This window comes from Panthera tigris, chromosome B2, assembly GCF_018350195.1.
Source record: "Panthera tigris isolate Pti1 chromosome B2, P.tigris_Pti1_mat1.1, whole genome shotgun sequence".
NCBI classification, from domain to species: Eukaryota; Metazoa; Chordata; class Mammalia; order Carnivora; family Felidae; genus Panthera; species Panthera tigris.
Window position 1 is genome coordinate 40,822,352 of NC_056664.1, and position 483,304 is coordinate 41,305,655.

The 483,304-nt window shown below is 48.8% G+C and overlaps 22 protein-coding genes, 2 long non-coding RNA genes and 1 other non-coding gene across 72 annotated transcripts; 13 read left to right on the plus strand and 12 right to left on the minus strand.

The window, feature by feature from the left end:
• Positions 1–2,231: 2,231 nt before the first annotated feature.
• Positions 2,232–7,360, plus strand: RPL7L1 (ribosomal protein L7 like 1). 3 transcript variants are annotated; one of them, XM_042986380.1, is made up of 7 exons: positions 2,232–2,514; positions 3,125–3,233; positions 3,916–4,079; positions 5,063–5,200; positions 5,994–6,103; positions 6,401–6,510; positions 6,947–7,360. In XM_042986380.1, exons 1-6 carry the CDS (start codon positions 2,501–2,503, stop codon positions 6,502–6,504), a joined length of 639 nt encoding a protein of 212 aa, XP_042842314.1. In that variant the 5' UTR covers positions 2,232–2,500; the 3' UTR covers positions 6,505–6,510; positions 6,947–7,360. The 3 variants fall into 3 exon arrangements, with proteins under 3 accessions (XP_042842314.1, XP_007085245.1, XP_007085244.1); XM_007085183.3 differs by having other exon boundaries at positions 2,234–2,514; positions 3,919–4,079; positions 6,296–6,510; XM_007085182.3 differs by having other exon boundaries at positions 2,236–2,514; positions 6,296–6,510.
• A 2,048-nt stretch (positions 7,361–9,408) lies between these two features.
• On the minus strand, positions 9,409–10,253 carry CB2H6orf226 (chromosome B2 C6orf226 homolog). The gene has a single exon (XM_042985293.1). The coding sequence runs from the start codon at positions 10,241–10,243 to the stop codon at positions 9,983–9,985; it is 261 nt and encodes an 86-aa protein (XP_042841227.1). The 5' UTR covers positions 10,244–10,253; the 3' UTR covers positions 9,409–9,982.
• An 8,520-nt stretch (positions 10,254–18,773) lies between these two features.
• Positions 18,774–27,098, plus strand: PTCRA (pre T cell antigen receptor alpha). Its single transcript, XM_042985294.1, is given in 7 exon segments — positions 18,774–18,831; positions 21,611–21,670; positions 22,085–22,405; positions 23,267–23,311; positions 23,960–24,079; positions 24,082–24,488; positions 26,957–27,098. Coding segments are annotated over 7 exon segments (1,023 nt in total). The 3' UTR covers positions 26,969–27,098.
• A 216-nt stretch (positions 27,099–27,314) lies between these two features.
• CNPY3 (canopy FGF signaling regulator 3) lies at positions 27,315–36,804 on the plus strand. Of its 4 annotated transcripts, XM_042986383.1 has the most exons (8): positions 27,548–27,635; positions 30,414–30,512; positions 31,929–32,052; positions 32,717–32,774; positions 32,852–32,974; positions 35,344–35,466; positions 35,715–35,832; positions 36,158–36,804. In XM_042986383.1, exons 4-8 carry the CDS (start codon positions 32,739–32,741, stop codon positions 36,370–36,372), a joined length of 615 nt encoding a protein of 204 aa, XP_042842317.1. In that variant the 5' UTR covers positions 27,548–27,635; positions 30,414–30,512; positions 31,929–32,052; positions 32,717–32,738; the 3' UTR covers positions 36,373–36,804. The 4 variants fall into 4 exon arrangements, 3 of the variants coding, with proteins under 3 accessions (XP_042842316.1, XP_007085381.2, XP_042842317.1); XM_042986382.1 differs by lacking the exon at positions 30,414–30,512 and having other exon boundaries at positions 27,315–27,635; XM_007085319.3 differs by lacking the exons at positions 30,414–30,512; positions 32,717–32,774 and having other exon boundaries at positions 27,315–27,635; positions 32,878–32,974.
• Positions 36,805–48,031: 11,227 nt separating this feature from the next.
• GNMT (glycine N-methyltransferase) lies at positions 48,032–50,914 on the plus strand. Its single transcript, XM_007085181.3, has 6 exons — positions 48,032–48,276; positions 49,120–49,247; positions 49,674–49,790; positions 50,002–50,144; positions 50,256–50,377; positions 50,460–50,914. Exons 1-6 carry the CDS (start codon positions 48,032–48,034, stop codon positions 50,629–50,631), a joined length of 927 nt encoding a protein of 308 aa, XP_007085243.1. The 3' UTR covers positions 50,632–50,914.
• Positions 50,915–50,962: 48 nt separating this feature from the next.
• Positions 50,963–62,705, minus strand: PEX6 (peroxisomal biogenesis factor 6). The gene is given in 20 exon segments (XM_042986381.1): positions 50,963–51,426; positions 51,609–51,748; positions 51,906–51,983; positions 52,108–52,224; positions 52,510–52,618; positions 52,864–52,925; positions 53,052–53,257; positions 53,339–53,471; positions 53,631–53,707; positions 53,898–53,987; positions 53,989–54,094; positions 54,525–54,733; positions 55,344–55,411; positions 55,414–55,454; positions 56,100–56,233; positions 56,317–56,419; positions 59,548–59,631; positions 60,147–60,310; positions 61,789–62,534; positions 62,537–62,705. Coding segments are annotated over 20 exon segments (2,937 nt in total). The 5' UTR covers positions 62,670–62,705; the 3' UTR covers positions 50,963–51,289.
• Positions 62,706–66,883: 4,178 nt separating this feature from the next.
• Positions 66,884–88,238, plus strand: PPP2R5D (protein phosphatase 2 regulatory subunit B'delta). Its single transcript, XM_042986384.1, has 16 exons — positions 66,884–67,049; positions 71,684–71,761; positions 82,506–82,722; positions 82,972–83,171; positions 83,259–83,369; positions 83,492–83,584; positions 84,020–84,150; positions 84,284–84,343; positions 84,448–84,556; positions 84,771–84,824; positions 85,345–85,515; positions 85,621–85,748; positions 86,404–86,505; positions 86,601–86,673; positions 86,803–86,919; positions 87,071–88,238. Exons 1-16 carry the CDS (start codon positions 67,023–67,025, stop codon positions 87,206–87,208), a joined length of 1,809 nt encoding a protein of 602 aa, XP_042842318.1. The 5' UTR covers positions 66,884–67,022; the 3' UTR covers positions 87,209–88,238.
• On the minus strand, positions 88,162–89,952 carry MEA1 (male-enhanced antigen 1). Of its 4 annotated transcripts, none has more exons than XM_007085179.3 (4): positions 89,851–89,952; positions 89,049–89,329; positions 88,859–88,961; positions 88,162–88,553 (listed from the first exon to the last, which is right to left on the minus strand). In XM_007085179.3, exons 1-4 carry the CDS (start codon positions 89,912–89,914, stop codon positions 88,399–88,401), a joined length of 603 nt encoding a protein of 200 aa, XP_007085241.2. In that variant the 5' UTR covers positions 89,915–89,952; the 3' UTR covers positions 88,162–88,398. The 4 variants fall into 4 exon arrangements, with proteins under 4 accessions (XP_007085241.2, XP_015394419.1, XP_042842335.1 ...); XM_015538933.2 differs by having other exon boundaries at positions 89,822–89,905; XM_042986401.1 differs by lacking the exon at positions 89,851–89,952 and adding an exon at positions 89,711–89,815.
• A 77-nt stretch (positions 89,953–90,029) lies between these two features.
• KLHDC3 (kelch domain containing 3) lies at positions 90,030–102,072 on the plus strand. Of its 15 annotated transcripts, XM_042986399.1 has the most exons (16): positions 90,030–90,300; positions 91,136–91,209; positions 92,440–92,652; positions 92,830–93,006; positions 93,154–93,269; positions 93,452–93,523; positions 93,653–93,866; positions 93,947–94,033; positions 94,429–94,537; positions 94,660–94,733; positions 98,617–98,764; positions 99,475–99,541; positions 99,621–99,725; positions 100,085–100,159; positions 100,271–100,388; positions 100,835–102,072. In XM_042986399.1, exons 3-16 carry the CDS (start codon positions 92,499–92,501, stop codon positions 100,969–100,971), a joined length of 1,653 nt encoding a protein of 550 aa, XP_042842333.1. In that variant the 5' UTR covers positions 90,030–90,300; positions 91,136–91,209; positions 92,440–92,498; the 3' UTR covers positions 100,972–102,072. The 15 variants fall into 15 exon arrangements, with proteins under 15 accessions (XP_042842333.1, XP_042842326.1, XP_042842323.1 ...); XM_042986392.1 differs by lacking the exons at positions 98,617–98,764; positions 99,475–99,541; positions 99,621–99,725; ... (1 more) ...; positions 100,271–100,388; positions 100,835–102,072 and adding exons at positions 91,347–91,493; positions 92,060–92,242; positions 94,845–94,923; positions 96,056–96,690 and having other exon boundaries at positions 91,136–91,177; XM_042986394.1 differs by lacking the exons at positions 90,030–90,300; positions 98,617–98,764; positions 99,475–99,541; ... (2 more) ...; positions 100,271–100,388; positions 100,835–102,072 and adding exons at positions 90,347–90,398; positions 91,347–91,493; positions 92,060–92,242; positions 94,845–94,923; positions 96,056–96,690 and having other exon boundaries at positions 91,136–91,177.
• Positions 102,073–105,682: 3,610 nt separating this feature from the next.
• CUL7 (cullin 7) lies at positions 105,683–120,427 on the minus strand. Of its 2 annotated transcripts, XM_042986402.1 has the most exons (26): positions 120,078–120,427; positions 118,681–119,268; positions 117,951–118,102; positions 117,310–117,810; positions 116,643–116,781; positions 116,347–116,549; positions 115,825–116,053; positions 114,889–115,126; positions 114,700–114,805; positions 113,499–113,726; positions 113,114–113,204; positions 112,844–113,015; positions 112,558–112,663; positions 112,171–112,266; positions 111,806–111,981; positions 111,340–111,473; positions 110,859–111,041; positions 110,535–110,641; positions 110,267–110,449; positions 108,624–108,784; positions 108,253–108,469; positions 107,864–108,146; positions 106,962–107,107; positions 106,688–106,814; positions 106,405–106,610; positions 105,683–106,060 (listed from the first exon to the last, which is right to left on the minus strand). In XM_042986402.1, exons 2-26 carry the CDS (start codon positions 119,258–119,260, stop codon positions 105,737–105,739), a joined length of 5,088 nt encoding a protein of 1,695 aa, XP_042842336.1. In that variant the 5' UTR covers positions 119,261–119,268; positions 120,078–120,427; the 3' UTR covers positions 105,683–105,736. The 2 variants fall into 2 exon arrangements, with proteins under 2 accessions (XP_042842336.1, XP_007085233.2); XM_007085171.3 differs by lacking the exon at positions 120,078–120,427 and having other exon boundaries at positions 118,681–119,557.
• A 380-nt stretch (positions 120,428–120,807) lies between these two features.
• Positions 120,808–124,801, minus strand: MRPL2 (mitochondrial ribosomal protein L2). The gene is given in 8 exon segments (XM_007085165.3): positions 120,808–121,057; positions 121,411–121,484; positions 121,787–121,807; positions 121,810–121,896; positions 121,972–122,087; positions 122,200–122,341; positions 123,177–123,345; positions 124,607–124,801. Coding segments are annotated over 8 exon segments (918 nt in total). The 5' UTR covers positions 124,703–124,801; the 3' UTR covers positions 120,808–120,844.
• A 56-nt stretch (positions 124,802–124,857) lies between these two features.
• On the plus strand, positions 124,858–138,810 carry KLC4 (kinesin light chain 4). Of its 3 annotated transcripts, none has more exons than XM_007085170.3 (17): positions 124,858–125,028; positions 125,122–125,259; positions 126,643–126,925; positions 128,380–128,610; positions 130,489–130,570; positions 131,173–131,383; positions 131,858–131,945; positions 133,550–133,651; positions 133,877–134,050; positions 134,357–134,456; positions 134,666–134,718; positions 134,930–135,000; positions 135,171–135,279; positions 136,488–136,628; positions 136,916–137,031; positions 137,367–137,430; positions 138,356–138,810. In XM_007085170.3, exons 3-17 carry the CDS (start codon positions 126,668–126,670, stop codon positions 138,404–138,406), a joined length of 1,851 nt encoding a protein of 616 aa, XP_007085232.1. In that variant the 5' UTR covers positions 124,858–125,028; positions 125,122–125,259; positions 126,643–126,667; the 3' UTR covers positions 138,407–138,810. The 3 variants fall into 3 exon arrangements, with proteins under 3 accessions (XP_007085232.1, XP_015394416.1, XP_007085230.1); XM_015538930.2 differs by having other exon boundaries at positions 124,867–125,028; positions 125,122–125,947; XM_007085168.3 differs by lacking the exon at positions 125,122–125,259 and having other exon boundaries at positions 124,867–125,028.
• Positions 138,811–140,063: 1,253 nt separating this feature from the next.
• PTK7 (protein tyrosine kinase 7 (inactive)) lies at positions 140,064–202,923 on the plus strand. Its single transcript, XM_042986403.1, has 20 exons — positions 140,064–140,306; positions 177,377–177,664; positions 178,137–178,239; positions 178,611–178,801; positions 178,895–179,045; positions 180,065–180,213; positions 180,462–180,728; positions 182,927–183,060; positions 183,200–183,335; positions 183,492–183,611; positions 185,134–185,283; positions 185,399–185,549; positions 185,648–185,775; positions 186,997–187,200; positions 187,950–188,105; positions 188,736–188,968; positions 189,922–190,002; positions 200,048–200,199; positions 201,256–201,434; positions 201,941–202,923. The coding sequence occupies exons 1-20, from the start codon at positions 140,228–140,230 to the stop codon at positions 202,099–202,101; spliced, it is 3,213 nt and encodes a 1,070-aa protein (XP_042842337.1). The 5' UTR covers positions 140,064–140,227; the 3' UTR covers positions 202,102–202,923.
• A 4,433-nt stretch (positions 202,924–207,356) lies between these two features.
• Positions 207,357–212,649, minus strand: LOC122238638. The gene is made up of 3 exons (XR_006217657.1): positions 212,107–212,649; positions 208,613–208,801; positions 207,357–208,234 (listed from the first exon to the last, which is right to left on the minus strand). It is a non-coding gene; the product is annotated as an uncharacterized LOC122238638 (long non-coding RNA).
• Positions 208,885–218,736, plus strand: SRF (serum response factor). The gene is made up of 7 exons (XM_015538929.2): positions 208,885–209,728; positions 211,373–211,639; positions 213,445–213,706; positions 214,269–214,388; positions 215,406–215,597; positions 216,009–216,085; positions 216,292–218,736. Exons 1-7 carry the CDS (start codon positions 209,207–209,209, stop codon positions 216,385–216,387), a joined length of 1,536 nt encoding a protein of 511 aa, XP_015394415.2. The 5' UTR covers positions 208,885–209,206; the 3' UTR covers positions 216,388–218,736.
• A 640-nt stretch (positions 218,737–219,376) lies between these two features.
• Positions 219,377–256,850, plus strand: CUL9 (cullin 9). Of its 6 annotated transcripts, none has more exons than XM_042986408.1 (41): positions 219,377–219,427; positions 221,095–221,698; positions 222,261–222,415; positions 222,732–223,241; positions 223,707–223,842; positions 223,991–224,184; positions 224,452–224,857; positions 225,270–225,462; positions 228,337–228,544; positions 230,379–230,575; positions 230,956–231,173; positions 232,325–232,574; positions 232,657–232,762; positions 233,315–233,542; positions 233,834–233,924; positions 234,022–234,193; positions 235,666–235,771; positions 236,010–236,105; positions 236,364–236,539; positions 236,825–236,958; positions 237,316–237,495; positions 237,682–237,791; positions 237,887–238,069; positions 238,201–238,361; positions 238,564–238,792; positions 238,887–239,076; positions 246,091–246,236; positions 246,372–246,501; positions 246,642–246,841; positions 247,319–247,569; positions 248,602–248,947; positions 252,327–252,467; positions 252,628–252,792; positions 253,030–253,193; positions 253,965–254,058; positions 254,476–254,550; positions 254,705–254,815; positions 254,973–255,090; positions 255,520–255,653; positions 256,348–256,421; positions 256,507–256,850. In XM_042986408.1, the coding sequence occupies exons 2-41, from the start codon at positions 221,104–221,106 to the stop codon at positions 256,706–256,708; spliced, it is 7,575 nt and encodes a 2,524-aa protein (XP_042842342.1). In that variant the 5' UTR covers positions 219,377–219,427; positions 221,095–221,103; the 3' UTR covers positions 256,709–256,850. The 6 variants fall into 6 exon arrangements, with proteins under 6 accessions (XP_042842342.1, XP_042842341.1, XP_007085225.2 ...); XM_042986409.1 differs by lacking the exon at positions 219,377–219,427 and adding an exon at positions 219,507–219,518; XM_007085163.3 differs by lacking the exon at positions 219,377–219,427 and having other exon boundaries at positions 219,446–221,698.
• A 441-nt stretch (positions 256,851–257,291) lies between these two features.
• Positions 257,292–259,789, minus strand: DNPH1 (2'-deoxynucleoside 5'-phosphate N-hydrolase 1). The gene is made up of 4 exons (XM_042985295.1): positions 259,582–259,789; positions 258,015–258,083; positions 257,732–257,842; positions 257,292–257,547 (listed from the first exon to the last, which is right to left on the minus strand). Exons 1-4 carry the CDS (start codon positions 259,772–259,774, stop codon positions 257,411–257,413), a joined length of 510 nt encoding a protein of 169 aa, XP_042841229.1. The 5' UTR covers positions 259,775–259,789; the 3' UTR covers positions 257,292–257,410.
• A 13,429-nt stretch (positions 259,790–273,218) lies between these two features.
• On the minus strand, positions 273,219–278,993 carry LOC122238639. The gene is made up of 4 exons (XR_006217661.1): positions 278,913–278,993; positions 277,326–277,443; positions 273,961–274,129; positions 273,219–273,470 (listed from the first exon to the last, which is right to left on the minus strand). It is a non-coding gene; the product is annotated as an uncharacterized LOC122238639 (long non-coding RNA).
• On the plus strand, positions 274,035–315,970 carry TTBK1 (tau tubulin kinase 1). Of its 4 annotated transcripts, none has more exons than XR_006217660.1 (16): positions 274,035–274,116; positions 278,421–278,582; positions 283,184–283,331; positions 283,570–283,643; positions 283,812–283,952; positions 285,178–285,282; positions 285,704–285,769; positions 286,186–286,278; positions 286,364–286,489; positions 288,092–288,246; positions 289,176–289,407; positions 289,660–289,838; positions 292,547–293,108; positions 310,392–311,974; positions 312,640–315,004; positions 315,366–315,970. XR_006217660.1 is itself a non-coding variant. In XM_042986410.1 (15 exons), the coding sequence occupies exons 2-15, from the start codon at positions 278,475–278,477 to the stop codon at positions 313,028–313,030; spliced, it is 3,963 nt and encodes a 1,320-aa protein (XP_042842344.1). In that variant the 5' UTR covers positions 275,271–275,304; positions 278,421–278,474; the 3' UTR covers positions 313,031–315,970. The 4 variants fall into 4 exon arrangements, 1 of the variants encoding a protein (XP_042842344.1); XR_006217658.1 differs by lacking the exon at positions 274,035–274,116 and adding an exon at positions 275,271–275,304; XR_006217659.1 differs by lacking the exon at positions 274,035–274,116 and adding an exon at positions 276,378–276,491.
• Positions 315,971–323,688: 7,718 nt separating this feature from the next.
• On the plus strand, positions 323,689–329,758 carry SLC22A7 (solute carrier family 22 member 7). The gene is made up of 10 exons (XM_007085161.3): positions 323,689–324,216; positions 324,860–324,963; positions 325,097–325,251; positions 325,376–325,544; positions 326,347–326,470; positions 326,838–326,947; positions 327,413–327,627; positions 327,802–327,910; positions 328,619–328,822; positions 329,251–329,758. Exons 1-10 carry the CDS (start codon positions 323,824–323,826, stop codon positions 329,303–329,305), a joined length of 1,638 nt encoding a protein of 545 aa, XP_007085223.2. The 5' UTR covers positions 323,689–323,823; the 3' UTR covers positions 329,306–329,758.
• A 303-nt stretch (positions 329,759–330,061) lies between these two features.
• CRIP3 (cysteine rich protein 3) lies at positions 330,062–333,717 on the minus strand. Of its 5 annotated transcripts, XM_007085159.3 has the most exons (8): positions 332,913–333,717; positions 332,567–332,661; positions 332,070–332,127; positions 331,842–331,973; positions 330,984–331,055; positions 330,765–330,859; positions 330,609–330,666; positions 330,062–330,434 (listed from the first exon to the last, which is right to left on the minus strand). In XM_007085159.3, the coding sequence occupies exons 1-8, from the start codon at positions 332,953–332,955 to the stop codon at positions 330,373–330,375; spliced, it is 615 nt and encodes a 204-aa protein (XP_007085221.2). In that variant the 5' UTR covers positions 332,956–333,717; the 3' UTR covers positions 330,062–330,372. The 5 variants fall into 5 exon arrangements, with proteins under 5 accessions (XP_007085221.2, XP_042842345.1, XP_042842348.1 ...); XM_042986411.1 differs by lacking the exon at positions 331,842–331,973; XM_042986414.1 differs by lacking the exons at positions 331,842–331,973; positions 332,070–332,127 and having other exon boundaries at positions 332,567–333,717.
• Positions 333,718–350,651: 16,934 nt separating this feature from the next.
• ZNF318 (zinc finger protein 318) lies at positions 350,652–384,895 on the minus strand. Of its 3 annotated transcripts, none has more exons than XM_042986416.1 (10): positions 384,748–384,895; positions 380,794–380,945; positions 374,116–374,755; positions 371,707–373,149; positions 369,937–370,036; positions 367,518–367,822; positions 362,418–362,621; positions 361,859–361,958; positions 360,785–360,903; positions 356,072–360,494 (listed from the first exon to the last, which is right to left on the minus strand). In XM_042986416.1, exons 1-10 carry the CDS (start codon positions 384,751–384,753, stop codon positions 357,189–357,191), a joined length of 6,375 nt encoding a protein of 2,124 aa, XP_042842350.1. In that variant the 5' UTR covers positions 384,754–384,895; the 3' UTR covers positions 356,072–357,188. The 3 variants fall into 3 exon arrangements, with proteins under 3 accessions (XP_042842351.1, XP_042842350.1, XP_007085374.2); XM_007085312.2 differs by lacking the exon at positions 384,748–384,895 and adding an exon at positions 383,474–384,023; XM_042986417.1 differs by lacking the exons at positions 356,072–360,494; positions 360,785–360,903; positions 361,859–361,958; positions 384,748–384,895 and adding exons at positions 350,652–351,479; positions 383,474–384,023.
• Positions 384,896–399,255: 14,360 nt separating this feature from the next.
• Positions 399,256–399,438, minus strand: LOC122238960. The gene has a single exon (XR_006218097.1). It is a non-coding gene; the product is annotated as a U11 spliceosomal RNA (small nuclear RNA).
• A 39,838-nt stretch (positions 399,439–439,276) lies between these two features.
• On the plus strand, positions 439,277–462,167 carry ABCC10 (ATP binding cassette subfamily C member 10). Of its 7 annotated transcripts, none has more exons than XM_042986418.1 (22): positions 439,283–439,337; positions 442,349–442,520; positions 444,865–446,083; positions 447,412–447,639; positions 448,262–448,418; positions 448,702–448,811; positions 450,421–450,500; positions 451,151–451,322; positions 452,699–452,797; positions 453,193–453,382; positions 454,160–454,237; positions 454,397–454,591; positions 454,993–455,146; positions 455,332–455,521; positions 457,515–457,858; positions 458,147–458,316; positions 458,806–458,966; positions 459,297–459,550; positions 460,722–460,867; positions 460,963–461,060; positions 461,299–461,411; positions 461,715–462,167. In XM_042986418.1, the coding sequence occupies exons 1-22, from the start codon at positions 439,283–439,285 to the stop codon at positions 461,866–461,868; spliced, it is 4,539 nt and encodes a 1,512-aa protein (XP_042842352.1). In that variant the 3' UTR covers positions 461,869–462,167. The 7 variants fall into 7 exon arrangements, with proteins under 7 accessions (XP_042842359.1, XP_042842358.1, XP_042842352.1 ...); XM_042986419.1 differs by lacking the exon at positions 439,283–439,337 and adding an exon at positions 441,852–442,102; XM_042986420.1 differs by lacking the exon at positions 439,283–439,337 and adding an exon at positions 441,852–442,044.
• An 18-nt stretch (positions 462,168–462,185) lies between these two features.
• Positions 462,186–467,646, minus strand: DLK2 (delta like non-canonical Notch ligand 2). 3 transcript variants are annotated; one of them, XM_042986426.1, is made up of 6 exons: positions 467,213–467,646; positions 465,902–466,031; positions 465,568–465,631; positions 464,449–464,579; positions 463,850–463,994; positions 462,186–463,048 (listed from the first exon to the last, which is right to left on the minus strand). In XM_042986426.1, exons 1-6 carry the CDS (start codon positions 467,504–467,506, stop codon positions 462,313–462,315), a joined length of 1,500 nt encoding a protein of 499 aa, XP_042842360.1. In that variant the 5' UTR covers positions 467,507–467,646; the 3' UTR covers positions 462,186–462,312. The 3 variants fall into 3 exon arrangements, with proteins under 3 accessions (XP_042842360.1, XP_042842362.1, XP_042842361.1); XM_042986428.1 differs by lacking the exon at positions 467,213–467,646 and adding an exon at positions 467,081–467,183; XM_042986427.1 differs by lacking the exon at positions 467,213–467,646 and adding an exon at positions 466,530–466,782.
• Between the last annotated feature and the right edge of the window lie 15,658 nt (positions 467,647–483,304).

Consider the following 483,304-nt stretch of genomic DNA (forward strand, 5'->3'; position numbering starts at 1 on the left):
ATATCCTCACTTTGAAATAAAAAGTCTTGTATCTTGCCTCACGCTGGGTCAATGCTCAGTAAACATGTATTCAGTTAGTGAATAATTTTGGATTGAGGAGGCCTCTATCACTTTTCCTCTGCATCTTGTGGAATGATGGCTTTGGCACTGAGAATAAGTACTCTCTTAGCGCCATCTGCTGGCTTCGGAAAACCTATCCTGAATTGTGGCCTCCAAGTCTCTTTCAGCCACTGTTAATAGCCCTGAAATTTCCTTCTCTCCTACTACCCTCAGTACCAGAGGACCTACCTTTTATCTGTAGATAGATACAGTTACAAAATATTGACCTATTTTTGTTCTTTGATTACTATCTAATAAACGTTTTACACTTTGGTGACCCTTGTTTTTGCCTTTTTACAAAGTAAGACACGTGTGAAGTGCTAAGTTAGTGAGGAGTCTCACACCTGTCTTTGATTCCAAAGACTATGTTGTCCTTCGACATTTATTCATCAGGTAATGAGCTCTGTGTATGGCACTCTCTCTCTCTGGTTGGATTAGTTACAGAGCACGTACCAATATGATGCTTTGAGGTTAGCTAAAAAGCACCTGCAGGTGCCCACTATTGTGACAGGAGCTGTAGCAGATGGAGAAGTATGAGATAAATTCCCTGCCTTCAGAGCACCCAATCTAATTAGGGACACAATAAGCCAAACAGTACAGGATAAAGTCTGCGGTGATGCCTGTAAGTGCCGAGGGTCAAATAATGACGCTGGGATAAATATATATACTGTACTAAACATGTGGCAATGCCTGAAGACATTTTTGTTTGTCACATCTGGGGCAGAGGTGCTACTGGCATGGAGGGAGATGCTGCTAAACGTCCCACAAAGCCCACCATGATAGAGAATGATCTGGCCCCAAAAGCCAGTAGTGCCGAGACTGAGAAACCTACGCTAGACCTTTAGGAACCGCCATGAGCAAGGCAGCCATGGTCCCTGCCCTCCTAGTATCATGAAGAAATGTTAAAAATATAATAACGGGATGAAGGAATTTAGAAAAAAGGAAAGAGACTAGAGTCTTGCTAAAGTGCAATCCATAGACCTGAAGGATGACATCACTTTGAAGCATGTTAAAAAAGTGAATATCCATTCCCCCCTCCCCCACAAACTGAATTTAAAATCTGCATTTTAGGGGCGCCTGGGTGGCTCAGTCTGTTAAGCATCAGACTTCGCTCTGTTCATGTTCTCAGGGTTTGTGGGTTTGAGCCCCAAGTCAGGCGCTGTGCTGACAGCTCAGAGCCTGGAGCCTGCTTCGGATTCTGTCTCCCTCTCTGTCTCTCTGTGCCCCCCCCCCCACCCCCGCCAAATAAACATTAAAAAAAATTTTTTTTTTAATCTGCATTTTTAAATTTTTTTTTTCAACGTTTTTTATTTATTTTTGGGACAGAGAGAGACAGAGCATGAACGGGGGAGGGGCAGAGAGAGAGGGAGACACAGAATCGGAAACAGGCTCCAGGCTCCGAGCCATCAGCCCAGAGCCTGACGCGGGGCTCGAACTCACGGACCGCGAGATCGTGACCTGGCTGAAGTCGGACGCTTAACCGACTGCGCCACCCAGGCGCCCCTTTTAATCTGCATTTTAACAAGACCACCAGGTGACTACTATGCATATTAGTGCTGGAGGCACTGCACTAGAGGTTTCCAGAATACAGGACGTCGATTATTTTTGTTTCATGAAGACCAGGAAAAAAGGAAGCAAATTCCAGATGGTGAGAGCTGTGCCAGGGAAGATTCTGACATGACAAAGAGGAATTTCTAGTTTTCGATCCAGCACTGATAACTAACCTAGTGTCTTCTGCTGCGTGTCCTACACTCACTGTGCTAAGCGCTTTACATGGAACATTTCACATAATCCTCGCAACGCTATCGCGTAGGTCCACTTTATGGGTAAAGCAAACCACTGTACAGAGGGGTTAAATAACTTGCTCTGGGTCCTGCTGACGGAGCCAGGCTGACAGAACGGAAGCTGCACTCCTTACCATCCGAAATCGTCCACAAACACCTCCACCCACACGTGAGAACCAAAGTCACAGGGGCCCCAGCTCTCGCCATCCAGCAAAAAGCCTCTACCGCCAGACGGTCTCCCTTCCCGCACACGCGCAGCCGAGGGGAAGCGGAAGGAGAGGCGCGCCCTCCACACCGGAAGTCGTAGGAAGTGGGAAGTGTTTATTTACAGCCCAGCCAACGGCATTAGCGTAAAGGAAGGGGGCGGGATTTCGAAGATGACACAGACTCTAGAGTGCTCGAAAGCAGTGCGAAGGAAGCTTTGTGTAATTTTTGGCAAGGAATCTGTGTTAGCGAGACCTCACCGGTTCACTGCAGCTAACTGGCAGGACTACCCGTGTTATAAACCTTGAGCTAGAAGACACATCTCTATGGTCAAGTACACATAGAGCGGTCCTTTCTTTCCCACGTGGTGGGGCTGCGCATGAGCAGTAGCCGGTAGCCACAGCTTTGGAAACATGGCGGAGCAAGAGTGAGTGTTTGGGGTTTGAGTCTCTCCAGTGGGGTCTTGAGCATCCGGTGCCATCCACTGTGTTTATTCTTCAGTGGCGGAAAATAAGGATACTTGTGGACTGAAGGAAGAGAATAGAAAAGACTCCAGATTACAGAGAGTGGGGTGAAGAGCAAGGAGCCGTAGGATTCGGCCTGCCGCTCAGGTGGAGGGAAGCCGCGGTCAAATTCGGGTTACTAACCTTGGGGGCATGCTGGAGAGTGCTAGTCTTGGGTTCACCCAGCTTGACTTGAGTATTGCCCCTGCAGATAGGTCTGTACCCACCCCAGCCCCACGGAGTTTTACTAGGAGCATGTAGCTGTTAGTGTCTTTAAAAGGCTGTGACAGTAAAAGCTTCATGGAGGCAGAGGAGGACTAGTGGCCAAGGGGTTCATGACTTCTTACTGCTTAGAAAAGAGTGAATGTTAAGGGGTGCGTTTTGAGGACTGGCGTCAGACACCACAGTTTTCAGGGAAGTCTGTCTTTCGGAATTTGAAGAGAGTAATGTTTCTCGAAGCCCAAGAGATGGTTTAGAAGCTCATTGAAAATTTGTTCTTTAAACATTATCTCTGATTGCAATTTTCCGTATCAGGCAAAGAAAAAAGATTCCTTTGGTTCCAGAAAATCTCCTGAAAAAGAGGAAGGCGTATCAGGCCCTTAAAGCCACTCAAGCGAAGCAGGCACTTTTGGACAAGAAGGAGGTAATAAATGATGGGGCACCAAGAGAAGGGAATTAGAATGTATTTGGTGAGTTATATCTAGCATGTGTTGAACTAGATTTGGTATGGACAGTCCCTTTCCCCGTCGATTCTATTACAGCAGGTATACAGTTCATGTCTTCATTTAACAAATATTTCTAATTTTCTGCGGATAAAATGTTTGAGTAGTTTGTTAAGGAAAAGTGGAGGAGACGTTGTACTATTTGGGTTCACACCAAATGATTTGAAAAACCAAACATTCTCTTTACTTGGAAGAAAACTTTTTTTTTTTGTAATGTGCCAAACAATTTTTGCTACTTGCTAAACGTTTTGAGAAGATACTTATTTTGGAGTCTGGAAGATGAAACAAGCTCATGCTTATTCTGTACTTTATGATCCTTAACACAGTGTTAGGTTCCGTAAATGTTTGTTGGTAACGTTGGCTAATAGCATGTAAACTAACTTGTTTATTTATCAGAGACTTTTTTTTTTTTTTTTTTTGTAGTTTCTGAGTTTTCAAAACTCCTTGGGTATCTCGTTTTTGCCTTATCTAGAATAGAAGATGTTTGCTTCTTTTTGCGGAACATAGTGGGAAATACAGTCTATGGATAGTGACCAATGAATCACTGTTGTGGAAGTAAAACTAGAGGCACAGAATGGTGATGGTGGTCTGCCTTTTCTGTAGCAGAAGAAAGGAAAAGAGGTCAAGTTTAAGCGACTGGAATGGTTCCTACATGATTCCTGGCGGCAGCAACGCGACAGGGTGCGCCTCAGACGACTAGAAGTGAAACCTCGCGGTTTGGAAGTGCCGGATAAACATTCCTTGGCCTTTGTTGTACGCATCCAAAGGTGAGGAACTTACCAGATTCCGTAGGCTGGGGCAAACTACTGGTTCAGCTTTAGGCCCCTTTCTAGGGAGATGAGATTTATAATAGGCTTTAAGCCACTAAGACAAGTTGTGCTAGGAACTTGGGGTTTTTCTCTTTAAGGTTAAGGAGACTGATCTGAGCAAATCCACATGAAAATATACCAAGTGCGATGAGGGTCAGCTGCTGCAAGGGCAGTACTAGTTGTGGACCCTCTAAAGCAGGAACTTGAAGCTGAGACCTGCAGACGTGGGAGGAGTTCACAAGTGTTGGGGAAGGCTTTCCAAGCATAGATGCAGAAAGTCCTGAACTGTGGGAATCAAGGCATCCTTCTAGGAACCTAACCAAGGTCAAGTGGATGGAGCGTATTCAGTGCTGGGGAGAGCTCATTAAGCTTTTTCCTCATCGAGGCGTACTTTACCCAGTCTGTCTGCATGTACAACTGCCTCTTCCTGTTTCCCCTACCCAGTCATCCAAACCAGAAACCTGTGGGCTTTAAATATCTTTGAGCCCTCTTTATTAACCTCCCTACCATTTCCCATAATCTCTCCTGGACCATCGTATTAGCTAACTGGGTTTCCCTGCCTCTGGTATCATGGTTTCAGATCCATCTGATATGCTCTCCTCAGTGGTGGTCAATCAGAAAGTTGATTGTGTCCCTTGTACCTAAAATCTTTTCGTGCTTTTACTGCCCGCAGAGTCCAGCTTCCTTTGCTTAACATGCACAGCCCTCCACACTCAACTCATACACACCCCACACGAAATCAGGGCCCATTCTGTTCCTATAGCATTGCCCCACATCATGTGAGAATGACCTGTTTACATAGCTGCCACCTTCTGACCTCACCTGTGAGGCACAGTCTGTGTCTTGCTCTCTGGATGCCCTGTAGTGGCAGTCATTTCATAGGTCCTTGCCAGACTGACAAAAACTGAATAGAACCTGACTTTCTCTGTCATTCATTTCAGGATTAATGGGGTGAGTTCACTGGTGCAGAGGACCATTGCAAGGCTTCGCCTGAAGAAGATTTTCAGTGGTGTCTTTTTCAGAGTGACCCCCCAGACCATAAAAACGCTGCGTATAGTGGAACCGTATGTGGCCTGGGGGTGAGTAAGGTTTTTGTGTGTGTGGATTCATATTAGATTGTATGTGAGCCTGATGAGAACATTAGCATGCGAGTGTTATCCTCCAGGGCTCGTGTTGCTATGTTGAAGAAACATTTTGTGGTGACCACAGTTCCCAGAAATCAGCTGTCAGCCATAGAACTTTGGAACATGGGGCAGACAGAGCAGGAGGTGGTGCTGCTGCTGACGTGACAAGAAAAGTACCATGGCAGGGCTTGTTCGCTTGTAAGCTAAGGCTGAGTAAGATGGGTAGAAGAGAAGTTAATTCTTGGGAGTCTTGGGGCAGAGCTGGGGGCAGTGCTTGTGTAAGAGTAGTGTGTTCTTTCATGGTCGCCTGGCAGGCTCAGTCAGAAGAGCGTGTGACTCTTGATCTTGGGGTCATGAGTTCGAGTAGTCTTCTTTCAAACATTAAAACCCAGCAAGCGCTTGGATTTAACCATCTTGAGTAGAGGATTCTATAAGGCCAAAGTCCTGGATTGTAAGCCAGTGTTTGTTTTATTTTTGCCTCGGAAAGTTTTTTTTTTGTTTTTTGTTTTTTTTTTTTTTGCACAATCAACATTTCTATCCATAAATTGTAATTTTTAATTACATAGGGCCACTCTGGTTTTTTCCTTGCTTGTGTGTGCAGGCATCCCAGCTGCAGCGTGATTGCACTTTTTGGTGGGGAGAAGGGGTAGTAGGAGAATCCCTCCTCAGCCAGGCTGCAGGACTGAGTGACCAGTGTGGGCAGTGTGCCAGGGGCTGATAAGGCTGTACTTTATTCTGCCTCACATAGATTTCCAAATCTGAAGTCTGTCCGGGAACTCATCTTGAAACGTGGACAAGCCAAGGTCAAGAATAAAACCATCCCTTTGACAGACAACACAGTGATTGAGGAGCATCTGGGTGAGTGTTGCATCTTAGGGGTCAGTTGGGCAGAAAGCAAGGATCTCTGTTGGTCTTGAAGTGGGATTTAGGTACTGTTTTTCTTGGAGTCCCAAGAACCTACCAGAGTGCCCAGCTCTGAGCATATAACAGCCTCATAGTATATACTGGGGAAATGTTGAATAAAGGAATCTGTATCCTTATGTTTCCCAGGGAAGTACGGTGTTATTTGCTTGGAAGACCTCATTCATGAAATTGCCTTTCCGGGGAAGAATTTCCAGGCCATTTGTGACTTCTTACGTCCTTTCCATCTCTCAGTGGCCCGTCATGCTACCAAGAATAGAGTGGGCTTTCTCAAGGAGGTGGGCTTACCAGGCTATCGAGGCGAACGCATCAATCAGCTCATTCGGCAGCTGAATTAAACCCAGGTGAGGCAGGGCTGAAAACTGGCCTTGGGCTGATGTGATGGTCCATTCTTTGCCACTTAAAAATTCTTTTTGCATTTACCAGTATCTGAGAGTAACTTTGGCGTTTGAGTGGTAGAGGGCAGGGGGAGACTGGTATCTACAAGTCTAACAGATGGAAATATGCTTGAAACAGTGAATGCCTGGTTAGGACATGGGGCATTCCCATGTGTATTCCAACAATCAGAGGCTAGAAAATGTTGAGTAACAAAAAAAATCTTCTGTATTGCTGTGGTCATTTACCTGGCATTGGGGAGAGAATATTAACTAATTTCAGAAAGGATTTGAAGATACAAACCATCTATTTTGTGGAAGGTATCTTAATTTTTTGAAATTGCTTAATCTTAGGTGCCAACTGTCATTAAATTTCTATTAATGAAGTTATGTTTTTCTTCCTCAGAATATCTGAAAGCACAGCACATTGGAGGTGTGTTTTGTCTTTTGGAATTGTTATCAGTATCTTCAAAGAAGATATTTTCTGCTATACCTCCAGAAACTAGAGGAGGGGGAGTCAAGGAAAAGATGATGACGTTCCTGGCAGGCACGTCCCATCACAGCCCAGTTCCAAGAAAAAATTCCAGTGTGTTTTCCACGTTGACTGCACTGTCACCCCTTAAGTCAGCAGAGGACTCATGCCATGGAAGAGAGAATCCTGCTACGTCACATCTTCCATTCTGGGGTTTGATGTTAGTAAATGAGTATCCAAGCATGAATACAGGACAGCAGTGGACCACGCTCAGGGCCATACTTGAACCTGGGGGTTCTTGGGGCTTTGTTTTGGAAGGAATTTAAAATATAGTTACAAAGAAGAGCACAAACACGGTTCTCAGTTGTCTCTGCTGTGAGTCTGTGTTCTGACTTTTCAGTGACCGCTTTGTGAGCTCTCAGACTTGGCTGGCCTGAAGTGTATCTGGTGGCTTCCTTACCATAGCCTGCGGTCGATTTAGTCCTTTTCTCTACCTCAGGATTTTAACCTTTTCTTGGGTCTATGAGAAGGGAAGGACCCTTTTCCCAGGAAAATATGTACACTCAAATTATTGCTTGGAAATTTTTATGTTCATAGATTTCTCTTAGGGACCAAGCACCTTATGTGAGGAAGTCCTGCACTATCTGGATTGACCACCTGGGCCCTGACCTTGTTCGTCTCCTCTGGTCCCATGTCCTGTGGAAGACCAAAGCTTACCAAGATAGCTTTTTCCCTTGGAGCCAATTGGGTATTTCCTATTAGGATCACAGTGGTGGATCCCGGAGCCCTCTGTACCATCTGCCTCAGGGAAATGCTCCCCATTTATTCCTGCTGGGCTTCAAGATGGGATTTTCTTGGTTTGGCATGGATGAAATTAGTACTATTAGGTCTTTTAGGCCCCAGGCAGCCTTTATTGAACCCTCTCCTTGCATAGTCTAGACTCCAAAAGTATTGCTCTCTACCCTGCTGGTAACCATGTATAGACCACCACTAGGGCTCCTGGGGACATAGACCTAGAAAGGGAATCTGATCCTGCTTGTGTTTTATCATCAGTGCCCCCCTCCTAGGTGGGCCTTCCTCTGTTCCTGTCACGTCATTGCCTCAATTGCCATGTGAGAAGTTGATGAGTGTGCCAGGCATAGGTTAAGACTTGAAAACGTTTAACCACTGTGTCCCCTGGTCCCTTATGATCAGCTTTGCTGCATTTTTGGCTCATGGGGCCCTCAAACATAGCTGTGAGGTTGAGTTAGAACAATGCCTTAAAATGTGCCAGGTTATGAGGTAATTAATTAGGTTGGTTGGCTCAAGAGTTAACCTGCCAGGAATAGATGTTAGAGCTTACTCTTATATTTTAAAGCATTGTGAAATCAAATTACTTGAAGATGACGTATCAAAAGCCATGGGAAAAGAGCATTTGTGAATGTGGATGCCCAGGGTTTCTACTGCAGGTACATTTTATAATAAATACAGGAAGGGGGCACCCGGGTGTCCTGATTTCTACTTAGGTCATGATTCCAGGGTCATGGGATTGAGCCCCACTTCAGGATCCACGCTGAGTGTGAAAACTGCTTAAGATTCTCCGTCTGCCCCTCTCCCATACTCTACCCCACTCCCCTTTCTCTGGGAGGAAAAAAAAAAGCTAAATACAAGAAAAACATTTCCATTCTTGCCTGCAAAATGGAACTAAATGTAGCATGTGTGCATCACACAGTTGTTCAAAAGGTTAAGCAAAATAACCATTAACTTGGAATTCTATGTATATAAATAAGTTATAAGAAATGTACTGCTGGGGTGCCTGGGTGGCTCGATTAACCATCCAACTTTGGCTCAGGTCACCATCTCACCCTTGGTGAGTTGGAGCCCTGCATCTGGGTCTGTGCTGACAGCTCAGAGCCCGGAGCCTGCTTTGGATTCTGTGTCTCCCTCTCTGCCCCTCTCCCGCTTGCACGCTGTCTCTCTCAAAAATAAACGTTTACCAAAAAATTAATGTACTGCTGTATCGTGCACTATGATCAACCATTCCCTGAACAAGTTGTGGAACTATCATTTCTGGGAAAAATTAGTCGTACGATTTGTAGATAGCGTATGCTAATTGTGAATTGTTCATGGCTGTCAACATACAAAACTATCAACATACACCATATATATGTTCTAGGTGTAGGGAAAACAAAAACCTTAGTTTCAGTAAGCAAGAGTAGGGGCAGTAAGCCACGTGGCCCGCCTACTTAGAGACTTCAGAAAGTAGTTTGTAGGAGCTCTCCCTCTGTTCTAAGCTTCTATAGTGACCCAATTGGTTCCCAGAACCAAAGGTTCTAGTTTTTTGTTGACTGGCTTTTCTTTTAACGCTTTACGATTTTGTTGGTCTAATGTATCTTTGAAGTCATTCCAGGGCCAAGTTTAATCATTAAACCTTTTATTAGCTGCTGACCTGGAGAATGGCTAAGAATCTTGAATCCCAAGTTCATTTGCCCAACTCACAAGAATTAGCTGAACCGGGAGATAAACACTGACGTTTTCCTACATTACTAACGAAATTCTCAGTGGGTCAGACCCCCGTTAGTGTGTCCTCAGTAGCATTTTAAAAATGAAGGCACATCTATGCATCGCAGAGAGTAAAAAGTATGAAATCTGTTTCAATCATCTGTAAGGGCCGAAACCGGATTTTTAAAATGAGGATCTTAGTCCAGAAATACTCGGATACAAGACAACTCCAATGACTCTTCCAGGAGGCTTAAGTTCAGCTGAGACAGGTCGGGGGCGAATGCATAAAAGATAACCGTGGCCAGCATCCAAGGTCCGAATTTATGCAGGACAGAGTCACGCTCTCCAGGTCTAAAAGGCAAAGGACTAGGAGCCTCAGGAACCCACTACGTGCCGTCAGGAAGGCGCAGTCGTTGATTCCGCCGAGCCGGGCCCCTCCAGGCGTTCTTCTACCCGGACACAAGGTCGACAGGATCTGGGTGCCTGGGGCTACTGCGGCGGCGCGGGGGCCTCAGCCGACCCCGAGGCCTCCCAGGGCTTGGGCCTCCGCGGGAGCCGGGGCGCCGTGGGTTCGCCGTGGGTCGCCGTGATGCAGCGCCTCTCCAGGCCCGGGAGCTCCCGGCCCTCCTGGACCAGCTGCAGGAGCTGCGCCAGGGTCACCGAGGCGGGGGCCGACTCCGCGGGCGGCGGGCCCGGGTCATGGCAGACCCGACCGCTGTGCTGCTCCATGCCAGGGCGCAAGCCTGACATGCGTGCGGGCAAGCACTTCCGGGTGAGGTGGGTGCAACCACCGTCGGAGGAAATGTAGAGGAGCTCGCAGACCATACCAAGCCGGCCCAGAAAGGGGGGAGCACTTGAGAATTGCGACCTGCTCCGCGCAGAAACGCTTCGCGCGCGCGCACACACACACACACACACACACACACACACCCTTAGCCCACAACAGAGCCTGCAACGTGCAATGCTTTAGAAGGAATTTGAAGGCTTGCACAGAATGGGCCGTGCATGTAGACACGCTGATGCGGACAAAAAGACCCAATTTGGCACACATGCATAGGAAGGTGCACATACCTGTTTCCTTTTTTTTTTTTTTTCTTTTTTTTTTTTTTTCTTTTTTTTTTTTAAGTAATCTCTTGGGGCTCGAGATCAAATGTCACATGGTCCTCCGACTGAGCCCGCTGGACGCTGGAGTTCAAACTTATTTTCACACATGCGCAGAAATGCGCACCTACACCTGTAGAGACCTGTGGCAAGGGGGATCTTCTCCACACCGGACTCCGCAGCTCCAGACAGAAAATAGCTGTGGACAGATTTCCAGTGACCTCAGGAGAACTGGGAACGAGTGACAGCACTAGAAAGTCTTGACACTCTCTCCCCATTTCCTACCAAGACTCTATTCCTGGTGTTCCCAGAGGGGATGAGAAAAGATGAAGGCAGGTCAGGTGTACTACAGTCCCTCTGGCTGCTCAGAAAGTTAGTACCAACAATTCTCAGGTTTGTAAGTTTATGGAAAGCTAGCCTGATCTGGCAAACGCTGTCTTCATCATGTAATCAAAGTCTAACTACTAATAGAACAAGCTGGCGCCATGTATCCCCTGATGTGATGCACTGAGAAGGACACTATGGGTGTAGGAATAATACATCTCTTCTGTAGTATTCCTGCCCAAAAGGTTCACCCTGAATCTAATCTTGAAGAAATGAGCAAAGCAAAGTGAGAGACATTTCTGCAAATGACTGCCTGGATGCTTTATAAATGGCAACATCATAAATGTCTCTGTGATGCCCACAAAGATGGTTATTAATATTCTAACTAGGTGGGTGGCTATGCTGACTCTCTTCTGTGGCCCCTCCAGGTCCTCTCTCCACCCTTGTCCACCGAGCTTCCAGCACACTGACATCTACAGACATTGCAATAGGCTTTGGGGTTTGGCCAATGCGGGGGGTGGGGGGGGGGAGTGAGCAGGAGAAGAAAGAAGGAGAAGGAGGCCAGGGTATTTATTCCTCAGTTTCTCTCCCTCCAGGATTCCCACTGGCTGCAGGGTCCTGATTTCTGGTTTTGGGGCCCTGCCATTGCTCTCCTCACCTCTTCAGGCCTGTTACCAGTTCCAGGCACGGCATTATCACTTGGGATTTCCCTTCACCTTTCCACCCTCTATAAATAGTCCCTTTATTAAATTCTCCTCAAATTATCCAATACATGTGTGTCCTCTGTTTCCTGTCCACACTCAACAATAAAGGAATTGGCTCCAGGAACAGCCTCAGATAGAATACTGAGATTGGACTGATCATAAATTCAGAGCACAGGGGAAGCCTCTTTGCAGCGGGGGAAGAACACCCAGATGATTCACTGCATGCACAGGTGTCACCATTACTCAAATTATCCTTGGGCAGGGGTGGGGGGGGGTGGCAGGGGTGAAGTGGATAATACTGCATTGTTGAGGGAGGGAGATGGCAGAAGAAATAGCTGTGGCTCTTCTTCACTATGGTGTGGCTTCGTGTGGCTTCTCATGGCCACGGGGAGAAAACTGGAAATTATCAATGTCTGACAGGAAATGCGAGTGTGGAATCAGGACACCTTGATGGCGCCTTGGAGGGGTCCCTCATCCCCTATAGGCAAAATGAGCCCACATGGCTGAGGATGGGCACCGGGATGTCATTGTAGGGGTTGCCAAGTTGTGGTGCTAATTAAGTGCTCAGCCCTCTAGGGCAGCATAAGAATATGCTAACATAAGGGCACCGAGGGACTCTGAGATGAAATGGGGACATTTGGGCAGACATTGGCTTCCATCTCCCCAGACATCAGCTTCAGGACTCTCCCCACCTCCAGTCTTCCCTGGCCCTTGTCAAATCAGGTCCCAGAGCAGCCTGGGCAGAGAAGCACAAGGCCCACGCTGAGAGGAGGACGCCCAGACAGAAGGAATTACAGACCTTGCTAAACTGTCTTGGCAGGAGCCACAGCAATATGTGTGGGAATGGGTTCTAAGGGAAATAGACCCAGGAGGGTGGAATGTCAGGTTCAGTTTGCCCAAACTCAAGTCCATGGATGCTCATCCAGGATTTGGGATTTAATGTGTTGGCTCAAGCACCTGGGAGAGGCATAAATAGTCTATGAGGTTGGTTAATTAAAGCCTGGATTTAATGGTAGCCTATAGTTAGTAAACTTGAAATGCCAGAATTTCCCTGGCATAATGTAAAGGAAAGAATCCAAAATCTCAGAGAGGTGTGCATGCCAGATTGGATTTATTATGTGCAACCTGCTTAGCCACCCCTCAACACATATTTTAAGCGGGTCTGGAAAACACCTCTTTGCCAAAGCATTACGAAATTCATTGGTGAGGGGTGCCTGCCTGGCTCAGTCAGTAGAGCATGCAACTCTTGATGTCGGAGTCAAGAATTTGAGCACTGTGTTGGGCACAAAGTTTACTCGGAAAAAAGAAAGAAAGAGAAAGAAAGAAAGAAAGAAAGAAAGAAAGAAAGAAAGAAAGAAAGAAAGAAAGAAAGAGAAAGAAAGAAGGAAGAAGGAAAGGAAGGAAGGAAGGAAAGGAAGGAAGGAAGGAAGGAAGGAAGGAAGGAAGGAAGGAAGGAAGGAAGAGGGAGATAAATGCATTGGTGAGAGTCACCCACATCCTTGACTTGCTCTAATGGCTGTCCTCTGTAGGCTGGAGATGCTAGTGGGGGATGCTGGATGAATCAGTAGAACTGGATTCCGTGATCTCAGTGGAAATAATGGTATCCTGGTAAAGGCCAGGTGGCAATGTTTAACAGCCAAAGAAAAGGTAGCCATAATACCCCACATTAAGACATGGGAAAGAATGGTCATCCCGTTGGACACAATGACAGTCCTGTGGACCCTCTTTCCCCAGGCACGTTAGGCCTTGTTCAGTGGACTCATGGTGGCAGGGATGGAAGCTATGCTTTGGTTCAGTAACAGTCTTCCCTTCTCTGAGGCTAATCCGGCTGTGACCAGTGCTGAATGCCCATCCTACTTACAGCCCCATGCTGAGTCCCTGACTGGGTGCCATTCTCACCTGTTTATAGGCTGATTTGACTGGGCCCTCCTAGCATGGAAGGGCTGTGCTTTATCCTCATGAGAACAGACACATACTCCAGGTATGAATTCACCTCCTCTGCCTACAGTCTTCTGTCAGCACCACTATTCTGTCAGCATCAGGTATTCTGATGGACAGAATACCTTACCCATCCCCATGGCATTCCACACAAAATAGCCTCCAACCGGGTCTCACATTTCATTGCCAAGGAAATGTATAAATGAGCTCACTCCCAAGGAATTCACTGATCTTACCGTGTGCCCCATGATCTCAAAGCAGCAGGCAAGAGAGAATGGTGGATTGGCTTGCTGAAGGCTCATTTGGAGCATAGCTGCGAAACACACTTTGCAAGGTGCAGGGGCTATCCTACTCGATGCAGTGTTTCCTTAAACCATAACCATACATGGTCATATATAACCAAGAGGTAGGGGTAGTCAGAGCCTCCTCACTATTACACCTAAAGTCTATAACCTACCAGGAGAATTTTTGCTTCCCATTCCAATAATGGAATGGACTCAGAGGGCGTGGTGATCCTAGAACCCCAGAGAGAAACACTTCCCACCATACGGCAATCATAGAACTGATGACTTGAAAGCTGAGATGGCCCTGGCCATTTTGGTTTCTCCTGCTACTGATCCAATAGGCAGAGAAAGGCGCCTCTGTAATGTCTCAGTTGGTGAAGCCCAATTACTAGAGAAAATTAGGTTGCTACTGCATAATAGAGATGGGGCTAGATCTGGAGCCCAGGGGAGTCACTGAGGTGTCTCTTAATCCTCCCAGGGCGCCTGGGTGGCTTAGTCGGTTGAGCGCCTGACTTCGGCTCGGGTCATGATCTCACGGTTCATGTGTTCGAGCCCCGCATCTGGCTCTGTGCTGACAGCTCGGGGCCTGGAACCTGCTTCGGATTCTGTGTCTCCCTCTCCCTCTGGCCCTTCCTCTCTCTCTCTCTCTCTCTCAAAAATAAATAAACATTTGGGGCGCCTGGGTGGCGCAGTCGGTTAAGCGTCCGACTTCAGCCAGGTCACGATCTCGCAGTCCGTGAGTTCGAGCCCCGCGTCAGGCTCTGGGCTGATGGCTCGGAGCCTGGAGCCTGTTTCCGATTCTGTGTCTCCCTCTCTCTCTGCCCCTCCCCCGTTCATGCTCTGTCTCTCTCTGTCCCAAAAATAAATAAAAAACGTTGAAAAAAAATTAAAAAAATAAAAAAAATAAATAAACATTAAAAAAAATTTTTTTAATTAACATCATAACTGAAACATTTCCTCGTGTCATTACAACCTCTTCGGAAAGAATCAAGACTTAGCTCAAGTATCTTCTAAATCATTCTTCCTAAGGCTCACATCGGCTCCAGAAAGGATGATCTCTCTCTCCCGGGACCCCACACACACGCGCGCACACACCAGTCGTGACATGTTACACTCCAAGTCCCTTGTCTGTTTATGAGCCTGTCTCCTTCCTTGACTGGTGGGAGTAGCTCTTTTTGTCTTATCCCCAGCCCCAATTCCTGGCATAAAACAGACACCAAGAAATGGTTTGCAATACGAGGATATTCTGAGGCCTGCATAGTATTTCATCCTAGAGAGCCACTCTGGTTTATTTAGCTCCTTCCTTGTTATTGAACTTTCAGGTGATTTTTATTTTGTAATATACCTATCACTGTAGGACTTTTTATTTGATCAATGAAACAGGTGCCCCTGTCAGTATTAACTGGAAGACACTTCTACTTGCTACTTCAGCACACACACATCCTGATCTGGCCCTCTGACTGCAGTCTTCTAATTGGATATGTCAGATTTACAATTGGTAACTGCTTGGTTAATAGCGGCGGTCTTTCTCTAATAAGCACTGCTGCTTTTCCTTCATTTTCTTTTTTTATATCCTATGTGGCTCATCCCAGTTTAGAAGAGCCCTTGGTTTTCTATGTGTATATATGAAAAAAAGGGGAGAGAGGGAGAGATCATCTGCTGTGCCAGGCACTCAGATGGGTACTCCTATCAGACAACCTTGTATGAAGAGCCCTGGAGAGACTCCTGTGAACACATCCCTAGAGTGAAATCCCAGCTCCACCACTTGCTGCTAGGGGATCCTCGGAACTTCATTTTTCAGAGTCGCAGTTTCCCCAGCTGGAAACAGGGATGAGAACACCTGATGGGGTGATTGTGGGGATTTAAGGAGAGGTCTGTGAATAGGACCTGGCTCTTAGTAGCAGGTCAGCAAATGGCCAAGTTTAATCCCAAGTGAGGAGCTCAGAGAAGGATTTCTCTCAGAGGAGCTCTGAGATGCAACGCCAGCATGTCAGGACATCCTCACAGTCCTGGGCAAGGGCATCTTTAGGACCCGCAAGACTGTGCCCGCAGAGGGAGATTCTTGGCGCTTCTGGAAGGAGGATACCTATGTGACAGCGGGCAAGGAAAGCTTGCAGTGCTTTGGGGATGAGACCTGTAACCCGGAGCTGGGAGTGGGCCGGTGGGAGGGTAGCTGAGCAGCAGGAGATGGTTCCAGCTGGCAGCCGGCAAGGTAGGCGGCTGGCACAAGGGGTCTTCTGCCTCCCTGTTCCTGGGAAGGTCTTAAAACCCTAAAGAGGCCAGAGGGCTCCTTCCCCATCTGTAATGTGGTAACGGAGCCCGGGCCAGCACCTCCCCAGGCTGGAAGGCAGGAGAGTCGTTAGGGACACCTGCCTCCTCCCCGCCCTCGCCCCCTCCCCCTCCCAGCGGGAGCCCGCGCAGACCTTGGGCACCTGGGCGCGGGCTGCGCCTGGGAACAATTGGCGCCCCTGGCCTCCAGGCCTCCCTGAGGGAAGGGGGCGGGACGTCGGAGGGTGCAATAGACAGAACTATTAAAGCAACCATCCCGACGGAAATGGGGTGAGGCTGGCACCAGAATAAAGAATCCTGAGAACCAAGAAGAAATAAACCCTCCAACATAAAAGATATTAACATAGAGAATGTCTCGCAAGTAATAGGGATAATCGATATCCTGGGATAGTAATCGATATCCTCGCAAGTAATCGATATCCTGGGATAATCGATTAGCGCGGGGGGGGGGGCATGAAATTTAGATGCATGTCTTCTATCATACACCGAAATTAATTCCTGATAGAGTTAAATGGTGATGGGGGATTGGGGATTAAACTACACACGTACAAAAAGACAGTAGAAGGGAGAATGTATCCGTTCTGTAGAAGGGCGAGGACTTTCTAGGCTTAAAACGGATAAGGAAGGCGTCTGGGTGGCTGAGTGGGTTGGGTTGAGCGGGGAACCCTTGATTTGCGTTCAGGTCATGATCTCATGGTTTGTGGGATACAGCCCCATGTCCACATCGCAATGATAGCGGGGAGCCTTCTTGGGATTCTCTCTCTCTCTCTCTCTCTCTCTCTCTCTCTCTGTTCCTCCCCTGCTAGTGCTCTCACTCTTTCTCTCTCTCTCAAAATACGTAAATAAACATTAAAAAAAAAAAAAAAAAAACCGTGAGATAAATCCCACTAGGAAAGACAGATGTGTTGGGGGCGTCTGGTAGGCTCAGCCAGTTAAGCCTCTGACTTCCGCTCAGGTCATGATCTCACAGTTCATGAGATCCAGCCTCGAGTTGGGTTCCTGTGTGGACCTTGCTTGGATTCTCTCCCTCTGGCACTCTGCCCCTCCCCCATCCCTCTGCCCCTTCTCCCCCGTCTCTCTTGTGCGTGCATGCTCTCCCTCAAAAATAAATAAAAAATAAAACTTAAAAAAAAAAAAAAGCTGCTGCATAATATTCACTAATGCAGGTACACCAAACATTAATTCATTTGGCCCTTCCCCTAGCGTTGAACAATTACACTGTTTCCAATTTCTCTTGCTTTTTACATATACTACTACTTCAAAGAAAATTTTTGTGCATAAATCTTTGTCTTATAATGACTGACTCATTATTTCATTAGGGTATATACCTAGGTGTGAAGTTTCAGGGTCAAAATGACAGCTATAGCTAAAATTTAGTAGAGTCACTGAAAATGGCATTTATGAAGAGGGTTTTTTGTTTTGTTTTGTTTTTTTAAGATTTCATTTTAAATAATTTCTACACCCAACCTGGGCTTGAATTTACAGCCCAGAGATCAAGGAGATGAAGAGTCACTGCTCTACTGACTGGGCCAGTCAGGTGCTCCAAAAGAGTTTCTTCTTCTTTTTTAATGTTTATTTATTGTTGAGAGAGAGACAGAGCACGAGTTGGGGAGGGGCAGAGAGAGAGACAGAATCTGAAGCAGGCTCCAGGCTCTGAGCTGTCAGCACAGAGACTGACATGGGACCAGAACCCATGAACCCTGAGGTCATGATCTGAGCAGAAGTTGGATGCTTAACAGACTGAGCCACCCAGGTGCCCCTAAAGAGTTTATTCTTAGATTCGATGAGTGGTGCCTGGGTGGCTCAGTCGGTTGGACAGCCGACTATGGCTCAGGTCATGATCTCACGGTCTGTGAGTTTGAGCCCTGCGTCGGGCTGTATGCTGACAGCTTGGACCCTGAGGCCTGCTTGGGGTTCTGGGTCTTCCTCTCTCTCTGTACCTCCCCCACTTGCACTCTCTCTCTCTCTCTCAAACATTAAAAAAAAAAAATTTTTTTTAAGGTAGTCGATGTAACAGGCAGGGAATATTCATGAAATCTCTGAAATTTCCCCTCAATATCATTGTGAATCTGAAACTGTTCTAAAAACTAAATTCTATTTTTAAACGTGGCGGGGCAGGATGTTGTAACAACACTGAAATAAGTGTATTGGGCTTTTTGGCTACAGTGAGGTCAGCCATCAGGAAACCATCCAAGCCCCGGCTCTGCCACCTGCCAGCTGTGTGACCTTGAGCAGGTCACTCAACCTCTCTGAGCCTCAGCTGCCTCACCTGTGAAATGGAACTTATAGCGGTTGGCTGGACAGAATGAAGTGTTGAATGCAAGGCCTTGAATACAGCCTGGTGCTCTGTATCCTGTAGATGGCAGGGCCAGTGAGTGGGAAAAGACTTTGCAGACCGTGAGGTGCTCTTCAGATGGGAGGGAGTAGGCTGTGGGAGAGGCACCTTGAGTTCCCTGGCGCCTGAGAGGGGATTGGGTTTGGGGGCCAGGGTGGCGGTGGGAGGGGCCCTCACTGGGGAAACGGCTCCGTGGTGGAGCAGCTGAGGTGCAGCTGGGCCTGTGGCCTGGGAGGCAGTCTTGCGGGCACCTCCTCCCGCAGCCCACAGTCTGCAGCTGAGTCCTGCCTCTTCTCAGGTGGGCCATGGCCAGGACTTGGCTGCCGCTTCTCCTGGCCCTCGGGTGTCCAGCCCTGCCCATAGGTGAGCCCCCTCCCTGCATCCCTCTCTGGGCCCCATTCGTTTGCCCAAGCCCACTCCCTAGCTCCTGACCTCCTTGGGTGTGGGTGGGATGTGGGGAGGCAGGACAGACCTATGTGGGGTCCCTGGGAAGGGTCTTACCATAAGCCCACCACTCCCTTCCCCACAGTATTCACCTTCCAGCTACCTCTCTCTGGGGCTCCAACTCCTGTTCCCTGGAGTCCACAGTGTTGGTAGTAGGGCAGTCACTTCTTGGAGGTAGATAATAAGAACAAGCCGGATGGGCATCCAGGGAGGGTGGGGATGGGGTAGCCAGGGCTGGGACATGGGCGGCATTGTGAGATCTTCTCCTGTCCTTCCTGTCCTGGACTCCTGCCCTCAATAGTACCCTATTCCAAAAGGACTCAGAATGCCTCAGGTTCATCCCTGCTCCCCCTTCTTCGTGAGTTCTCAGGAGAGGTCCCAAGGCCCCAGTGACTTCCCAAGGGTATTACCCTCAGTTCCTCAAAGATCAAGAATGGAGCCAAAGGACTTGTGTTTAGAGGAAAGAATTCTGGGGCGCCTGGGAGGCTCATCTGGTTAAGCGTCCAACTCTTGATTTTGGCTCAGATCATGATCTCACGGTTCATGCATTGGAGACCCGAGTCAGGCTCCATGTTGACAGTGCAGAGCCTGCTTGGGATTCTCTCTCTCCCTCTCTCTCTGCCCCTCCTCTCTAAACAAACAAACAAACAAACAAACTTACCGGATAGAATCCCAGCTTCATCTAAAAGTATGTGCATGTTTACATGTTATGTGGTGGGGAAAGGCCTTGATCTCTGAGTCAGGGCATCTTCTTTTTAAAATTTTTTAAAAAGTTTTATTTATTTATTTTCAGAGAGAGCATGCACTAGCAGGCAGGGGAGGGGCAGAGAGAGGAAGACAGAGACAATCCCAAACAGGCTCCACAACATCAGCAAGGAGCCTGATGCTGGGCTCCATCTCAGGAACCGTGAGATTATGACCTGAGCTGAAATCAAGGGTCAGACACTTACCCAACCAAGCCACCCAGGTGCCCCCGCATCTTCTTGATCTAAAGCTGGCTTCTAGTATTTTCATAAGCTGTCTCTTGCTAGGGAGATTAACCATATCCATGTGAAGCAGGGAGAGCCCATGGCAAAAGGTCTGGGAAGGAAGCAGCCAGGCTGAGGAGGAGCAATCCCGGGCAGCTTCATGGAGGAGGCACATGCTAAACTCAACCTGGGGAGTGTCTCTATCTGTACAACTGGACGGGCTCAGGAGCTCACTTTCGGCTTTCTCTGTTCCTTTTGTTTGCCATGCCTTATTAATATTAGTATTGATAAAATAATACTAATACTTTTCTGCCAAGGTGTTTGACATTCATGACCTTTATTCTTCACAACAATTTTACTGGGCTGGTGTTTTTAAGTTTATTATATTGGTGCAGCATTCAAGACTCAGTAAATTAAGTGGACCAGCCAAGAGTCAAACCAACTCTGTCTGAGGCCATGTCCCAGGCTTGATCCACTGTGCCATGTAGCAAAATCTTAGTCACCCTTCCAAGTGGGGCGGGTCTATGGGAGCAGGAGTCAAAGAGACCTGAGTTCCAATCCTGAGTAGGCTACTTACCTTCCACATGCTTCCAGATCAGTTCTTTGACCTTCAAGAAACCTTCCCTGAGCACCCCCCACTCTGACCTCCCCACAAGATTCTCTAGTGTCTTTTCCTGTGCCCTGGGGAATTTCTTTAGCTTGGCTGCATTTAACTCATGGGGTAAATTTGTGGGTTTTAACGTTTGAGATTTTATTTATATGAAAAGATATCCAACTATTCAACAATAACATTTTGGTCATTATATATATTGTCACCTTCACTGAAAAGTATAAGATTGTAGAAAATCAAGACTATCCTAGAAAATATAGGACAGATGTTTGCAGTACCCATGTGACTCTTTTTTTTTTAAGAGAAAAAAAAAAAACTTGCACGAGCAAGTGGGGGAGGGGCAGAGGGAAAGATAGAGAGAGAGAGAGAGAGAGAGAGAGAGTATCTTAAGCAGACTCCATAGTCTGTGTGGAGTCCGAGTCGGGGCTCAATCCTACGACCTTGGGATCATGACCTGAGCCAAAATCAAGAGTTGGATGCTTAAACCAACTGAGCCACCCAGGCACCCCTATTTTTGATTTTTTAACTATGAAATAATACATACACTTGAAATAGGTGAATTGTATAATACATAAATTATGTCTGAACAAAGCTCTTTAAAAAATATTATAGGGGCACCTGGCTGGCTGCGTTGGTAGAGCATGTGACTCTTGGTCTCAGGGTTGTGAGTTTGAGTCCCACCCCACGTTGTACGTAGAGATTACTTAAAAATAAAATCTTTCTAAAAAATACAACAGACTGGAGCGCCAGGGTGGCTCAGTCAGTTAAGTGTCCAACTTCAGCTTAAGGTCATGATCTCATGGTTTGTGAGTTCGAGCCCTGCATCGGGCTCTGTGCTGACAGCTCAGAGCCTGGAGCCTGCTTAGGATTCTGTGTCTCTCTCTCTCTCCACCCTTCCCCTGCTCATGCTGCCTGTCTGTCTCTCTCTCTCAAAAATAAATAAACATTAAAAATATTTTTAATACTACAGACCTACAGAAAAGAACAGAGAATAGGGCAACAAACACCTCTGCATATTCCACTGAGATTAACAAATAGTTAAAATTTTGCCATATTTGAATCAGATAAAAGAAACAAAAAGTTACAGATACATTCGGAGCCCTCTTTGATCTCATTCCAGATCTTATTTCCTTCCCTTCCTCCCCAGCGGTAACCACTCTCCTGAGGCTGGCACAACAAGGTATTATAAGAATGTGTTTATGCGCCTGCTATCTTTCCCATAGGAAAGGTTCCTTGAGGGCAGGGACAACGTCGTCACCAGTGTTTTATCCCCAGTTCCTGGCACAGAGTATGCCAGATATCGGGTGAGGGATATGATGGACATGATGGGTGAGGGAAGGATGGATACATGGATGCATGGATGCGTGGACAGATCTACAGATGGACGGTAGAAGAGGTATAGGAAAGACAGATGATAGGGAAAACATGGATGAATCGATGGGTAGATGCAAGAAGAGAGGTATGGATGAGTGGGTGGAAAGATAGATGGATGGTGGAAGCAAACCCAGATGGAAGGACAGAAGTCTATTATGAGGTGCTGGCCTGGGAGGGCACAGACAGATCAAGCCCCCCACAGGTGCATGCTCTCTTACAGGTGTGGGCGGCACACCCTTCCCGTCTCTGGCCCCACCAATCACGCTGCTGGTGAATGGGAAGCAGCAGACGCTGGTGGTCTGCCTGGTCCTCGATGTTGCACCCCCTGGCCTTGAGAGCTCCATCTGGTTCTCAGCTGGCAATGGCAGCTCGCTGGACGCCTTCACCTACGGCCCTTCCCCGGAGGCTGACGGCACCTGGACTAGCTTGGCCCAGCTCTCCCTGCCCTCTGAGGAGCTGGCAGCCTGGGAAAACTTGGTTTGCCACACTGGGCCCGGGGCCGGCGACCACAGCCAGAGCACACGGCCCCTCCAGCTGTCAGGTAGGGACGGCGTCTGGGCCCCTGTGGATGCTCCCTGCCCCTCCCCTACACACCCTGGAAACAGGATATGGTGGGAGACAGGGCAGGCTCTGGGCCATGGGGGCATGGAGGGTGTCCACATGCCAACCATCTGAATGAGGTGACGATGGGTAGGATCAGAGCAGGGTGACCTCAGGGCCCTGAGTCCTGGATTTGCAACTCCTTCAAATATCCAGGCTTCAAATATCTCCTTCAAATCCAGGCTCTGATGCATGACTTCCAAGAGGTAGTACCTCCTCCCTTCTATTACCTAGGGTTAATATCTGTATTGCCCTATATATGACGCCCTACTTATAAGGACCAAGCAATAATTAAATAACAAAATGTTTTCATCTACTTATTGTTTACCCTGCAACAGGCACTGTTACAAACACTTTACATTTATAAACTAGGTCATATTATTTTCCCAATATTACAGGCACAGAGAAGCTAAGTGATATGTCCAAAGCCAGCTATTATTTTTACTAGATGACTTACTTCCTCTTTTTGGATTATGGCAGTTTTGTCATCTTCCAAACGGGAATGTGGACTAAAGGTCCCGCCTTTCAAAGAAGGGTGCTAAGAAAATCAATTTCTTGTCTGAAAGTGCTGAGGCACCTCAGCCTCCCCTGGGCACAGAACAGTCGACCGTGGGGAGTGAGAGAGATCTGGGCCCCTGAGAGGAGTCGTAGCAAATGGGCCCCAGGTTCCTACTGCTGGTTCATCTGGTTCATTTGTCCAACATGCCGTGAATGGCTGCCCTGTGCCAGGCTGGGAACATAGTGCTTGGGTGGAGGGCAGAGCCCATCCCCAAAGACTCATTCTCTTCTCCTTGACTGGCAGGAGAGACTTCCTCAGCCAGAACCTGCCTCTGGGAGCCTCTCAGGGGTGAGTACTGGGGATCTTGGGCTCTGTTAGGGTCTGGCCTGATGGTTCCACTCTGCTGGGGCGGGGGGTTGGTGGTGTTCCCTGAAGAGGCTGCCTTGCTGGGTTGGGGCACTGGCAAGCCTGGGCTTGAGTCTACCTGTGGGTAAATGGGAGTGGGTCCTCTGACCCCAGAGTACTCCCTGGACACCAGTTGGAAGGTGTAGGTGAGAGTTAATGGGAGGCTCCTTAAAGCTCTCCTTGGGCAGCCCAGATGGATGGTGTCAGCGTCAGAGCCTTGGGAGACTGGGTGATAGACAGTCCCACCACCCAACAGGCAGAGAGAGTCATGAGTCAGGTTCTACTTCCTCACCACATAGAGCATTTGGAGCTGGTTATTTGCCTCTGCATCAGATGCTAATTTCTGCCTGGCCTACATCCCCCTGGTTTGGGGGGGAATAAGATAAAATGAAGGCTGGGAAGGTGTGCGTTATTATTACCAGTTAGAGCTCAGGTCAGACACCAGGGAGGACTTGCCCTGGCTTTGGGGAACGGCGGGGAGGAGGAACGGCAAGGGCAGAGGACAAGGCCCCTCTTCCCCAGAGAACGCCCTCCTGCGAGTGGGGCTGACGCTGGCCTCCAGGTCCCTAACTGCTTTTCTCTCTCCCGCAGGGACGCGGGGCCAAGCGCTGCGGCTGGGGGCGCTGCGACTGCTGCTTTTCAAGCTGCTGCTGTTTGACGTGCTTCTGACCTACAGCCGCCTCCGTGCCCTGCCCTCCACGCTGGGGGACCCCGGGCTCCCCGCGCCCCCCAGGGGCCCCCTGGAGCCCCGCCGTCTCCCGCAGCCTCCGCCCGCAGCAGAGCCTTCAGCTCCAGCCACCTGGATTCGCCGCAGTGCTGGGGGGACGGCAGGCCCGGGGCTCACCCTGTCGCTGCAGCCCCGCCTTCTCGGCTGGGAGTCCAGGAGCCCGGTGTGGGAGGAGGGGACGCTCCCTACCCACCGAGCCTGGGCCTGGTGCTCGTGAGTCACCCTGAATTCCTGCCTCAAGCCTTGCAATCTTTGTGTGTGACCTGCCTCCTATTGCAGATGGAAATTTCCGGCGCTGGGGTTTGTTTCCCGCCTCGGATTGAGGGCCTTCTGAGGGAGAAGGCTGTATCTCTCCCATCAGACCGGGAGCCGCTTGAGGGCGGGGATCCACAGGTACAGGGACCCTTGAGGTGCAGAGAACTGAGAACAATTAAAGGGGAACTTAAATGACACAAACAAATGAAACATATTTTAATTCACGTCTGCCCTGGGAGGAGGGGATTTGGCAGATTTTTAAGAAGCAGAAATCTGGGAGGGCTCCCTTGAGGAAGAGGGCTTCCTGAGGGTGAGACTCTGGGAACTGTAGAGTGATGCCAGGGTTTGGGGAAGATGCTGTCCTACCTCTGTCTCCTTCTCCGCAGGCAGGCGTGGGGTGAGGCTCCCTCTCTGTCTCCCTATCCTGACCCAGCCTTTGCAAGAGGTCAGGATGAGGAGCCCAGGAAGCCAGGAAGGTGGGGTGCTGGGCCTGATGTGAAGTTTTGTACAGACTTGACAGAAATGAACAGGGCCAGGATCCCAGGGTAACAGGATCATATACAATGCCAAGAGCATGGATATTAATTACAAACTTACACCTTATTAATCAGTTAAGGGTCATTATTCATTTAACAAATATTCATTGAGCATCAACCCTGAGCCAGGCACTAAAGAGTCTTCTTGTTTCCTAAAGAGTGTTCTTACACTGATAGTATATGAGGCCCCCACAGTAGAGTGTCTGGCCTCTGTTTCTCCAGCACTGGCAGGAAATCCAGTCTTTCCAGGGGTTCCTCTCCAGTAATCACCCGCAGGAATCTCTGGGTGCTTTCATGTGAATCCAGGTGTCCCCTAGGCAGCACAGGACAGTCTGCTGGACAAGTGGTGCTACCTTTGTCTTTCTTCCCCCAAGGTGGTATTAGCAAATGCTCTAACATCACCCCCCACCACCACACACACATGGTGTCAGTGACATTTCCATCTTTCCTGAGCCTCTGTGCCCTCTCAGCTACTGTTCCATGAAAACCCTCACTATCTGCTGCACAGCTCATCTCTCACCAGCCTGTAAGGAGATACTCCAGCCTCTTTTTGGATTCTTCAAGGAGGGGTATCCCACAACTTCTGGGGACAAATCCGTCCACCATCCCTACATGGCTTGCTCCTTCCCAAACACACGGACTGAGAAGAAGTCTAAGCTAGGCTGGGTTGGGGCAAGGGCATGTCTGGCCATAACCTCAGACTTTCTCCAGCCACTGTCCATTTCCAGCCCTGAGCTCCTGCCAAACTGATTTGTGCCTCAGTAAATGTCCTTCAGACGTCCTTTTGTTCATTTTGTAATCAGAGCTTCCCTTAGCTTCAACGCCCCTCCTCATCGTGTTCCAATCCCCCAATCCTGCCCTGCCCCAGGCTCAGTTGCTACTGTGGCTGGCTTAACATTATTTCCCAGGAAGGTTCCTGGGCCTAGGTAAATCACTGGACTTGGCCAGGCTCTGAGTCTCCCCAAGTCTTAAGAAGCCTACAGAAGATGCAGCATTGCAGAAGGGTGTCCTGATCCTGTGTGCTATAGAATTATACATACCACAGCCCCTTCATATCTAAAGTGCCTTGTCACTTGCACAATTGTTTTGAGCAAGAAGCTAAGATCAGGAAATAACAAGTCAAAAGGCTGAGCATCAGTCCTAAGACTTCATAAAATAATATAAATATCCAATATCTAGGAAGGAAAAATAGGGCACTGGGGAACAGAGCCTTGCAGACAAAAGTGTAATTTGCAGACAACTTCCCAGAAAAGCAGCCTTGGTATGTGTGTGTGTCCATAGGACACTGAGCTCAGGGGCAGTCTGAAGCAGCCCCAAAGACCCAGAAAGTCCTCCTCTTGATGAGGAGATGGGAACCCACCAAGTATCTCCTTATGTGGGGTACCCTGTCGTTGCTGGGGAGGCAGAAGGGAAATACAATTGTTCATTAGCCAAGTCCCTGCTTTGTAGGAGCTCAGAATCCAAGAAATAAATAATAGGGTAGAAAAGAGAACTAAGGTTACATACTAATAAAAAAAAAGTGTGAATTTTTTACAATCTGTTAATAAGCTTTAATTCCACAAACCTATTTGAGGTTGCCAGCTACAGGCAAGTCTTTAACAGCAGCTAGGAGCATCCTTTGTCATCATAAAGATAGAAACTGAGGCTCAGGGTGCCTGGCTGGCTCAGTCCATGGAGCACCCAACTCTTGAATTTGCGATTGTGAGTTTGAGAAAGTAAAAAAGGAAGAAAGAAAAGGAGGGAGGGAGGGAAGGCAGGAAGGAAGGGGAAAAAAGAGAAAAAAGAAAAAAGAAAAAAGGGAGAGAGGGAAGGAAGGAAAAAAAGCAAGAGGCAAGAGAAAGGAAGGAAGGGAGGGAAAGAAAGAGAAAGAAAGAAAAGAAAGAAAGAAAGAGGCTTGGAGAGGAGGTAATTTGTTCTAGCTCTCGGGGGACAAAGCTGGGATTACTGGGCATTAAAAAAGCTGCTTGATGGCTGGGGACTGAGTCGCCATGGTCTCACCTACACAGCCTACCAGTGATTAGCAATTACAACAATAACAACAACTATAATAATAATAAAATTTTAAAACAGGTGCTCACTTAAGGGTTTGCTGCATTACAACCCCAGGAGGGAAGTGACGCGTAAGGAGGCGGCGGCGAAGGCCGTCAAGACGGCCTTCTGCACCTCTTGCAGGACCGACGAGCCCAACCTCGTCCCTTTCAGGCCTAGCCCACAGCTTCCCCTCTCGGCGTGCTAGTCCTCCAGCCGCTCCAGAGCCACCGTTAGTGGGTGGGGTAAGATGCTGCCATAGGACACTGAGGACACCATCTGTTTCCTCATTGGTCGAGGCCGAAAAAAGATCGCCCTCCCATTCGCTGGGATGCAAGCCCCGGAAAGCCCATTGGCTGCGTAGTCCGCGGGCCTTCGTCGGCTCTGAGGGCGGGCCGAGGCAGCCAGAGGAGGGAGCGGGCCGGGGGCTCCCTGTTGCCCTGGTTACGCCGAGGCACGTGTGCAGTCCCGGAAGCGGCTCCGGGAAGCGGCCCAGCGCGCGCAGCCGGAGGAAGCGCAGCCCGGTCCGCTGGGGTCGGGTCCGGCTGGGCCATGGAGCCGTTCCCTGAGCCTGCGCCCCGGCCCGGACCCCGCTGTCTTCTGCTTCTCTCCCTGCTACTGTTGCTGCTGCTGCTACTGCCACTGCCGGCCCCGGAGCTGGGCCCGAGCCAGGTGCAAGCCGAGGAGACCGACTGGGTTCGACTCCCCAGCAAATGCGAAGGTGAGGGGGCGGGGCCGGCGGGGAGTCTCCTGCCAGAGGGGCGGGGCGTGCAGAGAAGGGGGTAAGGGGGATGCAAGATCCTTGCCTCCTGAGCTAGAGTCTCTTCATTCGTTGAAGCTACTGTGTGCCTGGCTCTGTGCTGGATGCTGAGGACACAGGGGCGGGCAAGGGATCAGGTCTCGGTGCACCTGGAGCGATCAAATCGGTACAAAAGAAGTAGTTATAATCCAGGGTGGTAGATGCCATGATAGATAACAGGCTTTGCCGAGTGAGGAGCATCTAATCTAGCCTAGGGATGGGGGAAAGGCTGTGTGTAGAGGAGAGCCAGGAAAGGCTTCGTACAGGAAGCCCAAACAATAATTAGGACTTAGCTGGGTGAAGAGAAGTGAAAAGAGAGAATGTCTTAGGAAGCCACAGCTGCAGAGGCCTGTAGGCTAAGAAGCAAAGGACAGACAAGTTTGAGGAACTGAGAAAGTATGTATGACTGTTCTTAGGGGAAGAAGAGCCTGAGAAAGCCCTTTCCCCTTTTGGCCCTCACCACAACCTAATCTGTGCAATTGATGGACTCCCCCACTAGCTGTGAGCTCCTTGAGGACAGGACCTTTTCTCAGATATTTATTCACACAACGCCTGGTACGCACCCAGTGAATATTTTTGGAATAAATAGGAATAAACAGGGACTGTGGGTGTGGGTGGAGGAAGGAGAAGGGTCTGAGGCCTAAGGGGAGAAGAATACAGGGCCACTTTGGGACAAGAGTAGAGCCTGGGGGAATTTGGTGAGGGGGGAGGATTTTAGGAATAAGGAGAAAATGAATCCCAAAGATATAGGAGTGGAGGTGTGGAACTTCAGAGAGAGAAAGAGCACCAGCACCCAAGCCAGTGATCTGGGACTATGAAGGGCCATTCTTCCTCTCCCCATCTCTGTTTTCTCCCCAGACCTTCGCAGCCACTCCTTTCTTCCCATCTCTGTAACCCAAACCCCTCAGCAAGTTGGCTATAAATCCATTTCATCCCAATTAAAGCGTACAGCAGGCCAGATGTTCCCTAAGTCCTGGGAAGTGGGGGTGGGGTAGGTGGTTTGGGACACGTAATCCTTTCATTTTCGAGATGAAAGATAAGATGCTTCAGACACGACCTGACTTCACCAGTAGGGCTCCCAGTATGGATGCTAGCCTGTACCTTGTCCCTCAGCCCCATAAATAGGCAGAGGGTTGCAATGCTTTCCTTTCACTCTTTCTCGAGAAATCTTTTGCGGAGTTCATTTCCTCTCTTTGTTTTCATTCTTAGCCTCCACTGTGTCTCTGATTATCCTCATAGTCTAAGAAGCTCACATTTCTTTCCATTAGGAGGCATTCACAGACTCAGAAGCAGAGAGCTGGCAAAGATTTTAAGAGATCATTCTAGTCCAACCCCATTTTGTAGGTAATGGATAAAGATTAAAAGGCATTTTCAGGGGCACCTGGGTGGCTGAGTCTGTTAAGCATCTGACTCTTGATTGTGGCTCAGGTCATGATCTCACAGTTTGTGAGTTTGAGCCCCCACATTGGGCTGTGTGCTGGCAGCGTGGAGCCTGCTTTGGATTCTCTCTCTCCCCCTCTCTCTCTCTGCCCCTCCCCCATTGCACAGTCTTGAGCGCACATGGGTGCCCTCTCTCACTCAAAATAAATACATAAAACTTGAAAAAAATGGATTTTCAGTCACAGGATGGCTTGGCAAACTCTTAGGCTCCTCTTAATAGTGTATTTGCTTTTATTTATCATTGTTGCACCTTTTTTGTTAAATGCTGATTGTGTCTGGCCCACAAAGCCTGCCTCCTGGCTCAGTAGCCTCAGTGGAATAGGCCTTGGCACAGAGGAAGGAGAGCCTGCCTGGAAAAAGAGTAGGTGGGTGTCCAGGAGAGTCTGGGGCCTGTGCCATGAGCCTCCTCCAAGTCTGATTCTGGGTGGGATCCCCAGAGGGGGTCTTGAAGAGGTAAGATTTGGAAGAGTTGGGAAGCAAGGTTGTGGTTGATGGGCACAAGAGAGAAAGGAGGTTCCAGGTCCCCAGGGCCTGGAATCCTAAACGTTGAGGGCATGGGAGAAAGGAGCAAAAGAGCCAGAAAAGCGATGAGCTCACACAGAATACAGAACAGAGAGGGGAGGGGGACAGGTGTCCTGGATAGAGAGCCTGGGAGGTGAGCCGCCTCGATTCATTGCAGACTCTGAGATCCCAGCCTATATTTTGGAATTTTCATGTGTTCCAGATTCTCCAAGGCATCTATTAATATGTAAGTTATAAAATTTTACCAAGCAAGCCTTCAGGGGAGGTACTGTTGTCAGTGTTACAGTCACTCTGATGGTGTTTAGCCTATAGATCATATTCATTCAGAGGCATCAGAAGCTGCTCGACCACAAACACAGTCTGTCAGCAATATTTATTAAGTATCCAACACACACACAGTCCTTGACGAGAGGAATACAGAAAAAAATCCAATACATGGTAACTCACTTTGGGTACCCTTATGGTCTAACTGGGGAGACACAAAATGGCCAAAGGCCCTCAGTGAGAGCATGGGTCCTGGATCCTGCAGAGGCCCAGATAAAATCAGGAGCAGGTGGGATTGGTCCAGAAGAACTTCCCAGTAGGAGGAGGCTTTTAAAATGAAGCTGGGAGAATGGGCAGAAAAGCCCCTAGAGGGCATTAAGTGCTCTCCCAGGGCCTCAGACAGGTCACGCTTTTGGTGGTAGTACTCCTTATGCAGTAGTAATTATCTGTTTACACTTCTTTCTACTCCATTAGACTGGATCTGGAACCTTGTTTTCATCTGTGAATCCCCAGGCAGTGCCTGACACCTAGGAGTTGCTTAAAAACTGAAGAAAAGTAAGAGGAAACAAAAAGGTGAATGTACAGAAACAGTAGAAATAAGGCCTCTGGAAGGGATGGAACAAATTACCTTGGTAGGAACAGAGAGCTGGTAGTGGAACAACATATGAAATCAAGTAATAAAAGAGACATACAAGACAGGGAAATTTGGGGCAATTGGGGAAATTTGAATGTGGACTGTTAGGTGGTATTAGAATTGTTAATTTTCCGAGTATCAGTATGGTTGTATGGTTGGGTAGAAGAACGTCCTTATTCTCCAGAGATGCATGAAGACATTTTTAGGGGTGAAAGGTCATGATATCTGCAACTTTTTATTTTATTTTATATCTTTTTTTTTAATGTTTATTTTATTTTTGAGAGAGTGAGAGCGTGAGCAGGGGAGGGCCAGAGAGAGAGAGAGAGAACTGGAAGCAAGCTCCGGGCTCCGAGCTGTCAGCACAGAGCCCGACGTGGGGCTCGAAACACAAACCGTGAGAACATGACCTGACCTGAAGTCGGACCCCTAACCGACTGAACCACCCAGGTGTCCCTGCAACTTACTTTTAAAATGGTTTAGCAGGGGCGCCTGGGTGGCTCAGTTGGTTGAGTGCCCGACTTCGGCTCAGGTCATAATCTCGCAGTTTGTGAGTTCGAGCCCCGCGTCGGGCTCTGTGCTGACTGCTCGGAGCCTGGAGCCTGCTTTGGGTTCTGTGTCTCCTCCTCTCTCTGCCCCTCCCCTGCTCATGCTCTGTCTCTCTGTCTCTCAATAATAAATAAACGTTAAAAAATTTTTTTTTTTTTAATGGTTTAGCAAAGGGGCGACTTGGTGGCTCAGTCATTTAAGCATCTGACTTCAACTCAGGTCATAGTCTCCTGGTTCGTGAGTTTGAACCCTGCATCAGGCTCTGTGCTGACAGCTCAGAACCTGGAGCCTGCTTCAGATTCTGGGTCTCCGTCTCTTTCTGCTCCTCCCCTGCTTGTGCTCTGTCTCTGAAAAAGAAATAAACATTAAAAACAATTTTTTAATGGTTTAGCAGAAACAATGTATATATTGTTGATATATATTAATATATTATCATATTATGTTACATATTGGAGAGAGAATGTAGCAGATCACTAACTGTTGAAACTATATACACTATTCATTGTACTCATTCAGCGTTTTTATATGTTTGAAAATTTTAAAGTAAAATGATTACAGAGGGCAGTGGGAGTGGGGGGCAGGAAGGAGCTGGGAGAAATGGAGTCAGCCAGGACTGGACATGGGGCAGTGAATCTTGGAGCCAAGTTTCCCCCGGTGACCTCCATGGGGTGGTCTGGGACTAACTCCTTCCCTGCCTGGGGTGTTGACCCTGTCTGGGAGAGGCATCCACGTTGGTGTGGTTTGCTGGGAGCTGGCTTCTATCAGACTCATGTGCACTCAGTAGGCTGGGCTGTGTCTCCCTCCCCTAGTGTGTAAATACGTTGCGGTGGAGCTAAAATCAGCTTTTGAGGAAACCGGCAAGACCAAGGAGGTGATCGACACAGGCTATGGCATCCTGGATCGGAAGGCTTCCGGAGTCAAATACACCAAGTCGTAAGTGAAAGAGGGTACCCATCAGCCTGGCCTGCTTTGTTCGTAACGGCTTTAGAAGTTTGGAGTTCCCTTCTCCCTTCCAGCTAGGCAGACCCACCAAAGGGAGGCGGCTCTGACCAACACCTAAGTTTGCCCACTGGTTTTGCCCCCAACTATTTGTGTGGTCTTCGTAAGTCCCTTCATTCCACTGAGCTTTGGACTTCTCATCTGTAAAAGCAAGACTGTTGGGCCTTATCTCATTCCCAGACTCTTGGATTTCATGGACCAGTGCAAATTTAAAAAAAAAAAAAAAAAAAAAAAATTGGTAATATAGGGTTACCAATCTTTAATTTTGCCAGGAATAAATATTAAAAGTAAAAATAACCCCCCCAAAAAACTTTCATCAGCCATGATGGTCCTTTCAAAATGAAATGTGTTGGAGCACCTGGCTGGCTCATTCAATGGAGTGTGTGACCCTTGATCTCAGGCTTATAAATTCAAGCCCCACGTTGAGTGTAGAGATGAGTTAAAAATAAATCTTAAAACAGAAAAAAAGAAATATTTTAACATCAAAACTTAATACATTTTGCTTTATAAAACCATCTAAATACTGAATCATCTAGCTTTATAAAAAATGCCTTCCCATAGAGCTGTTACAATTTTGTCTCTCTGGTCTGTGTTCCAGCATTTCAGAGCCCCCAGACCAGATGACCTATCTTCCTTCCAGCTCTGACTTCCCTTTGGTGAGATGCGCAGGTGTTGGGGTAGCAGGGCTGGAGGGACGGATCACTAACCCACTGGGGCTAGGAGAGGAGTTCAGCCCCTCTCGTGCTGCTGTCTCTGCAGGGACTTACGGTTAATCGAAGTCACTGAGACCATTTGCAAGAGGCTCCTGGACTATAGCCTGCACAAGGAGAGGACCGGCAGCAACCGGTTTGCCAAGGTTGGATTTGTGCTTGTCCTTCATCCCCACTGGGCCAGGCCTGGAGGTGTCTAAGTGGTCTGCTGGTGTGGGTGTGATTTGGAGATCATGCTTGGGGAGCTTCCCTCCTTGGCCTCTTCCCATTCTTCATCGACCACGGTGTGCATTTCTCCCCTTCTGAGTGGCCTGGCTTTTCAGTGGCGATAGGCACATTCTTCATGGCCTGGGCCTGCCCATCAGGGCCCTGTCTCAGCCTCAGACTGAAATGCAGGGTGGCAATCCCCGTGGAGGCCTGATCACTTGCTCAGTGAGAGCTCAGGGAGTACAGACCTGTGGGCTTTAGAGATGTCAGAAGACATGGCAGGATGGGGGTGGGGTTATTACCTCATTCCGCTGGGCACGCACCTGGACCGCTGTCAGGGTGCCTGTGTAACATTCAGTGCACTTACTGTATGTGTGAATGGCTCTGTCCCTGAACAAGGAGTTTCTTACAACAAGGCCCAGGGGCACCTGGGTGGCTCAGTCGGTTAAGTGTCTGACTTCGGCTCAGGTCATGATCTCGTGGTTCACGAGTTCGACCCCCACATCGGGCTCTGTACTGACAGCTCAGAGCCTGGAGCCTCCTTCTGATTCTGTGTCTCCCTCTCTCTCTGACCCTCCCCCCATTCATGCTCTGTCTCTCTCTGTCTCAAAAGTAAATAAACGTTAAAAAATTAAAAAAAAAAAAAACAAAAAAAAACAAGGCCCATAGTTCTTTGTTTCTATGTCTTCAGTGCCTGGCACATGGTAAGAGACTTGCCTCCCACATTTCTCCACCCACCTACCCTTCCAGTGAAGTCTGTTAGTGAGAAACCCCTGGGAAACCTAGAGAGATAGTCTTAAGCAACAGAAGTCTTAAATTTTTTAAATTTGTATGAATTTTGTATTCTACTCAGTAATAAAACCATGTTTTGCTTTAATATAAAAATGTTTATGGGGCCCCTGGGGGCTCAGTTGGTTAAGCATCTGACTTTGGCTCAGGTCAGGATCTCACAGTTCATGAGCTCGAGCCCTGCGTTGGGCTCCACACTGACATCGTAGAGCCTGCTTGGGATTCTCTCTCTCCCTTTCTCTCTGCCCCTCCCCTACTTGTGCTTTCTCTCTCTCAAAGTAAATAAATAAACTTAAATTTCTTTTAATGTTTGTATTTACTTTTGAGAGAGACAGAGCATGAGCAGGGGAGGGGCAGAGGGAGAGGGAGACACAGAATCCGAAGCAGGCTTCAGCCTACGAGCTGTCAGCACAGAGCCTGACATGGAGCTCGAACCCATGAACCACAAGATCATGACCTGAGCCAAAGTCGGACGTTTAACTGACTGAGCCACCCAGGTGCCCCTAAATAAATAAACCTAAAAAAAAAAAAGTTTAAGATTATTTTCCGTAGCAATAAAATTAGAAACAACCTAACCATTCACCAGTGGTTAAATAAATTGATGTGGCCATTCAGTGGACAAAACAAAGAATGAGGTAGCTCTTTGTGGCGTGAATTAAAATTATCTCCAAAGTCTGTTAATAAGGCCAGGTGCAGAAGAGTGTGTCTGCTATATACTATTGCTTGTGTAAAAAATGGGGGTGAGGAGGGCAGGATGGATTTGTATGTATATTTGCTTGTATTTGCATGCATTACCTCTGGAAAGATAGAGGAAGTAGATGATGTGTAGGTGTAGTCTCCAGGGAGAGGACCTAGGTAGCTGGCAGAAATATTTTTACAGAACTGGGTCCTCCCTGCCTCACTCGTGCCCACTTCCAACCCAGGAAAGGCACAAGCCCTAGGAAGAACTAGAGCAGTGAGCGGGTCTAGAGCCAAGGCACACTTAATTCCTGGGAAAGGAGTATCTATTCAAAGGGCCAGAAGGCAACAGCAGCCCTTTTGGGGATTTTTGTTTGTTTCTTTAAATTATTATTATTATGATGATTTTAATAGGGAGAGGGGAAGAGAGAGTGAGGGGCAGAGCGAGAGGGAGAGACTCTTAAGCAGGCTCCATGCTCAGCACAGAGCCCGACGCGGGCTTGATCCCACAACTGTGAGTTCATGACCTGGGTCAAAGTCAAGAGTCAGACACTTAACCTACTGAGCCACCCAGGCGCCCACACAGCAGCCCCTTTTGAAAGGGGGAGGTGTGGGGAGGCAGGATAGGTTGTGTGTGATTGTGTGTGTGTGTGTGTGGTGTGTAGGTGTGTAGGGGTTGTGGAGTAGGCCTGAAAGAGGGGAGAGGAAAGTGAGGTCCAGTGTGAGAAGCCTTGAGAGTCCTGGCTTCTCAGAGCTGGGTCCTTGGGCCTCCAGCACCACCCGGAGAGGAGGGTGGGAGGTGGGGAAAGCTCCGCTTCTCATGCCTGCTTGCCTCTTCCAGGGCATGTCTGAGACCTTTGAGACACTGCACAACCTGGTCCACAAAGGGGTCAAGGTGGTGATGGATATCCCCTATGAGCTGTGGAATGAGACCTCTGCAGAGGTGGCTGACCTTAAGAAGCAGGTATGGGCCTTTTGGCCCTCAGAGGCTACCGTACCCCACAGGGGTGGGTGGGGACTAGGTCTGGGGCTGAGGAAGGCCACCAAGAGCTGGGAGGCTTTGATCAAGTCATCTCACCTCTCTGCCTTCAGTTTCCTCAGGAGAATCACAGCCACCTGCCTGCCCTGCAGTGGGTTGTGAGGCTCAGCTGAGCTCCCCCGGGAGCGAGTCAGTGCTGGGGCTTTGCCAATGCAGTGTATTCTGATTCATAGTGCGACGTGTTGGTGGAAGAGTTTGAGGAGGTGATCGAGGACTGGTACAGGAACCACCAGGAGGAAGACCTGACTCAGTTCCTCTGCGCCAACCATGTGCTGAAGGGCAAGGACACCAGTGAGTCTGAGGGAGGGAGAGGGCAGGGTGGGTGGGCCCTCAGCTTTACTGCTTGCCCCCCCTCAGGGGAGGTGGGTAGGGAGGGGACCGAGAAGAGATAAGACCTAGAAAGCACCATACCCTCAAGGAGCTTGATGGGACGGCGTGGAGTAAGAAGTACTGAAACCAGGTGCAGAATAACATGGCAGTAACTCAGATGCCCCCAGAGGGGCCTGGAGGCCCCAGAGAGGCAGGAGGAGGGGACCTGACACCACTTCCGGGGCCACCCAGTCAGTGCTCCTCACCCAGCGAACCAGTCTGTTGAGGGTGTCTCTCTTCACCCCAGGTTGCCTCGCAGAGCAGTGGTCCGGCAAGAAGGGGGACACAGCCGCCCTGGGAGGGAAGAAGTCTAAAAAGAAGAGCGGTAAGGTCAAGGCCTCGGGCAGCGGCAGCAAACAGAGGAAGGAGCTAGGTGGCCTTGAAGAAGACCCCAGCCCCGACGAGGATGAGGGCATCCAGAAGGCATCCCCCCTCACACACAGCCCCCCGGATGAGCTTTGAGCCTAACCCAGTGCCCCCTGTATCGTGACCCCTGACCTGGAAGCTGAAGAATCTGGGGCACAGCTCTGGCAGGCAGATGGCTGTCCCTCTCCAAGTCCTCCCTGCCGTGCCAGCTTCCTGCCAGGAAAGACACAGGGCCAGGGAAGAGCTCAGATCAGCTGCCGTCAGCCTACCGACCTCCTCCCTCTGCCAAGCGGCTGTCCTAACCCAGGCTTCGGGCAGGCCATGCGATTTCGCGCCTGCCAAGGACTCCAGTATGAACTCCGGAGGGGCAGGTGTGGAGAGGGCACCCGGCCTTCACCTCCCCTCACTCCTTCCCAGCAGGGAAGCAAGACTACAGGCCTCCCCACCCCTGCTTATCCCCTCCTGTGGACACCTTGCACTCTGCCCGGCCCTCCCCAGGGCTCACAGAGTAAAAACCTTTTGGCCTTTTTTGTTCTGATTTTTGAGTCCCCTCCAGCTCCTCAGAGGGGCCTGGAGTCCCAGTTGCTCTCCTCCCCCTCCCCTTCCAGCCCAGGGGGGCCAAGGGTGGAGAGGCGGCTCCCATCCCCCATTATTGAGGCTGGGCCTGCCCGCTGTGGGGGGCAGCAAGTGCCGGGAGGGCCCAGGTTGTTTTGGGGTGAGGCTCAGGACTGGGCTTTGGCCCTGCCCCTCAGCTGCCTTTGGACTCCCTGAGCTCCCTAGGCCAGGAGGGGCCTCACTTGTGCCCTGGCCACCTGGCTGGGCTCCCGCTGCCTCTCCTCTCTCACCCAAGGCCTTCCCCTTTGTTGTGTAAACTGTTTACTGGTGACCCCACCAGATCCCACCCCTCCTTCCCACCTCATCTGCCCTACTTCTTGGTCTTGAACCTTGTTACCTGGTGACCACAGCTGGTCACTCTGCTCTTCCTAGCTGTTGTGCCTGGAGTCTGGAGGGGAGGACACCCCAGCCCCCCAACAACAGCTGGTTACACCATGTTCTCTGGGTGCAGGGAGGAACAGGAAGGCTGGCCTCTAGGGAGAGGGGTGGGAGGCCCAGGCACCTCCGCATTCTGTCCTGAGGGCAGGGATCAGGCCCTCAGTAGCAATAGTGAGGACAGCGGCACACACTCCCAGGGCTTTAACTTGAACCCTAACAACTCTTGGGGGTGGGTGCCATTAGCCTCATTTTGTAGAAGGTAAAACTGAGGCTCAAATTAAGTGACGTGCCCAAGGTCCTGCTGTTAGTAAGTGTGCAGCTGGCACGACTCTGGGTCCATTGTATTTCCCCTACCCTGAAGCTGCCAGCTCCTTCACCCAACACCCAGCACTGGCAGTGTGATCCACACTGAACTGGTTTGATTTCTTAGCCAGAACTCCACCCTTACCAGCACGCCTCTTTTCAAAGGAAAGGAGGAGGCTTCTTAGGAGGAGACGATGGCAGAAGGTCCTGCCAGCGTGGCACCCCCACCAGGTGCCCTGTGGGTACCCGCACAGACTCTCTGCTTCTCGCCTGGGCCTGCTGGGCTGGGGGAGAGGCACTGCCGAAGTGCCGCAGACTCTGGCTCTGGCGAAATGTTCCAGGGCCTGAACTGGGGGTGTGGGGCCCCGTCATAGCCTGGGCTCAGGCCCCCTTCTCCCCTGAGTTGGAGCAGCCAAGGTCATAGAGGGTGGAGGAAACGGAAAATTTTTCTTCCGGCTGGTGAGGCTTCCAACAGGTCCTTGGAGGATGATACTTTTTTGGTTCAGCCCCTCTGCCCCCACCCATCTCCAGGACTGGTACTGCCCCCTGTTGAAGGGGCTGTGGGCAGTGAGAGTCCAGTCGAGACTCAGGTCCCACCTGGGACTTTGTTCAAGGGCTGGAGCCCAGGGCTGGGGAACCATTTGCAGCCCCCTGGACTGTCCAGGATTTCATGGCTAGTCTCTGATTCCCCCATTATGTCACTGACCCACAACACCTCCGTGCCTGCCTTACATCAGTCCCTAGAGCTTCATTGGTCCTTAAAGTAGGATGAGACAAGACCTGTCCCCTTACTGGGTGTTGACCCAGTGGCCCAATCCAAACCCAGTCCCAGACCTGAGGGCAGACAGTGCTGTGACTGCTTTGCTCTTTGACCTGTGGCTGCTGCATGAATAGCACCTTGTTCCTCCCCCACCACCACCAACAAGGCCAAGCAGGTTGCACACACTAGCTCTCCACCCACCCACCCCAGCAAGCAGCCTCTCCCTCCCCGCCACTCCCCCACCCCGCCCCCAGCCTGGAAGAGCCAGAGGCAAGATCCAGCTTTCCAGGTTTTTCTTTTTCTCTCTCCACCACACCTACAAGCCTTTCTGAACTTGACTATGCCTTCCTCTCTCCCACACCACTTCTCCACAAGATGAGGGGACTGGCTGAGCTGGAGTTCATCTGATTTTAGTCCCTTAATTAGAAATCCTATTAAAAAAGGGTTTCCTAAACTCACCTGAACATGAAAAGTCACATGGAATGGTGGTTAAACATACAGATGTCTGGGCCCACCTGATTTGCTGGGTTGGAGACCTAGAAGTCTGCATGCTTAACAAGCCTCTCTCATGGTTCTCAAGATGAGGCCAGCTGGACCCCACTATACCAGGAGAAACAGAGTGTCTTGCTAAGAGGGGAGAGGGCCTCAATGAAATCACAAGGTCAGTGTCTTGCCCTCAGAAACACAACTTGTCGGAACCCCAGAAAGGATCTGTCTCTCAGCCATCATCCAGAACCACAAAGGCCGGTGGGCAAACCAGAAAGCATTTCTTTCAGTTCCATGATTAAAAGAACCACAGGCCCTGGTAGTGGAGTCTCAGGGGTTGGGGCTCTGTAGTCTCAGGGGCGGCTGCACAAGGACTCTGTATATATTCTAGAGGACAATCGCTAGGAAGTTTCTTCAACTTCCCGGTTCCTGGGTGATATTTCCATGCAGCATCTTTTTGCAGGTTAGAAAATGGTGCTCTTCACACCTTTGACTTCTGTCTGTCAGAAAGTTGTCTTAATGTCAGTTTTGTTAGAATAAGAGACTGACTACCAGAATCCCGCCAGAAAATAATAAATTTACAAACCCATGAATGGCAGTCCCTTAAATATGGAACCTTTGTGTGGTATCCAACTGCCCCGCATCATTTCTGTTCACAAGTGTGAGTAAATGCCTCTTCTTTTTTTTTTAATCTCAATTTTTTACTCTTATTATTTTAGAGAGAGAGAATCTTAAGCAGTCTCCACACTCAGCACCGGAGCCCAATGCAGGGCCCGATCCCCCGACCCTGGGATCATGAGTTGAGCTGAAACCAAGTCCAATGCTCAACCAACTGAGCCACCCAGGAGCCCCATTATTATTATTTTTTTTAATCTTAAGGCATGCTTTTTGCTACAGATGCATGGTCCAAACCTAAGTGGTTTATAGGAGGGCTCTGTGTACTAATCCTAGCAGCAGAGCCAGTTGAATCTCTCTTAAACATCCTCTGATGGCCTAGTTTGCTCTAGTAAGGAGTTTCACTGGAATAATAGTAGCCACTATTTTTTGAGTGCTTACTATGTGACAAACACAGTTGTACATGCTTTACATAATTATTTAACACTGCTATGATCTCAAGGCCATGGATTTCTAAAAACTGTCAAAGTACAGAAAAGTGCTTACAGCTCAATGAGTTTTTACGAACTGAAAACCCAAGTCATCTGCACCCAGCTCATGAAACATTACCATTGCCCCCTACACACACACACACACACACACACACACACACACACACACAGGGAATGTCATCTATTTTGTTTACTGTTGTATCCCCAGCACTTAGTATAGTGCATGGCACAGAATAACTGCTTAATAAATACCTATTGAATGAAAGGTTAAATAACTTGCCCAAGGTCACACACGAGTGGCCCTAGCAGGTTATGAGCACAGGCGGAATGGCTTCAGTGTCCTGAGGCAGAGGCATGAGGCCACAGTACCCTGGAGCTATAGTTTGGCTTAGGGCACCATTCGCCTCTTACATGGCTCTCTTCTAGAAGGCAGCCCAGCTATGCGGTCTGCTAGTCTATGTCTTCCAAGTTCAACATGGGGAATGCAATTAGGAGCAAGACAACTTTCAAGTCTCTCCCTTTTCAGAGTTTACTGTTGCATATAGGTGAAAGCCAGCTTGACCCTTATGCTGCCCTCAAGGGCTGGACTTTTTTTTTTTTTTTTTTTTTTTTCAGTAATCTCTACACCCAACATGGAGCTCAAACTCACAACCCCAAAATCGAGAATCACATGTTCCACCCATTGAGCCAGCCATGCACCCCTCAAGGGCTGGCTCCTGTTTACAATTTCTTTTTCTTTTTTTTTTTTTAATTTTTAATTTTTAAAAAAAAATTTTTTTTTTTACGTTTATTTTTGAGACAGAGAGAGACAGAGCATGAACGGGGGAGGGTCAGAGAGAGACACAGAATCTGAAGCAGGCCCCGGGCTCTGAGCTGTCAGCACAGAGCCCGACGCGGGGCTCAAACTCACAGACTGTGAGATCATGACCCGAGCTGAAGTTGGACGCTCAACCGACTGAGCCACCCAGGCGCCCCAAAAAAATTTTTAATGTTTTATTTATTTTTGAGAGAGAGAGACAGACAGAGTATGAACGGGGAGGGGCAATGAGAGAGGGAGACACAGAATCCGAAGCAGGCTCCAGGCTCTGACCTGTCAGCACAGAGCAAGACGCAGGGTTTCGACTTGTGAACCACAAGATCATGACCTGAGCTGAAGTCAGACACTTAACCGACTGAGCAGCCCAGGCGCCCCCGCTGTTTACAATTTCTTGAAGAGGAATCCAACGTTACTCATTCTTCCTTTAAAATTGTGCTCTCCACTGCTTCCAATTCTGTGTCTCCCTCTCTCTCTGCCCCTCCCCCGTTCATGCTCTGTCTCTCTCTGTCTCAAAAATAAACGTTAAAAAAAAAATTTTTTTTTAATTAAAAAAAAAAGAAATAAAGAAATAAAATTGTGCTCTCCATCTACTAAGGTTGTACAGGCCAAGAGAACTTAAGCTTCCTTTAACACGATCGTGACTGTTTGTAAGGAAGTGTTGTTGCCCATTGAGAGGAGAAGCAGGCTGACTCCGTCACCAGTCCCAGGGGCAGCAACACCTCCTCCCACCACCAACCACCCTGAAAGATAAAAGGTTCTCAGCCCAAAAAGGAGAACAAAACAAAAAGACACTCAAAAAGCTAGATTTTTATCTTGTTCAGAATTACTTATGCACCAAAGTGGTCTTGGTGTTTTACCGTTCGTCTCATCCAGACATGATGGCATGTGTAAATCGCCTGTCTGAGCACTGCTTATTTAGCATGTTGCCAGGGCTCAAATAGTATATCATTTTCCTGTGGAAGAGTACAGCTCAGTGAGCAGATTGGTATACACAGAAGAGATCTTATTGGGCATTAGCACACCTTAAAACGGCTTTTAATAGTGTGAAATGATCAAAGGAAGCCTCTCTTCTTACACATTGGTGGAATTCTTACACCATTAGTTAGTGCTGCAATCCACTGATGTAGGGACCAATTCTACACTCACTTAACAGGACTTTTTTTTTTTATATATATATACTTAAAGCATTTTTTTAATTTTTAAAAAGACTGTGGTAAACTACCCATAAATATAAAATTTACCGTATTAATCTGTCTTAGTGTAGAATCCAGTAGCATGAAGCACAGTCACATTGCTGTGCAACCATTCTCCAGACTCTTCATATCTTACAAAACAGATACTCTGTACCCGTTGAAAACTCCTCCTTCTCCCCTCCTCCAGGCTCTCCTCACCACTGCCCCACTTTCTGTCTCCATGACTTTGACTACCCCAGATATCTCATACAAGTGGAATCCTACAGTACTTATCTTTTTTATTAATGGCCTATTTCACGCGGCACAATGTCTTCAAGGTTTATTCATGTTGTTTTTGTTTTGTTCTGTTTTGTTTAATTTACATTCAAGTTAACATATAATGCAATAATGATTTCAGGAATAGAATCCAATGATTCAGCACCTATGTTTAACACCCAGTGCTTAACCCAACAGGTGCCCTCCTCAATGCCCCTTGCCCATTTAGCCCATCCCCCCCCCCCACCCAAAACCCCTGCAGTAACCCTCAGCTTGTTCTCTGTATTTAAATCTCTTATGTTTTGTCCCCCTCCCTGTTTTTATATTTGCTTCCCTTCCCTTATGTTCACCTGTTTTGTATCTTAAATGCCACATGAGTGAAGTCATATATGTCTTTCTCTAATTTCGCTTGGCATACATAATACCCTCTGGTTCCATCCACATTGCTGCAGATGGCAAGATTTCGTTCTTTTTGATTGCCGAGTAATATTCCATTGTGTATATATACCACATCCTCTTTATCCTTTCACCAGTTGATGGGCATTTAGGCTCTTTCCATATGTTGGTTATTGTTGATAGTACTGCTATAAATATTGGGGTGCATGTGCCCCTTCGAAACAGCACTCCTATATTCTTTGGATAAATACCTAGTAGTACAATTGCTGGGTCGTAGGATAGTTCTATTTAAATTTTTTGAGGAACTTCCATACTGTTTTCCAGGGTGGCTGCACTAGTTTGCATTCCCACTGGCAGTGCAAAAGGGTTCCTCTTTCTCTGCATCCTCGCCAACATCTGTCATTGCCTGAGTTTTACCAGGGCTTTATTAAAGCATATTAAGTCTTATATGGTATATTAAAGAGTCCAAAAAGGGATCCATTGTGATATATCTGCTAACAGAGTCCGTGTGGGTGGGTGGCTTCCCTCCCCTCCCCCCAACATCCCAGTGTTCCATCTGGGTAGATGTGGTCAGCAGACGAAAGAGAGAGAGAGAGAGAGCACACTGGCACATGTGCGTATGTGCACACATGTGCAAACAGGGGAGGGGCAGAGAGAGAAGGGGAGAGAGAGAATCGCAAGCAGCCTCTGCACTGTCTGCACTGAGTCTGACAAGAGGCTCAAACTCATGCACCATGAGTTTGTGACCTGAGCTGAGATCAAGAGTCAGACTGAGCCACCCAGGTGCCCCATAGACAAGAGTTTGTTTTTTTAATTTTTTTTTTTAACGTTTATTTATTTTTGAGACAGAGAGAGACAGAGCATGAACAGGGGAGGGGCAGAGAGAGAGGGAGACACAGAATCTGAAACAGGCTCCAGGCTCTGAGCGGTCAGCACAGAGCCTGACGCGGGGCTCAAACTCACAGACCGTGAGATCATGACCTGAGCCGAACTCGGACGCTTAACCGACCGAGCCACCCAGGCGCCCCTAGACAAGAGTTTTTTTCAGCACCTTGGACTGGAGTTTGGAAATTAGCGTCCATCATCTGAAAAATTAATTTTACCTGTTCCAAATCTAAACAAACACAGGATGTCCTCCATTTGTAGTTACTGTACATGCATACTTCACCATTCTAGAATTTTAATGTGTCCTCAAATTGGAATAGCTTGGGAGTTTGTCTGGTTGCAGCCATATTCCCAAGATAAAGTCTTTTTGCAAACATCACACATTTGGGGATGAAAAATTTACTCCTTTCAGCTAATGTCAAATAAGCACCACATATTAAAAATATCACAGGCACCTGGGTGGCTCAGTCAGTTGAGCATCCAAATTTGGCTCAGGCTATGATCTCACAGTTTGTGAGTTCGAGCCCCACATTGGACTTGCTGCTGTCAGCACAGAGCCCACTTCAGATCCTCTGTCCCCCTTTCTCTGCCCCTCCCCCACTTGCACGCGCGCTCTCTCTCTCTCAAAAATAAACATTTAAAAATAAAAATATCCTCTATTCTTATTTTCAGTTAAGTCAAACTGTAAATTGATTCATATTCTGGGATCTTCTCTTGCATGGCCCAGGGCCTCACATTTGTTTCTCTAAAACTCACCAGAACTAACAAGTAAAACAAAAGGCAGTTTCAATATATTTCAGTGGGTAGAGGACGTGGACAATTTAGAGATGAAGGAGTGAAATTACTTGGTACATTTTGGTGGCAAATAAAGAAGACTACAACAATTAGATATAATTTTCTAACTAGTAAAATATCAAGGAATAACATCTTCGCGTAGAGAAGAATTGAAACAAGTATTTGTTTTGGGTGACAATATCAATTAATAGAAAAATTCCATTGGGGATATGATTTGATCATAATTATCCAACTGTTCACTCTGTTGAAAAATTGTGAGAGCATTTTAAACACTCAGAACTTGGGGAATGATTAAACAAGTCATAACACATCTATTCAATGTAGCCATTGAAAGCATGCTTAATGCCAAGTAACTTAAGGTCAAGAGAAGGAAACAAGATTTTGATAGTTAAAAGTTTAAAAAAAAATAAAAGAAAAGAAATAAAAAGGTCCATGAAATTTCATGTGCTTTATGATGTTGACATTTTTTTAAATGCCTCTGGATGAGAAAGAAATCAAATCATTATTAACTTCACACCAAAAATCTTGTTTTCAAATGGAAAGTACATCTATAAGTGACTCACAACCTATACTTTTTTAATCCAAATTTACTACCAGTATTCATATTATTTTTAAAAAATCATATTATAGGTCTTTGGGTAAAAGGCTATGTTTCTCAAAAATCGTAAGTATCAGTATGTAAATAAAAACCAAATATTTAAATAAAATTCCTTATCAGTATGGAGAGTACGGCTTTTAGCCTCCAAAGGCTGCAAACCCATCACAAAAATGTTATACAAACAAGAATGCTGTACAAGAAAAAGTTCCTGGGGAAGAGGAAGTGGGGGATCATGTAACACTAAAACAAAAGGAAAGATTCTTTTTATTATTATTATTAAAAAAATTTAAGTTTATTTTCAGAGAGAGAGAGTGCACGCACTAGTGGGGGAGGGGCAGAGAGAGAGAGAGAGAGAGAGAGAGAGAGAATACCAAGCAGGCTCTAGGCTGCCAGCGCTGAGCCCAATGCCAGGCTCAAACCGACAAAACTGTGAGATCATAATCTGAGCTGAAACCAAGAGTTGGGCACTTAACTGACTGAGCCACCCAGGTGCCCCAAAAAGCAAGATTCTTAAATAGTTGTTCTAGGTAATTTTTTTTCTTCCTTTTCTTCCTCCTAGGTAAGAACAAAATCAAAATGCTGTTTTTGGGAACTAGTTTTATGGAATGACTCTGGAGTCAGTGTCTTTATGGCAGTTTCTAAATGAAAGGGTGTGCAAAGATGTCTAAATTTACAAATCAATGCCCTTCATTCAGGATGCACTATTATTTATGTAAATATCAGGAGAAGAAAGTATTCCAAATCACAAGAATACTTGTCTTTAAATATTGAGACCCAAAGAGTTGGGTAAACCTTGTGATCTATTGAAATGATTATCCTGGTCTTTCTAAAGTCCAGTGTGGGGCTTGAATTCACTACCCTGAGATCAAGACCTGAGCCGAGATCAAACCTGAGCTGGGAACAAGAGTCAAAAGCTTAACCTCTGAGCCACCAAGGCGTCCCTAAAGGGGACATGTCCCAGCAGCATTTTGAGCCCTGAGAAAATCCCAGGCTTACCTCAGATGTATTCAGAGAGGGTTAAGAGGCAAAAAGTAAATGGAAAAGAGGGTATCTGGGTGGCTCAGTGGGTTAAGCGTCCAACTTCGGCTCAGGTCATGATCTCACAGTTCATGGGTTTGAGCCCTGCATCCAACTCTGTGCTGACAGCTCAGGGCCTGGAGGCTGCTTCTGATTCTGTGTCTCCCTCTCTCTCTGCTCCTCCCAGGCACACGCTCTGTGTCTCTCAATTAAAAATAAACGTTAAAAAAAAATAACTAAAAAAAAAGTAAATGGAAAAGAAATCAATAGTAAGGGAAAAAATAATAAACTGCCTTAGGCCACTTATCTATGTATTTATAACTCCCAGTTCTGTGCCCTTCTAAGCCTGTTGCCAAAAACCTGTCGGTAGGGTCAACATGAGCACAAGACTCTATTACTTGGGCAGGACAGGCTCATTTGAGGCAATCTGTGTGCTACAAATAGGAAGCTGAGAATGATTATATGGGGGCATCTACCTGGCTCAGTCGGAGGAGCATGTGACTCTTGATCTCAGGGTAATGAGTTCGAGCCCCATGTCGGGTGTAGCAATTACTTAAATAAATAAAACTTTAAAAAAATGGGGGCACTTGGGTGGCTCAGTCAAGCATCCAACTCTTGATTTCGGCTCAGCTCACAGTCCTGAGGTTTGTTCATAAGATCCAGGATGGAGTCGGGCTCTGCACTGACACCATGGAGCCTGCTTGGGATTCTCTCTCTCCTTCACTCTGTGCTCTTCCCCCTGCCTCTCTCAAAAATATACATATAAACTTTTGAAAAAAGATTATATGATATTTGGGGTTCCTCCAGCTCCCAGATTGTACAGCTAATAAAAGGGGGAGGGGGAGGAGAGCCTCCTTCATTCCAAACTCTATACATAGCTCTTTCTGAAGCCAGACAAACCAAGATAGATAGGGAAGGCTCTTCTCCCTGTCTTGAGCTTCACTGGGTGGTATCATCTTGCTGAATCCATCTCAGTCCAGGGTGGTGTCCTAGGAAAAGACCTCCTGCTTTGGGGAGGAAGGGTGGATGTATAACCAAACCAAAGGGCCAATTTATGAAGTGACAGTGAACAATATAACAGCAAGGGCACCAAGCACTTCCACCCTTAACCCTTGACTTCCTACCCTGTGGGCACCTCCATGGAAAGCACATCGTGTTTAAAAAAGTAAAAATTTTAGGGGCACCTAGGTGGCTCAGTTGAGAGAGCACGTGACTTTTTTTTTTTTTTAAGATTTATTTTTCTTTCCTTCTTTCTTCCTTCCTTTCTTTCTTTTTTTTTTTTTCTTTTAAGTAATCTCTCCACCCAACTGGGGCTCGAACTCACAACCGGGAGGTCAAGAGTAGCATACTCCAGGGACTGAGCCAGCCGGGCGCCCCTAGAGTATGTGACTCTTGATCACGGGTTGTGACTTAGAGCCCACTGTTGGGTGTAGAGATTACTTAAAAACAAAATCTTAATTTTATTTATTTATTTATTTATTTATTTATTTATTTATTTATTTTGGTGGAGATTCTGGAGATCGAACAGGGGCCTCAAACAGCAGATAGCGCTTTAGAAGTGTGCCAGTCGGTGAAGAATTGGGAGGAAAGGCCGGACTCCGCCTCACGCGGCTCAAGGAAAAGCTTGATGCGTCACCTCCAGGACAGAGGAGCATCTGCCCCCGGGTAGGCAGACGATCCCCTGAGCCAGAACTGCTCCTGGACTTGGGTGGCCAGACTTGCATTATCCCCAGATATTCGCTATTCATCGCTTTCCTGGCCGACCAGGCCCTCTTTCAGCTAGACGATCCTCCTTTAGATATGCTAATACTTTCCTCCTCTAGGGACGGTCCAGTCCTAGGCGCTGATCTCTGTGTGGACTGGGGAGTTTCCTTTTTTCCCAGCTTGGGTAGGGGTGGAGTGGGCGATCTCACAGTTCCCACCTCTTCTGACCCCTCCCCAGTCCTCCTGATACCTGGCTTAAGAGGGTAGGGGGCTGGGAGGGCCCTTTCCCGCCACGGGGTCGCCCAGAGGGCTGGATCTTCCCGCCGGCGAGAAGGGCTGGTGCTAAACGCCGGGCAGCGCCCCCCCCCCGAGGCTGGGAGCCCAGCAGGGGCGTGTCCCCGCGCTCACCTGCCATTGGACAGGTGGGGCGGCCCGGCCGTACTATAAATGCGGGGCCGCCCGCCGCGGAGCCAGGCGCGCTGCACGATGGTGGACAGTGTGTACCGCACCCGCTCCCTGGGGGTGGCGGCCGAAGGGCTCCCGGACCAGTACGCGGACGGAGAGGCGGCACGCGTGTGGCAGCTCTACATCGGGGACACCCGCAGCCGCACGGCCGAGTACAAGGCCTGGCTGCTCGGGCTGCTGCGCCAGCACGGCTGCCAGCGGGTGCTCGACGTGGCCTGCGGCACCGGGTGAGCCGGGGCGGGGGCCAGGGAGCCGCTGGCTCGGCGTGGGGGGGTGTGGGGGACCTCGGCCTGGTTGGTCCGGCAGCCTCCACCTGCGAGCCGCAGCCGGCCCGCGGCGGGACGAGGGGGCAGAGCGGTTGGGAGGAGGGGCTGAAGACACCCGGGGGCAGAGGGGCGTGTAAGCACCGCAGGGTGGGGCCTGCCGGTTCGCCGGGGAGGGCGGCGGCCGGGCTTTGGCGCCAGACCGACGTAAGCTCGGGTCCTGGCTGCAGCACTGGTCCCGAAGTGATGGCCTTGGGCAGTGTTAACAGTTAACATTTGTTCAATATTTGCCCGTGCCGCCACGCGCGGTGCCAGGAGCTTTTGGCACATCCGTTTTTAAGATCCTCACATAACCTCATGAGGTAAGGAGTGATACCCCACTTACAGTTGTGGAAATCCCGCCTCAGAGGAGCGGAAGCCCTCTACCTAGTGGAGAGGACATTCAGACAAAACACCATGCTGTACTACCTCCCCTGCACAGGTTCCTAAATTCCAGGAGCCTCAGTTTGCCCCGTCCCTCAAGTGGGGATAACATTGTCTACCTCACAGGGTTGCCATGAGGATTAATGCACATTTATAGAGCGCCCGGCTCTGAAGAGGTGCTAAAAAACCAAACCCAGAATTTGCTACCTGGTGATAAACCGATTTGCCAGGTCATTTGAGGTCAGTGGAGAAGGCCTAAGGAGAGGAAGCAGAGGAATGGTCTCAAGAGTGGAGGAGACAGAAGTGCCCAGCACAGGGCCTCCTCCTTGCCTTCCCAGGCCCCCTGACTGCCCCTCTTGGCCTCTCATCTCTGACCCTGCCCAGGGTGGACTCCATCATGCTGGTGGAAGAGGGCTTCACCGTGACCAGTGTGGATGCCAGTGACAAGATGCTGAAATACGCGCTTAAAGAGCGCTGGAACCGGCGGCACGAACCGGCCTTTGACAAGTGGGGTATGCAGGTCCAGTCAGGCCCTCCCCGCCCAGCCGCCAGGGACTCGGTACTCTCTGCCCTGGGCTCCTTCAGCTCCTGTGCTCGTGTGCTTTGTTTTCCTTAAGGGGGACAGCCAAATTACTTTCATTTCCCTGGAAAGGGAGGCTTACGCACCAGAATGAGGTATCTGGTGATGAGTCTTCTCCCTCCTCCCAAATAAAAACACAGAAGCACGGAGCCATGCTTCCCATCCTGGCTTCCTCCTCCCTTGACCCCTTCTCCCCTTCCCTTCCCCCTCCATGTCCATGGTGAGCTCCTCCTTCTAACCGGATCGGGAATCCCTGTGTGTCTCGAAGGGGAAACTGAGGCAGGGTTGCACTTGGTGGAGGTGAGTGCTGCTGGTGCCATGGTGCCACCCTGATCCCTCTTCCCCTTCCTGGTCCCAGTCATTGAAGAAGCCAACTGGATGACTCTGGACAAAGATGTGCCCCAGCCACCAGGGGGCGGCTTCGATGCGGTCATCTGCCTTGGCAATAGTTTTGCCCACTTGCCAGACTGCAGAGGTGAGAGAGGGCGTGGCCTTGAGCATGGCCCCTGCTTTGAGCTGTACCTCTTTCCACAGACCCCTGGGTGCCCGCTCTCCTGACAGAGCAGACTGTTTTCTGCTCCTCTCTGCCTTGGCATCTGTATCCCTGGGGAGGAGAAAGATGGGAGGGAGACTGGTGCTCGGAGCCCTGAGCAGATGGAGCCTCTCTGCCCCTGCCCGGAGCTCAGGAGACCAGAGTGAGCACCGGCTGGCACTGAGGAACATCACGAGCATGGTGCGGTCTGGGGGCCTGCTGGTCATCGATCATCGCAACTACGACCACATCCTCAGCACAGGCTGTGCACCCCCAGGAAAGAACATCTACTATAAGGTGGGGCCCCTGGGGGTGGGAGGCCCAGAGTGGGGGATGGGGGACGTGATCCTGCGGTCCAGGCCCCACAATGGTTGCAGAGGCTAATGCAGCCTGCACTACCACCTACAGAGTGACTTGACCAAGGATATCACGACATCAGTGCTGACAGTGAACAACAAGGCCCACATGGTGACCCTGGACTACACGGTGCAGGTGCCAGGCGCTGGCCAGGATGGTTCTCCTGGTTTGAGGTACCCACTCGGCTAGGTAGGGGTGAGGAGGGGTGGTACTGAGGCCGCCAGCCCTCATGGTTGGTTGGGGGCTCTGTTGCAGTAAGTTCCGGCTCTCCTACTACCCGCACCGTTTGGCTTCCTTCACGGAGTTGCTCCGAGCAGCCTTCGGGGGCAAGTGCCAGCACAGCGTCCTGGGGGACTTCAAGCCTTACAAGCCTGGCCAGGCCTACATCCCTTGCTATTTCATCCATGTGCTCAAGAGGACGGACTGAGTGCTGAGCGTGGCCTCAGCTCCTACGACCCTCTGCCCAGGCACTGCCAGATCCGTCTGGGGAGGTGGGAACTGGCAGCCCCATACCAAGCCTAACCCCCGGTCCAGACCCTCGGGGTGTGGGGAGGGCAGACTGCTGCTGGGGGTACAGGGATTTGGGTTTAGGCAAATGGAAGCGTGAGCAATATAGTCTGTGCCTTTTTTAGTTCCTCCATGCCTGGTGTTTATATCAGAAGGATCAGGCTCCTGTGGTGCCCGCCTTGCCCTCCCCTGTGGCTCACTCCTTCCACAATCTTGCTCTTTCCCACTGCACCCTTTCAGACCACAACCAGCAGGGGGCAGCATACATTTTATTTTCAGCCAAGACTGGACTCCCTCAGTGCCCCACCCCAGAACTCCAGGCCCAAGCCCCTCCTTCTGAGCAGAGGGTCTTTAGTGTTGGAGCCGGGGCTGGCCTGGGAGGATGAACAGGTAGGCAGGGGATGATGCCTCTGAGCTCTTGTGGGGCTACTCGGCACCTTGGGGTTCTCGGGAAGGTAGGCCAACTTTGGGTGCAATAGCAGCACGTTGAGAAAGGGCCCCTTGCTCTCTCAGGTCTCTGTGGGGACACCTGAGTACCTTTAGCCACTGTGGGCAGGGTCCCGGCTTGCAGGAGGCTCCTAGCAGGCGGCAAACTTGCGCTGGATGCGCTTGTACCGGAGCAGCTCCTGCTCACTGACCGAGGGCTGCAGCCGGGCAGCGGCCTGCAGCAGGTCCTCCATGGTGAGCAGCAGTGCTGAGCTTCCGGGCTCCAGCCCTGGGAGGGGATGACAGGGAGCAACAGAGGCTGTGGCCTGTGTCCGAGGAGGGCAGAGCCCTGGGTAGGCATCTTCTTGCCCAGAGTCCCCCAAAGGTCAACAGTCCCTCCTCTGAAATCTAGGACCAGGCCTGGTTCCCATTAGCTTTTTGGTTGACCTCTGGGGCTGGCAAGTGACTCACCTTCCTCCAGGTCCTGAACCCTGCGTTTGAGGGCAGCTGTCATGGCATCAGAGCAGAGGGAGTAGAGGTCTGCCCCCGTCAGCTGGGGAGGGCAGCGGTCCAGCACGTTCACCAAGCTCACGGAGGGCTCTAGCTTGAATCTGTCGTGCAGATACAGGAAAGGAGAGAAACAGTTTTACCTGGCATCCCCTACTTTGTCAAGAGGCATCCCTGACCAGCTTATTCTGCATGTTGCATTTATCCCCGGACCATCCCAAGGCCCAAGCCCTTTGGGAGTCTCCCCCTAACAGGGCATACTTGCGCGTGATGGCGCTCAGAACGCGTAGCTGGGAGGCGCGGTCCTCGCTCACCCCCACAAACACCAGCTTGTCAAATCTTTAGGGAAATAGGCGGGCATAAGGGTCAGGGAGCCCAGCATGAGAGTGGAGGAGGCATGAGATGGGGGTCAGGGGAGAGGCCCCAGTGGGCCCGGTAGAGGTGAGAGGTACGGGGTGCACACCTGCCAGGCCGCAGAAGGGCAGGGTCCAGGAGGTCTGGTCTGTTGGTGGCCCCAATCACAAACACATCTCGAGTGCTGTGAAGCCCATCCAGCTCGGCCAGGAGCTGAGACACCACCCTACAAATCAGGACATGAAGGCAAGAGAGTCCTTGGCCCTTCCTCGGCCCCTGCCCTACCAGCAGTGCCTGTCCTTACAGGTCTTCTCCACAGGGCCACCTGCTCGGCTGTGCCCTGTACACCCCTCCAGGCAAGCCCCCCATTCCCTTCAACGTCCCCCACCCAACTCCAAGGCCCCTATTTCAGAACTGGAATGACAGGTACTCTGGGTGCTGAACACTGTTGCAACCTGTCTCCCATCCCTCTGTCTTGGACCCCAGACTCCATTCTGGCTCAGACCCCCACCTGTCCATCACACCTCCAGAGTCTCCACTTCGCCCCCGGCTTGGAGCCAGGGAGTCCAGTTCATCAAAGAAGATAATGCATGGAGCCGCAGCCCTGGCCCTGGCAAACACTGAGGAGAGAAAGGGACACACAGGAGGGGGAAGCTCAGGGGGTCTAAAGTCAGGAGATAGGGGAGGAAGAGCCAGGTGTGACAACTCATCCCTCCAGGTACTAGGCCACCCTGGGGAGGTCCTTTGTGGAAAGGACCGTGAGAACTTAGAAAGACCAGGAGCAGCCTGGGGGTGTTGGTAGGCAGCACAAGGGCCATCGGGGTTTGGGAAGGGCTAGAACCTGGGCCCCTCCTCACCCACTCACCTTCCCGCACATTCTCCTCACTTTGGCCCACATACATGTTGATAAGCTCGGGCCCCTTCACGCTGAAGGAGAGGATGAGATTTGTCAGATGCATAAACACACAAGTGACCTCTCAGCCAGCCCCTCCTGCTCCCCAGCCTGTTGCGGCCCCCAATTTGCCCACCATCCCTCCCACACCCCCTCGCCACCTGAGGAAGGTAAGGCTGCATTCAGTGGCTACTGCCTTGGCCAGGAGGGTCTTGCCAGTGCCTGGGGGACCATGGAGCAGAAGGCCCGAGCGCCTCAGGCCCAGGCTCAGAAGCTCTGGGTGCTCTAGAGGGAGCTGAATGGTCTCCAGAATCTCCTTCTTCACCTCCTGCAGCCCGCCCACATCATGCCAGGACACCGAGGGGATCTAGGAGACAGAAAGTGCATGGTTGGGGATATGGTGGTGAAGAGAGCTGCAGTCCTACCTCCAAGGACCTGGAGTCTCTACCTTGGGGGCTCCAATGGCCCGGGAGTGAGCTGTCTGCAGCTGCTCCAGTGCCTGCCCAAAATCCTCAGCCAGGAGGGGAAAGCCAGCAGCACACAGCTCCCCCTCATCCTCTTCACTCAAGCCGCCTGCCAAACTGCAAAGAGAAACCCAGGAAGGCCTCTGGAGGACCTGACGTACAGCATCCTTCCCATCGGGGTCTTGGTTTCTCCTCCCCTCCCCCGCCAGCCCCCACCCATCCACCCACCCACAGTTCCTCTTGCCTCCTCTTCCCTCCTGTGCCCAGTTTCCTTACCCCAAGTTCTTGATCCTGGCACAGGCTGCCCGGCTGCTGTGGGTCAAAAGGGCATAGAGATCCCCTACCACAAAGCCCTGGGGAACCACAGGAAAGGACACATGAGCAGGGCACAGTTGGCAAGAGCCCTCAGGAGGCTAGTCCCCCAGCTGGCGCAGAGGCCCCAGTGTTGAAGCCTCGGGGTTTTCTACCCTCACTCGCAGGGCAGCTGGATCGTACCACCGCGGCTCAGAATGTGGGGAGGCCTGTGCCCGCCTCAGTACTCACTGCGCACCGCCGTGCCAGCTGTGGCAGCTTCACCTCTTGGCCCAGCGGGAGATGGGCAGTGAGGGCCCGCAGGACACTGAGCCGCTGCCCCCTCTGACAGCACGGGCACCTCCAGCTGGTGAGGAAATGCTGTCTGGACGTCGGCAGGCAGGTCCTGGGCCTTGCTTGTGGTGGCCACAGCGATCAGTGGCGGGCAGCTGCAGACATGGAGTGGGCACTGAGGGTGAGAATGTGGCTGGCAGCCCCTGAGCCCTGTCCTGTCAGGAGGCTGGTGCTGTAGGGCAGGGAGGTGGGTGGGTGCTGGGATGGGAGAGGAGGTGAGTACCCCACAGCTTCCTGGATGGGGCTCCATGGACATACCTTGAGAGGGGGACCTATGCTTCCCCCCTCACACAGGGAGCTCACTGAGGGTAGAGCCTGTGCTTTTTTTCTAGTGCTCCCCACAAAACACGAGGGAGCACATCCTCCTCCCTCTGAATACCCCAAGCTCCTCTGCTCAGGGCCGTCTGGAGAATGGCCAAATGGGCAGGATGTCTGAGAAGCCATTGAGGAAGAGAGGGCAAAAGGCTGAAGAGAGATGAGGGTGGCTTGGCCCTGCCCCTTTACAGACCCAGCTCTGTATAATACCTGGTGAGGGGGTCCTCATCAAGGAGGAGGTGACGCAGCGTGGCCACCACACGGGCGTCCTCACCGAGCCCATCACGGTCCCGACCCAGAAGGTCCACTGCTGTCAGCAATAGAACCACAGGCCGGCAGCGCCGGGCCCGGGAGAAGATGGCCTGCAGTTTTGTCTCCACAGCTCCGCTACTGTCTGCACAGAGGTTGGAGCAGGGCACCTGGGGAGGAGACCCCGATGGTCTGTGAGCAAGGGGCAGGTGTGACTGAGGCAGGAATGGCGGGGAGAGGAGCCAGAAGATGTCGGCCATCTTCTTTTTAGAGAGCAGGGATGGGGGAGAAGGTAACACTGGCCAAGTCCTACCTCTTCTTTGCTCTAACTTCATTCCCTGGACTGTCCAACAAAATCTTCAAACCCCTTCCTTTTTTATTTTTTTTATTTATTTTTTTAAATTTTTTTAACGTTTATTTATTTTTGGAACAGAGAGAGACAGAGCATGAACTGGGGAGGGGCAGAGAGAGAGGGAGACATAGAATCGGAAGCAGGCTCCAGGCTCTGAGCCATCAGCCCAGAGCCTGACGCGGGGCTCGAACTCACGGACCGTGAGATCGTGACCTGAGCTGAAGTCGGACACTTAACTGACTGAGCCACCCAGGCACCCCAAACCCCTTCCTTTTTTAAAGTCTCTCTTAGTAGCTGAGAATCATGGGAATCTGCCTGACCAACTGGCCCACTGGGCCGAGGCATTAGGGCCAGGCCAGGGAGGAAGGGAGAAGGAGAATCTGGGCTGGGGAAATGTGGTTGGGGTTCTACTCTCCAGGTACCCTCACCTTCAGTAGGTGGAGGCCAAGGCGGCTGCAGGCTGCAGTGACAGCTGTGGTCTTCCCACTGCCTGGGGACCATGGAGAAGGACACTGCTGGTTCCTGTCAAGAGGGCACCTCTGCAACCAGAGAACAGACACTTGTCTCCTCCATTCTCTCAAAGTTGAGAGCCCTCAGTAACAGGGGTCCTTGGATCTAGAAAGCAGACAGCCTGTTTCTTTTTTCTTGAGGCATCCCCTTTCCTCCAGGGCTGTTTCCATATGGTGAGGCTGTATTTCCCATACTACCCGTGGTGCTCTGGAGGGGGCATGGAGTATGTCCACCAGCCAGGACAACTCCCTTGTCGCTGCCTTCAGTAAAGCCTTGACTGTTACGTCTGGTCTGGAATCACGAGGAATTAGGGAAGGGTCTGTGTCTACACTTAGGCCAGTGGTATGAGGAACTGCATCTTTTGGGGCCAGGTGGTGAAGGACAGAATGGGTAGTGAGCTCCCCAAGGGGAAGGGCAGTCTCAGAGACAGCTGTCTCTGGTAGAGATTCTTCCTCCCCAGCCGACCCTGGAGGATGGAGATTATCCCCAGAAAGGAGCCTAGGAATTTGCTTACAGAAAGGACATGGGTGAGTGGCCTGGGCATACTAGTTTGAGGGAGGTCCACCCAATCCCACTCCGGCCAGCGCATTAGGAACTACTTGTCCAGCCCCCTGCCCCTCCAGACATGTTCTGAGCAGGCTTTCCTCACACCCTGAGGCCACGGCCTCACTCACCCTGGCTGGAGGCGAGGCTTCAGGGCAGCACAGAGCTCGGTCACTAAGGCCTCCAGGCCTGGAGGAGACAAGCTGTTCCAGGGAGTGGATTCTCCTGAAGTGAGCCTTGGAACAGGGCTCAGGGTAGAACCCACCTGTGAAAGGTGGCAGGAAGCTTTAGTGTCTGGGAGTTGTTTCTGCCTCTTTCCCAGGTCTACTCCCATCCCCAGGGCCTCACCAAGTACAAGGAGGTATGGGCGGTGTCTGCCAAGAAGGCGCTCGTTGGCCCATCCGGAGCTTCCCCAAGGGTTTTCTTCACTTTAAAAAACATCTCCCGCCACCTGAAGGAAAGAAGCCCCATGAATCCCAGACCCAGAGCCCACATACACCCCTCCCTGAGGACAAGGCGGCTGTCTCAATCATAGAGGTCCCCAGCAGGGACAAACTCAAGAACAGCATGAGTAATGGACATGAGAGTTATGGCATGGTGGGGGGTGGGGAAGGGAGAGGAGTAGGGGTAGAAGAAAGCAAATGGTCTTCCTCATCTCCCAGGCTGGCCCATGTACATTTTTGAGGGCAGGAGCCATAACTATCCTCCACATCCCTCATGACAGCCATCAGGGAGCCATGGGGGCGTGATTCTCCGGGTGAATGGCCTACCCACCCACTCCGATGGCAGAAGACACAGCTGCACTAAGCAATGATCATCTGGCCATTCTCACTGGCTTCAGACTACTGTCTTCCCCTCAAATTCATACCTCCCAAGGCCTTCCAAAGCCTCAGCAGGAAGGGCTCCTTGGTTCTTATTCAATAATCCACAAAATCAAATTGCAGATACCTTACTAAAGACATCTAATGATTAATGATTCTCTATTTTGGCTGCACATCAGAATGATCTGTAAAACTTCTGAAAATCAGTATCTGCCACATGTTGTAGGATTCCATTCAGCAGATGGTAATTGCTGGGGGCTGAGGGATGGAGGGAGTACAGCGTGACTGTTAATGGGTAGGGTTTTGGGGTGATGAAAATATTCTGCAATTAGATAGTGGTGTTGGTTGCATAACCTTGTGAATCTACTAAAAGCCACTGAATTGTACACCTCAAACGTGGATTTCATGGCATATGAATTATATCTCAATTTTTTTAAAGTGATCTCTAAACCCATGTGGGGCTTGAACTCACGACTCCGAGATTAAGAATTGCATGTTCTACAGACTGAGCCAGCCAGGTGCCCCATCTCAGCCTTTTAAGTTAGCATTTTTCTCTCCTTTGGAAAAAGTTAAAAGACTTCACAGGCCCCAGCTTCACCTTGATTCTGCTCCAATAGGTCTGAGGAGGCTCAGGCATCTGTATTTTTCAAAAGCTCCCCCAGCCATAACCAAGGCTGTGCAAGTCACTGCTAGTGTCAGAGTGAATTAGGGCTCTTCAGCGTCCTAAGGGTGCAGAGTGGGGGAGCGGGTAGGAGCTACTAGCCCAATTTTCCAGATAAAAATGATGACCCACCCTCCTCTTTAATCCTCAGGTAGAAAGGCAATGACTTGGCCCAGACTTGGGCCTCTCGAAGTTCCAATCGGTGCAAATTGCTGTTCACCGTGTCTCGCGGTCATAAAACTGTTTACTCCGGCAGCAAAGTGGATTGGTGGGAATAACTCAAGGCGGAGGGGACAGGCATACCAGACTGGTATTGTGAACTCTTGCCAACTATTAGGGTGGGCAGTTATTGTGGTTAAAAACTAGAACATAAGGAAGACTGTGACTTACTACTATTCAGTATACATGAACAGTGGGTGGGTCTATAACCTGGAATCTCACTCCTGAGTCACAGTGCACATGGTAAGCAGTGGAATCCAAGGAGGAACAGCACTGTGGAGGGTTAGGGGGAAACTCCCCTTCCACGGACAGCGGTAGGACCATCTCAGTGAGTGCAAGGAGCAGACTTCTAGAACACATCTGGGTATTTCTGGGGAATGCTGTGTGTTATTAAGAGCCAGATGGGAGACAGTGCAGCTGGATCCTGCTGGCCTGCTTTGGGGAGGTGGAACCGTGGAAGAGCCTGAAGAAGCTACACTACCAACACTGGAATTCTGTTCCAGGGATCTCAGGAGCCTCCTAGCAGGGCTTTCCTTACCAGGTCTGGGGGAAGAGGGCTAAAGCACTCATCTCTATCTGTCCTTAGGCCAACCTGCTGACCCCAACCCTGCTTTCCAGGACCTACTCAGGGGAAGAACTGTGTGCTCAGCAGCCAGGGAGAGGCAAGCCGCTAAAGGGCCAGAACAGCAGACATCCAGGAACAGAACAGGCTTGCTGGTCTATCTCAGAAGGGTCCAGTGCCTACTTTCCTCCGAAGGTACAAAGGGTGGGCATTCTGTAGGTTTCCTACAGAAAGCTAGCTCATAGATGTTTGCTATATTTAAGATGGGAGACAGAAGTGACTAATACAGGCCTGGCACTTTCTACGAGGCCCCAGTTATAGATTTGATTTGGGAAAGCTCAAAGAGGCGCCGTGAGCATCAAGTGGGGTTACAACGTGCACTACCAGGCGCTTCATCTGAGTACCACAACTCTGAGTGAACCAAGCTCTGAATGTTGACCAAGGATGAATCAGGTGCTCCAGACAAGGCATCTGCCTTGGCAGAGGACCCAAGCTGACTAGGCCAGAGACCTTGGGCATGCCAACTCTTAAACCTCAGTTCCTTCAGGCTGGTCCCATCACCTCACTGAAATCCCCTGAACATTGGCTTAGCGTGTCAATCGGTTGTGTTCTCCTTCTAGGACATCACTATAGGAAATCAGTCCTGGGGTATCAGGCTACACATTCTCCCCTTTCACAAAGCAGTCTCTGAATTCTCTGCCTCACCATTTTACACGGAACCCCTGTGATCAGAGTCGACAGGGTGGCAAAAGGATGGACTCCCTGTTTTGGGTGCTTGGCTCAGTCATGCTTATATTTCTCTTTATTGAGGATAAAGAAAAAGAGAAGGCCCCTCAATAACAGCAGCAATCTCTCCTTCCCCCATTTTGGGAGATAGGATCGAAAAGCTCCATGTGCACACACTATCGATTAGGGCAGAAATCAAAGCTTGGGTCTCTTTATGTTGAGTATATGGGAAGTGTGGCCCGAAACCTGGTGCAAACAACACTGTGGTTGAGAAGGAAAAGCAAGGAGTCTCATGTTGGTCTAGGCTCTTAAACTTCTTAATGCTTTACATTACCTATGACCACCCAACAAGTTGAGGATAAAACACCTCCCACAGGCAGTAGGCAGTGGTTCTTCATCTTTTTTCAGTCCTGCACCCATTTGAGAACCCGAAGAAAGCATGTACCTTTTCTCTAGAAAAATGTACATGACAAAAACAGCAGTATTTCCTTATATACAAAATTATTCCACACAACTTGCAGGGAGGGGATCGTAGAACTCTTGCACCCAGGTTAAAAATCCCAACTGTAGGACAGGAGGCAGCTGCATACCTGGGCAGTTTCTCTGGGCTTCCTTCCAGGACCTCTACTTGCCCAACTGTTGGCACACACAGAACATCCCCTTCCTGGACTGCCCTGCAACACAGCAGTGGCCCTGGTCAGCTCACAATGAGAGTCAAGAACATGGGCCTGACATATCCCCACATGTCCACTCCCAACCTGCAGACCATAGGGACCTACTGCCCACCCAGAGATCCCAAGCGGTTGTTCAGAGAACAAGTCTGACCTAGAATGAACCACGGCGGGGCGGGGGGGGGGGGGGGGGGGGGGGGGGGGGGGGGGAGGGAGGGAGATGGCAGAGAGGCTAGAAAGGAGGATCAGAGAGCAGTGAGGGGGCGAAGCTGAGTCCTGGCTCTTTGGGGGCCCTCTCAATTCATAGGTTCCTCAGTTTAGAATGTCCAGATTCACCTCATGGTACCAATTTCTCTTCTATGGACCGCCTGCTACACCAAGAGGCATCTAGCCGCAATACTGCTTAAAATGTGGCTTTGTAAAGTCAAAGGCTCTGTGGGACCTGAATCTAAGGCATGGGATAGGAGGAGAGCAACAAGGGTGAGATGCTATCTTCTTGAAAGGGGGAAGCAGCTAACCTGGGTGTCTGAAAGTGCCGGTAAAGAACATGGTCATAATTTCCATTCGTGCTGTAGTGGGGAGAGGACACAATTTCGATGTGTAACTCTTTGGCAAACAGAGGCCCAGGCAGCACTGAGCAGCTTCCTTTGTCTTCAGGGATGCTGGAGCCTTCCAAGTACCTCTATTAGAGAAATAACCACCACCTTATAACCTTCTTCCAAGGAGTCAGGCTCTGCCCTACCTTAACTTTAGCAGCCAATATTTCTATTTGCATCCTCTATCCACAAGGCCCGTGGGAGGGGAGGCCTAAGGCAGCAGAACTGAATACCTGTATCTCTTCCCTGGAAACAGAAACCTCTCCTCCTAATGGGCACCAGGAAGAGATTTCTGACTCTGGCTCCAAACAGTTCCCCAGTAAAAATAATCTTTCTGTGATACCTTTAAGTTGGCCCTGAGTCAGTAAAGTGGTAAAGACACTTCATTCCCACAAGCCCTTTGAGTAGCCACCAGGCAAAAACTGGGATTGATATTAATTGGACATTAGTGGGGACACTCTGAATTCAGGCTGTGAGAAACGGATACGATCTCAGTAAAGCTGACAGGATTGGTTCAGCTCAATGAGCTCCAGTCTGAGGGCTCCAGAGTTTTTCCTCCATTCAAAAGGAAACCCACACCAGACTCCTATTCATGCATATCTTATATCCTTCTTGACATCTTATAGCACTAATTGGCTATGCCAGCATGATCTAACAGAACTTTCTACAGTGCTAGAGATGTTATCTACATGTGCTATCGAGCACTTGAGATGAGACTAAAGCAACCAAAGAACTGAGTTTTAATTTTTATTTAGTTTTAATTAATTGAAAAAGCCACAATGTGGCTAGTGGCTTCCATATGGGACAGTGCAGGCCTAAACCACACATCTAGGTGCCTCATTAAATATTAGACTATATTTGTTCCCCCAAATACAACAATCTTCTTGAAGTAATCTAAGCCAAAAGCTTCTCTTAGGTACATTTTTTAAAAATATTAAAATCCAACCCCAGGCACTAAAGATAATAAAGAGCCCTCCCCTTCAAGGAATTTACAACATACAACTGAGAATTAGAGTACATAATCGTAACAGGGCAGAAAATAAATACCCTAAGGAAGATACAAAATGCTACAGGAGGAAGAATTTATGTTAAATATGTGGTAAGATTATGTAAGGCTTTGAGAAGGTGGCATCTTTAGATGGGCTTTAAAAGGAAAGGATGGTAGGATTTTAACAGATGATGCTACAAGAACAGGAAGGAACTTGAAGTCAAGGATAAGCATGAGCAAAAACAATGAGGTATCATCCTCCATATTATTCAGTACAATTCTGGATACATTGCAGCAATTCAACAAGTAATTGAGTAGATTAACGTACTGTAAACACCTGGTAATTTGACTATGCCTCTCTTCTTTCCCCTGAATAGAGGAAATCCCTTCCCATGCACCACCACACCATGGAGAGTTATATTTTGATTACAGAGAATAGATAAATGAGACTAAGAGACATTAGGATCTAAGGAGTAAGGGACCTAAATTCTACAGCTCTTTTCTTCCAATTCAGTTGAGGTAAGGAAGAGGGAATAAGCGGGTGGAAACATTCCTGACCTCAGTCCTGTATCCTACCTGAATTCTGAGCTCTCCCACTTCCAGGGGATCACAGCCGAGATTAAAAGCCAGAGTGGCAGGCACCAGGGCCAGTCCGTCAGCGAGGGGCTCTCCTGGCTGCCCAGAGCCAGGTCCCAGCCTTTCAGAGAGATCCCAGCGAGGCTCTAGGACCTGCACCTTGGCCAAGTGTGGCTGGGAAGTGTTCGACGACTCCCCGGCCCGGGTCACCCACACCCATTCGCCCTGGAAGAGGCCCAGGCTACGGAGGCAGCTCCGGCTTACACCCAGTGAATCTCCAGTCCCTCCCAGAACTCCCCGGAGTTGCCGGACTGTGCGGTTAACCGCGAAGGAGGACACCACGGGCGGAGGTGGGGGCGGGCTGCTGTCTCCAGTCTCCGGACCCAGTTTGGCCCGCCCACGGAGCTCAGTGACAGCTAGCCGCGTCCCTGGGCCCAGCAGTCCTTGCAACGCCGGCCGAGTCTCCAGCACCCGAGGTCCGGGGACTGGCAGGGCCTCTCCGCGCCGCACCAGCAGCGGCCCGACTCGCGGTCCGAGCCCGGGCCCCGGCGAGGTGCCAAGCAGCGCCCAGCCCAGCGCCGGAGGCCGCCGCACGGGCCGTGCCCGCACCCACGCCCCAGGGCCCAGAGCAAGGAGCCGCAGCAGCGAGAGGCTAACCAGCAGCTCCGGGGGCCCGGGACCCTGCTCCTCGGTCCCTGCGCCCGGCCCCTCCAGGGCCGCCACTAGCAACGCCGGCCCTGCAGGCTCTCCCCTGCAGGCCGCAGGGCCAGCACCAGTCCCAGTCCCGCTGCAGGCCACGGGCCCCCGGGGGGCAGCAGCACCGCCAACGGGGGTGCCTCGGTCGGGAAGGGCTCCAGGACCCGCAAGACTGCCAGCGCCATGGTGACAGACCAACGAGGAAGCCGTTGGAGCGCGGCTTCCGGGCCAGCGCCGCACGCGGTTTCCGCTTCCGTCCGGGGAGGCGCGAGAAGAGTAGGAGGGGCGGCGCATTCCTGGAGCGTCCTCCTGGAGGGTGAGCCCCGGCTGGGATTGACGGGTTGGTGCCTCTGTGGCAGTAACGCATTCACTGCCGTTGCGTAGTCCTTTGAGACCGTGTTTGCAGGGATCTGCCTGCAGCGCCTGCTAGGGATTAACGTGCTCTTCTGCCACGCACTTAGCAGTTAATTGAATGATCAGCGAACTTCCTGCGTGCCCAGGACCAACTTGGCCCAGTGCTAGGAGCTATGGGTGGAGTGTTTAGGAAGGATTCCACTACTCTGTGGAACTCCTACACTTTCCAGTGTGGAACTATAGGCACTGGGATTTGGGTATTGTGGGGAAGGTTACAGGAGGGAGTGGTAGGATAAAACGGTCTCACAGTGCTTATGGGTATGTAGTGGCTGCTGGCTGGATTACTACATGTGATTCACGTAGTCCTGGAGTACTTGGTGCTGCCACATCTGTTTCAACACATCCTACACAAAACCCACGTTCCGGTGTTTCTTGTCCTGTTCCTTCTACTCCCAACAAACTTGAAGTGAAGACAAAGCAACTTTGCTTTTTCATTCTTCCAAAACCGGTTGCTCTCCCTTCTGCTCCTCACACCCCCCCCCCCCCCCCCCCCCCCCCCCCCGCCATCAGTCCTTGCAGACTGGAGGCCCATGTCCTGTTTCTACCCTGGAGAGATGGGAAGCAGAGCAGGAGGAAGAGAGGTGTTTAAGGCTTCAGTCATGAGCACCCAACCAACAGCTTGCTTCCCAAAAAGATTCCATCCTTGTCTCCACCTCCACTGCTCTGTGCAAGTCACTTGGACACTAGTAGGCCACATTTCAAGTTATTAACAATATATTTGCACTTAGAATCAATGGATTGGTTGGTGGTAATCTGCTTTTTAAAAATTATTATTATTATTTTTTTAATGTTTATTTTTGAGAGAAAGAGAGTGTGAGCAAGGGAGGTATGGAGAGAAGGGGTGGGGTGGGGACAGGATCCGAAGCAGGATCCTTGCTGACAGCAGAGAGCCCGAGCCCCAGATCAGGGCAGAGAGAGAGGAAGAGAGAGAATACCAAGCAGGCTCCTCACCACCAGTGCAGAGCCCAATGTGGGGCTCAAACTCACCAACCGCGAGATTATGACCTGAGCCAAAGTTGGATGCTCAACCAACTGAGCCACCCAGCGCCTAGGTGGTAATTTACTTTTTCTGGACCTTGTATTCTCCTCCAACCACTGCACAACTTACTTCTTTCCTTCACAGCTGAAGAGCTTGAGGCAGCCCCCTACTTTGTACATTAGGCATTCCTGAAAATCTGAGAGTTGAATATTAGGTTTATATGTTACAAGGTATTTCTATTCCTAGCGAGACAAAATATTTTTTAAATGATTATAGTTCCTGGAGGTACTTCTAGTCTTAAACTTGAAATTGCCCAGTTCCACAATTTTTTTTTTTTAAAGTAATCTGCCCAACATGAGTCTTGAACTCATGATCTCAAGATCAAGAGTCATTGGGGCACCTGGGTGGCTCAGTTGGTTAAGTGTCTGACTTCGGCTCAGGTCATGATTGCACGGTTCATGAGTTCAAGCCCCACATTGGGCTCTGCACTGGTGGTGCAGGGAGCCTGCTTGGTATTCTCTCTCTCCCTTTGTCTCTGCCCCTTCCCCACTTGCGCTCGCTTGCTCTCTCTCTCTCTCTCTCTCTCAATAAATAAATAAATAAATAAGCTTTATTATTTTTTATTAAAATTTTTTTTTAGTGTTCATTTAAACATCCCTCTGGGCGGGGGAGGGGCAGAGAGAGAAGGAGAGAGAGAATTCCAAGCAAGCTCTGTGGTGTCAGTGAAGAGCCAGATGTGGCACTCAGTCTCATGAACTGTGAGATGATGACTTGAGCCGAAATCAGGAGTCAGATGCTTAACCCACTGAACCACTCGTTGCCCCACATTTTTTTTTTGGAGGTGCTCCTCCAATTCCACATTTTTTAAAAGTTTTTTTTTAAGTTATTTATTTATTTTTGAGAGAGAGAAAGAGAGAGCAAGCAGGGGAGGGGCAGAGAGAGGGAGAGAGAGAATCCCAAGCAGTCTCTGCACCATCAGCACAGAGCCCGATGTGGGGCTCAAACTCACAAACAGTGAGCTCATGACCTCAGCCGAAATCAAGAGTCAGATGCTTAGATTCAGATGAGCCATGCAGGTGCCCCCAATTCCACATCTTAAAGGAACATGCAAGAATGTACTAGGGACCTGGGGTGCCATGCTGGCTCAGTTAGTTAAGAGTCCGACTTCAGCTTAGGTCATGATCTCGCGGTTGGTGAGTTTGAGCCCCGTGTTGGGCTCTGTGCTGACAGCTAGGAACCTGGAACCAGCTTCAGATTCCGTGTCTCGCATTCTTTCTGCCTCTCCCCAGCTAGCACTCTGTCTCTCTTTCTCTCTCTCAAAAATAAACATTAAAAAAAAAAAAAAAAAGAATGTACTAAGAACCTGAATTGAAATGGATGGAAGTTCCCATTTGGTAGTTCTGAATTATATTATGTGGCTCTGTCCCCTCAGTTTCCAGAGGGTCTAAGGACTGGGACGTTGGTGGGGTGGGTCCAAAGAAGATATGCCTGCTTTATATAGGCAAGCCCTAGGCCTCAGGACTACAGTGCTCCTTGAGGCCTTGGGAATGGGTAAATAAGTCTGATATCCTGCCTGCTTCAGCACACACACAGACACAAATATCCATCCACAAATAAATATCCTTTCTTCCTGGGCTTTTCCTCTATCAGATAATGGTTGGTGGGCAGTCTGCTTTGTATTACCTTGAAATTGTCATTAATCATTGGGAGCCAAATACTACTTCCATAAGATGGGAGTCTACATTTGTTGCCTTTACTTCCATACCTCTTGCTCACTCAACCCATTATAACCTTCCTTCCACTTCTCTAAAACTTTCCTGCAAAGATCACCCACAACTAGAGAATCAAGGTGGTGCTGTTTGAGCTTATCTTAATCATTCCCTGGAATCTGACACTATTGACCAATCCTCTTTTACTTCCTTTGCCATTATGACACCAGTTTTCCTTCTACATTTCTGACGGCTCCAGAACTCATCTTCAACTCCTCCCTTTCCCTTACCATCTTCCCCACATTCCAATGAATCATCAAGTCCTGTTGATTGTACACATTTCCCAATTCTGTCCTTTCTTCTCCATGCCCATGGTCTTTGTCTTGTAAGGTTGCTCTCCTGGTCAAGGGTCACAGGCTTTTGTTCTCTAGAGCCTTCTCCAATTTCTTCACATAGTAAATCGTCTACTGGAGTCAACTTTCTGAAACATACTCTTCCAGCCACCTCTAGGTTTGTGTAATTTATTACATTGTATCTTAAGCATCTGTTTATACAAGTCTGTGAACTTCACCAGTGAACTCCTTGAGGGCAGGAAATGATCTTATCCATTAGGACATTGGCTTGGGCAGGGTGGGAGTAAGATGTATTTCCTGAGACACTCAACAAACAACGAGGTAGCTTTTCCTCTGTATTCCCAAGGGTTCCTATCTAGCTGGTTCCCCAATCCCAGAGCACTTGCAGTAGGAACGGGGACCCTCTTTCCAAAACTGTAACAAACTCAGGATTCTCATCTCATCTCACCAAGGTCCCAGTCACCCAGCCTTCCCCTTTGATTCTCTGCATGCCTCGTTTAGGAAACGGATGCCCTGGAGGACTCTTGGGAGCTCTCTCCGCTAATTTTGCATATGCAATTAGTGGTAATTGCCCAGATGAAGAAAGGTGCCCTTCATTTTAGGGCTTCTTTCCTTCCATTCGTACTGGGCGAAGGAGCAGAGCGGGGAGAGTGAGAACCACTTTAGAAGGGAACCGGCTGCAAAAGAATGGCAGAGGCCGACGCACACCAGACGCCCGAGTGCGGTACTCGGTGCTAAGCTAGGGCTTCCCCTTTTCCCCACCTCCTTCGTTAAGCTCGACCCACTTTAGGGCGGGACCTCCCACTCAGCCAATTCTGGGAGACGAACCCTGGCGGTTTGTACTCTTCCTTTCCAATGAGAAAAAAAGGAAGCAGCTTGGCCCCAATAACCAATCCAAGGAGGCGGCGCCTGGTTGTCAGGCAGGTTTGTAAGAGTTTGGGCCAATTGGAGGCGCAGACACCGCTCGACCCGGGCGCAGCGCGCAGGCGGTGGCGAAGAGACGCCGAGCGGGCCGAGTGCGGCCGAGCAAAGCCGGAGCCGGAGCGGGGCCGCAGGAGCCGGGCTGGGTCCGGACGGGCCGAGATGCCCTATAAACTGAAGAAGGAGAAGGTGAGCGTGGCCCTTTTCTTCGCGCCTCCGCCTTGGGGCCTGCGCGGAGCACTGGGAGAGGCCGAGCCAGGCCCGGGACAGCCCCAGACTGACCCTCCCGTCCGGCCCCCGCAGGACTCCCGGGCCAGCCCTCCGCCCCCGCCGCTAGCCGCACCCCCAGCCTGTGCCGCAGCTGGAAAAGCTCCCTCACCTTGCATGGGATAGAGTCCCCCGCGTACACCTCCTTCCTTTCCTCCCCTCACCTACCCCCGGCCCAGGGTAACCACCTCCCTCCAGATCTGCTCCACTCCCAGGTCACTCCCCTGCTTTTTCTTCCCGCCCCCACCCCACTCTCCCCACTCCCCACCCGGTTACCCGTTTGGGACAGCCCCTCATCTGAGACCGCACCTCCTTCCAGCCCACCTCCCCCCGCCCCCCATTGCGCGCAGCCCCTTCCCTTTTCTTACGCGCCGGGCCTGGGCCTGGGCCGGCCTTCTCCACCGTCCCTTACAGCCCCTTCTCCCTCCCCGCCAAGCACCTTGACCTAGAACTGCTCTGCTTTCTCTCTCCTCCACCAAATCTGGCCTAGGCCCCTCCCTCTAGTTCTTCCTTCACACACAAACTTGTAAGCCAGGACTGAGCCCTTCCTTCTGTTGATGGAACCTCAGAACGTCAGTGTTGGAAGGGACCACTGAGCGCATTCAGCGTAATCCTTAGTGATACAGATGAGGAGACTGAGGCCCCGACAGGGGAAGGGACTTGGCCAAGGTCACACAGCCTGTTTGGAGGCCCAGCTGCAATATCAGGTCTCTTGACTTAAAGGCCTCCTTTGTACCAAAGCCCCCCTAACAGGCATCAACCGACTTGCAGGTTCATCCTAAATCAGTTACCTTTCCTAATCTGAGCAAGGTTCTCTCCTTTTCCTAATCTTAGGATAACCTTTGCATTTTTCCAGTTTTGCAGTGCTGGATTCCTGCCTTTCCTGGGCTACACTATCCTCAAATTGGGAATCTGCCCTTACTATCAGATTAATTTTCCTTCTTACCCCAAAGGCCAGCCAACCCCTGGGCACCCTTGACTTTGTCATGGTGTCCTGATACAGGCTTGTTTCTTGATGTTGCCTTCTTTCATCTTCCTCTTCTATTTCCATATTGCCTTCTTGCCCCTGTTCTTCATCCCTGCCTTTCTCTACCTTCTATTTCCTGCTGTTGCTGAGGTCTGACTCAGAGGTGTGGTTCCTTTGAGGTACAGACTCACACAGAGGATGCTAGGATACCAGTTCCAGCCTCCCCCAGCTTCTCCTTTCCTGGGGCTGGCCCCTCGTGGTGGGGCTGGCTCTGGCCTGGTGCTCTGCTCAGCCACTTTATGACCCCAGAGGTGTCTTACTTTCATTTGCCCTCTGATTGGCTGGTTGCTGGGCTGCCATCTCTGACCTTATCAATTCAACTCTTTATCCTGGGGCTTTTGGAGATTTCCCAGGCAGCTCTGATGCTGGGTTGTCTCCATAACTGCACAGGGCCAGAGGTTCTGAGTGTAGGGTTGGTGATGGTGTACTAGGCACTGAACCTCCTGGGGTCCTGGGTTGGCAGGTTCGTGTTCCCCACCCAGGCCCTGTGTCCTTGGGGAGTGGGTCTGCTGAAGTGGTTTGGGCAGCTTAGCTGTGAATGATGCACACACAATTCAGCCACACCAGAGGCTAAGGGGGTTCCTTCAAGGAGCGTGGAGGGGCATGAAATTCAGGGGAAGCTGGTGAAGTCCCCGCCCATCTGTAGTTTTTAGTCTGATACTAAAATGGGACAGACACTGTCCCATCTACAGTAAGCCTTCTTCTTCTAGGTGATTGAGAAGAAAAATTCTTAGACTTGCTGGGACCATAGATATTTGACCATAGTATTTGGCTGGGAAACAACATTGGAAGAATTGGGTTGCACAGAACCAGGCATCTCTGATTCCTTTCAAGGTTTAACTTTCTGCTTTTGATTTCCAGTTGCATTTGGCCTCCTTAAATGGTTAACAAGCCCTGAGGGAGAGGGAGGTGACAGTGTGACTGAGCTTTGCCCAGATAGGGTGGGGGCAGAGAGGAGGATCTTTATTGCACATCCATCACCTCTCTCCTTTCTCCTTCATCTCTGCTGGTCCCAGTCTTGGCCATCCTTCACGACCTTCTCCCTGAAGCCTTTCCTGAACCCTCACTTCCCAGTGAGCTCTCCCCTCCTCGGGATTTGTGGAACACTTGATAGGTCACATATGGTCCTTTTTGTTCCCTTGGACTGGAATTAATTGTGGACAAATCTTTTCTTCCCCCTTGAGATAATAACTCCATTTTGGTTTGGCCTCTTCCTTGCACACAGTAGGCCCTCAATAGATGGGTGCTGAGTCAGTCCCTTGGGGGATTTGCTTCCCTCCTCTTCCCTCATGTTCTGATCTAGGACTGAATCTCTTTTAGGTTCCCAGGTGGCATGCCCCTGCTCCTTTCCACTTTCTTCTTGTTTTTAATAATAGTAATAATGGGCTAACATTGGGATTTTCATGTGCTGGACACTGTGCTAAAGGGAATTAGGTAGTGTGATTGTTGTCACTTAAAAGAGGAGGACTGAGCCTCAGAGAGGCTAGTTAACCTGCCTACAATTCCAGAGCTAGTAAGAGTTGGGCCCCAAACACAGTGTGGGCTCCAAACCCCGGTTCCAGGCCGCAAGTGACGGTTGGGCTGCACTGTGTTGTGTGCACTTGACCTGTTCTGCAGGAGCCAGGGAGCAAGGGTGGTGGGCGTGGTTTCCCCATGCCCCCACACACGCCCACATAACCAGGCAGCTGGGATTCTCAAGGCACACTGGCACACTCCCTGTTAGGTATGCTTAAGTGCTGTAGGGCTGGCGGAGAAGGAGCTTGTGGTCAAGTAGAGAGATGTGACATGTATAAAGGTGGGTCAGCTTTGTCCATGAGGCCCACGTCCGGGGTATGTGCGGTCACCTCAGTGACTCCTGCCTGCGCCCCTCATCCTTTGCCTCTACACGCCACGCTCTGAGCCACACTCCCTGGCCCTTTGGCAAGGGGTCGGTATGCCTGCCAGCCTGGTCAGTGGGCAGCTGGGAGAGTGCTCAGCCCAAAGGAGCGCCTTCCTGCTGGCTGACACCTGGAGCTGCTCCCCACCTGGGAAAGGCTCTCATCCTCCCTGCCCCCTCCTCCAGCCCACGCAGAGCTCTGTTCTCCCAGAAATCCTTGTGCCCCCATAGTCAGTGTGACTTAACACTTGTCACTGAAGGGGCGCAGTTGCCATCAAGTGTCAGAATCTCAGAGCCAAAAGTGACTTCCAAGATCCTCTGACAGTCTTCATTTAGGGCTCAAACCCCTCCTGCCCGTGCATTAGAAGAGTCACGAATGCTCCTTTGCTTGAATGCTCTCAGGACTGGGGAGCTTGCACACAGCCGGTTTCTGTGCAGCTGCTTCAGGAGAAGATCCTTCCTATTCGGAGCCTCAGCCTGTCTTCCTGCCACTTCAGCCCATGCCTCTTGGGCTCCTGGATCCACATAGAGCAAGTTGCATCTTTAGTCCACATGGCAGCCCTTCATTTATTCGTAAAACCCCCTCGTGCTCGCCTACCGCTGGGACTCCTCCCCTCCATCATTAGCCATCCCAGCCTTGCAGCTGTTGCTCTCAGGACAGGCTTTTGAATCTACTCCCAGTATGGGTTGTATTTCGCCAGAAGAAAACCTAGGATTTGTCTTTGTCCCTCCCAAAGTCGGATGCTCACGATGGAACCAGATCCTCCTGAACGACTCCATCAAGTGCCAAGGACAGGGGCACTTCCATGTCCCCTCCCCATGCCAAGAGCTCTGCACTCCATTTGCTAACTGGACAGAAGGTCATGGGGTGCTGGGGCAACCCTGGCACATGAAGGATTTGTGTGGAGCTTGCAATCAGACCTAAATCCCCAAGTCTTTTTCACATTTTCCCCATCCTGTCCCTGTGCAGTTGCTTTTTTTGGCCCGAGGCAGAGGAAGAGACGCCAGGCAGGCCAGGGCTCTGAGCCAGCGGCCCAGTTCCCGAGGGAGACTTCGGACTAGCGCTCATCCTTGTAGCAGTTCAGGGTCTTACCCCCATCCCTGTCCCCATGCTTGTCCACCAAGGCACTCTTAGGGATAATTCCTGTACCTGATCATGCCAATAGCACCCTCTAGTCTGGATGTTATTTGTAATTTCCAAAAAAAGGCCTCCAGGTCTTTGCAGATGGCTTTGGGGGAGAGTGGTGACTCTCCTCCAGCATGAGAACCTTAGGCACCCCCCCTGCCCGCTCTAGCCAGAAGCCAGACAGAATAGCTTGTTCCTTAAAGCTCCACACCCTGGTTCTTCCTTGACAGAGGCTCTCCGGGGCCCTTACTCATACAGCAGCCATGTGAGGGGACAGGTCATTATTATCATGCTTCATTACTATGTCTTAGCAATGTCTTCCTCGCCACATTCCAAACTCTTTGGAGGGACTCCCTTTGTGTACCCCAAGTCCTCCTCCCCTGGGCTAGGTACAGGGTAGATGCTCAGTGGTTCTGACTGATTACTTCCATTGGACAGAGGATAATTACAACACAGACCTAAGCAGTCCAGATGAGGCCTCTCCCTTCTCCTGGCATCTGCTGACTACCTCCATCTTCCCCCTTCAGGAGACCCCCAAGCTTGCCAAAGGCACGACCAAGCCCAGCAGCTCGGGCAAGGATGGTGGCGGCGAGAGCGCCGAGGAGGTAATGAAAGTGGGCACGGCTCTAGTTACGGTGCAGGCACCAGCTCGAACTGCTCGATGGCTAGTGGGGTGAGGGATCCCAGGGGGCCAGATGTGATCCAGGCAGAAGGGAAGGGGCCTTCCACAGCCTGGGAGGAGCTTGGACAGCCCAGCCAGGTAGCTGCCTTCAGTCAGGCAGCCTGTCCCTTCGGCTGGTATAGAGCGACTACGCTCTGCAGTTCTTCAGACTCCCCAGCAATTCTTCTGAAAGTTATTTCTCTGTCTGCCAACCTTGCGTGGTAAGAATTCCTTTTTCCTTAGAATGAAAAGCTAGGGGTAGCGGGTGCTGGGGGGGAAGGGAAAAAGTACAAGGGTGCTCAGTGGGGAATGAGTGGCTTTGGCATGGCTTGGGGTGGGGAAGGGGTGGGAGTGGCTGGTGTCCTTGAGCTGGCCAGGGCTGGGCCCACTGCCCTTGGTTCTGATCCAATGGGAACCTGCTAAAGGACAGTGATGAGCAGAGGTCAGCACAGCTTGGAAGTCTAGGGCTGTAAAGCAATAAATGGCAAGCAGAGAGAGCACTGGAGGGTGGAGAGACTTAAGTCCAGAGTATGTCCAGGAGAGTTTGAGAGTGTGCTCAATGCGATGCTCAAGATGGTGGCCGGTCCTGTGAACATGTTGAGCAAGTAAGTACCCATCTTACTGAGAAACTGGTGATCCTTGGTTTTTCTGCTTTTTTGTTTGTTTGTTTATTTTGAGAGGGAGAGAGCGTGAGCGTGTGAGTGAGCGGGGGAGGGGCAGAGAGAGAGAGGGAGAGAGAGAATCCCAAGCAGGCTCCATGCGGTCACTGTGGAGGGGCTCAATCTCATGAACCGTGAGATCATGACCTGAGCCGAAATCAAGAGTCAGACACTTAACTGGCTGAGCCACCCAGGCGCCCCTCTGCTGCTTCTCTCCTGTTCTCAACTGTTTAGAGCCATAGAGGACAACAGGAAACATCTCTGTGATTATGGGCAGGGCTTGTGGATTTGAGGGGGAGAAGAAATCAATTAGCAAGTATTGGAGTTAATCCTGGATTTAGACTTTTCTATGTACTTCTGGTCCCTGTCACCTCAGCACTTCCCACACCCCTGACCTTCATTTTAGGCCTCACTTGAGTAATCAGAAGAAGCAGGGCAGGTGTTCCTCATTTTACAGACATGGGAGTTGAGGACCACAGAAGATGAATTCCTCCTTCCTTTGCCCTTAAACAGTAATTTGAACATGTCTCCAGGATAGACCTTATCACTTTTTGTTGTAACTATTTTTCCAACGTGGGTTTCTCTCCACCAGACTGTGGACTCTGAGGGAGGGGAGCTGGGTATGCTGCTTGAAGGCAGCCGGCACCTTGTTTCTTCCCCACGTCTGTATGCTCGTGTATTTTGTTCTTTGGGCGGAGGGGAGGGAAGAGGGCAGGGCGGGCATTTTTATTTTATTTTTTGTTTTTTTAAGTAATCTCTACGCCCAGTGTGGGGCTTGAACTCACAACCCTCAGGTCAAGAGTCACCTGCTTCACCAACTGAGCCAGCCAGGTGCCCCTTATGCACTTGGTTCTTAATAACTCATCAGTCAGCGCTCCTGGGAAACACTCCCTCTGGGCCCAGTCTCCCCTTTAGGAATGGTGACATCTGTGGGACCCACAGGGAAGGTGGCTGGGAGCTGGCAACTGACATTCAAAGCAGCAAGAGAGACATAGAAACGGGATTTAAAGGGACAGAAAGGAATAGTTAGGGGGCTGTTCTCATCTTTTGCCTAACTCCTACTTGTTCAGTTACTAGATAGATTGGATGTCTTGTCCTAAAAGCAGCCTTCCTTGACTGCCTCCCCCTCCCTCCCCACCAGGACGTGGTCAGGGCTCCGGCTATTTGCTCTGTTAGCTCCAGTATCGCCCCACAGCAGCATTTACACGGCTGTAATTAAACAATTTGGTGTGAATTCATTGTTTATCCATTTTAACTTTTGTGTTATTAGCACGTGAGTGAGCTCCTTGAGGTTTCCCTTTGCTTCCCTTTGAGCCGCCCAAGGGCTTGGCACATTACAGGTGCCAGGATTTGAATGCATTAGTGGCTAAATAAGTAAACCTAAGTGTTGGAAGTAACCTTGGAGTCTAACCCTCTCCTTTCCGAGATAGGAAAATGAAAGCTCAAACAAGTTAGGAAATAGGCTGAGACCAACTGCTAGGATTTCTCCACTGTCTTTGTGGACACATCTATTTGAAAAAGGAGAGTGTTGAGTTCACCTGGGGCTCTGTTTTGTGAAATGGTGCTCAGGGCTCACCTGTACGAGGCAGATGCAGAAATGCTGCATGATTTTCCAGACCATGTACCCATGTGGCCCCAGACAGAGGGACGGTGGAAAAGTTGGGGGCCAGGCTATGAGGCTCAGGTCATCCAAAGCTGTTTGGCACAGTCCTTCCCTTGCTGTTTTTCTAGTCCAGAATTTGGGGCTCTTCTAGCCAAATTTACCCTGTGTCATGCATTTGCCAGAGCCTTTCCAATTGATCTAATAATTCCGGCAGCCACCATTTAGTTTATTGAGCAGTTACTTGTGTGTTAGGTTCCTAGGGCAGCCGTAACAAATGACCACAAACTGAATGGCTTAAAATAACAGAGATTTATTCTCTTACAGTCCTGGTGGCCAGATATCTGAAATCGAGGCATCAGTAGGCCATGTCCCTCTGAGGTTCTAGGCAAGAATCTCTTCTGTACCTCTCCCTAGATTCTGGTGGTTTTTAACAGTCCTCAGTGTTCCTTGGCTTATGGATGCATCACTCCAGTCTCCTCCTTCACCTTCACATGGGGTTCTGCCCTGTGTGTCTCTGTGTTCACATTTTCTTCCTTCCTCTTTTTTTGTTTTTGTTTAATTTATTTTTGAGAGAGAGAGACAGAGTATGAGCGGGGGAGGGGCAGAGAGAAAGGGAGACCGAATCCGAAACAGGCTCCAGGTTCCGAGCTGTGAGCTGTCAGCTCAGAGCCGGACATGGGGCTTGGACTCGTGAGCCCTGAGATCATGACCTGAGCCGAAGTCAGATGCTTAACTCACTGAGCCACCCAGGCGCCCCGTGTCCACATTTTCTTCTTATGAAGACACTAGTCACATTGGATTTAGGGCCCACCCCAACTTGTTTATGTCTACAAAGACCCTATTTCCAAGTTACGTCACGTTCACAGATGTTGGGTTGACACTGTTCAACTTCCCAGGTGCTGTCTTAAGACCTTTGCTTGCATTTAACCTTTTAATCTCATTTAATCTTCACAACACTCCCCTGAGGTCATTCTGTTATCAGTCATCATCCCCATTTTACAGATGAAACTGAGGCTTAGTGACGTTAAATAGCTCTTACTCAGCTGGTAAACAGCAGAGCTGGAATTCAACCCAGTGTGCTGTGGCTCACGAGCCGATTCTGTGTGTTTTTGTTTTTGTTTTTTGTTTAGACTTCATTATTTATTTTTAAAGTAGACTTCACACCCAGCGTGGAGCCCAGTGTGGCCTTGAACTCACAACCCTGACTGACATCAAGACCTGAGCTGAGATCAAGAGTTGGGAGCTTAACCGACTGAACCACCCAGGCACCCCTCCTGTGTTCTTAATGACGTGATACCCTGTGTCTAAGATTCTGGAAGAGTCTTAGAACGGAAAGGAGCCTTGAGAGATTGGATAAGACTCACTGTTGACCTATCGCTGCAGGCAAGGGTCTTTCCTGCTCTGTCTCTGGAGACAGCAGTTCACTGCCCTGGACTCCACTCGGTGGTGTGCCCTGTCCTGAGTTCTGGGAGCAGGGACAGAGGGAGGAAGAAACTATCTCAGTCCCTCCATGTCAGCCTGTCCTCCCAGTAGCCAAAATTGTTGCCCTAAAAACATTCTTCTGTCTTATCAGTCCTCTACTTAAAAAGCTCTGTTGGTTTGGGGCGCCTGGGTGGCTCAGTCCATTAAGTGTCCGACTCCGGCTCAGGTCATGATCTCATGTTTCATGAGTTTGAGCCCTGCATCCGGCTCTGTGCTGACAGCTGAGAGCCTGAAGCCTGCTTCGGGTTCTGTGTCTCCCTTTCTCTGCCCCTCCCCCACTCATGCTCTGTCTCTCTCAAAAATAAATAAAATGTTAAAAAAATAAAAAGAAAAAGCTCTGTTGGCATCTCATTGCTTTTAAGTTAACATTCAAATTCACACTTTGGACCCCTCTGAGGGGGCCCTGCCTCATTTTTCTAGCACCCATCCTGGTTTCTCCCTCTGCTGGACTTCCCATCTCCTGATACAAGCCCTTTTGTAACTCTGGGTCCTTATTGATGAAATTCCATTGGCATGGACTACTTTATTTTCCTGCTTTGTTCCTTTTTTTTTTTTTAATGTTTATTTTTGAGAGAGAGACAGAGTGTGAGCGGGGGAAAGGCAGAGAGAGAGGGAGACACAGAATCCGAAGCAGGCTGCAGGCTCTGAGCTGTCAGCACAGAGCCCGATGCGGGGCTCAAATCCACGAACTGTGAGATCATGACCTGAGCCGAAGTAGGAGGCTCAACCGACTGAGTCACCCTGGAGCCCTCCCCCCCCCCCCCCCCCGATTTGTTCTTTTGCCCGCTGAGCTCATGTTTGTCCTTTGAGAGCAAATCAAAAGTCACCTCTTCAGGAACAGTTTCACTCATTCTTCTGGCAGAGTTTGTGTTCCCGTATCCTTGGTGGCACTCTGTTTTTTCATTTCCCTGGTACCAAGAGCTGTCCGTGTGTTGGTCTCACCCACTGGACTGTGAGCTCTTTGAGGGCAGGGGCTACCCTTTAATCTCTAAGGCTTAGCATGATGGCCATTGAATAAATGAAGGAAGGAAATAATTTAGCTCAGCTAGATAGAGCTCTAGGTGTCAGGATAGGAGAGAATGCCTCTGCGATTTTTTGGGGTTTTAAACTAAAATGATCTTTATTTGACTAGGTGATTGATTATGCAAAAGCTGTGACATTGTGAGTTTTTCACTGTTTTACCTTTCATCTTTTTCTGACAACACTTTTTAAAAATTAAAAAAAAAATGTTTATTTATTTAGAGAGGGAGATAGAAAGTGCATGTGCGAGCAGGGGAGGGGCAGAGAGATAAGGGAGAGATAGGATCCCAAGCAGGCTGCACGCTGCCAGCGCAGAGCCCGACATGGGGCTTGAACCCATGAATGTGAGATCATGACCTGAGCTGAAAACAAGAGTTGGACGCTTAACTGACCCAGGTGCCCCAATACGTCTCTCTTTCTCTTTCTTTTTTCTTTCTTTCTTTCTTTCTTTCTTTCTTTCTTTCTTTCTTTCTTTCTTTCTTTCTTTCTCTCTCTCTCTCTCTCTCTCTCTCTCTCTCTCTCTCTCTCTCTCTCTCTCTTTCAAGCTAGCTCTACACCCAATGTGGGACTTCAACTCAGGACCCTGAGATCAAGAGTCTCATGCTCTACCAACCGAACTAGCCAGGTGCCCCTTTACAATACTTTCTATAGTACTTAATTTATATTTCTTTTTTTTCTTTAATTTAATTTAATTTTTAAAAACATGTCTTGAGAGAGAGCTGGTGTGAGCGGGAGGAAGGGTGGAGAGAGAGAATTCCAAGTAACAATAATGTGCAGGGCTCAATCCCATGAACCGTGAGATCATGACCTGAGCCCAAATCAAGAGTTGGATGCCCATTTCAGCCTCTCAGTCGCCCCCTTAATTTATATTTCTATCTGTTATTTTAGGTTTAAATATTTGGGTTTGATTATTAATGGTGATTGTGTTAGGATGAAATTGGACTAGGGTTGGTTCAGAGTGGGCAAGTTTAGTTGCAGTCTCTTGAGTGCGAGTGTGGTGCATAAATTCCAAGTACCACTTGACTGCTGGAGACCCAAATCTAGGAAGGCTTCTTGGAGGTGGGAGGAGAAGGCACTTCAGGCAGAGGAAATGGCCAGGTTGGCTGGGTTGCCTTCGGTCAGCGTTCACCAGTGATGGTGATAGTTGCGGAAGGTTCCCCAGGGGACTCACCTGCCTCCCACCTGCAGCCCAGGTCAGTAGAAAAGTTAAAAGCTGAAGCTTTTACTGGGTGCCTGGCTGGCTCAGTCGGGGGAGCATGTGACTCTTGATCTCGAGATTATAAATTCGAGCCCAAAGTTGGGTGTAGAGATTACTAAAAGATAAAATCTTTAAAAAAAATGATAAAAAAAAAAAGGCTGAAGTTTTTAGAGGAAAGAGTTGGACATGAAGTGAGTCACTGGCATAGCCCCATGCCTCATGCTGACAAGCATGTTTCCTATTGAAGAGTGAATAGACCAGGGGATGCCTCATTGAGGCTTGGCAGCCAGGCGCTTTGCTGACTGGACCAGCTGTCTCTCAGATGCTTCTTGTGTGTGGGGCCTGGGAGCCAATGGTCCTTATAAAACCAGGTGGCCCAGTGGGGTGAGGTGGGACAAGCTAAGCTCAGCAGCTCTCCATCCACCCCTGCCTTCAATGATGCATTCCTAGTGGAGAAGGGACCTCAGGCATCAACCTATTCGTTTTTATTTTTATTTTATTTTTTAATTTTTTTTAGAGAGAGCATGAGCAGGGGAGGAGCAGAAGGAGAGGGGGAGAGGGAATCCCAAGCAGGCTCCACGCCCAATACGGGCTTGACATGGGGCTTGATCTCAGGACCGAGAGATCATGACCTGAGTCGAAATCCAGCTCAGCCACCCAGGTGCCCCTCTACTGGTTTTTAAACTTTGATTTTTAGCCATGTGACCCTCTGTTCTCTTAACCTTACTTGGAGAATAGATGGGAAACCACAGATTTGCCCATTTCTCTGTTAGCAGAGAAAATCGAGGCCTGGCTTCTCTCCTTCTGGGGTGAATGCCTCTTTCCCTAGACATCCCCTCAGTGTGCGGTTTGTGGAGGTGCAAAGTGTCTTTCTTATCTGGGACGATGGAGAAGGACATGCTCTTCCTCAGAGTTTTGTTCGTTAGCTGCCACTGAGCCCCTTGCCCTAGTATAACTAATGTTTCTCCCTCCTACTCTGCTCCTGACACCATACAGTGCTCTGTTCTGATGGTTCCGGGCTTGGGACAGGAAAGGTCTGGCCCCCTGTCAATCAACCAATCAAACCTTCATTGAATGCCTGTTAGGTGCCAGTGCTTGAGGGGACCCAGAACGGTACAAACCAGGGTCCTGGCTTTCAGGGGACTTGCTATCTAGTTGGACATGTGAACACACCGAGCCAAGAGGCATCACTGGGGATGATCACAGAGCCAGTGAAACAGACAAAGAAGAGGGTGGGGCTTAAACTGGATCTTGAAAGATGAAATGCTTTCTTGGGTTCCCCCGTTTTAGACCAAGGAAGATAATGGACCCATGGGGACATTTGAGGCATGCTAATTTCAGGAATTTCCAGGTTGCATTTTTAAAGTCTAGGGATGGGAAATAATCGTGATAACAGTAGAAGACACTTCTTACAAAGCACTTCTGTGAGCTATATAACGTTCACTTAAATCGTTATTACAACCTTATGAGCTAGGTACTATTGTCATCCCCACTTTACAGATGAGGAAATGGAGGTAGACAGACTAGTTGACTTTCTGGAGGTTACTTGGCTAATAAATGGCAGAGCAGTAGTCAAACCGAGGCAGTCTAGTGTGAGTCTGTGCTCGTGACCACCAAGCTCCACAGATAAGGATTTGGTTTTTCCTGCAACCGGGAAATGAAGGCACAGGGCAGGGGTGGGTCTGGTTCCCCACCCTTCTGCCTCTCTCTCCTATCCCTCACCAAGGTATGAGCCATCTGCCATGTGCAGGAAGAGAGACCCCTGGGCATCTTGTACAGTCTAACCAGAATCACACCGGCTGAGTGCTGGTTATGGCAGGAGAGGTGTGTGGCGGCTAATCTTGCCCCATTTCCTTGTGCTCCCTTAGGTTAGTGTCTGGGGTGATCATTTCAGGTGGGGGAGAGGGCCAGATGGCCAAGAAGGTAATGAGCTACACTGGACCCACAGGCCAGCCCCAGGCTGGATGCAGCGTGTCTCTCCTCTCCTCTGATCCCCAGATAGGTCACAAGCTTGACATAGTTGTTTCTATAAAAAATTCAGAGCCTACAAAGCATAACATTTCTGTCTTCCTCCCTTCCCCCATCCCAGATGATTTCGTATTCTCCCATTCTTTTTTTCTTTTTTTAATTTAATTATTTTGAGAGAGAGAGAGAGAGCACAAGCCGGGGAGGAGCAGAGAGGAAGGGAGAGAATCCCAAACAGACTCTGTGCCATCAGCACAGAGCCCGATGTGGGGCTTAAACTCACGAACTGTGAGATCATGACCTGAGCTGAAGTTAGCCACTTAACCCACTGAGCCACCCAGTCTCCTGTGGTGTGGGTACCCATCTGGACATGGCCTCAGTCCTCTGATCCTGCTGCAGTCTCTGGGGGCAAGGGTTGTCCTGCGGCCCAGCTTCTCCCCTCTACCGGCAGGTGGTTACCTGACAGTACCTGTGGGTGGACAGCGTTGCAAACACCTGTGTGTATACTTCTGACAGTGACCTTCGTGGGGCTCCAACACCCGTGTCTGGGATGGAGTAAAGAGATAGCTTTAAAAAAATTAGCTGTGTTTCTCCCATTATATAAATGTGTCAGCTTGTAGAAAATCAAGAAAAGTAGAGAAAAGTCATCTGTCATTCTGCTACAATGGGAGACAGTCATAAAAACAGTGGTGGTTTGCTGTTGTTTTTTCCTTCTCTTCACTGAGCTTTGGGTTCTGTGCACGTGTTGTCATGTGGGTGAGCTCATTTTGCATGTACAGTTTTGTGTTATCCTTATTTAACTTTGCATAGGAAGCAATTTTCTGTCATTACATAGTTTTAGGCTTTGTTTTATTTTGAAACTTATCAACATGACAACATGTACGTTGTTCAGAAAGTCAGACAGTAAGTACCCTTGGCCTTGTAATGAAAGGAGCAGCTCCCGCCTAGCCCCCTATTCTGTTGCTTTGTGGTGACCGCTTTCAACCCACCTTTCCTTGGAAATTGACTTCTGTGCTTCCAAATAAGAGTCTTTTTTTTTTTTTTTTTTTAATTTTTTTAATGTTTACTTATTTTTGAGAGAGAGACAGAATGTGAGTGGGTTAGGGGCAGAGGGAGAGGGAGACACAGAACCCGAAGCAGGCTTCAGGCTCCCGAGCTGTCAGCACCAGAGCCCGATGCGGGGCTCGAACTCTGAGATCATGACCTGAGCTGAAGTCAGACACTCAACCGACTGAGCCACCCAGGCGCCCCAAGTCTTTTTTCTTTTTAATGTTAATTTATTTACTTTAGAGAGAGAGCACAAACAGGGAAAAGGCAGAGAGAGAGGGAGACACAGAATCCGAGGCAGGCTTTAGGTTCTGAGCTGTCTGCTTAGAGGCTGATGCGGGGCTGGAACCCATGAACACGAGATCATGACCTGAGCTGAAGTCAGACACTTAACCAACAGAGCCACCCAGGCGCCCCAATTAAGAGTCTTTTGCTGCTTTTTAAAAAATTCTTTTGTCAAAAAAAATTTTTTTTAATGTTTATTTATTTTTGAGAGAGGGAGAGACAGAGTGCAAACTGGGGAGGGGCAGAGAGAGAGAGGGAGACACAGAATCCGAAGCATGCTCCAGGCTCCGAGCTGTCAGCACAGAGCCCAACGTGGGGCTCAAACTCGTGAACCATGAGATCATGACCTGAGCCCGAGTCGGACACTCAACCGACTGAGCCACCCAGGCGCCTCTAAAATTCTTTCATTTTTGAGCATTAGATATAATCTGTTGACTTCCTACTATGGAAAAGTAAGGTCTTAGCATCTTATATCCAATATAGACCTTTCCCATCCTCCCAAAGTACTTCTCACCAATTTTGGGTAAATTACTATGGCTGCGTAAATATTTTCTACAGTCGAACTGTGTATGATTGCATGTAGTACATAGTTTTCATGAACATAATTTTAACTCCATGATTGATTGATTATTTATTTATTTATTTGCTGTTATAAATAGGGCACAAAGCCCTATATATATATTTATACATATATATACATATATATGTATATATTATATATAAAGTGTGCACAAAGCCTTTTATATGTAGTATGGAGAATCCCAAGCAGGCTCCACGTTCAGAGCAGATCCTGGTGCAGGGACTCCATCTCATGACTGTGAGATCATGACCTGATTGGAAATCAAGAGTTGGATGCTTAACGTACTGAGCCACCCAGGCGCCCCTCTTTTAACTTTTGACCAAGAATGTGATGCATTCAGTGAAGTGGGAAAGTACGATAATCTCAAGTATGCTACCTAATGAATTTTTTTTTCTGCTTAATGAATTTTTACATATGTTTATGCTTCGAACCACCTGCCAGATCCAGTCAAGATATAGAACATTTCCATTACTCAGAAGATTCTTCAGATCCCTTCTCAATCAATCCCACACCCCTGCCAGCCCTGGCAAGATAGCCACTTTTCTGACATCCATCACCATCAATCCATCAATTAGATTTGCCTGTTCGTGAACTAGAACAAACATTTTGAAGGCTCTCGATGCACAGGCAGTGGGCACCATTTTGGGAGACACGGCTTCTTGACCACCCCCTTCTGGGGATAATAAACCTTAGTCATCTCTGACCCTGACTGGAGCTGCTCCAGGGTAGGAGATGGCTGCTTGGCTGCCCAGGCCTGTGCAGGCATGGATGGACTGCGGGATGGGCCGCGGCCCAGGGTGGGAGCTGTACCTTGGGAAGCGGACTTCAACAAATCACTTATTTGACTAGGCCCAGCCCCAGCCTCAGCCCCAGCCCCAGCCGCAGCCGCAGCCCCAGCCCCCATCGTCCAACAAGCGTCCCAGCAACAGCACACCGCCCCCAACGCAGCTCAGCAAAATCAAGTACTCTGGAGGGCCCCAGATTGTCAAGAAGGAGCGACGGCAAAGCTCCTCCCGCTTCAATCTCAGCAAGAACCGGGAGTTACAGAAGCTTCCTGCCCTGAAAGGTACTTGGAAAAGGTCATGGGGGCTGGTGCACCAGGCCTAGGGGGTCACTGGGCATTGGCTGTATAGAGGTTTGGGAGTATTTGAGGGGGATGGAAGTTCTAGACAATGTGAGAGGGAGGTCCACCAGGGCTGGGGTGCCAGGGGAGCAGGATGGCAGCAGGATGGGGTAGGGGAAGGCCCTGTAAGGCAAGTAGCGCATGGCAGTGAAGGGCTAGGGAGGAGAGACTGACTGTTGCCTCCCCCTGCAGATTCGCCAACCCAGGAGCGGGAGGAGCTTTTTATCCAGAAGCTGCGCCAGTGCTGTGTCCTCTTTGACTTTGTATCAGATCCACTCAGTGACCTCAAATTCAAGGAGGTGAAGCGGGCAGGACTCAACGAAATGGTGGAATACATCACCCATAGCCGTGATGTTGTCACTGAGGCCATTTACCCCGAGGCTGTCACCATGGTGGGCACAGGGAAAAGGGGAAAGCAGGCAGGGACGGGGGCTGTGGAGAAGCCTGCACGGAGCTCTCACCTGGGTCCTCCCCCTCAGTTTTCAGTGAACCTCTTCCGGACGCTGCCACCTTCATCGAACCCCACCGGGGCCGAGTTTGACCCAGAAGAGGATGAGCCCACCCTGGAAGCTGCCTGGCCACATCTCCAGGTACCACAGTGAGGGGGCATGCTGGCCCTGGCTTCAGGGAATGGGGCACTCTGAGACAGCAAGGGGGTATGTCTCAGTCCTTGGGGAATACCCCCTAAGTGGATGCTCATTGCTCCCGACAGCTCGTGTATGAGTTTTTCTTACGTTTCCTCGAGTCTCCTGATTTCCAGCCAAACATAGCCAAGAAGTATATCGACCAGAAGTTTGTCCTTGCTGTGAGTCCCTGAAGTTCCTGTCCTTTCCTCCTTCCAGCCCATGAACTCTAGCCCCACAGCTCCTCAGTGAGGTCCCCACCCTTTCTCCATCTGTTGAATATATGGGCTTTCAACTGTGTCTGGTGCAAAGGACTGGTGGTGGGGGAGGGATAAGCAAATCCCTCTGCTCTTAACAAGCTCCTAGCATAATTGAAGGAAATTAGCAAGAGTTACCTCTTCCCCATCAGTGGGGCATGCAGACACGCATACCCAGACATCACACTGGGGAAAGCTATGTAAAGGAATCACTCTGCTCTCCAGAGACTTGCCCCCATACCCCCCCCCCCAATCCAGAGAACCTCTGGGTGTCCCCTGGCTAGGAATCCATGTCACCCCAGCCCTGACCTTCCTAGGCTCCTGCCTCATTCACCACCTTTTCCTCCCACCTGCTCCCAGCTCCTGGACCTGTTTGACAGTGAGGATCCTCGAGAGCGGGACTTCCTCAAGACCATCTTGCATCGCATCTATGGCAAGTTTTTGGGGCTCCGGGCTTATATCCGTAGGCAGATCAACCACATCTTCTACAGGTGAGGCCGGGAGCCAGCTTAGGAGCATAGCAAGCCCTGCTAAGTTGGGATGGGAGAAGGGAGGTAGGGGGACTCTGCAGAGTGCTGGAGAAACATTGGGGATTGTCACGAGAGCCTTTCTTTCCTCCCTCAGGTTCATCTATGAGACAGAACATCACAACGGGATTGCTGAGCTCTTAGAGATCCTCGGCAGGTAAGCGGTGGGGTGGGGGCACACGTGCCTGCAGAAGGTTGGAGGGACGGGAGCACTGAGCTTGGATGGCCCTTTGGTCCTAACAAACCTCCTATAACTCCTAGCATCATCAACGGCTTTGCCTTGCCCCTTAAGGAAGAGCACAAGATGTTCCTCATCCGTGTCCTGCTTCCCCTTCACAAGGTCAAGTCCCTGAGTGTCTACCACCCGCAGGTGAGCTGCCTTCCTCCTGATGATCCCTGACACTGGCAGCAGAGAATAGAGAGGGAGGGGAAGATATTCCATCTGGGATGGGGGTGGCAGAGGGAGTGGGTGGGATAATTTCTCTTTACACCTCTTCTTCCATTCTGGGCTCTTGCTTCTGTCCCTGATCCCTCTGAGACCTGGACCCTACACCTCACCTCCTTTCTACCTCAACCTTTTGCAGCTGGCTTACTGTGTGGTACAGTTCCTGGAGAAGGAGAGCAGTCTCACAGAGCCGGTAATTCCCCTTCCCAGCCCCAGGACACCTCTTCCTGTCAATTAAACTTCCCAGTCTGCCTATTGAATAATGCCATAAGCAGGTGCTCAGGAGGGATGTGGCCCAACAGGTGACATGGATTCCTCTCGGAAGGAAAAGTAAAACCTATATATAGGAAACAGAATCAGGCCAGTTAGCGGAGGCCACCCGAGCTGTGCCCATCAGGGTGGGGAGAGAGGCCAGGAAGGCTTCCTGTGAAAGCAGGCAGGTGTTGAGTGAGAATTTTTTTTTTTTTTCAACATTTTTTATTTTTATTTTTGGGACAGAGAGAGACAGAGCATGAACGGGGGAGGGGCAGAGAGAGAGGGAGACACAGAATCGGAAACAGGCTCCAGGCTCCGAGCCATCAGCCCAGAGCCTGACGCGGGGCTCGAACTCACGGACCGCGAGATCGTGACCTGGCTGAAGTCGGACGCTTAACCGACTGCGCCACCCAGGCGCCCCATGAGAATTTTATCCCCGTGTCCTCCTCTTCTCACAGGTGATTGTAGGACTCCTCAAGTTCTGGCCCAAAACCCACAGCCCCAAGGAGGTCATGTTCCTGAATGAGCTAGAGGAGATTCTAGATGTCATTGAACCTTCAGAGTTCAGCAAAGTGATGGAACCACTCTTCCGCCAGCTTGCCAAGTGTGTCTCCAGCCCTCATTTCCAGGTGAGGCTCAGACCAGCATCTCCCGTCCCCAGGCCTCCTAGAAACTGAGGAGGGTTTTCAGCAGAGTGAACCATACCCCTGCTGAGTCCCACCTGTCCCCACCAGGTGGCAGAGCGTGCTCTCTATTACTGGAACAATGAGTACATCATGAGCCTGATCAGTGACAATGCTGCCCGAGTCCTCCCCATCATGTTCCCTGCACTCTACAGGAACTCCAAGAGCCACTGGAACAAGTAGGCGGCTGGGGTAGGGCTGGGTGGTGGGGCTCTGGTTTGGGAACCTGTGAGGGGGTGGAAGAACTGAAGAGCCAGCGGTCTCATCGGGTCACTGAGCACAGGGGCTAGTGCCCACTGCACACTGACAGGCCCTTGAGGAACTGACCAGGGAGAAGACAGCGATGTGAGAGATGTCTGCAATACCTACAGCAGAGTGTGGCTTGTATCCTATCTTCTCCCCGTCAGAGATAGTCTGGAGCTTTGGAGACTTCATTCTGCGCTGTGAGAAGCTGATGTGATCTTTTTTAGCATGTGCTGAATCCCACTGTCGTAAAGAGACTTTCCGGCCAACAGCAAGTGCACTGTGGTGCAGGTGCTGTCCATTAAGCTGCTGGGAGGCCATTAGGATAGGCCAGGGCATAGAAGTAGCGTGAAGAAGGTAGGTCTTAGAGCACGGGGTGAGGCAAAGGAGGGACAAACAGACCAAGGCCTATAAAGAACCTGAAATGCCAATCTCAAGTCACGTGATTTGGCTAGAGCGATAAGCTTACACTGCAGGGGTCTATGAAAGCTCTTAGCAGAGACCCCTCCTGGGAGAGAGCAAATTGGGGTCCTGGCACTGCCGTTAGTATAAGTAAGGCCTCCTGTACCTGATCCTTCTTCCCGGTGACAGGACAATCCATGGACTGATCTACAATGCCCTAAAGCTGTTTATGGAGATGAATCAGAAGCTGTTTGATGACTGCACACAACAGTACAAGGCAGAGAAACAGAAGTGAGTATCTCTCGACTTGGGGGCTTCCATCTTCACCCTAGGTTCCCTCTGCTTCTCTTTCAAGCCCACTGCCTATCCCATCTTTGCTCCCTCAGGGGCCGGTTCCGAATGAAGGAAAGAGAAGAGATGTGGCAAAAGATCGAGGAGCTGGCCCGACTCAATCCCCAGGTGAGCTTTTCCTGCCGCTGCCCCGACCTGAGGGGCCCAGTTTGGCCTGGGGGAGGGTTTGTTTCAAGACAGGTCCACAGACTTCTGAAGCGGCTCTCACCACCTGCCCGTGCCTCCTCTCCTTCTCAGTATCCCATGTTCCGAGCTCCTCCACCACTGCCTCCTGTGTACTCGATGGAGACAGAGACCCCCACGGCAGAGGACATCCAACTTCTGAAGAGGACGGTGGAGACAGAGGCTGTGCAGGTGGGAAGGCATAGAGGGAATGGGGAGCACAAATAAAAGCTCTGAAAGGGAGAGGAGACAGGAGCGGCAGATCCGAGGAATAAGGGGAGGAAGCCATAAACTTTATTGGGAATCGGTTACCATTCCTCGCCTTCTCTGTACCTACACGTAGATGCTAAAGGACATCAAGAAGGAGAAGGTACTGCTTCGGCGGAAGTCCGAGCTGCCCCAGGACGTGTATACCATCAAGGCGCTGGAGGCACACAAGCGGGCGGAAGAATTCCTAACTGCCAGCCAGGAGGCTCTCTGACCCCCTCACCGTCCTACCACAGGGCCACAGCCCACTCAGCCCTGGGACGCTGCCCTAGCCCTCCACCCTCTGCTCCCCACTGGCTGACTTGGGGCAAGGCAGTGCCTCTCTAGCTACTCTAGGGAGGGGATGTGGCACTTGAAGCAGGGGACCCCCCCCCCAGAGTGGTCCCTCTTCTTCCCAAAATGTGTTCATGCCTCCCTGTGGCTAGTACAGACAGGCTGAGCACTGAGATCCTCAGTGCCCAGACAACTTGGGGATGCCTGTCCCCCTCCTCTCCTAACCCCACAGCTACCTGAGGCTGCTCTGAGAAATACACACAGGAATACATATGCTCCTCTCCCCTTCCCTTAATCCTCATTTCAACTCCAGGTGTCTTTCCTTCTCTCCCTCCCCTGCAGAAGCATATAGGGAGCAGCAGGAGATTATTCTCACCAAAGTTATGTCAAGCCCCATTGGCCCCTGGAGTGAGTAGCTGGAAGGGAGCCAACCCCCAACAGGCACAATTAGGCCCCCAGCCCCAGCAGTGTGCAGGCTGATGGGGTTGAATTATTTTCTCTTATCCCCTGCCTGACCAAGACAACATGGGAGGTCAAAAGGAGAAAAGCATACGCTATGGACCATAGGTGATGGAATATAGGGCCCAGATGGACCAAGAGAAGGGGGTGAACAAACACCCTACCCTGTGCCCTCTGTTTGGTGAGCAGCAGCCCTGGGATCACAGACATGGAAGGGACCACCCTGGGGCTGACTGCTTTCCTATGTTGTTGGTTCCCAAAGCTAGGAGGAAGCAGGGAGCAGTGCCCTAAGCATGGCTCCCCCGACACCTATTTATTTCCTTTGTGCTGATGCTGGGCAGGCCCCCACTTGTCCCTTTCAGACACCCTGAAGGGGCAAGGGGCTGAAGAGGGCCAGACCCAGGTTCCAGGGGCACAGGCAGTGCAGCTTTTGGCTGTGTACATAGGGTGCTTTATTCTCCACAGTGATACATGCTAAGATGGGTTGGGCTTGGGCCAATGTCCCCATATGTACAGAACTGAATAAAGTGGGTCTCTGAGAAGAAGTCTGATTTGCCTTGATGTGGAAAGGGAGATGGAGAATATGAAGATGGACATTACAACCAGGGATGTGTTCAGTCCTATGCTGGTTCTGGCCTGGAATGCAGGGAGATAAGGCAGCTCTCAGGGTAGTCACTTCCAGGCTGGGGTCGTCCCCTGCCGGGCTTGGAGGGCCTTCTGTACCACATCTTCCCACTGGGCATCTGATATCTCCCGAGCCCAGGCAGGAACCCCTGGCGCAGGCAGGCTTACTCCAGCCATTGTCCTTTTCACCAACTCCACATGTTCTGAAATCACAAAAAACAGGAGAACAGAAACGATGGGACCAGCTCCATTCCCCATTCATTGAATTAACCCATAACCCTTGGGCTAGCAGGGAGGCCAAATCCATCTTGTTATTTCCAGGCAAGCCCACCTACAACCCAAGTCTAACACAATAGACTTTCACCTGGATTCTGAAGTCTGTAAAATCTTAGATGACAAACTGTTGTTTTAGGAACGGGGTGTTCCTCTATGGCTTCCCTTTCTTTACTGGTTCTGACCAGTCCCTTTCCTCCAACATTATTCCAAAATGAAAGCATGCTCCCTTTACCCGGGTCCATGGGAATAGAGCTGTGGTTGCTCAATCCTGTGGCTCCTTCCTCCTCTTCATCCTCGCTCTCTAATGGCGGGTCTGGCAAATGAAGCCCCAGGGCCTAAAGAGCCAGAGAGAAGACAGTTCAGGTCCAGCACTTCAGGAATCCCAGCTTCACCTGGCCAGAACAGGGCCGCCTCCACCATACCTGGATCCGATCCTGAATATCAGCAACTGCATCTTCTCCATCCCCCACCGGTGCCAGCTCCACCTCCTCTGGTTCAGGATCTTGGTTCAGGGGTTGGTAGGAGTAGCCAGCTGGGCCTGCCCCCGTTTCCTCCGGCTCTTCCTCAGGCTCCTCGCTGCTCCAATCCCCAGTGCCTTCCGTAGGGCCCTGGTGCGGCCCTAATTCCTCAGTCTGATTGGGGAAGATACGCTCGGGGCCCATGGTGTCTCTCCCTAGAACTACTGCTGCCATCCGGGCAGGGGCTGCAAGAACAGGGAGGGCAGGAGGGTAGTGATCGGATGAAATCAGGTCCACCTATAGCCACTCATCCAGTTCCTTGTGGTCTCCTGCGTCCGCAAACCATTTAACCGCTTCCAAGCTTCCTGCATCCCATCCTCTCCTGGGCACTCCACCATTTAAACCGACTCGTATCTTGAACCGAGGCCCACCGGACTTGCTCTGCCAATTCTTAAATAACAGCCCAACCCGAGACCATACCACCTCCTAAAAGACACTCCGTCCGGAACCCCGCCCGCCCGCCCGCCCCTACTCCCCTACTTGGGAACTCCGGATCGCCAAACGAGCTCCCCTAGACAGGGCGTACCCGCCCCCTTCTTCCCTCTCCAAAGGGCTCCCCTCTGTACCGCCTGACAAATGCCCTTCAGGCCCCAGGGGCTCCCCTCAAATGGCCCCAGCAGCGGCGTCCGCCACCCGCCCCCACCGATTCTCGGCGCCGGTGTTTCCGCGCGCCTCACCCGCTCAGAGCCCGCGGCTGAACCCGCACCTCCACTTCCGGCGGAGCAGGACGTACCGGGGCGCCTGGTCCTCCAGCCCCTCCCCGTGCTCATGATTGACGCGAACGAGAGACAAGCCGTACGCCTCTTGCCCCGCCTCCGCCATCTCCTGCTCCGACAACAAGGGACTACATTACCCAGTGATGCCCAGGGTTTTTTGGGGGGTTTTTTTTGACACATATATGCACAGGCGCACAACCTCCCTCGGCTCCTGGCCACTCCTCAGCCCCTCATGTCCCTCTGGAAACCCGTGGACTACAAGTCCCGGTAGGCTTCGGGCACTTAGCTCTGACTGCACGTGCGCACACGGCTGCCCGCCGGAAGGACCGAGTCTGGCTGTGTTTATCTCGTTGGGGAGCTAGCCGTCGGTTGGCGCGCAACGGGTTCTAGACTGCAGGCAGCGCGAGGATCCGCGGCCCCGCCCCGGCCCGGCCTGGCAGGTAGCCCGGGATGGGTTGAAGAACAAGGAAAATTGGAGGGGCTGGGGTCGCCCATACCTGGAGCTGGCGTCGTGGGGGAGGGGCCTGAGAGTGATGAGGTGGGGGTGGGGAGGGAACTAGGGGGATGATGGGAAAGGAGAGTGTTAATGGGGAAAGAAGGACTGGGGGAGGATGGTGAGGAAATGAGTGGGGGGGACCTGGTGGCTGGCAGAGGCACTGAAGGGAATTGGAAGGAAGACCGGGCTATGAGGAGAACGGGGAAGCTGAGGATAATGTAAAAAAAGGAGGGGAGGGTCTGGCATTGTGGGGGAGGGGAGTGTTGGGATGACTGGAAGAAGACAGGGATAGCGTCATAGGCAGGGAGGAATATCCCTGGCCGAAAGGGGTCAGTGAATATTCGCCTTTTTCCCCTTAGTGGAAGAGGGAAAATGGAGGGCTGTCGGGGTGGAGCTTGGTGCGGTGGGAGAAGGAAAAAGGAGAAAACTGCAAAGCTCACAGATCAAGAAGGGCCAGAAATGGGGAGTGGACATTGCAAGAGACCAGGGAGGGGTGTAGGTACATGAAGGGTATGCAGGAAGCTTGAGAATGCACCAATGATCCAGGAGACCCAGAGATAAATGGGGCCCCTGAGACAGTAGGGGCTTATCTCCATGAGTTTGAGTTGTCATTGTGAAGCAGCTAAGAATCTGTCCACTTTTGGATGGAATTGCTTCTCTCTTCCCTTGTGAATTCTTTACCTTGACATAGCCGAAGGGGGGGGGGGGGGAGTAGAAGTTATGAGGGAAGACAAAAGACACATTCTTAAACTGTTCAACCTCCTATCTGTCCCCACAAGTCCAGATCCAAGATCTTTTGGATTGAGAACAGGAGTAATGAAGTGAGAGTGGTTTCCTGCCGGGGCTATTTCAGGTTTGGCAGGCTGGCTATTTAAAGCATGGGATGGGGGGTTGAGGGAGGTTGAAGGGGGAGGGGGGCTGGCAAGCCAGCTGAAAACCATGTCTCTTTCTTATGAGGGGCCTCCCTTACTTGCTTTCTCTATGCCTGAGGTTCTGCCAGGTTCTTCGCTCTGCCAGGGCTTCTTGAGCAGGGAGCAGATGATCCACTCAAACCCAGCAGGTGCCTGCCAACGAAGGCAATACCCATTGGAGGAACATTTGTCTGACAGAGCCTTCAAATGTACCCATTATCACTAGGTTGGCAGGTCATGCTTGAGTCTATTTCTTGTCCTGCCCAAGGGCTCCCCCACCCCCCGCCCCTTCCTCTCTCTTTTCTAACACACACCCCTACCCCATACCCCTTTCAGGGATCTAAGTGGGAGAAGAGCTGCTGAAACAGCTTGTTCTTTATTACAATAGCGGGGTTGGAGAAGTAGCAGGAGGGGAAAATTCCTCCTCTCCACCCTCACCCCCTCAGTCCCCAGCAGACACATACCTTTCTGGCTTAAGTTCCTAGTCTTGGCAGTATACCAGGCACAGCTGTTAAAGGAACTCCTCGTGCCTGTGAGGGGCCCTGGATGACCCTGATGACAACAGCTTAGCTTGACGAGAGCTCCCTTTGAGGGGCTTACCATCCGTGGAGCCCCCTATCCTGGATCATTCCTACCCTATCCACCCTGCCCTGGATGGGGGGACTGTTTCACTCCAAAAGCCAAAAGCTTTTCTCTTTTGAAGCACCCATGCCAGCTTTCAATGGACCGATTGGGGTTGGCTGCACTATTAATAGCCCTGAGTATTTTGAGATCCCTTTCCCCACCTTAAAGAGCACAGATTCTTAGAGAGGTGGCAGTAAGCGGAGCAGAGCCAGAGAGACAAGAGAATGCACTGCCCTGGGAAGGGCAGGCGGTGCTTGCAGCTTGTGCCAGGCCAACGACACGGTGAAGCCTCCATGAGTAAGGGATGACCATGCTGAACCTTTGATCAGCAAATTCTGAGCTGTCAATCAGGTCAGAGCCGCCCCGCCCTTCACTGTGGGAGAACACAGGACCAGGGCTAGCTCCCTGACCTCTACCTGAGCTTTGGAAAGGTGGTGTGGGAGGGCCACCAGGGTGACGCTTGGAGGCAAGGGCTGGTCCTGGGCAGAGTCCTGGTGAGCCAGATAAAGACCTTGCCTGAGGAGCCCATGGCCATAACTTGTGTGCAGGTAGCAGAGGCAGCAGGCCGTGCCGGGGGGGCATGTTGCTGTAACCAGTGACCCAGGGGATGTTACGGTGGACAGTGCACCTGGAGGGCGGGCCCCGCAGGGTGAACCATGCTGCAGTGGCTGTTGGGCACCGGGTATACTCCTTCGGGGGTTACTGCTCTGGTGAAGACTATGAAACACTGCGGCAGATTGATGTGCACATTTTCAATGCAGGTAAGCTAATGCTGGGACCATCCCTGGGTACCCATGTCAGGGAGGGGAACGGGCAGGTGAATGAGGTTTGGTGGCAGTCCCCATGGCCAAAGGGGATGGGGGAATGAATGTCTGGTTTGGGAAAAGGTGAACAGCCTGGAAGGAGGTTTCCAGGGCTGAGCAGAACTGTGCCCACAGTGTCCTTGCGTTGGACAAAGCTGCCCCCAGTGAGGCCTGCCATCCGTGGGCAGGCTCCTGTGGTACCCTACATGCGGTATGGACACTCGACCGTCCTCATCGATGACATGGTCTTCCTTTGGGGCGGGCGGAATGACACCGAAGGAGCCTGCAATGTACTTTATGCCTTTGACGTCAGTGAGTATGGATCTCAGAGAGGCTCTGTTCTGCCAAATGATGCCTCCGGGGAATGGGCTGGGAAAGGTGTGGGCTGAGGGCATTCTAGAGTCTAGGAGGGAGTGGTGTCAGAGGTTGCTTACTGACCCAGCCTCTCCTCTCTTTCAGATACTCACAAGTGGTCCACACCGCGAGTGTCAGGAACAGTTCCTGGGGCCCGGGATGGACATTCAGCTTGTGTCCTGGGCAAAACCATGTACATTTTCGGGGGCTACGAGCAGCTGGTATGTCTGGGAGCAAACTAGAGCTTTAGGGTGAGAATAAGAAAGAGAAAGGGAAATTAAGGGTGGTGGAATGGGGGGCTTTGGCTTGTTTGCGGGTTTTGACGGGAGAGGCCAAGAGTCAGAGGGTCACCACGGATCCCCTCTTTGATTCCTTTCTTCACTTCCTTTCTCTTCCCACTCAGGCGGACTGCTTTTCCAATGACATTCACAAGCTGGATACCAGTACCATGACATGGACCCTTATTTGTACAAAGGTCTGCCTTTTCTTCTTCCTCCCTGATCCTTACTTTCAATTGAAGAAATCATAGGAAGCTCAGTGAGAGCAGATCCCCTCCTTGCCTCCGTGCTGACTCCCAGTCTTTTGTCTCTCTGCTCCTGCCCAGGGCAACCCTGCACGCTGGAGGGACTTTCACTCAGCTACAATGCTGGGCAGTCACATGTATGTCTTTGGGGGCCGTGCCGACCGCTTTGGGCCATTCCATTCCAACAATGAGATTTACTGCAACCGCATCCGTGTCTTTGACACCAGGACTGAGGCCTGGCTGGACTGTCCACCCACTCCAGTGCTGCCTGAGGGCCGCCGGAGCCACTCAGCCTGTGAGTGTCTGTCGGTCTCTGTGGGGGTCCCCTTTCCCACCTGTTGCCCTCACACTCTTCACGTTTCTCTTTCCTTCCAGTTGGTTATAATGGGGAGCTGTACATCTTTGGTGGCTATAATGCAAGGCTGAACCGGCATTTCCACGACCTCTGGAAGTTTAACCCTGGTACAGAGCGCTGCCTTTAAATTTTTTTTTTTTTAATGTTTACTTATTTTAGAGAGAGAGAGAGAGAGAGACAGAGTGTGAACTGGGGAGGGGCAGAGAGAGAGGGAGACCCAGAATCCGAAGCAGGCTCTAGGCTCTGAGCTGTCAGCACAGACCCCGACGTGGGGCTAGAACTCACAAACCAAGAGATCATGACCTGAGCTCAAGTCAGATTAACCGACTCAGCTTAACCGACTGAGCCACCCAGGCGCCCCCAGAGCACTGCCTTTAAGGGGAGAACAAGGAGCAATTGGGGGAGGGGAAAAAATAATCCTAAGTAGGTGAGGGTGAGCATGGGGGTAGGGAGGATGTCTGGACTGGGCAGGTATTAAACCTCCATATAAACTTCTCTTCAGTGTCCTTTACCTGGAAAAAGATTGAACCGAAGGGGAAGGGGCCATGTCCCCGCCGGCGCCAGTGCTGCTGTATTGTTGGCGACAAGATTGTTCTCTTTGGGGGTACCAGGTTAGGAGGAAAGTGGGAGGGCCTGGGGAAGGGCCCAATCTGACTGCATGGGAGGCATTTGAGGAGAAGGGTCTCATGGGTAGTCTTTCCTCCTTCCTTAATCTCTTTTTTGATCCCTATAGTCCATCTCCTGAGGAAGGCCTGGGAGATGAATTTGACCTCATAGATCATTCTGATTTACACATTTTGGACTTTAGTAAGTACACATATTTCCAGATGTGTGTCCCTGTCTTTGGGTGGTGACATTGAGGAGTGGACCCTTTCCTTGGTTCTGAGCGTATCCCTCTCTCTGACTTCTCCTTCAAAGGCCCTAGTCTGAAGACTCTGTGTAAACTGGCCGTGATTCAGTATAACCTGGACCAGTCGTGTTTGCCCCATGACATCAGGTACAGTGAGTGGTTGGAGAGGAGGGATTGGTTGAGAGTGTGTGATCAGATGAACTTGTTTCTCAGTATAGAGGGGACAGAAGTTTTTGTTCTGCTGGAGATGTAATGTACTTGAGAGTGAGAGCAAAGGAGATACAGGATTATCAGCTGGGTAAATCATATGAAGAAAAAAAAATCCGGTGTTTCAAACCAAGCTCAGAAGCATCACTTCCTGAGACCCGAGCCTGTATGGTTGTTTTTAACATGCTGAGAAAGTTCAATTAAATCTTTGAAGTTAGCTGCAAAGTATAGGAATCTTTGGATCACATTAGTTCCAGAGTTAAGGGAGGTCCTTCCTAGCTACTTCCCTTTGAATTCCATTCTTAGGTCCAAATCAAGCACCAAAAGTTATTTGGTGTATACTTGTGTCCTTCAGGGTCATTATGGACACTTCCCTCTCCTGTATCAGTTCAGTTTAACTCTTACTTGCCTGGGGGAGGGGGGGGGTGGTGTTCAGTATTTGGTGACACGAAGTATACAAGGCTGAACTGATTGGCTCATAGACTTGCTCAGGATTGACACATGTGCAAGTATTTCATACCAAGTAGACTGTAGCGAGGGTCTTGGCATAAAGGGGGTACTTGGTAAATCTTTGTAGGATGACAGAATTGTCAAAAAGAAAGGGAGAAAAAAGGGATTTAATTTTAATGGGGTGGGAGGGCTGGGGAAGTCTGTACAAGCCTAGGAGAGGGGAGTCAGGCCTTTAAAGGGTTGGGAGTTGAGAGTAAAAACAGGCATTCCTGGCTGGATCTGAGCAGAGGGGGAAAGGTAGGGTGGGAAGTTTACTGAGGTGTGTATACAGATGATTTTTTCCAGGAGTTGGGCACAAGCACACATATATAAACATAGATAGGAAGTCTACATGAGCTGGCAGGTGGATGAGTGGGTGATACCAGATTTGGTGGTGGGTGGGGCCACGATTGTTGACAATCATGTCAAACAGTAAGGCTATAAGAAAGAGGTGGCTGTGGGTGGTTGAGCTTTAGGATGTTGAAGGGACCGGTGTGTTCATAGGTTTGTTTGAGCAATTCTGGGCTTGAGGGTGGAGGCTCCACTCTTCTGCCCTTTCTGCCTGTCATTGTTGGCCTTCCAGGTGGGAGCTGAATGCCATGACCACCAACAGCAATATCAGTCGCCCCATCGTCTCCTCCCATGGGTAGGAGAAAGTTGCTGCCGCCTCCCTTCCTGAGCCTGCTATTATCTTCACTGCCCTTCCCCATCCCTCACCTGCCTGCCCCTTTGGTCCCTGGACTCGGTATACCTCTGCGTGGAGTTGTTGGACTAGAGGTGTTTCCTGTGCTGTGAACTCAGTGGGGAGCTGTAGGGGGGAGGGCTAGTTCCCTACCCCCTTGGGCCGAGGGCCCCTTCCCCTTGGTGCTCTGTCCCATACACCTCCTTCCAACTGCTCCTGGGCCTCTGCTCTGCCCCAGGCCAGCCAGGTTCTGTTGGGAAGTGAAGGGAATGGGGATTAGGGAGAAGCAAGCAGTGTCTGAGCCTCAGGAGCTTCCCCCACCCTTGTTTCCACCCCCTCCCCCTGCTTGAGTCAAGAGCATTGATTGGGAGCTGAGAGGAGTTGCAACTGTTGCCATGAAACCCTCATTCTCCCTGACCTGGGGAGGCGAGGACCAGCAGATAATCCCACCGTTCCCTGAGCTGTTGCTGTTCCCTGACGCTCCCAGCCAGCTCAGATTTTATAAAAATGGATTAAAAAATCTCCAAACGTGTGATCTGTTTTTGTGGAATACGATGGGGGTGGATGGCAGAAGCTTGCGAAAGGACAGGGTGCTTCTCTGCCAGGTTCTGGCTTCTCTGCCAAGAGCAAAAGGAAACCAAATACCACCAAGGTCTGGCCCTGGCTTTTCTACAGCGCGGAGTCCAGCGCCATGTGACCAAAAGGTGGCGACGGCATACCGAGTGCGTGCATCCGGCCGGAGTGTCCTAGCCACCACCGACTTGCGCAGACGCGTCTCCCGGAGAAGCCGGAAGAGGCGGGGCGGGAGGCACGAGGGCGGAAGTGGCGCCATTCGCTCCCGGCCCGTCCCACAAGCCAATGCCGAGAGAGAGTTCTCGTATCGTGGCGGCCCTCGGGTCTCTCCGCAGGGCCAGTAGAGGCGAGGAGGATGGCGAGGGCGTGGGGCCCGGGGTCCTGCGGAAGGGTGAGGGCCTCGTGCCGGCCGAGGGGCAGCGCGGGGCGGGGGGAAGGGTAGGTGGCGGCGCAGTGACCGTGAAACTGCCTAGTTCTCTGTAAGAGGCCACCGCGGGGAGCGCCGCCGACAAAATGGGACAGTGGGGTGTGAGGAGGCGCTTCCTGGGTTAGGACAGCCTGGGCAGTTTCTGAAAGGGAGGATGAGAGTTTTGCGCAGAGAGAAAACGCGTGTGTAAAAAAGTACAGTCTGGGGAGGCATTGGTTGCTGGGGGTTAGTAGGTCAGGATTGAACACATTTCGCAAATCTTCGTTGAGCATCTATCGTGTGCGGGCTGTTCTAGATGCCATTCTAGATGCTGTAGATACAGTAGTGAATAAAAGCCGTCAAAAACTCCTGTTCTGGGGTGACTGGCAGGCTCAGTCAGTAGAGCATGTGACTCTTGATCCGGGAGCTGTGGGTTCAAGCTCACATTGGGTGTATAGATAAGTTAAAAATAAAATCTTAAAAATCGTGTTCTCATGGAACTTATCTTTCAGAAAGGATGACTAAAAAAAAGTAAATTAATACAGTAAAAGGTAAAGCAGAGGAATGTGTATTTTTAAGGGTGAATTTTGATAAGTGAATTATACCTCAGTTTTTCAAAAAGATTATAAGGGCTATGGAGAGAAAGCAAGGGAGGGCTTGCAATTTTAGGTAGTTACAGAAGGCCTCACTGAGTAGGTGACATTTGAGCAACCGTTTGAAGGAGGTGAGGAAACAGTAAATACATCTGGATAAAGATTCCAAGCAGAGGCAACATCGAATGCAAAGGAACTGAGGCGGGATCATAGATCTTCTTGCTCAGTAAGTGCTAGACTAGTTGAGAGGAGTGGGAAAGAGATTATAGGACTCAAGATTAGAGACCAGGGGTGAGGTCACATGGGGGGTTTCAAACCACTATAAGGCCTGTAGCTTTTACTCTGATCAAGATGAAGCTATTAGGGAGTTTTGAGTTCTGAAGTGATGTGATCTGAAGCATGTGTGTATGGAAAAGGGGTAGGAATGATGAGATCAGCTTTGCATTTTAGATGCCCCTGTCCAGCCTGTCCAGCATAACTTTGGGAGGAGATGGAGGTTGGAAGACCAGTTAGGAGGCTAGAGCACTGGCTGAGGTGAGGGGTGCTGAGAGTATGAAGGAGAGCACTGGCAGTGGTAACTGAGCAAGGAAGACATGCCCTGTGGGGAAGACCGTGAAGGCAAGATTCAAAAGAAAATGAAAAAGAATGGACTGTGGCTTGGCCTACCCCCAACCGTACATTTGTATACCTTCCTTAGCAGGTGGTGGGAATGGTTGGGAAGTTAGGTGTCAGTGTAGCACTCTTGCATCCTGCGCTGCCTAAAGCCTGTCGTGATTGGCCTGATGGGGATATTGGAAAGGGTCAATTACTTAAGGAATGCGGGTGGGATGATGTCTCTGTAACGCTGGGAGATGTTGTGCTGAGTTGTGTCCCCACCCCTCCTTCCACAGACACATCTGACATGTCATTTGAAGAGCTGTTGGAATTGCAGCACAAAGTGGGGACTAAGACATACAAACAGTTGGTAGCTGGAAACAATACTAAGAAGCCAAGTTCTAGACCACCTGTCCAAAATGCATGTGTTGCAGATAAGCACAGGTGAGGAGCAAGGCCTGCCCCAGGAATTTGAGAATACCTGGGACTTTGAGTAGGTGTCTGCATTCCTAGATGGGAGGCCTTTGATCAAGACTGGAGAGCCAGGGAGGGCGCCTGGGTGGCCCTTTCAGTTAAGGGGCCGACTTTGGCTCAGGTCATGATCTTGCAGTTTGTGAGTTCAAGCCCCACGTCAGGCTCTTTGCTGACAGGTTGGAACCTGGAGCCTGCTTCAGATTCTGTGTCTCCCTCTCTCTCTGCCCAACTCCCACTGGCACTCTGTCTCTCTCAAAAATAAACACTAAAAACCAAACAACAACAAAAAACAACACTGGAGAGCCAGGGCATCTGGCTGGCTCAGCCAGTGGAGTGTGCACCTCTTTTTTTTTTTTTTTTTTTAATGTTTTTATTTTTGAGAGAGAGAGACTGAGCACTCACAATTGGGGGAAGGGCAGAGAGAGAGGGACAGAGGATCCCAGGCAGGCTCTAGGCTGAAGCAGAGAGCCCGATGTGGGGCTAAGACTCATGAACCGTGAGATCATGACCTGAGCTGAAGTCAGACATTCAACTGACTGAGCCACCCAGGTGCCCCTCTTGATCTTGGGGTTGTGAGTTTCAGCCCCATGTTGGGTATAAAGATTACCTAAAAATAAAATCTTTAAAAAAAAACAAAAAAGGACTGGAGACCCTGGACATGTCTTTTAATTTCTCCGTAGGCCTCTGGAAATGTCAGCCAAGGTTCGGGTGCCATTTTTGCGTCAAGTTGTTCCGATCAGTAAGAAGGTGAGGAAGAGGCAGGAAGGGCTGTCTCAGTGAGGGGAGATTGAATAGTTCATTTATAGTCTCTCTGTTCTTTCCAAAGGTAGCCCGGGACCCCCGCTTTGACGATCTGTCAGGGGAATATAATCCTGAGGTGTTTGACAAAACGTATCAATTCCTGAATGACATCCGAGCCAAAGAGAAAGAGGTTTGGAACATTAGACTAGCTCATGGGGATTCCAGGGGTGGGAAACTCGGGTCCAGGTTATTGAGTTGGGCAGAGGGGAACAGGGAACATAGTGGTGGGCAGATTTATTTCTCCTTAATTGATTTAACTCTCCCAAATGTGCTTCTATTCAAATCCTGGCTCATTAGTTTACCAGCCGTGTGACCATTGGCAGGTTCCTTAACTTCTCACTTTTCTAATCATAAAGAGATAATAAAATAATTCATATCTCTTAGTGTTACTGCATTAACAAACGCGAACCTCTTAGTATAATGCTTGGCACAACATTTTGGTTGACGTTTGCAGACTGCTAACCGTCATATTCATTTTATAATGTGGAGCTTGTGAAAAAGCAGTTGAAGAAGCACCGTTCAGGGCAGGAGCACGAAAAACTGCAGCAGCTGCTCCAGAGAATGGTGAGTGGGTCAGAATCGCAGGTGGGCGGGGAGAACAGTTCAGGGCACGCGGGAGGTGGTTCACAGTCCCTCCTACTCACCCGTCTCACCCACCTCGTCTTTGCTTCTCAGGAGCAGCAAGAACTGGCACAGCAGGAACGCAAGCGGCAGCAGGAGCTGCGCCTGGCCCTGAAGCAGGAGAGGCGGGCTCGGGCCCAGCAGGGCCATCGGCCATACTTCCTGAAGAAATGTAAGTGGGGCACAGCTGTCACAGGCTGGTTACAGGGACAGGCTTGGGTGGCCATAGAGGCAGCATGCTGTGTTGGGGGTCCGTGAGCTCCCTAACGAAGTCATGAAGGCTGGATCCCATGGGAAGTTGGAGGAAAATAGAAATGGTAGGGAGGAGTTAATTTGTAACTATTCTTATATCCCTAATTATAGATTATGGGCAAGGAGTGTTGCTTTTATCTCTCCCGCCTCCCCTACATATGCTGGGCCAGGCGCATAGAAGGAGCTCATAGTTGGTTTAATAGAGAAAGCAGGGAATGGTAGAAAAAATCTGCTTGCTGCATACGCCAGTGAATTCCAACCGAGTCATGTATCCCAGCATCGAGGTTGAGAAGTACAGACCTGGGGAAAGGAAAAGAGGAGTGCCTCCTCCCTTGCTTACCTGCTTTCTTTCTCTTTGTTCTCTAGCTGAGCAGCGCCAGTTGGTCCTAGCTGAGAAGTTCAAGGAGTTGAAACGCAGTAAGAAGTTAGAGAGCTTCTTGAGTCGAAAGAGGCGCCGAAATGCAGGCAAGGACCGGAGACATCTCCCTTTGAACAAAGAGTAATGAGGAACGGTTCTCAGCTCTGCCACTGCCCCAGTGAGAAACGGATCTATGGGGACAGACTTGGGCTTGGCCTCTTCTAGTTGTTCATGCAAGGGCAAGGATCATAGCTGCCCTTGAGCTAGATTGGCTCAAAGATGACCAGAGGGCTCTTGGACAAGAAGAGCAGCCCAGCCTTTTGTCCTGGCACACTTTCTCTGCTTGGATCTGGTTCATCACGTCCTCATGTTCTCCCATCCTTGCTTTATACCAGTGATCGTGGTGTAGAAGAAAAAGGGCCAGTGAGTGAGTGAGTGATCTTGAGGCTAGTGAAGGCTGTAAAGTCTGTTGATAGCTCCTAGTGCTGGGACTTTATGTAAGAGCCAAATCGTAAACATTCCTGTTGTTCTTTTTATTATTCCCTTTTGGTGGGTTTTTCGAGCGGCCTAGAACTACTGTTTCAGTGGGCCACCTGTGGGGGCTGGCAGCAAACTTAAGGCTCCCATAAAGTAGGAAATCAGACCAGAGACCCCTCCTACTTAAACCTCAAAGAAGACACGATCATTGAAAGAGTAAACCACTCTCACAGCTCACCTACGTAGTTTTGGTTTTGGATACAGAGGGAGAGAGGAGGTGAGGACAGAAAGTTTCCCCAGTAATGTACAAGCACAGCTGGTTGTCGGTACTGTTTGGGTCTACAGTTCCTACTCCCATGTGGACTAGAGAATCCTCAAGCTAATTAATGATTCAGTTTGAAGTGGTCTCAGGTTGGTAGTTCTTCCAGGCACCTGGCAGAAGCAAATGTAATCTTCACTTGGAGGGTTGTACTTGAAACTCAAGCCTCAAGGAGTTCCTTTAGATAAAATTTGAAGGAATGTGAGCTTTCAGTGAAAATATGAAGCACACAAGGAAAGAAATCACCATGAGCAAGAGTCATCAGGGACAATAGAAAACAGACTCAGACCAGCAAAGACAGATGTTAGAAATATAAAATACAAAACAAAATATCTTGCTTATATTTAAAGAGAAACTATGACTAAAGAAAAGAATATCTAAAAGGACCAAACTGGTTTGATAAAAAGTAGAGCTTTTAAAAATGAACAATATACTATTTGAAGTTAGAAACTTTAAGGTTGGGGTGCCTGGCTTGCTCAGTTGGTGGAGTGTGCAACCCTTGGTCTTGGTCTTGGGGTTGTGAATTTGAGCCCCACGTTGGGTGTAGAGATTACTTAAAAATCTTAAAAAAAAAAAAAAAAAGAAAGAAAAAAGAAAGAAACTTTATGGGGCACCTGGGTGACTCGGTTAAGCATCTGACTCTTGACTTCGGCTCAGGTCATGATCTCATGGTTCGTGGAATGGAGCCCCATGTTGGACTCTATGCTGACAGTGCGGAGCCTACTTGGGATTCTCTCTCTCTCTCTCTCTCTCTCTCTCTCTCTCTCTCTCATGGTTCGTGGGATTGAGCCCCACATTGGGCTCTATGCTGACAGTGCGGAGCCTGCTTAGGATTCTCTCTCTCTCTCTCTCTCTCTCTCTCTCTCTCATGAGCGTGCACTCTCCCTATCTTGCTGTCTATCAAAATAAATAAACATTTAAAAAGGAAAGAAACTTTATGGTTAAGCAACAGATTAGACACATCTAAAAGAATGAACCGGAAGTAGATTTGAAGTTACAAAGATGGAACACAGGGATACAGAGAAATGGAAACTGAGGAAAGGATTAAAATACATAGGAAGAACAAAACATGGAAGATAGATTAAGAAGGTATAATACATATAATCTGAAATCCAGAGAAGAGAATATTTTAAAGAGGCTGAGAATTTTCTAGAATTGAAATTTATAAGCAGTAAGATTCAGAAAGCCCTATTAATTCCAAGCAGGAAACAAATTGATGGCTGGCTCAGTCAGTAGAGCATGCAACTCTTGATCTTGCCCCACCTTGGGCATAGTTTTTTGTTTTTTGTTTTTTAATGTGATAAATCATGAAATTACTATGTTTTAAAGACTAACATCTAAAAAACAGTCATAAGGAAAAGGAAGAGAGGTAGAATTAGAAGCTAGGATATCTAATGCTTTATGCTTCTGGAATGGAGGAGTAGATGTAATTCTGATGACTGAACTATGAAATGAGCATAAAGTGTTTGTCCCCCAAGTGATTGTAAGCTGAGGGCTAAAGCTACCAGGATATTTTATCTTGCCCAGAGGGATCCAGTGCTCCAGGGTCCCTGATGCCACATAGATCAATCCTAAGAACAGATTCTGACAGATAAAAGAAAAAGACTATTGAACTATTGGGCTCAAAAAACACTAAAGGTAATAGAAAAGCTCAAAAAAAAAAAAAAAATCTGGTTGGCAGCTAAGTCTGAGCAGTTAAAAAAGCACTCTAAATGCTATCTTGGAACAAGAGTGTTGTGAAGATGCCCCTGTTGCCACCAGTGGTATTCCACTTTCCTTCTTGTTTTGCTCTAGATTCAGAAATTCCTGGCAGAGGCATTTGATTAGCTAAACCTTGGTTATATGGCTGCAAGGGGAATGCTGGGAAAGCAAGTATCTGGTCTTTCATATGGTGAGGGGTGGGCTTTATCTTCAACTTCAATTTGTGTGAGGTTTCCAAGCATAAGAAGGGGGTTTAGGGGTGCCTGGGTGGCTCACTTGGTTAAGTGTCTGACTTTGGCTCAAGTTACAATCTCATGGTTCATGAGTTCCAGCCCCGCAGCATTGGGCTCTCTGCTGTCCTTGCAGAGCCTGCTTCAGATCTTCTGTCTCCCCACTCTCTCTGTGCCCCTCCCCTGCTCACTCTCTCTCTCTCAAAAATAAATAAACATTAAAAAAAAAAGGGGGGGTTCAGATGAAGGGTAGTCATGAACATACCTGCATGTCCATCACAAGGCTGTATTGGCCCCACCACGCCTTCAGCCTGCTACTCTTCCCCTTCATCAAGGGCCCACAGGAGACATTGGAGAGCTCTGAGCTTCAGCGATGGGTTAGTCGGTCTACTTGCTTTTTGATTTTTATTGGGAATATATTGAGTTGAGATATAATTGATATTACACACTTGACTTCCTCCACCCATTTAACTTGTACAGTGTGATGGTTTTTAGTATATTTGGAGTTGTGTAACCATCCCAATTTTGTAACATTTTTGACACCCCAAAAAGAAACCCCATATCCTCTAGCAGACACTCCCCATTTCTTCCCAGTCTTCCCAGCTCTAGGCAGCCACTAAACCACTTTCTGGCTCTAGATTTGCCTGTTTTGGAGCATTTCACGTAAGTGGAATTAATATGTGATCCTTTACGTGCAAACCAGCTATCTGGGATAAAGAAATAGAGGCTATGAGAATGGTCTCACAAAAGGGTCAGGGTAGCAAACTTCTGTCCCAAGTCACGCAGGAAGTGTGTGCCCTGTAGGGATGGAAAGTCCTGAGGGCAGGGGAAGAGGCTTAGGTCTTTACTGGTCCTGGTAAGAGAAGGGTAGTCAGGACTGTTCACCCAAGTGACAAATTAGCAACCCCAGTGTGCCCTGGGGCCCAGTGCCTGTTGCCTGTCTTCTGCCTCATAGAAGAACATGGACCAACCAGGTGGTTCTGCTCTGAGAACCACCAACAGCATCATGGGGCCACCATACTGCAAAGTAAAGCAATCATGGGCCTTCTGTGGCTACCCTGTTTGCCCTCTGTTTTGCTGTCTTGTCCTGGGCATCCTGACTCTCCTGAGCCCTGGCCTGTTTCCCTTACAGATTCTATTCCAAATCTCAGTCCTGGGTGGCACACAGTTCCCTGTCTGGCCTCTGTGCCCTCTCTTACCACCTGACTCTTCCTCACTCCTCTTCACCTCCTTTCTTCTGTATCCTTCTTCCTTATCTCTTGGCTGCAATAACCTTGGACTCAGGATGCCTGGGTCACTCCTTCCTCACTCCCTTAATCACCCCTGCCAGGACGCAGAGCTCCACCCCTGGCACTGGGTTCCCTGGCCTGACCTGCCCTCCTCGTGTGGGTGGGGCCGGGGGAGTCCATTCTAGCGGCACAGAGCAAACCTCGGTGACAGTGGCCTGTGGCCTGTTGCTGCTACTAGTGGGAGTCTGGCTTTGGCGGCCGTACGGCTCTGCATCACCAGAAGCTTGTGGGAGCTGCAGTTCCTTCTAGTTCTGCTTCCAGCCCAGATCCTGGAGCTTAGAGACAGAATACACTCTCAGGCTCCTGGGTGTCTACAGTAGCCACAAGCGTCCTTTATGTCACTTTCACCCTGTCAGCCTTACCTAGGGAAGATGCGCTGCATTATCCTAACTGCTGGGTGTGGGAGCCAAGAGAGGGCCTCATTAGCATGTCAAATGCTCCCATACCTGGTGCTCATCAGAACCCACAGTGACTCTGGTCCAGTTCTACAAATGAAAGAATATGGAGCCGTGCTTAACAGTCTGCCTGAGTTACAAGCCATCCAGTGCATGGCAAGGGGAACTCGGGTCTCCAACCTGCCAGGTGAAAACACTTCTGGCCACATACTGAGAAGGGGTGGGGGGGGGGTCTATCCCTGTTCACTTAATTCCCCTCCTGAGCGGGGCTGCTAAGTCACACCTGACTCCCTCCACCTTTCTCCCCAGGCTGCCATCCTCACCCTAATAGTGACTCCTGGCATGGGATGACAGTGTCAGAGCCAGAGGGCTGGCTCCTTTCCCCTTTTAGCCAGGAAAGTCCCTGCTGCCCGTCAGATCCTTAGTATTCACCACGCCAGCCATGTAACCAAACTTCTGCATTTTATTTCTGTAGAAAGCCCTGATCCCATCTCCAGGACTACCGGAAGGTAGAGAAGCTCTGGGTGCCTGTGCAGGAGGCATAGGGCACGCCCCGGGAGCGAATCTGCAGGGTATGGAAGGTGAGGGGTGGGTTGGGGCCCGAGGAGCCTGGGTTCAGGGACTCGGTGTGAGGCTCCATCACAGTCACAGGGACTGCATAGGACAGCATCTGGGGCCGGTCATCATGGCGTCTCACTGTGCCCTTGCTCAGGAGGTGCAGGATGCAGGAGAGGACATCGGTACTGTTGCAGGCAGATCCCCTACCGAGGCTGCTGACCAAACCCCTGGGAGGACATGGGCCCTTCTGCCAAGCGTCCAGGACCTGGGAAGGAGAGGGAAGGGCGAACAGCAGGTTGGAGAGACCCAGCTCACTCCACCTCTAGCTTCCACTCCAGGCACAAGCCTCCAGCCAGCGAGCTCTAAGGACATCAGGCACGCCCCAACCCCACCCCTTACATACATACAGCCTCCCCCAACCCCACCCCTTACACACATACAGACTCCCCCAACCCCACCCCTTACACACATACAGACTCCCCCAACCCCACCCCTTACACACATACAGGCTCCATAGTGAACCAGAGGCTTCAAATGTGGACCTGCCTCCCCCTGCTCCCGCCTGCCCCCACCGGAAAGTTCCTTCCCCCACTGCCCAGCCCCACCTACCCGGCAGACAAGCTGGTCAATATGCAGCCCCTCATCCCCATGGGCCTTGAGGATTCGGACAATGAGGCAATTCAAAAGGTTCCGCCTCTTCTCCAAGTTCCGGCCCTCTTCATCCTCTGCTTTCAGGTATGTCTGAGGTGGGATGAGCCACACATTGCCCCTCCTTGGCCTGGGCTCCTCGCTGCCATCTCGAATCTTGAGCACCCCTGAAATAAGCACTGGTCTTCAGTGGGGGGCCCACAAGGAGGCTGAGAGCAGAGGCCCCTCTGCCCCAGGTACACACCTCCTGGGACATCCTTTTGCTCTTGAAGGTCCAGGGGGCCTCTCGAAGAGGTAAGAGGCCCAATCGCCTGATTGAGCATGTCTGGAGAGAGCCCGGAGAGTGCCAGCAGACTCTCCACAGAGACAGCCTTAAAGAAGAGGAGGGAAACATTCTAGTCTTCCCTAAGGGGTGGAGCAGAGAAGGTACAGGGAGGGAGGATAGGGAGTCGAGGTTTAGGGAGGAAGGGTGAGGGACAAGCTACAGAGAGCACAGATGCATAGAGGAGCAGGGCCACCTTCAGGTCATTGAGATACAGCAGCAGCCACATCTGCACGGTGGACACATGCAGGGTCTGGTCCCCAAACTGCAGCTCAGCCCGACCCAGCCATGTCCACTGCAGTCGCCTCTGAGGGCCCCGCTCCAGGGCAGGGTAACTCTGGCCTGAGAAGGATCAGGGAGAAAAGGAGTCAGGGCTGGTGAGGGGGTAGTCGGTTGAGCTCTGCCCCTGCTAATGTCTGCAGAGCATGTGTCCCAGTGTTTATGGATACCGTGGTTCCTGGTCTGAACTTCTAGAGCTTAGCCTTCCCTGTATCTGCCTCCTGGGTAAGCCTCAGGAATCCGGGAGCCCACTCTGTGCCTAGCCTTGTGCAAGGGGATTCTGATCAGTGACTTCCAGGAGTTCCCCATTTTTTTAAGGGAGGCCAAAACCACAAAATGAGGAAGGACTGGGGCTGTCATCAAACTGGAATATCCACGAGAAATGAGTTCTCCCTGGTTAGTCTGGGAGCCCCCTGAGGGCAGCGTCTGAGTCTCTTCCCCCTCCTGTGTTGCTGCCCAGGCCAGGATCAGCCCCCAATGGGAAGCTTAGGTTATGGTGACTGACCAGGAGCCAGAGCCCTGCCACTGAGGGAAGTCCCTTCTGGTGACCTCAGGTGCGCTTGACTCCATCCTCCCCACCTCCCACTCTCTAAAGAGAGTCCTATGTCTGTTTTAAGCATGGAAAAGGCAACAGTCTGGGGATCTGGTGCTTGACAACCCCACCCCCTCACCCCAAACCTAAGCTCCTCACTTTCTTCACTGAGGCTCCTACCCTGGGGCCTAGCCCCACCCACAGGCTCTTTCCCTGAATCCCATCCTCTTCCAGCCAGTCCCCCCCCCACCCCCCGGCCCCCGCCCGCCCTCTGCCCAGCTCCTCACTCTTGTTGTAGAAGTTGGAATATCGGTTCAAAGTGCCCCTGAGATAGGCCGGCAGGCAGGTTCTGGGGGTCAGCGTGTGGCAGATGGAGGCAGTGGGCCAGCAGCGTGGTGACAGGACCAGCACGGACACTTCTGGCATCGCCCCTTCATAGTAGAGATCCTCATCTTCCTCCTCGTCCTCCTCCTCTTCCCCTGCCACATCTGTGGCCGCTGCTGCCCCCGCTCCTTCTGCCTCCTCTGCCTTCTCTCTCTTGTGCTCCCTGTCACTGGCCTCGTGGCCCCCCTGCAGAAGAGACGGGGTTCCCGACAGCCGGTGGGCCTCCTCTGGTCTACTCCTCTCCTCTCTTCCTCCTACCTCCCCATGTGCTAATCCCTTTACCGCCACCCACCTGTATCTTCTTCTCAGTGTCCTCCAGCTTCAGGAGCTCCTGATCCAGCCGCTGGAGCTGGTAGACGTGGAACTGGCGCTGCAGCTCCTCGGACATGCTCAGGCTCCGCAGCATCTGCTGGGGGAGGCGGTTGGGGAAGCAGGGACCGATCTGCTCCAGCACGGCCCCCTCCAGCCAGCTCGAGCCCACGCCCAGGAGACGGTCTGCCATGTAGTGCCTACGGTGTCACACACAGGCCGGGCCGAGCCTCAGTGTGGGCACTCGGCCTGGCCCAGCTGCCTGCGCCAGGACTCCAGCCTGCCCCAACCCCAGACTCCCAGGTGCTCGCCTGGCACCTGCCCCTGTCATCCGCTCCCCAGGTCTACACTCACTGGTAGTAATGCTCGAAGGTGGTGGCTATCTCCAGGCCAGAGAAAATTAGGACCGTCTCCAGGCATCGCTGCAGCTGCACTAGCATCTCCATCCCCCGGGCTCCGCCAATCCGACTGCCCTGGATCCGCTGGTCAATGTGCCGGGCAAACTGCTCACTCACCTGGGCAATGGGGAGGGCACAGGAAAACCCTGAATGCGTGACTGGAGGAGGTGAGTGGGAACAGAGAGGAAGGTCTGAGGACGTAGATATGAACAGCTAAGCTGCCTCGTAAGTTGGTCAACACTTTTGCCAAACTTAAAAAAAAAATTTTTTTTTTAATGTTTTATTTATTTTTGAGAGAGAGACAGAGCATGAGCAGGGGAGGGGCAGAGAGAGAGGGAGACACAGAATCCAAAGCAGGCTCCAGGCTCTGAGCTGTCAGCACAGATCTCAACGTGGGGCTCGAACTCATGAACTGCAAGATCATGACCTGAGCTGAAGTCGGACGCTTAATCGACTGAGCCACCCAGACGCCCCACTTACCAAACTTTTATAAAGTGGTTAACAGTTGTGCAAATTAGGAAGTGTTTTTGCACACCGAACATGTCTAAAAATTAAACTAATGACAATAATTTAATGGGAGTTAATAATTTATGTGGACAAAGATGGTCACGCTGCAGTGTTACTGATACAACAGAATGACCAGGAGCAACTCAAGGAGCCACTGCTTCAGCTCCCCCTGCTCTACTGTCGGCTGGCCAGGGTGCTTAGCCTGTCTTAGTGTGTCATCTGCTTAAGTGTGCACCTTCCCGAGAAGACAATAAACTTTGCGGACAGGGAACTTGCTCTTATCACAGTACCTGACACATTTTAAGCACTTACTAAATATTTAAGGAATGCTGGAGTAAATTATAGTACATCCATTAGATGGAATTTATACAAAAATAAAAAATCATGATCTCATGGCTCATAAGTTTGAGCCCCGTGTCGGGCTCTGTGCTGGCAGCCTGGAGCCTGCTTTCAGATTCTGTCTCTGTCTCTGTCTCTCTGCCTCTCCCCCGCTCACACTCTGTCTCTCTCTCAAAAATGAATAAATGTTAAAAAAATTTTTTTTAAATAAAAAATAAGGACAAATAGCAACTCTGAAATAAGGCTTTTAAGGTAACAGTCAAAAAACAACAGGCTAAAGCATTTTAGCTACTCGTGAGTAAACTGTTAAATCATGCACGCAGACTGAAGAAAGTACATCAAGATATATTAGCACAGCATGCTTCAGGTCACTATGTGTTTCTTTCACTTTTTATTTATTTAAATTTTTTAAATGTTTATTTTTGAGAGCGAGCGAGCGAGCAGGTGTGAGTGGGGGAGGGGCAGAGAGAAAGGGAGACACGGAATCTAAAGCAGGCTCCAGGCTCTGAGCTTTCAGCACAGAGCTGGACGCAGGGCTTGAACTCACAAACCCAAAGATCATGACCTGAGCCGAAGTTGGACGCTCAACTGACTGAGCCACCCAGGCGCCCCTCTCTGAATCTTTAAAACATGGTTATATACCCATACATGTTCCTTGCTGAGTGGGAACGGAAGGGTGGTCGTTTTGAGAAGGTGGGGAAGGGGGGGTTTGCAGGGAGAGGTCCAGGGCAGAGGCAAGGGCGGGAGGCTTACATGGGCAGCTTTGAGAAATGAGAGCTTCAGCAAGGCACCGGCACAGCCGTTCTGCAGCGCCAGCAGGAAGGCTGCCCGTGGCCCAAACAGCTCCGAGCTCGACTTCTGCAGATTATGGAAGTGTTCACAGTAACGCGGCACAAAGTCACCATCCCGCCAACGTGAGGTCAGAAAGTTGTTCACCTGGAGGAGAGCGGCTGCAGCGTGAAGGGACAGCCCAGCATGCCACCAGTTGCACCCTCCCTCCCCGGCACCCACCCCTGCCCACCTGCTCCTCCACCACGGCCCGCCAGCAGCGGGTCAGGTTTCTCACGATGCTGCTGGGAAGCCCCCGGGTAGCCAGGGAGCTCCAGTCATGGCTTCTGTTTCTGCCCTCTGTGGAGACAGGGGAGGGGGCAGAGGCAAGGTGGGAGCAGCCCCTCAGCTCAGCGTGAGCCCCGGGGCTGTTCCTGACCTCCTGCCACCCCAGAACGATGCTCCTGACCGGGGGTGAAACAAACAGGTGAACAGGCTTAGTGGGTAGGGAGGGAAAGCGGGAGGAGGGACAGAAGGCCATCCTAACCGAGCTCCCACCTGAATCTCAGGTACTCACTGGGCCGGGGAGCGGCCACCGCTGGAGGGGGCGCCTCACAGGGCTCCACGTGCACCAGCAGGTGGGTGAGGCGGCGCACCCGTGAGGAGAAAGCAGCTGCGCGGCTCTGGGGATTGTGGGCAGCCTCCCGACACTCCAGGTACTGGTCCAGCAGCCAGCCCAGGGGGCTGATGCCATCCTCATCTGGAGATTGGGAAAAACAAGCCGTGGTGGGCCATGTCTCCAGGGCAGGGGAAGAGGACGAAAGCACCAAGAAAGGGATTGGACAGAACATATGGGGTTGGCGCAGGTAGCGAGGCCCACCTGTCCTTATGGTGTCAGCTGACACCTGGGAGATGTAGGAAAGGAGGTGGTTAGGAGAAGGGGGGCACTGGGCTACCAAACAAACATAGGTACCAAAAGGGCCAAGGGCATAATATAGGTGGCTCTGGGGCAGAACAAGAAGGGGCCGATTAGTGGGGCCAGGGGTCGCAATGGTTACCGGGGGAGGTGATGTTCTGCACCAGGGGGCTGACCAGGGCCTCCCAGCAGGTCTTGCCCAGCGCTTGGGCGGCCTCATCGTCAGGGAGGAAGCGATCAGCAAAATTCTGCTCCTGACGCAGAGCCCCATTGAGCCTGGGGGTGAGGATGGGGGAGGCAGGTGTCAGAGGCTCAAGATGTAAGTTATCCTAGCATCTTCCCAGCCTAATGGCAGGGTAGCCCCTACCAACCAGACCAAATCCCCACCCGGTATTTTGAAGCTGTCCTATGTTAACAGACACATCCCACACCCAACCCACCAAAGAAATCTCTTTATTCTTTCTTTCCTTCCCCAAACTGTAGAGCACGCCAGCCCCTTTCCCAAACATGTTGGCTCTCCATCTATACCCTCCACAGAAGGGCCAGGGCCACCCATAACAGTATTACCTGCCACACACACACAGCCACACACACATGCTCGCACACACCTAGAACTCAGGTGCAGGAGGCTCCTGCGGTCCTCTGCTATGTCCTGGCTCCAAGCCTGTGCCCGAACCATGTAGAAGAGGCGTGTGTGACGACACAGCTGCTCCCGAAACACTGGCCAGAATGTGGGCTTAGGGCCTAGGACCTCCAACCCCCGAATGCGTGTGTCGATGCCGCCCTGCAATGTGCACACGCCTATTTTCACCTGCTCTGCATCCTCCTCAGAGCGGGCTGGGGTCAGCCACACCTTTGGGCCTTATTCCTGGAGCTGCCCAGGGCCTAGCCTGGAGCTCTGGCTCACGATCTGCAACAGTTACGCAACCCAGAGCTCTGTGTCCCCGGACCACACCCCATACTCCTGCCAAACCTGCTGGCAGCGCTTTATGCGGATCTGGATGATGGGCCAGAAGTGGGTCAGGTTCTCCAGGAGGATCACCCGGCTGGCCGAGGGCATCACGTTCACCTGGTTGGGGGCAGAGAGTGCTGTTACCTCCATGTGTGTGGATGGGAATGCTGAGGGCACTCAAGTCTGCTCCTGTTCTGTCCTTCCCTTAGCCCGGGGAGGGGTAAGGGGTCCTGACAAAGGGGTCCCAATGCCATCCTCACTGCTCAGGGCCTGATGCCATCACATAGGCACAGGGAGAAAGGACTCTACATTCTAGGGGGCACAAGACAGGGAAGAATTTAGGAGTTTAGGAGTCTGGGCAGGAGGGCGGACCCTGTGAAGGTGGTCTCATGGTATAGGGGTCCCTACCGAGTTGAGCTCTGTGTTAAGAGAGTTGGTGCTGTCTCCCCCAAACACCACCACCCTGGCCGGCATATAGCTCGAGTCTTCACTAGCCACCAGGAGAGTCAGCTGCCTGGGAGCAGGGAAAAGGAAACAATCAGAACTGGAACCAGTAGGGTCCTTGTAGACAGAGGCAAGGGGACTCTTTGGTCACGTTTGTGTTGGGCGGGGGGAGCAGTGCTTCCCCCAAACAAACAAAGGGAAGTCACGAAAAAGTATGTGTGTCGCTAAGCACATACATGGGGCCTGTTACCTGATGAGGATGCTCTGGTGCATGTGCAAGGTGATGTAGTGGGAGCCGGCGCTGCCATTGGACTCCCAGTAGGTCTTGGGGTTTCGATCCGTCAGCTTGCTGGCCCGGTGAGGGTTGGAAGACACCTCCACCTTCTCCCAGCACTTGTCCTCCTTCATTTCCACGCTGGAGCCTGGGGGCAAGTGGGAAGGGGTGGCCGTCACAGCCTGGTAGGTGTGGAGGGAAAACAGGGGCGGAGGGGTGTGGAGTAACGTGGGGACAGGCACAGACCCTGGCACAGATATCTGAGGAACACGTCAAAGAAGGGGATGTTGATGGGTCGGTGGGTTCGTCTGTGGTCTTCGATCTGGCCCAACACCATCTGCAGCCGGAACATCGGAGAGAAGGGGCGTGGGGAGGAGGGAGGGCACACATGGAGGACACACGGGAACACATATGAAGGAAAGACCCAGCAGCAATGGGACTTCCTCCAGAACCCTGGCAGAGGCAGAGTGGGAGATGCGGAAGGTGGTGCAGAGAACAAATGCCCACAGGCTCATCAGACTCTCCTGTCTTTCTCAAATTCAGGAACACGGTCCCTTCCTCCGGTCCCACTCAGGTTTCATATTCTTACCCAGCTGTGAACCCACAGCCTCCCCCTGCCCTCTTTCCTGACCTGGATGCAGCCTCCCAGGATGTTGGTGGTGAGTTTCCGGTAGAGGTGGGCATGCTTCTCACACTTGAACACCATGTCCCGCAGCTCCTGAGCCAGATCCAGTTTTCCCAGGTGCTTTTCCAGTGCCTTGGAGATGGCATCTCGGGCTCCCAGCTGATTCAGCACCACGGCGTAGTCCCTGCTCACAGAGGCCAGGCGGTGCAGGAAGAAGATGAGTTCCTGGAGCACCTGACATGGGGACAGGGTGGGTGCATAAAGGGCACAAGGCACAGGCCACAGGGCATCTTCAGTAGTATTTACACCCGCTGGGTACCGGGGCAACTGCAGTGAAAAGACAGAGTGAGGAAGTAAAAAGGCAGGAAGCGGGGAGACACGAGGGCTGAGTGGAGTTAGAGAACCTAAGGCAAACAGATAAGGAAAAGCTAAGAGATACTCTGCCGTCCTGGGGTTCTCAACCACTGATTTTGTTGGCAATAGGTGCAGAGAGCTTCCCAGGTTGTTCCCTTTTAGGCTGTGTCCCAAGAACCAGTTGTGGGGCTGCATTTTGAGATGCTCAGGCCCTAAGCACAGGCAGGGAGGGGGCACAGAGGGACACTCAATGAGTCAACCTCTGAAATGAAAACCGGGGTAACAGCCCAAAGGTGTGCACTGCAGACACCCACTGCCAAGCCTTGCAAGCCCAGGACCTCCCTGTGGCAGGAGACTCTGAGATGTGATGTCCTCTCTACCTCCTTCATCCACCTTATCCCCACAGGCCCAGCCAAACAGGAGGTACCGAGGCTTTTACTGTAATACAGACATAACCTTTTGTGTAAGAAAGGAGATGGCATGTAAGATCACACACTTGGGTTTGCTTATATTTGCATTTGCATAAGGATACACCAGAAGGACACAGAAATTAATACAAATGGTAACCAATAAAGTACATGCGGAGAAGCACTGGGAAAATTGGGTGGAAGTGAGAAGAGGTAGAAGTGGGAATTCTCAGTGTATACCTTGTTGTACTGTTTTGATTTGTGACCTGTATGAATGTATTACCTATTTGAAAAAATAAAATTCAGTTTTAAAAACAAATTCCAAACCAAGAGCGCAAAGGCTCCATTGTGCCCTCCCAAGCCTCGCCCAGGGAGGGGGTCTGCCTCATCAGAGGCTGCCCTACGCCCTCTCCCTCTAGCGTCTCCCCGGAGCAGGGCAGGGGTACCTCTCGGTCAGTGTCTGGTGACCGCAGGCAGGCCATGCAGGCATCCATGGCCTCGTGCCAGGGGAGCAGCAGCGCCTCGGGGAAGTCCACCAGCTGCATCAGGATCCTGGGGAGCAGGCGGCAGCAGCAGAGAGATGTGTAGCCAGCCTCAAAGACCCCTTTGCCAAATGCCCCTCCCCACCCCCTCACCTCAGAATGGTCAGGTGCAGGGCCTTGTTGGCCGCTGGGGTGTCGAGGCCCCGCATCAGGGTGAGGAAGGGCTGGGGCTGCCTCTGCAGCTGCAGCAGGAGTGGCTTGATCTCCATCTCCCGAGGCCCCTCTGAGCTGAGGGCTCGCTCCAGGTCCAGGAAGATTCTGCCAGGCAGACCGCAGCCGTCCATCAGTCGCCTCAGAGGAGTGTCGGGATGCTGAGTTGGGGGTTCTTTTCCTACGGGAAGATGGAAGTTACAAAGGTTGGCCATTGTCGGTGATGTTAGGATGAGAAAAGGACAGACAGATTCATAATTCCTAGTGCCTCCTAAAAACGTTTTTTTTTTTTTTTTGGCCCCCCTAAAAGTTAGGTTTGGGGATCTTAGGGCATCTCTGAATGCATTTATAAGACAATTTTGTGACAAATGTTATGTTTTATATTCTTAAAATAGCAAAGGAGCTTCCTGTCTGCAAATAGCAGAGCATTTCCCTGTATCTAAAAGCATGCAATAATTTGGCTTTCTCTACACTAGAAAAAGTCCAATGTGGGGACTTTTTTTTTTTTTTTGGGAGAGAGAGAGAGGACAGGGGAGGGGCAGAGAGAGAATCTTAAGTAGGCTCCGCACTGGGCGTGGGGCTCGATCTCATGACTCTTGGATCATGACCTGAGTGGAAATCAAGAGTTGAACAATGAACCAACTGAGCCGCCCACAGGCGCCCCCAAATGTGGGGGCTTTTTAAGGCTCAAATCTCTTGCAATTTTCTGACTTTCCATCCTCCCTCACTCATTGGAGGGAGCGACTCTAAGCTTCAGATTCTTCCTAAGGTGCCACCTGTTCCAGATGGGATTACACAAAAACCGCACAGATGCCTCTCCTGGGCTAGCACTCTCCTAGAGCCAGTCTGCAGAGCTGCAGGGTCTTTTTGGCATCCCACCTTCCACTCTGGATGCATCTGCTGATTCCTGAGGCTGGGCCTGGGCTTCCGGCAGGGTTGGGTAAGCTGGCTGCCCTGCCAGGGCCTCAGGCCCATATTTCCTGTAGACACGGCAGTTGAGCAGGTCCCTGAGAGCGCTGTCATCGAGTCGCTGTGGCAGAGCCAGCAGTAGGTGCTGGGCCAACTCCATGGGCACAGCCAGCTCAGCCAGGATCTCGTCATCCAGAATCTGTCATCGGGGAGAAGCTCTCACTGTAGGTAGCCCTGCTGGCACAGAGGCTCCAGGGGCAGTTGGTAGGGGTGGGGATCTCTACACACATCCTCTCCTTGAGGAACCGCTCATGGCTGGCAGCTGCCTTTTCTCACACAGCTTGCCAATGCCTCTGAACGTTCTAGATCTCTTCCCTGCAGCCCCTTACAACTGTGGACCTCCACTCCCCATCCTCAGCCTTCTAAATGCTCTGTCACAGACCAGCCCTTGCAGTGAGCCCTCCAACTTCTGGGTGTCCGGACTGGCTCTACCTCGCCATCCAGGTTCTCCTGAAGGATCTGGAGAACCTCCTGATGGTCGGGTCCATCCAGCTTCTTGATGAAGAAGAGGAGCTCCCACCATTCTGCCTGGGTCAAGTGTTCACTTTCTTCAGCATCCTCATCCTCAGGCAGCACGTAGGGTACCGCATAGAGCTCTGTCATGGGCTTCCACCGCCAGGAGGGCAAGGCTGTGGCTACAGGTCACAGGGCACGGGGATGTCACTGCCCACCCAGCCAGACCACTGTTCCTTTGCTCAGCGCTGACCCTGTTTTCTCCCAGGGCTCACCTACACCCAGGGCTCCACTGACCACAGCCCCATGGTTCTCATCAGCCTCAACCACATCTTCAATGTCTTCCTCAAAGCCCAGAATTTCCAGCATGTGCCAGTGTACCCAGTAGGTGCGGCCTGTCGACTCCCACAACACCTGGAGGATATGGGAAAAAAGAGAAAGGGAAGAGAAGGCTCACTCAATGACTGGCTGTGGCCCAATGATGAGGACATACAGCCCTCAGGCTGACCACCTGACCAGGTCTGGAACGACCTCCAAATAACACAACGCTGGCATATGGAGAACATGAACACACACACAAAGGATGCCTTCTCCTATGGGGATGGGCTCTGCTTCTCCTCCCACCCTATCCTTTGATGGCTCATGCTCCCCGCACTTCCTCCTGGCCTCACCTACTCTCTCCCTGACCCTGACCTTTAGGAAAGTCTTGCTATATCAATATGTTTCTTCCTGGGAGTGAGTCTTCCTGACCTGATAGCTCCCTCAACTCCAACTTTCTCAGCTCTCCAATGGCTCCCTTCTCAACTGTTGATTCCCCTTTAACCATTCCAGTCCCCATGGGGGCTTTCTCAGCGGGTGGCCTGCCAGAGCCCCCTGCACAGAACCCCAGTTATACTTCCCCAGCTAAATCCCCAACAGTATCCCACACGCACCCTCACTCACCTGCACGGGGGGCACGCCGTTGTTGCTCTGCCGGAACTCACCCTCGTCCCCAGCGCTGACCTCCTCATAGTCATCCAGCATGCGAACTCGCATCCCGGCCTGCAGCGTCTCTCGCACGTACAAGGCATAAGTATTGCCACTTGCAAACTCAGAGCGAGGGCGGAACCTCCTTGACCTCCTAATGGAGGGCCGGACCCGGGCGGGTGGCAACCCTGAGCCAGCCTCTGCCAGCTGGGGCTGGAAGATGGAGCACGAAGACCGTGCCGAGGGCCCCTGTTTGCTCGAGGCCCAGTCCCAGCGCATGGCCTGCACAAGCTCTGAGATGAGGGTGCCCATGGCCATGCTGAACTCCAGCTCCAGTCGACCCCTCTCCCCACTCAACTCCTCGGGAGCAGAGTTGTTCTGGGCTCCTGGTTCTGCAGCACTGTCATTCAGCTGGTCCAGAAGAGAAGTGACATGCAAATAGCGCTTCACCAGGGAGAAGAGAAGCCTTCCTGGGACCTGTAGGATGCAACCTTTGGCCTATGTCCACCTTGTCCCAGCTCTAGCTACTCTTTCCACACCACCCTTCAAGGGTGGGTGCAAAGGTCTGGTCCCTAGATCTTGTCCACAGCCCCCCCCCCCACCTCCCCACAGAATACCTGTGGCAGCTGGATACCCTCAAAAGACATGGGGTGTTCAGAGAGTGTGGCCTGTGCAAACAGAGCTAGCAGAGCACAGCGGCTGTCAAAATCTAGGTGTTTCTCAATGGCTTCTTGCTGGCTCAGCGACAGAAGAATCTGGGTCCGGGTCCCTGAAACCCATACCCCAGTCAGTTAACTGCTCCCTAACATTGCCCTTCCCAGGCATCCCTCCTAGATCCTCTACTGTCTTAGTCTGATCCCTTGTTGCCACACACAGGATCGATAGATCTCTCTACCTACCTACCTACCTACCTACCTATCTACCTACCTACCTACCTACCTACCTACCTACCTACCTATATCTGCAATATCTATATCTGTAATTGTCTAATAACTCTTTCTTGGCATAGAGATCCAATTAATGGGAGGTTCTTGAAGACTCAGTCCTCTTTCTTTTGTTATTTTTTAGAGTAATCTCTACACCTAACATGGGGCTTGAACTCATGACCCCAAGATCAAGAGTACAGTGTTCCACCGACTGACCCAGCCAGGCATCCCCCCAGCTAGGCATCCTTCCTCTTCCTGCAGAGATGCCCCCACCTCCTTCCTACCCCCTTTTCTCCCAACTCAAAGAGAAAGGCAACAGAATCACTCAGGCACTGATGAGGCAGAGGCTCTTGCCACAGTGTCCTGTGAGGCCCTGAGCTGACCTACCTTCCCCTTCCTTTCTCCCCACACTACTTCTCACCAGCATCATGAGAGGCCAGGGCTTGTATCATCCGGCCCGCGCTCCAGCGAATCTGGTAATCAGGACTACTCAACATGTGCATGAGCAAGTCCAGGACCCTTGGGTCTTTGAATACACCAGTGAGGGGCTCGATGCTGGCGTAGGCGCTGAGTACGTGGACAGTGTGAAGCAAAGGAGCAGGAGGGATGGTGCCCACACACTCCTCCAGCTGCCGGAGGGCCCTCTGAATCAAAGACTTCACATCGGTTTCCATTTCCCCCAGCACAGATTTGTCCAGGGCCCCAGCTTCCCCTGCAATCTCCTGAGAAGGTCCGATGACCTGGCCGTCCTCGCCCAGCATCTTGTGGCAGTTGGCATAGATCTCGTCGTTGGACATCCACAGCAGGATGTGTTCGGCCTTGCAGTCCACTTGGCTAGAGCCCCCTTCCCCATCATCCCCACGCCTGAGGATGAGCCAGCGGATCTGGTACTCAGGATGCCCATCATGGCCCACCCGCTGGCGGATCAGCTCATCTGGATAGGCATGCAAGCCTGGCCCCAGGGGCACTCTGAATTCCCTGTAGCGGAGTTCCCCCACCATCCTGGCACCTGAGACACAGAAGGAAAAGAGAACAGTCAAGCTAAAATGAGAGGGGGAGTTCCAAAAATCAAGGATATCCAGGAGTTGGGGAAGCAAGTGTGGCAACAGCTGTCAGGTTGGCTGGGGTAAAGAAGGGCCCAGGAGTTGCCTGCTGCAGGCTGGGTGGGGCCAGGCCTAAGCAAGGGAACACTAGGGTGTTTGTTCTAAGAACACAAAATTTGGTTGAAAGGAGGGTCGAAGGCCCTGCAGCCTGGAGTGGATTGGTTTGGAGCAGTGGGAAGGGGACAGTGGGGGCAGGGGAGCCTTGCCATAATGAATCCCAACACACTGCCATAGGCAGCAGCCCTGAGAAGGGGATCCATGAAGCCCCGAGGGGTGTGTGTTGGGGAGTGGGGGGTGGGGAGTGAGATCCCGAGTGTGTCTGGGTAGGGATGCTAGCTCCAATGGTTGAAGCGCAGGAGTGTGTCACAGAGGCAAGAGATTTGGTGGGGGAGAATTGGTGGGATGGGGGGGGCAAGGCGCGAGGGGCTGGGAGGAAAGCCTGGTGGGCTGCAAGCGCGCAGGACTGGAGACACTGGAGCAGCAAGGCCGGTGGGGGCGACAGGAGACCCGGTGGGTTGAACGGCGGGGGGGACTAGGTGGACCCTAGAAGCCGGGGGCGCGCGGCAAGGTGCGGGGGAGGGGGCTAGGCCAGATAAACGAGAATCCCAAGGCACTGTGGAACTGGGGTGGGGGACGCGAAATCGGGTGCGCGCGCGGCTCGGTGGGCGAGAGTGCGGAGGAAAATCCAGGGTAGGGGCGGGGGGGCTCTGGCCACCTCAGAAGGCGATGGGGGTCCGGCGCGAGGCCTCTCCTTCGCTGAGCTAGGGACGCGGCGCAGACGATGGCGGCGATGCTGGCGGAGATTTGGGCCCCGCCTGGGCCCCCGAGGGGGGTCGAGGCGGAGAGGCGAGAGGGGGCGTGCCTCCGAAGGACAAGCGGGCGGGCAGGGGGTGTGGCGTGCAGGGACAGAGCACCTCGGGCGGCCACTGTCACCGCCCGGCGCGCAGGTCAGCGGCAGCCTGGGTAGGGCGGGGCAGGGCGGAGACGGGGCCCAGCCTGCGGCGCCGCCCGCCCAGCTCTGGGGGCTCCGCCGCCTGCCCGCCTGCCCGGAGTCGTGGCTCATTTCCGCCAGACCCAGCGGAAAGCTAGGGGCCCTGGGAGAGCTCCGGGGCGGAGTCGTCGGTGCCACCTCGGCGACGCGCGGCACCTCCTCCTCCTCCGTGCCGCCCTTTCCTCTTCCTTTTCATTCTCCTTCCTTCCACCGGAAGTGCTCTCCCCGACTCCCGAAGTCAGAACAGGAGACCTTGGAGGTCATTTATTCTCCCCTCTACCATTACATAGAAAAAACTGGCACGGGGTGGGGGGGGGGGGGTGCGCGGCTGGAAATGAGCAGCTCCAGTCTTTGCCCCATATCGTCCTTTCTCCTCTCCCGTCCTTGTTTGCTCTGGTGTTTTTTTCCGGGTCTAGTGTGTGCAATCCTCCCTCCCCCCAAAAACAGTAACTGCTCAAAATGAGGGGTGATTTTATTAGAATCCAGGGATCTCAGCTTTGGGCAGCAGCCGAGGGCAGCTTCACGTAACTCTTCATAGGGGGCAGTGGCCGAATCTTGCGGCCAGCCCAGCCCCCCTTGCGGTGCCATAGCCCGCTGGAAGGCCTCTTGCCTAGCCAGCGGTTCCGCCCAGCCTTGCCGATGACCCGTTTGTTATGATCAACGTTGGATACCCGGCCTACTGTTGCCATGCACGTTTCCAGAACCTGACAGAGAAAACAGATAGAGGAGAATGCATCGTGGGGAAAGAGCCTGACATTGTTGACTGCATGACTCTGAGGCTTCTTACACTCACTGAGAGAAGGGAGAGGACAGGAGAAAACCACAGCATAATTGAACCTAAGGGCAGGTCCTATGGTAGTTGAAAACAAGAGGCATTGTTCCCTGTCTATTACAGCGTCAAACTGACAGGACATGCCTAGTTACATGGCAGAAAAGGACACACCTAGCTCATGGTAGTTCCCAACATAAGACACCTGGGAACTATCCTGGACAAGAAGGGTACATTCCAAAACTTCCTCCTTTGCTGGTCCTCCCACCTGTACCCACACACACACACCTGCATCTGTCTCTTGGAAGGCAGCTGGATGATGGCCGTCCCATTCACCTTCCGTAGCAGCACACCACATGTCCCTGGGTAAGGGAGAAGGAGCTTTGCCACCCTCCAAAAAGGAAAAGGTAGGAGCAGATTTACAGGGGGACATACCCCATACCCTGCCCTTGCTTTGCCCTTTAGGAGCAGATACAATGAAGCAGGATGCATGCAATGTTTTAAGTCAAGACACATGCACCTCTCCATTCTCATTTTCCTTGTTTTTCCTTCTTTTTCTCTGCCAGTGGACCACATAAGAGTCCAAGGGTTCAGAGAATTGTGACCGCAGGTACTCTTTGGCCTTCCAAATTGTAAGACCCCCAAGCAGCTCATTTCCTCATACCTGCAGCTCGGATATACTGGGCCCCCGGCCTGGCTCACTCTCCACGTTGTTGATGAGAGTCCCCACAGGCAAGGCCCCAAGAGGATGTGCATCCCCTTCCCGAGCAGCAACTAAAAGACAGAATTTCATCAGCACCAGACCCTTGCATCCTTTGAGCCCATACACGTCTGGTGGCTGTCTCTTACCTGCCATTCGGCCTATGTGATCAGAGTTCAGGATTATATCTCCAGCCTGCATGTTTTCTGTGGCAATGATCCAGCGTTTCCGGCTGCCCCCAGCAACCAGAGCTATGTCTGCTGATCTGTTCAGGGTGAGGGACATATGAGCAGATCATCTAGGCAGCCCTATATCTTCTGAAAAGCCACAGAACAGTCATTCAGCTACACTATCATCATCTCACATCCCAAACTTGCCTACAGGGATCATAGCGGACCACGATGACCTTCTCCTCAAAGGGTCCTGGCTTTGCTTCCAGCTCAGGCCGGAACCGCAGAAAATCAATCATGCGATAACGTTGCTTGTGGCCCCCGCCAATACCATGCACTTGGATTCGGCCTGTGGTCAGGAAAGTGCAGAGACATGACCCAGGTCAGATGATCAGTTCCTAGCAGTGGGAACAGGCCCATTCTGGGCAGAGAGCAATGCTTCCCAACATTATGAGATGAGCAGAAAATGACAAAAAATTTGCACAGCAAATGGTAAACGGGGGTGGGGAAACACCTACATGGAACTTGATAAGAACATAATTATAAGATATTGAAATTACATAAAACTTCCAGACAAAATCTCTACAAATTATTGAATGCTAACAGTTTATTGAGTGGTGTAAATAGTGCTCAGCTATTGTAAATTTTTTTTCATTTTTTTTTTAAATTTTTAAAAATAAAATATTTATTTATTTTTGAGGTGGTGGGGGGGGGGGGGGGGGATATGAGTGTGGGAGGGGCAGAGAGAGCCGGAGACACAGAATCCGAGTAGGCTCCAGGCTCTGTGCTGTTAGCACAGGCCCCAATGCGGGGCTCGAACTCACAAGCCATGAGATCATGACCTGAGCCAAAGTTGGACACTTAACTGACTGAACCACCCAGGCACCCCATAAATTTTTGAAAGGCATGAAGAAAAATATAATTAACTTCATGTACATGTCTGGTTTTCTTTAATTACCTAGAGAGTCTTTAGGAGCACAGACTACCTTCATGTTGCTTTGTGTTATACTCTTTGTTTCTTACACACCTACTACATGCAAAAGGAGTCCAATAAATTTTTGAATAAATAGGCCTAGGATCCTAACATATTTTTCAATACATTCCTCTGCTTTTCAATAAATAGACCTAGGATCCTAACATGTTTTTCCCTTTTAATGCTTAAATCCTTTTTCCCTTGGTCTCACCTGTGTGGTTTCGGCCCCCAGACTTCCTCATCTTCACTGGTGTGATGGTGTACTTGGTACGACTCTTCCAGGACACAAAATTGGCACTAAGGGTCACAGACGTAAGCACTGGGCGGTAGAGGAGCAACAATGAGGAAGAGGGCAGCTGGAGGAGGGTACTGCTTGTCACCTAGAGATAAACAAATCTCTTTACCTTAAAAGGTAACTGAAGAAGCATCGGAGAACCAAGGGTAAAGGAATAGACCAAGTAGCCTACTTCCTTCTAAGAATGTCCCAGACCAGCTGTCCAAAAGCTCCACCCTTCACCCTTGCACAAATACCAGGGTGGAATGTTTATACAGGTGTATGTGTATTGATTATCTCTCATTTGAGGTACTTCTTCAATGGAATATTCTCCCCTTGGTGCATCTCCTTCCAAATTTGGCTCAAACCTCTCCTTCTGTGGGAAACTGTTCCTTCCCTAAACAACTCCCTTCTCCAAAGCTGGTAACTTTCCCATATCCATGTGCCACCATCAGCACCAATGCCTTTTGCCCCTCTGAATTTATGTTTCTGGGAGTATTTCAGATGTGAATGGAGGGGAAGGGTCATTTCTGTCTTGTTCCCTGCTGTATTCCCAGCATTTCACAGAGTAGGTTGGTTTGGTTTTGATTTTTAGTATACATCTGCCAAACTCTACCATCACCCAGAAAGGGCCAGAGGAACAAGAGTTACAACTTCTCTTTTCTGTGACTCACCAATTGCCCACCAGGAACTTTGAGGATACCTTTACCTTAGCCTCCTAATATTGCTATCTTGCCCTGCATTCTCTGATCTCAGCAATAACTTGTCTTTAATGGTTTAAGAGACCAGGCTTTGAAGCCAGACTGTGTAGCTCCAACAGTTGATGTATGACCTTGGACTGCTGATCAATTTTCTCATACGTAAAATGGTAATGATAATTACCTTATACAGTGGTTGCAAGGAGTTATTTTTGAGAGAGAGGGAGAGTGCGCACAAGCAGGGGAGGGACAGAGAGAGAGGATCCCAAGCGGGCTCCGCGCTGTCAGCAGCGAGCCCCCATGAGATCACGACCCGAGCCGAATTCGGATGCTTAACAGACTGAGCCACTCAGGCGCCCTAGGAGTTCATTTATTTAAAACATCTATTACTTATGCTTGGCTTATGACTGACACTCAACGTCAGTTATTATTGAAATCTGTACAGTTATCTGTAAGATACTTTCACCTCCAATATCTCGTCCGAGGAATCCCGTGACCCTGTGGAACAGCCACAATTAGAGAAGAGAAAGCTGAGGCTGAGAGTGACTTATCCAACGTCCCAGGCCGGCGTGACTCCTGACCAGACTCGCATTCTCCGTCTCCCATCCCAGGGTGCCCACTCCGGCGGCCCGAATAGGAACAGCCTCATTCCGAGATAGGGTGGATTACCTGGGCGGCCGGGAGCAGGCTCGAGCTAAGGGTGGCGACGGCCGGGGGCGTCAGGCTCAGTGAGCCCATAGCGCGAGTCAGTACCCTTAGGGCCATGACGATAGCCAAGCTCCGCGGGGTTCAGCACACCACCGTTTCTTTTAGCCAGGCCGCCTGGCGCCTTTAGATGACGCTAACAAATCCCTGTGCCGTCGCTCTTATGACGTAATGAGGTGGGCGGACAACCCGAGACCAAGGTGAATACACACCTCCTTTCCTCCATGCGCGTGGTCGAAGCCAATCCACGGGCGACCCTTAGGTCGCGTGACTGAGAAGTCCGCTCCGCCCCCGGGAGCCGTCAAAACAATTACCTCGAGCGGCAGCCATGATGAATTTAAAGGGGCAGTACCGGCAAGGGCGGCAGCCAGACCGACAGACTGCGGGTGAGTCCGTGAGGGTCCCTCCGGGACTGAGGCTTGAGGTCCCGCTACTTCTTTTCCGCACTCCACGACAGATGAACAACCCCCCACCAGCAGATCTCACACAAGTCCAGACAGACTGAAAAACTCCGCCCCCCCGCGATTCTTCCCGCCCCTCGGCGTCCAGACAGACAGACAGACGGCCTGCCCCGCCCCCTGCTCTACCGACGGACTCATCGACCTCGGGATTCTCAGGTCCCTGGGTCCTCGCTCGTGACGCGGACCTCCGCCGCCCACCCGCACCTCTCCCCCGCGCCCCCGCCCATCTCATTCTGTCCCCACCCTGGGCCCCAGGGCAGGTCGACAGGCTGGGTCACTTCTCCGACCGCTTTCCCAGGCGGGGAGATCAACTCCCAGCGCAGTGTTTCCCTGTAACCCTGCAGCCGCTCTGTAGACCTGCCATTCTTCCCTGCATCATCAGGCGTCTGAGAGGCACCCTAAGGTGACTTCTCTCAGAGCCTGTTAGTAGGTGGTCATGACAGAGACAAAGCCATGAAAGTGAATGGGTCAGGAGTGACCAGGTCTTTCTCCTCACCCTTTCCCAGACACGCCCCTTGCCGCAGATCTCAGATCAAGTCTCACTCCCTTCTTGGGAGAAAATAGCTCCCCAGGCCTAGGGTGGAACGTTGGCTCCGGGAAGGAAGAGGGACACACTGGTCGCCTTTGAAGGCCTGTAGGTAGAGAGAGGGAGGGTGCTTGCCCTGAGTAGGGCTCTGTGCCAGGTCCTCTGGGTGGCTGTGAGGTGGTGAGAGAAGGGGTGGGAACGCTGGACTTCTGGACTTTGGGCAGGGCAGATCCTTGTGAGTCCCTGGCTACTGAAAGAGTTTCTTCCGGGCTCTGGCCTGAGCGCCACAGCCGAGGGTTCTGCTCTGTGTACCTACCGGTAAGAGGACTTCAAAGATGAGAAACAAGGCTCTTTTGAGGAAGTAGGAAAAGAGCCTGACACCTGGAGGGTGGGAAGTATGGGCTGAAGGCCTAGTGGGGAGAGGCAGAGTTTACCGGGTTTGGAGATGCTGGCCTTAGCTCTGTGGGTGGCGCAGTCTGAAGACCTGGAGCTTTCTGGGCCCCTCTCATCTGGGTCGTGCAATGAAGGTGCCTTTTTTCCTTCTTCTCTCTCTTCCCTGTAACTTTGAAACCTGTATGGTTTCTATTTTTTGAAACCTCTGCACCATTTTCTTTATATCTCCTGTTTGCTTTAACCCTGTTTCCTTTGCAGCTTTCTCCAGACACCCTCTGTGTTTCCTATAATGCCGTCTCCCATCTGATTCCTTTTCCTATTCCTGACCCAAGCTCTCTCTCCAACAACACTTCCTATTCTCTTCCTAATTTCTAAATCTGTCTGCTAGTTGTCAGTACTTTTGTTCCTTCCATTGTCTTTCTTCGTTCAAATCGATTCCTCTCCCTCTCTCTTTCCCTTAGCTTTGTGTTTAGTGTTGTAGGCTCCTTTCCCACTGATCACTCTCTCTCCAATTAAACCAGAAGGTCACCCATACTCTCTCTTGTCTCTTCCCTCTAACCAAGGTACTCAGCCTCTCTTTCTCATCTTTACCCCCAATGAGCTCTGTTGTTTCTCCTCAGCCCAGGCAAGGTCCCCGTGGCCAAGATGTCAGGCCTGGTGTTGGGGCAGCGGGATGAGCCTGCAGGGCACAGGCTCAGCCAGGAGGAGATCCTGGGAAGTACCCGGCTGGTGAGCCAAGGGCTGGAGGCCCTACACAGTGAACATCAGGCTGTCCTGCAAAGTCTGTCCCATACCATCGAGTGTCTGCAGCAAGGAGGCCATGAAGAAGGGCTGGTGCATGAGAAGGCTCGGCAGCTGCGACGTTCCATGGAGAACATCGAGCTGGGGCTGAGTGAGGCCCAGGTGAGAGGGAGGAGGTGGTGCAAGTGGCTTTGGGGTCTGATTGGAGTTTTGGGGTCATTTAGGATCTCCTTGTCCTAGATGTTTGCCTTCATTCATTCAGTAAACATGTATTAAGTCCCTTCTTTGTGCCGGGCACAAGTCTTCTGGGCACTGGAGACACATCACTGAACTCAACAGTCAAAAATCTTTGCCATCTCAGAGCTTACATTCTAGCTGGGGGAGGCAGACAATACACAAATAAGTAAATCATTGTGTATGTCAGAGTGATAATTGCTAAGAAAGAAGGGTAAGAATAAAACAGAGAAGAGGGTTGGGGGGTACGGAGAGAAGATACACCTTTAGATAGCATGGTCAAAGAAAGCCTTCCTGAAAAGGTGGCATGTGAGCAAAGATTTGAAGATGAGGGAATGAGTCCTACAATAAATGGGGGAAAATCATCTTAAGCAGAGCGGACAGTACATACAAAGGTCCTGAACTGGAGCCTTCTCGACAAGTCCAATGAGGGACCAGCGTGGCTGCAGGAGAGTGGATGAGGTGAAGCAAAATAGAAATTGAAGTACAAGAGGTAGAATGGTTGGGAGAGAAAGGGACAGATCATGTGAAACTTGAAGGTCATCATAAGGACTTTGTTTTTACTCTGAATGAGATGAAAGCTATTGGAATATATTGAGCAGAGGAGTGATGTGGTCTAGCTTAACATTTTTTTTATAACTTTATTATTTATTTATTTATTTATTTATTTATTTTTAAATTTATTTTGAGAGAGAGAGAGAGAGAGAGAGAGCATGCAAGTAGGGAAGGGGCAGAGAGAGTGAGAGAGAGAGAGAGAGAGAGAGAGAGAATCCCAAGCAGGCTCTGCACCACTAGGGCAGAGCCTGATATGGCACTTGAACTCACGAACTGTGAGATCATGACCCGAGTTGAAGTTGGACGCTTAACCGACTGAGCCACCCAAGTGTCCCAAGTCTAGCTTAACATTTAAAAGGTTCGGCTTGGGGCACCTGGGTGGTTCAGTCGGTTAAGCATTGACTCTTGATTTCAGGTCATGATCTCATGGTTTGTGAGATCTCCACTATCAACACGGAGACTATTTGGGAAATTCTCTCTCTGTCTCTCTTCCTCTCTCAAAATAAAATAAAGCAACATTAAAAAAAAATAAAAGGATCATCTGGCTGCTGGGTTGAGAACAGAGCCTAAGTGAAAAGGGCAGAAACAGAGGCTTGTGAGGAGGCTATTGTAGTCATCCAGATGGGAACTGATGGTGGCCTGGCCCAGGGTGGTGGCTATGGAGCTGGTGAGAGATTGGATTCAGGGTGTATTTTGAGGGTAGAGCTATTGCTACTCAGTCCCGCCTCCTGGCTCCTGCCAGTTTTGCTGCCTCCCAGTAGGCTCCCCTTCCACTTATCCCCGACATTCCGATCCAGAGTTGGCACTTACCGGATGTGCCCATCTAGGTGATGCTGGCTTTGGCCAGCCACCTGAGCACAGTGGAGTCGGAGAAACAGAAACTGCGGGCTCAGGTACGGCGGCTGTGTCAGGAGAACCAGTGGCTCCGGGACGAGCTGGCGGGCACCCAGCAGCGGCTGCAGCGTAGTGAACAGGCTGTGGCTCAGCTGGAGGAGGAAAAGAAGCACCTGGAGTTCCTGGGGCAGCTGCGACAGTATGACGAGGACGGGCACACCGCGGTAAGCATGCACAGGCAAGGCTGGCTTCGGGGCAGACAGCTGGGAGTCACTATGGACCTGGGGGCGGTTGTTCCATCTGGTGTAGGGGCCAGCAGTGCTGCACAGCCTGCCCCCACCTGGCAGGATGCAGGTCCTGACACCAACTCCAGACAACAGCAAGGTGGAAACAGTATTCACTCATTCAATCGACATTTAATTACATGACAGCTATGTATGCCAGGCACTGTGTGCTCTGCTGGGGGTGCAGCAGTGAACAAGGCAGACAGAGTTCTTGCTCTCACAGTTACAGGTTTGGGATGGGGGAAAGGCAGATAAGCACCTGGACAATTCCAATCCAGAATCCTAAGTGCTACAATGAGGGAAAGCATAGCAGAGTCAAGGAAGACCCTCCTAAAATTTGCTCTCAAAATGTGTGAAATTTAACCCTCACTCAACAGTCATTTATTTATCCTTCTGCCTTAGGCAGTGTGAGAGGATGTGTGTAAGGGAGATGTAAAGAACTATAAAAGAGGGGCACCTGGGTGGCTTAGTGGTGGTTAAGTGTCTGGCTTCAGCTCAGGTCATGATCTCAAGGTTCATGAGTTCAAGCCCCACATTGAGCTCTCTGAGGTTAGTGCAGAGCCTGCTTCAGATCCTCTGTTTCGCTCTCTCTCTGTGCCACCCCTCCACCCCACCACACTCTCTCTTTCTCAAAAATAGACAAACATTAATAATTTTTTTAAAATTTATGTTTATTTATTTTTGAAGGAGAGAGAGAGAGACAGCACGAACGGGGGAGGGGCAGAGAGAGAGGGAGACACAGAATCCGAAGTCCGAAGCAGGCTCCAGGCTCTGAGCCATCAGTACAGACCCTGATGCAGGGCTTGAACTCACGAGCTGTAAGATGATGACCTGAGCCGAAGTTGCACGCTTAACCAACTGAGCCACCCAGGCGCCCCTAAATAAACACTTTTTAAAAAAAGATTGGAAAAAAAAGAACTATAAGAGAGAGTTCTGCCTTCTCAAGCCTATAATATAGCTGTAGGGTCAAGGCTTACACATGAGAACACATATGTGACAACATAAAGGAGCAAATGCTCAGTGCTGGGTGAATGGTTGTCAGTATGGGAAGAATTCTAAGATTGGTTTGTGGGGGCTGGAATGGCCTGAGAAGGATTCACAGATGGGGTACAGGGATGGATAGGTAAGATTAAGGTTGGATTTTTTAGCTGAACAGGTTAGGCGTTGGGCTGGATTTTGATGGATGATGATGAGGGGGAGGGAGGAGCTTTCTAGACTAAGGTTGGGTATGTGTCATATATAAGACTCCAGGACTAGAAAGCTGGCCTGTCCCAGGGAAGTAGGATGATTTGCAAGGGACAGACACATTGGTGAGTCTGGGTGGGAGGGTTGGAGGTGTTTGTACAAGGCTAACATGCCTGGTGGGGCAAAGCAAATTTGCCCATGTCGAAGTAGGTGAGACACTGAGGGTTGAGCACTAAGTCCAGAGTGAGTGGTAGCAGTTGAAGGGCACAAGGCTGAGCTCGACCCTTTGAGTACGTGTCAATAAGATCAGACACACTCCTTGCCCTCAGGAAAGACAGGACAGACATATAATCAGTGTAAACACACAGGGATCAGCACTGGGCTATAATTACAAGAGTTGAGGAGGAGAGGGGTGGAGGCTAAAGAATGAGGATACTTAGAAAGCTCTTAATGTGAAGGAAGGAGATTTACAGACAAGAGCAGTATGAGATTGGCGGACAGATGCTGGCCTTCCCAGGGGCAGAGACATGAACAAGGGTCTTCTCACCTGTCAGTGATTTCATGGGTTAGAGAGGCCCTGAAGAGGCTGCTTGGGGATGTCTTGGCCTAGACATGTTGCTTCTTCCCTTCCAGGAAGAGAAGGAGGGTGATGCCACCAAGGATTCCCTGGATGATCTCTTCCCCAATGAGGAGGAAGAAGACCCCAGCAATGGCTGTGAGTCTGCCTCTGGAGCTGGAGGGTGAAGGGGGGCAGCAGAGGGCTGGTCCCAGCTGTGGCCTGCCTTGCATACAGGATGCTCACCTTCCAGAAATAGGTTCTGCACTTTCCCTGGATATAGGGCAGGGACTGGGCTAGTGCTTTGATTTCCTCAGCCTCCCCATTATTCATCAACACTTAAACACTTCATGTGTACTGGGCACTATGGTAGGCACTAGGGATACCAAGTTGAGAGTGATGAAGTTCTCGCCAGTAAGGAGCTCATAGTCGAATGGCATAATGACCCTGGAGTCATGGAAGAGCATGAACTCCTCAAGGGAAAGAACCAGGTCTTATTTTTGTATCCCTGACACAGCCCCTGGCTTATCCTGGTTGAGTAAGTTTTTTCGAATGAATGAATTAGTGGGTGAACAAGTTGGTTTGTGAGGGGCCCAGGTAGAAGGGAGTGGGCAAAGGAATAGCAGGTTGAGGTGGGTCTTAGGGGAAGGCCTGGTGAGGGGTGGGCACAGGCACGCAACAAGACATGGAGAGGACAGACGGCAAAGGGGAGAAGAAGAGTGCCCTGAGGAAGTCTCCTGTTCAATGTCTGCGATGGTTAGTGTCCCGTGGCCAGGGTGCCCAGCACAGCGGATACGAGATCCCGGCGAGGTTACGGACACTGCACAACTTGGTGATCCAGTATGCTGCCCAGGGTCGCTATGAGGTGGCTGTGCCTCTCTGCAAGCAGGCACTGGAGGACTTGGAGCGCACATCTGGCCGCGGCCACCCTGATGTCGCGACCATGCTCAACATCCTTGCTTTGGTGTATCGGTGAGTCCTGGCCTCTTCCTCTCCCAAATCAGCCTCCAGATTCCCACGTTGAGCCACCTTTGGCTCCCATTCCTCCTCTCCATAGGGTACCTCTTCTCACTGCTGGGTCTCCTAAGTGACCCAGTAGGGGCCTTCTCTTGCACCAGCACTCTTGTTCTTTCTGTACCTGAGCCCTTGACCTCAGAGACACTCATCTCTCAGGCTCTTTGCTTCTCCATTCTCTCCTTTGGGGAGGGTCTCTTTCCCTCTTTTTCCATCTCTTGCATCCTATAGCTTGTCTCCACTTGGTGTGGCAGTGTTCTGCATCCAAGGATAGGTGTGTTGGTGAGCTCTCGCTGCTTACCCCAGGCTTCCTGTCTCCTCATGGGGGCCCCAATCCCTAAATGTACCTCCGTATTCCTAAAGGGAAGGAAGGAAGAAGATGGCTTGGGTCAGAGTTCGGGGTAACCCCTTGTTACTTCTCTCCTCTTCCAGGGACCAGAATAAGTATAAGGAAGCTGCCCACCTGCTGAATGATGCCCTCAGCATCCGGGAGAGCACCCTGGGCCGGGACCACCCTGCAGTCAGTATTCCTTGTCCTCCTTGCTCCATGCTATTTTGGCTTCCCTTAGTTTGTTTATCTGCTGCCCTCAGCCCACTCACTAGGGGTGCTCAGGGTAGAGGCATGAGGGCTCCATTCTTCCAGGACTCTCTGCTAAGGCCAGTGGTTCTCAACTCTCTGAGACCCAATGACTTGATCTTTTTTTTTTTTAATTTTTTTTAATGTTTATTTATTTTTGAGAGAGTGAGACAGAGCGTGAGCAGGGGGAGGGGCAGAGAGAGGGGGAGATACAGAATCGGAAGCAGACTCCAGGCTCTGAGCCATCAGCACAGAGCCTGACGTGGGGCTCGAACCACAAACTGTGAGATCATGACCTGAGCCAAAGTCAGATGCTCAACAGACTGAGCCACCCAGGCGCCCCCCAATGACTCCATCTTATAACAAGTATTTTCCTGAAGCATAATTCGTAGATGCTATAACTGACCTACACATACAATTCCAAAAAGTATTGAGTGAGATTGGGCCACATAGGGCTCTATGCGGAGCCTGCTTGGGATTCTCCCTTTCTCTCTCTCTGTCCCTCTCCCACATGTGCACACGTGCTCTTTCTCTCTCTCTCTCAAAAGAAATAAATAAACTTAAAAAAAAATGGAATGAGGAAAGTAACTTACAATAAAATAATATATAGTATACGTCACAATGAGATGAAAATGTAACATGGTAACAGTTTTACTGAGTACAACCATGCAAGAAAACATACTATATGATTTACCTATAACTAATATAATGTATAACTTTAGATTTAGAAAAAGTATAAGACCAGTAAGACATTTTATATAAGAAGTACTAAAAAAATGACAGAGCAGGGGTGACTGGCTGGCTCAGTCAGAAAAGCATGCAACTCTTGATCTTGAGGCCTATGCCCCACATTGGGTGTAGAGATTACTAAAAACATAGATAAATAAAATTTTTTAAAAAATGACAGAGCAGAAGTATTGATGGGTACGAGACTAAGATCCAGTGTTAGACTAACAACAGGCCAGATTTATTCGTACATGATAAGAAAAAGAGAGAAATAACCTTAAGTAGGGATAACATGCCAAGACAAATGATCAATTGTAACAGTGGAGAAAATGAGAAGGTATTTTTGCAAATGCGCTGTGTGAAAATAATTGCCTATGTTACAACATGTGATAGGCACAGATGATGTCACTCGGAAAACATAGCTCCTATCTTGATATCTCGCTAAGTGTCAACAGCTTACAGCGTTTGACTGTCTGGGAGGACATTCCAAAGTTAACAGAGCTGTCCCACACGCGCTGAACATCCTTGGCTTCCCACAGATAATAGTGCCCCCAATCTTTATGGCAACCAAAAACCCTACAAAACCTCACCTACAGAAATATCTAAAAATCCCCCTAGAGGGCGATACCACTCCCAGAGAGGACCTCAGAACCTCCAGTTCAGTTGCTTCTCCCCGCTGTCGCCTCTGGCTAGGAGACAGCAGAGTCCAATTCTCTTGGGAGTTGTGCAGTGTGGGGCCCTGTTGTGCGGGAGGAGGAGGAACTCCAATGTTCCAGGTCCCTGAAAGCACCGATGCTGAGAGGACGGGCCTGTCTTCCTAGGTGGCTGCCACACTCAACAATCTGGCTGTGCTCTATGGCAAGAGGGGCAAATACAAGGAGGCAGAGCCACTGTGCCAACGTGCACTGGAGATTCGAGAAAAGGTGCCTGTGCTCGCTCACTGTTCCCTGCTGGGGTGACCCTTCCTCCATCATCTCTCTTCCAGATTACCCTCCTCAGTCACTTCTTTTCTCAACCCCCCATCTCTGCCTCTTCCCTCCTGTCATTTCCTCTCCCTTGCTCCCCAGGTAGGCATGCGCACACACGATTATACGCACCCCCCCCCCCCACAGTCATTAGCCATCTTTCACTCCTTTACTCCCCTCCAGGTCCTAGGCACTGACCACCCAGATGTGGCAAAGCAGCTGAACAACCTGGCCCTGTTGTGCCAAAACCAGGGCAAGTACGAGGCCGTGGAGCGCTATTACCGGCGGGCACTGGCCATCTATGAGGGGCAGCTGGGGCCGGACAACCCTAATGTAGCCCGGACCAAGAACAACCTGGTGAGGGAGGAAGGGATGAAGTCCTTGGAGAGCGGGGAAGGGAGAGCACCATACTGTGGTACACGAACCTTGTCATCTTTGTGTGTCTGGGGCTGACTTTGGGCTGAGGGATCTGCCTCATTCCAGTGGGAAGGCGAAGTCCCCTAACCTCCTGGGAGTGGAATGAGAACACCCTTGACCCTGCAGCTAGAAAAGGAAGTGTGAAGAGGATCTCTGGGGAAGGTCATAAAGAGACCAAGAAGTGGAAATCCCTGAGCCCTGCTGAGACTTTGTCTCTGTCCTGTGTTTTTGCCTTTCTGCCTGCAGGCTTCCTGTTACTTGAAACAGGGCAAATATGCTGAGGCTGAGACACTCTACAAAGAGATCCTGACCCGGGCCCACCTGCAGGAGTTTGGGTCTGTGGACGGTGAGTGGTTGGCCCCGGGGAGAGGGGGAGCTGAAGGGTGGAAAAGAAATGCAGACCACAGGTGGGGGGTTAGGCCCTAGTGGTTCCCAGGCAGAGCCAAACCCCTTTAGTCCAGCTTTAGTCCAACTGCTGGGTGTCTGGGTCCTGGCTCCCCCCATACTGTCTAGCTCTGTTCTCTAACCTTACCACTCCATCCTGTGTACCCCTAGATGACCACAAGCCCATCTGGATGCATGCAGAGGAGCGGGAGGAAATGAGCAAAGTGAGTGCGGGGCCCATCCTGGGGAGCCCGAGGCTGCCAGGGCCTCTGGCTTACTCCTTGCACTAGCCCAGCGCCTGACTTACTTCCCACCTGAGCACCAGCCACAGATGCAGGGTGCCTTCCATCTGGGCAGCCCAGCCTGCACCGAGCTGCGTGCACGCCAGCATCCCTGTGCTTTCATCTCTGGCTTCCCCTCCCCTCTGTTCTGCAGAGCCGGCACCGAGAGGGCGGCACACCCTATACTGAGTACGGAGGCTGGTACAAGGCCTGCAAAGTGAGCAGGTGAGCTGCCACGGAGAAGCTGTCTTGGCCTCTGACACTCTCCATCCGAGACCTGATCCTGGCCTCTGGGGCCTTTTCCCTTCTTCCCTTTGACCTTGCGTTGGCCTTAGCTCTGCCCCTTCTCTCTCTCTCGTTTCTTTTCTGAATCCATCTTTACTTCCTTCCCACAGCCCCACAGTAAACACCACTCTGAGAAACCTAGGAGCTCTGTACAGGCGCCAGGGAAAGCTGGAGGCAGCCGAGACCCTAGAGGAATGTGCCCTGCGCTCCCAGAAACAGGTCAGTGACCAGGAGGGGATAGGGGAAGGAGGTCCGGAAGGTAGGCCCTGGGGATGAGGGACCACTGACACTTCTTGTGAATCTCAGAAGATTAAGAGGAGAGGCTGAGGAGGAAGCCGAGGAAAGGAAGGTGAGACACTCTGTGACTGTGGTTGTTTTTAAGTGTGTTCTCACCCTTTCACCTGCCCTTTATGGTCAGGACTCCAAGTTCGAGGTTCATATCACTAAATGGGACTATTGTGAGGGAAGCTGTCTGGGGCGCCTGGGTGGCTCAGTTGGTTGAGTGTCTAACTCTTGGTTTTGGCTCAGGTCATGATCTCACAGTTCATATGATCAAGCCCTGCGATGGGCTCTGTGTTGACAGCACAGAGTCTGTTTGGGAAAAAAAGCAGACTTAGGGAAAAGAAAAAAAAAGGAAACCATGTCCTTTCACAATTTGAAGAATCTACTGAGGAGGGGCATAGGTGGTGTGAGTGAGGGAGTTGAGGTTGAGGGGAGCCCAAAGTCAGAGTTTCTCAAATTGTGGGTTGTGACCCATTAGTGTGTTGTTAAAAAAAAAATTTTTAGTGTTTATTTTTGAGAATGAGAGAGACAGAGTGCAAGCAGGGGAGGGGCAGAGAGAGAGGGAGACACAGAATCTGAAGCAGGCTCCAGCCTCCAAGCTGTCAGCACAGAGCCCCAGGTGGGGCTTGAACTCACAGAGTGCAAGATCATCACCTGAGCTGATGTTGACATGAGATCATGACCGACTGAGCCACCCAGGCACCCCTCATTAGTATTTTTTTTCTTTTAAAGTTTATTTATTTATTTTGAGAGAGTGTTGGGGGGGGGGGGAGGGGCAGAGAGAGAAAGAGAATCCCAAGCAGGCTCTGCACTGTCAGCATGGAAACAAATGTGGGGTTTGAACCCATGAATCATGAGATCACGACCCAAGCCAAAATCAAGAGTCAGTCCACTGAGCTACCCAGGTGCCCCTCATTAGTGGGTTTTGAAATCAATTCACTGTGGGCCATAGTTAAAATACGTACGTATCTCTATGTAGGAATGCATTGCAAAGAGAAAAGGTGAGTATCTTTCCAGTATGTGTATACTAGGACATCACAAGGGAAAATGTTTTCTTTATTGGGGCCAATGGTGAAAAAAGTTTGAAAGCCCCATCCTGAGTCGTTAAGGAGTTCAGAGTCCCAGCTCCTTCCTTTTCCTTCCAGGGTACTGACCCTATCAGTCAGACCAAGGTGGCTGAGCTACTTGGGGAAGGTGACAGTGGAAGGACCTCCCAGGAGGGCTCTGGGGGCAGCGTGAAATATGAAGGAGGTGAAGATGCTTCTGTGGCTGTGGAGTGGTCAGGGGTGAGTCTCATTATTGCCCCTTGATTTCTCCTGTTCCCTCCTGCTGGTGGTGGTGAGAGGCTCTGGGCCTGCCCATGTAGGACATGAGCACACGTTGTCCACATTCAAGTTCAGTTAACCAATCCCTTTCAGGGGTATCTGCAAGCCATCTATGATGAGGCTCTTGTTTTCAATCACTAGGCTTTTGGGGGAGGCGGGATGCGTGCTGAATAAATGGCGGCAGTAGACTCAGAAGCCAGTCTGCACAGGATCTCCTTAGCTTCTGTTCCCCACCCCCTCTCTGCCAGGATGGCAGTGGGACCCTGCAGAGGAGTGGTTCTCTGGGCAAGATCCGGGATGTGCTTCGTAGAAGCAGTGAACTCCTGGTGAGGAAGCTCCAGGGGACTGAGCCTCGGCCCTCCAGGTACACAGAGAGACTGAGATACGGCAAAGCAGGCCAGTAAGCCCTTGCCTCCAGCTCCTCTTGGCCCCTCGTCTCTGGAGAAGTGTCTTGAAGAGAAACATGGAGGAGGTCAATGGGATGGCCATGGAGAAAGAGTTTGGGAAAAATGGGTGCCCCAGTATTCGGGAAAAGTGTCTGAGGAGATGCTGGTTATGGACAACGATAAGAGAGTGTGTATGTGTGTGCGTGGGGGGGTGTCAAATGGTGGGGAGGCAGTGATTTGACATGTGTGGCAGTACCCAAGAGGCCCACAGTGTTAGGCCAAGAGGCCTCAGTTCTTTCTTTTTGCATTGTAGCAGCAACATGAAGCGGGCAGCCTCCTTAAATTATCTGAATCAACCCAGTGCAGCACCCCTCCAGGTGAGAGCAGCACTCGTGAGCATATTGGTGGATAAGCGTGAAAGGGTAGCCGTGGATCAAGGGAGCAGAAGTTAGAGAAGAAGAGAGAATCCTTTGGGGTGAAGACTCCAGCCAGGGAATTGGAGTAGGGCAGATGAGAATCAAGCAGACAGCTTGTAGAGGGTGGTGACCACCAAGGGACAGTTTGGGGCCAGAGATGGCAGCAAATAAATTAATCAGGAAAGGAACAGGAAGTGATGTTCTCTAAACTGGTACTTTGGAATTATTAATAATTCAAGAATGATTTGGGGATACTAATTGCTTTTCCTCCTGCAGCCACCATATTCTTCACCTTGGGGACTCAGTAGCAGATGAGAAGGGAAAAAGAAAAAAGTATTAAATTATCTACATTTGAGACAGCAATAATGACTTTTTCTTTTTCTTTTTTTTCTTTTTTTTTTTTTTTTTTTTTGAGAGAGAGAGAGAGACAGAGCACAGGTTGGGGAGGAACAGAGAGAGAGGGAGACACAGAATCTGAAGCAGGCTCCAGGCTCCGAGCTGTCAGCACAGAGCCTGACGCGGGGCTCGAACTCACAAGCAGTGAGATCATGACCTGAGCCAAAGTCAGACAGACGCCTAACTGACTGAGCCACTCAGGCGCCCCAATAATGACATTTTCATGGGAAGAGACTATTTGTATCAACACATTCAAAGTATATGCTGATGTGCATGTGGCTCTTCCCAGTGTTTTCTCCAGCAGATTGTGGCCTTCTTGAAAATCCTAGAAAAGGCTAAAAGTAAACAGAGTCACGGAGCTTGGGACTGAGGTTACAGCCTCCGTCCTAGGTCTACAGATACACTGCAGCCATAAAATGGATAGACTCCAGGGGACAGTCTTTGTGAGGCTGAGGTCCCTGGGCTGATGGCATGGTGTTGTCTGTTTCAGGTCTCCCGGGGCCTCAGTGCCAGCACCACCGACCTCTCTTCAAGCAGCTGACATTCAACCCACCCACCAGGTCTGCTGGGTCTCCCCCCAGACAGCCCTCTCAGCATTCCCTATTGCTCCTGGCTCTTCCAGCCCCAAGGTGGGACAGTGAAGGGAGAGCAGTTAACCAGAAGATTGCTGCTGCCCTAGGGTCTTGGCTCCCTCCTCAGGAATCTGCCTCAGGAAGGACCCTCAGGACATCCTCTCCCCGTAGTCCTCTAGAGTAGCTAGCTCTGAGGCCCCCAAGATGCATAAGGAGCAGGTATGCATCTCAGAGATGGAGCCTGCTGCTGGCTTTTCTGTCAGAGGGATGGGGCTGGCCAGCCAGGCTGCCTTGATCTGGCCTCTCTTGTTCCCTCTGCTGCCTCACTTCAGGTCCGTGTATTTCACTTTTCTTAAATAAAAGAATCAGGTAACCATTTTGCCACTTGAGTCCTGACCGAAGAGAGTATGGAGCAAGGGTTGTGTGGGGGCCCTTCACAGAAGGGCAACGGGCAGTGATGGATGGGGCAACACAAGAAGTGTTGATTCTTGGATCTCTCCTCTCTTCTCTTCCCTTGTTTGTATCCTCTCCAGCAGGGCCTGCAGGAAGGCATCTGGGGGATGGGGGAGGAGGCCCACAACCCAAGGAGAAGGTGCTATGGACTGGGTTGTCAGGGACATGTGGTGGCCATGTGGCAGGACCCTGGAGTCCTGGCGCCACTGCTCCGGGCCTGTGAGGCCCTCTGTGGCTGCCCCTCCTCCTCCCAGCTGCTTGGGGGAAGGGAGGTCTAAGCAGGCCTGGGGGGCCCTCCCGAGCCAGAGGGGGATGAAGCACTCACTATCCATCCCCTCTCAGCATATCCTGGAGGCCTGAGCAGCAGCTGGGGCCCATCTTCTAAAGCTTGACTCTTCCTGACCCGCCTCCTACACCCCTTGCTGCTTTCACAACAAAGAAAGAATGTGGGGGTGGTGGCGCTGGGGGTGGGGGGTGCCTGGAACAAGGGCTGCACTGGGCCTCCCCACAGCTGGAGACTTGGCCATGCCCTGCAGCCCAGACTGCCCGGAGATGGACTTGGGATAAATTTGTCAGTTTCACGGCCTTCAGCCAGGCTGAAGCCGAGCCTGTTTGTACCTTTGGGCTCAGATTGGTCCAGAGCCAAACCAGAACCCAGCCATGCACTGGTCCCTCACTTCTTCAGGGGTTCTACAGTATCTCCGGGCTACCTTGCTTGGGGACATCAAAGACACCCTTCTGTTCTAGGTCTTCCTCAGGATTTCTGGTTGCTGAGAAGTGAGCCAGAGCCCACATTTCCCCACTCCTACCCAGAGAATTTGGGGGAACCGTTGGTCAGAGCCCCCAGGAAGGCCCAGAACTGACAGTCCTCCCCAGGGGCCGGCCACAAAAGTCACTATGGTTCTCTGAGTCCCTGCAGATTGAGCGGGCGGTAGGCACAGCCGACGCTCCCCTACCTCGTCAGGTCCCCCGCACTCCCCGGGGCCTCCCTTCTTCAGTCCCCCGTCCATCTCCAGACCCCTCCCCCAACTGCGAGCTCCTCCCCCGCCACGGCGGGGTGGGGGCGTCGAGGGGGCGGGGCGCCGCGCGGCGGCCGGCGGGGAGGGGGCGTCGCGGGGCGGGGCTTGGAGGCGGTGGCTGCGGCGGCCGCGCGCGAGGGTTCGGAGGTACCAGCGGCGCGCGGCTCCGGCTCGGGACGCCTCGGGCTCGGGCTCCGGCTGCGGCTACTGCAGCGGCGCCCGCGCTCCGGTGCGCTCCGCCTCCCGGGCCCGCCGCGGAGCGCAGTTCGCGCGCCCGCCGTGCGCCGGCCGGCTCCTCTCCCCGAGCCCGCCGCCGCGATGGGAGCTGCGCGGGGAACCCCGAGCAGCCTCCGCCGGCTGCCTCTGCTCAGCGTCCTGCTGCTGCCGCTGCTGGGCGGTGAGTCGCGGCGAGCTGCGGGAGCGGGGCGCGAGAAGCGCGGGAGCCCCGCGGGCAAAAGGGGACACCGGGGAGGTGGCTTTGGGTGGCTGGGCCAGGCAAGACACTCTGGGGTGGTGGCGAGGTCTCGGTGGGCGCGAGGTCTCGGCGGCCGGTTTGGCTAACCCCCCACGGACTCGCTCGGGGCCCCTCTCCCTTCGCGCCCGTGAGGACACGTTTCCAGCCGCCACAGAGTTTTCCCGGTCTGAGCGGAGAGTTTGCTCGGGAACTGCCGGGAGTTGCCGGCTCCCGGGCCCCGGTGGCGAGTTTCTTTTCGGGAGGGAAACGACTCCCTTCTACTTGGGGGGGCGCGGTGAGGTGGCTGGCGGCGGGGGAGACGGAGTTCCCCCAGTAGTCTCAGCCTAGGTGAGGGGGGCCGGCCTGGGGCCGGATGCGGGACCGACCTGCGACGCGCAGAGCGCGGAGCTTTGTTACCTACGCCGGCCAGACGCTCCCGGCTTCCCTCCTCCAAGTTCCCGGGCCAGACTGGGACTCCTGATGGCCCTGCTGGTGCGGGCGGAAGAAGGGGAGAATTAGGGGCCGCCCCGTCTCCTCCAGTTCCTGGGCCCGAGCCCTGAGCCCACTCCCAGCCGGGTCGAATCTGGGGAGCGGAGAGTCCGAGGCTGTCGCGGTGACTAATGTGTGAAGGCCGCTGCCAAAATCGGGCATGGCCGGCCTGCAAAGGTGCGGACGGGGTTTGTTCTGCTCCTTCCTGGATTTCCATCCTGTCTCTCCGCACCGAGGAAAGAAAATCTCTCATTCTACGGACAGAAAGGCAAAAAGAGTTCATTCTGCCCTTTCTTGGAGGGCCTCAGCGTTTTGATGAGGGTGTGGCCGGTATCTACAGGGCAGACAGGACCCGACACCCCCGCTCCCCGCCCCCCCAGCCTTTATTTCCTGACTTGGTCACACCTGAGAGTCACCAATGAGGTGTTGAAGTGCTTTACGGGAAAGCACCAAGCTACCTGCACACCCCCAACAGCCTGGACTGGAAATATGTCCCCCACAACACACACACACACACACACACACACACACACACACACACACACACACACACATATATATTCTCTCTCTCTCTCTCTCTCTCTCTCTCTCTTTCTTTGGTAATGATCCTGGCAGCAGCCCTTTCTGGAGGAACTCTGCCCAGGACACCTGGTCCTAGCTTATCACTTTCCTCTTTCTTGGAAGAGTGGCCATAGAGAGGGTGGGGGTAGAGAATAGCCTTTTCTGACATCTCCCTTGGCTTGCCAGCTGTTGGGAGGTTCTGGTGCTTATGGAATCAACATCTCCCCCACCCCTAGTTAAATGGAGAGGTAATTGTAACTCAAGACGGAGAGGTAGGAACAGGCTCCAGGGATTCGTAGGAGGTGTTTCTGGAGCTGCCCTGTGTTCCTTGTGATGTGTAGGGTGGTTATTGCTCATGGCAGAACCCACATCTGCTCCCAGAGGAAGTATGGAAGTTTTTTTGCGCAGCCAGGATCGGGGGCCCAGCCATATGGGTGAGCAGCTCCAGCTCCCAGGCTTCCCAGGTCGGTGGCTGGGTTTGGGTGTGTGCGTCGCCTGATTTGGCTGTCTTCCCTGCTGATGTTTAGAGTTCTGGAGTCAAGGGGAGATTCTGGTGGGGACTGGGCCCTTGTTCGTTCAACAAATGCTAAATTCCTAAATTCCTTGTGTGAGAAGATGACTCTGATGTTAATCGATGTTAATCCGGTGACGGGTGTTTAGCATAGAGGGGGGTCTTGGGGGAAGTTAGGGCAGGCAGGCTGAGGGCTTGGGACTGGAGGTCTGGAATCTCCTCGGGGGGTGGGGAGATGTCTTGTGCTCAACAAAGGAACATTTTAATGAGAGCCTTAAATCAGTTCCACCAAATGTGCCTTGGTGTGGAACCTGTCCATGTGCTGTAAACAATTTCAGCCGAGGCTAAGGCGCCTGCTGTCTTCTGGTGAAATCCGGGGACTCAACCCACCCCCAGACGGCATGACTTCAGGGGGCAACGATTTTTTAATAGATTATAGTAGATTTTTCCATCTTACTGTTTAACTGTGTAATTAACTGGAGTTTTAGTGAGACCCTGCTGTTAATAAGGCCGGAGTGAGGGACCTACTCTGGCTAGGTTTGTGGATTAGACCATTTTGAAGTTTGGGCAATTATGCTGTAAATGGCTGAGTAGCTTTCCAAACTTTGAGATCCCTGTTGTGATAAATACGGCGGAGGGGGGAAGAGAGGGCTTGGTGTTGAAAATCTGGGAGTCTTATCACCAGCTGTTTGAGTGGTCAGTTGTGGTCACTACCTATCACCATTCCCATCTCCCCTCTCTGGGTTCTTCCTTCCAGGCTCTTGTGTCTTTTGGGCAGATTGAGTTGTCACATTCAGAGATAGGCTGTCCTGTGGATTCCTTGAGGCTCTGCAGCCTGTAATTCAGGCCTAGGAGTTGCTTTTATCAGTGACGGGTTTCCTCAGTTGTTGGGAAGTACCTGCTGTGGGAGGGCAAGGGTAGTCTGTGCACATCACTTGCTGAGGGATCTGATCACACTCCTGGTGTTCAGAGCGGGGCTGAATGGTGGAGAGAGCTGTGCAGGCTGTGTATTTGGCAAAACAGCAACTTGAAGTCTTTGACAGGCCCGGTGGCCCTGGGCAAATTTCTTGACCTCACAGTTTGCCTCCTCTGTAAAGGGACTTAACTTTCTGGAGTTGTGCAGAGGATTAAATGTAATGAAGTCTATAAAGGGCCCCTTTCTTGTTCTTCCCTCTCCTGGGGTATGCTTCCCACATACCTTTCCAGCCTCACAAGTCACCCCCAACCAGAAACATTTTCCACCTACTGGACCTTCCATTCCAGCCCAGCTAGTCAATTTACCATCCCCTAAGACATGTGTGGTTTCTCAGACCTTTCTTTCCTCTCAGGCCAGTCCTTGGTATGTGTTGCCTCCCCCATCTCTCTCTTGCCCGGCCCCACTTCCACTTTTGTCCCCAGAGCTGTCCCATTCTCCTGCCAGAAAGACGCCTGTAGAACTTTTGGACTCTGTCATTCTTAGGACATGTCCATATTTTTGTCCCATTTGAGTTTTAACTTTCTTTCTTTCTTTTGTTTATTTACTTTGAGAGAGAAAGGGAGAAAGCCATTAGGGAAAGGGCAGAGAGAGAGGGAGAGTGAGAGAATCCCAAGCAGGCTCTGCGGTGACAGCAGCGAGCCCATCGCGGGGCTCGAACTCATGACCCGTGAGATCGTGAACTGAGTTGAGGTGGACTCAACTGAGATCGTGACTGAGAACTCAGTCACTCAGCTGACTGAGCCACCCAGGTGCCCCTCAAGTTTTAACTTTCTAAAGTGCCCCCCTTGTCGAATTCTTTACAGTATCATTTAAAATGAGTCCTTTTCTAGGCTTATTAAAAATGAACCTTTTGGGTACAAGGCAGAGCAATCAAGGGCAGAAGTAAACATCCCCTTTACCTCCGAGGTGTTGGGGGTCCTGTACCCTTTCCACCTTCTCTGGGTTGGGGCTGCTTGTTGTTCCTCCTTGTACCTGCTCTGCCAGGACTGAATCAAGGGGTCAGACCATCGTTCCCTGTTTCTGGGCTGTCCATTCTTTGTTGATGTGCTAGGGCTTCTGGCTTTCCCCAGACATTCTGGGCAGGGGTAACCACTTCTACATGTGAAGCTGGCCTGCCTCAGAGTCTAAAACTGGGAGCTGTATAGGGGCCATTCAAAATAAGGCCCACAGAAAAGTGGCACCAACACTCCCTGGGAGCACAAGTCAGAATTCCAGTCTGCATTTAATAAGCTCCCCAAGGTGGGGCAGCTGGGTGGCTCAGTCAGTTAAGCATCCAACTTCAGCTCAGGTCATGATCTCCTAATTCGCGGGTTTGAGCCCCTCTTCAGGCCCTGTGCTGACAGCTCAGAGCCTGGAGCCTGCTTTGGATTCTTTGTCTCCCTCTCTCTCTGCCTCTCCCCTTCTCTCTCTCTCTCTCTCTCTCTCTCTCTGTCTCTCAAATAAACATTAAAAATAAGCTCCCCAAGGTGACTGTACCCCAAAGTTCCAGAAGCTTTCAAATTAGGGACCCTGAATCTTGAACAGTATTTGAACATTTACCTTAAATAATTTTTAATTCATGGGAACTCTGGTGTGACATGTGCACTTAAAAATTACCTCACCAAAAAAAGAAAAAAAAATTACCTCACTTTGGGTTGAATTTGAGTTAGATTTTGTCAGGAAACCTGTCCATTAAACGTGTGACTCCAGAAGGTGTGCGGCAGTAAGTGTGATATTCAATTCCTCCTGGAGCCTCAGCTTTTCCTCGAGGAGCGTATGTCTCATTTTATAATGAAAGTCAGCGGAGAAGTTGGATTTGTTAGGCAGAAATTTCGTCGGTGGATGACTTTTCAGGAATACATTTGATTCATAAAGGGAGGCGGCGTCTCTGTTGGGCTTTGGCGATGGTTGTTGAATCTTTGGAAGACTTCATGTTTTGGAGTGAAGGGGTTTGTGTGTTTGTGTCTAAGCCAGTGGGGCTTCTGTGAGACTCATCTGGGATGGACGTTGGCCGGTTCCGACTCTAATATTTGAGCCAAGAGCAGTTTGGGGCCAGGGATTCAGTCTTTGGTGTTTTCCTGATGGAAGAAAGGGTCATGAAACAGGGCTGGGTGTCCTTGGCCTGCATCCCTCAGCCTCCTCTGCCCTTCCTAGCCTCAGTAGCATGCTTTTCTGCTCTGTGCCCCTGGCACTACCCCTGGCAGAGCCACATGGAGGGGTTACAGGTTCAGGGCCACGCTTGCTGGGGGGCGGGGAGGGCGGGCTCTAGCCTTGCCTTCGAGCTGGCTGCCTGCCTCTCTTTTGGATTCCTGCTCTGGCCCCCCCCATCGCCTGGTCCTTTTGTCCCCAAAGCTGCCATGGTGACTGGGTTAGAGTCCTGTCTTGGGGTTCTCTGAGTTCACCGCTGAGTGCACATGTGGCCCTGCTGAGCCCCTTGGCGCTTTGGTGGAGCTGGCACAGAAGCTGCTACAGCTAGTCAGTGGTTTGAGGAAGCCCTCTGCAGTGTGTCACTTTTTCCATCCTCTTCTCTGCGTTCAGGCCTTTTCCCTCCCAGTAATGCTACACAGGCGGCAGTGGGGCAGGGAGGAAGCTTTGCTGGAAGGGCTGACACGCGCAGGCGCCTTTCCCCTCTTGCAGCTTGGATTGGGGTCACCAAGCTCCGGTGTCCCTTTGTGTGATGACACTGACTGAATACACAGGTGAGTGGAACGCAGTCTAGTGGGTGTCCTGTGGATCCCAAGTTCCTGCCAGAAGCTTAGACCCCGATGAGCAAGGCTATGCAGCTGCTGGGTTAGGTGGGTATTTAATGGCTGGAAACTAGGTCCAGAGTTATGGGGGTAGGGACTGTGAGTCACACGTTAGGAAGATGTAGATTTCTGGTCCAGAGACCACCAGGTAATACAGAAGGAGGGCAGGTAACCAGAGGACCTATTTAAACTTTGAGCTGTCTGGGCCTTACGGTCGACCTGGTCCTGGCTCAATTGCTGCCCATCCGAATCATCGGGGAAGGAGTCAGAAAAGGCATTTTCCTTCCTTATTTGTTAGGTTCTGTTGTAATTTTTGAATAGCCAATCCAGGCATGGCTCACATCTCAAAAGGAAATGGCATCTTAAAATTGCTTCCCAGGAAAAGTAAAATAAAATTGTTTCCCAGGAGATTCTTACCTACATTCAGGTTTGAGAACCACTGGGTTGCCATAAGGAGTTTGTCCGTCCAAAGTGGAGGCGTGGTGATGAGAAGGGTTGGTATTGATATTGAGGGGCTTAGGATGGGGTCTGTTCCAAATGTATTTGAGTGTTTTCTGTGGGTGAAGCTGTCTCAGGTGGGGTGGGAGGCAGGAAGGAGACACGATAGAGAGATGTGAATCACGTCAACTGCAGCAAAAGACACCACTTGGTAAAATGCTGAATAGAAGACCATTCTAGAATGTGTAGGAGAGTAAGTCCATGATGCAGGCGCAAAAGGGTAGTAGAAGGGCTTCAGAGAAGAGAGAGCATTGAATTGCTAGTAGATGTAGGCTGTGGTGACCGATCAGAATGACAAAAAGGCATCGTACCAGGAGTCTGAAAACTTAGGTGGTTCTTGTCTAACATCACACACATCAATGTATGATAAAGGAAGAGAAGCGACATCTGTGGTCCTGTGACACCTGCTTTTCTATATTTTGGTCCATGCTCAATTGCCGCCTAGCCACATGACCTCGAGCTGGTGAATTAACCTTTCCGAGACTCAGTTTCCTCATCTGCAAAGTACAAGTGCTGAGGAAGTTATGATGTAGTACTCCCACCGGAGGTGGTTGACCCAGGGGTGCAGTCCCTCTGGTCAGCTCCGATGTCTGTTCCCAGAGACTGTCCTGACCCTTTGTCTCCTCTTAATGTGTCAGCCTTTGTTTCCAGTCCTCAATCCCTAGCATGGTTTGCAAGGCTCAACAAAGTTGCTCTTGACGGGCAGCTTTAGAAATGGTTTCCTCATTTGAGAGCACAGATTGTCTAAATGGGTCTCAGTATTCCAACAGCAGCTCAGAAATGTGAGCACGGTCACTTCGCATTTTCTGGTGGGAACTCTTCCCCCTCCGTCCTAGTACCAGATTCTCCCAGGGTGCTCAGTGCTGGTGTGGAGTCACCATCTCCCTCGGCATGCTAATGTTCTTCTGGGGAGAGGGTAGGAAGCTGTGCTTCTTGCAGCTTAGGCAGACTTTTATGATACCCAAGGGAGGGGCTTTGGTCATCACAGAATGGCTGTGGGGTTTCCCCAGTCAGTTGCTCTGGGTCGCTTGGGTGAACTTCTACCAAATACCATGGGGAGGTTCCCAAGGTACGATGTGGTCAGGGATGGAGGGCTCTCCCCTGTGGGTGGTTAAGGAGGTCAGAGTAGGCAGTAGCATGCACTGCTTTCCCCCCAGGAGACACACTGGCTCTTTTTTGCCCCTTGTGGGGCGCCGTTGGTGAGGCAGTGAGGAGAATGATTGTTTCTTTGGGGCATGGATGGCTGAGATGTCCCAGCAGCTAGCTCATAGAGTGCCCTTGTGCAAATTAGAAATAGGCACCCTTTCTCCAAGTGAATGCAGCCCTGCATCAGGACGCAGGGCAGCCAGGTCAGGCTGTGTGCTGACAGCTCAGAGCCTGGAACCTGCTTTGGATTCTGTGTCTCCCTGTCTCTTGGCCCCTCCTCTGCTCACTGTCTGTGTCTTTCTGTCTCTCAAAAATGAATAAACATTTAAAAAAATTAAAAAAAAAAAAAGGACACAGGGCAGTATTTCGGTATTAACACCTTGGCTGGGCATCTTGAGCAGTGCACAACCTGAATAGTCATATGTGGCTGTCCCATTGGAATGAGTGTCTCTTTGCTTCTCAGCTGATGGTCCAAGATGATTTTGGTGACCTCTAGTCTAATACTATGTCTTAGTTGAGCCATTTTCACTACTATTCACCTCCCTCCTGTGGTGGTGGGGTGGGACACTGCTGCTCTCATCCCACACTGTAGGAGAAGCCTGGGAGGTGGGGGCCCCAGTGCTGTACCCACTCCATATTATATGTCTGTAGTTGCTGGGGTCTTGGTCTGTGTCTAGGCTCCTCCCCTAACCCAAGATTTTACTGCCTTGCACATGCAGGCTTCTAATGCCTTATGTAATAATTAATAAAGAAGGCTGGCTGAATCTTCAGGGAAGAGGGCCTGCTCAGGCCACATCTCATTAAGAAGTATCAGGCTTGCCTGTCTCCTGTGTCCTCTTTCCCTGGGCACACTGGGGGCCTCCAGTGGCTCCAGGTAAAGTGTGTAGGCTTGCCTATTTTAGAGGAAATCCTGCAAGAGTGGTGGTATCACTTTAGTAGCAAAGATGGGTGTTGGTGGGCTTGAGTTCTCGGTACCTGGAGGTGTGAGGTGTACATCCCTCCTGAGGAGGGCCTGGGAGGGAGACATGGGCCCTGCTCCCACATTTGCCACAGACTTCTCATGTGATGTTGGGCAAGTCCCACCTTCCGCTCTGGCCTCAACTTGAGGACACAAGACCTTGGAAGACCTTTAAGGTGGTTGTCTTTGGGGCTCACCCAGCGTTGCCATATACAACGTCCAGCTGTGTTTATTTTTTTTTTAATTTTTTAAATGTTTTATTTATTTTCGAGAGAGAGAGAGAGAGCGAGAGCGAGAGAGCACATGTAGGGGAGGGGCAGAAAGATAGGGAGACGCAGAATCTGAAGCAGGCTCCATGCTCTGAGCTGTCAGCACAGAGCCTGATGTGGGGCTCGAACTCATGAACCATGAGATCATGACCTGAGTCGAAGTTGGACTTAAGTGACTGAGCCATCCAGGTGCCCCCACCTGTGTTTCTGTTACATGTTACACGCCCTCCTCCTCACCCTTGGTTTTAGAGAGAGGACTTTAAGGGCTGCATTTTGTTCTGGAGTCTCTAGTGCATGGGCACAGATGTGTTTAGACTCGATCAACTGGTGATGTGGGTATTAGGGTTTAATTCTTGGATGTGAAGGGGAATGGAGAAGTTTGAGTAAATTTTGGAAAGGTTTGGGAAAGAATTCTTACGAAGAAAAAAAAAAGGAAGAGTTTTTATCTGAGTAAAAGAAGGCAGAAACTTACCTGGTTGGTCCTCAAAGTACTGGAGGGACTAGTGCCTTGGTGAGGAACACCTTTTCGTTTGTACAGAAGGGGGAACCACTGAAGGGAGCCTTTAAGCTGGAAGGAGGGGCTGGGTGTGCTTTGGGAGAGCCTCCTCTGTAATCCCAACAAGCGGACCTACCTTTGCAGTTGACAGAATGCTTTTGCTCACACTGACGTTCGATCCTATTCCCAAGGCTCACAGGTATGCAGGATGAGGGCGGTTGGTTTTTTTTTTTTTTTTTTTTTTTTTTTGGTGGGGGGAGGCGGGGTAAAAGGATGGGAGGCATTTGACAGGGAAACTGAGGTACAAAGTATGATCCACTCAGGACTGCAGAGCTGGTAAACGGGAGAGCTGATTCTGTGCTCTCATATATCCTAGAGGCTATGAAGTGTTACACACACACATGCCTTGGAGTGGGGTGAACTCAGAGTGGGCTGAATGTGGGGGAGTGGATTTGGCAGGTGACATAACTGTCTGGGTGGGGTTTAGGAGCAGTCCTGTTAGAGGATCGGGAGCCTTTGTTCTTTCTGCGTAAGGAGTTGTATCAGTAACTTATGCATGCAGAGATCTTTTGGGCCACAGCATTCAAGATTGCCAATTTTTCTTGCTCTTATAAATTTTTGTTGTTGTTGTTCTTACAAAACAGCAAGGTTGAGGTTTTCAATGGCCCATTCAGAGGCTTGTGTACATGTTAAAGTTTTTAATTATAGTCAGGCTATGTAATCTAGAAGTCCAGAACACCGTGCCCGAATCCCCACGATTTGAGCTTTTCTCATGAACCTCTGAGTCCTCCATCTCTTCCGCCTGGTGCTTCTGGAAGGTCACGGGCAGTTACAGGCCCTGGCTTGCAGGTGTATTGCCACATTCCAGACCAGTGTGCCTGCTGGGAGTTGCACACTAAGGTTATGCTGTGGTGGAGACCACGTAGGTGGTAACAGAATCATCACTGCTGTGGATAATAGAGTTGCTGCCTCTAACTACTTTTGTACAGATGGATGAGCCCACACTTGGTGGTACAGGCCCTGGCACATAGTAGGGACATGATGGATGTAGGTTTCCCTTTCATGTCTGACTTTGGAGGCAGGTCTTTTAATTTTCAAGAGATTTCAGAATTGCTTGGACAATGACCAATGACAGTCGAGGAGATGTACGTTTTTTAGTGCCAGGTACATCTCCCTTTAGCTGAGCTGTGAACCACTCTTGGCAATCCTGCTAAGTTTGTTCTTCTGCTTCTGAAATTCTAGGATTCCAACATGGGAACCTGTATCCTATCATTGAAGGGGACAAAGTGGTATTTGGCGTTCTGATTCTGTTGTAGCTCGTCTGTTCAAAAACAAGAGAAGGTTCCTTTAGGTCAGCAGGTCCTTAAAGAGGGGATGTGCTAGGATAGCATGTGAGATCCCAAGGTCATTTCCAGCTACCTGAAAAACAAAATTCACAAAGAAAATGGTTGTCTTGTAGCCTTAGAGGGGGAAAAAACCAAACCAAAACAAAAAACCAGTAAGAAGTGCTGTTGGTCTCACAGCGCCAGCTACAAAGAGCAAACCATCCTATCTGTTTGGTTAATTTAGCAGATTAACCCGTTGTTAAACTGACCAATTTAGAAAATGCCCAACTTGCAAGCAGCTTTGTGCCTGTGATCCAGCCTGTGATCCTGCCTGTGATCCGAGCTCCTCCTCCACCGCAGGGGTCCGGGCCTCCTGCGGGAGGAGCTTCCAGGGGGAGGAGGGGCTGCTGGGCCCAGGAACAGCCCCGGGGGGCCTGGAGGAGGATCTCTGTCTGCTCCTTACCACTCCCCTCTTTCTGAAAAATCCTTAAAACAAAAGACTTTTTATTTAGTAAACACACACCCTGCCTCGTTGAAGTGTCTTGAGTTTGTTGGTACAGTACAGGCCGAGGGGTGGCGAGTTTTCCCTTCATTGTAAGGGACTGGGGTGCTTCTCTGGCCTCGCATGCCTTTTTTTCCCCTCTCTTTACCTTTGTTTCCGGGGCCATTTGAACAGGGTCTGAGAGGTCCTGCAGAGCTGGCCTGCTGTGTCTCTCTCCTTGAGCCTCCCTGTGAGACTTACTTTCCCGGGCCCCCCTGGAGCTGTTGCCAGCAACCCAGAAAGGAGGCAGGGGAGCTTGGGCCAGCCGGGGCCGGGCTTGGGTGGCACCCCTCTCTGTCCCCTTCCCACCCAGCCCAGATCAAAGGAGCCCTCCTCAGGGAGCGGGGAAATACCTCTCCCAATAGCCCCACCAGTGAGTAAACAGCCAGGGCCTCTTGTAGCTTTTGAAGCGGGGTGCTGCAGGCCTGGAGGAATGCAGAACATTTCACTTTAGGAGTGGACTTAGGTTTCCACTGCTTTCGGTATTTGCAAATTTGAAACAAATGCCCTCATTTAGCAGCAGGCAGGCTGGGCAGTAAACGGGGGCTGTTTAAGGGCGTTTATGGCGGTCACAGGTATTTGTGGGTAGAGGGACCCCAGCAGGTTTGGAAAAGGACAGAAGGTTTATGGTTAGGTGGGTTGTACAAAGACCTCAGCCAGGTCTCTGGTGGAGGGTTGTTGTTAGGTGGGCTTTGTCATAAAAAGCATTGCTGCCTCCTGCCCACCGCCCCCCCCCCCCACCAGGAAGTATCTCTTTCTGGCAAACAAAGGGGGTTGGGATGGTGTTTATCCCCCTGAGGCTGATGCTAAGGGCCTTGTCCCTCTCCCCTCTAGTTTGGCTGCCAAAGTATCAGATTTCCAGTGAACCCTTCCTTCTTCCACCCCCGCAGCTTGAAAGGCTCATTAAATGTGCTTTATATATAACAAGTTGGCTGAGAGGTTCCCCCTCACTTCCAGCCAGTTTTGTGAGGAAGGAGCTAGGAAAACCTGTTTTCCTTTTGTTGTTGTTTCTGGAAGTAGATCTGTGAAGGAGCAATTGCAAAAAGACCCGGATTTTAGCAATCAGCCAAGCAAGTGTTACTTGCCTTTGATGGGACTGCTTAGCTGGGGATGGTCTGCCTGAGGCCTGCTGGGTGCCACCGCCCCCCTCCCCGGGAAATTCAGAAATTATTTAAGAACTGAGTTCTGGCTTCACAACTTGCTCCTGAGAGACCCTAGGTCTGTTCACCTCTTTGAGCCGCAATTTCCCCTTTTGTAGGAGGATAAAGGTAATAATACCAATCCCATGAGCGTGCTTGTAAAAATTAGGTGAGATAGTACTGTCTTTCATCACAACTCTAAGGTGCTTATTTTTCAGTTTCACATCTTTGAAACCGGATGGTAACACGATTGTGTGGTATTGTGTCCTAGTTTAACTGGGACCATTTCCTTTTCGTGTAACACAAAAAACCGTGCATCTTAATGTCGGTGGCATCTTTGAAATTCATGTGTATGTGAAGGACTTAGTCTGTCTTAGAGTGAATGCTCAATCAAAGATAGTTTAACGTGATGACAGTGATTTATTTACAGGGCTGCTTTTGTTTGCCACCCACCAGTAACTTTCAGTAGAAACTATTTTCCTTTTAGTCTGGCACATAAATAACAAATGATGCTTAAGGCATAAGGCATCATGCTAGGTTGTGTATGCGTGTGAGGGTGTGTGTGTGTGTGTGTGTGTGTGTGTGTGTGTATGGTGGGTACTTTAAGTCCTTAGAAGGCAAGAGATGTCTAGAAAAGGAGGTGGATGTCCCTAGGAGGGCAAACAGTCTATTATGGAAAGAAAATGCCTCTCTGATGGTCGAGTCTCCATTTAAAAAGGCTGAGCTATTCCTGGGGGAGACTAGAGACTCACTCCAGGAACGGATTGTCTGGTAGGCAAGTTGAGACTGAACCAGAAGAGAGTAATTAACAAGGCAAGGGTGCAGAGAAGCACCAAAGAGGGGGACACAGTAAATGCCAGGCACTCAGAGGATGGAGATGTGAGTGGGGCAGGCAGGAGACAGACAATGGTGGTAGCATTTTCTTCGCCTCCCAGGCTGCACAGTTGTGTGGGGTTGATCCAAGCTTTGTGGAGACAGCGCTGCTGTTCCTTCTGCTTTGTGCTACTCAGGCACTTACTCAGTGGCACCTTTTCCCTTCAGGATGGAAGTGGCCCAGAGGCTGAGGAGCTCATCCCTTGGTTGAGTTCTGGTTAATTTGATGGTAGCATGGATTAGGTGTGGGGTTGGGGTTTAGACTGTAGACAAAAAGAGAAAGATATGTCTGTTTTATACGTATTCGTGAATGTTAAGAGCAAAACTCCCCCCCCTTTTTAATAGATTGCTGTGTAGATTTGTGTTCCAAGCCTTCCAGATGTTCACTTCTCTAGGCTTAGCCATTCTACCTTATAGGGGTTTCAGAATGCATTCTTTTGGTGTTTTCTAGAAGTTTAACTCTTGGTAGCTGTGCCCAACTAGGAAAGGGGCTGGTTAATGGATCACTTTTGGAAGGCAAGAACTCAGAAGTCGCAGGGTCTAGGAGACCCAGCCCTTCTATGCGCTTTTTTTTTTTTTTTTTTTCCACTTTCTGTTGGCTTCCTTTGGGAGTGTTTTGAAGAAGAATAAGCTATTGTAGCTGATGTGTCTTGAACAATCAGGAGGAATGGTGTTGAGGTTAAGAAAATTCCAGTGCTCTTTTCCTAAAAGCCTTTGATGTGCCCGTAAAGGCATTTTTGATGATAAAAACTTATTTGAGAGGCCCTTTGAAACTCAGTGTGAATTTTCTTCTGGGGAAGCCAATCTTCCCATCTTCTCTGCCCTGTGAGGATTGAGAGAGGCAGTGGTTCTTTTCAAACCAGGTCAACAAATACTTTGAAGCCTTTTTATATCCAAGGCACTCAGAGAGATACCTATGGGCCCTCAGTTGACCTGAGTTTAGCCAGTTGCCCAGTTTGGGTCTAACACTGCCGGTTCCTTATTTACATCCATGAGCAGAAGAGCCGAGGAGGACTTGGATGGACCTATGTGGGTCTCTTGCCAGCTGCTGGCCTTGGGGGTGATGGCTCTGGCAGCTGAATTAACAGCTGCTTGTTCTGGTCCAGGCGGCTGCCTCAGCCCTGGGGAGAGGTGTTGATCAGGCTGATGATCAGGCTGACCGGGCAGCAAATCCCCCTGAGCCCTAGGTTGGAAGTAAATGAGTTAAAAGTTGCTCTTAGACTCCTGACAACTAGCTTTCAGTTTTTGCAGCCAACAGAGAACTCTGAAAACAGGGTGTAAATTGGGTTATTTACACTGCCTCAGTTTTTGTTGCTTCCATGAAGTTGGTGAAGGAGGGCATGAATCCAAGTGAGCTTTTCAGGTTCTTGGTCGCCCAGTTCCGCAGGTACCTGGCATCAGGTGAAGAGGAGGTGTGGGGGTGGGCGTGTCAGGGTGTAATGCCCTTGAATGCAGGATGTGTGGTGACCGGACAAGCCTTTGAGGTGCCTGGGACCAGCCCCTTTCATTAGATCAAAGAAATACCTTTTGTTTTCCCTCCGCTCACACTTTCCTCTGCCCCGGAGCCAGAGTTGTAAAGAGGTGGAGTTGTGAGGGTCTGCATCTGGTGGCGGGGGTGGTGAGTGGAGTAGGGGGCAAAGGGGACGGGTCTTCCCTCATGCTGAGCACTTCCTGCCCTCTGCTCCCGCTGCCCTGGGTGTGCAGGGGTCTGCTTGGGCTAGCCTGGGCACCTCAGGCTCTGCTGGGCCACTGCCCGGTAGGGCCCTGCCTGAGCTGGGCTGTAAGCTGGTGAAACCAGCCACACAAAGACGGATTTCACTCCAGGCTAAGTGTTTTGTTGCTGAATCATTTGCATTCATTAAAAGTAGTGAAGGGCGAGTGATATTTAAGGCAACACGACGGGTTTGCTGGAGGCCTATGCCTTAGAACCTCATTAAGAATTCTTGGGGCGGGGGAGAGGATGGGTGCAGCTCATTCAAAGCTTACTTAACTTCTGGCTGCTTTGGGCATAGGCCAGCTACTAAAATATGAAAAATGTTTGCCCAGCAGCCCCCAGAGCTTGGCCAGACTGCCCTGGCCAAAGAAAACACACACTTACAATTCATTATTTAGCCTCCTCCTGCGAGCTTGCTCGTGTCTCTTCCTCCCATGGGACCTTGCTGAGTAGGGGGCACAGGGGGGCGGGGAGTGCAGGAAGACTCCTACCTATTTTTAAGGGGAAGTTTGGCCGAAAGCAAGCGCTGTCTATCCGCCCCCCCCCACCAGCCCGCCCTCCCTCCCCCCTCCCTTCCCTAGGTTATTTCTCTCATTCCCTACAGACAGATTTTAGGGTGTTTCTGAGGATTTGCTATTTGAAACAGCACCGTCACAAATGTCCTTGTACCCACCTTTACCCTTATGCTTGTGTGTCTGTAGGATAAATTCCCAGAAGTGGAGCTGCTCTGTCAAAAGATACGGACATATCAAAGTGGCGTGCAACATTTCGCATTTCTGTAATTTTTCTCAGGAGGGAGTTCATAGCTTTCATCAAGTTTCTGAATCACCACTGTGCAGTAGGCCTGTGAAAATCACACGGGGTAATGTGTGAAAACTGGTAAGCGTGGCTCAGGTGTGGAGCATTGCCAGGGGGAACCAGAGAATTTACTGGCTAGGCTGGGACATTATTAATAGCTATGCCAAGAGAGCCACGTAAGTCAAGGTTGTTCTAGGTAACTTGGGAGTGTGGTAGCCCATTGCCCACCCAGCTTCCCATTCCCTCATTTCTGAGGCCACATATGGCCTTTCTTCTACACCATGCCGCTCTAAATTACCCGCTTCTCTCTATTTTCCATTCTGTCAGATGTGTTCAGTGGCCCCCCAGCTTGACAATGAACTTAGTAGGGTGGCTTGAGTTTCTGTCGTCTGTTTTTCCCCAAGCCCAGTGACCCTATCCCAGATGGTTGCTCAAGAAGTTGGATTCTGCAGATCATAATCCTAGTCTTGGAAGCAGTTTCACTTTTCTGGACTCCATCTCTTCATCTGTAGGATGAGAATGATAATGTCCACCTCATATGGCTATGATGAGAAGGTCTTTGCAGTAAAGTCTGTGTGGGGGCGGGGGTGGGAGGGGTGTTGTGCTGTTGCCATTGTTTTGTGGCGGTGAGCTTCAGGGACACTTACAACTTCTCACTGACATATATTTGGGAGCCTTTAGGCTCTGCACGCTGTCTGGTTTTTTTTCCCCCCGCCTCTCCCTTTGTTACTCTCTCCTTAATTGCTCTCCTATCTGTTCCCTTCCCTTCTATCCCATGCCCGTGGCTTAGTTCAGCCCTTGTCATTCCTCCCTTGGAAGACTGCTGGAGAAAAAGAAGTGATTTTTTTTGAAGGCAACCTCTCTCCCTCCTGCTCAAAAACATCACGAAGATACGTACTTTATGCAATCTGAGATTTAAAAAAAAAAAAAAAAAAAAGATGAGAAGCAACAAAAAAAGTCAGATGAGAAGCAACAGACCAAGATGAAAAGGAAGCCAACCAAGAAGGGTGAGGAAATAGGGGACTGGCTGAGATAACGAATAAGTACAAGGAAACAAAAATGCAATAGCAGAATTAAGTTCCCAGCGTAATCTTTAAAGGGCCTCATGGGCACTATGATTAACCTAATCAATGCCATGTTGTTGGTAGCTCTCAGAATTCAGAGGAAAAAGTGTAGGGAGATGAAAATGATGACAAAAATAAAAAATGTGATAATTACAGAAATAGATTCAAGATGCTAAAAAACAATGAACCAAGGGCACCTGGGTGACTCTGTTGGTTATGCGTCTGACTCTTGATTTCGGCTCAGGTCATGATCTCATGGTTTGTGGGTTCGAGCCCCATGTTGGGCTCTGTGCTGACAGCTCAGAGCCTGCTTGGGATTCTCTCTCTCTCTGCCCCTCCCCCTTCTCTTTCTCAAAATAAATTTAAAAGTTTTAAAAAAGTTTCATGCTTTTTTTCCTGAGACAGACCTAAAATAGTGACAAAGTTTGTTTTCTTGTTCTTTTTCTAACTTGAGATGAATAGCCTAATTTATTTCATTATTTAGGAAATGATTTAAGATTATTAATTTTCTTCCAAACACAGCTTTGAAATTAATTTGAAATGAAAACGTGTAGAATTGATAAGTTAAGGTCCTTGCCTGGAAAAAAAAAAAAAAAACAGTAAAAAAAGCTTCGGCAAGTTCAATCAAGAAAAAGAAAAGGTCAATATTAGGTAAACCAAGAAAGGAAAAAGAGGCTTTAGCCTCATTCTTGGCTTTACAGCAATTTCTTGAGCACCTACTAGGCACCTGGTAGACACTGGGGACAGGCAGCAGGGAATGAGCTGGATCTCACTGTTCAGTGAAGAGGACGTACGGAAATGTGTAGTGATAATCACGCCTGTGATCATCGCGATGGAAAGATTAAAAAAATTTATCACGGGTTACCATGCCATGCTAAGAAGTCTATGCAAGGAAAACAAAAATTACGGAATTTTATTCAGAAACCAATAGAATGACTAAATAGGCCAGTATCTATTGAAAACAATTGAAAGATAATAAAAACAGCTAAACAAAACCCAAAACTGTTATATCTGAAGGCGCTGACAGGAAATTTCAAAAATTGTGGAGGATGGGGCACCTGGCTGGCTCAGTTGCTATAGCATGTGACTCTTGATCTCGGGATCGTGAGTTCGAGTCCCACATTGCGTGTAGCAATTACTTTAAAATCTTTTTTTTTTTTTTTAAATGCTGAGGATATAGAACCTTATGATGCAAAGGTTGTCATCCAGCCAAGGAACAGATGGATGGTCACCCCCCACCTGTCACAACATTGATATAACCTTGCTTCTAAATGCTGACTGACAGTGCAGAAAAGAAAAGCAGACTGCTCAGAGAAATATCGATGTAAAAGTAATATAAAGTACTGTCAAATTGAATCTTATAATATGTTACAGGATAACATACTATAAACAACTAACCGATTTATTTCAAAAATGCATGGGTAATTTAATCAAACACAATTCATTAAAATAAGTCACACAGTGATGCAGTTGTGTCAATAGATTCAAAAGTGACATTAGATACAAATTAACATCGGTTCTTGATTTTTTAAAAATTTATTTTTAAAAGTTTATTGAGAGTGCTCGCTTCGGCAGCACATATACTAAAGGTTTATTGAGAGAGAAAAGCAGGGGAGGAGCAGAGAGAGAGAGACAGACAGACGCAGTCACTGCAGAGCCCCATGTGGGGCATGATCTCATAGTTTGTGGGCTTGAGATCTGTATTGGGCTCTGCACTGACAGCTCAGAACTTGCTTGGGATTCTCTCTTTCCTGCTCTCTGTCTCTCTCATTCTCTCAAAATAAATAAATAAATATAAAAAATTCAAACCACAGTCAACATTATACTTAAAAATGAAACTGTAGGTGGGTGATGGGTATTGAAGAGGGCGTCTTTTGGGATGAGCACTGGGTGTTATATGGAAACCATTTTGACAATAAATCTCATATATTAAAAAAAAATGAAACTGTAATGCTGTTCTCGTTAAAATAAAGAAGGCAGAGGTGCCTGGGTGGCTCAGTCGGTTAAGTGTCCAACTTCAGCTCAGGTCATGATCTTGTGGTTTGTGGGTTCAAGCCCCATGTAGGGCTCTGTGCTGATAGCTTGGAGCCTGGAGCCTGCTTTGGATTCTGTGTCTCCCTCTCTCTCTGCCCCTCCCCTGCTCACGCTCTGTCTCACTCTCTCTCTCAAAAATAAATAAACATTAAAAAAATTAAAAATAAAGAAGGCATTACACCAAAAAAATAAAATCACTATTTTAACATTATTCTGGAAATTCTAGTTGAATTAATACTGTAAGAAATATGAAAGTCAAAATAAAGTTAATGTCTTTTGCAGATGGCATCATTTTTTTTTAAGTAGGCTCCACACCCAACATGGGGCTCAAACTTATGACCCTGAGACCAAGAGTCACATGCTCTACCAACTGAGCCAGCCAACTGCCTTGATTTTTACATGTATAGCTCAAGTATCAACTGAGAACCATTAGAATCAACAAGAGAGTTGGCTCATTTGGCCAAATACAAAACTACACAAGACCCAGAAATTTTGCTACTTATCAGCAAGTAACCTTTTAGAAAATACAAAGAAAACGCTTAATCACACTCACAAAAATCAACAAAAATATAATGCTCCAGGCATAAAGCAATATCATGGAAACTATATGTTGATGGGGTCAGTAAATTTCATCTGTCTCCCCTCTGAATTTGGAACCAGTGGAGGCAGGGATGGGGAAGACAAGACAGACACAGGAATTGGACAGATGGAAATCAATGTATCATCTTTATTATTGATAAAGGCTAGGTTGAGGAACAAGATTTAAATCTGAAAAGGATAAGCTTGTCTGATTCATCCCTGAATGTGTGTGTGTGTATTTGTGTGTGTGCGCGCGCGCGCGTGTGTGTGTGCGTGTGTGTATGTGTGTATGGTGTAGGCCTATACAAAATGTGTCTTCCCTGCAGGGCGCGGGTCCCCTAAGTGGGTGGGGGAGGAAGGGTTAGAGCCAACATGGAACATGGCAGGGTTGGAGCCTAGAGCCTAAGTGGGCGGGGGAAGAAAGGAGCCTACGTGCCCAATCAGACTCCCTGAGGTTTATAGGAGTGGCGTACCACTGGCACCCTCTGTAATGCAATAGAGAGGAGTTATTCCTTCTTAAGTCTTCCTCCTTTTGCTCTCTGAAGTCACTGGAGCTTAAAGGCCCTGTCCCTATATGCCTGGGGGTGTGAGCACCTGGGAGTGTGGCTCTTCCCTCCAGGGAATGGGCAAAGCTCTAGGTCAGTGATTCCTGCTTCCACTTCACTGACCACCCTACTCCTTTGTGGATCCTTCTAGGACACCTGGAGAGCGGGGTAGATTTCTCCCTAGAAGGCTCTCAAATGGATCAAAACAGGATAGTATTTAAATGAATTCTGAGGAACTCTGTACCCAGGGGTGAAAATTCATTTCCTATCTATTTCCTAACCCAAATCATATGCAAACACCTTTTCTTCTGAGAATTTACCAGCTGAGAACAGGAACTTTTTTTTTTAGTGTTTATTCATTTTTGAGAGAGAGAGCATGAGCAGGAGAGGGGCTGAGAGAGGGAGACACAGAATCCGAAGCAGGCTCCAGTCTCTGAGCTGTAGCACAGAGCCTGACATGGGGCTCAAACCCACAGACTGTGAGATCATGACCTGAGCTGAAGTTGGATGCTTAACCAAAGGAGCCACCCAGGTGCCCTGAGAATAGGAACTTTCATTGCTTTGTTCACTGCTGTATTCTATTCCCAGCACTTAGAACAATGCCTGGCACATGGTAGGCATTAAGTAACTTAATGCCCATTCTTAGGAGGGAAAAATATAACATGTAATGCAGAAAAGGCCTTATAGTCTTGATCTTATTGTTTATAAGTAAATAAGGAAAAGGTAGACAACCAAGTTGAATAGGAAATGGACAATAAAAAATTCAGCCAACCAATAAATACACGAAAGATTGCCTTATCTTGTTAAGGATGAACTAAATGTCTCCAGTGAATTGCAGATTGCAACAAAGCATTATTTCATGTCTCTCAAATTGGCAAAGATTAATAAGTATCAGGGTGGTAAGGCTGCATAAATTGGCACAACCTTTAGAGTCATTTGTCATTTATCAAAAACTTGAAATTGTATTCTCTTTGGTCCAAGCTGGGGGGGGGGGGGGCTCTGTTTCTAGGAAGTATCCTGCAAGCACTCGCATTATCAGTGTGCTTAGGTGCCTGTACAGAGAAGTTTAGTTGGAGCATTGTTTGTAATGGCAAAATATTAAGCCATCTGAATGTTCATGATTAGGATGCTGGACAAATAGATCATGGGTCATTGACACAGTGAAATAATACACAGTAGTTGAAATGAGTGAACTAGAACCATTTAAACAGACATGGATGGGAAGATATCTGTAATTAACTGTAAGGCAAAAAAAGCAAGTTATAGAATAGCAGGTGTTAGGCATTGCATTATGTCCCCCCAAAGGTTATGTTCAAGTCCCAAGTCCCAGTATCTGTGAATTTGACCTTATTTGGAAATAGGAACTTTGCAGATGTAATCAAGCTAAGGTGAGGTCATTAAGGTAAATTCTAATCCCCTGACTGGAGATACCCTTATGAGAAGAGAAGAGACATGGAGACACACGCAGAGAGGAAAGACGGCGGCCGTATGAAGGAGGCAGAGACTGGAGCGAAGCGTCTCTAAGCCGAGGAGCACCAAGGGTTGCCAGCAACAGCAGAAGCTAGGAGAGAGGCATGGAGTAGACTCTCCAAAGCCTCCAAGGAACCAATCTTGCCAACACCTTGTTTTCACCCCTCGGCCTCCAAAACTGTGAGAGAATAAACTGCTGTTTTAAGCCACCCAGTTGTGGTTATTTGGCACAGCAGCCCTAGGAAACAAATGAGACAGGTATGGCCATTATCCCATAATCATGCATTCTGTGGGTGCACCTGTTGCCCTGTCCATGACAAAGCGCTGCCTCAGTCCGTCTTGTACACTAACAACCACTTTCTCAGAAGCAGGAACCCACTAGCGTGGTGATTTTTTTTTTTTTTTTTTTTTTTTTTGTCAGGGGATGGCATGAGCAGGGTAAATTTGTATCGCATCTCCTTTGCCACCTCCTCCAGTACTTGCCTGCTGTGTTCCCCCTCATTCGTCTCTGGTAATTCTGCATCCTGAACTACCCAGAGTTCTCTGACCACGCTTTGTCTTTGTGTTTTAGTCTTGTTCTATTTGCCAAGCCCCATTCTTTGTTAAAAGTTTGATGAGCCTTCTTCCAGGATTCTTCTCACTCCCCTGTCCCCCCACTTTGAGTTAGAAAGCTTATGCATCCACCCCACCATGCTGTGGTGATAATGTGGTAAAGCCTTGATTATGGTAGGGTGTCCTTTGCAGCCAGATGACCTGAGATTTGAATCCTGCATTTGGCACTCACCTTGCTGCGTGACCTTGAGCAAGTTGTTTTACCACTCTGTGCCTCAGTTTCCCCATCTGTGCAACGGGGATCAAAGTATCTACTTCTACAACGGGCGGTTGTAAGCATTAACAGGCTAATATGGTTAAAGTGCCTGGCACATAGTAAGCGGTCAGTAGGTGTTAGCTATTACTGTAATTATATGTTTACTTGTCTGACTCCCCCACTAAACTGAGATACTTAAAGGCAGTAATTGTGTGTTTTTCTCTCTCATCCCCAGTGTCTTGCAGAGTACTTGGCACATGGTAGGCTCTTGATAAGTGTTTGTTGAATTAATAATGATAATTAACATAATTGCCTACGAGGATCCCATATTGGGCCTTGACCCTCTACTTATTCCACAACATGCCGGGATAATGGCGCTAAATATGGCTCAGTAAAACCAGCACAGATCAGTTGGTGTTTCCTGAGCACCTCCAACGGGGAAGGCACCTGCAGTGGAGGGGACAGATGAGTGTGAGGCCAGCCCTGTGCTCAGGGAGCTTAGAATCTAATGGGGAAGACAGGTGGTAAGCACAGGAAATGTTAAATGACAATATGAGGTTGTAATAAGCATTTGTGAGAGCAATAGAAGACACAGGATGTACATTCACAGTTATTGTTTCACTTGGTGGCACGTTGTTATCTAACTTCCTCCTTGTTTTCCAAGTTCATCCTAGAAAGGTTCTTAAACGTTTTAATAATGAAACTTAGGTCTAGAGGTTGCATCAGGTTCAGATTTGATTTTTTTTTCATGTGTACTTCTCTTAAATTTTTTTTTTAATGTTTATTTATTTTTGAGAGAGACAGAGACAGAGTGTGAGTGGGTTAGGGGCAGAGAGAGAGGGAGACACAGAATCCGAAACAGGCTCCAGGCTCTGAGCTGTCAGCACAGAGCCCGACGCGGGGCTCGAACTCACGAGCCAAGAGATCATGACCTGAGCCGAAGTCGGGCACTCAGCCAACTGAGCCACCCAGGCACCTGTCATGTGTACTTCCCTTAGTAGACACATAACTCTGGTTGTCTCTCTGGAATTAGCAGCCATCAATAATCATTGCTAGATCCATTATTTCATTAGGAGTTGTAAAATGGTGATATATTTATCATCTGGAGACTCCTGTAAAAACAAATCTCCCCTCATTGACTGTTATCCTGAAGTATAGCTGTTCAGAAAGGGAAAATAAAGCTTGATGCTTAACCAGTTTTTAAAATAATGACTTGGTTTTCTAGCATCCTTCAGAGGTGATCAAGGGAAGGCTTTAGGCTTTTTTTTTTTTTTTTAAGATTTTATTTCTGAGTAATTTCTATACCCAACGTGGGACTTGGACTTACAACCCTGAGATCAAGAGTTATAGGCTCTACTGACTGAGCCAGCCAGCTGCCCAATTTGGGGCTTAAAAAAAATTTTTTTTTAAATGTTTATTTATTTTTAAGAGAGAGAGCACAAGCTGGGGAAGAGCAGAGAGAGAGAGAGACAGAGACACAGAATCCGAAGCAGGATCTAGGCTCTGAGCTGTCAGCACAGAGCCTGATGTGGGGCTCCATCCCACGAACTGTGAGATCCTGACCTGAGCCGAAGTCAGACGCTTAACTGACTGAGCCACCCAGGTGCCCCTGGGCTTTTTTAAAAACGTCATTGTGAAACATCATTATGAATTTTAAGTTATTCGGTGTGTGTAAGTCCATGTGGTTCTTACCCTTATGGTTGTTTAGACCCATCTTTGGCAGGTGGTGGTAGCCTCTTCAGGTGGGCCTTGAATTTTTTGATGTGACCTTACTAGTCTTTGCTCGTTCCCTTGTATGTGATGATGTTCCAGGCTTGTCTTGTGCATTTCCTGCCCTGGACCTGGAATCAGGCTTTTCTCCAAAGAGGAAGGGCATGAATTTTTTAAGATATTGGTCCAATTTCGGTAGAAGAGAATTATTATAATTTACACTCCCATCAGCAAAGCATGAAGCCATTTTATCCATATACTTACTAGTGTTGAATGCTATTTTAAAAATCTTGGTGTTTGTTTGATGGGCAGAATAACTCGTTCTAATTGCATTTCTTAGATTCTTAGTGCATTGCAATGTTTTCTTAATATTTGCTTTGAGAGGTCTTTATGATTTTACCATGTTAGAATTTTAGTAGTTATTATAGTTGATTTGTAACTCTATATTTCAAGACCTCTTCTGTCAGTTGCTGGAAATATTCCTAATTTGTTGTTTGCCGTTGAGAGTCGTTTACAACTTCTATTTTATGTAGTTGAGTATTTTCATTTATAAAGCATAGAATTGTCCAGGCTTCTCTTGTTGGGGCCTTACGGGATCAGAAAGCTGAAGCCTAATAGTTATCGCCGGGCATTAGCTGGCGCATAAACATTGACTCTGCCCTCCTCACCTGACTGCAGTTGTGTTCCTTGAGGCCAGAGACCTGCCTCCTACCAAGATGGTCTGGATCGTTTCTCACCCTGACAGACTCGCTCCAATTCTTGTTCGTATTGAAGGTGCCTCTGATTTGAGCAGCTTTGGGAGGGGAGGCCATGAAACTCTTAAGCCACTGCTAATCTGGTCACTGCCTGGATGCCCCTAGGGCAGTGGGCAAAACAATGCAAAGCCCCCAACAATTGGCAGCCACCTTGTGGTGCTTCACCCACTCAGGGCGACACCCCTTGAACCACAGAGCCCCACATGTTTGTATCCCGTGCCAAGGTGGCTCTGAGGCTCTGTCAGGCGGCAATGGGACAAAGTTTCAGACCTCAGGGTCTGTTCAGAGAGAACCGCTGCTCTCAAGATGGCAGAGATGGGGTGAGTGGCACTTGGCAAGTCCACGTGGCCTGTGTGAGGGATGCCAGCAAAGACCCTGCACCAGGTAGGAGATGTCTGGGATGGCCCGTAGATCCTGAAAGAGAAAAAAATAGCTCGAACATAATAATGACAATAAATGACTGCTAAGAGTCCAGACTCACATAGTGCTTAACTTAATACGTGCTAGGCACTCTTCCAAACAAGCCAAATTTATTAACATGTGACTTTACTTTTCACAAGCCTGTGAGGTAGATACGGTTATTAGCACCATTTTACACAAAAGCGGAGGCACCGAGAGGGTCGACAACTTGGACAACTTGCCTGAGGTCCTACGCTCGGTGAGTGGGAGAGTAGAAATTGAATGCAGGCAGCCTGGCTCCAGATTCTGAGCTCTGGCCCCATCTTCAGCCTGCCTGTACGTGGTAGGCCAGGGCCTTAACATTGTGTAGCTCTTCAGACATCCTGGAGGGCGCTGCATCTTTGTAAAGCCTTGCACGGCAAAGAGCAGCCAGCTCATTTTGCATATGGGGAAATGAAGGCCTGAAGAACACAGTGACTTTTTCAGAGCCAAGTCTAGGATGCAGGACTTTGTGCATTTGGTAGTTGACACTCGTTTGGCACCAAAGTCAAACTCTTTGAACCTTCTATGAACAGAATGGCCCTTAGACAGATACAAGCAAAGTGGTTGCCTTTTCCCTTTGAAAGAGGCCAAAATCTTTGCGGTCTGGTGAACGTGGGAATTTTATGACTTTTCTGGGTATACCTCAGACCTTGCAGTGGGCTCTTGAGGGCTATGTGGAGGCCTGCTCTTGGAATGTCATGGTCCGAACCCAGGCCTGGCCCCTTGTGGAGGTCAAATGCTTTGCCCTTGTGTAAGGAGCAGCACACAGAGTTCCAGAAGCACCGGGACTGCTGGGTCAGGGGTTCTGGAAAGGTTGGGTAAAAATTGCCCCGCTGTCTTCTTGCTCCTGGCCTAATGGCTCAGACCATTTTTAGATGTCAGGAAGTATAACAATATGGTACATTTATCTTGGTGAATAATGGATGAGCCCTGGGAAGGTACTGTGCTTTTCCTGGTGAATTATTTACCAGGAGCCTCTAATTTGAGGGCTCTCCATTATAAATGGCCTGAATCTGGTATACAGAGAGCCCCTCCTCCTACTCTGCCTCCCCCAGGTCTCCCACGAACAGGAGAGCTGTAACCTTTCGTGTCTAGTGATATATTGGGTAGCCCTGTGGCCGAGCTGGGGACTCGCTGAGTTTGGAGCCCCTGAGGCTGCTGGGAGGGGTGGGGAGGACCTCCCTACTAGAGACACAGGGACAGACCTGCCAAGGGAAGTTGGGGTAAATGTGGGGCTGGGCCCTGCTCTACAGGTGTGAGGAACGCTAGGTATACCTACATGTGGGTATATTCGTGTGCTGTACGTCTTTGTTTTTCTTGTCCCTTTCTCTAGACCTCTGTGACTCTGTTATTCTGTCTCTCAGTTTGTTTGTGTCCATTTCTCTCTACCTGTTGACTCTCCTCTTCTCCTCTCTCAGGGCCTGGGTCTCTCTCTCTCTCTCTCTCTCTCTCTCTATGTCTCTTCCTCTCTAAGTCTGCCCATCGCCCTCTGTCTGTTAGTTGTTAGTCTCCCTCTGTCCATCTGTTTGTCTCTCTCTGTTTCCTTCCCTTTTTCTCTCTCTGTCAGTCTCCCTCCAGCCCCCTTCATCTCATCTCCCTGTCTCTCTCCATCAGTGTCTTCGTGCCTCCCCCTTTCCCTCTCTCCTGCTTCCCCTCCTCCCTCCCTCCCTCCCTCCCTCCCTCCTTCTCTCTCCCCCCCCTTTTCCCATTCTTCCTCTCTTCCTCCCCCATTTTCCCCTCCCCCTCTGTCCTTCTCTTTTCCTCCCTCTCACTCACTCACTCACTCACTCTCTTGCTGTCTCTCTCTGTCTCGCTGTCTTGCTCTGTGACTTTTAGAGGTCTGTAAGAGGCACCTCCTGGAATGGAGGGACAGCTAATTCCAGACTTAAGTGAAGCCAGATCTTGGTGCCTTCCAGACCCTGACTCAAAGATTGACAGAGTAGGCATGAAATAAACTTTAGGTCTTTGTCATTTTTTTGGCTATTCAATTCGGTTATTGCATCAGCCACCCTTAGGGGCTTTTTTTTTCTTCAGCTATTTGTGAGTGCTTTGTGTTTTATAATGTTTTCTCCCCAACAATCCCTAGGCTTTAAGCATCTGGTGATGAGTTGCAAGTTTTTGCTGCTTTTAAAAATAACTTACAAGGGATTGTTTCTATTATTCATCAGTTTGTGTTTTTTCATCTGTTTTACTGATTTGGAGATCGAAATACTCATTTTGCCATCTTTCTCCAGAATGCCTTCTCTAAACAGCTGATTTTTTTTTTTTTTTTTTTTTTTTTGGGACAGAGAGAGACAGAGCATGAACGGGGGAGGGGCAGAGAGAGAGGGAGACACAGAATCGGAAACAGGCTCCAGGCTCCGAGCCATCAGCCCAGAGCCTGACGCGGGGCTCGAACTCACGGACCGCGAGATCGTGACCTGGCTGAAGTCGGACGCTTAACCGACTGCGCCACCCAGGCGCCCCTAAACAGCTGATTTTTTTAAATGACTCTTTTTTTGGTTATTTTCCTTAAAAAATAAGGGAGCAAATCACCAGCAGAGACTTGCAGTTAAGAGATTAAATGAAAGAGTAAAATTGTCTGTTAGAAAGTTTATATTTTAAGCAGTAAAATAAGGTTTATAAGGAGTCTAGGAAGTATGCTATGGTTTGATTCTAACTCAGCATCTGGCCGGCCTTCCGCTTCATGCCCTGTCCATGGCTCCGCCTCACCTTGCGACACCAGGCCAGACCCCGTCACATCTGAGTAATATTTGAGCAATATGTTCATGGCTGCAGGATTTGGTCCTCACTACAAGATAGCCTTCCTGTCCAAGGTTTTCTCCAGCCATACGTGCTGGAGGTGGGTAACAGGAGAGCTTTTGGTGGCAGGGGCTGATCTGTCTTCACAAGGAGAGCAGTGGGCACTGTGGACAGACCTGCCCCCACACCTGTCACCAGCAGCCTGGACTCCAGGAGGGCACCCTTGCCTCCTCAAGCCAGTGGTTCTTTCAAGCGTCCTCCCTCAATCTGGATCCTTTGTGTCTCAGGTTGAAGCCTGAAGCCTAAAGCTTGCAGCATCCCTTTAGAGGACTCTCCCTCCCTGGAGAGAAGGGTTGGTTTCCAGAAACAGCTGTTGGCCGGACAGGTGGAGGAGGAAAAAAGAAAAGAAGGCTGGGGGAGGGGCACTTCGAGGATGGTGTCTGCTTCTGACTCCTGAGCCCTGCCTTGTGCCCTGGCCCTGAGGGGACAGCCAGGCTGCCGTGGGTGTTGTCCAACGGGGTCTCCTGCAGGCTGCCTAGGGGCACATTCGTTTCCTGCACATGTGTTAGGCATCGCCGCGTGTCACCGGGTGTGTGGCAAATGCAGCCCACTGCCGCAGGCCCTGAGTGGCTCGTGCTTTCCACATCACACATAGCAAAGCGATTTCCTCACATTCCCCACTCTTGTCTGCTCCGGGAAGTGGTTTGCAGAGTGCTTCTAAATATAAAAAGTATGAGACCGACTCTTTTTCTTATCCCTTTGAAACCAGCTGAAAGTCCAGCCTCTTTAGTGATTTTTTGGGTTTATAGGGAGAAGAAAGGGAAGCAGGGGTATGTGTGTGTGTCACCAGGCTCTGAGGACACCCAGCAGACAGTGGGACTAGGTGCAGTGATAGAGGCCAGGGTGCTGGAGGCACACAGAGGAGGAGGGTAGAGGCTTGAAGACCGATCTTCAAACTATGGACAGCTGTGTTCAGTCACTTACTTGTTCAGAAAAAAAAAAAATCTTCACTTCTTCCCTCCCCGAACCCAACTGTATGTTTACCTATTGGGAGGACGGTAGGAAGGAGGTAGGAGATGACCACAGGGAAGGATCTTCAAAACACAGTGCTAAATGGAAAAAAAGTAAGAAGCAGAGTGAGAGATAATGCAAGACCACTTACGTAAGTTAAAAATACCCGCCCTTGAAACAGCAATCACATTTTCCCAGAGCACATGGAGAGAAAAGGATTTACATTACACACGATAGAATGGGTGGGGGAGGGTGTGGATCAAAAGGAATAAGTGAAAGAAGAGAAGCAGCCAGCGTGGCATCGTGGAAAAAAACGCAGGCAGACAGACGTAGGGGCAGGACAGATCTGGGGGTAGTTTAGACTCTGCCATTTACTGGGATAGGTTTGACTTCAGTTTCCTCCTCGGTACAACGAGGCTGACTCGTGTTAAGGATTTCCTTTTTTTTTTTTTTTTTTTGAGCTCATTTATTTTGAGAGAGAGTGTGTGGCAGGTGGGGAAGGGGCAGAGAGAGAAGGAGAGAGGGAGAGACAGAATCCCAGTGCAGAGCCCAATGCAGGTCTCGAACTCCTGAACCTCGAGATCATGACCTGAGCTGAAGTCAGATGCTTAACTGACTGAGCCACTGAGGCACCCCAAGGGCTCTTTAGATTGGAAATGAGCCTGTGCATGGGGCCAGCAAGAAGCAAAGGAGCTAAGGCAGTGATGTCTAATGGAGCTTTTTGTGGGGACAGAATGGTTTTATATCTGCACTGTTCAATACAGTGACCTCTAGCTACACACAGCGCCTGAGCACTGGAAATGTGCCTGTTGCTGCAAAGGAAATTAATTTTCAATTTTGTTTCATTATAATTAAATGACATTTAAATAGCCCCATGTGGCCAGTGGCTACCATATTGGCCAGAGCAGGTCTAAAGGATATTTCAACTTCTTTAGGGGTAAGGAAGGATTTTCTTCATTGAATGGAGTTGAGACCACTCTACCCAAAGGGCAGGGAATCGTGTCCTCCCTTCCACAGGGAATTTGGGGTGAACTGCTGTGGTCACTCTGGTTAGGTCTAAGATTTGTGCTCACTGCTTCATCAGCCTCCCAGGGCTGAGGCAGAGATGGGTAAAAAGAGCTCAAAAAACAGACTCACAGGGGCGCCTGGGTGGTTCAGTTGGTTAAGCCTCTGACTTCAGGTCAGGTCATGATCTCACAGTTCTTGGGTTCAAGCCCCGCGTTGGGCTCTGTGCTGACAGTTCAGAGCCTGGAACCTGCTTCGGATTATGTGTCTCCCTCTCTGCCCCTCCCCTGCTCGTGCTCTGTCTCCCCCTGTCTCTCAAAGCTAAATTAATGTTTAAAACAAAAACAAAAAAGAAAACCGACTCACAGAGTTTTCTGAGCCTGCCTTGAAAATTAATATAAACTAAGGCTAGGTCTCACCAGTTGCAAGGCTGTAGTCCCCGGACTGTCACTTAGTTCACTCCCTGCCTCCACAAGAAAGAGCACAGGATGCTCACCAGGCTTACCTGGGGCCATTCTTGCTGTGGTCCCCGAGAGCCCTCGCCACCACACCCGGGAGTCTAATGAATGGTTGGGGAGCCTGCCGCCAGAGGGTGGGCTCTCTGTCCCCTCTGGAGTCCTGAGTGCACTGGCTGAGCACCCCTGAAGTCTTCCTGGGACTGAGCCCTGGCTCATTTCCCAGTGCCCTGGTCCAGCAGCTCTGTCCCCTTGCTTGCAATGTATATTATTTCCTCAGGCCTCTGACTGGTGTCTTCAGGAGACACCTGGCTGCTGTCTCTCCTCTTTCCTTGGGGCTGAGAATGCATCTGTCCCCAGGCACAGGGGGTGGAGAGAGCTCCTGATGCTCTCTCATAGTTCTCCCTCTCCCTCTCCCTCTGCCAGCCTGGCTCTCCCTCCCAGACCCCCCCATTTACCAGGCCTTTGGACTCCCCAGGGATCACCTTATCTCCAAGGACATTTTAATCTGGGGTCCATGGTTCCCTAGAGCTTCTGGGGTTTTTTACTTCCCTGAAACATACGCAGACTTTTGTGTGTCTGTACCTGATATGTATTTCATTTGAATATCATTGACTATCCCAGGAATCCAAAAGAATCACTAAAATTGGTATCAAGGCTGCCATTTTCCAGGAGAGGAAACTGAGACTTGGGGAAGAAAGTTAAGTTGGCCACGTTTGGATAAAGGTAGATGTAGGACAAGATTTCAGGTTAGATAGACTCTTCAGTGACTTCATTCCCCTCTAAATGCTTGTGCGGTATTTACGGTGCCCAGGCACTGTGAGGGGGCACAGCCATATCCCGTTGGGCACGAATGTCTGCCCTCCCCTCAAGTGTACAGTCTACCTTGGGGGTACAGCTCTCAGTCACAGCACAGATGGCAGTATCAGGGGTGTCCCAGGCAGTGAGCTATCAGTGAGAGTGTGTGGCCAAGGCAGAGGCGGCATCTCTTGGGGAGCCCGGCCTTAGGAATGGGAGCTGCTTGTCAGAAGTGGTGCTGGGTCCCCGTTCTCAAGCCCCAGCTGCCTCCGACCTGCACACCTGCCGTATACAGCATCTCTCATAATCCTCCTGGGCCCTGCCCTGCCCTTATCTCCCTGGGCTTTGAGAGCTTGTGCTGGGGGTGGGGGGTGGGGGGTGGGGGGTGGGGAGGGGACTCTGAGGAGTGAACCCTTTGTTTCTGTAGCTGCCTTTGAGGCTCTCTGCAGCGAATCCAGTGTGAGGTCTTGGGGGCTGTCCAGGGCATCCTCTTGTATTTTTAATTTTACAGATAATAAATCTGCCTGGGAGGGAGTACTGATTGGCTCGGGCTACTCTGCTTGTTAGTGGTTGTATGGAGACCAGAACCCAGGTCTCCCCACCCAATGTTCCTTCAGCCTGAGCACATCACCTCATGTGGCTGGGCGTTTAATTTGTTGCTGCTTCCTTGAAGACATCACGGCCATTTAAGGGTTACCAAGGGTGAGAGAGGTGTCCCAGATATGGTCCTCCCGGCCCCAGCAGAAAACAGGCTAGTTCCAGGGACCAACAGTGTGGCCGCTGGCTGGGGAGCATTTTAAGCCTCATTTGTTGGTGTATTTGTCCCTCTGGCTCAGATGCCACATGATGCTGGACACAAGGACCTGCTTCTGCCATCAGAGGTTGACCTTCCCCTCCAGGGCCTCCCAGAAGCTGGCGGGACAGGTCTGAGTTGTATTTTTCATCTAAGGTAGGCAAGTTGGCCTGTTAGGTTGTTTCTGCCCTAATCCCTGGTGATTTTGTTCTGTTCCTCTAATCCGGATGTGGGAGCCTCTCCAGACATTTACAGTTAAATCCCAGGATGGGAAAACTCAGCTGGGTCCCTGGCTCTGCTCCCTCCTACACTGTTTAGAACAGGGACTATGATGGCTTGCAGAGGGCTGCAAGGCTCCTGTCCATGAACCTAGGGTCTTTTGTAGACCCTGGAAAGACAGAAGGGGGTAGAAACTCTGTGCTCTGCCTCTGGGTCTCGGAATGCGCTATGACCGATTTTCAGTGACCCTCTAAATCCTTATTTTCCATCACAGAGTCTGGGTTGCTGGTGCTGCAACCACATACAGTATCTTGGTGGTACACTGGTGGTAGAGAAGGACATTCCAGATACCCAGATTCATAAATACCACTGTAGCATTCATGTTTCTGCTGGCCTGAGTGAGTGGGATCGGGGATAGGGTAACTGAGCTTGCTGTTCATCCAAGTGACTTACTCCTACAGCAGTTGACATTTGTTCTTCAAAAAAAAAAAATTACAAATGTGTATGCGCTGTGGACCTCTGGAGTGTTTCCAGAGCAGGGGAGAGTATGCTAGTTAAATGCCGGAAGGTCAACTGTCTCCGGTACAGTGCATTGACCCCTTGGGGAGGAGGTGTGGTGTAGGGACTCTTGCTGGGTGCCCTTAGAGTTTCTGGATGGAAGGGACTTGTGAGGAGGGCTGTCCTTGTGGATGAGGGGACCTGGAGCTGCTCTGGTTCCCGGAGCATTTGTGGCTCTTGGATTGAGGGTTTCTTCTGCTGGCCTGTGTCCTGATGCTGTTGTCCAGAGAGGGCACAGAGTGTTGTCAGCCTCTGCCTCACGGGTTTATGTGCCCTGACAGGAGCCACCTCAGCCTGGACACTGGGAGCTACCTGGGAGTCCGGATGTCCCCCAGCAGGGACTTAGGCTCTGAAGCCAGAGACTCGGTCTTAGGTGTGGAGGAGTGGGCCACTTCTGTATGGCTGATTGGATTTGGGGGTGATCACTCATATGGTCACACACTGCTGTGCAAAATGCCCATGCCAGGGCCAACCAGGGTCTTGGTATTACAGCCCGGTCCTGAGGCATCTGCCTGAAAGATGGAATTTTCTTTAGTAAGAGAGGACAGAGGTAGAATCAGCTGGCCAGGTTTGGCAGGTTCTGAGGCCTGTACAGGTCCTGGGGTATATTTCCTAGGTCAGGAGGACCAGCCCCTGTGAGGTGGATAGTTGAGTGGCCCAGATGGATACTTGGACCAAAGTAGCTGAAATTACTTCAGAGCAGAAAAACTTCCTGCTGCTCTCTGCTCTCCAGAAAATCATGTTTACACATATGTGTGTGCACCCATGCACACTTGGACACACATGGATTTACTGGGCCTGGAGCCCAGAGAGCAGCAAGGAGGGCAGGCAGCAGACCAGACGCTTGCTGGGGGGTGGGGAGCAGAGTTGGTCTGCTGCCCACACAGCCTTTCTCTGGGGGCTGAGGCCAAGGCACAGGCAGAGCGAGTGTCTGCATAGAGATGGCTGTTGGGGAGCCAAGGAAATGGCTTGGAAAATGTCCTTATTGGCTATTTGCAGCTCCAGCTTTGTTGGGGTCGGCACCTGGTGTGGGGCAGATGGTTCTGCCTGCTTGTTGTTGGTGGTGGGGGGGTGGCTTTTGAGCCCTCTGTGCCCAGCGGGGCAGCCTCATACCCTCGTGTGCTTTGTGCTGTGCTACGGGCTTTGTATAATGTGAACCCACTTAACTTCATGCAGCCTGAGTGGTAGGGGCGGGGTCTCCATTTCACAGCTCGGGGAAGCGGGCAGAGAAGCCAGGCTGAGGTGGCATGGCTGGGAGGGCAGGAGCGGGGCTGTTGGGCAGCGCTGAAGCGGGTAGCCTCAGGGGCCACGCTGGCCGTGTGTTCTGTGAGGGCCTGAGTAGGAAGCGTGATGCGTGGTGTGGCTGGACGGTGAAAGAGGGGGTGGCTTGGGGAAGCCCAGGGCCAGTATGAGAAGGCCTTCCTCGGACCACAGCCCTGGGGGCATCCTCAAGTCAGAGGTGGTACAGGGACAGGAATGTGCTGGTGACTGTGCCACCTTGGGGGCAGGTACCATCCCAGTCCCCAAAAGCCTTCCACTCTCTGTCACTGCTGTCCTCCCTTTCATGTTGTTGGTGCCAGCCGAAGCTTCTGAAAAGTTCCTCACTTCCCAGCCTCTCCTTTCTCCTGGAGTCTGACATTTCTGCCAGGGACTCCTCAATCTGCCCTGGAGCCTCCTGCCCATTCCCCGACAGCCCTCCCCTCCGCCCGCGCCCCGCTCCCCAGCAACACAACAGACCAAGCTCTCATGCAAACTGTGCAGAATGGGCACACCTCCGACTGCCTTCTCAGCAAATGCGGGTGCCACGGCGCTGGGCCAGCCTCCCAATGGCGGCTCAGAGCAGGGGCTGGGGGCTTGGGGTGGCTTGGTGGCTGTTCTCCCTGCCTTTTATAACATCTAAAGTCTGCCCCAGCCAAGCACTAACCAGGACCTGCTGTGAGCTGACGTCAGGACAGAGGGCCCCGAGGGGCCAGCTTTGATGTTTCCCAGGCCCTGTCGTGGGGGCGCAGGAGGCTCTGAGTGGCAGTCTGGGAATGCAACATCTCTCACCACAGCTACAGAGCAGCCCTAGCGCCAGGAGGGGATGCCGGAGGCTGAGCTGGGGTCCCTCTGAGTCATGCCATCTTTTCTTCCAGCTCAGGTTTCTGTGGCCAGTGGTCTGTGGTTCCTGCAAGCCTGCGGCCCCTTTCCCTCCATCCCACCCCCACCTGGTTATTCCCCTCAAACTTGTCTGTTGTGGAGGTTCCTCCCCCATCCAGGGGCTGGGAGTGGTCCTGGGCCTCTCGAGGGGGAGCTTTCTAATGTTCTTAAAATGGGAGTCCTTGGGCAGGAAGGGTGATAATGGAAATAGTAACAGTAGCTACCATTCGCCGGAGTAGCTCTGTCTGAGGCTTTTCACACGAATTACAGCATTTGTGACTCATGACAACCTCATGAGAGAGGCCGAGGGAGCTGAGGCATAGACCATCTGCGTTCCTTGCCCAAGGTCAAACACTAAACATGATGGGCAGGATTTGAGCCAGACCTGTCTGATTCCACACCCTTAACTAATACTCCTCTGCATGGGTGAGGCTCCTCGATCCCCACGTCTGTAGAAGCTGAGCGGGGAAGTGAGGACTCACCTGCACTTGGATGACAGGTGATCTCTCTTTGGCCTTTAACAAGCATCCTGGAGTTCTGGGTCAAGAGTCCCAAGAATTTGGTGAGTTGCATTTGCAGAGGTCCACCAGGGCATCAGTCTGAGTCTTCCCATCTGTATCATGAGAGGTGGTCCGGAAGTGTTCCAGATGCCTCCATGTTCACCAGCTCTTGCCCCACACTTCCTTTAAGGTGACCTCAGTCAGCCAGTTAGCCGAGTGCCTTTGTGTGTCTGGCATGGTCTGCAAGAGGGGTGTCTACCTCTCTACCTGGCCTCAGGAATGGAGGCCCGTTGTGGGATCAGCTATTTCCAGGGTTTGTTTTGAGTTCGTGGGTGGGGCTGGGAAGAATTTGGGGCTGGAAGCTGGCTTCCTTGGATCATGGTCAAACTAGCTGTCTGATTTTGAGCAAACAGCTTAATTTTTCTGGACCTCAGTTTACCTATCTGTTCTACAAAGGCGTTGTACCAAGCTGCCGGCGGTGGGGGGGGGGGGGTGGATGGTGCACAGGGCCACGTTCCTGTGTGGTGATTAGAAGTGAATGGGGTGTTTGGGATGTCAGGGTAGCTGGGGGTACTTAGCAGTGCCCAGAGGACAGATTAGTTAACTTGCACAGTGGGTGGGACAACCCAGCATTGAGGGCAGTTATCACACCAAGAGAGCCAGCAGTGCCCGACTGAGCAGTAATGGGGTGCTCTGAGCACCTTCCAGCTCCCTGACTGTCCTGTGGGCTGGCACCTCTGGGAACATTGGGAGGTGGAACTCCTGATCTGGACCTCACTCTGAGAGATCCTGGACTTGTCTTAATGCTGACTTTAGGAGGACATGGTTCTCATGCCCTAAAGAGCCAAACTCCACCTTCAGGGACTTGAAACAGCAGTCTTTGGGCCACAGTCTCCATCGCTTTGGGAGGGGATGGCAGGACCCCCTCAGCCTCTTCTTGCCCTTACCAGGCCCAGTTTGATCAGAGGCAGAGGCTGCTTCTTCATGTAGCCGCCCCAGGTGGCCTATTTCTTCTTCTCAGAGGGGCTGCACGTCCTCTTCCGTGTTGTCACCCACCCCTGGCAGGCGGGCTGGTGTTCCAGACCCAGTGGCTCAGGGCCTCTGCAGGGCACCCACGTGGGCCAGAAACAAAGCCCAGTGTGTTACTCCTGCTGTAGCCCTGCCACCTGCCCAGCCCTGCCCTCCGCCTCCTCGACCCATCTGCTCCTCAGCACAGGTTTCTCACTTTCCTTTGTTCCCACTGGCTATGGCTCCCCCTTAGTTTCTGGGGCCCCCCTTCCCTGTGGGTGCTCCTTCGGCCCCAGCCAGAGCTGAAATGTTGTGGTGCAGGAGGGGGTTCAGATGAAAACCTGGAACCACTTGGCTTACCTCTCAACTTGGCATAGAAAAGTCAGCCCTGCCACACAGATTCTTAGAGATAGAGGGTAGGACGTGGGGGTGGCCCTGGCATGTCTTTGGCAATAGCTGCAGATCTAGGGAATATTGGCTTCTCCTGTGATGGGGCGAATTTTCCCAAGGAAGTCCATGGTGGGAGTGCAGGGGCATCTGGGTGGCTTAGTCAGTTAAGCGACCAACTCTTGATTTAGGCTTAGGTCAGTATCTTATGGTTTGTGGGTTCGAGCCCCGAGTCGGGCTCAGTGCTGACAGTGCAGAGACTGCTTGGGATTTTCTCTCTCACACTGGTACTTTGTCCCTCTCCTACTCACATGCACACTCACTCTCTCAAAATAAATAAACTTAAAAAAAAAAACAGTATAAAAAAAATCCAAAGAAGCCTTGGGGGGGGGGCTAAGGGCTACAGAGCACCTGTGGGTGGGATTCAAAGCCACCTCTGATGCGGAACTCTCAGTGGGACTGTGAGTGGGAGTAATCCTTCCAAGATGCTCTTTGGGTCATGACTTAACTCTGCTCAACATCCTGGATTCTGAAGATTGATGGGGAGGGTTGCCTGCTAATGTCCCTTGCTCCTCTGCCTAGCATCAGGACCTGCAGGTCTGAACCTTCCTTTAGGGAGCCTCCCTGGTGTCCCCAGCCCTTGGAACTCCCTCTTCTTTCTGTGCTCTAGAGGCACTGACTACTCACACTGTTCGTTGGGCATGAGCCTTGCCTTGTTGTGTATGATTGCGCTGTGCCCCCTACTGACTGATGTGTCATGTCTTTGTATCCTGCAGAGCACACGGCACAATTGAAGAGTTTTTCAATGGACACTTGGCACTTCCAGTCTCATGATCCTTCTGTCCTGAACTTACTGGCCACCTCCTGTGTGCATAGCCCCTTTCTTCCTGTGCACAGAGTGATGGGTGATCTGTGTTAGGACAGTGACTGTAGGTCCTCCTGACTGTACCTCTCTCATGTCCCCATCCGCAGGTGCCCAGGCAGCCATCGTCTTCATCAAGGAGCCTTCCTCCCAGGATGCACTGCAGGGGCGCCGGGCACTGCTCCGCTGTGAAGTCGAGACCCCAGGCCCAGTACACGTGTACTGGCTGCTGGATGGGGCCCCTGTCCAAGACACTGAGAGGCGTTTTGCCCAAGGCAGCAGCTTGAGCTTTGCAGCTGTGGACCGGCTGCAGGACTCTGGAGCCTTCCAGTGTGTGGCTCGGGATAATGCCACTGGAGAGGAGGCCCGCAGTGCCAACGCCTCCTTCAACATCAAATGTGAGAGCCAGGGCGCTGTGCTTACTCCCTATAGACCTTCAACTACTGAGCCCTGCAGGACCCCTCCTTTCCCTCAGCTTCTCCCGTTTCCAGTTGAATGGGGGCAGGCAGAGAGCAGTTGTGGTCAGTTCTTTGAGTGGATAAGAAAAGTTTTATTTTTTCCAGAAGATTTTTTTTCCTTCAAGTCTAGAACCCTTTATGTGTTGGATGCTTTTGCAAATGGCAAGGGCAGTGAGGGCCAGTGTGGCCAGGCATCAGAGTTGTCTGCCACAGACTGGATGGGCCCTCTGTTTCTGGCCCCTCACCCCACCCCGTCTGTAGCCGCAGCCTCGTCTTTGCAGGGCTTCCCTGCACTGTCTCTGATCTCCAGAGCCTGCAGGTTGTGTCCTTTTCTGCTTGTCTTCCTTCCCCTCTGCCTTCCCACACTTGCTCTGCTCTGCCCCTCACTCTGCAACCGTGGCCTCTGCTACAGGGATTGAGACTGGTCCCGTGGTCCTGAAACATCCAGCCTCAGAAGCTGAGATCCAGCCACAGACCCAGGTCACACTGCGTTGTCACATTGATGGGCATCCTCGGTAAGGAGATGACTTTGAGAGTGGGGATGGAGAGGGTTATTCTAGACAAGTAGGGATATCTTCCCAAATCCTGGACTCTATTCATTCTATAGCCACCCCTGCCCATATGCCTCCCCACACAAGCCCCTAGTGACCTGAGGAGAGGTGGCATTGTCCTGCGGAATGATCCTGGATTCTGGGAGCTGAGAGCTGTAGAATCTCAACCTGATTATGCCCCTGAATTGTTGTGTGCCCTTGTGCAAGTCACTTCTCCTCCCAGGCCTCAGTTTCCCCACTTGCAAACTGAGGGGTCTAGCCTCTAGTCCTGTATGTTGTCCACTGGTCACCTGAGTACCCTCTGCCTCCCTGCTGCTGATCCCCTTGGCCTGCAGGCCTACCTACCAGTGGTTCCGAGATGGGAGCCCCCTCTCTGATGGTCAGAGCAATCACACGGTCAGCAGCAAGGAGCGAAACCTGACCCTCCGGCCGGCCAGCCCTGAGCATAGTGGCATCTACTCCTGCTGTGCCCAAAATGCCTTTGGCCAGACCTGCAGCAGCCAGAACTTCACCTTGAGCATTGCTGGTGAGCCTGGGGTGGGGATGGAGAGGGCACGGCAGGGATGCGAGGGGCCTCCCCACTCTGTCTGCTCATGCACCTGTGCTTCTCCCACCCCAGACGAGAGCTTTGCCAGGGTAGTGCTGGCTCCTCGGGACATGGTAGTGGCGAGGAATGAAGAGGCCATGTTCCACTGTCAGTTCTCAGCCCAGCCACCCCCTAGCCTGCAGTGGGTCTTTGAAGATGAGACTCCTATCACTAACCGCAGTCGGTAAGGCAATTGGGAAGGGGCCTTCAGGTAAGGTGTTACAGGTTGTGTACTGTCCCAGTGCATTCTCTAAAAGAAAGTCATTAGTATTGCAGACATCCTAGATCTATATGTGTGTTACTTCGAATTTCCAGCAGATGGCAGTAGAATGTTTTGCTATTACAAAATGAGTCCAACAAAGGGAAGAGTCTCCGGAAAGGGCATCTTCCCGTTTGCACCACGGCACTGTATGAGCTAGTGGTGGCTCCGTTCTCTTCTCTCCCCTCCTGCCTATATGGGTCTTCTGGGATGGGGAGTAGAGACCCAGGGTTGGAGGGACACAGGGGACCTAGGTAACCATAGTCTGGATGGGAAGGTCCTGAATGGTAAGGATATCTTACCCCCGCCCCCCCCCACACACACACGCGCTTTTTGGAGGAAGCAGTCACTTCCAGAATATGCTGGAAGGTCCAGCTCCTTTATGTGGACTTTTGTCCTTACCCAGGCACTATGAGAGCAGAGAGCACCTTTGCAGTGCCGAGTGTGGCTGTGGTCCTAGGTGAGGGGCTTGGATCCCACCTAGCTTCAGCCCTGAGGAAATCATCAGCAGTTTTGATCTGGTGTGGCCCAGGGGCTTCTGACTACTGGGGTGGGTGCCCTAGTGGCAGGCCTGTCTTAACCCTGCGGGGAGGTGGGCCTCTGTCTCTCCAGGTGCATGCTGTTGATGACTCACTATCTCTCACTGACACTGTTGCTCACCTTGCCACCCGGGGAGCTGAGTCTCCTGTAGGTGGAGCACACCCACACACACACGTGAGTGAGTGCACGCATGCACGTGTACACACACGTACACACACACACACACACACACACACACACACACGCAGAGCGGTGTGACATGTTGGCTTCCTTATCCCTGTCCTCTTCCTGGCTGATTCCTTCCTACATCTCTGACCATTGCAGCATGGGGTTCCATCTCATTCCCTTCCAGAAGGATGCCCGTGGGGCCACTTCTTCCAAATAGCATTCTCTCCTCTTTGTAGTCCCCCACACCTCCGCAGAGCCACGGTGTTTGCCAACGGGTCCCTGCTGCTGACCCAGGTCCGGCCCCGCAACGCAGGGGTCTACCGCTGCATTGGCCAGGGGCAGAGGGGCCCTCCTGTCGTCCTTGAGGCCACGCTTCACCTGGCAGGTAGGTCCCTGGGTCTAGGGTGCTGAGGTGGGGGCCGCCTTCAACCTCGTTGGCACGTAGAGATTTAGGCTCCTGATTCCACCCAGAGTGCAGAGAGAGAAAGAGGATGCTGGGGGCAGGAAGAGGAGATGCAGTGTTTTAAGGGAGGGTTGGAGCTGGAAAGGGCCAAAAGCTTGCCCTGGGACCACATGAGGTACCCTGAGACCCACAGTAATCGGGTTGTTTGCCTCCTGCTCCCATCCCTGCAGAGATTGAAGACATGCCACCATTTGAGCCACGGGTGTTCACAGCTGGCAGCGAGGAGCGTGTGGCCTGCTTGCCCCCCCAGGGTCTGCCAGAGCCCAGTGTGTGGTGGGAGCATGCAGGAGTCCGGCTACCCACCCGTGGCAGGGTCTTCCAGGAGGGCCATGAGCTGGTGTTTGCCAGTACCACGGAGAGTGATGCTGGTGTCTACACCTGCCACGCAGCCAACCTGGCCGGGCAGCGGCGACAGGATGTCAACATCACTGTGGCCAGTGAGCATTTTGCCCTGAGGGGTGAGGCGAGGTGGAGGGGAGCCCAGGTCCCCTGAGGCCTTGCTCTCTGGGTGCGATGTACAGAGGCTTCCCTGGTGCTCACCTGCGGCCCTCTCAACTCTGGACCTTGCTTGCTTGGGATTCCATTGGCTGCTGGGAGGTGACAGTGGAGAGCCAGGCACAGAAGTCGGGGTGACAGCCCACACAAAAAAACAACCCTTGGGCTGGAAAGGAGGAGCAAAGGATTGGGAGTCTAGAGACCCAGGTCCCACTCTTTCCCTGGTGCACAGAGCAGCGATGGGTAGCAAGCCACCTGCTTTGCCAGGGCTCAGGCTCCTCATCCATAAAATGGGATTGATAACCCACTACTTACCCTACAAGGTGGTTAGAAAGATCAGATGTACTTGCAGTCAGCTGATAGGTTGGCTGGTGGCTAGCTGGTCCCCGGTGGCTTCATTTGCATGTTTCGAAGTTGACGGAGGATATATCTACCAGAGTGCCTTGGTTGTCTCCCCCGTGGCGGCTCCAGCAGGCCAGCTCCAGCCTCTTCACATGGTGGCTGGGGTTCGAGAGGCCAGTAGTGGAACCTGGAAGACTTCTCAAGACATCAGCTTAGCAGTTGCTCAGTGTTTCTTCCACCGTGTTCTGTTTTGGGCCAGGCAAGTCACCGGCCACATAGACTCTAGGCAGTAGAGAAATAGACTGTCTCTCTCTCTTTTTTTAAGTTTACTTATTTGTTTTGAGAGAGACAGTGCAATCAAGGGGGGCAGAGAGAGAGAGAGAGAGAGAGAGAGAGAGAGAGAGAGAGAATCCCAGGCAGGCTCTGCTCTGTCAGTGCAGAGCCCACGCGGGGCTTGAACCCACAAAACCGTGAGATCATGACCTGAGCTGAAATAAAAAGTTGGACGCTCAACCAGCTGAGCTACCCAGGCGCCCCTAGACTGGCTCTTGGTGGGGAAAGTGGCAGCAACACATTACAAAGAAGCAAAGGATGGAAGAACTGTTTACAGTCCTCTTTGCAAACAGTCTGCCACAAGTCAGACAGGAAGTCCTTACAGGGTTTTGAGTCGGAGCGTGACATTCTCAAAAAATCACTCTAGCCGTTCTGAGAATACCAGAATGTTAGGGGCAGGAGTCAAAACAGGGAGCCCAGTTAGTGGATGAGTGTAATCATCCAGGGGCAGTGTTGAAGGGCCTGGAACAGAAGTGGTAGCAGTGGAGGTGAGAGAGATGGTCAAATTCAGGAGTTTCTGGAGCCAAAGTCGATAGGGCTGTGGAGAGGGAAGTCAAGGCTAGGTTTTGGCTTCTACTGTTGGCTGCATAGTGGCAATGTTGACCAAGACAGGGAAAACTGGGATGAGCAGGTTCTGGGGGAAATGATTTGTTCACTTTTGTACATAGAAAACCCAAGAGGCTTGTTGGATATCCAGTCAGAGATGGCAGTAGGCAGTTGGATTTGCAAGTCTGAAGCTTGTATGGGGGGAGGTCAGGAGTCAAGGTATAGGTTTGGGAATCATCTGCTCATATGGCATTGAAGGCCACAGATTGGCTGAGATCACTCAGGGGACAAGTATGGCTAAAACAGACCAGGGGGGCACCTGGGTAGTTCAGAGAGTTAAGCGTCCCACTTTGGCTCAGGTCATGATCTTGCGGTTTGTGGGTTCAAGCCCCGCATCCGGCTCTGTGCTGACAGCTCAGAGCCTGGAGCCTGCTTCGGATTCTGTGTCTCCCTCTCTCTCTTCCCCTCCCCTGCTTGCTCTCTGTCTCTGTCTCTCTCTGAAAAAATAAATAAACATTAAAAAAAAATTTAGAACACACCAGGGATCTGAGGACCAGGCCTTGGAGTGTTCCAGTGTAATAAAAAGAGCAAGGGTGTTGGAGTCCTGTAGACCAGGGATTTGAATCCTATCTCTATCAGGTATTAGCACATCACTGTTACTTCTTTAAACCTCTGTCTTTTCAGCTGTAAAATGGGTATAGGAATACATACTGAGGGGGTTTATTGTGACTGTTAAGTAAGACGATGTTCAAAAGGTGCTGCCCATAGACCTTCCCTAAGGAGTAGTTGCCGCAGTTTTCACCAGAGCAGGTGGGCTTCTGAGCTCAGGGTTGAGTGTGCTATTAGAGTTTTCAAGGATCGGATCCTTTGGTTGTGCGAACATGTTAACTGGTCTTCTGTTTTTTCCTTGTACCTCTAGCTGTGCCCACATGGCTGAAGAAGCCCCAGGACAGCCAGCTGGAGGAGGGCAAGCCAGGGTATTTGCATTGCCTGACCCAGGCCACACCAAAACCCACAGTCGTCTGGTATAGAAACCAGATGCTCATCTCAGAGGTGAGAACGCGGTTCGCTGCTGGTGGGAGAGGGCACTGTGGTCACCTGGCTAGCACTCCTTCCCCTGAAACTGCCCTCGGGGAGACGCTTATGGGGCCGCGGGCAGAGTCCTCTCATAGTCACGTAATGCGTGCCGCAGGACTCACGGTTCGAAGTCTCCAAGAACGGGACCCTGCGTATCAACAGCGTGGAGGTGTACGATGGAACGTGGTACCGCTGTGTGAGCAGCACCCCAGCCGGCAGCGTCGAGGCCCAAGCCCGTGTGCAAGTGCTGGGTGAGTGTACGTGAGTGAAGAGAGCTCCCGGCCCAGTGGGCAGGAGAGCAAAGGGGAAGGAGCAGCAGGGGCGTGGATCTTCAGGCCTGCCCTGGCCTCTCCAGCTGCCTCAGTTCCAACTCTTTCCACTCACCCACCCTCCCTCTACTGACACAGAAAAACTCAAGTTCACACCGCCACCCCGGCCGCAGCAGTGCATGGAGTTTGACAAGGAGGCCACGGTGCCCTGCTCAGCCACAGGCCGAGAAAAGCCCACTATTAAATGGATACGGGCAGGTGGGTACCAGGTGGGCATGGGGTGGGGGCAGGTAGGACAGCCTACTGTCAGATGTGTGCATGTCTGAGGACCAGCCGAGAATCCAGCACTGTGCCAGGCATTGTGGGAAAAACCGGAAAAGTGGGACCAATTTTAGGCCAGTTAGGAAGAAAGGAGCCAGACACACCCGAGGTCGGGTTATGGCCTTAGACAACACGAGGCAGCAAGGGATAGACTTGGTCCAGACAGCGCTGTAAAGTCCTCCTTCTCACTTTCAAAATAGTCATCCTTTGGGACATAAAAGTAACAAGACAAGGGTTCCTTTAGAAAATTTTGGGGTGGGGGGTGCCTGGGTGGTTCAGTCATTTAAGCATCTGACTCTTGATTTTAGCTCAGGTCATGATCTCAAAGTTGTAGGATCAAGCCCCATGTTGGGCTCTGTGCCTAACTGGGAGCCCACTTAAGATTCTCTCTCTTCCTCTCCTTCTGCCCCTCCCCCACATGCATTCTCTCTAAAAAACAAAAAAAAGAAAAGAAAAAATTTGGGAGGAAAAATGCAGGATCCCATCATCCATAATCTTTGGGTGTGTTCCCCTTTCTTTTTCTATGTGTATCTTTCTGTTTGTACATAGCAATTTTATTAAACATATAATTTTCACTTATTAAACTTACATGAGTAAGTTCTGCTCACTATAGAAAAAGAAGACCCACTTAATTATGTAATTTTATACCCTTTTTTACTTAATGTTATCAAGCATTTCCACATACTTATATACATAAACATTGGTTTTGATGATTGTAATAATATTCTGATGATTGGAATCACTGTAATTTACTTAAATATTCCCTAAACATTGGAGATTTGGGTTGTTAACCATCCTCCCTCTTCCCCTGTCTCCTTCTCTGTCTGCTTTCGCTCTCTCTCTCTTTTTATTGCTGCAATAAACATCTTTAAGCCAAAGTTTTTTCTGGATTTGGGTTTATTTCCTTTGGGAGAGATTCCCAGAAATGGAATAATTACGTATAAAAGGGTGTGCACATTTTTGCAGCCCTTACCATGGATTGCTAAACTGTCAAAGGGCTGGACCAGCTTTTACATCTCCATGAGTAGTGTGAATGAGAGGGTAAGACTGTAGCTTTCGAGGAAGAAGTGGGCTCTCCCTGCTCAGGTGGTCTGGTGGAAGCTTTCTGTGGGAAGCGGGGCTCTAAGTGGATCTGAAGCCTGGATGGTGGCAAAGAGCAGGAAAGGGTTCTAGGAGTGAGAAGTGGCAGGCAGTGAGGATGAGAACAGGGCAGAGTTGGGGCCCAATCAGAAGTCCAATTTTGCAAAAGTGAAATGTTGTATAGGGCAGTGGAAGGAGGTAGGACTGAAAAATTGGGGAAGGAGTAAGTAACGGGGGCTTCCCAATGCCTGGTTCAGGAGTTTGGACTTTGTGGGTAGTCAGGAGCAATGGCATGATTTTGAATAGAGGTGAGTGACAGAGCGCATTGCCAGTCACCCACGTGACTCTGGCCAAGCCTGTGATTTTCCCTTTGTTGCAGATGGAAGCAGCCTCCCGGAGTGGGTGACAGACAATGCAGGCACCTTGCACTTCTCCAGGGTGACCCGTGATGACGCCGGCAACTACACTTGCATCGCCTCCAATGGGCTGCAGGGCCAGATCCGTGCCCATGTCCAGCTTACTGTGGCAGGTGCGACCGTGGCAGGGCCCTGGGGCTGGGACTGGCAGGGCCCATGGGGCAGCCCGCACCCCACCAGCCCCATTGCTCACTGCTCCCTACACCTTTTTGGGCTCTTCCCATCTAGTTTTCATCACCTTCAAGGTGGAACCAGAGCGCACGACTGTGTACCAGGGCCACACAGCCCTGCTACGGTGTGAGGCCCAAGGAGACCCCAAGCCACTCATCCAGTGGAAGGGCAAAGACCGCATCCTGGATCCCACCAAGCTGGGACCTAGGTAGGGCCGTCTCCCTTCCCTACCTACTGCACCTCTCTTGCGGCCGGTCTGCCCAGGAGCTGGCAAGGTGTGCAGTGCCGTGGCTTCTCTCCTGGCAGAATGCACATCTTCCAGAATGGCTCCCTGGTGATCCATGACGTGGCCCCTGAGGACTCAGGCCGCTACACCTGCATCGCAGGCAACAGCTGCAACATCAAACACACGGAGGCTCCCCTCTATGTTGTGGGTATGTGCTGGGGAGGGATGTCCTGCACAGGAAGTTGTGGGGCCAGACTTCTTTCTCTTTATTTTCATTGTCATCCCCTGTATATGGAAGACACTTAAACCATTTTTGTGTTGGGGGCTGGGATTCAGTGGTGTCCCCTCCACCATGCCATGGCATAGTGTCAGCTTCCTTGCTTAGAGCTGGGCCGTTGTTGATTTCACATGCCGCAGCTGGTGTTTGCGTGTTTGTGTATGTGTGTGTGTGTGTGCACACGCACGCAACTTGGGGAGAGGCATGGGGGTAGTACTCTTGTCCTAAAATGCTTCTTCCCAGGTCTCCTGCAGCAGCCACACATATATCTGGGTGGGCAGGGAGGGGAACAGGCCAGGGGACAGCAGGAAAGGGTTCCTTTGCTCTGGAGGCCCAGAGAGGATGATGTGTCAGGTAAAAGGTTCTGCCTAGAGTCAGGAACTCTCGGGGTTCAGATCTGGCCTCTCCTGCTAACCAGCTCTGTGCCCTTGGAGGTGTTACTTCCTCTCTAGGGGCTTGTTTCTGTATCTGTAAGATGAGAGTGGTTTCAACAAGAAGTTCTTAAACTTTTGTGGTTTAGCAGCAGAACTGTTTTTCTAGACAAAATATTCTGTGGAACTTACATGGGAAATAGTGAAGTGATAAGGCCCGTTTGTAGAAACATTAGGTGTGAGGCAGGAGTCAGGGGATCTTGCATCGTCTCCCCCACAGCCCTCTCTCCCTCAGTTTCCCTAACGATTCCTGGCTTCTCTTTCACTGGAATAGAAGATCCTTTCCACAAACACATTTCTTTAAGAACTTGCTCTGTGTCAGGCAGTGTCTCAAACTAGAAATTCCCAAATGCTGCTCTTCAGGGCCTGGCTCAAGATGTCAAGTCACGTAGGAAGCTTATTAGCGATAGTGCAGGTTTGTGTTGACATCTTGACAGATGTGTTTTTTTTAAATGTGTGTTCCTAGCTTCATGTTCAGATGCACACCAGCTTGGGAATCACTGGCCTCATGTCCTTCAGAACTCTTTATGACCTTGGTAGGGCCCAAGGACCCAGCCCTGGTTAAAGCCAATGACAGTGGTGACCCCTCCTGGTTTTCTGGTTTGGCCAGACCATCGAGGTCGTCAGGTTGTCTCTGTGTAGGGTGGGGAAGGGCTAGTCGAGAAGTAGGGCCGGGTTTGCTTCACAGGCCCCTGCCCAGACCCTTCTTTGTGTCTCTCAGACAAGCCGGTGCTGGAGGAGTCAGAGGGCCTGGGCAGCCCTCCCCCATACAAGATGATCCAGACCATCGGGCTGTCCGTGGGCGCTGCTGTGGCCTACATCATTGCCGTGCTGGGTCTCATGTTCTACTGCAAGAAGCGTTGCAAGGCCAAGCGCCTTCAGAAGCAGCCCGAGGGCGAGGAGCCCGAGATGGAGTGCCTCAATGGTGAGGGGCGGTGGTGTGGAGGTGGTGCCTGTGTGCAGGTGCTGAGCGCCCTCCTGCGGCCACAGAGAGAGCTGCAGCGCTGGGCAGCCTGGGTCCTGGCCAAGCTGCCCCACCCCCTAGCTGGAAGCCTGGAGTTGGCCCATTCCCAGGGCCGCGGTGTCTGAGCAACCTGGCTCAAGACTTCCTCACTGGAGCTTCCGGGCCAGCTTCTGTGTTTCCCTGCCTTCTCCGTGCACTACTAAACCGCAGATGCAATTAGTATACACATTCATGTTTCTGTTGCACATCCTGTCTCCCAGTCTGTCTGTTTCCCTTCTCCTGGGTTTCCCCCATCAGTTTAGGTGTTCAGGAGCAAGGCCTGGGGCTCCCTCACTCTGATTTCCCCTTTGTGCCTGTTTAGGGCTTTGCACAGAGGAGGCCCTACAAAAGCAAAAACGCTTCTGTCAACATAGTGTCCAGGGACCAGTGGTTCAGATGAGACTTGTACCCTTTGTTCTGTTTCCGAGGTTGTGATCAGCTGCCTCAACACGTGGTTATGATTTAAGGGATGCCTGTTCGCCCCTTCCCCATCAGTTCATCAGTTGGACTGGCCTTTTTGTGTGGGACACCATGATTGGACCCACTTTGACAGAAGTGGAGGTTTGGGGGAGAGGAGTGAGGTCCCCATGGTGGCCAGAGTGGTCTCATCCTGATACCCCCTCCCCCTGCCCCCCCCCCCCACCCCGCCCCACCATGCTCCTTCTCCTCAGGTGGGCCTTTGCAGAATGGGCAGCCCTCAGCGGAGATCCAAGAGGAAGTGGCCTTGACTAGCTTGGGCTCTGGCCCTGCGGCCACCAACAAACGCCATAGCACCAGTGATAAGATGCACTTCCCGAGGACGAGCCTACAGCCCATCACCACACTGGGTGCGTTGCCTTGGTCACAACTATCCCTGCTTCTGTCTTGAGGTTAGGTTAGGGCTGGTGGCTCTGCAGTCCCTAAAACTTAGGACATTGGAGCAGGGGGCGAGAGGCACAGGGGAGATAAGTGCAGTGTGTCCCCAGTGCCTGTACGTGCCTCACCTCCACAGTTGTGGTCATTCCTGTACATTAATTACTTGACGTTTCCTTTAGATTAACTGATTTAAAACAAAACAAAACTTAACAGGAGTTAGTTTTGTTCTAGGAGAAAATGTGAGAAATTACAGATCTGTGGGAGTTAAATTTTTTCTGAGTGTACATTAGAACATGTACCTGTTGACCTATTTATCAAGAGCCACCTAAAATTCTCAGACGAGCCTTCCTTTGGAAAATGCTCGTTATGAATTCCACCCTTCGTTTTACACGTTGTACACAGTTTCATTGGAGACTGTGAAGCCCAGCGTGAGGTAGGGAGGGGTTTGCTCAGGGTCACACGGCACAAGTAGGGGCAGCGCCCCATCCAGCCGGGTGGGGCACAGCAAAGGCTTCCCTCTGTGAGAGGCAAGGCACCTCCCCAAGTCAGAGGCTCCTCTGCTTGGGCGAAAGCAGCTGATGGATTCGGACCTGCACCCGCAGGGAAAAGTGAGTTTGGAGAGGTGTTCCTGGCCAAGGCCCAGGGCTTGGAGGAGGGGGTGGCGGAGACCCTGGTGCTTGTGAAGAGCCTGCAGAGCCGGGACGAGCAGCAGCAGCTGGACTTCCGGAGGGAGTTCGAGATGTTTGGGAAGCTGAACCATGCCAACGTGGTGCGGCTCCTGGGGCTGTGCCGGGAGGCCGAACCCCACTACATGGTGCTGGAGTACGTGGACCTGGTACGCTGGGCTGCGGGGGGAGGGGACCTGGGAGTCTAAGGCTCTGGCTGGGGGTGGGGCACCACGGGAGCCTCCTCTCACATGGTCTCCGTCTGCCTGCCCTTGCCTCCTTGAGACACTCAGCCTCCGGTCCCTGCCAGCTCTCTGACACCTGCCTGTCCATCTTTCCTGTCCTCCAGCCCCATGCCTGGGGGTCTGGTCCCCGGTTCTTCCCAGCTTCTCCCTCTGTGCACCACATGGATGCATTTCAGGCCTTCTTCCTTGACTCGGGTTTTCTTTGGTTTGTCTTTTTTCCTTCTCTCCAGGGCTCATGAGCCTTTAGCAATAAACTTAGCAGGACTGGTTTTCCTTCCTGGCATCCCGTACCATCTCAGGCACCGGTGTGAGCCCAGTTGCCAGCCTTCTCTTCCCACCTTAGTTGCCGTGTCCCATTATGCCTCTTACTGTGCATCCCTCCCCCCCAACCGATCTAAGCCTTATTCCCTTGGTCCTCAAGCTGCTGCTTGTCACACCCTCGCCCAGCTCACAGGAAGGGGAGGAGCAATTCTCTTTCCATTGGCAGCTGCTTATGAGTACTTTATGGATGTTTCTGCTGCTGCTGTTCCTTCCCTCCTCCCTATGTTTATCAGATAATAACCCCCTGGGGGACAGGGGTTCCCTCTCAGGTCTGTGAGGCTCCCTGAGGGCAGGGGCTTTGTCACCCACCTGTTTGCAGCTCCCCTGAGGGTAGGAATGGCAGTCCCCCAGTCTTTCTTACTGAGAGAGCTTCTGAGAGCCATTTTCTATATATTTTTAAATTCCCACTGGACTTCCTGCAAGGGAGTGGGGGTGGAGGTTCAGGTCAGGGCTTCTCACCTGCACAGGTAGGCACTCTGTGAGCACCTGCTTGGTTTGATGCTTTGGAGATAATAGTTGGCCTCTGACCTGACAGCGATGCTTGGCTTTTCCCTCAGGGAGACCTCAAACAATTCCTGAGGATTTCCCAGAGCAAGGATGAAAAACTGAAGTCACAGCCCCTCAGCACTAAGCAGAAGGTGAGGACAGGGCGGGAGAGGTCCCCAAGGGTGGGCCAGCATCATGGGCAGTCATCATAACAGAGGTGCCACTGACAGAATGCTCCCTGTGGACCAGGCGGGACTTTACATGTGTTATCTCTGTGATCACAAGTGTCCTCTGAAACAGATGTCATTTTGTAGATAAAGAACCTGGGGCTTGGGAGAGGTTAAGTGGCTTGTCCCAGATCACATGGCCACCAAATGCCTGTGTGTTGCTGTGGTGCCTTCATCTCGAAGGGCTGCTCTTGGCCCTTGCTGCTAGAGCAGTATGTCTGCCCCCTGCAGTGAACACTGAGCTGGAGGAGCCGCAAAGGGGACAGGCAGGGCAGGGTGTGGCCCCGAGAGTGTTTCATCAGCCTCTGAGTGTGGAAGTCTCTTCTGTGAAAGGGCTGCCCGTGTTTCACTCCCTGTGGTTTCACACTCTCGCTCTCACTTGGGTTGTGGGCTCCCAGCCTTTCCTTCCGGTTCTCTTCCTGCCTTCCAGGCACAGATCCCTGGCTGGGGCCCCATGGTGGAGCAGACCTGGCTTGAAACAGTGAAGCAGGGAAAGCTTGCCTACTGCCCCCTGCCCTCCTCAGACGATACCTTGATACCTTCTGTGGCCCAGCTCTTCCTGCCCACAGCCTCCTTCCTTCCCCTCTGAAATGGATCCTCCTCTTTCCCTGGGACTGGGCATTCTGCTACTAAGCTGATGGCAAAGTCACCTCATAAACCAGTCACAGTGCAGGGCAGGTAGGCAGTGACTGCTAGGGCCCTCCCTCCCAGGTGACCATTCCTTGCCTTGTAGGTTGACCCAGGTCACAGATTCAGGGGCAGGAAAGAAAGGTACAGCTGGTTGATCTGTAAGGGGGATGGGACCCTGGCCACCCCTGGGGAAATGGCTCTGCACCCTTCAGGCTGGCTTCCTCATAATTTACCGAAGCCCACATAGGACAAGTGACCTGGCCCCAGGTCACCCAGAGCTGACCTCCTGATACCAGGCCCCTGTCTCCACCTCTCAAGCTGCAGGAACTGTCTGCAGTGGCTGTAGATGGAAAGCCACAGGACAGGATGTGCTATTCAGCCTAAGTAGGATGTCAGGGCCCCAGAGTTCACAAATCAGGACATGCAAGGAGCCAATGAGTCTTTACTGAGCCAGTCGTGGCCCTAAGGGCCCTTGGGGCTGCAAAATTGAAACTGCCAGGCGTCCTTGCGGCATTTAGGATCTAGTAAGGGAGCTTGGGAAAATGAATATGGCATGTGCCTTATAGACTTCAGGTATTACACGGGAAGTGAATGACAGACATAAATTAAGAGACGTCGAAGACATGCATCCTTTAGGTGGACAGACGGTGTGGTTAACAAAGAAGGTTTCCTGGTAGAAAAGTAATTTGAGTTCAGTTCTCAAGGAGAGGAAGTAGTTGAATGGCAGGAAGGGAATGGCTTCAGGAAAGAGGGGAGTCAGGTAGGTTTGTTTGGGATAGGGATGTAGGCAAGCGGACAGGAAGTCAATTACCTCTGTCACATGACCTGAGGGACTCTCTTTGGTTGAAAGTCCTCACAGCCTGTGCTAAAGATCTGTCCCCCACTTTTCCTCCCTAGCATCTTAAATGTGATGGAGAGCTTTAATAAGTTGGGTTCCACATTCTTCAAGGACAATATTCTGCATCGTATGGGAGATGGGTTTTGCGTAAAATAAAAATTGTAGGTTTCTTGACCATACCTCAGACCGAGAGAATAGGAGTATCTGAGGATGGGGTCTGAGGACCTGCGTTTTTCAAACAGGCTCTCCAGCAAATTCTTAAGCTCATTAAAGTTCAAGGAGTCCTGGTGTATAGGATACTGGCTTTGAAATGTTTGTCAGGATTCCCTATAAGAAATGCATTTTAGGGGCGCCTGGGCGGTTCAGTCCGTTGTGCCTCCGACTCTTGATTGTGGCTCAGGTCATGATCCCAGGGTCATGGAATTGAGCCCTGGGTTGGGCACTGGGCTCCGTGCTGAGTGTGGAACCTGCTTAAGATTCTCTCCCTCTTCCCTCTCTCCTGCTCGTGCACACGTGCACGTGCTCGCTCTCTAGCTCTCTCTCTTTCTCTCAAAAGAAAGAAATGCATTTTACATCATGCCCCAAATAGCATGCACACACATAGGGGCGCCTGGGTGGCTCAGCTGGTTAAGTGTCTGACTCTTGGTTTCAACTCAGATCATGATCTCATGGTTCATGGGTTCGAGCCCTGCATCGGGCTCTGCACTGGCAGCTGGTATGGAGCCTGCTTGGGATTCTCTCTCTCTTTGCCCATCTCCCTTTCCCCACCTCAAAATAGATAAAATTTTTTTAAAAAGAACACACACACACAACTCAAGTTAAACTTTCCAAACATTGTATTTGATGCACTTGATATTTTCTATTCTATTTTTTTTTAACCCACTAAATTGATTTTGAGACCCATGTGGGGCTTGATCAGTAGTTTGAAAAATACTGCTTTTTGGGGATTCCAGGAAAATGAAAATTCTTAGGAAAGGTATACTAAAAGTTGTAGACACTTTCTTGTGCTAATAATAATCTATTGAACCGCTGCATCACTTTATATTCCTAGGGTTCTAGGGGAATGGAAGGAGGAAGAGTTAAGTTTTTAAAGAGAGGCAGAATGGTAGGCAGGGTGCTCCCACGGCCAGGTAGAATTGGAACGGGAGTGTCTAGTTGGTGTGAGGGGCTGGGGAGAACCCCAGGAGAATTTCAGGATATCAGTGAAGCATTGACAGAAATCAGACACGGGCCCTGGGTGTTGGCATAATTATAGGTAATGCTTGTTCGAGTAGCTGATGAGATGATGGAGATTTTGAAGTCAGGGAACTGTAACCTGTGACTTCTCTTTGGGTCCCTGCAGGCTAGTGACAGAATGAGGAACAGGGTCGGCTTAGCACACCTCGAGGACAACAGTATAGGCAATCAGATGCTGTCGCATGAGAATGGCACAATGCTGTCGTGAAGGGTTAGCCAGGACCTGAGCAAGCCCTGAGACTGTCATGTTGGAAAGGAAGCAGTGGGTCTGGTCTTTACCAAAGAGCAGGCCTTTATAACAGTATTTGGAAATCAATCCTGTGGCCATCTGATGACATCTTGCCCAGCAGTAAGGAAACACTTAATTGGCTTGGGCCTAGCAGAATTCCCTTTTACTGTCCTCACTTAGCCAGCATTTCCAGAAGCACTGCCGCTCTGGAAAGATAGCAAGTTAGTCACCATGCCAAGTCCACTGTCTTGTGTTTCCCTTGACTAGTAGCAGATTGTTTAGCTATTGAGCCAGATCAGAGAGAGCAGGCTGGGGGGAATGCTTAGTCTGATGAAGTCACATTACAGAAGGCTTTGTCCCTGGGCGCCTGGGTGGCTCAGTCAGTTAAGTGTCTGACTTCGGCTCAGGTCATGATCTCACAGTTCTTTTTTTAATTTATTTTTTTTAATGTTTATTTATTTTTGAGAGAGAGAGAGAGAGACAGTGCAAGTCAGGGAGGGGCAGAGAGAGAGGGAGACACAGAATCTGAAGCAGACTCCAGGCTCCAAGCTGACTCTCAGCACAGAACCTGACACAGGGCTCGAACCCACGAACTGTGAGATCATGACCTGAGCCAAAGTCGGACGTTCAACCGACTGAGCCACCCAGGTGCCTCTTTGAGCTCACAGTTCTGCACTGACAGTGCGAAGCCTGCTTGGGATTCTCTCTCCCTCTCTCTGCCCCTCCCCCACTGTGCTTGCTCTCTCTCTAAGTAAGTAAGAAAGTAAAAACAAAAGCCTTTGTCCCTTACAGATAACCTGGCAAGGCTGGACAATGCCCTGCAGTTTTGAAGCCTGAGATAGAGTCTGGTTGTTAATGACACGGCCACTTCAGTTGTCATCTCGCCCTTTTACCACCAGTGGCACTTGAGGCATTCTGAGGATGGCAGTCTGGGGGCAACTTTGGGAGTATGTGGTGGCCTCTACTTTTCCTTGAAGACACAGGGGGGCTGTGCACCCAGGTGGAACTCCATCATCCTGGGGACCTGTTCACATGACTTCTTCAACTCTCCTCACTGGTTATACATGTTTGGTTGACGCTATCTGGAGATTTTGTGTCTTTATTTTGTTAAGGGAAATACACCAAAAAGATGAGATTTTTCCCAACTCTTTTTTTTTTAATTTTTATTTTTTTTAGTGTTTATTTTTGAGAGAGAGGGAACACGAGCAGGGGAGGTGGGGGGAGAGAGAGAGACAGACAGACAGAGAGGCAGAGAGAGACACACACAGACAGAATCTGAAGCAGGCTCCAGGCTCTGAGCTGTCAGCATAGAGCCCGACACGAGGCTCGAACTCATGAAACGCGTGATCATGACTTGAGCCGAAGTCAGATGCTTAACTGATTGAGCCACCCAGGTACCCTGAGATTTTTCCCAACTCTTGATGGTATCCCTGATTCAGCACCTCTGCATATGCAATATCAGCCAATATATTGGATATATAGATCAGTCCAGTCTGGTGGTGATTTGAATCAGTGCTGTCTACCAAACTTCCTGCAGTGATGGAAATATTTTCTGTCTAGTGCCGTCCGGCGTGGTAGTCACTAACCTCACGTGGCCACTGAGCATTTGTAATGTGGCGAGAGCTACTGAGGAACTGAATTTTTAATTTTGTTAGGTTTTAACTAATTTACATAATCGTACAGGACTAGGGGCTACTGTTTGGGACAGCACAGGTTTAAACCGTTTTTTCATTGTGTTTTTTCCTGATGTTAACGAAGTATAGTTTTATTTAACTTTTTAACAGGTTCTATATTCCGTTTGCTTTTCCCCAAACCATTTCTTATGTGTGACTTTTTAATTTTTTTTAGTTTTCTAAAGTTGATTTAAGTAATCTTTATACCCCACGTGGGGCTTGAACTCATGACCCCAAGATCAAGAGTCGCACGCTCTTCCCACGAAGCCAGCCAGGTGCCCCTAAATTAAAAAATTTTAATTGAAGTATAGTTGACATACTATGTTCGTTTTAGGTGTACAACCTAGTGTTGTTGTTGTTATATACATTGTATTTTATGTATTCTATTTTGTATTTGTATTTGTATTTATGTATTCTATATTTATGTATTCTATTTTGCCATCCCCCCACCCCTCTCCCCTCTGGCAACCTCCAGTTTGTTCTCTGTATTTATGAGTCTGTTTTTCTTCGTTGTTGTTATTGTTGTTTGTTTGTTTTGTTTTTTAGACTCCACACATAAGTGAAGTCATATGGTATTTGTCTTTCTCTGTCTGACTTTTGTATTGCCCTCTAGGTCCATCCATGTTGTCACAAATGGCACGATCCCATTCTTATGGCTGAATAATATTCAACTGTACATATATGCCACCTCTTCTTTATTTGTTCATCTGTCAGTGGACACTTAGGCTGCTTTCATTTTTGGCTGCCGCAAATAGTGCTGCAGTAAACATAGGGGTGCATGTATTTCTTCAAATTAATGTTTTTGTTTCTTTAGGTAAATACCCACAAGTGGAATTACTGGATTGTATGCTACTTCTACTTTTAGTTGTTTTTTTTTAATAGGATGTTTTAGGTTTTATTTATTTGTTTGTTTGCTTTAAGTAATCTTTATGCCCAACATGGGGTTGAATTCACAACCCTAAGATCAAGAGTTGCATGCTCTGGGGGCATCTCAGTGGCTCAGTTGTTTGGGCCTCTGGCTCTTGACTTCGGCTGAGGTCATGATCTCATGGTTCGTGGGTTCGACTCCCACGTCAGCCCCTGCGCTGGCAGTGTGGGGCCTGCTTGGGATTCTCTCTTTTCCCCTCTCTCTCTGCCCCTCCCCCACTCGTGTGCTTGCTTTCTCTCTCTCTCTCTCTCTCTCTCTCTCTCTCTCAAATAAACTTTAAAAAAAAAATGAGTCGCATGCTCTACCTACCAACAGAGCCAACCAGGCGTCCCTATTTTTAGTTTTTTGAGGAACCTCTATACTGTATTCCAGAATGGCTGCACTAATTTACATTCCCACCAACAGTGCATGAGGGTTCCTTTTTTCCCACACTCTTGCCAACACTTGTTATTTCTTGTCTTTTTGATACTAGCCGTTCTGATTGGTGTGAGGTAATATCTTGTGTGTTTTGTATGATTTATTTATTTATTTAGAGAGAGAGAATGAGAAAAGCACAAGTCGGGGAGAGGGGTGGATGGGTAGAGAGAGAGAAAGAGAGGGAGGGAGGGAGAGAGGGAGAGATTGGGAGGGAGAATCCCAAGCAGGCTTCACATTTGGTGCAGAGCCCGACACCGGGCTCAATCCCACGACCCTGGGATCACAACCCCAGCTGAAATCAAGAGTCAGACGCTCAACTGACTGAGCCACCCAAGCGCTCCTCATTGTGGTTTTGATTTGCGTTTCTCTGATGATGAGTGATGTGGAGCATCTTTTCATGTGTCTATTGGCCATCTGTATATAGACCATTGTTTTTAAAACTTTTGACTGAGACTTACAGTAGCAAATAGCACATTTGTATCACAAGCCAACACACGCATGTGTATGTACTTTTTTAATGAAAAAAGTTTTATGAATGATACTTACCTTTACTAAGTGTTATATATACTCTGATATTTTTCATTCCATTTAAAAATTTTTATTGCCCATTTTGATTCACTCAATTGGTTTCATGACCTACTAATAGGTTGTCACTACAGTTAGCAAACCACCAGTGGAGGCAGTGGGGCCCACAGGGATGTCACTCGCCAGTGCACACAGATTGAGATCTGTCTTTGGAGTGACCCCCTCTTGGTGCTTAGGCTTCGTCCTCTGCCGGCCTTTCTGTGACCCTGGGAGTCAGGTCAGTGAGACCGCTTGGAGCCACAGGGATGCTAGAGGGTCAGTTTGTAGCCAGCACCCCACCCCCGGGCTTGCTGATGGGTAGACAGCCCTTCCCGTGCCCGCATTACCAGTGATATGAGCCAGGAGAGGCAGCTGTATTGTTGGGGAGAGAGCTGGGCTCTGGCATTAGACTGGGTACGGAGCCTTGCAGGGGACCACAGGTAAAGCTGAGGATGAGCCCCACACTACAGGGTGTATGTGGGAGAGGCGGCCAGCCTAACTCAGGGCTTGGCATACAGCAGGCGCTCAGCATGTTCCCGGGCCCTTCTCTCTGGCTCGATGGTTTCCTTCTTGCACCAGCAGCCCCTCTACCGCTCCCATTCGCTTGTTTTCGTTTCCGAACTTCAGGATCATAGAAGCAGATTAACCATAGTCTTTGGTTAAGACATACTGTCATCATTGGTCCACACACGGGCTGCTTTTACTTAGTGTTATTTTTCATTTGTGTGCATGTGTATGTGTGTATATGTTTGGTAAGTTTTGATATTTCAGACTTAAAAGAGGATAAAAATAGTTCAAGGAACCCCTACAAACCATTTGCCCAGGTTCAATTATTTGCATTTTGCCCCATTTGCTTTATCAGTCTCTTGCTATAGGTACGTGGATTTTTTTTTTAAGTTTTTTTTCATGTTTATTTTTGAGAGAGATGGAGTGTGAATGGGAGAGGGGCAGAGAGAGAGGGAGACACAGAATCCGAAGCAGGCTCCAGGCTCAGAGCTGTCAGCACAGAGCCTGACACGTGGCTCGAACCCACGAACTGTGAGATCATGACCTGAGCCGAAGTCGGACGCATAACCGGCTGAGCCACCCAGGCGCCCCATACACGGATATTATTTTTATGTATTTTTTTCCTGAACAATTTGAAATAAATGGCAGACTTTTGACCTTTTGCAGTCAGATACATGTAAAATGGTATCACCAGGCCGTGATTTTTATTTCCTTGATAAGATTGGTTACTGGCAGCATTCTTATCTTCATTTCTTCATGACTGTATTACATGGTAGGTGACTTCTCCCTTATGAATCCTGAGAGTGAGCCTGTATGCCAGGAGAAACACACAGCTGGCCAGTAACGTGTTAAATAAGCTCCCCCAGGGACCTCTTTTCATTTGTTTGCTTTGTTTTTATATACAAGGAAATGCTACAGGTCATACGCATCCCCAGTGGGTGCTCCCAGGGTTTGAATATAAGGTGACAGAGTGAAGGGGCCTTGGGTCTTTACAAGCACTCCCCTGATACTCTGCTTTTTCCTGCTTGGCATGGGCCACCCTCTCCCTGGTGGTGGCAGCCTCCTGCAGGTACACTTCTCATCTCCTTTCTAGACTGCTCTCTCACCGGGACCCCTGCCCTGCTGTGCCTGTTCTGTTCCACCAACACCCAGCTGTGTGTGGTGTCCAGTGCTCCAGGTGCTCCATACTTGTCCAGTCCATCGATACATACTTTTTAAATGTTAATACAATTTAATTGTAATTCCATTTAATATGTTAAGTAATGTATTATATACAATAATGATAGTAATAGCAATAATAATAATACACATGACTCGACATTTTATTTCTTTTAAATTTCTTTTTAATGTTTCTTTTCGAGCGAGAGAGAGAGAGAGAGAGAGAGAGAGACAGAGCATGAGTGGGGGAGGGGCAGAGAGAGAGGCAGACACAGAATCTGAAGCAGGCTCCAGGCTCCAAGCTGTCAGCACAGAGCTGACACAGGGCTCGAACCCGTGAGCTGTGAGATCATGACCTGAGCCGAAGTCGGAAGTTCAACTGACTGAGCCACCCAGGCGCCCCCATGGCTCGACATTTTAAAAAGGAGATCAGTGAAAAATATCCCCAACTCTCTTACACTTTGGAAAATACTTTGGCATTATTTTGTAGAGCTAGAGATACTCCTAATCTGTGACCAGTGTCTCAGTATTTTAAAGAAACTCAAGCATGTATACCCATCAGAACAATTATAGCAGCACTGTTGTTTTTAGAGAGAGACAGAGAAAGAGCACACACCTGAGCGGGGAAGGGGCAGAGGGAGAGGGAGAGGGAGAGCAAATCTTAAGCAGGCATCATGCTCGGCGCAGAGCCCGATGCGGGGCTCAATCTCAAGACCATGAGATCATGAGCTGAGCTGAAATCGAGAGTTAGATGCTTAACCCACCAAGGTGTCCTGCAGCACTGTTTTTAATAGCCAAAAACTGGAGAAAAACAAATATCCATTGGCAGTAGAATGAATGAATTGTGGTGTATTTATGGTGAAAAAGGACTAAGTACAGTGGTCCCCTCAAACAAACACACACAAAAACGGATGGATCTCACAATATTGAGTGAAAGAATCAAGACCCAAAAGTACTTCCAGCTTTATCTGGTTCAGCGGGACTGAATTCTGTGGTTTAGGAATGAATGTATGTGTAAGTGGGAAAACTATAAAGAACAGCCAAGAGATATTATTGTAAAAGGCAGGATAGGGGTTACCTCTTGAGAGGGAGAATATATGATTAAAAAGGAGCCCTTGGGGTTTCTGGGATGCTAGAATTGTTGGGTTTTGTTTTTGTTTTTACTTAGTGACAGTTACCTGAGTGTGAGCTTTTTAATTTGTGGGAGTATATGTATATTTTATGATGTTTTCTTATGCAATTCACAATTTAAAAATATTTAGATTGCCCGGCTTTTCTACTCTCTAGTCCCCAGCTCCTCTGCTTGGAGGCAGCCAGTCCCATGTGTACGTACATTCACACACATGCTCAGAAAACACACACACACGCATATTTCTTGTTTTGCTTTAAGCACAACTAGCAGAAATTATGTAATTTTGAAGTAAAAAAGGAACAACCCACAAACATGTAAGCTGTGATTACTGTCCAGTTGTGTTTCACTCAACAGGTGGTTAATATGGATGTGTTCTCCCTGCCCCGTGTGCCACTTAACCTAATCTAACACCTGCTCTGTGTCAGAGTGGTTCCAAGAGCTTAATTTCATTTAATGCGGTTCTTCTAACAGACCAGTGAGACAGGCGCTGTTATTATCCCCATTTTATAGAGAGGGAAATCGAGGCTGTTGTGTCTTTGCTTCAGGGCTTCCTACATGTCGCAGTGATGGCGTTGAGACCTCACCAAGGGTTGTGTCGGGGATGGTCGCCTTGATCTCTAGTCCTGGGCTGTTCTGACAGGCCCCTTTCTCGCTGCAGGTGTCACTGTGCACCCAGGTGGCCCTGGGCATGGAGCACCTGTCCAACAATCGCTTTGTGCACAAGGACCTGGCCGCTCGGAACTGCCTGGTCAGTGCCCAGAGACAGGTGAAGGTGTCGGCCCTGGGACTCAGCAAGGATGTGTACAACAGGTAGAAGGACACCGGTCGGGGTGGTGAGGGCCAGAGGGCAGGTGAGGCTTGGGGGTATGTGGGAAAGTGCTTAGTGTCTGCTTGGTCCAAAGCTGGAGGGCTTGGGAGGGGACAGAGTTTCCCCATCCTTTCTCCAAAGGTGTAACAGGCTTCCTAGCCAGTGGGCCACAGGTCCCTGATGCTTGTAAGTTTTCTCTCTATAAAACATTATGAACCTTTTTTTATAGCTTTATAACAGTTTATATGTAATTTCACTGTCCGTGTGCTTCCCTTTGTAACTTCCTAAGTTCAGTAATTGCTATCTTGAAGCCTAAGACTTGGAGCTCAGCAGCCACTGCCAGAGATTGCTCTGGAATGTGCACTCACTCTGTAGCCTCTCCAGGGAACTTCCCCCTGGCTCTGAGTCACCACAGTTCCGTCTGGCTGTTCCTTTAGTCGTGATTGGTTTATCACTAGTAAAGCTCTTCAACTTTTCTTTCCATGTAATGTGTTGTTTTTCACATTTTCTTTTAAACAGAAAATGCATACGATTGTTAGCTTTTATTATTTATTTTTTAATTTTTAAAATAATGTTTATTTTTGAGAGAGAGAGAGAGACAGACAGAGCATGAGTGGGGGGAGGGGCAGAGAGAGAGGGAGACACAGAATCCGAAGCAGGCTCCAGGCTGTCGGCACAGAGCCCGACGCAGGGCTTGAGCCCACAAACTTTGAGATCACGGTCTGAGCCAAAGTCAGACACTTAACTGACTGAGCCACCCAGGCACCCCCGATTGTTAGCTTTTAAAAACATTAACATTTAGGCAAATTTTGATTCTTAACCAAATTTTTACCCTCAGACCCCACGTGGATGCCTCCAAATTTCATCCAGCACACCCCCCATGCTTTGCATAAATGTTAACCAATTTCTCTGAGGGCCTTGATGTAGAAAAATAGGGTTCTAGCCTGGGTATGAGACCCAGACGTGGGCTGAGGTTGGGATCCCAGGCCGTGTTCCCCATTCTATCCAGTGAGCTGGGGAGGCCCCACCCCACCCCTGTGTATGCTTCTTTCCCACAGTGAGTACTACCACTTCCGCCAGGCCTGGGTGCCGCTGCGTTGGATGTCCCCCGAGGCCATCCTGGAGGGCGATTTCTCCACGAAGTCCGACGTTTGGGCCTTTGGCGTACTGATGTGGGAAGTGTTCACCCATGGAGAGATGCCCCATGGTGGACAGGCAGATGATGAAGTGCTGGCAGGTAGGCAGTTGTGTTTCCAGAGGTTGATTGCAGATGTACAATCTCCAGGTGGAGAGTTTGCTCCTGAGGGTCCTGGGGCTGACTAAGCCTGCCTCACCTCTCAGGGCTGGTGTTAGCAGGTATACAGGCATGGCCACTCCAGCTGAAAGACTAATTAATATTTATATACTGGTTGGTAAACAGTCTTTGACCCCAGTGCCCAGTCCAGCTACTCTGATGCCTGCCCATTGACCCCACTTCAGTCCTCGTGCATTGCCTGCCTCCCGTGCGGCATGGACCCTGCCCCCACCAGTCAGAGAGACCCGGGGCCAGTGCCAGGGGAATCATCACCTTTGATTGCAAGATACTTCCTGCACACTCCTTGAGTCAGTGCCCACCCACCACTGGCAAGGGCCCCTGACCCTGAGTTGCCCTCATGTGGCTGCTTATGGGAACTGCAGGCCTCGCAGAGTCAGACAGGTGGTTAAACGTTTCGACTAATGCTCCACCGGCCATCTTCCCTACAGACTTGCAGGCTGGGAAGGCGAGACTCCCTCAGCCTGAGGGCTGCCCTTCCAAGCTCTATCGGCTGATGCAGCGCTGCTGGGCCCTCAGCCCCAAGGACCGGCCCTCCTTCAGTGAGATCGCCAACACCTTGGGAGACAACCCGGCAGACAGCAAGCCTTGAGGAAGGAGCCCAGGCAGGCCGTGCCTCAGGATGGTGTGGGCAGGGGAGGACCTCTTGAGGGGCACCCACAGCATGTTGGGCAAGATCCCTGTCTTCCTTGTCCCTAGGGGCCCTGCCCTGGGACCACAGGCACTATTAAGGTCTGGGCAGGGCCTGGGCTTTCCTCCTCTTCCTCATCCTCAGCCCTTGGGGAGGCTGATTCAGACCCAGACTGAGTGACCAGGGCCTTGAGCTGGGCAGCGTTCTCTGCCCCCCCTTCTCCCATCAGGGACAGTGTGGGTGCCTCAGGTAACCCCAGTTTCTGGCCTGGGTCTCCTTCCCTTAACCAGGTTCAGTTCTGCCAGTCATCTGCCAACTTGGCCCAGGGAGGGCTAAGCTGGGTCTGAGGGGAGTTCTTTAATATACTCAAGTTTCCTGGCTTGTTCTAGTCCACGGGGCCTACCTTGGGGTCTGCGGCAGGATTGTGGAAGATGCACCAGTGAGTCCTCAGCCCGTGGACTTGTGCACGCTGACCCAGACCCATGCCTCCCCCGCACCCTTCTCTCCTTTCCTCATCCTAAGTGCCTGGCAGATGAAGGAGTTTCAGGAGCTTTTGACACTATATAACCCGCCCTTTTTGTATGCACCATGGGCGGCTTTTGTATGTACTTGCAGCGTGGGGTGGGGGGCATGGGAGGGAGGAGTGGGCCCTGGAGGAGGTGGGGAGGATGGGCCACCCCTGCCTCACACCTTTGTTGTTGTTGTTGTTGTTTGTTTATTTGTTGTTGTTGTTTTTTTTTTAACACTCGCTGCTCTCAATAAAGAAGCCTTTTTTACAACCTGCCTCCGATGCTCATTCCGTGCCGTTGTCCATGGATGGTGTCCCTTCTTCCGTCACTTATCAGAAGCGGCCACATGCCTTCATGAAGTCTAGTGGGGTTTGGACAGGAATAACCAGTAAACACAGGTCTTTGTCTCTGTCTCGCAGAGCAGTTTAGAATATGGGTTGAGGATGCAAGGCCACCTCTTGTCTGTGTGACCCTGTGTTGCCCTGTGACTGCCAACTACTTATTCTTTGCTGGCTGGCTTAATCCTCATGCTCAGGTGGGGAGGGTAGGAGGCAGGGTGGGGGGACAAGTTAGAACAGGATTGGAGAAGGAATTAATAACAGATTCAGGTGTCTGAGTCCCTTTAAGATTCTAGGAGGGAGATAGAGCAGGTCGAACAGAGCAAAGAACTGGTGCTCGGTGTCTCATTGATGCCCTTGTTGAGGGCCCTCAACTGGTTTCTTGCTCCTTTGTTATTTAGACCTAGTGTCATCAATATTATTATTATTATTATTATTATTATTATTATTATTATTCCAATAGCTTCAGCCTGGTTCCCCATCCCAAAGAAATGAGTCCGTAACTCATTCTTTTTTATTTTTATAATTTGTTTTTTAAGTTTATTTATTTTGAGCGTGAGAGAGAGCAAAGAGGGGAGGGGCAGAGAGAGAGAGAGAGAGAGAGAGAGAGAGAGAGAAAGAATGCCAAGCAGGCTCCATGCTGTCCACACAGAGCCCCATGCGGGGCTCGAATTCACAAATTGTGAGATGATGACCTGAGCCGAAACCAAGAGGCAGACGTTGAACCGACTGAGCCACTCAGGTGCCCTGTAACTCATTCTTAACTCTGAAATAGGTCTGGTTCCTTCTGTTTCTCACCAAACTTCTCAGTAATGGAAATAATAGCTAATATTTATTGAATACCTGCTTTATACCAATGGCTTTGCTAAACACTTATCATTCCCCTTTCTCAGATTAGGAAACTGAAGCTCGGGGTGGTCAAGTAGTTTCCCAGAGGTTGCACAGCTAGTGAGTGAGCCACTTATTTGTGGATATACAGTGTGTCATATCCCTGAGATGTGTTGGAGTAAAAAAATCTGAGAACAACTTTTCTAGAAGAGTGTTTTTTTTAATGTGGGTTGCAGCCAGCGTTAAAAAAAAAAAAAAAGTAACAATAGAAATTATTAGAGTACATTGTATATACCTTAAGGGTAAGTATTCTTTTAAAAAATTTTGTTGGTAATATTTGATACATGTTTCTACATATTGGATTATGTCAGCCTTTGGGGTGGTGGTGCTGTACAATAAGCCCCAAATCTCAGTTGCTTACAATTTATTTTTCTCGCTCATGGATCTGCAGGTTGGTGAGGTTTGGCTGATCTTGGCTGGACCTAGCCCAGTTGGGCTGGGCTTGGCTCTAGGCTGAAGGTCTGGTGTGGGTCTCCTCTGCTGGCCCTAGAGCAGGCTATCCTGCAGTGACTGGAGCACAAGGGGTCAAGCCAGATCATGCATGCACCTATATCCATGAGTCTGTTAGTGTTTCATCAGCCAAAGCAAGTCACGTGTCAAAACCCAACATCAATCCCAGTAAGAGGTACTGCAAAGTCACGTGGCAAAGGATGTTGGATATCTAATTCCACCACAGGGTGTGAAGAATTGGGAGCAACGATCTAACTCACCACAGGTTATGATGTAAAAATGATTTCTTACTGTGGGTTGCACTCCAAAGAACTAGGAAGGTACTACTCTAGAAGGTCAATCACAGACTCCTGGTCTTCCTTGACCACTCGGCTGTGGCTACACTGCTGGCTACGTCTGCCTCTTCGAACTCTCCTCTCTTGACTTTGATGATGGTACTTTAGCTCCACCTTCTCTGACCAGCCTTCTCCAGCTCTGGCTGAGGCTTCCTTCTGTCTGCCCCAGAGCTAGCTGTTCTGGATTCTGTCCTTGGCTTTGCTCTCTTCATGTGCTTCCCCTTAGGAATCTCCTCTCACTTCACATGGCTTTAATCAGCCCTTCAGGGCGGGCAGTTCTCAGAGCATTAGCTCCAATTCTAGCTTCTGCCTCAAGGTGCAGACACATGCTGTCCATTTCCTTTTTTAATTTTTTTTAACGTTTATTTATTTTTGAGACAGAGACAGAGCATGAACGGGGGAGGGTCAGAGAGAGAGGGAGACACAGAATCTGAAACAGGCTCCAGGCTCTGAGCGGTCAGCACAGAGCCCGATGCGGGGCTCAAACTCACGGACCGCGAGATCATGACCTGAGCCGAAGTTGGACGCTTAACTGACTGAGCCACCCAGGCGCCCCATACACGCTGTCCATTTCCTACAGGACGTTTCCCACTGCCTGCTTCCCTGGGCCCTAACTGAACTTCTCTCTCTCACAAATCTGCTTCTTCAGCCAAGTTTTCTTTTTCCATCAATGGTACCAATGTTTGGAGCATAGTCACCCTGACTCAGTCCATCGTGAGCCCTCCTCTATATGGACCCCCTTCCCTGTGCAGTCCATCACCAAGATCCATTTATTCTACCTCTACCCGGTTTTCTTTCTTCACTTAATTGTAAGAGAAAAAAATTAAAAAATAATACTGGTCATGGAAGAAGGCAAATGGTACAGACTTGTATAAAGCAAAAAACACTCCTCTCTCTCCAACCCTGCTCTCCAGTGGTAAGTACCAGTAGTCTCTGGAGTGTGGCTTTCCAGACTTTTCCTGGGCACACTGAGTCACAACCTCTTTTCCATTCAATTCTCTCTAATGCTGCAATCACAACTGAGACTTGTTCTCCATGAAGAGCCCTTGCATAAAGGTTAATTCCAAATGCAAACACTTTCAGAGTGGTATTTTTTTTTTCTTTTGGTGATAGTAATTTTTTAAAATACTTATTTAGAGAGAAAGAGCATGAGCAGGGGAGGGGCAGAGAGAGAGAATCCCAAGCAGGCTCTGCACTGACAGCAGTGATGTGGTGGGGCTCAATCTCATGATTTGTGAGATCATGACCTGAGCCGAAATCAAGAGTTGGACACATGAGGTGCCTGGGTGGGTCAGTCGGTTGGCTCAGGTCATGATCTCATGGTCTGTGGGTTCCAGCCCCACATTGGGCTCTGTGCTGACATCTCAGAGCCTGGAGCCTGCTTCAGATTCTGTGTCTCCCTCTCTGCCCCTCGACCACTCACACTCTGTCTGTCTGTCTGTCTGTCTCTCTCTCTCTCAAAAATCAACATTAAAAAAAATTAAGAGTCAGGCACTTAACCAACTGAGGCACCTGACCTCTGGTGATAATAATTTTTAAAAGATATCCTTAATTTTTGTTCTGATATTTGGGTGATAAAAATCAGGAGAACGAAATAAAGGTCAATGTGGGAATGGTGTGGTATGTGGGGCATCTGGCTGGAATTCTGATGCCCCTCTGGAGGTCCTTCATGGTCAGGGGTAGACATGAGCGCCCATATTCCAAGGGGTTACAGTGATACAGGCCTTATCAGAGAAGCACCAAACTCACATTCCAGAGAGGCCAGGCGGGGCACTTATCTGAGCTCAGTGAGCTGTGTGGAGTCTATAGTGAACCTGACAGCAGAAGCCTCTGCTGTGGCCACCATTCAATTCAGCTCCGGGCTATAGTGCTCTTGCGGGTGCATAGACCAGGAGTTGCTAAAAATTCTAATTGGGAGAATCCAGATTTTTATGTAAAATGAAGCCATCCCAATCAGGCAAAGGAGCTGGGGCACTAATGCTGGTGTGCAATGGCTCAGGGATTGGGTGAAGTGGGAGAGGTCAATCTATTTGAAGGGAAGCTAAGAACTGTGCTCATTCCACACACCATACCCTGTGGATGTGGCAGACGGTAGTTGTCCTCTGGAGTGCCACTGCTAAGGGTTATCAACCATGTGTGTGTCTAAACTAGGGGTCTCAAACACAAAAGTCTTTAGAAGTCAGGCAAGAATGAAAGCCCAGGGCTGTGGTTCTATGACTGTACTGCTCAGGCAAATCACAGGCCCAAGCACCATTAGTGGCCCCTAAAGCTCTTCTGGAACCTATTTATGTATTTGACCTGTTCTTCCTCTTGAGCTAACACATTCCATATGTTAAACTACCTGTTATGTAGAGTAAATTAGGGGGGAAAAAAAACCTCTTTGAAACTATTGGGAAATGGGGAAGAGTAGGAGCTCTTAATTCCTTCCTGTAGTTAGGGGTTTGATGAGTGTGTGTATACGCACACACAATTAGGTCTCACAAATCACTTGAACATACTTTGTTTCAGTATTCTCAGTCTTTGGACTGTGGCTCACAGTAAGAAATGCAATTGACATCATCACCAAGTACACACACATATTGAGCCATATGAAATCAACAATATGCTACCCTCTTGATCTGTAAAATGGCAATTTTACATGGTTCAACCTAACAATAATGCAAACAAAAGTTTCATGCAAAAATATTTGCCCTTGCTTTTTGTGGTACTCATTTATTATTTTAAATGCTGGTTGCAGTACACTAAATTCATTTCATTACCACTACCACTAATGGGTCAAACAAAACCAACCACTTTATTTAGTCTTCACAAAAATTTGTAAGGAAAGGAAGTATCACTCTCCCATCCCCTTCAAAACAACCCGATGTTTATTCCAGGGAGGAATCGATTACCCCAGGAGCTCCTATTAACTGACCACTTACTCTATGCTTCAGCCTTTATCTCATGTAATTTGCATTAAGAACCTCAGCGGATGGGTACCAACGATGAGGAATATGATGGGAGTTTGGAGAGGTCGAACCCTTATTTCCAGGCGCAGGCTAGAAAGGGGCTGATTCCAGATTTGAGTAATTTCTGTAACTGCAAAGCCCAAGCAAGATATTTTCACGGCCTTGGAGCTGAGATCCAGACCCAAACCCTGAACCTGGGCTTTGCAGCGCTCCAGTTCTAACCGTCCACCCCTTCGTGGGCTTTCCATAGAAGGGTAAGGGGGTGTGTGTGTGTGTGTGTGTGTGCGCGCGTGTGTGCGTTTGTGTGCGCGGGCGCCTGTGTGTGCGCGAGCGCATGCTGGCTGGCTGGCTTATTTGCTGAAACTTTCTGTCTGGCTCTATTTTTTCCCAGGCCTTTGCACTGGCGGTAGGGTGGGCTTTATCCCCGGGACAACCCCCTCCCCCAGCCCAGCCCGCAGCTGGAAGTCTTCACTGATCTTCATCTCGTCTCCCTGCCCCCTTCGGGGACTGGGAGGCCGACTGTCTCCCCCCGGTCTTTTCCAGATGTATGTCTGCCAAAGATCCCTCCAGTATAGAGGATGATGAATGAGGACCGGGGAGCCGTTCTGGTGGGAAAGTGTCGTTGCCTGGAAAAAAGAGGGAAAGGGAAAGGAAGTCGGGGGGAGGGGAAGGGTTGGAGCGGCGGGGAAGCGACAAGTCTGGACGCCAGGGACCCAAGCCTCCTCGGCTCAGCCAGTAAATTTTGCCTCCCTTAGGAAGGCGTGGGGAAGTGCTCCAATCCCTGCACTCCCTTGGAATTTGGGCTGCATTATATCATATACTGCAACACGCACAATCCACTCAGGAACTACCCCAGTGTTTGCTTCCAGCCCTTCTAATGCCGGGTTCCCAGTGCTGCTCGCATTTCTCCGCGGGACTGAACTCCGGTCCACTCCCAGGCTTCCCCTCAGCAGGTTCCTCCCAATTCTCTCCACCATTCTCCGGTCAGGGGGGCGGAGTCGTACCTCCTCTCCTGTTCCTTTAAGAGGCGTCGGCTCCTCCCCTTTCGGAGTCGCCGTCTGACGCGGGATGACAGCAGCGAGTTCGGTATGTCTATGCAAATAAGCGCTCCCTGTGGGCCAATGGGGAGCGGAGGTGCCGGAACCACGGACCAATGCGGCGGGGGCGCAGGGGCTCACCATATAAGGAGCGGCCTCGCCATAAAAGGAAACATTGTATCTCTTTATATGGGGGGAAGGGTCGGGGGATCCCTCCGCCGCCAGCGCGTGGTCCCAGCCCCCTCCACCCGCCGTCTCGGCCGCGGCCAGCAGCCCCTGCCCCCCGGGGGACGCTGACGGCCGCCGGGCGCGCCGCCCTAGCATACGGACAGGGGGCGCTCCGAGCGGCCTGGGGCAACCCGGGCCACAGGGGCAGGAAAGTGAGGGCCCAGGTCGGCCCGGGCGTGCAGGGGCCCCGGGTTCGCAGCGGCGGCGGCGGCGGCAGCGATAGAGGCTCTAGTAGCAGCGGGAGTGCCGGGTTGAGCCGGGAAGCCGATGGCGGTGGCGGCGGCGGCTCCGATTCCTCGCTGACTGCCCGTCCGCCCTCCTGCATTGAGCGCCATGTTACCGAGCCAAGCTGGGGCCGCGGCGGCGCTGGGCCGGGGCTCGGCCCTGGGGGGCAGCCTGAACCGGACCCCGACGGGGCGGCCGGGAGGTGGCGGCGGCGGCGGCGGGACTCGCGGGGCTAACGGGGGCCGGGTTCCCGGGAACGGCGCGGGGCTCGGGCCGGGCCGCCTCGAGAGGGAGGCTGCAGCAGCAGCGACAACCACCCCGGCGCCCACCGCGGGGGCCCTCTACAGCGGCAGCGAGGGCGACTCGGAGTCGGGTGAGGAGGAGGAGCTGGGCGCGGAGCGGCGCGGCCTGAAGCGGAGCCTGAGCGAGATGGAGCTCGGCGTGGTGGTCGGTGGGCCCGAGGCGGCGGCGGCGGCCACCGGGGGCTATGGGCCGGTGAGCGGCGCGGTGAGCGGGGCCAAGCCGGGTAAGAAGACTCGGGGCCGCGTGAAGATCAAGATGGAGTTCATCGACAACAAACTGCGGCGCTACACGACCTTCAGCAAGAGGAAGACGGGCATCATGAAGAAGGTACCGGGCCGTGAGGCTGGCCGGCCACCGGGGACACGGAGGGTGGGGACGCGCAGGGGGAGCCCGGGAGGAAGGCAGAGCCGAGGCGGAGGTGAGAGGCGGCGAGTCTGCAGGAGCTGTGTGGGAGGGTATAGCTGTTACCCCAGGAGGGCGAGAGGGGAGGGGCGCTAAGGAAATGTGGGGAGAGGGGAGATGCCGCGAACGTCCAGAGAAGAGGGGAAAGGCGCCGAGGTGGGAGTGACGGGCGCGAGAGAGGAACAGGGCCCTTGCGGAGTGAAGGGGTGAAGAGTGGTTGTGGGAAGCTTGGAGGCTGCTTGGAAGGTGGTTAATGAGACGCGGGGGTCACTAGATCCAATGCCTTCTGGTGTTCGGGGGAGGGTGCTGGAAAAGCAGGGGGCCAAGGGAAGGTATGGAGGTGAAGAGGCTGAAGCTCTGTAACAACAATGAGCCAGCATGTGTGGGAAGAAGGTGGGCACCACAAGAGTAGTGCTGGCTGGAAGGACTGACAGGTATGATGACCGAATGGGGCTTAAGAGCCCCAGGTAAGGGAGCAAGGCAGGAGAACTGATGCTGCCCTGAGCAGCAGGGACTGAGTCGAGCGATGGCCATGTGTCTTCCTTTGCATCCACTGGAAACCCGCACACTCCCTGCAGGACAGACTTCAGAACCATCTGCCTTTGGGACAAGTGGTGTTTCCAGCCCTAGGGAGAATCTGTGCATGGAGTTTGGGGGGAAGGCAGGGAGGTTTGCAGAGGTACCTAGAAATTCTTCCTCTTCCAGCCAGCAATCCAGTCAATAGGGATGAGGAAAGGAGCCGTCTTGAGGTGTAGAAGATATGGGAAGGGGTGGAAGCAGGTGAACTGGGAAACAAGCTAGAACCCTGGGGACATTGGATAGTGTTTATTTCTGTCCCCTATAGAAACTAGAGCTGCTTCCAAGGTGGGTTGTGGAACTTTTGGGAGAGTAAGGATACCATCCATGGGGCCACCCTTGGTTTCCTTCCTGGGCTCATGGAAGGGTGGTAGCTGCTAATCTAGCCCCCGTCTCCTCTCCCATCATTCCAGATGCTACTGCATCAAGACAAAGAAAGAAAAAAGGGGGTAGCACAGTATTATAGGGCAGAAGGACAAATGGCAGCAGGTTAGGGCTTGTGTGGTTTCTGGGAAGAAACATGGGACAGCTTAGAACTTACGTGGCGTGGCCCCTTATCCCTAATGCGACTTACAGTGTGATAGCAACTTCAGTTTGGTTCCTGTGACAGTGAAGAGTGGGTGAGAGCCCTCTCTCCATGAGGCTCTTGGCACTAAGCTGTAGTCAGGAGCAGCTACCTGCCCCCTGCCACCCCAAGTCCCCTGAGGTTATATATTCTGTCACTAGGGGGCTGTGACTGTGCCTGAGGTATCTGCAGGTCAGTGGCTGCTCCTCAGAGGAGGAGCATGGTAGTTCTTCTGCTCTCCAGCTCACTTCCAGATATCTTGATAGACCCTTTCCCTGCCCCAGTCACTGGAGAGGAAGGTCCCTGGGGGACAGGGGGGGCGGACAGGGGGTTGAGATCACTGTGTATTTCTTTTCTTCCCTACTTCCCAAGGAAGGTAGAGAGAAATAGTTTGGCTGACCTACCCATCTCCTCCCCCCTACCCCCAGGCCTATGAGCTGTCCACGCTGACAGGGACACAGGTGCTGTTGCTGGTGGCCAGTGAAACAGGCCATGTGTATACCTTTGCCACCCGCAAACTGCAGCCAATGATCACCAGTGAGACTGGCAAGGCACTGATTCAGACCTGCCTCAACTCGCCAGACTCTCCACCCCGTTCAGACCCCACCACAGACCAGAGAATGAGTGCCACGGGCTTTGAAGAGACAGACCTCACCTACCAGGTGTCGGAGTCCGACAGCAGTGGGGAGACCAAGGTGTGTTTGGGTCGTCTATCTGAGGGGAAGGAAGGGGAGGGACTTCACCGGCAGAGAGGGGAGGGGGGTCCCCGTCTCTCCCTCACTCAGGATAGGTGCCCACCGAGGTGGGATGGAGCCGGGTTAGTGCCCCTCATCCTAGGGGACAGGTGTCCATCCTCGCCATCCTGACAGGAGGCCGGCCCCCTAGATAAGCGGGCGGCCTCCGTGCCCTTATAAGGCCGGCTCCGGCTCCAGGCCGGCCTCCCGCCTGCAGCCCGCCCGCCTGGCAGGGCCCTTGCATTCCTCCCGCCAGCTGTCTCCCTGCTGGGGGCGGGGGCGTAGCTTAGCCCTGCCCTCGCAGCGGGCTGAGTTGCCAGGGAGTAGGAAGGAAGCACTCGTGGGCTCCAGGGTCCTGGGAACCCAGCACTGTCGACAGGCGGGCTCGTTGACTGGGCTGGAGACTACCTTACTAGCCAGCCGCCTACCTCTTCAGGATGTCCGGGCCTGGGCACGTTTAGGGAGTGTATTCGCTGCTGCTAGGGATGCTGGCCCTAGTTACGCCTCCCCCTTCCTCTTCCCGGTAAGGAGAGGGGGCGGGGCTTCCTCCATTGCTCCTCTGGGGAGCCCCACCTTCCGGGTGGCCCTTCACTAACTGGCCAATCGGAGGAAGCGGCACTGTTTGCCTTAGCAACGCCTTCGCCAATCAGAGGCTTCGAGCTCAGCTGCCTAGCAAACATCCCGCACTGACCCACCCCCAGTATTTGAACCCCCTCAGTTCTCTGGGCTTGGTTCTCAGTTTGTGGCTTCCTCCTTCCCCTTCTAAGAACAAAGGCTCGCTGAGGGGAGGGTCAGTGCTCCGGGATACCCCCTCTTACTGGCATATCATCTGTAATTGCAAACTCTTGAAGCAGTAGGGCTCCTTTATTCCCAGGGAACTTTGTTGAAGGAATAAATTCCTTTGGTAGTTTAATAGGAGCGCCTATTTAATACGGGCTCAGTCGGTTGAGCATCTGACTCTTAATTTCAGCCCAGGTCACGATCTCCTGGTTAGTGAGATAAAGCTCTGCCTCAGGCTTGGGGCTGACAACCTGCTTGGGATTCTCTCTCTCTGCCCTTCCCCCATGTGCACACGTGCTCTCTCAAAATAAATAAACAAACATAAAAATAATAATAAATTATGTATTTAAAAAATTCCATTGATAGTTTAAATCGTTAAGTATTTGGCATGAGTGCTTAATTGCCAAACACCCAAGATCTCTCTGAAACCCTAAATTCCCTGAAAAACTCTTGTCCCTATCTCAGAAGCCTGGCAAATCAGAGCTGGAAAGATTTTTTAAAGGACATAGTAGCCCAGCCCCCTCATGTTTACAGAAGAGGAGAACTGAGGCTCGGAAAGAGGAAGTGATTTCCCCAGGGTCACATAGATGATTACTGCCAGAGCCGGGAATAGACCCCTGTGTCCTGGTCCCCCAGCCGATGTGATTTACCACAGTTCACTGGGGCAGAGAATTCAGGGAATTGGGATGGTATCCTCAGCAGAGCAGCAAATACTTACTGCTCTTTTTAGGTGTCAGGAACTTTATGTGTGTTAACCTATTAATCTTCACAACACCTATGGGGGTAGGTCTTCTCCTTTTACAGACGGGAAACTGAAGTTCAGCAGCTCAGTAACTTGCCCAGGGGTCAGACGGCAGGTAAATGGCAGAGCTGGGGTTTGAACCCAAGCTCACTGGTTCCAGTCTGGGTTGTGTCACGCCACACAAAGCTTCTGCAGGGGCAGGGTCCGGTAGAGGCTCACTGCTGCATCTTTCCTCTGGGTGTAGGACACACCGAAACCCGCGTTCACAGTCACCAACCTGCCGGGTACCACCTCCACCATCCAAACAGCACCCAGCACCTCTACCACCATGCAAGTCAGCAGCGGCCCCTCCTTCCCCATCACGAACTACCTGGCACCAGTGTCTGCTAGCGTCAGCCCCAGCGCTGTCAGCAGTGCCAACGGGACTGTGCTGAAGAGTACAGGCAGTGGCCCTGTCTCCTCCGGAGGCCTCATGCAGCTGCCTACCAGCTTCACCCTCATGCCCGGTGAGTCAAGTCACAAGGGGCAAACTGAGCGTGCCAAGAGTGGGTTTAGGGCTGGCACAAGGAGAACCTCTTTCCCTGCTAGAAGGAGGGTGGGCAGGGGCCAGAGCCTGAGAGAAGCCTCTTATATCCCACTGGTAGGCACACCCTTTCCCACTGGGACCGCTATTATCCTTGTCAATAAGTTTCAACCATACTCTCTGGCCTTGTCTAGCTAGCCCCGCCCTGTGCCCCCCACTGCCACAGGGACCATAGACATTCCACCACTTCCCTACCTTGAGTGGAGGATAGGTCATGTCCTTGATGGTTCAGTGCTAGCTCCTATGTCAACCAAGGAGGCAGAGGCAAGGCCTGGGGTGGGAGGAGGAGGGAAGTGCACGAGCAGAGGGCAGAAACCCATGGAGACAAGATTCAGGACACAAAGGGCCTGTTTAGCTCCCAGGAAAGATAGCTATGGGAGTTGGGGAGCAGTGTGCCAGACCCTGGGCCTAGGGTTGTTTGTGGGTACTTGGTGCAGGTGGTGGATGGGTAGGACAGAACATGAGTAAGTCTCTGTGTCTCATAGGTGGGGCAGTGGCCCAGCAGGTCCCAGTGCAGGCCATTCAGGTGCACCAGGCCCCACAGCAAGCGTCTCCCTCTCGCGACAGCAGCACAGACCTCACGCAGACCTCCTCCAGCGGGACAGGTATAGCTCAAAACTCTCACCTCCCTGCCCTGCCTCATTCATGAGGCCTAGCAGCAAAGTGCCCAGAAATATCCCTCCTATAACTAAGGTCTGAGAATTTCTTAATGTGGAGATGGAGGCATTTGGCTTAACCCTTATTCTAATCCTTATGGGAAATTCAGGTGAGGATGGCTGGGTTTGGAATCCTGCCCTGTGGTAGGGCTATGGATTCCAGGAAGAAATTAGGGAGCATTGAGGCCATGCTTCTCTTCATTCAGATGAGAAGCTGGAGGCCCAGAAAGAAGTTACTTGCCCAAAGACACATGTTTGCTTAATTATCAGGAAAGATTTATAAAGCAGTTTCCTTGTGGGAGGGTATCCTAGGTTCTGAGTAGCTGTAATTCCTCTTGGTGTCTCTAGTCATTTCAGAAATGATGAGACACTTTCAAAATAAAATTAATTTTAAGTTCTTGTTAGTGACAGTCTTGTTACACAAGGTGTGGTCTATGGACAGAAGCCTAGCATCATCTGGGAGCTTGATAGAAATGCAGACTCTTAAATCTTACCCCAAACCTACTGAACTAGAATCTGCTTTTTAACAAGATCCCAGGTGACCTTATGCACGTTAACGTTTGATGTTTAAAAGATGAGTTTGTTAGCCACACGTTTACAAAGAGGGAGAAGTGAGAACAAATAAAAATGGGATAATGGAACCCCCTGAAAAGGGAGTATGTGAGTTTCCTTAGAGTGGGTCAGTCATTGTAATCTTTGTTTTTCCCAGGGCCTTAGGGTCTTGGAACAAAGAATTCAGCAGATAGACAATTGAATGGTACAATGTGATAGGATACAATTAAAGGTTGGTGCTCTCGTGTTCAAGAAAAAAATAAGGCTTTTCTTAGTTGATGAAAGGGAGCAGAGGAATGAGTCTTCTCCCACTTCTGACCTGGGAAGTGGCATGAGGGCTCTGGAGTCCTGGAATTCCTGGGAGTGGGATGGGGGCCAGTGCCAACCTCACAGATGTGTGTCTGTGTTTGCCAGTGACATTGCCCGCCACCATCATGACGTCATCCGTGCCCACAACTGTGGGCGGCCACATGATGTACCCTAGTCCCCATGCGGTGATGTATGCACCCACCTCGGGCTTGGCTGATGGCAGCCTCACCGTGCTCAATGCCTTCTCCCAGGCGCCATCCACCATGCAGGTGTCCCACAGCCAGGTCCAGGAACAAGGTGAGTTGTGGGGTGGGGCTGAGAAAAGGAGGACCATTTCCTCCCTTATATACTCACATACTCAAATGGTCCCCCACATATACACCTAGATGTACACATTCACATACACAAACTAGGATGTCCACACATATACCTACACACACACACACACACACACACACACACACACACACACACACGAATGTTTGCACATATATTTTGACACCCATAGCTGTTCATAGGCTACATGTGCACTCTTGAAAACGCATACCTACATGCACACATGGACACGGACACATTTGGACACTCACCTTTGGGCACGTACGTCTGAGACTTACCGGGTCACTTGTGCATTTATCATCACTTCTCCGATAATCTGGAAGTTTCACTTGAGCAGGCGATTTGAGTATCTTTTGTGGTTTCCCACTGCAGGTGGTGTCCCCCAGGTGTTCCTGACGGCACCATCTGGGACAGTGCAGATCCCTGTTTCTGCAGTTCAGCTTCACCAGGTAGGTGGGGGGCACCCTTCACCCTATGCCAGCCAGCCAGCCATTTCTTTATCTTGACCTTGGGGATTCAATTTACCTATTGGTCAAAGCCAAGATCCCTAGTCAGGAGGCCTGTTTTCCTGGTCAGGCCTGTGGTGGACAGGCAGGCAAGCAGTGGGAGCTTCCCCTGGCTGGTCCCTCTTCCTTACACATCCTTTTCCCTCCAGATGGCTGTGATAGGGCAGCAGGCTGGGAGCAGCAGCAACCTCACCGAGTTACAGGTGGTGAACCTGGACGCCGCCCACAGCACCAAGAGTGACTGATCCGCCCTGCCGCCCTGGACAGATGGCCCAAGGGATGGCACCACTTATTTATTGTTGCCTTTTCACGTTTTCTTTACACACACGTTGACGGGCCGCAGGAGGGAGGCAGGGAGGAGGAGTGGGCAGCCACGGGACTGAGCCCTCTCACTCCAGCCAAAGAAATGGGCCAGCCTGCCCTCCACCCCGTCCTCCCTCACCCTCCCCTCCTAGCTCCACCTCCCATTTTCTGTTGATGGTGGGGCTGTCCTCCCTCCTCAGACTCCCCTTGCCAGCTTGGCTCCATGTTTGCCATGAGTATTAGCTTATCCAATGGGACCGTGCCCCACCTTCCCACACACAGGCCTCTGTGGGACTAGGCACCGTGTTCCCCCTGAGGAAGCAGTTGGGGTCCTCTCCCAGCCTTGCTGACTCTGTGTCAGCCCTGTGTCTGTCACAGGCTGGACAAAAAGAGCCCTACCCCTGCCCCTCAGGGAGCCACCTGGGGAGATGGGGCTTCTTCCCTCACGCTGCCGCCCCGTTGTCTCTGCAGCTCCTGAGAACTGGGCCTGTGCACAGAGCAGGTTTCTGGGGCCATCTGCCCTGCCCTGCCTTGCCAATCCCCTTGGGACTCCAGGGACTCCCGGGTTGGAGGGAACCACCAGTGTTCCCTCTCACCCTGTCTTCCCCCCCCTCTCCTCCCAGCTGCTTTACTTAAAGTTGATTTTGAACTTTTTATTTGAGGAGACGAAGTGAAAACAAATCTATAAATATATATTTTTAAAATATTTAAACTTTTTTTTATGGCGTTTTTCTCGTCCCCCTCCCTCCCCAAGCTCCCCTTCCCTGGGGAGCCCTGGGGCTCCCCGGAACTGGCTGGGCCTCTGGGGACAGAGCCACCCCATGAGCTCGGGGCCCACCAGTGTGTAGGGGAGATTCTGGGATTGCCCGGTCCTGGGTTGTTTCCAGGAGAAAACCGGGGGAGGGGCCCTCAGGCCATGCCCCAACGGGGTGGGGAGGGTGACCCACAGCCCTGGGTCTCTTTTTGCCCTTTAGGGCTGTTGCAAGGGAGAGGGAAGAGGGAGACCAAATGTGGGGGCGGGGGTGGGAGGGTGTCAGGTAGAGGCAACTGACTTCATTTGTGCCACACACATGGGCATTGCAGCCTTGCGCTCCCCCAGGCCTGCAGCTGCCTGGGGCCCAAGTTGCAGTGAGCAGGGTGGGGTCTGGGAGGGGGTGAGAGGCAGGAATGGGGGGCAGAAGAAATGGGAGCAGCTCTTGGGCTGAGTATAGAGATAGGGGAGCCAGAAATGGGCAGCTCTCCCAGGGAGTGAGCAGCTACTGTAACTTTTTTAAATTAAGACAAAAAGCCTTGAAGAAAATGACTTTATTTTTCTAAGTGTAACCTCAGTATTTATGTAATTTGTACAGGGGCCGTGCCCTACCCCACTCTGCCCACTACGGGGTAGACCTTGAGGATGGGCCAGCATAGGGGGAGGGTCTTTTACCCTGTGTCAGAGCCTACCTTCAACCCCTATATCCAGAAAGGGAGCTTTTTTTCAGAACAGGGCAGCAGTTGGGGTGGAGTTTTATTAACCCCTGTGACTGCCTTCAGGAAGAACAATCCTGCTTCTGTGATTAGGTGAAGGGGTGGGGGAAGTTTTTGTGCACAGCCTAGTTATCAAGGGGATGATTTGCCGACATGTTTGAGAACCCCTGTAACCTCTAACCCCCATTGCTGTCTTGCCCCAGTTTGGGGTACCAAGATGGAAGTCACCATTCTGGGCTTTCTCCTGGAGATAGCTGGGGTTTATGGGTGGCTTACAAGGCTGGGGCATGGCAAATCAGGGGCCAGAGAGTGGGGGAGCTTGGGACTCAGGTCTGTAACTGCCCAGCCCCCTTTCTCTGCTCTTGTTTCACTCCACGATCATTCACTCACTCCCCACTCCCCCACCCAGGGAAGGAGACTGATGAATTCCTCCTCTCCTTCTCACGAAAGACAGACCCAGTGAGTGAATCAGGCAAAGTGCTTATAATGTGTGTTGTGTGAGCGTGGCCTTGAGAGAACATGTGTGTGTCAGGGATGAGGTGGCATTTATATGTGCAGCAACCCTTGGTGTTTCCCTTCCTTGGTGACTCTGGAGTGCGTGTGTGTATGTGCGTGCGCGTGTGCATGTGTGTGCAAGTGTGTGTGCCTGAGTGTGTGTGTGTGTGTGCGTGTGTATGAACGTGGAGTGTGTATGTAAGTGGTTTCTACTTCCCCTGGGATGCTGACCCAGGAATAGTGGACATGGTCACAGTCCTATGTACAGAGCTTTCTTTTGTATTAAAAAAATACTCTTTCAATAAATGTATCATTTTTGTGCACAGACAGTGGGGTCTTTGCCTCCGTTTCTCCGTGTAGGGAGGGAGGGAAGAATGAAAAGGAATCAAACTCTAAACGTTGCTCTGAGATGCAAGCCTGGCTGCTTGATGAGAACAAGGGCAAAGCTAAGGGGTGCTTTGGGCTGCCCTGCGGCTTAATCTAAGGAACATTTCGGGGAGCTGGAGCCTTTATCTTTGTGCATGGTTTTGTTAGGTGTTTAGGCCAACACACAGATGAGCCATATTAATTTATAGGTAAAGTGACTCAACCAAGCCAAAGCACTGCTTAAGGAGTTTGGGTTTGGGAAACTCATGGCCACGTGACCTCGTGAAAACTCAAAGGACAGCTCCGGGCTGAAGGTGTAGGTTTCTGGTGGATGGGGAAGCCGACCCACTGTATGCCAATGCTGCTTCCGAGGTGATGGAGGGAAAGCGCTGCGTACTTCTGCAACGAGGAGCAACGCGACAACGAGCGCCGCCTCTGACTGCAGCGCGCCCCCAACGCAGCGACGCAGCCACTACGCATGCTCCACTCGCGCGCCCTTCCGCCACGCTCGACTGTGGGCCGCTTGGGGACCCGTAGAAGCCGGGCCGGGCCCTCCCTCGCCGTGTGACCCGGAAGGGAGCTGCTGAAGAGGCGGGGCCAGGACGGCGGGATCGGCCGCTGGCTCCCAGCGAGGGCCAAGCCGGGCGGTGGGAGGTGAGAGGAGGGTCCTGAGGCGACCCAGTCCCTGCCGCGTTCCCTTCCCGCTCCTAGACGCGGTCTCCGTGGGGTTGACGACGGGAGCCAGGTCTTGCTCTCTGAGATTCTCTCGGTCCTGTCAGCCTCCTCGGACCGCGCCCCCCCATCCTCACCCCGCCTCCTAAAGCCGTTCCGCTGCCCTAGTGGCCTCCGCCACCCCATGGTCTGCAAGCTTGGGCCTGACCTTCCTACACGCGTCTACCTGCTGTCTCATCCCCAGGTCCAGACCTCACCCCCACACCTCAGTTTACAGCTTCTGTTCTAGGCCCATGATAGTTCTGCTTCTACCCCCCACTTTAGCCCATCGGTGGTTTTACTTCACCCTGCTCATCGGTTGTCCATCGCTAAGTCACTTCCCTGCCTTGTCCCCCCAACCCCACCCCGACCCCCGCCACACTACCAGGACCCCTGCCCCCATTGAGGTCCACATCCCATGTTTCCCCTCTTCTTCACGCTTTTCTTCTGTCGTCTTCTATCCCCGCCCGCCCCATTCCTACTCTTACCACTCCCCACTGTCCCCATTCTGCTTTATATCACACATACCTTTCCCTGATCACCAGCTTAGTCGTCTTCCCACTCCCATTTATCATCTTTTGGCTTAATGACTAAATTTATCTGAGGACTGCCCCTCCCTTCTCCAGCTAAGAATATTAGATTGTGTTTACTGAGCTCTCACGATGTGCTAGCGGCTGCTCTAGGTGCTTTACATACATGATCTTATTTAGTTTTTACCACAGCTTCATGGGGTGGGTATGAATACTGTTACCATGTTGAAGAGAAGGGAACTGAGGTTCAGGGATGAAGCAACTTGTCCAAAAAATAATCACAGAATAAGTGAAAGAGCCAGAATTCGAAGTCACTCTTAATCTGACTCTCCTCTGTGCCATATTGCGTCTCTAATATCTTCATCATCTCCTGACCTTATTTCCTACCCTTCAACTCCATGATCACCATCTCCATATTTATGAACCTCACCCTACATACAGCTTAAGTGCCAGGTGGGTCCTGGTCTTTTTTCCTATAATATAATCTGGCCCCTTCAGCCCCTCTCCTGCTCACAATACTCTGATACACTTTCCCATCCAGTCATCTGGATGTGGGTGCCCACTGCCCAGCCTCCGTTGTCTGTTTTCTCTATCTGCTATGGCCCACTCGTTTATATCCACATTCCAGCTTTATGCTGTCATTTTTACTCCCTCCTACCCCTCCTGCATCCTGACTATCCACATTTGTTCTGCCCCACTGTCTCCCATGCTGCTGTCCTGTCTGCCCACCCATGTTATCCTTCTAAGTCTTGATCTGTAGCCCTCAGCCATACTGCTCTTCTGCTCAGACTGTCCTGCTTAACTGTCATTCTTTTTGTTACCCTTTTCTTCTTATCCTCTCTTGTAACCTCTTCCATCTCTTAAACCCCTTCGTTTCATCCTGTTGTTGTTTCCACTGCATTCTCCTTCCTTATAAATCCCAAAGTATGTTCACGTTATATATTTCATCCTATGCTTGGCTTTTTCTATTTGGCCTGTAACTTCCACCCTGCACCCAATCTATGTCTCAAGGTTCCACCCCGTCGGTGTAGTCTTTTCCGTTGCCCTCATTACCTTTATCTTTCTCCTTCTGTGTCCCAGGAGGTCAGGATGGTGGGGGAACGGCGCACTGGGGACGTCATGGTGCCCTTGGGGCCCCGGCTGCAGGCATATCCTGAAGAGCTTATTCGACAGCGGCCTGGGCATGATGGGCATCCTGAATACCTCATCCGATGGAGTGTTCTGAAGTGTGGGGAAGTGGGCAGAGTGGGTGTGGAAGAGGGTAAGACAGAGCACATCCTCATGTGGCTGTCAACCCCCGAAGTCTACGCCAACTGCCCCATGCTGTTAGGTGAGCGGGCTCTATCTAAGGGACCTCAGCATGAACAAGCTGGGGGTTCAGGAAGCTTTTCCTGCGATCCCGGAGGTCTGGATGACACAGCAATGGGAGAGATGGAGGCTGATGTGCGGGCACTGGTGCGCAGGGCTGCCAGGCAGCTGGCAGAAGGTGGGACCTCGAGCCTCACAGCTGCTGTGCTCCACACCATCCATGTGCTCAGTGCCTATGCCAGCATTGGGCCCCTCACTGGGGTCTTCAGGGAGACAGGAGCCCTGGACCTGCTTATGCACATGTTATGCAACCCTGAGCCTCAGATCCGTCGGAGTGCTGGCAAGATGCTGCAGGCTCTGGCAGCCCACGATGCTGGTAAGAGACAGTCAGGGGAAGAAGGAAAGTACTGGAGAAATTGGGGCCAGGAGGAGTAAAAACAGAAAGAGGAGGGATTGCCCAACTCTGTAAGAACTCCTAGTTCTTGAATTGCTGAATACCAATTCAATGCAAAAAAAAAAAAGGAGTATAAATTAATAAACTATTACAGGTATATAAATAGGAAAAAATAATAGTACCTGGTTTATCTGTCCATTCTCAGTGCAGTGGCAGAGAAGAGACTAGGGTAGGTTTATATTTTTAAGTGGTAGGTTGGAATTTGTTGATTGTGAAATCAGTTTGGTGGGTTACAACCAACACTTTTTAACGTAGAATAACTAGTAGGTAGCACTTGGCAAGATAAGTTATGTAGCATTAAATATATGTTTCAGTTGTACGTATGTGTATTTATACCAGGTTACCAAGTAAAATGTATATACCTTCCTGGGAGAGTCTCAGTCGCAAAGAAGTTTGAAGGCCCCTGGGGTAGGAGATAGATAGTTTAGGAAAGGCAGGGGAAGTATTGGGGATTGAGAAGATACAGACTGGGTATGGATTACAGGGAGTCGGGCTCACGTCCTTCTGTCACTGAGCCAGCAAGATGGCATCGAGCAGCACATGGATTTTGACAGCCGCTATACTTTGCTGGAGCTGTTTGCAGAGACCACATCCTCTGAGGAACACTGCATGGCCTTTGAGGGCATTCATCTGCCTCAGGTACTCTGGCAGCTATGGGGGAAATGCTGTGTACAAGGCCTAGGACGTCACTTCTGAAAATGTGGTTCGGGATTATGCGTCCGCACCAGAGCCACTTGGGGAGCTTGTTAAAATGAAGGTTCAAGCTTGCCTCCCCACTCAGAATTTCTGAGATTAGACCCCAGGAACTCCTTGTGTGTTACATAAATCACAGTTTGAGACCTACAAGTGTGGGGATAAGGCATTTAAATTTTTCTGTAGAACATGATATTGTGGGGAAAGGAGAGGGGCTGAAGCTGGGAAAAGATGCACCTACACCACGGACTGTGTCCTACAGATCCCAGGAAAGCTGCTCTTCTCCCTGGTGAAACGTTATCTATGTGTCACCTCCCTGCTGGATCAGCTGAATAACAGTCCAGAGCCAGGGGCTGGAGACCGAGGCTCCCTGTCCCCAAGGGAGTTCAGCCGGGAGAAAGGCCGGGGGCAGCGGGAGCTGGAGTTCAGTATGGCTGTGGGCAGCCTCATCTCAGAGCTGGTGCGGAGCATGGGCTGGGCCCGGAACCTCAGCGAACAGAGCACGTCATCACCGCGGCCAACGCGGTCCATCTTTCAGCCCTGCGTTTCAGGCCCTAGTCTTTTGCTCCCTGCCATGGTTGCCACCCCTAGAAAGCAAGAACGGGCCTTCCGTCAGCGCTCTGAATTCTCGAGTCGCTGTGGCTATGGTGAGTATGTGCGAGAGACGCTGCAGGCCGGGATGCGAGTTCGCATGCTGGATGACTACGAGGAGGTCAGCGCTGGGGACGAGGGCGAGTTCCGGCAAAGCAACAATGGCGTGCCCCCTGTGCAGGTGAGCAAGGGCAGAGGTCATGTGTGGGACACTGTTGGGGATCTAGGTGGAAAGGTATAGGTGGGGCTTCCAAGTAGGGGGCTCTCTGGCAGGCCACCCATGGAGAAAACCCCCAAGGGGATTAGAATGGTTAAAGGGGGTTGGGAAAATTTGGAGGGCTGAGAAAATCTAGTGGGAGTGGGTGGGCTATGAGGCCAAGCAGACTCACACCCGGGAAACACAGCTGATATATAGAGCCATGGAGTTGGCTGGGAGGGAGTGTCAGAGCAGAGGCCATCAAGGTCAGGAGGAGATGAGAGGCAGGGCCCACCCTTTGGAGAGTGGAGTCTTTTGCCATACAGAGGCTTTCTGAAGCTTAGTCAGGTGTGTATCTGAGGACTGTGTGCCCAGCCTTATCCTCTCAAGCCTGCACCGCCCAGGGGTCAGAAGCCAATTCGTCCTTCTTTCTTCTTCCCTCCATACCAGGTCTTCTGGCAGTCAACAGGCCGCACCTACTGGGTGCACTGGCACATGCTGGAGATCTTGGGCCCTGAGGAAGCTGCTGAGGATGCGGCTTCAGGAGCTGTGGAGAAGGGGGCAGGGGCTCCTCTGCTGGGCACAGGTGAGCCTTAGAGGGCACATGGACAGCATGTCTTTGAACAGAGGAGTAGGACTGGGACAAAGCTACTCCTGACTAGGAGCTGCCCCAGAGATTCAGAAATGCACTCTGTTCCTGTTGGATGATGACACCCCTGTGCCTATATCCTCAGCACTTCCCTCCTGGGACTGGAAACCTGTGGATGGGCTCTACTCTTTGCCATACCTCCAGCCTGAGCCTCAGAAGAATGAGCGATTGGGATACCTGACTCAGGCTGAGTGGTGGGAGCTGCTCTTCTTCATCAAGAAGCTGGATGTATGTGAGCAGCAGCCAATTTTCCAGAATCTTCGGGAGAACCTGGATGAGGTATCTTAGGCCTGGGATACTTGGTTTGTAGTGGATTTGGAGGTGAGATTCTCTAAGGGAGTTCTAGATAAGGGAGTGCTTAGGGGGAGGCTGGAGCTAGAGATGAGAGAGTATGAGGGGGCCTGCTGGGGAAGGAGACAAATCCTGTGAGGTCTGGTATGTAGAAGTGTGCAAGTCATGGCGGGAGGCGGCCACCCTGTCTATTACTGTCCGCTAGGACCTTTGCGTCTGCCCGTCCCTGAAATGCCTACCTCCTTCTGTTGACAGACCCTGGGTGAAAAGGCCTTGGGGGAAATCTCCGTGCCCGTAGAGATGGCTGAGGGTCTGCTGCAGGTGCTCAGTAATCGGTTTGAGGGCAGTACCCTCAGTGACCTGCTCAACTCCCAAATCTACACCAAGTATGCACTGCTGCCTGATGAACTGAGCATCTCGTCTTCTTCACGAAGTCACTCATGTTCTCCAAATCCAGAAGAGGAGTCCAAGTTGGAGGTCAACTTCTCAGAAGAAGAGACTGAGTCTCCCAAAGCAAAAGCTGAGCCCCCAAAGGCAGATGCAGACACTGCCAAGGGAAAAACTGAGCCCCCCATGGCACAGAGTGATTCACAGCTGTTTAACCAACTTCTGGTGACTGAGGGGATGGTTCTTCCCCCTGAGATGAAGGAGGCAGCCAGTGGTGAGTCAGGTGCTGGGAAGGGAGGGTGAAGAAGTTGGAACAAGTCCCGGGCAGTCCCCACAGAAGTAGTTAGGGTAGAGGAAAGCTGTGGAGGAAGATTGCTGTTGCATGGGAAAATGCTTTGGAAGCATTCATCCATCTTCCTTCCTTTGACCTTGAGTGTGTGTAACCAATCACTGCTCCCTACCTTCAGTATCCCTGGAAAAGGAGGGTCTGTTTTCTGGAATATCTTCATCTTCTGCGTTTGGCTATTAAATCCCTGGTGCAGAATTGGAAAAGTTCAGAACGCAAGCTACAGTAATGAATAATGTATTAAAATGTCAGTAGGATAACTGGGTTTGACCTTTAAACACTTCCAACTTGGAGTATCCTCAATTTTTTTAAGCCACTACCTTTCCCTCACCAATTTCAGAAATGGCTAGAGACATGCGGGGTCCTGGTCCACGCAGCTCCCTGGATCAGCATGTGGCAGCAGTCGTGGCCACCGTGCAGATATCCAGCTTGGACACAGACCTGCAGCTCTCAGGCCTCTATGCCCTCTCTCAGGCTGTGGAGGAGGCCACTGAGCGGGACCACCCTCTGGTCCGTCCTGACAGATCCCTGAGGTTAGAATGGTGGGGAAGGAAGGGGTTTTGGTTTAAGCTGCCATTGGGGGAGGATGGTGGTAGGGAGGGAAGGAGCTATATCAGGAATTTGAAAGGCTGGGACTGAAAGAAGGGTCAGCCTGAGGGAGTAGTCGAGCAGGAGGATGCAATAATATAATGGAATATCATAATATTCTTGGAGCACTTACTCTGTGTCAGGCTCTAGATGCATTTTCTCATTAAATCCTTCTCTCTCTTCCTTCCTGAGGAAGAGTTGATACTATGCTTATGGCATTGTATGGGTGAGGAAACTGAACCTCAGAGCATTTAAGAGTTTGCACAGAGTTTGATAGATAGCACAGCCAGGATTCAAATGTAGGTCCTGTTGGCCCTAGAGATTGAGTTCTTTTCTTTTCTTTTTTATCCCTTCCTGTTTTCTTTCTATTTTCAAAGGTATTTTTTAAATCACTACCTAATTATACAAATAACACACAAATACATTCTCATTTTGAAAGACCTGAAGGATGTAATAGAACATAGAAGGAAAAGACTAAGTCCCTCTTCGCCACTGTTGCCAGTCTGCTGTGGATTCTTCAGACCTTCCATAGATTTACATTTGTTAGTGTGTTTCGAAATAGAACATCTTCTGAGTTTGTGTGTAAATAATTGTAATCGTACTACACGTTTCTGTGCTTTCCCTGCACACTCCTACACACTCAGTGTGTCTAAGAAAGCTCTACATGCCAATCCACATAGAGCTGCCTCATTATTTTCTCTGATACACAGGATTCTGCATGTGATTATATCCAAGTTCAAGTACAGTGTTCTGATGGGTTCATTTTCCTCACAGCCGCCAACACTGGATACTATTATTTTTTAAATCTATCAGATTGGCAGAATTTTAAACGATTGGTGTCTTTGTTTTCATTTCTTAGTTCTACTGAAGTTAAGCACATTTGCCCACATTCATTGTGTTTCTTCTATAAATTTGTTCTTATCCTTGGCCCATTTTCTTATTGGGTCTTCATTTTTTTCTTACTGATTTGTAGGCACTCTGGATGTTAATTGGTTATTTATGTTTCACATATTTTGCTGGTTATTTTTCAAAATCATGTTAACTATTTTCTGGGTGTAAAATAATATATGCCCACTGTAAAAAAAGAATTAGACGATTATGAAGATAAAAATCATCTGAAGACCTTTTGCAGAGAGAGTCACTGTTAACATTTTGGTAAACATCCTTACTTATATTCCTATATCCATTCATATATATTGCCCATGTTTTATTAACTTGTTTATAATAAGTCCTGGCTACACAAGGGGATTTATATTTAAAGCATATTTGATTCATGTTGTAGTCATCAAAAAGTTCATGAGAGAAGACAAATAAAGGCAGAACTTTCCCAGGCCACCTCCTCAACATACATCTCTGTCCCTGTGGGGAAGAAATAAATCCAGTTTTTTTTCTTGTGACACTCAATGTGATCTAGGGACTCTGGAGCACTTCTTCCTTTCCTTCAAATTAGCATTTCCATAGGACTCTCTCTCTAACTCATATTGCTTATCTCTTAACTTTGTGGACAGTGTCTTTCATTGTGCTGAAGTTTTAGAATTTTATGTTAGAATTCATTAATTAACCTTTAAGTAGGCTCTACGTCCAACATGGGGCTCGAACTCATGACCCTGAGATCAAGAGTCACCTATTCTACTGACCAAGCCAGTCAGTCACCCCTGCGTTAGAATATTTTAATATTTTAATTTTTTAAATGTTTATTTTTTTGAGACACAGAGACAGAGCACAAATGGGGGGGGCAGAGAGAGTGGGGGACACAGAATCCGAAGCAGGCCCCAGGCTCCGAGCTGTCAGCACAGAGCCCAATGCAGGGCCTGAACTCACAAACCGCGAGATCATGACCTGTGCTAAAGTCGGACGTTTAACCGACTGAGCCAGGTGCCTCTAGAATACTTTTAAACTTTTTAATGGCTTCTAGGTTTTGAGTGAGTCTGTCCTATTTCAAGATTATAAAAAGTATTTGTCTTTATTTTCTAAGGATAGCTATGGCTTTGTTTTTTACATTTACTTTAAAATCTGTTTGCAGTTTATTTATGCTGATGGAGTGAGGCAGAACCCCAGCTGTAATTGTTTCAGGTGTCTCCACCTCATGTGTCACATGGTCCTTGCTCTTCTCATTGGCTGGGATGCCACCCTTGCCTAGCGATCTGTATCTATCCTGCATCATTTCCAGAATTTTAATTTTTATAAATTTATCTTTTGTTAACTAGCAGACAAGTCTGCCATTATTTCTTTCTAAACATTTCTTGACTATTCTTACATATTTTCTCATCTTGTGCCCAAATCTACCTGCCATATGTTTTATAAAAAACCTTTCAAACATTGTGATTAGAATTACATTGAATTTATAGATTTATTTGAAAAGGTAAACCAGGGCCGCCTGGGTGGCTTAGTCTGTTAAGTGTCCAACTCTTGATTTTTATTCCAGTCATGATCTCGTGGTTGTGAGGTTGAGCCCCACTTTGGGCTCCATACTGGGCATGGAGCCCGCTTACAATTCTCCCTCCCTCTCCCTCTGTCCTTCTCCTACTTGTGTTTGACACGTGCATGTATGCACAGACGTTCTCTCTCTCTTTCTTTCTCTCCCAACAACAAAAAAAAGAAAAGGTGAGCCAGAGTTGGTAACCATTTTGCTCTACTGCCTCCTTCATGAGGTGAGGAGCCAGAGGCAGTTAGCCTGCAGAGGAGAGGGAGTGAAGAGTGGAACTAAGGCAAGAGGAGCTTGGATAATGGTGGGGGTGATGGATCTTGGTGGAGAGGGTTGGACAGGGAGTCAGGTGTGACTTTTGGGATGGGGAACTCCAATGTCTCTTCTCTCTAAGAGAGAAGCTAGTGAAGATGCTGGTGGAGCTGCTGACCAACCAGGTGGGAGAGAAGATGGTGGTGGTGCTGGCCCTGCGCCTCCTCTACCTGCTCATGACCAAGCATGAGTGGCGCCCACTCTTTGCCAGGGAGGGTGGCATCTACGCTGTGCTGGTTTGCATGCAAGAATATAAGACTTCCGTCCTGGTGCAGCAGGCAGGGCTGGCGGTGAGTGGACTGGGCCTGGTGGGAGAGAGTGATGGGCAGGAGGGGCAGGCCGGGGGACGGCTGATCTTGAGGAGGTACTGTGGTGATTTAGACCAGGGAGGAGACATTAGGATGGAAAGATGCAGGTGGGTTGAAGGTTCTAGCAGAACAGCCTTTGCGATTGAATGTGTGTTGGAAGAAAGGGAGAATGTTTTTAAGAATGACTCCCAGGTTTAAAATGGAGCAGCAGAGGGGATGAGGAGGTCATTCACTAAGTGGGGGAATGTGGAAGGAGGAAGAGGTATGGAAAGAAGGTCTGGAATTGAGTTTTTAGGTTTGTTCAGTTTCCCATATCTTTTTAGTTACAGTTAGATATCTGGTTGGAGACTAATTTTCTGCATGTGACAAAATGATTTTTTACCCTTTGATCTGAGTGGTACCCTTACACAGAAAATACCCCCTCACCAGATGTGGGTGACTTGCCACGTGGGCCCAGAGGAAGGGGGGCCCTCATCCAGGGGAGCTTATAGAAGAATTAGCTTCCTGAATACTCCAGACACAAGTGCTGGCTGGTAGGAGGTGTGGACAGGGTGTGCTCTGTATAGCTTGGAGTCCCTGAGGGGGGCAAGTAGGCCTCATCCAGATCAGTTCTGAGAATGGATTCTGACAGTATAATGGCAACAACACGGACAGGAGCCCCGGTCCCCTTAGGTTAGGCTGTCTCAGAGCGAGGTTGGGAGGCTCTTTTCCTGTGCGGGGCCAGCTAGGTGCTGCTCTGAAGAGCAGCCAAGCATTCATCATCTAGGCCGTGTTTGCTCAGAGAATTCCCCAACCCTTTCAGATGGCATGACCAAAATACAGCATTTGCCCCTAAATTCAAACTCTTGCCCTCTAGCAAAATGGCATCATCTTATTTATAACTTCAGGTTTATAGAATTCAGCTAACTGGGGAGAGTGGGGTAACCAAAGGGAGAAAGCCTTGTTGTGACATAGCGTAATGGTAGCGTGGAGGATTCAGGCCTTATAAGGGAGAGTGTCCTGAGAATTAGTTCTAATCTTCTCCCTCCCCAGAGGGTTTCTTCTCAAGTGTCCTCCCTTTCACCAGGGAAGAGAGGTATAGCTTTCATCTTAATTTCATTTTCTTTGTAGTACCAGCAGACACGTTCATGCATTCCAAGTATTTTTTCCTAGAATTCCAACCGCTCTTCCTGTGAGACAACCCAAGTAGTCTTGTCGAGGAGGGCTGGCTACTGGCTTTGGAGGTCAAGGGACATAGGTTTGAGAGTGTTGGCCTAGTGGTGGTGATTGAAGCGATGGGAGCAGATGAAGTTGTCTAGGGAGGGAGTACAGAGTGAGAAGGGGGCAGGAACTTCCACATTCAAGGATTTGGCAGAGGAATTCCAGGGAGGCAGGACAACCAGGAGTATATGAGATCCTGGCACTCAAGAGAAGGGAGGTTCTACAAAGGGAGGGGTGGTCCAGTGACGTGGAAGACAATGTCAAGGTAAAGCCTTTGAATACAACTAGATGCTATGAAAGGGCCCCATCTTGAGAGGTAGCTACAGGAGGGGGCAGCCATCCCACTCAGTTAGCCTTGGCGCTGGCAGAGAGAAGTTGCTGGCTGATTTTATCACTGAGCCTCAGTATTTTCTTTGCTTTCTTCTCTTGTCTTTCTTTTTGTTTTTATCACTGGTATCCCATCACCACCTCTTCCATTTCCATCTCCTACTCGACCTATTTGCCAACAGCTCAGCTGCCCCAAAGTTTGGGGTCAGAGAATGAGGGCCTGGCTCTCCTCTTTCTCTGCATGGCGGCTCTACCCATAACTAATTCTGCTTTCACATCCCCCTTGCAGGCACTGAAGATGCTGGCCATTGCCAGCTCCTCGGAGATCCCCACTTTTATCACTGGCCGAGATTCTATCCATCCTTTGTTTGATGCCCAGATGACCAGAGAGATCTTCGCCAGCATTGACTCAGCCACCCGCCCAGGCTCTGAGAGCCTGCTTCTTACTGTCCCCGCAGCCGTGATCCTGATGCTGAACACAGAGGGGTCAGGGCATCACCCTCCAAATTCCCGCTAAGCCCCAACCCCCGTTGCTGCTCTGTCTATATCTCATGTGCTTCACAGAAATTCCCTTCATGTTGTTACCTCTGGATGAAACATTGGTGGCCCTCTCTGACTGTTACTGGTAGAGAGGCCAAGTGGTTGGGGGTAGGGAGATCCCCAGAGAGAGCAAGAGCACCCTGGCCTTCCTTCCTGGGGTTGGGAGGAGTGGCTTGAGATCAGGGAGCCAGATGTCCTGGCCTCACAGGAGTCCTGGAGCCCTCTCTTCCCCCAGCTGCAGGCCTCTTCCCCTCTGTGCTTGCTTCCTGCTTCCGTTGCATTCACTCTGTTTCAATTTCTTCCCGGGATTACCTCCCTCCTCCCAGGTGTTCCTCCGCAGTGAGAAACGGTCTGCTCCTGCTCAACCTGCTTCTGTGCAACCACCACACTCTGGGGGACCAGATTGTAACCCGGGAGCTGAGAGACACCTTGTTCAGGCACTCTGGGATAGCACCGGGGACAGAACCCATGCCCACCACACGTACCATCCTCATGATGCTTCTCAATCGCTACTCGGAGCCGCCGGGCAGTCCTGAGCACACAGGTACCATTGTGGAGGGGGTGGTTCTGCCGAGGAATCGGGCAGTGCTGGCCTGTGGCCAGAAGGGCTAAGGCTTATGTACTAGTACCTTACTGGAAAGACATGATAAACCTTCAGGAAACGAGTAAGGGTTTTGGCACTCAAGTTAGATCTTAAGTAAAACTTCCTGACCAAGAGGAGAAGGATACTCTAGACTAGCGTTACCTAGAGTAAAGCCACCATGCAGGGTGCCTGACTGGCTCAGCCAGTAGAGCATGTGACTCTTGATCTCTGGGTTGTAAGTTCCAGCTCCATGTTGGGTGTAGAGATTACTTAAACTCTTGGGGCACCTGGGTGGCTGAGTCGATTAGATGTCCAACTTTGGCTCGGGTCATGATGTCGCGGTTTGCGGGTTCAAGCTCCACATCGGGCTCTGTGCTGACAGATCAGAGCCTGGAGCCTGCTTCAGATTCTGTGTCTCCCTCTCTCTTTGCTCCTCCCCCACTTGTGCTCTGTCCTTCTCTGTCTCCCAAAAAAGAATAAACGGTAAAAAAATAAAATCTTTAGGGGCACCTGGGTGGCTCAGTCAGTTAAGTGTCCGACTCTTGATTTCGGCTCAGGTCATTATTTCATGGTTTGTGAGTTCAAGCCCCATATGGGGCTCCGTCCTGACAGTGCAGAGCCTGCTTGGGATTCTCTCCTTTTCTCTCTGCCCCTCCCCTGTTGTGCACGTGTGCATGCTCTCTCTCTCTCTCTTTCTCTCTCTCTCTTTCTTTTAAAATAAATAAATAAAAACTTCAAAAAAATTTTTAAAAAATCTTTAAAGCCACCGTGCTAGGTAGTAGAGGGATGTAATTATAATAGCTAATATTTATTGGCTTATGTAACCACAAAGCCCCCATTTAATGATGAAACGTTAATTGTATGACTATATGAGATTAAAAATTTATGTGTTTAACATGACAGTGTTTGCCGAACTAAACTTTTTTCCAGATGCAGCTAGCTATATACTGGGGCCAGAGAAGAAAATCCCCACAGTTTGGTACAAACTACAGACAATCCTCCAAATAGGAGGAAAATTTGGGGGTGATTTTCTGGACTTGTCCAGTTCGTGGTTTGACCAACTTGCATAACTCCTCTTCATACTCATGTTTTTCCTCCCATGCGTCTGGCAGCAGCACTGGAAACCCCTGGCACCCAGGGCCAGGATGGGTCCCCTGAGCATCTGATCCCGTCCCTAGCAGGGGGCCCGTCTGCGGAACTCCTACTGGGCTTAGAGCGGGTGCTGTGCCGGGAGGGCGGCCCAGGGGGCGCCGTGAGACCCCTCCTAAAGCGCCTCCAGCAGGAGACTCAGCCCTTCCTCCTGTTGCTGCGGACTCTGGATGCCCCGGGACCCAACAAAACTCTGCTGCTGACTGCATTGAGGTGAGGGCCCTGTTGGGGCACCCGTGCATCGGAGGTAAGGGGAGCTGCGGACTGCAGGGACTTTGTTTCATCCCGTCACTAGGGTCATGACTCGGCTACTGGATCACCCTGAGGCGATGGTCCTCCCCTGGCATGAGGTCTTGGAGCCCTGCCTCAACTGTCTGAATGGCCCTAGCAGTGACTCTGAGGTACCAGGGCCCCGATAAAGGCAGGGGAGGGAGAGGCAGCCTCTGGGGCGCTGGCTACCTTTGTGAGGCAATGGAAGGCAAAGCACAGCCTTTCTGGATGAGTCTGAACACCGAGAGGGATGGAGAGGAAGGAATTTCCTCTAAGAATGCTCAGAACTGGGGCCTTTGAAGAATAATCTTTTGCCTGCAGCTGGATTTTAGATTCTGGGTTTAGGAGAAGCCCACATTCACCAATCCAAACATTCCTCGCTCTCCACCCTCCCCGGTTTGTGGATTGTGGACCAAGGCTCAGGCACCAAGGTGGGCTCTTGAGAGAGCTTCGTCCTGGCAGCAAGAAGCATTGGAAGCTGTGCCCAGACCCTGCTTCTGGCACCTCTGGAGTCCCAGCACCCCCACTGTTCTGTCCCAACCTTCTTTGGTACTCTCCTTTCCCTGGGCTTTCAAACTTCTCCAAAGTCTCAGCCACCACATTCCCTTTTCGAACCCACCCCTCATCCTTTATGTGGCCTGCCCTTTGCATCCCATACATTAATCTTGTGGCTCCGGGCTCAGATTGTTCAGGAGCTGCTCTGCTTTCTGCATCGCCTGGCCTCAATGCACAAGGACTATGCAGTGGTTCTCTGCTGCCTGGGAGCCAAAGAGGCCCTCTCCAAAGTCCTGGACAAGCACTCGGCTCAGCTGCTGCTGGCCTGTGAGCTTCGGGACCTGGTGACTGAGTGTGAAAAACACGCCCAGCTCTATAGTAACCTCACCTCCAGCATCCTGGCTGGCTGCATTCAGGTGAGGAGGCTTGTGGGTTCAGAGCTTAGGGAGAACATAAGTGAGAAGCAGGGGAAGGGGATTCGGTGTGTGTCCCTGTTTGGTAACCCTACTTGGCACAAGTGGTAGCAAATCTGGGGCACTTGTTTCCCAGCCTTTCTTTACCCCACATGGTCCCGTTCTGCCAAAATTTGTGAAGGGAGAGGTTGAGTGTTTTGTTGCTCCTTGACTTGTTCTCCATACCTGTTTCTGTGTGTTCTTCATGTTCTTCCTTCCTCGCCGCGCCCCTTCTCTCTGATGTTCTGGCTGCAGATGGTGCTGGGCCAGATCGAAGACCACAGACGAACCCACCGACCCATCAACATCCCCTTCTTTGACGTGTTCCTCAGGCATCTCTGCCAGGGTCTGTGTCCCAATCTGCTTTCTCCTGGCTCCCACCCCAGTATTTCTTCTCTCTTTTTACTTTTTTCTCTCTCAACTAACTTCCCACTTGCCCCCAGGCTCCAGTGTGGAAGTGAAGGAGGACAAGTGCTGGGAGAAGGTGGAGGTGTCTTCCAACCCTCACCGGGCCAGCAAGCTGACGGATCGAAACCCCAAGACCTACTGGGAGTCCAATGGCAGCACCGGCTCCCACTATATCACCTTGCACATGCACCGTGGTGTTCTTATTAGGTGTGAACATGCCCATGTGCACCACAGGTGCACACACACATGTGTGGGAATATTCTGATACACCCCAGCATATATTCTCCAAAGCACCCACATACACGCAACCCTGTCTGTAACCCCTATGTGTGAGACACACTCAAACCCATTTTGTGCAGTAAACAGATAGACACATTGATCTGCATTCCTTGTGCAGTATAGACAGACATCCTCACTCCCTGAGCCTGGTGATGTGCTCTGCCCACAGGTATAGATGTCACTATCCTGTGCGTGGTGTTGAGGGAGATTGACAACTGCCTTATTCACTCTTCCCATGGGTGCTTGTTTAATGTATATACTCTGTGCCAGGCACTGGGCCAGGGTCTGGGGCTATAAGGACAATAAGATATGGTACCCGTCTTTAGGGAATTTGCAGTCTCCTTGGGGAACTAGGCTGGAGAATCAATAAGAGTAAGAAAAACCACCATGTGCCCTGGACCCTGAGGCCAAGTGAGAGGTGGGAGAAGCCTTCTAGAAGGTGGGGCTAAGTGAGCAGAGCTCCAAAGTAGAAATTAGCTGTGTAAATAGAGGGAAGTGGGAAGTCCAGGCAGAGGGACAGCATATGTGCAAAATGTTAGTAAGAAATGTAATGATGTATTTGGGGGAAGCTTAAGTAACTGTGTTTGGCTGGAATGAAGGGTGTTTGTCGTGAAATGGCAGGAGACCGCCATAAAACTAGGCAGAGCCAGACCACAGACCACAGAGAGTTTTGTGAGCTAAGAAGTTTGAGCTTTATTCTGGAACTTGGGGAGCCATTGAAGGATTTTAAGGAGAGAAGAGACAAAACAAGATTTTTTTTTTTTTTTCATTTAGAAAAGTCACTCTGGCAATCATGGCAGTTTGGGTTGGAGGCCGGAGAAAGATTTGGAAGGTTTATGCAGTGATCTAGTTGAGAAACGAATGTCTTCAGTTAGGCACAGGGAGTGGGAATAGTGAGGGGTGGCAGACTGGGAGATCTCAAGGAGCAGAGTCTATAGGACATGCCATTGACATGAGGGAAGCCATGAGTGGGAGAAGTCATAGTGACAGAGTGCTTTGGTAGATGGCAGTTTTCTTTCCCAAGAAGGATGATGGAAGAGGAAGGAGCAGGCTTCTGTGGATGGATCATGGTTCCATTTAGGCATGTTGACTTAGAGGTACCTATGCGTTGTGACATGGAAATGTACATGGTATGAAAGCTAAGAGGAGCCGTCTAGTGTAGACATGTGGATTTGGAGTAGAGTATTCGTTTTTTGCTTGGAACTATGGTTTTTAAATAAAGTCATTTTGAAGAAAAAATTCCTTTTGGGGAAAGATAAAAGGAGAGCAGGGGATCCGGGAACACTGACACTTAAGGAGGCAGCAGAGAGACAGGAGTCTGAGGAAGAAGTGGTAGGTTGAAGTCACTTTGAACAAAGACCAGGGTCCTTGTTCTAACTGATTGTTTTCTCTTGTCTCAGGCAGCTGACTTTGCTCGTGGCCAGTGAGGACTCAAGTTACATGCCAGCCAGAGTGGTGGTGTTTGGGGGTGACAGTGCCAGCTGCATCAGCACTGAGCTCAACATGGTGAGGACCCTGGTGCCCTCCCCCACCTTGACCTTACTCCATATTCCTTCCCCCAGGCAGGCATTGCCTGCAGTCATAAGCAGTGAGAGCAGAGTTCGGGAAGCAGATTCATGCGGGTTTGTGGGCTCGGTGCAGAAGTAAAGGGCACACACCATCACAAGACTTGTGGCTGCTGTCAATAGTCCGTCCAACCCCACTTCCAGAGGTGACAGTTCTCTCTCCTCCCCTGCCCCATCAGGTGAATGTGATGCCCTCTGCCAGCAGGGTGATCCTCCTGGAGAACCTGAACCGCTTCTGGCCCATCATCCAGATCCGCATAAAGCGCTGCCAGCAGGTAGAGTGAGGGAAGAGGCTGGGCTGGGAATCACGGGGTAGTACAGGGTCTCCATAGTGACTGCATTCCCCAGCACTTGGGGGGCCAGGCTCAGGCCACATACCTGCTCCGGGATGGCCCAGAAGCCTGTTGAGTTCCAGAGATGTGAGAATATCTCAAGAGCCTCCAAGGGAATTCAGGGTGTGAGGCCTGGCTTTTTCTTGGTAGTGCTTGGTGGCTGGGTGGCTTAGGTGACAGACAAGTGTGTGCATGTTACAGGGTGGCATTGACACCCGGGTTCGAGGTGTGGAGGTCCTGGGCCCGAAGCCCACTTTCTGGCCACTATTCCGGGAGCAGCTATGTCGCCGTACCTGTCTCTTCTACACCATTCGGGCGCAAGCCTGGAGCCGGGACATAGCAGAGGACCGCAGGCGCCTCCTCCAGCTCTGTCCCAGGTGGGTGGGGCAGACAGTGGCTGGGGTTGAAGGGAGCGGGGAGAGGTTAATGGATCAGGAGGACATTGCTAAGAAGTAGGTGGTGGGAGATTTCTGCAGAAGTCTGAAAGGTAAAGCAGTGGCCGGGACAAGAGGGGAGGGTGAACACAGGTGAGAAGTGTGTGCTGATGGCTGCGAGCTGGTTAGGGGACTGAGCATGGTGGGATTGGGAGCTGACTGTGCTTGAGTGGAGGCCTCAAAAAAACCTGTGCCTTAAATCCTTGACCACACACCTCTTGTTCCCAGACTGAACAGGGTTTTGCGCCACGAGCAGAATTTTGCTGATCGCTTCCTCCCTGACGATGAGGCCGCCCAAGCACTGGGCAAGACCTGCTGGGAGGCCCTGGTCAGCCCCCTGGTGCAGAACATCACCTCCCCCGGTAACCATCGCGACCCCTGGCCCCACTAACCAGTTCCTCATAATTGTTCCCAGGGATCACCTGAGTTAATGCTCTTGGTTCTCTTGGTCCCTGTCTTTATTGCCGAAGGCCTGTCACCTCAGTGCTCCTCTCCTTCCTGCCCCAGGGACTACTGGGTATTTGAATCTTCTCTACCCTACCCCCAACCTGTTAGTGTACCCCTAGATTCCCAACGAAGTAAGCCTTGGTGATGGGAGGGCTTGACCTGGCTGCCCGCCCCAACCAAGGCTTTTTGTATAATTGGGCCTTTTCTCTCCTCTTCCTGGGCTATCTGTTCCCCTATTTCCCATCAGCTGTTTCTGGTCTGTCTTCTTTTAGATGCGGAAGGTGTGAGTTCCCTGGGATGGCTGCTGGATCAGTACTTAGAGCAAAGGGAGAGCTCTCAGAACCCCCTGAGTCGAGCGGCATCCTTTGCCTCTCGAGTTCGTCGCCTTTGTCACTTGCTGGTGCATGTAGAGCCTCCGCCTGGGCCTTCTCCTGAACCATCCACTCGGCCTAGTAAGTCCCAGCCATGGCCTGTTGAGCTGAGAATCTGGCCAGTGGTGATACCTGGCTCCTTCCCCTCTTGGATCTTACTTTTCCTGACTGCTCTGTGCGCACCTTTCCAGGGGTCAGTACCCAAGATCCCCTAGATTCACTCAGGGGCTGAGATGAAACCCCTTCCTTTGCCCTCTGTCTCCACAGTCAGCAAGAACAGTAAGGGCCGGGATCGGAGCCCCGGGCCTTCACCAGTTCTTCCAAGCAGCAGCCTGAGGAACATAACCCAGTGCTGGCTGAGCGTGGTGCAAGAGCAGGTGAGTGGAAGGAAGTGCAGTGGGAGGCGGGGCAGGGCTGCTAGGCTATTGCATGTGGGACCACACCTTTTATGCTATTTCTCCTCTCTTCTCAGGTCAGCAGGTTCCTGGCTGCAGCCTGGAGGGACCCCGACTTCGTGCCTCGGTACTGCAAACTCTACCAGCACTTGCAGAGAGCAGGTTCGGAGCTCTTTGGGCCTCGGGCGGCCTTCACGCTGGCTCTGCGCAGTGGCTTCTCCGGCGCGTTGCTACAGCAGTCCTTCCTCACCGCTGCTCACGTGAGTACTACCAGCCTCCTGGTCACCACTGAGAGCTGGCTTCTTTCTCTGCCTTTCGCCTCCTCTCACTGCCCACTCTCCTGCTCCACTCCCTCTTCATGGTTGGCCCGTGCCCTTTCCATTGCCCCCAGATAAGTGAGCAGTTTGCCAGGCACATCGACCAGCAGATCCAGGGCGGCCTGGTTGGTGGAGCCCCTGGAGTGGAAATGCTGGGGAAGCTTCAGCGGCACCTGGAGCCCATCATGGTCCTTTCTGGCCTGGAGGTGGCTACTACTTTTGAGCACTTCTACCAGTGAGTGCAGGTCTGAGAGGTAGGGGAGGGGAGACCTAGAGTCTAGAAAGGGTGAAGATTTGAGTCTTGGAGAGACTGGAGGAGGAGGGACTAAGATACAGAGATGGCCATGGCACTGGTGGAAAGGGAGCAGGGAGGAAGAGGGGAAGCAGGGTGGAGTGCCCACACTGAGGCTCGGCCCGGCCTGTGTGTGACACCGCAGGCACTACATGGCAGACCGTCTCCTGAGCTTGGGCTCGAGCTGGCTGGAGGGGGCCGTGCTGGAGCAGATCGGCCTCTGCTTCCCCAACCGCCTCCCCCAGCAGATGCTGCGGAGCCTGAGCATGTCCGAGGAGCTGCAGCGCCAGTTCCACCTCTTCCAGCTCCAGCGGCTTGACAAGCTGCTCTTGGAGCAGGAGAACGAGGAAGAACAGGACCTGGACGAAGAAGAGGTAAGAGCAAGGGAAATGAGAGGGAGAATAGGAGAGCAAAAGACTAGACCAAAGAAGGGAGCCCAAGAGCCCTTGAAATCCTTCTATCTCTCAGGAGGAAGCAGAGGAAGAGGAGGCTGAGAAAGAACTATTTATCGAAGATTCAAGTCCAACAGTTTCCATACTGGTCCTGTCACCACGCTGCTGGCCGGTCTCCCCACTCTGCTACCTGTACCATCCCAGAAAGTGCCTTCCCACTGAATTCTGTGATGCCCTTGACCGCTTCTCCAATTTCTACAGCCAGAGTGAGGAGATAGGGACAGGCAATTGGAGATTGGGGTGAGATTTGGGGTGGCAGGAGAGGAAGTGGAGAGGACCTGTGGACAGAAATGTGTAGATATGAACAAAAATGGTCTCTAGGCAGAGCAGTCTCCTAGGGAAGGGTGAAAAGGTGGGTTAGATCTTTATTAGTATCTCTCATTATTGCTCTCACTTTTGTATGAATTTGTTCTGTTTTTCTAACTTCAAGTTGCATGCCTACTTAACTTTTAGTCTTTTCAGGCTTCTTTCCAAGTAAAAACATTTAAGGGTATTCATTTCCCTCTCAATATTGCTTTAGCTGCATTCTGTAAGTTTTTTTTGGTTTTTGGATTTTTTTTAGATTTGTTTTTATTGTGGTATACTTAGTTTTCAGTACAGTATAGAAATCTTAGCTGTGACTTAATGAATTGTATATACTTATACACTCCCATAACCACCCCCAGAGCATTTCCTGCACCCCAGAATACTTCTTCACGTATGTCCCTTTCTAGTTAGTATCTTCTTCCAAGAGAAACCTTCTGCCTCCTAGTACCATAGATTTTTGCCTGTATGTGAACATCATATAAATGGAATAATAGGGTATGTATTCTGCTGTGTCCAGTTTCTTTCAGCTTAGTATCTGTGAGAGCTATCCAGTTTGTCAGTTATCACTACTTTTTTCTTTGAGTTACTGATTCATTTCCATTGTATGAATATATTTGCCCTTTCTGCTGTTGATGGACATTTGGGATGTTGCCTAAGTTTTTATTATGTAGTATGTTAGTATTTGGTATTTTTAAGTTCTAAGAATTTTCTAATTTCCATTGTTATTTCTACTTTGGTCTATTCGTTTTTTATTTTTTTTAATTTTTTTAAATGTTTATGTTTATTTCTGAGACAGAGAAAGACAGAGCATGAACGGGGGAGGGGCAGAGAGAGAGGGAGACACAGAATCGGAAGTGGGCTCCAGGCTCTGAGCCATCAGCCCAGAGCCTGACGCGGGGCTCGAACTCACGGACCGCGAGATCGTGACCTGAGCCGAAGTCGGACGCTCAACCGACTGAGCCACCCAGGCGCCCCGGTCTATTCATTTTTTAAAAGCATATTTTAAAATTCCCAAACCAGTTTTTCTTTGCTTAGTTGTCTTTTTATTTTAGATTTTGACCCTCATTCCATTGTAGCTAAAGAACCTGGTTTCTGTGATTCTGAATCTTTGCAATATGTTGAGACTTCCTTTATGGCCTAGTAGATAGTCACATTTTGTAAATGTTCCATGTGTGATTAAGAAGAATATGTATTCTTCAGCTGCTGGCTATAGGCTTATTCATATTCCATTAAATTGACTTAATTACATTGTTCAAATCTTACAAACCTTACTCATTTTTGTCTGCCTGTTCTATTACTGAGAGAGGTGTATTAAGATCTATTATGATAGTGAATTTTTAAACTTCTCATCATGTCAGTTTTGCTATCTATCTATCTATCTATCTATCTATCTATCTATCTATCTAACTATATTTTTAAGTAGGCTTCATGTTCAGCATGGAGCCCCACACAGGGTATGAATAATGACCCTGAGATTGAGGCCTGAACTGAGGTCAGGCATTAGATGCTTAACCAACTGAGACACCCAGGCACCCCACTTTATGTATTTTTTGACTATGTTATTAGATAAAAGTTTTAAATCATTCCACAGTACTGTCCAGAACTTTCTGCAGTGATGGAAAAGTTCTTTTCTGCACTGTTTGGTATGATGGCCATTTGTGGCTATTGAAGTGTGACTAGTGCAACTGAGGAATTGAATGTTTAACTTTGTTTAGTTAGCCAGTTTAGCCACATGTGGCTACCATAATGGACTATGCAGGTTTAGAATCTTCATAGTTAATTAAACTTTTTAAAAAGTTTACTTGATAATTTTGAGAGAGAGAGAGAGCAGGGGAGGGGCAGAGATAGAGGGAGAGAGAATCCCTAGCAGGCTCCTTGCTGTCAGGGAGCCCGATGTGGAGCTCAATCCCATGAACCATGAGATCATGACCTGAGCCAAAATCAGGAGTTGGATGCTTAACCAACTGAGCCACCCAGGTGCCCCTCAACTTTATTATTATGAAATCGTCTCCTTTCTTTCTAGTAAAGCTTTTTCTCTCAAAGTCTATTTTTATCTGGTATTATTAAATACCAGCTTTCTTTGGTTAGTGATTTTCCAGAATATCTCTTTCTATCCTTTTACTTTTTAAAGAGGGATTGATAATTTTTTTAGATTTCTTTTACTGTGGTGAAATATGAATAACATAAAATTGCCATTTTAATTTTTTAAGATCTGATTTTTTTTAACTTTTTAATGTTTTTTATTTATTTTTGAGAGAGAGAGGCAGAGTGCTAGCAGGAGAGGGACAGAGAGAAAGGGAGACACAGAATCAGAAGCAGGCTGAAGGCTCTGAGCTGTCAGCACAGATCCTGACATGGGGCCTGAACCCACGAACCGTGAGATCATGACCTGAGCTGAAGTCAGATGCTTAACTGACTGAGCCACCCAGGCACCCTGAGATTTTATTTTAAGTAATCCCTACACCCAACTTGGGGCTCAAACTCACAACCCCAAGATCAAGAGTCATATGCTCCACTGACTAAGCCAGCCAAGCACCCCCTCCATTTTTAACCATTTTAGGTGGACAATTCAGTTATCCGTTTACTTAAAATGTTTTACTTGGAAATAACTTCAAATTTACAGAAAATAATACAAAGAACACTCATATACTCTTTATCCATGTTCACCTTTTGTTAACATTTTGCCCTATTTGCTTTTATCATTTGCTCTTTGTGTATATATACATTTATAAAATGTGTATGTGCGCGCACACACACACACACACACACACACACATGCACACATCCTTTTTTCCCCCAGAACACTGTGAGTAAATTGCGTATATGCTGGCCTTTTGCCTCTAAGTACTTTAATATATATTTCCTAAGAATCATGGTGTTCTCTTATATAATAATCATTCATTTATCAGTTTCAAAATTTAACATTGCTATAATACTTTACCTTCCACATTCCAATTTTGTCAATCGACTCTATAATGTCTTTTTTTAGTTGAAGACAACATTCAATTTAGGATCATCTATTATGTTCAGTTGTCATGTCTCTAGTCTCCTTAATTTGGAACAGTTCCTCAGCCTTTTTTTGTCTTTTATGACATTGACGCCTTTGGAGAATATAGTCATTTAAAATTTTCTAGGGGCATCTGGGTAGCTCAGTCGTTTAAGTGTCCATCTCTTGATTTTGGCCCAGGTCATGATCTTTTTTTTTTTTTTTTTTTAATTTTTTTTTTTCAACGTTTTTTATTTATTTTTGGCACAGAGAGAGACAGAGCATGAACGGGGGAGGGGCAGAGAGAGAGGGAGACACAGAATCGGAAACAGGCTCCAGGCTCTGAGCCATCAGCCCAGAGCCTGACGCGGGGCTCGAACTCACGGACCGCGAGATCGTGACCTGGCTGAAGTCGGACGCTTAGCCGACTGCGCCACCCAGGCGCCCCATGGCCCAGGTCATGATCTCATGGTATGTAAGATTGAGCCCCATATGGGGTTCTGTGCTGATAGCACAGAGCCTACTTGGGATTCTCTCTCTCCCTTTCTCTCTGCCCCTCCCCTGCTCACATACACTCTCTCTCACAATAAATAAATAAATTTTGAAAAAATAAAAGTAAAGTTTTTTTTCTAAACTTTCTTCATTTTAAGTTTGTATATTTCCTCATAATTAGATTCAGGTTATGCATTCCCAGCCAGAATCCTAAGTAAATGATATTAAGTTCTTCTCCACATTTCATTTGGAAGCATATAGTTTCCATTTGTTTCTCTTTTTTGATTTGAATTTTGACAACCTGGTCAAGGGGTTGTTTGATTTCCCACTGTATAGTTAATATTTTTCCTTTGTGACTATTGATAAGCAGTCTATTGGGGAGATACAAACCATGCCTATATTCTGCTCTCATCAGAATTTCCCCCAGTATGATTTACTTTTAACTTTGCCATACTCTTATTTTAGGCATGTATCTTACAAATACCTAGAATTTGTTTTGTATTCAACCTAACAATCTCTCCTTTTAGGTTGTCAATTTTATTAGCCTCTTCATAATGATTATGAGTGATGATACATTTGGCTTTTATTGCTAACCTCTTACATTTTAGTTTACTCTTCTTATAATTTGAATTTTAGTTATTTAATATATAAAAAAGAATATATAAAACATATGTACAGTTGAAAGGAGAATAGTAAATTGAACACCTTTACAGATATGTTTCCACCCTGGGTTTTTGTGCATTTTTTCCCCTCTCCTTTTGTATTTTACTTAATTCCTTTTTTGTGTCTACATATTTTGGACATTCTATTTCTGTAGTTGATTACCCTTATATTTTTAACCTGTATGTTTGACTTGTACCTGAACAATAAAAGGACCAAGAGAAAATCTTAACTCCAGCTCTCACTCCCATCTTACTCATTACTATTGTTTGATATTTTAGGATTATCTTTTTTTTACTTTCCAAAATTTATTATTATTATTATTGTTTTATTCAGTTGGTGTGTAGATTTGTTATCATACTAGTTGTTTCTGTCACTAATCCTTTTGCATCTTGATCCTTCTGAGTTCAATCTCCTCCCTAAAGTACATCCTTTAGAAGTCTCTTCATTGAGGGAGTATTGATGGACAACTCTATCAGTTTACCTTCACCCTAATTTAAAAAAAATTTATTATTATAAATTTCAGACATACACAAAAGTAGGCAGGATAGACTCCAGTGTACCAACGTGGGTCAATACATGGCCAATCTCATTTCTCCTGTACTCCCACCCACTTTCCCCAGCTCTCAAATTTAAAAGATAAGGATTCACTCTCTCTCTTTTTTTTTTTTAAAGTTACCATTAAATTTTTTTTCAAGTTTATTCATTTATTTTGAGGGAGGGAGGGAGGCAGAGAGAGAGAGAGAGAGAGAGAGAGAGAACAAGTGGGAGAGGGGCAGAGAGAGAGGGAGAGAGAAGATCCCAAGCAGGCTCTGCCAGGGCTCAACAGGGCCCAACACAGGGCTCAAACCTACAAGCCGTGAGATCATGACCTGAGCTGAAATTAAGAGTCAGATGCTCAATCAACTGAGCCACCCAGGCACCGCAGGGATTCTCTTTTTATTTATTTATTTAAAAAAATTTTTTTAATGTTTTATTTTATTTTTGAGGGACAGAGAGAGACAGCATGAGTGGGGGAGGAGCAGAGAGAGAGGGAGACATAGAATCCGAAGCAGGCTCCAGGCTTCGAGCTGTCAGCATAGAGCCCAATGCGGGGCTCGAACCCACAAACTGCGAGATCATGACCTGAGCCGAAGTCGGATGCCCAACCTACTGAGCCACCCAGGCACCCCAAGGATTGTCTTTTTTTTTTTTTTTTAATTTTTTTTTTTTTTAACATTTATTTATTTTTGAGACAGAGAGAGACACAGCATGAATGGGGGAGGGGCAGAGAGAGAGGGAGACACAGAATTGGAAGCAGGCTCCAGGCTCCGAGCCATCAGCCCAGAGCCCGACGCAGGGCTCGAACTCGCGGACCGCGAGATCGTGACCTGAGCTGAAGTCGGACGCTCAACCGACTGAGCCACCCAGGCGCCCCAAGGATTGTCTTTTTAAAAGCAAAGGCACTACAGTGACGAAACTTTGTGAAATTAATAACAATTCTTAATATCAAATGGTGAAGTGTTCACATTCCTCCCGTTTTCTCAAGTTTTCAAAATTAGTTTTTTCTTTATGGAGGATCCAAAGAAAGCCCACACCTTAATTTGATTGAATTCTGTTTTCCGTCTCCATTAATGTATAGGTCCTGCTTTTCCTTTTTTGCTCCCTTATAATTGTGCAGGGAACTGGATTATTTGCCACACAGAGTTGTCTACAGGCCAGATTTCCGCTGACCATATCCACGTGGTGTCCTCTAGCATGTTCCTCTGTTTCTTTCATTTCCTAAAAACAGTTACATAGATGTAGAAGTTTATTCCGATGTGGGTCTGGTTTCTTGGGCAAGAACTCTTTGTAGGTGGTATTGTGTTCTCCCGCCAGGAGGCGTGTGACATCTACCTGTCTCTGTGATGTGAAAATGGAGCAGTGAATTTTAGCATTGCAAGTGTGATCTGTGCTTTATATGGTTTCCTGTCAGCTTTCCACTAGGCAGTCATTCGTTATCATTGCCTAGCTCTATCATTTCACTAAGGGTTACAAACTAGCACCATTCTAGTCTCACCATTCCTTCATATCTGAGCTGGAATGTTTTCTCTATAAAGAGAAACTTCCTCTCAGTGACTTTTTGGTTATTCTGAAGTACCGTTTATACAGGAAAGGCTTGACTCTCTCTTCCTCCCCCCTTATTTTTAACCAGTTTTCAAAATACTGTTCTCTAGCATCCTCTAAAGATAAACGGTGAAATCTTTTTTTTTTTTTTTAATGTCATTATGAACGCATGGATTTTAAGATATTTCACATGTCTCAGTCCAGCACAGGTGTTATTTTTTTGATGTTCCAATTGTCCTATCTTTGGCCAGAGAGTATCTCTCAGATTGGCTCCTTTTGATATTCTCTTCCTTTGACGGCATTCTTGCTTTCTAGTATGAGCGAATATCCAGGCTCGTCGTGCCTGAGCTGTGACACAGAAGGAGGAAGAGATACAGCCTAGTGGATCTTTGAAACTGTCAGCTCCTTGAGGGCAAAACTCAGGTCTCTTCTCTCCAGTGTTTCTTCCATGGAGCCAGCCTGGCATAGGGCGAGACACAGGGTGGGCTCCCAGATATGTGTAGCTTGCCAGGGGGGGCAGACATGGAGGAGGCTGAGCTCTGGAAGCTTGACAAGTCATTTCTGTGGGGGCCTCCTCCCCACAGAGATTAGCAGGAACAAAGCTTGACTAATGGTACACCCTTGCCTCAGGCTCTAACCCCCTCATTTCCCCTGCTCTTTATCTCTACTCTTCTCCTTGGCACTTTCCCAGGTCAGAATCACCCAGTCCTGGACATGGGACCACATCGGCGACTGCAGTGGACGTGGCTGGGCCGGGCTGAGCTGAAGTTTGGGGACCAGACCCTGCACGTGTCCACCATGCAGATGTGGCTGCTGTTGCATTTCAATCAGACAGAGGTGCCTCGGCTCTTTAGGCTCTCTCTATCTTCTCTTTTCCTGTCTGCCCCTCGTGTCCTCCTAAACTCTGTTCCTTCTTTCCATCCTTCCCCCGCCGATTCTCTGCTCCTGACTGACTCTGTTTCTCCTCACCAGGAGGTGTCTGTAGAGACCTTGCTGAAGAATTCTGACCTCACCCCAGAGCTACTGCTCCAGGCACTTCTGCCCCTCACCTCTGAGAATGGCCCTTTGACCCTGCATGAGGGTCAGGACTTTCCACACAGGGGTAGGTCACTGGGGGCTGGCCTGTGCCTCTGCTCCTGGAGGGTGGGTCTCTCATGGTGGTCGTGGGGTAGGGAATGAGAATGGGGTTGCCCCACTCACCTCCCCCTTCCCCTCCTCGGGTGCTGACGGAATGAGTTCCAGGTGTGCTGCGGCTTCGGGCGCCTGAGCCCCAGTGCTGTGGGGAGGCCCTGTGGCTGATACCTCCCCAGACATACCTGGATGTAGAGAAGGATGAGGGCCGAACTCTGGAACAGAAGAGGAACCTCTTGAACTGTCTTATTGTCCGTATTCTCAAAGTCCACGGGGAAAAGGGCCTCCACATTGATCAGCTGGTTTGTCTGGTAGGCCCAGGGACTGTGAAGTTAGGGGAGGGAGGGAGTCATGCTCAGGGTTGGGGCTTGGAGCCAGGGATCATCACAAGGGAAGGTAAACTCTGTCAGTATGAGACCTTGTAGAGTGACATTTTTGTCGGAGTTTTCTATTCCTGACAGGGCAGTTTGTTAGACAGCAGGCAGAGGCAAGACATGAGTGTCTACTGTATACTAGGCCTTTTTCCAAGAGTTTGCATGATTAGGTCATTTAATCTGCACAACAGTCTAATGGGGGTGGTGATGGTGGTGGTGGTATTATTATTATTATTATTATTATTACTATTATTTACTCTTATCCTCATTTGACAGGTAAGAAGAGTGGGGCATGAGAGTTAGTAACTTATCCATAGTCACATAGCTAGTAAGTGAAAGAGCAGAGCATTGAACCCAGGCATGCTGGCCTCTCTGGGTAAATGTGGCCTGCCTGTTTCCTCTCCACCCATCTAGGTGCTGGAGGCCTGGCAGAAGGGTCCAAACCCCCCGGGGAGCCTGGGCCGTGCTGTTGCAGGAGGCGTGGCCTGTACCAGTACAGACGTCCTTTCTTGCATCCTGCACCTCCTGGGCCAGGGCTATGTGGAACGGCGTGACGACCGGCCCCAGATCCTGATGTATGCCACCCCAGAGCCTATGGGGCCTTGCCGGGGTCAGGCAGAGGTCCCCTTCTGCGGCAGCCAGACCGCCAAGACCTCCAAGCCTAGGTAGCTGTCCCCAGCCCCGTTCCCTGCTGCTAGGGCTCCAAGCCAGCAGGGAGGGCTGGGCTCCCAGGGACAGACGGCACTGCAGTGACACGGGAGTTTTAGTGCCAAGGCCAGGCTCTTTTGTGGAAAAGCACTTCATTTCCATCTTTGTGTACCCCATTTTCCCTGCCTCTGTCATTTCTCCCACTTTGCCAGTCCTCATTCCCCCTGCCAGCACCGTCACCCCTTCTTTGCCTTCCTAATCAGGGGCCCTGCTGTCCCCATTCTCCTAGAGTCAGCCCATAGGCAAGGGGCCCAGACACATAAGCTTCTGTATAGATAACTCTCATTCTAAGCAAAAATGCAGTATCATACAACTGTGTATTGAGTGCTGATTATGTTCTCTGCTCAATGAAATGTACAAACTCTAGTCTTCAAGAAGCCTGTTCTACAGAGGAATTTGGCATAGGATCCCCCTAATTAGCTGGCACCCCTAAAGCTTGTTATATCACATTCAGCTCACTAGAAGTTGTTATGGCACATCTTTTATGCCTGCTGCCTGCACTGTGTATAAAGTGAGTTCTCTAGAGAAATCTTTCTCAAACTTTCACTTGCACACATGTCACCTGGGGATCTTATTAAAATGCAGGTCCTGATTCAGTAGAGCTCCCTGTGATACTAATGGGGATACCCACTGACCGTACTTTGAGTGGTAAGGCCACAGACTCCAGTTTCTCCCCAGATGTGTTGCTGCTGTTTTAGGTGGGGCTTACGGTGGGATTATCCCATCCACTGTGGGTCAGTTTGCTTCCCGATGCCTGCCTACCAGATTCCTGGGGTGTTAGAGATCATTGTGACAACCAGTCCCACTCGCCACTTAACAAACGATTCTGTGGAAAGCAGCTCCGACAGTTGGTTTGGGTGGCTACCCTTAGGTTGGTTAGGCAGGCGCAAGCAGGCGTGCGCAAGTGGGGAGCTGAGGGCCATGGTGGGGTTCATTTAGTAGATAAGCAGAGCAGGGATATTGATCGCTGAATCTCCTCTTCCCTCAAGCCCAGAAGCTGTGGCTGCCCTGGCGTCTCTCCAGCTGCCTGCAGGCCGCACCATGAGCCCCCAGGAGGTAGAAGGGTTGATGGAGCAGACGGTGCGGCAGGTGCAAGAGACGCTGAACCTAGAGGCAGATGTGGCTCAGCACCTTTTGGCTCATTCCCACTGGGGTGCTGAACAGCTGCTGCAGAGCTACAGTGATAACCCTGAGCCACTGCTGCTGGCAGCTGGGCTGTGTGTACCCCAGGCCCAGGAGGCCCCCGCACGCCCTGACCACTGCCCTGTCTGTGTCAGCCCCCTGGAGCCTGACGACGACTTGCCCTCTCTCTGCTGCATGCACTACTGCTGCAAGGTGAGGCCCCGCCTGCCCCTCTCCTGCCCCTCTTCTGCCCCTTTCCTGCCCCACACAATTCCTCGTGAACTCTGGGCTTCTAGCCCAGCATTGCCATTTCCTAACCTGGGCAGTGTCGGACAAGGCTCTTCGTCCCTCTGAAACTGGTTTTGTCATCTAAAAGTGGTGCCCCTAGCCTCAACACTCTGAAGAGTGGTTGTTGTTAGGATCCAGTGAAATGTATAAGTGGCTCTAAAACTTTGCCAGTGGCAAAGTTTTAATAGGTGAATATGCTAATAATATGCTAAAATATGCTGGTGGCATATTGTCATCACTGGGAGCTTTTAAAAAGTCCTCATGCTCAAACTGTTAAATTGGAATCTCTGGAGGTGAAACCCAGGCATCTGGAGTTTTAAAAATTCCTCAGGTGACTCCAGTGTTCAGCCAGGTTTGAGAACTATAGATAGATAGGTAGATAGATAGATAGATAGATAGATAGATAGATAGATGGGTAGCACACGCATACATGTAAAATATACATCAAGGCACTTCATAAATGAGAAGTGCTATTACATTGATGATGACTATAGGTTTCTGTTTCCTAATTATCATTCAAGTCCCTTTATCTCAGAACATGAGAAAAGCACAGAAGTCAAGGGAATTATGGGAAGCCAGATCTTGCTACTGTACAGCTGAGCAGAGGAGGCTGTAGATGGGGGAGTGAGTTGTCTTCAGTGGCGGGGGAGAGGGGCCGAGGTGCAGGGGACCAGAGTGCTGAGTGTCCCATGTTCCCTGCCTCACAGCTCTTAGAACTGATGCCAAGCCCAAACACATCAACTTAACAGGATGAGCGCGCTTGTTGCCCTGAATCTAGCTGCCTCTCCCAACAGCGTCTCCCCAGTGGTGGGTGATCTGGGACGCGTGCATTGGCATGTGTGTGTACGTGTACTTTTCCTCCTTCCTTTTTTGCTCTGCTTCAAGTTACTCTTCTCACACGGTTGCCTGTGCCTCCCTTTTCCTGGTTCTTAATTATTTCCTTCCCACTTTCACTTTTTCATTCAACTAATGTTTGTCATGAACTCACAGTGTGCACAGCACCGGGTGCTATATGAGGGGGTGGGAAAATCCAAGCCAGAAATGACCCAAGGGCTAATAATATCAGCAGCTAATATTTATGGGGGATGCATTCTGGGCCGTTCTGCTGTTATATATGCATTATCTTGCTTAATTCCCATGAAAGTTGTGTGAGGTCGGTATTTTTACTATCCCCATTTTGCTGGTGACAGATGGAGGCGCCTGAAGGAGAAGTCACCTGCCCAAGGTCAGGATTTGGACTTTGGCAGTCTTGCTCCAGGGCCCTCCCTCATGCTTTTATGACAAGTGAGGGGAAGGAAATACAACAGGGTCATGTCATAGGAAGTGACTGAGGTGAGGAGTGGGGGGAGAGTCCCTGTCAGGGACTTTAGATTGGGGAGGCCAGGGAAGGCTGTCCTTGAAGAGGTGACTATTTGGTGGAAGAGTGTGGCAGACAGAGGGGACAGCAATTACAAAGAAGCTGAGACTGGTGGCTAAAGCACAGTGATGTGGTGGGACAGTGGAGGGAGAGATTTGGGAGGGAGACAGACCCAGTGGGGTTGGGATTGGCATACAGTGGGCTTGACTTTATGGAAAGCCACGATGGAGTTAAGCAGGGGAGTAATTGGATCTGATTTTCATTTTCTAAAAGATCACCATGTGTGGAAGAAAGGGTTGGGCAGATCTTGTGTGGAAGCAGGGGCACCTGTTGGGAGACTGTTGTATAAAGAGGCAGGAAGCGGTGGGTGTTTTCCCAGCGTTCGCAGTGAAGAGAGAAGGGGACAGATTGGGGTACGTCAGGAGGCAGAGCTGACAGGGCTTGGTGGAGCTGATGGGGGGCTTAGGACAAAGGAATCAAGGGTACTTCCTGGGTTTCTGACCAGAGCATCTGGGTGGATGAGACATGTCATCGTCTACTGAATTTAGCAAGCTGTTGGGGCTGGGGCTGGGTGTGGAGGGCAGGTTTTTGAGGGAAAATTAAGTCTGTTCTGACCATGTGAAGTTTGAGCTTCTTGTTGGATACCTGTGTGGGACTGGACAGCAGAATTTGGAATTAAGTGGAGAGGCCTAGCTGGCATCCTGCAGAGAGAGAGAAGCAGGTCCAGAGTGCTGAGCTGTACAGATCCCCCTGTAGAGATGGAACGACAGGGAAAGTGAGAAAAACAGGCTAATTGGAGATGTCCCAGCCAAAGAGGAGCCTATGTTTAAGTCACAGCTGAGCAGCACAATGAAATGTAAGGGAACTCAGAGAAGGGAAGTCCTGGGTTTGGAGCTGTCGATGGGGGCTGTGTGTGTGTGGGGGGGTGTTCCCCGTGTGAGCCTTGAGTGACAGGCAGGGTTGGCAGGTGTGGGAGGGGAGTACAGGCTGGACGGAGACTGCATTCCCGGTGGGCTGGGCAGGGGGGACGGCAGAAGCGAGAGCAAGCCAACAGCAGAGGGGCTCCTTAGGGGAGTGGGATGGGCTCCAAACCCAGCTGCCAGCCTTTGTCCTCTGTGGCTGTAAGGGGCCCTGTTGTGCCCATATGCCTGCAAGCATGAAGTCTGAATTTGGAGTATTTTCCTGTTTTCTCTAAAAAATGCAGGAATTCTGCATTCAATTTCCCAACTTATCTGGCTTTATTTCACCATAAAAAGGGTTTTGTTTTGTTTAGTACCTTTCTTGGAGGGATCTGGGTAGGAAGACCGTTTATGGGGACAAGCAGTTTAGGGGTCAGGGGATAAAGGCCTGGTTTAGGGTGGTGCAGTGACATGGGAGCTAGAAGAGAATCCAAGAGATGTGAGGGTTCCGACACCCGTGACCAGGATGGGTGGGGGGTTCAGTAGGCGAGGCTTTTTTGTGGAGAAGAGGCTGAGTCTGGGAAGATGGGAGCATCAAGGAGCTAGGTGAGCAGATGGAGCTGGGAGGAGAGGCCACAGCGGTGTTTGCAGTGTCCAAGGCCAGCTACCCCACAGGGAAAAGGCACCCTACTGCCCCAGGCCTCCTTCCTCTCTGGCCTTCTTGCTCTCTCCAGATCTTTCTTAGAACTTGAATCATCTCCTTTGTCCTGATTCTCTTACCCATTCCCTCCATGTCCATCTCAACAATAATTAAAACGAGGCCACTACCCTGGCCCACACATCCTCAAAGGCAACTGTGATTTGGGCCAATCCCAGGAAAACCCATAGAAGCCAGAAAGATTAGGGTCAGTTTTGAGGTTGCTCCAGAAGCAGGCTTGTCTCTGGCCTTCCATAGTCAGGAGGGTGGTGCTAGGTTAATTACCAGGCCAAGATGTCCTCCTGTGCTGCTCCCCTGCTGTCCCTAAGCAGCCCCTCCTTTCCCCTCCAGTCTTGCTGGAATGAGTATCTGACAACTCGGATTGAGCAGAACCTTGTGCTGAATTGCACCTGCCCCATCGCCGACTGCCCTGCACAGCCCACTGGAGCCTTCATTCGGGACATTGTCTCCTCCCCAGACGTCATCTCCAAGGTAGTCCCTCCTCTGCAGGAGGATTCGGTGTACAGCCAGAGGGGCAGGCCCCAGGGGGTGGGCCCACATTCCGGGTGCCGGCGGTGGGGGGGAGGGGGGTCCGGAGGTGTGGCATCCTGGAGAGCCATGCCCTCACCTGGTGGCACTTATGCCCCCATAGTACGAGAAGGCCCTCCTGCGTGGCTACGTGGAGAGCTGCTCCAACCTGACGTGGTGCACCAACCCCCAGGGCTGTGACCGCATCCTGTGCCGCCAGGGCTTGGGCTGCGGGACCACCTGCTCTAAATGTGGCTGGGCCTCCTGCTTCAACTGTAGCTTCCCCGAGGTGGGTGCCTGCCCAGCCCTGCCCCTGAGCAAGGCCTGTAGCTCTCCTCTGCCAGCACTCTGCTCTGCCACCCCCCCCCCCCCCCACACACACACACCATGTCTTGTCCTCACATGCTGTCACCTGGCTGAGCTCTGTTCCTCCTCCTGTAGTCCTTCACTTGTGACCTCCCTCCCTCACACACTTGCAGTGCCACCCTTGGTTAGAGCTCAGCCATGTCCTCCCCTCTTGCCCTAGGCGCACTACCCTGCCAGCTGTGGCCACATGTCCCAGTGGGTCGATGATGGCGGCTACTATGACGGCATGAGCGTGGAGGCTCAGAGCAAGCACCTGGCCAAGCTCATCTCCAAGCGCTGTCCCAGCTGCCAGGCTCCCATTGAGAAGAATGAGGGGTGTCTGCAGTAAGAGGGGGTACTGTGGTCATTGGTGGGGTCAGAGAGCATGGGAGAGGGTGGGAGTCCTGGTGGTATGGAGGGGCTGTGGGGCTGAACAGAGCTGAGCAAAGGAGGCGGCCTCCAGTCATTCCTGCATCTTTTTTTTTTTTTTTTTTTTTTTTAATTTATTTTGAGAGAGCGAGAGCGTGGACAGGGAAGGGGCAAAGAGAGGGAGAGAGAATCCCAAGATGGCTCTACGCTGTCAGTGCAGAGCCAGATGCGTGAACCGTGAGATCACGACCTGGGCCGAAATTAAGAGTTGGATGCTTAACCGACGGAGCCACCCGGGCGCCCCCAGTGACTCCTGCATCCTAATGCTCCTTCCCCTGCCTTTATTTTTTTAATTTTTAATTTCTTGAAATGTTTATTCATTTTTGAGAGAGTGGTGTGTGCACAAGCAGGGGAGGGCAGAGAGAGGGGAACAGAGGATCCAAAGCGGGCTCTGCACTAACAGCAGAGAGCCTGATGCTGAGGGGTTGGAACGCACAAAATGAGATCATGACCTGAGCCCAAGTCAGAAACCCAACTGACTGAGCCACCCAGGCACCCCACCCCCGCTTTGAAGTTTGCACCGTAAGGGGCTCAGAAGCAAGGGTGTGCGCAGTAGGCATTGATGAGGTTAAGGAGACTGTAAGGGCATGGAGGGGGCAGGGGCATGTTCTGTGGGGCACCCACGCCCTTGGTGTTCCCGGTGTGGCCCCGGCCAGGAGCCCTCTGACCAGCCAGCTTCCTCCATAGCATGACGTGTGCCAAATGCAACCATGGATTTTGCTGGCGCTGCCTCAAGTCGTGGAAGCCCAGTCACAAAGACTACTACAACTGCTCTGCCATGGTAAGGGCCGGGGCCAGGAGGAGGCCCAAGGGCAGTCAGGATGGGATGCTGCTGCTGGGCCCTGGGTGTCCTGAGCAGCTGAACAGCTGTTGGGACAGAGGCTCAGTGGGAAGACAGAAGCCACCTGGGCCTACAGGTGCTGGAAGTTCTGTCCTGGGAGGTCTATATTCTCAGGAGGCACCAGGCCAGAGCAGAGCAGGTGCCGTGCGTCAGAGCCTGGCACCAGTGCCAGGGCGTTTGCCCACACCTCAGCCTCACCTGTACCAGGGGATAATAATGTGACCTGCTTCACAGAGTTAGGATTAAATGATGAGGTCTGGGTGAGGTGTCAGAAGGCCTCCACGCAGGGTACCTAGTGTGTTAACCCCATCCTGCCCAGCAAAGCACCCTAGAGCCCTCTCAACCTGCCCTTACCAGGTAAGCAAAGCAGCTCGCCAGGAGAAGCGGTTTCAGGACTATAACGAGAGGTGTACTTTCCATCACCAGGCCCGGGTGAGCAGGGAGGAAACAGTTGTGTCGGTGAGAAGGTCAGAGGGCTGGGGTGGATGGCCAGGCAGGGGCCAAAGATCCAAACTGGGTGGGTGCTGTTCTGACCGGGTGGGGGAGGGCTGCACGCAGCAGCGCTGATCCGCCTTCGCCTGCACAGGAGTTCGCCGTGAGCTTGCGGAACCGCGTGTCTGCCATCCACGAGGTGCCCCCACCCAAGTCCTTCACCTTCCTCAGTGACGCCTGCCGGGGCCTGGAGCAGGCTCGCAAGGTGGTGGTGGTGCAGGCCGGGGAGGGGGTGCGGGGGATGTGCCAAGGGGCTCTGGTGGGCTGGGCCGCTTTCCTCTAACCTGCCTGGATGGAGGGAATGAGGAAGCAGGGAGGCCCCCTGGCCTGAGCAGGGAAAGGGCTGACTCGGGCTCCCACAGGTGCTGGCCTATGCCTGCGTGTACAGCTTCTACAACCAGGACACAGAGCACATGGATGTGGTGGAGCAGCAGACCGAGAACCTGGAGCTGCACACCAACGCCCTGCAGATCCTCCTAGGTGAGGCCTGGCCTCCTGCCTGCTCACTCCCACCTCCTGCCCACCTCCCCGCTCTGAGCAGTCCATCCCCGCAGTGGGTGAAACAGCACCCCCCTCCCAGCTCCCCACTGTGCTCTGTCCTCTTCCTCCACCTACTTCTTCACAGCCTTACAGATGCAGATATATCGGCCTTTTAAAGTCAGGTATGAAGGTGGGTGGTACATGCCATGCCGTCAGGTGCCTAAGGGCTTCACCTGACCGGTTTGATTACCATCTGTCCCCCTCTGCTACGATGTAGCCCGCCCCCCCCCCGCCCCCAGAATAGGTATCTAGGGCTACGCCTGGTAGGTGTTGATAGAACTTGGTAGATGTTCGGTAGGTGTTTGTTGAAGGAAGGAATGGAAGGAATGGAAGAAGGGAGGGAGCTCCTGTGCCCTGCCCTCTCTGCAGAGGAGACGCTGCTGCGGTGCAGAGACCTGGCCTCGTCCCTGCGCCTCCTGCGGGCAGACTGCCTCAGCACGGGCCTGGAGCTGCTCCGGAGGATCCAGGAGAGGCTGCTGGCTATCCTGCAGCATTCTACCCAGGTATGTGGCCCGACCCCGGGCCCCCTGGGCCCAGCACAGCCCCTGCCCTAGGGGCATCCAAAAGGAAAGGCAGGGAGGGTGAAACATGTTTGGAGACACGGGCTTGCGCCCCAGCTCCTAGGCCAGCCTGTTGGATGTGGTTGGACCCTGCCACTTAACCACCTGGTGAGTGCTGCAAGAGAGTTAGCCCCGATCAAGGGTATTTGCCCAGATGCTTATCAAAATCACTTGGGGAACTTTTTCATACTTCTCAGATGTAGACTCAGTATCCCAGGAGTGGGTGCCGGGGGACTGGGATCCACCGAGTAAGGGATCTCTGAGGTTCTTCCCAGCTCTAATACACTGATGTTGCATCTAAACTATGAGTCCTGCCCTCAGGGAGCTTACAGACGAGTAAGTAACTTGGGCAGACAAGACGTGAACATACACTGCCAGCTCCTGAAGCACGGGGGCGGTGTGCCTCACCATCGCAACCTGTGTCCCTGGAGACTGCCTGAGTTACGTTTCACAAAGGCATCGGTTTGTGGAGTCCTGGGATGAGGGAGGGACGAGGAGGTGGGAGCATTCTTGCTGGGAGCCTGGCACCTAGAGCAGAGGGAGTAGGCCCTCAGAGAATGTTCATTGAAGGAATGATGGGCAGAGGCCCAATGTCCTCTACTCTCCCACTTCCCACATCTCCCTGTCTCCTTGCCAGGACTTCCGGGTGGGTCTGCAGAGCCCATCATTAGAGGCCCGCGAGGCGAAAGGATCCAATGTGCCTGGCAGTCAGTGAGTAGGGTGGGCAGAGCCATGGCGGGGGAGTGGGGGATGCTAGGCTTTTTCTGGGGCTGAGTGTGGCTCTCTCCCTTGCTAGGCCGCAGAGCTCCTCGGGGCTGGAGGTGGATGAAGAGGAGGAGGAGGAGGAAGATGATGAGGATGATGTGCCCGAGTGGCAGCAGGATGAGTTTGATGAGGAGCTGGACAATGATAGCTTCTCCTATGACGAGTCTGAGAACCTGGACCGAGACACTTTCTTCTTCGGTGACGAGGATGATGATGATGAGGCCTATGACTGAGGGCCAGGACGCAAGAACACCTGGAGCCACCTCAGAGTCACGGGGGCCAAGGGGTGAAGTCACCCCTTCCTGCCATTGTTGGGGGAAGCAATTCCCAGTGTCTCCAGTACCTTCTGTTTACCGAATAAACTTTTTAACATACTTCTCTGGAAGCAGGCTGACACAGGTGCGTCCCCAAAGGCTAGTGTCAACTCCCTACTCCCTCCACACACCCCCCTCCTCATTGTTCACTTTTTTTTTTTTTTTTTACCTCCAGACTCTTGTGTTCTCAGAGAAGGTCCAAAGCAGACCCACTGGACCTAAATTGACAAAGGGAAATGAAAGTCTACATGGTTCAGGGCCAGGCGTAGGCCTGCCCGCTTGCCCCAGACCCAGCCTAGCATCAGAGACAGACAAACAGCCACCCCCCACCCCGGCCCAACCTTCCCATACTCTTCAGTGTTCCTGGCAGGAGCTTGACGGCATTAGATAGTACCCTCTCTTGCGGATCTACAGAATGTTTAATGTTCTCTACGTCTTGAAGTGAAATGCAGCAGGAAAAGGATATTATTGAGGACTGATCCCACGCCACCACTCACAGACATAAAGTTAGAATTTTAAACATACCTTTTAATTTGGAACTGGGGCTAGGAGGCAGGAAGGGCACTAGGGCAGAGTCTGGGATTAGAACGTAACAGAGCAGGGTTAAGTCAAGCGGTTGGGTCAGGGGTGACAGCTGCCTGCTAGAGGAGGGTCAGCCTCAAAGTATCGATCCAGCATGGCCTCCACCTGTCCCTCTTCATAGTCTAACACCTGGAACCTCGAGCCATCTGCCGCTCCCCGGATCATGGCTGAAAGCACTGAGCAGGGTGGAGGAAAGTAATGGTGGCTCCCATCCACACTCCCCTGCCCCCCCTCCGCTCCCCTCCCTGTCCCATTTTGGGGGTAGGCACTGTACCCAGAGCCCCTCAGGGAAGGAGCTGAGGGCTGGGTCCACAGAAAGCTGGGGTGGAAAAGGGGCCATCCAGGGCTTGAAGTGCTCACCTCGGCCAGATTGTGGACGGAACAGGCACAGAATTCGCTTATTGAGGGCCATGGCCCGGCCCAACTCATAGCCTACCCCCAACGACGGTTGGGTCACTTCTGCCACCACCACTGGGAAGAAAAGAGACTAAGGCTCAATACCCGGGGCTTGTGAGGGAGAAATGACAAGACTCTGGGTGTGGTGAGAAGAGAACTCTGGGGAGTCCCTTCTAGGTGTGGACGGGATCTAACATCCCAGAGGAGTTTGTGGATAGGAGGTGCGAGGGTGGGGGGAACTGCTCACCATCTGCCTGCTGCAGCCAGGCCAGGTCCCGCTCATGGATGAAACTGTCACCTACAGTAGCCTCTTCCCCTGTGGATGAGGAAAAGCTGGTCAAGGCCAAGCCCCTGCCTGGTCCTCAGCACTGAGTACCTCTCCTATGCCCTTGCCACCCCCACATTCACCCTGCCGCATGCTAGGTGACCAGGGACCCACCCAACACTAAGGTTCCATGAAAAGGAGTGAGGAAATAACCACAAGAAAGATTCAATCCCATGCTAGGAGGGATGTGTGATTAGGGCCAGATGAGTGACACAGATGAGATTAAGGGAAGGACTATACCTCAGTGTGTGACAGGGATCAGAGATGGAAAGGAGGAGGAATATCCTCCTCCAGTGCAGGATGGAAATGGGCAGTAGCAAGAGAACGCCCGTGCAAAGAAGGATGAACAACTAGGGAGCCTGAGTGGCTCTCGAGGTTTGGTGGGTGCCAGAATCAGCCGAGAGCTCGATATGAGGTCAGGCTGCTTCAGGAGCTCTTCAGAGGAGTGTGAACCGCACCAAACTTTGAGCACCAGTGCTGTAATACAGCCCATGACCAGTAGGAGGTGGTGGAAAGGAAGGTAGGAGAGGCTCTGACTGGGATCAGTATCTCATTTCCAGCTTGATTAAACGTTACCTCCGGAATCAGAGCAGAATCACTGGAGAGTCCGTTAAAAATGAATTCTAAGCCTTCAACCCAGACTGTGCTATGTGAATCTGCATTTTAAACAAGTTCCCTCAGACTTCCTTTGAGCACACTGAAGTTCCGGAACCAGTAGGTGGGCGTGGACGGGACTAGCGGTGAAACCAAACGAACCTTAAGCTTCTGGGTCCCGCACTTGCACAAGCCCTTCCCAACGCCCTAGCAATTTTGTGATTTCACCTTTTTAAAGAGGGCTCCCAGAACTGCATTAGATATTACAAATCCTGGACCCGCTCCTCGGTCGGGCGAGGGGGAAAAAAAAGGTTTTCTGAGCAGAAGTTACGAGAGTTTTGGCGCGATTTTCAAAGTAGAAAACTCGCCGAGATTCCAGACCAAATCTGATCAAAGCAATATTTTTGAAAGACCCAGCAGCCAGGAAGTAGCCTGATGAGAGTACGTGAGAGAAGGTGGTGGCAAGAATTGGGGTCCTTCGGGCCCAAGACAGGGCGGATATCTTGACCGCAAAGGGGGATAAGCTTGATCTTAGGTAGGGGAGCAGATGCCAGCGGGAAGCTGAGAACTGAAGCAGCCCCATTCACTCCCATTCTGCTCCTCCCTGCTCAGTCCCTGGTGAGGTTCTCCAGGAAAGAATCGAGGTCAAGATAACAAATGAATGCGGAGACTGAGCTCCCACCCGCAAGTTCACGGGACCCACGCGGTCCGAACCTCGGCTCCCCTTCCCCGCTGGGCAGGAGGGAGGGCTCCGGGCCGTAGGGACGCGCGGCCGGCCGGTGGTCCGATGGCCGCCGCCGAGCGGAGTGCAATCTCGGTAGCGAGGCGGGACCGGCCCGCTCCCCCGCCGCCCGCGCCCCGGGCCCGGCCGCGCGCGCCCCGCCTCTCGCCTCACCGCGCGCGCTCAGCTCCTTGGCCGCCACGTGCTCCGTGAGCACCGCCCCGAAGCGCCGCAGCCGAGACACGATCCGTTCGTACAGCGCCCAGTCCTCGCGTCCGCCGCGGATGCTCCCGCAGAAGTACAGGGCCTGGCGGCCCCCCTGGCCCGGCTCCCCGCATTCCCGCGCTCTGGCCTCCGCCGCCGCCATCCTCGCCGCCGCCGCCGTCTCTCCGTTTCCCGCGCCAGGGGGCGCCCGCTCGCGGCCACGTGACTCGGCCGGCCCTCCCTGGGTCCGGGGAGGCCCCTCCTGCGACTGGCGGCGAGCTGGGAGCGTGGCATTAGCCTCCAGACGCTGAGGACAGCACGGGCTAGGGGCGGAAACCCACCGCCCCGACTTCGTCACTGCAGCTTGCCTCCCACCCCCACCCGGTCCTGTTGGCCTTGGCCTTTCCCATCTCAGCTAGACGCAAGTGCATCATTCCCTGGTGATTCTTACCTCGCGGACCCCATCTCCTACTACTACCACTCACTTTTCTGCAGCCACGCTGGCTTTCCTGGCTGTTCTTCAAGTATGCTGGCCATGCCCTTGCCTCAGAGCCTTTGCATTTGCTGTTCCCTGGAACTCTTTTTCTCCCAGGTAGTTCCCTGGAGCGTTCCCTCAGCTCTTCCAAGTCTGTTCACGGGTCACCTTCCCTGACCACCCTATTCAACATGGCAGGCTCCTATTCCCAGAACTCCCCATCGCCCTTCCCTGCCTTACCTTTTCTCCTCAAACCCATGAACTGTGTCATCATGATCTGAGCCGAACTCGAGTTAGAGGCTTAATGACGGAGCCACCCAGGCACCCTTGTTGTATGTCTTTCTATGTCCAGTAGAATATAAGTCCCCAGGAGGGCAGGAACTTTTACAGTTTTGTTTACTGCTATATCCCTGGGTTCTAGAACTGTACTTGGCACATAGGAACGATTTACCAAATATTTGTTAATGCATGAGTGGATTCAAATGAGAAGTTATATTTGCAGCACGTTGTAATCTGCTCCGCCCTGTTGTAGGCTGACAGAAGCAGGAGCTCCAGGGAGGCTGGCAAACACACCATTATTCACTGGTGGTAACAATGGTCTCCCCCTCATTTTACTATGAAAATAACACAAATATAGGACCAAAAAATCAAACGGAACAAGAGAGTACCTGGTGGAAAGTGAGTCTTGAGACCCCAATCCCATTCCCTAGAGAAAAGCACTGTCATGCTTCCTTCTGAATTCTTCCTGAATGATAACTGTAAAATACCTAAGTATGGGTTACAGAACTGACATAATTTTTAAAAATGCAAAAGACACAAGGGTGCCTGGCTGGCTCAGTTGGAAGAGCGTGTGACTCTTGACCTCGGGGTTGTGAGTTCAAGCCCCACATTGGGTGTAGAGATTACTTAAATAAATAAATAACCAAACAAGAAATGCAGGGGCGCCTGGGTGGCTCAGTCCGTTAAGCATCCAACTCTTGATGTTGGCTCAGGTCACCATCTCAGGGTTGATGAGATTCTCTCTTGGGATGCTCTCTCTCCCTTTCTCTCTGTGTCTCCCCCACTTGCGTGCATGCACATGCACTCTCTGTCTCAAGATAAGTGAATAAATAAACACTTTTTTAAAAAATGCAAAGACACAAAGAGAAGGCAAAGAGATTTTAGTATATCTCTGTCCTCCATGGGCACAGCCACAGATAGCCGGACCGTGGGGCAAACATGTATGTGGAGCCATGCATTAGGGCCCCAGGCTCTCTCTCATACACATTCACATACACCTCTAGGAAAGAAGCTTCGTGTGCCAGCTCTCTGCTGTCAGCTCAGAGCCAGCTTTGGATCCTGTCACCCTCTCTCTCTGCCCCTCCCCCACTTGCACACGCACATGTGCGCGCTCTCTCTCTCTCTCTCTCAAAAATAAACATTAAAAAAAAAGGAAGCTTCATGTGCCAGATAACATGATGGGCAATCTCCTTTCCCCTCCTGATTCTTGCCACACTTTCCCATAGGAGAGGAACCCACGTACACACGTACATACAAAGCATCCTGTCTCTGCCTCTATGTCTTAAAGAAAATAAACCAGCCTCTCTCTCCTTAGGGTCACACCTGTGATGTGGCTGCCATTCCCTGTTCGACCTCAGGCTGAAGGTGAAAGAATAGAAGGAATATTTTGTGTTTCTCCAAATGGTAAAACAAAGCCCTGAAATTGGTTCTATATCCACTGTCAGATGGGTGAGGACGCAGACCCAGTTGTGGCTTGCAGCTCAGACCCTCCAGCTCAGTGCAAGGAGGCCTGAGGTGGAGGGAGGGGGCACTAAGTGGTGGATGGGGGGCCGGGGGAGGGGGGCACTCTAGTGAGACAGCCCGATGGAGGACAGTATCTCACCACATGACAGGAGGCCAGAATCAAGTCCTAATTCAGTTTCTGGCGAGCTCTGTGACCTTGAGCACATCCCTTAAGCCCTCTGAGCTTCAGTTTCCTCATCTATAAGTAGGAAACGTTATGCTGCCTTTACTTATGCATTTTGAGTATGATGCAATTCCCCTGAAGTATATGAGAGCACTTTACAAAACACAAATGCTCTACAAATCTAAGTCATTGTTCAGTTCAACAAAACTGTTTCCATTACAGACAATGTCAAACTTATATCCTAGTAGAGAGAAGAGTGGAAGAGTATATAGTGCATAATTCCATTTAAATGATCTGCGTGCTGTCTCTCTAAATAGGGTTTTTCTGGACATGTCATTTACATGGACTCATTTAATAATTTTCACAAAGGATTACTAAATTGTACACTTATAATCGATAGAATGTATTGATGTGTAAATTATACTTCATAAAGCTGTCTTTTAAAAGCAAAACTAGGGGCACCTGGGTGGCTCAGTTGGTTAAGCATCCGACTCTTGATTTAGGCTCAGATCATGATCCCACGTTCATGGGATTGGGCTCCACATGGGCTCCATGCTGAGCATGGAGCCTGCTCAAGATTCTCTCCCTCCCTACTGCCATCACTCATGCTTTCTTTCTAAAAAAAATAAGTAAAACTAGGGGTACCTAGGTGGCTCAGTGGGTTGAGTGTCCGACTTTGGCTTAGGTCATGATCTGGCAGTCCATGAGTTCGAGCCCTGTGTTAGGCTCTGTGCTGAACGCTCAGAGCCTAAAGCCTGCTTTGGATTCTGTGTCTCCCTCTCTCTCTGCCCCTCCCCCACTCATGCTCTGTCTCTCTGTCTCAAAAAAAAAAATGTTAAAAAAAATTTTTAAATAAAATAAGTAAAACTTAAAAAATAATAAATAGGGGCACTTGGGTGGCTCAGTCGGTTAAATGTGCAACTTCAGCTCAGTTCATGATCTTGTGGTTCGGGGTTCAAGCCCTGCGTTGGGCTCACTGCTGTCAGCACAGAGCCTGCTTGGGATCCTGTTTCCCTCTCTCTCTGCCCCTCCCCAGGTCAAGCTTTCTTTCCATCTCAAAAATAAATGAAAACATTAAAAAAAAATTTTAATAAATAAATAAATAAATAAATAAAAAGTAAAACTAAAGTATGGGAAATAAGAAATAATATAATGAGACTCAGCAATTATCGATTTGTGGCCAATCTGGTTTTATCTATATATGCCCATGTCCAATTTCCTTGCTCTACTGTTTTGCTGCAAATTCAAGATTACATTATTTTGGTTGTAAATATATTAATATGTGCTTCTAAAAGATACTCTTTTTTAAAAACATATAACCAAAATATCATTATCCCAGCTAAAATATTTGACAAGATTTTTTAAAGTCATCAAATATTCTACCACTGTTCAAATCTCCAGTTGTCTTAAAAATGTTATAAATGTTTGTGTACAGTTTGTTTAAAAGCAGAAGCCACCTAAAATCCACGTTGTGATTGGCTGATATGTCTTTTAAGACAATTTTAACCAATATGTTGCCCCTCCATATCGTCACCTCCCAGCCCCCTCATTTGTCCTGCAGTTTCCTACAGTCTGGACCTTACTGATTATATCCCTGTGGTGTCATTTAAAGTGTTCCTCTGTCCTATAAATTGGAGTTGGATGTGGAAGCTTGATCAGATTCATAATTTTGGGCAAGACTATTTCACAGGTGTACTCCCATCGTGGGGCACATAGCGTCTGGATGTCCCTCTTTTGATGTTAGTAGCCAAGGATGCTCAATGCCCTGATTCATTCATTCATTCATTCATTCATTCTTGGGACATACCAATGAAAATTTTTTATTATAAGATAAAATCCACCTGCAGCAAACTACCTTAAAGCAAATTAATTATTATAAAACAAACACTCTCGTAACCACCATTCACATCAAGAAATAAATCTTTAGCCTCCCAGAAGTTTCCATGTGTCCTATCCCAGTGACAGCCTCTTTATTCCCTCCAAAAGTAGCCACTGCCCTTACTTTTTATAGTAAGGACCAAAAGAGGGCATAAGTAAACTTCCTTATGCTTCTTTATGGTTTTATCACCCAAACGTGCATCCCTAGTCCTATGGTTTAAATGGACTCATTTTTTATATGTTTTTAAAGTCTCTTTTAATCTACAGCTTTGAAGATACTTTTTTTTTTTTTTTTTTTTTTTGAGGTATTTGTTTTGTGTGAGACACTCAGTGGGCACTCAAGGAACTACAAAAAAAAGAGTACAGTCTGAAACTTTAGACTCTGGTCTGGGGAAGGGCCAGCCTTGGCTCAAGAATAGATGTCAACTAGGGGCCTCTGGGTGGCTCAGGCGGTTAAGCATCTGACTTTGGCTCAGGTCAGGATCTCACAGTTCATGAGTTTGAGCCCCACGTCAGGCTCTGTGCTGACAGCTCAGAGCCTGGAGACTGCTTCGGATTCTGTGTCTCTCTCTCTGTCTCTGCCCTTCTCCTGCTCATGATCTGTCCCTCAAAAATAAATAAACATTAAAAAAAATTCTTTTTAAATAATAAAAAAAAAGAATAGAGGTCAGCTTAATGCCAAGCAGCAATGTGCAAAGGGTTGAACAGTTCCAGGAAAGCAGAGATCAAGCACATGGAATGTACCTTCCAATGTATCCTCCCACTTCTGCTGGTTAACACCCAGGTCAAACAAACACCTGCTTCCCACCAAGAAGGAATAGCAGGGACCAGATTTACCCTCCCATTGTTCATTTTGTGCTCATTTTTTTTTTTAATGTTTATTTATTTCTGAGACAGAGAGAGACAGAGCATGTGGGGGGGGGGGCAGAGAGAGTGGGAGACACAGAATCTGAAGCAGGCTCCAGGCTCCGAGGCTCGGAGGCTCCGAGCACAGAGCCCAACGCGGGGCTCAAACTCACAAACCGTGAGATCATGACCTGAGCCAAAGTCGGTCGCTAAACCGACTGAGCCATCCAGGCGCCCGCCCCATCATTTGTTTGTTTTTCAAATGTGATGATGTTCCTTTCTCAGATACGTTGTAGAGAAAGCAGGGTTGAGGATCTCTCTCTATATATATAGTGTGTGTGTGTGTGTGTGTGTATATAAATATATATATATGTATATATATATATATATATATATATATATTATCCGCTTTTAGCGGAGCTTGAACTCATGAACCATGAGGTCATGACCTGAAACGAAACCAAGAGTCAAACGCTTAATTGACTGAACCACCCAGGCATCCCTCTTTTTTTTTTTTTTTTCTTTTTAATGCAAAGTCTCCACCCAACATGGGGCTTGAACTCAAGACCCTGAGATTAAGATTTGCGTGCTCTACCCTGTGTCAGGCTCTGTGCTGACAGCTCAGAGCCTGGAGCCTGCTTCAGATTCTGTCTCCCTCTCTCTCTGCCCCTCCCCTGCTTGCAGTCTGTCTCTCTCAAAATTAAATAAACATTAAAAAATAATTAAAAAAAAAAGATGTGCATGCTCTACTGACTGAGCCAACCAGGTGCCCCCTGGAGTCTTCCTCACCATCTCAATTGCTAGGATGTTTTCTTGCTAGTGGCATCACTTATGATGGGAATTTTGTGCAAGGAGGGAATACCTAGACTCATACTCCACTCTTCCGTGTTAGGCATCCGTAGAGGCCAAAACAGGGAGTTCAGCCTTAGTGCTCAATTTTAGATTTTTTTTTTTGTGAATAATTATTAATTTAAAATTTTATTACAAAATATTTCAAGTATGAGTGAAGTTTGGAGAATGGTATATCAAATATCCTAGTATCCACTACTCAGGTTTTTCAAATCTTAAAATTTTGTTATATCTATTTCAGATCTATCTATGTATTATATATATTATAATATGTATTATAAATATTATCTGTTATGTATAGAATAGATATGTATGTATATAAAATCTAGGTACAATAGATATTTACATATATAACAGATAATATATCTAAAATAGATAGATAATGGATAATAGATAATATATTACCTGCATATAATCGTCTTAATAGATAATATATTACCTGCATATAATCGTCTATACACATGTACACTAGATCAAACTTGGTTATATTTTTATTTTTCATTATTTTTCTCTTTTTAATTGTTTATTTATTTTTGAGAGAAAGAGAGACAGAGACTGAGAGAGATAGAGTGCCAGCAGGCGAGGGGCAGAGAAACAGGGAGACACAGAATCTGAAGCAGGCTCCAGGCTCTGAGCTGTCAGCACAGAGCCTGATGTGGGGCTCAAACTCATGAACCACAAGATCATGACCTGAACCAAAGTTGGACGCTTAACTTACTGAGCCACCCAGGTGCCCCTATATTTTTATTTTTCAAATATTCTATAGCTTTACTTTTTTTTTTTTTTGCCCATTTGATTTATCAATTACTGAGGTAATTTTGTTAAAATATCCCTTTGACAGTGGATTTACATTTTTTTCCATGTAATTTTACCTATTTTTACTCTGTTTTCTGAAACTATTATTAGGTGAGTGCAAGTTTAGACTTTTTATATGTTCTTGGTGGTATACTTTTTGTCCTCATGATGTGACCCACTTTTTTCCTGGTAAATCCTTTGGACTTGCATATTTTCACATCTTCAGTTTTAACCTTTTTTTAATCCAATGTGTCTCTATTAAGCAGTTTATATTTGCATTTTTAAGAAACTGGTGCTCTATTAATCAATGAATTTCTTCCATTTATATTTATTGTGATTAATATTTGGATTTTTTCCTCTTATCCTCTTTTGTGCTTTATATTTACCATGCTTTTCCTTGCTCCTTTTGTTGTATGTCATGCTTTCTTTTCTGTGATTAAAAAAATTTTTTGTCACTGCATTAGTTTTAGATGTACAACATAGTGAGCTGATATATATATATATATATATATATATATATATATATACACACACATACTGTGAAGTGTTCACCACAATAGGGTTAATTAACATTCATTACCACACATAGTTATAAATGCTTTTTCTTGTGATGAGAACTTTTATGATGTACTCTCTTAGCAACCCTCAAATATACAATGCAGTATTATTAACTGTAGTCACCATGCTGTACCTTACTTACCCAGGACTTATTTGTCTTATAACTGGAAGTTTATATCTTTTGATCACCTTCTTCCACTTGACTCAATGTCCCACCTCCCCTGACTCTGGTAACCACCAATTTGTTCTCTGTATCTATGAATTTGTTTTTGTTGTTGGTTCAAGATGGATCATAGCCATTCTAACAAGCCTAAGGTGACGTATCATTGTGTTTGGATTTTTTAAAAAAGTAATCTGTACACCCAACATGGGGCTTGAACCTACGACCCTGAGATCAAGAGTTGTACGCTCTACCGACTGAGCCAGCCAGGCATCACAAAGATTTTATTTTTAAGTAATCTCTACACCCAATGTGTATTTTTAAGTAATTTCTACACCCAACTTATAACCCTGATATCAAGAATTGCATGCTTCACCAACTGAGCCAGCCAGGCACCCCTATCGTTGTGGTTTTGATTTGCATTTCCCCAATGATTAGTGATGTTAAGCACATTTTCATGTTCCTGTTGGCCATTTGTATGCCTTCTTTTGAAAAGTATCTGTTCAGGCCCTTTGGCCATTTTTAATTAGATCATTTTTTTGTGCTATTGAGTTTTGTGAATTCTTTATATATTTTGGATATTAACCCTTTATCAGATATATTGTTTGTAAATATTTTGTCCCATTCCATATGTTGTCTTTTCATTTTTCTGACTTTTTTGGGGGGGGAGGAGTGGGTTTTGTTTTTGTTTTTGTTTTCTTGCCATGCAGAAGCTTTTTAGTTTGATGTAGTCCCACTTGTCTATTTATTTTTGTTGTTGCTTATACTTTAGGTGTCATATCAAGAAAAGCCCAGTGCCAATACCCATGCAAAATAGCTTTTTCCCTATGTCTTCTTCTAGGAGTTATATGGTTTCAGGTCTTACATTTAAGTCTTTAATCTAACTCGAGTTAATTTTTTGTGAGTGGTATAAAATAGGGGTTTAGTTTCATTCTTTTTTAAAAGTTTATTTATTTATTTTTGAGAGAGAAAGAGAGAGAGAGAACATGCACACACACGGGGGAGGGGCAGACAGAGAGAAGGAGACAGAGAATCCCAAGCAGGTTCCCAGCTGTCCGCACAGAGCCCGAAGTAGGGCTCAAACCCATGAACCGTGAGATCGTGACCTAAGCTGAAATCAAGAGTCAGATACTTAACCGACTGAGCCACCCAGGAGCCCCTCATTTCATTCTTCCACATGTGAATATCAGTTTTCCCAGCACCATTTATTGGAGAGATTGTCTTGTCCAAAAACAATTTTTTTTTTTAATTGAAGGAGAGTTGACACACAATGTTTCAGGTGTACCACATAGTAGCTTGACAAGTCTAGACATATATTCACCACAAGTGTAGCTCCCATCTGACACCATACAACACTATTACAGTACCATTGACTATGTTCCCCATGACTTATTCCATAACTAGAAGCCTGTATCTCCCACTTCCTGTCACCCATTTTGTCCATTCTCCCACCACCTCCCCCTCTGGACACCATGTTTGTTCTCTATATTTAGGAGTCTGTGTCTCTTTTGTTGTTATTGCTTTTTGTTTGTTTTAGATTCCACATGTAAGTGAAATCACAGTGTCTCTCTCTGTCTGACATATTCCACTTAGCGTGATGTCCTCTGTGTCCATCCATGTTGTCACAAATGGCAAGATCTTATTCTTTTTTATGGCTGAGTAATATTCCACCGTCTACATATACCACATCTTCTTTATCCATTCATGTATCGATGAGCACTTAGGTTGCTTCCATATAATGGCTATTGTAAATAATGCTGCAGTGAACTAAGGGGTGCACATATCTTTTTAAAGTAGTGTTTGCAGGGGTGCCTGTGTGGCTCAGTTAAATGTCTGACTTAGGCTCAGGTCATGAGCTCACGGTTTATGAGTTCAAGCCCTGCGTCAGGCTCTGTGCTAACAGCTCAGAGCCTGGAGCCCGCTTCGGATTCCGTGTCTCCCTCTCTCTTTGCCCCTCCCCTGCTCACCCTCTGTCTCTCTCTCTCAAAAATAAACATTAAATAAATAAATAAAATAGTGTTTTCATTTTTCAGTTTCTTCAGATAAATACCCAGAAATGGAGTTATTGGATCATGTGGTACTTCTATTTTTTTTTTTTTATGATTTTTTTCCCCAAGTTTTTATTTAATTCCAGTCAGTTAACATACAATGTAATATTAGTTTCAGGTGTAAAATTTAGTGATTCAACACTTGCATACAACACCCGGTGCTCATCACAAGTGCCCTCCTTAATCCTCATCTTCTATTTCCCACATCCCTCCACCTCCTTTCCCCCTGGTAACCATCAGTTTGTTCTCTACAGTTAAGAGTCTGTTTCTCGATTTTCCTCTGTCACCCCACCTATGTTCCTTTGTTTTGTTACTTAAATTATGCATATGAGGGAAATCAGATGGTATTTGTCTTTCTCTGACTGACTTATTTCACTTAGCATAATACTCTAGCTCCATCCACATTGTTGCAAATGGCAAGATTTCATTCTTTTTAACGATTTTGTTTTAAAAGTTTATTTTGAGGGGCGCCTGGGTGGCTCGGTCGGTTAAGCGTCCGACTTCGGCTCAGGTCACGATCTCACGGTCCGTGGGTTCGAGCCCCGCGTCGGGCTCTGTTGCTGACAGCTCAGAGCCTGGAGCCTGTTTCGGATTCTGTGTCTCCCTCTCTCTGTGACCCTCCCCCGTTCATGCTCTGTCTCTCTCTGTCTCAAAAATAAATAAACGTTAAAAAAAAAATAAAAAAAATAAAAATAAAAGTTTATTTTGAGAGAGAGAGTGTGCAAACAGGAGCAGGAGAGGGGCAGAGAGAGAGAGAGAGAGAATCCCAAGCAGGCTCCACACAGCACAACATGGGGCTCAAACCTCCTGATCATGAGATCATGACCTGAGCCAAATCAAGAGTCAAATGCTTAACTGACTGAGCCACCCAGGCACCCCTGAAGTTTTTAAAATGTATTTATTTATTTTGAAAGCGAGACAGACAGACAGAGAGGGAGAGACAGAGAATCCCAAGTAGGTTCTGCATTGTCAGCGCAGAGCCCGACATGGGGCTTGAACTCGTGAACCATGAGACCATGACCTGAGATGAAGTCGGAGGCTTAACCAACTGCCACCCAGGTGCCCCTAAAGATTTTATTTTTAAGTAATGTCTACACCCACATGGGGCTTGAACTCACAACCCTGAGATCCAGAGTCGCATATTCTACCGACTGAGCCATCCAGGTGCCCCTATTTTTAGTTTTTTGAGGAACCTCCCTACTGTTTTCCACCGTGACTGCACCCATTTACACTCCCACCAACAATGCATGAGTGTTCCCTTTTCTCCACATCCTTGCCAACACTTGTTATTTCTTATCTTTTTGATAGTAGCCATTCTGAGGTGTAAGGGGATGCCTCACTGTGGTTTTGATTTGCATTTCCCTGATGATTAGTGATGTTAAGTATCTTTTCGTGTGTCTGTTGGCCACATGTATGGAAGAGACTGTCTTTTCTTCACTGACTATTCTTGGCTCCCTTGTCAAATATTAGTTGGCCATATATGCATGGGCTTATTTCTGGGCTCTCAGTTCTGTTCCATTGGTTATGTGTCTGTCTTTATGCTGGTACCTTACTCTTTTGATTTTGTAGCTTTGTAACGTAGCTTGAAATCAGAAGATGTGATGCCTCCCACTTTATTCTTCTTTCTCAGGACTACCTTAGTTATTCAGGGTCTTTTCTGGTTCTGTATAACTTTTAAGATTGTTTTTTCTACTTCTGTAAAAAATGTCATTGGATTCTTGATAGGGATTGCTTTCAATCTACAGGTGGCTTTGGGTAGTATGGTACATTTTCATGTACCTATTGGCTAGTGCATGTCTTTTTTGGAAAAATGTCTATTTAGATGCTCTGCCCATTTTTTTTGAGGGGGGGGCACAAGTGAGCAAGGAGCGGACACAGAATCCCAGGGGGGAAAGAGAGACAGACAGAGAGAGAGAGAGAGAGAGAGAGAGAAGCAGGGCTCACCCAAAGCGGGGCTCACCCAAAGCAGGGCTTGAGCTCACCTGATGTGGGATTTGAACTCACGAATCGAGAGATCATGACCTGAGCCAAAGTCAGATGCTTAATGACTGAGCCATCCAGGCACCCTGCCCATTTTTAAAGTGGATTGTCCTTTCTTCCCCCCTATTGAATTGTATGAGTTCTTTATATATTTCAGATATTAACCCTTTACCAGATATATGATTTAAGACAAATTTTTTTTTTACATTTTATTTATTTTTGAGAGAGAGAGAGAGAGAGAGAGCGCACAAGTGGGGGAGAGGCAGAGAGAGGGAAACACAGAATCTGAAGCAGGCTCCAGGCTCTGAACTGTCAGCACAGAGCCTGATGTGGGGCTCGAACTCACAAACCATGAGATCATGACCTGAGCCACCCAGGCACCCCTACCAATATATGATTTGCAATCATTTTCTCCCTTTCCATAAGTTGCCTTTTCATTTTATTGATGGTTTCCTTTGCTGTATAACCTCCCATGTTTAACAAGAAAAACAACTGGACAGGATATATGAAACAATGATGTTTGAACATTGGCCATCAGGCAGTGTAGGACGGCAAAGAGGAAAACAGCTCACCTGAAAACAGCCAGGTGAGCTGTGTGTTCCCCCCCCCCCCATGTTGCCTGCAGGGCTTCCGGGCTTCAGAGAGGAGGAACCAAGCTGAGCCCAGCAGTCTCCTTGAGCTGAGGAGGCCGAGTGGGGAGTCCACGGAGGCCAAGGCAGCTGGTTTGTAGAACAGAGCATAGGATCCAAGAGAGAGCTCTGGAATGTTCAGAGGGCACTCCGTGACAGATCAGCACATGTGTGTGAGGAAATTCTCTGAGGCAGGAAAAGAACCACCTGAAAGTAGCAAAGTGAATCTCCAGAGCTCACACAGCAGTGGAAAAAGTGCCTGTTCCCTCCAGCCGAGGTGGAAAAACCTCATCATGCATGGGGCATGAGGTAAATTATGCTGAAGGCTTGTGCCTCAGTATTGGGGAAAATTATCCCTGGTCTAGAAGCTGTTTAGGTCCCACCTAATAAAGCTTAAAGAGTAAGCCTTAGTGGATCAAACTGTTTCTAAGTAAATGAGCTGCATCCTGGAGCAAAACTCAAGAGTATTTACTGAAATACAAAAATATCCAGGGGCGCCTGGGTGGCCCAGTTGGTTAAGCATTCGACTTTGGCTCAGGTCGTGATCTCATGGTTTGTGAGTTCGAGCCCCACATCGGGCTCTGTGCTGACAGTTCAGAGCCTGGAGCCTGCTTCAGATTCTGTGTTTCCCTCTCTCTCTGCCTCTCCCCAACTTGTGCTCTCTCTCTCAAAAATAAATAAACACTAAAAAATTTTTTTAAAAAATCCCAAACCCGACAAAGTAAAACTCACACTATTTGGCATCCAATAAAAAATTAGTGTATGGAAAGAAGCAGAAAAACAAGAGCGGGAAGAAAAATCAACTGAAACTGGTCCAGAAATCATTCAGATAATAAAATTCATAGGCAAGTACATTAAAATAGTTATTATAACTATTCCATATGCTTAAGAAATTAGAAGGAAAATTGAACATGAAAGATTTTTAAAAGACCCAGATTGAATTTCTAGAGATGTATACTAGAATGAAAAATACATCCAATGAGATTAATACCACCTGCAAAAGGTAAGATTAATGAACTTGAATACACAGCAGCAGAAACTATGCAAAACAGGGGTGCCTGGCTGGCTCAGTTGGTAGAGCATGTGACTCTTGATCTCAGGGTTGTAAGTTCCAGCCCCATGTTGGGTGTAGGGATTACTTAAAAATAAAATCTTAAAAACACACACACACACAAAACACAATGAGAAAAAAAGACCGGGGAAAAATGAACAAAGCATCAGTGAGCTATGGAAAACTCAAGTGGCCTCATAAACAGGCTCATTGGAGTCTCTGGGAAAAAAGAGAAGGCAGAAAAAATATTTGAGAAAATAATGGCTGAAAATTTCCCAAACCTGATGAAAACTATAAATTCACAGATACAAACCCCAAGCACAAGAAACATGAAAACAAAACAAAAACTATGGCAGGTCACATTATAATCAAATAGCTCTAAAAACAGTGATAAAGAGAAAATCTTAAATGTGGCCAGAAGAGTAACAGACATTACATACAGGGAAACAAAGACAAGGATAAGTGTAGATTTCCCAACAGAAACAATGCAAGCTAGAGGAGAGGAGAGTGACATTTTTATAGGACTGGGGATAAGACTGTCCACCTAGAATCCTAACTCAATACTTGGATCAGACTTGATCTTCAGTGATTTCCTGTGTGAAGGTCCAATTCCCCTGGACATTGACTCTGAGACGGAGAGGATCACGCAGGAGGTTGATAGGGAGGGACTCTGGGGATCAACATCTGTGGAGTAAAGAAAGCAGGGCTGGGTGGAGCTTCAGTGCAGCCTCAATAAAGCTTCGGGTGACCCTCTCAGCAGTTTTGAAAGTGGATGTCCCTTCAGAGCTGTCTTGAGTTGGGGTGAGGGGGCCAGGCCTTTGTCCTCACAGGTTGATCATCAATCAGATATGGGTTGCCCCAGAAAGGGTTCATGATCTTGAGTTGAGGCAGCTCCCTTGGCCAGGGGCAATTTCCAGAAAAAAGAGTCAGCTTAGAGTGCTCAGACTACAGTATCCCAGGCAGGCGGAGGAATGAGTACCTAGATTCTGAAGGGGGATTTGGATGGCTTGTGACATTATCCACTATATTTTCAAAAACTAAGTGGAGAAAATCCAGTCTTCTTAGCATAGTGCACAGTGCCCTTCAGGATCTTGTACAGGCCCACCCCCAGCTCACCTCATGCCCTCTTCTCAGCCTGGGAGCCTCTCCCACCCTCTGCCTTGGCCCCACTTACCTGTTGGAAAATAACTAATCCTTCAAATTTCAGTCGAACACACCTCTTCCAAGAAGCCTCCTCTGAATGGCCTTGTTGACTCAATGGTCCTTCCATCATGGTTAGGAGCATGGACTCTGAAGCCAGGGTTTGAATACCAGCTCTGCTGTATTCAAGGTGACTCTGTAACCTAAGGCAAATTACTCAACCCATCTGTATCTCAGTTTCCTCATCTATAAAATGGGTATAACATTAGTACTGCTATGTCATTGGGTTATTATGAGGATTATATGAGTTAATATGTGTAAGTTAGAACAATGTCTGGCAGGAGTAGATAGTTGCTGCTATTATTATTGTTGTTGTTAGTGAAGGCACTCAGTATGCATTTGTTGAAGGCACAAAGGATGGAAGGAAGGACCTGAGAGAGACAAAGTGCAAAGTATGTTCAGGGAAGGCTGAGCAATCAAATTTGTCAGAAGGGTGGTAATAATCTCTATACGGTATTATTACCCATGTTGGGAAGACTATTTAATATCATGGTAAAGAGTGTGCATCCAATTTGTAAGCAATAAGAAATTTGCTTGACAGAATTTGTCAACAGATGGGAGAGGGGGCCAAAGACAGAGAGGGACAGGTTGAGCCAGGAGGTAAGGCCTATGTGTGGAGTGGTGAGTTCCAGGCAAGGGACGTGTGAGAAGAAATGGCGGACGGGGACTGTGGGAGGATGGATACAGGTGAGGGGGGCGGAGTTTAGAAGCAGGTAATATGAACACATGGAAGATGCAGTGCGGAAATCAGTTGAGGCTGATAGGGACAGGCAAGGAGCGACTGGGAGGGGAAAAGATAAGGGGTGATGGAGACAGGTGAGTTTTACGGGGACAAGTAAGGAGTGATGGGGCACTGCAGGGGTGGGGGCGGGGTGGCGGTCAAGTAAATGGCAATAACCGGTGAGGAGAACCGAAGAGCTGAAGCGGGACCATCCGAAGGAGAGCTCTAAGGCTGCCGGCGTGGCGAGAAGAGCGGAGTGGAATGTGATGTCAGAGAGAGGGCGGTGATGTAAGAGCCGGGCGGTGGGGTGGTGATGTCAGGGCTGGTGCTGATGCTGGCGGCGCAGTGCATTGTGGGCAGCTCCCCGCTCCGCCGCTGCCTCCGCCGTCGCCCGAGGAGGATCGGGGCCGGGCCGGGCCGGGCGGGGATGATCCCGGGCGGGAGGCCGCCACCGCCGCCGCCGCCGCCGGAGGGAGCGGGCCGCCCCGCGCCGCACTGAGCCGCCCCCGCCCCCGCCCCGCCCCGGCCCCGGGGGATGCGCCGCCCCGAGCCGCTGCCTCCGCCGCCGCAGCCGCAGCCGCAGCGGGCACAGAGCAGGTGAGGCGGGGCGGGGCCGGCGGCGGGCCGGCGGGGTCGGGGCGGGGGCTCTCCTGCGGGCTCCGCGGGCCTCGGGCCCGGCTCGCCTCCCAGCGCAGCCTTCCCCAGCTCCCCTCCCCGCGCCGTGTCCGCCCGAGCCGGGACGCCCGCCGCTGGCCTACACAGCCTGGGCCGCATCCCGAGGCCTGGAACGGCTCCCTGCCCCCCAGCATACGCGCCTGCCTTCGCCAGCCGGCCCCCCAGAGCCTCTGCCCCTCGCTTCTCACCCCTGTCCCCGTCCCCGCGGCTTCACTCGGCTGTCACCCTGACAAGCCCTTCCCAGCTGCCTCCATTACCTCTCCCCCTTGTCCTCAGTCTCTGCGTGCCTCCCTGCCTGCCGCTAGCTGCCTTCCCAACCTCCTTACCCCTTCGGCGGTGCCCAGAAGCCTCTCCCAGGGTCCTGCCGCTTCCTCACCAGTCATTAGGATCGTTCACCTGCCTCTGTCTTACCCAACCCCCTCCTCCGATCCTGTCATCCCCCCCCCAACCCTTCCCTTTTTCTCTGCCTTCCTTCACACCTCTTTTCACCTGTATCCACCACCCCTCACTGGGCTCCTTCACCTCTCCTTACCTGCGCTCCCAGATCCCCACATACACCTGGCTCACACCTTGCGTAGTTACACATCAACACCTCTACTCACACACCATGATGAGCTCCCTCTCTCTCCCACCCTCCCTGGATGTCTCTCCTTCCCTGTCTCCCCACCCCACACCCACACCCCCACACACATACCCACACCCACACCCACACACACAGTTGGCTTCACACTGTCTGACAGATATTCATAAAAACCTCTTCCACAAGCCCTCTCACACGACACACCCATGCCTCCACACACCCAAAAGGTCCTGAGGGGGCAGTAACGGGGCAGCCAAGTTCCTCGTGGCCTGTTGTCCAACCTAGTCTGACATGAACGTAGTCCTTTGAGGCAGAGTGAGGATGGTGGACAGGGAGAGGCAGGGAAACCTCATTTATCCTCTGGTCTCCATTCTCCCTTTTCCCATCTCACCTGTTCCTTCTAGGCTGCCCATCTATAAACTGGGAGCTGCACCCAAAATTTTCTCATCAACCTATAGAATCCACCATTACAGGATGGAAGACCCACCAGAGGTCACCAGTTCAATCGCTCAAGGCTCCCTCCCTACAGGTTCAATTGCTTCTTCAGTCTTGTCCTCAACCTGTCTTTACCTTTATTCCAGAACCCCCCATCCCTTCCTTCTCCCTTTATCCTGCCATTGCCCTCACTGCCCTCTGAACTCCTGATGCCCCACATGCCACTTTGGCAAAAGGTGGGCAGAGGCCTATTTGACATCCCCACAGCTCTGATACTCTGAAGTTGGGTGGATGGGAGGAAAGAGTCAGCTGAGTCACTTGAACAAGATAGGAAAAGAGTGACAGTGTCACTCCTCTTTTCTACATGTCCCTCACGGTACACCATGACCTGTTGAAGGTTGTTTCTGTGCCTTTACTATCCCACACTGCCCCCTGTAGCAGGATGGCTAGACACAGGAGCCTTGGGAAGTATCCTGTCCCAAGGAAAGATTGGTTTATGGAGTTTCTGCCCCATCCACAGATACCTTAGGCATTTTCCTCCTCTCCACCTCCCTTCCACCCCACCCTGTCCCCAGCTGGAGTAACTGCCTTCAGTCTGTGACTCTCCAGGATCATTGTGAGGGTAGAGCAATGTGCTTATACAAAGTGTATATAAGTGGGAGGGAGGGGAGGGGGGGAGAAGAAAAGATCCCGGTTCCAATCCTGTACTGGGTTGCCAGAAATCTCAAAAAGTGGCCCCCTGCCTATACACATGCACATCAAAGACAGACACAAAAACACATAAGCACATGTAGACAGAGGTACAGGCACAGACACAAAGACACACACAGACACAAACACACAGAAAGACACACAAAGACATATACGAGTTCACAGAGGGACACATGCACAGATTCACGTGCAGACACGTATGCGTGCACACACTTACATTTCCCGAGATAACACTGGCTGGCTTTCCCAGCCCTCGCTCACAGTTGGGATGCTCTCCTTGATATTCAACTTCTACCTTTGCCAATGCAACCAAGCTGTCTTCCTTCTTGTTGTTCCTGAGCAGACACAGAAAGGTGTGGTCAGAGCTCTCTCATCACATGCCCACCCAGACCTGCTGCTCCCTGTCATTCCTCCTGCCTCCTGTTAGACCCATCCCACTCCCTGTGGTCCCCAAGACCCCCCCCCCCACTTCCCCAATTCAGCCTGTCTCTCTCCCTTGGAGTAGCTGCAGGGCTGCAGTCCCTCTAAAATCCATGTCATGAGTTCATCACCTTATGTTCACCACACAGCTCACATCCTTGCTTTGGAACCATTAGCTGTCAGTGGGTTGGACTCTCCCCTGAGAAAGGTGTCTTTCTCACAGCTGCATCCTCTTCACTAGCATTAGCATCATCCTCAAGGGGCTTTCGTGTATCTTATTTTCTTGATTATCCCATGCCATGGTTGATTAGCAGGTCTCCATCACTCTGGTGTGTGTCTCCCATGGGTCACCCCTTGGTCAGCAGTTCTCCCCTTTCAGACGCACAGCTCCATGGGCATTTGGTGGCACAGGGAAAGTGTGGGTGCCGGGGTCTCAGATCAAGTCACTCAGACTGATCCTTCTCAGCCTAGGTGTCCCCTACACAAGCATGGGTCCTAGACTAGTATGCACCCCCTCCCCCCATGCCCGCCCCCCACCCTCGGGGTCAGCAAGTTTCCTCCACATTAGTTAGCATATCTCTGGGAAACGCTTTCCCCATAGCCTGTTCACATGGCATTTTCCTCTCCTTTTTTCACCATGTGTGTTCTGCTGCTGTTTTTCACATCTCCAGTTTGTAGTTTGTATCTCCCTTCCTGTGGATAGTATTTCTGTCTTCTCCTCTGGCCTCCACCTGGGTGTTTACACAATGCTTCCCCCAGTAACCCCTAGAGCATCTGCCCACTGGGCCGAGGAAAGATGCCAGCCAGGAGAATGGAGCTGCCCTCCTCCATATCTGCAAGGTGGTCCTGGTCCGTAGCCTGCCCCACTCACAGTCCCTCCCCACTCCCCCAGGTAGATGGCCCCCCCAGGGCAGGCCCTGCGGACACCCCTCCCTCCGGCTGGCGGATGCAGTGCCTAGCGGCCGCTCTTAAGGACGAAACCAACATGAGTGGGGGAGGGGAGCAGGCCGACATACTGCCGGCCAACTACGTGGTCAAGGATCGCTGGAAGGTGGTGAGTGAGTGACCCGACGGGGCCAAGGGAGGGGTAGGGAGAGGAGGGGAGGAGAGGACCTGGAGACGTGTTAAAACAGTTGCCCCCAACTCTTCTACCCTAAGAGGGAGGTGCCCCTGAGCTCATTTGCATACTGCTTGCAGTCACTATTTTGGCGTACGCTGGTGGACAATCGCTTTCTCCCAGAGCCCTCTCTCACCCCCTTCCCCGCTAGGTCACGTTGCTCCGGCCCAGCCTGGAACAACTCTTGGCTGGACGTCGGAGCAGGAGCTGCAGAGCTTAGTGGGGGAGGCGGGCGGGGTGGGGGAGGGGGTTCTTTCGTTGCCGGACCTTGGAGAAGGGCAGTGAGTGAGCATGTGTCCCTCCGCTTCCGCAGAGGACAGAGAGGCCTGGCTTCAGGGAAAGAGGCCCTGCGGGCTGCTCCCACCGCAGCCGCACTCCATCTTCTCCTTCCACCCTCCTCCCCTCACTGGTTCCTGCGGCAGGTGCAACACGCCGAGACTCCATCTCCCAGCGTGCCTTGCTCCTCCAGCCCAGGACTTCAGGCTGTTCGGCCTGCTGGGAGTTGTAGTCCGAGCCTCCTCCGGGTTTGGGCCTGGATGGGAGGGGGACATGTGAGGGGCTTGGGGAAAAACAGTGTCTGGGGAGCGGGACCTACTGTAAATCAATCCCTGTCCCACCCACCCCCCTCTTTCTTTCCGTCGCTTGAGATTGCTCTGGGGTCCTCTTATTGTGGGGGCAGGATGGTGTAGGGTGGATTGCGGGGCGATGGTGTGTGATCTTGTGGGTCTGCGTGGCAGAGTGGGGAGCCTGGAGGAAGGGAGGGAGAACAGACAGGCCTACACGGAGCCTCTATGTGGGGGTGTGTGGGAGTGGAAGGAGGAGGCTCAGCTCACCTGAGCTGTCAGGCTGAGAGGAGAGTGGGGCCTGGGTGCTGGCCGGTTTCCATGGCAACAACCACGCTTCGGGCAGATCCCCTAGAGTCCCAGGGATAGGAGCAAAGGTGGCAGCGTTGTCATTGTCTCAGAAGTCTCTGGGACTGGGGAGGGCCAGGAGAGCTGAGGGAAGGCCTGCCTAGGTCCCAGAGGAGGACTTCCTGAGAGGGAGAGTGACAGGACCGAAATTGGGGGAGGAGGAGCCAGGGCAGTAATCAAGGGAATGAGGGTCTGGCCAACTGAGGAGTATTTCTCCAACAACCCTTCGGTCCCCTAACATGAGAGCCTAGTTTCTGACAGATTGGAGGCAGAAGGACATTTGCACTGAAGAGGTGAGAAAAAGATGGTGTTCACACCATACTGAGTTTGGATTAGAACTTTGTTGTAATTTTGAGGGAGGGGATGGGAGATGAGTGGGGAGAGAAATGGCAAGAGGGAGTTGGGGGGGAGGGGCAAGCCCACAATCTTTGCCAGGCTGACCTCTCCAGGTCAGCTGCCAGGCTGACTCCCGAAGAACTAGGGAGGGTGGGGTGCCAGATGGCTCCCCTCAGCCGTCTCCTTGTGAGGGGTGGGACATGGGCATGAGGTAGAGCTCAGGAACCAAGAACAAGCTCCCTGAAGAGAAAAATGAGCTGGCTAGGGGAAATTGAGGGTCAGTGGCACTAGGTGGAGTATTTGCAAATAATAATGGTTCACTCTTCTTGAGGGGTGCTTCTCAGAATCAGAATAACAAATAATAATAATAATAAATGATAAAAGCAGCATTTGTTTTGAGCCCCCACTGTCACCAGACACGGTGCATTATCTCAACAAACGATGGAGTAGATATTGTTATTACCCCCTTTTCACAGGCGTGGAAACAGGGGTAGGGATTAGCTAACCTGCCAAGTTCTTAAGACTGGGTGGAACCAGGTCTGTCTGACTGCTGGGTCAGCAGCCACTAAGCCATACTGCTTCGCAGGAATTAGCCCACCCAAGAATCAGGAGCACGGAGATGAAGGAGTCTTTCAGACCCGTTCTAGAACAACTCTTTCATTTTACAGAGGAGGAAAAGTGGAGGCACAGAATTTAAGAAACTCACTCCAGGTGACCCAGAGCTAGGCCAAGAAACCAGATTTCCTTTTTCCTAAGTAAATGTTGGTCCTACTGTGTCGTATTGGCCCTCCAGTTTAGAGAGTTCCTTTGACAGGGGAGGGGATCATGAAAACAACTAGGAGAGGAGGAATAGGGTCTGGCAAAGGGAGATTAAGAAAATATTTCTGTTAGCAGGCTTGGGCAGGGCTACATTATGACTTTCATGGGCCCTGGGCCCTTCTGCCTTCATGGACCCCTTTCTCTATAATAAAGTAGTAAAAATCATATTTTATGACTGCACTGGTATACAGAGGAATGAATTAATATTATATGCTACAATTTTTTGACCTTCTGATTTGAAATATTGAAATGTTTTTATGGCTTCCTGTAAGTATTATGGGCCACTGTGCCTGCTGTGCCCGACGGTTAAGTGGGCCCAGACTGTAGGGCCTGGGGAGGAGGGGTGTTAGGTGAATGGGTGGGTGCAGATACCCAGCTTGCCTCCCTGGGAGGTTCTGTAATGGGCCGGGGGGCAAGGAAGGGACCAAGGGAGGAGAAGAAATAGCCTCTTTGGAAATGAAGACGGTAGAGAAATACTATTGGCCACCCTTGGAAATTGGGGAGCAGGTACCAGAAATGTCTTGGCTGCCCCGAGCCCTCCTTACCACCTCCAGTGAGGATTTTGGAGTCTGGCAGATCTGGGCTTGAATCCCAGCACTCACACTTTTAATCCCTGTGCTGTCAACAGTTTCCTATGATATCGCAGTTAAGAGCGTGGGTTCTGCATCAGATTGCCTGGGTTCAAATGAGACCTGGCTTTGCTACTAGTAAGCAGTGTGACCTGGGGCAGAGTACTTAACTCTCTGTGCCTTAGTTTTCCTTCTGTGCAAAATGGTGACTCTTATGACCTTCCCCACGTGTTGTCAGGAACCCCAGGGGATGAGCTGAGATGATCTCTGTGGGTCGGGAGCACAAAGCCTGAGATGTGATTATTGTTCCCTCCCCTCCCCGTCTTCCATGTTCACGTACAGCAAACCATAAAGGATTCTAGAAGATACTATCATCTCCCCTGATTTTAAAGTTCCCCAGGGGAAGACATGACGCTGCTTTCCTTGAGTCTGTATCTGTCCCCTCCTTATTCTGAAATTCTTCGATGAGTCTGACTTTCATCTCAAGTAGAGAGAGATTCTGGTTTCAGACTGTTCTTCCCCCTTTCCCTTTTCCTGCGTCCTTTCTGAGCACGAGAGCCTTCAAGATGCAGCCAGACTTCCACTTCTTTTCTGAATCTTCCCTTCTTCCTTCTCTCTCTTCCTAGAGTTGTTTCAACTGTAACCTGCTGGGAACTCCCAGTCCTTGGCTCAGCCCTGCGCCCATCCCCCACTCCGTCCCCTTGCTTCAGCCACCATTAAACATTTAATGGGGTCTGAGTGCTGAATAAATGCTAAGGGGAGGGCTTGGAGATGCTAGAGGCTCAGAGTCCGTTTACAGGCTGGCTGGTCAGAGCAGCCTCCGCCCAATCACTAGCAAGCCCAGCTGTGCTGGTGAGTTAACAAGCCAACCGGAGGCAACTGAGGGTTCTGGAAGGTGCTCAGCGAGGGCGGGCCACCCATGAGGTGAGCTGTACATCTTTTTTAAACCAAACAGGTCCCGACTTAGAAGTCTGCACCTTCTCCTTGTCCTTAATCATTGCCAGTAGCACACTCCAGGGACCCCGGGGTCTCTGACTTGAAGTGATTTTAATCCCTTCCCATAGCTCAGCTATGCTCATCCACCCTTGCGAACTCTTCCTCCAACACAATTCTCCCCTCTGCCTTTTTCTCACTGCCTGCCCAGGGATGCTGGAGGAGGAGGGCCTAGAGGGTCAGGTCTGTACTGCCCCGTCCCCTGGGGGGATAGACAGACTCTCCAAACCTCCATTCCCACCATGGTCCCACAGTGCCCCCTACCCCCAGGGGAGGCTCACCCTGATTTGAGGCATTTGACCAGGGGTCTAGGGAGTGCTGTGAGCTTCAGCAGCAGGATGGGCATTGAATACCCTTTGCTGAGTCCTCTCCCCCAAATACTTCTCCCCCGCATTACTCTCTCCCTCTAATGACACCTGTCAGGACATTGCCAACCCCAGGAAGGGCCAGCTTCCCTGGAGGATCCACCCTGAAGCTGGGAGGTTCTGGAAATTAGTTTTCCTTCTGGATGGTGGTTGTTCAATCTAGTTTGGGGGATGGGGAGAGTGTAATATTTCTTGTCCTTCCAGAAAAAGAAAAAGATTTATGGTGGCCCATGATGTCTTCAGAATCCTACACAGGCTCGTCTCCATATCTACATGGGGTCAGAGGTCACATACCCTCTCCCACCTCCCAGCCTGACACCTAGCCCTGTGTGTGCACGCACATGCATGCATGGGCTGAGCTGTCTCTGGCACTAGGAGGGGAAGTGGGGACACAGGTGGGTGGGGCAAGGAAGGCAGACATAGGGTCCCCCCCTTCAAAACTAGCCCTACCCCCACCAACGAAGGGTATGACCCAGCAGTGTGTGGGATGAGGAGCTGCTCAGCCTGATCCCTGGGTTTCCTATCCCCCTCTTCCATCTCTGTAGCTGAAAAAGATCGGGGGCGGGGGCTTTGGTGAGATCTACGAGGCCATGGACCTGCTGACCAGGGAGAATGTGGCCCTCAAGGTGGAGTCAGCCCAGCAGCCCAAGCAGGTCCTCAAGATGGAGGTGGCTGTGCTCAAAAAGCTGCAAGGTGCGGGCCCTGGGCAGGAGGATGGGAGGGAGGAGGTGGAGCCAGGGGCTAAGGGAGAGCTGATGGGGATGGTGAGATGGAACCAGAGTCTAAGGGTGGTGATGGGGAGAGGGGCATGGGGAGGTGGTGGCGGAAGTGGTCATGGGACCAGGAATCAAGAGGGCACCAGAGACACCTTGGGATCGGAAGTGAGGAAGAAGGAGTGGGAGTTGGGAGACCCCTGTCTGTGCCCCCACAGGGAAAAGCCACGTGTGCAGGTTCATTGGCTGTGGCCGGAATGAGAAATTTAATTATGTGGTGATGCAGCTCCAGGTGAGTCCCTGTGGGATCCTCCCTCCACTTACCCCCCAAAGCTTGGGTTGTGACCCCTGGGGTGAGGAGTGGGCACAAGCCTTTGGGGACGAGGCTGGGCAGAGTGTCACGGTGGTGCCAGTTGGCATGACAGCTGAGCCTGGACCTCCCCCCTCCCCCCACCCTCAGGGCCGGAATCTGGCCGACCTGCGCCGCAGCCAGCCGCGAGGCACCTTCACGCTGAGCACCACGCTGCGGCTGGGCAAGCAGATCCTGGAGTCCATTGAGGCCATCCACTCGGTGGGCTTCCTGCACCGTGACATCAAGCCGGTGAGGGCTGCCCCACCTGCCCCCTCTTCCAAAGCACACCCCCCCCCCCAACCCTCTCCCTCTGTGGGTCCCATGGTTTCTCCTCCAGAACAGTGGTTTGGGCAGGAGCAGCCTCTCCTACCTGTCCTTTCCTCCTGCTTTCCACCCCAAGCCCCTTCTCCTCACCTGCCAGGAGAACACACCCCTGCCTGCCCCTTGCCCATGTCTCTCCTCTGTTCTTGTCTTCTCCCTTACCCATGCCCTGATTAGTCCTTGAACCTCAAAAGGTGCAGGGGTTGGGGAAGTACAGAGGAATTGATCAAAAGGGGTGGAGGGATGGGGCTCCCAGGTGGCTCCCTCGGTTTAGTGTCCCACTTCGGCTCGGGTCATGATCTCACGGTCCGTGGGTTCAAGCCCTGCGTTGGGTTCTGTGCTGACAGCTCAGAGTCTGGAGCCTGCTTCTGATTCTCTGTCTCCCTCTCTCTTTGCCCCTCCCTTGCTCATGCTCTGTCTCTCCCTGTCTCTCAAGAATGAATAAACATTAAAATTTTTTTCTTTTTAAAAAAGGAATGGAGGGGCTGGGCTTGGTAAGAAATTCCAAGTAGCTGATTTTGTGGCATCTTGGATCCCGGTGTTGTAAGAACCTCCAATTTAATAAGGGGTGAAAACTGAGGCCCAGAAAGATTGGTTGAATGACCCAAGGTCAGACAGCAAGAACAATGCAGGTCTCCTGTTGCCTTACAGCAGGACAGTGACCCTAAGTCACACTGCTCTGCTGGGGAGTTCTAAGGATTGGAACCCCCAGCTGGGTTGTCACTTTGCTTTGTGATCTTGGAGAAGCCCCATAAGCCCCATAAGCTCTTTGGCATTCAGCATCCTCATCTGTAAAATGAGGGTGCTCCCACCTGCCCTTCAGATGGGATGCCATGGCCTATGGCACATGTTGATGTTTTCTCTTTATGTTTATTTTTGAGAGAGACAGAGAGAGCACAGGGGAGGGGGAGGGGAGGCAGAGAGAGAGAAGGGGACAGAGGATCTGATGTGGGCTCTGTGCTGACAGCAGAGAGCCCAAAGAAGGACTTGAACTCTGTAAACTGTGAGATCATGACCTGAGCTTAAGTCAGACGCTTAACCCACTGAGCTACCCAGGCTCCCCAAAGCTTACTCTTAAACACGTTTCTTGGCACCCCTTGAGGTGGGCCAAGTGGGGTTGAAGCCCCACGGTCACAGCCACTGTCTTTCCCAGTCAAACTTTGCCATGGGCAGGCTGCCCTCCACCTACAGAAAGTGCTACATGTTGGACTTCGGGCTGGCCCGGCAGTACACCAACACCACGGGGGATGTTCGGCCCGTGAGTATCGCTGTTCGTGGGTATCCCTGGCCCCCTCACCGGGCCCCTGACCTTCACTAATTTTTCCTGCAGCTGCCTAAGCAAGCCCGGCCCGTGTTCAATATGAGTGTCACCCAGCTCAGTCTACGCTTGGCCCGTCTCCTGGCTCCCTGGGCTCTTGGTGGATGCCACATCCACACCTTGTGATCTGGCTGCCTACCTTGGTCAGAGATGGATACAGGGGCAGGGAGCAAGGTCAGGAGGCAGGTGTAGGACTGGGGTTGGTGTGTCAGGCTTGCCCCTGACCAGGCCAGCATGGGGGTTGGTGGAGAGGGAAAGCAGTCAGGGTTAAAGTAGGCAGTTAGGCTCAGTTAGCAGGGCTGAGATGTGGCCCAAATCAGGGGCAGCGGGTGAGTGTCCTGCTGTGTTCTCCCTTCTACAGCCTCGGAATGTGGCCGGGTTTCGAGGGACTGTTCGTTATGCCTCAGTCAATGCCCACAAGAACCGGGTGAGTGGCAGAGCTGTGGGCCTGAGGATGCGGGGGCAGCAGGGCCCAGGTCAGGGGCAGAGGAAGGGGAAGAGGGTCGGGTGGGCAGCTGTTGAGGTGGGGAGAGAAGTATGGGGCAGGGGCCGGAAGCTGCCACGCCAGAGGCCATGAGTGGAACAAGATTTTGCGGCCATTTCTCCATGACTTTACCTTCTTCCTTGTTTATTGGGATTCCCTCCTCTCTGCTCCCACCATCAATCTGTGTGGATACAAGTTTTGAGACTCATACTTGATGTGTGTTGGAGGGTCAGGGATAGAGCCAAGGTTTGGCTGTCAGGCCTCCCTGAAGGGTCCCCTCCTTGTGAAGGATCAGCCCACACTCCCAGGAAGGACCTGAAAGGTGTGGGTGACCCCCCTGTTGCCACCCCCCCCCCCAGGAGATGGGCCGCCACGATGACCTGTGGTCCCTTTTCTACATGCTGGTGGAGTTTGCAGTGGGGCAGCTGCCCTGGAGAAAGATCAAGGACAAGGTGAGCCCTGTGCAGGTGGGGCTGAGGAGGTGGAGGGGGCGTGGGGTCGCTGGGGCTCCATTACCCTGTGCCCTGTTGCCTCCAGGAGCAGGTAGGGATGATCAAGGAGAAGTATGAGCACCGGATGCTGCTGAAGCACATGCCCTCCGAGTTCCACCTCTTTCTGGACCACATTGCCAGCCTCGACTACTTCACGAAGCCCGATTACCAGGTGGGAGCCTGCCACCTGGTCCCTGCACCCCCAGACATCTCTCTGGGGGTGACCATCCCCAGCAGCACCCATACTGCTGAGGCCCCACTCCCCTGTTGGCTTAGCCTCGTGTATCTCCCCCCCGGTCTTCCAACTGCATGAAACTGTTTTGTGCTCCTGCGAACAGTCTTCATGGCTAATATTTCTTAACAGCTTACTCTGTTCTCAGTGCCTTTCATGCATTAACTCATTTAAGCTTCAAAACGAGCCTTCGGTGATAATGCGTGTTCCTTATGTTACTATTCTAACACTTAACGGTTAATGAAGTCAAGTGCTTTCGAGTACTTTTCACCGAAACTCTGCATTGTCCCCATTTCATAGATGAGGAAACGAAAGCCCGATAGCAAGGCCGCGAGCAGGGCTGGGCTCAGGCACCTCTTCTGACTCCAAGTCCAGTGCTTTTTCCAAGGTGCCACCACCACACCCCTAAGGGACCCACTGACCCCGACAGGAGAATGAGGATACATCAGCAGTGTTCTGCCCAGGACCCACTATGTGCCAGGCACAAGTCTGCACACCACAGGGAGCATAGCATCGGGCACACAGTGGGCCCTCAGTGAAGTGGGTCCTGCCAGCAGAGAGAACCTGCCCTATATTCTGGAGAGAGTTAAGTCAGAAGTGGAATGGTCCGGGGTGCCTGGATGGCTCAGTCGGTTAAGCATTCAACTTTGGCTCAGGTCATGATTTCACAGTTCATGGGTTCGAGCCCCGCATCAGGCTCTGTGCTGACAGCTCAGAGCCTGGAGCCTGCTTCGGATTCTGTGTCTCCGTCTCTTTCTGTCTCTCCCCTGCTTGCGCTCTGTCTGTCTCTCCCTCTCTCTCTCAAGAATAAATAAACATTAAAACAATTTTTTTAAAGAAAGTGGAATGGTCTGGGGGCCTCTGGTGTTCTACAGGTGCCCACCGCCTCCAGAGCCTAGAGCCTAGAGGTTGTGGACAGAGATGCCTCACTTGGGCAATAGAAGGCCCTGCCCCCCTCCCCTCGCCCAATCCTCAGCCTCCTGGGGTTCCCCAGACCAGACAGCTGCGAGTGAGCGAGCACACGGTGTGCGGCCCCGTGCTGGCTGCTGAGGAATGTCGAGCTGCAGATCAGGAAATGTGTGGGTGGGGGAATCAGGGAAGGCTTGCTGAGCAGAGAGGATTGGTGGTAAAGGCGGTGTGGGCGGAGGAAGCAACCTGTGCAGAGGCATGACCCCAGGTGGTGGTTTTGGGAAATGACTGGTGCTTCCAGGCTGCGGAGGCTTCCCCCCCCCCCCCGCACTCCCCCCCCCAGATGGTGGAAATGGCAGAGCAGGCTGGGGATGGTGAGCAGGGGACAGATCTCAGAGGGCTTGTGTCCAGCCAGCGGGGCTCAAACCAAGATAGTAATTTGCGTACTGATTTGCATATCATGTGCATGTTTTCATTTAAAATCAATGTGCCCTTCTCCTTCCAGTGCCCCTTCTCGGCCTATCCCTGTCCTGGAAGGCCCCTCTCTTCCCTCTGCAATCCCGGCAACTGTCCTTTCCTCCTGGCTAGCCCCAGGGTCACCTCTCTGTCCTCCCGCCACCCCCACCCCTGCAGTTGATCATGTCGGTGTTTGAGAACAGCATGAAGGAACGGGGCATCGCTGAGAATGAGGCCTTTGACTGGGAGAAGGCGGGCACCGATGCCCTCCTGTCCACAAGCACCTCCACTCCACCCCAGCAGAACACGCGGCAGACGGCAGCCATGTTCGGGTGAGTCTTGGGAGGGATGACGGCCCAGTGGGGGGCCAGGTGACCTCTGCCTAGTGCTGTCACCCAAAAAGCCAGCCCTCTCCTCCTCTTCTCACCTGGACACATCTGGCTGTCTTTCCCATCCAAGGTGCTCAACAGTGGGGTTCTCAGACCCCAGGCGGTCCTGCCCCATCTCCACCTTCAATCTGGGGACAGGGTGCACATCCTCATTTGGAGTTTTTGACTTTCCAGGGGAGTGGGGAGCCCTGAGTGAAAATACCTGAGCCCCACCGTCTGTTTCTGTTGCTCACATGCATCCATTTAGTGAACATGTCTCGAGCCCCAGCACTGGGGCCTGTGGGGGCTCAGAGAAGAAAGTTGCAGCCCCCGCCCTCAGAGTGCTCTTGGTTGGGTCTGGGATATTTGTAACGGATGGGTCAGCGATTCCAGAACCCTGTGACAAGCACAAAGACAGAGGCACCTGGGGAGGGGCCAGAGTGAGGAGGGACACCCCACCCTGCCGCGGGGGCAGCCAGGGAGAGACAAGGGTAGGGGCTCCAGGAGAGAGACCCGTACTGTAAAGATACCGCTCAAGGAGTTCCAAAGTGACTCCTCTTTACACCCATTCCTGGTCTAAATGAGGTCAGCCAGTGAACTGTGATGGAAATCTGGCTGGGCCTGGAAAGCAATGGGCCTCTTAAATTAACAGGATGAGGTGGTGCCCTGCCCGTCCCGGGCAGTCACATCTCCTTGCAGCCCTTTGCCGGACTAAGGACAGTCTAGTTGCAGGCTTTGTGAGCCAGGGATGGGGATGGGCCTAGGGACATCCCCACCCCTGCCAAGGCCTCTACCGTGCCTACTCCCATGGGTGGCAGTGATCTCCAGGGCCTGTGCTGGGAGGAGAGAGAACCCCTGCCAGCCTTGCCCACGGCCCCTCCTGGCCCCTCCAGGGTGGTCAACGTGACGCCAGTGCCCGGGGACCTGCTCCGGGAGAACACCGAGGACGTGCTGCAGGGCGAGCACCTGAGTGACCAGGAGAACGCACCCCCAATCTTGCCTGGGCGGCCCCCTGAGGGGCTGGGTCCCAGCCCCCACCTTGCCCCCCACCCCGGGGGTCCTGAGGCTGAAGTCTGGGAGGAGACGGATGTCAACCGGAACAAACTCCGGATCAACATCGGCAAAGTAACTGCAGCCAGAGAGAAGGACGTGGGTGGCCTTCCCCCGCTCCCACCCTGGTTCCCAACCCATGGCCCCCCTCCCGCTCCTCCTGTGTGCCCTCTCCCCAGCCATGTGCCCACCTGCCCTGTCTCCGTGGCCTTGCCCCATGTCAGGATCACCAGCGTCGACCTCCCTCAATCTCCTTCACCCTGGGAAAACCACTTGACCCGCAGCCGCCCTGTCAGCCCCAGTTCATGGCACTCCCCTCTCCTGCAGACCCCTTGTGTGGTGGAAGAGGAGCAGAGCCGAGGTGTGGGGGTGCCCAGCTCCCCGGTGCGTGCCCCTCCAGACTCACCGACAACCCCAGTCCGTTCTCTTCGCTACCGGAGGGTCAACAGCCCTGAGTCTGAGAGGCTTTCCACAGCGGATGGGCGGGTGGAACTGCATGAGAGGAGGTAGGTCTGCGGCTAGGGGGACGGCCAAGGGCCTTCTGGCCCCCTCAGCCTTCACGTGGCTGGTCTGTAGGAAAGATTAGATGCAAGGTTGGGGGGCCCCAGGAGTGTTGAGAGGGTTATACTAGGGCCTGGGGTCAGACTCGGTTGGTTGGAGGGGGGCAGATACAGAGGCCCCAGCTCATGCCACAAAGGGATGTAGGGTGGAGGCATGCCATACGAGTGGGAAGCTGGGTCCCTTGGCCCCGGAGGAGGCCAGGGGGTGAGGTGGTATGTGGGTGTGCTTCCAGAACCTCTCCCTAGAGACTAATTACAGGTGCCTCAGAGCAGCTGACTAGGCTCCCTTCAGCTGTGGGGGAGGGCCCTGGGAGGAGAGCAGGGAGTGCTCAACTCCAAGAGTGGTGGATCAGGTTTTGGGGGTCAGGGCTCAGGGATCTGAATGTCACAGGGGGGACCTGGTTGGTGGGAGGAGAGTTTAGAGCCAAAACGATCCTTCAGGATGGAGGAGGGGGGGTGCGAATGTAAGGGTGGTCCATGGCCATCAGGGACCAGAGTCAGAAGCCTGGATGAGCTGTCCAGTGGGTGGGACAGCTCAGGTGGGAGAGGCCTGTGAGAGATGTCCCCACCCTCGCTTTGCTCTGGGCGGGGCTTGACCTCACAGCAGGGCTGAGGTCTTCTCCGCACCAGGAAAGGGGTCTTTTCCCAAGGCCCAGCCTAGGAGGGCCCAGTGTGCCTCATCCCCATCTCATTCATGGCCCCTCCTCTGGCTTGTGCTCCAGACTGCACTCTGCCTCTGGGATGGGGCACGGCGCCCCTTTGGAGCATGGCAGTACTCAAGACAGGGGAGCCCTACACCAGTCCCCATGGCACCCCCAGGACAGAGGGATGTGGGCCCTGTGCTCAGGTGGCCAACAGCCCTCACACATACACTCACACTCACACAGGTTGGCCTCCCTGGGACTGAAGACCACATTTTCATCCATGGTAGCCCAGAGGGTTCAGGAAACAAGGAGAACTGAGGAACGGCAGTTTGGAAGGGATATCAGTGGAGAAGAGAGGTGGGAATGCCCCGAACAAAGACAGTCCTGAAGAGCAAACTGGTTTGATTCAGAATGAACACCTTGTTTCAGGGATGATGGGAAGAGGAGATGGCTGAGGAGAGATTTTCTGGAAGGGAAGGTTCAGGATCTCGTAGGCAGGGCAGAGGGTTTGGGTGGGCTCTGGGACACCTGGGAGGCAGGAAAAAGTATGAAGCAGATGGGATTTGGATTCTCCTTCTCCTCCTTCTCCCCTTTTCTCGCCCCCCCCTTTTCCCCTTCAGCCCCTCTCTCCTTTGTGTCCATCAAAACAAACCATGCTCTCAGGAAAGGAAGCAACACCAGCCATTCGCATGGGAGCATCAGTGTAGGACCCTGGGTGGCCCACCTCAGGGATGTTTGTATTTAAAGCCTTATTAAATCAAAACAAATCTTGTGGAGAGGGAGGAGTTGGTAGGTCCCACAGACCAGGGCAGGGGGGTGTTGAGAAAGACCCACAGTGGCTCTGAACTGCACCCCTCTGTGTCACAGGCTCAAGGCTGCGGGAGAAAAAAAAGTCAGCCCCCTGCCCACAGCCTGAGCATGAGGGTGTGCACAACCCCAGGGGAGCTAAGCCTCCATGGTCCTCGGTGGGGGCACCCTGGCCTTTGTGTAGCTTCCTGAAGGCAGCAAAATCTTCACCTTGGCACTGGTACCCTCCCCTCCAGTTGAGAACCTCTGGAAGTAATGTGAGGTTCACAGCACAGTGTAAGGTAACAACGGAAGAGGTGTCCCAAGGTAGGATCACTGCCCCAGAGTGAGATGGGACCCAGTCCCTGGCTGGCAGGGCTCACAGCCTCGTGGGGAGACAGGTATGTAAACACACGTGCTCCACTCTGTGAGGACAGGGGCGCACAGACAGTGCTGGGAAGGCAAAGTAGCCCCCCAGGCAGGATGGAAAGGCTCCCCCCACAGGAGGTGACATCCAAGCTGCTTGGGACAGCAAAGGGTGGAAGGTCAGGCCATGTGGAGAGAGTGACGTGTGTAATGGCACAGAAATATGAGCACATGCGCAATTTGGGGAAAAGCCAGTGACTCTGACATGGGTCCGGCTGGGAGAATGGTGATACTGGGCCTTAGTCTGGCTGCTTGAGTGCCAAGCTAAGCAACATAGACTTTGTCCTCGGGGCTGGGAGCCACTGGAGTTTGCTAGGGGTGGTGAAACCAGCCAGCCAGACCTGGAGGTGGTGGTAGAAGAAGCTGGAAAGCTCATCTGCAAACTCAAGGGCCAGATGGGTGTGTTTGCCCTGGAGGCAGCCTCTGACGGAGTGTGAGCACTGGACCAGCAAGCATAAAGTGGGCCTTAGGGAGATTAAGTTTCCTGGCTGGTCCAGAAGGGAGCGTTCCTTGGGCACAGGAACCAGGTTTTATTTTCTGCATGTTTGTATTCCTGGAACACAGTAAGCATTCAAATACATGTGTTGAAGGGAATGAATGCATGAATGGATGAATGAAATCTTTGTGGGGAGTGAGGTTCGGGGGTGGTAATCTAGGAGGTGACCGGGCCTGGCCCAGGGTGGGAGAGATGCTGTGGTCAGTAGGTTCTAGGGGTCACATTGCACCTGGCCACCTACTCGAGTTCCTTGGAGATTTGGAGAGGCTTGGCACTGAGCCTCCTGTGGGCTGGCTTTGCAGGTCACGAATGGATCTGCCCGGCTCACCCTCGCGCCAAGCCTGCTCTTCGCAGCCGGCCCAGATGCTCTCAGTGGACACAGGCCACGCCGATCGGCAGGCCAGCGGCCGCATGGACGTGTCAGCCTCCGTGGAGCAGGAGGCCCTTAGCAACGCCTTCCGCTCAGTGCCGCTGGCCGAGGAGGAGGACTTTGACAGCAAGGAGTGGGTCATCATTGACAAGGAGACAGAGCTCAAGGACTTCCCCCCGGGGGCCGAGCCCAGCACATCGGGCACCACGGACGAGGAGCCCGAGGAGCTGCGGCCGCTGCCCGAGGAGGGCGAGGAGCGGCGGCGGCCAGGGGCAGAGCCCGCCGTCAGGCCCCGGGGACGAGGCATGCAGACGCTGGCTGAGGAGGACCCTCGGCAGATTCCAACCCAGCCCCTACCACCCCAGCTGAGCCAAGCTGATGGCCGGTCAGAGACGTCGCAGCCCCCCACGCCCGGCAGCCCTTCCCACTCGCCCCTGCACTCGGGACCCCGGCCTCGACGGAGAGAGTCCGATCCCACAGGCCCGCAGAGACAGGTAAGGTTGGGCTTGCACCCACTCCCCACCCCTGGATGCCCATAGTTTTTGCCTGGAGCGCTCTTGATGTGCTCCTTGTGTGCTCTATGGGGGTTATTGAATAGCACCCAACAGTTGCAGGCTGTGATGAAGGTAGACAGGTTTCAGGGTCCAAAACCATGCTTGGGGGACAAAGCTTCCAGAGAAGGCACCCTCAATGTTCTGAGTTGAGTTTTGCATTATGAGCAGTGTCAGCCAGGTGACAAAGCAGGAGAAAGTCCTCCCAGGCCAAGCAGACAGTGTGTACAAAGGTCCGGAGGTGGCAGTCAGAAAGCACTGCGCTGATTGCATGTTGCAGCAGATGAGGCTGAGGGGTAGGTCCCTGGCTCCATCCTGGAGGGCCTTGGGGCTGAGCTAAAGGATTAGAGCTTGATTCTGAGGACTCGGTGAGCCACCCAAGGCTTTTAAACAGGGGTGTGACCTATGTTTACCTTGGTCCTCTTGAATGATCCCTCCGGCTGCTGTGTGAAAACGGATTAAAAGGTACAGAACTGCCAGTAGGAAGGCCACACAGCAGGTGCCAGCAAGAGAGTGCCCTGGTGGCTTGGACCAGGGTGGGCGCTCTGGACGTGGGGCAAGGTGGACAGAACCAAGAGGTGTTGGGGAAAGAACTGAGGGGGCTGTGAGCAGAGGGTTCCCGGCTGAGTTCTGGATGGACAGCAGTGCTGTCACTGGTGGTTTTGAAAGGAGCATGTCTCCTCTGACGGGCTGAGGAGGGCCAAGGAGGTGATGCTGGAGGGCTCTGGGACTGTGCCGCGTTCCACTCAGTCGCCCCACATTAGGGGTGTGCACCAGGTGGCTCTGGGAAATCCAAGGAGCAGGGCCCAGGGCTGGGGTCAGTTCTGCTGTGTGCTCAGATTGGGAGGCCCGGCCTGGGAGCACGTGGGTGCCCTGGAGAAGGGCAGCTCCAGGCAGGGCTATGTTCAGGCCCCATCCCCACGTCTAGAAGAGAGGGCCTCTGAGCTGAGATCCCGAAGGGACCCGAAGGGTGTGCGTCTTAGCTGTGCCCTGGATTCTGGAAAACTGGGGACTCAAAAAGTGGGAACTGTGAGAGAGGTCCTAGCCAACCTAAATTGGAGGCTCAGCCAGGGCAGAGTACGGGCTAGCATGACTGTTGTTGACCTAGACATTGTGCCCACCAGGCCAGCACTGGGTAAGCAGAAGAAGCAAGATCGGTTTGCGATTCCACGTCACTCCCCTCTCATTTTTTCCTGCATTCATTCATTTGTTCAATACCCAGTCATTCCACACTTGCTGAGCATGTAGCCTGTGGCAGGTCCCAGAGGCACCAGAGGTCATTTGCACCCACAGGAAGTGCAGAGTCTAGGAGGGGAGACTGACAGTGGTGGTAGAGGGTAGAGAGAGCCCAGAATCCAAGTCAGGAGGCCTAGATTCTGGACCTGGGCTCTCTGCTGGTCCCCTCCTGGTGACTGCAGGCCAGTTGGGTCTCAGAGAGGGAGCTGAGCTATCTGGGAGGTTTTTCTCACCTTCAGATTCCTTCCAGGTCCTGGGAAACATCCTTGCTTTGGGGAATTCCAGCCAAGGGGGTAAGGAGAAAGAGTTGGGGAAGCGGGCGCAGGGGACTTGTTCAGTCTCAGCCTTGGGCTCAGGTCCTGCTTGCTGTGGACAGGCAGTGAGTTGTATGTGTCTGGAGGGGGCGTTAAGTGTTTGGGGACTTGGTTTCCCCATAGTGCACGACAGCGAAGTTGGTTGGCATTCTTTTGCTGTGTGTGTGCATTTCTGTATCAGCTCAGCTCAGGAGCGCACATGGGTGTGGGTGTGCACACACAGTGGTGCATCTGTGGAGCATGCAGCGGGTCTGCAAGAGCGCAGGGAACCCTGGGAGCTGAGATAGCAAAGCTGGAGGGCTGATAATCATCAGAGCAAAAATTCTGGTGACAGTGACCAGAGATGCATTGCTCTTAATGCCTCCGTATTTCACATGTGTCTTCCTCACAACAATTAATGCAAATAAGGAGGACCCCCCCCCCCGCCCTCCGCCGCCCCGCGCTTCAAAAGGTAAGGAAACCAAGGCTGGGAGGGGCTGAGCCTTTAGCCCAAGATCACCAGGGGGCAAGAGGTAGAGCTGGGCGAGCGCTGTCTGAGGCCTGTGAGTTTAGGAGAGGAGCAAACAGGCCAGAGAGAGCAGCATCGTGTAGGGTCAGAGAGAACCGGAGTACTTACGTGTGTGAATGCACGTGTATGTGTTCACCCGCTGGCTGGGCCACATCAGCAGGTGTGCCTTGGGCACAGCAGTGTGCACGGTGGCCTGTGTGTGTGTGTGTGTGTGCGGCTATGTGTGAGCACACGGGGTGTGACATGTTTTACCGAGTATTTCAGTACAGCACAGTCCAGGTGAAGGAGGCAGAGACCCTCCTTGTCAAGGGCAGAGGAAGACGGAGAAGTGGACTGGCACATTTGTTCCTTCTTTCTTTGGTCTGAAAGGAGTCCTGAGTCCAGGCTATGGGGGGCTCCCAAGACTGGCTGCACGCTGGAACCACCCTGCCACCTTTCTGCAGGGAATCCCCTCCTAGATCTAGCTTGCTCTGCTCAGCATCTGATGTGTGAACTTCCTCATAACAGTAATCCTTAAAGATACAAACACCTGCAACACTGTGGGGAGCAGGGACGAGGATAATGTGGAACCAGGCGCAATTTTAGAGCATCTATTGTTCCTTGGTGTGAATGCCATGATATGTTAAACTTTCTCTTTACACACACACACTGCTTTCTTCTGCAGGGAATTTAAGGTGCAAATTAGTAGTGGCTGGAAAGCTAAGGCCGAGGGGAAGGCAGCAGAGTGTGTGTGATTTGGGGGAGAGATGTTTACCATCCTTTGCCGGTTGTCTCTGGCTGATAACACAGCAGGCCAGCATTCTCTGAGTGCATGGACATTTGCTTGGCCGCCACTAGAGCATTTCTCTGCCACGTGCCAGGCAGCGTGCTGGGGGCTGGGGACAAAGATGAATAAGGCTTCACAGTTCTGCTCTTTCAGAGCCTGCAGTTCTCAGGCGTGGGTGGGGATGCAAAGGTGTGGACATGGGTGTTTATTGGCAAGGGCCATAAAGCGGAGAGCAGAGAACTCTTCTTTGCTAGAAGGGGGGGCCTGCCTGGGAAGCTGGGTGGTCTCGCAAAGGTGGCACTTCAACCGGGCATGGAAGGCAAGTGAAGGGCAGGAGCACGCTGGGATTAAGTCCTTCCGGAAGCTGCCACACTCTGGCTGGGGTGTTAAACTCAGACTGCGCACGTGTGCTGCGAGGGGAGCTGTGGGCTGGTGTCTCTATCGCTTGGATGGAGGGCCTCGGACCCCTAACCCTCAGTGCAGCCAGGACCGCCAGCTCAGAAGGAGCTGGAAGGAAAAACAGGGTGGGGCCAAAGACAATCCTATCAGAGTCTTCTGTCTCCCCCTCTCTCTGATGGAGGCTCCATGTTGGGTCCCTGCGTCCCCATTTGACATCTATAAGGGGGCACTGGAACTGAGTGTCCTGGCCTACCCCACCCCACCACTCCTTCAGCTTTCTGGCAGCTGGCCCAGCCCAGTCCTCAGGACCCACCAAAAGCTATTTAAACTGACTTCAGTCACAGGAAGAGCTAGGGGTCAGGATGGGAAAGGTCTGGTGACACCCCAGTCACCATTTCCATCCCCACAGGCCTGGGATGCACAGGCCCACTTTCCCTTTTCCTTCTCAGGGTATGAGGCCAAGAGGGCACAAACAGGATTCTTCCAGATATCTGTGAGGTGGCCAACCCCCTCCCACCGGCTGCCTTGTGGCTCCGCCTTGGAGAGGACTGGGGGAAAAGCCACTTTGGAGAAATGGTTTCTGTTTGCCTCTCCTACCAGTCCTCTATTCCTTTCCTCATTCTCAAGAGTGACTTAAAGGATAATGGAACAGCTCACATGACACAGCATTTACTCCAAGGCAGTCCTAAGTGCTGTGCATATTATAAACACCTAATCCTTATAACAACCCTATGAGGTGGGAACCATTATTACTCCCATTTACAGGTGAGGAAGCTGAGGCAGGAGAAGTGAAGTAGCTTGCTTGAGGTCACCCAGGTAGTGAGTGGTAGAGCTGGGATTCAAACGTGGATAGCCGGACTCCAGAGTCCTACCATTCTGCTACATTTTGTTCACTGAGACCCTGGCATCCCGCTGTGGTACAGGCAGAGGGTGTGCAAGGAATGTTCTCTGGACCACGTCATGAGGAGTAAGGAGTACAGCTGGGGAGACAGATGGCAGGTAACAGTTGCAGAGGGGCCTTCCTGGGGGGGGACGGCGGAGGACTCCTCAAGCCCAGAGGGAACTCTGAGCTCCCACAGGCTAAGGCAGGAAGAAGGCTGCCCAGGGGAGGTGAGTGACCAAGGTCTCGGCAAGGAGACCGAGGTGTGAGAGGTGCCAGAGAGGAGGAGGACTGGGAAGGGAGTTGGAGGCCAGAGGCTAGGTTCTGAGGTTGGACGGGGCAGTGTGCACCCCTCCACCTGGCCGACCCTGTCCCCCGCCCTGCCCGGGACGCCAGCGCCGCAGGGGCTGTGAGCGGTGGGTGGCCCCCCCGAGACGGAGCTGTCGAGTCTGTGCCTGACGCCTCTTTTCCCTCCACTCTCTTGGTCTCTTTCAGTTGGAGGAGGACAGACTCTCGGGGCACTCCCTCCCGCGGTACAGCCCTCTGCGACGACTGGCGTCCTCCGTGTTCTCCTCCTCCACGCTGGAGACCGAGCATTACCCTCACCCTGGCGGCGGCGGCTCCTCCGGTTCCCTCATTCAGCGCAGCCGCTCGGCGGAGAGCAGCCCCGTGCGGGCGCCCCACCGGCGCCATGCGCCCCTCGCCGCCGGCAACCACAGACTCGTGCCCTCGGTGCTCCGCATCTCGCGGTCCCAGCTGCAGCAGGTGTGGGCCCGCTTCACCCACAAGACCTAGGCTGGGCTCCCCCCCCTCCTGGAGGGGGCAGGTGGGGGGGGTGGGGAGCAGGCAGAGACCATGGTTCCTTCCCAGGTCGCAATAATCACACACTCACACACCCCATCCCATCCCCATCATGCAATACAGCCCCATATAACGTTGGCCCAAGGTACTGTAATGCCCACCCCCACCCCCCAACGTCTCCCTTTGCTTGGTGCCAGCCAAATGGTGCAGGGAGGGGTGGGGCTGTCGGTGCGCCTTCAGGGACAGGACAGAAGCACTGGGCTGGAGCCACTAGTGGGTCCAGAGTCCGGTGGAAAGCAAGGTGTCAGGGAGAAAAGGCATGCTGGGTCAGAGTCGGTCTGGCATGGAGTTCATTCTGTTTAATCGGTGACTTCTTGGCATGGCGGGGCCGGTTCAGCCCTGGGGGAGGGGGCAGAAGATTGAGACCCTCTCCTGTAATGTGTCTGTTTATCTGTGTGGGGCAAGGCATGTGGCCCTGTGTATGAGCTGGGGGCCTAGTCGGCCAGATTTGGGGCTCGGTAGAGAGTGCCTCTGTACTCAGTAATGTGAAGGGAAAGCAGGCTTGTGATCCAGCGAGTCTTTCCCATGCCCTTGTCACAGAGGACAGAGCCCCTACCTCCCACATCTGACCCAGGAGGCCTGAAGCTCAGTCCCCTGTAGGCTGCCCTTGGCCCAGGGCATATGTGCCATCACCCCCTGGTGGGACTGGTTGCCCAGCTCGTTAGGAGCTGAGGATGGACGAATGGGGGCCTGGCGTCTGCCCCTCAGAGGGAGCTGGAGCCTAGGGTGAGGGGGCTCAATCTAGAAGCAGTGGCAGAGAGGGTGGTTGTTAAGGATGAGGCGGCACCTGTGAGCTCAGGACAAATCCCAGACAGCAGCAGCCCCACGAGTGTCCCTTTTAGAGGATGACTACTTCCTGTGAGTGCTCAGCCAAGCCAGTTGGCCCCCAGGGACCATGGTGAAGAGGGAGCACAGGGTAGGCAGATCACACGGGGATCTGGAGATGGGTGCCAGATTGCTATGCCCTTTCCGCTCATTTCTCAGCCCCCAACCTGTCACTGCAGGGACCCCCAAGGTTCCCTTTCCTCATTCCTGCCCCTGTCAGCCAGCACCTCTGTTTCTCTGGGTAATGGAGTAGTGGTGGGGAGGGTGCCAGGAAGGGTAGTGCCTATGCCTATTTAGAAAGGGAAGGAAGGGTTGAGGCCTGAAGGTTTGCAAAATATTTATTGCAGTGAGATTGTGTTGGTGTATATGCTTGTGTGCATGCATGTACACTTGTGAGTGTGAGTGTGCTTACATATGAATATTTGGGCATGTGGCAAGGCTGCCATGGACAGGTGCTGAGGCTGTGCACTGCAGAATTCCAGGGAGTACCATTTACATAGATCCTAATGTGAATGACACCCACTGAATTTGCAGTGTGGCAGCCCTATGTGTGTGGGTGTGTGTGAGTGTGCACGTGTGTGTGTTAGGGAGTCAGAAAAATATTTGTGCAGTCCTTGATAGTTTCCTATGTACCTACTCTCATCCTGGCTCCTCTCTCTACCCCCTTTTCCCCTTGACTCTTCTTCCTTCCCAGGTCAACTCCCTTCAACTCCCCAGCTATCTCTGGTTGGAGTAGAGGCCTCAGCATCCTTGCCCCAACTTGGGGGTGTCATAAGTGGGTGGGCAGTGCTGTTTGGCTGAAATGTCCTCACGGCTGGCTGGCACTGTGTATAGCTCATTCACATGAGCTATACCCACACTCACTACATTCTTTTCTCCAAAATCTGTTCTTATCTGAGGATGTCTGGGCCAAGAGCACCTTCCTAATCTAGGAATGAAAGCCAGACTCCTGCCCTAGTACTTGTGCCCCACTCCCACCTCATCCCAGCTGCTTACTTTTGAACCTCCCCAAGTTCAAGCCTCTGTTGCCCTCCAGTGTGTTTTGGGTGGCTCTACATCCTGCTGTGGCAGAGGGGAGAGGAGCGGCAGGGTAGACCCTTTGAAGAGAAAGGACAAAGAACACAAAGCACAAAGGTTAGGGGGTGGGATGGACAGTAGCCCCACTCCCGCCTTCCACATTCTGGCACTGCCCCCTTCCCTTCCCCCTACCCTCTGGCCCTCTTCCCATCTTCCCTAGCTAGTGGCAGAGGGTGAAATGAAGGGGAGTCTGTCCACCAGCAGCTCTGAAAGTCAGCAGCGGTGGGGGCAGGGCCCCTGCTATCGGGGGTTAGATGAAACCAAGCACTCTGTTATCCGGCATTCCCTTCCAGAGGGTTCTGCTACCTGACCCTGAGCACAGCTCCCACTCGGTGACCAGAACCCTGAGGTACTCTAAGATCCCAAAGTGCCTTGTGACTTATCAAAGATGATGGCACTAGCTTCAGCCTCTGTTTTAGCATTAAATACATATTTCTGTTTCCAAAGCTTTTGGAGGTGGGGAATCCTGTTAAGCATTCCAAAGGTGGCTGAATTTTCACAGACACCCCTCCCCTCCCAAACTGATACCTGTGGGAGAGGATGTGTCCTTTAAAGTAAGATCGTGATTCAAACATTCTGTCCTTTAGGGGACATCCTTTTGCATACCCTCTGTGGTGATGGGGAGAGTATTTTGTAAGCCATAATGCTCTGAGCCAACAGGAGGTGATCCTGATAACATTATTATCTTTTGAGGGTGGCTCTGATTTCTGGAAAGAGCAAAGGCCATTTGGAACTACGTGTATTGGGTCAAGTTTATGCGCAGCTCGGTAGAGCCATGCATGCTTTGCGTGCACGAGTATAGTCGCTTGTCTGTAAGGGCCCAGGCTGGGTAGGGAAGTTGTGAGTCTGCGGTGTTGTTGGGCTCTTTTTCTGCAGGGTTTCCCAAAGAGGAGGTCACACACAGCTTCCCCAGGGGCAGCTTTGAAAAGAGGCAGCATTCTTTGCTGTACTTCCAAAATGGTGTCTTTGTACTTTATAGTCACACCCTGCATATAGTGATGGCTTCCAATTATTATTTTTAAATTTTATTTAATGACCAGTGGCACATTGGTACTTTATTATGTGCCAGGCAGTGATTGAAGCAGTTCACAAAATTAACTCATTGAATCCTCATAATAGCCTAGGAGGTAGATCCCAGTATTACCTGCATTTACTAGATTAATCAGAATATTTAAGTTACCAAACATTAAAACACTCACCAATGCCGAATAACTGAGGTCTTGTTTGATAGGCATTTTAGAGCATTTTAGTCTGTGTAGTGGTCTATTTACTGTCCTTTCTGCTTGGCTCCTCCTTGCTCTACCTAAGAGGCAGGGAGTTGTCTAGAAGCCAGACTCTCCTCCCTTCTCCATTCCCACTTCGGTGTGGGATGGTGTCCAGGTGGGGATCACTCCAGAGTACCAGGGTCGGTTGCAGTGGCTGACCCTATCTCTCCAGAGACCCCACCCTCTCCATCCCACAACCCCAGGCATCCCAAAGCAGCTCTGGAGATTCAGAGGGTGGAGTAAGAGCTACAGTGAGAAGGCAGGTACTCAGAACCATGACCTTGGAGTATTTTGGACTGGGGTGGGGCGGGGGGGGGGTGTTCCTGGGCTTCAGGCTCACAGGGGAGGTACTGGCATTGGTTAGCACTGGCCATGGGGATTTGAGCTGTCACCAACTCACACCTCAACAGGAGCCAAGCAGTGTCAGAGAGAGGGCAGGTTTGGGGACTGTGATAAATGGGAGAACCATCCCCCCCATCCTCAGCTCAGCCAATTGTTGCCACTATCTTCCAGTTTTTTTTGTGTGTGAAATCTCCCAACTTTTAATTATTGGCATCTCATTTAAAAAAAAAACAAACAAACAACTTTTTAAAGAAAAATCACTGTGAGCCAAACAAAACTGGCTTAAGGGCAGAGACTCTGAACACAATTTGCATCCTCTGTGAGCCTGAGGACTCCCTACCCTCCTCTTCTGTCCAAGGCTGCAGCACTTCAAGGGGGATGATGTTCCTCCCAGGAACTCAAAAATCAAGTGGGCTTCTAAAAGGAGGCAGCTCACGGCCGACCAGTGGGGGATGTGTGGCGTGTGCTGTGTGTGCATGTCGGTGACCTCATGGTGTGTGTGCCTGAATGTGTGTGTGGTCCAGTGGGCTTGTTGGGGTAAGTGGGGTCCTCCGGATAGGACCAGTATTTTCTCTGATGGCACAGGACCCGAGGTCAGTGAAAAATACTCTAGTAAATTCTCAGTAATGAGTAAACACCCCCACACACTCAAGGCAGCTTGGGTCACAGCAATAACCACTGATCATTCATCCCAACCACTAGCATCCTGAATCCATCAATCTCCCTCTGCATTTTCCAGTTTGGGGGAAAATGGGCATAGCCGTGCCCAGCATGTGGGGGAATGATGGGACCTTTGAGCCATGCGTGTACATTAACCCTTGCTTCCCCAGCCAAGGGGGTTGGGTAGACCCCTCCAATCCCAGGAAAAAGTAGGGGTCCTCTCTGTAGAGGGTCCCGGGACCCTCCTTTTCTCTCCTCTGCCCTGCCTAGATCCCTTTTTCTGAGGAGGGGGTGGTGTTGTCTGCCCAGGTAGTGGTGATGGGGAGCCTGGGCCACTGGATGGCAGAGGAACGTGGCAAATGTGTCTATATTGGATGGCCAGGGAAGACCATGCTTAGGGAGTGTGTGGGGGCCCCTGGCTGTGGGAGAATGCAGTATCCTCTGTTCTCTTTGGGTTGATTGGATACCTGAGAATGGACCCCTAAGGAGAGCCTGAACACCACCCCACCCTACCCCAAACTCCTCTAAGATTCCGACCCAAAGGGCAGGAATCTGCCCACTGCCATAGGCAGTCCTTGGTAACAAGGAGTGTGGCAAATCACTCTCCTTTTTCTTTTATGTTTACTTTTGAAAGAGATAAGAGTGTGAGCAGGGACAGGGCAGAGAGAGAGGGGGACAGAGGAGGATCCCAAGTGGGCTCTGTGCTCACAGCACAGAGCCCACCATGGGGCTCTATCCCACCAACCTCGAGTTCATGACCTGAGCCAAAGTCGGATGCTTAACCGACTGAGCCATCCAGGCGCCCTGCAAATCACTCTCCTGAAGTTGGAGGGCATGTCCCCAAAGTTTGCATTATTCCTATTAGGTACAGAGGTGCCTCCTGGGACTTGTGGGTCAGCCTCTGAAAATTTTAAAGCATCCTTCTCCCTAAGGGAGAGGCTCCCAGCCTGAGGACCACATCCCTCAAATATCCCCAATGGCTCCCCATACCATCCAGTGGGCTTCCTAGCTCAGGGCACCCCGGAGCCTGAGTGGACCCCTTCCCCCCATGTAAAGAGTTAAGAAGCAGTAGGGGAGGAGAGGCAATGAAGCCCAGAGGACTATGGGAACCTTTCTAGACCTCTCCTTTCACTTGGCTCCGCCGTCAGTCCCGTAACATACCGTCCCTTCTACCTGCACAGGCTTTGCGGGTGCGGGGGGTGGGGTTCACCTTGCCACAACTAACTGGCCCGCACACACACGCACACTCCATTGCTGCGCGCACATTTCATCCACTCTCCGGACAGCAAACTAGTAGCCCCGGCCGGGAGAGCACAAAGATCGCGTTTCCGGGCACCCCTCGCAGGTTTATAACTACTGTAACGGGACCCCAACCACCACTTCCACTCTGTCCCCGCCCCCGGGACCCGCCCCCACACTCCCGTTCCCGCGGCCAGCGCGCCACGAATGTATGGTCCGTCTTTTTAGCTGCTACGCGCGCGACCAGGGTACCGCCCGACACCACCCCCCCAGCCCCGCCTTCCACGTCGCCCCGCCTCCGCGCGCGCCCTCGGGACCTTCGACCCCCTAGCCCCCCGCCGAGCTGCCTGCTGCTAAATACCCCTTCTCGGGGGTTAGCCCTCCCCGCCTCCCCGCCCTCGCGCCAAGTTTGTGTTTGCTTTCCCCTCCGCCGGCTCGCGGCCACTGGGTCCCCGACCCTGGGGCGGGGGCTCGCCCCTCAGTGCTTCCAGGGCTGGGGTGCAGACGAAGGGCTGGGAGGGGGAGCTGGCCAGTTCTCCCGGCTCGAAGGGCCCCCGTCGCCCCACCCCAGATTCCTGTTACCTCAACTGCCCACAGCCACCCCCTCCCCCCATAATTGGCCTTGCAATTGGATGCCAAAGAGCCCAGAGTTGAGGGGGAGACAAGCTTTGAGCCTAGGTCTCTCAGAGCCACCCAACACCCCCTTTTTACCCACGCCTCCACGTCTGTGTCTCCTGCCCCACCCCACTCCACACTGCGGGCCCTGGGGGTCCCCAAACATGCCCCCACTTCCAGCTCTTCTCCCTCCCCACCCCCGAAAATAAAACTCAGGGACCAACATCTGCTTCCTTTGCACTTGCTCTGTCGACCCCTCCCCTCACCCACACTTGGAGGGGCTTCCGTGGGGGAGCAGGCGGGGTTCGGGGCCCTAATGTTTGCCAGTATTTAGCAAGGAGAGGGCTGGCCCCTGCCCCCTGAGAGGTGGGACTGGTGGGATGGGGAAGTTCAGCCCCGGGCCCAGCTGAGCCCCTTCCTTCCAGGGACCCAAGGATCCCCTCCCAGCGTTGGGAGCTGCTTCCTAATCGTGGTGGGGAGGGGAGTGAGGGATGGGAAGGGGGTTGGGGAGAGGACCCTTCCGGAGGTCCCGAATTCCAGCCAGTTTATTCCTAAGCCTCCCCCCTCCCATCACATCCCCCCCCTTTTGTACTGCAATAATACTGTATTATAAGCTTGCACTGTTCCCCAACCCTAGCCGCGTAAGCATGCACGAGAAACTCAAGACCACACACACACACACACACACACACGAAGATGGGACGCTTTTTTTTTTCTTCCTCTTTCTCTCCGGGGTGCGTCCTCAGTGTACATAGCGGCGTCGGGGGGGCCCCGGGCCCGGGTGGAAAAGCATGCACTGAGCCCCCGCCCCTAGACTGCGAGTACTGTACAAATCCAACACTTGAAACCGACACGCACACGCGCGGCGCCGCCACGGGGGTGGGACACGGACACGCACCCACGCGCACACGGCCGCGCAAGGGCGGGGGTGGGGGGCGCCCCGCCGTCACGCGTCGCTGTGCGAGGGATCTTGTGCCTTTTTAAGTCCCTGTATGTTAATGCAGACAATCCGGAGAGCTTGTGTACTACCAAAACCTGATTAAAGACGCCTTCCAGGAACCTGCGCCTCGCTTGCTTTCTTTGATACTTCTCCTTCCTAACCCACCCCTCGATGCAGACCCCAACTCCGGGGGTGCCTGGCTGAGCAGAGGGCAGGAGCTGATCTTGCTGATTCTGGGATTGGGTGGGGGCAAATTCCAGATCAAGGGATCCAGCCCCACCTCTACCTCAGCTGCCCCTAAGACGAGGACCAATGGAGAGGGGGGGGGGACCCCAGGAGGTTTGGGGCCTAGTTGGACTCTAGCAACCCTCACCCTGTCTTCTTTCATCTGGAGGAGTGGTTTGGGGATGGACCCTGGTCTCTGGGGCCTGAAACCAAATTGCCAATTTACAGGAAGAGGGATGGGAAGTAGGTGGGTGGGCACCTAAATCTGTTCTCTGTGGATCAGACTATTGAGGCCAAGCGCATGTGCCTGCCTGCAGTGGGAAGGAGGCCAGGAAGCCAGCGAGCTCTGTGAAGGGGCCATAGGAGCCTTCCCCTGCCCCTCTGCTCTGATGGGGGATCTGAGATGGCCCTGGCCTGGGGGAGAATGGTCTGTCCAGGGGGATCAGTGAAAGAGTGGATTGTGCAGAGCCTGGGGCGGGGGTGGGAGGCTGACGGATAGAATGTGGGTTGAGGGAAGACCAGGTCCATGAGAGGAGTGGGACTGGAAGAAGGAGGATTGCCGCAGAGAGAGAGAGAGAGAGAGAGAGAGTGCGTGTAAGAGGGGAGGCTCTCCTTCCGTCGTCCTGCACCCGGCTCCTGCAGGTCTGCTGTCACAGTGCCACACTTCACTCCTTGGGGCCTAAACCAAGTGTGAGGGCAGAAGGGTAAGCTAGAGCTGCATTTCTTGCCCCTGAAGCATTTAGAATGTCCTCATGCTGTGAGCTCCGGGGCAGGCAAGGATGGGTTGGGAGCACTGAGACCTGGGATTCAAGTGTGCGAGGATCTGCTTAGACCCAGGGTAGACAGCCACCTTCTCAGGTCTTCTTACCCCTCCCCGCCCCCAGATGAGCATCAATGGCCAGTGTGCCCAGGTGGGTGGCCCTGGGGTGGAGGAGTGCAGGGAGGGCCGTGGCTTGGCAGGTGTGGTTTGAGAGTGGAAACTCGGATAGGTAGCTGAAAGGTCTGGGAAGGGCAACGGTGGTCAGAGTGCTACACTGCCCACTTCTCATCTCTGGTTCCAGGTGGGGGAGTTACGGCAATGGGGGCTCCCTGGGAGGATGAGAGATGCGGGGCAATTATGGCAATGGGGGCTCCCCAGGAGGATGAGAGATGGGAGGTGTGCGCCAGCCTTGTGGGGGAGGGGTGGGATGTCCCGGTCCATCCTACAGCTTTGGTCACTCACCAGCCCCCCTTCTTTGACCTTGGGACTGTGGGCTGAAGTGCAGTGTGCAATGTCTGGGCTTGGCCAGGGTCCAGGCAGAGCTGCTCTCTGCACTCCATCTAGGGAATGGAGGTATGTAACCCATCCAGTCCCCGGCGTGGGGGGTCACTAGTGTCAAAGGCTGAGGAGAGCCTCAGCAGCAGGGAAAGATCAGAGGCTGGTCCATCCCTCCACTTTTCCTGTTGACTGGAGTAAATATGGATTAGGGCTGGACTCTGAAGCTGGGGAGGCCACAGTCTTGGGGTCTGGGCTCAGACCCCAGCAAGGGGAGGGCTGGGACTTTCATTCTCTCTGTGGGTCTTAGCTCCAGTGGCCTGCCTCACCTTCTCCATGATTCACCCTTACAGTAGCAGCCTTTTGCCAAACTCCATCAGAACCACCAGGGAGATTTAAAATAGAGAGATTTCTGGGCCTCGTCTCTGACCTACAGACTAGGGGTGGGGGGTAGGGAATAGGACTCAGGGCTCTTTAGGTTTAAAAAGCACCCCGAGAGACTCCAGTGCCAAGCCAGTCTGGAGAGCCACAATAAATAAATTGGAATCATAAAGGGTCGCTGACCTAGGAAGGGAGTAGGAAGGTGTGAGTCCTTCCAGATGCTGAGTTGCCCTTGCTGACACCCAGCACACTTGCTGCCCTCTGAGCTGGAATGGGAGAGTGTCACTGCTGTCCCCCTCCCACAGTATCCACAAATCTACAGGGCCAAGCACACAGAGGCTGTCTAGTGAACTCTGGCTGAATGAATGAGCACAGGATGGCATGGGCAAGTGGATGAATATTCACTGGGCTCAGGCATTCAGGAGAGGGTGGGGGAGGGTGAAGGGGACCTCCCACTCTCTGAGGAAGGAGGAACTTGAGCCCAGGCCTGTCCTTCCCAACATGGAGCCAGATGGGGAGAGGTGGAGGGACTCTGAAATGGAAAATCCAGTATGCTCAGGCCCTGGGTGGGCTTGTCAGTGATCCTTAGGGCAAGTCTGTCCCCGTTCTGAGGTTAAGGTTCTTCCTGCTAAAGGGCAGAAGGTCCCAGGTTTCCCTGCATGGGAGGGTGGGAGGCCAGTGAGGTGATGGAAAGAGTTTGGGGTTCTGGGCCAAGTTGGTTGATGTGCTTTGTGAAGTGGGCTTGCCAGTGCCTCTCTCCAGGCCTCAGTTTCCCAATCTGACATTGTCACTGATGCCTGATTTCAGTTCTCATCCCTCCTCCCTCCCATGTAACAGAAGGGGAAGGCTTTGAGATGGAAGGAGAAGGTTCCACCTGTGATCATCTAACATGGACACTGTGAACAGAGGGTCTGTCCTATGGATGGGGCTTTTCTAAAGGGTAGAGGGAAAGGTAGTTGTGCCACGGACGCTCAAAGTGTCAAAGATGGGACAGGGAAAATAGGCAGAGGTTCTGCTGGGTGGGTGAGTTCTGAGCTAGACAGTAGGGAGACATGATCAGAGCTCCGTGTCTGTCTATAGGTACCTAGCACTCAGTACGAGCATCTACACCACGGTGGCAACTCACCCAGGGTCTCACAGCATCCCCCTCACCTCTGCCCAGTCTTTAGCCTTACTGTTGGTAACTAAACATGACAAAGGGCCCCCAGCACAAGGCCTGGCACAGAACTAGGGCTTAATATTTGCTGAATGAATGAATGAATGAATGAGAATAGTGTAGAAAAAGAAAACAATTGCTGAGGACTTCCAGCCTGGATGTGAAGGAGAAAAAGCTCTAAGGCCATCTGGTGCCTGGCTCAGACAGGGTGTGCAGGGGTCCTGCCTGGGGTCGGATGCTACCCCATCTTGCATGCCCCCAACCCTCATTACATCCTCATGGATGGTCTGATCATGCGAAAGATTATGGCAGTTGAGGAGAGGAAAAGTCACAGCCTTGGGCAGATCCTCAGACTTGGGGATTCCCACCTTCCCCTCCACCAGCCTTTGGCTATTTGCAGAAACCTCAGCTGGGAGAGGCCCTCCTTTTCTCACCACCCTATCTCCCATAGGTGTGGCATCCAGGCATTTCTGGGCTTATAGAGGGAGGCAGTGATCTCCAAACCAGAGAAGCAGGGCAGGGGGCAGGAGGTGGGGGTGGGAGGGAGCTGATATTTATTGAGCAACTGCTATATGCCAGACCCATTGCTTATCTGATCTCATTTATGATCACAATCTCTGTGGAGTATGCATTATCCCAATTTCATTTCCTAATAGAGAGATTGCACACTCTGTGAAAACAAGGACCATATCTATCTCGTTCAATACCTGATGCACAGATGCATAGGCTCTAACATGGTGGCCAGGACAACAGACATTCTAGGACTTCTTCTTGAAGGAAGGAAGGGAGGAAGGGAAGAAGGGAGGAAGGAAAGGAGGAAGGAGGGGGGAGGCAGGAAGGGAAGAAGGGAGGAAGGGAGGAAGAAAGGAGGGGGGAGGGAGGGAGGAAGAAGAGAAAAACCCTCAGGGAAAACAAGTAGAAGGGAGGGTGATGATGCCTGCTTGGTGGGTGGACAGGAAGGTGTTTTGGAAGGTTGTTTTAAGCTCAGTCCTGGAGGAAGAATTTGTCATGTGCCCAGAGGAAGTGACAGGGACTCAGGCAGAGGGAACTGCCAGAGGGAAAGACAGCAGTGTGAGAACCATGATACATTTGGGGAACTTCTGGTGGCATCAGCATGGCTGGAGCACAAGGCGGGGATCAGAGGGCACTGATGGAAGTGAGGCTAGAACTGAAGGTAGGAGCCAGACCAAGGAGTGAGAAACAGGATTGTCATGTGCCAAGCCAAGAACTGGAACTGTTTTCTGAGGACTGTGGGGGCTCCTGTAGGTTTCTGCAGGTTTGAAGTGGAGAGAGAGAGGATCAGATTCAAGTTTCAGGAAGATTACTGTAGCAGCTGTCAGAAGGATGGGTGGGCAGTGCGGGAGGGACAAAACAGGCCACTGGCTGGGGAACCACCAGGCAGATGTGCCCATGTGCTCTGCAGCTGCTGAAGTCCTGAGAAGGTGGTCAGGGCTTTCCAGTCCAGAAGGGAGGAGGCTAAGGGGAGATGTGGCAAGAGCCTAGAAAACCAAGAACAGGCCATCACATTGCCAAGCTGGACAAAGCTTCAAAAGGGAAAACGTAATCAACTGGAAAGAAACTGCCCTTCGTAAGCTGGCTGTGAATTCCCGAAGGAAGTATGGACTCAAAACACACCTGTAGAGGGCTGGAAAGTCTTGACTGACAGGAGGGTAGGGGGGCTGGAGCTCCAGGGGCCCAGCCTGCATTTTGGGGTGTGGAAGACCGCCGAACTTTGCCCTTGTCCTCCACAGCTCTGATGGCCCTAGTGGCCAGCTCCCTGGCTGCAGAGAAACTGTGCCCTACAAGGAGGCAGTGAGGGCTGACCCAGACACTTGCTGCCCCCCTCCAGACCTGATTTCCTCATCTGTCAAAGGGAGGGTTGATCTACATGGCGGCTACGATGCCTTGCAGCTGTCATTGTCTTCTACTGACTGAACCAGAGCTGGCCCTGGGTTTTGGAGGCAGGGAGAAGAGTGAGGGAGATGGAATATGGGAGACAGAGAAACTGCCAGGATCAGGGCCAGGGGTCCTCAGGGGAACTGGAGCATGCACACAATCCTTCATCAGAGATTTACTGAGCACTTACTAGGTGCCAGGGACCATTCTAGGCCTTGGGGGACAGAGCAATGAACAAAACAGATCCAGTGCCTACCCTCATGGAGCACACACTCTGGTGCACATGGCTGGGCACGTGGGCCTCCTAGCTTGTGGGCACAGCCCAGGTCTCCTTGGGCCCGGCAGGGTGGGTGACCTCAGCCAGTCCCTGTATGTGCCTCTTGCAGGTGTTCTCCGTGGCGTCCCCGTTTGAGGTCAATGGTCTCCCACGAGCTGTGCCTCTGAGCCTGCCCTACCAGGACTTCAAGAAAGACCTCTCTGATTACCGAGAACGGGCTCGGTTGCTCAACAGGGTCCGGAGGGTGGGATTCTCCCACATGCTGCTCACCACCTCCCAGGTCCCACTGGCTCCTGTTCAGCCTCAAGCTAATGGGAAGGAGGAGGAGGAGGAGGAGGAAGAGGAGGAGGAGGAAGAGGAGGAGGAAGAGGAGGAGGAGGAAGAAGAGGAGGAGGAGGAGGAAGAGGAGGAGGAGGAGGAAGAGGAGGAGGAGGAGGACGAGGAGGAGGAAGAGGAGGAGGAGGCAGTGGCTCTAGGGGAGGTGCTGGGGCCTCGCAGTGGCTCCAGCAGTGATGGGAGTGAGAGGAGCACTGACCGGAGCCAAGAGGGTGCCCCTTCCACGCTGCTGGCTGATGACCAGAAGGAGTCCAGGGGCCGGGCCTCCATGGCCGACGGGGACCTGGAGCCTGAAGAGGGCTCCAAAACGCTGGTGCTCGTCTCCCCTGGCGACATGAAGAAGTCGCCCGTCACTGCCGACCTGGCCCCTGACCCTGACCTGGGCACTCTGGCTGCCCTCACTCCTCAGCAAGAGCGGCCCCAGCCCACCGGCAGCCAGCTGGACGTGTCTGAGCCAGGCACCCTGTCCTCTGTCCTCAAGTCTGAGCCCAAGCCCCCTGGGCTGGGAACAGGGCCAGGGGCCGGGGCAGTGACCACAGGGGCAGGAGGAGTGGCAGTCACCTCCTCACCCTTCACCAAAGTTGAGAGGACCTTTGTGCACATTGCAGAGAAAACCCACCTCAATGTCATGTCTTCCGGTGGACAAGCCTCCCGGTCTGAGGAGCTGGGTGCTGGGGGTGAGCCGGGCCTGGAGGCACCTTCTGACGGGAGGGTTGTGGAGGAGGGGGCCTCCGTGCCCCTGGAGAATGGCATCGCCCAGTCAGGGCTGGAGAGCTATGTTCTGTCTGGACCCCCGACGGATAGTCCCTTGGAGGTGGCCACAGACTCACTGCCCAATGGCCCAGCCCTTGTTAATGGGCCAGCTCCAGCATCCCCGCTGGAGCCAGGCCCAGAGAAACTGGCCACTGTCTCCCCCAGCCGCCATGCCATGCCAGGCCCTCGTCCCAGGAGCCGGATCCCTGTCCTGCTGTCTGAGGAGGACACAGGTTCGGAGCCCTCGGGCTCACTGTCGGCCAAAGAGCGGTGGGGCAAGAGGGCCCGACCACAGCAGGACCTGGCACGGCTGGTGATGGAGAAGAGGCAGGGCCGCCTGCTGCTGCGGCTGGCCTCTGGGGCCTCGTCCTCCTCCAGTGAGGAGCAGCGCCGTGCCTCTGAGACGCTCTCAGGCACGGGCTCAGAGGAGGACACACCTGCCTCGGAGCCTGCCGCCCCCAGGAAGGCAGGGCGGGCAGCTACCACCCGGAGCCGGATTCCCCGCCCCATCAGCATCCGCATGCCCACGCCTGCTGCAGCCCAGCAGTCCCCTGGCAGACCCCACAGCGCTGCCCCCGCATCTGACACAGCCATCACCAGCAGGTGAGAAACCGCTGCCAGCCCCAGGGTGGGCAGAGGGTGACCACAGAAGGCCTCCACCAACAGGGGCCTCCCCAGAGCCAAGGTCAGGGCCTAGTGAGGATGCAGCTACACCTGTTCACCACCTTCCCCATTAAGTGTCTCTTCTGACTCAGGTCCCAGCCCTGTCACTGGGCTCAAGGGAGGGGCTACAGTGAACATGTCTAGAGGGGTGCCAAGGAGGCCAAGCTTGGGAAAGGTTAATAGGGGCCAGTGGAGCTCACATCACAACCTCAGGTATGTCATGAGGCATTTGAACCCAAAGGATAAAGGGCAGAGTAGTTGGGAAAAAACACGATTCATATCAATGTAAACACGGGTACATTATAGAGCAGAATGTAAAATCCATGAGAATTTCAGAGATGAAACAGTGACGTCCAAGAAAGCCTGCAGCAAGCTCTTGGGGAGCAGCCTGGGAGAGGGTGGACTCTAGAGGTCCCGCCCTGGAGGATGAAGCACCAGGCCTCAGTTTATTCACCTGTGCCATGATCTCAGGCTCATCCAGCTCTGAAGACGCAGGACTCTAGGGCTCAGTGCCCAGAGATTCTGAAAATGTCTCTCCTTTTTTGTTTCTTTGCCTTCTTCTTTTCTCTTGCCTTCTGCACCCCTCCGTCCCCCTCCTCCCGCAGGCTCCAGCTGCAGAAGCCCCCAGGGTCGGCCGTTGCTGCTGACCTCCGCCCCAAACAGCCCCCCGGCCGTGGCCCGGGCCCAGGGCGAGCCCCAGCCGGCACCAGGCCCCCCGCCCCGCGAAGTCCAGGCCCCTCCACCTCCGCCGCGCCACGCCAGCCCAGCGCGTCCCCCCGGAGCCAGTCCCTGTCCCGCAAAGAGAGCTCCTCTCCCTCGCACCAGGCCCGGCCCGCAGGCCCCCCGCCCCGGGGCGCCCCGCAGGCCCGGGCCCAGCCTGATGGTACCCCCTCCCCGGGGGGCCCCAAGAAAGGACCCAGAGGGAAACTCCAGACTCAGCGCGCAGCAACCAAAGGCCGGGCGGGGGTCGCGGAGGGCCGGGCCGGGGCCAGATAATGACGCGCGAGGCTCTCCGCGGCCCCCCACCCTCACCCCGGCCCCCCATCCGCAGCCGGCCACACTGAAACAGCTCCCAGCACAGCCTTACGCGCCTGACGCGCGCCACCCGCGGCCCCAGCTTCCCGCCTGCACCCGCGAGGACGCGCGCCAGCATTCGCCGCGCCCGCCCGCCGGCCCGGCCGGAGGGGGACGCCTCGCCGCGGGGTGGGGGAGGGGGGGGAGCGCCAGCCTCCCGGTACTCCGCCCCCTCCCCGTGACCCCTGCCATCCCCCTGCCGCCCTTCGGGTGGGGCAGGCTCACCCTCCGCCCCGGGGAAGGCTCAGCCACTTTTTCACTGAGGACTCCACTAATGGGGACGCCCCCTCACCTGCCAGGCCTCTGCTGCTCTTCGTGCTCCCACAGGGACCTCTGCTTACACCTCCTGCGGCGCCTTTTCCTCCTCCCGGCCTTCTTCCAGCCCAAGCCCACCCACCTCCACTTTGAGAAAGGCAGCCTCAAATTCCGGAAGTGGAAGTTCCAGCCTCCCCACCAGGGACCAATACCACAATCTCCTGGAAGCTGTGGTGGTCCAAAAGGCCTCCTCTTCTCAGCTGCTAGGCTGGGGTTGGGGAGCTGGGATCCAGGGGCCATTGGTCTACTCAGGTGTGAGGGGGCAGATCTGACCAGCCCCAAAGTCCGCTCCATTCTGGACACCCCTGTGGAAGATGGTGGGCAGGTGATTGGGGGGGGGGGGGCTGCTCTTCTGCACCCCTAGGGTGCAAAGTCCTTCTCCCCATAAATTTGGGTGGGTCCTCAATGGGAACCAGAGAGTGTGTGTGGGCTGCCTTCCTGGGCACATGTTTCCCAATGGGAAGTTGGAGGGGGGCTTTAAAAAAGGTTTCACCCCTTCCCTTGGCCTCCTGATCTAGTGCTCAGGACCCCTCACCATCAGGAACTCCTTCTTGCCATCTAACCTCAATCCTGCCTGCTGCAGTTTCAGCCAACTTCCCTCTCTCCTGAGTTCAGTGGAGGTGGAGAATGGCTGTTTTTCATCTTCTCTGCACTGGCCCTTTAGAGATTCATGGACTCAGTTCTGGCCTGGTCACCCTGTCTGTCCTCCTGGGGTGGAGAGTGGGCTGGATCAGACCATCATCTGGCCTGACAGCTGGCCCCTGGACTCAAGACAGAAAGGCCCTTCTAAGTCCAGATGGTATGCTTGTGTGATGGGTCCAGCCTAAGTCTCCTCCTCCCCCAGCTAACCTTTCAGCCTGTCTCCTCTTGTCTTAACCCCAACCCAAGCAGCTGAGCTGTCCCTGCAGAGGGTGAGGGCTGTGCTGCTCCATGAATGGATATGGGGCTTCCTCCTGGGTCTGGCTCCTGCATAGCTCATCCCACCTCATCATGAGCCTCAACTGCCTACATCTTGGCCAAGCAGCACACGGGCTGCAGAAGGGACAGCCGACCCTGTCTATCTGGGACAGGTCCCCTGCAGGCCTTCTCCATCCTCAGCACCCTCAGCCTCTGTCCCCTGGCCTGGCCCCTCTGTTCTTCTGTGAGTCACAGAGAACAAGGCTAGGCAACCAGGGGAAGAGGAAGAAAGGCCCCAGCAAGCCCCAGTGGTCTGGCAGCATCCAGCCACCATCGCTTAGAAGGATGCCCATGAGGAGGTTGGCCCTGGAAGCAGCCTGGTGGTGCCAGCTGAAGCCCCTCTTGGAGAGTCAGCAGGCTTGGGCAGCTGTTTCCACACCAAGGTGGTGGCTTCTCTGCAAACCAGCCCAGGGGAGGACTCCAGGGTGGACGGCCTTTGAGGTCCATCCCATGCTGACGCAGAAGCTCCCAGAACACTCAGGAAACCTCTCCGGACAGAGCCCTCTTTGTCAACCCAAGACCCTCCCAAGGCCTCTACTGCCCTCTGGGTCCAACAGAGGGGGTGGAAGAGGGGCCACTCCCTGCCACCTAGAGCTTCTCCGAATGACAATCAGCTCGTGCCAGGTGGGGACCAGGGCATGACCCCCGGTGCCCAGGTCCTGGGCCTGCTCCTTGCCACCAACCGAACCGTGAATGTAGGGCCCCCAGCTTCACCTCTGCCCCAGGACCAACAACACCCTGGTTTGGTGTTGGGAAGAAAAGGGGGCGGCCTGAGAGAGCCCCAGGCCCATCTGACCCCTAGCTTCACCCAGCACTGGAGCTGGGCAGAGACGCAAAACCCTGTCTGCTCTCGGGATTCCAGACCTCCCTAGGGCTCCCAACTGACCTCAGGCCTCTGCGTCATGGAATGTCACCAAGGTTGGGGAGGAGGGGTAGGGGTGAGTGTGGGAGGGGACTAGGGAACTGACTCTGCTCTTCTCCCCAGGAAGGATCCAGGGCAGAGGACACCACACCTCCCAGTGTCCCCACCCCCAGCTGCAGCCTCTTCCCCCTTGAGCATCCATCCCCTCCACCAAGCCCTCCTGGGCCTGAGCCCTTTCTCTATAAGAGTGCCACACCACCACCACCGCTACCACCACCTCACCCCTCGAGCACTTTCCCATCATGACAAACCTGTGTCATTGGCTCAGACACAGGTCTGTTCACCCCAGAACATGCCTCCCCTCCCAACCCACACTGTGCACGAAGCGGGTGCAGGAGAAGGGCCATGTCCCATTCATGTGGGCACCCCCCTTCCGGGCTCCTCACGGGGACCTGGCTCAGTCTTCTCAGCTCCGGGGATCAGCCCTGGTGGGCATGGAGTGGGGGGCAGGGAGGTGCCCTCCCCCTCCCCCAGGGAAGCCACTGAAGAATGTTTACATGCCAAACAGAATGTAACACCCTCCCCCACCTCTTCCCAGTCACTGCATGGCCTCTGCCCACCCTGCACCTGTCCACCCCCACCCCAACACCCTGGAAGCCGCTGTCATGATTAGATCGGGTCTTGGAAGGGAAGTAGCCATCACACCATTAAAAAGCCTGTGGACCTTTCGTTCTGTTGGCCTGGACTCTTCTTCCTTTGGGGAAGAGGGAAAAGCCTAGGCACTGTGGCTGGGAATGGGCAGGGGAGAAGAGTGCAAGTTGGTGGGGCAAGTGGGAATGGACTGCCATGGAGGCAGATTAGATTGTCTCTATGGAGATGGAAACAGACGCTCAGGACAGGAACAGATAAAGGGTCACACAGGTGGAAGAGGGCTACTCTCTGTCTCTGATAGCAAAGCCTCTGCTCTCTCAGCTCCCCTGGGTGTCTCTCCAAGGAGACTCAGAGTCTAGCTTTGTGCAGGGAGGAAGGGAGGAAGAATTTGCATTGCCCCAAAGTTAACGGACACAAGTGAGTTTGGAAAACCATAAAGCTAAAAAGCTCACAGGCAAGGAGAAACAATGGTCATTATTCTAGAAAAATCTATGGAAATTAGAAATGAATGCAGCCTATGACCTAGCATTGCCACTGACAGAATCGTATTATGGACTCGTAAACTTGTGAAATTCCATGTGTCCAAAGTTACTCACTGCAGCATTTTCCATGGAGCTCCCCAAACCTCATCTGCTATCTCACACTCAAAACATTCTGGAAATGGGAGTTTTTTCATTAGATTCACACAAACTCATGTGGTATCAAAACTTGACAAGACCGTTTATAGTCTTCATTAATTCCACTTATCATACATGTTTGCAATGGAAATATCAAGGTGTTTGATCCTATTAGGGTATTTCATAATATATGGAATACGCACTAAGTATGTATGTGTGTATACACACACACACACACACACACACACACACACATATATATATATATATATAATTTTTAAAATTCGAATTCCAAAAGAATTCTCATCCCAATGGTTTGGATAAGAGACTGTGGACTTGTAAAAGCAAAAGTTCAGAGGCAATCTAAATGTCCACTAGTTGGGGCTGATCAGTACAGCATGGACAGCCATATGATGGGGACCCTATCACAGTGTACTGTGAGGCTCTACAGTGAAGGAGGTGTAGACACTTTGTATACACTTAAGGACTGGTCTCCAAGACTAAGAATAGGTAAAAGAACCATGTGTATGAGGTACAGCTATTTATAGATGAGTGAGGGATCTCTGGTTGCTTCAGGGAGGAAGGCTGTGGAGAAAGGGAGGCTTCACTGCAGTGTACTTGCGGTACCTTTTGTAGTTTGGACCCTGTGTTCACCAGGTGTAAAAATTTCCCCTAGGCAATACATAAACAATTTCTGTCTCAGGACAGGCTTCTGGCTGTGCCTGGGATCAGTGGTAAAAGAGACAGGTTCTGAAGTTCTACTTTACGACTCAGATGCAGCTCTGACATTCCAAAACCTGTGTAACCATTTCCTATTCCCCACCCTTGCCTCCTGGGATCCCCTTTCCTCTGACGTGCATGCCAGGGGCTCTAGGTCCTAATTTACCAGACTTCAGTGGGGCCCCCACATGCTTTCACCTTCCTTCTTGTTTAAAAATGTCAAAAGCAGGTCATATTTGTAGTATAAAAGCGAATGTTATCAGCATATAGAATAAAACAGGAAAGCCCCCTGTCCATGAATCTGATCATCTAGAGGTAACTCCTATAAATGGATTTTTTTAAATGTTTGTGTGTGTGTGTGTGTGTGTGTGTGTGTGAGAGAGAGAGAGAGAGAGAGAGAGAGAGAGAGAGAGGCAGAGAGAGAACGGGACAGATCATACCAAGTGAGCTCTGTGCTGACAGCTTTGGTGCTGACAACAGTGAGCCCGATGAGAGGTCGAACTCAAGAACCGCAAGATCAAGACCTGAACCAAAGCCGAAGTTGGACACTCGACCCACTGAACCACCCAGGCGCCCAATGGATTATTTAAAAAAAATTTTTTTTGTTAATTTCTACACCCAACATGGGGCTCAAATTCACAATCCCAAGATCGAGAGTCACATGCTCTAACCACTGAGCCACCCAGGTGCCCCAATGGCTTTTTCTTTATGTTTATAATAACTCTCTCCCTTCCTCTCCCTGTCTCCCTCTCTCTCCCCCCTCATAAATAGAAGAGCATATTATACTTGCTATTCTGAAATGATTTTTATGCCCAGCGATATCTTAAAATACAGTTTTTAGTGTATTCACAGAGTCGTGCAACCATCACCACAATCAATTTTAGAACATTTTGATCACCACAAAAAGAAACTCCTTATCCATTAACAGTCACTCCCAAATCTCCCCAACACCTCCAGCTCTTAGGCAACCACTAATCTACTTTCTGTTTCTGTATAGATTTGCCTATTTTGAACATTTCCTATAATACATGAAATACATTTCATACAATATGTGGCTCTTTGTGACTTCCTTCTTTCACTTAGCATTGTTTTCGAGGTTCATCCATTTCATGGCTGAATGATATTCCATTCTGTGAATAGACCATATTTTGTGTATCCATTTATCAGTTGATGGGCTTTGGGTTGTTTCTACCTTTTGGCTGCTGTGAATAATGCTGCTATTAATATTTGTTTACAAGTGTTTGTGTGGACATATGTTTTCATTTCTCTTGGGTATATGCCTAGAAGTAGAGTTGCTGGGTCATCTGGTAATTCTATGTTGTTTTTTAAATCAATTTTTTTAAATGTTTATTTATTGTGTGTGAGAGAGAGTAAAAGCAGGGGAGGGTCAGAGAGAGAGAGAGAGAGAGAGAGAGAGAGAGAGAGAGAGAATCCCAAGCAGGCTCCATGCTGTCAGTGCAGAGCCTGACACAGGGCTGGACTTTATGAACCATGAGATCATGACCTGATCCAAAACGAAGAGTCAGATGCTTAACCAACTGAGCCACCCAGGTGCCCCTGGCAATTCTATCTTTAACATTTTGAGGAATTACCAAATATTGCACCATTTTACATTCCTACCAGTAATATATGAGGATGTTCTTTTTAATGGCTACATAGTAGTCCATGGCATGAATGATCCATAATCTATTTAACCTACTCCTTGTTGATTTTTCGTTAGATTCTAACTTTTCACTCTTTCAAGTAGTATCAAAGTTAACATACTGGCTCCAATCTTTGCTTATCTCTGCAAGTCTAGTGCTAGGAAAAATTCCCAGAATAATCAAATAGATGAAAAATGGTATCTTGTCCAATTTTTTATTTCTCTTACTATTACTGAGAAGGAAGGAAGGAATGCCATGATTACTTGTTCATTATTTAACATTCTTTCAATCATTCATTCATTCATTCAACTAATTCTTCAGGCCATTGCTGAGCTCCACATATACCAGAAGCTATGCCAGACATGGGACATTGTCTGAGAATTGAGGCAAAGCATAGTGGGCTCTCAAGAAGGTGGTTGTAAATTAACTTTCATTTGACATGTGCTATGTGCACTCAGGCAGAGACTCCTAGCCCAGACTGGGCCCTTCAAGGAAGGGCCTCAGATGGACATGATTCTTAGACTGAATTTTGAAGGACAAACTGAAGTTGGCCAGATGACGAGGAAAGGACATTCCTGGCAGAGGGAGTAGCATGGGCCAGTTGTGGAGGAGTGAGAACTACATGTCATTCAGTGTGGTGGTTATAGGTGTGAACTGAGGGGTAGAGAGAGGAGTGAAAGGTGGTGGGACTGTGCCAAGGAGGACAGCTTTATAGGGTTGTAGAGAATCCCTGCTTTCCCCATTCTCCAAGCCTGAGATCTGCTGGGCACACTCACCTCCTGAGGCCCAACATGACTGCCACAGCCTACATGATGCTCCATGGGTGAGGAGCTATGAGAGCTCTGAGGACATGGGCACAGAGAAATAAGTGGCTTCATGGAGGCTGTTCAGTCAGGGGCTAGAGAGGGGTGATAAGATCAAGGACATTGGAGGTACATTTGTTAGTAGAGAGAGGTCCCTTGGGTATACCTGGAGAAAAGAGACAGGGTAGGAGTAGGGTGGGTGGTGCCATGCCTCTGATCATCAGACACTGGGGCCTGCTGAGACTTTCCCACTGGCTACTCAGGAGTCAAGGCCAAGCCAAGACTGAAGGACGGTCAGGATAACCTTCTGAGTCCTCAGAAGATGTCATTGCTCATGGTGATGAGGTGATGGGGAGGGGAGGCTACATGGTCATAGGAATGTGGCTATAGGTTAAAAGGGACACATGACACAAGTTCATGTCCATCACTCCAGGTGGCATTTTCTGCATTCCTTCTCATCCCATGTACCATTAAACCCAAAGTGGCATAACATTACCCATTACCACCACCATCAAATTTACCACAATTAATACCTCTATCTCCATTACCCACCTCTAACTCTATTACCAGCCCCATCATTACTCAAATCACAGATACCCTTCTCCCAAACTAGGCTCCGTCACCACCATTGCCATCAACATTACCAGCCTTTGATGACAGAATGATTAACAAGAGAGATAAGATTCTTGCTCTCAGGGATCCTGTACGTCTTCATCATGACCACCACCACCACTTTCACCACCACAATACCATCACCATAGCCACGCCCACCATCACCTCCTCCACCATTAATACCACCACCACCACCACCACCATCAGTATCATCTACAATATAACCCTTGTAACCACCACTGCCTTCATAACCACATCAGTATTACTATTATCCTAGCCCCATACCCCTCACCCCCTACTCCAACCAGACCCATCACCACCATTTTACCATCAGTATTCCCACCCCATTACCATACTTATCACTAAATTGGGATTCCGTCAGTTGGAATTCCACCGTCATTACCACCATCATCAATGTAGGAAATAATTACATGGGTTGCAGTTTAATGGTGCTTTAATAATGCTTTAAGGGAAACCCCAACTAAGAAGGGAAGGTCATCTGAGGTCACTCAATGTAGAGAGGGGAAAAGAGTAATAAGTCTTAAAGTGTAAGAAATCTGTATTGCAAGCAATCCCAAATGGGAACTTATTCTTCCCCAAATCCTCTAACAGTTCTAGCAATAATTTCAACAAAGGAGTTGCTATTTTTCCAGTGCACAAGGCTCCTTCTCCTCTAGTTTGGTATAAATGAATGTTTCCTCCATCTTGGCCTCTGAGCTCAAGTTTGGATTCCCAGGTTGGAGAGGGATGAGAATGGTTAAAAATTTAATCAAAACCAGCTCTTAACTAGTGGTTTAGAGCTGATCTGCCCTCTGGTTAGACCCTTGGCATTTCAAACCTTGCCTGTCTATTTCCATCATCTGCCTCCAAACATCATGGTCACTGTCACCACCACTCCTTGATGACATGAGAGAGGAGAGTTGCCATACAGGGTGGAAGCAGGAAATAAAATGAAGACAGGAGTACAATTAATACCAAATCATTCTCTGTAGAAAGTGGCTGCATATTTAGATCTGAGTTTCCTAGGAGTCAGTGCAAAGAGGGGAAGGTAACCACTATCCGACTATCAGCTCTTTCTTTTTTTTTTTTTTTTAATTTTTTTTTCAACGTTTTTTATTTATTTTTGGGACAGAGAGAGACAGAGCATGAACGGGGCGGGGGGGGGGGGCAGAGAGAGAGGGAGACACAGAATCGGAAACAGGCTCCAGGCTCCGAGCCATCAGCCCAGAGCCTGACGCGGGGCTCAAACTCACGGACCGCGAGATCGTGACCTGGCTGAAGTCGGACGCTCAACCGACCGCGCCACCCAGGCGCCCCTCAGCTCTTTCTCATATTAAGGCAGGAGAGAAATTCCCATGGTGGAGAAGAGAAAAAAAAAAAAAAAAAAGGCACCACAGCCATGCCCAGACTTGGCCTCATTGGCTGTTTCCTTTGGCTATGAAAACTTCAGAGTATTTCCTATGAACCACGGGGGTGAGATGCCTGCAAAACTTAGCTCTTGGAGCTGCAAATGGTTGTGGTTATTTATTTGTTTGTATGTATGTATATATGTATGTATGTGTTTGTTTGTTTGTTTTTAAAGTAGGCTCCGTGCCCTCACGATCCTGAGATCAAGAGTTGCATGCTCTACCAACTGACTCAGCCAGGTGCCTCGATATTTTATATTTTTATATAAATAATATGATTATGAGGGAGGAACCAACAGGGTAGAAGTCACATGTAAGTGAGAGCAAGAGGGGCAGGGCTGTGTCACTTGTAAGCTGGTCTCCAGGGCAGCTTGGGCATCTACCAAGTGAATAAAAGCGAGGCCAGTCCTGCCCAGGGGACTGCAAGGAGGTGTGAGGTGCCAACAGGCTGGTGTATTGGGGGAACTGGAGGGAAGGGGGCATGGTAGGGAAGGGCCAGCGTGGGGCTAAGGGAGAGGGGCAATTCTGGAGGGGGGAGGGGAGGAATCACGTAGGTCAAATGGAGAAACTGGACTTTCACCCTCCAGCAGTGGGAGCTTTGCCCTGGGACGCTGCCCTGTCGGCTTTGTGTTTCTAAATGTCCACTGTGGCAGGTGTGCAGAGGTGAGAGGGGTGAGAGGGGTGAGACTGGAGGCAGGAAGCCTTGTTCAGCTTGTTCTAACCCTCTTGCGAGACTGTGTGCTCCCTGAGGGCAGGGGCTGTGACAGGCATCTTTGTACTCTGCAGAATGCTTAGGTTATCTTACTGTTATCACCTCCTGTCATGGCCATTAGGTCACTGTCCTCCTCTCATGCTTCCACGTTATTAGCACCACCCTTACCACACATCATGTCAGTGGGTTAGTTCCTCTCCCAGAGCTTTCTCGGGGAGCCCAGCCTAGTGCACACGGAACATCCTCAGTGCAGCAGTAGGTCAAAGGCCTGGGCAGAGGCAGGGATCTTGGTTCTCTTTCTAGTTCTGCTGCTGAGTCACTGTGTGGCCCCAGCAATGCCCCCGCCCCACCCCCCATCACTGTTTCCTTAGCTGTTCAAAATGAGGGCTACATTAAATTAGTGGTTTTCAAATTTTTTTTTTTTTTAGGTTGGGCCTTTTAGAAGCCTATTTGCTTAGAAATCTGGAGCCCTGGGGAAAACAAATTTGACAACCTCCCAACTCTGCCAACCCTGAGTTTGGAGAAGCAGATGAGAATAAAGCTGATATTGCTGGCCTCTGCTGTGCTTTTGCTGCAGGGGCCATGAATGGGAACTGAGTGGGGAAAGTCAGACAAATCCTGAGTCTTAGGCATTGCAGCTACCTATGGTGGGACCTTGGCAAACCGCTCTCTCTGCCCACTCAGTCCCCCAAGGGGAAGCTCCTGAAAAGAGGGGCAGGGGGAAGGCAGGAGGGACTATGTGTATGGGAAGTGGGACGGTGATAGGTCTGGGATCCTCCAGATTGACCAGGCTGCCCAGTGCAGTTCCAGGTGTGTCTCAGGCCAGGGCATAAGCTCCAAGTGGGGACCTTGGGGTATAGGGAGGCTTTGTGGCTCAGCAGAAACAACTCTTCAACCTGGTTAGGGCCTAGCTCTCAGTCTTGAATCCTGAGGGTCCAGCCAAGCTGTGGCTTCAATACATAAGGCTGACCTAAATCTTCACAGGACAAAGGGCATTCCTGGAGAGTTGCCATCAGGCCCCAGGGGACTCCTCCTCTTAAGGACTCTTGGAACTCAGTTGATCCTGGGGCTAGGGGCTCACTTCCTGCACACCTAGCTACCCCATCATGGCAACCGGAGGCTACCCCTGAGCACCAATATGTAAGTCCCAGAGCCATGGAGTTGGTGACCTCTGAATGGAAGGCCCCTCACCCAGGCACTGGGCCAAACAGGCGGGGATCCCTGGAGACCTGGTGACCAGGGAGGGCTCAGTCCTGGCCCAGCCCCTGAGGGCTGGATTCTGACGGTAAGCTTCTGCTCATCAGTCTACTTGCTCCCGCCTCCAGAGTCCAAAGGTCCAAGTGGTGGGTGGACTGTGCTGCACTGAACGCTACAGAGGAAGCCCGCACTGAGACCGGTCAGTGGGTGGGTGGGCGGCATGAGATTTGAAGAGCTGCTAGATCAGGTGGGAGGCTTTGGGCCTTTCCAACTGTGGAATGTGGCACTGCTGGCCCTGCCCCGAGTGCTGCTGCCCATGAACTTTCTCCTGCCCATCTTCCTGGCTGCCGTACCTGCCCACCGCTGTGCCCTGCCTGGTGCCCCTGCCAACTTCAGCCACCAGGACGCTTGGCTGGAGGCCCACCTGCCCCGGGAGCCTGATGGCACCCTCAGCTCCTGCCTCTACTTCAATCACTCCCAGGCCCTCCCCAACACCACATTATGGGGAGCGGGGCAGAGCCCTGGGCAGCTGGAGGGTGAGCCTTCCACAATGCCCTGTCCTCAGGGCTGGGAGTACGACCGCTCGGAGTTCTCCTCCACCATTGCAACCGAGGTACCTGAGCAGGAGATTGGGGGACACGTGAATGGGATGGGCCTGCCACTGCCCTGGGTGATTAATTACTGTGTGGGCATTAGACCTGTTACCTTACCTTACCTAATCTCAGTTTACCTATCTGTAGATGGGGTCTATGAATTTAAAGCACTGAGCTTAGTTCCTGGCTTGTAGTAAGGAGCCCATACACCAGAGCTGCTATTATTAATTAGGAGGTGATTAAGGCAGGTAAGGGCTAAGATGGCTCTAGGGAGTTGGGGGAGAGTTGAGAAAGGTGTTCTGCAGTAGGAGAAGGAGACACAATAGAGGCCTCCTTCTTTCCCTTCTTTTTGGCCCCAGGTCTGGGATTTACATAATCCACCTAGAGGTGAGTGCAGATGGGGCAGAGTCTCTCTAGAGAGGAGCGGACCTGTTGTCAAGGTCAAGACCCTCCACGGAAAGAAGTTGAGGCTACAGAATTGGGGAAGGGCAAAGTCTCTTACCCCTCAAATTGGAGTGAATAGTTGAGGGTTTATTATCTGACACGGAGGTACCAAGATGGGACAGTTGACCTCAGGAGGCCGAGAGTCTGGAGGTGGGGGGGTTGGTGCTACCTAGAGAGGGCCTGTGCCCATGAGAGGCCCCTCCCTGTCTGTCCCTGCAGTGGGACCTTGTGTGTGAGCAGAAAGGCCTGAACAAAGCCACGTCCACCTTCTTCTTTGCTGGTGTGCTTGTGGGGGCTGTGGCCTTCGGATACCTGTCTGACAGGTGGGGTGCAGTGGGGGCCAATAAGGGAGCGGGCTGGGGCACCCTCTCCCACTGGTTGGGGTATGGGCCTAGTCTACCTCTGTCGTGGGACCTCCCCTCTACAGGGAACTGACTCTGCATGACCCCTGTGCAGGTTTGGGCGGCGCCGTCTGCTGCTGGTGGCCTATGTGAGTTCCCTGGTGCTAGGCCTGGTGTCTGCAGCCTCAGTCAATTACATCATGTTTGTCATCACCCGCACCCTCACTGGCACAGCTCTGGCTGGCTTCACCATCATCGTGATGCCACTGGGTGAGGCAGGCAAAGGACGGGCAGGGCCCAGAAGACTGGAGGGAGGCAGTTGCCAAGGGTGAGACTGAACTCATCTGGCCCTTGCTAACTGTCTTCCTGTCTCTGGCCCCTGCCCTGGGCCCAGAACTGGAATGGCTGGACGTGGAACACCGCACCGTGGCAGGTGTCCTGAGCAGCACCTTCTGGACAGGGGGTGTGACGCTGTTGGCACTGGTCGGGTACCTGATACGGGACTGGCGATGGCTTCTGCTGGCTGTCACTCTGCCTTGTGCCCCAGGGATCCTCAGCCTCTGGTGAGGACTGTGGGCAGCTTGGGAGCGGGAGATAGAGGAAGCCAGAGATAGAGTTAATCAGAGGCTGAGATTAGAATACAGAGTGACTGAGATATGAAAAGAAAGAAAAAGTCAGTGACCGAGAAACAGAAAAAGAGAGAAAGAGAGACAGATCAGTACAAAGAAGATGGCAGTGGGCATGAGAAGCAGAGAAACACACAGTAACATATTGAGAGACAGTGGAGAGACAGAAACAGAATCAGTGAGAGATAGCAAGTGGCAGAGACCAGGACTGAGGGGCAGATTCAGGGGGACAGATAGAGATAGACATGGGGGTCACAAGAGAGACAGGGATGGAGAGACAGGGCCAGCATAGGGGTAGGGAGTCCAAGTAGGACAATAGGAAGCCAGGCAGGGTGGGCATTTCATTGTCTTCCAAAAATGAATTGGCTTTTGATGCCCCTTGGGGATTTCTGTATGTCGGTCTCTCCTTCATCCTATGCCCTCCTGTCACTTATGGGAGAAGTGGGTGGCTGACGCTGGGGAATGAGAATGAGACCAATCCAGTTGAACAGAGAAGGGAATCCCAGGCTGTGGAGGAACTAAGCCTGGGCAAGGAAGTGTGGCAGGGTGGATTTTAAGTTGGGCTTTAAAGGATGAATAAAAGTTTGTCAGGTGAGGAGGGTTTGAGAAGGAGAGCACATTCCAGGTTGAGGGGACTGCATGAGCAAGAGCCTGGAGGCTGACAGGCTGTGGTGTGTCCAGGAGGGAGATGTGACTGTGGGTGCTGACTCTGCCTGAAGGGCCTCCTGCTGTCCCCCAGGTGGGTGCCTGAGTCTGCACGCTGGCTTCTGACCCAGGGCCGTGTGGAGGAGGCCCACAGGTACCTACTCCGCTGTGCCAGGATCAATGGGCGGCCTGTGGGTGAGGACAGCCTGAGCCAGGAGGTGAGAGTGAATGTGTGTGTGTGAGCACATGCAAGTCCATGTGTGTGGGGACGCGCACGTGTGTGTGTGTGTGTGTGTGTGTGTGTGTGTGTGACCGTCCTGTGTCAAGCATCCCCTTCCTGGGGCCCACGGTATGTGCAGGAAAAGCTCCTGACCCCCAGTGGAGAGTTTCCAAACTCATTGGGATGTCCTACCTGGCTCTGGTGGGCCACACCCTTGACTTGGAGCCCACCCACTCAGCCTGCACGTGCATCCCCACCCCCACTATTGGAGAAGGGAGGAGGAACAGAGACCCAGAGAGATCAGTGTGCCTAGCTAAGGCCCACAGCCAACTCTGATGTCACAAACTCTCCTCCTCTCCCACCAGGCCCTGAGCAAAGTGGCCGCCAGAGAGCAAGTGGTCCGCAGACCCTCGTACCTAGACCTATTCCGGACCCCAAGGCTCCGACATATCTCGCTATGCTGCATGGTGATGTGGTGAGGAGCGGGGGATGGGTGGACAGAGAGGCAGACTCCAGAATGATGCTGAGTGTGAGTTGGAGGGACTGTAACCGTGCAGGGCAGGAGGACCAGCCTCTGGGGAGATGGGACACTGGAAGATCACAAGATGGAGCAGGCATCAGAAGCAGGGCTCAAATTCAGGTGCTGCCACTTCCTGTGAGATCTTGGACAGGTCACTTAACCCCAAGCCTCAGAGCCCCTTCTGCAAAACAGGACGCTGTTAGTTCCTACCTCACAAGGTTGCTGTGAAGATTAGGTAAAGACGCTTTGGCCACTGGCACGTGCTGCATACTCCGTGGGGATTATGAGGACAGGGATGGTGGTGGGCAGTAGGCTCTGGAGGCGGGGGAGGTGGTCCCTCTAAAAGGCCAAGGCTCCCTAGGAAGACAGGACAAGGGGGATGAAGAGGAGGGTCCCTGAGTGCATTGCGACCCCTTTCAGGTTTGGAGTAAACTTCTCCTATTATGGCCTGAGCCTGGACGTGTCGGGGCTGGGGCTGAACGTGTACCAAACGCAGCTGCTGTTCGGGGCCGTGGAGGTGCCCTCCAAGCTGCTGGTCTACCTGTCGGTGCGCTACGCAGGACGCCGTCTCACGCAAGCAGGAATGCTGCTGGGTGCCGCCCTTACTTTTGGTGCCAGACTGCTGGTGACCTCGGGTGAGCCTCACCCGGAGGCCCCGCCCACTCATCGGAGGCCCCGCCTCCTGGCCCAGAGCTCCTGCCCTTTCCCGGAGGCCCCCACTCAAAGCCCTCCATTTGGGCAACCTCCCACCCTGGGAGTTCTCCATCTCGCACAAGACCCGCTCACTGCCTGAACCCCTTTTCCTCTAGAGATGGGGTCTTGGAGGACCGCCTTAGCAGTGATGGGAAAAGGTTTTTGTGAAGCTGCCTTCACCACAGCCTATCTGTTCACATCGGAGTTGTACCCTACCGTGCTCAGGTGAGGGGAGCCTGACAACCCATCCGGGGGGGAGGGCTTGTAATCACGTCTCTTTACCAACCCCCCCCTTCCCCGCCACGCGCGCGCGCGCACGCGCGCGCACACACACACACACACACACACACACACACACACTACAGCCCAGTTCCTCCCACCCATTCCTTATACCACACCCAGAATACAGAGCTAATCAGAGCCGTCTGCGTTTGCTTAAGTCTGGGAGAAGGCAGAACATTTTATCTTTACTAAGTGACCCTGAGTGAGGTCACACTTCTCTGGGGCTCCTTTAAAATAAAACAGTCACAAAAGGCACCATCTGTACCTCCCTCCCATTTACCACAGCCCAGGCAGAGCTGCCCTATGGGGTTGTCTCTGAAAGTAATGCCTGGGGCCCTTTCAGCTAGCTATTGGCAGGTGGGGAGACTTGTTGGCGTCTGGGTATGCTTAGAAAGCCTTGCTCCTCCTCTACCAACATGACAGGGTCTGTAGGAGCTGCTGTCCCTCTTCCTTCCACATCACCCTACTCTCAGAATGAGGGTCCCTGGCCTGGGGACAGGTGGGAAGACCACCTGAAAGAAGCCTTAGCTTTCTTAGCCGTCTGGAGAGAAGGGGACACCAGGGCTTGCCAGCCCAGGATGGGGGAGCCCTGTGAGGCATGACCCTAAGTAGGTGTGAACACCTACCTTCCCCTATCCTCTTTCTGAACAGACAGACAGGAATGGGGCTGACTGCACTGGTGGGCCGGCTGGGGGGCTCTTTGGCTCCACTGGCAGCCTTGCTGGATGGAGTATGGCTGTCACTACCCATGCTCACTTATGGGGGGATCGCCTTGCTGGCTGCCTGCACTGCCCTCCTGCTACCAGAGACGAAGCAAGCACAGCTGCCAGAGACCATCCAGGATGTGGAGAGGAGGTGTGTGCACAGAACTATTTGTGTCTGTGTGAGCACATGCATGTGGGAATGGGTGCCCAGGTACCTGACACCTTAGGTAGGATTCAGAGAAGACCTGTGTGCACATTGTGTATTTGGTGCATATGTGCAAGCGTGCATGGGTGTATGGCCTGAGGTATGCAAACTGCATGTGTAAAAGTACACAAGTCCATATATGTGTGTGTACACAGATGTCCAAGATTGTCCAGGAAGAGGTGGATGTGTGCACCCCTTCACGTATGCCTGCACATCAGAGATGCATACAAGCATGTGTGCGAGTCACTGGCAGAAGTATACATGTTTGTTTACCAGCAGCTGGGGAGAGGCATAGGCCAGCCATGATGAGGCAGGCTTGGGTGGTAGGCCCAGGGGCTAAATCCCACCATTGCTCATGACTCCTTCTTCCCCAGTGCCCTGTCTAGGCTTCAGGAGGAAGAGATGCCCATGAAGCAGATCCAGAACTGAGTGGTATCAGGGGCAAGCTCTCTACAGAAGTTCTGCAGCAGGGGCTGGAAGATTAGAAGGGCAAGCCCTGTGGCTGGGGCTACGGGCATCAGGTCCCCTGCCCAGGGCTGGAGTTGCCACCAGCTCCCCCTTCTCTGTGCTCATCCAGCCTTGACTGTTTAGCCTCCAGCAACTGGGCAACTTCCTAGAATGCAGTGGGCTGCTGGACAATTCTGGTACCCCTCTTATTCTGTAAATAAAGGTGTCCCGTGGGTTTGGGGCAGCAGTGAGGAGCTGTGGGATGAGCCCTGGATGGGAAGCCAGAGTCTGGCCCTGGGTTCTAATCCCAACTTTGCCACTGATTTGCTGTGTGACCTTGGGCATGTGGGTTTCCCTCTCTGGGCTTCAGTCTGTTCATCTCTCAAACGGATAATGAAGCCTCTTAGCAGACCTCACCACGGGATCTGTCTGTTGTCATGCTCAAATGAGATGTTGAATAATGTGTTTCTCCTACAGATGGTGCTAAAGAAGGAATTGCCCTATGATAACTTCTGGCACCAACAGAGCTGGTGGGCATGCTGTCCACTCACTGCATGGTGCTGGGAACTGTCCAGGACCAGGGTTCCAGGAGAACAGAGCTCTTTGTTCCCATGGCCGGCCCTATACCTCCCAGGTAGTTTGCAGGGTAATGCATCCCCCCTCCCTACACTTCCTATCCTCCAACCCATTGATTAGGCCTCATGCCCAAAAAAGAGTTGAAGGCATGGGAGCCAACATTTTATTGGAGAAGCCAAAATCAACACATTTTATAAGTACCTTGAAGTTATAGAATTTGCTAGGGAAAGGGATTGGGAAGGCCAGGAGGCTACCCTTTAAAATGTGGTAGCCTAGTTCCCCTGACCAGATAGAAATGGGAAAGGCAGGAATTGGCAGAGAATGTCTAGACCCCCCGGTCTACCATAGAGCCTAGGCCCAGGCCACCTGAAGCCCACCTTCCCCCTGTGGGACTGAAGAATTCTGTAGCTTCCAGTAGGACCATGGAGGGAATGGGTGAGGTCCAAGTTAGAGTGACCTCTCCTGTGAGCATCTCATTTGGATTTTATCTCCACGGGGTCATAGATGTAGCAGCCCACATCACCAATGTTCACACCTGAGAGAGAGAGCCCCATTACCAAGGGTCCTGGTGCTGGGGGGTGTTGGGCTGAGGGATGAAAGGAATTGGGAGGGGTCTGGGGTGTGTTTGACCACAGGGAAATTTGCCCACACATCCCCACAGACCCACATGCCATACTTTAGGCCCACTGTCTGGGGTGTGGCTACCCACCTTTGGGGCCAAACAGGTAGCCGTAGCAGGGGATGTGGCAGTAGGGGACGCCGTCATGCTGGGACATAAAGAGAAAGAGAGCCATCTCAGCTTGGCTCTCTTCCCATCTCCAGCCTCCCTCCTCCCCACACAACCACCCATCCCTACCCTGTTCACCTCAGCATGACTCCCAGCAGTGAGGGTCTTCCGGCAGCGCTGGCACCTCAGACAGGGTCGGTGCCAATTTCTGCCCAAAGACATCACCTTCTCAGCTGGTGGTGGAGACATTTGGTAGTTCTAGGGGCATGGCAGGGAGACCTGCCTACTTTGCACCACCTCCCTACACTTTGATGCCCATCCTCTGCCCCCCTCCCCAAGCTTTCCATTATCGCTTACCAAAATAGACAGGTTCTTCGCAGCCAGGGCACAGTGAAGTCTCTCCAGTGAATGTCTTCATGTGGGGATGGCCTTTAAGGGGAAGAGGCCCTGGCTAGGGCTGAGGTGGGGGCCATGCCTAAGCAGGGCCCACCAGCACTGGCTCGCGCACATGGCTTCTTCCAAAAGCCATGCTCATCCCAGAGCCCCCCACCCAGGTGGCCATGAGTCTGCTTTCTTGGACAGAGCTCAGTTTCCTGTGGCCCCTCGTCCTGCCCCATCCCTATCTGCAGGAGGGACCACCTACTTCTTTCTCCTCCCAGGGGCTCAGGTGCCCACCATCGCAACCCTGTCAGCAACTCAATCCTCAGGAAACCTGAGCTGATACAGGAGCTGGCCAGGGCATGGGTGTCAGGTGTTGGGGAGCATGGTGTCATTGCCCACTCTAGGGGATGGGAGGGAGGAACAGGGGGAGGGGAGAAGTGGAAGAATATGAGGGGCTGGCCCTGTCTCAATGACCCCTTGCTCCTAGGTCATCCTTTCCATGGCCTTGGCCTGAGAGACGCCCGAATTCCAGGTCAGGTTTGCCTCTGACTAGCTGTGTGTGACTGCACAAGCCACACACTTTGCTCTCTACACACTTTGTTTTCCTTACCTGTAAAATGGGGATGATAATGCCATCTACCCAATTTACCTCTTAACTCAGCAGCTGACATAAGGGAACCCTTCTCTCCCCCGCCAAAGTGCCATGGACAAAAGAAGACTTTGCCACAAAGTTGTAGGAATGTGAAGCAGAGGACTAGGTGGGAGACTGCCACCTGGTCCTACCCTTTGTTCCAGCCTAAGGATGAGGAGTAGCTGGGGCCCAACTTCACTTACTTTTCTTGCCCTGGGGGAGGCCAGTCCTGGGCCTGGGGGGGCTAAAGCTGCTGGGGCTGAGGGGAGTGGTGCTGGCAGGGGTGGGAGTGGGGGAGTTGTAGAGGTAGGAGCCCACACCACCAATGTTCACCCCTGCAGAGAAAACAGGGGCAGTCAGCCTTGAGTCTCCAGCTCCCAGCCACAAGGAAGGTCCTGCTGTCCCCTGGCCTCTTCTAGGCTGGTACTTACCCCTGGGTCCGAAGAGAGCCCCATAGCATGGCTTGTGGCAATACGGCCTCCCGTTGTGCTAGGCACAAGCAGAGGAAAGAGGGTTGCTCAGGGCTAAGGGGTGGGGGGGGGGGGGGTGGCGGTTCTCCTGTGTCCTACAGGCCTTCCCTCAAGTCCAGTTGCCAGGTGTATCTGTCCACTTGCCTGGTGGGGCTGGTGAGGCTGGGAGGGGTGGAGGGTAAGCTGGCATGCTAGAATTGCCACTGTGGACAGGAGAAAGGGCAAGAGCAGGCCAGAAAACAGCATTGCTTCTCTCCCCTCCCCATCAAAAGGCACCGGGTCCACCAGCACAACTCAGGCGTCCCAAGTCCTGGCTGGTGTGGGGCCCTCCGGGTAGATGGTCTTGCTAGCTGACTGCTGAGGTTGCCTTCGGTGAGCTTCCTGAGCGGAAACTGGGGGGGACTGGTGCTTGGAGAACAGGGACAGACAGAGGGCTGTGCGCCCTGGCCAGGCCTCACCTCTGCATGCCCTCCTGGGGACAGGACGCTGTGGCAGCGCTCACATTTCAGGCAGAAGCGATGCCAGTTCTTGCCCAGGGAGCTCACCTTCTCCGCTGTGGGGGACAAGGTGGAACCGGGCTGTGGGGGAGCCAGGCCTAGCAGCGGGCGCCCCCATTCCCCTCCTCAGCCCCGCCCGCCCTGCTTCCTAGAGACTACGAGGAGTGTCCCCGGGAGGCCAGTTCCAACCCGCCCGAGTGCCCTGCTCCCGAGAGGTGGAAAGGGGGTCTGAGACCACACGGTCGCCAGTTCCTCGCATTCTCAGGGGACGTCCCATCTCCTCCTCCCTCCTCAGCCCGGACCTCACCGAAGAAAACGGGTTGCTGGCAACGCGGGCAGGTCCAGCTCATGGCTCCGCGCAGGAAGCTGGCGCCGCACACAGTAGGCACCACCTAGGGGGGCTCCGTTCCCGCCCCCTTCGCTGGCCCCTCCCATGGCTCAGCTTTGAGCCTCATTGGGCTGGATCCGAGGCGCCTCGGCGCCTATTGGCCGTCAGAAATTTAGAACAACTCCACCTGGGAGACGGTTACTTCCAAAACTAAAGCCTCCGGCCGGTGGAGAAAATAGAGGGACGTGAAACCAGACTGGAAAGGAAGATAGAAATGAAGACGCCTGGAAGGGTGGCACTAGTTTTTGGCTTGGTACAAGAGGAAAACTATCCAGAGTGTAGACGCCATGAAAACACTATTATTTCCTTAAAGTGAGGGGTCAGGCATTCTTTGAAATGTTTTAATTCAGCCTTGACAGTCTCTCAGGTGGTTGGTTAAGAGCAACGGAATCTGGGGAGCATCTCTGCTATTTACTCTCTGGCTTCAGGCAAATTACTTAAGCTCCTTCTGCATCCGTTTTATTTGTACAATGAGTATAATGACAAATCTCTACCTCATAGGATTGTTGTGGAAACTTAAGTAGGTTAATACATGGAAAGTGCCCAAACAGTGCTTAGCACATAACTGCTATAAAAGTGACAGCTATCATTATGATGGATCTCATAATGAACTCAAGATTCTTTGGAAGCCTCAAAACTGGTATGGATACAATAGCTTGCTTGTGAGGGGCACCTGGGTGGCTAAGTCGGTCAAACGACTGACTCTTGATTTCAGCTCAGGTCATTATCCCAGGGTGGTGAGACGGAGCCCTGCATTGGGCTCTGCACTGACAGTGAGGAACCTCCTTGGGATTCTCTCTCTCCCTTTCTCTCTGCCCCTCCCCTGCTCACACTCTCTAAATAAACTTAAAAACAACAACTTTTGCTTATGACATTATAATGCTTATTTTTAAGATTTTAAAGTAATCTCTACAGCTAATGTGGGGCTCTAACTCACAATCCCAAGATCAAAAGTTGCATGCTCTTCCTACTGAGCCAGTTGGGCTTTATAATGCTTCTAAATTTAAAGCTATAATTCAGACACTAATTACATATTCCTAATTTTGTTTTGAGGTGTTTTAGTATTTGTTAAAAGTAGCCCAGCAGCACCTCAAAGGACACTTCAAGAAAATCCACAGAGAATGGGAGTAAATATTTGCAAACATGTATCTGATAATGATCTAATAATCAGAATATATAAAGGACTCTCACAACTCAGCAATAAAAAGACAACCTGATTTGGGGTGCCTGGGTGCCTCAGTCAGTTGAGTGTCTGACTCTTGGTTTTGGCTCAGGTCATGATCTTGTGATTTGTGAATTCGAGCCCTGCATAGGGCTCTGTGCTGACAGCGCGGAGCCTGCTTGGGATTTTCTCTTTCCCTCTCTCTGTGCCCCTCCCCTGCTCATACTCTCCCTCTAAATAAATAAATTAAAAAAAAAAGAGACAGGGGCGCCTGGGTGGCTTGGTCGGTTAAGCGTCCAACTTCGGCTCAGGTCATGGTCTCGCGGTCCGTGAGTTCGAGCCCCGCGTCGGGCTCTGTGCTGACAGCTCAGAGCCTTGGAGCCTGTTTCGGATTCTGTGTCTCCCTCTCTCTCTGCCCCTCCCCTGTTCATGCTCTGTCTCTCTCTGTCTCAAAAATAAATAAACGTTAAAAAATAAATAAAAAATAAATAAAAAATAAAAAAAGGAGACAACCCAATTTTAAAATGGGCAAAGAATTTGAATAGATATTTTTCTAAAGAAGATACACAAATGGCCAACAAGCACACGAAAAGATGCTCAACATCATTAGTCATTAGGGAAATGAAAATCAGGATCACAATGAAATATCATTTTAGACCTATTAGAATGGCTATAATAAAAAAGAGGAGTAATAACAAGTGTTAGGGAGGATGTGTCAGAATTGGATTCCTCATATGCTGTTGATGAGAATGTAAAATAGTGCAGCCTTATGAGAAACATTCTGACAATTCCTCAAAAGGTTAGACAATTACCATATGACTCAGCAACTGCAATCCTAGGTATATGCCCAAGATAAATGAAAGCAAAGCACGTGTCCGCACAAAAACTTGTACATGAATGTTCATTGTACTGCTGTTCACAATAGCCAAAAGTCCATCAGTTGATAAATGGATAAACAATGTGGTATATCTGTGATAGAATATGATTCAGCCATAAAAAGGAATGAAGTATTGATGCACGCTACAACATGGATGAACCGTAAAAACATGCTAAAGAAGCCAGACACATAACACCACATGTTGTATGATTCTATTTGTATAAAATGTCCAGAATAGGAAAACCCATAAAGATGGAAAGTGGATTAGTGGTTGCTAGTGGTTTGGGGTGGAACAGTTGGGCATATCTGCTAATGGGTATGAGATCTTATGGGGAGATAAAAATGATCTGGAATTGGTGGGGATAGGTGCACAACCTCATGAATATACTAAAAATCAATGAATTGTATACATTAGAAGGGTGAACTTTATGGTGTGTGAGCAATTTCTTAATGACAATGCTTGAAGAGAACTTATTTTTTTAAAAAGGTAGCTCAGAGGGTCACCTGGGTGGCTCAATTAAACGTCCGACTTCGGCTCGGATCATGATTTCACGGTTCTTGAGTTTGAGCTCTGCATCGGGTTTTGTACTGACAGCTTGGAGCCTGGAGCCTGCTTCAGATTCTGTGTCTCCCTGTCTCTCTGCCTCTCCCCTGCTGTGCTCTCTCTCAAAAATGAATGAACATAAAATATTAAAAAAAAAAAAAAAAAGGTAGCTCAGCAAGTGAGGGGCAGGAAAGAGAGCTGATTACTGTGTGCCAGTGCCCCAGCAGTGAAAAGAATACCTCGATGAAGTATTAGGTGGTAAAATTAAGACTTTTCTGGAGTAAGCTTCTTTGTTTTGTCAAGTCAGCTCAGAAACAGCCGAAGGGGACTTTGTGCTAAAGTTATCCTTCAGCTGCAGTGCTCTGCTCTGCTGGGTAAGAGGAGTCTGTGTCTCAGGAGTCAGAGAACCCTCTCTGGACTTGAGTTCCCTCAACTGGGCAATGGAATGGGACTGGTGTCTATGAACTTCCACTTAACACTCCCGTTTCTTCACTTGTCTCCATCAGTACTTTTTGCTTATAACACTTGTTTTATCCTCCTTGTTGAATTATAAAGGTGCAAGGCTGCACACCGTGAAACAAACTTTTCTATACATTTTCATTGTTTCTTGTTTTGGGAACTATTTCAAGATCCTTAGTTGTTGTTGTTGTTGTTGTTGTTTTTAATGTTTATTTTTAAGAGAAAGAGTACACATGGGGGGAAGGGCAGAGAGAGAGGGAGAGACAGAATCCAAAGCATACTCCAGGCTGTCAGCACAGAGCCTGATGTGGGGGTCAAAACTCATGAACCGTGAGATCATGACCTGAGCTGAAGTTGGATGGGTAGGGGAGCCACCCAGGCACCCCTAGAGTTTTGTAACTTTCTTGATGGGCTTCCTTTTACAAATTTGCAAAATATTAGTTTTAGTCTCCACCAATATTTACTCTTGTGTTTCTGCCCCTCTCATTCATTTCTTCTTAAAGAAGGCAGCTTGAGATTCATTGCTTTTTGTTCTCTATGGTTCTCATGGAGGTCCCACTTCAGGAGGCTTGGAGGACTTCGTTGTAGTTATTCTTAGACATTGTATGTATTCTCCTTTAGGAAGGTTAGCTTCATTTGTCCGAGGATCTATCCTTTGAATTTCCAGAGCAATCCTTTCCCAAGGCCCTGTAGCTCTTTGTGCTGGATCACCTTGGACACATGCCTCAGCCTCCTAGAGAGGTCATCTTTACCCTTGCATCCAGCACAGGGCCCTACACAAAGAAGCCAGTGTTGCAGTGTGAGCACCATGCTGCTTTCACACAACTTGCACTGAGTTAGTGGGGCAAGTGCTTTGCTCCTCCTCTCTTCTGTGGCCTTCCTGTACTGTATGGCTGTAACAAACACAGTATGCCTTGTCTTTTCTATGTCAGTGCTTAGGAAAGACTAGCTGAAGCTCTTCCTAAATATTGGCCATCCATTTGTACATACAGTAAATCACAGTATTCCACTCTTCTTCCTTGCCTGGCTGCTATTATTCTGTCTCTTTTAAAAGAGGCTTTATAAAGAATGTTAACAGGGAAAATGAACACTTCTTGTAGAAATGCCCTTGTTTTACTGACAGTGGCTGTTATGAATACTTTGTGTGACTAAAGCCTCTAAAGTGATATTTTAACAAATACCACACGTGGCTAAGTCCAGTTGAGTGTAGGTATTACCCATTCAGTTGTCAGGGTAGAGTTTGTGTCATCTAAGAGGCAGGTTCCTCTTTCATAAAGATGATTGTTCCCTTGGTGCTCCACCATTACACCCTACTTTTTTTCCTGCACAGACCGGTCACAGTATCTGTATACTTGTGTTACACTTATTTACTTGTGACTGAGACTCATCTGTTTATCTATAGTACCAAGTATAATGTGGATGCTCAGTAAATGATAGCTACTATTATTATTTTTTAAGATTTTTAAGTAATGTCTACACACAACCTTGAGATCAAGAACTGCATGCTCCACTGACTGAGCCAGCCAGATGCCCCTTTTATTTTTATTAAAATCTATCGCTAACACTTTTTACTTCATGTTTTCAAGGTCTATTGTTAGGTACATGTATGCTTTAGGATTGTTGTCTTTCTTGATAAATTGACCCTTTAAAATTTTTTTTTAATGTTTATTTATTTTTGAGAGAGAGAGAGAGAGAGAGAGAGAGCGAGCGAGCAGGGTTGAGTCAGAGAGAGAGGGAGACACAGAACCTGAAGCAGGCTCCAGACTCTGAGCTGTCAGCACAGCAGGGCTCGAACTCACGAACCATGAGATCATGACCTGAGCCAAAGTCGGATGCTTAAATGACTGAGTCACCCAGCTGCCCCTGAATTGACCCTTTTATTGTTGTTGTGAAGCTGAAGAAATAAGCTCTTCAACTCTAGGTGGTGGCGAAGATAATGGCCTCAAACACCTGAGGGCTGTCACATGGACAAGGCATTAGGGGCACTACTGAGACCCCTGGAGACAGGTCACAGGGAAGCAGATTTGGATTCTGTCCAAGAAAAGAACCCTTTTGCAGAACCCAAACATGAGTGGATGTTTCAGACAGTAGTAAGCTTCCTGTCCCTGGATGTTATAAATAATGCTGGACAACAAACCAACTGATCGCCAGCGTTGCAGAAGGGATGCAAGCATCATACACAGGCAGACCTTCGGGGTTTCTTCACAATTTGACAGTACAGTATATGATTTTGTGATTCTATTCCCAAAGAAGAGTGTAAAATTTGTGTTAGCAAGAGAACACTGTTAAAATAGAGACAGCTATCACCTATGGAGTACCAGTCATAGGCACTGTACCTGTTATTCCTGACCCTACAACAGCCTGATGAAGGGTTTAAATGCTACATTATCAATTGTACATAAAAGGAAAGTGGCCTGGAGAGGTTAAAAGATTTGTTCAAATCATACAGACCCAAGACTCTCAAGCTCTCAAGCTCTTTCCACCCCTGCTTCTAAGCATGGTTTCTGCTATGCTGCCCGTGTGTTTCAGTCTGAAAAGATACTACACCTGTCTGCACACCACCTCTGTAAAGATAAGAGGACCTATCCAGGTAAATAATGGGTTACAAGAGACAGGAAAATGTCACTGAAACTTTTCCATGGCTTCTCAGTACCCTCAAGGTAAAGTTTTTAACTTGGCTCTAAGGCCCTACACCTTTCCAATTCTAGCCATTTCTCCTGTTTCTCTCTCCAACCATACTAAATGAGCTTCTTAAACCTGCCAAATTCCTTCCTGCCTCACGACCTTTGCAAATGCTATTTCTTTTCTGAGAACTTGCCTCCTTAAGATCACTAATTCCTCACTAATTCCTGCCTAACTTTAGGTTCCCCTCACCTACTCAATACCAGGCTACTGGCCCCCGGCACTCTCTCCTACAATATCCTGTGCTGGAGGGTCCAGGGGGTACAATTGATGATAACTGTGTTTTCCTTGCTTGAGAGTTCAACCACACAAGGAAAAAAAGACAAATGGAGACTCATGATAAAGTCTACATTGGTAGCTTAGTGGGAGAGTAAAACAGGTCTGACAACTTCCTGCCCACCTTCCCCACTCCAGTCTAGGCTTTGTCTACCCATTAGTCTGTGAGCTCCATAAGGGCTGGACCAGGAATGCTTTGTCAACCACTGTGTATGTTTCCAATACCTCGCTCAATCTCGGATACACAGTGCTCAATAAATATTTATTGGTGAAAGAATGTTAAATGTTATATACAAGTCTCCCTCAAAAAATGGGTAGATGAGGTCCAGTGAAGAGATGTGGAGTTAGGAGGGGACTGGTAGGAGTTGAAAGTTTTGGTACAACAAAAGCCCTGGAGCAAGGGAAGCTTAAGTGCCGAGGAGTAAGAACTCAGGAGTTTCTCTCTTGATATTCATGAGGATCAGCATGTATGATACAAACCAGAATATGATTTAAGCTGATCCTGATTATAAATACTAGGTAACTAATAAAATGAGAACTGAAAATTTGCTTTGGCAGCAAACCAGTTCCACTAATTACAGTCATTCACAAGAACTTACTAATTAAACTTAATTAGTATGTAGCACAATTATGTCTATCATTAAATATATGGCAAATGAGAGAATGTGGGGAAGTGTTATGTAAACTGTAAAGCACCATACAAACTTGGCTGCCATATGTCAGGTTAGCATTGCAGTGGGTTTTGATTACAACTATAAAGTCCACTTACTTTATATCTTTGTAGATTTGTTCAAGTATATGAGCACATGCTTGACTTTTAAGGCATTATCAAAAACTTTGTTCCTAGATGACTCTTGAAAGGTTTCATTCAGTTCTGGCATGTTAATGAAAAATTAGTCTTATCTCTTGATCATTGTGTTTCTTAACCTTTATTTCCCATAACCTGTGTTCTCCATATTCTGAATATCCCCTCCAACCAGTAAACTTTGTCATTTATATTACTTTAAAAAAATAGAAACATATACACAAAACAAAAACAGACTGAAATGCTTTCTTAAAAACACACCAGCAAGTCTGACCTTTTCCTTTGTTTTCCACTTGTCATTACACGAACCTGGAGAGCCCCCTGTATACAGCTACTTGTGGTTAGCTGCTTAGGGTTATTAAGTGGGCTAGATTTTGTGATTCAGTGGCATCAGCTGTGCGCTAATTCAGAATGAAGATTGTAGGAAAGGACCCTCTGATCCTTTACCACAGTTGCCTTCAACTTATGCTCATGAAGAAATCAACAACAGCTTCAAATGGTGGTTTTCCATAAAAAGATGAATTTGGTTTCTCAAATATCACTTCGAAATGTATATTTCATCTCAAAGTATATAAAAATAACTATATCCAAATAATTTGCAGCATGAAAAATTTATTTATATGCTGGAAACTGAGAAGAAAACAAAAAGAGTGAAACTTGGTGGTCAGCCTGGTATAGACCTGATATTCGTCGGCAACTTCCTCATCTAAGGTGTGGTGGGTAATTTTTTACAATATATAAGAACAGTCCTTCCAGGTCATGAGACCATGTTAATGAAACTAAAATAGTTTAATCTTATGAATTCAGAAAAATGCAAATGCTTACCTTTTTATAGAGGAGTTTCTCAGTTCCTCTATGAAACTCAAAATCAGAGAATCAGGAGTCAAATTCCAGGCTCTTCCCACTCCAAAATGATTGGCTTTTCCCCTTCTTCTCTGGGACTTTTGGAAGAGGCAGAGCTAGAACATCTTTATTCATAATCTCTTACCACCACCACCCTCCACCAAGGACAGGGCAATAATTATCATATCTTGTGGGGACAAGAACTTGAGCATCCGTATTGTGATTAAAAGTCACTAAGAGAAAGGTTACAAACGTAAAGGCAGCACTGAATCTTTGCAGCTCTACTGAGGACATTTTATTTTCTATTTAGAAGTATTTCCTTTGGGGGTGCCTAGGTGGCTCAGTCAGTTAAGCATCCAACTGTTGATTTTCACGTCAGGTCATGATCTCACGATTTGTGGGTTCGAGCCTCATATTGGGCTCTGCACTGACAGCGCGGAGCCTGCTTGGGATTCTCTCTCTCCCTCTGTCTCTGCACACCCCCCCTCAAAAATAAATTGGTAAACATTTAAAAAAAAGAAAGCTTAAAAAAAAAGAGAAGCATCTCCTTTGAGGAATCTCACCTTCCCCCATTCCACATGAATTCAACTTAGTCTAGATTGTTCTATAGGGTAGAGCCTGCCTTTCCATGGTGAGCTTATGAGCAGGGCCTGGTGTGAGTACTTCATCCACCTGGCCATAGTAACTGTTCAGGGATAGGAATGTGGACCAAGTCACACTTGTCTTCATCCCAGAGATTTTTGGTGTTATTAGGAAAAATACATTTTTCATTTTCTAGATAGAAACCTATAAGGACCATGGCAGCTTGAGACTGTAGGGACTATCCTGCCCCTGAGTGAAGAGAGAATGAGGCTAAGCAAAGCTGAGGGAAAGGGGAAGAGAGGGTCCTAATGACATCTCTGATCTCCTGGATATAACGCTGCCCCAGTTTTCCAGTTACCAAATAAATTATCCCCTATCCATTTTTTTCTTAAGCTTGTTTGAGTTAGATTTCTGTTATAACCAAGAGTCCTAATTAATACAACATGCATCTTTACACAGGTAGAAGTACCTCTTCTTGTACTTAAGAATTACGTCATGTTGTATAAAGTTCTGACACTGTAGATACCTTTATATACATGTTTTCTTAATACATGATTTTTAGGATAACCGTGTAAGAAAAAAGACTAGACTGATATATTAAAAAATGGATCTGGGGCGCCTGGGTGGCGCAGTCGGTTGGGCGTCCGACTTCAGCCAGGTCACGATCTCGCACTCCGTGAGTTCGAGCCCCGCGTCGGGCTCTGGGCTGATGGCTCAGAGCCTGGAGCCTGTTTCCGATTCTGTGTCTCCCTCTCTCTCTGTCCCTCCCCCGTTCATGCTCTGTCTCTCTCTGTCCCAAAAATAAATAAATGTTGAAAAAAGAATTAAAAAAAAAAAAATGGATCTTAGACAAGTTATCCAATTAAAAAATGGGCAAAGGATTTGGAAAGCTTTCCAAAGAATATATACAAATGGCCAATAAGCACATGAAAAGATGCTTGACATCTTTAGTTATTAAAGAAATGCAAAAAAACCCCATAAGGATATATCCTTTTACATCCACTGGGATGGCTGTAATCAAAGAACAATAACAGAAAATAACAAGCGTTGGGAAAGATGTGGAAAAAATAAAACCCTCCCACTTCTGGTGGGAGTACAAAGTGGTGCAGCTGCTATGGAAAGCAGTTCAACAGTTCCTCAGAAAGTTAAATATATTGTGATGTCACAGAAATGGCATGGTAGAGAGTTACAAGAATCAGTCCTCCACCGAAGCTGTCATTAAGCTGGCAAAAACTGAAAGAAGCAACTTTTTCAGAACTCGGGAGTCTAATAAAACTTACAATGGAGTCTAACCAGTGGGATGCTTAATGAAGGAAGCAGCTATTAAATATCAGTAACAAAACGTGGCATTTTTGTTTACCTGTCTACCATCCCCTCTTCCCCAGTTTGGTGGTGGCTGTGGGACAGTGGCCCACATTCCTAGTGTGGCTTGTTAGTGCCAGGGGAGGATATATGCATCCTTGTTCTCAAAAGATTGTGGCTGTAAATTCTGCCCTGTCTAGTGGTTCCCCAGGGGACCCATGCTGAGTCTGACCTCTTGTTTTGCCCGCTCAGGTTGAAGCAGATTTCCAAGTAGCATCTGTTGAAAGTATTTAAAGACATATATACTACTGGTGGTTACCTAAAGCAAGAGATGGAGAATGGAATAAGCAGCAGATGGATTTAAAAGCCTGACAAGTAGGAGCATGAGGAGAAAGCTACATGGGAAAATAAGGACTCTGAAGGGTTATCATGTGATTGGGGAAACCCAGCATGAAAGTGCATGTTCAGAAAAGAACTAAGAGGACCCTAGACTTGCACCTTTGGATGATCTTTGGGCTCCATGCAATCAGGAGGTGAAGGCTAAGGCAGAGTTTCAGACAAGTTGGTTTAGCACTGAACTAGTGCCCCAGCTCAGAGCCAAACTACAAAAAGCTGGTGGTGGTGGTGTTTTCACTCCAGGCATTTAAGGAAATTTCTGTCAGGTCACTGGCTGACTACTGAGATAATGAAACAGTTTCAGTAGTCACACACAACAAGAAATACAGTCTTAGCAAAAAGAGTTTGGAAAAGTTAATAAACAAATGGATGACAACAGTCTTCAATAATCAACAGCAGCAAACCCTGGGAAGGCGATCTGATTCCCAGACTGACACACTGTAATATTCAAAATGTTGTTTTAAACAAAAAAATCACAAGGTATAAAAAGAATAAAGTATGATTCATTCACAGAAAAAAAGTTTATAGAAGCCATCTCACCAAGGAAGTTCAGATGTTGGACTTAACTAGGCAAATATTTTAAATCAAGGTTTTCAATATGCTCAAAGAGCTAAAGAAAAAAATTGGCAGGGCCACCTGGGTGGCTCAGTTGTTAAGCATCTGACTTCGGTTCAGGTCATATTCTTCCAGTTCATGAGTTGGGAGTCCCACATTGGGTGATCTCGAGCCCCACATCTGGTGAACACAAGCCCCAATTCAGGTAAAACATAAGCCCTGCTTCAGGTGAGCCCTGCTTCTCTCTCTCTCTCTCTCCCTCTCTCTCTCTCCCCCCACCTCCCTCTACCCTTCCTGGGATTTTCTCTCTCTCTGCCCCTTGCTCACACTTTCACTCTCCCCCCCAAAACAAAACAAAACAAATAACAATAGACAAAAACATTAAAGGAAACTAGGAGAATGAACAAATGAATAAAGAATATTAATAAAGAGAAATTATTTAAATTTATATTATTTTAATATACATTTATTATCATAATATTATATAAGAACTAAATAAAATTCTAGAGCTAAAATGTATAGTAGCTGAAATGGAAAACTCACTACAGGGATTCAACAGCAGATTCAAGCTAGCAGAAGAAAAAAATGAGTGAACTTGAAGATGGACTATTGAAATTATTCTGAGTAGAAGAATAAAAGACTCTCAACCAATATTCTATATCCAACAAAAATATCCTTCAAAACAAAGGGGAAATTAAGACCTTTACAGAGAAACAAAAGCTGAAGGAGTTCATCACTAGTAGACCTGCCTTACATGAAATGCTAAAGGGAGTCCTTTAGGCTGAAATGAAAGGGCACTAGGACAATAACTCAAAACCATCCAAAGAAAGAAATCCAGTCAAAGAAAACACATAGGTAAATATAAAATCCAGTATTATTCTATATGTGGTTTGTAACTCCCCTTTAGTTTCTCATATGATTTAAAAGGCCAATGCCCAGGGGTGTCTCAGTGGCTCAGTTGGTTAAGTGACCAACTCTTGGTTTGAGCTCAGGTCATGATCTCACTGTTTGTGAGCTCGAGCCCCGCATCAGACTCTGTGCTGACAGTTGTGGAGCCTGCTTGGGATTCTCTGTCTCCCTTTCTCTCTGCCCCTTGCCCCCGCCCCCCCCACCATCTAAAATAAACATTAAAAAATTTTTTAAATAAAAGGCAAATGCATAAACATTTGAACAACACTGAACTAAGTAGTCCTAACATACAGAATACTTTATCCAAAAACAGAATATACATTCTTCTCAAGTGCACATGAAACACTCTCCAGAATAGATATGTTAGTCCACAACATATCTAAAAAATAAAGCTCAATACATTTAAAAATACTGAAATCATACAAAGTATCTTCTCCAATCATAATACAATGAAGCTAAAAATAACTGAAGGAAAACTGGAAAATTCACAAAAATGGAAATTAAACAACACACTCTATACAGTAACCAATAGGTCAAAGAAGAACTCACAAGAAAATAATAAAATACTTTGATGAATTCATCAAAATGCTTTGATGAATGAAAATAAAAATACAACATACCAAAACTCATGGGATGCAGTGAAAACAGTGCCAAGAGGTAAATTATAGCTGTGAAATGTTTTAAAAAAGATCTTAAATCAATAACCCAACTTTACAGCTTGGGGAAACAGGAAAAAAAAAAGAGACAACTAAAACTAAAAGACAGTAGGAAGAAAGAAATAATAATGATTAGAGCAGAGATAAATGATATAGGGAACAGAAAAACAATAGAGAATCAATGCAATCAATCAAGAGTTGGTATTTTGAAAAGACTGACAAAATTGGCAAAACTTTAGCTAAATTTACTTAGAAAAAAAGAGAGAAGATGCAGATAACTAAAATCAGAAATGAGGGACCTGGGTGGCTCAATAGGTTAAGCGTCTGACTCTTGATGTTGGGTCAGGTCATGATCTCATGGTTGTGAGATCGAGCCCCACGTTGGACTCCATGCTGGGCATAGAACCTGCTTAAGACTCTCTCTCTCTCTCCCTCTGTTCCTCCCCCACCCCCAAAAAGAATAATGGCTTTACTAAAACTGATATGTAGTTGGACAAAAAATTAAAAAAAATATAAAATCAGAAATGAAAGTGGGACATTACTGCTGACCTCCCAGAAATAAGAAGGTATTAGAAGATAACCCTATGAACAGCTGTGTAATTAAGTAGGATTTATCCCAGGAATGTAAGGGTGGTAAAACATAAGAAAATCAATCAATGCAATATACAACATTAATATAATGAAAGAAGAAACCCCACTCATAATCATCTAAATTAAAACATAAAAAGTATTTAACACAATTCAACACCTTGTCATGATAAAAACTCTCAGAACATTAGAAACAAAAAGGAATTCCTTCAATATGATAAAGGTCATTTATGAAAAACCTAGAGCTAACATCACAATGGTAAAAAGCTGAAACTTTTCCCCCTAAAATTAGGAAACAGACAAGGATGTCACTTTTACCATTGCTTTTAAACATTGTACTAGAAGTTCTAGCTAGAGCGATTAGGCAAGAAAAAGAAATAAAAGATATCCAAATTAGAAAGGAAACAGTAAAACTATCTCTATTCTCAGATAACATGATCTTATGTATATATAATATATATTATACTATATTAATAATATGTATTTATTTTTTAATATTAATACTATAAAGAGTCCACACACACATTCAGTCAAGTTTCAGGGTATAAGATCAACATATAAAAGTCATTTGTGTTTCTATAGCTGCAATAAATAGTCCAAAAGGAAATTAAGAAACAATTCCACTTACAACAGCATACAAAAGAATAAAACACAGAGGAACAGGGGCGCCTTGGTGGCTAAGTTGGTTGAGCATCTGACTTCGGCTTAAGTCATGATCTCGTGGTTTGTGGGTTCCAGCCCCACGTTGGGCTCTGTGCTGACAGCTCAGTCAGAGCCCAGAGCCTGCTTCAGATTCTGTGTCTCTCTCTCTGCCCCTCCCCCACTCATACTCTGTCTCTGTCTCTCTCTTTCTCTCTCAAAAATAAACATTAAAAAAATTTAAAAATATATATTAAATAAAAAAATACAGAGAATCAAATTTAGCCAAGGACGTGAAAGACATACACAAAAAACTATAAAATATTGCTGAAAGATATTAAAAAAGACCTCAATAAACAAAAAGGCATCCTATCTATGTTCATGGATTGGAAAATTTAATATTGTCAAAATAGCAATGCTATCCAAAGTGATCTACAGATTTAAAACAATTCCTATCAAAATTCCAATGACCCTTTTTGCAGAAATGAAAAGCCAATCTTCAAATTCATATGAAACTGCAAGAGGGCCCGAACAGCAAAACAATCTTGAAGAACAAAGTTGGAAGACTCATACTTCTCAATTTCAAAACTTACTACAAAGCTACAGCGATCAAAATAGAGTAGCACTGGCATCAGGACAGACATATAAACCACTGGAATAGAACTGAGAGTCCAGAAATAACCATATATCTACAGCCAATCAATTTCAACAAGAATGTCAAGACCATTCAATGTAGAAAAAACAGTTTCTTCAATAAATGGTGCTGGAACAACTGTATATTCACATACAAAAGAATGCAGCTGGACCCCTACCCCACACTATATATAAAAATTAACTTAAAGTAGATCAACAACCTAAACATAAGAGTTAAAACTAAAAAATTCATAGAAAAAATTGATGGGTAAATCTTCATGGTCTTGGATTTGGCAATGATTCTTAAATATTACACCAAACCAACAATAAAAGAAAAAATGGATACATTGGACTTAAAAAAAATTAAATTCTTTTGTGCATCAAAAGAACAAAGTGAAAAGACAGCATACAGCATGGGAGAAAATATCTGCAAATCATGTATCTGATAAAGGTCTAGTATCCAGAACATATAAAGAATCCTTAAAATTCTACAACAAAAGGGTGCCTGGGTGGCTCAGTCAGTTGAGCATCCAACTCTTGATTTCGGCTCAGGTCATGACCACAAAGTTGTGAGATGAAGCCCCGCGTTGGGCTCTGCACTGAGTGTGGAGCCTGTTTAAGATTCCCCCCCACCTCCCTCTCTCCTTCTCTCCCTCTCTCTCTCTCTCTCTCTCTCCCCCCACCCCGCCCCTCTCCCCCACTTGTGCTCCCTCTCTAAAATACATACACACATACATACATACATACCATTCTACAACAGAGACAAACAACCCAATTAAAAAATGAGCAAAGGGCTTGAGTAGACATTTCTCTAAAGAAGATATATAAATGGCCAAATAGTATATGAAAAGATGTTAAATATCATTAGTTATCAAGGAAAGGTAAATCAAAACCACAATGAAACACTAGGATGGCTATAATATATATAAAAAAGGAAATTAACAAGTGTTATGAATATGGAGAAATTGGAACCATTGTATATTGCTAAAAGGGATGTAAAATGATTCAGGTGCTGTGGAAAAGTTTGGCAGTTCCTCAAAAAGTTAAACATAAAAATAATCACCCAGCAATTCCATTTCTAGTTATATACTGAAAAATAGTGAAAACAGGTACTCAAACACATACTTATTCATGAATGTTCACAGCAGTACAATTCACAATAGCTAAAAGGTAGAAATAACTCAAATACCCATCAATGAATGAATGGACAAACTGTGGTATACACATACAATGGAATATTATCCACTATACAAAGTAATGAGCGACTGATACGTGCTACAAAATGGATGAACCTCAAAAACATTATGCTAAGTGAAAGAAACCAGACAGAAAAGGTCACATATCCTATGACTCCATCTATGTGAAATAACCAGAATATGTAAATCCATAGGGACAGAAAGCAGATTGGTAATTGCCAGGAGCTGAAGGGAGGTAGGAATGAGAACTAACTGCTTAATAGACACAAGGTTTTATTTTGGGGTGATGAGAATGTATTGGAACTAGACAGAGGTGATGGTTTACAACATTGTGAATGTGCTAAATGTCACTTGTTTATCTCACCTCCATAAAACAAAAACAATACCTCAGATAGCAGTCAAGAAAAGTGGTTACATTTCTAAAATGTGTGTGTGTGTGTGTGTATAATGTTTATTTATTTATTTATTTTGAGAGAGAGTGCAAGCAAGGGAGGGAAGAGAGATAGGGAGGGAGAGAATCCCAAGCAGGCTCCACATTGTCAATGCAGAGCCCAATGCAGGCTTGAATGAACAGTGGTTACACTTTTGAAAGTGTAGTAACTGGATGAGGACATGAGAGGGGCTTCAGGGGTGTTGGTTATATTCTATCTTTTGATTTGGTTGTTGGTTACCTAGGTACGTTCATTCCATAAAAATTTTTGAGCTTTACACTTGTGATGTGTGTGCTTCTGTTTTCTATATGCACCTTATACTTTAATATAAAACTTCATTTTTAAAATGTTAGAGAGTTGGCCATAGGACCCAGGATATACTCAAGGGAACTGAAAAACTTGTGTCCGCAAACACATACATACAAATGTTCATGGCAGCATTAATCATACTAGCCAAAAAACAGAAATAACCCCAAATCCCGTCAATTGGTGGATAAACAAAATGTGGTATATCGACGAAGTAGTGTATTTTTCAACCACAAAATACAATGAAGTACTGACACACGGGACAACGTGAATGAAGTTTGAAAACATGTTAAATGAAAGAAGCCAGACACAAAAGACCACACATTGTATGACTCCATTTATACAAACTACCCAGAATAGGTAAAGCCACTGAGATGGAAAGCAAATTGGTGACTGCCAGCAGCTTTGGGGTAGGGAATAATTGGGAGCGTCTGCTAATGGGTATTTTTTTTTAGGGGGGGGTGGTACAAATGTTCTGGAATTAGATAGTGGTGATAGTTGCACAACCCTGAATATATTAAAAACTACTGGACTGTATATATATATATATTTTTTTTTTTTAAAGAGAATCTTTTTTTTTTTTAATTTTTTTTTTAACGTTTATTTATTTTTGAGACAGAGAGAGACAGAGCATGAACGGGGGAGAGGCAGAGAGAGAGGGGGCAGAGAGAGAGGGAGACACAGAATCGGAAGCAGGTTCCAGGCTCTGAGCCATCAGCCCAGAGCCTGATGCGGGGCTCGAACTCACAGACCGTGAGATCGTGACCTGAGCTGAAGTCGGACGCTTAACCGACTGAGCCACCCAGGCGCCCCTGGACTGTATACTTTAAAATGGTGAATCTTATGTTACAAAAAATTTAACGTTATATGAAATATATTTCAACAAAAAGGCCTTAAGTATCTTATCATTATAATATGTGTGAACTCTAGCATATCAAATAAAAGTTCAGAGGGAAAATATTACTCTAAAAATGTTCCCTTTCTAGGGGTGCCTGGGTGGCTCAGTCGGTTAAGTGACCAACTTTGGCTCAGGTCACGATCTTGTGGTCTGTGGGTTTGAGCCCTGCGTCAGGCTCTGTGCTGACAGCTCGGAGCCTGGAGCCTGCTTCGATTCTGTGTCTCCCTTTCACTCGGCCCCTCCCCTGCTCACATCTGTCTCTCTCTCTCTCTCTCTCTCTCTCTCAAAAATAAACATTAACAAATTAAAAATTAAAAAAATAGTAAAATAAAATGAATAAAAATGTTCCCTTTCCCCCTGCCCATCCCCCAGATCAGCACATCTTAAAGGTGGACCTCAGATACCACTGGAGAATGCAAGCAGGAACAGTTAGGAATGAAAGCTGTGACCAAACACCTGATTGTCCCTGAACAGAGGAAGGTGGTAGCTGATGAGAAACAGATCTTGGGTTGAAGCAAGGGAGAGAAAGTAGAAAGTGGTGGTGACAAAGTGTTGGCAGCCCTGGCACCAGAACGCTTTCCATTGCTTCATCCACAGGGTCATACCTTAGGAATGAGTAGTCCTTAACTGACAGAAGCTCAACAGCCAGAGGCCCTGAGATACTTTTTACCCCTTATCCCCTTACTTCTTATTCCTTTGGTGGCTTTGGTTGTATATTATGCAGTTCTTTGTACTTGTAGTGTTACAAGTATTCCCAAAACTTACCCAAACCACAGATTTATTTGGGTAGTAAATTAGACCTCTGGGACTCTAAAAATGCCTGGATTTACAAATCATGAACAAAAGTAGGCTAAGAGTTTTAAGGGCAAATCTGGATCGGGGGAGCTCAGATTTAAATGAATCTCAGAGTTTAAAGGACTTAAAGGTCAGCTAAAATTTTATTTGATTTTGGTTTTCTTCCTCCACAGTCCCAAAGTGCAAAAAGGAGTAAATAAAGTACCTACTAGCATTTTAGATAGAGAGTAAGGGGTTTCCCTGGTAGTTTGAAATGATGCTTGCCTGCTTCTGTGTACTAGATGTTTCAGTGAGTGTAGGAGAGGTAGTAAGTCTGAATGAAAACTGGTAGACAGCGGTCCTGAAGTCAGAAATCCTGAAGTCAGGATTTTTCAAACACTACCTTTTGTGATTGTCTCCCCATCCCTCTGCCTCGTTTGTCCATTCATACCCCACTCCTCTAAGGACATGCCAAATTTTTACCTTGGTTCTTAAATGGACAAGAATGAAACTGAGACAGTAGATGTTCTACTTGCTGGGAACACTGGGGCCCCTGGATCTAGGACGGATGAGAAGATCTGAACTCCACAGCTTTAACGTAAGTGTGGCACAAAATGAGAGATGGAAGTTAGGAGATAATTGGAGATGAGGAGTGGCAAGTTTAAAATATACATCTATATGCCTATCTTTATCTCGTCCCTATTCTACTGCTACAAAAATACAGACATACATACTTGCTCACCCAATTCACCACTTCCTGGCAGTTAAAAACACAGGGTCTTCTCCACAACCCATTCCTGCCCCAGCAGTCATACCCACCTTCTGAAAGTGAGACCTTAGAGGTGACTACCTACTGGCCCCAAGGGCGCTCATCATTTCTTTGGTCTCTGTGGCTTCTATCCCTGCCTCCCTGAGGCAGAGAGGTCTTCTGCAGTCGTTCCTTCTGGAAATCTGAAGACTTCTGCAATTGCTCCTGAAAAGAAAGGAAGAGAGGCGGGCAAAAGTCAGTAAACATCTTCATAATCATCCTTATGTAGGTAGGCTGTTGGAGAGCTGGGTGGAACTTTAGCAGGGGCAGAGTATCAGAGGAGATGAAAGAAAATACCTCAATATGCTTGACTTTACCTCTTTGCCATCTTTCTCCATATCCTCTATCGTGTAACTCTGCCTCTACTTTCACCCTGCTTATTCACTTCCCTTAAACATGCTCATTTCCATTGTTTTCTACAAAACACCTTTCTCTCCTGATCTTCCACCAGTGGAATGGACAAAAGCCTATAAAGCTTTTAATCAATACATCTAGATATGAATTAACTTTTATCCTCTTGAATGCAGCAAAGACTTTGTGGTATCTTTTGTGTACCTGCATTAAAGTAAGCTTTGTGAAGACAAGTAGCTCAATTTATAGTATTTTATGACCAAATGTTTGTATACTTGGGAATACATAAACAGCTAAACAGAGGCAGGAGCAAGAGAAAGGGAAGAGGAAAAGAGAAACAAGAAAAGAATAATATTCTTCAAGAATGGAGGCTGAAGAATGTACATTGCCCAGCCTTGATGGGAATACAGGAATTTAGGGAGTCTTGAAGGAAAAGCAGCAGGACCTATTTATAGAGAACTGGTAAGAGGAATGAAGACAGGGATCCACTGAGTGAGAGAGACACATATTTAAAAATACACAAAGGAAAAAAAAACAAACCTGGTCTACAATTCCACAGCACCAGATAACCCTTACTGACATAAAGTTACATATTTTACGTGTGTGTTTGTGTGTACTTATTTTATATGTGCGTGAAATATTTATATTTTATATAAAATGGTCAGGATGTTGAAACAAAAATAGAGAGTAAGAAGTGAAAGCATCCCTCCTCCTTCTACCAACAGCAAACTTTTTGCTTTTTTTTTGTTTTCTTCCGGAAATCAAATGGTAGCTTGACTTAGTTTTTATGAGGTGACAAAGAGGATGTTGCGCCAAATCAGAGATGTGGGTTTGACTGACTGACTTCAACGCGCCTATAAAATCTGGCTGGAAGGAGAAAGGTAGCCATCTGAAAATTAGAGTCCAAAAGTCTTTTATTGGTAACTCTAAGGTCAGTTTATCCCCATTCCTACCCTCAATTTTTCTTCTAGGAGCTTCAGGGGCAGTGTGTCCCCCTCCTGGCCAGAATGCTGTTCAAATGAAGAGGCCACTGGCAGCCTTGATATGCATTTGCTGTTATAGACAGTGCTTTGTATACAAAGATCCAGGACAGAAGCAGTCTTTTGGAGTGCTAAGTACCCAACAAATACAATCAGCAGTTTGCAGCTTTTACCCACTTATAAATTGCTGAGTATTCAAAATCAGTTAACAAAAAATAGCTACTATTACCACATTGATTCTTTTAACGAATTTTTATTGAGCACTCTTATGTGGGTCAGGCAACTGTGCACTGGGAATACAATCATGAAAAAACTGTAAGCAAAGACAAACTTCTTGCTTTGGAGAGTTTATAATCTAGTTGTGGGGGAAGGCATATATTGATCAAATAAACACATAAATGTAAAATTAAAACATTAATTGCTACAATGAAAACATACAGAGTCCTCTGAAAGTGTATAAGCATTGAGGGCAAACCAGGATGGGAGTGATTTTTTTTTTTAAATGATAGATTTTCATTATCAGTTCCAGCGCTTGGCTTATCAATGAACAGTTACCATATACAGAACTTTTTTGATTAAAAATTCCATAAACGTTATTACAAAATTAAACTCTAAAGAAATGTGTTCACAATCCCAAACTATTTTCATTTGTCCATGTTCTCACAAAATTGTTAATAAATGAAGACCTTGCTTAGGTTCTCTCTTATCCCAAGCTTGGCAGGTATGTTTTGTTAAGGTGAGAACCAAAGTTTAGGGATATTTATTTTCTACATAAGCTCTAGATCCAACATAGGGCTTGAACTCATGGCCCCGATATCAAGAGATGCATACTCTACTGACTGAGCCAGCCAGGTGCCTCAGGTATATTTTTTAAAAACCCATCTCACAGGGTGCTTCGATGGCTCAGTTGGTTGAGCATCCAATTTTGGCTCAGGTCATGATCTCATGAGTTCAAGTACCATATCAGGCTTGCTGCTGTCAGCACAGAGCCTGCTTCAGATCCTCTGTCCCTCTCTCTTTGCCCCTCTCCTGCTTATGCTCTCTCTCTTAAAAATAATCATTAAAAAAAAAATACCCATCTCACTTCTATTATAGGCTGTCTCCTCTCTGAACATGCCTCTGACTTTTTATTTTTTAATCACATACTTAATGTCCCTATAGGATGCCTGTTTTTGTATGTCCAACCATCCCTGCTGCCCAACCCCTCACCATTCTTCCGCAGTCCCTGAATCTGGCAGTTGATAAATGGACACATGTCCTGGCATGCTTTGGTACCAAAGCATTAGCTAGCTTTTTGATTTTAATTTTTTTTAGAGATGAAGCTGTATTAGGTAAAATGGGAATACTTACCACAAAGACTAAGAGTATTATTTGCCCTGTGAATAGGAGGAAGATGGCTTACGAAGCAAAAGGTCTCCATTCACAAAGCCAAGTGGAATTTGGGGGGGTTATTTACACAAATTAGGTAAAATTAGGTTTGCCCAAATTTAAACCTAACTACTGATAATTTGTTTTCACAGTTGAGAGATTCCAATAAAAACTTTCTGATGTTTGCAGAATATTAAAATAGTTATCTCTGACACCATAAGCGACATATAAAGATTAGGGCCCACTCCTTGCATGTGCCTGTCTCCTAAGGTGAACATTTATTCAGTGCTGTGATAGTGCTGAATAAAAATAGGCCCTACTTTTAGATGCTGGCAACTGGGTTAGAGTTCTGCCTTTCCTATCACAAGGCTTCTCTAGATGGGCTCAAAGCTAGATCCTACTGATCAAAGAGAAAGCCAGCAACACTTCCTGCCCAGACTACAGAATCCTAAAGGCTCTCCTTCTGCTAGTTCAAGGCAGATACGAAGAATACTATTGTTTCTTACAAGCCGGAATCCACTCACTATTCTAGAAAAAGCCTGAAGTTATCAAGTACAAGAAAGTAATTCAAAGTACTCCAGCCACAGCTACTTGAATTAGTTCTGTACTGCCTAGATTTTGCCTCTTTTCTCTTCCCTACCGTTCTCCCGTGTCCCTCTCCTAACCTAAAGAGGAAGATTCTGACTCCCTCAGATATAGAATAAGGGTAAGAGATATGGACAGGATTAACCCCTCTCCACTCTAAACCCAACCATCTGTCCCCAAAGGGAGATGAACTAAGTAATATCTGGCATTTTAAACTCTTAGGTTCTCTGATTCCTGTAGATAGGCTGCCAGAATAGGGAAGGAGTAGTTCTCCAGAAAAACAAATACATCTCCGAAGCTCACCTGGGTTTACGTTCATCTAAAGGGCACCTTCTGAGTCAGTCTATGGTTTCTGGGCCAGGAAAGTGCATTAAACTCAAGCTTCAGCCTAAAAAGCAGGCCTAGGAAGACTACTAGGGATGGCATGACCCTGGATACATTTGGTGCTGCAATGGAGATAATGATCCTCATCTTAAAGGAGGGGGAAAAAAAAATCCCTGTGGCACAGGGAGGTGTGGTAACTTGTCCAATATCACAGCAAGGCAAATGGCTGAGGAACATTCAAGGACTTAACTCTCCCAAATATGTGCCCTTTCCACAACATGAACAACAACAAAGGCCAGGACATCTTCTAAGTAGACATTAGTCAAGGCTTTAGAAAAAGTAAATTGCCTCCCCAAACTCAACCTAGGATTCTGCAGCTCTGCACACAAGTTAACAGGGAAAAAAATTCCTAGGAAAAAAGATCAGCAACTTTGCATTATTTTTGAGGGTGTGGGTAGAAAACAAGACTCTGAAGCCTCTGTTGAGCCAGGTTATAAATTTCTGACAACAAGAAAGTAAAGAGGAAACTGGGACAGAGATCAGAAAATCTGAGGGCTGGGGGGATGGTTAAGCACCCGACTTTGGCTCAGGTCATGATCTCACGGTTCATGAGTTCGAGCCCTGTGTTGGACTCTGTGCTGACAGCTCGGAGCCTGGAGCCTGCTTCAGATTCTGTGTCCCCCTCTCTCTCTCTGCCCCTCCCTTGCTCATGCGCTGTCTCTCTCAAAAATAAACATTAAAAAAAAGAAAAGAAAAGAAAAGAAAAGAAAAGAAAAGAAAAGAAAAGAAAAAAATCTGAGGACTAAGCTTTCTGATCCCCAAGAGCACCTTCAGCAAGAACATGAATGTTCTATGGGGAGCTCAGCTTCCAGAGCACAGGGAGAGCCAATATAAGAGTTTATGAAAAGCTTCACAATAGGAAGATGCCAAAACCAGACCACTATTGCCTACTCACTACCCACCCAGGCAGCACTGGGCACAGACTACATAATTTAACAATCTGACATGACGGAAGCAGCCCTAACAAATGGGGGGAAAAAACAACTGGGAGGGAGGAGATAGACAACAGGACGGCAGGAGTTCATTGTTCTAGTTTTCCTGTGGAGTTCAAATGTGTGTGGTTTTCAAAACAAAATCCAGAAAGAAACATGAGGTTAATGCATTTATTCCAAGTAATTAACACATTAAAAATAAAATTAAACTTGTCCAAGCCAACTTATAAATTCTTTAATCTTTTGAACAAAATGTACAACCCCAAACATCACACTATGGTGGAAATAACTTGGGAAAGGGAGAGGTAGAGGAAAGAACACATATGGATTGTGGAACAGAGAATGAGTCCAATCCCAAAACAAGTTTCAGCTCTTCTACCTCTTCAGAACAGAAATGGCTGCTACACAATTTAACACAAAATGTTACTGGATCACAATACAATGAACACAAAGGCTGTTTCAAAAATAAAAGTGACCCAAAAAGCATATCTGCTCCTGGCATTGAGCCATGAATAAGCCTTACCGATTTGTCGTCTTCCAAAAGTGAACCTGCTAGATTTTCTTCCTTTATTGAGGCTATCTCCAAACAGGTTTGTGGGTTAGCAGGACCATTTCAAGCAAAGGCAACAGGATAAAGGAAGTGTGGGGTTGACATGGCACAAGGAAGTAAACAGTAAACAAAAGAGCTACTCACGCTGCATTTCAAACAATGTTAAGGCAGGCCCATCCAAATGGAAGCCTAAGAGATGAACAATCCTTCCTTCATTAGTAGTTTTCCATTTCAGCAGGCTTTCTGGTGTTTCTCCCAGAGATCCATCAGCTGCCCAGGAAATTAGGTAGGAATACAACATAGCAATCGAAGTCAGCTCTCTGTCTCCCTCCTCCCCCACATTCCAGAAATGGCAGAGTCAAAGCCAAAATACAATCAATCAAAGCACACTATGTGGTGAGCCAGACAGACATTTGATTTTAATGACAAAGTAGGAGAAAGCAAATTGGCAAAAAATAAAAATAAAAATAATAATAATAACAGAAAAATACTTTTTTACAGATATGTATAGAAGTTATGACTGATTTGTCTGGTATCTTAAGAAAAAAGGAAAAAAAAAGGAAAGAGGTAAACTTTTGGCTTCCATGAACATTTACTGTAAGATGCTTACTGCATCTCTTGGTGTAGGTTCCAGATGAGATAGCCAACTAGTCCTGGATCATCTGGGCACCTGGTTTCTAGAAGCCAATTTGATTCATCCACAAGTAGCTCTGGATGTGTACTTTTAGTCATGAACACTGGATTCTGTGTGGTCCTGGGTGGCAGCAACTGAAGCTTCTTGTGCAGTTATTTCCTGAGGGACCATATTGCCTCCAACTATTTGCTCCCTTGTAGGAGACCCTGAAGCCAGAGATTTTGCCAAATTCAAAGGGTGGTCAGTGTCCTCATCTATTTGAGGAATTGCTAGATGTGTGATGGATACTTTCGGTATTTCTAGCTGTAGTGGTCCCGTCTCCGGGGAACTACACTTAGGAGGGTCACCTGGCTCAGAAAGAGGAGAACATATCTTCTCTTTTTGAACTCCAGATGTCCGTGTGACAAATTCAACAAGGTCTGGAAGGCAAGGAGATGGCCCAAGGCCTGTAGGATTAATTGTTTCCGATTCCAATCTGAGTGAATCTTGTTTCTCTAATTGAGAAGTTTCTTCCACTTCTTCAGGCATCATTCCTCCTGCTAATAGGTCAAGTGCTTGGTGTGTTCCCTCTAAGCTCCCCAAACCAAGGTTAACATTTTCTATAGGAAGTCCAGTTTTCAAAATGTTAGGGGTGATCCTTCCACTTCTGGGATTAGATGAGTTTTGTTCACCTTCTGCTCCAAAGTTAAGCACCAGGGTTTTGGGAGAATCTAATGGAAACTCAGAAAAGGATGGGATTGGTTCCAAGTCAGGGAGAGTGGAGGGATTACATCCTATAGGTGACATAGAATTTTCTTCACACACTTTCTGAGACAGGACATTTGGGGATCTATGTGCTTGGTCTACCCGAGTATTGCAGAAATCAACACCCATATCCCCCAGGTTCCCCAGGGCAGCAAGCTCTTCTACTTTTAAGTCTGTAACTGCAAAGCCTTCTAAGGCCTTGCTTTCTATTGTCACTGTTAATTCTGGATGGACATCTTGTAGCTCCAGGGTTTCTGTTTCTGGTTTCTCTGGGCTCTCCCAGGTCTCTGACTTATTATTTTCATCCCAAACAGTCAGTTCATAAATCATTTTACCCTGCAAGTCTTTTGAGCTTTCTCTCTGGAGTTTGAGGCTTCTGTAACTTGTCCTGGAAGAAGATTCTGGAGCTGAATTTTCTAGCCACTCATTACCAGTTGAAACTCCTTGTTCCTGTGCACTATCTGTTAAACACATATCTGATCTGGCTGGGGACTGGAGAAGCAATTCCGGAGCAGAAACTTTCACAGGTATATCTTGTGGGTTCTGGAGTAAAGACCTAGCTTCTGGTGGAAATGAGTCTATTTTTGCCTTTGTGGAAGAGAGAGCCTGTGCACTCAAGTCACTCACTACTTTACTTTGAGTTTCACTCACTGTCATCAATTTCCTGGACTGTTCAGCCTTTTTGTCAGTCATCTGCAACTCAGACTGTTCTATTTCTCCCTCCCATGTACATCTGTCCCCACGGTTCAAATTAGAATCCTCTATGCTATTGGGCCCAGCACTGATACCTGTTTCCTCTCCTACCATCCCTTCAGAAAGCTTTGGTCTCTTTTCTCTTAGTTTATTGTTTACCTCTACCTCACTTTCCTCACAATCCTTAGATCTGTGGAGCTCTTGAATTTCCTCATCCTGGTTACCAGAGTCTATAAGGTGGGTTTCTACCAACTTCTGAGATTCCATGATATGACAGTGCATATCTGACAGCTGAGGGGCTGGCTCTACACCTGGTGGTCCTGGTTCTCCGAGATCAAGCTCGATTTTTCCTCCTGGAGATATATCCCTATTAGTATCACTCTGGAAGGAGCTAGAAGTCCACATGGCCAAAGTATCTGTCTTTGGGGTAATAGTTTCGTAAGGCCTGCTTTGGCACAACCTTGTCAGAGGCTGTAGGAATCCATAGCCACTGCCTCTGTTTTCTGAGTCTGTGTGTTCTACAACTGACCATTTCCCTAGGGACACCAGAGTTTTTGCAGTGGGCTTTTCAGGAGCAGAGATCAAACTTCTATCTGGAGGCAATCCCTCTTGGGATGTACTGTTGTTCAAAGTGGAAGTGGAAGAGGTGTCCGAACTTTCGACTCTAGAAAGATTGCTATTTTCCCCATTGGCCAATAGACCGCCACTCAGCTTAGTCTCAGGGGCCCCCTTTCCACCACTACTGTAGAATATATCATATAGGTCCTTAGCATTGGCTGTGGCTAAGCATGAATTTCGCTTTTCCAATTTTTTGGCTTGTTCACTGAACACACTTGAGAGGGGAGGTGGAGGACGCACTAACACAGAGAAGAGGGTCTGGTCTCGGTCACTCTCACTCACCCCAGGAGCTGTCTCATCGGAAGGAATGGCAGCTGGCTGTGCCGACGCCATGATGGCTACTGGCAACACAGGATTCAAAATGTTAGGACCCAGGAAGCCAGGGCTGAGAGTGTGAGATACAGCTGGGTTTGATTTGACTGGAGCCAAGACAGCATTTGTCTGAGCAGGAGATGGAGAAGCTAGATGAGGTATAACTGGGGGTGGCGGAGGGGGTGGCGGAGGTGGTGGTGGAGGAGGTGGTAGCACTTGTTCAGGTATATGGGATGGTTCATTCTTTTCAGCCAGGACCATTTTTTCCTCTGGAGACCCTTTTAGAATCACCTCTTCCCCACCAAATGCTTTGGAGATGATATCAGGAGGCAAGAGAAGATCAGCTGAAGACTCTTTAACCACTGGCAGAGGCTTAGCAGTAGTTCCAGAGGACTTGATGGACAGAAAGGTGTTAAGAGGAGCTGGCTTGCTCACTGTGGCTGAACCTGACTTGCGGAGTACTGTGGATGGGATAGGCAGGTTGGGTCGGATCTTAGTCTGGGTTGAAGTTGTCACAACGGGCATCCAAGGGCTCGTATGTGCAACAACTGTTTTCCCAGAGAGCTTGATTTTGATGGGCTTTGCCTTCCCAGCCTCAGCTTTCCCATCCTCTTTGTCCTTACTGTTTTCCACAACCTCTTCCTTAGGAATACTTGGGACCATTGAACTTTTTTCCTCCTCTTTTTCTGGCTTCTTCCAGCTGAATTTCCCAAAAGATGTTGGTGATTCTTTCTTTACCTCTTCCTTTAATTGCAGTTTGATGCTACCCTTCCTTTTATTTTCAGCCTTTTCAGGGGAGTTCCCACCCTCAGAGAGTTGGTCCTCTAATTCCTCAGAGACTCTGTCATCCTCTTTTACTTCCTTCAAGACCTTTGCCTTTTTTTCTTTCTTCTCCTCCTTTGGTTTCTCACTAAGTTTGCGCTTTAGCTCGTTCTGCCGTCGCCGTTCTGTCTCTAGGACCACAGCCAAGCCAGCTTGGCGGTCTAGATTCCGCCGCTCCTCATACAATGGGTTTTCAACCACATATTTCTGGGAAGAGAAAACATAAAGGCTCAACAACTGGTCAAAATACAATAAGAAAGAAAATCTTGGCCCTGCTACTACTGGAATTCAATTGGTAGAAACCCCTAGAGTCATCTTCTTCAAGGATATAGATGGTTCTACCAGGTCAGCATCTCTTATTAAGACTGACAAGAACTTCCTAGAGATTACACGGAATTTGAAGTATTAACAACTTTTTCTGGCTCTGAAGTGGTTTGACAAAGTCAAAAGGATTACTGGAGAAAGTAGGAAACTCCACAACTACTACAAAGACCAACCTTGTATTTCTCATTGTGTTGGTGACCCTTCACATGTTGCTCTCCGGAAATTGGATCCCCCAAAAATTCCTCACAGAGCTGGCAATAATATCCAGTGATGGGAATCAGAAACTCAGACCCTGGAAGAAGTAGAAGTCAAGAAAATAAGTCATTTCCACCCAGGACGTCAGTAAAGGAAATCCCACTTCCCTTTGCAGCAAAAAAGTTAATGGTATATAGGACCTTACCCACTTTCCAGTCAGAAGTGGCATTTAGATGAATCCAAATGGCACAGTTTTCCCAATTTAAAGCTTCAACTCAGGACCTCTAGCCCTTCTACCTCTTGGGAACACTAACTGGTTAATTCAGGAGTTTTCTGTGCCAGACTCATTTCTGTTGTTGACTCCCCTCAAACTCCAACTACCACTAAGCATTGTAGGATGCTAGCTCAGTACCATTTGTATGAGGATCTCTCATGTTGGTATTAATGACTCAGGAATCTACCTTCTATAGATCTAAAGGATGGAGCAGCGTTGACTACTTACAAAGGTAAGAAATTGAGAAGTAAAAAGACAAAAGAAACTTTCTACTTCTCAACTTATCCCCAATAACAACTATTCAAAAATATTTTCTAGTTCTTAGTTGAAAAGGCAGTTAAATTACCATACCTTTTACTGTTCTTTATTTACGTGGACTCTAAATAAATGAGATTTTAGTGCATAAGTCAGTGACGAAAAAAAGTATACATATATTAAAAAAAATTTTTTTTAAGTAGGCTCCATGCCCAACATGGGGACTGAATGCATAACCCTGAGATCAAGAGCTGCATGCTCTACCGACTGAGCCAGTAGTATGTGGTATGTATATGTAACATGTGTTAGAATTTTGGCCATATGAGTAGAGAGCATTCTTGTCTTACAGATCTCTATTTCTTTAGACTCTAGTACACTGTTTTGCACATAGAAGGCATTCTTACACCGTTGTTAACAAAACAGTTATGTCTCATCCTATGCAGCTTCCTAGTACCTAGTTCAGGGACACCTCTTCTTTGGCTAAATGTAAAGAAACTACAAATGGAGCCAGGGGGGAACATACCTTTTGCAGGAACAGTTATCTTGTCAGTACGTTTTACAGCATCTTGCTTGGCCTCACTCTGGGTCTTTGAAGCCCAAGGTCTGTTGTAGGGATCCAGTGTCTATTTGCAAGAGGCAGAGGTGCTCACATAACAGCACTAAAACTCAATGACCCCTTTTCTTTCCTTTTTCTCCCCCACACCAGGGGGGACCAGAAGCCCCCAGGTACCCACCCCCACCCTCTCTGCGAACTGTTTAAACGGAAATCACCTGTGGAAAAGGTAAACACATGTTAGAGCAAGTACTAGCAATAGATAAAATGAAACAAATAATCAGGTACTCAAGGAATCAAAAGAGGCAGAAGCCTCACTTACACTTGTCATGGTGTTTAGTTACAGGCAGGTCCCCTGGACTGAGCCCTGGGGATGGTGTCTCCTTTGTTGGTATCTCTTGGCTCTTCAGATTGGGGCTCCTGCCCATATGAGAATGTTTCATTTTCCAGCTTTGTAATGCAGATGGGGGTATAGACGTTTGAGGGGAAGGAGGGCGAGAATGGAAAGAACAGTGGGCATGATACCTACCTGTGTGTGCTTCTTATTGTGCATATGAGTGAAGAAGTCAAACATGGTCCCACAGATGGTGTTGCAGTCTTTGCACCAGTGATTGCCAGCATCATAATACTCATAGGCAGCAATGGGCTGATCAGAATGCTTAGCAGCTGGCTGGAGGCTCTCAGCAGGCTTGGGGCTCTTAGTATGGGAATTCTCACTGTTTATTTTGGATTCCTAGAGGGAAAACACCTGCACTCAGAAGGAATTCAAGGTAGTCTAGACCTGTCTTCTCTCAGAAAAAGCAAGCAGCTTACCACTATAATAGATACAGGGCCATATGACCGTATTTCCAGGGCCTAAATCTATATAAACTGGGGAAAACCCGAGGAATCTGTCTGCAAGGCTCAAACAGAACTAGACTCCATAGTGCTGCCTTACCAGGGAGAATACATCATAATGGCAATATATTTACTTATGTATCCCAAAATATTTAGAAAAATACTCAATATTATGGAAACACTGGCTGCCTCTGGAGAAGGAAGTAGAGAACAAAGATGGACAGGAATCGGGGCGCCTGGGTGGCGCAGTCGGTTAAGCGTCCGACTTCAGCCAGGTCACGATCTCGCGGTCTGTGAGTTCGAGCCCCGCGTCAGGCATCTGGGCTGATGGCTCAGAGCCTGGAGCCTGTTTCCGATTCTGTGTCTCCCTCTCTCTGCCCCTCCCCCGTTCATGCTCTGTCTCTCTCTGTCCCAAAAATAAATAAAAAAACGTTGAAAAAAAAATTTTTTTTAAAAAAAAGATGGACAGGAATCTTTTTATTATATACCCTTTGGTAGATGTTGAATGTGTTCTCTATGCAATTAAGTATGTTAAATTTAAAAATCACAATGACAACTACGAAGAAAAGAAAAAACAATATGGAAAAGGTAACTGACAGGTTAAGCAAATGCAGAAAACAAGTCAAAGTCACATCCAGGGACACAAAACTGGACAGCAGGGTGGGCACTGTGCACAGATAAAGCAGACGGTCATCTACATGGAATGACTTAAAAGAATCTGGGTAAAATATTTCAAACTGCCTAAAATACCATCTTTAGAATTTAACACCTTTGAGTTAATGTGAATCATCTTTTAAAACATATCAACTCCCCAGATTAAGTTACCAGTAATAAATACTTTAATATGAATTCATGTGTCAGCAAGCTGGGAATAAGGTACTTAGGAAGTGAGAAATCTTGGTTAATGTTGAGGAGTGAGGCACAGAAAACAATAATTTGGAACACAGGGAGGGTAAGTATGAATGAGGAGACAAGGTCAGAGAACTAGGCACATGGGTTAGTAGGGAGAGGAAGATAGGCTGGAGAAAGAGAAACAATTAGGACTTCAAAGAGAATCTTTCCTTATTAGAGTCTTATTCAAGAGTCACTAAAGAGGGGTGCCTGGGTGGCTCAGCTGGTTAAGCATCTGACTTTGACTTAGGTCATGATCTCCTGGTTTGTGGGTTCAAGCCCCTCATTGGGCTCACTGCTGTCAGCGCAGAGCCCACTTCAGATCTTCTGTCCCCTTCTCTCTATACCTCCCCTGCTTGTGTTTCTCTTTCTCTCTCTCTCTCAAAAATAAATGAACATTTAAAAAACTTTTTAAAAAAAGAGTCACTAAAGAAATCACACCCAGCAGGTAAGGGATGGGTTCGTGTATACACTGCTGGCAAGTACTGACTGGCGCTATCTTTCTGAAAAATAATCTAGGAATACATATTACATATCTCAAAATTCTTCATACCCTTTGACCTAGCAATTCTACTCCTTGACATTTATCCAAAGTAAATGATTTTGTCAAACAGGAGGTGATTTGACTGGTTAAATAAATTTTGGTATCCATACAATAATTTCAAATTAAGGTCATTTAAAATATTATAAGGGCACCTGGGTGGCTCAGTCACTTAGGAGTCCAACTCTTGATTTCAGCTTGGGTCATGATCTCATGATTCATGAGATCGAGCCCTGTGCAGGGCTCTGCATTGACAGCATGGAGTCTGCTTAGGATTCTCTCTCTTCCTCTCTCTCTGCCCCCCTCTCCACAATTAAATAAACTGTAATATTTTAAAAATAAATTATAGAAATCTATTTATTAACATGGCAAGATGTTCATGATATACTGAAAAAGCAAGTAACTAAATACATTTGAATAATCAAAAAGGCTATGCAAATAGGACACAATGTCTAATATCATCTTATCCAAACAACTTTCTGTAACTACTCATATTCCTTTATCCAGTTTTCTTTTTTTTTTTTTTTTTAGGCATTTATCATTACCTAACCTGTACTTGCTTTTGTATTATCTTTTTCTATTTCATGAGAGTTAGGACCTTGTCTATATAGTTCGTTGCTATACTTCCCTCTATCTAAAATAGTGCCTGTCACTTTCTTGGGAGATCAATAAATATTTGTTTAACGAATTATAAACAGAAAATGAATAGCTGGAATAATATACACCAAGGTATTAATGACAGTTGTCTCTAGCTAGATGAATCGTGGACTTGTGTGTGTGTTTATTTTTACGAAATGAATAGAAAGAAAACCTCAAGCCAGCTATGCATTTTAAAGTGAGGCAAAAACAGAAAAAATACCAACCAGAGGAAGGAACAACATTCCTTACTATTGAAATGAATACTGACTTGTAACATATCCATATTAGCTTCAGTAAAAATGAAGCCAAATTCAAATCAAGATGACAGGCCATCATGGGGCTGGTGCATAAATGGACCCCAAACGATGTATAAGTCAACTATAAAGGGTCAGAACTTTTAAGTTCTTCTCCCATCAAAGGCCCTGAACTCAATGACCCTGGTATAAAAAAGAGCATAGTCCTACCTGGTTGAAAAGAGGACTCTCCCAGGAAGGCATAGAAAAATTAGAGCTTGGACGATAGAGGATACAGAATATCCTCTTCTCTACCTTCCCAACATTAACTGAGCACCTACTATGCCCTAGACAAAGTGGATACCATGGGAAACACAAAGATAAATGAGTTTTACTCTTTTATTCTCAGGAAGTTCTTACTTAGTGGAAGAGACAGGCATGAGAACAAACATGATCTTAATTAAGTTTTAAATAAGATAGAATGAAATAAATCTTATACGGTAACCATAATACATTATGAGAGAGCTCACTACATAGTTAATATATTAAAGAAGGGGTGGGGTGAGGCACCTGGGTGGCTCACTTGGTTAAACGTCCGATTTCGGCTCAGGTCATGATTTCATGGTTCATGGGTTCAAGCCCTGTGTCAGGCTCTGTCTTGACAGCTTAGAGCCTGGAGCCTACTTCAGATTCTGTATCTCCCTTTCCTTCTGCCCCTCCCCTGCTCACGCTCTGTCTCCTCCTCTCTCTGCCCCTCCCTTGCTCACTCTCTCTTGCTCTCAAAATGATTAAACATTTTAAACAATAAACTAATTTTTAAAAGTTTATTTATTTTATTTATTTCGAGAGAGAACATGAGTGTGCACACAGGGAAGGGGCAGAGAGAGAGAGAGAGAGAGAGAGAGAGAGAGAGAGGGAGGGAGGGAGACAGAGAATCCCAAGCAGGCTCTGCCCTGTCAGTATGGAGCCTGATGCATGGCTCAAACTCACAAACCATGAGATCATGACCTGAGCTGAAACCAAGATACAGCCGCTTAACCGACTGAGCCATCCAGGTGCCCCAAAAGTTTATTTATTTTGAGAGAGCGTGCATGTGAGCAGGGAAAGGGCAGAGAGAGAGAATCCCAAGTAGGCTCTGTGCTGTCAGCATGGGGTCTAATACTGGGCTCTATCCCACAACCCTAGGATCATGCCCTGATCTAAAACCAAGAGTCAGACACTCAACCAAATGAGCCACACAGGTGCCCCAGCCAGTATGAAATTATAATGAGCAAGGGGAAAAAGAAGCATGAAATGAGGCTGAAGAGGTAGGTAAGGGAGTATTACAATCACTGGCTTATACTTGGAGAAAGGATTAAGAGTATAGCCATATAAGCAAAAATTGAAGGTGGCTTGAACTTGGATGGAAACAAAGATGGTGAGATGGATGAAACTGAGATTTACTTTGCAGGGAGAACTGAAAGAATCTGGCATTGATTTTGTATGGAGCAGTTAAGGAAAAGCAGCACTAAGAAAGCTTTTCAGGTTGTTGGCATGAAAACTCTTGGACACTGGGGCCCTTGAGATGGGTTAACAATGAAGGCAGAAAAGAGGGAGGTTGAGCACATCATTAGTTTGTTTAGTTTAGTTTAGGGTATGTTGACTTTGAAGTGTCTATGAGACAATGAAGTAGAAATGGTGAGTAAACCACTGGACTTCAGGTTTGGATCTCACCAGACTCCTTTGAGTTAGAATATAAAACTAGAAGTTGTCAGCATGGTATTTCAGCATAGACCTGGATGAAATGACCTAGGGAAAAAGCAGAATTCTGGAGAACTGGGCTATGACTGATTCCTGAAGAACTAAAATATTTAAATATCAGGCAAAACACAATAGGCAGCAAAGGAGACTAAGCAGCAGCAGCAGCCAGCATACTAGGAAGAAAAGAAATGTGACAGAAGCCAAGGGAAGAAAGCATTTTTAGAGAGAGTGCTTCCCTGTATTAAATACTGCTTTGAGAACTAAAATGTATTCACTGGCTATGCAGCATGGTGGTGACCCTGTTGCTAACCATGAACCCACAAAATGGTATACATAAGTTACAAGAAGATTAGAAGCCAGGCTGGAGTGGGTTAAGCAATAAAGGCTAGAGCAAGAACATGGGGGGCCCTGAATGCTGAGGATTTGGGATTCTATTCTGTGGGCAATGAGAACTGCTAAAATTCTGAAGTAGAGTCCCGTTGTCTGACCTATGGTTTACAAAAATAACTTCAACAAGAGTAAGAACAGGTTGGAAAAGGAATCTAAGAAAATGGTTAGAAGGCTTCTTTAGGAGCCCATGGAAATAAAAGATATAACAGAAACAGAAAGGGGCACCTGGCTGGCTCAGTCAGTAGATCATGCAACTCTTGATCTCATTGTTATGAGACTGAGCCCCACACCGGGCATGGAGCCTACTTAAAATTAAAAAAAAAATTTTTTTAAAGAAATGGAAAAGTTGAATTGTTACCTTGCTATTTGAAGAGGAGCTTGAGGTTGATGACACTTTTTCTGGGCTCTTAGATTTTTCTGCTTTCCCAGCCTTCTCTGTAGTCTCTTTACTGTCATTTGAAGACTTTTGGGATTTATCCAAAATGTTTATTCCCAAGATCTGAGCCACTTTGTCCAGTTCAGACTGCTTCTTTTCTGCCTCTTCTGCTTCTTGTCGAAGTTCTGCAATGTCCTTCATGATGTTATCCTGAAGCCGACTCACCTCCACCAGGAGTGGGTCTTTGTGGCCATCCTTCTCCCTTCGTTTCTTGCGCAGCATTTCTCCTGAGCAGACGAATGTCAAAAGAAAGAAACACAAGGAAAGTAAGACAGGTCATTTTTCTGTCACAAGTAGTAATTTCCCAAGAGTCTATGGTCAGAAAATCTTTTCCCTTACAACTTTCCTTTATAAAGGCAAGAAAGACTCTCCTATCACATGGGCTAGTTTAGGTGAAGCTTCTATGGAGGTAAAGGATGAGTGATTACATTATCTCTTATGTAGGAGTTATTAGGTAAGGATCTACAAGCAGGCTTCAGGAGATCCATGAATCCCCAAAATGGTATATATAAGTTTATGTGCATTTGTCTTTATGTTGTTAACTATGAATCCAGTGACGGTCTTCTTCAGAGAACCAAGGAATTATTCAGAGGGCGAAAAGAATTCAGTTACATATTTGACTTTATTTGATTTAAGGACCCTTTACCAGTACCTACACTGAGTGTTAGGTTTTGCCTCAGGTTCACCTGAGGTTCTCCTATTCCAAACAGAAGGTCCTCATGAAATAATCTTCACAGGATTAATAACTAAATTTCTTATCCATAAACAGTCCAAATCCAAACAGAAGAAAGTGTATCTTCTCTCACTCTCTATTATTCCAAGCTGTCATCAAGCTGTAATATTTAGAAGCCTTATTATGTTCTTTCCTCAGTGTGCATGTGAATTCCTAAAGGCACAGATGAAGAGATGGAATCAAGAGGCATCATGGAACATCTTTTTGTGCAAAAAATAAGGAAGTACTTAAAAAATGATGGAGACATATCAAAGGACACAGGAGACCCTTTAAGGGCTCCCACTGGCCAAATCTGGGGCAATTTTGGCATGAAAATAAATGACAATATATAATTATAACTTGTTAAATGAAGAATCCATGACTTCACACCAATATAAATGACCAAGAGATGGGAGAGGAGGGATGGGTAGGAAGCTCTTCATCCTAGTAGAAAGCCAACTAATAAAGGTAGAAGGAATAATGAGATTAGAAAATCACTATTTAACAACCATCATAACAAATGATTTAGGCAAGAATCACCAATGAATGCTCAACTAGTGAGAGGAAATTTGAGGACTGACTAAACATTTACACAGTCTAGAAGTATCTCTCCTATAAGTTACTAATTATAAAGGGTAAAATAATAACTTTGCAGCAAAGAAATTCCTGAAGACACCATCTTAACCAAGTGATCAAAGATGATATCACCAGTAATGGGACAAACTAATAATGATACAAACTCAGCATCACTTCTGTGATGCTCTTGTCAAAAATGCATAACCTAAATTTAATCATAAGGAAACATCAGACAAACCAAAATTAAAGGACATTCTATAAATATGTGACTTCTTTTCTACAATGTCAATGTCATGAACTATAAAGATCCAGGAAATGTTATAGAAAAAAAAAAAAAAAAGAGTGAAAGAAATGACAACTGAATGCAACGTATAATTTTCCATTTTCTTTTGCTTTAGGGCATTATTAGGACAGCTAGTGAAATATAAATAAGATCAGTAGACTAGTAGTACACTATGGTTAATTTCCTAATTTTGGTAAGTGTACTATGGTTATACAAATGAATGCTTTATTGTTAGGAGATACACAATGAAGTATTTAGGAGTTAAAGGAGTATCATATATAAAACTTAAAGAATTCAGGAAAAATCACACACATACACAGATTGAGAGGAAAAAAAGGATATAGAAAATATGATAAAATGCTCATAATCATGGAGAATATCTGAGAATTTTTCAACTATTACTGCAACTTTTTATGAGTCTAATTAAGCCAAATTTTTTAACGTTTATTTATTTTTGAGACAGAGAGAGACAGAGCATGAACGGGGGAGGGTCAGAGAGAGAGAGAGACACAGAATCTGAAACAGGCTCCAGGCTCCGAGCTGTCAGCACAGAGCCCGACGCGGGGCTCGAACCCACGGACCGCGAGATCATGACCCGAGCCGAAGTCGGCCGCTCAACCGACTGAGCCACCCAGGCGCCCCTAAGCCAAATTTTTTAAAAAGTGAGGCTTCAGATCACTGAACTTATCTGAGAGTCCCCACAGTTCTCCATTTGGGTCTCCTACTCAAGTTACTGCAAAAAGGCACTTATGCACAGGAATGTCTGATACCTTGTTGTTTATGAAGCCGCTCCAATTCAGTCCTGAGGTAGTACATCTTTTTTTGGCGAGCTTCCCGGTCACTCTTTAGCTTTTCCCTCTCTTCAATAACCTGCAAAGTACATAATAGTGTCCTTCAGCCTCCATCATTCTCCTTTTTCTACTACTCTCTTCTGTAAGTCCTCCTGCCAGATGATACCTGAATCCAAGGACCCAAATGTCTACACAGAGAAGTTCTGACTTTATAGCAAAGTTGGTATTTCATTCTGATCCAAATTCCAGAGTAGAATTATCCTTTTCAGAACTACATTGCCCAGAAAGCATTATTTTTATGCAGGAAGCACTGTACTATTAATGTTAACCTAAAGGCACTGACAGCAACTATTAGACAGTGGTTCTGAGCTCAAAGGGAACCATCAAGAAGTGAACTAATGAGTGTTACAGGTGACACATTGTGTTAGTTGCATTACATACATCAATTTATTTAATCCTCATGACATTATCCTTGTTTTACAGTAAGAAAACTGAGGTTGTGAAAGATAAAGTAACATATCCAAGGTCATACAGTAAGAAGATTTAAAATCCAGGTATATTAGATAGATAGATAGATAGATAGATAGATAGATAAAATCCATGTATATATAGCCTAAAGCACACATTTCAACTGTATTACTACTAGTTGATGGAAAAAACAAATATAGTTTGTATATAATGGACTAGTGTGGAAAACCTGTATATTATCAGCCCTGACTTAAGTGCTAGGTTCTTGAAGGGGAAGTAAAAGGAAAGCACTCAATCTCCAAACAGTGTCTGTACAGTCTCAGGTTTTGTCTATATTGAACCTTTCCCTCCTCTTTTCCAAAAGACTTCAACAGAACAAAAGACTGAAGCTCAGAGTATCTAAATGCAATAAAAAATTAAGAGGTGATTTTTGTTTTCTCAAGAATCAGGTAAATTTCTTTTAAACTGGAAAAAAATTGACCCTCTAATTTTTCCTTTCCTTCTTTTTCTTTAGGTTTTAATTACTTTATTAGCAAACCAAATTTAATATATTACATTTTTACGCTCCTAAACAAAGTGAGTCATTAGTTACTAAGGACCTTTACGTTAAGAATACACATTAATTTTTCCATTTGAAATTCTGCTATTCTGTATTCCTCATCCCTAATTTTTACCTGCTGTTTTAAAATATGTAGAATTATTACATCATTACCCCAGCCAGTTCCCTTCCTATACCTGAGAACCCAATGAACTTTGTAGTATAAAAACTACTGTTTTTTTTAAGTGTCAAAAAATATGTTGTATTCTTGGACTCTAAAACAAACCAGAAAAAGCAAAGCTGATTTTTTAATTACCAAGCAACAACCAGGTATTAGCTTTTAACCCACATAATCACTACAGGAAATGGATCCAAAATTCACTAAGATGAAAACACATTTACCGATCGTCCTTCACCCAATCCAATTTTGGTTCCTCACACCCTGACGAGGTCATATTGAAAACTTCAAGGCTCTCAGCTCCTACCCATAGTATTCTAAGGCCAATAATTCTGATAGAGAAATAAACTTTAAAAAGTCAAGAAATCACAGTGGGACCTAGGGCTAGAATTTAGTTTAGTCCTAATAAGAAAATGTGAGAAAAACAGAGGGAGTATATACATTACTTAGAGTGAGGACAGCAGCCTCCAAAAACTTAAAAGGGCCTTACATCCTCTGAAAGGCAAATACCAATTTATGTTAAAATAGAAGACTCAGGCACAGGATGCCCAAAGCTAATATTCACCTTCTGCTTCTGGGAAGCACGGTTCTTCTCATCAGAGATCTTCTCCGGATTATATCTTATGAGTGATGGGATGGACACCTGGACAGGCACTTGAGCAGTAGGAATTGAGCCTAGCACTGACTCCTCCTGCTTGGGCTCATCAGGAGTCACAGTGGGGATCACACGGAGATTGGGACGGCTACGAGTAGGCTGTTTGGTAACTGGCATTACCCTGTGTGGTTCAGGTAGAGAGTGGTTTGATGGTTGAGAGGCAGGGTACATGGGCCACCTGGAGGCTGCATATGCCATGTAGTGCCTATAGGCATCAAAGGAAGCAGGGGGAATGGCAGGTCCCTGATAGTTAGGAGGTATCCGAGCTGCAGCAAACTGAGAGGCCCTTGGCATATGAAACTGTGATAAAGAAGCAGGATGTGGAAGTCTAATTGGGGCAGATGGGGCTGATGGTAACATGCATCTGACTGCCACAGATGACTGAAATCCACTGCCAACCACCTCTGGTCCTGCAATATGACCCACTGAATGGTCAGACTTTAGGAATGGGGGGCTGTTTTTTGTGAGCAGGTAAGGGTCTACAGGGGAGACTGGATGTGGATGGGACACCTCTGGGGAGTGGGTATTGCTATGGTGTGCCTCTCTGCTCTCCAGTCTGTGAGGCTCTGCGGAATGCCGATCAGCTGAGAAATGGTGGTCAACTGAGGAACAGCGTTCTGCTGAAAAGTGCCGGTCAACTGATGGACGGCGGTCAGCAGAGGAACGTGATGGTTTCTTGCCATGAAGTCGTTCCTGAGTGCGTGCGGCCAGTTTACTAATCTCGGCTACCCCAATATCCAGCCCTATGGTCTTGAGCAAGTCATGAATCTTGGCATATTCTGGATTGGTGTCTTCTATTGATTCTAGTTTTACAGCTGGAGCTGAAGAGGGCAGGGAGCTTGCCTTCTGTCTCATGACTTCATTCTCAGAGCTCCCAAGGGGCTTTGGTGGAGATTCTGCCTTTAAATCCTCTTCTTCGTCCCCATAGAGAAATTTCTCCTCATCCTCAATGTCAGGGAAACTACGGCGCCTTTTTTCCTGTGTACTGGTAGAATCTGCCAACATGCTCAAAATGCGGGAAAAACCACTGCCATCCTGGCTAGCTCTCTCATGGGGCAGCAAGAAGTCTGTGTGTCGTTCAGGCCCCTCAGGCTTCATATTCAATTTTTCCTTGTGGCACAGAAAACTTCCAAACTTCTCTGTGAGAGGACTGTTGTCTTTGGGCATCCCAGGGAGGGGACCCCATTGATAGAGGTTGCCCTGAGGTTCTTTCAAGGTAGTCTCTACCATAGTCCCCTTGTTTTCAATCTCTGAGGCAAAAGCAGCAATAGCACCACTTAGTGGAAGAGATGGGTGACCAGAGTAGACAGGGTGATCCTGGCTGGGGCTGGTATTGCTGGAAAAACTCTCAAGCTGTAAAGACAGACACAACTGATTTAGCCTCTATGTAGAATCTCAGAAAACTAGTAATTGAGACAAATACTTAAATAGTTGGTTCTTCTTGAATAAATAGGGGGATGCTAAGTATGAATGAAAGGGAGGTACAGTATCCTTAGGCAGGTTCAAGATTTGGGTCTCCGTCTGTCCAGATGCTTCTGCTGTAGCAAGGGGGAACAGGAAATAAAGTAGATTGGCATGAATCTTTACTTTTGCCCATTTCTTGTACTCCTTACCAAGCAATACGAATTCAAAAGGATTTTAGAGATATACTCTAGCTTGTTTCTTTTCTATGGGTCCCTCAAAGGGGAGGGGGAGAAACATATAAAAGTGGAGCCACTTTGAAGTGAGATTAGGAAACTCTGAAACCTAACTGATCAACCTCCCCTTGCTTCCTTACATGCCCTTAGGTACTTCTTCAGAAACTTTTAGCTCCTAGGAGAATAGCTAAAAACTAGCGTTCATGCTTGACCACCTTTTCAAAGATGAGGAAAAAACATCAGGGCCCAGTAACTTGTCTAAAAATCACACAGCAAGTAGTGGCAGTGGAATCAGAATCAGAATCACCTGGTTTCTGGTCTAGTGCCTAGTGTCTACTCATAAATCTTTTCTCTAAAGAGAAATGAGGAAAATTCAGATCGTCTACTCTCTTTGCCCTTCAAGCTTCACTTCCAAGAAACCCATATTCAAAGATTCCTTGAGGGCTATCCAATTTAGAGAAAAAAACTTTCAATAAATACTCTCCAAAATGTTTACTTAGCCTAATATATGACAATAGAAGCCCTCTACTGATGCATTATGAGGCCTACAGTTTACTCTGGAGAATCTTGGAAGATACTATATTACAAAGATACCATTAGGGACACAACCCTCAGGAAAGTAACCAAGTTTTAAGATATTAGAGGGACTAGCAAGAGATTCTAGAAGAAATGCAGCAGAGACCTGAATGGAAGGCTCCATGTCCACCTCAATCCGTTTCTTCAGAATTGACTTCTTGGGCATAGCGGATACTTCCTCAGGGCGATGTAAAGAATACCCTGGCTCTGATGTTGTTAGGACACCTGATAGTCCAGGAATAGAACAGCTAGTGTCACCACCATCAACTCCCACTAGCTCCTGACTCAAGCTCCTACTTCGTTCTTCCTCTTCTTCTCGTTTTCGCCTGGCAAGGTCCAGCTCTCGAAACTCAGGATCTAGAAACCTAGGGCTTGGGCTTCGTCTACGCTGTCGATAGTTGCGGGTCCCTGATGAAAAACCTGAGTGATCACCGCCCATGCCATGTATCTTCTCTGTGTCATCATAACGGGGCCGTTTGGCCTCCCGGCTCCTTTCCTCAGGTCGTACAGAGTAGGAGCCTTTGAGTTTATCTCTATTCCGCTCTGTTCCCCGCAACAGCTCATCATGACAACTGATATGGGGACTATAATCAGAACGATGCAAGAAAGTTTCTCTTGTCCGGTAGTCCTCATCAAGTTGTCCCAAGAAGGGACTGAGAGGTCCCTCCTCCCGAGAAATATATCGTTCAAGACCTCGAGAGCACTGGGAACTTCGAGTGAAGACTGAATCATCAGTCAGGTCATCCCTGAGGAAAGAGACAAGCATCAGTGAATACAATGGACTTGGAAAGAGCAAGAGCAAATAAGCCTCTAAGAGGCTGACATTCAGCAAGGGGGCTACAGATTGCTTAGGACAAAAGACAAAAATCATGAAATCCAAGAACAAATCTATGGAACATTTCTTCTCCCTTTCCCCTGGGCACAAGCAGCTTCAATCTCTAACCAAAGGGAACTATTACTATCTATCTAGACAGAACTTTTAGGCTAATCTCTTTGACTAGACTTTGGGGATGCAGAATATCACGAGAGGGTCTGGGAGATGTGAAAACATCGCTACCAGACTACAAAAAGTGTGGGTTACACAATTCCACGCTAGTTTAAATTCTAGCTCTTTGCTATCAAAAGTGTGGTCTCAATTAGCAGCATGAGTATTACCTAGGAACTTTTTAGAAATGTGGATCTCAAGCTCCATCCAGGCCTACTGATTCAGAAACTGCATTATTTTAACAAGAGCTTCAGATGATTTGTATGCACTTTTAAATGTGAGAGATGGGAGCACCTGGCTGGGTGGCTAGGTCAGTTAAGCATCCAACTCTTGATTTTGGCTCAGGTCATGATCTCACGGTTCGTGAGATCAAGCCCTGCACTGGCTCTGGTGCTGGGTGGGGTGCCTGCTTAAGATTCTCTCTCTTCCTCTCCCTCTGCAACCCCCTCTCAAAAAAATTAATCCATAAATGAAATGTGAGAAATATCAGGCCAGGTCAATAATTTTCAAGCTGTGTTCTACAGAGACTCTTAAGAGTGCTTAGGAGATGCCTAAAGGAAGGACATGCTAAGAAAGCAGAGCCTGCATGGCTCTGGGCCTTCCACCTCACTGAAATCATACTGGCCCCAACTTTTACTGTTTGTAATGTAAAGTTCTGTATAATATACCATTTGGAAAAGAAGTATTTCACTGTGGGGAAGATTTTTTTTTTTAAACTACTGAGCTACCTAATTGGCACGATTTTCTCACAAGTTTTAGAAGATTCTCCAATGCTCTGTTTTGCTAGGTCACATATTAAAAACCATAAAATCCATTTACAGCCTGTTTTGTTCTCTCTTTTCTACTTTGCTTGGATATCCACAAGCACTCTGCTCATCCTGGGTCTATGAAAGAGTATGGAATGATTTGGCTCACTATATATTTTTATTTTCATAGAAATAAAATGGTCTTTAAAAAAAAAGAAATAAAATGGTCTTGGACCTTTGTGGCACAAAGATAAAAATATAGGATGGGACACCTGTCCTTTCAGCTCAGAGCTCTTTATCACACAAAATAGTCCTAATCTTTTTGGGTACTATGGTCACAGAGTTTCTACTGTCCAAAAAAGAAAATTTCTGATTCAATCATAGATAGAAATAAAGATCCTCCAGCACTCTAACTTTTAAGTAATCTGAATGAAACATTTACATGTCATGGCACCTGGGTGGCTCAGTTGGTTAAGCATCCAACTCTTGATTTCGGCTCAGGTCATGGTCTCACAGTTCATGAGCTCAAGCCCTGCATTGGGCACTGTGCTGACAGTGCAGAGCCTGCTTGGGATTCTCTGTCTTGCTTTCTCTCACCATCCACCCCCCGCCAACTCCTGCTTGCACGTGTGCTCTCAAAAATAAACATTTTTAAAAAATTTATGTGTCATTCACACTCCACTCACATTGGTGTTTTCTAGTTTCTAGTATGTACTTTTGTGTTTTGTAGAGTTTCTGAGAAATAACTCTTCTTTGATTTTGTTTTTTTTTTAGTTGCTTTCTCTGGGACTGAGCAGAACATCAAAGAGTTGCCTTTTCTAGAACTTTGTTCAAAGTTGTAGACCTGGGTAACAGCTATAAATAATTTTACGAAAGACTATCATAGATAAACTTTATCACTTCCTCTAAAAGAATGCCACCCATGAGAATCCAGGTTCCTGTTACCCACCTCCTCCCCAAGAATCTGGGGAATTTTGAGGTCTCGATATAGTAGGAAATAAATAAAATAGGAAAAAATGGGAATGAACCAAGGATGATCTCTGAAATCAAACATAACTAGAGTAATATATTTTACTCTATAGGTTTGTCAGCCATGAACACGCCTATTTCCAGGGAGGAAATGTCCATGAGCCACTCTATTACTACAACACCATCTACCATAAAAAAGTCTCTGACTGTATTAGTGTAGAGGAAAAAACACAGGCTCCATGGGGAGTGGCAAATTCATCCATACTTCCATGTTCAGCTCCCCACTAGAACTATTACATATCACCACCAAATGGCATACTAGCTCAAGATCTAATCTAGCACTAAATATAAAGAAGCTAGAAATAATGAGATGACTCCCAGACAGTATCAATCCAGACTTGTAACCTTCAGCAAAAGAAGGCAAAAACAACACAATGAAAAAAGGTATGTTAACAGTTAAAAGAATAAACTATCATATGTATATCATGCATATATATCATGCAATACAGAAATCATTGATTTCTATACAGGCAGAAATCAAGATGCTTATTAGAAGCTCATGTCTTCCTTCCCCAGGTCTCCCAAAGGATAAGAGAAAGAACTGGCTACGGTAAAAGTGAGCCCTAAAAAGGGTCCCATCCTCTGTAGCTTAGAATAGTCCAGGGACAGACTCTCTCTGAAAGTTTTAGTTAAGTCCCACTCTTTTCTAAGGTTTTAAATAGTGTATAAGGTCTATCTATTTTAAAAACTGACAGGGTGCCTAGGTGGCTCAGTCAGTTAAGCATCCGACTTTGGCTCAGGTCATGATCTCATGGTTCGTGAGTTCGAGCCCCTCATCAGGCTCTCTACTGACAGTGCATAGCCTGCCTGGGATTCTCACTTTCTCTCTCACTCAAAAATGAATAAATAAACTTTAAAAATAAATAAATAAGTAATTGATTGTTGGATTGCTGGATGGGTACATGGGGGTTCACTATATTATTCTACTTTTTTTTTTTTTTTAAGCTACTCATGCATTGGTCAGCATCTCATCTAGCAAGTAGATGGGAGCTCCCTCTCTGTACTTCTGTATTTATGAATTGCATTAAACAAGTAAAAAAACATATAACATATACCCACATAAAACTTTGTACACCAATGTTCACAGCAGCATTATTCACAATAGCCAAATAGTGGAAACAACCCAAATTTATCCATCCAATCATCTCTGATGAATGGATAAACAAAACACATACAATGACATATTATTGGTAACAAAAAGAAATGAAGTACTATTATATGCTACAACATGAATGAATCTTGAAAACATTATGCTAAGTGAAAGAGGCTAGTCACAAAGGACCATATATTGTATGATTCTATTTATATGAAATGTCCAGAACAGGCAAATCTAGACAGAAAACAGATTAGCGGTAACTATCGCATGGGGGGGGGGGGGTAACTAATAGCTAAGAGTGCAGGTAATAAAACTTTTCTAAAATTAATCATAGTAGTGGATGCACAACTCTGTGAACTCAGTGACTAAAAGTCACTGAACTGCACACATTTTTTTTTCTTTAAATAGGTTCCATGCCCAGCATGGAGCCCAGTGCAGGGCCTAAACTCACAACCCTGAGCTCAAGACCTGAGCGGAGATCAACAGTTGGGTGCTTAACAGACTGAGCCATCCAGGCACCCCTGAACCATACACTTTAAATGGGTGAATTTTACGGTATGTGAATTATGGCTCAATAAAGCTGTTAAAAAATGTATATGATTAAGAAAAAGAAGAAGAAAAAAGACCCTGTAGAGTCCAAACTTCCCATTCTTCTGCTGATTCCCTAAAATGCCTGAAGAAAGCTCTTTGCTTCTGTCTTTTCCCTAAGGCAAATCAGAAAGAAAAAATTCTGCTCCTTCAACCTAAGTCAGGGCAAGGAAGAGTTAAGATAAGAATTTTGTGAATGGAACGTGCAGACTACTTTGTTAACAGGGTAAACTGAACTCACAGCCACAAGTCTTTAGAAGCTTAAATTAGAGCACGTGCTCTCTCTCTCTCTCTCTCAAAATAAATAAACTTTACAAAAAAAAAAAAAATAAGGGAAGAGAAAGATTATCAGGGTCCCAGGAAAAGTTTATTTTTAAAAATTTTAAGTAATCTCTACACCCACAACCTGGGGTTCGAACTTAACACCCCCAGGAACGAGAGTCCCTGGGAATAAAAGTGGCATGCCCTAGTGACTTAGCTAACCATGTATCGCCAGGAAAAAAATGTAAAGCACCTACATACAAAGGATGGAAATGGCCTGTTTCATTAGCTGAACTGGATACACTGTCAGGAGACATCATGAGAACGCCAGTGGTCCTATGGCCTGGTATTACTGGACAGTAATTATCCACACAAACCATATAGAGAAAAAATACAGGGGACAAAACAATATAAAGAATGGATTGCTACCTCCTTTTATTATTATTTTTTTCCTTAAGTAATCTCTATGCCCAATGTGGGGCTTGAACTCACGACCCCAAGATCAAGAGTTGCATGCTCTACCAACTGAGGCGCCCCCATAGCTCCTTTTAGAACCTTAGTCTCATTTTCTCTAAAACAGACTTGTCTCTCTGAAACACATGATTCTGGGAAGACAATTACTATCCCAAACTCCCTAAAAGGCAATTTTTAATTTTTACAACTTAAAAACGGACAATTCACTATCTGAAGCACAAGTGCATAACGAAGCTTATAGAAAGGGGAGGTGACAAGAGGAAATGCTATAGTTATCTCAAAACCTTAACAAGGAAGGAAGAGAGTCACACCTGGCACCACCTACTCAATCATTTCCCAAAATAGAAGTAGCCAGAAGGGCAAGGGCTTTTGCCTCAATTAAGGGATATAGTCACATAACTTAAAGCCCTATGTTCAGAAGTTTCTTTTTTTTAATATATTTTTTAATGTTTTTAGTTTTTTTTGAGAGAGAGATAGAGCATGAGTGGGGGAGGGGCATAGAGAGAGGAGACAGAATCTGAAGCAGGCTCCAGGCTCTGAGCTGTCAGCACAGAGCCAGACGGGGGACTCAAACTCGTGAATCACAAAATCACGACCTGAGCCCAAGTCGGATGCTTAACCTACTGAGCCACCCAGGTGCCCCAGAAATTGCTGTCATATGACACACAACTCTCCTGCCTTGGTCTGCCACATCAAATTGCCACTGGAGCTTTGAAGTAAATATCACCAAAGAGTAACACTGGTCTTCAGACTTCCTGCCCAGCTGTCCCCCACCTGTCTGCCTATGCTCAGTGTACCACTACATGGACAGTCTCAGTTTGAAAGAATATTACATTGACTTGTTGCTACTGCTAATCATTTGTGAAAACTCCCAATATGCTGGGCAGATACCACAACAGACATGGTTCCCAGCTCTCAGAAAGCACTTTCCCTGTACTCCCATTCTTATTTATTTACTTTTGTGAGGTGAAAAACACCTAAGGTGATTAGTTAACTTCCCACGTGGTGAGGTTCCTAATACCTAAGATCTACATTTAATACTCTGTGGAGTGTATTTGTCTGCCCTCAGCATTCAATAGTTGTAAAAACTGAAATTAAACATTTTTAAAGAGCTTTAATTTTTCTACTAACGCTTAATATACTTTATACTGAATTTAGATACATGTTAGATATGAATTTATCTAAAACCTTTCTGAATCTATATTTCAGCCTGACCAAGCTGAAAACGCCATTTAAAAAAGATTTCCTATTTTGTCCAGAACTTTCTTTTGTAGAAAGGATCCTAGTTCCAGTATTTTAGAATCCTTACCATCTCAATTGTTTACGTTTATGTCCTGTCTATGTCCCCTCAGCCTTCCCCTTTCTAGATGGACCAGGATGACATTCTAAATTAAAGTCTTTTCTTCTATGTAATTCTTTCAGCAACAGAGTCTACGTCAATACACTCTTCCCACTTAGAAAGCCTTTTCCAATGCTATACTTTGTACTGGACACAGGGTGTAACTTCAGTGCTGGCACCACTCTTTCAAATACATTATTCAGAAAAAAGCAACTTTTCTAGCTTCAAGCACTATTATAGTGTGCCCTACCCCAAATGAAGCCTACCTGTCCACGTCCTCCAGATTATCCACTGGTGACCCCAGTCGATCACTAAGCCGCCGCCGTTCTGGTATGCCAACACAGAAATGGTCATTGCCAACAGTGATTCTTAAGCTCTGTTCCAAAGAAGAGTCAGAACGCAGACCAGGAGAGCGTCTCTACAAAAGTAAAAGATAATGTAATATTCTATAGGATCAAGACATCCCTATACCCAAAAATGTACTCCTCGGAGGTCATAAAATTGTCACCCAAAAAGGAGAGAAATGACTATGGTAAGATACTATCCAAAAATAAAGCATATTTTTAAAAATTATCATTTTCTTAGATGAAAGACCACACTTCCAAGCCTCCCAATCAGAGACCTCTCATTCTTTCATTTACTAGTACTGGGCATGGGACTAAAAGAGTAAATCGAGTCTGTTCTCAGAATCTATACATTTCTTGTGAAGTAAGCAAATAACAGGTTTTGTGTGTTTTTTAAAGTACTTCTGATAGCAGTAAGTGCTATAAAGTCATTAAAAAGTGATAATATGAAAGAGATTAGAGAAAAGGAACTACTTCAGATAGGATGGTTAAAGATGGCTTTTTCTGAGGTGATATTATTTAACCTGACCCTTGACTGATGAGATGTCAGCCTTGCAAACAGATGGAAGTATGGTTCTGGCAAAAAGAACAAGCTGTGGAATGAGCTTAGCATGTTCTGAGTAACAGAAAGACAGCCAGTGTGACTGTAGCAAAGTGACAGAAGACAGGAAATTTGGATTTTGTTCTTAGTGTAGTAATAAACCACAGAAGGAGTTCAAGCATTAGAGTGATATGATCTGACTACATTCTTCCTCCAGATGCTTGCATTGCTCCTACTCTCATCTCATTCAAGTCTTTATTGAAGTCACCTTCCCAAGCCTTCCTTGGCTACCCTATTAAAAATGATGAATTCCTTTCCGTTTTTGTTTTTACTTAGTACTTAATCCCATTTAATATGCCAAAATATTTTACTTCTCTTATTGCCTGACTCCCCCTGGTAGAATATAAGCTCTGTAAGGGCAGGGGTTTTTGACCGTTCACTGTTGTATCCCCAGAGCCCAGAACAGTGTCTAATATGGTAGATGTTGAGTAAATACTTCTCAATTGTATAAAATGAAGATTAACAAAAATTATCTTGATTGCTAGGTACAGAATAAACTAGGTGGTAACAAGAATGGAATGTAAAGGAAACTAAGGCAATAATCCACTCAAAAGGCAATAGGGCTTAGACTAATGGCAGGTGGACAGTTTGGGGGATGTATCTTGGAGGCAGAGCTGACATGTTGACACATGGAGTGAATCTGACAGCTTAGACTTGGGAGAAGGGAAACCATCACTATTTCTGGCTGAGCAATGGGTGATGTCACTGACTTGAGAAGAAAAGCTTGGAGCATTGAAGAAAAGGGAGGCTGTGGGAACTAGTATTCAATTTTCTTTGCTTCCTCTGTACAACTTCTTGCTTCCTCAGACTATAGCTGCTCAGCTGTGAAAATCTTAACATAGTGACAAGTCAATTCACCTAAGACCAGAGTACCTAGAGCACGTCAATACTCTTAGAGAGCAAGCAGAGAAAACAGAAACTTTGTCATGGGGTTTTTTAAAAAAAAATTGATGAACTGAAAATAAAAACAAATTCCAAAACACCAGTCCCAGGCCAGAGGCAGTTACGGTGAGAGGTCAATATTATGTCTAACCTTCTATCTTTTTTAAAAAAGATTTTATTTTTAAAGTAGTCTCTCCACCCAATGTGGGACTTGAACTCATGACCCTGAGATCAAGAGCCCTACTCTACAAACCCAGCCAGCCAGGTGCTCCTAAACTGAACTTCTTAACCTCATGTCCCATTCCTTTAGCAGGGAAACATAACTGTTAAAATTATGGATGGTGGGAACCGGGTACGCATGGACTGAATCACAGCTACACCACTTCTTAGTTGTATGACATTTTTTAAAGTTGCTCAAACCTCTCTGGATACCTCAGCTATTCAATAAGGCAAAATTTTAACTTCCTCGCCTCAAAGGGTTGTGAGTGTTCAAAGGGAATGTGTAAATGAAGGTCGAAGCATAATCCTGCCACATAACTCAGTAAGTGGTGGTACTTATTAATGACTGTGGGTATGCACAGTTCATTTCGGAGTAGCGCCAATTTGCTAACAGTTTACACTCTAGGAGTCTTCGCTGATGAGGTTTAGGCAACCCTAACTGGCCACAAAGACATTTCAGCTTCTTTTCTAAGAAAAGCTGCCACGGGGCAGCTCAGGTCTAAGGGGATACCAAACCACGCAACTCTGAGGGAAACATCGACTACTGAACAAGTACCAGGCACACAGTTTGGAGGACATTCCCCTCGCCCTGGCAAACTTTTCCGCATCTCACCCCAGAGTGAGACAAACAGCCTATTCCTGAAATGATGCACTGCCTCCCGAACCAGGCGCCCGTCTGGGTCCCGAGTCCGTTATTGTGTAAAGCGGCTCCCAGGGCTGAGGGGGAACCTCCAGGTTCGGACGTCGCCGAGGGAGCCCGAGGGGGGGTGGAGGGCCTTCGATCCTGGGACTCTGGCCTGGAGGCCTTGGGGCGCCTGTGCTGCGGGCGTTTCTGAAAGCGGGAAGCCCGGGCGAGGGGGCTAGGGTATAGAGGGAGTCCCGGTCGAGGGGTGGGATTACCCGGCTGCCGCTGTCGCCTGGATGGTCTCCACGGCCGTCCCGGGCGAAGTCCGCGCGGGACTCCCCGCGGCTGCTGCCTCGGAAACCGGCCGGGCCCGGCGGGAAGAGTCGTCGGCCCCGCGGCGGCGACGGGGAGCCGCGACGCGCCCGCGGCGGGGAGGGGGAAACGCGACGACCCCGCGGCGGGGACGGCGAGGCCCGGCGGCCGCGGGGCGGGGACGGGGAGCCACGGCGACCCCGCGGCGGGGACGGCGAGGCCCGGCGGCCGCGGTGCCCTGAGGGCGAGCGGGGACGGCGAGCTGGGTTCCGAGACGAGGAGGAGCTGGAGGGCAGCGGCGAGGTGCGGCGAGCCGGGCCTGAGGAGGAGCCGGAGCTGCGGCCGGTGCGCGGGCCGCCCCCGCCGCTCTCTTTAGGCCGGTGCGAAGAGACGGAGGAGCGGGCGCCGCTGCGGTACATGGCTCCGGCAGCAGCAGCCACGGCGGCAGCTCCGACCGGGGGGCGCCCTGGACGCGGGGCCCCAGCGCGCCGCCGCAGCTGCAGCCACGGCCGCCACGCGCCGCCCCCGCAGCCGGAGCCGCCCCCTCCCCTCGGCCCCGCGCCGCCGCTGGGGCCGGCCGAGCGCGCGGCCGCTGCTGGCGGTTGGAAGCGCGAGCACGCGTCCGACACACCCCCCCGCCCTCCGGGGCTCCCCGCTCCTCCACTCAGGGAGCGGCCACAAGAGCCTGAAGTGGGGAGGAGCGCAGAAGCCCGAGCGAGGCAGGGCGAGGGGAGGGGAAGCGGACGCGCGACCTGCGCCCCGCACGCTCCGCCTCCGAACCTGCAAGATGGCGGCGGCTGAGCCTCCCACTTCCCCGTCCCCCGGCGACCACGTGACTTCGGGAGCCTCCGCGCAGTTAGGCCCGGGCGGAAGAGGGGATTAGAGGGAGCTGAACTGGCTTTTCTGGGGTTGCTCGAGGCGTAGGGTGACATCTGGTAGCATCTTCGCTCTTCTCCTGTCCCCCAACCCTGTTACTTTATGTGGGGACGATAAGTGGTTATAAGTGATGGGAATGTAAATAAACCCAAAACGTTAGGTATGGAGAAGGTTATGGCACGTAGTGACCACCAACGCCCCGGACCCCACAGAAGACGCATCATTTTACCTTCCATTTTATCTGATCTCTGTCGATTGAAGTTGGGGACGGAGAAATGCGGAATGGGGACGGGTTTTGGGGGCGAGAGTCAAACCCAAAGCAGACATCAGACTAAATTGTTCTAGCAACCAAAATACTTACGGTCATGGGGAAGGTCTCATTGCCAAGGGGTCCATATCATGACAGGAAGACTAGAGAGTTTTTTGAGCGATTCAGATCCTCCAATCTATGACCAGAATTTTCCTGGACACCTGACTGTAGTAGTCCCCAGGCTCAGGGCCTGCATACTTGATACAAAAGTCAAGAAGTCAACACATGAAAGAAGAAAAACCATGGTCAAAACAAAAAAAAAAAGTTGACCTTAACCAAACTCTTCCAAACAAAACAACGCTTTGACAGTTTTCATCTATCAGCTAGAAACACAAAATGTGAAATTGGTATGAGAATTAGACTTCTGATTCCCAAGCAAAGGCAGAACAAAAATTTTAAACATAAAAGATTTCTATCTTCTAATTTATATATTACAACATTAAATTTAAAATATATCCAATTTCATGACATTTGCTTATATCATAGCTCTGTAAGAATAAATTTTTTACTAGTTAATTTCTCTTGCACTCAGCTTAGTTCCCTCCTTAACATTACAAGCTTGCTCCCAATAGGCATTTGAATTTTTGATTCCCGACTTTTGGGTTTCATGGCTTAAGGTCTTCATCATGTCAAGGTTATTAATGTATTCCGCATATTTTTTAACAGTTGAATGATTTTGTTTTCCATATTTAGTTTATCTGGGATTTTACGTGTGAATTCCCCCATAATCAATTCATTAAGTTAAAATTTAAAATTACTTTTCACAGATAACCAATTTTGTTCAAAACATGAGTTGGGATTACCTGTATAGTGGGAAGTCAGAGTGAGGGAGTGAGTTACCCAGCTAATGAATGAACCTTGCCAAGTGTTCACCATCCACGACTCCGCCCATTTTGTTTTCTTTTAGTTGTGTAATTTAACAGTAAAGAGATTTTGTTAATGGGATTTCCTTGTGAAAAGAAAACAAAATATCAGTATTGATGATGGAAGTAAAAGAAAGTAAAGCAGTCTGAGAAAGCAATGGCTCTTAACCAGAATATATGAGTTATTCATATATTATTCGTTATTCATATTTCACATATTATTCATGAATTCATATTATTCATTATTCTTATATTATATTATAACCATAATACATGAATGTAAGGTTTTTGTACAGTTTAGAACATATTTCATAATGTGTGCTGTGCAGTAGAGACCTCTACTCAGAGATTTGATTATACCAGCTAAGTAGCATAAAAGACTTGTCAGGTTGAAAATGGGGAAAATTCCTACTCAAACTATAACCTAAGGCCCGTTTTTTTTTTTCAATATATGAAATTTATTGTCAAATTGGTTTCCATACAACACCCAGTGCTCATCCCAAAAGGTGCCCTCCTCAATACCCATCACCCACCTTCCTCTCCCTCCCACCCCCCATCAACCCTCAGTTTGTTCTCAGTTTTTAAGAGTCTCTTATGCTTTGGCTCTATCCCACTCTAACCTCTTTTTTTTTTTTTTTTTCCCTTCCCCTCCCCCATGGGTTTCTGTTAAGTTTCTCAGGATCCACATAAGAGTGAAAACATATGGTATCTGTCTTTCTCTGTATGGCTTATTTCACTTAGCATCACACTCTCCAGTTCCATCCACGTTGCTACAAAGGCCCATATTTCATTCTTTCTCATTGCTAAGGCCCGTTTTTTAAAACAATAAACTTTAAAACTGCCTCTGAACAGCAGACAGCCCAGGTAAAATATCATAAGAATGTATAACTGCTTCTATGTATGAAATGTCTCTGAGGTACAAGTCACAAGACACTTAAGCTTAAGTTGTCTTCCAGGAACTAAGAGGCCCACTTTCATCCAGTTCAGACGGGTCAAGACCTTCCTACTGGGCCCGCACAAATCTCCATAGGTGACATTTTGATGTCAAGGAGCCTGAAATCTCCACCCCCTAATCTTGTCAATACCCCATCTTTGAGCATATGATATATGAAGAAGCAAGATGATGGACTGTGCCTGCATAGATCAACAATTCCCTGACCTTTATCTCACCCTCTCTAGCTTCCAGTCATATCCCCCCACACTGTCCCTAAAATCCCATAAATACTCAAGAGACCTTTTTTTCAGGAAAGGTGATATGAGACCTGTTCTCCATCTCCACGCTTGGCTGCCTTGTGAATAAATTCCTTTCTCTGCCACATATCTGCAGGTCTCAGTGATTGGCTTCTGTGCATAGGGCAAACTGAACTGGTTAGGTAACAACTGAAGGGTGACAGTCTATATAAGTTAAGTTGCCATATAAAATAGTCCAGAGAAGGGGTGCCTTGCTGGCTCAGTCAGTAGAGCACGTGACTCTCAATCTCAGACTTGTGAGTTCAAGCCCCCATATTGGGCATGGAGCCTACTTTAAAAAAATAAAATAGTCCAGGGAAGATGATTTGAGTCATCCCTGGGTTGGTGAGATTCAGAGATCTGGGAGACTTTAGCAGGGCTTATTGATAATCTGTGTTTCCTCTCATTTAGGGCACAAAGAAAAGGACATTTCCTTCCTTCTTTCAGAAAGGGGGTCACGTGACTATTTCTATCCACTATAGACTGAATGGAAGCACTTCCAGGCTCTATCAGGAAGGAATGGTTATAAGATTTCCATGCTCTTTCCTCCTTTGCTGTGGCAAATGAGGAAGCCACATGTTACAGATGGTACAACCTGTCAGCCTAGGTCCCTGAGTGACTGTGTAAAACAGAGTACCACCCCCAACCCTGAGTTGAACATACACTATGAGCATGAAATGAAGCTTTGTTGTGTAAAACACTGAGATTTTGAAGGATAATTTGCTACCACAGTACAACCTTGACAAATGTGACCATTATGAAAATGGTTTTTTGGTTGTTTTGTTTTGCATCTGTATTGTCTGACTCTAAAAATTAAAAATCTATAAATTAAAAATTAAAAATTTATAAAAATTAAAAATCTATAAAATTGTTTTAAAAAATAATTAAAAATCTGCCAGAGGGGTGTGCCCTGTCTTTTTATTAGCCTAAACATGAATTTCAGTTACTCATGTTTTTGGTGGGATCTAAATAAACATGAAGAAAAGTTAAAAGATGTTCACAGACACTTGGAGTCAATACATTTTATTTATTTTTTTACACTTGATCTTAGCCAAAAGGCTGAGAAACAATTATTATTATATATTTTTTAAGATTTTATTTTAGGGACGCTTAGGTGGCTCAGTCAGTGAAGTGTCCAATTTCGGCTCAGGTCATGATCTTGTGGTTTGTGAGTTCAAGCCCTGCATCAGGCTCTGCCCTGATGGTGCTGAGCCTGCTTGGGATTCTCTCTCTCTCTCTCTCTCTCTCTCTCTCTCTCCCTCTATCTCTGTGACCCTCCCCCTTTCATGCATGTGGTCTTTCTCAAAATAAATAAACTTAAAAAAAATAATAAAGATTTTATTTTATTTTTATTTATTTATTTTTGAGTGAGAGAGAGAGAGAGAGCGAGCAGATGAGGGGCAGGAAGACAGGGAGAGAAAGAATCCTGAACAGGTTCCACCCTGTCATTGTGGAGGCCAAGACAGGGCTCGAACTCACAAATATGGAGAACATGACCTTAGTCGTAATCAAGAGTCAACGCTTAACCGACTGAGCCACCCAGGTGCCCCTAAAGATTTTATTTTATTTACTTATTTTTTTAATGTTTATTTTTGAGAGAAACAGAGTGTGAGCGGGGGAAGGGCAGACAGAGAGGGAGACACAGAATCCAAAGCAGGCTCTAAGCTCTGAGCAGTCAGCACAGAGCCCGACAGGGGCCCAAACTCACTAACTGTGAGATCATGACATGAGCTGAACTCAGTCACTTAACCGACTGAGCCCCCCAGACGCCCCTAAAGATTTTATTTTTAAGCGATCTCTACACTTAGCGTGGGGTTCAAACTCACATCCCAAGATTAAGAGTCACACACCCCACCAACTGAGCCAGCCAGACGCCCCTGGAGTCAATACCTTTTAAATCAGGATTAGTTAGGGGCACCTTGCGTGGCTCAGTTGGTTGGGCATCAGACACTTGATTTCAGCTCAGGTCATGACTTCTTGGTTCATGGGATCCAGCGGGCGAAGTCAGGCTCTGTGCTGACAGTTTGGGATTCTCTCTCTGCCCCTCCCGCTTCCCCACTCACGCCCACACACTCTCTTTCTCAAAATAAATCAATAAACTTTAAAAAATTGGTAAATTAAAACAAAATAAATCAGGGTTAGTTATACTCTATATCAAATTCTCCTCTTCAATCCTTCTCCAATACTGAATAGCTATTTTTACCAAGGGATTTGGCCTCCATGGTGTAAAATTGCAAAACTCTTCTGCTTCTCCTTCACATCTGCCTTACACATAGTTCTTTCCATGTCCCGCATGAAACCTCTTGCAGATTCCTTCACTTTTTAAGTATTTTTCAGTCACAAGAATAGTCTCATTGCAGTAGTGAAAATGTTTTGTCCAGGGTAACAAGTACCACTCTACACCTCAGTTTATGAGGTTCTCCCATTCCCCAGCTCTTGCCTGCTACAGATGGGAAATTTGCTGTGATGAAGGGAGGAATGCCAGGCTTCTCCACATCCCTGCCTTTACTCCTCAGTGTCTATTGCTCCTCTCCCACTGGCCAGCTGCTGTTTCTGAACTGCCCTCCTCCAGCATTTGGTGCAGGAAAAGAATGGATTAGGGGGAAAGGGCCGTCTTTCCTGGGTGGTGCAGAGTACTGTTATCTTTGAAAGTTGGTTTCCCATGCACGTGGAGGATTCACAAATGTTGGCTCTTTCTCTTGTATGTCACCTCTGTGGGCTTTTTTATGGCTCTCCTATTGGGACCTCAGTGATGCCTCTTCTCTGGTTGACTGCCTGTTACTTTTCTCCCCACAGTCCCTGGCCTGATAGAGATTCATCCCACATAAAACTCACTCTCCTGGGGTCCCTTTCCTCTTTGGGCACACATCATGGGAAAGATCCTTTCATTTATTTGCTTGTTTGTTTTAAGTTTTTATTTAAATTCCAGTTAGTTGTCATACAGTGTAATATTAATTACAGGTGTACAATCTAGAGATTCAACACTTACATACAATACCCAGTGCTCATCACAACAAGTGCACTCTTTAATCCCCATCACCTATTTACCCTGTCACCCCATCTGCCTCCTTTCTGATAACCATCAGTCTGCTCTCTATAGTTAAGTGTCTGTTTCTTGGTTTGCCTCTTTCTCTCTCTTTTTTCCCTATCCTCCTTTGTTTTATTTCTTAAATTCCACATGAGTGAAATCATGTGGTATTTGTCTTTCTCTGATTTATTTTGGTTAGCATAATACTCTAGCTCCATCCATGTTATTGCAAATGGCATGATTTCATTCTTTTTTTATAACTAATATTCCATTGTATATATACACCATATCTTCTTTATCCATTTATCAGTTGATGGACATTTGGGCTGTTTCCAAAATTTGGATGTGATAGATAATATTGCTATAAACATTGGGGTGCATGTGTCCCTTTGAATTAGTATTTTTGTATTCCCTGGGCAATACCAAGCAGTGCAATTGCTAGATCATAGGGTAGTTCTATTTTTAACTTTTTGAGGAACTTCCATACTGTTTTCCAGAGTGGCTGCATCAGTTTGCATTCCCACCAACAGTGCAAAAGGGTTCCCCTTTCTCCACATCCTCACCAACACCTGTTTTTTCTTGTATAGTTGATTGTAGCTATTCTGACTAGTGTGAGGTGACATCTTATTGTAGTTTTGATTTGTATTTCCCTGGTAATGAGTCTGTTGGACATCTGGATGTCTTCTTTGGAGAAATGCCTATTCATGTCTTCTGCCCATTTTTTAATTGGATTGGGAAGGATCCTTTTAAAATGATTCCATGTTGGTTTCTTTGTGGGGACACTTGGCCCACCGGACCACTTATGCATCTTTGCCCTGCTAACAAGGGCAGTGCAGTTCACTCTCTATCCCACACACCTTACTTGGCATGTCAGTCAGCTGGCATCTTGCTTTTGAACTTCCTCAGGTGGGAGTTAGGATATCATTCCCTACGGACTTCCAGACCCCAGGAGATATATGCCAAACATTCTGAGAGGTGCTAGTGGAAGCCTCTAAGTCACTTGGCCTTAGGCGAAGGGAACAACCCTTCTCCCTCCCCAGAGTGGCAAAGAGGAAATTCAGAGCCCACAGGTAACTCCCAACACAATCCTCATTCTCACATACAAACTATAGAACATTAGTAAAGTTGGCCGACTGGATCACAATCTCTTCCCATCTCCCTTTGAGGTGGATGGTGGGGGAAGGGGGTGCCTGGCATCTATTGTGTTCCTTTCTGCTTTTGAGGCCTTTGCTGAAACTCCAAAGACAACAGGGAGAATCTAATTAACATCCTGTCACAACTGCTGTCTGTCACCAGTTCAAGAAACTCTTACTAGACCCCCAATGAAAATGGTGAAATGGGCACACACACACACACACACACACACACACACTGCAGCAGACGTATAGCAATGACAGATAAAACCTGAAAAGGGAAAAGAGACCTAGACTTTAAGACACAATACACCTTCCCTGTGAATATGTGCAAATCCACAAACTTCCGAGGCTTTGAAATAAGTTTAGATAGAAGTAAGGGTAGCCGTCAGAGCTTTCACTCCTGTGTGTGGAGAAGTAAGTGCCTCCCAGGAAGTGGAGGACCTGGGCCAGGTTTTCAGCTTAAAGCCAAGGACACTCCAACCCTATGTGCAACCTGAACATAACTATTGCCAAACCTCTGCTTGGGGCTATAGCTTTATGGGAAGCTGTATGCCAAGTAAGCGGGAGAACAAAGTTTTGAGTCTTTAGATGAGAACTGAGCTTAGGCACTGCCTGTTCAGTGAGTGGAATGGCCGTACCTTTATATCACCAGCTCCTATATGTTAGCAATAACCAATTAGAAAATATGATTTTATGTTAAATATGGTGGATTCAATCCATGCATTATCACTATTAAGTCCCTAAACCCCTCTAAAATGACAGTAAATGTTTCATTTGTCTGTTTTTTAAGGTGCATACTCTTACATGCAACCTGTAAATGTGAGGGAGATAATGCTCCATGGTGTGGAATTTTGACCAGTGGGAGACAAGAGCCTGTGAATAATTTATCTCCATTTCTTCCATTATCTCACCTCTCCCAGGATGGTTTTGAGAAGCAGTTTGTTTATTGAGGACACGGTGTCCAGATCCAGCAATCACTTTCATTTAGTGGCCGCTAGGTATCTGATGAAACATCCTCCTATTGTTTCTCCTTTCTTTCCTGCATCACTCTCCTTGTCCCTCACACCTGCACCCTGGACTCCCTAATAATACAATGAGGCTCTGGTTTAGGGGGAACCAGGCTAACACAAATGACAACAAAAAGAATGATATACTTGACTTCACCACAACGAAGAATTCCTGCTCATCAAATGGCACCATTAAGAGAATGGAGTTGGATGGGAATGCAAGCTGGTGCAGCCACTCCGGAAAACAGTATGGAGGTTCCTCAAAAAACTAAAAATAGAACTACCCTATGACCCAGCAATTGTACTACTAGGCATTTATCCACAGGATACAGGTGTGCTGTTTCGAAGGGACACATGTACCCCCATGTTTATAGCAGCACTATCAACAATAGTCAAAGTATGGAAAGAGCCAAATGCCCATCGATGGATGAATGGATAAAAAAGATGTGGTATATATATATACAATGGAGTATTACTTGGCCATCAAAAAGAATGAAATCTTGCCATTTGCAACTACGTGGATGGAACTGGAGGGTATGATGCTAAGTGAAATTAGAGAAAGACAAAAATTATATGACTTCACTCATATGAGGACTTTAAGGGACAAAACAGAGGAACATAAGGGAAGGGAAACAAAAATAATATAAAAACAGGGAGGAGGACAAAACAGAAGAGACTCATAAATATGGAGAACAAACTGAGGGTTATGGGAGGGGTTGTGGGAGGGGGGATGGGCTAAATGGGTAAGGGGCACTAAGGAATCTACTCCTGAAATCATTGTTGCACTAGATGCTAACTAATTTGGATGTGAATTTAAAAAAATAAATAAAACAAGTTAAAAAAAAAAAAAGAAGACATACAGATTGCAAGTATGTGCATAAAACAATGTGCAAACATCAGGAAAGGTAAAGTAATAGTACAATGAGATAGCACTAGAAAACTATTAGAAAGGAGAAAAAAATGAAATTTCAATTACTGGTGAGAACACAGAGTAACAGGGGCACTCATACATTACTGGTGGGAATATAAAATGATATATCAAATTTAGAAAACATATATACTTTCAAAAAATAGGTGTGTACATGTTTAAAATTGTTATATCATCTTAGAAAATTGACCCTTTCTGTCATTTTTTAATATCCTTTTTATTCATGATAATTTTCCTTGTTCTAATGACTATATTGTCCTTATACCCATTGTAGTTTTTTTTTTGGCTGTTTGAATAGTATATCACTTTTACTTTTTTTACTTAATATAATTTTCCTTCCTAAAATATTAATCATATTCACATAACATGGTTGAATACAATTTTCTTAATCCACCCTGAAAATCTCAGGCTTTTAACTTGTATATTTAGATCATTTTCATTAAAATCATTGCTAATGTGAAAAATAAATAAACAAAAATAAATAAAAAGTCAGTATGGCTCTAAATCATACACTGATATATACAGAAACTTAATACAAGGAAAGAAGCATTTAATATTACTTCTGCTGAGATGCCCTCACTGACCATCTGTAATAGAGTCCCCTTGCTGACATCCTTATAATATCTCCAGTATGATTATAATTGCTTGTTTAATTTCTGTCAGCTCTGTGAGAGTAATGGCCATGTCCATTTTGTTCAAACTTGTAAAATCTACATGTAGCACAATACCTGGTTTATAGTAAAAAATACATATTTATATTCAATAATTTTGTAATATATTTACTGTGGTGAGAATTTGGAAATGTGTGAGCTACTAAATCATTATGTTGTACACCTGAAACTAATTTAATATTGTATGTCAACTATACTTCAATTAAAAACAAAAAATAAAAATAAATTAAAAAAAGAGAATGGAGTTGGAAAAGATATGGTACACGTAAAAAGGACTCATATATACAATATATAAACAACAGTTAAAATACAAGAAAAAGACAGACACCTCGATCAAAACATGGACAAAATATTTAAGTGCTCAAAAGTGGAAATCCAAATGTCTAGTAAACATGTAAAACCTCACAAATAATCATGAAAATGAAAAGTAAAACCATAATGAAATAACACTTTACACTTACTAACAGGGCTAAAATTCCAGATGTTGGTGAGGAGGTAGAACAAAGGACATGCACATACACTTCAGATGGGAGTGTAAGTTGGCACAGCCCCTTTGAGAACAGTTTCGCATTATCTGCTAAAGTTGAAAATGACTATTTAATTCTATTCCTAAGTATATATCCTAAGAAAATCATGTGCAGGTATACTGGAAGATGTAAGAATGCTCACAGAGGGGCGCCTGGGTGACTCAGTTGGTTAAGGGTCCAACTCTTGATTTAGGCTCAGGTCGTAAACTTCTGGTTGTGAGCTGTCTCCTAACAGTGCAGAGCCTGCTTGGGATTCTCTCTCTCCCCCTCTGTCTCTGCCCCTGCCCCACTCACATTCGTTCGCTCTCTCTCTCCCTCCCTCTCTCTCAAAATAAATAAGTGAACATTTTTTTTAAAAGAATCCTCACAGAAGCTTTATTTGTAATAGACAAACAGTCCACATATTCTTAAACAGCAAAATGGATTCACTTTGTATGTTTATAGAATGGCATACTATACTGAGTCGAAAATGAACGAACTGCTTAATTCAATAACAGAAATAAATCTTTTTTTTTTCAGAAATAAATCTTAAGAACAATATTGAGCCAAAGAAAATAGATACAAAAGTACTACATACTGCATGATTCCATTTGTAAAAAAATTTCTAAACTGGCAAATTAAACTATAGTGAATAGGAGTGCATTCTTAGGTGGTACATTATAAAGAAAAGTAAACTGAAAACCCTAAGAATCAGCATGGTGATCATCAAAAGTGTGGAAGGCACTGTGATTCAGGAGAATGGAGAGGGGTCTTTTGGGGTGTTGGCATTGTTCCAGATCTTTACTTGGGTGATTGTTTTTCCACAGATATCAGTTTTTTTCATAACTTAGTAAACTGCACATTTATGTTTTATGCACCTTTTATGTACAGTATGAAAATTTTTACAATATAAAAGGGTTAAAGAGAGAAGACAAAACTGTAGCCTATGAAATTTGAAGTCCAGATGGTATTATTTTTGTGCTAGCAAGCAATTTATGTTCCTCAGATGTGGTATCCAGCCTCCAAGATGGCCTCCCATGATCTCTGTCTCCTGGTATTCACATCTTTGTATAGTCCCCTCCTATATGGCAGTAGGTTTGGCCTGTGTGACCAATAGAATATGACAACTTATAAAATAATTTAAAAACTAACATTAATAGGGGCACCTGGCTGGCTCAGTCTGTGGAGCATATGACTCTTGATCTCAGGGTTGTGAGTTTTGAGTCCCACATTGGGTGTAGACATTATATATAAATAAAATCTTTTTAAAAAATAAACACAGGGGCGCCTGGGTGGCGTAGTCGGTTAAGCGTCCGACTTCAGCCAGGTCACGATCTCGCAGTCCGTGAGTTCGAGCCCCGCGTCAGGCTCTGGCCTGATGGCTCGGAGCCTGGAGCCTGTTTCCGATTCTGTGCCTCCCTCTCTCTTTGCCCCTCCCCGTTCATGCTCTGTCTCTCTCTGTCCCAAAAATAAATAAAAAACGTTGAAAAAAAATTAAAAAAATAAATAAATAAAATAAACACTAGCAACAATATGAACAGCTAACACAAATGTTTATGAAACAGCTAACATTTACAGCAATGTATCCCAAAGTGTAATATGTACACCTGAAGTAATTCTAGAGATTTATGTAAAACAAACTTTTATATGTTAACAGACAAGTGTTTGCTTAATTGATTGCAAAATGGCTTTCTGGGGTGCCTGGGTGACTGAGTCAGTTGGGCATCCAACTTTGGCTCATGTCACGATCTCACAGCTTGTGAGTTTGCGCTTTGGATTCTGTGTCTCCCTCTTTCTCTGCCCTTCCCCCCCCCCCAAAAAAAAATAAATAATAAAATATTAAAAAAAATTTTTTTAATGGCTTGCTGAAGCATCTGAGTGGCTCAGTCAGGTGAGTGTCAGACTCTTGATTTCAGCTCAGGTCATGATCCCAGGGTTGTGGGATTGAGCCCCACATTGGGCTATGCACTGAGAGTGGAGCCTGCTTAAAATTCTCCCTCTCTCTCTCTCTCTCTCCCTCTGCCCCTCTGCCCTGCTTGTGCACTTTCTCTTTCAAATAAATAAATAATAAATTTAAAATGGCTTGCATATAAAATTTATATCTTCATAGATATTGCTAAATTGGAGGCAAAGTAAAAAGAAGTTAAGGTGATTTTTTAAAAGTTTATTTATTTATTTATTTATTTATTTATTTATTTAATTTATTTATTTACATAATCTCTATTCTCAACCTGGGACTCAAACTCATAACCCCAAGATCAAGAATTGCATGCGGGGGACCCCTGTGTGACTCAGTTGGTTAAGCATCAGACTCTTGATTTTTGGCTCAAGTCATGATCTCATGGTTTGTGGGCTCCAGCCCCATGTTGGGTTCCATGCTGTCAGCTTGGAGCCTGCTTGAGATTCTTTCTCCCTCACTCTCTGCCCCTCCCCCACTCACATGTGTGCTCTCTAAATAAATAAATAAATGAATAAACACTGGGGCACCTGGGTAGCTCAGTCAGTTGAGTTTCCAACTCTTGGTTTCGGCTCAGGTCATGATCTCATGGTTCACGGGATAGAGCCCTGCATCAGGCTCTTCTCTGGTGGAGACTGCTTGGGATTCTCTCTCCCTCTCTCTCTGCCCCTTTCCCTCTTGCGCTTTCTGTCTCTCTCTCAAAATAAGTAAATTAACATTTAAAAAATGAGTAAACATTTTTTTAAAACCTACTACCAAAAAAAAAAAAACCACAAAAAAAAAGAGTTGCATGTTCTTCAAGTGAGTCAGCTGGGCACCCCTAAGGTTGACTTTTAATGTTAAGGAAACTGTAATACTAAGGTATTCTTCTTCTTCTTTTTTTTTTTTTTGGTTAAAGTTTATTTTATTCATTTTGGGGCGGGAGGGAGGGAGAGAGAGAGAGAGAGAGAGAGAGAGAGAGAATCCCAAGCAGGCTCCAAGCTGACAATGCAGAGTGAGACATGGGGCTCAATCTCATGAATCATAAGATCATGGCCTGATCCTAAACCAAGACCTGGAGCTTAACCGACTGAGCCACCCAGGGGCCACCAAAATCAATTGTATTTCTATATACCTATGGAAAGAAACTAAAATTTGAAAAACAGGCCTATTTTCAATAACTTCAAAAAATTCCAAGTACTTAAAATAAATCTAATAAGTGAAGTATAAAATCTCTTCAGAGAAAACTATACAACATTAATAAAAGTAAGTAAAGAAGATCTAAATAACTGGAGGGATATACCATATTCGTGGACTGAAAGACTCAATATTGTAAAAATGTTAATTAACTCTTCCCAAATTGATCTATAGATAGAGTCGATGTAATCCTAACATATTTTTTGGTAGGAATCAACAACTTGATTTGAAAATATGTATGGAAACACAAAAGTTGAAGAATGGCAAAAGCACTTTGCAAGAAGAACACTACCAGATATTAAGACTTATCAGAAATCTACAGGGGCACTTTGCTGGCTCAGTTAGTAGAGCATATGGGGTCATGAGTAAGAGCCCCATATTTGATGTAAAGGTTACTTAAAAAAAAAAAAAAAGATTTATCAGAAAGCTACAAATTAAGATTGCATGATATTGGCACAATGAGACAAATAGATCAATGACTACAATTCAGAGTCCAGAAACAAATCCATGCTTGTTTTAGGACAAATTTGTCACTGCAGTGCACTGGGAAACAGAAGATATTTTCAGTTAATGGGCTAGGTCTGCTGGGCATATAACTACAGGAGAAAAAAATGAATCTTGACCTTTATCTAATACCATACACAAAAGTTAATTCCAGATTGATATTATCTACATGTAAATTTCAGATTGTAAAAGGTAAAACAATTAAGTTTCTAGAAAATGACATAGGAGAATATCTTCATGACTCAATAGGCAAAGAAAGATTTCTTAAATAGGACACAAAAAGCACTAACTGTAAATGAAACAACTGGTATATAAGACTATATTAAAAGTGGAAACATTGGTTGCTCAAAAGACACCATTAAGAGAGTGAAAACATAAGTCATGGAATGAAGGACAATATTTGCAAAACATCCAAGAAAGAGCTTGTACTAGTATAAAAAACTTGCACATCAATAAGAAATATATAGGCAATCCAATAAAAAATGGGCAAAGGACTTAAATAGTCATTTAAGAAAAGAAGCTCTCTGATGGTCATTAAACATGCGAAAAGGTGCTAAACTGTCTTAGTTATCAGAGAAATGGGAAAAGATACACTGTACTAAACACTTATTAGGTTAATTAAAGGATTAATACAGCCCTCTCATACAGGGCTGGTGGGCATGTAAATTGGTACAACCACCTGGGAAAACTGTTTGGCAGTATTTACTAAAATTGAACATTCTCTATGACCCAGCATTTCCTAAGCATATGCAGAAATATGCACATATATGCATCAAAAAAGATATATGTACAGGGGTGCCTGGGTGGCTCAGTTGGTTAAGCATCCAACTCTTGATTTCAGTTCATGTCACGATCTCATGGTTTGTGGGTTCATGACCCACATTGGGCTCTGTGCTGACGGTGCAGAACCTGCTTAAGATTCTCTCTCTCTTTCTCTCTCTGCCCTTCCCCAGCTCACACACGTGCTCTCTCTCTCTCAAAAATAAATATATGAACATTTAAAAAAAAGACACATACAGAAAAATTCTGGAAATGGATAGTGTTGATAGTTGCACAACATTGTGAGTATACTTAATGCCTTTGAATTGTACACTTAAAAATAGTTAAAAAGTTAAATATTATGTATGTTTTCCCACAATAAAAATGACATACAAAAACGTTCTTATGGCATTATTTATAATAGTCGAGATTTCAACTGTATAATGAACACATTGTAGTATATTCATACAATGGAATACCATATAGCAATGCAAAAAATAGACTGTAGTTATATGCAATAACTATATGAATTTCACAGATTCAATGTTGCATCAAAGAAGCCAGACACACAAAAAATACAAACTGTATGATTTTATTTATACTGGGTTCAGAAAGCAGGCAAAATTAATTATGAGGTTTGAAGTTCAATGGTTACATGAGGGGGGCTTCTGGAATCCTGAGAATGTTCTATTTCTTGACCAAGATGTGTTCACTTTGTGATAATTCATCAAGCTAAACACTTAGGATTTGTGCACTTTTCTGTGTATAGGTTTCGATTTTAAAAGTTTGTAAAAAGGGGCACCTGGTTGCCTAGTCGGTTAAGCATCTGACTCTTTTTTTTTTTTTTCTTTCAGGACCAATGATCACAAGCTGCCTGGGTAACAAAAAATTATGCTTCTGAAATCTCTTGATGTCAATTCTGCACAAAGAGCAATGGAGCTGCCCTATGTGTGCCACTCACAATAGAAGCCCTTTTTTAAGCATCTGACTCTTAATATCAGCTGAGGTCATGATCTCACTGTCATGGGATCAAGCCCCTTCTCACACACTGAGCAAGGAGACTGCGAGGATTCTCTCTCTCCCTCTCTCTCTGCCCCTCCCCCTCTCTCTATCTCTCACAAAATAAATAAATTTTAAATAAACAAATCAACCAACCAACAAATAAATAAACAAAAAGTTTACAAAGAGGAGATGAAGACACAGTCCCTGCTTTCATATAACTTAAGGTCAAGATGAGTTGTATGAGAGTAGTATGTTTATTAATAAACAAACAAACATAAAATTACAACTGTGATAAGTATGATGAAATAAAAGGCATGGGATGGTCTGAGAGCATATAGTAAGGAGATCTGACATGGCCAGAGAAGTTAAAGAGGGCTTCCCAAATAAGTGATGTTGGTGTTGAGTTCTGAAGATGAGAAGGAGGCAGAAGTGGAGGGTAAAGCCTTCTAGGCAGAGGGAACCCTTTATCTGGGACTTCCCGATATTTTCATTTTTCATTGTCCTTGGCTCTGTCCACTCTAGTCACCTAGTCAGTCTGTACCTATTCCTGCTCAGGACTGAGGGGAATAATTTCTTTTCTTTTCTTTTTTAATGTTTATTTATTTACTTTTGAGAGACAGAGAGTGCAAGCAGGGGAGGGATAGAGAGATAGAGGGAGACACAGAATCCGAAGCAGACTCCAGGCTCTGAGCTGTCAGTGCAGAGCCCGATGAAGGGCTGGAACTCACAAACTGTGAGATCAAGACCTGAGCTGGAGTCGGACGCTTAACCGACTGAGCCACCCAGGTGCCCCAGGACTGAGAGGAATAATTTCTTGACACACTTGTAACCCATTCCTGACATGAGGTTTGGAAACAACTTGCAAGTTACACAAATTACAGAGCTTTTTTTATTCTTGAATGGTTTGAGAGTAAATTGCTACCTATTGCCCCACTGTTTCTGAGTACTTCAGTAGGTGTTTCCTAAAGTAAGGACATTATCTTACATAACTCCCATACAATATAGATTAACATTGATAAAGAACAACCACTTAACTTGCAGACTCTGCTCAAGAGCCTCTGGTTGTCCCCAAAAGATCCAGATCATAATCATAACACTGCATTTAAGTTTTATATCTCTTTAGTCTTATTCATCAGGAACAGTTCATTTCTTTGCTTGACATTCATGACCTGACTTTTTAAAAGATTATAGGCCAGGGCACCATGGTGGCTCAGTCGTTTAAACGTCCAACTTAGGCTCAGGTCATGATCTCATGGTTCGTGAGTTCGAGCCCCACATCAGGCTTGACACTGGTGATGAAGAGCCTGCTTGGGATTCTCTCTCTCTACCTCTCTCTGCCCCTCCCCCACATTCTCTCTCTCTCTCTCTCTCTCTCTCTCTCTCTCTCTCAAATAAATAAATAAACTTTTTTAAAATTTAAAAAAATACGGGGCGCCTGGGTGGCTCAGTCGGTTAAACGTCCGACTTCGGCTCAGGTCATGATCTCGCGGTCCGTGAGTTCAGGCCCCGCGTCGGGCTCTGTGCTGACAGCTCAGAGCCTGGAGCCTGTTTCGGATTCTGTGACTCCCTCTCTCTGACCCTCCCCCGTTCATGCTCTGTCTCTCTCTGTCTCAAAAATAAATAAATGTTAAAAAAAATTTTTTTTAAATAAAAATAAAAATAAAATTTAAAAAACAATTAGATCTTTAAAAACAAAAAAGATTATAGGCCAGTTATTTTATGTGTCTCAATTTGGTTTTGCTGGGATTTCCTTGTGGTTGGATTCACACTATATATCATTGGTAGGAATACTATAGAAGGGATGCTATGTTCCTCTCATTGCATCCCATCAGGTGGTGCAAGACTTCAAATGTTCCTTTATAGTGCTGATAAGGTGAACTTTCCCATCACCTGAGGAAGGTGATATCTGCCAGGCTTATCTACTGTGCAGTTTCTCTTTTTTTAGGAATTTGTTAAGTATTTTGCATAGAAGCATTTGAAACTGTAATTGTCCTGTTCATTATATAATCCATTCATTCATTTATATCACTATTGGTTTATGGTTTTCGATTATATTCAATGAACTGTAATCTGTTACTATCATTATTTATTTTGATCCTCAAAGTGTCTTCAATTTAGCTAGTGAGAGCCCATTCTGTGTTCTTTTGATACATTTCCATTACTCTTTGAGTACTTCCTTTTTTGGGGGCACAACAAAATGTTCAGCCTATCTTGTACTTTCCTTCTTTCCAGTGGTGGAGTCAGCCATTCCTGCAAGAAGCCCTTTCAGTGAGAAATAATACTTAGAATCCAAGATCTATGAAGTTGGTGTGTTCGTTGCTATAGGAGTGTTGCCACTTCCTGGCCTTCTCAGTGCACAGAACTAGAAAATGTATATATACGTGTATACATTTACATATCTACCTATCTTATTTATCTTATCTTTTTTTTAAGTTTATTTATTTATTTTGAGAGGGTGGGGGGAAGGGGCTGAGAGAGAGGGAGAGAGAATTCCAAGGAGCATTAGCACTGTCAGTGCGAAGCCTGACTCTCAGTTGGAACTCATGAACTATGAGAACCTGAGTCGAAACCAAGAACTGGATGCTTAACCCACTGAACCACCCAGGCTTCCCTTCGTTATCTCATCTCATCTTATCCTATCTATCTCCTTTTTAAAAAAAAATTGTTTAGGGGCGCCTGGGTGGCTCAGTCGGTTAAGCGGCCGACTTCGGCTTGGGTCATGATCTCGCGGTCTGTGAGATCGAGCCCCGCGTCGGGCCCTGTGCTGACGGCTCAGAGCCTTGGACCTGTTTCGGATTCTGTGTCTCCCTCTCTCTGACCCTCCCCCATTCATGCTCTGTCTCTCTCTGTCTCAAAAAATAAATAAACGTTAAAAAATTTTTTTAAAAATTTGTTTAATGTTTACATATTTTTGAGAGACAGAGACAGAGTGCTAGCGGAGGAGGGGCAGAGGGAGAGGGAGACACAGAATCTGAAACAGGTTCCAGGCTCTGAGCTCTCAGCACAGAGCCCGATGCAGGGCTCAAATCCATGAACTGCAAAATTATAACCTGAGCCAAAGTTGGACGCTTAACCGACTGAGTCATCCAGACACCCCTATCTATCTCCTTGAATAACATGGGTTCACAATGATATCTCTAATTACAGTATGACTCCACAGGGCTCCATCTAGTTTCCTCCCTTTCCATACTTGCTTTTCTCTTCTGCAACACTGAGAAACTTGGATCCTTAACGACTTTACTTATTTATCAGCCTTTCTGCTTGTAACCAGTCTCCCATTGCTATCACCACCCCTTCCCTTGTGCAGATACCCTTTTCTCAATCCACTTGGACTCTGACACCCTGTGCCAGGCTGATGTGTGAACACCCTCCTATGACATCCCACATAGGGCCACCACATTCTTTCCCTTAGGGGCTCTAACACCAATCCCAGGCTACCCTTGCCTGGACAACCTCCTTACCTTGTTGCACACGACAAGTCCAGTGATTCTTTCTCTGAGTAAGTTCCTACCTAACATCCATGCCGCCTTTATGGGTTGAATTGTGTCCCCCAGAAAAAGCTGTTGGAGTCCCCCCAGTACTTCAGAACGTGACCTTACTTGGGGATAGGAATGCCCGAAATGCCACCAGATTATTTGCTTTCAAATGGTTAATTTTTTTGTTATGTGAATGTTACTTCAATTTAAAAAGAAAAGACAAGGGGCGCCTGGGTGGCGCAGTCGGTTAAGCGTCCGACTTCAGCCAGGTCACGATCTCGCGGTCCGTGAGTTCGAGCCCCGCGTCAGGCTCTGGGCTGATGGCTCGGAGCCTGGAGCCTGTTTCCGATTCTGTGTCTCCCTCTCTCTCTGCCCCTCCCCCGTTCATGCTCTGTCTCTCTCTGTCCCAAAAATAAATAAAAAACGTTGAAAAAAAAATTAAAAAAAAAATAAATAAAAAAAAATAAAAAGAAAAGACAATAAAGGAATTAAAAAGGCAAATATTTAGGGACAAAAGGAGTAAGAGGACTGGTGAGAACAGACAGGAGATGCTGACAAAATTTAGGAAAATGGAAAGTAAATGGTGATGGGTAACTGACTCAGCAAAGCAGAAACAGGCATGCAGGGAGGTAGCCAAAAAGAGACCCGATGATTCATACACACAACTCTCACGATCCTAGAGGCCTCAGGTACCTCTGATGGTGGGAGGGGAGGTGGTGCTGAAACAGTAAAACTGGGGTTCAAGTTGGTATAATGAGTAGTTGGACCCTTTGACCTCTTCCTCTAGCCCATGTAGCCAGACGGCTGCACCTTCCCTTCCCAACAGTTGGGAGCAGTCTCCACAGTAGAGCAATCTCCACAGCAGAGCATGGTGATGAGATAGCATACTGAAAAACAGGACAAAAGTCTGGCAAGACCTTCCAGTCCTTTTTTTAACCAGCTTCCAGAATGCAGGCAGGCAGGAAGCCTATATTCCTAGCCAAGAGACTGGAAGACTCTCCCTTGAAGAGATCGAATCACCCCCAGAGAAAATGTCTATAGACACCAACGTTTGGGTCACTCTGCAATGATACCGACTTGCCCACAAGCCCACACCATGCACCTATAGTTACTCAGCTTCTTAGTGCCTCTCTCTTAAATACAAATGATAGCCAAGGATCACCCATTGAGAACCACCTATAGGCTAAACATCAGGAAAGAAAGAAAGGAAGAAAGAAAGAAAGAAAGAAAGAAAGAAAGAAAGAAAGAAAGAAAGAAAGAAAAAAGAAACTCAAATGAAACAGAGGAAGTGGGCCAAAAGAAATTTAAAACTAAAGGTAACAATATCCCCCAAAAGACATGAGATGATATTGCAATCATGAACCAAGAGAAATGGACTATAAAAATGAAATCATAGGGGCACCTGGGTGGCTCAGTTGGTTAAGTGTCTGACTTCGGTTCAGGTCATGATCTCACAGTTCGTGGGTTTGAGCCCCACATTGGGCTCTGTGCTGCAGCTCAGAGCCTGGAGCCTGCTTCAGATTCTGTGTCTCCCTCTCTGCCCCTCCCCTGCTCATGCACGCGCATACACGGGGTCTCTCTCTCAAAAATAAATAAAAACATTAAAGAAATGAAATCAAAAAGGGTACTTGAAATTAAAACATTATTGGGCAAAATAACAATTTAAATTGAAGAATAGAATTTAAGGACAAGGAAATCTCCTAGAAAGTGGGACAAATGTGGGGCGCCTGGGTGGCTCAGTCAGTTAAGCATCTGACCTCAGCTCAGGTCATGATCTCACAGCCGGGCTCTTGAGTTTGAGCTCAGTGTTGGGCTCTGTGCTGACAGCTCAGAGTCTGGAGCCTGCTTTGGATTCTGTGTCTCCCCTCTCTCTGCCCCTCCCCTGCTTGTGCTCTGTCTCTCTGTCTCTCAAAAATAAATAAATAAACATTAAAAAAAAGTGGAACAAATGCCAAAGAGATGGACAATGGGGAAAAATAAGACTATAAGATTAGATAATCAGTTCAGGAAATCTTACATCTGACTATTAGAAATTCCAGAGAGATCAGAGATAAAGGAGGGGAAGAAATTATCAAAAAATATAATAATAATAATACATAAAAATTCCCAGAACTGAAGGATGAGTCTTTAAATTCTAAGGCTCTCTGAGTTCCCAATACAATGAATCTAAAAGACCCAACTAAAGAGCACCAGAAGTTTCAGAACGCTGACAATAAAGAGAATATCCTACAATCTTCCAGACACAAAAAGAGGCCATGTATAGAGAGGTTAGGGATCAGAGTGGTATTCGGCTTCTCAGTAGGTACAATGTAGCAAAAATCTTGAGTGAAAAATGATTTTCTTCTTTTTTTTATGTTTATTTTTGAGAAAGAGAGAGATAGAGAGTGACCGGGGGAGGGGGGGGGTTGGGGCAGAGAGAGAGGGACAGAGGATCTGAAGCAAGCTCTGCACTGACAGCAGAGAGCCCGATGTAGGGCTCAAACTCACAAAACATGAGATCATAACCTGAGACAAAGTCGGATGCTTAACCAACTGAGCCACGAGGCACCCCTGAAAAATGATTTTCAACTTAGACCTGACACCCAGCTAAACTATCTGTGGTAGCTTTGCAAAGAAGGCTCCCAATGAACTACACTTCCTAATGATTATACCCTTGGGTAGTTCCTTCCAACTCTAGATGCAGGCTGATCTATGACTCACATTAACCAATAGAACATGGTGGAAACGACACTGGGCCAGTTCTGTTCCTGGCCTTTAAAAGGACTGGCAGTTTTGACTTCCTCCCTTTTGGAAAGCTTTGGCTTTGAACAGCCTAAGGTGCTACGCAGGAAGTCCAACAGTCCACTGGAGAGGCCAATCTATGTGGAGTGAGACTACAGAGAGAATGGGAGAAAGAGAGAGAAGAGAGACAGATTATAAGGAATTGGCTCACATAGTTATGGAGGTCCAGAAGTCCCAAGATCTGCAGTCAGCAAGTTGGAGATCCAGGACACCCAATGGTAGAGTTCTAGTCCAAAATGCCAGCAGGCCAATGTTTCAGTTGAGCCTGAAGGCAGAAAAAAAAAACTGATGTCCCAGCTCAAACAGTCAGGCAGCTGTTCCCTCTTACTTGCAGGAGGATCAGCTTTTTTGCTCTAGTTAGGCCTTCAACTGATTAGATAAGCCCACTCACATTAGGGAGTACAATCTGTTTTACTCAGTCTATGGATTCAAATGTTATCTCATCCAAAAACACCCTCACAGACACGGCCACAGTAATTTTTGACCAAATATCTGGGCACCTCATGGCCCAGTCAAGTTGACACATAAAATTAACCATCACAGAGATTTTGTCATTAGTCAAAGTTTATCTGTCAGATGCTCTCTTCCCTTAGAATGAGGTATTTCCCAAGGATGGTCCCTATACTAGTTTATCAGGCCCTTGCCACTGGTTCATCAGACCACTGGCTAGAATCAATCTCAGAAGTAGACATAGGTTGGATCTCCTTTAGATTATTAGTGGTTATGTGAGCTAAGTTCTGAGGAATTAATAATTACACCTCAACTTTCTTGTCCTCAAAGAGCTTACGGTCAAGTTAGGACCAAGAAATAGTAGCTTGAGAAATTAAATTATAATATTCTTCATAGGGTATACCATAATTTGTTGTGCTCTTCACAGTGATTTATCCTTCTCTGGAAACTGCCTCCCCCAAAGAGATATGTCATTTCTAATCATGTTTGTGCTCTATAGTCAGAATTGACTGAAACATAGATTAGTTAAGCCGATCATTTAGTCTCTCCTGGGAGTTTTAACAGTGAGAGACACCAATGCACAGAACTGTTACAAGCCGAGTCACATCAGTGACAATGGTGTAAATAACTCCAGCTGCTTATATTCCAGAAGTTGTGCTGGCTCCTTTTCTTCTCAAGATCTAGCTGTTAAAACCTTAGTTGGATTTCATGAGATAAGTCTGGAATTAATCCTGGATGACTCTTTTCTAATACCACCAAGCAATTCTCCAATTCTCAGTGGACACCACCTAGATGTCCTACAAATTTAACTCAGTTCTAACACTATCCACCTGGAGATGATGTCAAATCCCATGGGGTAAGAGCTCCATCCTACAAGACTGCTCCTACCTCATGGGGCACCTGGATGGCTCAGTTAGTTGGGCGTCCGACTTCGGCTCAAGTCATCATCTCATGGCTTATGAGTTTGAGCTCCACGTCCGGCTCTGTGCTGCCAGCTCAGAGCTTGAAGCCTGCTTCAGGTTCTGTCTGTCTCTCTCTCTCTCTGCCCCTCCCCCTCTCAAGCTATGTCTCTCTCTGTCTCTCAAAAATAAATAAACATTGGGGTGCCTGGGTGGCTCAGTTGGTTGAGCGTCCGACTTCAGCTCAGGTCATTATCTCACAGTCTGTGAGTTCGAGCGCCACATCAGGCTCTGTGCTGATAGCTCGGAGCCTGGAGCATGCTTTGGATTCTGTGTCTCCCCCTCTCTTCCCCTCCCCTGCTCATGCTCTGTCTCTGTCTCAAAAATAAATCAAAACATTAAAAAAAAATTTAAATAAATAAATAAACATTAAAAAAAAAAGAGAGAGAGACTACTTTCACTTCAGATGCCATTCACAAGTCCAGGCTGTCACCTATGCTTTTGACTGGCTGTAACTCAGGGGGTCCAGTAACCCCCTCTTCAGATTAGATAATTTTTTGGAATGGCTCGCAAAGATCAAGGGAACACTTACTTACATTTACCAGTTTATTATTATTTTTTTTAAGTTTATTTAGTTTGAAGATGGGGGGGGGGGTGTGCAGAGAGAAAGGGAGAGAGAAAAAAATCCCAAGCAGGCTCCTCACCATCAGTGCTCAGAGCCCAATGCAGGGCTCAAACCCATGAACCACAAGACCATGACCTGAGCTGAAATTAAGACTCAGATGCCCAGCTGACTGAGGCACCCAGGCACCTGCATTTACTAATTTTTTATAAAGAGTATTATAAGTAATACAGATGGGCAGCCAAATGAAAAGTTGCATAACAGTGAGGTCCAGAGGGTCCTGGGCAAAAGAAGTTGTGTCTTCATGGAACTGGGGTGCACCACCCTCCCAGCATGTAGATGTGTTTACCAACCAGGAAATTGATCAAATCTCATAATTAAAGAGTTTATAGAATTTAAGCTGCAGCCCTTCTCCTTCCTCTTCCCAGAGGTCAGTGGGTGGGGCTGAAAGTTATAACTTTCTAATCACTTCGTCTTCAGATGACCAGCCCCATTTTAAGGCTATCTGGGGGTCTCACTCTAAGTCACCTTAGCATAAAGTCAAGTGTGCTTATTGGGGCTCCTTATGAATAGCCAAAACACTCCTATCAGGAATTTCCAAGGGTTTTAGGGACTTTGTGCTAGAAACTGGGGGAGAAGGCCAAATATATTTCTTATGACACACAACAACCTAATAACCTTCTGTATTAGTCAGGGTTCTCCAGAGAAACAGAACCAACAGGATGTAGATATATATAGAGATTTATTTTAAGGAATTGGCTCATGCAGTTGTGATGGCTTGGCAAGCCCAAAGTCTGCAGGGGAGGCCAGCAGGCTGGAGACCCATGGAAGAGTCTAAAGGCCGTCTGCTGGCAGAATTCCTTCTTGCTTGGGGACATCACTTTGTTCTATTAAGGCCTTCAACTGATTGCATGAGGCCTACCCATATTACGGAAGCAATCTGCTTTATCCAAAATCCACCCATTTAAATGTTAATCTCATCCAAAAAACACCTGCACAAAGACATCCAGAATAATGATTGTCTAAATACCTGGGCACCATGGCTAAGCCAAGTTGACACATGAAATTAACTATCACACCTTCTAATTGATTCCATTTTTAGTTTAACTTAGCTCAAATTGGTACTGTAATTTGCAAAAAGAAAAAAAAATTAAATATCCCTGAATTGTTGAAAACTCTAATCATAATAGCTGCCAGGAACACTGTTATGTTTTGATCTATACAGATGAGTAAGACACAGTCCCTCTCTTTGAGAAGCTCATAGGGTTTGGGGGGTGTTTTTTGGTTTCTTTCTGTAGTGTTCAAAATATCGTAGCTGAGGAGCAGGAGTGCAGGAGCACTTGGCTCCAGGGGTCCCAAACACATCAGGTTTGGCCACTTGCCACTGACAAAATCCAAAGGCAGACGGATGAGTAGTGGTGAAATAAGACAGGAATTTATTTCCGTTCAAGACAGGGGCGCTTGGGTGGCTCAGTCGGTTAAGCATCTGACTCTTGGTTTCGGCTCAGGTCATGATCCCAGAGTGGTGGGATTGAGCCCTGTGTTGGGCTCTGTGCTGAGTGTGAAGCCTGCTTAACAGTCTCTCTCTCCCTCACCCTCTCCCCCTCCTCTGCTCCAACTCTCTCGCTCTCTCTCTCTAAAAAAAAACGGGGGGGGGGTATTTATTTCAGTAAGGCCCACCCCAGGAAGGCCCCAAACTGGCATCTCAAAGACTGTCTCCAAAGTGCTAAAAATACTTCTTGGTTTATGTAAGAAAAATGTGGGACAAAGGTCAGTGGGTACATGCAGGTGGGCAGGTGGATTATGGTCTTGGAGTCAGTCACACAGGGTCTTGCTGGCTCAGGGCAGTCCTTATTGCTTGAGGGGTAGTTTCAGTTCCCATCAGGGGATGCTTTGCCCATAGGGTCTTTTGCTTGAGTTATGTAAGCTGGAAAGAAGAACTTAACCAATTAGAAAGTACAGACTGAGGTCAAAATGGGGGTAGTTGAAGTTCTCTTTCATTATCAGTAAAAAAACACATGGGGCACCAGGTGGCTCAGTTGGTTGAGCATCCAACTCTTGATTTTGGCTCAGGTCATGATCCTGGGGTTGTGGGACTGAGCATCGGACTCTGTGCTGAATGTGGAGCCTGCTTGAGTTTCTCTCTCTCCTTCTGCTCCTCTTGCCCGTTCATGTGCTCTCTCTTTAGAAAAAAAAAAAATCTTGAGGTGGTGAATCATTAAGTCCAATTGTTGCAAACAGGAGTTTTGTATATGGAGACCTCTTTGAGGACTGGGATGTCAAAGAAGGCTACACTCCTTTGTCCTGAGAAAAGGTTACATTGCAATGTTCTTGGTGATTCTCTGGGCACCCAAGAGACAATCTGGCTTGAATGCTGGACTTTTAGAAGGAAGCAGGCAAACACGCATTTGGAGAAGAGCTTGGTCTCAGTCTGGTGAAAAACCCTGCATCTCAGTGTAAGGAATTTAGAATTTTCCCTGTTAGTAGTGGGGAAGTCTTTGGACATTTCTGCCTGATAAAATAAAGTGATCTACCCTTCCTGTGTTTTAGGAAGAGGAAATTGGTAGGTGTGAAGAGAGAAGGGGAGGGATAAGGCAAGCCGGGAGGCTGTGTCAATCAGGGTGTTTAGTTATAAGTGAGACGTCTCAACTCTGGCTAACTTAAGCAGAAAATAAAATGATTGAAAGTAAATTGTGCAGTTCACAGTGTTGATGGGAAAGGCTCAGAAAATCCCTCCTGCTGCCTATTATCCACATGCATTCTTCTCTTATATTTAGTCTTCCAGAAAGTAATTCTATTCAGCAACTTTAGATATTCCTTATACAAATGAAATCACCCACTACCTCCTCGCAAAAAGACAACTTCAGGTTTCAGTAGTCACTGCATCCAGCTCCAAGTCCAGTGTCTGTTGATGCCTACTTCCTTCCTAGCTCTGTCCAGGCTCATCCTGATATTTCTGTAGACTAACTTGTAAAGTTATCAATCACCATTTATGGCATTTATGTTTTCCAAAAAGTGGGAAAGTAGGGGGCCTGGGCTGGCTTGGTCGGTGGAGCATGTGACTCTTGATCACATGAGTGATCAAGCCCCATGAATTCGAGCCCCATGTTGGGTGTAAAGATTATTTAAAAATATGGGAATGCAAGCTGGTGCAGCCAATCTGGAAAACAGTATGGAGGTTCCTCAAAAAACTAAAAACAGAACTACCCTATGACCCAGCAATTGCACTACTAGGCATTTATCTACGGGATACAGGTGTGCTGTTTCAAAGGGACACATGGACCCCCATGTTTATGGCAGCACTATCAACAATAGTCAAAGTATGGAAAGAGCCCAAATGTCCATCGATGGATGAGTGGATAAAGAAGATGTGGTACATACATACAATGGAGTATTACTCGGCAATCAAAAAGAATGAAATCTTGCCATTTGCAACTACATGGATGGAACTGGAGGGTATGATGCTAAGTGAAATTAGTCAGAGAAAGACAAAAATCATATGACTTCACTCATATGAGGACTTTAAGGGACAAAACAGAGGAACATAAGGGAAGGGAAACAAAAATAATATAAAAACAGGGAGGAGGACAAAACAGAAGAGACTCATAAATATGGAGAACAAACTGAGGGTTATGGGAGGGATTGTGGGAGGGTGGGTGGGCTAAATGGGTAAGGGGCACTAAGGAATCTACTCCTGAAATCATTGTTGCACTAGATGCTAACTAATTTGGATGTAAATTTTAAAAAATAAAAAATAAAATTTAAAAATAAATAAATAAATAAATGCTTAAAAATATAAAAATAAAATAAATAAACTTTTCTTAAAAAGTGGGAATGGAGGGGCACCTGGGTGGCTTAGTCAGTTGAGCATCTGACTTCAGCTCAGGTCATGAGCTCACGACTCTTGAGTTCAAGCCCCGCATCAGGTTCTGTGCTGGCAGCTCAGAGTCTGGAGCTTGCTTCAGATTCTGTGTCTCCCTCTCTCTCTGCCCCTTCCCCCACTCACACTTTGCCTCTCTCTCTCTCAAAAATAAATAAGCATTAACAAATATTTTTTTAATGTAGGGGGTGCCTGGGTGGCTCAGTTGGTTAAGTGTCCAATTTTGGCTCAGGTCATGATCTCATGGCTCCTTAGTTCGAGCCCTGCGTCTCTATGCTGACAGCTCAGAGCCTGGAACCTGCTTTTGATTCTGTCTCCCTCTCTCCCTGCCCCTCCCCCGCTCATGCTCTGTTTTTCAAAAATGAATAAACATTAAAAAATTTTTCTTTAAAAGTAGGAAAGGAATTAAAAGAAAAGAGAAATTAGTTTAGATAGATAAATATATTTAGGAAACATTGAGGAAGGAAATATGGGTAGAGACTCCAGTTCTCATTTCCATAACTGATTGTAAGGCTGTGGGTATTTATAACTTTTGCCCTCTCTGATTGGTCCATGTTCTCCATGCCTTTAGGCAGAACTTCCACTGGCTATTGCTTTGTACCCACGGTGTGTCCCAAATCTCATTTCTGAGGGATCCAAGCTCTCGGTGGTCCTGCTTATACAAGAGGTTGAAGGAGTCCTTCATTAACTTCTTGTACTGGATGTGACTGTATAAGGATGTACCCCTGGGAACTCTCTGGGTCCCATCCATATGCTGCTTGACCCCTTTGTGTAGTCAAACTTATTTCTCCTTGAAAATTAGGATTAATGATTATAGACAACACTGTAACTTTTACTTTTCCCTGTTGACCCACTGCAATGAGGAGTCCAAATGGCCAAGTAGCAACCTGACTCTCCCCATTGTGCCAACTGGTCAAACCTTTCCTCCTAGCAGAGCTCAGGGTTGATGATGTGGTGGGCAGAATAATGGTCCCCAAATATGACCACATCTTAATTCCTAAAACTTATGAATAGCTAGGCATCCACATCTTAATTCCTAAAATTTATGAATATGTTAGGCACAGCAAGAGGGATTAAGGTTGCAGATGGCATAAAGAGTGTTAATCAGCTGACCTTGAGATGGGGAGAGTATCCTGCATTATCCAGGTGGGCCCAATGTGTTTACCACATAAATGAAAGAAAGAGGCAGGAGATTCAATGTCAGTGATAAAGCATGAGAAAGAGTTGACCAGCCATTGCTGGCTTTGAAAATGGAAGGGAGTCACTTCCATAATTTGGCTATTGTAAATAATGCTGCTATAAACACAGGAGTGTATGTATCCCTTCAAATTAGTGGTTTTGTATTTTTTGGGTAAATACCCAAAAAATTCTTAACATTTTGAGGAAACTCCTTACTGTTGTCCACAGTGGCTGTACCAGTTTGCATTCCCACCAGAGGTGCAAGAGGTTCCTTTTTCTCCATATCCTCGTTGATACCTGTTGTTTCTTGTGTTGTTGATTTTAGCCATTCTGACCGGTATGAAGTGATAGCTCATTGTAGTTTTGATTTGCATTTCCCTGATGATGAGTGATGTTGAGCATCTTTTCATGTGCCTGTTGGCCATCTGGATGTCATCTCTGGAGAAATGTCTGTTCATATCTTCTGCCCATTTCTTAATTGGATTATTTGTTTTTTGGGTGTTGAGTTGTATAAGTTCTTTATATATTTTTGATACTAACTCTTTATGAGACATATCATTTGCAAATATCTTCTCCCATTCAGTAGGCTGCCTTTTAGTTTTGTTGTTTCCTTTGCTGTGCAGAAGCTCTTTATTTTGATGTAGTCCCAATAGTTTATTTTTGCTTTTATTTCCCTCTTACCATTTGCAATGACATAAATAGAGCTAGAGAATATAATACTAAGCAAAATAAGTCAAAGAAAGACAAATACCAAAAGTAGAACTACCCTATGACCCAGCAATTGCACTACTAGGTATTTACCCAAAGGATACAAAAGTGTTGTTTCAAAGGGGCACATGCACCCCAATGTTTATAGCAGCACTATCAACAATAGCCAAAGTATGGAAAGAGCCCAAATGTCCATGGACTAATGAATGGATAAAGAAGATGTGGTATATATATACAATGGAATATTACTTGCCAATCAAAAAAAAAAAAAAGAAATTTTGCCATTTGTAACAACATGGATGGAACTAGAGGGTATTATGCTAAGCGAAATAAGTCAGTCAGAGAAAGACAAATATCATGACTTCACTCATGTGTGGAATTTAAGATACAAAACAGATGAATATAAGGGAAGGGAAGCAAAAATAATATAAAAACAGAGAGGGAGACAAACTGTAAGAGACTCTTAAGTATAGAGAACAAACTGAGGGTTGCTGGATGGGTGTAGGGTGGGGGATGGGGTGGGCAAGGGACATTAAGGAGAACACTTGTTGGGATGAGCACTGGATAGTATGTATGTAAGTGACGAATCACTAACTTCTATTCCTGAAAGCATTATTATACTATATATTAACTAACTTGGATTTAAATTACAAAATAATAATAATAATAAATAAATAAGCCTATGGAATAAGAACTGCTATGTTGGAAATACCCAAATGGTAAGTATGGTGGCATTAGCTTCTTCTTTTCTTACTGTTCACCAGCAGTGTTACAGGATACATGCCATTTCTGCTGCATGATATCAAAGAGAACAGATGCTGTAAATTCATATTCAGTCAGGGCACAGAAAGGAGAGTTCAGAATGTGTGCATAACAAGAAATCATTGGTTGGTTCTAGTTCTGCTGTCAAAATGTTTTGGTTTTTGCCTTCCTATTCTCTCTGACTTTGTTTTCACTCAGCTTTACTTTTTTGCCCCACATTCCTCCTCAGATGAAATGTCTGCTCATTTACATTTGTAATGCTGCAAATTTTTGAATGATATGCTTAAGTATCAAAAAAACAAAAGAAAGACAAGTACCATATGATTTTATACATATGTAGAATTTAAGAAACAAAACAAACAAGCAAAGAAAAAAAGAAAGAGAGAAACCAAGACACAGACTCCTAATTATGGAGAGCAAACTGATAATTACCAGAGGGGAGGTGGGTGGAGAGATGGGTGAAATAGGTGATGGGGACGAAGGAGGGCACTTGTCATGATGAGCACTGGGTGATGTATGGAATTGTTCAATCACTATACTGTACACCTGAAACTAATATAACACTGTATGTTAACTACACTGGAATTAAAACTAAAATTTAAGGGGCTCCTGGATGGCTCAGTCAGTTAAGCATCCAAATTTGGCTCAGGTCATGATTTCATGGTTCGTGGTTTTGAGCCCCTCATTGGGCTCTGTGCTGACAGAGCAGAGCCTGCTTCGGATCCTCTGTCTCCTTCTCTCTCTGTCCCTCCCTTGTGCTCTCTCTGTCTCTCTCCCTCAAATATAAATAAACATTGGGGCACCTGGGTGGCTCAGTCAGTTAAGTGTCTGACTTCAGCTCAGGTAATGATCTCAGGGTTCAGGAGTTTGAGCCCTGCATTGGGCTCTATGTTGACAGCTCAGAGCCTGGAGCCTGCTTCAGTTTCTGTGTCTCCCTCTTTCTCTGCCCCTCCCCCGCTCATTCTCTGTCTCTTTCTCTCTCTCTCTCTCTCATAAACATTAAAAAATGTAAAAATAAACATTTAAAAAAGAATTAAATTTAAAACTCAATAAAGAAAAAAGAAAAAAAAATCGAAGGGGGCCGTGAACTAAGGAGTGTGGGCACTCTCTAGAAGTTGAAAAGGCAAGAAAACAGGTTTGCCCCTAGGGTGTCCAAAAGTCATATAGCCACAATGACATTTGATTTTTGCTCAGTGAGAACCATTTCAGACTTCTGACCTCTAGAACTATAAGATAATAAATGGGTTGGTTTGAGCCACTACGTTTGTGGTGATCTGTTACAGATGCAAGTGTAATTTTAAGAGGCACCACTTGTGAATTATGGGCGTGAGAAACATAGCTCCATTATACTTGCTCACGTTCAGAGCACACAGCACATTGTATAGAATAGCACTCTAATATTATGAATTACTGTCTTCTGGATGGCAAAAGAACGAAGACTTGAATAGGTCTGTTGGATAAGGCCAGCTGGAATACATGAAAAGACAAAGGAGTACCATAAGGGTTAAACTGTGTCTTCCAACTGCCCTACTTCATTCACTGTGAATTCCCTTGGTCAAAAGCAGTGATGTGTGGAATGTCAGCTTGATATATAAGGCATTCCATAACTTCTTGGATGGTGGTGTTAGCAAAAGTACAGTAGGCAGGGAAATATACAGAAATCCAAAATAAGTTTCTTCTGTAGTGAGGACATATTAGTGCTCCCTCCATGCTGGAAGGGGTCCAAGTTGGCACTAGCCAGGTTAGTTTTAGCATGGGAAAGTCCCTATTGCTGAGCCCTTGCAGAACCAATCATCCCAAGACCACTTTGTTCATGAGCTCATAGAGCAAGCTCTGGAGTAACTAGGGTGGAGGCTGGACACCATTCACAGACCAGGTCATGTTGTCTACCTGATTGTTTCGAGCTTCTTCTATAGCTGGGACACAAATATTTTCCCTATAGTAGAATGGTGCGCTCAACACACATTCCAAACTTCTTCTAGTGTACCTTCCTATACTCAGCCTGGAAAGCTAAAACAAAGTCTTGGATCCTATTGCTGTCAGGGTTCCAGATGTGATTGAGATTCTGCCAATCTTGCGCTTACATGAAACTTGAATTGAAAACTGAATTAACTGAGTTAAGGGCAGAGGAGGCAGAGTGTGAAGTATCTATTTTGCTGCTGTGGATCATGGCAGAGAAACTGCATCTGTGGTTACCAGTTCACTAATCTGACAGTTTCCTGTGGTGACAGCCATAGCTTACCCAACTGTAGCAGAAACGGTGAGATTCTAGGGACAGGAAGTTGCTCTTAAAGCTCCACATAAAATTTATTCCTCTAGCCCTTCCAAATGTTGCAGAAGCCACCTTAGAGTAAATCCCTTTTCCCTTAAAGAAGATAGGTGGTATCTGCGGTCTGCAACCAAAGCCTGACAGACATTCTCACATTTGGGACATTTCTGAGCGTTTCATCTACACTCCTCCTCTCCAAACTTCCTTTTAACATTACTTCTAACTCCCCATCTAGCAAAACCGTTAGCCTCTGTCCAAGAATCAGCGCATATTTTTACCTCAGGCCATCTCTCCTTTTGGGAAAACTACAGAGATGTATTTCTTGAAGTTCTCCCCACCCCCAATGTCCTCCAGGGTCACCCTTGATTTGGGGCCATAATAGTGCTGCAGTCTGTTTCTTTCTAATGCCAGCATATCAGGTAAATGCAGCTATAAACTAATATTGATGCTTTTCCACCACAGCCAACTGATAACAGGGCACATCTCACCAGGTCATAGTGACAGAAGCAGGGAAGCATAGTGGTAATACAGACGTACAGGCATGGGTCCTGTGAGACACTCATGTCATCAGGATCTGCTCAAGCATCACCGTGTATATATCATTTCTATTTGATAATGGATCCATATCCAGCTTCGTATTTAGGAGGACTACAGAGCTCGTGATGAACAGCTTGAGTTCCATGGCAATTCTGTGTCTAAGGCCCAGCAGCAAGCCGAGAATTGATTCTCAAAGAGACAGTTACTTGTCAAAGGTCATGGTCACAGGGCCTCTGCTGTGACTCTCCTGTCAGAACTTGACCCAGGCTCCATACAGTACCTCTGTCACAAACAGTGCACACCAAAGGGATCATAAAGACCAAGTTGCACTGCAGACTGGACCAGCCGGAGAAGCTTCTCTTCCTCTGAGTCTCACTCAGATGTGGCTTCTTTTCAGGTGACCAGGTAAGGAGGTCAGAGCAGCACACCTAACTATGGTAAACATTGTCTCTAAAGTCACCTGAATGTTGTTTCTTTGTTTTTTAATTTAGTGATAGCTAGCACAAGTAAAGCAACATGTCCTTCATTTTGGAGGGGACACCTGTATGCAAAACCACAAAACACCTCAATGAAGTGAAAGCCTTTGTACTTTGGTCTCCCCATCCTTTGATATTCACGTGTTTCCTAAAGCAGGTAAGGTACTTGCCATTTTATACTCCGTGTGTCCTGTTAGTCTGATGTCATCTATTCAGTGGACCAGTTCTGTCTGATTTGGCTACAAATCGGGAGTTGTCATTGCCATTGCCATTGCCATGACCCCCTTCTCAGGTTTGATCATTTGCTGTAAGAGCTTACAGAACCCAGAGAAATACTTTTATTGGTTTATTATAAAGGATACAAATGACCAGCTAGATGGAAGAGACACATAGGGTGAGATCCAGAAGGATCCTGAGCACCGTGTGCTAAGTTTCTGGCACATGGATATGTTCACCAACCTGGAAGCTCTCTACACTCTGTGGTTCAGGGATTTTTATGGAGATTTCATCACATGGGCATTATTGATTACTAACTCAGTCTTGACATCCCTCTCATCTCTCCAGAGGATGGGACTGTTGTTTTTGTTGTCGTTGTTTTAATTAAGTACTCCAGGTGAGCACCAAGTGAGGCCAGGGTTACACAGAAAGGCTTTCCGTTAATTTATGAGAGTTGATTGCAGGCTTTGGCTCAAGGAGAGGTAACTGGATCTCTGTAGGAGTTGGGGAGGGTCAGGTCCATATAGCAAAGTATGCCTATGCTCAAGCAGAATTTGTGGGTGTCTTTGGAAGGAGGGGCCCCTGAAAGCACAGAAGGAAAACTCAGAGACTGGTCTGCAAGGAGGAGCTCCTAGTTTCTGAAAAGCTCCTGACGTAAAAAACTGGGAAGTTGGGCCTTTCTTCATTTCAAAGTCCTGCCTGCCAGTGAGGAGTTTACTAGTGAAGAGGCTGTGTTGGTGGCTTTAAAGGCATTTTTTCCTGGGGCGCTTGGGTGGCTCAGTTGGTTAAGTGTCTGCCTTCTGCTCAGGTCAAGATCTCACGGTTCGTGAGTTTGAGCCCCACATCAGGCTCTATGCTGACAGCTCAGAGCCTGGAGCCTGTTCAGATTCTGTGTCTCCATCTCTCTCTGCCCCTCCCCTGCTCACTTGTGTGTGTGTGTGTGTGTGTGTGTGTGTGTGTGTGTGTGTGCGCGTGCACGCGCGCGCACTTGCGTGCTCTCTCCCTGTCAAAAATAAACAGTAAAAAAATTTTTTCCTGATACAGCTGTGATTTCTCCACAAACATCTTCTGAGAAAGAAATCTAGAGAATGAGGTGAAAGAAGAAGAAATGCCCAGGTGTCAGGTAAGCCTGGTGTTCCAGGTCATAGGCTGTGTCATCTTTTTCTCCTAAAATTCCACGCACTTAGAAATCACAATGTTGGTTTCTCTACTTCTGATGTTTCTGCCTCATGTTTTCACCTAAGTTTTTAAACCTTCTCAGAAATGATGCTCAAGGTTAGGTCTTTATAACACTTCTCCCCTATAATCCTATAAATACGGCTTGGTCTTTCTGGTGACCAGGCCCGTTCCAAGAGTCCACCAAGACCCACCTCATTTGAACAAAAGACATTCCAATCACCAGGGAAAGTCCAAGGGACTTAAGAGCTCTATGTAAGATGCTCCTGTCACCCCTGTTACTCAGGAAATGACATGGATTTTAGGAGCTCTGTGTTTAGGAACAAGGGCAGAGATCGAATATATACTTATTATGTCACATCCAGCAAGAAATCTTGTGGAATGGGTATGATGGTCAAAATCCCTATGTACTAAATTGTGGCATGAAGCCCAAGAATTCATGTAGCCATGAGACGATATAATAAATGTATATTGTTGTGTCTCATATCTGTTTTCTGTTAACTAAGCCCAAGAAAAAGACTTCACCAACTCAATATTCTTGTTGTGCCCCTCCTTTTTCAGTAATGCTCCCCCTAAGAAGATGAAACCACTATTCTGACTTCTAGTACCTTGATTAATTTTTCCTATTCTTGAACTTCATTTACCAGCAGCGTATGAGCCTTACAGTTGCTCCCCACATCCTTGCCGGATCTTGGTACTTTCAGTTTTTCTTTTCATTTTTAGCCTTTCTAGTAGAGGTAGTGCTGTTCTGTTTTCTTAGATTCTGCATTTGTCTATTTGGCATCCACTAATCACAGGGCCAAACCAACAGCCAAATTGTTTGCATCTCCCCTGCAATCTGGCTTTGTGAGCCTGCAAAAATCACATTACAAACCCCTCAACAAAGCCCACATCCATCCTCCCAACCCCCTCTTTACCTAACTTGCACACACCAAGCCAACATTTCCCCTGTCCGAAATCATCCAGGGCTAGGTGCCAGACAACTAGAGACCACTTACATAGCTGACATTATTCAACTGGCCAATCCTAAACTGTTTACCTTGTCCTGCCTTGCCTTTCTTGCAAAAACCTCAATAAAGGCTGTGGCCTATCCTTTTCTGTCACTCCTGCTTCTCCCTGCTGACCAAATCTGGTGCTTCCCCATGTGGCCCAGCATGGCATGTGTCCCCTCTTCTCCTAGAAACAATACATAATACAACTCTTCTCTCAATGGCATCTCTCTTCTCTCGTCTCTCCATGTCATCACTCAATTACCTCTGTGAATCCTGTAGACATAAGTGATATAAGTAGTATATCATTGTTGGGTTAATTTCCATGTCCCTGAAGACAAATAAAATGGAGCATCTCCTAATATGTTTATCGGTCATTCAAATATCCCTGTGTGAATTGCCTGCTTAATTCTCCTGCCTATTCTCCCACTGGATTATCCTTTTTCTTATCAATGTTTAAGAGTTCTTCATACATTCTGCTGAATCCTTTGTCAGTTATACACATCACACGTTTTCTTCCATACAGTGGCTTGCCTTACTTTTTTTTTTTTTTTTTGCCTTCTTACTTTCTTAATGGCATGTTTTGATATCTTAATCAACTCTTGCTTTTTAAAGTTGCTATTTTAAATTCATGGCCAAGAAAATAATTTGAGAGAAAAGTTTTCAGGGTAAAATCCCAGAAGCTGAAAAGCCTCAATTCAAAACTTTTATAAACAATCATCTTGAAAGAAAAATCTCTGAGACAGGTCTTTTTCTCAATAGATCCAGAAGAAATTAGTGATTCTTTAAGTCGGGGATGCCTGGGTAGCTCAGTCAGTTAAGTGACTGACTCTTGGTTTTGGTTTAAGTCATGTTCTTATGGTTAGTGGGTTCCAGCCCCACATGGGGCTCTGTGCTGGTGGTACAGAGCCTGCTTGGGATTCTCTCTCTGTCCTTCTCTCTCTCTCAAAATAAACAAACATAATTTTTTTTTTTCTAATTCCTTGAGTCAGGGAAGAAAGGGGAAGTCAGAGGTAAGTCAAAGAACTTGAACTCTGAGGGATTTGAGAGGTAGGTAACCTGCATCTCCATTCGCCTCTCTTCCTTGCCATGCATAGAAATGTAGACATGGTAATGTGCCCTAACTAGGCAAAGAGGGCCTCTGAAATTTCCTGAGATCTCACAGTGTTTCAGAGGAACAGTGTTTCAGCTTGAACCAAAATGGTTCAAGGACATGGATGAGACTCAGATCCTTAGAGCCAACAGGAACCAACATGAGACTGAGTTATCAGTGGAGGTACTGCTGACTCATGACTGAACCAAGAAATTAGACCAACATTTCATCACACGCAGACTTCAAGGGTAGTTGCCAACAAGGTTCTCAGTAATCAGCAAGGCAGACAAGGAAAACTGCTTCAGAAACCAGAGGTGCCAGAGCCCCTGTGAGAGCAGATCTAAGACTCTCTCTCCCCATTTACCAGGAGGTCACATAGCCATTTCCCACTCTAGAAGACAAATCAGAAAGAAGAGGAGGAGGAGACAATCTAAAGGCCTAAGAGGGGCGCCTGGGTGGCTCAGTCGGTTAAGCGGCCGACTTCGGCTCAGGTCATGATCTCGCGGTCCGTGAGTTCGAGCCCCGCATCGGGCTCTGTGCTGACAGCTCAGAGCCTGGAGCCTGTTTCAGATTCTGTGTCTCCCTCTCTTTCTGACCCTCCCCTGTTCATGCTCTGTCTCTCTCTGTCTCAAAAATAAATAAACGTTAAAAAAAAAAATTAAAGGCCTAAGAATTTACCTGAATGAGTTGTTTTGCCAGGAAGAATCTGTTTAGATAGAAACAGATGGAGATTCTATTAATTGGAAAGTTTAAGTTACCAACCCACTAGTGGTACTGGGATTGTGAAGATTTGATCAGGTTCTAGAAAATCAAAACCACAATGAGATACCACCTCACACCTGTCAGAATGGCTAAAATTAACAACACAAGAAACAACAGGTGTTGGTGAGGATGTGGAGAAAGGGAAACCCTCCTGTATTGTTATGGGAATGCAAACTGGTGCAGCCACTCTGGAGAACAGTATGGAGGTTCCTCAAAAAAACAAAAATAGAACTACCCTATGATCCAGCAATTATACTATTAGGTATTTATCCAAAGAATAAAAAAATACAGATTCAAGGGGGTACATGCACCCCAATGTTTATAGCACATTATCAACAATAGTCAAACTATGGAGAGCCTACGTGTCCATCGACTGATGAATGGATAAAGAAGATGTGATACATATTAAATCGAATATTACTCAGCCATCAAAAAGAATGAAATCTTGCCATTTGTAATGATGTGGATGGAAATAGAATATATTATGCCAAATGAAATAAGTCAATCAGAGAAAGACAAATATCATACAATTTCATTCATATGTGGAATTTTTTTTTAAATTTTTTAATGTTTATTTATTACTGAGAGACAGAGGCAGAGCATGAGCAGGGGAGGGACAGAGAGAGGGGGAGACACAGAATCCAAAGCAGGCTCCAGGCTCCGAGCTGTCAGCACAGAGCCCGACGTGGGGCTCGAACTCACAAACTGTGAGATCATGACCTGAGCCCAAGTCGGACGCTCAACCGACTGAGCCACCCAGGCGCCCCTCATATGTGGAATTTAAGAAACAAAACAGATGAACATATGGGAAGCTGGGGAAGAGAAGAAAGGGAAACAAACCATAAGAGGCTCTTAATGACAGAGAACCTGTCAGGAGGAAGGTAGGTGGGAGGGTGGCAAGATGGTGATGGGTATTAAGGAGGGCACTTGTGATGAGCACTTGGTGTTGTATGTAAATGATGAATCACTGAATTCTACTTCTGAAACCAACATTGCACTGTATGTTAACTAAAATTTAAATGGAAAAAAAATCCCTAATAAAAAAAGAAAATGAGCTATGTTTTCTTAGCACATGTGATTGTATAATTAATTTTGTAACCACATACTATTATAAGTGTAAATGATTTTTTTTTAATCTTTTTTTGTACGTGTGGGGAGGAGGAGAGGGAGGGAAAGAATCTTTATTTATTTATTTATTTATTTATTTATTTTTTAAGATACTGGCTCCTGTTTTCTTTTTTAATTTTTTTTTTTAACATTTATTTATTGTTGAGAGACAGAGAGAGACAGAGTGTGAGCAGGGAAGGGGCAGAGAGAGAGGGAGACACAGAATCTGAAGCAAGTTCCAGGATCTGGGCTGTCAGCACAGAGCCTAATATGGGGCTCGAACCCATGAACCGTGAGATCATGACCTGAGCTGAAGTCAGACGCTCAACTGACTGAGCCACCCAGGCATCCCTTTTAAAAATTTTTTTAAATGTTTGTTGATTTTTGAAGGAGAGAGACAGAGCATGAGCAGGGAAACAGCAGAGAGAGAGAGGGAGACACAGAATCCAAAGCAGGCTCCAAGCTCTGAGCTGTCAGCACAGAACCCGATGTGGGGCTTGAACCCAAGAACTACGAGATACATGACCTAAGCTGAAGTTGGACGCTTAACCAACTGAGCCACCAACTGAGCCACCCAGGCGCCCCAGGAGGGGAGGAATCTTAAGCAGGCTCCAACACTAGGCTTGCAGGCCTTGCAGGGCTCAATCTTCTGGCTCTGAGACCATGACCTGAAGCGAAATCAAGAGTTAAATACTTAACGGACAGGCAGAGCCACCCAGGTGCCCCTAAGTGTAAATGATTCTAATGCTCCCTGCCTCTGGAGGGCGCTTCTTTCATAATTATTCTCATTCTTTAGTATTCATTTAAATGAGACCAGGGGCAGTCACCTGGATAGTTCAGTGGGTTAAGCATCTAGGTCTTGATGTTGCGGTCTTGAGTTCAAGCCCTATGCTGGGCTCTGCACTGGGCGGGAAGCCTACTTAGAAGAAAACAATGAGCCCAGACTCCCATCTCTTTGTGAAAATAAAAAACCTAGCACAGTCAGGGGTTTTTATGTTTTGCATTATGCCAATCATCCTCTTTTGAAGTGAGGAGACAGTATTTATACTTTTAGTATTTTTAGCGTTTAGTAACAAAAATACCAATTGGCACAATATTATTAGGGCAATAAATCAAGCACACGATCAAGTAAGTAAACTAATAAGAACCATAGGTTTATTTTGCCCCAGGACAAAAGTCTTATATGACCCCTTTATTCAAATTACACTTCCCAGGACAGATTTATATTAAGAGACAACATAGCAAGGGCCCCCCCCCCCCACCCCGGGTGGCTCAGTCAGTTAAGCATCCGACTTCGTCTCAGGTCACGATCTCATGGGTTGTGGGTTCAAGCCCCGCATCAGGCTCTGTGCTAACAGCTCAGAACCTGGAGCCTGCTTCAGATTCTGTGTCTCCCTCTCTCTCTGCCCCTCCCCTGCTTGTGCTCTGTCTCTCTCTCTCTCTCTCTCTCTAAAATAAACAAACATTAAAAAAAAATGTCCATACTACCCAAAGCAATCTACAGATTCAATGCAATCCCTATCAAAATTCCAATGGCATTTTTCACAGAAATAGAACAAACAATCCTAAAATGTATATGGACACATGAAAGACACCAAATAGCCAAAGCAAACTTGAGATAGAAGAACAAAGCTAGAGGCATCACACTTCTTGATTTCAAAATATATTACAAAGCTATAGTAAGTAATCAAAATAGTGTGGTATTTGATATGAAATGTTGGAATCCAGGAGTGAATAGTCAAGAAAGAATTCTTGAGATGTCTTCAATGCAAAAAGATGGTTTTATTAAGGCACGAGGACAGGACCTATGAGCAGAAAGAGCTGCACTTCATATTGTGTGGGGTGACTGACTATATACTTTTTAATTAGGGGTTAGGGATAGCGTCAAGTCTCTAAGGAATTCAGAAGCAAGGTTGCCAGGACCTTGAGGGGCTAGTTCTGTTAAGGTAAGGTTATTTACTATTGTCTAGTAAAATATTAGTCACAAGACCCTTAAGATGTATACCAGTGGGTCATAAGTTTGGAGGACTGCTAACATATATGGGGTGGGCGGGGGGGGGGGGGGGAACAGTAGATATAAAGGAAGTTTCCAAAAGGATTTTTTTTTATAAGTTTATTCACTTTGAGAGAGAGAGAGAGAAAGAACGAGAGCTGGGGAGGGGCAGAGAGAGAGAGAATCCCAAGCAGGCTCCACACTGCCAGCATAGAGCCCAACACAGGGCTCAAACTTACGAACCATGACATCATGACCTGAGCCAAAATCTAGTCAGACACTTAACTGACTGAGCCACCCGGGCGCCCCTCCAAATGGATTTTTATATGTTAAAGAAGACGTACAGGATCTTGGAGGTCAGGCTAATGTCAGGCTAAGGTTATTTTTTGTCTCTAGCAAAGTATTAACATTGAGATAGTTGAGCTCCTTGAGGAAGGTCACTCTGCTGTCTCAAGTACTTATCAATGGGCTGCAAGTTGTAAAGCGATTGAATTTTTTCTACATTTCTTTTGCCTTTGTTCTCTGTATCAGTGTTGCCATTAAAGTAGACACCTAGATCAACAGAACAGCAGAGACCTCAGAAATAAACTCATGCATATATAGTCGATTTACAATAAAGAGCTGTGAGAAGGGAGATGATTCAGTTTCAGAAATACCAAATAAAAACCATGCTGTCTAGTTAACAGCAGGTTTACAACATATTGGAAATATGTACGAACCACCCCCCCCAATGGAATCCCAAACCCTGGACACTTCACTTCCTGGTTCTTCCCCTCTCTGTTTCGTGGGCTTATTTTCATGTGTTTGCAATGAACATGTGCCAAAGAACAAAGGAAAAAGGGACTGAAAGTCTCTGCATCACCTCAGGGAATGTAAATTTGTTCCAGTCAGACTACTTTTTGCCTTACGTGGGCATAGGCAACCTCTGGGTAAGGCTGTAACCTCTGTAGTATTCAGCCAGTGAGGAACCAGGGGATGGACTTGCATGCTAGGAGATAAATTGTCTGCTGTAACTGCCCCGAGTGCATCTGTTCATCACACACCCACTCTTGCAAGAACAATGATTAAAGCCTTGCTTCACTGTGCTCTGAGTCTCCGCACCCCTCCTTTGATTGGGTTGGTGAGGTTATTTCTCACAGGAGCCAAGAATATACAATGGGGAATGGAGAGTCTTTTCAATAAATCGTGTTGGGAAAATTGGACAGCCACATGCAAAAGAATGAAACTGGACCCCTATCTCACACCATACACAAAAATCAATTCAAAATGAATTAAAGACTTGAACAGAAGACTTGAAATCATAAAACTCTTAGAAGAGGTAAGGGCAAGCTCCTAGATATTGGTCTTAGCAATGATTTTTTAGATTTGACACCAAAAGCAAAGACAACAAAAGCTAAAATAAACAAGCAGGACTACATCAAACTAAAGAGATTCTGCAGAGCAAGGGAAACAATCAATAAATTGAAAAGGGCAACCTACAAGGGTGCCTAGGTGTGCTCTCTCTCTCTCTCCCTCTCTCCCTCAAGTAAAAAATATATAAAAGAAAAAAGAGTAACCTACAAAATAGGAGAAAATACTTACAAATCATATATCTGATAAGAGATCAATATTCTAAATATATAAGGACAAATACAACTCAATAGCAAAAAATGATTTGATTAAAAAATGGGCAGAGAAACTAAATAGACATTTTTCCAAAGAAGACAAATAAATGGTTAACAGGAACATGAAAAGGTGTTCAGTATCACTAATCATCTGGGAAATGCAAATCAAAATTACAACAAGGGGCAGCAGGGTGCTTCAGTCAGTTAAGCATCTGACTCTTGATTTGGGGCTCAGGCCATGATCTCATGGTTTGAGAGTTTGAGCCCCAAGTCAGGCTCCACGCTGACAGTGCAAAGCCTGCTTGGGATTCTCTTTCTCTGCACCTCCCTCCCTGCACGTGGGCACAGTGCACATGCTCTCCCTCACAAAATAAACAAATAAACTTAAAAAAAAATCACAATGAGATACCACCTCACACCAATTAAAATGGCTATCATCAAAAAAGACAAGAGATCACAAGTGTTGAGAATGTGGAGAAAATGGAATTCTTGTCTGCTGTTGGTAGGAATGTAAACTAGTGCAGCTGATGGGGTTTGGAATGATGGTGGGGGTCGGAGCCAAAGGCCAAGAAAGAATTCTTGAAGACGTCTTTGGTGCAGGAAGGTGATTTTATTAAAGCACAGGGACAGGACCCACGGGCAGGAAGAGCTGCACTGGGGTTGTGACAGGTAACTGATTATATACCCTCAGGTTGGGAGGGGGTGAGGGACAGCTTAAGTCCCTAAGGTATTTTGGAAGCAAGGTTTCCAGGACCTGGAGAGGGCTAGCTCTTGTTAGGAAAATCACCATTTATTACCGTTTAGTAAAACCTCAGTCATGAGACCCTTCAGATGTATATTAGGGGGCCATAAGCTTGGAGTATGATTGCCAGCATATACCTTGGGGCAGTTGAGATAAAGGAAGTTTCCAAAGGAATTTTTATATGTTAAACTAAACTTACAGGATCCTGGGGGTCAGGATGACGTTAAGTCAAGATTCCCTTTTGCCCCTAGCAAAGTGTCATCATACAGACAGCTGAGCTCCTAGAGGAGGGTCACTCTGCCTGTTTCAAGGACTCGTCAATGGGCTGTAGGCAGTAAGGGAATTTAATTTTTCATTTGCCTTTGTTTCCTACATCATCATGGCAAGCACTTAATCCCCCTTACATCTTGATGAGGGTGATATTAGGGCTCCAGGAAATGGAGTCTATAGGTTTCTGGAGATTAGGCTATGGATAAGATTGCCTTTTTCTTGCAGTTTACTAAGTTATCTGTAAACTGAAGGAGACTCCTGTCCTGCATGCCTATGATTTCCATCAGTCAACCATTTGCTTTCTTTCCTTTCCCCTGTTCTTGAGCAGCCAGGAGTGTCGGAGGAATATCTCACATATCCCACTCGGGGGTGGGGGGAGGTGCTGTTAGCCCGTACTTTGCCCTCAGCTTGCCCCATGCTCCCTCATCACAGCCACTATGGAAAACAGCATGAAGTGTCCTCCAAAAATTAAAAATAGAACTACCATATGATCCAGCAATCTTACATCTAGGTATATATCCAAAGGAAATGAAAACAGAGTATCAAAGAGGTATCTGCACCCCCACATTCACTGCAGCATTATTCACAGTAGCCAAGATATAGAAACCACCTAAGTGTCCATCAATGGATGAATAAAGAAGATGTGATTATGTATATATGGAATATTCAGCCATGAGAAAAAAAGGAAGTCCTGCCACTTGCAGCAATATGGATACACTGTGAGGGCATTATGCTAAGTGAAACAAACCAGAGAAAGATAAATCCTGCACAGTGTCACTTATGTGTGTGTGTGTGTGGGGGGGGGGGAATCAAAATTATAGAGACAGAGTAAAAAAGTGATGGCCAGAGGCAGGGGTGGGGTGAGGAGGGTGGGGGCAGAAGGAGAGTTAGTAAAAAGGTACAAACTTCCAGTTATAAAATGAGTTAAGTTCCGAGGGTCTGATATAAAACACGGTTTATATACAGTTTATAATACTATATTGTGTCATTGAAATTTGTTGGGGGGGTGCTGGTTGGCTCGGTCGGTAGAGCATGTGGCTCTCGATTTCAGGGTTGTGAGTTTGAGCCCCACGTTGGGTGGAGAGCTTACTAAAAACTAAAAATAAATAAATAATATCCTTTTAAAAAAGGAATCTGCTGAGAGTAAAACTTGAATGTTGTCACACACACAAAAATGATAAATGTGGGAGATGATGGATGTGTTAATTAACTAGATGGGGAGGATTCCTTCACAACACATACATTTATCAAAACACCACGACTTACCCTTGAGATGTCTTACAAATTTTTTTGTCAATTATACCTTAGTGAAACTAAAATTTAAAAAAAGAAATAAATGCAATCAATGTACTTACAGAAGAATCATACTTATGTTTGAAAGCATAAATGTATTTCATTAAAATAAGTGTAAAATTATAATGCATTATCCTGTATTTGATTTCCTTTGTTTGCAACATGTTGACAAAAATAAATTTAAATGAAATTGTCACCAGCTCCTTCTCAAGACCTGATCTTTACTGCTCACCTGCTTGTACTCACCAACCTTTGTCCCACATTTTTTCCTTTTCTTTCCAGTTTATCTCTTAACTCGGGCAAAGGGAAAGCAAAACCACCCCTGGAGGAAGAGTGACTGCCCTGACAAGACCTCCAGCTGTTCCAGACCAGTTTGAACTTAACCCCTGACTCTTACCTGCACAGATGGACCCTGGAATGAGGGAGCCAAAGACAAGCTGAGAGCAAAGCATAAGCTAACACCCCACAACAACCCCCCACCCCCAGGTGGGATCTGTGTGACATTCCTCAGGCACTCAAACTGCCCAAGAACAAAAGAAAGGGAAAAACAAATAGTTCTGAAGGACATGAGTCTCCATCAGTTTGCAACCATCTTTAATGATATGCAAGAAAAAACACAATCTCCAGAAACCTATAGACTCAATTTCCTGGAGTCCTGATGTCACGCTCCCCTCCATAGAATAGAAAATCTTATATAATCAGTCATTCCTCAATTGCAACTCTTTCTGCCCATGGGTCCTGTCCCCGTGCTTTAATAAAACCACCTCTTTTGCACTTAAGATGTCTCAAGAATTCTTTCTTGGCCGTCAGCTCTGAACCCCAACACTTCAAACCTTATCAGAATGACCTCTAGAGTGATCAACAACTACCTTTATCTCATTATAATACTAAAATCTCTGGGGGTACCTAGGTGGTTCAGTTGGTTAAATGTCCAACTCTTAATTTTGGCTCAGGTCATGATCTTGTGGTTCGTGAGTTAGAGCCCTCCACTATCAGTGTGGAGCCTGCTTAGGATTGATGAAGTTTTGGGGTCATGGGGGGGACCAGAGCCGACAGCCAAGAATGAATTCTTGAAGACATCTTTGGTGCAAAAAGGTGACTTTATTAAAGCACAGGGACAGGACCCATTGGCAGAAAGAGCTGCCCTGGGGTCTTGACAGCTAACTCATTATATACCCTCAGGTTGGAGGGGGTCAGGGATAGTGTAAGTCTCTAAGGCATTTTGGAAGCAAGGTTTCCAGGACCTTGAGGGGCTAGCTCTTGCTAGGGAAACACCATTTATTACCGTTTAATAAAATCTCAGTCATGAGACCCTTCAGATGGGTATCAGGGAGCCATAAGCTTGGAGTATGATTGCCAGCATATATCTTGGGGCAGTTGAGATAACTTACAGGATCCTCGAGGCTGGGATAATGTTAAACTAAGGTTCCCTTTTGCCCCCAACAAAGTATCATCCTTGAGGCAGCTGAGTTCCTAGAGGGAGGTCACTCTACTGGTCTCAAGGATTTGTCAATGGGCTGTAGGCAGTAAGGGAATTTAATTTTTCATTTGCCTTAGCTTCCCATGTTACCATGGCCAGCACTTAAACCCCTTTCCTTTCCTTTGTTCTTGGATAGCCAGGAGTGTCCAAGGAATATCACACATATTCCACCTGGGGAGGAGGTACTGTTAGCCTGTATTTTGCCCTCAACTTGCCCCACCTCCCTCATCATATCCCCCTTGAACAGTTTTGACCCTTGAATCTTTAAGGTTGCTGAAAGTGGAAGATACCGTCTTCTGTAATTTCTTCCTGCAGAGTTGGGGTGGAGTTGTCCCTACCTATATGGGTCAATATAAATCAGGTGGGGAACACATGGAGGAGTTATGAAAAGCAGAGGCAGCTGAATCCAACATGGACAGTAGGTGGTATCTCCATGGGTAAGGATCATTTGTCGTGGAGAAGTCATTGTAGTGATGGAGTCTTGGCACCAAGCAAAAAGACGTGGGAGAAAACAGCAAAGCACAAGTAGAATAACTAAGAAGATCAGCCCAAATGAAAGTTCTTTGGTAGTTGACAAGAATCCTCCAGTCCAGGAGTTTAACCAATCATTGAAAAAGAGAGAGGAATTTTGTAAAGCCCCAATTTAGGTATTCATATCTTTTAAGAACACTGAGATGTTTTTATGATAGTCCAGGATATACACAACATTCTGTTTTAATAATAGTGCATGTGTCACCTTGGGCTACTGATAAAACATCTAGAGCCATTCTTTTTTTTTTTTTTTTTTTTAATGTTTATTTATTTTTGAGAAAGAAGGCGGGGAGGGGCAGAGAGCAAGGAGACAACAGAATCTGAAGCATGTTCCAGGCTCTGAGCTGTCAGCACAGAGCCTGACGTGGAGCTCAAACTCACAAACTGTGAGATCATTATCTGGGCCAAAGTCTGATGCTTAACCAACTGAGCCACCCAGGTGCTCCCAGCCATTCTATTTTGTAGAACCGTTTTGCGCATCTGTGTGAAATCAAGTTGCCAGTCCTCTCCTAGATATGATCCATGCCTTTGGACTGGTTTTAAAAGTGGTGGGAGGCTGACTGCGCCCTCTAGGTTTATCTGTGCACAAATAATACGGTATTGGCAGACCTGTTTTATTGTAGCTGTTAAATTTTCTCCATCAAATACATTACTGATTAAATGTCTAAGAGCATCTTTGCCCAAATGGGTACCTTGGTGTAAACCCTATATTACCTTCCATTGACTATTTTTGGGTATAAAGGTTTTTCCCTCATTATTAACAAACCAGTCCTGCGCATTTTTAGTGTAGCTCCGTTCCTGGGCAATGTGGATCTCCTGGTCTGAATAGACTGGAGTTATGTATTCCATTGGGGTTAAGACTGATATTAGACTTAGCTGCTACTTATTCTGTGCTGCCAATTTGGCTGCATGATGTGATAAATTGTTTCCATTAGATTCTAAGGTCATATCCTTTTGATGCCCTTTGAAGTGAATCACGGCTGCCTCCTTAGGTAGGTATACAGCCTCAAGAAGAGCAAGAATGTCAGGTCCGTATTTGACTGGGGAGTTATGGCTTGATAACAGTCCCCTTTCCTTCCAAATTGCTCTATGGGCTGTCCTGGTCACTTAGGTGGCTGCCCCATGCCCAAGACAGACAACTTTGTATAAGGACAGGAATAAAGAGAGGGCATCAAGTTTCTGGGTCTTAATACCATTCCGGCCAGGGTACTAACTTCCAACCAAGAAGCAGGCTTTCTCCTCCCCATTAGAGCAGCCACAGGCTAGAGGACTGTAGACTGAGCAATTGACATGAAAATGTTCCAATAAGATCATACTTCTCAAAAAGTCCCTGAAATGAGAGTAAAGGAGGAAAAGAGAAAGTATACTCACCAAATTTGTGCTGGGTCAGAGTCCATATGAAAAGACTCTAAGCCCCACGTTGGGCGCCAAATGATGAAGTTTTGGGGTGATGGTGGGGGGTCCAGAGCCGACAGCCAAGAATGAATTCTTGAAGACATCTTTGGTGCAAAAAGGTGACTTTATTAAAGCACAGGGACAGGACCCATTGGCAGAAAGAGCTGCCCTGGGGTCTTGACAGCTAACTCATTATATACCCTCAGGTTGGAGGGGGTCAGGGATAGTGTAAGTCTCTAAGGCATTTTGGAAGCAAGGTTTCCAGGACCTTGAGGGGCTAGCTCTTGCTAGGGAAACACCATTTATTACCGTTTAATAAAATCTCAGTCATGAGACCCTTCAGATGGGTATCAGGGAGCCATAAGCTTGGAGTATGATTGCCAGCATATATCTTGGGGCAGTTGAGATAACTTACAGGATCCTTGAGGCTGGGATAATGTTAAACTAAGGTTCCTTTTGCCCCCAACAAAGTATCATCCTTGAGGCAGCTGAGTTCCTAGAGGGAGGTCACTCTACTGGTCTCAAGGATTTGTCAATGGGCTGTAGGCAGTAAGGGAATTTAATTTTTCATTTGCCTTAGCTTCCCATGTTACCATGGCCAGCACTTAAACCCCTTTCCTTTCCTTTGTTCTTGGATAGCCAGGAGTGTCCAAGGAATATCACACATATTCCACCTGGCAGAAAGGGGTATTATTAGCCTGTATTTTGCCCTCAACTTGCCCCACAATCCCTCATCAGGGAGTCTCTCTCTGCCTCCCCCCCCCCCCCCAGCTCTCTCAAAATAAACTTTAAAATAAGTTAATTAAATAAATAAAATCTCTGCCCAATGAGGAGCACAAGCCTCATTTACATAACATACAATGTTAGGTAAATACAATATAGTCATGTTTCCTTAAGGTGCATACATGACCTTATGCCCACCTCTACATATGATGGCAAGGCTCCCTTATCATATATTCATCCTAACCCTAAATAAAAGAAACCCATCCACCCTTGCTCCTGGAGTCATGGCTTTGGAAGCTATTCCCAGTGATCTCCCTATGTGCTGCAAATAAAGTTTACTTTGTGTGACAACTCAACCTGGTGGAGTTTCTGACTCACCAAGAAGTGAACTCACATTGGTTTGTACCAAAAAAGAGAAGAAAGAAAGAAATATATATATTTAGTGTTTTGTATCAAAGAAGGAAAGAAAGAAATGTTTGTATTTAGTGTTTGTCCCCAGTTTCTGGCACAGAACTTCTAAAACCCTTGTAATCATCTTAGTGTTTAGAGTATCTTTTGTATGCTAATGAGATGACTAGTGCCTGGGAGACTGTAAATGGCTTGGGGGGAAGGGTTTGGTTGCTGGTAAGACTAAGGCTTGATTGGAGGGTTGGAAAGTTCAGTCCCATCCTCCACTCCCCACCTCCAGAAAGGGGAGAGAAGCTGGAGATCGAGTTAATTCCCAATGGTCAATGATTTAATCAATCATGCTTAAATAATGGAACCCCTAACTGATGGGGCTGGGAAAGCTTCCAGATTGGTAAACATACCAAAGTGCTGGGAGGGTAGCATGCCAAGAGGAAATTCCATGGTCCTTCCCCCCATATCTTGTCCTATGTGTCTCTTCCATTTGGCTGACCTTGAGTTGCATCCCTTACAATAAGCCAGTAATAGTAAAGTGTTTTCTTGAGTTCTGTGAGCCATTCTAGCAAATTATTGAATCTGAGGTGGGAGTTGTGAGAACCCTCACAAGTTATAGCCAATTGGTCAGAAGTGCTGGTGGCAACCTGGAACTTTTCAGTGGATGTTTGAAGGAAAGGCAGTTTTGGGAGATTAAGTTCTTAAAGTTATGGAGTCTGACGCTTACCCCAAGTAGTTATTGTCAGAAATGAATTGAATTGTAAGACACTCAGTTGATGCCTGCAGAAAGTTGCTTGGTATGGAAAAAAACTCACCCTTGATTGAAAGAGCGGACCTATGCCGGCCGACTCCATATTGTTCTGTGTCCTCCACCTTGAGTGACTATGTCCCTGACATGCCCCCTTTCTGGGAAAATCTCAGAAACCTCAGACCATGCTCCTCCCCTTGAGTAACCTCCCGCTCACCCGCTCACCCGTTCAAACTTCCCGATCAAAACACGCCCGGTGACCTGCGTAACAGGACTCCGACCCTTCCCCAGCCAATCGGCTGAGGCCACAGCCATTACCTCACCAACTGCCCCTAGACCCCTATAAAACCTTTGTGCTTTTGAAACTCGCTCTCTCTCTCCCCAGCATCTCACCGCTCCCTGGGTGCAGGTAGGGGATTGAGCTCAAGCTAGCTCGAATAAAGGCTCTTTGCTTTTGCATTGGACTCGGCTCCCTGGTGGTCTTTGGGGATCACGAATTCTGGGCATAACATCGATGTCACAAGTACTGTGAGTAAAAAACAGATCATACAGCCCTAGCAAACTAATACAATACAGAATGTCTTCACAATCTTGGGGTAGACTGAGATTTCTTAGACATGATGTAAAAGGCATTGGTCATAAAAGAAAAACAAAACAAAAAAGACAAATTGGACTTCATTAAAATTAAAAACTTCTGCTGGAAAACTGAAAACAATCCAAATTTCCATCAACAGATGAAAGGATAAACAAATTATGGTATTTTTGCAGTGGAATATTACTTAGGACAAACTTATATACACAATAGCATGGACTAATCTCAAAAATGGGATGTTAAGGAAAAGAAGCCAGACACAAAAGAATCCACACTGTTCACATAAAGTGCTGGAACCAGGGGCGCCTGGGTGGCTCAGTCAGTTAAGCGTCCGACTTTGGCTCAGGTTGTGATCTCGCAGTCCGTGATTTCGAGCCCCGTGTCGGGCTCTGTGCTGACAGCTCAGAGCCTGGAGCCTGTTTCAGATTCTGTGTCTCCCTCTCTCTGACCCTCCCCCATTCATGCTCTGTCTCCCTCTGTCTCAAAAATAAATAAAGGTTAAAACAATTTAAAAAATAAATAAATAAAGTGCTGGAACCAGCAAAATTCATCCATGGTGATACAAACCAGAACTTTGGTTGCCCCTGTGAGGGCCAGGAATTGACAAGAAAGGGTTGGGAGGGAACTTTCTGGAGTGATGAAAATGTTTTAGAATTTGATTAGGGTGATGATAGTATGTATTTGTCATAACTTCTCAAACTTTTTTGAGATCAGTGCATACATACGTGAATGTAAATTATAACTCAGTGAACAAAAAGGATTAAGACGTTATATGAGATACTATGTATAGCCACCAAGTTTTTGGGTTTTTTTTAATGTTTATTTATTTTTGAGAGAGAAAGAGTACACAAATGAGGGAGGGACAGAGAGAGAGGGACACAGAGAATTCAAAGCAGGCTCTGAGTTGTCAGTGCAAAGCCTGACATGGGGATTGAGTTCATGAACCATGAAATCATGACCTGAGCCAAAGTAGGATGCTCAACCAGCTGAGACACTCAGGCGCCCCTAGCCACCAGTTTCTTAAAAATTATTAAGTCTCATAATGCCAGGTGTCAGAAAATATACATGAAATTCTCATCCACTCCTAATGGGAGTGTAATTTGGTTCAACTACTTGGCAAAACAACTTATAACACCATCTTGTGAATTTGAACACTTGTGAACCAATGACCTAGCAATTCCACTCAAGAAACACTTGCACTTGTGTTAACTGACAGGCCATGCGGAATAAAGAAGATCCAGATAAAATAATAAAAATACTGGAGGAAAGTCATGGCAAACATTTGTATAACTTTACGATAAGAGCAACCTTCTGAAGCAAAAAAGGAAAAGACACACTTAACATAAGATTTAAAATTGAATAGCAAAGGACACTATAAAGGAACCACAAAGACAATAGACTGAGAATAACTATTTGCAACATGTAGGACAGGTACAGGATCACACCTGTAATCAATGAAAAGCACCTGCAATTCCTTGGGGAAAAAAACACCTCTATAGAAAAATAAGCAAAATATATGAATGGGCGGGCAATTCACAAAAGAGGAATACAAGTGTCCAAAGAACAACAACAACAAAACACTGAAAGATGATCATCTTCATGAGTAATCAAAACACACTGTGCTTTTGCAATGATTAACAGAGGGAAACATTATCAATATTTTTGATACTAGATTCCTCCCCATCTTTATCCTCATTTTCTCTCCAATTCTCTATAATTGGATTTGACCTCAACATTCGACTGAAATTGCCCTTGGTGAGGTCTTCCAAACACAAAGAGCACTCCTAGCCTTTCTAGAATTCTCCAAGGCACTCAGAGAATCATTCCCACCATCCTAGACCACTTCTCGATCTCTTGACAGACCATTCCCGTTCCTTCTGCCCTCTAGGTTTGGCCAACTGTAGGTGGACATTTCTTTTTTGGGGGGTGTGGGTGGAGGCTACCTAGCATCTGAGAATTTCCCACCTTATGAATCTTTTATGCAGACCCCACTTGTCACTTTAGAAGCTGCAAATATCAGGTATTTGCTTTCCCAGCCCCGTTTTGCAGCTGGTGCTGGCACTGACGTAGGCTGGGCTGATCAGATGCAAGTATCTTAGACTTTGACTCTGGAATTACTGGTGGAAAGAAGCAGAATCAATGGAAGAGTGTTCCTGGCAGCACCAACTTCCAGTTTCCTTGGCAGTCAGTGGAGCTCGGTTCTCAGCCTGATGGTGTAGGTGGTGTGAGGAGTGACATCTAGTGGACAGCGGTGTTCTCACCAGACACTGATTATGGAGTGATTTTGGCTGTGATTTTAGCTGTTAAGGCTCTGAGCCTGGTTCTCCAGCTTTCCCAGTGATTCTGTGAGCTGTTTATAGCTTAACTTAAAAAATCAGAATCTATTTCCATTGCTTGTGCCTGAGAATTCTAAGACAGCTGTCCTCAGTTCTGTTTCTCTATGCCACCCAAAAGCACACTTACCTCTCCACCTTCTAAACTTCTATTGTATTATTAAAGAATCCATGAAACTTAGCACATTATCATTTGCTACCACATACTTTAATTTTTCATTTTCTCTCTCTTTTTTTTTTAAGCAGGCTCCACACTGGGCATGGAGCCCAACGCAGGGCTTGAACTCACAACCCTGAGATCAAGACCTGAGCTGAGCTCAAGAGTTGGATACTTAACTGACTGAGCCACTTAGGTGCCCCTAATTTTTCATTTTCATATGTTTATTCACAGGCCCTGTTGTGCCTATAAATTGTGTCTCTCCAACAAAACCATGGACCATGAGAACAATTGCAGTGGAAGATCACATGGCTTTATATATTTGCTGATGGAGATGATGGGAACAGGACAAACAGAGGGCTAGCTACATGGCTGGCAGGTGCAGTGTCCCTGAATAGTTGAGAAGAGAAGAGATCCAATACCCAAGTCAAGGAGTTGGCCTTGGGAGCAGAGACAGTATAGCCATAGCAGGAGGAGAGCAGAGTGTCAGTGGTAGGCGTGGTGGTGAGTGCCTTAATTTTCTCCTTGGATTAGTAAGCAGTGTCAAACAAACAAATGAAACAACCCAAATTTCCATCAACAAGTGAAAGGATAAAAGGAACTTTCACCTACTAACTTCCCCTCTTCTGCTCTTTGGCTAGTGTCAAAGCTCCTCTTGAGGAAGGGTCCTGTGAGAACAAAGCAAAGAGAATGTAGGTAAGAAATACAGCAGATAGGAGCTCCTGGGGGACTCAGTCAGTCGGGTGTCTGACTGTGGCTCATGTCATGATCTCACCGTTCCTGTGTTTGAGCTCTGCATTGGACTCTCTGCTGTCAGCACAGAGACCGCTTCAGATCCTCGTTCTCCCTTCTCTCTGCCCCTCCCCCGCTCTCTCTCTCTCAAAAATAAATAAACATTAAAAAAAAAAGTACAGCAGATAAGGTCACTTTATTTCATTCAAAGATAAATTCATGGCAAGATGCCATATCTTCTTAGTCTATTTAGCATAAACTTCAGAGTGAGATATTGTTGTTATTACAGGGTCATTATTAACTTGTTTATTTCAATTGGAAGATGACGTATTTGAGGACAGACTTTGTCAGTACATTTATATGGCAGACATTTTCCATACATTTAATGAGTTAAAAATATACAGCTCAGAGATTTTGACAAAAAAAATTATTTAAAATATGTTATAAGATAAACATGTTGTATTGTAAATACTTAAAAATTTTTCTGTATGACATTTTAACATGTTAAAAAACCTTTCTGGCTGGGGAGAGACTGCCTCTCCCAGGCTAGCCTATAAGCATGCCTTTCACATGCAAACCAACCCATCCAGAGTTTATACTCCCAAATACCTTCTGATCTAACTCTCACACACTAAGCCAATATAGTTGACCCTTGAACTACATGGGTTTGAACTGAAAGTCTACTGGGGCGCCTGGGTGGCGCAGTCGGTTGAGCGTCCGACTTCAGCCAGGTCACGATCTCGCGGTCCGTGAGTTCGAGCCCCGCGTCAGGCTCTGGGCTGATGGCTCGGAGCCTGGAGCCTGTTTCCGATTCTGTGTCTCCCTCTCTCTCTGCCCCTCCCCCGTTCATGCTCTGTCTCTCTCTCTGTCCCAAAAATAAATAAAAAAAAAAAAAAAAAAAAAGATTGTTTGAACTGAAAGTCTACTTATACCTGGATTTTTTTCAATGAATATACAATATTATATATTCAATTTATATATTCAATGAATATATAAATGTACATTCTCTGCCTTATATTTTTCTTAATGACATTTTCTTTTCTCTAGCTTACTTTATTATACGAATAGAGTATGTAAAATATATAACATACAAAATATGTGTTAATTGACTATTCACATGAGCAGTAAGGCTTCCAGTCATCAGTGGACCATTAGTAAAGTTTTGGGGGAGTCAAAAGTTATGTGCAGAGTTTTGACTATGCATAGGGTGGGGGATAGGGTGTGTTGGTGACTCTAACCCACACATTGCTCAAGGGTAAACTGTATTTCCCTCACCCTAAATCATGCCAGTTCCCAGTACTAGGTTACTAGGGACCACCCCTATAGTTTACAGCTGACCAAAATTATTTCAGACTAGCCAATCCTAAACTGTTCCTTCTGCCTTGCCTTGCCTTTTCCATGGAAAGCCCAATAAAGGCCATGAACTGTGCTCTGCCTCCTGACCAATGCTGGTGCTTGCTCTGTGGCCCTGCATAGTGTATGGTGACCTCTCTAGGATATGTGAGTATTAAGGTTTGTTTATTTGTCTGTTTATTTTAAGTGTAAATTTGGCCATCCTTCCACTCTACAGATTGTGAATTAACTAGTGACCACTGAGTTCCTCCTCTCCCTCTCCACCTCATATTTGCACCTGGTTGTCACTCCACTTACTAACAACTCCCCCAAAGTAGAAGGAAGCAGACAGACTTATACCCTTGGCCTCATTTTTTAGAAACTATGGGATAAAATTTCTCTGGGAATCTAGGTGAAACTATAGGGCCAAATTATACGGACTGGAGAAATAATTTGTTTCAAATTATTTTTCCTCCTCTGTGTTCCGGGGAAAATGTAAATTATTTGGTTGTTTGTGACAGTCAGAAATTATCCTGCTAGAGCAGTGACTCCTTTGCCCAGCTTTCAATGGAAAATTAGGGCACTGGAGTGTTATGAAAGTGAGGGAGCCACATCCTGCACCACCTTCTTCAGATGGTCAGTGGAAACTTAGGCCCTCCCAGTGTGCCTGAGCACCAAGTTGACCATGGATTAGAGTGGAAGATGGCAAAGGAAGAGTAATCTTTAACAGAAGCATTAAATACCCCTCTTACCCTCTTTTCAGAAGTGGCCTTTCTAAAGAGTCCTCTTGGTGTGCCTGGGTGACTCAGTTGGTGAAGCGTCCACCTTGATCTTGGCTCAGGTCATGATCTCATGGTTCGTGAGTTGGCAGTATAGTCTGCTTGGAATTCTCTCGCCCTGTCTCTCTCTGCTCCTCCCCCACTCATTCTCTCTCAAAATAAACATTTTTTAAAAATTAAAAAAAAAAAGAGTCCTCTTGTCCTCTGGCTCTTAGATCCCCACACTTAACTTCACCCCATCCTGCTTTGTACACAGGCAATGAAATACACTTTAGCTCAGGCGTCTGTATAGAATGATGTATTTATTTACAGTGGCTAACATAAACTTGTAAACATCTGCCTACTTGCAGATACCTCTGTTGTACTGCTTAACTGTCTTCTATATTTCCTGCCAGTAGATAATCAGATGTAGTGACTTGATCAGATTCAAGTTAGATTTTTTGACAAGAATATTTTATTTTTCATAAGGAAGCATACAGTGTCTGGTTGTCCCTCTTTTTGTGGGTTAGCAGCCATTGGTGATCATTGCCTAAATGATTCATTAATTATTAGTGGTTGTGGAATGCAAATCTACATTTCTTAACTTGCAAAAATAGGAACACTAATTCCCGACATTAGAGATATGAGGCATCTTACTGAGATTAAATGGGGTAATCATAGTTATTTGTTGAGCTATTTTTTAACTTTATTTACTTACTTAAAAGTTTATTAAAATTTTTTTAATGTTTATTTTTGAGAGAGAGAGCACACGTTAGTGGAAGAGGGGAAGAGAAAGAGACAGAGGATCCAAAGTGGGCTCTAAGCCGACAGCAGAGAGCCCAATGTGGGGCTGGAACTCACAAACCACAAGATCATGACCTGAGCTGAAGTTCACTGCCCAACCGACTGAGCCACCCAGGCGCCCCAGAAGCTTATTTATTTAGTTCGAGAGAGAGTGCGAGTGAGCGGGGGGAGGTGAAGAAGCAGAGAGAGAGAATCCTAAGCAGACTCTAAGCGGTCGGTGTAGAGCCCTATGTGGGGCTAGATTTCATCAACCATGAGATCATGACCTGAGCCGAAATCAAGAGCTGGACACTTAACTGACTGAGCCACCCAGGTGTCCCTTTTGTAAGGTTCCAGTACCATGCCCAATAAACAGATATAAAACTAAGATGAAGCAATAACTTGTCCAAGGCAGACAGCCTTTCCTTTGCTGTCCTGCTTGCCACTCCCTTGCGGTGTATTCAACAAACTTCTATCTCCCTTAAAAAAAAAAAAAAAAAAAAAGGAAAAGGAAAAAGAAAAAAAAAGTAACTTGCCTGAGATCACACTACTAAATATTGGTGGAGTCAGGATTTAAATCCAGGTCCATCTAACTACAAAGTTCATGTTCTTCCCACTGCTTTTCTAAATTGTATTTATTTATTGTGGGACTACTCTAAGCAAGGCACTTGCCCTAAACACTTTATTCAACTCTCTCAGCAGTACCTTGGCATTGGTATTGTTGCCCACTTTGTACAGGCAAAAATAAATAAAAAACAAAACAAAAAAACCCTCAAGTTCAAAGAGGTCAGTAACTTCCTCAAGGTTATGCAGCCTTGGAGTAAAGAAGTAAATGGCCTAAGAATCCCTAAGTGGCATTATACGTCCGTGTACCTCGCACTTGGTGCTTCTCAGTTCTGTAAGCTTTAAGAATTAGTGCAATGCACGTGCCTGCTAGTAAACAGGAGACAGATGGGAGCTAGTACTCTACCTGAGCGTGAATAAATGACGTCGCAGTAGAGCTGACATCAGTTCCTATGCAAATAAGGTAGCGTAAACCCGCGGCAGGGTGGGACTGCAGCGCCGGCACGCCGGCTCAACGAGACCTTCGGCGGCAGAGAGAAGTGCGCACGCGCGCAAAAGCCTGGCAAATGGGCGGGGCAAAGGGTGCCAGAGAGGTCATCCCGCCTATAGGGGGTGCCAAGCGAGCCAGGCTAGCACCCTAACCCAGCAGCAGACTCTTTTGCATTCACCAGTGCTCGGGATCTTGGAATCCGGTGGCAAGTAGCTTCTCCAGGTCAGAAGTTCCGGATCTCTGGGGGCACAGACACAAGAGGGGGGAAAAGCGAGGTCGGGTATGTAACCAGCCCAGAAATCCGCCCGCTCGGGGGAGCCAGACTACTTCCCTTTGAGGTAACGCGAGAATGGGCGGGGTCTAGCCTCCGCGCCAAAGCGAGGGGAGGTCCCGGTTCGGGGGCGGGGTTAGAGGCTGGCAGACCCGGCTGTCAGAGCCCTCTGACACCACTCCGGCTTCTTGGTTAGCGCCCCCACTCCGTCTCCCAGGGTGTCGGCTCCCTGCCTGGACCTCGCCGTTGGGAATACGGATTCCCCTCTGTCTGGGAGGAACCTTTCCTCCCTCCACCTCGGCTTTCTCCACAGGTGAAGCCTCCATGGAGCGGCTCCTGGCCCAGCTGTGCGAGACCAGCGTGTTGCAGCCGCTCCCGGTGTGGGAGGGGGACACCACGGGCCACTGCTTCACCCAGCTGGTGCTCAGCGCCCTGCCCCACGCGCTCCTCGCCGTGCTGAGTGCCTGCCACTGGGGCACCCCGAGGTGGGTAGAAACAGGTGCGAGACATCTGTCCATGTGTGCCTGCAGACCTCACCTGAAACCCGCATATCCGAGGCAGTTTAACCAGAATAGTGAGGTCTCCGGAGTCGGGCAAAAATAGAATAGGATCTGGGCATTAGCACTTTGCAGCAGTGTGGCTCTTTTGGGTCAAGTTACCGGTCTCCTCTGAGCCTTATAGCATTATTGGGAAGTTAAATCAGATAATGCTTTTGAGCATATAGCGCCGTGCCTGGTACATTTTTAAAGGCCAGATGCTTGGTAGAAAGCATCACTTCTGTAGATTTTTAGATGCACAAACCCAACTGCCATGAATTGGAGGCATAATTGAGTGAACAATGTTTTTAGACGGAAAGGATAACTTGTGTTGAAGTTGTAGGATCAGTTTATCACCACCACTTCCATGTATGAAAACTGTGTTCCTTGGGGCTCCTGGGTGGCTCAGTCAGTTAAACCTCCCACTCGATTTCGGCTCGGTTCTCATGGTTATTGAGGTCAAGTCCTACATTGGGCTCTGTGCTGACAGTGCAGAGCCTGCTTGGGATATTCTCTCTCTCTCTCTCCCCCCCCCCCCCCGCCCCGCTCCTCCCCTGCTCACCCTGTCTCTGAAAAATAAATAAGTGAACTTAAAAAAAAATTTTTTTTTTAATAAAAAAGAAAACTGTGTTCCTAGACTAAGAGAGGCATGTGTAACCAGCTGGAGAGGAAGCAGTTAGTAGAAGAGAAGAGCAAAATCAAAACTTTAGTCTTTCTGGGTTTGGGTCTCTAAGGTGCAAGTGCCAAACCCACTTTGATTTTGTATTTATTTCCTGTATGACTAGATATGTCTAAAGTTACTGTTACTCTGGCTACTGACAAGGCAGGAGAGAAATCTAGTCTCTGCCGTTGAGAGTCCCTAGTCTGATAGATGGAATGTGTCCCTATCCAAGATCAGTCAGGGCTTATGAATCTCTCCCTTCAGGAGGAGAAATTTGGGATCTGCTTGGTCGGGGGGGCGGGGGGGGACTCTTGATTTGTATTTTACACAGAATGAGACAGAAGTCTAGAGAGGGTTAGTCAGTTAGCACAGACATCCAAAGCCTGCTCAGAGGTGTATCTATTAAACACAGTTCTTTGGGAACTCACAGTCTAAGGAGCAGGCAAGAACCAGACATTTTGTACATTGCTGAAAAGGTTTAGAGAGATCCAGAATCTCAGACAAGAAAAGACATTAGAGGGCTTTGAGTCCAGACTCCTTACTGCTCACTGTAGAAATGAAGAAAATGAGATGCAGAGAGAGAAGGAGACTTGCCCAAGGTCTTAAGACTGGCTGATGGCCAGCTTGGGACCTCCAAGGGCCCAATGTTCTGTCCCCACATCTTAGAAAATAAAATTCTTAAAGGTTGACTTATATTCCGATATAAAGCACACCACACAGCTGTGGTTAGCTGGACTTTTTAGAGGCAATCCAAAGCATGCTAATCTACAGTTAAACTTTTTCAGTAATCCAGCCTTGCTAACAAAGGGAATAATAGATTTAACCTCACTGTGTGAACCTTCAAGGCATTCTAATATTCACTGCTACAGGTGTGTTATCCTGTACTTGGTTTTCAGTGTAGACAGATCACCCTTTTGTTCGCTAAAACTGTTTTTTGCATGCCAAGAAGATAGAGACAAAACTAAAAAGATGTTTTTCTTCAGCAAATGGAGTCACGGAATACGATCTATACCACCTTCTACAACCACTGGAAAGACAGAGAGTAGAATATTCTGAGGCTTCATAAAATTTAGGCTATAGTATAAGAGTGTAGAAGCCATATATAAGTTCATCTAATAGTGCTTCAGGTGAATTTAAGGGTTATTTTAGGTAGATAATTTTATAAAAATAAATACTCATTCCTTGGTTGTTATCTGTGTGAAAATTTAGGATTTTAAAACCTTTTTATTTTCATTTAAGTAATCTCTGTACCCTACATGGGTCTCAAACTCACAACCCCAAGATCAAGAGTTGCATGCTCTTCTGACTGAGACAGCCAGGTGCTCCTGGGATTTTTTTTTTCTTTTTTCTAATTAGTCTTCATGTTCCACACAACCTCAACTAAAAATTGTTAGTTTCTGTGGCAAAATAATGGTCAGAAATTATATGGGTAGATTGGAAAATGGATTAGGTTGTGACAGGGAGACTTCCTGGAGGAAAAGCCCTGAATTTCAGAGTAAAATGGGATAGAAATAAGGTGTACAAGGCAGGAAAGGGAACTGACTACCTCTAGGTAAGTGAGTTATTAGATTTAATGTCTGGGTCTCAGTCGGCCATTATGTGCCTCCTTTTCTTTTGCCCCCTTGTCTCTAGGAATCCAGATTACATCCTGCACTGCAGTCCTGGCTGGCGGCTCCGACTTGCAGCTTCCTTCCTGCTCTCCGTCTTTCCACTGCTAGACCTCCTTCCAGTTGCTTTGCCACCAGGGGCAGGCCCAGGGCCAATAGGGCTAGAAGTGCTGGCAGGGGGCGTGGCAGCTGTGGCCTGGACCAGCCACTGCCTGGCCTTGTGGGTGTTGGTTCATTCCCCTCATGGCCACTCCCGGGGACCCTTGGCCTTGGCTCTGGCTGCCTTTCTGCCAGCCCCAGCCCTAGTGCTCACCCTGTTATGGCATTGCCAACGAGGCACACTTCTGCCCCCACTTCTCCCAGGACCCCTATCCCGCCTATGCCTTCTCATCCTGCAGCTGGCTGCACTCTTAGCCTATGGACTGGGCTGGGCAGTCCCCGGGGGGCCACGGGAGCCCTGGGCCCAGGAGCCCCTCCTGTCCCAGGAACAGGAACCTGAGATAGCTGAAGATGGGGAGAGTTGGCTGTCACGCTTTTCCTATGCCTGGCTGACACCCTTGCTGTCCCGAGGGGCCCGTGGAGAGCTACGGCAGCCCCAGGACACTTGCCGCCTTCCACACAGGCTGCACCCCACCTACCTGGCTCGAGTCTTCCAAGCATGCTGGCAGGAAGGGGCCCAGCTGTGGAGGGCCCTGTATGGGGCCTTTGGGCAGCGCTACCTGGCACTTGGACTGCTAAAACTGGTGGGGACCATGCTGGGATTCTCGGGGCCCTTGCTGCTTTCCCTACTGGTGGGCTTCCTAGAGGAGGGGCAGGAGCCACTAAGCAATGGCCTGCTCTATGCCCTGGCGCTAGCTGGTGGGGCTGTCCTGGGTGCTGTGCTGCAGAATCAGTATGGGTACGAGATACGGAAGGTGACACTTCAGGCACGGGGGGCTGTGCTGAATATTCTGTACCGAAAGGCTTTACAGCTGGGGCCCAGACGCCCTCCTGCTGGGGAGGCCCTGAACCTGCTAGGTACCGACTCTGAGCGGCTACTCAACTTTGCTGGGAGCTTCCATGAGGCCTGGGGCCTGCCCCTGCAGCTGGCCATCACCCTCTACCTGCTGCACCACCAGGTGGGCGTGGCCTTCGTGGGTGGTCTGATCGTGGCACTGCTACTGGTCCCTGTCAACAAAGTGATTGCCACCCGCATCATGGCCAGCAACCAGGAGATGCTACAGCACAAGGATGCGCGGGTTAAGGTGAGGGGCTACTTGGGGTCCCTCAGCAATCCGGAGACCCCGCCCAGCATCCTGGTCCCCAGGTCCTCCCATGCACAGTGCCTGAGGGCGTTAAGATCTCAGACTGCTAAGAGCTAGAAGTTAAGAGCTCAGACTAGAGAAAGACAGACATGGGTTCAAATCCCAACTCTACCACTTACTAGTTTCACCATTCCAGACAAGTCACTTAACCTCTTTGGGCCTCTGTTTCCTCATCTAAGAAATGACCATAATTATATTAGGTAACACTGGGTACAGGGCAAGTCACAAAATAAGTGAACTAAATGAACAGGGCCCATTAGTAATACTATAGTATTAGCTTATACAGCAATCCTAGGAGGTAGGAAGTAGCCTGTCTGGACCATATGGGTTTTTAGTATTAGTGCTAGGACCCGAGCCTCCTGCCTCCTCATCTAAGGGCACAGACCATCCCGTAGCCATAGTACAGAGGCCTAGGAGAACCCCAGCTACCTCTAAGGGGTGGGTTGTGGGGAAGGGAGTAGGTCAGTCTTCGGTCTAGACCAACGCTAGGTGAGGAGGGTCTGGCTAAGTCAATTCTGGGTTCTGCAGTGACTGAGGGATGGCAGGCCTGGAGCTCCACACAGCATAGTTATCAGCCTCTTCTGGGAGTAGCTCGGAGTGCTAACAGGGAGGAGGACTCTCATAGTTGGTTATGGCCCAGGGCCTCTTCCCCTACCCATGACAGCTACAGACTAGATCTCTAGCACCATCTGGGAAGACTCCCAGTGCCAACCTGGCTTGCAGGCTGGGGATGTGTGAGTGTTGGGATCCAAAGAGTTTATCTGGCCCTTGCCCATCTTGCCTGGGCTCATTGGCCTGTCTGACCCTGGGTTTTGTTGTGGCCTCTTACACCTGTATACTCTAGCCATGGGCCATACTGGTGACTAGCTCCTGAAACCATCTTCTGGCTTTGGGAAGTAGTCTTAGTCCCTCATCTCATGGAAGGAGTGCTTTTACCCCAGTGTGGTAACACCCCTGTAGTTTCTATCACTTCATCTCCTAGGAAGGTGGGGGGGATTCCAACTCTGACTTATTCCCTGCTGGAGCACACATGGAGGAGAAGTAAAAGACTGGCAGGGGAAGCAACTCGGGGCTGAAAGGGATTTGAAGGCAGGGTTTCAAGTTAGGGCTGAGGTGGGAAGAAAACCAGGGCTAGGAAGTACAGAGTATCTGGGAGCTTGGAGTACTTGGCCTCCTCTGTTAGGAGCTTGGGGAAGACTGGGTAGAGGAGAATGGACACACATGAGCAGTATTTCCACTTCACACTGCCCTCTGGTCTCTATCCCTAGCTCATGACAGAGCTGCTGAGTGGCATTCGAGTCATCAAGTTCTTCAGGTGGGAGCAGGCCCTAGGGGCCCGAGTAGAGGCCTGTCGAGCTAGAGAACTGGGGCGACTCAGGGTCATCAAATACCTGGATGCAGCCTGTGTGTACCTGTGGGCTGCCCTGCCGGTTGTCATCTCCATCGTCATCTTCATCACCTATGTTCTCATGGGGCACCAGCTCACTGCCACCAAGGTAAGGGCCAGGGAAGGAGGGGATGGCTGTAGCACAGCGTGGAGAGAGGCAGCAGCCAGAGACTGCAATGGAGTTGGGAGGTGGGCTCAGACCCTCGGGACTACTGGGAAGGAGGATCCCTGGCTGCCTTACCCTTTTCTAACCAAGCGGGAATTCTCTGAAGTTTCTGGGGTCTCAGATCTATAACCCTTTCTCCTCTGTAAAGGCATTCCTTTTTTTTCCTCTCTTCCTTCTCTGACTTCAGGCCCAGTCTCCATGTTAGGTCCCCTGATCCCCATTCTGATAGCCTTGGGCAAAAAAGGTCCATGATGTAGTGCTGGCTCTGGCCAGGGCCAGATGATGTCTGTCCTTAGAAATTCTGAGAGGGTCTCAGAATGCGCCAGGCCTCTGTGCTTATCGAGGTGCAACCTGGATCCCTGGAGGAACATCTGGGATTTCTAGGATTCTGAAGTGACTACCTTTGCCATCTCTGACCCAAGGATTTTCCAGCCAACCCCTCAGTTCTGCTGCTGCTGCCCTGTTCTTCCGTCCACACACCTGTCCACAAGGCCACCCATAGAGCAGGCCTTCAGATAGCTCCTGGGCTTCAGGTGATGCTTCATCCCCTTTCTATCCTACTTAGGTGTTCACGGCATTGGCACTGGTGCGCATGCTCATTCTTCCCCTCAACAACTTCCCTTGGGTGATTAATGGCCTCCTGGAGGCCAAAGTGTCCTTGGACCGGATTCAGCGTTTCCTTGACCTTCCCAACCAGAACCCCCAAGCCTACTATAGCTCAGGTAATGGGAAGCTGAAGGGAAGAACCTGGCACACGGTGAGGAGGGAACTGTAGCCCCGAGGATGCTGTACATAGGTGCTGGCAAGAAGAGCCAGAGGCAGCAGAACCCAGGCAGAGCAAGTGGCCATTTCCTGGGGGAGAATCCTCAGACCAAGATAGGCTGAATTAGCACTGGGCAGGTAGATACAAGACAAGCAAGCCAATGACACACTCCTGGTTTACCCTCCCCACATAGGTAGATTGTGCATTAGAATCCCAAGTTGAGTGCCTTTTTCCCTGTTTAGATCCCCCCACAGCGCCATCTACGGTGTTGGAGCTGCATGAAGCCCTGTTCTCCTGGGACCCAGTTGGAACGAGCCAGGAGACCTTCATCAGTCACCTCGAAGTGAAGAAGGTTTGTTGGTTAGACAACCTAGGGGAGTCCCCAGATGAATGAGAGAGATGCGGACTCAGTGACAGAGAAGCAAGGATGGTGCCAATCGTAGCTAGGTGGCCTACGTCTCTAATCACTGAGGGAAAGACTGGAGGGGCTGTGGTGAGCAGGTCTACACTTCTCTGTGACCACCCTCCCATTAACACAGCTTTCTCAGAGTTGTCCACTCTCTCCCTGGTCTTTAGACAGGTATATCCTCCTAGTGCAGGCCAACAAGTATGTCTGTCTCTCCATTGTCCCTCAGAGGCCAGCAAGTTGAGAACAGACCCCAGAGCTTATTCAGCATCTGCCCCAGGCTGGGACCAGGGGAGAGGCCCAGGAGTCTCTTCTGAGAAGGATTTTGCAAAGAGGGTAGATAATCCTCTATTATCCTGGTGAAAAGGAATCACACCTTGTGACTCACACCATAGCATACACCCTCAGACAAACACTTGAAAGAATATTCCTGGCAGGACAGTGACTTCTGTTTACCCAACTTCTGAGTTTTCACTCTTTTCTGACCCCTATCCAACCCTTTGCCCCACAGCTCAACCCAGCATTCTCTAGTCTCTACCACATTTGGCTCACATTTCTGGCATGGGCTGTATATTTTGTTTTTCTTAGTTCAGGCAAGACAAGGCTGGAATTTTTCAAAGGAATTTTACTAATGTGTTGGTTGGGGCTTTTTGGATATAAGTCATAGAAACAGGAGCTAGCTTAAGCAAACAGGAATTTATAATGAGGATATAAAGATGAATTGCAGAATCCAAGGGCATGCATGCAGCTGGATCTCAGCAGCAACCCAGAACCAGGACTCAACTCCTAGAACTTTCCTTCTGTCTACTCCTCTCATCTGCCTCCTGCTTCTCTCAGTGGACTTGCTCTCCACTGAGCAGAAGATGTGACTGCAGACAGCCCTCCCACTTACAGGCTAAGCCAGAAAGAGGGAGAATTCCCAGGGGAGGGTCTCAGCTTGGTCTGGTGGCCACTCAGAGACGGGTCAATACTGGCTGACAGATTGGGGGCATTATAGAGCTTCTGAGAGCTCCACTTCTTTCTTTAAAAAAGGGATTTTTTTTTCCTTTTTGTGCAGGGAGATAGCCCCATGAATGTATGTTACCACTAAGAAATGAAGGGAGAACAGAAAATTTGAAACTGTAAATCACAGAAATGGGCATCTGTGCAAAGTACTGCCTTTTACTCTGAGATAGCAGAAGTCTAGCCACAGGTGGACATAGTTAGCCCAGCATCCAGGCCCCAAAGTCTGGAGTCCCTCCCCTCCCCTCTCTTTCTGGGCTCCCTACCTTGACCTTTCCTTGGAAATTCTGGGCAGATTTCCTCCCATTCTCTCTAGCACACTCTCTGGCTTCTCTCCAGAGGCCCTTCACACTGATCGCTCCTCTGAGTGGGGAGTAAAGCACTGTACTTCTCTAGGTGCTGCACAGTGTCTCTGAGGCATAGCTCAGCCTGAGGGCTGGAACATTCTTTCCTTACAGACTAGTGGGGGCCCAGAGAGAACCCTCTGTGGAATGTTTGGCAGCCCAGGGCCTCAGGAGGGAGACCTGATGCTTACTGTCTGGCTTCCTTGCAGGGTGCCTTGGTGGGCATCGTGGGGAAGGTGGGCTGTGGGAAGAGCTCGTTGCTGGCTGCCATTGCTGGGGAGCTCCACAGGTGAGCAACCTCTAGTGCCCCGCTGTCCTCAGCTTTGACCTTCAGCAGACACTTGCCTAGCCCCTGCCATGTGGTGGACACCATTTTAGGGTCCAGAGATGCCAAGAACAAGACATTGTCCTTTCTTGGGAGAGTTTTCAGTCTGGAAAGGGAAAGGCAGTCAAGAAAGTGAGTTATAATCATCACACCAAAGTGTTGCAAGTGATGTAATAGTGAGTGAAGAAATAAATGGAAACATCCTGCGTCAGCCGCTATTTCAGAAAATGTGGTTATGCAGGGAGGGATCCAGAGAGGAGCAGAAGTATGAAAGAAGGGCTTTTGTCATGAGAATGAGTGAGTGCAGGGTGGTGGCCATGCTCTCCTCTGAGCTTCTGAGCACATCCAGATCTGACAGCTGCTTGGCTGTACCCAAAGAGCAATTTCTTCCCTTCCCAGACAAGAATGACCCCCCTCCCCCAGCCTCATTAGGACGCCTCAACCTCAGTGGCTGCCAATTCAGAGACCCATGTGACATGAAGGGGGACCTGATGTAGAAGTCTAGAGATTTCTAGACTGATGGCAGTCTAAAGAAGCTTCTGGGGGGCAGGGGCTGGGTATGGAGGGACCCAGTGGGAGCTGGCTCCCCATGCTGCTGGCCCTGCTCTATGCAGGCTGCATGGACAGGTGGCAGTGTGGGGGCTGTCCAAAGGCTTTGGCCTGGCGACCCAGGAACCGTGGATCCAGTTTGCCACCATCCGGGACAACATTCTCTTTGGGAAGACATTTGATGCCCAGCTGTACCAGAAAGTGCTAGAGGCCTGCGCCCTCAGTGATGACCTCAGTGTGAGTGCCTGGCCCTGAAACCTCCTGGATACCTGCTCCCCCATGTCCCTGATACCTCAAGTCCGAGACTTGCTTCTCTGGGAAGGGGTTGCTTTTACTCAAGCACCATTAACCAAAGACTGGCTGTTAGGTTTGGTCCTCCCAGAGTGTCCAGCTGCGTGGTTCCCCCTTCCGTGTAGGACCCAGAGCCGTGGTAGTGATGGGGTGTTCCACACAGCCACTAAGGGAACCCTGAGGCCTCTGAGGCTAGGGGAGGGTTCCCTCTCAGGCTTCGCCCTACATAGGTTTGGTTCTGATTCAAGAGGCTCCCCCACCTCCCACTTAGAGAGAGGCTTAAGAGAGTCAAGAGAGTCAAGGTTACTCCAGGCAAGTCCATTAGATCCCCTATATCCTATGTACTAAATTTAGAGGGATGAGATTCCAGATTTCTCCTGTGACTTTCCCACTCAATCCCATGTTCCATGTAGGACTATTATCACCACTACCCTGTCCAGGTAAATGTGGAACTTCCCTGGAAAAGAAGACCTTTAACATTGACCATGGGGTATCCTATGCCCATGTATCATTTGTTTCTTTTTCCTTTTTTTTTTTTTTTTTAGTTTATTTATTTATTTTGAGGGAGGGGAGGGACAGAGAGAGAGGGTGAGAGAGAATTCCAAGCAGCCTCTGCATTTTCAGCACAGAGCCCGACTCGGGGCTCAATCTCATGAACCATAATATGGTGACCTGAGCTGAGATCAAAAGGCAGATGCTTAACGCACTAAGCCACCCAGGTCATATCATTTGTTTCTACATCAAGCATTTCTCAGATGTCTGCTGGGTACTGGGAACTGTTCTAGGCACTAAGAAAAAAGATGAATTACAAAGCTGTTCCCTCAGAAGGAAAAGCTGTCTGGTAGACCACAGGTGCTTCCTCTGGTATGGGTATCCCTTAGCTAAGGAGACCACTCCTGAGGCCACAGAAAGACTTGGGGTACATTCCTTCTCATTCCTTCTGGAAAAACCTATGAAAGCTATCACACTGATTTTGCCCATCATCATCCTTGCCTGTTAAAAAGGCAGGGTAGTGAGTGGGACAGGGTGGTTAAAAATCTATATTCATGTCCTACTACTTACGAGCTGTGGAACAACCTTGGGCAAGGTAGTTACTCTGAACTTTGGTCTCATCTGTGAGAGACAAAAAATACCAACTTCATGAGGTCATGGGGATTGGATTATTGGAATTATGGGTTATCCCCTGTGGCTTGCTCACCCCAAATTCAAGTCTCCTCAAGCTCCCTGGCTCTCTTGACCCCCTCTACCTCTTCCCTGCAAAGAGATGGAGTAGAAGGTATTGGGGAGCCCACTGACCAGTGCTGGGGGGCCTTTTCTGTCAGGTCCTGCCTGCTGGGGACCAGACAGAGGTGGGGGAGAAGGGTGTGACCCTCAGCGGGGGACAGCGGGCCCGGATTGCCCTTGCTCGTGCTGTCTACCAGGTAAATTAAAGATAGGGGAGTCTGCAGTCTTGGAGGGGGGGGGGGTGGAGATATTTTCATTAGCATCTGGTTTCTTTCCTCTTTACTTAATGTTCCTGAGGTGTTGGGCCCTTGGCCACCCCATCCCCCTTTTGCAGATTGAAGGCAGAATTAAAGGCCCTTTAAAAAGCATTGTGTAATTTGAATTGCTGGGACCCAGCAAAGGTGAGCACAGGCCTTGCTTGACTGGAGGGAAGTTCACCCTCAGGCCTTACCTCCTTCTCTTATGCTCTAAGGGTAACCCCTAGAGTTCCTCTCAATTGTCTTCTCTACCTCAAGATTGTGTCCTAGGAGAGGTCTGGGTTCTAACCAGAGGACCTGGACTTGGTGCCCATTGTGCCCCTACCTCTCCCTAGGAAAAGGACCTCTATCTCCTCGATGACCCTCTGGCTGCTGTGGATACAGATGTGGCCAACCACCTGCTGCATCGGTGCATCCTGGGAGTGCTGAGCCACACCACGAGGCTGCTGTGCACCCACCGCATCGAGTACCTGGAGAGGGCAGACGTGGTGCTGCTGATGGAGGCCGGGCGCCTCGTACAAGCCGGTAATGTGGGCCACAAGGGTGGGAGCCCACCCAAGGAAGAGAGCCGTCTGCCCAGGTGTAACAGGGGAACAGGGGCAGGTGGACTGTTACATGTAGACTCTGCTACCTCCTCCGTGTGTGGCCTGGGCCCCTGTCATCCTTCTGTCTCATGAAAGACCCTGTCCTGGCTTCACAGAACTGGTGTGAGGCAAGAGAGGAAGAGAGAAAGGAGCACGCTGGCGCAATGCCAGTGGATTTGGGACTTGGGCTGTGTAACTGGGTGCTTTGGGAACACAGAGGCCCAGGATCTCTGAGAACACTCTTGTCCTTTGAGAAGAGAAAGCGATCAGGTTTAGAATAGTCTTTTTATTAAAAATACACAGAAACAAAAATCAACAAAAACCCCACCTCTGATGGATTATTATCCAGCGAGACATGACCGTCTGCAAGTTCACTAGGAGAGAAACAGGAGGAAATGAGGTTCCACCAGAGTTTTAGAAATTTCATGTGACATGAGGAGAAAGCTCTGTAGTTAGGAGAGGTGACTCTGGAAGAGTGCTCATGGGTGGCTAGGACTGTCCTGGGGGTGAACATTTTCTGTCTGTGCTGCTTGGACTGCAGACACAGAGAGATGGACTTGAGGGTCCTGCTCAGAGTCTGGGAGTCCAGGGCAGGGCCCTGCTAGGGAGGGTCAGGGAAGGGGTCCAAAGAGAACGGGAAGTGAATTGGCAGGTGCATTGAGAAGGGCAGAGTACATACCCAGGACAGCCCCATGCTGATCTCCCTGCTGCCTTCCAGGGCCTCCCTCTGAGATCTTGCCATTGGTGCAGGCTGTCCCCAAAGCCTGGGTTGAGGATGGACAAGAGTCTGACTCAGGTATGGCTCAGGGGTGAGGAAAGAGCTTGCCTGTCACCACCATACTGTAGAGCTACATTTTCCTCAAAGCTCCCCTGCCCGTCTGCAACCCTGAGGTTTAACTGTTGTCCTGCAGACATAACCCCCCATCCCCACCCCCCACCTCTCTGATCCTCACAGCCACAGCACAGTCTGGTCAGAACCTGGAGAAAACAAAGGCGGGGCTGGAAGTGGAGAGGAACACATGTGGCCGCCTGCTGCAGGAAGAAAGCAAGAAGGAGGGTGCTGTGGCCTTCCATGTGTACCAAGCATATTGGAGGGCCGTGGGCCAGGGCCTGGCCCTAGCTATCCTCCTCTCGTTGCTGCTCATGCAAGGTTGGAGTGAACCCCAGAGCCCCTCATCCCAGCACAGCCAAGGTCCCCATCACAGCCATCACTTTGTCCGGATACCTACAAAGCCCTGAGACTCACCAGGCAGGGGCAGCAGCTGAGAGAGTCCCAAGGGCAGGAGGGGTATACTCTGAGGCCATCTTCTGATTTGTACCACACCCCCCCACCCCCCAACTAGCCCCGACTCTGCAAATGCCAGATCATGCACTCCTCAGAGCTAAAGGGTGATAGGTACACTGAGGAGGACATGGGATAGTTGCAAGGTGAGGAGGGCCAGGGGGGTGAAGAAGAGTAAAAACCAGAGTCCAGGGCAGAGGAAGGGGGTATTTGAAGGGAACAAAAGAATGGGTCTCACTTACAGCTTTTCCCTCCCAATCCTCACCCAGCCACAAGGAATGCTGCTGACTGGTGGCTCTCCTACTGGATCTCTCAGCTGAAGGCAGACAAGAATAGCTCCCAGGAGGCACCAGCCCCCAGCAGCCCGGGATCCATGGGGCTTCTCTCTGCCCAGCTGCTCCTCTTCTCCCCAGGAAGCCTCTAGTGAGTAGCTGGGGCTAGAGCAAGCCTGGCAGTCTCCCTGAGGTGTTGCCAGGCAGGGCTTGAGAGGTAGGGGGCTGGTGTTCCAGGGGTGTGTCTTCTGGTGGGGAGAGCTGGCATGGGGGAGGGGAAGGGACCCCTGGGGGTCCCTACTTTTGGTTACCCACAGCCCCCTCCTCACCACCCAGCACCTCAGTGTCCCCACTGCCGAAAGCTGCCCCCAATGGCTCTTCAGACATCCGTTTCTACCTCACCGTGTATGCGACCATTGCCGGTGTCAACTCCCTCTGCACCCTTCTCCGGGCAGTGCTCTTTGCAGCGGGCACCATCCGAGCGGCCGCCACCCTGCATCACCGCCTGCTGCGTCGAGTCCTTATGGTGAGGGGATGGGAGGGTGGGGGTGGCATGAGGGAGCCCTCTCAGTATCTAGGCTCCATTGGGGCCCCATCCTACCTCCTAGTCCTCAGAAAAAGATAGCCCTCACAGGAGGGTGCAGCACTTGACTCAGAAGGCCTGGAGAGCCTTCTACACCTGGAGAGCATCTACCTAGGTTCAGGCCCAGTTACTTAAGCCTATAGCTTTCTCATCGGTAAAATGGGGAGAAGAGAATCTTTCTCAGAGTCACTTCTCTTCTGGACTTCAAGTGCAGAGGCCGGAGTTATTCATGGAACATAGGACACCCCTTAGATCATGAAAGATCCTTTTTTAATTTTTTTTTATCTGCTCCCTTTTATCTGCATACCCTATTTCCATTTCTGTCCTTTCCTTGATAAGCAACCATTCTAAGTGTGGTTAGTTAGTATGTGTCTTTGTGGGATTTGAAAAAAATTTTTTAAATGTTTATTTGTTTTGAGAGAGAGCGAGAGAGAGAGCACGTGCATGGGGGAGGGATAGAGACAGCAGGAGAGAATCCCAAGCAGGCTCCAAGCTGTCAGCACAGAGCCCAATGTGGGGCTGGATCTCACAAACCGGGAGATAATGACCTGAGCTGCTATCAAGTGTCGAGAATCGGATGCTTAACCGACTAAGCCACCCAGGTGCCCCAGTATATATCTTTGTGTTTGTCTTTTTGCAAATGCGTATATTTTGTGTGCCAGCATTTTTATAAATTTCTTACAGTTTCTTACAGTTTCTTACATTTCTTACAGTTTTTATTTAGGACTGTTTCTAAGATTGATCCCTGTTGCTATGTGTATATCTAGTCTGTTGCTGACCCTGTAGACTTACGAGGATTAAATTAGTGCATGGAAAGTGCTTAGAATAGTACCTGACACATACTACTCAATTAGTAATTATTGTTAATGATGTTGTTCTTGTTATAAAGCCCTTTCATGTCTGTTACCTGGGTCTCATAATAACCCTGTGAAGTAGGTACTGTTATCCCCATTTTGCAGGTGAGGAAACTGAGGTTCTGAGAGTGAAGTTACCTGGGCAAACCTAGTTCTGTGAAGAGCCAGGCCGTGAACCGGGTACTACATAGGTCTTCCTGTTGCCTGTCAGGGAGTAGCTGCCCACTGTTCTGCCTCTCCTCCAAGAGCAGGGCATCATCAGGCTGTGATAGAATTCCTTTCTTATAAACTGGCTTTAGGAGGTGCTTCTGAAAGTCCTTTGCCCTAGTCCCCTGCCCTAAGAGGATTGTTCCCCAAGTAAAGGCAGAGAGTTGGGGGGATGGAGAAGGTGAGGAAAGGGACCGGCTGTCTTTGAGACAGTCCCTCACAGTAGCCATCTAAACAGCTGGTGGTTGCTGAGCACTTACTCTAGGCCAGGCAGGCTGTGCTAAGCACCTGACTGCTGTATGTGGCTTTCAATCCTACCAGCAGCTTTGGGAGCTGCCATTCTGTTATTATCCCTGTTTCTGAGATGAGAAACAGGGGCCTTTAAGAGATTAAGCTCCTTGCCTGGAGTCTCCCAGTTACATCTAGTAACTGGAAGGGCTGGAATCCGAATGCTTAGCCATGAGATAATACTGACTTTGACTGCTGTCCTTATCACTCTGTCCACCCACGGGTAATCAGGATGTTCCTCCTGACATCTAACAATCTCACTCACTGGCCTGAAGTCCCCGTCTTCTAGCGAAAGACTGGCTCCCTGCCCTTGAAAGGGGAGTAGGTATGTCTTGCATGGAGGTAGAGGAATGGCCAGGATAGCCTGTTAGGGTCACCACTGGCCAGAGGGATGGGATAGTATCTTTCCCACCCTGGGGTAGTCTCCCTCCAAGCTCCACATGCCCCTCCTCTCTGCCCCCAAACTCTGGGAACATTTTCCTATTCTGTACTCTGGGCCTTTGTCCCCACCCCACCATCCCCCAGTGCTGTTCCCAACCCCTCTTCTGCCAGGCCCTGCCTTTGTGCAACCACACCCTCTCTCCCAGGCGCCAGTGACTTTCTTCGAGTCCACACCCGCGGGCCGGGTCCTAAATCGCTTCTCCTCCGACGTGGCCTGTGCAGATGACAGCCTTCCCTTCATGCTCAACATCCTGCTGGCCAACGCAGTAGGCCTGCTGGGCCTCCTGGCTGTGCTGGGCTCCGGCCTGCCCTGGCTGCTACTGCTGCTGCCACCTTTGAGCATCCTCTACTACCGCGTGCAGCGCCACTACAGGGCCTCGTCCCGAGAGCTGCGGCGCCTGAGCAGCCTCACGCTGTCTCCCCTCTACACCCACCTGGCCGACACCTTGGCTGGCCTCGCAGTGCTCCGGGCCGCCGGGGCCAGTCACAGGTGTATGAAGTCTGCCTCTCCCAGCCACGGGAAGTGGGGGAGGGATGAGGTGCCGAAGGAGGGGAGAAGGACCCCTGAGAAGAAGGGCACGTGGGTGCAGTGCCCTAGGGGAAAGAGGAAGGAAACAGAATAAAGGGATAGTGAGGCCAAACACTGGCCCCTCTATACCCCTGAGGAGAGGCCTTTGGGTGTGTAGATCAGCTCCAAGAAAGACGTGTTTCGGGGAAGAAGTCTGGATGGGTCAGTGCAACAATGGAGTGGCCTTGCTTCCCTCCTGGCCTTCACCAGGTTTGAAGAGGAGAACCAGAGACTCCTGGAGCTAAACCAGAGGTGCCAGTTTGCTGCCAGTGCCGCAATGCAGTGGCTGGACATTCGGCTGCAGCTCATGGGGGCCACAGTGGTCAGTGCCATCGCGGGCATCGCCCTGGTGCAGCACCAGCAGGGCCTCGCCAACCCAGGTGCCACCTCTCCCCTCAGAAGCTTCACTCTCACCTCAGAAGCATGTTGTCCCCTCACTCCAGACCTCTCCCCACCAACATTTCACCTCCCACCCAGGGGTCTTGGGAGGAGTGTTGTGATTCTCATTGCCCGCATCGTAGAGTTGAGGAAACTAAGTCCTAGGGAGAAACTCGCCCAGGTGGTGGTGGGTCTGGGACTAGAACCGAGTCTTCTGATCTTCACCCCTTTCCTGCTCTTCCCCATCCCCAGCACTCTGTCAGGCCCATCTTCCATGGTCTTCCCTTGCAGCCTCTCCAGGCCCATTGTGCTCCCTTGTGGCCAGCCTCCTGTGGTTCCTATCTAGGTGTTGGTGTCTTTCTGCTTCTCTGCTGGCTTCCTTTACATGCCCACAGTCCGTGGTTTGAAATTCTCCCGTTCTGCCCCACCCCTGCTCCACATGCACCCCTGTGTGCAGGCATCCCTTAGTGGCTTGTGCTCCTCTCCCCTAGGACTGGTGGGCCTGTCACTATCTTATGCACTTTCCCTGACGGGCCTGCTCTCGGGCCTGGTGAGCAGCTTCACGCAGACAGAAACCATGCTGGTGAGCGTCGAGCGACTGGAGGAGTACTCCTGTGACCTACCCCAAGAGCCCCAGGGCCAGCTGCCACGGGTAGGCCTGCACCCCCACCCCAGGCCTGGGCACTGGAACCCTAGAGGACCCTCCTACCCTCCTGACATGCCCCATCTCTCCCCCACTTCCTTTCCTTTCGTTCCTCACTATCTTTCTCAGCTCCTCTCACGTCCCCATGTGATCCCCCATTCTTCACGGCTTCCCTCATCTTTGTGCCCATCGAGAGGGCCCCATCTCTGTGGCATGCGCCCTTTCCTCTTGCACCAACCCTTTCTCTTTATTCTTCTCTCCACTCTCCATTGCCCCTCCTCCTCCTGATTTCTTCCACCTCACCTGTCTCCCTCTCTCTCCCACCCACGGACCCACCAGCTGGGCATCGGCTGGCTGACCCAGGGGAGCGTGGAGTTCCAGGATGTGGTGTTGGTGTACCGGCCAGGGCTGCCGAATGCCTTGGATGGGGTGACCTTCCGCGTGCAGCCTGGAGAGAAGTTGGGCATCGTGGGCCGCACGGGCTCTGGCAAGTCTTCCCTGTTGTTGGTGCTCTTCCGGCTGCTGGAACCTAGTTCGGGGCGAGTGCTGCTGGACGGTGTGGATACCAGCCAGCTGGAGCTGGCCGAGCTCAGGTCTGGGGGAGAGAGAAGAAGGGAACCAGACTACTGGCACTTGGAGGAAGGTCCAGCTAGGAAGGCTATATATCAATTCGAGGTGGCCAGGGCCAATCAGGGGTGGGATGGAGCATAGGGCAAGAAGGTGAGGATGGCGAGCTCCCGGTGATCAGGTCCAGACTCATAGCTGTGGTCTCAAGGTCTGCAGTCTGACCCAGGCCCACCTTTCCAGCTTCACCTTCTATTTCCCAGCACATAGCCTCTGGTTGAGACCCACCAGTCTGTGCCTCCTGAACCCGAGCCTACCAAGGGCAGTGCCCCATACTGATGCCCTCAGCTCTGATGCTCAGCAGGCGGTGCTTGGGACAGCTCGAGACCTGGGCCAGTTGCCCCTAGCCACAAGTGGCCTCTTCTGGGGCTAATCATCTCCTTACCCCCAACCTCCAAGTTTACCTAGTATCATTTTTGCTGGGTTTCATGGTATGCATGAGGTAGGGCAGCTCTGTCTTCTAAAGTCCAATACTGATCCCAAGGCCTGGCTATGCTCTTCCTGTCTTCTTTTTTATTTTTTTAAAATTTTTTAAAAATGTTTATTATTTCTGAGAGAGAGGGAGACACAGAACCCAAAGCAGGCTCTAGGCTCTGAGCTGTCAGCACAGAGCCCAACATGGGGCTTGAACCCACGAACCGCGAGATCATGACCTGAGCTGAAGTCAGACACTTAACCGACTGAGCCACCCAGGCACCCCTCTTCCTGTCTTCTCTTACCTGTGGTGGCCTTATCTTATAGCTCCACCATATAGCTCCTCAGGACCCAATTCCAGGCCCACCTCCAACCTTGAAGTGTCCCCTACCCATTCACACTCTAGTCATTCCTTGCCACTGCTGCCCCAGTGGCTGCTGGAGTCAGGCCCACACAGTTTATCTCACTCCTGCTCTCAGTGTCTTGTACCTCAGTAAGATGTAAGTTCCTTAAGGATAGAGTCAAGGCCTTGGATGTCTTTGATATTCCTCATAGCACTGGCACAGATCTAAGTATGTGGCTGGCCAACTCGGGACCAGAGTGGGAGTTATGTTCGGGTCTTTCCCCAAACTTTCCCAGAAGGGCTAGCTAAAATCCTGTGCTAGGAACAGAAGTGGCCACATCTCTAGTCAGGACTCCATGTCCTGTCCCCACCTTATCCCCCAGATCCCAGCTGGCTGTCATCCCCCAGGAACCTTTTTTGTTCAGTGGGACTGTTCGGGAAAACCTGGACCCCCAGGGCCTGCATGAGGATAGGGCCCTGTGGCAGGCCCTGGAGCAGTGCCACCTGAGTGAGGTGATCATGTCCATGGGTGAGTACTAGGTCCTACCCTGTGGTGGCAGGAAGGAGCAAGGAGGGAGCAGGATGAGGCCCGGGACCTGGGAGTGAGGATGCTGTGCCTTGCAGGTGGTTTGGATGGTGAGCTGGGTGAGGGAGGCCGGAGCTTATCCCTGGGGCAGAGGCAGCTGCTGTGTCTGGCCAGGGCTCTCCTCACGGATGCCAAGGTAAGGCAATAGGAGGAGATAATTAAGAGGGCCCAGAAGAAGGGAGGGGACAGTCAGGGTGAGGAAGTGAGCTGGGGAGAGGTTTTGAGAGACTAAGACAGCTTTCCTTTTAGAGCTCGAGGTGGGGGATCTGTAGGCTGGGCTGGGCTGGGCCTGGCCAGGAGGGATGGTGCTTAGGTCGGAGCCAAGGCTAAACCTCTTCCTCCCTTTCCTCCCCAACCCTCTCCACATGTTCCAGATCCTGTGTATTGATGAGGCCACGGCAAGTGTGGACCAGAAGACAGACCAACTGCTCCAGCAGACCATCTGCAAACGCTTTGCCGACAAGACAGTGCTGACCATTGCCCACAGGTGTGCCCGCATCCAGAGTGAGAATCTAATCAGGGACTATGGTGACATGAACCCAGAGCCTCCCTTCTTTTCAGGGACCCCAGGGCTCAGGGCTCTGGAGATTCCAATCCCCTGTGAATCTCAGCTCCTCGTTCTCCAGGCCCTTTATATAGTAACACATTGTCCAAGGGTATCTCCAGCCAGGAGCTAACGCCTGTGGGGCAGACCTGTGCTGTCCAGGGGACAACAGGAGGGACAAGCAGCTCAGCTTTCTTCTTTAGGGCCTTGTCCTCCACTCCCCACTGACCACCTTCTCCCGTACAGGCTCAACACGATCCTGAACTCTGACCGGGTGCTGGTGCTACAAGCGGGGAGGGTTGCGGAGCTGGACTCCCCTGCCGCCCTGCGCAGCCAGCCCCACTCACTGTTCCAGCAGCTGCTACAGAGCAGCCACCAGGGATCCCGCTCCTCTCCCTGAGGGCCCTGAGCCTGACCCCCGTCCCACAGTCTTATCCTGAGCAGGTACAGAGGTGCTGGCTTGCACCTTGCTTACATTGTCCTTTGTGGCTCTACCTCTCCCTCATTTCCCAGAGGGGAAAAGGGGACCCTGGGTTCTCCTTTGGAAACTGTGCTTTCTTGGGGAACATAGTCCTGAGGCTTCCCCAGAGCCAGGCCTCTGCTTTGGCCATCTTGCAGCTGGGACTCCAGGCAGGTTTTTCTGGCAAAGGAGCCCACGTGCACTTTCAGAGTTTTATTTGATAAAATTTCCATCTTACAGTCTGTATATTAAAAAAATAATATTTCTGGTGTGAGGCTGAGGTCCCTCAGTGTGTGTACCCCAGGAGAGGGGTGGCGTGAAAGGGCTACTCCAGTCTGAGAAGCCGAGGAGGTGAAGGTGGGGGCCGGAAAGCCCCCACCTCCATCACAGTGCTGTGGTCTTTCCAGGCTCAGGGGGCAAGTCAGGAGACAGGGAGAGCCCTGCTGGCAGCATGCTAACCTGACACTCTTGATCCTGGCGTGCTGGAGCATAGTGTGGGGCAGGGAAGCAGCAGGGTCCAGGGGGGCAGACACCCCGGCGCCAGGCCCTCAGGGTCAGCAACATTGTGGACAGGACCAGGGCAGCAGTGAGGGCCCCAAATACCACCACGGCCACCAGGCTAGCTGCACCTAGCCCAGCCTCTTGCCTCCGCACCACCTCCTTCACTGAGATGCGCAGCAGACCTGCCCCCACACTGTAGGGGACAGGCCCTGTGGCAGGTACCGCCACAGCTGAGGTGGGCCCCAGGGGTATGTCCACTGTGGTGGCAGGATCTGGGACTGGTAAGATGAGCTCACAAGTCTTGCCGCCATAGCCACTGGGGCAGAGACAGTCAAAGTCACGGACACGGTCCCGACAGCGGGCCCCTCTCTGGCATGGGCGGCTGGCACAGTCATCCAGGTTGATGGTGCAGAAACGTCCAGCAAAACCCTCAGGGCAGAGGCAGGAGAAGCGGTTTATGCCGTCCAGGCAGGTGGCGCCATTGGCACAAGGCCGCATCAGACAGTCATCTACATTGACCTCACAGCGGGCACCCACGAAGCCGGCCAAACAGCGGCAGGTGAAGTTGAGGGCAAAGCCCTGGTCGTCCTGGCACTGCCCACCGTTCCGGCATGGAGAGCTGCAGTGGGGGTGAAAGATGCCACTGATGCCAACTTGGCACCTGCAGGGTAGCCCAGGTCAGCATCCTGACCACCACCACCCTTCTACCCCCTTTCTAGCTATGTCTCCTTAAGCCACTGTCTCTGAGCCTTGAACGCCTCATTCTAAAAATGAGAATAAGGGGGCTTCTGGCTGGCTCAGGTGGTAGAACATGCAGCTCTTGATCTTGGGGTTGTGAGTTCAAGTGCCACATTGGGCGTAGAGATTACTTAAAATCTTTTTTAGAAAATGAGAATAGTACCCAGCTTCCCAAACTGTGAGAGTTAAATGAGATAATCCAATGTCAAACAAAGGCCAGGCTCAAGGCAAGTGTGCTATTATTATCCTCATAAGCTCTCAGGCCTGAGGCAGAAATGAGGACAAGTCCAGCCCTGCAGCCCCATTTCTTCATTCACAGTGAGGCACAAGGCTGCTGTGTGCAACATCTTTAGGGGCTGTGTGCCAGCTTTCCCGAGGTAAAGTCCTAGGTCCTCAACCTCCCCACACCCACCTTCCCCACCAGAGCAGTCACACATTGATGAGTTACACCTCCAGCTCCTACAGGTTTTTGTTGTTGGGGAAATGGTTCCGATGGTACCCGAAAAGTTGAGAAACTCTGAACTGGGGACACTTTGGCAGGCTGGGGTTTTATCCTCAGGTGCCCCCATGTGGGACTTCTCCTCAGCCCTAATACTTCACCACCACTCTCTCTACAGTCCTGCTTCTTCTCTGTCACCAGACTGTCCCTTAACCTCCCACTCACCCCCAGGCCAGCACTCACCCTGCCTGTTCACAGGGTCCAGCCTTGCGCTCACAGTCATGCCCATGGAAGCCTGGTGGGCACACACAGTGGTAGTCGCCGCCCCCATCATAGACACACTGGCCTCCATTCCGGCAGGGGGTCTGCGTGGTACAGATGTGCTCGTCTGGAGAGAGACCAGGAAGGCTCTGGGATAGCCCCTCATCTGGCACCCAGACCTGCCCAGGCCCCACCCAAAACTCTGTGGGCGTGACTTGCACTACAAACCCACCCAGAGCTTGTATGGTGCTGTGTGGGGAAACAACACTGAATCGGACTCTGGAGGCTCCTAGCCCTAGCACTGTCAACCTGTCTCAAAGTGATGGGGCAAGTTGTATCTCATCCATGGGTTTCAGTTTCCTAATTTGTAAAATGTGAAACTTATATTTTCAGCAGCTGCCTGGCTCACCTCACAGGATTATGTTGAGGCCCAATTTAGGCAACAGGTATAAAGTCTAAAATGATAAAATACCATGTATTTGAGGGTTTGAGCCAGACACAATAGGTACTAAATCTGGATGGATTTTTTCCTAAGACACGCAGGGTCCCCAGCCCAACAACTAACCTCTCTACTCCCCTACCTTTGTCACAGAATTTGCCCGCCCAGCCACTGTGACAGATGCACTGCCAGGGCTGGTGGCAGGTACCGTGCTGGCAGCCAGGCATCCTCACACAGCGCTCACAGTGCAGCCCCTCCCAGCCTGGGTCACACCTGATGGGGAGAAGCACAGGAGCAGGGCTCTGGGTAGGGGAATCTGAGGAAATGGATGAGGGAAGACCAGATCTTCTAGAAAACAGGACCTATGAGAGCCCCTAAAGGGAAAGCTGGCCTATCCCAGGTGGGTATAGGGTTCTACAGGGTCAGAGGACATACATATGGAATCAGACCATCAGACGCCAGCATGCAAGTCCTCGTTCTGCACTTTGTCTAACCTTTTTGGGCCTCGGTGTTCTCATCTGTAAACTGGAGATATGCTTGGCAGGGATGGGTTGAGGAAGAAATTAAGACATTTGTAAATAACCCCAGTGCTATTCCTAGCATGTCTGAGGTGCTCAGAAATGGTTTAAAAAGAGTGACCTTGAAAGGTCATCAGGACTATCCTCCCATCCTAATTTCAGGACAAAGGTCTGAACGATTTCAGAGTGTCCCAAACACTGCCAGCCCCTCCGGCCCCTTGCTCTGTCAGCTCATTTCCTTATGTGCACTTTTCTCCTTGTACAGACTTGCCCATCCCCCACTCCAGTGAGTCAATTACTCAAATGCATCAAGAAAGATCCTCTTTCCTGAGTGCTTCTCCACAGCAACCCTTCCGCAGCTTTTCTCAGACTAAACCCATTCTCTTTATATCATTATCTCCCCCCTTTCCTCATGGGCCCCAATCTCCAAACTCTCTCAAGCTTCAGGTCTTCCTCCTGGTATCTTGAGGAGGAACATTTCAGAATGCTTGGATCAGCCTTGGGAGGGTAAAAAAGTGGGGAGGCATAAGCGAGAAGCAGCATTAAGAGAGGCAAAGCAGAAGAGAACTGGGGGTAAAGGAGAGGCTGACTAGTCTGTCCTGTGGCCATGAGGGAATAGGGAGTGAACAGCAGGATTCTAAGCCCCTAGACATTCTGCCATGGGGCTTGACCTGGTTGTGGGTGTGGACCTGCTGGGAAACGGGGAACAAGGGGGTTTGGGAGCACGTGTTCGAGAGAGCTACCTGCAGGAGCCGTCAGGCGCGCAGCAGCCGTGGGCCAAGTCACAGTGGGAGCTGCAGTCATCGGCTGCAAGAGATTGACGTAGGACGGGTGAGACCGGGTTAGGGTTCGTCTCCCTGAGATGCGGGGCTTGGAGGACGAGGGGTCTCAGTAATTGGGGAGCTCCCCTTTGGGCTCAGGCAGAACAGAGACTCCTCGAATTGCAACGGGACTACCTGGGTCTCGCCAACCCCCGCGGGTCGAGCGGCTGCAGTGCCGTCTCTGGCCGGCAGAGGTCAACGCGCAAGCGAGGGATGGCCGGGCAGGGCCGCGACCTGAGTCCGGGGGCGCGCTCACCTCGGGCAGGCTGAACGGGTGCCCCCAGGATGCACAACAGGCACACGAGATGTAGGCAGCGGCAGCCGCTGGGCATGGTCAGCGCCGGCCCCAGGAGGACAGACGGATGGACGGCCGGACTTGCGGACACCTGTGGGACGGCACAGGCTGGGAGGCGGCCGGACCTGGATTCCGGTTCTGAGTGATAGGAGCCGAGGGGGAAGAGGGGCGTCCGGACAGAAGGAGGTGGGGGCAGCAGGAGGGCGGAGGCGGGGAAGACTGAGCAGGCGAGGAGACTGGAGACAGGAGCCCGGGAGTGGGCTCTGTGGGAAGGAAGCGAAGGATGGGCAGCGCCGAGCGAGGTCAGGCGCTGGAGGGGCCCGGGCAGGGAACGCAGTCCGCAAGGAGGACTCCGTGGGGATGGGGACAGCGTCGAGAGATGGCCTCGGGCACTAAGGGGACGCGGGGGCCGGTTCCGGGCAGCGAGCAGTCTCCGCCCCCCACCTCAACCCCCCTCCCCCCCGCCCGCCCCGGGACTTGCTCCCACGTTCCCTTCCTATCTCCGCCGCACTCGGATCGGCCGCGGCGCGGGGCCTGGACTCCCCAGAGCGCCCCTAGCCCTGCGCGCCCCTGCGCTCGCGGTGCTCACCTCGGGCTGGGAGGCAGCGCGCCCCGGGACGCAGAGCGGGGCCGGATCCGACGGGCTCCGCCGAGGGCCGGGGCGCTGGGCCGCCCCTAGCGGGCCTCGGGGACGGGCGCCGAGGCGGCTGCCATGCGAGCGGAGCGCTCAGGAATCTGGGGCTCAAGGCGGCCCCGAGCGGCAGCGGCTGCGGCCGCTCCTCGCGCGCGATCAGGCCGCCTGCCAGGGGCGGCGTGTGCCGGCGGAGCCCGCCTCCCCCTCCCGGAGCTGCCGCCGGCCCGCCCCCCACCCGCCCGCGTCGGGCGCCCACCCCCGGCGACGCAAGGCGCACACCTCGCCCCTGCGCTCGCCAGTTCCCTGGCGCCCCCCGCGCCCCCCCGGGGCCTCCACCCTCCGCTGCCACCTAACCTCTCCGAACCTCGCTTTCTTCAAAGAAAGGAGGAAATGAGAGGGATCTAGATGGAAGCAGACTGCCAAGTGCCGGCCAAATGTGCACAGCCGTTATTCTCCCATCTTGCATCCCCGCTATCCTGACCCGCGCCCCTCACCCAGTGCCCCACCTCTGCTCTCGCCAGTCAGCTTCCCATCACGCTTCCCTTTTATATCCCTTGTACGCTTAGGGCACCCTTGCGCCTCCAGGCCCTCCTCCTGTCACCAGCCCACGCCTCCTCCGTTTGTAAATCCTACATCACCTGCTTCGTCGGTCTGCTCTTCTCCTCCTCCACGCCCTCCGCTTCTTTCTTCATTGCCATCCGCGGCATTCCAGGATTGACCCTTGCCAATCTAAGGATCAGCCTCATCCCTCCCTCCGTCAGATCTGTCTTTTCCGCCCCATCCCTTTCTGCGACCACTACTGGGAAGACTTTCTGGACGGGAACGCCCCTGACTTCTGTAGATGTGCCCCCCGCAAGTTCCCACCTCTGTACTCGAGTCATATCCATTCTTGAACTCAGGCTAATTGTCAACTGCCCAAATCCAGAGCTCATACTGAGAGAGTTAATCTGGAGGTGGGGGAAGGACTACTCCTCCAGGCTGATGGCTCAGAGACACCTGTGTAAGGCAAGGACAGGAAACAATTTCCTGTTCTCGAAGGGCAAGAGGGCAGAGGGCAGGGACGCCATTGCCCATCTTCTAGTCCTTCAGATCAAGATTTCACCATCTTTAATTTCAAAACATTGGAAGGAGGAGTCCCTAGCCCGTGTAGAGCAGCTGCCTACAGACACCCGCAACACACAAGGATGGAGCCCCCGGACTAATTTTTCTTGCAGCCTCCATTGCACCCACCCCATCTCTCCAGCCAACTTCCCCGAAACTCTGATCATCTCTTTTCCGAAGAGCTTTCTGAATTTGAGTAATACCATGACTCTGATTATTCATTTAAGTTTTGTTGTTGTTGTTGTTGTTGTTGTTTTTAGTGAAAAATTGCAAACGACCTACACTGTAGGCCAAATAGATTATGGCATGTAAACACTACCTGACTACTAAGAATCACCTTTTGAAGTCCAAAGATGTCCAAAGAGCTAAGAATATGTTGTGTGTGTGTTGGGGGGAGGGGAGCAAGAACAAAGCAGAACTTATCTCATTATTGGCAGTGATTTTTTTCTGAATGATGGAATTATGGATTTTTTTTCTTATTGATGCTTTTCAGCATTTTCCACAATGAATGCGTACTTTTTTTTATTATTATAAAAGAAATGCAATGATATTTTAAAAACTTTTAGAATAAAGTCAAAAAGAAAAAAAAATCACTCATTATCCTCCTGGCCACTGTTGTTGTTTTGAACATTTTTCCTATCCAGATGTTTTTCTACAGTATCTATAATGTTGTATCCTGCTTTTTTAAAAACTTCATGTCATATATTGATTGACAGCCTCAAAGGCATAACTTTTTATGGCTGCAGGGTATTCCATTAAATAGGTATACTGTAATTTTTATTTAATCTAGCCCTCATTATTGGATATTTAGGTTGTTTACATTTTTTGCTATGATAAGTTCATTCAACAAATATTTACTGAGCATCCATGTGCTTCTACTATATGCCAGACATCATTGTAGGCACTGGGGATACAGCTCCCAGATAAATAGTGCCACAAGTTTTCATGCATACAGTTTTTTCCATGGTTTAAGTTATTTTCTTAAGATAGAGTCTAAATTGATGAGTGACTGAGTCAAAGAAGTTGTGAAAAATGAACAGTTCCTTTTCATTAATGAAATTCATTGACATTCACCAATGAAACAATACAGATATTTGAAGCTTTGAAGTTGATGGCATCAGATTACATTGCTCACTACTCCCTCATGCTTTGAAGATTTTAGCACCTGGCTTGTTGTCACTCTCTTTACTCCCACTGGCATCAACTTCTCAGTGATTCTTGATGACTCAGTATCACATAGACAATTCTTCCAATAAGTGTGATAAGTTTGTTTGCAAAGATGGCCACTCCACTGCCTCCTGTCCCACATGACCCTTTGTAGTGATTTTGCTGCTCCTCCCAGCAAGAAGTGGAGTCTGTTTCTTTAACCCCTTGAATCTGGGCTGGCCTTCTGACTTGCTTTGATTAATGAATGGTGGCAGAAATGACATCGTGTGAGTCCCCAGAGTCTGGGCCTCAAGAGACCTCGCAGGTTGCCTCTTTGCCCTCTTAGAAAACTTCCAACAAGATGTAAAGAAGTCCAGTCTGGCCTACTGGAAGATGAGAAGCTCCATGGAGCCTTGAGGTGCCCTGGTCAATAACCACCAGACATGTGAGGTCACATTAGCCATCTCCAGTCAAACTTCCAGATGACTGCAGCCACATGAATGAGCCCAGGCAAGACCAACAAAAGAACTACTGAACTGAGCTCATATTACCATGGGTTGTTGTTGTTGTTGTTGTTGTTTTAACATTTATTTATTATTGAGAGAGAGAGAGAGAGAGAGAGAGAGAAGAGCACAAATGGGGGAGGGGCAGAGATGGGGAAGACAGAGGATCCAAAGCAGGCTCCACACTGTGAGCACAGAACCCGATGTGTGGCTCGAACTCATAAGCCATGAGCTCATGGTCTGAGCCAAAATCAAGAGTTGGCCACCTAACCAACTGAGCCACCCAGGTGCCCCAATGGTGGTAGTTTTAAGCCACTATATTTAGGAGTACTTTGTTAATATGGCAATAGATAATGGATAAAACTGGCTTCCATTTCCTTGATTTCTTCTCCACCAATGGGAAGGATGGTCACCAAAGCCTTTTTACTATAAGTAGCTTCACATACTTCATAATCTCAGTTTTAAGTATCATACTTTCTTTTTAAAAATTTACTTATTTTTTTTAAGGAGACTCCATGCCCAACATGGGACTTGAACTCATGACCTTGAGATTTAGAGTCACATGCTCTACTTGCTGAGCCAGCCTAACACCCTGTATCATACTTTCTTATTATCAACTCTTCTGTTTTCAGCCCATGCCCTTAACCAGGACTCAAACAATTCTAGATATTTAGATTATGTTTACTTTTTTGCCATTATAAATGCATTCAACTAATATTGAATTGGATCCACTGGGATGACTCCTAAGGGCCACATTACAATTTTTGTGAGTTCCAGGCACTTCATCTTCAAGGGTCCCTCTGAAAAAGGATATTAAAAATTATATTTATAATTGCACTGGTATAAAGATGAATGTAATCCTGGCTGGATTCATTATTGTGTATTTGTTTTTATTATAGTCATCTTTTCTTCTAACTGTTTTTATGTTTTTATTTTATTTTTGAGAGAGAGAGAAAGTGAGAGAGAGAGAGAGACAGAGAGACAGAGAGACAGAGCATGAGCAGGGATGGGGCAGAGAGAGAGAGGGAGACACAGAACCTGAAGCAGGCTCCAGGCTCTGAGCTGTCAGCATAGAGCCCAATGCGGGGCTCAAACCCACGAACTGTGAGATCATGACCTGAGCTGAAGTTGGATGCTTAACCGACTGAGCCACCCAGGCACCCTATCTTTTCTTCTAATTTTAAAATGAAATTAAAACATTTTGTAGACCCCCTAAAAGTATCCTGGACCTCAGGCATTGTGCCTCCTGTGGATAAACTGACCTTGTCTCTTATTCATTGATGCTATCTCCTTGTTGTTGTCCCCTACCCCCATCACATCCAGCGCTCCCTCCTTACTCTACTCTTATTCCACGATCTATCATTACCATCAATTCCTTGCACACACCAACTTCCTGGCTCCTCTCTCCCATCATATTCATCCAGCAAAACCCCACCCCTGTGGCTTCTCCAGCCTGCACCCAAGTGGCCAAAGGCAGCTGGAAAAAACACATCTCCAGGCTGACTGGGCTCACTTAAAATTCATGCCCCTCAAAGGTCCTTTGTGTTAACCACCAATGCTCCTGCATTTCCTCAGTTCTGTGCGCTCTCCCACCTTCCCTGAAAGCTGTTTTTACCTTCTCGTCTCTCCTCCAACCTCCAACCACTCCTCCTTTCTCCTCACTCTGCTGGTGGTCTTGCTTCCAACTTCATGGAGAAAATAGAAGCAATCTGAAGAGAATTTCTACATGCTTCTACCGCCTACATGCAGCTGTTTCCATACACTGCCATCCCTCCTGTTACCATAGATGCACTGCCTGTGTTCTTACCAAGGTATAAGCCCCTCCACCCGGGCCCTGGTTCTCATCCTTTTCACAGTGTAACTACAGGGCTCTCCAGTTCTCCCTATCTCTTCTATATCAGCAGTTTGCTATGGGATCCTCTTTCCCATCTTAAAATAAATAAATGTCCTCGCTCAGTCCCACGTTCTCTTCCAGCGACATTTTCCTGCTCCCCTTTACTGAAAACTCTTCAGAAATATTTGTCTGGGGTACCTGGGTGGCACAGTCAGTTGGGCAACCAACTCTTGATCTCGGCTCAGGTCATGATCTCACAGTTCATGGGTTCGAGCCTCACAGTGGGTTCTGCACTGATAGTGTGGAGCCTGCTTGGGATTCTGTCTCTCTTTCTCTCTGCCTCTCCCCTGCTTGCACTCACTCTCTCTCTCTCAAAATAAATAAACTTAAAAACACATATTTGTCTGTGCTTGTTGTCTTTACCTCTTCTTCTCTCAATTTCTCTTGAACCCTCTCACCCCACCACTCCACTGGAATTACTCTTGTCAAGGTCACCAATGCCCTCACTGTTGTCAAATCCAATGATGACTTCTCAGGCTTCATTACAGTGGCTCTGTAAGCTGCGTCTGACACAGTTGTCCCCGGGCTTCTAGGATCCTTCTCATTGGCTTTTCCATCCTACCTCAATGGCTGTCCCCTCCCCACCCCCACCCCCAGTCTCCTCTGCTTTCTTCTCATCTTTCCAATTTCTTCTGCATCCCCAGGGCTCAACCTTCAGACCTCTTCTCTTTTCTACCTTCACTCATTTCCATCATGATCACGTCCAGCCTAATGGAGTCTTAATTAAGTCCTAGCTATAAGCTAAGTGCTTATTTCCCGAGTTCATACTTCCAGCCAAGATTTCTTCTTGAAATATAGATTCATGTATCTGACTGCCTACTTGACACGTCCACTCGGATTATCCAACAGGCAGCTCACACTTACCATGTTCAAATACAAACTCTTGACTTTCAGCCTCAAACAGGCTTCCTATGTTAGTCTATCTAGATCAGTAAGTGTCTGTTCCATCTATTCAGTGTTTTAGACCAAAATCTTTGGCATGATACTTGACTTTCCTTTTTCTTTCACATCCCACATCCTGCAAATCCTGTTGGCTCTGCCTTCAACTTCATCCAGAATTTGACCACTTTTCACAATCCGACCTCTGACATCCGGTCCAAGCCCCATCATCTCTTGTTGCCTGGACTACCCCAACAGCTTCTGAATGCGTCTTTTATTATCACGTAGTAGCTGGGGTGATCCTGATAAAATAAGAAGCCAGCAAAATGCAATGTGGTATCCTAAATCAGATTCTGAGACAGAAAAAGATCATCAGTGGAAAGACTGGTGAAGTCTGAGTAAAATTTGGAGTTTAGACTACACTAAGGTACCATTGCTGGCTTTTTCAGTTTGACAAATGTACCACAATAATGTCTAATATTAACACTAGGGGAATCTGGGCAAATGGTGTATGGGAACTGTCTATTATCTTTGCAGCTTTATTTTAAATCTAAAATTATTTGAAAATAAAGTTTATTTAAAAGGTGGAAGTTAGATGATGTCACATCTCTGCTCAAAACCTTCCAGTGGATCCCATCTGGCTTTATCTCCTATATTCTCCTTGTTTTACTCTGCTCCAGCTAAACTGGCCTCTGTGTTGATTCTTGAACACATCAAGCATGCTCCCTGCCTCAGGACCTTTGCACTAGCTGCTTCCTCTGCCTAGAATGCTCTTACCCAGAAATTTTCATAGCTTACTCCCTTCTTTCATTCAGTTCTCTGCTCAAGTTTCATGGTAGTAAAGAGGCCCTTGCCGATCACCCTGTGTAATAATCCCACCCTCACCCTGGCATATTTCCCTTATCCTGCTTTATTTTTCTCTACAATGTTTTTCTCTACCTGGCATACACATCTATTATATATTGACTGGTTCCCTCCACTCTGTGAGGGCAAGGGCTTTGTTTTTTGGTTGCTATTTTTCTTTAAAGATTAAAAATATTTTTTATGTTTTGTTTTATTTTTGAGAGCGAGACGGCGGAGAGGGTCAGAGAGAGGGAGACAGAGGATCTGAAGCGGGCTCCATGCTGACAGCTGAGAGCCCAAGCGAGCCTGGAACTCATGAACTATGAGATATGACCTGAGCCAAAGTTGGACAATCCAACTGATCAAGCCGTCCAGTCGCCCCTAAAAATTGTTTTGGCCCCTAAAGATTTTTTTTAAAAGCTTTTATTTATTTATGTAACTAATCTCTACACCCATGGTGGGGCTCAAACTCATGACCCCGAGATTAAGAGTGGTATGCTTTTCTGACTGAGCCAACCAGGGGCCCAGCCCTGTTTTGTTTACTTCTATAAGTAGCTCTTGATTTATCATGTCATGTCTTATACTGTTTGGCACTGAATTTGCACTCTTATTTGCCTTAGTTTTTGTCTTTATTGAGATTCGAGTCTATTTCATGGGCAGGAGGAAGGATTTAGGTTGATGGTGTGCTCCCTGCTTTCTCATAACCTGGAAGAAGAAAAAACAAAATTTCTATGGGCCGGGCCCTTCTGGTGCATCCTCCCTACAACCCTGCAAGATGGGCATTGCTATTGTTTCGACTTTGTAGATGAGGGAGGAGAAGATAACAAGGGCGTGGGTGCCTTCCCCAAGGTCACAGAACGAGTGAGTGATGAAGCCAGGTGTCAGACCCAGGTGTGCTTCTCCCGTGCCATTGTTCCTAGGCAATTGTGCACGGGGGTGGCAGTTGCATTTTCCAAAGATGGCTGCCACAGATCTCCCCCCCGCCCCCCACATGCTCTTCTTATAATGTGACTTTAAAACAAATTTTTTTTTTTAAGTTTATTTATTTTGAGAGAGACAGAAAGAGTGATCAGGCAGAAGGGCAAAGAGAGAGGGAGTGAGAGAATCCCAAACAGTCTCTGCACAGTCAGCACGGAACCCGATTTGGGGCTTGAACTCGTGAAACGTGAGATCATGATCTGGAGCCAAAACCAAGAGCCTGACTTAAACCAAGTGCTTAACCGACTGAGCTACCCAGGTGCCCCTTTTATAATGTGACTTTGACACTCCTCCCATTGCGAGGTAGGTTCTGTGTTCCTGTTCCTCGACTTCAGGCAGTCTTGGAACGATGATGGAAGTGAAGTTATGTGACTTCTTAGGGTAGGTCACAAAAGATGATCCAGGTTTGATGTGATTCTCTGGAGACACTTGCCTTCAGAGATCTGAGCTGCTGTGTAAAGCATGTGATTACCATGAGGTCACTGTTCTATAAGGAAGCCCAAACTAGCCCCAGTGGAGAGGCTACAAGGAGAGGACGTACGTGGAGAAAGAGAGAGGCCCAGGCAGTCCTTGAGTGCGCCTGCTGTTTTAACTCCAGCCACTGACTAACTACAGTTGCAGGCATGAGGGACAAAGTCAGAACTGCCCAGCTGCGCCCTTCCTAAATCCCTGACCCACAGGAATCTGAGAGAGAAAACACTATTGTTGTCTTAAGCCACTAAGTTTTAAGGTAATTTGTTATATGCAATGGTAAACAACTGGAACAAAGGGATGACAAAATGTCAGAAGTATTCAGTGGGCAAGTCACTTCCTTCTGGGCTTAAGTTTCCCTTGTAAACAGTAGGCATTAATCCATGGTCTCCAAGAGTGGTTCCAATGCTGATGTTTAGTGCTTATCTATGATGTTACCACATCCTCCACTATCCATTTTCACTCCCCCTTTAATACTAGATCATTATGCCCCATTCTATTATTTCCAGAGAGAAACGAACACCCCTGGACACCAACGGATGTCTGTGGATCTGTTGGGGAAAAGAAGTGGGTGCCTCTGGACCCAATTTCCTTGAGATCTCTTGAAATGCAGGTGTGGTGTATGGAAGTAAAATGAACAGGATTTGGAATCTGGTCACTGATTGACATCGACTGTGTGACCTCTGAGAAAGTCTCATAATCTTTTGGGGCCTCAGTTTACTCATCTGTAAAATGGGGAGGATAGTACCAGCCTTACTCTCTCTCAGGGTGGCTATAAGGATAGAATGAGATAGTGAATGTGAAAGTGCAGGTATGTGAACAGGTGGCGGGAGGGTGAGGCCTGGGGGTGAGTGGTTACTGAGGCTTTGGGGGTTCCTGGTAAAGTCAGTGTCCTGCCCTGGAGTAGGGAGGGGGTTGGCAACAAGAACAAAAAAATGGGACGTTGAACTGGGCTGTTCTGAGCTGTGCTTGTCTCTTAGCAACTGTTTCTGAGGCAGTATCTCTGAGAATCCATCCACTACTAGGGATGGAGTCCCCTTGATATAAAAGGCAGTGTTTAGTCTCGGCAAACTGCTTTTCTTTTTGAATGTTTATTTATTTTTGAGAGAGAGAGAGAGAGAGAGAGAGAGAGAGAGAGAGAGAGAAACAGCTCGTGCAAGCAGGGGAGGGGCCAAGAGAGGGAGAGAGAAGATCCAAAATGAGCTTTCTGCTATCAGAGCAGAGAGTCCCATGTGGGGCTCGGACTCATGAGCTTTGAGATCATGACCTGAGACAAATTCAGACGCTTAACCCACTGTGCCACCCAGGTTCCCCCCTTTTTTTTCCTGCAAAACTGCTTCTAACTTACACTCCCTCCCCCATTTAACAATGACCCAGGAAAGAGGGCTTGTCTCACTGCTTGGATTTCCAAGAACCCCCCAGGACCAATCATCTGTTTCTGGCAGAGATTCCCATTAATTTTTGGATAACTGAGGCTTAAAATCTTAAGGCCATCCCTAATTCCTCTCTTTCCCATTCCCCTGTTCTGGCTGCTCCCCAAATGTCATTGGGTCTTCCTCCTGTGGTCCTGGGTTCATTCTATCCCACTGCCTCAGGCCTTATGAACACCTTCCTGGCTCCACTAGACTCATGACAAGCATTTCCTAAGTGGTCTCTCAGGTCCAGGCCTGCCCCTTTCTCCCGTGCATCCATTCTGCCGGTTGCCTTGAGGATAAATGTTCTCACACCACCCTTGTCATCTCACTCCCTGGCTCAGAGCAGCCCGGGATCACTCATTACTCTCCAGGCTGTGCAATGTCAAGGCAAGGGTACCACAAGCTGCCGCAGATCTTAGCTCCAGCATTTGTAGCTGTGTGACCTTCAGGAGACATCCAGCTTTTCTGAGCCCCGAGGTTCTTGCTGGTAAATAGATAAGCACTCTACATGCCTGAACGCCTTTGAGCCTCACAACAACACCGTGAAGTAGGTACTGTGCTTAACCCACTTTATAGATAGGGAAACTGAGGCACAGAGAACTTCAGTCATTTGCTTATGTTCATGCAGCTCGTTAAGTGATAGAGCCAAGTTATGAACCCAGACAGGCTGCTTCAGAGATCCTGTTCTTAAGCACTGTCCTATCCTTGGGAGAAGTGACTGGCATGGGCTATGCGGTGCTGAGAGCCCTCTGGCTGATGCTAACCAAACCTTAGCTTTAATTTTTGCTTCACAGTGCAATTTAGGGAGGACTTTGGCAGTGGATTGGGCAGGGAGCCTGATCACTTTAGGGTCCTCCTAAGCCTACCCTAATAGTGGCCTCTGTTTTGGGTAGGTGCCAATAGACATAGGAGGTTCCCTTCTGACTTTCATCCCAGACCTGGACAGTGACTACTACTCTAGAACACCCCATTCTCCCAAACCTGTGGGGTTCTCCACTTTCCTAGCATTTCTTTCCTGAGTACCCGTCAATGAATCCCTCCTCCAGGGCCCCCAGCTACATGGGTTCACCTTTCTTGGCCTCTCTGCTGCTCACTTGATGGGTGGGTTCCCAAGTTACCCTCTTTTCTCCCTAGGCTCCTTTCCAAACAAGTTTTGGGTACTACCAACACCAAATAGGGGTACAGAGAGAAGAAAATGGGGCGCAAGGGGAGGCGGTCATTCATTCACACATTCGTTGACCCACTTACAAATATTTCTCCTCGTCCCTCTCAGAGCCTAGCATGATAGTAAGCGCTGTGGCCAGAGGTTAGGAGGGGACCCCAGAAGCTCAATAAGCGTGAGTTAAATAAGTGAATGAATTAATATGATTGAAAAGAAGTGCTGGGCCCTGACTTCAAGCAGCTTATAGCCTAGTAGGGCAAGCACACCCACTCACTGTCATACATACACTTCAGATAAAAGGGGGACCAGACACACCTGAGGGCCCTGGACCTCATGGAGACCCAGGGGCATGCAGGCCTGGCTCTGGTCCTCACCAGCTAAGGGCCAATCACCCACCTGCTTCTTTTGTCCTACTACCATCTCTCCGAGCCAGTCTGACCAGCCCAAAAAGTGGAGGCTGCAAGTGGGAGCGGAGCTGGTGCAGGGAGGATGTCAGGCATACCCAGATAGTCCACTCCCTTGATACTTTCTGCCAGAGCAGGGACCTTTAGGTCCTGAAACCAGTGTCCTCCCCCCTTGTTGTTTCCTGTCCTCCACCCCCACTCCTATCTCACAGCAGGAGTTGGAGCCGGTGCTCAAGGGCTGAAATCCAAACCAGCCATTGTGTCCCACCTTTGGGCGTTGTGTGATGATGATGATGATGATGATGTGTGTGTGTGTGTGTGTGTGTGTGTTGGCAGGGCCCGCTGTGTGCCTCAGGGGCTGGAATGCTATGTCTCAGGCCCTGGGATGCCATGCTTGGGGTACCAGGAGATACCTGCTCACAAAAAGGGAAGAAGCTGGGCAAGGTAGATACTGACTCTGTGCTCTGGTGTTACTTGAGAAATGGCAGAGGGGAGATACTTTGCCTGCTGGTGAACCCAGTATGCAGTCATGTAGCCAGTGTCCAAAATGTCAAGAGAGGGAACACGTAGGGGTGCCTGGGCGGCTCAGTTTGTTAAGCACCCGACTTCGGCTCAGGTCATGATCTTGCAGTTCGTGACTTTGAGCCCCACATCGGGCTCTCTACTGTCAGTGCAGAGCCAGCTTCTGATCTTCGATCTCCCTCTTTCTCTCTGTCCCTCCCCCACCTCGCAATGCTCTCTCTCTCTTTCTCAAAAATAAATAAACATTAAAAAAATTTTTTTAAATATCAAGAGAGGGAACATGTCTATTTGGAACCACCAGAGTGTGCTGACATATGAGCATAGGCCTGGAGAGGCAAGAGGTTCACCTATATCCAGAACTATGGTGTAAAGTATAACAGTACCAATTGTTCACACACACACACACACACACACACACACACGTAAAGCCCTTGCTACCCTGGAACCACCCGATGCCCATGATGGAGTGAAAGAGACATCAATAGCCCAGGCAGGTCATGCTCCAGCTGCTCCAGCAGCTGCGAAAAGAGGTTTATTTGAGGCTTCTAGAACCTGAGCCTCTTCTCTTAACCTTTCACGCATAAAGAGTTGCTTAATCTATGGGATAGCACATTCATTCAAGGCCAAGTTTCAGGTTCAACAAAGAGCCCAGGGGGCTGCAGAACTATCCAGCCCCTATTGGGTCAGAGTGAAGCAGGGCCTGGTGAATGGGTCCCAGTACCATCCAGAAGACCGAGATAAACTGTTTCTTCTGTACTTTCTGAGCTTCCCCAGGACTCAAAATTGAAGTGTGAGAGGGGAGGCACAGGATTTTATCTCAAGGTACCCAAAGTCTGAAGGGAGAGTCCCAAAGTCTGCCCCAGGGAATCCCTGCCTTAGAGTTGGGAGAGGTAAGACTCCACCAGAAGCCAGAAAATAAGACTTGGTGCCATGTAAAATTTATGGAATATATATTTTAAGTAGTTTTTTTTTTACCTTGAAATATGTTCCGTTATGGTAAAATATCCATAATATGACAGTTACCATTTGAATAGTTTTTAAGTGCACAGTTCAGTGGCATTGGAACTGATTGCCAACATTCATGCTACTGGGCAACCAGCTTGACTATCCAGCTCCAGAATTTTTTTATCTTTCCAAACCGAAACTCTGTACTCATTAAACACTAACTCCCTGTCCCCCCTTCCCCCCCACTTGGCAACCACCGTTCTATTTTCTGCCTTTAAGAATTTGACTACTCTAGATGCTACCTCATGTAAGGGGAATCCTACAGTCATTGTCCTTTTCTGATTGGCTTATTGCCCTTAGCATAATGTCCTCCAGATTCATCTGTGTTGTAGCATGTGTCAGAATTTGCTTCCTTTTTAAGGCTGGAAAAATATCCCTTGTATGTATAGACCACATTTTGTTTATCCATTTATCCACTGATGGACATTTTGGCTGTGGTAATAATGCTGATCTGAATAGCATTATTACATATATGGGTGTAGAAATATTACTTTGGATTTCTGCCTTCCATAAGTATTTTCCAAGAGTTATATGGCTCTAAGAATATTAAAGGCTGCAAGATCCCACCAAGTTTCAAGGTCTTTAAAATGATATTTCTGGGGCGCCCAGGTGGCTCAGTCGGTTAAGTGTCCGACTTCGGCTCAGGTCATGATCTCGCAGTTTGTGAGTTCAATCCCCACATCGGGCTTTGTGCTGTCAGCTCAGAGCCTGGAACCTGCTTTGGATTCTGTGTCTCCCTCTCTCTCTGCCCCTCCCCTGCTCATGCTCTGTCTCTCTCTGCCTCAAAAATAAATAAAAACATTAAAAAAAATAAAAAAAATAAAATGATATTTCTTAGGTTCCCATCAAATTCAATACCCTAAGTTAGGAAAAGACAATTACCTATAATAAAAGTTTATCCACCTGGGTGGCAGTGGTAGATTTCTATGAATATAAGAATTAGGAAATGTGGATAACTTTTTTAAAGTTTATTTATTTTGAGAGAGAGAGTGTGTAGGAAGGGCAGAGAGAGGGGGAGAGAGAATCCCGAGCAGTTTTTGCACTGGCGGCACAGAGCCCGATGCAGGGCTCGAACCCACGAACGGCGAGTTCGTGACCAGTGAGATCATGATGTGAGTTGAAACCAAGAGTCAGACACTTAACCAACTGTACCATCCAAGTGCCCCAGGAAATGTGTATAGCTTAAATCTAGGGGAAGCACACTAAGTTATCACCTCTTGAAGTTTTGAAATCATTCTCCAAAAAACCACGTAAATAGGGTTCAGCGTGTCCAATCAGGGTCATAAATAAGAATATAGATTTCAAACTGTTAGCAGACAACGTCAATTGCAACCAAAAAAGTTGCATATGACCTATAGCCCTTCTAGCTATCATGATGAACAGTTCAAAAGACTCTGGGGCTGAGCCCTGGCCAATTTCAAGTCTTTCCCCAACAGTTTCCTCCAACACCTGGAGCTCAAATTGCTGTTCTTGTCCAAGATGGCACTTCTAGTCCAAGGCCCTCTGCACCTACGAAGTCTGTCAGGTCAACCCTGGACTCCACATTGACACATCCCTTCCAGCTGGGAGATTAGGTCTACATAAGTGAAATCAGGAGAAAGAATCATCTTGGATCTAGGTGGATTGTGTGTTAGGAAATATTCGATGATGCTCGTACAGATGGGCCCTGCAGCCCCCCAGTCCTGTGGACACCAAGGCACAACCATATGAAAACTACCATCAGAACATAGTGAACCTGTCTCTTCTGTAAATTGCATCTAGTTCGTAAAACCCTGAAAGCCTAGAAGGGGTCTTTAATCTTCACCCTCTTCCTCACGGGTCTCTTAAGTGATGGTGAACAATGATGTAATTGTGGCTTAATGAGTATAGAGGCGTACACATGTGCATTTTTATATCCACAGAGTGGGGAGTGATGAGGTAAACCAGTGTCATAGTAAAAAGAACTTAATCTCACATATTCTAGAAGCTTGAAACTGTGGAGGACTGTGGCTCCCCTTCTTTTCAAAGGTATGTTCACGTTTATTGATCATTTTCCTGTTTACAAAATATAAACTTGGATTACTTTTCAAATTTATATATCGTAAGTTTGTTTACCTGAGAGTTCATGGGCTTCCCTCCCGATGTAGATCCGAATGCAATTTTTGGAAAGGTAGAACAGGGATCTGAAGGTTGTACCTATTTAGAAAAGAAAACCAGCTTCCTCTGTTCTTCCTTTCAGACAAATTTCTTTTAGGAAATTTTCTTTTAGGAAAATGGTAAAAGTCATATTTCGAAAAAAACTGAGTTTGTGCTCTTGCAACGCAATGAATGTCACATTTTGAAAGTACTGTATGGGCAATTTAAGGGAAACCATGTGGAGATGTATGATTGGGAGTCTTTATTTTAAGCTCTGCAAGAACCAATATGATTGATTGATTTAGTGTAATCTTATTAAGTTAACAATAATAAAAAGTTGTATGGGACTGAAAACCATGGACAGGATGGCAAATAAAGATGACTGACCCTGGGAGTCTCTGCCAAGGTTTTATTTGTGTGTGTTGGTGGAGAACTGAGGGCTTGAGGCCAGCTCCATTAAGGGACAGACCCAGCTCCCACCCGTAGGCCCAGGGAAATGGGATACCTCTCCGTTCTGAATTGTTGATGAGCTGTGGAGGGGAGAAGGACAAGAGAGCAGATGGAATTCCTGGACAATTGTTCCAGCTGTCACCAGAGAGGACAGGCAGGAGGGAGCACTGGATAATTTACAGAGGAACAGATGCTAAGGCTTCTCCGGAACCATCTGGCCAAGAGAGGCCTTGGCTTGGGGTGGATGTTGTCTTTAGATCTGAGTAAACTTCAGCCTCCAGCCCACCCCATTCCTTCTACCTGAACTGTGGCTTTCCCAAGAGGGCTCTGCTCCCAGAGTACACACCTCCAGAGTTCCATCTGGCTCCCACTCCCCTCCCTCCTTTGCTGAGCCTGGCTTTTGTCTTTCCTACCATTCCTGATAGGGCCAAGTCTGGCCCTGGAGGCCTGTAACTTCCAACTATGCATTTCCCCCATTTTGTAGTATTTTCAGCCCCTCCTCCCCACCAAGATATCCCCAAATCCCTCTATCATTCATCTCCATACCATTCATTCATTCAGTAAATGTTTATTAAGCACCTACTCTGCCTTGCATTGTTTCAGACACTGAGGATGCAGCGATGAATGAGAAAAAGTTCTAGATCTCTGGAGTTCTCATTATAGCAGGAGATGGTCAATAAACAAATATCAGATAATGAGTGCTGTGCTGCTAGGAATTTACCCAAGGGATACAGGAGTACTGATGCATAGGGGCACTTGTACCCCAATGTTTATAGCAGCACTCTCAACAATAGCCAAATTATGGAAAGAGCCTAAATGTCCATCAACTGATGAATGGATAAAGAAATTGTGGTTTATATACACAATGGAATACTACGTGGCAATGAGAAAGAATGAAATATGGCCTTTTGTAGCAACGTGGATGGAACTGGAGAGTGTGATGCTAAGTGAAATAAGCCATACAGAGAAAGACAGATACCATATGGTTTCACTCTTATGTGGATCCTGAGAAACTTAACAGAAACCCATGGGGGAGGGGAAGGAAAAAAAAAAAAAAAGAGGTTAGAGTGGGAGAGAGCCAAAGCATAGGAGACTGTTAAAAACTGAGAACAAACTGAGGGTTGATGGGGGGTGGGAGGGAGGGGGAGGGTGGGTGATGGGTATTGAGGAGGGCACCTTTTGGGATGAGCACTGGGTGTTGTATGGAAACCAATTTGACAATAAATTTTATATATTGAAAAAAAAAAGATAATGAGTGCTGTGAAAAGAAATATTAAAGCAGGGTAAGGGTGAGTGACTGGGGATGCTGTTTTAGGTAGAGTGGCCAGGGAAGGCTTCTCTAAGGCACTAACATTTGAACAGAGATACTAATGGGAGTAATATCTAGAGGAAGAACATTCCAGGCACAGGGAACAGCAAACCTAAAAAGCCCTGAGTATGCTTAGTGCATTGGCGGACGCCACGCTATTTATTCATTAAGCATTTACTGTGTGCCAGGCACCTGCTAGGGAATATGAACATACAATCAGACACAGTTTTTGCCCTGAAGGAGCAGCAGCTTAGTGAGGGATGCACCTTTTAAATTATTATGGCATATGGTAGCTGCAATGAAGTTATGCGCAAGTGGCTAGAGATGCCCAGCCAGAGGAGCACCAAATCCAGTCTTGGGGCCTGGGGAAGGCTTTCTAGAGGTGGTGACAATTTGAGTTGAGGGCTGAAGGAGTCACAAGAACTGATTATAAACGGGAAGGAGAGGGCTTGGACATTTTGAGGGCTTAATGGCCTGAAAACACAGGACAATTGGGAACCTGAAGTCTCTGGGAGAGGTGGGAAATTAGTCGG

Excerpts from the sequence above, each read along its gene's own strand:
- RPL7L1 (XM_007085182.3), top strand. Across the intron at positions 4,080-5,062 it reads TTTGTTGTACGCATCCAAAG|GATTAATGGGGTGAGTTCAC; the intron begins GTGAGGAACTTA and ends CATTCATTTCAG. Across the intron at positions 6,104-6,295 it reads AGTGATTGAGGAGCATCTGG|GGAAGTACGGTGTTATTTGC; the intron begins GTGAGTGTTGCA and ends TATGTTTCCCAG.
- CB2H6orf226 (XM_042985293.1), bottom strand. The coding sequence starts at position 10,243 with ATGTCAGGCTTGCGCCCTGGCATGGAGCAGCACAGCGGTCGGGTCTGC.
- CNPY3 (XM_042986382.1), top strand. The coding sequence starts at position 27,467 with ATGGAGCCGTTCCCTGAGCCTGCGCCCCGGCCCGGACCCCGCTGTCTT. Across the intron at positions 27,636-31,928 it reads ACTCCCCAGCAAATGCGAAG|TGTGTAAATACGTTGCGGTG; the intron begins GTGAGGGGGCGG and ends TCCCTCCCCTAG. Across the intron at positions 35,467-35,714 it reads TGGCTGACCTTAAGAAGCAG|TGCGACGTGTTGGTGGAAGA; the intron begins GTATGGGCCTTT and ends TCTGATTCATAG.
- GNMT (XM_007085181.3), top strand. The coding sequence starts at position 48,032 with ATGCGGGGCCGCCCGCCGCGGAGCCAGGCGCGCTGCACGATGGTGGAC. Across the intron at positions 48,277-49,119 it reads GACGTGGCCTGCGGCACCGG|GGTGGACTCCATCATGCTGG; the intron begins GTGAGCCGGGGC and ends GACCCTGCCCAG. Across the intron at positions 49,248-49,673 it reads ACCGGCCTTTGACAAGTGGG|TCATTGAAGAAGCCAACTGG; the intron begins GTATGCAGGTCC and ends TCCTGGTCCCAG.
- PPP2R5D (XM_042986384.1), top strand. The coding sequence starts at position 67,023 with ATGCCCTATAAACTGAAGAAGGAGAAG. Across the intron at positions 67,050-71,683 it reads ATAAACTGAAGAAGGAGAAG|GAGACCCCCAAGCTTGCCAA; the intron begins GTGAGCGTGGCC and ends TTCCCCCTTCAG. Across the intron at positions 85,749-86,403 it reads TCCAAGAGCCACTGGAACAA|GACAATCCATGGACTGATCT; the intron begins GTAGGCGGCTGG and ends TCCCGGTGACAG.
- MEA1 (XM_007085179.3), bottom strand. The coding sequence starts at position 89,914 with ATGAGCACGGGGAGGGGCTGGAGGACCAGGCGCCCCGGTACGTCCTGC. Across the intron at positions 89,330-89,850 it reads CTGCTCCGCCGGAAGTGGAG|CCCCTGCCCGGATGGCAGCA; the intron begins GTGCGGGTTCAG and ends CTGTTCTTGCAG. Across the intron at positions 88,554-88,858 it reads CTCTATTCCCATGGACCCGG|AACATGTGGAGTTGGTGAAA; the intron begins GTAAAGGGAGCA and ends TTGTGATTTCAG.
- KLHDC3 (XM_042986399.1), top strand. The coding sequence starts at position 92,499 with ATGTTACGGTGGACAGTGCACCTGGAGGGCGGGCCCCGCAGGGTGAAC. Across the intron at positions 93,007-93,153 it reads ACTTTATGCCTTTGACGTCA|ATACTCACAAGTGGTCCACA; the intron begins GTGAGTATGGAT and ends CCTCTCTTTCAG. Across the intron at positions 93,270-93,451 it reads TCGGGGGCTACGAGCAGCTG|GCGGACTGCTTTTCCAATGA; the intron begins GTATGTCTGGGA and ends CTTCCCACTCAG.
- CUL7 (XM_042986402.1), bottom strand. The coding sequence starts at position 119,260 with ATGGTGGGGGAACTCCGCTACAGGGAATTCAGAGTGCCCCTGGGGCCA. Across the intron at positions 115,127-115,824 it reads AGATGCATCCAGAGTGGAAG|GAAAAGAACCCCCAACTCAG; the intron begins GTGGGATGCCAA and ends ATCTTCCCGTAG. Across the intron at positions 106,611-106,687 it reads GCAAAAGGATGTCCCAGGAG|GGGTGCTCAAGATTCGAGAT; the intron begins GTGTGTACCTGG and ends TGCTTATTTCAG.
- KLC4 (XM_007085170.3), top strand. The coding sequence starts at position 126,668 with ATGTCAGGCCTGGTGTTGGGGCAGCGGGATGAGCCTGCAGGGCACAGG. Across the intron at positions 134,719-134,929 it reads AGCGGGAGGAAATGAGCAAA|AGCCGGCACCGAGAGGGCGG; the intron begins GTGAGTGCGGGG and ends TCTGTTCTGCAG. Across the intron at positions 137,431-138,355 it reads CCAGTGCAGCACCCCTCCAG|GTCTCCCGGGGCCTCAGTGC; the intron begins GTGAGAGCAGCA and ends TGTCTGTTTCAG.
- PTK7 (XM_042986403.1), top strand. The coding sequence starts at position 140,228 with ATGGGAGCTGCGCGGGGAACCCCGAGCAGCCTCCGCCGGCTGCCTCTG. Across the intron at positions 140,307-177,376 it reads GCTGCTGCCGCTGCTGGGCG|GTGCCCAGGCAGCCATCGTC; the intron begins GTGAGTCGCGGC and ends CCCCATCCGCAG. Across the intron at positions 190,003-200,047 it reads CCCTCAGCACTAAGCAGAAG|GTGTCACTGTGCACCCAGGT; the intron begins GTGAGGACAGGG and ends TTCTCGCTGCAG.
- SRF (XM_015538929.2), top strand. The coding sequence starts at position 209,207 with ATGTTACCGAGCCAAGCTGGGGCCGCGGCGGCGCTGGGCCGGGGCTCG. Across the intron at positions 209,729-211,372 it reads AGACGGGCATCATGAAGAAG|GCCTATGAGCTGTCCACGCT; the intron begins GTACCGGGCCGT and ends CCCTACCCCCAG. Across the intron at positions 214,389-215,405 it reads GACCTCCTCCAGCGGGACAG|TGACATTGCCCGCCACCATC; the intron begins GTATAGCTCAAA and ends TGTGTTTGCCAG.
- CUL9 (XM_007085163.3), top strand. The coding sequence starts at position 220,966 with ATGCTTGGCTTTTTCTATTTGGCCTGTAACTTCCACCCTGCACCCAAT. Across the intron at positions 223,242-223,706 it reads ATGGCGTGCCCCCTGTGCAG|GTCTTCTGGCAGTCAACAGG; the intron begins GTGAGCAAGGGC and ends CCTCCATACCAG. Across the intron at positions 246,237-246,371 it reads TGCATTTCAATCAGACAGAG|GAGGTGTCTGTAGAGACCTT; the intron begins GTGCCTCGGCTC and ends TCTCCTCACCAG.
- DNPH1 (XM_042985295.1), bottom strand. The coding sequence starts at position 259,774 with ATGGCGGCGGCGGAGGCCAGAGCGCGGGAATGCGGGGAGCCGGGCCAG. Across the intron at positions 258,084-259,581 it reads CAAGGAGCTGAGCGCGCGCG|GGGAAGAGGCTACTGTAGGT; the intron begins GTGAGGCGAGAG and ends CCTCATCCACAG. Across the intron at positions 257,843-258,014 it reads CTGGCTGCAGCAGGCAGATG|TGGTGGTGGCAGAAGTGACC; the intron begins GTGAGCAGTTCC and ends TTTTCTTCCCAG.
- TTBK1 (XM_042986410.1), top strand. The coding sequence starts at position 278,475 with ATGCAGTGCCTAGCGGCCGCTCTTAAGGACGAAACCAACATGAGTGGG. Across the intron at positions 283,953-285,177 it reads TGCACCGTGACATCAAGCCG|TCAAACTTTGCCATGGGCAG; the intron begins GTGAGGGCTGCC and ends TGTCTTTCCCAG. Across the intron at positions 285,770-286,185 it reads TCAATGCCCACAAGAACCGG|GAGATGGGCCGCCACGATGA; the intron begins GTGAGTGGCAGA and ends CCCCCCCCCCAG.
- SLC22A7 (XM_007085161.3), top strand. The coding sequence starts at position 323,824 with ATGAGATTTGAAGAGCTGCTAGATCAGGTGGGAGGCTTTGGGCCTTTC. Across the intron at positions 326,948-327,412 it reads CTATGCTGCATGGTGATGTG|GTTTGGAGTAAACTTCTCCT; the intron begins GTGAGGAGCGGG and ends GACCCCTTTCAG. Across the intron at positions 327,628-327,801 it reads CAGACTGCTGGTGACCTCGG|AGATGGGGTCTTGGAGGACC; the intron begins GTGAGCCTCACC and ends CTTTTCCTCTAG.
- CRIP3 (XM_007085159.3), bottom strand. The coding sequence starts at position 332,955 with ATGAGCTGGACCTGCCCGCGTTGCCAGCAACCCGTTTTCTTCG. Across the intron at positions 331,056-331,841 it reads CCTCCCCCAGGGCAAGAAAA|GCCATCCCCACATGAAGACA; the intron begins GTAAGTGAAGTT and ends TTCCCCTTAAAG. Across the intron at positions 330,860-330,983 it reads CGAAGAACCTGTCTATTTTG|CTGAGAAGGTGATGTCTTTG; the intron begins GTAAGCGATAAT and ends CTCCACCACCAG.
- ZNF318 (XM_007085312.2), bottom strand. The coding sequence starts at position 383,929 with ATGTACCGCAGCGGCGCCCGCTCCTCCGTCTCTTCGCACCGGCCTAAA. Across the intron at positions 360,904-361,858 it reads GATAACTGTTCCTGCAAAAG|GGTCTGAGTTTCTGATTCCC; the intron begins GTATGTTCCCCC and ends TACTTCTTCCAG. Across the intron at positions 360,495-360,784 it reads AACACAATGAGAAATACAAG|AAATATGTGGTTGAAAACCC; the intron begins GTTGGTCTTTGT and ends TTCTCTTCCCAG.
- ABCC10 (XM_042986418.1), top strand. The coding sequence starts at position 439,283 with ATGCTGGTGCTTGCTCTGTGGCCCTGCATAGTGTATGGTGACCTCTCT. Across the intron at positions 457,859-458,146 it reads GCCGCCGGGGCCAGTCACAG|GTTTGAAGAGGAGAACCAGA; the intron begins GTGTATGAAGTC and ends GGCCTTCACCAG. Across the intron at positions 459,551-460,721 it reads CTGGAGCTGGCCGAGCTCAG|ATCCCAGCTGGCTGTCATCC; the intron begins GTCTGGGGGAGA and ends CTTATCCCCCAG.
- DLK2 (XM_042986426.1), bottom strand. The coding sequence starts at position 467,506 with ATGAGCTCTGGATTTGGGCAGTTGACAATTAGCCTGAGTTCAAGAATG. Across the intron at positions 465,632-465,901 it reads ACCCGTTCAGCCTGCCCGAG|CCGATGACTGCAGCTCCCAC; the intron begins GTGAGCGCGCCC and ends AATCTCTTGCAG. Across the intron at positions 464,580-465,567 it reads GCGCCTGACGGCTCCTGCAG|GTGTGACCCAGGCTGGGAGG; the intron begins GTAGCTCTCTCG and ends TCTCCCCATCAG.